The sequence below is a fragment of the Nycticebus coucang genome, chromosome 19 (assembly GCF_027406575.1).
Source record: "Nycticebus coucang isolate mNycCou1 chromosome 19, mNycCou1.pri, whole genome shotgun sequence".
NCBI lineage: Eukaryota > Metazoa > Chordata > Mammalia > Primates > Lorisidae > Nycticebus > Nycticebus coucang.
This window is the reverse complement of record NC_069798.1, coordinates 12,809,599-13,386,314: the sequence shown is the minus strand read 5'-3', so window position 1 is coordinate 13,386,314 and position 576,716 is coordinate 12,809,599. Positions and strand designations below refer to the sequence as shown.

The 576,716-nt window shown below is 40.5% G+C and overlaps 4 protein-coding genes, 1 long non-coding RNA gene, 2 other non-coding genes and 4 pseudogenes across 21 annotated transcripts; 5 read left to right on the top strand and 6 right to left on the bottom strand.

The window, feature by feature from the left end:
• Positions 1-14,068: 14,068 nt before the first annotated feature.
• ABHD3 (abhydrolase domain containing 3, phospholipase) lies at positions 14,069-75,000 on the top strand. Of its 3 annotated transcripts, XM_053571398.1 has the most exons (9): positions 14,070-14,358; positions 14,816-14,979; positions 16,043-16,225; positions 39,512-39,557; positions 62,335-62,447; positions 68,340-68,513; positions 70,094-70,142; positions 70,221-70,386; positions 74,105-75,000. In XM_053571398.1, exons 1-9 carry the CDS (start codon positions 14,197-14,199, stop codon positions 74,281-74,283), a joined length of 1,236 nt encoding a protein of 411 aa, XP_053427373.1. In that variant the 5' UTR covers positions 14,070-14,196; the 3' UTR covers positions 74,284-75,000. The 3 variants fall into 3 exon arrangements, with proteins under 3 accessions (XP_053427374.1, XP_053427373.1, XP_053427375.1); XM_053571399.1 differs by lacking the exon at positions 16,043-16,225 and having other exon boundaries at positions 14,069-14,358; XM_053571400.1 differs by lacking the exons at positions 14,070-14,358; positions 14,816-14,979; positions 16,043-16,225; positions 39,512-39,557; positions 62,335-62,447 and adding an exon at positions 62,621-62,863.
• A 16,091-nt stretch (positions 75,001-91,091) lies between these two features.
• Positions 91,092-113,196, bottom strand: SNRPD1 (small nuclear ribonucleoprotein D1 polypeptide). The gene is made up of 4 exons (XM_053571401.1): positions 113,026-113,196; positions 101,265-101,341; positions 95,035-95,226; positions 91,092-91,332 (listed from the first exon to the last, which is right to left on the bottom strand). Exons 1-4 carry the CDS (start codon positions 113,037-113,039, stop codon positions 91,256-91,258), a joined length of 360 nt encoding a protein of 119 aa, XP_053427376.1. The 5' UTR covers positions 113,040-113,196; the 3' UTR covers positions 91,092-91,255.
• Positions 113,197-122,770: 9,574 nt separating this feature from the next.
• ESCO1 (establishment of sister chromatid cohesion N-acetyltransferase 1) lies at positions 122,771-232,089 on the top strand. 5 transcript variants are annotated; one of them, XM_053571388.1, is made up of 13 exons: positions 122,773-123,015; positions 139,032-139,136; positions 142,641-142,743; positions 142,986-145,129; positions 149,709-149,823; positions 151,608-151,668; positions 153,565-153,679; positions 158,101-158,232; positions 177,781-177,870; positions 181,545-181,688; positions 184,295-184,482; positions 188,787-188,887; positions 232,025-232,089. In XM_053571388.1, exons 4-13 carry the CDS (start codon positions 143,579-143,581, stop codon positions 232,081-232,083), a joined length of 2,556 nt encoding a protein of 851 aa, XP_053427363.1. In that variant the 5' UTR covers positions 122,773-123,015; positions 139,032-139,136; positions 142,641-142,743; positions 142,986-143,578; the 3' UTR covers positions 232,084-232,089. The 5 variants fall into 5 exon arrangements, 4 of the variants coding, with proteins under 4 accessions (XP_053427363.1, XP_053427366.1, XP_053427365.1 ...); XM_053571391.1 differs by lacking the exon at positions 232,025-232,089 and adding an exon at positions 191,488-191,513 and having other exon boundaries at positions 122,774-123,015; XM_053571390.1 differs by lacking the exon at positions 232,025-232,089 and adding an exon at positions 189,564-189,977 and having other exon boundaries at positions 122,774-123,015.
• GREB1L (GREB1 like retinoic acid receptor coactivator) lies at positions 193,293-501,706 on the bottom strand. Of its 9 annotated transcripts, none has more exons than XM_053571381.1 (34): positions 352,639-352,813; positions 350,420-350,529; positions 328,665-328,824; positions 327,365-327,562; positions 317,295-317,471; positions 311,480-311,656; positions 308,842-308,964; positions 278,116-278,244; positions 274,278-274,394; positions 273,254-273,373; positions 271,764-271,901; positions 268,808-268,993; positions 262,554-262,880; positions 261,194-261,322; positions 260,444-260,578; positions 257,550-257,747; positions 241,746-241,920; positions 239,169-239,361; positions 230,816-230,949; positions 226,979-227,318; positions 220,507-220,622; positions 218,973-219,217; positions 215,530-216,101; positions 215,273-215,375; positions 210,996-211,151; positions 210,570-210,709; positions 208,099-208,260; positions 207,777-207,984; positions 203,469-203,634; positions 201,659-201,886; positions 200,632-200,773; positions 199,501-199,569; positions 197,292-197,430; positions 193,293-196,168 (listed from the first exon to the last, which is right to left on the bottom strand). In XM_053571381.1, exons 3-34 carry the CDS (start codon positions 328,819-328,821, stop codon positions 196,005-196,007), a joined length of 5,763 nt encoding a protein of 1,920 aa, XP_053427356.1. In that variant the 5' UTR covers positions 328,822-328,824; positions 350,420-350,529; positions 352,639-352,813; the 3' UTR covers positions 193,293-196,004. The 9 variants fall into 9 exon arrangements, with proteins under 9 accessions (XP_053427356.1, XP_053427357.1, XP_053427351.1 ...); XM_053571376.1 differs by lacking the exons at positions 199,501-199,569; positions 352,639-352,813 and adding exons at positions 199,638-199,838; positions 501,578-501,706 and having other exon boundaries at positions 193,294-196,168; XM_053571377.1 differs by lacking the exons at positions 199,501-199,569; positions 352,639-352,813 and adding exons at positions 199,638-199,838; positions 477,202-477,248 and having other exon boundaries at positions 193,294-196,168.
• Positions 368,003-368,854, bottom strand: LOC128571752 (proteasome subunit alpha type-2-like; annotated as a pseudogene).
• Positions 405,025-405,109, bottom strand: LOC128572190 (small nucleolar RNA SNORD62). The gene has a single exon (XR_008376098.1). It is a non-coding gene; the product is annotated as a small nucleolar RNA SNORD62 (small nucleolar RNA).
• LOC128571673 (glyceraldehyde-3-phosphate dehydrogenase-like) lies at positions 452,817-453,779 on the bottom strand (annotated as a pseudogene).
• On the bottom strand, positions 458,585-459,735 carry LOC128571753 (charged multivesicular body protein 3-like; annotated as a pseudogene).
• On the top strand, positions 487,909-488,011 carry LOC128572198 (small nucleolar RNA SNORA31). Its single transcript, XR_008376106.1, has one exon. It is a non-coding gene; the product is annotated as a small nucleolar RNA SNORA31 (small nucleolar RNA).
• Positions 501,707-502,025: 319 nt separating the features above from the next.
• Positions 502,026-570,557, top strand: LOC128571759 (uncharacterized). Its single transcript, XR_008375961.1, has 5 exons — positions 502,026-502,277; positions 502,929-503,002; positions 536,421-536,533; positions 570,027-570,225; positions 570,430-570,557. It is a non-coding gene; the product is annotated as an uncharacterized LOC128571759 (long non-coding RNA).
• On the top strand, positions 550,647-550,724 carry LOC128572241 (uncharacterized; annotated as a pseudogene).
• Positions 570,558-576,716: the final 6,159 nt, after the last annotated feature.

Below are 576,716 nucleotides of genomic sequence, written 5' to 3'. Positions count from 1 at the left end.
GTGTATATACAGGTAAGTTTAGAGGTATACAATCATGAGAAACTGTTCTCTTTTCCTTTTTTTTATTCAATTTAATGAGTTGACTTGCTTAAGAACTGATTCTAGTGCACCCCTGAAGTGTTTCATGTGACCACTCCACACTTGTCTGTTATGGGTACATTTACTTATAAACAAGCTGTTTTACAATTAACAGGACAGAGTTTTTTCACAGTTTTGAGGTAGCCAAAAATATTTCTCTTTCCAACTACGTATCATCAGAAAGCTGCATCTTTGCATAAAGAGGAAACACAAAGGCAAATTATATTGAAGTTCTAATATGATAATTTTTATCTCAATAAAATATAGGGTTTTTTTTTTTTTTTTTAAAGACAGAGTCTCACTTTATCACCCTCAGTAGAGTATCGTGACATCACAGCTCACAGCAACCTCCAGCTCTTGGGTAGGCGATTCTCTTGCCTCAGCTCCCAAGTAGCTGGGACTACAGGCGCCCGCCACAATGCCTGGCTATTTTTTTGTTGCAGTTTGCCTGGGGCCAGGTTCGAACCCGCCATCCTTGGTATATGGGGCAAGTGCCCTACTCACTGAGCCACAGGCGCCGCCCAAAATATAGTTTTTTCTTTTTACTTTTTTTTTTTTTTGAGACAGAGCCTCAAGCTGTCACCCTGGGTAGAGTTCTGTGGCACCACAGCTCACAGCAACCTCCAACTCCTGGGCTCAAGCAATTCTCCTGCCTCCGCCTCCCAAGTAGCGTGGACTACAGGCACCGCCACAACACCTGGCTATTTTTTTGGTTGCAGCCGTCATTGTTGTTTGGCAGGCCTGGGCTGGATTCAAACCCGCCAGCTCAGGTGTATGTGGCAGGCACCTTAGCCGCTGGAGCCACAGGCACCAAGCCAGTTTTTTCTTTTCTTTCTTTCTTTTTTTTTTTTTGTGAGACAGAGTCCCACTATGTCACCCTTGGTAGAGTACCATGGCGTCACAGCTCACAGCAACCTCCAACTCTTGGGTTTAAGTGATTCTCTTGCCTCAGCCTCCCAAGTAGCTGGAACTACAGGCACCTGTCACAATGCCTGGCTATTTTTTGTTGCAGTAGTTGTTTAGCAGGTCCAGGCTGGGTTCAAACCTGCCAGCCTTGGTGTATGTGGCTGGTGCCATAACCACTGTGCTGCGGGTGCCGAGCCACAGTCATTCAGTTGGAACCTATGTAATAGTTTCTTTCTTTCTTCCTTTCCCTTTCCCCTTCCCCTTCCTTCCTTCCCTCTTTACTTCCACCCTTCCCTCCCTCTCTTTCTTCTTTCTTTATTCCTGTCTGTCACAAAGTATGATTGTGGCTTTCCCTAAGGAAGGAGAAAGGAGAAGCATTAACCTTATGTTCCTCCAGTCCCCTCCACAGGAAGATATTCTCAAAGGATTCCAGTTACCTTGGAGGAAGCAGGGATAATTTATTTCCCTATTATGGTTACAACTTGGCTGCCATATCCTGAACCTAATAAACACAAATTGATGCTGATGGAAGCTGTAGGCAGATTTTTACCCAAGACTCCGATGGTAAGTACAGATTGGGAGTGGGGGATGGTAACCACAAATGCATCTGCTTCATCATTCTTAAACCTTCAAGAAATTAAATTTGCTTCTGCTGGCTTCCACCGGAGGTCTTACATGTAAATTCTTTCTTCCCAACATGCCTTCCATATTTTAACTCCTTTCATCTGGAAATCTCTAGCCTCACTTTTTCCAAAAGAAATCTGTTGATTGGAAATCAGATTATTAGTGCTAAAGTTGGAAATCTGATTAGTGCAATAAGTATTTATAACTGAGGTTGGGGTCACAGTGGTTTATTAATAAAAAAATTAGATGGTATTTGTAATTTCTCGTAACAATCCATATAGAAATATTCTCTATATTCTAATTGATATAACCTAAAATATTTCTTCCTTAAGTTTATATCATTTTTTTTCTTGAGACAGAATCTCACTTTTTCATCCTAAGTGGAATGTGTGGCATCATAGCTCACAGCAACCTCAAACTCTTGGGCTCAAGCGATCCTCTTGCCTCAGCCTCCAGAGTAGCGGTGACCCCAGTCCACCATGATGCCTGGCTAGCTGGTTTTGTTTTGTTTCTTTCTTTCTTTCTTTTTTTTTTTTAACTTTTTGGCTGGGGATGGTTTTGAACCAGCCACCCCAGTATATGGGGCCAGCACCCTACTCCTTTGAGCCACAGGTGCCGCCCTGTTTTGTTTCTATTTTTAATAGAAACAGAGTCTCACTCTTGCTCAGGCCAGTCTCAAACTCCTGAGTTCAAACAATTCACCCACCTTGGCGTCCTAGAGTGCTAGGAATACAGGTGTTAGCCACCATGCCCAGCCCAAGTTTATATCTTACAATTTTCAGTTTTGGCCTCCTTTGTAAGTATAAACCACTCTATATTCTCTCTGATTTCTGTTGCCGATTTGACCTAGATATAAAGAGGGTAAGATTTTAGGATGTATCTTATTAGATAGAATTTTTCTAAAATGCTAGTCAAGCAAAGCAGTGGGAATAGAAAAGGAACAAAGAAATCTTTAAGTGATTGTGATCAATTGATTGTAAACACCATGGTATTCAGACCAGCCACAGATAGAATTTTGCTTTATCCAAAAAGTAAAGAAACATAAAATACCCAGAAACATTGATACAGGTTTAATTCCTGCTAAAACTCTGAGAGAGTTGATAAAAGAGTGATAGCTTCTGGGCAGCGCCTGTGACTCAAAGGAGTGGGGTGCCGGCCCCATATACTGGAGGTGGTGGGTTCAAAACCCAGCCCCAGCCAAAAGCTACAAATAAATAAATAAATAAACAGTGATAGTTTCTATATATACAGGGATAAATGAATACAAAAACTATAGATATGTATACTGTATATACATGGTTAGTATACATACATATATTACCTCTGTTGACTGAAAGGGCCTAACAGCAGTGATACCCCATAGCAAGGAGTACACCCCAGGCCCACATCTTGGTTTCTAAATACCATTCCTCAATAAAAGGAACCAGGGCTCCTTGGCAATATGGCTGATTCTAGGCCTGACACAGAGAAAATACAAGAGGAGCCTGAAGTATCTTATAGTACCAGAAAGTAAAGAAATGCTAAAAAAAAAAAAAAAAAAAAATTTTTTTTTAAAGGATGGGAACATGCCAAAAGGACATAGAAGCCAACATAAAAGAGCTTCCATTGGCCAGGGCTGGAAGAATTTGAAAAATAAATAATATAGTTTTGGATTATAATCCAAGCATAAATATACATATATAAACATACCTGCGTAGGTGCCCATATTGATATAAATAGCAGTATGAATTGAATAAATAAGTTGAATAAATAAAATAAATGGGGGAAAAGGACAAATATTCGTTCTAGAAGAATTCCAAATAATATATTTAGGCACTCCCTCCTTCAGGAGGTAGAAGCTAATTTCTGCAACACCTCTCTGGAGAAAGAGTTATGATTCTATTCAAAATAGTAACTACATGGTGGAGAAACTGGGCAAACATTGCTTTAGCCAAGTGATGAAGGTTAACATTTCCAATGGTGTCACGTAGCTTTTATGTACCCCCTGATGGGATATGATAAGAAGATAACTTCACCTTTGGTGTATTCTTTCCAAAAACCCATAACCACTCCAATCATAATAAAAAACATTGGACATGCCAGGCATGGGGTCACACCTATAATCCCAGCAGTTTGGAAGGCTGAAGCAGGACTGTTTGAGGTCAGAGTTCAAAGCCAGTCTGAGCAAAATTGAGATCCCGTCTCTACAAAAAATAGAAAAATTAGCTAGGGGTACTGCCAGATACACAGGAGGCTAAGGCAAGAGAATCTCTTGAGCCCAGGAGTTTGAGGTTGCCGTGAGCTACACCACTGTTCTATGGGTGACATAGAGTGAGACTGTCTAAAAAAAAAAATAGATTGAGAGGAGCTTGGTGCCTGTAGCCAGCGGCTAGGGCACCAGTCACATACAGCAGGGCTGGTGGGTTTGAATCTGGCCCGGGCCTGCCAAACAACAACAACAAGAAATAGCTGGGCGTTGTGGCGTGCGCCTGTATTCCCAGCTACTTGGGAGGCTGAGGCAAGAGAATTGCTAAAGCCCAAGAGTGAGGTTGCTGTGAGCTGTGATGCCACAGCACTCTACCAAGGGCAACATAGTGAGACTGTCTCAAAAAAAAAAGGATTGCGAGGTATTCTATAGGATACCTGACCACTTTCTTCAATAGTGTCAAGGTCCTGAAAACAAGAAAAAATTGAGAAACGATCAGAGGCCGGAGGAGGCTAAGGAGACATGACAACTAAGCACGATGATAGATACTGAGTTATATCTTAGAACATTAATGAAAAAATTAATGAATTCCAAATGAATCTGGAGGTTCGTTAACAGTAATGTGCCAGTGTTCATTTCTTAGTTTTGACAAATGTACCACAATAACATGAAATAAGAGTGGAGATAACTAGTTGAGAGTTGGCAACTCTCTGTACTTTCTTACAACTTTTCTATAAATGTAAAATTATTCCAAAATAAAAATTTGTTAAAAATATATTTTTTAAGGCTCAGCGCCTATGGCTCAAGCGGCTACGGTGCCAGCCACATACACCTGAGCTGGCGGGTTCTCATCCAGCCTGGGTCCGCCAAACAACAATGACGGCTGCAACCAAAAAACAGCCGGGCGTTGTGGCGGGCGCCTATAGTCCCAGCTACTTGGGAGGCGGAGGCAGGAGAATCGCTTGAGCCCAGGAGTTGGAGGTTGCTGTGAGCTGTGATGCCATAGCACCGTACCCAGGGTGACAGCTTGAGGCTCTCTCTCAAACAAACAAACAAACAAACACCTTTTAAGGCAAGGTGCGGTGGCTCACACCTGTAATCCTAGCACTCTGTGAGGCAGAGTTGGGAGGATTGCTTGAGCTCAGGAGTTGGTGACCAATCTTGGCAAAGGACCCTGTTCTAGAAAACTTAGCTGGGACGGCGCCTGTGGCTCAGCGGGTAGGGTGCCGGCCCCATATGCCGAGGGTGGCGGGTTCAAGCCCAGCCCCGGCCAAACTGCAACAAAAAAATAGCCGGGCGTTGTGGCAGGCGCCTGTAGTCCCAGCTACTTTGGAGGCTGAGGCAAGAGAATCGCCTTAGCCCATGGATTTGGAGGTTGCTGTGAGCTGTGTGACACCACGGCACTCTACCGAGGGTGATAAGGTGAGACTCTGTCTCTACAAAAAAAAAAAACTTAGCTGGGTACAGTGGTGCAGGCACCTGTAGTCTCAACTGCTCAGGAGGAGGGGCAGGAGGATCACTTGAGCCCACAAGTTGGTGGTTGTAATGACCTATGTTCATTGCCGCTGCACTCCAGCCCAAGCTAACAGAGAACCTGCCCCAACCCTCTAAAAAAACAAAGAAATTGTGTGAGTACCATCAGCCGTGGGATTTGAAGGCCAACATGGAGACAACCTACCGTGTTCCCTATGCATGGGGCCTCCCAAAGAAATAAGAAGCTGTGGAGGCAAAGTTGAGGGAGTTAATTAAAAGATAATTTGCCTTCTATGTCACAGGCTAAAAAATAAAAAACAAATCAATGAATAGATATTTTTAAAAGGAAGGCATTGAGCAAGAGTGGATCTTTCAGAAACTATGCAGTGGGTGATATGCAGACCCACCTGCTCCATATCACCCATCCCTTCCACCTCTGTTCCCTCCCTCTAGGATGAAACTCATACATTCAGTTCTAAGACAGCCAGAACTGAGCCCCTTCCACAAAGAGGTCATTTTCCTTTTTTTTGGAGTCTTACTTTGTTGCCCTTGGTCAAGTTCCCTGGCATTGTAGCTTATAGCAACCTCAAACTCTTGGGCTCAAGCAATCCTCTTGCCTCAGTCTCCCAGTAGATGGGACTACAGGCCCTTAACACTATGCCCAACTAATTTTTCTATTTTTAGCAAAATAGATCTTGCTCTGGTTCAGGCTGGTCTCCAACTCCTGAGCTTAGGCAATCCACCTGCCTTGGCCTCCCAGAGTGCTAGGATTATAGGCATAAGCCACTGCACCACGCCAAAGAGGTCATTTTATTTTTAATTGAGATGGAGTCTCACTTCATCACCCTGAGTAGAGTGCCGTGGCGTCACAGCTCACTGCAACCGCAAACTCTTGAGCAATTCTCTTGCCTCAGCCTCAGCTGGGACTATAGGCGCCCACCACAACACCCCACTATTTATTTATTTATTTATTTATTTGTCTGTTGTTTAGCAGGTCCTGGCCAGGTTCGAATCCACCAGCCCCAGAGCATATGGCTGGCGCCCTAACCCCTGAGCTACGGGCACCCCCGAAAGAGGTCATTTTCAATGAAACTCCCAAGCCAACAATTTAAAACTCTGCTGCTCTCCCCGTCTCTGGTCTATTTATGTGGGCTGGGAGGAAGTTGAGGCACCTAAGGCTTTGGGTGATCTGGCCAGCTCCCACGTTTCTTACTAAACCCTGGAGACCTGTGTAGATCCCTAATTTTTGGCGCCTGACACCTCTGTGCATGGATATGGAATGCATTCACCAATTCTGGAGCAAGAATGAAGACATTATTCAGTATCCTATTACTCCAGGCAAGGCCACAGCTGCACATAAGCCTGCATAATAGCTCTGCTTTTGTTCCTATTAAATATTTCCTCCAAATTTCATCCCGTAAGACATGTGACTTAATGAATTCTCTGTGTATTAAAGAAAATAATGTTTGTGGGATTTTAGCAAAGTGACACAGGTGGGCCAGTAATAGAGCTTTATCAGAATTCCTATTTACAATGAATTTTATACAGGGTTCTCATGAGAATTCTGCTAATGTCCCATTACTGTGACAGATCATGTTGCAGCTCCTACACAGTGAATTGATAGAGTCCTTAGAGGTTTATAAGATTAAAGCTAAAATTCATTTCGTGGTCTAGCTTTCCATCCGGAAACAGCAGTAACTAATGAAGTTCTTTTACATTTTCCTTCGCAAGATACTATATTAATCTTAGCTTGACAGGGCGGTGCCTGTGGCTCAGTGAGTAGGGCGCCGGCCCCATATGCCGAGGGTGGCAGGTTCAAACCCAGCCCCGGCCAAACTTCTGGGTTCAAGTGATCCTCCTGCCTTAGCCTCCGAAGTAGCTGAGCTGGGACTACAGGCTTGTGCCACCATTCCTGGCTGACTTTTCTAATTTTATTTATTTATTTTTATTTTATTTTTACTTTCTTGGAGACAGAATCGCATTCTCTTGTCCTGGGTAGAGTGTCATGTTGTCATAGCTCACAGGCAACCTTAAACTTTTTGTCTCAAGTGATTCTCTTGCCTCACCCTCTGAATTGCTGAGACTATAGGTGCCTGCTGTAACACCTAGCTAGCTTCTCTGTTCTTAGTAGAGACAGGGTTCTTGGTCTCTACTGAGACCTGAATTCCTGAGCTCAATCCATCCCCCTGCCTCAGCCTACCAGAGTGCTAAGATTATAGGTGTGTGCGCCTAGATAGTTTTGTGTTTTGTTTTGTTTTGTTTTTGAGACAGAGTCTCACTATGTCACCCTCAGTAGAGTGCGTGGCATCACAGCTCACAGCAACCTCAAACTCTTGGGCTTAAATGATTCTCTTGTCTCAGCCTTCTAAGTAGCTGGGACTACAGGAGCCCGCCAAAACACCTGGCTATTTTTTGTTGTTGTTGTTGCAGTTGTTTAGCTGGCCCAGGCTGGGTTTGAACCCGCCAACTTCGGTGTATGTTAACCACTATGCTATGGGCGCTGAGCCAAGCTTTGTGTTTTTTTGAAAAAAATCACTTTTTTACTGTTGAAAAAAGCAGTAAATGGGCCAGGTATGGTGGCTCATGCCTGTAATGCCAGCACTTTGGGATGCCAGGAGTTTGAGACCAGCCTCGCCAACATATAGTGACCCCCATCTCTATGAAAAATACCAAAATTAGCCAGGCATAGTGGCACTTCCCTGTACTCACAGCTTCTCAGGAGGATAAGGGTGGAGGATGCCTTGAGCCCGGGACTTTGAGGGTGCAGTGAGCTACAATGATCCCACTGCACCAACCTGGCCTCAGAGTTAGACCCTGTCTCTAAAATAAAAAAAAGATAAAATGTTCCTATAATAAATAAATAAATACCTTTTATACAGGTAAAAAGTGAGTCATTAATACTTATTGCTATTTGAATGGTTTTGTAGGACCTTTTTACATTCTGTATTAATTTTCTCTTTTGCTGTACAACAAATTATCACAAATGTAACAACTTAAAACAACACTTTACCTGGGTAGCTCCTACTTAAGAAGCTGAGGTGGGAGAACTGCTTGAGCCCAGGAGCCAGCCTGAAAGACTTAATGAGATCTCCTCTCTAAATGCAAACCAAAGAAACATGTTTATTATCTCCAGTATCCTTGGGTCAGGGGTCTCCTGCTGAGGGTCTCACAAAGCTGAAGTTCAGGTCTTGGCCAGCGTGTTTTCATCCGGAGATTCGACAGGGAAAGACTTTCATCCGGAGATTTGACTGGGAAAGACTGTGCTCCTTCAGGCTGTTGGCAGAATTCATTTCCTTGCAATTGTAGGACTAGCTATTTGCTGGTTGACAGCTAGCAGCCACCCACAGGTCCTCAAGGCCCCCATAGTTCCCTGGTATGTGTCTCTCCCCAGAGCTCTTCCCATGGCTGTGTGTGTCCTGAAGGTTGGCGGGACAGTCTCAGCTCCTGTCTGCTAAGAAGGACTCTTATATAACAGTGTAAGGCAGCGGTTCTCAACCTGGGGGTCGCGACCCTTTTGGGGATCGAACGACCCTTTCACAGGGGTCGCCTAAGACCATCCTGCATATCAGATATTTACATTATGATTCATAACAGTAGCAAAATTACAGTTACGAAGTAGCAACGAAAATAATTTTATGGTTGGGGGTCACAACAGGAGGAACTATATTAAAGGGTTGCGGGATTAGGAAGGTTGGGAACCACTGGTGTAAGGAGTGGTGACATCCCATCACCTTTGCTCCACTCTATTGGTTGTAAATGAATCACAGGTCCTATCTGCACCCAAAGGGAAGGACACCAGCATGCAGAAATCACTGGGGTCACCTGAGGATCTGTCACAGCAATTCTGATTTCTCCGTGAAATACAAATAAGAGAGTTAGGAAAAAAGCGGCAAAGGGCTTCCCAAACATTTTATACCAAGCTACAAAGGCTCACTGCAATGCTTCAGGTCTGGTATTTCAAGTATAGACTTACTAAACATATCCTAAGACAGCAAGTGTGTTAAAAATTTTTGAGGCAATTATTTCCTTTTTGTGTTGATTCATCGCAAAGCTAACAAAATTTTGTAATGTAGTATTGTAATTTCCAAAACAGGTTTTGGAGGCACCCAGTTTGGGGTTCGAATCCCAGCACTACCCACTCATTTGCTGCACACGCTTATTTTACTTGCTCTTCCCGTCCATCTTCAGACCCTTGCACATGCAGTCCTCTCCTCCTACATAAACTCTTTACCTACATCTCTTCTTACCTAGATCTTTACTCACATCTCTTTCAGGAATTCTTCCCTAATTTTGGATAGTTAGTTCCATCTGTTAAGCTGCACATGAGCACAGAGTAGGCATTTGCATCCTTACTGGCTGTCCAGCATCTGAACCTTCACCTGTGTTTGGAGTCGCTTCACTCTATGAAATGTCTGCTTCATCTTTCACTACAGAAATTGAACATGCCAGATACTTGCTTTCCTTTTTTCACAGCCCGGAGGAAACCGAGACAACCTTGACTGCCTGCACTAGTCAGTTTCACTCTCAACAGAATTCTAATGAATAAAGAGACAGTGAAAGAAAGAAGCAGAGAGCACAGGGAAATTTCTGTAACAAAAGGATTAGAGGTGGTAGCACCCTGTTACCAGAGGTAACGGCGTCAAGGGTGCAGAGCAAAGGCAGTGCCAGTGGGGCTGATGTGATGCCAACAACCACAGAGTGTAGCCCAGAGTGGGCAGAAGTGTCTTCATAGAACCGGCTCTACAAATTGTATTTATTTATTTATTTATTTATTTATTTTTGAGACAGAGTCTCACTTTGTCACCCTCAGTAGAGTGCCATGTGGCTTCATAGATCACAGCAACCCCAAACTCTTGGGATCAAGCAATCCTCTTACCTCAGCCTTCCAAGTAGCTGGGACTACAGGCACCCACCACCACAATGCATGGCTTCAGCTCTACAAATTTTAAAGGCATGAGCCCCTTTGATGAGATTACTACCTGTATAAGTTCCAAACCTGGTTCTCTGGGTCTTCAGATTTCATCAGCTACCAAATGCCATTGTAATAAATTTCCTTTCTGTTTACAGTAGATTCAGACTACTTTTTTGCTCTTTACTACTAAGGATCCTTTATTATTATAGCATCCCCCTCCCCATCACTACACTTCAACTGTAATTTAATCACTTACTCCTCTGTTGTCATGCTGGACTATAAAGTCCTTAATCTGTCTTATTCATCATTGGATCCTAACTGCCTGGTTAAGCACCCAAGAAGAAATTGGTTAAGTGAATGAATGAAGCTCTCATGTCCTCATCTATAAATTGGAAATAATAGGGGGATTTTGGGGGGTTGTTTTTTTTTTTAGAGACAGAGTCTCACTTTATTGCCCTTGGTAGAGTGCCATGGCGTCACACAGCTCACAGCAACCTCCAACTCCTGGGCTTAGGCGATTCTCTTGCCTCAGCCTCCCAGGTAGCTGGGACTATAGGCACCTGCCACAATGCCCAGCCATTTTTTTTGCTGTAGTTTGGCTGGGGCCAGGTTTGAACCTGTCACCCTCAGTATATGGGGCTGGCACCCTACCCACTGAGCCACAGGCGCTGCCCTGTTTGTTTTTGGTTTGTAGAGGTTACCTACCTACCTTTTTTCCCCCTTTCCCCCTTTTTTCTTTTTTTTCTAGACAGAGTCTCACTCTAGTATCCAGGCTAGAGTGCCATGGCATCAGCCTAGCTCATGAGAACCTCAAATTCATGGGCTCAAGTGATCCTCCTACCTCCCCAAGTAGCTGAGACTACAGGTGCCGGCCACAATACCCAGCTATTTTTTCTATTTTCTGTAGAAACAGGGTCTTGCTCTTGCTCAGGATGGTCTCCAGCTCCTGAGCCCAGGGGATCCTCCTGCCTCGGCCTCTCAGAGTGCTAGGATTACAGGCCTGAACCACTCGAAATAGGGAGTAATAGTTCTTAAGGAAAAGCATGAACTTCCTTCTAACAAGAAAAAAACCTAAATATCTTCCACCTCAACCACTTTATTTATTTATTTATTTATTTATTTATTTATTTTTGTAGAGACGGTGGGGTGGGGGTGGGAGGATCTTGTTCTTGCTCAGGCTGGTTCGGAACTCCTGAGCTCAGGCTCAGAATACTAGGATTACAGGTATGAGCCAACATGCGTGGTCTATTTTTTTTCCTAACCACTAGACAACCAGGAATGGAATTGTTTTTGACTCTCAGGCCGGCAAACATTCTATACACCATGATGTCTATAAAATATTGCTGTGGACTCAATGTATCCTCCTTCAATTCTTATTTTAAACCTTAATCCCTAATGAGGAGTTAAGTTTTAGGAGTTAGAGCCTCTAAGAGGTGATCATGTTTATTTTTTAATTTTTATTTATTTATTTATTTATTGAGACAGAATCTTACTTTGTTACCCTCGGGAGAGGGCTGTGATGTCATAGCTCACAGCAACCTCAAACTCTTGGGCTCAAGTGATTCTCTTGCCTTAGCCTCCCTAGTAGCTGGGACTACAGGTGCCAGGATGATTAGGTTTAGATGAGATCTTGAGGGTGATGCCCCTAGGATGGCATTAGTACCTGTATAAGAAGAGGAAGAGCTTCCTTTCTCCACCACAGGAAAATACAGCAAGAAGAAAGCCATCTGCAAGACCAGAAGATGCTGGCACTTTGATCTGAAGACTGCCAAGCTCAGAACTGTGAGAAATAAGTGTCTGAGTTTTTGTTTTTAGAGTCAGGGTCTAGCTATGTTGTTCATGCTGAACTGCAGTGGCTAACTAACAGGCATGATCAAGCACACTATAACCTCAAAGTTTGGCAATCTTCTCATCTGAAACTCCCCAGTAATTGCAACTACTAGCATGCTGCACTATGCCTGGCTAATAAATGTGTGTCGAAGCTACCCAGTCTATGGTACTATGTTACAGCAGCCGGTCTAAGACAAATATCTTATTTTATAACATTTCCATAATAAAATTAAGCAAAATCAATATGCATGTATTTATTGGTAGGCAGAGCAGAAAGCAAGTGCAGGCATTAGAAAGAATGTTGTATGCACAGGCACCGTGGCTCATGCCTGTGATCCTAGCACTCTGGGGGGCCAAGGCAAGTGGATTGCTTGAACTCAGGAGTTTGAGAAGGGCCTGAGCAAGAGTGAGACCCTATCTCTACTTAAAACAGAAAAATTGAGGCAAGAGAAATGCTTGAGCCCAACAGTTTGAAGTTGCTGTGAACTATGACGATGCCATGGCACCCTACCCAGGACAGCAGAGTGAGACAAGATCTTGTTTCAAAAAAAAAAAAAAAAAAAGTCTCAGTGAAGATAATTAAATTATTCTGGACACTGGCAAACATCAAATTGCTATGACCAAATTAAAGCAAATAAATTGGCTGGGCAAGGTGGCTTATGCCTGTAATCCTAGCATTCTGGGAGGCCGAGGTGGATGGATGGTTTGAGTTCACAAGTTTGAGACCAGACTGAGCAAAAGCAAGACCCCCTCCCTACTAAAAATAGAAAAAATGAGGCAAGAGAATCACTTGAGCCAGAGTTGGAGGTTGCTGTTGTGGCACTCTACCTGGGTGACAGCTTGAGACTCTGTCTCAAAAAAAAAAAAAGAACCAAATAAATTGTTCAGTTCCAATCTATCCCATAGCCCCACACTAAATTAAATTACTAATTTAATTACTGTGGAATTTTTCATAATCTAGGCAGGATCTTATCTTTTCTCTTCTGCCTAAGTCTTGCCATTCTTGGTACCTCTTGGAGAGAGAAGTTCATAACACATTTATTGATTGATTGATTGATTTAGAGACAGAGTCTCACTCTGTCACCTTGGGTAGAGCCCTGCCTGGGGAGAGTGCTGTGGCAGTTATAGCTAACAGCAACCTTAAATTCCAGGGCTAAAGGGATTCTCCTCCCTTAGTCTCTGGAGTAGCTGGGACTATAGGCACCTGCCCCCAGGTTGGGCTAATTTTTCTGTTTTTAATAACACGTTAAATCTTCTAACCTTTTCGGATGCTTGTAAGTACTTTCTGACTTTTGTCATATTGCTATAAATAAGCCTAGGAGAACCTACTTCATTAATGTTTTTTTTTTTGTCTGCGCATTAGGTAATTGGTGTGGATTTCCTTGAGTTTATAAATTCAAAGCATTAATGAACAGCAAATGAACTTCAGGTTATCGAATCCCAGTTCCTATTCGTGACCTTTTCATGTATTTCCAGGGGCCACTTCTCACTTGAAGTCACACTTAGCTACTAAAAAGATTCACGGAGAGATTTAAAGTCAAGTGTAAATGTCCTCGCTGTAGAATGAGAATTTTTTTCTTTGGATAGTCTTCGGGAACAACACAAACTCCTGGGGGATGCAGGATTCTTTCACCCACCCAGTGCAAGAATATATCTCCTAACATATTTTTTGCATTAACTCCCCAAATCTTACAATCCAAGGCACATTTACTACCACCCTAAACTGTTAGTTTACCGAGAGACCCACCCCAAGCAGAGTCGTTCAAGGTCACTAGAGCAGGTGCCCGCCTCCGGCCCTGAACCAGCGCAGCCAGGCCCTTGTCATTCTCCGAAGTTGGATCACGCTCTCTCCCCACTGCTGGGGCTCACCCCAGGTGCCTGAGACCGGGCCGGGAGACCCTCATCTGCACTGGTGGCGAGGGTTGGAATCCCGCCTCTGGAAGGTTCCTGAGTGGCTGCCGGTAGGGGCGGCTCCGGGAAGCCGGGGCGGGGCCGGGGCGACCAGCGGGGCCGGGCTACGCCTCCGTGAGCCACTGGGCCGCGCCTGTTGGCGGAAGCCGCGCTCCGCCCCGCGGGGGACGCGCCAGTGGAGGGTCGGCGGCGGCGCCGCGCCGGCTGTCCCCGCTCTGCCGGCGCTCGGCCTGGCTCGCCTCCAGCCGTGGGACCGGCGCGAAGCGGTACCCGAGCCATGCAGTCCTTAGCCATGGACCTGCGGATGCTGTCCCGGGAGCTCTCCCTCTACCTGGAGCACCAAGTCCGGGTTGGGTTCTTCGGCTCGGGGGTGGGCTTGTCCCTGATCCTGGGCTTCAGCGTCGCGTACGCCTGCTACTACCTGAGCAGCATCGCCAAGGTGAGCCGAGGGGCGGCGCGGACGCCGAGGCGCAGGCCCGCGGGCGGCTTGCGGGGAGCTGCGCCGGCAGGGGGCGGGTGGCGGTGCTGGGGGTGCAGCTCCCGGGGTGTCGCCCCTGAGAGCGCGCGGGAAAGCCCCGGCCCCCGCGGTCCTCGGACCGCAGCCCAGACCCTGCGGACCTCGGCGCGGCGGCGCTGCCCTGTCGCTGTTCGTAGACCGAGCAGTGCCCTCGGCAGTGCTGTAGCAGTTCTGGAAAAGACTTCCTTATCTCAACTCTCGCCTTCTCGAGGGGTTTCCCCGATCGCTGTTTCAGTCCGTTGTGGTTGTGATTTACTTGCGTCAGCCTTCCAGAAAGGAAACGCGCTCGCGAGGGGCAAGTCTGTGCTGGTTTCTTGTTTGAGGTTGGCAGAAACTTTCCTCTATCCCCACCCCCCACCCCCATGCGCTTTCCCTTCAGAAACCCCAGTTAGTGACCGGGGCTGAGAGTTTCAGCCGCTTCCTCCGGGACCACTGTCCGGTGGTGACAGAAACGTACTACCCGACGGTCTGGTGCTGGGAGAGCCGAGGACAGACACTGCTGAGACCTTTCATCACTTCCAAGCCCCTCGTGCAGTACAGGAAGTAAGTAAATTTCCATTTTCAGTCATTTCTTCAAAAAATCGCAGTTCTTGGCATACTTCCAGTTCTCGGTTAATGGAATCTCTGCTTTGGGAAGTATAGAGAACAGAAAGAGCCTGAACATGGAAGATATGTTCAGGTCCAACCCAGCGGCGGTTCAGGAGATGCCTTTCCCTTTCCTCCGGCTGCCTGTCCTGGTGGTTTACTCCAGGATGACAGGAATGTTTGGGGATTACCGTTTTCCAGATTGTGGTGCATCTGTCCCAAGGACCTAGATCCCATGAAGATACAAGCACAAGTTCACTGACGTGCAGCAGGTCCTGGGGTTGGGAGTGGGGTGAGAGGGATGCCAATTAATTTGGGTTTTGTGTGGTTGATTCCTGTAAAATGACTTCATATTGGCAAGCAAATGAGTTATTGATGATAATGGTCCTTGAGGTGTTAAAGATAAGGCCCAGTATTTAAGTTCCCAGTAACTACCCAGGAGATTGAAATGGTGTCTGATAATACAGTAATTTCCCTGAGTCATCTAGTTCCTTTTGTTGCCTGGAACTTGCACAATTTGTTTGGGAAAATTCTGTAAATTCATAGATACTATGTGAGAAGTACTTCAAATTAATTAAGAAGCAAATTTTTAACATACTCTGCTGGGAGACTGCATTATTAGGTGCAGAGGGCTAGAGCAGTGATCAAATCAGCATTTTACTTATTCATAATTCCCTGTTGAGTTATTTTGAGTGACCTCCATCAAATAAAGGTTAAATGCTAGGTATTTTAGAGCAATGAGGAAATGATTAAGATAAATATTTGAAGTGCTTTGAAGTTCATTTTTATATACTACCTTTTAGTAAAGTTGCTGGAAATACTTTATGGTACTAACCTTCATAACATTCTTGTAGTGAAGGCTGATTGATACACAGATACAGATAATGTATGTGCTATTGAAAGCTGAAAAAAAATTATTTTGAAATGGCCAAATAATGTCATATATTTATAGAATTAAAAACACTAAAATTAAGATGTGACTTGAAACAATGAGTAATGTGTTTTGAATTATCGCTTTCAGTGAACTTATTAAAACGACAGATGGAGGACAGATTTCTCTGGACTGGTTTGATAATGATAACAGTCCATGTTACATGGATGCCAGCGCCAGACCTACTATTTTATTGTTGCCTGGCCTCACTGGAACAAGCAAGGAATCATATATCCTTCATATGATCCATCTCAGTGAAGAATTAGGATACAGGTACCAGTAAACTTTTCCATTTTTCATTTAATTCATTCTAAACAAAGCACAAATATACCTACATGTTTGTTTAAGAAACATTAGTATGTCTTTTCTTTCTTTCTTTCTTTCTTTTTTTGAGACAGTCTCAAGCTGTCACCCTGGGTGGAGTGCCATGCCATAGCTCACAGCAACCTCCAACTCTTGGGCTCAAGCAATCCTCTTGCCTCAGTTTTTCTATTTTTAGTAGAGACAGGGTCTTGTTTTTTTGCTCAGGCTGTCTTGAACCTGTGAGCTAAAGCTATCCACCTGCCTCAGCCTCCCAGAGTGCTAGGATTGCAGGCGTGAGCCATCACACCCAGCCAGAAATATTAGTATTTCTTGCATGGATTAAACAATCCCTTATATTATTATTTTTCTCTCCTCTTTTCCCTCTTTTTTTTTTTTTTTTGTAGAGACAGAGTCTCACTTTATCGCCCTCCGTAGAGTGCCATGGCATCACACAGCTCACAGCAACCTCCAACTCCTGGGCTAAAGCAATTCTCTTGCCTCAGCCTCCCAAGTAGCTGGGACTACAGGCGCCTGCCACAACGCCCAGCTATTTTTTGGTTTGCAGTTCAGCCGGGGCCGGGTTTGAACCCGCCACCCTCGGTATATGGGGCCGGTGCCCTACCGACGGAGCCACAGGCGCCGCCCCTCTTTTCCCTCTTTTTCAGTGGATGCATAACTTAATCATCTCACATGAAATGGCATTTAGCATAGTAGGCACACAGCAGATATAGGTTGAATGAATGAAATTAGAATCACCCAAGCATGATAGAAGCCACCTCCAAACCCCACCTCAGTAGAGGGATTGCTAGGGAAAATAGTAGTTATAAACCCCTGAAAGAGTACACAGTGGCCCTCATATCACACTCCGTAGTTGGGCCCTGGATTCACTAATCTTGTCTTCCTGGCTCAGATCTCAACTGTAAAAAGTATTCAGCAACAGCTTGTAGGTCATCCTTATTTTTCCAAGGTGATCTATGCCTCTTCTGGCCACCTGAATTTTCAGGTGCACCTGGCTAGTGTCCAATTAATGATGCCACAGCATATTTCAGTAACCATTATTCAACGCAATCACCAGGTACAATTTATTTTTTTTTTACAAATGACTTAGCAACTTTAAGTTTCAGGTTTAGCTCCAACCTGAAAGTAGAAGGTACGGCTTTTTTGTGCCTTAGTCTTTTTTTAGCTGATGATAATTATTGTAACAGAACACTCTGTGACTTGTATTGAAAGTTACATCTTTCATTAAACTTTTTTTTTTTTAGAGACAGTCTCACTTTATCACCCTGGGTAGAGTGCTGTGACATCACAGCTCACAGCAACCTCCAACTCCTGGGGTTAGTCCTGGGCTTAGGTGATTCTCTTGCCTCAGCCTCCCAAGTATCTGGAACTACAGGTGCCTGCCAGAACACTTGGCTATTTTTTTGTTTGCAGTTTGACCGGGGCCGTGTTTGAACCCACTACCCTCAGTATATGGGGCCGGTGCCCTACCCACTGAGCCACCCCGCTTTTGTTAAACTTAAAACTTTTCCAACTTGTTCATTGGAAAAGCTGATAATGAGTTCATGTTAAGAAAAACACTTTGATGGTGGGTGGCACCTGTAGGACTGGCCACACTCCCAGGCTAGCAGGTTTGAAGCTGGCCCAGGACAGCTAAACAACAATGACAACTGCAAGAAAAAAATAGCCAGGCATTGTGGCAAGCACCTGTAGTCCCAGCTACTTGGGAGGCTGAGGCAAGAGAATCACTTAAGCCTAAGAGTTTGAGGTTGCTGTGAGCTGTGACGCCACAGCACTCTGCCGAGGGTGACAAAGTGAGACTATCTCAAAAAAAAAAACAAACAAACAAACCCCAAACACTTTGATGTAAAGGGAAATATTCCATAATAGCTAATTCAATGTTAGCAAATTAACTCTGATCTTTTACAGATAAAGCCTATGTCTACAAAGTGACATTCCAAGTTTAAGCACCATCTGATTAGGTGTGAGAGACTTGGTTCCAATTTTTTTGCTAAAATTTAGTCATATTCCGAAAGTATAAAAGATCATAAATCCTTTTGTGCATCTTTAAATTGCTAATTCTGAATTTGGCCTGAGCTGTCTCCAAAGCTTTAGAAACTGCTTTGAAAACAGTATAGTTGAAACTTAAGGACTGTGTCTTATAAGATGTGGAGTTCCCAGCACACATGGTTTTGTCTATTACTTGTAAAAGTTTATTATTTATGCTTGGAAGGTCCTAGGTTCACTAGGGGTTAAAATTGTTTCTCTTCTACTGTTTCAGGAGTTTTATTAAGGATGCATGATAGAAGGAAGGCTTTGTGCTAAGTACTATGAGGAGATACAGAGAGTTCTGAGAAATTGTCCTTGCCTCAAGGAGCATACTGGTTGGGAAAGCTGGGCTAGTTCATTGTTGATTGCTTGAAGACCCAGCCTCTTTGGGTTTAGTGAGCTCTGACATTTAATCAGACTGGTCTTGTCAGAAGCAGAATGGATGAATAAGCCAGTAACTTTTCAATGGCCTTTAGTCCTTAGGCCTATCCCTATTTATTTTATCTAATAAATAAGAGTTGGAGTCTTGCTGTCTTGTCTAGGATAGAGTACAGTGACATGTGATCTTAGTTTACTACAGCGAAGCGATCTTTCTGCCTCAGTCTACCAAGTAGCTGAGATTACAGGCACATCCCACCTTGCCCAGCTAATATTTATTTATTTATTTTTGAGGCAGAGTTTCACTTTGTCATTCTCAGTAGAGTGCTGTGATGTCATAGCTCACAGCAACCTCAAACTCTTGGTCTCAAGTGATCCTCTTCCCTGAGACTCCCAAGTAGCTAGGACTACAGGTAAGCACCTGTCACAACACCCAGCTATTTTTTTAGAGATGGGGTCTGGCTCTTGTTCAGCTTGGTCTCAAACTCTTGAGCTCAGGTGACCCACCTGCCTTGGCCTCCCAGAGTGCTAGGATTTACAGGCGTGGGCCATGGTGCCCAGCCTTGTAAGGAGTTTTTGGATCTAGGTCAGAGAGCCTGTTTCAGTTAGCTTTTTCTGTATAATAGACCACCCCAAAACTTAGGAGCGTAAAAGAACCACCATTCTGTTCACAATCAGGTGATTTGGCGATTTGGGTGGTTCTTCTGGTTTGGGGTGAGATCATTTATGCATTTGTGGTCAGCTCCATGGTGACATCATTTGTGCATTTGTGGTCAGCTCCATGCTTAGGGGCCCTCAGCTAGGAAGAATCATCTCAGCTCTATGTGGTCTCTCATTCACCACTGGGCTTATCCTGAGCTTGTTCATTTGGTAGCAGAGTTCCAAGAGTACAAAAGTGGGAGCTGCAAGGCCTCTTGAAGCCCAGGCTTTGAATTTTTTTTTTTTTTTTTTGTAGAGACAGAGTCTCACTGTACCGCCCTCGGGTAGAGTGCCGTGGCGTCACACGGCTCACAGCAACCTCTTAACTCTTGGGCCCAGGCTTTGAATTTCTGCAGTTTTGCCTCTGCCACTTTCAAAGCAAATCATAGGGTCAGCCCAGGTCAAAGAGTAGGAAAATAGACTTCTACCTCTCGATAGAAAGAGCTGTAAAATGTTTTTGCAATCTTCCACCGAGAGCCAGGTAGTTTCAAAGATGACTGAGGTGATACATACATACATACATACATCTGAAAGTTTGGCACAAGGCTAGGTTTGAGGTAGCTAAGTAATCTAAGTCATTGGTACTGTAACATGGGATCTAGCAAGTAGCAGAACTTGTGGAAAGCTATATAATATGGGGGAATGTGTATGGGCTTTGGAATCAGGCCTGGATTCAAATGTCAGAACTGCTATTTGCTGAATGACCTTGGGTCATTAATTTGACTTTGCTCATCACCCTTTTCTCTCCTATTTCAGAGGGTTTGGTTAGAACATATGAAGTGAGCGGGTTGTGGTAGCTCTTACTTGTAATCGTAGCACTCTGGGAGGCCAAGGCAGGAGAATCCCTTGAGTTCAGGACTTCGAGACCAGCCTGAACAAGAGCAAGACCTTATCTCTATTATAAATAGAAAAATTAGCTGGGATTGTGGCAGACACCTGTAGTGCACCTATTTGGGAGGCTGAGGCAGTACAGTTGCTTGAACCCAGGAGTTTGAGGTTGCTGTGAGCTAGGCTGACACCATAGCACTCTTCCTTGGGCAACAGAGTGAGACTGTGTCTCAAAAATTAAAAAAAAAAGAATAATAGAAAAAGAAAAAGAAAAGGTATAAAGGATATGGCCTAGTTCCTTACATAAAGTGAGTTTTTAGAAAATGTTTGTATCTTTCTTCCTTCATCTTCTGGCCCTGATCAGAGTAGAAAATGTTTTATAATTTAGATTAGCACGTACAAACAAACCTAGGCTTTGGGAAATATGAACATCTGTTTATAGGACAGTGTGTTCAGTCTGAGCATCCCCACTGGCCATCCTACCTCAATTATTATGTAAAAGTTGAGTGTTTAGGAAGGGTCATAAATTCTGTTAGGTCACCAGGGAACTGTCAATTTAGACATTAGAGGGAACTTATCTCCCAGCATGTGGACAAATGAAACATAATGGTTTATTGTTGATGTTAATTTTTTGTAGAGACAGAGTCTCACTTTACCGCCCTCGCCCGCCCTCGGTAGAGTGCCAGGACGTCACACGGCTCACAGCAACCTCCAGCTTTTGGGCTTACGCGATTCTCTTGTCTCAGCCTCCTGAGCAGCTTGGACTACAGGCGCCCGCCACAACACCCGGCTATTTTTTGGTTGCAGTTTGGCTGAGGCCGGGTTTGAACCTGCTACCCTTGGTATGTGGGCCCTACTCACAGAGCCACAGGCGCCACCCTGTTGATGTTAATATTTTTTATAGACCTGAACACTAACAAAAACATACAGAATACTTTGCTTTAGGGACCATTAATTCAAATCAGTGATGGATGGGATGGAAACTAGGCTAAAGTTTGTTTAAAATAATTGTGAGCAAAGGCTTTAGTAAGTCAATTGAAGATAAATATAGAGAGGACCGTTTGACCTTCCAAAATGAGGATAGCCTCTTGTTGATCATTGGCGAATTGTAGTATGTGCTCTCTAGAGTGGAGCTGCCTCCAAGAGGAGAAAATTGCTGAGCCAGATAAATTCTTCCAAATTTTATCAATCAATTAAGTCCTCTGTCTCCTGGAGGGTGAGTAAAGTAAAAAAGGCCAAAAGTAGGGCGGCACCTGTGGATCAAAGGAGTAGGGTGCCAGCCCCATATGCCGGAGGTGGCAGGTTCAAACCCAACCCCGGCCAAAAACTGCAAAATAAAAAAAAAAAGGCCAAAAGTATGTTTAGAGAGAAGCCTTCCATATGGAAGCCAGAAGACTGGAGAGAAGATGGTAGTTCTCTCTATAGTCATTTACATCTTTATGATTGATAAAGTAGTTAGAAATCTTATCCATTCATTCAAGATTTATTTATTTATTTATTTATTGAGACAGAGTCTCACTCTGTCACCCTGAATAGAGTGCCATGGTGTCACCATAGCTCATAGCAACCTCAATTTCTTGGGTTAAAGTGATCCTACTGCCTCAGCCTCCTTTTAGTAGCTGGGACTACAGGCGCTGGCCACAGTGCCCAGCTAGTTTTTCTACTTTTAGTATAAATGGGTCTCGCTCTTGCTCAGCTGGTCTCAAAACTCCTAAGCTCAAACAATCCACCCGCCTCAGCCTCCCAGAGTGCTAGGATTACAGATGTGAGCCACCGCACCCATCCCAAGATTTCTTCTTCTTTTTTTTTTTTAAATTTCTATTCAGGGCAGTGCCTGTGGCTCAAAGGAGTAGGGCGCTGGCCCCATATGCCAGAGATGGCAAGTTCAAACCCAGCCCCGGCCAGAAACTGCAAAAAAAAAAATCTCTATTCATTAATGTAGACTAACAGGTATTGTTTTATATACTGGAAAAATATCCCATTTTCTTAAAACTTTTTCTCGGCAGCGCCTATGGCTCAGTGAGTAGGGCGCCGGCCCCATATGCCGAGGGTGGCGGGTTCAAACCCAGCCCCGGCCAAACTGCAACAACAAAAAAAAAATAGCCGGGCGTTGTGGCGGGCGCCTGTAGTCCCAGCTGCTCAGGAGGCTGAGGCAGGAGAATCGCGTAAGCCCAAGAGTTAGAGGTTGCTGTGAGCTGTGTGACGCCACGGCACTCTACCCGAGGGCGGCATAGTGACACTCTGTCTCTACAAAAAAAAAAAACAAAAAACTTTTTTGAATTGATTTCCAGTAGTACAATAAAAGGAGAAACACTTTACAGTAACTTGGACGATATTTGAATTATCTTTTGCCTTGACCTTTTTTATTCAGAGCTTACATTTCCCATTATATTCTACCCCCAATGAATATTAAAAAGAGTGGGAAAATAAAGAGTAACCCACCCAGAATTACCTAATAATAAGTTCATTGAAATCTAGGTCAGTCATTAAGTATTTTGGTACTGTAAAGTATAATATCAGAACCTATATTCCCTAGGAACATACAGTCTAGCTGAGATGGCAAAAAGTATGCTGTAGTAGGGAAGTAAGTATTAGAAATAAGTAGAATCAGCTGAAAATGACCAAAAAAAAAACCTCAAAAATAATAGTGACTTAAACAAGATACAAGTTTATTTCTCCCTCATGTAAAAATCCAAAAAGGTGCTAAGGCAAGAGAATCGCTTAAGCCCAAGAGTTTGAGGTTGCTGTGAGTTGTGACATTACTGCACTCTACCCAGGGCAACATAGTGAGACTCTGTCTCAAAAAATTGAAAATTAAAAATTAAGAAAGGTCCATCATGTCTTGTGTGATGCTCGACAGTTGTCAGAAGCCTGAGCTGCTTTTATTAGGTTGCTTCTTTATTTTGTGTAGCCCTATACCAACTAAAACTGGGGCCTCTGTTACTGAGGAAGAAGGGGAGGATGGATATGGGGAGATGACGAGCAGCCTGTGCCTCTGAGAGGTCCGTGCAGGAAGTACTGAGATTCAGGAATATCAGAATAACCAAGAAGGGCATTTTATGGAGGGAGGGAGTAGACAGCGGTGTCAGACACAACTGAAAGGCCAAGGACGATTACAGCAGAACTTGAGAAGATCTCAGCGGGAGGGATGCGGAAGGAAGCCAAACTGCTGGGCGTTAAGATGACCTTGGGAGACAACAGCAAGAGTGGATGACACATTTGTTAAGTTTGACAGAGAAAGGAGAGAAAGAAGGAGGTTGTGAGAAGAGGGCAAAAGGGAGGGATTTTTTTCATGACTGTAGACTTGTGTTTCAAGGTGTTTCTTATTCTTATCACATTTTTTTTTTTTTTTTACTTAGAGAAAGCATTGATTCTTTTCTAATGGTTTGATAAGATCGAGATCTTTTATTCTTCATTTCAGGGCCCACCTCTTGGTAGCAAGGATGCCATTGTTCATTTGTTTATCATTTATATTTTGAGAGAGATTCAAAGTGGGAGAGGATTTGGAAGTAGTTAAAATTTGACTGCTTTTAAATATTCCTTTAGTTACTTTCTCTCTATTTTTGGATACAGGGTCTCACTTTGTTGCCCTTGGTAGAGTGCCATAGCATCATAGCTCACAGCAACCTCCAACTCTTGGGCTCAAGTGATTCTCTTGCCTCAGCCTCCCAAGTAGCTGGGACTACAGGCACCTGCCACAACACCTGGCTTTTTTTTTTTTTTTTGCAGTTTTTGGCCAGGACCGGGTTTGAACCCACCACCTCTGGTATATGGGGCTGGCGCCCTACCCCTATGAGCCATAGGTGCCACCCCAACACCTGACTATTTTTGTTGTTGTTGCAGTTTGATCAGGGCCAAGTTTAAACCCACCATCCTCGGTATATGGCGCTGATGCCCTACTCACTGAGCCGCAGGCACTGCCTTTTTTTTTTTTTTAAGAGACGGGGTCTCGCTCTTGCTTGTGCTTGTCTCAAACCCGTGAGCTCAGGCAATCTACTTGCTTTGGCCTCCCAGAGTGCTTTTTCTTTTCTTTTTCTTTTTTTTTTAGAAACAGGGTCTCACTATGTGGCCTGCAGTGGAGTGCTGTGGCATCACAGCTCACAGAAACCTCAAACTCTTGGGCTTAAGTGATTCTCTTGCCTTAGTGTCCTGAGTAGCTGGGACTACAGGCACTTACCACAACGCCTGGCTATTTTTTTGGTTGCAGTTGTCATTGTTGTTTAGCAGCAGGCCCAGGCCGGGCTCAAACCCGCCAGCCTCCGTGTATGTGGCCAGCACCCTACTCACTGAGCTATGGGCGCCAAGCCATCTTTCCTTTTTTTGAGACAGAGTCTCATTCTGTCGCCCTGGGTAGAGTACTATGGCATCATAGCTCACAGCAACGTCAAGCTTTTGAGCTCAAGCAATCCTCCTGCCTCAGCATACTAAGTAACAGGGCCTACAGGCACCTGCCAACATGCCCAGCCAATTTTAGTGGAGACAGGATCTCACTCTTGGCTCGGGCTGGTCTTGAACTCCTGAGCTCAAGCAATCCACCTGCCTCAGCCTCCCAGAGTATTGGGATTAAAGGAGCGTGAGCTACTGTACCAGGCTGTTCCTTTACTTTCAAGTTTGGGGTTTAGCCCTTAGAATTTTTTATCTAAGAAAGTAGCTGATAAGTGTCATCTAAAGCTCCTATAGTTCGAATCCGGCCTATAGCTAAAGGAGCTTTAGATGAAGTTTAGCTTTTCCTGTATCATTAGAGGTGCCTTTAGGGATCATCTTCAAACTCTTCCTGATGGAAGAAGGATGGAGGAGGACAAATTAAGGAAAATGAGGGAGTAAATCAAAATGATGGGTTCTGATTACCGCCCCCCCAATCTAAAAGCACTATCTTAGACAAAGAGTCATTTGAAATTAAACACCAGAATATTTTGTTTTTCCCAGTAACTCATTTTTTTGTTCTTAAAATAATTTGGTTTTTATACTTTTTGGAATAAGGCAGTTAACTGATGATTCATGAGATAATTGGATTGAGTAATGCCAATTAGAAATCACTGAATTTGGCTCAGCGCCTATAGCACAGTGTTTACAGCGTCAGCCACATACATCAAGGCTGGTGGGTTCGAATCCGGCCTAGATAAACAATGACATCTGCAACAAAAAATAGCTGGGTGTTATTACAGTCGCCTTGAGAGACTAAGACAGGAGAATCGCTTAAGCCCAAGAATTGGAGGTTGCTGTGAGCTGTGACGCCATGGTACTCTACCAAGGGCAACATAGTGAGACTCTGTCTCAAAAAAAAAAAGAAGAAGAAATCACTGAATTCTAGGAAAGGTTATGGTGAATACTGACAAGTGATCTCATTCTCTAGGGAACTAATTCTTAGCTATCCCACAATAAAATGGTACCTCAATTAACTTTCAGGGACAAAGCTCTTTTTATCAGAGTTGGCATGCCCTCAAAGGGGACTCTGTTCAGAGCACCCATCGTCTTTGGAAAAAGAGAATTGAATGTTATTAGCTAAGATAGGGCTGAGCAGCATAGCGAGGTAGTGTAGTGAATTCTTGAGTCAGATCTGTGGGGTTCAGATCCCAGTTCTGTCACACACCGCCTCTTTATTCACAAATTATTGAAACTCTCTGCACTTTAGTTTTTTCATCTGTAATGATACCTATACCTCATAGGGTTGTAAGGATTGCATGTCTTGTAGATAAAGCACATTGACTAGTGCCTGGCCTATAACAAACATTTAAAAAGCACTAGCTATGAAGCTTTAAGGAGTGAACCAGGGCCTTTTTGTGGCTTAGGGAAGACACTTTTTTTTTTTTTTTGTAGAGACAGAATCTCACGTACCGCCCTTGGGTAGAGTGCCGTGGCGTCACACAGCTCACAGCAACCTCTAACTCTTGGGCTTACGCGATTCTCTTGCCTCAGCCTCCCAAGCAGCTGGGACTACAGGCGCCCTCCACAGCACCCGGCTATTTTTTTGTTGCAGTTTGGCCAGGGCTGGGTTTGAACCCGCCACCCTCGGCATATGGGGCCGGCGCCCCACTCACTGAGCCACAGGCGCTGCCTGGAAGATACTCTTCTAATCTGGTTAGATGGGAATGGGGTATTGACTGCTTATAGTCAGGAAGAAATGATTCCAGGAGGGCCCAGAGATAGCAGTGTGACTGGCCAGGCAGTGGGTTGTATGGGGAGAAGAAAGAAAATGCCTTGCTAAGGTAGAGTGACCACCGTAATCTACATTACCCTGTAATAAACATGCTCTGACTCTGTTTATGTGATCTAGTTTCCAGCAGTAACTTGTGACACTGGAATAACAGCAACTGTCAGTTATGAGCATTGTGAATATAGAGTAGTTTTATCATTAAATAGGGTCTCCCTCCCTTCCTCCTTCCCTCCTTCCCTTCTACTCTGTTGCCCTGGCTATACTGCTGTGTTGTCACAGCTCACAGCAACTTGAAACTCTTGGGCTCAGGCATCCCTCTTGCCTCGGCCTCCCAAGTAGTTGGGACTACAGGTGTGTACCACAATGCCCTGCTAGTTTTTCTTTTTTTTGAGACAGAGCCTCAAGCTCTCACCCTGGGTAGAGTGCTGTGGCATCACTGCTCACAGCAACCTCAAACTCTTGGGCTCAAGCGATTCTCTTGCCTCAGCCTCCCAAGTAGCTGGGACTATAGGCGCCTGCCACAATGCCCAGCTATTTTTTGGTTGCATCCGTCATTGTTGTTTGGTGGGCCTGGGCTGGATTTGAACCCGCCAGCTCAGGTGTATGTGGCTGGCGCCTTAGCTGCTTGAGCCACAGGCGTCGAGCCCCCTGCTAGTTTTTCTATTTTTAGTAGAGACAAGGCCTTGCTCTTGCTCAGGCTGGTCTTGAACTCCTGAGCTCAAGCTGTCCACCTGCCTTGGCCTCTCAGAGTACTAGGATTACAGGCATGAGCCACTGTGCCCAGCTTCTTCTTCTTCTTTTTTTTTTTTTTTTAGAGATAGGATCTTACCCTGTTGCCTAGACTAGAGTGCAATAATATGATATTAACTCACTGCAGCCTGAAAATCGTGGGCTCAGAGATCCTCCTGCCTCCCAAGTAGCTGGGACTACAGGCACGCACTACCATGCCCAGCTAATTTTTGTACTTTTTGTAATGATGAGGGTCTCACTGTGTTGCCCAGGCTGGCTTTGAACTCCTGACCTCAAGGATTCACCCCCCTTGGCCTTCCAAAGTGCTGGGATTACTGAGCCCAGCCTCAGTAGGGTTTTCTGCTGGCTAGTTTAGTTGACAAAATCTACAAAAATACCAGAGATCCACTTAGAATTCAATATGAGAAGATCAGAAAACAGCTGAGTAAATTTTAGGATCAGAGATAATAGGTTGGGGGGAGGAAAATATTCCAATAAAATAGTGTAAGAAATCACTGGAAGAAGATTCTATTTTGTTTATTTGTTTTATTTTGTTTGTTACATGTTTATCCTAACTATGAAAGAATTTTTTTTTCCCTAAGACAGGTCTCACTATGTTACCCAGGCTGGACTCCAGCTCCTGGGCTCAAGTGATCCTTCCACTTTAGTCTCCTGATAACTGGGACTCCAGGGGCATACCAACCATTCCCAGCTAAGAGAGAATTTTTTATGCTGGCTGTATCAGAATATTTTTTGCTTCTTCACATTAAGGATATTTTCACTTAGCTGGATTGGTGGCTCAAGCCTCCAATTACAGAACTTTGGGAGGCTGAGTCAGGAAGATCTCTTGAGGCTAGAAGTTTGAGACCAGCTTCGACTACATAGTGAGACCCTGTCTCCACCAAAAATTTAAATATTAGCTGAGTGCGCTGTCTTGCGTCTCTAGTTCCATCTATGTAGGAGGCAGAGGCAGAAATATCCCTTGAGCTCCCTGCACTCTAGCCTGGATGACAAAGTAAGACTCTATACCCTATGTTTTTTTTTCTTTTGTTTTTTTCTTTTTCTTTTTTTGGGACAGAGTCTACTCATTATGTCACCCTCAGTAGAGTGCTGTGATGTTACAGCTCACAGTAACCTCAAACTCTTGGGCTTAAGCGATTCTCTTGCCTCAGCCTCCCAAGTAGCTGGGATGACAGGTGCCTGCCACAGTGCCTGGCTATTTTTTTGTTGTAGTTGTCATTGTTTAGCAGGCCCAGGCTGTGTTTGAACCCACCAGCCCCAGTGTATGTGGCCAGTGCCCAAACCACTGATCTATGGGCCTGAGCCTCTTTTCTTTTTTTGAGACAGTCTCACTGTGTTGCCCTGGGTAGAGTGCTGTGGTGTCATAGCGCACAGCAACCTCAAACTCTTGGGCTCAAGTGACCATCTTGCCTCAGCCTCCCAAGTAGCAGGGGCTATGGGTGCCAGCCATGACGCCTGGCTAGTTCTTATATTTTAATTAGAGATGGGGTCTTGCTCTTACTCAGGCTGCTGTAGAACTCCTGAGCTCAAGCAATCCACTTGGCTTCCCAAAGTGCTAGCTAGGATTACAGTGTGAGTCACCATCCCAGGTAACCTCTGTCTTTATAAAATGGGGGAGGTAGGGGCTGGGTATGGTAACTCACACCTGTGATCTTAGCACTCTGAGAGGTCAAGGTGGGTGGATTGCTTGAGCTCAGGAGTTTGAGACCAGCCTGAGCAACCACCAGATCCCGTCTCTACTAAAAATAATAAAACTAGCCAGCCGTTGTGGCAGGTACCTATAGTCCAGCTCCTCGGGAGGCTGAGGTAAGAGGATCGCCTGAGCCCAAGAGTTTGAGGTTGCTGTGAACTATGACGCCATGGCACTCTACCCAGGGTGACATAGGGAGACTCTTATCTCCAAACAATAAATAAATTAATTAGTATTCTTTTTTAAAAGATACCTTTGATTCTTCTTCCCTTGTGGCCAGTGGTTTTGAAATATTATACTCCCCCAAACCCTGCATTAATTAAATATTAACTTGCTGGTCTTTTTTTTTTTCAATAGGACCACTTACAACTTATGATCAGCAACAGAACCAGAATTGCCCCTCTGGTTTGCTACAATTAAATTTAGCTTTGCTAAATGCCTGCCTTATAATAGGCTACATACTAGTTGCTGTGTTTAAGTTATCTTATGTGTATCTAGTTCCAAGATACATATTATTACCCCATTTTATCAACCAAAACACAGGACTACAGTGTTAGTAATTTGATCACAGACAGCTGCTGTGTGACAGGCCTGCTACAAATAAATGTATTATTTCTGTTTGGCTTTTTAAAATGCTGAAAGGTTTTGAAGTCCCTTTTTTACTACTTTTTTTTACACCCATGGATGTCTCAGGCTCTTTAGGAACAACCAGGTCCTCAAATCCCATGATTATTGCCTACCAGGATAATGTTTATGTGTAATGTCATCAGGACTCAGTTTTATCAAGGGAATTCAAGACAGGACAGGCCAACAAGCCATGTTTCCTACTCAATAGGAATAGATTTTATAGCAAAAGAGTTGAAACAAGAGATAATAAGGTTCCTTAATTATAAATTGACTTTCAGTGTTCTCCATTTCCATGTGATAATCATCACTTGGGAACGTAATACAGTCAGTAATTGATTGCAGATTTTCTATTTCTCCATTTAATTTCATTAATTTTTTGTTTCACATATATGGAAGCTGTCATGAGCCACATACACACTTGGAATTGTTGTCTTCCTGTAAATTAACTCTTTATCATAATTAAATGTTCTTCATAATCTCTGGTCATGAAGTCTGTTTTATCTGATGTTATCATAGCCACTCAGCCGTTTTTTGCTTACTGTTTGCATGATATGTCTTTATTAACACTTTAACTTTCAAAGAATCTATGTTATTATATTTATAGTGCTTGGCTAGGCACAGTGGCTCATGCCTGTAATCCTGGCACTTTAGGAGGCCAGGCCGGAGGATCACTTGAGCTCAGGATTTAAAGACCAGCCTGAGCAAGAGTGAGACCCTGTCTCTACTTTTTTTTTTTATTTTGAGACAGAGTCTCACTTTGTCACCCTTGTTAGAGTGCTGTGGCATCATAGCTCACAACAACCTCCAAGTCCTGGGCTTAAGCGATTCTCTTGCCTCAGCCTCCTAAGTAGCTGGGACTACAGGCACCTGCCACAGTGCCTGGCTATTTTTAGAGATGAGGTCTTGCTTTGGCTCAGGCTAGTCTCAAATCTGTCAGCTCAGGCAATCCACCCGCCTCCGCCTCCCAGGTGCTGGGATTATTGGCGTGAGCCACCATGCCTGGCCTTACCCTGTCTCTACTAAAAAAAAATAAATAAATAAAGGTGGCTCCTGTGGCTCAAGGGGGTAGGGCGCCAGCCCCATATGCCGGAGGTGGTGGGTTCAAACCCAGCCCTGGCCAAAAACCACAAAAAAAAAAAATTAGCCAGGCATTATGGTGGCACTTATTGTCCCAGCTCCATGGGAAGCTGATGCATGAGGATCCCTTGAATGCAAGAGTTGGAGATTGCTGTTAACTAGGCTAACTGTATGGCATTCTAGCCTGGGACAACAGAGTAAGAATGTGCCAGAAAGAAAGAGACAAAGAGAGGGAAGGAGGAACGAAGGAAAAGGAAAGAAAGGGAGAAAGAGAGTAAGAAAGGGACAGAGGAAGGAAGGAAGGGAGGAAGGGAAATAGCTTGTAAACAGCACGTAGTTCTATCTTGCTTTTTCATCTAGTATGACAATCTCCATCTTTATTTATTTATTTTATTTTATTTATTTTTTTTTTTTTCCTGGTTGCAGTTCAGCCAGGGCCGGGTTTGAACCCGCCACCCTCGGTATATGGGGCCGGCACCTTACCGAATGAGCCACAGGCGCTGCCCCCGACAATCTCCATCTTTAAATTGGGATTTTTTTTTTTTTAGTCTATTTACATTTAATGTACTTATCAATTTGGTAGATTTAAGTTACAGAATTTGGCCAAGTGGGGAGGCTTATGCCTGTAATCCTAGCACTAGTGGAGGGCAAGGCTGGTGGATTGCTTGAGTTCAGGAATTTGAGACCAACCTGAGCAAGAGCAACACCCTGTCTCTAAAAAAAAAAAAATTGCTGGGCATAGTGGAGGATGCCTGTAGTCCCAGCTATTTGGGAGGCTGAGGAAAGAGGATCACTTAAGCCCAGAGTTTGAGGTTACTGTAAGCTCTGAAGCCATGGTACTCTACCGAGGGTGATAAAGTGAAACTCTGTCTCAAAGAAAAAAGGTATGGAATTTTATTTATAGAAAGAGGGGTCTCACTATATTAACCGAGACTGGACTCAGCCTCCTGGGCTGAAGTGGTCTTAGCTTAGTTCCCAAGTAACTGGGACTACAGGCAGTTGGCACCATGTCCTGCTGTTTTCTGGGTGTTTTGTTTTTCGGTTTTTTAATTTTTTTTGCAGTTTTTGGACAGGGCTGGGTTTGAACCTGCCACCTCCGGTATATGGGGCCGGCACCCTTCTCCTTGAGCCACAGACGCCGCCCCTGTTTTGTTTTTCTGTTACTCCCTTGCCCCCTTTTTTTCTCTTCTGAATCAATGATTTTGTGTCTTCTTATCAAATTTGGAAAAGTTGTGGCCCTTATTTCTTCAAATACTTTTCCCCCCATTCTTCATATCTTCTCTTTCTGGGATCAGAATTCTGTTATATTAGGTCTTTTGATATTGTTCCATAAATCACTGAAGTTCCCCTTTTTTTCCCCCAGTATATTTTCTCTCTTATCCTTAAATTGGAGCTGAAATTTGCAAATCCAGTGAATTTTATATGTTTATAAAATTTATGTTTAATTTTATGTTTTCCTTTTGTATAATTTTCTTTTCTTTTTTTTTTTTTGAGACAGAGTCTCAAGCTGTTGCCCTGGATAGAGTGCTGTGGAGTCACAGCTCACAGCAACCTCAAACTTTTTTTTTTTTTTTTTTGTAGAGACAGAGTCTCACTTTACTGCCCTCGGTAGAGTGCCAGGGCGTCACACGGCTCACAGCAACTTCCAGCTCTTGGGCTTATGTGATTCTCTTGCCTCAGCCTCCCGACCAGCTGGGACTACAGGCACCCGCCACAACGCCCAGCTATTTTTTTGTTGCAGTTTGGCCGGGGCTGGGTTTGAACCCACCACCTTAGGTATATGGGGCCGGCGCCCTACTCACTGAGCCACAGGCGCCGCCCAACCTCAAACTCTTGATCTTAAGCAATTCTCTTGCCTCAGCCTCAACGCCTGGCTATTTTTTTGTTGCAGTTGTCATTGTTTTTTAGCTGGCCCAGGCTGAGTTGGAACCCTCCATTCTAGGTGCGTGTGGCCAGCGCCGTAACCACTGGGCAACGGGCACCAAACTGAGTTTCTACTCTTTTTTTTTTTTTTTTTTTGAGACAGAGTCTCACTATGTTGCCCTTGGTAAAATGCTGTGGTGTCATAGCTCACAGCGACCTCCAACTCTTGGGCTTAAGAGATTCTCTTGCCTTAGCCTCCCAAGTAGCTGGGACTACAGGTGCCCACCAGAACACCCAGCTATTTTTTTGTTGTTGCAGTTGTCATTGTTGTTTAGCAGGCCCCGGGCCAGGTTCAAACCCTCCTGCCTCTGTGCATGTGGCCAGCGCCATAACCACTGTGCTACAGGTGCTGAGCCGATTTCCTACTCTTTTATTCTTTACAATCTTTTTCCCTCTTTATGTACATGAGTTATAATAGTTGCTTTAAATCTTCATCTGCTAATTCTAACATCTGAACCGTCTAAGAGTCACTTATCTCTTGAGTATGAATTATATTTTCCTATTTCTTCATGGTCTAGCAATTTGAGCTGTGTTATGGACAGTTTGAATGATCCAGTGGAGAGACTATGGATTCTGTTATAATTTTCCAAAGAGTATTGATTTTTGTCTTAGGCAGATAACTTAGCCAAACTCAAACTTCAAACTGTCTCCTCTGTGGTAAACAGCAGTTGAAACCTCTGTTCAGTTTTTTAGTCTTAATTGGTTTTCTTAGAGTCTGCCTTACATATGCATAGATGAAAAATCAGCCAGAGATTTGGGAGAAGTTCAAGTTTTTATCTGGAACTTAGTGCCCTTGCTCTGTATAGCCTTTTTTTTTTTTTTTTTTTTAGAGACAGAGTCTCACTTTGTTGACCTCAGTAGAGTGCTGTAGCAGCACAGCTCACAGCAACCTCCAGCTCTTGGGCTTAGGCAATTGTCTTGCCTCAGCCTCCCAAGGAGCTGGGACTACAGGTACCCGCCACAATGCCCAGCTATTTTTTTGTTTTGCAGTTTGGCTGGGGCCAGGTTTGAACCCACCATCCTCGGTATGTGGGGCTGGTGCCCTACTTGCTGAGCCATAGGCACCGCCCTGTATATCCCTTTTGAGATTTTCCCTCTTCATTTTCTAGTTGTTATAGTTGCCCCAAATTGTCTTTTGTACTTTCTCACACCTTCGGATTGAGCTGGTCTGTCCACCTTTTATTTATCTTTGAGTGATATCAACTAATGCTTCCCCTCAGGCAAAAAAGAAAAAAAAAAAAAGGCTGTAAAAACAGGAAACTCGGGCTGCGCCTGTGGCTCAGTGAGTAGGGCACCAGCCCCATATACTGAGGGTGGGCAGGTTCAAATCCGGCCCCAGCCAAACTGTAACCAAAAATAGCCAGGCATTGTGGCAGGTGCCTGTAGTCCCAGCTACTGGGAGGCTGAGTCAAGAGAATCGCCTAAGCCCAAGAGCTGGAGGTTGCTGTGAGCTGTGACATCGCAGCACTCTACCCAGGGCGATGGAGTGAAACTCTCTTAAAAAAAAAGGGCGGCGCCTGTGGCTCAAGGAGTGGGGCGCCGGTCCCATATGCTGGAGGTGGTGGATTCAAACCCAGCCCCGGCCAAAAAATAAAAAAATAAAATAAAATAAAAAACCTAGGAAACTCATCAAATGCCATTTACCGTGTCACTCTTGCCACCCAGACTGGAGTAGAGCTTCATGCTCCACAGTGGTAGTTCTCTCCAACCCTGAACTCTTGGGCTTGCATGATCCTCTTGCCTCAGCCTAGTTTATACTTACTCTGTGGAAGGACTGGGCGCTCCCTTCACATGAGTCGTTACAGAGCCTCCTTGTCAGCTTTTCTTTACCTGGTGTTCAGAGCCCTGTACTTCTTTTGGTCCTAATCTATTTTTTCACTCCTATTTTCTATCATTATCTTTTATGTAGCCATGTTTCAACTAAGCTGATGTATTTTTTTTTTTGAGACATAGTCTCAAAAAGCTGTTGCCCTGGGTAGAGTATTGTGGCATCATAGCTCACAGCAACCTTCAACTCTTGGCCTCAAGCGATCCTCTTGCCTCAGTTTTTCTATTTTTAGTAGAGGACAGGATCTTGCTTTTGTTCAGGCTGGTCTCGAACTCCTGAGCTCAAGCAATCCTGCTTTAGCCTCCCAGAGTGCTAGGATTACAGAGGTCAGCCACCAAGCCTAGCCTGATGTATTTTGTTGTTCTTGTTGTTCCTAGGAACATTTCTAGGAAATGTTCTAGGAACATTTTATTCTTACCTTATGTCTTTGTTTGCATTGCTCCCCTCATAATATACCCCACGCTTTCCTTTTACTAAAATCTTTACCAGTTTTCAAGTCTTAGCCTAAGCTCTGTCCACCCCTTCCATGAAGTCTTTCCTAATCAATTCCCATCCTGATCTCACAGGGCTTTATTATCTATGTACCATCCCTGGGACATTGAATCTCATACTGCCTTGTTTTATTCCTTTTTTGGTCACTCAATTGAAAATATGGTGGATATCTTTTCAATCTAAGTAGATTGTTCTCTCCTTGAGGCCAGGAACCCTCTATTATTAGTTTATTTCTCTACTGTGGTCTCTAACTCAATTTTTATTTCAGTAGATATTGTATAATGAAGTTTTGAGTGACTCATTCCAATAATATCCATATAAAATGTTTTGAGCATGATCTGGCACATAGTAAACATTAATAAATGTTAAATTTATTAATAAATCTGTTATTATTGCTTCCAGAAAATAGTACTAGCTAATTCCTGAATGTTCCTCTCCACCCTTTGCTGATTATTATTTCTGTTCTTGGACTTAAAAACTTGAGAAATTTTAGAACTATAATAAAAAATATTTAAGGCTATCTGATAAAAATCTCTTTGTCATACAGTTTTGGAAACTAGCCTAGAGAGGGTTTCTATTCCCATGCATTTCTTAATGCTTTTCTTAGGTGTCCAAGCTCAGAATCTGTCCTACTTGAGTGGTATTTAAGACTACAACATGTGTTCTGGTAGATCTCTGGCCTTAAGCGGATTTGAGGCTCTCTGGTCCATCTCACAGTAACAGTGGTTCTCGACTGAGGAGAACATTTAGCAGTGTCTGGAGACATTTTTGATTGTTATGTCTGGACTAGGTTCTGCCAGCATCTAGTTAGTAGAAAAGGACAGCACTACTACAAAGATTTATTTGGTCCAAAGTATGCATAGTGCTGAAGATTGAGAAACTCTTTATTATAGGTAGTCTCTGTCTTATTTAAACTTTATTAAAATGAAACTCAGAGGCCCGTGCAGTGGCTCACGCCTGTAATTCCAGCACTTGGGAGGCGGAGGCAGGTGGATTGCCTGAGTTTACAGGTTCAAGACCAGCCTAAGCCAGAGCAAGACTTTGTGTCTAAAAATAGCTGGGTGTTGTGGCAGGTGCCTGTAGTCCCAGCTACTTGGGAGGCTGAGGCGAGAGAATTGCTTGAGCCCAAGAGTTGGAGGTTGCTGTGAACTATGATGCCATAGAACTCTACCCAAGGCAACTAGTGAGACTCTGTCTCAAAAAAAAAAAAAAAAGTAAAAAATAAAATGAAACTCAGCTGCTTCCCCAGTGTATAGATTCTGTTGTTACTCAAAGTTCTTCACACCAGATTGATTCTTTCTTTCTTTATTATTTTTTTTTTCTGAGGCAAGTGGATAGCCTGAGCTCAGTTGTTCAAAATCATCCTGTCTCTACTAAAAATAGAAAAACTAGCTGGGTGTTGTAGCAGTTGCCTGTAGTCCCAGCTACTCAGAGGCTGAGGCAAGAGGGTTGCTAGAGCCCAAGAGTTTGTGGTTGCTGTGAGCTATGATGCCATAGCACTCTACTGAGGGCAACAGAGTGAGACTCTGTCTCCAAAAAAAGAAAGAAAGAAAAGAAAAGAAAATATTCCTTTGCAAAAACATGCCCTGATTACCACATTGAATGAAGGTGGTGTGCCTTGAAAGCTAACCCCCGTTTCCACCAGGAGAGAGTTACAGTTGTGTATGTCCTATAGGGCACTCAGTTCTCCAGAGATCTGTGGACAGAGCCTGTACGGTGGTCAGCAGCACCCTGAAGGAAGGAAATGTGAATCTTACATGGCCTAGATGGATTGGATAAGTAATCCCAACAAATACAAAATGATTTCTTTTTTTTTTTGGCCGGGGCTGGGTTTGAACCTGCCACCTCTGGCATACAGGGCCGGCACCCTACTCCTTTGAGCCACAGGCGCCACCCTACAAAATGATTTTTAATTGACATGAATATGGACTCACTAAACCAATGAGAACCTGTGCCAGACACAAGTCATGATTTATCCCAGGATGGCAAAAAATATACGTCTGGGGTAATCATTGCTTGAAAGTTAAATAAGAATTAAATATTTTAAATGCAACAGCCTGGCACGGTGGCTCATTCCTATAACCTCAGCACTTTGGGAGGCCGAGGTGGGCAGATCGCCTGAGCTCACGAGTTCAAGACCAGCCTAAGATGGTGGCGCCTGTGGCTCAGTGAGCAGGGCACCGGCCCCATATGCCGAGGGTGGCGGGTTCAAACCCAGCCCCGGCCAAACTGCAACAAAAAAAATAGCCGGGTGTTGTGGCGGGCGCCTGTAGTCCCAGCTACTCGGGAGGCTGAGGCAGGAGAATCACCTAAGCCCAGGAGTTGGAGGTTGCTGTGAGCTGTGTGATGCCACGGCACTCTACCGAGGGCAATAAAGTAAAACTCTGTCTCTACGAAAAAAAAAAAAAAAAAGAAAAAGAAAAAGAAAAGACTAGCCTAAGCTAGAGTGAGGCAAGAGAATTGCTTGAGCCCAAGAGTTTGAAGTTGAGGTTGCTGTGAGCTATGACGCCAGGTCACTCTACCAGGAGTGACAAAGTGAGACTCTGTCTCAATAAATAAATAAATATTTTAAATGCAGAATAACAGCTTTTTGGTTTCTGTTTTTATGTTTTTGAGACAGAGCTTTATTCTTGTCATCCAAAGTACAGTGTTGTGGCATCAACATAGCTCACAGCAACCTCAAACTCTTGGGCTTGAGCAATCCTCTTGCCTCACCTCCCACGTAGCTGGGACTATAGGGTGTGCACCACTACTCCAGGCTAGTTTTTATATATTTTTTTTTTGGTAGAGACAGAGTCTCACTGTACCGCCCTTGGGTAGAGTGCCGTGGCGTCACATGGCTCACAACAACCTCTAACTCTTGGGCTTACGCGATTCTCTTGCCTCAGCCTCCCAAGCAGCTGGGACTACAGGCGCCCGCCACAATGCCCGGCTATTTTTTGTTGCAGTTTGGCCGGGGCTGGGTTTGAACCCGCCACCCTCAGCATATGGGGCCGGCGCCCTACTCACTGAGCCACAGGCGCCGCCCTAGTTTTTATATTTTTAATAGAGATGGGATCTTGCTCTTGCTCAGGCTGGTGTCCAACTCCGGAGCTCAAGCAATCCTGCCTTGGTCTCTCAGAGTGCTAGGAATATATGTGTTGAGCCACTGTGCCTGGCCTGGTTTTGTTTTGAGACAAGGTCTTGCTATGGTGCCCTGGGCATAAGGACAATGGTGTGACCACAGCTCACTGCAACCATAAACTCCTGGGCTCAAATAATTCTCTTGCCTCAGCCTACCACATAGCTGGGACTATAGGCATATGCCACCATGCCTGGCCTGGCTAATGTTTTTCTATTTTCTGTGGAGACACAGGGTATCACTATGTTGCTCAAGCTGATAGTGAACTCCTGACTTCACAAAATCCTCCTGGCTAGGATTATAGCCATGAGCTACCACACCAGGCCCAGAATAATAACATTTTAAAGCTAGCATGCCACTAATAGCTAAATCTCCATGAGTACTTGCCTTGAGCCAACATTGATCTAAGCCCTTTACCGTGACTCTTTTACCCAAGAGATACAAACAGGATCAGAGGAAATACAGGGTAATCTTTCCTCCCTTGGGTCAGCTGAACACCAACCTGTGAGAAGCATAGTGGTGGCCCATTGCACTAGCTCAGGTGCCAGGCTCCTTGTAGCCCTACCCTGTGTAAAATTCTAGTTTCCATGCTTGCTAAGCCTTGAGGGAACAAGGGTATTTCTTAGGATATAGTAGATACTTATAAATATTACAAACACAGTGGGTAGAGGACATAATGTTTTTTCTTTGTTTGAAGCAAAAACATTTGTATTTGACTTGTATTAATATTTAGAATTGTTTTAGTAACACTTAGTGGCCAGGCAAGGTGCCTCATGCCTGTAATCCCAGCACTCTGGGAGGCTGAGGCAGGCAGATTGCTGGAGTTTGAGACCAGCCTGAGCTAGAGCAAGACACCATCTCTAAAAATAGCCGGGCATTGTGGTGGGTACCTGTAGTCCCAGCTACTCGGGAGCCTGAGGCAAGAGAATCACTTGAGCCCAAGAGTTTGAGGTTGCTGTGAGCTATGACACAATGGTACTCAACCCCAGGGTGACTGAGACTCTTGTCTCTGGGAAAAAAAAAAACAAAACACTTATTGAAAGCTCACATATATGCATAGGAAGAAGTTTTGTAAAACTTCTGCTCATTTGGCAGGAAAAATTAACGTGACTTTATTTTTTTATTATTTATTTATTTATTTTTATTATTTTTTTTTTTTGAGACAGAGCCTCAAGCTGTCACCTAGGTAGAGTATTGTAGCATCACAGCTCACAGCAACCTCCAACTCCTTGGCTTAAGTGATTCTCTTGCCTGAGCCTCCCAAGGAGCTGGGACTACAGGTGCCCGCCACAACACCTGGCTATTTTTTGGTTGTAGTTGTCATTGTTGTTTGGCAGGCCTGGGCTGGATTCGAACCTGCTAGCTCTTGTGTATGTGGCTGGCGCCTTAGCCACTTGAGCTATAGGCGCTGAGCCAAAATTAACATGATTTTAATATGCACTTTTCTAATTTGAATCCAGAGGTTGAATTTAGAAAACTGGGATTTTATTTATTTAGATGAAATGGTCAAACATTATCATGTCTGTAGAATATATCTTTAAAATCTTATTGTGCTGTAAATCAACATCTATATGATGATTTTAATATTATATCATGAGCAAGAATCATGTAGAAATAACAAAAATTACTTTTCTGGTTTTTAGATGTGTGGTTTTTAACAATAGAGGAGTGGCAGGAGAAAATCTCTTGGTAAGTAAATTTAAATGATAAGAGTCTTAATTTTTAAAAGAATAATTGTTAATTTTGTAATGAAAAGCATATTCTTTGTATTTAAAATAACTTGAATTACTTATGTAAATAAGCTCATTATAGAAAAATACAGATAAGCAAAAAAAAAAAAAGAAATGTATAAGAATCATAATTATGTAACCAAGGAAATCCCTGTAGTCTATGCTCGTTCAGAATTTATACATAAATGAAATGTATATAACATATTTCCATTTTTTGTAGAAATTAAGTTTATGTTTTTTATTTTACTTTTTTTTTTTTTTGTAGAGACAGAGTCTCACTTTATGGCCCTTGGTAGAGTGCCATGGCCTCACACAGCTCACAGCAACCTCTAGCTCCTGGGCTTAAGCGATTCTCTTGCCTCAGCCTCCCTAGTAGCTGGGACTACAGGTGCCCGCCACAGCACCCGGCTATTTTTTTGTTGCAGTTTGGCCGGGGCTGGGTTTGAACCCGCCACCCTCGGCATATGGGGCCGGCGCCCTACTCACTGAGCCACAGGCGCCGCCCTTTATTTTACTTTTTAAACATCTGTAGGCACTATCATGGCTTAAAGAGTCTATTTTATAACTAAAATTTTGTACTTACTATAATTTGACATCAATAGATACTCATCTATATCATTTTTAATGTTAAACACATTTTCTCTAAAAATTAGCTTGTACAAAACAAACTAGTACAGTGATCATTTTTTTACCTATGAAATTTAGTTTTGTCTTGAAACAGATTGGCTTTATGTGATATGTCTATTTGCTAGATGAAGTGCATACAGCAGAAATGTTTAAACTTTTGCAATGTAGGCTTGGTGCCTGTGGCTTAAGCAGCTAAGGTGCCAGCCACATACACCTGAGCTGGAGGGTTTGAATCTAGCCCGGGCCTGCCAAACAACAACGATGGATGCAACCAAAAAATAGCTGGGCGTTGTGGCGGGTGCCTACAGTTCCAGCTACTTGGGAGGCAGAGGCAGGAGAACTGCTCGAGCCCAGGAGTTGGAGGTTGCTGTGAGCTATGACATCACAGCACTCTACACGGGGTGACAGCTTGAGGCTCTGTCTCAAAAAAAAAAAAAAAAACTTTTGCAATGTAAACAAGTCTTTTTTGCTCCCCCACCCCATTTCAAATTTTTGCTAGGATAGAAATTCTTTTACCTCTTAGAATATTATCACTCTATTTGCTGTTTAAATCTCTGAGTTGGAATGAGATATATTATACTCATTGAAATTTTCTTACAGCTTTTTAACTTTTAGCCCCTCACCATCTCAGTAGTCAAAGGCAATCATACAAAAATTGAAAGGAACTTTTTTCTAAGTCATTGATAGAGAATGACATTGACTATAAATTAAGTCATGCTGGAAATAAAAATTTACAGTCAGGTCACAAATGGCAGCACTTTATTGAGAATTCAGGAAGGAAAGAGCTCTTGTACTTTGCTTTATAGTGACTTAGGCCCTAGAGAGACTCAAGATCAATAGATTTCAAAAGCAAAAGTTTATAAAGTGTTTATGGTCTCACTCAAGCGCCTCATAACAACTGATTTGATGGGAAAGTTCACATTTCCTCATTCAGTTTAGCCCTTTAGGAATCTTACAGACAGATCATGCTCTAAAGGGAAAGACTTGAATTTCCAGGACACACAGAGTGATAAGATGTGGTCTGAGACTCTCAAGGAAATAATATGCTGCAAAACAGAATCCACTAGGTCTCTGTAAAATGGGAGACAAAAGATTCATTCATTCAGCAAAGCTGTGGTGTGTACCTATTAAATCAGGTACTGTGCAAAGAAATAGCGTAAGGAGTATGCATGTTAATGAGATACAATCTAATCCTGAGGAGCTGGAACTTGGGTTGTGGGAGAGAGTCAAGTATATACAAATATACACAACACATTGCTACGTGTAACCACAGGGAAATTTAAGGCTACAGAGCACAGAGAGAAGGATTAGCAAAGACTTAGGGATATGAGAGAACTTCCTATTGAAAGTGACATTTTGAGATGGATCTTGAAACCTCCAGGAGAGGGGATTGAGAGGCTCTCCTAGTAGAAAAATAAGGCATTAAAGAACATGGAATAGCAACTACTTTCTTGTGGCTACATGATGATAATAACCGTCCTGATCATTTTATCTAATATTAGTTGAGTCCTTAGAATGTATCAGTCATGTCTTTTATTTATTTAATTTTAATTTTTTTTTTTTTCAATTTTGGCCGGGGCCGGGCTTGAACCTGCCACCCCCGGTATATGGGGCTACCGCCCTACTCCTTGAGCCACAGGTGCTGCCCTATTTTATTTTAATTTTATTTATTTACTTTTTTATTTTGAGACAGAATATTACTATGTCACCCTCAGTAGAGTGCTGTGGCATCACTGCTCACAGCAACTTCAAACCCTTGGGCTTAAGCAATTCCTTAAGCTGGGACTACAGGCGCCTGCCACAATACCCAGCTATTTTTGTGGTTGCAGCTGTCATTGTTGTTTAGCAGGCCTGGGCTGGGCTCAAACCTACCAGCCTCTGTGTGGGCACCTTATTCATAGGCACCAAGCCTATTTATTTATTTTGAGACAGTCTCACTCAGTTTCCCTAGGGTTGAATGCTATGGCATCATAGCTCACAGCAACCTCACACTCTTGGGCTCAAGAGATCCTCTTGTCTCAGCCTCCCGAGTAGCTGGGACTACCAGCACCCACCCCTACAACCAGCTAGTGTTTTCTGTTTTTAGTAGAGATGGGGTCTTGGCTTTGCTCAGGCTAGTCTTAAATTTCTGAGTTCAAGCAATTCACCTGCCTTGACCTCTCAGAGTGCTAGGATTACAGGCGTGAGCCATTGCACCCGGCACTAGTCATGTCCTTTAATACTTAATGTTCAGTGGTAGAAACAAACCTAATTATTTAGGTAAGTACAACCACCATCATCCCTACTACCCAGATAAAAAAAAATAAGGCATAGGTAGGTTAGGAGCTTGCCCCAGCCAAGAGATAGCAGAGCCAGGATTCAGACCCAGGTGCTCAGACCATTTTCTTCCTTCTTGACCATTTCGCTCTACTCCCTCTTACTACTGAGGAGGCAACAGGAATTCTACCACAAGGGTCTGGCCAGATTTTGAAGAATCACATGTAGGATCTAAGAAACCTAGTACAGAACATTGACGTTTTGAAATATTTGCATAATTTGATTGCGTTGCTGCTTTAGGTAGAGAACTATGGCAGTGATGTATAGTTTGAAAGAGGAAGAAGGGAGGCAGCTGGAGGCTGGGAGACCATGTGGAAAGCAGACCTACTCACGGAGTGGAGTTTGAAAGCAGATGCAGGAAGGATAAAGAGGAGAGAACAAAAATGAGTGGTGTCCATGAAACAGAAATAATGGTATTAACCATACTGTGGGGCTCGGCGCCTGTAGCTCAGTGGTAGCTGCACCAGCCACATGCACCGAGGGGGGTGGGTTCGAACCCAGCTGCTGGCCAGCTGAAAAATGACAACTGCAACAAAGAGAGAAAATAGCTGGGCATTGTGGTGGGCGCCTGTGGTATAAGCTGCTTGGGAGGCTGAGGCAGGAAAATCACTTAAGCCCAAGAGTTTGTGGTTGTTGTGAGCTATGACACCACAGCACTCTATCGAGGGCAACAAAGTAAGACTCTGTCTCAAAAAAATATATATATAGTGGGAAGTAGAGAGAGAGGAATCAAAGGTGCTGATATTTGCTAACATACAAAATCAGGAGAGTGTACAAGATTATGGTGTAATAAAGATAATAAGTTCTGTCTTAGATGTTTAGGGTGCTTTTATATCATCCAGGTGGAAATTTCTAGTAAACAGTTGCATATACTGGACTGGTCCTCAGAGAGATGTGTGAGCAAGGGAGACTGGGGTTATCAGTGTACAGTGGGGAGCTGGGGCCTGGGAGTGGTTGAGATTTCTTAGGAAGAGGGAGTAGACTAAAAGGGGAAAGGTCTGGGCGGAGCCTATGGCACAAGGAGTAGGGCGCCGGCCCCGTATACCAGAGGTGGCGGGTTCAAACCCGTCCCTGGCCAAAAAAAAAGGGGGGGGGAAGGTCTATGGGTAGAATCTCAGAAAATAGCAAATGGGCCAGGCGCCATGGCTCACGCCTATGATCCCAGCACTTGGGAGGCCAAGGCAGGTGGATTCCCTGAGCTCAGGCATTGGAGACCAGCCTGAGTCAGAGCAAGACCCTGTCTCTAAAAAATAGCCAGGCATTGTGGCTTATGGCGGACACCTGTAATCCCAGCTACTTGGGAGGCTAAGGCAAGAGGATCGCTTGAGCCCAAGAGTTTGAGGTTGCTGTGAGCTAAGACAGCACGGCACTTCACCAAGGGTAACATAGTGAAACTCTGTCTCAAAAAAAAGAAAACAGGAAGAAGGAAAGGAAAGAAGAGGTAGACACTTGAAAAACATTCTATCTTCGCATTCAAAGTTAACTGGAAATTTACTTTCAAAGAATGCAACAACCCAGTAACCCTTGGCCATAAACTTTAATTAGACTTTCATCATTAGTGTCTATGTATAAAGAATAATAATAAATTTGTAAAAAGAAATTAGACTTTTGGCCATGTGAGGTGGCTCATGCCTATAATCCCAGCCCAAGCAAGAGCAACACCCACGTCTATTAAAAGATAAAAATAAATAGCTGGGCATTATTGTAGGTGCCTGTAGTCCCAGCTACATGGGAGGCTAAGCCAAGAGGATTGCTTGAGTCCAAGAGTTTGAGGTTCCTGTGAGCTATGACACCACAGCACTCTACCAGGGGCAAGAAAGTTAGATTCTGTCTCCAAAAAAGAGAAAAAAGAGAGAAATTAGGCTTTTTAAAAATCTCCCAACAATGCTTTCAATTCTTACATGTACAGACTGATAGCATATATGCTTTTTTTTATTATTTTAAAAAATTCACAGAGTTCTAAGCCAGAGGATGGGACTAGCTTGGTTTCTGGGGTCCTAAACAATGCGTGCGTTAAATTCTGATGAATATTCCTGGGCTGAGCACAGTGGCTCACACCTGTAATCCTAGCACTCTGGGAAGCTGAGGCAGGTAGATTGCTTGAGCTCAGGAATTTGAGACCAGCTTGAGCAAGAGTGAGACCCTGTCTCTAAAAAATAGCCGGATGTTGTATTGGGTGCCTGTGGTCCCAGCTACTTAGGAGGCTGAGACAAGAGGATCTCTTAAGCCCAAGAATTTGAGGTTGCTGTGAGCTATGATGCCATGGCACTCTACCCAGAGTGACAGAGTGAGACTCTGTCTTAAAAAAAAAAAAAAAAAGAATAGTATCCCTGGCAGATATCTGTCTCAAAATGGGGAATGCGGACTAAGGTGTCAAAGACACAGACTGGCAAGCATCTTTGGTGTACGTAGTATAGAAAGTACCTTCGATTCAGTAAGAATTCCCAAGTTAAGGTTCTGTTCTCACTGCTAACCAGCTAAATGATAGTGAACAGTCAACCTTTCGTTATCTAAACAATGATGATATGCACATGTCAACTCAAAGGCTGTTTGAAGTTCAAGTGGAATAATGAATATGAAAATGTGTTGTAAAAGAAAGGTTTTTATAATCCAAGGCTACTGTATTACCTCCTGAGATCATTAGGGCACAAAAAGTATGTATATGGTTATGTTTACTGCCTTAAATTTCTTTTTTAAAGTAGTTCTAAAAGGATACAATTATAATCTGGTCATTCTAAATCATCTTTCTTAAACTGAATCACAAAAATGGGATGGCAACTTTATTAGCTAAATTTGGTATTTATTAGATCCCTTGTTAATCCTTCTTTCTGTCTTAGAGCTATGAACAATTACATTGTCATACTAGAGGCATGCTTATGTTTATTTTGTTTGTCTATGTATTTAATGTTTGTTTATACGCCACCTTGTTCCAGAAAGAATTTAGCATAGCTCAGACCCAGAGTATATTAGACCTTAGAGTAAGCTTTAAAAACCACAAAAGATGAATCAGCAAAGATCAAACAGAAAGAAACTGCCTCTACCTGAAATTAACCCAAAAGAACTAGCTAGCAAAGGTGAGACGTAATTTAGAGTAAGCAGTTTTCCTAGGAGTGGAAGAAATGCAAAAGTAAAGTGTTTGCTGAAATATGTTAGAGATATACTTAGAATTTGTAAGATTACTGTGGCTCCTACAAAGGGGAATTAGGAAGTAGAAATTTTCTACCACCATATTGCCCTTGTTTTCAACTAGTCATTGGGACCAGGTATGGTAGCTCACGGCTGTAATCCTAGCACTGTGGGAGGCTGAGGTGGGTGGATTGCCTGAGCTCAGGAGTTTGAGACCAGCCTAAGCAAAAGCAAGGCCCCATCTGTACTAAAAATAAAAAAAAACTACCCCAGCATTGTGGTGGGTTTCTATAGTCCTAGTTCCTCGGAAGGCTGAGGCAAGAGAGTCGCTGGAGCCCAAATAGGGAACAGAGTGAGACTTTGTCTCAAAAAATAAAAAATGTATTAATATCTCCCTCCCCACCAAAAAGAAGGTATAAACCAAGTTCAACTCCCACACAGTGTGAGGTAAGCTGGCCTTTTTTACCTCTCTTAGTGATGCTTTCTTCATGAAGAAGAGCCTTGCTGATTTACATTCTGATGCCAGCACCTTACCTCATCCTGGCCTGGCACTTGGAGTGACTCTGCTCCAGAGGTCCTCAAATTCTAAACACCTTCCATGACCAAGGACACCTTTGGAGAAGTGGGGTGCCTGACCTCAGGTCATAACACTGATTAGTGGCCCTCAGACCAGCACTCAGCCTGTTACCAGATGAAGAGGGTATGGCCTCCTGTCACTATCAGCCAGCTGCATAGGGAGTTAGGTCCATCAGACTTTATTGTCAAAGACTGTTAAGCCTCCGTTATAAATCTAATAATTTTTATAATAAAATGCATGGAGGGAGGCTTGGGTGCCTATAGCTCAGTGACTAGGGTAACAGCCATTTACACCGGAGCTGGCAGGTTCAAACCTAGCACAGGCTTGCCAAACAACAATGACAACTACAACCAAAAAAAAAAAAAATAGCCGGGCGTTATGGCGGTGCCTGTAGTCCCAGCTACTTGGGAGGCTGAGACAAGAGAATCTCTTAAGCCCAAGAGTTGGAGGTTGCTGTGAGCTGTGACACCACAGCGCTATACTGAGGGTGACATAGTGAAACTCTGTCTCAAAATAAATAAATAAATAAATAAAATGCATGGAGGGGCTGGGCATGGTGGCTCACGCCTATAATCCCAGCCCTTAGGAGGCCAAGGCAGGTGGATTGCCTGAGCTCAGAGCAAGACCTCATTTCAAAAAATAGCCGAGCGTTGTGGCGGTCCCCTGTAGTCCCAGCTACGTGGTAGGCTGAGGAGAATCGCTTAAACCCCGGAGTTTGAGGTTGCTGTGAGTTATGATGCCACCACACTCTACCAGGGTCATCAAAATGAGACTTGATCTCAAAAATAAATAAATAAATAAAATGCATGGAAACAAACCTAGAAAATTTCAACTTTATCTGACAGAAAACAATATCAAAGTAGTCTTCATTCTGACAACACAAAATGTTTAATAACAGGTAATTTTCACTTTAACAAAATGTTTAAGAGAATCATCAAAGAAAATATCATATTACCGGGCGGCGCCTGTGGCTCAGTGAGTAGGGCGCCGGCCCCATATGCTGAGGGTGGCGGGTTCAAACCCAGCCCCGGCCAAACTGCAACAAAAAAATAGCCGGGCGTTGTGGCGGGCGCCTGTAGTCCCAGCTGCTCGGGAGGCTGAGGCAAGAGAATCGCGGAAGCCCAAGAGTTAGAGGTTGCTGTGAGCCGTGTGACGCCACGGCACTCTACCCGAGGGCGGTACAGTGAGACTCTCTCTACAAAAAAAAAAAAAAGAAAACATCATATTACCAAAGTAACCTTTACTTTACCAGGATCACAATACCTATTGTCTATGTGTGACTACCTCCCCCAAAGTCTCTTGGGACAAACTTCCTCACAATTGTGGTCAAACCTTAACTAAACAATCATGGAAGGCATATGGGGATAGCTAAGCAGACTAGGCAGACTTCAGCTTAGCTTCTCAGACTCCATCTTGCAGGCTGCTTTTCCAGCTTCAAACCTATCTAGTCTACTGGCTTGAACTTTATTTTTTTTAGAGACAGAGTCTCACTTTGTCTCCCTTGGGAGAGTGCTGTGGCGTCACAGCTCATGGCAACCTCAAACTGTTAAGCTTAAGCGATTCTCTTGCCTCAGCCTCCTGAGTAGCTGGGACTACAGGTGCCCGCCCCAACACCCGGCTATTTTTTGGTTGCAGTTTGGCCGGGTCTGGGTTCGAACCCAGTATATGGGGCCGGCACCCTACCCACTGAGCCACAGGGGCCACCCATGGCTTGAACTTTCTATACTGGCTTCCAGTCAAGTCAGACTGAGAATCTGGGGGTAGAAGGAAGGAATGTTTTTAATGAGAGGATTCTCTTCTCCATCTCAGATTCTTTGCGCTGTTTCTTAGTCAGCTTTTCCATGGAAGCTAATTGGGTAGGAGGGATTTAGAGCTCTTTTCCCTCCTGACTCGTTTTGTGAAGCAGGCATTTAGGAAGAGTTAAGTCTTATATCCTGAGAAAGGAGGGACTTAGAGAGCAGGGCCAGCCAGGGCCTGATCAGTCCTCACACTTGTGCCTACGTGTCCTCCCTTTCCCATATCCAACACTCCCCTGCTATACTCTTTGTCCCCATCAAGTCAGCCCTTTCCTAACTGCTCCAAAAATAACTTCTCAGCTTAGTGCCCATAGCTCAGTGGTTAGGGCCCAGCCACATGCACCAGGCTGGTGGGTTCAAACCCAGCCGGGCCTGCTAAACAACAATGACAACTATAACAACAACAACAAAAATAGCCAGGCGTTGTGGCTGGTGCCTGTAGTTCCAGCTACTTGGGAGGTGAGGCAAGAGAATCGCTTAAGCCCAAGAGTGTGAGGTTGCTGTGAGCTGTGATGCCACAGCAGTCTACCAAGGGCAACATAGTGAGACTCCTGTTTCAAAAAACAAAAATAAAAATAAAATAAAAATAACTTCTCCCTCTTCCCTTTACCTTCGTCCTAACTTGGGAAGGCCAGCCTCAGACAGATGTGGGTATGAACACATTTAATCCTTGAGAATTTTCTCCTGGACTTAGTCCAGGCTAGTAATATCAACTGTTACATAGTGTAAGTGGTGGGTACAAAACGATTGCACAATTCTCTGTATTCTTTTCAAAATAAAAGAAAGAGAATGATTAAATAATTGAAGAGTTTTAAAAATCATAATAATTTAATACTACCGTTCATCGAATGGTGATGTGAGCCAGGAGATTCTCTCTAAGCCAGGTATGAGTATTACGGTGGAAAGCTCCAAAGGGCTCCATGCATGATGAGAAAAGAATTTCTCTAAACCAAGATTAGTACATAAAAATATAGACTGTATTTTAGAAAGAAAGAGTAAGTGAGAGAGGAAAGAGAGCAGGGAGATGGCGTGGCCTCCCAAAGAGAGAAAGGAAGAACGCCCAGAGTTGCAGTCCAGTGGGTGGGTGAATTTAAGTGGGGGGTGTGGGGGGCAAGGTAATTGTAGACAAATCCACAAGGTAGGGTGGATCTAAATACTAAATCCCTTTTTCCTCCAGCAAGGCTGAAGATAGACTTCTTTTTTTTTTTTTTTTTTTGTAGAGACAGAGTCTCACTTTATGGCCCTCAGTAGAGTACCGTGGCATCACACAGCTCACAGCAACCTCCAACTCCTGGGCTTAAGCGATTCTCTTGCCTCAGCCTCCCAAGTAGCTGGGACTACAGGCACCCGCCACAACACCCGACTATTTTTTTGTTGCAGTTCGGCCGGGGCCAGGTTTGAACCCGCCACCCTCGGTATATGGGGCCGGCGCCTTACTGACTGAGCCACAGGTGCCACCCTGAAGATAGACTTCTTACAGGTGTTTCTAATCCTGAGGCCTGACGTTTATACTCTGTTGTTCATCCTGGACACTCAGAAACCCTTGAGGGTATAGGAACAAATTGTGAAAGGCAGATTTAGTCATGAGATCTAGCGATGGTAAAGAAATTTACATTCCCCTTCTGTCTGTTGTTTGTAGTGGTTTGTGAAAAGGGAAAGAAAGGGGGGAGTTGGCCTGCTAGTAAGTCCACTAGGCCGAGAAAGCAAGCAGGAAGAGAGGGTGCTTGATTTTTTCCCTTACTGAAAAACTGTGAGTTACTAATTTCTCTATTTCACTATAAAGACCAACCATCGGCCAGGTGCGGTGGCTCACCCCTAGCACTCTGGAAGGCCCAGGTGGGTGGATCGCCTGAGCTCAGGAGTTCCAAACCTGCCTGAGCAAGAGCAAGATCCTGTCTCTACTAAAAATAGAAAGAAAACTAGCCAGGCATTGTGGCGGGCATCTGTAGTTCTCGCTACTCAGGAAGCTGAGGCAAGAGGGTTGCTCAAACCCAAGAGTTTGGCTTGGTGCCTGTGGCTCAAGCTGCTGAGGTGCCAGCCACATACACCTGAGCTGGCAGGTGTGAATCCAGCCCGGGGCCATCAGACGACAGTGACATTTGCAACTAAAAAATAGCTGGGCATTGTGGCGGGTGCCTGCGGTCCCAGCTACTTGGGAGGCAGAGGCAGGAGAATTGCTTGAGGCCAGGAATTGAAGGTTGCTGTGAGCTGTGGTGCTACGGCACTCTACCCAGGGTGGCAGCTTGCGGCTCTGTCTCAAAAAAAAAACAAGAGTTTGAGGTTGCCATAAGCTATGATCATGCCACAGCACTCTACACAGGCATCAGAGACTCTGTCTCAAAAATAAAGACCAACCATCCTTGCAATGAGATTTTTGGGAGCTCTTCCCCATACACTGCAACCCAGGGATTCAGAAGCCGTAGAACTCGATTTCCCTTCTGCCCTGTCACTCCAGGTAGGTGCTACCATTCTTGAGAGCATCCTCCTCCCTTGGCTCAGCTCTCACTCTGTTTCTTTATTCTCTGGGCATGGAATCCTCTAGAAGACTTGAAAAATACTGATCCCTGAACCTGATCCCCTGGAGTTTCTGGTTCATTTGATCTAGAATGGAGCCCAGTGTCTATAAGTTTAATATACTTAAGTGCAAACAGGACTGACAACCTCTGGCAGGGGGTGAGTTGTCCTGCGTGTGGCAGCCTCCCTGACCCAGCTGAGCTGAGTCTGGCCCCAAACCCACCCAGGGAAGAAAACGAGATTTGCCTCTCAAGAGTCTGGGCTGAAAATAACTTCCATTTGCCTGGCTGACCAGCTTTAAGCCACTGACAAAACTGTTCATTTACTGGTGTGACTCGTATGGTATGACTGCAGGAGCACGTATACAGCTATCTGGAGCATTAGCCGGAACATAGCAAAGAGGCCAGCTTGGCCTCAGAGATGGCCAGGAAATTTCCTGGGGCCCTTTGTTTTGTGGTTAGGTTTTTTTTTTTTATTTTTTTTTTATTTTTATTTTTTTTTTTTTCTTTCCCTTGTAGAGACAGAGTCTCACTTTATGGCCCTCCGTAGAGTGCCGTGGCCTCACACAGCTCACAGCAACCTCCAACTCCTGGGCCCAAGCGATTCTCTTGCCTCAGCCTCCCAAGTAGCTGGGACTACAGGCGCCCGCCACAACGCCCGGCCATTTTTTGGCTGCAGTTTGGCCGGGGCCGGGCCTGAACCCGCCACCCTCGGTATATGGGGCCGGCGTCCCACCGACTGAGCCACAGGCGCCGCCCAGGTTTTTTTTTTTAAATAAAGTCTCACTCTGGCTCCCCGGCTAGAGTGCCCTCGCATTATAGCTCACAGCGACCTCAAGTTCTTGGGCTCAAGTGATCCTCTTGCCTCAGTTTTTCTATTTTGGTAGAAATGGGGGTCTCACTATTGCTTAGGCTGTTCTCCAGTCCAACTCCTGAGCTCAAACAACCCACCCACCTCAGCCTCCCAGAATTCTAGGATTACAGGTGTGAGCCACCATGCCAGCCAAGTTTGTTTTATTTTTAATTAGCAACCTCCCAGGCAAATTTGGACACTTGGTTATTTGATATGTCTATCGATGATGAGGTGAAGTGATTGCTCATGAAATTGCTTGTTTTATGTATTTGCGAATACTTTACTTTTCTCTGACCTTTTTTTCCTTGAGTCTCACTCTGTTGCCTTGGGCAGGGTGCAGTGGGGTCATCACAGTTCACAGCAACTTCAAATTCCTGGGCTCAAGTGATCCTTCTGCCTCACCCTCCTGAGCAGCTGGGACTACAGGCACCCACCACAATGCCCGGCCGGTTTTTCTATTTTTAGTAAAAACGGGGTCTTGGTCTCACTCAAGCTGGTCTCCAACTCCTGTGCTCAAGCAATCCTCCCATCTCAGTCTCCCAGAGTGCTAGGATTACAGGAATGAGCCACCATGACCAGCTTAAACGAATTCAAATTTAATGAACTCAAATTCCAAAACTAAGATCAATTTTCCTAGGGACAATTTGAGCAGTTCACTAGGCACTGGACAGTGGATGAATGGAATGAAAACAAACAAATCACACTGTAGAGAGCAATTACAGAGCATAATTAGTCCGATTATAAAATGATTACTCCTTTTGGGGGGGCCACATCCATACAAAATCACCAAGTTCATGTGCATCTTAGCAAATATTTGAGTGCAGGTGATTAAGTACTCGAGAAAGGAAGATTATAAAATGAAGTAGTCTAAGTCCCTGATGTTTATCAGACATTGCAATAAAGTAGATGTGAAGTTTAAATGACTTTTAAAAAGATGTACATGTATCTTTTCAGTTTTCATTTTTCTGGGCAGAAAACTCAAATCCTAGCCAGCCTGGTTCAGTTTTGGATGTGTGGTTAGCTCAGCCCTGACAGAGAAGGATTCTGAGTTATGGCTTCTACTGCAGATTAGCAAATTAATCTTCTCCAAGAATAGCTAGGGAGAGTCAGGCTACCTGATTAACAGGGTAAATTTTAAAATTTGTTTATAGATCAAAAAAATTATTTAATGAAAATTCTTAAAAATTTAATTCTCAAACAGATCTTCTAAATCTGGGACAAGAAAATTATTCTTCATGTTAGGGAAAAAAATCAGTTTGTCTACTTTTTAGAAGGCTTTAGTTGATTAAGAAGGATAAATTTAAGAAAAACAAAACCAGCACAAAAACAAAAAAAGGATAAATATTAGATGTAGTTCATAAATATAAAATATATACTCTTTTTTTGAAAACTAACCTCTAACACTTATTAAACAAATTACTATTATTTCTCTCTGACCACAGCTGTAGTTGAACAATTTTGGTTTGTGATTATTGTTAATTATTCTAACTTATAAGATACTTGTATCCAAACATCTTCTGGAAGGTTATATATCTTTTAGATTTTCTGCTCTTTTCCAGAATACTTTTCCCATCTCACCTAGAAGGAGTTTTTGTTGTTGTTGTTGTTTTTGCAATTTTTGGCTGAGGCTGGGTTTGAACCCACCACCTCTGGCATATGGGGCCGGCGCCCTACTCCTTTGAGCCACAGGCACTGCCCTCACTTAGAAGGAGTTTTAACCACCCACCTGAATCCTGCTGGGTCTTCCTTCCTCCCCTTTCTGTTTAGGTCTGGTTTAATCTATTTCCTCCTGGAAGCACAAAGAAAGATTACTGCAGGAGGATAGTTGTTAGTTATATTAGTATCCCTAATAACCGAGAATTAACTAAAGCCTTTCGTCTAAAAAGATTCTCAGTTTTAGAATATTGGGGATCATGTAAAGTAAAATAAGTAAATAAAAATAAAAAGCTACTCAACCAGGCTTGGTCACTCATGCCTATAATCCCAGTACTTTGGGAGGAAGAGACAAGATCTCTTGAGGAAGGTGTTTGAGACCAGTGTGGGCAACATAGCAAGATTCTATCTCTGCAAAAAAAGAAAAAAAAATGTTTACAAACTTAGGTGTAGTCCCAGCTACTCCAGAGCCTGAGGCAGAAGGATCTCATGAGCCCAGGAGTTCAGGGATCCAGTGAGCTGTGTGGATCACACAGCTGCACTCCAGCCTGAATGACAGCGTTGGACTCTATCTCATACATTGATAGATACATAGATAGACAGATAGATAGATAGCTTCTAGTCGTATCTGCAGGCTTGAAGACAATTTTTGCAAAGCTTACCAGTTCAGTGCATTGCCCCGTAAGTGTCTTTGCTGTGTATTGTGGGTGAATCTTTTCTTCAGTGGGTCCCAAGTTCTGTAGGCTCTGTTTCTTTCTTTCTTTTTTTTTTTTTTTTGAGACAGAGCCTCACTATGTTGTCCTTGGTAGAATGCCGTAGCGTCACAGCTCACAGCAACCTCAAACTCTTGGGCTTAGTTTATTGTCTCGCCTCAGCCTCCCTAGTAGCTGGGACTACAGTCACCCGCCACAACGCCCAGCTTTTTTTTTGTTGCAGTTGTCATTGTTGTTTAGCAGGCCCAGGCTGGGTTCAAACCCACCAGCCTTGGTGTGTGTGGCTGGCGCCCTTCCAATTGAGACCAAACAAACTATGGGTGCTGCCCTTTGTTTCTTTTAACTTTAGATCCTCTAAAGAAAGAAGTATGATGTTTCCTTTCGGAGCCCATGACGTAGGTTGTATGACATAACCACATAGTTTGGCATATTAGGATTTATTAATCAGGTCTTCTGATTTTCAGTTCTGTGTGTCTCAGTTCAATTTGACAAGTATTTGTGGACTGTCAGAGATAAAGGTTAGCTAGTAACAGAGAAATACTCACATGGGAGAGTGAGGCAGGGAGCAGGTTAAATAGGGCAGTTGGGGCAGAATTGGGAAGGGCTGTGAGGTTCTAGAGGGCAGGGCCCCAGTCTTGCTGCTTCATTTATCCAAGGCATGACTAATTTCCACTGCCAGTGTTGGCGGAGGATACCAGGCTGGGGAAGTTTACACAGGTGGAAAGGATATTAAGGAACCTGTCAGACCAGAGAAGAGCAGTGTCCCCTTGACCTGGATCTGTACATATGGAGAAATAATAAAGTAAGTACAGAGCTGGAAAGGTTGCTTAATGATGATGAGGAAAAGCAGGAGTTAACCAGTGAAAGGTTATTGCAGCAGTCCAACTGAGAAGTGAAAAAGCTTAGTAGCAGAGTTCTGTTCAGTGTCCCCAGGTTCTGCAAGGGGATTGAGTCTTACTAGCCCTCAGCTGTAAACTGCTTGATAACATTTTCTTTATTGACTTCTTACCATTCCTGACTCATTTTGCCAGGAGGCTGGTGCTCCCTGGTACCACCTTCCAAATAAACTGTTTGCACTCAACATCCTTGCCTCAGGAGCCCTTGAGAGACTCTGACTTACCAGGCTCTTTACTGGAGTGTAAATGGGGTTTCCTATGTTTCCTAAAGAGATACTGAGGAGGAAGAAGCTATAGGACTTGGCAGCTTCTTGGCTGTGCAGTTGAGGGAGAGCAAGAAGGCAGTGTCACCCACAACTATAGCTAGGAAAATAAAGATTCCATTCATAGAAAAATGAGAAGCTAGGGGATGCGTTAGTTCTCATGAATAAGAAAGAAGGATTTACATTTGGGCATTTTGAATTTGAAGTACTGGTGGAACATTACAGGGAAGCTGCCTTCTAGAACTTGGAAATTCGGTTCTGGAGCTCAGGATGAAAGTAAGAGAGTGGGGTGGTGGTGTTTAGGCTCAGTTACTGCCTAGTGTTGATGACAATATGGAGATGAAAAAAGACCGTCGAGAATTGACCAGAAGCTGGGTGCCGGTGATTCATGCCTGTAATCCTAATACTGGGGGAAATCAGGGAGGAAGGACCGTCTCTACTAAAAGTAGAAAAAACTAGCCAGGAGTTGTGGCAGGTGCCTGTAGTACCAGCTACTCAGGAAGCTGAGGCAGGAGGGTCACTTGAGCCCAAGAGTTTGAGGTTGCTGTGAGTTATGACACCACAGAACTCTAGCCTAGGGCAACAGAGTGAAACTGTTTCAAAAAAGAATTGGCCAGAGGGTGAGCAGATGAAGACCCACATTTAGGGTTTGGGGAGAAATGATAGACTGCTTAGGAAATGGAAAGCTGGCAGCCTGGGAGAACCAGGATATATAATTAATACATCAGACTGTGTATTGCTTTATCTCGAGTGAAGGCGGTGCCAGAAAAACCACACTCCTTTTGTTACTGGACGAAGAGGGTCAGGCCACCTATCACTGTCAGCCAATATGCAGAGATGGGCTTAGATCCACTAAACTTTATTTGTCAGAAGACCAGGATTCTGAGGCCGGGCGAGGTGGCTCACACCTATAATCCTAGCACTCTGGGAGGCTGAGGCAGGTGAATTGCCTGAGCTCACAGGTTTGAGACCAGCCTGAGCAAGAGTGAGACCCCTGTCTCTAAAAAATAGCTGGGTGTTGTGGTGGGCACCTGTAGTCCTAGCTACTTGGAAGGCTGAGGCAAGATGATCACTTGAGCCCAGGAGTTTGAGGTTGCTGTGAGCTATAATGCCACAGTACTCTACCAGGGGCAAGAAAGTAAGACTCTGGTTAAAAAAAAAAAAAAGACCAGGATTCTGGAGAACAGTGAGAGTAGCCTCTCCAAGCCTATTCTGTTCTTCCATTTCCAACATTACGGTTTTACACATTTAAGTTCAAACCAATCTCTATTCTACTTTTCTTTTTTTTTTTTTTTTTTTTGTAGATTCAGAGTCTCACTGTACCGCCCTTGGGTAGAGTGCCGTGGCGTCACACGGCTCACAGCAACCTCCAGCTCTTGGGCTTCAGCGATTCTCTTGCCTCAGCCTCCCGAGCAGCTGGGACTACAGGCGCCCGCCACAACGCCCGGCTATTTTTTGTTGCAGTTTGGCCGGGGCTGGGCTTGAACCCGCCACCCTCGGCATATGGGGCCGGCACCCTACTCACTGAGCCACAGGAGCCGCCCTCTACTTTTCTTTTTTAAGAAACAGAGTCTCACTTTGTCACCTTCAGTAGAGTGCTGTAGTGTCACAGCTCACAGCAACTTCTAGCTCTTGGTCTTAAATGATTCTCTTGCCTCAGCCTCCCCAGTAGCTGGGACTACAGGCACCCGGCACAACGCCTGGCTATTTTTTTTTTACAGACAGGGTCTCACTCTGGCTCAGACTTGGTCTCAAACCTGTGAGCTCAGGCAATCCACCTGCCTTGGCCTTCCAGAGAGGTAGGATTACAGGCATGAGCCACCTCACCAGGCCCCAATCTCTATTCTAAATAATCAGCATACCTCAACGACCTATTTCAACATTCTAATTCAAAAGTTAATGTCCTAAATCAGTTCCCCTAACGTGCTTCCATAGCCATCTTTAGAGTGGGAGCTAAATTTACAGAACAGTAAGAATGGGAGCCTGGGTGAAGGTCAGGCAGGACCTAGATCAGCCAGACCAGCTGTGTCATGCCTGCCCTAGCTTGCCTGACTATATCTTATTCTCACTTCATATGCCTTCACTTTATTGGTAATGTTCTTAGTTTTAATTTTAATATAATCGGGTGGCGCCTGTGGCTCAGTGGGTAGGGCACCAGCCCCATATATTAAGGGTGGCGGGTTTGAACCCTGCCTGGCCAGCTAAAACAGCAGTGACATCTGCAACAAAAATAGCCTGGCACTGTGGCAGGCACCTGTACACCCAGCTACTCGGGCGGCTGAAACAAGAGAACCGCCTAAAGCCCAAGAGTTGGAGGTTGCTGTAAGCTGTGACTTCATAGCACTCTACCGAGGGCGACAGAGTAGGACTCAGTCCCCCCCCCAAAATTTTTTTTAATATAATCTATTTAGAGAAAAACATTTAGGCAAAAATCAGACCATCTATCTGAGGATACCAGATAATTGACTCATTTACTGTGTACCTCACAGAGCCCTGATGCTTTACAAGAGTTAGTTCACTTACACAAAAAATGCAGACTCTGCTCCTTTGTGACCTTTGGCAAACTACTCACCCTTGCTGGGCCTTAATTTCCTTATGTGTAAATAAGAAATCAAGTAACATGGCCGGGCTCGCACCTGTAATCCTAGCACTCTGGGAGACCAAAGCAGGTGGATTGCCTGAGCTCACAGGTTTGAGACCAGCCTGAGCAAGTGCGAGATCCATCTCTAAAAAATAGCTGGGTGTTGTGGGGGGCGCCTGGTAGTCCCAGCTACTCGGGACAATGAGGCAAGAGAATCACTTGAGACCAAGAGTTTGAGGTTATATGTGAAACTTAGTAAATGTAAAATATAAATGTCTTAACACAATAACTAAGAAAATGCCAGGAAGACTATGTTAACCAGTGTGATGAAAATATATCAAACGGTCTATAAAACCAGTGTATGGTGCCCCATGATCACATTAATGTACACAGCTATGATTTAATAAAAAAAAAAAGTTTGGGTTGCTGTGAGCTATGACACCAGAGCACTCTACCAGGGGTGACAAAGTGAGAGGCTGTCTCAAAAAAAAAAAAGAAAGAAATTAGATAACATTTGATTAAGACACTAAGATTCTATGATCCTAGTAATTTTCTATAGGCTTTTTGAAAGGTTACAGAGCCAAAGATGAAAGATTATTCTGAGGCACCAGATGAAAGGAAAACAGAAGCCTGTTTGGTGCAATTAAAATGGCTTTATTCCACCTGGGTGCAGGTGAGGTCAGTTTTCCATCCAGGAGGAAATCCACACGTGGGTAATGGCGAACAGGGTTTTAAAGGTCAGGAATGTTCCTATAGGAACATTTGGGACATTCCCTTTCCTGGGTTAGACATCTGTTGTAAGGGTCGGGGTTGGCCCATTTACCTTTCCCAAGTGGGACATCTGGTGGGGCAGGGTAGGGAGTTGACCTATTCACCTTTCTTAGGTGGGACATTCAGTGGGAGAGGGTAGGGGTTTGATTGTTTTTGGTGGGTCCACCCTATTTGGACAGGGTTTGACTGCTACTTTTTTTTTTTTTTCGAGACATTCTAACTTTATCACCCTTAGTAGACTCCATGGTATCATAGCTCACAGCAACCTCAAACTCTTGGGCTGGAGTGATCCTCTTACCTCAGTCTCCCAAGTAGCTGGGAATGTAAGGGACTACCACAACGCCCAACTGTTCATAGAAATAGAGTCTCCTTCTTACTTAGGCTGGTCTCAAACTCATGAGCTCAAGCAATCCACCTGCCTTGGCCTCCCAGAGTGCAAGGATAACAGATGTGAGCCACTGTACCCAGCCCATAGGCTGTTTTTTAATACCGTAACTGCGTGTCCGTGTGTCTGTGGGCCCATTGCATGTGTGCGTCTGGCCATACATGTAAACACTTGCATCACTCAAAGCCTGTGTATCAGGAGGACGTGTTGGGGGCTGTTCACATGATTCAGAATTTTAAAGCTGTGCAGTGTGGATAGTCTTTGAATGTAATGAAAATGATGAGTAAGGATTTTTTCACCTAAATTCTCATGACACATTCTGAAGTCACTGAATAAGCATGGTCAAAAATGCTATTCTGTTACAGACTGTGCAGTTCAAGTGTGTTTAATCACAAAGTGTTTTTTTAAGAAGTGTTTTTTTTTTAAGTATCTCAGCGTAGTCACTTATCTGTTAAAATGCCAAAAGAGTTATTTAACCTCTCTAAATTCAGTTTCCTCATTTATAAAATAGATATAATAGAATCTTCCACAGTGTTTTGTGGACACAAATATGATTCAATAAATGTTGGCCATCGTAAATACTGTCAGGTTAAAATTTGTCTTTTGGAGAGTTACATATTTACAGATCTCAGGGGAAAAAAAAGACCTAGCCAATAGGCCGAGTCTTAGAGATGACTTTAATTGGAGGGATTGTTGAAAACTGTAATTTTCTCAGACTATTTTATTAGTGATTGGTAAATGATACATAACCTTGCTAGTATGTTCATGGTTTGTTAGAATAATATAATTGAGTGGTGCAGATGACTAGTTCCCTTATTTTTTTTTTTTTTTTTTTTTTTTTTTTGGCCAGGGCTGGGTTTGAACCCACCACCTCCGGCATATGGGACCGGCGCCCTACTCCTTGAGCCACAGGCGCCGCCCTAGTTCCCTTATTTTTGTTAGAATAATGCTAACAGTTTGTCTCCTTGTTATTAAATTTCTGATTATTTTTCTCACATATACTTTATTCTTATGTACACATACACATACACTACAGAGAGGATCGCTTCCTCCCAGATCCCAAATGAAACATCCACGATGCTTTTCTGCAGCAAACAAAACCTTTTAACCATTTGTTTTAATGCATTATATACTGAGGCATAATCAACTTTACCTATTTTAACATTTTAAGTGTCTGTTCCATTGAAACACAGCTGGGGCTATATGTGTATGAATATATAGAGAGAGAGCTTGCCAAAAGACATACGCACATTTTAAAGAAGGGAAACAACTATTAAAATTGTAATGCTTTGGGGCGGCGCCTGTGGCTCAGTGAGTAGGGCGCTCGCCCCATATACTGAAGGTGGTGGGTTCAAACCCAGCCCCGGTCAAAAACTGCAAAAAAAAAAATTGTAATCCTTTTTTTCTTTCTTTTTTGTTTTGAGACAGAGTCTTACTTTGTCACTCTCAGTAGAGTACCGTGGCATCATAGCTCACAGTAACCTCAAACTCTTCGGCTTAAGCAATTCTCTTGCCTCAGCCTCCCAAGTAGCTGGGACTACAGGCTCCCACCACAACGCCCAGCTATTTTTAGAGACAGGGTCTCGCTCTTGCTTAGGCTGGTCTAGAGCCTGTGAGCTCAGGCAATCCACCCACCTCAGCCTCCCAGAGTGCTAGGATTACAGGTGTGAGCCCATGCCAGGCCTAAAATTTTTTTTTTTTTTTTGTAGAGACAGAGTCTCACTTTATGGCCCTCAGTAGAGTGCCGTGGCCTCACACAGCTCACAGCAACCTCCAACTCCTGGGCTTAAGTGATTCTCTTGCCTCAGCCTCCTGAGTAGCTGGGACTACAGGTGCCCGCCACAAAGCCCGGCTATTTTTTGGTTGCAGTTTGGCCGGGGCCAGGTTTGAACCCGCCACCCTCGATATATGGGGCCAGCACCCTACAGACTGAGCCATAGGCGCCGCCCTCAGGCCTAAAATTTTAATACTTAGTCTGCATATAGTGATAACAAAAGATGAATACAAGTCATGTTGAGCACTTCTGGTAATTGCAGATGTCAAATGTGACTTGAGTGTTACAAACTTAATAAAGTGTTTTCCTTTCTTAAAAATGTGTATACTTTTTTGGCATTCTCTCTATATATACACACAATTTGTTAGGGTGGAAATCTCAGCAGGTGCTACACTCAAGAAGAGAAAAGAATTTCTCTAGGCCAAGATTAGGATATAAAAGTATAGGTTTATTTTATATTTTAAAAAGAAGGATGTGGCGGTGCCTGTAGCTCAGTGGGTAGAGCACGAGCCACATACACCCAGGCTGGCGGGTTCAAACCCAGCCTGGGCCTGCTAAACAATAATGACAACTGCAATAAAAATAGCCGGGCGTTGTGGCGGGCGCCTATAGTCCCAGCTACTTGGGAGGCTGAGGCAAGAGAATCGCTTAAGTCCAAGAGTTTGGCATTGCTGTGAGCTGTGACACCATAGTACTCTACCCAGGGTGACATAGTGAGACTCTGTCTCAAAAAAAAAAAAGGAAGAAAAACTATGAGTTAATAATTTTTCAATTATTTCACAATAAAGACCAACCATCCTGGGCGGCGCCTGTGGCTCAGTTGGTAAGGCGCCGGCCCCATGTACCGAAGGTGGCGGGTTCAAACCCAGCCCCAGCCAAACTGCAACCAAAAGATAGCCGGGCATTGTGGCAGGCGCCTGTAGTCCCAGCTACTTGGGAGGCTGAGGCAAGAGAATCGCTTAAGCCCAGGAGTTGGAGGTTGCTGTGAGCTGTGTGAGGCCACGGCACTCTACCGAGGGCCATAAAGTGAGACTCTGTCTCTACAAAAAAAAAAAAAAAAAAAGACCAACCATCCTTACACTATTGTAAAAGAAAACATTTGACTAATAAATCAGACTGTATTTTGCTTGATCTAGAGTGAAGGCACCACTAGGAAAGCATACTCTTTCTGTGGCAGACAGTCTCCTACTTAGAAATTAGCTACAGTTTAACATTTTTGTGGCACTACTGGAAAGCCCTTTTTGCTTGCTTGCTTGTTTTTTAAGATTTTGACTTTTGACTCAGCACCCGTAGCATAGTAGTTATGGTGCCAGCCATATACGCCAAGGGTGGCGGGTTTGAACAACAAAAAAATAGGTGTTGTGGCAGGCACCTATAGTCCCAGCTACTTGGGAAGCTGAGGCAAGAGAATCGCTTAAGCCCAAGAGTTTGAGGTTGCTGTGAGCTGTGATGCCAGTTCATGCCAGCACTCTACTGAGGGTGACATGGTGCGACTCTGTATCCAAAAAAAAAAAGACTTTGGCTTTTTCAGGTATAGATTGTTTTCTATAAAAATATTCTCCACCTTTTCTTCCTAAATTGGTCTTGTTAAGGTGGAGACACGTTTGCATATCCTATTTTGTATGTGCTTAATTTTTATCAACCTCACCCTATTTGCATCAAGCCTTCCTGGCATGTTCACAGTCTTTTTGCTAGTGCCAACTCAAATCGTGTGGACTTTAAATGACATTTATGTGCCCTGCAAGATATGAAAACAAGAAATTGTTATTACTGTACTATGTGCAAAGGTTTTCTCCTCATTTATGACTTCTTGCTGTTATTTACACTTCTGCATTGTAGAAATCATTGACCTCACATTTTCATTTCTGTGCTATACTTGTCACTACTTCCAGACGCCAAGGACTTACTGTTGTGCTAACACCGAAGACTTGGAGACAGTTATTCACCACGTACACCGCCTGTACCCTTCTGCTCCTTTTCTCGCAGCAGGGGTTTCAATGGGAGGGTAAGGTTTTCTCTTTCTAAATTACTACCTGAGAGGGCTGTCTCTTTCAGAGGACTGTAAGCTAGCTGTTTACACATTTTAAAAGAAATGTCTGGTTATTTTTATCATATCACATGTGGTTGAGTGAAGAAAGGAAGAAATTCATTCAGGTGAATTTTAACATTTTCCTTGACTATCAGTCACTGCCCTGAAAGGATACAAGTCCTTGGGGGTTTTGTGAGTCTGGAGGCTCATCTGAAGCCTGAAGTTGATGCCTGTCACCCAGCAGTTGACACGCTGACCTTCTGATTCCCTGATGCACTCTCAGACATCCCTCTAGCAGCACTGGGAAGCCGAACTGGGAACCTGACTTTCATGAAAATAATCACCTCTTGCTCTCTCCAACTGCAGTGGCCTTCAAAAGTATTTCTCCCCAGGTGGTAATTTGTTTTTGTTTTGTTTTGTTGCTGGGCACATGAACCTACTGTGGAGTGCTCTCCTAGAAACTGAAATTTTGTTGTTAACTCCTTACTGTTTTAAGCATGTGAATGTTATCATTTGTGCTGTTTGCCTTTTTTTTTTGGCCTTCTCTGGAACTTTTATTTGCCATATTTAGATTTAGACTTATTTCTACTACTAATAATAATTTACTGTTGTTGTTCTGGTGACAGTGAGATTAAGGAGATCCACAGCTTTTATTGTCTGGAATGTTACCATGTTTTAGATTCCCTAAACCATGCCTTGATCCAAAACTACTTTGTAAAATCAGGAAACATTTGGAATAGAAAATGGTGTTTTTTCTTAATTTTATAATTGATTTATTTGTCATTTTGGTTTTCAGTTTATTTACTTGAAAATGAAGAGCCTTTACAAATTATACACTCTGAAAAACAGGCCTTAACTACAGCTTTTTAGTTTCTGATAAACATAAAACTTAAGAAGAATACATTTCTTACATTAGCATGGAAGGTCTGACTTGACCTACTAAGGAAATCTGAATCAATGCAGAAAACTGAGTTGTGCCTAATAGACAGAATTTAGCTTCTCTTTCGTTTGCCCCATAATGTGAAAAAGAACAGGGTGAAAGCAGAATTTTTTCCCTTACTCATATAAATTCTTGACTTTTTAAAAGGCTAGACCTTACATAACCAGGCCCAGATTCTCTATTCAGAAGCTCCTGGGAAATGCCTGTTCATGCCACATTGAGTCCTCGGTGCCTGAAGGCAGAACTTGACCGTTAGCCTTTACAGCTGATTGAATATTAATGTCTTGTAAATTGTTTGAAGTAAACCACACTTTCTAGTTGCCAGCACTGCGACAAGAGGGCTGCCCCTTGGGGATGTGTTTATGGCTTGACACTTTTTTCTTATGGAGATGCTACAGACCAGAGCATAGTCTGTGGAAGATCCTTCTGCCAGTGCCCTGTGGACTGGCGAGAGCCCCAAGCCTGTGAAGCCTGAGGCCAGGTGTGGGCTTTGAGTCACAAGTGAGTCTAGTCAAAGAACCCATGCCTCTCTAGAGTCAGATCCTGGTCTCTCAATAAGCTTCAAAAAGGTATTGAAAATTCCAAATACAGTAGAACCTCCATAGTTGACCACCTCCTTAAGTTGACCTTATTTTCATAGACCAGACATGCACCACATGTATGAATCAGTACAGGCCTGATTCATTATGTTGACCACTTCTCTATGTTGACCAGTTTGGTATAGTCCCTTGAGAGGTCAATTTACAGAGGTGTATATATAAAAGTAAAAACAAAAATATTCGCCTCGTAAACTCACCACTCAGTTTTAATAATTATCAAATCACTGGACTCTGATTTTTTTGTTTTTGTTTTTTTGAGACAGAGCCTCAAGCTATAGCCCTGGGTAGAGTGCGGTGGCGTCACAGCTTACAGCAACCTCAAACTCCTGGGCTTAAGTGATTCTCTTGCCTCAGCCTCCTGAGTAGCTGGAATTGCAGGCGCCTGCCACAACACCTGGCTATTTTTTGGTTGTAGTTGTTATTGTTTGGCAGACCTGGGCCGGATTCAAACCCACAAGCTCTGGTGTATGTGGCTGGTGCCTTAGCCGCTTGAGCTACAGGCGCTGAGCCTGGACTCTTGATTGTTACAGCCCATCCAGGTTCATTGCCACTGCTCAAGAGGAAGCCAGTATACTGAGAGAGCAAGTGTTGCAGCAGAGAAAGAGTTTAATATTTGTGCTGGGTTTGGTGTTTCACACCTGTATTCCTAGCACTCTATGAGGCCAAGGTGAGAAGATCACTCAAGATCAGTAGTTCACTCAGCGCTCATAACTCAGTGGTTAGGACACCAGCCACATAACACCGGGGCTGGCGTGTTCAAACTGTTCCCAGGCCTGCTAAACAACAATGACAACTGCAATAAAAAAGCCAGGCGTTGTGGCAAGTGCCTATAGTCCCAGCTACTTGGGAGGTTGAGGCAAAAGAATCGTGTAAGCCCAACCAAGAGGTTGCTGTGAGCTATGATGCCACGGCACTCTACCAAGGGCGACATACTGAGACTGTCTCAAAAAACAACACACACAAAAAAAATCAGGAGTTTAGGACCAGCCTCAGCAAAAGTGAGACCCCTGTCTCTACCAACAATAATAGAAAAACTTAGCCAGGCTGTGTGGCAGCTGCATGTACTCCCAAATACTTGGAAGCCTGAGGCATGAGGATTGCTTGACCCCACAAGCAGTGACCTATGATGATGCCACCACATTCAAGCTAGTCCGATAGAAAGAGATTCTGTCTCAAAAAAAAAAAAAAATAGAGTTTAATATTGCTGGTGCTATGGGAAGAGCTGAACAAAAATTCTCAAATCTATCTCCCAAGAATTTGGGAGATATGATTTTTACAGTTTGATAGTTTGGCAAGACTAGACAAGGGTCTGCTGACTGGCTGGGTTCTGGGTGCAATTGTAGGGGTATAGAAATGTTTTCTGAGCTACTTCTTGGGTCAGGGTCCCAAAGCCAGTTGAATCAGTTCCTTGGTAGGGGCCACTAGTCTGGGTGGGTGCAGCAGTCCTCCAGAGTGTGGGGCCTGGAAGATATCTCACAAGGATAATGTCATCAGTGGGAGCAATGAAGAAAGCTAAGAATATGACCATAAGCTGTATGACTCTGAAGTATAAGCAATTATTGCAAAGCAGCTAGGGAACGATGGCTGATTATATATATTTTTTAATTATGTGAAGTTCAGGCCTCTATCAGTTCCCAACTTCTGGCCCTTTATTAATTCCGTACAGGGCAGTTTTATGATTATTGTGAACCAAATCTCAGACTTTTTTTTTTTTCTTTTTTTTTGCAGTTTTTGGCCGGGGCTGGGTTTGAACCCACCACCTCTGGCATATGGGGCTGGTGCCCTACTTCTTTGAGCCACAGGCACTGCCCCAAATCTCAGAAATTATTGATTTTTTTTTTCTGAGGTAGTGTCTGGCTCTGTCTCCCACTCTAGACAGAGTACAGTGGCATGAGCTCAGAGCTCAATGCGACCTCAAGCTCCTAGGCCCAAGCCATCTTCCTGCCTCAGCCTCCAGAGTATCTGGAACAATAGTCCTATACTACCACACCTGGCTAATTTTTGTAACATCTGTAGAGCGAAGTTACCCAACCTGGTCTCAAACTCCTGGGCTCAAGCATTCTCCCTACCTTAGCTTCCCAAACTGTTAGGATTGCAGGCATGAGCCACCGTGCCTGGCTCATTGGTAAGTATTTCTATAAAAGGTGCAGTCTTTCTTAAAAAACAAGGAAACAAAACAAGACCACAATACCATTACTAACCTGAACAAATTAACAATTCTTAACTATCATCAAATATTCAGTAAGTATTTATATTTCCCAGTTGTCCATTTGGTTTGACAGCATATTTGAATCTGGAGCCAGATAACATCTATGCTTTGTTATTGGTGTGTCTCTTAAGTCTCTTGATCAAGGGGTTCTTTCTCCATCTCTCTTTGTTTCCTTGTAGTTTGTTTTTTATTTGTTCATTTTATTTATTTATTTTTTGACCGGCACTGGGTTTGAACCCACCACCTTCAGTATATGGGGCCGGCACCCTACTCCTTTAAGCCACAGGCACTGCCCTTATTTGTTTATTTTTGATGAAAAAGGGGGACCCCTATCAAAATAAAACAACCTTTTTGGGGGGTGGGGGTAACATCTTGGCATTATTTTTTTCTTGAGTAATGACTGAGAACTATTCTCACCTACTCAGTCATATCTACTCCCGGATCTACCTACTCCTGAGTTTCCCTTCAGCCCTTCCATTTTGTGCATTTGACCAGCCTTCCATTATTAGCTGACCTCCAGCTAAAGAGGAGGGTCACCAAAACTAGGATGAATCTTTTGAAGAAGAGGAAGCATTGCTTTAAATGGCCTAGTGGACCACAATACTATGTACATGTAGTACAGTTGTTATGAAAAGTCATTTTCAAAAACTACTTGCTATTGGGTGGCACCCATAGCTCAGTGGGTAGGGCGCCGGCCACATACACTGAGGTTGGCAGTTCGAACCTGGCCCAGGCCAGCTAAAAAACAATGACAACTGAAACAACAAAAAAATAGCCAGGCGTTGTGGCCAATGCCTGTAGTCCGAGCTACTTGGGAGGCAGAGGGGAAGAGAATCACTTAAGCCCAATAGTTTGAGGTTGCTGTGAGCTGTGATGCCGTGGCATTCTACCGGGGCAACAGCTTGAGACTCTGTCTTAAAAAATAAAAATAAAAAAACAACTACTTTTTATTTTAATCTTCTGTTGCATTCACCTGCAAATCATTTGAGTTGGAAAAAATAAAGGAGAATATTTACCCATTTTTCCTATGTCAGAACCTGGGTAATTGAAGAAATCAAGTACCAAAAATTTATTGAGAAGTAGAATTAGGATATCATCTTAGTTGGCACTGTTAAACTTAAATTTTTGACACTGTCGTTAGATTAAACTCAGTTTATGGTCCCTCTTACCAAATAGAATTAGGACAGAATCAAAGTTAATAAAATGAAAAGAAAAGTGGAAAATATGTGATAGGAAATAAGGACAAATAACAGGAAGAGATGGGAGGAGAAAACAAGTTCCTTTAGGAGCCAACCATTCTGCCACAACTCAGAAAGTCTAACTCTAGTCTAGAGAGCCTTTTAGAAACTTGATACAGGGGACAGGGATCTTAGGTGACTAGGATGGCCACACAGTCCAGTTATTAACTCAGAATCTCTGGGGTGAGTCTCAGATATCAGTAGTAGTTTTTAAAACTTCTCAGCACCTGTAGCTCAGTGAGGGTGCCATCCACATACACCGAAGCCGGTGGGTTCAAGCCTGGGCCAGGCCTGCAACAATGACAACTGCAACAAAAAAATAGAGGGTGTTGTGGCGAGTGCCTGTAGTCCCAATCACTTGCGAGGCTGAGGCAAGAGAATCACTTATGCCCAAGAGTTTGAGGTTGCTGTGAGCTATGACGCCAAGACACTCTACCAGGGGTGACATAGACTGTGTCTCATAAACAGAACTTCCCAGATGAGGGTGGCACCTGAAGCTCAGTGGGTAGGCACTCTACCAAGGGTGACAAAGTAAGACTCTGTCTCAAAAAAAAAAAAAACTTCCCAGATGATTCCATCATGCAAGCCAGACTTGAAAACCACTCTTAGGATACATTTCTGTCATGTTTAACTTCATGGGATACGTACATAAGGAATGCATGTAACTATGATTTGTCCCATTCACAGGATGGCTGACTGCAAGGTAAATATATGAATGTAAGAGAAGAAGGTAGATACTTGCATGCTTTTCCAAGATAGGACTTAAAACACTGGTTTATATTTTGCTCCTCCATAGCTCATGAGAAGTGTATAGTTAGAAATAGGATATCTCGAGAAAGGTGACAAATTAATCACTCAGTTTCCTGTTTCTCCCCATTTTAGAATGCTGCTTCTAAATTACCTGGGCAAAATTGGGCCCAAAACTCCTTTGATGGCAGCTGCAACTTTTTCAGTTGGTTGGAATACTTTTGCTTGCTCAGAGTCACTGGAGAAACCACTAAACTGGCTGCTTTTTAATTACTATTTGACAACATGTCTCCAGTCTTCAGTTAATAAGTGAGTTATTTTTAAAACTTGCTGTCTCCAAACATTTTAGATTATGTAGCCCAACAGTAAAAAAGTTGTAAAACATAAAAGTACCGATATATGAATATTTATGGGTATGTTATGTGCATTTACTACTATACCCAAATGTTCTCTATATTGTAAATGCATATAGAAATAAAAAAAACTAGGGTGGCGCCTGTGGCTCAAGGAGTAGGGTGCCAGTCCCACATGCCAGAGGTGGTGGGTTCAAACCCAGCCCCGGCCAAAAAAAAACAAAAAACAAAAAAAAAAGAAATAAAAAAAACTTACGTTAAAGTTAAAAATATAAAAGTTGTAATGTTTTGGCCGGGCGAGGTTGCTCACTCCTGTAATCCTAGCATTCTGGAGGCCGAGGTGGATGATCATGAGCGAGACCTCATCTCTAAACTAGCTGGCTGTTGTGGCAGGTGTCTGTAGTCCCAGCTACTTGGGAGGCTGTGGCAAGAGAACCCCTTGAGCCCAAGAGTTGGAGGTTGCTGTGACATCAGGACACTCTACCAAGGGTCCATATTTTAAAAATATGTGAAAATATTCTTATTTTTTTTGCAGTTTTTGGCCGGAGCTGGGTTTGAATCCACCACCTCCGACATATGGGGCTGGCACCCTACCCCTTTGAGCCACAGGCACCGCCCGAAAATATTCTGATTTTTAATGTGACAATTTAAAAAATAATATCTTTAGATAATTTATCTGAATGAAAGATTCAGGCTAAAGTAAGGCATTTTTGACAAAAGTGGTTTATTAGTAGCCAATTTGTCATGAAACAACATGTTTTTATTATTATTTCAGGATAGGCTCATTCTTCCTCAATTAAAAAAACAAAAGCACTTTAGGCTAGGCACTATGGCTCATGCCTATAATCCTAGCACTTTGGGAGGCTGAGGCAGGAGTATTGCTTGAGGCCAGAAGTTCAACATCCACCTGAGCAATAGTGAGACACCGTCTCTACAAAAATTGTTCAAAAGAATTAACCAGGCATGGTGACACATGCCTGTAATTCCAGCTACGAGTTGGGCTGAGGCACAAAGAGCACTTGAGACCAGGAGTATTAGACTTCTGGTCTCAAGTGCCCATAGGCTTCTATGATCATGCTTCTGCACTCTAGCACAGCCACAGACCAAGTGTCTCAATAAAAAACAAAAGCAAAAAACAAGTACTTAAAAAAATAATATCTTGGGTAGTGCCTATGTCTCATTGGGTAGGGTGTTGGCCCCATATACCGAGGGTGGTGGGTTCAAACCCAGCCCCGGCCAAACTGCAACAAAAAAATAGCCGGGCGCTGTGGCGGGCACCTCTAGTCCCATCTACTTGGGAGGCTGAGGCAAGAGAATTGCCTAAGCCCAGCAGTTGGAGGTTGCTGTGAGCTGTGTGACGCCACGGCACTCTACCGAGGGCCATAAAGTTAGACCCTGTCTCTACAAAAAATAATATTAATAATAATAATATCTCTACCATAAACATTAATGTACTACTCCTGCTGTATATGTATTTTAGGTCTGATTAAGGTAGGAATGACCTTAATTTTCACTTCTGAAATTCCTTTGTTCTAGGCACCGGCATATGTTTGTAAAACAAATTGATATGGATCATGTCATGAAGGTAGGAGAGAACAACTTTATGTAATGCTTTTCTTTCTTTTTACTCCAAGAATAAATGTAATTTGTTTTTGTTTTTCAGGCTAAATCCATCAGAGAGTTTGATAAGCGATTCACTTCTGTCATGTTTGGATACCCAACCATTGATGATTATTACACTGACGCCAGTCCGAATCATAGACTGAAGTCAGTAGCAATTCCAGTGTTGTGTCTAAATTCTGTGGATGATGTTTTCTCACCTAGTCATGGTAAAATTAGCATCTTTGTATATATTTTGATATGAATTCGCTTTTAAAATTATTGTTCTTAGGTGGGCGGCACCTGTGGCTCAGTCGGTAAGGCACCGGCCCCATATACCGAGGGTGGCAGGTTCAGACCCAGCCCCGGCGGAACTGCAACCAAAAAATAGCCGGGCGTTATGGCGGGCACCTGTAGTCCCAGCTACTCGGGAGGCTGAGGCAAGAGAATCGCTTAAGCCCAGGAGTTGGAGGTTGCTGTGAGCTGTGTGATGCCACGGCACTCTACAGAGGGCCATAAAGTGAGACTGTCTCTACAAAAAAAAAAAAAAAAAAATTATTGTTCTTAGGCCAGGCGTGATGGCTCATGACTATAATCCCAACACTTCGGGAGTCTGAAGCAGGAGGATCGCTTGAGGCCAGAAGTTAGTTCCAGACCAGCCTGGGTATCATAGCAAGACCTCATCTCTACAAAAAAATAAAATTAAAATAAATTAGGCACAGCTAGGTGTGGTGGCTCATGCCTGTAATCTTAGCACTCTGGGAGGCTGAGGCATGTGAATTGCCAGAGCTCAGGAGCTTGAGAACAGCCTGAGCAAGATCCAGACACCATCTCTAAAAACAGCCACTTGTAGTCCCGGGTATTTAGGAGGCTGAGGCAAGAGGATCAGTTGACCCCAGGAGTTTGAAGTTGCTGTGAGCTATGATGCCACAGCACTCTACCAAAGGCAACAAAGTGAGACTCTGTCTCAAAAAGTAAATTAATTAATTGATTAATAAGGCAGGTGCAGTGGTGTGCCGCGTGATTATAGAACTGAAGCAGGAGGATTGCTTGAGTCCAGGAGATGAAGGCTGCAGTAAGCTGTGATCATGCCACTGCACTACAGTCTGAGTGACAGAGTATGACTCTGTCTCTAAAAAATTAAATAAACTATTGTTCTTTTTTTAAGATAATGCAATAATAAATAAAATAAATAAAATGTGAGTCATATGCTATTTTCCAGAGTTCATATCTTAATGTCTCAGATCAATTCTTAAACATTTTCTCAGACTCTTATCTAGTCATTTTAAGAGCTTCAGAACAAAACAAGTCAATATTTTCCTTGTTCTTTTTTTTTTTTGAGACAGGGCCTCAAGCTATTGCCCTGGGTAGAGTGCTATGGTGTCACAGCTCACAGCAACCTCAAACTCCTGGGCTTAACTGATTCTCTTGCCTCAGCCTCCTGAGTAGGTGGGACTATCAGCACCTGCCACAACACCCAGCTATTTTTTTTTTTTTTTTTTTTTGGTTGTAGTTGTCATTGTTTGGCAGGCTGGGGCCAGATTCAAACCTGCCAGCTCTGGTGTATGTGACTGGCACCTTAGCCGCTTGAGCTATAGGCGCCACCCCATTTTTATATTTAACTGACCTTTCTGCCAACAAAAAATTCCCAGCATTTTAATTTGACTCACTTGGGTGAAGTTTAAACTCATTATTTCCTATTCTTTCCCAAGCCCTTAAAATAGTCTTGCCACATTGAAATAGTGGACAATTGTCTGCAGTCTGAGAGAACAGGCAGCCAAGATCTTTCACATGAATCAAATGTAGCACAGCCTTTTGTTCTTCTGATATGACTGTAACTATCAGTGTTAGAAAATTCTGAGTGTATCCAGAGTGTGAAATTGGAGCGCTTAATAATTCCATTAGAGGCAAATGAAGCACTCTAAATGTATGGTGAAAAAGGAAAAGCAAAAATATGTCAGTCATTCCCTACCCACTTCGAATACCACGGGATTCTCAAGGTAGATGTTTACTTTCAGGTGTTCTGCCTTGAGATGGGGGTAGCTAGCTAAAGATGTGAGCTCAAGACCACTTTTGGAAAAGAACTTGGCTTGTTAAGGTCTTGCTTTAGGGTCTCTCAGTTTATTCTTCAGAGTATTGTGGGGGTCAACTTTAGAGCATTGTCTAAACAAGCAATTTTTATAGGCATCAGCACCATCTCCTAAGGGGCCAGTTCTCTTACAGTGTACAGGCTTTTTATCCTTTCATATAGGGCAGGGAGATTTTAGCTTGTTTACCCCTAAAACTCAACCCAAGTTGTGATGGTCTACTTCATCAACCACATTATCTTAATTCGGAAGATGAGATTTAGCAGGATCTGAAATCAAAATACTTTTCGTGCCATGTTTCAATCAATTATAGACATTATTTAATTAATTTATTTATTTAAGACAGTCTTACTCTATAGAGCCATGGCATCATAGCTTATAGCAACCTCAACCTCTTGGGCTCAAGTGATCCTTTTGTCTCAGCCTCCTGAGTAGCTGGGACTACAAGTGCCCACCACAACACCTGGCTAGTTTTTATGTTCTTTGTTTTTTCTATTTTTAGTAGAGACAGGGTCTCACTCTTGCTCAGGCTAGTCCTGAACTCTTGAGCTCAAGTGATCCACCCACGTTGGCCTCCCAGACTGCGAGGATAGAGCCACCTTGCCTGGTCTCCATTATAGACCTGAAATCAAAACATTTTCACTATCTGAACTCAAGGACAGAAGAAAAAAACATTTAATTCAGAGCCTTTAAAGTTCCTGCTCAGGGTAGATTTTGTAGAGCATATGAAAAGCAGCCATTATTGGCTCGGCACCCATAGCACAGTGGTTACGGTGCCAGCCACATGCACTGAGACTGGCGAGTTTGAACTCGGCCCCGGCCAGCTAAGCAACAGTGACAACGGCAACAAAAAAATAACCAGGCATTGTGGCAAGCGCCTGTAGTCTCGGTTATTTAGGAGGCTGAGGCAAGAGAATCACTTAAGCCCAATAGTTTGAGGTTGCTGTGAGCTCTGACAACATAGCACTCTACCCTAGGGTGACATAAAGAGACTATCGCAAAAAAGAAAAAGAAAGTAAAAGAAAAACAGTAATTATTGGGGAATTATTGTAAATACAGCAACTGTGTTTCAAAATAATGTTTTTCTTTCTATTGACTACAAATAAAAAATTCAGGAAAGGAAGTAAAAGGAAATTTTTTTTTTTTTTTTTTTTTTATTTTGGCCAGGGCTAGGTTTGAAACTGCCACCTCTGGCATATGGGACCGGCGCCCTACTCCTTGAGCCACAGGCGCCGCCCAGTAAAAGGAAATTTTACCCATGTTTCAGCTCCCAAAGGTAAACACTGTTACTATTTTGGGAGAATTTATTTCCTTCATTTTATTTTGCTATCGATATATGTTTTTACTATGGAAATCATAATTTTTACAACTTAATACCAGTTGGCCTTAGGAATCTAATGTTACATAAAATTAATCAAAATCATACATAATGAATTTATAACTCTCTCAAAGATGCTAAGATTAGTTTTTCACTCAGTGTAACACCTAAGTGGGCAATTTATGGCATAATGTAAGGATTCACCATTCCTTGAATTACTTTAATTTCTGAAAACAAGAGTTGACCTATATTTTTGTGTTATGGTTAAGTTTCAAGTTGATTCTTCCAGAAATGATGGTCCAGTACATTCCCATAAACATGAAGTGTTGTAAGAACATAGATGGTATTCAGAAACCATGATGCCAGTGTGAAAAAAATTTACAGATGGTTGATGTTTGCCATCCTCATTACAAATAGTTCTTTAATGGTGTTTTAATTTAAATTGATTAGAAATGATAAAGAGATATACTTTTCCTAACAAAAACTGATAAGGATTTGTATTTGTCTCTTTTTTACTGCTATCCTTTTTTTCCTCCCCTCAAGCTATTCCAATAGAAACTGCTAAGCAAAACCCTAATGTTGCTTTGGTCCTTACTTCTCATGGAGGCCATATTGGTTTTCTGGAGGGAATTTGGCCACGGCAATCCACTTACATGGATCGAGTCTTCAAGCAGTTTGTGCAAGCCATGGTTGAGCATGGACATGAACTCTCTAACATGTAGTTCTTTGGGTGCATTTTGTGTGAACCACCATTGTAAAGGCAGCTCAGCTTAGTGCACAAATTTTAATATGAATATAAAGCAAATAAGCCAGCAGATGGGTGAAGAGGTCCAGAATGATATGCAAAAACTACTTTTTAGGGAAACAACTTTGTAGCAAGACATTAAATATAATATTAGATTGTTACTTATGTAGATTTTATTTTTACTATGCCTTACCAAGTATGACCTTAAAAAAGTAGTACATACATGAAATTGCACTTAACCAAAACTATTGTGTAAAAAAAATTTTTAATTTCTCAGGGTTTTAATTTAGGCTAGTATTTTTTTAGATCATTCATTTTAATGATGATTGATTAAATGGTGATTTAATGGGACTTTAATAACTCTTAAGAGATTTTTGTTATCTGAATGTAAGTTATAAGGTGGTACATTCCTAAGGGTATTTATACTTGATGATGATAACATGTAAACTGAAATTAGGGCCAGGCACAGTGGCTCATGCTTATAATCCTAGCACTCTGGGTGGCCCAGGCTGGTGGATGACTTGAGCTCAGGAGTTGGAGACCAGCCTGAGCAAAAAGTGAGACCCCATCTCTACTAAAAATAGAAAAATTGAGGCAAGAGGATCACTTGAGCCCAAGAGTGGGAGGTTGCAGTGAGCCACAGCACTGTACCCAGGGTGACACCTTGAGACTCTGTCTCAAAAAAAAAAGAAAACAGAAATTAGGTAAAATATAATGTGATTAAATATTTTATGTATTCTAACTTTAGAAGGCAAGTTAGACTGACCTCTATGTGAGCTCTTTTACTCTGATAATATTATTAGGGCTGATTTATGTTTTATAATGATTATAATTTAATGCTTATTTTTAAAATAGTATATGTGCGCACACACACATATATATCATTATATTAAAATAAATTCTGTCATTTTAAATTGTTTCTTTGTGAGTTTTTATCTTCAAAAAGGGCCTAGAATGTAATCCTTGGGAAGAAATTTATGATAGTTTCATGAATGCATTAGTAAGAAACATCAAAGCTTGTTTTGATTCACTATGTACAGAATATTGGAATAATGATACTGAATTATCTTGCATTACAAGAAATCTCCTATGAGGCAGGCCTAGGGCTGGTGTAGGGGCTTACCAATGTTATGAAAGATCCAGGCTCTGTTTTCACTCTGTCCTTAGCAGGGCATCTAATTATATCCTAGACACAGAGTGGCTGCTGCAGTTCCAGACATCACATTTGAGTTCAGAGAATGAAAAGGGGGAAGGGGTGGGAGCAGACACATCTGCCATTCTGGGAAAGTGAATGCTTTCCCAGAACACTTGCACCTATGTCCTTTGGCCAGAACCATGTTACATGGCCACCCAAATTGAGTGAGTGACTGGGAAAGCAAATATGTAAACTTGCGATTAAATAGTGGAGGCAAGCTGGGGTGAGGGAGTTGACATTTATTATTGTTGGGCTAGCTAGCCAATAGTGGTATCTTCCATATGACTCAACATCTTTTCCACCTCTTTCACCACCTCTTTCCAGCCTGTTTTAAAACATACTTGTATTTTGCCTCAGGTCTCACATTGAGAGAACCATGTATAAAACCTTAACACAGGCTAGGTATGGTGGCTCAGGCCTGTGATCCTAACACTCTGGGTAGCTGAGGTGGGAGGATCGCTTGAGCTCAGGAGTTTAAGACCAGCCTGAGCAAGAATAAGACCCCATTTCTACTAAAACTGGAAAAATTAGCCAGGCATTGTGGTGGGCACCTGTAGTACCAGCTACTTAGGAAGATGGCAGCAGGAGAAACACTTGAACCCAGGAGTTTGAAGTTAGACCAATGCCATGGCACTCTAGTTGAGGCACAAGAGTGAGACTGCGTTCAAGCAACCCTCTTACCTCAGCCTCCTGAATAGCTGGGACTACAGGTGCCCACCACAACACCCGGCTGTGTTTTTAGAGATGGGGTCTTGCTCTTGCTCAGACTGCTCTTGAACTCCTGAGCTCAAGCAAGCTGACCATGGCGGCCTCCCAGAGTGCTGGGATTATAGGAGTGAGCCCTGTGCCCAGCTCACACTGTCCTTTTTGTAGATAAATGAGAAACTAAGTTTGTTAGCTTCAAAGAGAAAGGGCATTTTTTTTTTTTTTTTTTTTTTGTAGAGACAGAGTCTTACTTTATGGCCCTCGGTAGAGTGCCATGGCATCACACAGCTCACAGCAACCTCCAACTCCTGGGCTTAAGTGATTCTCTTGCCTCAGCCTCCCGAGTAGCTGGGACTACAGGCGCCTGCCACAATGCCCAACTATTTTTTGGTTGCAGTTCAGTCGGGGCCGGGTTTGAACCCGCCACCCTCGGTATATGGGGCCGGCGCCTTACCGACTGAGCCACAGGCGCCGCCCAAGAAAGGGCATTTTATTCCTCCCAGCTGAAAGGCACCGCTGGGTGACCAGGGGCCTAGGTAAGAATGTGACAACTCCCTGAAACATGAAGTCACCCTACAGGGAACTGCCCAACAAATCGCTCAAAAGAAGGCTCTTCCAGCAAACGTGTAAAAACTGGTCACTGGGCACTTTGTGTCCTTTTGGAGGCAGCAGGCCCCAAGGATAGAAACAGACATGTGAGAGGGCAGGACAGACCCAGCAGTGAACGCCATGGAGTCTTGCCCCACAACCAGCACACTCTGATCCACTATCATAACTCTAGGCCACTGCTCAGTTCCCCCTTCTAAAGAAAAACAGGAAACAAATCTTCTAAAGATGAGGACAGTCAAGGGATGGCTCCCTTCAGGCACCCCAGCTGGTTTTATGTTTAATTAATTGTGTTTTCTCTACTTGCAAGTATTTGTGTAAATAGGAAGATCTTAACTAAGTATGACCTAGGTCTAAGGTTTCCAAAATGGAGAACTTTTGACATTCCCAAATTGGTTTTCTTGTGCACCAAATTAGAAAAATTAGGCTCCCAAATCAAGAGAAATGAATGAAGAACATACTATGGCTAGCACTTAGAATCATCCCAAAGAGGGGATGATGAACTTGCCTCCCTCCAGGAAGTTATTTGAAAGAAACTAGGTGGCACCCATAGCTCAGTGGGTAGGGCGCTCCATAGCTCAGTGGGTAGGGCGCTGGCCACATACACCCAGGCTGGCGGGATCGAACTCAGCCTGAGTCAGCTAAACAACAATGACAACTGCAACAACAAAAAAAATAGCCTGGCGTGGTGGTGAGCACCTGTAGTCCTAGCTACTTGGGAGGCTGAGGCAAGAGAATCGCTTAAGCCCAAGAGGTGGAGATTGATGTGAGCTGTGATACCACAGCACTCTGACAAGGGCGACAAAGAATTAAACTAGCAGAAACCCTCCCCCCTTTTTTGAGACAGAGTCTCACTTTGTCGCCCCTGGTAGAGTGCCCTGGCATCATAACGCATGGCAACCTCTAACTCTTGGGCTCCAGCGATTCTCTTGCCTCAGCCTCCCAAGTAGCTAGCTGGGACTACTGGCGCCCACCACAATGCCCAGCTATTGTTAGAGGCAGGATCTTGCTCTAGCTCAGGCTGGTCTTGAACTTGTGAACTCAGGCAATCCACCTGCCTCAGCCTCCCAAAGTGCTAGGATTACAGGCATAAGCCAACTCACCCAGCCTGCAGAAGCCCCTTGTGAAATTAGGAAGGCATCAGAAACTGTCTCTCCTACTGTTCCTCCAACTCTCTGCTCTCTGAACTTCCCTTTACAGTTGATTTATTTTTCCTGCTCCTCCTTCCTCTATTCCTTCACCTCAAACTGCAAAAAGAACAAAAACATTTACAGGAGAAGAAGAAACAGTAGTTGCTCCTTTTAGAATAAACGCTAACAGGATATCCGGGTGTAGTGGCAAGCGCCTGTAGTCCCAACTACCCAAGAGAGTTAGGTAAGAGCATCACTTGAGCCCAAGAGTTTGAGGTTACTGTGAACTATGACACTCTGGCACTTTATCCAGGACCACAGAGTAAGACTCTGTCTCAAAAAAAAAAAAAAAAGAAAAAGTCAACAAGAGAGGGGATCCTAACATATTGTATGTACCCTGGACCAAATCAGAAACAAGGGTCCTGGTATCTGGATGCCCCAACCCAACTCAAGACTGCATTGGGTAGCCGAGGATTCAAATTAACACTTCAAACCTATGATTCAGGGTTTTCTGACCTGTATAGCTAATTGAGTTACTAGCCCTCAAAAACGAAGTGGAAGAATGGTTTAGGGTAGTGAGTTGGAACAAGCCTTTAGAAGATTTTGACAAAGAAGATACAAATGGAGAAGAAAAACACAGGGAGCTTTTCAACCACCTCTGTGAGAATTGACCACAGATATTCCCCAAAGTTATAGGATGGGCAAAGGTTCAACAATGTAAAGTACACCCACACCAAACCATACCCGATTTTAATTTGTTCATTACTCTAATATTTGTAGAAAGATGCGTTGTATTTGGCCACATCATGAGGATATTAAGACCAGTTTCCCTGGTTTAAGCATAAATAAATAAAAATCCATTTTATGGCTGGGTGGGCGGTGCCTGTGGCTCAAGGAGTAGGGCGCCGGTCCCATATGCCGGAGGTGGCAGGTTCAAACCCAGCCCCGGCCAAAAAAAACACACACAAAAAAAAAGAAAGTTGGATTTGTCATTTTATGGCTGAGTGTGGTGGCTTCATGCCTATAATCCTAGCACTCTGGAAGGCTAAGGTGGGTGGATTGCTTGAGCTCAGGAGTTTGAGACCAGTCTGAGCAAGAGTGAAACCCTGTCTCTACTGAAAATAGCGAAGTATCGTGGCAGTCACTTGTACTCCCAGCTACTTGGGAGACTGAGTCAAGAGGATTGCTTGAGCCCCAGAGTTTGAGGTTGCTGTGAGCTGTGATGCCACAGCACTCTACCGAGGGTGACAAAGTGAGACTCTGCCTCAAAAAACAAAAAACAAAAACAAACCAAAGAAAAGAGAAGTAGAGGAAAAACCCTCTCTCTTCTCTTGGGACTACCTTATTCTGATTTTAAACTTCTTTGAGGGGAGGTACCTGTGGATCAGTGAGTAGAGCACAGGCCCCATATACCGAGGGTGGTGGGTTCGAACCCGGCCCGGCGAAACTGCAACAAAAAAGTAGCCAGACGTGGCGGGCACCTGTAGTCCCAGCTACTTGGGAGACTGAGGCAAGAGAATCGCCTAGCCCAAGAGCTGGAGGTTGCTGTGAGATGTGACGCCACAGCACTCTACTGAGGGTGATAAAGTGAGACTGCCTCAAAAAACAAAAAACAAAACTCTGTCTCTAAAAAAAAAAAAAACACACACACAGAGCCGAAAGGGGCAGAGGAAATCGATGAAGTGCATTCTAGCTAACGGTTCACTTGAATAATTGAGGTTTTTATAAGTAAAGCCTCCCATTCCTCAAAGACTAAAAGTAGACTTACTATTTGACCCTGCAATCCCACTACAAGGCATCTACCCAAAAGAAAAAAAGACATTTTGCCATAAGGACATCAACACCCAAATGCCCATACCAGCACAATTCATAATAGCAAAGATGTGGAAACAACCGACAAACCCCTGAAAACGAGGATGAATAAACTGTGGTTCGTGTACACCAGGGAAGACCATTCAGGCACAAAAACAGATTCCGCATCCTTTGTTAACTACCTGGATGATTTGGAGAACATTCTCCCAAGAATCAAAAGATGGAAAAATAATACTCACATGTACTCAATGCCAATTTGAAACCAGAAAACTAACAATCACAGACCCTTATGAGAGAAAAACCTCAATTAAATTCAAGAAGAGAGAGAGAAAGGATTCAGTAACTTTCACACAAGGGGCACAATGTGTGGATATATGGCACATTCCCTGGGTGTAGGACACAGCTACAACTCTGACTTTAACCTTTCATGTGTAAATGATAGAACCTAATGGTTTCTGCCCTCATATTAATCTGGAACAAAAATAAAAAATATTCTTGCCTTTTAAGTATTCATTTGTGAGGGAAAAAAAAAAAGTAAAACCTCCAAATCCCAGAATGTGGGAATAATCCTTCACATATTTTTGTATTTTTTACTTCCTATTCTTGTGGTTAGATTCTAAGTCCTGAAGCTATCCCGCTAGTATTATATCTACTTATCTAGAGTTACTGATGTCTTCTGTCTTTCCAGTAACCTCTGATTAGATTCCAGTCATGCAATAGACACACTGAGAGCCAGAAAAGAGGCAGAATACTTAGCTGTAAAATAAGAAAATCGGGGGCGGCGCCTGTGGCTCAAAGGAGGAGGGCGCTGGCCCCATATGCCGGAGGTGGAGGGTTCAAGCCCAGCCCAGCCAAAAAAAAAAAAAAAAGAAAAAGAAAAGAAAATTGGCCGGCGGCTCACACCTATAATCCTAGCACTGTGGGAGGCCAAGGTGGGTGGATCACCTGAGTTCAGGAGTTCAAGACCAGCCCGAACAAGAGCAAGACCCCATTTCTACTAAAAATAGAAAAAGTATCTGGCATTGTGGCAGGTGCCTGTAGTGCCAGCTTCTTAGGAGGCTGAGGCAAGAGGATCACTTGAGCCCAAGAGTTTTAGTTTGCTGTGAAGTATGACACCATGGCACTCTACCGAAGGGGACAGAGTGAGACTCTGCCTCAAAAATAAAAAAGAAATAAGAAAAATCCAATGAAAGAGGAAAGGATTGAGCACTGCCCGCACTGAAACTGAGAAATACACCCATCTTCGCACATCTTCCGGCTGCATGTTCATTAAGTAATTTAGGAATGAATCCATTTGTAGGGAGCTAAAATACTTAGTGGCTTGTTGGATTATATTATGGCTTTCTCCAGCAGCTTCCAAGGCAATTTCTGAATTACAGTCAAGAAAATTTTGCTGGGTGGCGCCTGTGGCTCAGTCGGTAAGGCGCCGGCCCCATATACCGAGGGTGGCGGGTTCAAACCCAGCCCCGGCTGAATTGCAACCAAAAATATAGCTGGGCGTTGTGGCAGGCGCCTGTAGTCCCAGCTACTCAGGAGACTGAGGCAAGAGAATCGCTTAAGCCCAGGAGTTGGAGGTTGCTGTGAGCTGTGTGATGCCACGGCACTCTACCCAGGGCCATAAAGTGAGACTCTGTCTCTACAAAAAAAAAAGAAAATTTTGCTGGAACTACAGGCAGGACCATAGAGCAGTGGTTCTCAACCTTTCTAATGCTGCGACCCTTTAGAGAGACCCACAGGTTGAGAACCGCTGCCATAGAGGTTCCTCCCCACAGTTAAGGAAGGGACTATTCCAGGAATGGCTGCTCCAAGGCTGGCTGGTCCAGGTTTGGTTACCCCAGGTCAGGTTGCTCTGGTTCCAGTTGCTACAGGTCTGGTTGCTCCACACCAGAAGGTTTCCAGAAGTGTTCGTCAGGCACATTTGGTGATAGGAAGAGTAGAGACTGGGTATTCCACAGGTGCTGAGGCCTGTTGTAGCTGAAGGTCAGGATGCTGGGAAGTTCTTGCATGTACTGGAGGCTGAGGTATTTCTCTGAAGCTATCATTGAGTATAACAGCTGGGTCACGGACAACATGGTTCTGGTCTTGTTTCTTGATCTGGACCTTATCTTCCTTCTTTACTGCACTCTTCTCTACAGAAGTGAGTAGTTTTACTTTGAAACTAGTGGGGAAGAATCAGGGCTAACCTGAGGCAGCAGATCCATGGAAGAAGTTAGAGGAGACACAGTCTCTGTGTGGGGCAACTCTGTACAAGACATTTGCAAAGCTGGGTAATTTTCTTCAGGCCCACAAACAACAGGCTTTGGAGAAGAGTCACTAGAATCACGTTTCAGAGCAAAGGTGGGCTTTGTGGACACATTCGATAGATCCACACTCATATTATTGAGAAGGGGGAAAAATCAAAGAGCTGGACTGTTAAAATTAAAAAAAAAAAAGTCTAGCCAGCCGTTGTGGCGGGTGCCTGTAGTCCCAGCTACTTGGGAGTCTGAGGCAAGAGAATCGCTTAAACCCAAGAGTTTGAGGTTGCCGTGAGCTGTGACACTACAGCACTCTACTGAGGGCAACATAGTGAGACTCTGTCTCAAAAAAAAAAAAAAGTCTAAGACTTAAGTAGCTAAGTAGAATCAATGGATGTAAAAAGATCCAATGGCCAGGAAGAAGAGGGTCACCTCCACAACAGCAGGAGGCAACCACACAATTCAGCAAAATCCAGAAGCTGGGGTATTTTTTTTTGTTTGTTTTTATTGAGACAGAGTCTTACTTTGTCACCCGTGGTAGAGTGCCATGGCGTCATAGTTCTCAGCAACCTCAAACTCTTGGGCTCAAGCAGTTCTCTTCCCTCAGTCTCCCTAGTAGCTGGGACTATAGGCACCCGCCACCACAAACACCTAACTATTTTGTTCAAACCCACCAGCCTCAGTGTATGCGGCCGGCACCCTAACCACTGAGCTATGGGTGCCCAGCTTTTTAAAGCTTGACTTAAAAAAACAAATGTGGGCGGCGCCTGTGGCTCAGTGAGTAGGGCGCCGGCCCCATATGCCGAGGGTGGCGGGTTCAAACCCAGCCCCGGCCAAACTGCAACAAAAAAATAGCCGGGCGTTGTGGTGGGCACCCATCATCCCAGCTACTCGGGAGGCTGAGACAAGAGAATTGCCTAAGCCCAAGAGCTGGAGGTTGCTGTGACCTGTGACGCCACAGTACTCCACCCAGGGTGAGAAAATGAGACTCTGGGGCGGCTCTGTGGCTCAAAGGAGTACAGTGCCTGCCCCATATGCCAGAGGTGGCGGGTTCAAGCCCAGCTCTGGCCAAAAACTGCAGAAAAAAAAAATGAGACTCTGACTCTAAAAAAAATCCCTAAAAATGTAAAGGCCTGTTTCATCTCAATTGAGCACTTGGTTTGAAACATACGCCTCACTGTTCACAAACTCCTTAAATTTCTTTAAAAACTTTTCTGCTGCTTCCAAGTTAGAACTGGCAGCCTCTCTGTGCATAACAACACTATGATCTTTGTCCTTTCCTTAAACTTTCCCAAACCCCCCCCTGCTGGCTTTAAATTCTTCCTTTTGAGCATTAGTATCAGGCATGCCTTTCACTAAATCATCGTGGAGGACCTTGGCTTTCTCACAAATTATCATCTTAGAAATCATATCACCAGCCAGCTGTTTTTCATTAATCTAAACTAAGAGGAGTTTTTCCATCTGTTCCATACTTTTTGATCTCCTAGAGGTCAGCATTGTAACCCCTTTCACTATATTAGCTGCAATAAAGAGTCTAGTGCAAGTTCCTTATGATAAAGGATTTTTTTCTTTCTGGGTAGATGCCCAGTAATGGGATTGCAGGATTAAATGGGAGGTCTAGCTTGAGTTCTTTGAGGGTTCTCCATACTTCCTTCCAAAAAGGTTGTATTAGTTTGCAGTCCCACCAGCAGCATAAAAGTGTTCCCTTCTCTCCACATCCACGCCAGCATCTGCAATTTTGAGATTTTGTAATGTGGGCCATTCTCACTGGGGTTAGATAATATCTCAGGGTGGTTTTAATTTGCATTTCTCAAATAATTAGGGATGATGAGCACTTTTTCATGTTTGTTAGCCATTTATCTTTCTTTAGAGAAGGTTCTATTCATGTCTTGCTCATTGATATATGGGATTGTTGGCTTTTTTCATGTGGATTAATTTGAGTTCTCTATAGATCCTAGTTATCAAGCTTTTGTCTAATTCAAAATATGCAAATATCCTTTCCCATTGTGTAGGTTGTCTTTGCTTTGATTGTTGTCTCCTTAGCTGTACAGAAGCTTTTCAGTTTAATTAAGTCCCGTTTATTTATTTTTTTTGCTGTTGCAATTGCCACGGAAGTCTTCTTCATGAAGTCTTTCCCCAGGCCAATTATCTTCCAGTGTTTTTCCTATGTTTTCTTTGAGGATTTTTATTGTTTCATGTCTTAAATTTAAGTCCTTTATCCATCTTGAATCAATTTTTGTGAGTGGAGAAAGGGGTGGGTCCAGTTTCAGTCTTCTACATATGGATATCCAGTTCTCCATTTATTAAATAGGGAGTTATGTTCTTGTTTGGTTTATCGAGGATAAGGTGGTTGTAAGATGTTAGTTTCATTTCCTGATTTTTTTTTTTTTTGTAGAGACCGAGTCTCACTGTACCGCCCTCGGTAGAGTGCCATGGTGTCACACGGCTCACAGCAACCTCTAACTCTTGGGCTTACGTGATTCTCTTGCCTCAGCCTCCCGAGCAGCTGGGACTACAGGCGCCCGCCACAACGCCCGGCTATTTTTTTTTTGTTGTTGTTGTTGCAATTTGGCCGGGGCTGGGTTTGAACCCGCCACCCTCGGCATATGGGGCCGGCGCCCTACTCACTGAGCCACAGGCGCTGCCCAATTTCCTGATTTTCTATTCAATTCCAAATGTACGGCTTTCAGGCTTAGTGATAAGATCTTTCTTTTTTTTTTTTTTTTTTGAGACAGAGCCTCAAGCTTTCGCCTTGGGTAGAGTACTGTGGCATTACAGCTCACAGCAACCTCTAACTCCAGGACTCAAGCGATTCTCCTGCCTCCACCTCCCAGGTAGCTGGGACTACAGGTGCTCACCACAACGCCCAGCTATTTTTTGGTTGCAGCCATCATTGTTGTTTGGTGGGTCCGGGCTGGATTCGAACCCACCAGCTCAGGTGTATGTGGTTGGCGCCTTAGCTGCTTGAGCCACAGGCGCCGAGCCAATAAGATCTTTCTTAACTTCAATTGTAGCTCTAACAGCTTTCCTCTTACTCTTATTTTCCTCACTATACTTTTTAGGACCCATGGCAAATACACTCAGTTGTTACTATATTAAAAAAAAAAAAAAAAAAAACAGGCAGCACCTGTGGCTCAAAGGGTTAGGGCGCTGGCCCCATATGCCAGAGGTGGTGGGTTCAAACCCAGCCCCAGCCAAAAAAAAAAAAAAAATGCAAAAAAAAAAAAACCACAAAACAGGCACAAAAACATAAAATTAGCGAAAAATCACGAGATGCTTTTACTACAGCTTCTGACAAGGAACTGAACGACAAAGCATATGGGTGGCCTGAGCTCTGGGGAAACTTATGCACAACACAGTAACATGCTGGGCATTCAGATTTCAAAGCAGCGTCTGGATTTTGGGCAAAACTTGAATTTTTCATTTGGATTCCAGGAGCAATGCTATACAAGGTTGGCTGGAAAGCTGTATAGCCAGACACATCTATACACCCTCAATAAAACTGGGTTCTGTTGATAAGTTCAGAAAATAGATAATGGGCTAGCAAGTTACAGAATCCATTTAATCTTACCCAAAGTTTCAGATTTTCTTTTCTTTTTTTTTCCAGAGTCTCAAACTGTTGCCCTGGATAGAGTGCCATAGCATCATAGCTCACAGCAACCTCCAACTCTTGGGCTCAAGAGATCCTCTTGCCTCAGTTTTTCTACTTTTTTTAGTAGAGATGGGTTCTCACTTTTTGCTCAGGCTGGTCTTGAACCTGTGAACTCAAGCTATCCACCCACCTCAGCCTCCCCGACTGCTAGAATTACAGGTGTGATCCACCATGTCTGGCCCAAAGTTTCAGATTTTCAATTTTCTGGCTCATGGTTGATCTTATCCCATCTTTAAATAAGCAGGAATGGGTGGCGCCTGTGGCTCAGTGGGCAGGGCACTGGCCCTATATACTGAGGGTGATGGGTTCAAACCCGGCCCCAGCTAAACTGCAACAGCAGCTACTTGGGAGGCTGAGGCAAAAGAATTGCCTAAGCCCAAGAGCTGGAGGTTGCTGTGAGCTGTGACGCCACAACACTCTACCGAGGGTGATAAAGTGTGACTCTGTCTCTACAAAAAAAAAAAAAAGTAATAATAATACATAAGCAGGAATGCATAGACAAGATAGACATGTGTATGCATGTATGTCACAAATATAAATTAGGAATTTGTAACCAAATCCATTATTAGGATCTATCTATATATCTACCTATATTGTGAGGTTTTTGGTTTCAAAAGTACCAATTACCCAATTGCATCTCCAGGTTTTTAATCAAATTGAGAAAACAAATAGGGTCAGATTACCTGCTTTATTAGTGGTAAAGCTAGATTAAAGAACCTAGATTGTACTGGAAGATAAAACGCAATGTCCTCCTTCCCTCAGGGCATATCTGAGATGAGATGATAGGAAAAGCTGGGCAAACAAAGCACACTAACCCAGTGTTTGGGTCACACACAGAAAAGAAAGCAGCACTATAGAGGATCTCAATCCCTACCTTTTGGCAGAAGCCCTTAAGGAATGCCAACAGAACACAAGCTCCCTTAGTGAGTGATGGAAACAAAATAATATGACCAAACCTACTACTCTTGGTATTTTATGAGCTGTATTCTATTTTATGGGCTAAGGCAGGACTGTAGTAAGAGGGAGAGACATATTGCTTCTATATGAAAGATAATTTTTAGGTTACAATTTTCATGAATAATCCCTGAGAGTTGTCATTTTATGAGAACATTTAGTAAAGACCAGAGCTGAAAAGTTTGATTAAAAAACTTAAGCACTTCCCAGCTGCTCGGGAGGCTGAGGCAAGAGAATCGCGTAAGCCCAAGAGTTAGAGGTTGCTGTGAGCTGTGTAACGCCACGGCACTCTACCCGAGGGCGGTACAGTGAGACTCTGTCTCTACAAAAAAAAAAAAAAAAAACTTAAGCACATTATTTGTCACTGAAATATACACAAAAATCCACAAAAATTTCAAAATAATTCCAAAGAGATCTTTGACTGATAAACATGCTTGTCGTTGAAGTACAGTGTGTTCTTCGCCAGGCACAGTGGCTCATGCCTGTAATCCCAGCACTTTGGGAGGATAAGGTGTTGCAGGAAGAGGAGGCCCAATGGAGAGAAAGAGCACCCAAACATCATGTTTATAAGAGGAAGGGGTGGAGCAACGGGCATAGACAAATTCAAAATGGCCATCCTCCCGGCCGGATTAGTTTGGTCTTTCCTTTTTTATCTCCAGTCAAAAAGTTCCAACCCACAGGTACCTTTCTCATCAGTCAGTTTGAATCAAGCGGGAGAAGCTGTTCCAGCCCCCACAGAACTACATTAAGTGGAAATTTCCAGGTCCCAGGGAGTTAAGTCTACAAATTCCTAAGAGTTGAGTCACCATAGAGAGGACCCTGCAGGTGTACCCTTGGGGTCCCCTTGAGAAGACCTCTGTTCTAGACCTCACCCTTCCCAGGTATCCTCTCTCAAAGGACCATCACTTGAGGCCAGGAGTTGAAGATCAGCTTCAGCAACATATCAAGACTGTGTCTCTACAAAACATTAAAAAAATTAGCCAGGAGGGCGGCACCTGTGGCTCAGTGGGTAGGGCGCTGGCCCCATATACCAAGGGTGAGGGGTTCGAACCAACCCCCCCCCCCCCCCGGGCCAGCTAAAACAGCAGTGGCAACTGCAACAAAAATAGCTGGGCGTTGTGGCGGGAGCCTGTAGTCCCAGGTACTTGGGAGGCTGAGGCAAGAGAATTACCTTAGCTCAAGAGCTGGAGGTTGCTGTGAGCTGTGACACCACAGCACTCTACTGAGGGCGACAAAAAAAAAAAAACAAATTAGCCAGGCATACATGGCACAAACCTGTAATCCTAGCTACTCAGGAAGCCTCCCTTGAGGCTCAGGAAGCAGGAGGCTCCCTTGAGGCTGGCTGTTTGTAGTTACAGTGAGCTATGATCCTGCCACTGCACTCCAGCCTGGGCAACAGAATTAAACCTTATCTCAGAAAAGGAAGGGAGGGAGGGAGGGAGGCAAGGAAGGAAGAAAAAAGGGAGGGTGGGTGGGAGGGAGGGAAAAAGAAAAATACAGTGTGTTCTTAGAAAAATATTTGCTAAATTAGATGCCAACACAACATCCACACATACATTATCAATGTTACACGTAAAAAAGTGTAAATGAACAGAAGATACATTCAGAATGGCAAGATTGCAATGTGGTGGGTGGGAAAAACTAGGTCAGAGGTGAAAGTAACGGCGAATAAATTTGCAAGTGAGATGATCAGAATAGAGGATGTGGAAAATTTGTCCCTGTGGTGGTTTATTTTGACTAGGCCATGGAGTGCCCAGACAATTGGTTAAACATTATCTGTGTCTGTGAGGGTGTTTCCAGATGAAATTATTAACTGAATGAAAGACTGAATAAAGAAGGGTGGCCTCATCCAAAATGTTGAGGGCTTCAATAGAAAAGAAGAGAATTTGCTCTTTGCCTGCTTGGGCTGAGTTGGTTTTCTATCCTTAGTAGACTGGGACTTAGGCATTTCAGGTTGTCAGGAACTGGGACTCACACTGGACTATGCTACCCAGTTCCCAGTTGGATTGAGTACCCGCCATCTGGCAAGGGCCACAGCTACTTCCACTCAAAGCACAAAGAGAAGGGAAGCCAGTGTGTGCAGAGGTTACACTGAAAGAGGATACCCAGAAAAACTGAGTTTTAAGAGAACAGAGATCTTGTCAAGGAGACCCCAAGGATACACCTGCAAGGTCCTCCCCGTAGTGACTCAGCTTTTAGGAATTTACAGAAACTTAACCTACTAGGACCTGGAAACTAACACTTCTGTAAAAGCCTGTGGTTCTGCAAAAGCCCAAGCTCCCTTCTCCAGCTTGATTTAAACTAACCAATGAGAAAGACACCTATGGGCTGAAATTTTTGACTGGAGATAAAAAGAAGACTGAGCTAGTCGGGGAGCATGGCCATTTTGAACTCTTGTCTGCTAATGCTCCACTGGCTGGAAGAAAGCCCTTCCTCTTTTACACAAGGTGTTTCAGTAATCTTTCTCTCCATTGGGCCTCACCTTCCTGCAACATGGTGAAAGGAAGCAAAAGAGGAATGTGAGGTGCCAGGCTCCTTTTAAAAACCAGCTTTTCTAGGAACTAATAGTTAGAACTCACTCATCTTGGAGGGAGGCATTAATCTGTTCATTGGAGATTTGTCCCTGAGACCCAACCACTTCCCATTAGGCCCACCTCCAACATTGGAATCAGAACATGTGCTGTGGAAGGGACAAACACCTAAACTATAGCAACCAATTATCTTCAGGTCCATTATTAGTCAAATCCCTCAAAAGAAGTACACTATTTCCAGCTAGAACAAAGAATAATTACCAAATACTTTGTGCACACTTAAGGGGAAGAGTCCAATAAAAACAAATGTCAGGCCTTGGACTCAAATCTTAAAATTTCAGACAAGAACTCCTATTCAGACTGTGAAGATGTATTTATATAGATCAACATGTGAAATGGAACTCATGTGGAAGTGACTCGTTTAATTTGAAACCTACTGCTGAAACCTCACTGAAATTACATAATCTCATCCCTAATTTAGAAGGCTCTGACTGGGAAAAAAGTTGCTGTTGAATGACTAGTCAACCAACTATCGATTAAGACAAAGGAAACGGAAGCTCCAATCTTGCTAGTTCTTCTCAGTTTGCTTTCTGTATTTTATTTGGCTCTTAGAATCAGAAGGTTGATTCCCCGCCCTCCCCCAGATGCATCAAGATAACCCGTGAGAAATCCCCAGTGTAGAAGGCTCAGGGCCAGCTCTGTCACGATGAAGGCTGTTCATAAATGAACACAGGACAATCTTGGCCTTGGCTGGCTTGCAGTGTCACTCCTCTAGGACCTATTGCTCCCCTGCATCCAGCAGACAAAGGCCAATTATTATGATATGGCAGTGATTTGGTACAAGAGCTGATAGACACATTTTATTTACAGAGCCGGCCACAATGCCAGACTATTTTTGGTTGCAGTTGTCATTGTTGTTTAGCAGGTCTGGGCTGGGCTTGAATTCATCAGCCTTGGTGTATGTGGCCGGTACCCTCTCATTAAGCTATGGGTATGAGCCGTTTTTTCCTTTTTTTTTTTCTGTTTTTAACACAGTCTCATCTGGGCTTGGCACCCGTAACTCAGTGGCTAGGGCACCAGCCATATACACTGGGTTTGGTGGGTTCTAACCCAGCCTGGGCCTGCTCAACAATGACAACAACAACAACAAAATAGCCGAGCATTATGGTGGACGCCTATAGTCCCAGCTACTTGGGAGGCTGAGGCAAGAGAATCACTTAAGCCCAAGAGTTGGAGGTTGCTGTGAGCTATGATACCATGACCATGGCACTTTACCCAGGGTGACATAGTAAGACTCTGTCTCAAAAAAAAGGGGGGGGGGGCAAGAAACAATGATCCCTGATTTAGAAGGTGACCACCACTTTTTTTTTTGTTTTGAGGCAGAGTCTCACTGTGTCACCCTTGGTAGAGTACTGTGGCATCACAGCCATTGGGCTTAACTAATTCTCTTTGCCTAAGCCTCCCAAGTAGCTGGGACTACAGGCACTTGCCACAACATCTGGCTATTTTTGTTATTGTTGTTTAGTAGGCCAGGGCTGGGTTCGAACCCACCAGGCCTGGTGTATGTGGCCAGCACCCTAACCACTTAGCTACGGGTGCCCAGCCAAGACTATCACTTTTTACCAAGTACTTAAGCCCCCACAGAGTAAAATTCGGAAAAGGAAGAATTAATTTTCGACCCCATTCCATAAGCATTTTAGTTTCTTAAATACCACAAAGAACTTCTTACTTTACCTGTAGATAGGTTCCACAAAGTCAAAGCAAAGCAGTAAAATGTATATTTAGTATGTGACAAGCTAACGGGTATTTATAAATATATTCATCAAAAAATATTTTAGTTCAAAAAGTTAAACACTGATCATCTAAAAAATAAAAAACCTGTCAAACAGAAATTCTTAGCTCTCACTGTGGTGACTTCATGAACATGGAGGAAACTACTAAAACTTTCATACACTCAGAAGACAACTCTGTCCCACATTTATGTTTATTAAAAATAGACATAAACATTGCTTCTCGCCCTTTTGGCTAAGACCAAGTGTAAAAATTGACATAAACAAACAAAACCTGTACAAAAAAAAAAAAAAAAATCCCAAATCACTTATTACTTTGAAACAGTAATTCTGGCAGGCATTATCGCCTAGGACCCCCTCTTCCTCTGCCACGGCCACGTCCTCTTCCTCTGCCTCGACCTCGGCCTCTTCCTGCAACTGAGGGAAAAGAAAAAGCAAGTTAAATTCTCTCCCACACTAATGTTACTTAGCCACCACAAATAGCATTTACACACACACACACCTCCTCTTCACCTTTTACAGCTAACGGGTTTAGTCAAGAAAATATTAACCAGTTTTTCTCAAATAACAGACCTCAGATTGCCCCCCACAGCCTCCAACTCAGTATCATGCAGAACCAAGAACTGTTAGCCTAGGGAAATTGAGCCCAGGAGTTTAATTTAAATTTATTTAGTGAGAAATTTGTTGTTTTATTTATAAATATTTTTTGAGACAGAGTCTCACTATGTCACCTTAGAGTGCCATGGCATCACAGCAACCTCTAACTCTTGAGTTTAAATGATTCTCTTGCCTCAGCCTTCCCAGTAGCTGGGGCTATAGGCGCCTGGTTATTTTTTTTGTTGCAGTTGTCATTGTTGTTTAGCAGACCCAGACGGGGTTTGAACCAGCCTGCATTGGTTGCTGGTGCCCTACCCACTGAGCTACAGGAGCTGCCTGTGAAATTTGTCAACTTTTTTTTTTTTTTTTTTAGACAGTCTCAAGCTGTAGCCCTCGATAAGAGTCCTGTGCTATCACAGCTCACAGCAACCTCCAATTCTTGGGCTTAATAGATTCTCTTCCCTCAGCCTCCCAAGTAGCTGGGATTACAGGCGCCCACCACCATGCCTGGCTATTTTTAGCACTGAGCGAAATTTGTCAACTTCTAAAGTATTTTTTTAATTATGTCTCAAGTTCACCACAAAATGAACTACAAATGATTTGAATCTCTCACAAAATGGAAGAGATCTATCAATGAAATAGAATACAAAAATCCTGTACCAGACTTTTGGTTACTAAATAGAATCTAAGCAAGTTACTTCATGGCTCGGTGCCTGTAGATCAGTGGTTAGGACGCTGGCCACATACACCAGGGCTGGCAGGTTCGAACCCAGCTTGGGCTTGCCAAACAACAATGACAACTGCAACAACAACAACAACAACAACAACAACAACAACAACAAAAAAAAAATAGCCAGGCGCTGTGGCAGGCACCTGCCGTCCCAGCTACTTGAGAGGCTGAGGCAAGAGAATCGCTTAAGCCCAAGAGTTTGAGGTTGCTGTGAGCTATGATGCCACAGCACTCTACCGAGGGTGACTAGTGAAACTTTGTCTCAAAACAAACAAACAAGTTACTTTAAAGCCAAGAAAGTTTAAATATAATATGCCAAATAACAATCTCATACCATCAATCTCTCAATCTCTTTCAAACCTTACAAGTCATTCTGAGATGTACCAGGCCTCTTACTGGGCCTGGCTGTGTTAGTACCTCCCCCAGAAGTACTAACAGTCAGCCAGCCCCTTCTCCAGGTAACCATGTGTTACCAAATCCCTGTCACCTGGTTATCTAACTCTAGTTGAATATCACAACAAAATGAACTTAATTCTTTTTTTTTTTTTGAGACAAGTCTTACTCCGTTGAATACCACAATGCCCAGCTAATTTTTCTGTTTTTAATAGAGATAAGGCCTTACTCTTGCTCAGGCTGGTTTTGAACTCCCATCTCAGCCTCCCAGAGTGCTAGGACTGCAGGCATGAGCCACGATGCCTGCCTTAATTCATCTTTGGATGGCTATGAATATTAGAGTAGACTGACATGGTACTGACAGTGAAGTCAGTTGCATTCTAAATTTACACACACTGATTTTAGTCTTATCATTCAAAGCAATTAAGAACAAGCCTAAACTCCAATTAAAGGACATTCTACAAAATAATCAACCAGTAGCCTTCAAAAGTGCCATTGTCATGAAAGACAAAAGACAGAGAAAAAAACTGTCACAGATTCAAGGAAACTAAGGAAATGAAACAACTGTTATAGATGCAACATGTTGGCCAGGAGTCGTGGTTTAAGCCTCTTAATTCTATAGCACTTTGGGAAGTTGAGGTGGGAGTATTGCTTGAGGCCAGGAGTTTGAAACCAGTCTGATCAGGATGAGACCCTCTCTCTACAAAAAATAGAAAAATCAGGTAGCCCCTATTGCTCAAGGAATAGGGCGCCGGCCCCATATACTGGAGGTTGTGGGTTCAAAACTGGCCCCAGCCAAAAACTGCAAAAAGTAAAAAAAAAGAAAGAAAAGAAAAATCAGGCTGGTCCAAGTGCAGTGGTGTTTACAACTAATTGATCACCACCAATTACAGATTCCTGAAATTTTGGATCTCCTCAGTGAGGAGGCCAACTTACTTCTGAACAACCTTAAGAGTGAGCCCCAGTAGATAATGAGTCCAGCTTCCTTCTCCAGAATTTTCCTTCTGAGGGTCATTGTTAAATAATAATAGATGGTCAAAGATCTAAGGATATTTAAGTATAGGCTTGGTGCCTGTAGCTCAGGTGGCTAAGGTGCCAGCCATATACACCAGAGCTGGCGGGTTTGAATCCAGGCCGGCCCCGCCAAACAACAATGACAACTACCAACTACAACCAAAAAGTAGCCAGGCGTTAAAAAAAAAGAAAAAGCCAGGCATTGTAAAGCCCAGGAGTTGGAGGTTGCTATGATCTGTGACGTCATGGCACTCTACCCAGGGTGACAGCTTGAGGCTCTGTCTCAAAAAAATAAATAAATAAATAAAAATAAAAAAGGGCAGTGCCTGTGGTTCAAATAAGTAGGGTGCTGGCCCCATATACCAAAGGTGGAGGGTTCAAACCCGGCCCCAGCCAAAAACAAACAACCAAAGATATTTAAGTATATAGGCTTCAACCAAAAAGACCAAATAACAAGATCAAATAAAAAGAGAAACCATAGAAAACAATGCCAGCCAAGTACAGAAAAAAACTTAAAAAAGCAAAATACCCTACCAGTGGTAAGAAAAAAATGTTATAACCATGAAACAAGAACAGAATCCTATGAACAATGATCAGAAAACAAAGAGGCTTGACTATTAAGTATGTGCTCTATTGGAAGACAAGCTCAAAAAAAATTTCAGAAACCAGAAGAAAAAGGGAAACACAGAAAAATGAGAGAAAAGATAAAAATTACAGAATTAAGAAGGCCCAATTATTAAGAATTCCAGGAAGAATAGACGAAGCAAAAGATAAGAAATAATTACAAAGGTGGCACCTGTGGCTCAGTGAGTAGGGTGTTAGCCAAAGAATGGTGGGTTCAAAGCCAGCCCTGGCCAAACTGCAACAACAACAAAAAATAGCCAGGTGTTGTGGCAGATGCCTATAGTCCCAGCTACTTGGGAAGCCGAGGCAAGAAAATCGCCTGAGCCCAAGAGCTGGAGGTTGCTCTGAGCTGTGACGCCAGGGCACTCTACGGAGGTCGACAAAGTGAGACTCTGTCTCTAAAAAAAAAAAGAAATAATTACAAGATGGAGGGAGGAAAAAAAAACGGAGGGATATCCTATGCCAAGTCACTAAGGAATTTCAGTATCAGGAATACAGTCTGTTTCCAAATCTTACGAAATGAGGAGAGTGAGAGACAAGACTATGCACAACAGGATAAGAAACAATCAATCCTTTGGACAGAACAGGAATCAGTCTTTTCATTAACATCACCAGGAGTTATAATATACCATATACACTCACGATAATTATAGGACATTTTAAACAAACTTGTATTGTTCACAAATGTTTATGTTTTGAATAGTGGATTAGGGTACAAATATGTATCATTTGCAAAAATGTTTTGAATCTTTCAATCATACCAGCTTCCCTTTTCTTAGATTTCACTTTAGGTTCAACATCCACAAGTAGTGTATCCAGAGGTAAACTGTCTGGTAGAATAAAATATCGAATGTTATTTCCACGAATACTCAGTGTTTCTAGCTGCACAGGTTCTCTGTTCTTCAGGGTCATTTTCACAGCTTTAAGATGTGTATTCATGCTGACATCTACACCTAAAGGAGCAAAGAATTGGGTGACTGTTAGCATGATAAGGATGATTATCAATTAATCTATTAAATCACAGTAAATATTTTATTTACAAAAGAATACTGGCTTGGCACCTGTAGCTCAGTGGTTAGGGCACCGGCCACATTCACTGGGGCTGGCGAGTTGGAACCCGGCCCAGGCCAGCAAAACCAAAACAACAATGACAACTGAAACAAAAAAATAGTGGGGCATTGTGGCAGGCACCTGTAGTCCCAGCTATTTGGGAGGCTGAGGCAAGAGAATTGTTTAAGCCCAAGGTTGCTCAAGGTTGTGAGCTGTGATGCCACAGCACTCTACCGAGGGTGACATAGTGAGACTCAGTCTCAAAACAAACAAAACTGTCTTTCTACAGAATAAATACTTGTTCTATAACTTAGCACATGTATTATACAAATGGCAATTGATAGGACCAGCTCGGTGGCTCATCCTAGCACTCTGGGAGACTTGAGGGTGGATTATTTGAGCTCAGGAGTTTGAGACCAGCTAAGCCAGAGACCAACCTGAACCAGAGCAACACCTCGTCTCTAAAAAGCTGGGCAGGCTGAGCGCCAGTCACATACACCAGAGCTGGTGGGTTTAAACCCGGTCTTGGCCCGCTAAACAAGAATGGCAACTACAAAAAAAAAAACAAAACACAATAGCCGGACAGTGTGGCAGGCGTCTGTAGTCCCAGCTACTGGGGGGATAAAGCAGGAGAATCGCTTAAGCCCAAGAGTTTGAGGTTGCTGTGAGCTGTAACACCAGTGCACTCTACCAAGAGTGACAAAGTGAGACTCTGCCTCAAAACAAACAACAAAAATACTAAAAACCCACAAATGGCAAAAGATGTCAGTATAAATTAGCAGCAGTCTTTCCTTCCTACAGGTTTTTCCTAACACACTAATGTTTTGCATAGTTAGGTATGCTTACAGTGAATACGGCAAGCCGTGGAGGAACTATGGTTGGAATGCAGGGTTTATTCCAACTGCCCCTGTACCCTCCTCCTATCTCAGGTCTGACAGGGTGTTTATTGCACAGTTCTTCTACTGTCTCCATAACTTCCCCACAACCCCCATTCCACCAAGTTATCCTCACCATGGCTTTTAAAATAAAGTCCTGGGGGCTCAGCACCCATGGCACAGTGGTTACGGCGCCAGCCATAACCTCAAACCCGGACGGTTGTGGGTTTGAACCCAGCCGGGGCCAGCTTAAAACAACAGCTAAAAAAAAACTGCAACAACCAAAAAATAGCCGGGCCTTGTGGTGGGCACCTGTAGTCGCAGCTTCTTGAGAGGCTGAGGCAAAAGAATCGCTTAAGCCCAAGAGTTTGAGGTTGCTGTGAGCTGTGATGCCACAGTACTCTACCAAGGGTGACATAATGAGACTCTGTCTCAAAAATAAATAAATGAATAAAATAAAGCCCTGGGGCTAGATGCAGTGGCTCACATCTGTAGTCCCAGCTACTTGGGTGGCTGAGGCAAGAGAATCACTCGAGTCCAAGAGTTTGAGGCTGCTGTGAGCTATGATGCCACAGACATCTTACCAGGGGCAAGAAAATGAGATTCAGTCTCAAAAAAAAAAAAAAGTCCTATTTGTACTATAGTACTTTTCCTTATTACGAGGAATTTAACATGTCTTCTTAATTGTGGTTTGTACATTTATTTGCTACTGTTTTTGTTACTACTCTGATTACAAAGTTGCACAAGTTTTGAGTGGTCTGCCACAGTCTGATTTTCCCAATAAGCCATTATATTTTGAGTAGGAAATTTACGAAATACAAAGCAGAGGTTACTGGATGAATATATGGCACTATAGTAGAAACACCTGATTACTGAAACCTTTACCAAGTTACACTTAAACTAGATAACTAAAGACCTACTTAATTTCTTTCCTTACAAAGTTAAGGCCAGAGGCCTGCCACATGGCTCTACTAAAAATAGAAAACTAGTCAGGCTTTGTGGCAGGTGCTTGCAGTCTCAGCTACTCAGGAGGCTGAGGCAGGGAAAAATCACTTGAGCCTGGGAGTTTGAGGTTGCTGTGAACTAGGCTGAGGCTGTGGCATTCTAGCCTGGGGCAAGTGAATGAGACTTTGTCAACAAAACAAAACCCCCCACGGAAAGATAAGGCCAGAAAATTCTCTCAACTTTCCCAAAATCCATCTCAAGTCGTTCAGTATTACTAATCCTTTCTCTGAGTTAGTTTTCTCTTCTTTCCCCAAATTACTGTGGGGAAAGTAATTACTCCATCTCCTTGGTGACCTTGATCCAGACAAAGAGATTATGAGCACTATGTTCCGAGAACTTCATGCTAAGTCATTTTAATTTAATCCTCAATATTCCAAGGGTAAATAGTATGATTATCCCCATTGTGAAGACTAAAAGAATACACATTCACCATTTGTATATATTCATTCAAGTGAGAAACTTGCAATAGTGGTTTGTCAGCAAGATGTGATTCTTTTTATTTTTGAGACGCAGTCTCACTATGTCACTCTGGGTAGAGTGCCATGGCCACAGCTCACACCTCTAACTCTTGGGCTTAACCAATTCTCTTGCCCCAGCCTCCCAAGTAGCTGGGACTGTACAGGCACCTGCCATAACGCCTGGCTATTTTTTGGTTGTAGTTGTCGTTGTTTGGCAGTACCGGGCTGTATTTGGACCCACCAGCCTCAGTGTATGTGGCTGGCACCCTAGCTGCTGAGCTATAGGTGCGGAGCTGGGAGATACATATATATTAAGATATGTATGTATATGTATCTCATTACACTGAAGGAGTGATCAGTTTTCTTTTTTTTTTTTTTTTTTAGGAGTGATCAGTTTTCATCAGTAGTTCTTGGCTCATAACTCCCACAGATTTTCTTATAATATTGGGACACTTTAGGTCTCAGAAAACAGAACCTCTCTGACCTTTCCCTGCTCTCTTTTCACCCCCCCCCCCCAAGGTCTCTAATCTCCTACCTTTCTGATTATGGGTCATGAGACTCTCAATTCAGAAAGGTCCCAGAGAAAAGGAATGCTGCACAGAGAAGCCAAGAAGAATCTGAACAGTAAGGCCTTGCTGGGTTTCTTCAGTCTATTAGTATAGTATCATACCCTTTTGGTCCAGTCACATTCCTACATGGTTGTTAATCATCCCTATCCAATAGTCTTTATAAAATGCTGAAGAGGATGGGGTTTGGAGAGACTCTGAATGGCTGAACACGTGAAGATTCCTAGAGGGTGGTATGCCCTGATAGGGCAGGAAGCTCAGTGTGTGCCCCTTCCCACATACCTTGCCTGGTTCACCTTTTCATTTGTTTCTTTGTAATATCCTTTACAATAAGAGGGGTTAACATGTTTTCCTGAGTTCTATAAACCACTGTAGCAAATTAAACTGAACCCAAAGAGGGGGTCCTGGGAATCCCAACTTGAAGTCTGGAATTGTGACTGGTGTGTGTGTACATTTGTGTGTGTGGTGGTGGTGGGATCTGCTGTTCACTATAAAATTGATGGCTTGCTTAGTGAGAATACCTCCACATTCAGTCATAGAAGCCTTCCGTTTGGTGGTGGTGTTGCCAAGAGCAGAGGAAACGATTTGAGTTTTCTCATTTACACTAGAGTAAATTGGACTTTCACTAGATTGTGCTCCCTCAATTCACTGCAACTTTTCCTCTGGGACATCCATTTATTAGTGCTTATTATATGGTTACATGGCATACATCACTTGTGTTTGTGTCTTCCATCGCTAGATTTTGAATTCTTAAAAGACAAGAACAATACTCTAGCTCCTCCGCATATCTAAGAGAGCTCTGGAGAAAGCAGACTAAATCACTGTTTATGAAATTTTAACGGGACAGTAATTACACTTCCTCATAGACTGCATTACAATGTTATACTGTACTGATTTTCCTTTTTTTTTTTTTTTTTTTTAACTGTATTGCATTTCTTCCATCGCAACTGGTATTTTTTTTTTTTCTGCAGTTTCTGGCAGGGGGCAGGTTTGAACCTGTCACCTCTGGTATATGGGGCCGGCGCCCTACTCCTTTGAGCCACAGGCGCTGCCCAATCACAACTGGTATTGCAAAGTTCTAAGACACCCACAAATAATGTCCGTTTAATACTTTACATTTCCCGTGGTCTATGTAGATGCTAGATCTATTTGTTAAAAAGTTATTTATAAATTTTTAATTTAAATATTTCAGAGTGAGACCATATGCTAAGATAGCATTTTCTTTCATTTGGCTCATCAATTCTTTTTTTTTTTTTTGGAGACAGAGTCTCACTCAAATTCCTAGGTTCCAGTGATCCTGCCCTCAGCTTCCTCAAATTCTTCGGCTCAAGCAGTCCTCTTGCCTCAGCCTCCTGAGTAGCTGGGACTACAGGTACACAGTACAAAACCCAGGTAGTTTTTCTAATTTTAGTAAGAATGGGGGGTCTCGTTCTTGCTCAAGCTGTTCTCGAACTCCTAAACTCAAGAGATCCTCCCTGCCTCAGCCTCCCAGAGTGCTAGGATTACAGATGTGGCCACCTTATCTGGCCCTGGTTCTGATATCAATTCTTTTGCAAGTTTACAATTTTTGGTAATAACTGCTATGAGGAAATAGCAGTGGACTTTAAATATAAAATTAAATTTTTGACATCATTAAAGCAAAGATTTAAACATAAGAAAATACTCCCAAATGCTATGCTAACAGTGATAGCCTTAAAAAAATAACAAGAATGAACCAGTCAAGAATGACCCAATCAAGAAGATACATATGAAAAAATAACGATTGCTTTAGTAAGGTAAAATTACAGTTTCCCGAACTATTCTGCCTCACTTTTCCTTGTAGTTTTTAGCCAAGATGATAAATGAAAATTCCACACTCAGTTCAGCACCCATAGCACAGTGGTTACAGCACCAGCCACATACACCGAGGCTGGCAGGTTCGAACCCGGCCCAGGCCAGCTAAAACAACAATAACAACTGCAACAACAACAAAATAGCCAGGCGTTATGGCGGGCGCCTGTAGTCCCCACTACTTGGGAGGCTGAGGCAAGAGAATCACTTAAGCCAGCTCAGCGCCTATAGCTCAGCGGCTAGAGTGCCAGCCACATACACCAGAATTGGCAGGTTCAAATCTAGCCCAGGCCTGCCAAACAACAATGACAACTACAACCAAAACATAGCCGGGCATTGTGGTGGGTGCTATAGTCCCAGCTATTTGGGAGGCTAAACCAAGAGAATAGCTTAAGCCGAAGAGTTTGAGGTTGCTGTGAGCTGTGACGCCCCGGCATTCTACCCAGGGCGGAAAAAGTAGCCGTGCATTGTTGTGGGAGCCTGCAGTTCGGCTACTCAAAAGGCTGAGGTAAGAGAATCGCTTGAGCCCAAGAGTTTTGAGGTTGCTGTGAACTGTGATGCCATGGCACTCAACCCAGGGTGACATAGTGAGACTCTGTTTCAAAAAACAAAACAAAACAGAAAAGTGAGAGAGAGAATCACTTAAGCCCAAGAGTTTGAGGTTGCTATGAACCATGACGCCACAACACTCTACCCAGGATGACATAGTGAGACTCTGTCTCAAAAACAAGACAATCACTTGAGCCCAAGAATTTGAAGTTGCTGTGAACTGTGTCGCCATAGCACTCTACCTAGGGCAACACAGACTCTGTCTCCAAAAAAAAAAAAAAACAAGAAAGAAAGAAAAAAAGAAAATCCACACTCTAACTTCAATCTAATAGGGAACACATAATTCTAATAAAAGAAAAAAGTTTAAAATGTATTTTCAAAGAAGCAGCATTTAAGGCAGAGGAACACACACAAGCAAAGGCATAAAAGCTGAAAAACAGGATAACCCAGGGAACTCAAGTGTGGTTGTAGCACAAATACTTGAGGCAAGGCTTACTTAAGAAGACCAATTAAAAATAAAAAGATCAATAATTCAGACAAAAAGAACGAGGATCTGTATTACAATAATATTTAATAAGCAATCAAAAAAAGAATTCTGGTTTACAAGTATAAGAGAATTTTAAAAAACACCAAAAGGTGTTACAAAAGAAATCCATACCTGTGATTGTTCCATGGACTTGTGTTCCATTCTTCAATTCAATGGTTACAGTTTCATGACTCAATTTCATCAAAAATCTACAAAAAGGAATAAGACCATGAATTTTCACCTCTTAACACTTTAAAATCATATTTATTAATTTGAAACAAGTGAAATTTCTACATGTTGAAATTCTGCTAGATGCTATCTGTATCTTTCCTATTAATAATCGGCTTAACAGGCTGGGTGAGATGGCTCATGTTTGTAATCCCAGCACTCTGGGAGGCCAAGGTGGGTAGATGGCTTGAGCTCAGGGCTTCCAGAACAGCCTGAGCAAAAGCGAGACCCCATCTCTACTAAAATTAGAAAAATTAGCCAGAGGGCGGCCCCTGTGGCTCAGTCGGTAGGGCGCCAGCCCCATATACTGAGGGTGGCGGGTTCAAACCCGGCCCCAGCCAAACTGCAACCAAAAAATAGCTGGGCGTTGTGGCGGGCGCCTGTAGGCCCAGCTACTCGGGAGGCTGAGGCAAGAGAATCGCTTAAGCCCAGGAGTTGGAGGTTGCTGTGAGCTATGTGAGGCCACGGCACTCTACCAAGGACCATAAAGTGAGACTCTGTCTCTACAAAAAAAAAAAAAGAAAAATTAGCCAGAAGTTGTGGTAGGTGCCTGTAGTCCCAGCTATGTGAGCTATGACACCAGGTAACAGAGTGAGATTCAGTCTCAAGAAAAAAAATATATATTGCATAACAATTTTAGCTTTCCCTCAATATTTATGAAGGAACATAACAATAACAACAGTCATTTGGACTTTGAGACAGGGTCTCAAGTTCATCACCCAGGCTAGAATGCAATCACATGATCATAGCTCGCTATAACTGAATTTTTAGGCTCAAGTGATCCTCTTGCCTCAGCCTCCTCAGTAGCTAGGGTAGGTGTATGCCACTATGAACCATGACTGGCCAATTAAAAAAAAAAAAAAAATTAGGGCGGCACCTGTGGCTCAAAGGGGTAAGGCGCTGGCCCCATATGCCGGAGGTGGCGAGTTCAAACCCAACCCCAGCCAAAAACTGCAAAAAAAAAAAAAAAATTTTTTTTTTTTTTTTTTTTGAAGCAACAGGGGTCTATGTAAGGCTGATCTCAAACTCTCAGCCTTAAGAGATCCTCCTGTCTTGGCCTTCCAAAGTATTGGAATTACAGGTGTGAACCATCATTCTTGGTCTGGATGTTTTTTAATTTCTAAACCATTACACAGCTCAACCTCAAATCCAGACATACAAGACCCTAGGCTCATTATAAGCCATGAAAAAGAAATCAAGAATTATAATTAGTAGTGAAAGACTACATAATTATATGGGTATAAAGTAAAAACCCCCTTTCTAACTCCCATGTGTGGAAATATTCTTCTATACCATTTTTTATGCATTCAAAAGCATATGATTTGTTTTTATAAAAATTGGTCTATAGGCCGGGCATGGTGGCTCACGACCGTAGTCCCAGCGCTGTGGGAGGCCGAGGCGGGTGGATTGCCTGAGCTCGGAGGTTCAAGACCAGTATGAGCAGCAGTAAGCCAGAGTGAAACCCCTTCTCTAGTAACATCAAAAACAGCCTGATGTTGTGGTGGCCTCTGTAATCCCAGCTACTGGGGAGGCAATGGGAAAGAGCATTGCTAAGGAAGAACAGTAAATAAAAAAAAGAAAAGAAACAACAACAAAAAACTTCAAATGAAGAAGAATGAACAAGCTGAAATTAAAAAAATAAAAAAAAATTGGTCTATACTTTGAATAACTTCTCATTTAGCACTTTATATTGGAAATAATGCCACGTCAATGTATAAAAGACATTCCTTCTAAGACAGTGGTTCTCAACCTTCCTAATGCCATGACCCTTTAATACAGTTCCTCATGTTGTGGTGACCCCCCAACCACAACTTCATTTTGCTACTTCATTGCAATAGCAAATAATTTTGTGGCTGGGGGTCACCACAACATGAGGAACTGTATTAATGGTTTGTGGCATTAGGAAGGTTGAGAACCACTGTTCTAAGAGCTAGATAGTATTCCACTGTATGGAAATACCATAATTTATTACCCTCTATTATTATTAATGGGCATTGTTTCTAATTTTTGCTACTACAAAGACTCACCAACACTAGTAATTACCAATCTTCCAATTTTTTTTTTAATTTGATAGGGAAAAGGAGGCAATTTTTTTTTTTTTTTTTTTTTATTGGCCGGGGCTGGGTTTGAACCCGCCACCTCTGGCATATGGGACCGGCACCCTACTCCTTGAGCCACAGGCACCGCCCGAGACTGAATATTTTTTCATGACTACAGGAAATTTATATTTCTTCTATGAATTACCTATTTACATTATTCACACATTGTCATTCAGGATGAGTTTTTATTTCCTAGCAGTTTTCCAAGTCACCAAAGTTTGTGCTTTCTTTAATCATACATTCAAACTTTTTTCATTCTTATGTTTTCAATTCATCAATCCTCTTGGCATATGTAATTTGTCTTAAAAAAATGCTTCCCATGCCAATTTGTAAAAACAGTCTCTTATTTTCTTCTGGTTTTACATTTAGAGTTTTAATCTACCTGTAATTCATCTTTTTTTCAGTGCAGTGTAAGGCACAAATCTGCCTTCATTATTTTCTTTAATTGGATATAGTTGACCCAATAATGTGCAGTATCCTAAAGGTAACCATATATATATACCTAGGGAAAATGGGAAACTGTAGCAAAATGGTACCTTTATTTACAAAATATTACATAATTTTATTAAATATTTCTTTACATATTGATATAAAAATATAAAACATATAAAATGAGTTTATTTTTCCTATTCATGACATTTGGGATACCCTGTATGGCAAATACATCCACTTCTCACTTCATTTAGTTTTAGACTTTTGTTCTCCTTTTATTATTGTGAAATACTGCTGGGGGAGAAATGGAAGAAAAGTTGAAAGGTTTACAAATTATGAAGATGTTGCCAATTGTCTTCCCCCTCCTACTATACATACTATTTGCACTTTGATCATATGGTCTGAAAGTAAGTTAGATGTAGGTCTTATTACACTTTCAGCATGCTTTTTTTTTTTTTTTTTTTTTGAGACAAAGTCTTACTCTGACACCCTGGGTAGAGTGCCATGGCATCACAGCATTTTCTTTATTTTAAAAAAGACTAGTGAAATGGGCAGCGCCTGTGGCTCAAGGAGTAGGGCGCCAGCCCCGTATACCGGGGGTGGGGGGTTCAAGCCCAGCCCGGCCCAAACTGCAAAAAAGAAAAAAGAAAGAAAAGAAAAGACTAATGAGGGCAGCACCTGTGGCTCAGTGAGTAGGGCGCTGGCCCCATATGCCGAGGGTGGCGGGTTCAAACCCAGCCCCGGCCAAACTGCAACAAAAAAATAGCCGGGCGTTGTGGTGAGCGCCTGTAGTCCCAGCTGCTCGGGAGGCTGAGGCAAGAGAATCACGTAAGCCCAAGAGTTAGAGGTTGCTGTGAGCCGTGTGACGCCACGGCACTCTATCAGAGGGCGGTACAGTGAGACTCTGTCTCTACAAAAAAAACAAAAAAAACAAAAAAAAAAGAAAAGACTAATGAAACGAAGTAGTGGAGTGGAGAAGGAACAAAGGAAGTCTGTAACTGGTTGTGCTCAATCAGTTGTAAACATCATTGTACTTGGACCAGCCAGCATGCATTTTTTAATGAGGAGATTCTGCTACGCAACCATATTGCACAATCACAGCTAAGGAACAATTGCACAATATAATCTAAAATGCAGTTCATATCAAAATTTCTTTTTTTTTTTTTTGTAGAGACAGAGTTTCACTGTATCGCCCTCACTAGAGTGCTATGGCGTCACACTGCTCACAGCAACCTCCAACTCCTGGGCCTAGGCTGTTCTCCTGTCTCAGCCTTCCAAGTAGCTGGGACTACAGGCGCCCGCCACAACGCCTGGCTATTTTTCTGTTGCAGTTTGGCTGGGGCCGGGTTTGAACCCGCCACCCTCGGTATATGGGGCCGGCGCCCTGCTCACTGAGCCACAGGCGCCGCCCTTATATCAAAATTTCTAATCTATAGTATGTACTCTGTAGATCCTATTCTGTATCATACTAAATGGTATAGGTAGGATTATCCATTTTCTTCCTCACTAGACTTGAGGGTAAGGATCATGATCTCTACATAAATTTTATCTGGCTCAGTGCCTGTGCACAGTGGTTACAGCGCCAGCCACATACACTGAGGGTTCAAACCCAGCCCAGCCCAGCTAAACAACTACAACAAAAAAATAGCTGAGCATTGTGGCAAGTGCCTATAGTCCCAGCTACTTGGGAGGCTGAGGCAAGAGAATCACTTAAGCCCAAGAGTTTGAGGTTGCTATCAGCTGTGACACCATAGCATTCTACAGAGGGTGACGTAGTGAGACTCTGTCTTAAAAAAAAAAAAAATAATAATAATTTTTTTTTAATCTATCTTCTTTTTTTTTTTTTTGTGATTTTTGGCCAGGGCTGGGTTTGAACCCACCACCTCCGGCATATGGGACCGGCGCCCTACTCCTTGAGCCACAGGCGCCACCCTTTTATCTGTTTTCTTAAGGGAGAAGATAAGATCTCACTCTGTTGCCTGAGCTAGAGCACGGTGGCATCATCATAGCTCACTGCAGCCTCCAACTTTCCTAGGCTCAAGCAATCCTCCTGCCTCAGTGTCCCAAGTAGCAGGGATGACAGGTGCACACCATGACATCTAGCTAATTTTCAAAAAAAATTTTGTAAAGATCAGAGTCTTGCTATTGTCCAGGTTGGTTTTGAACTCCTGGCTTCAAGTGATCCTTCTGCCTGGGCCTCCCAAAGTGCTAGGATTATAGGTATGAGCCACTAATGATCTCTATATTTAATCCTGGATTACTGCATGATGTTGGCTGAACTGTTTCAGTGATTAACAGGAAGCCAATCTTAAAACATCGCTTTTTTTTTAAATACTGGTACAGACAGCCATCCAAAAATGGGAAATTACTTGGTTTGTGATAGAGCAAGCCCCAAACACTTAAATGATCCCTGTCTTGAATTTCTTTTCATGTATCAAGTCAAGAAAAAATTTTTTGCCAGGCACGGTGGTTCATGCCTGTAATCCTAGCATTCTGGGAGGCCCTAACAGGTGGCTTGTTGGAGCTCAGAAGTTTGACACTAGCCTGAGCCAGAGCGAGATAGACTCTAAAAATAAAAATAGCCCAGTGTGGCTCAGCGCCTGTAGCTTAGTGGCTAGGGCACCAGCCACATACACCAAGGCTGGCAGGTTCAAACCCAGCCTGGGCCTGCCAAGCAACAATTGGTGGGCACCTGTAGCCCCAGCTACTTGGGAGGCTGAGGCAAGAGAATCGCTTAAGCCCTTGAGGTTGCTGTGAGCTGTGATGCCACAGCACTCTACCTAGGGCAACATAGTGAGACTCCATGTCTCAAAAAAAAAAAAAAAAAAAAAAAATAGCCGAGTGTGGAGCCTGTAGTCCCAGCTACTTGGGAAGCTGAGGCAAGAGAATCACTTGAGCCCAAGAATTTGAGGTTGCTATGAGCTATGACACCACGTGAGTGACAAAGGGAGACTCTCACTAAAAAAATAAAAGTAGGGTGCCAGCCGGATATACCAAGGGTGGTGGGTTCAAACCTAGCCCCCGCCAAACTGCAACAACAACAACAACAAAAAAAAATAGCCGGGCACTGTGGCAGGTGCCTGTAGTCCCAGCTTCTTGGAAGGCCGAGGCAAGAGAATCGCCTAAGCCCAGGAACTGCAGGTTGCAGTGAGCTGTGTAACCCCACGGCACTCTACCAAGGGTGATAAAGTGAGACTGTCTCTACCAAAAAAAAATAATAATAATAATAAATAAATAAAATAAACTTCCAATGAATCAGTATTGTTTTCTTTCACCAGATGAGAATTATTTAACAATCAATTATATGTGCCTGAAATTCTAAAGTAATGGTTGTCATCCATCATTAAGTTTTTGTTTTTATCTTTTACTGTGATTGTCTCAGTCAATAACTTTTTTTGTTTGTTTGTTTTTTTGTAGAGACAGAGTCTCACTTTACCGCCTTTGGTAGAGTGCCATGATGTCACAGGACTCACAGCAACCTCTAGCTCTTGGGCTTCTGCAATTCTCCTGCCTCAGCCTCCCGAGCAGCTGGGACTACAGGCACCCGCCACAACACCCGGCTATTTTTTGGTTGCAGTTCAGCCGGGGCTGGATTTGAACCCGCCACCCTCGGTATATGCGGCCGGCGCCCTACTCACTGAGCCACAGGCGCTACCGCAGTCAATAACTTTTACTATAAAAGGTTTTACAATGCATTTTTAGAAGTAGGCAGGATTAAAGTAAAAATGAAATACCTTAGATCAGGTAATCTGCCATATGGAAGTAAAAGGAAAACCAGAAATTAACAAAAAGGGTCCCTAGGCCTCCAAAATGTCAAAATACATTCCAGCAATTCCAAGGATATTTCTTTGAGAAATAATATTTATCATTATCTATTATGTGATAATCCTTGTCTTGCTACTTAGGATGAAATATGAATAAGACTAAGCTTGCAAAGAGCTCAAAGTCTGGCCGGAAGCTCAGATACATCAAAATGTACCTGAGAGAGATGTGGCTCGGCGCCTGTGGCTCAAGCGGCTAAGGCGCCAGCCACTACACCTGAGTTGGCGGGTTGTAATCCAGCCCAGGCCTGCCAAAAAACAATGACGGTTGCAACCAAAAATTAATAAATAAAAGAAAAATAGCTGGGCATTGTGGCAGGCACCTGTAATCCCAGCTACTTGGGAGGCAGAGGCAGGAGAATCACCTGAGCCCAAGAGTTGGAGGTTGCTGTGAGCTGTGATGCCATAGCACTCTACCCAGGGCAACAGCTTGAGGCTCTGTCTCAAAAAACAAACAAACAACAACAAAAAAATGCGTGTGAGATGTAAAATAACCATAAATTGTAGAATGCAACAGATATATACACACATTTCCCCCAGGAATATAATATAGCACAGGGAGAAGGGAGTCAGATTTTAGTGGACTTCTAGTAAGAAGCTTGAAAAGTTTGAAATACGCAGTAAAGTGGCAAAAGCAAAGACTTAGTGGTAACAAACAACATAAGGTATAAGATAATTATAGATAACTACTGATGTAATATTAAGCTAAAAAACACAAGCAGAGAAGTGCTAGGTTCCTGCCTTTCATGGAAAAGCCCTTCCTATGCTCTACTAAAGAATTCTAATAGGGACTGGGGCAAGTGGCTCACGCCCTCCCTTCAGCTACAGAGTTCAAGGTCAGCCTGAGCAAGAGACCTCATCTCTAATAAAAATAGAAAAAATTATCCAGGCATCGTGGCAGGTGCCTGTAGTCCCAGCTACTCGGGAGGCTGAGGCAGAAAAATTGCTTGAGTCCAGGAGTTGCTATGAGCTAGGCTGAAGCCATGGCACTCTAGCTTAGGGCAAGGGAGTTAGTTAGATTCTGTCTTCCCTCACCAAAAAAGCTACTGTAATCAAGATATAAGGAACAAAAAAACAGGTCAATGAAATAGAATACTGAGCCCCCCAAACAGACCCACATTTACACGGTCAATTATCTGCATAGGGGCCAAAGTAGTCCAATGAGGAAGGGAAACCTTTTTCCACAAATGATGCTGGAATAACTGAAATTCACATAGAAAAAAAATGAACCTGTACCACTAACTCACAACATTTTCCAAAATTAATTCAAGACAGACCATGGACCAAAATACAAAAGTTAAAATTATGAAGCATTTTGAGGAGAACATAGAATCCCTTCATGATCTGAAGGTAAACTAAGGCTTCTTTGACAGCAAGACTCAAAAGAAAAAGCTGATAAGGCTCGGCACCTGTAGCTCAGCAACTAGGGCGCCAGGCACAGACACCAGGGCTGGAGGGTTCGAACTCGACTTGGGCCTGCCAAACAACAATGACAACTACAACAAAAATGTAGCAGGGTGTTGTGGCGGGTGTCTATAGTCTCAGCTACTCGGGAGGCTGAGGCAAGAAAATCGCTTAAAGCCCAGGAGTTTGAGGTTGCTGTGAGCTGTGATGCCAGAGAACTCTACCTAGGGCAACATAGTGAGACTCTGTCTCAAACAAAAAAAAAAAAAAAAAAAAAAAGAGAGAGAGAGAGAATGCTGATAAATTTATGGTCATTAAGAGATAGTATCAAGAAAATGAACAAGGGGCGGCACCTGTGGCTCAGTGAGTAGGGCGCTGACCCCATATACCCAGGGTGGTGGGTTCAAACCCAGCCCTGGCAGAACTGCAACAAAAAAATAGCTGGGTGTTGTGGCGGGCGCCTGTAATCCCAGCTACTTGGGAGGCTGAGGCAAGAGAATCGCTTAAGCCCAGGAGTTGGAGGTTGCTGTGAGCTATGTGATGCCATCGCACTCTACCTAGGCTCTGTGTCTACCAAAAAAAAAAAAGAGATAGTATTAAGAAAATGAACAAGGGGCGGCGCCTGTGGCTCAGGGAGTAGGGCACTGACCCCATATACCCAGGGTGGTGGGTTCAAACCCAGCCCCGGCCAAACTGCAACAAAAGCCAGGCATTGTGGCGGGTGCCTGCGGTCCTAGCTACTGGGGAGACTGAGGCAAGAGAATCGCCTAAGCCCAGGAGCTGGAGGTTGCTGTGAGCTGTGATGGCACAGCACTCTACCAAGGGCAATAAAGTGAAACTGTCTCCACCAAAAAAAAAAAAAGAAAATGAACAAGGAAGCCACAAACTGGGGGAAAATATATCTGACAAAGAAGAGATATCCTGCATATAGAAAGAATTCCTGTAACTCAAAAAGAAAAAGAAAAGACACAAAGTAAGGAAAAGATCTGAAAAAATACTTCACCAAAGAATATACATGAATGCAGGTGAAAAGTCTTCAACATCTGGGAGGCTCTTGTGGCTCAATGAGTAGGGGCCGGCCCCATATACTGAGGGTGGTGGATTCAAACCCAGGCCTGGCCAAACTGCAACAAAAAAATAGCTGGGTGTTGTGGTGGGCACCTGTAGTCCCAGCTACTCAGGAGGCTGAGGCAAGAGAATCACCTAAGTCCAAGAGCTGGAGGTTGCTGTGAGCTTTGAAACAACAGTAATCTACCAAGGGCAACAAAGTGAGACTCTGTCTCTTAAAAAAAAAGTACTTAACATCATTAGTCGCAGTATACTCCAGGGGCTGCACTGAGTTACAAGGCCACTTTGACCCCAGGTTGGGTGACATAGATTGCATCTCTTAAACAAACAAAACCCCAAAACAAAAAATCCAACAAGATAATGGTATCACTGCACACTCATTAAAATGACCAAAATTAAAGACTGATCAAACAGCAAATGTTGGTAAGGATGTGGAGTAAGCCCAATTGGAATTCTAACATACTGTATTATCAGCGGGGATGTAAAAGGGTACAACCATTTTGGAAAATGGTCTGGCAGTTTCTCATAAAGCTAAACACCTATGATATGATTCACCAACTTCACTCTTAAGTATTTACCCAAGAGAAATGAAAGCTTATGTTCACAGAGGACTTGTACGAGAATGCTCAAAACAGTTTTCAACAAAATACATAACTTAGAATGGGGTAACAGCCATTATAAAATAAACATATAAATAAATAATATCCATAATAAAAATGACTAAATTACCACAATGTGGGTGAATCTAAAACCATGCTGAGTAAAAGAAACTTTACACAAAGAGTACATACTACACGATTCCTAATATATGAAATGGTTATTCAGGGGATTAAATTTTTCTTTTTTTGAGACAGAGCCTCAAGCTGTCACTCTGGGTAGAGTGCTGTGCCATCACAGCTCACAGCAACCTCTAACTCCTAGGCTCAAGTGATTCTCCTGCCTCCGCCTTCCAAGTAGCTGGGACTACAGACACCCCGCCACAACACTCAGCTGTTTTTTGGTGGCAGCCATCATTTGTTGTTTGGCCTATGGGGCTGGATTCGAACCCACCAGCTCATGTGGCTGGCGCCTTAGCAGCTTGAAGCACAGGCACTGAGCTGGGGTGGAGATGAATTTTTCAATAATGAAAAACTACATACGGCATTTCACTGCATGAAATACATACTTCGAAAAAGGAAATAAAAGAAAACCAAGCGATTCAAGTCAGTGACAAAAATAAGCTAAATTAAGACACAATTTTAAAGTTAAAAAAAGATGAAGACACAGTTTTAAAGTTAAAAAAATGTAAAACAAAGAGTCTGAACCTCAATATAATATTTAAAGAGTTTTATATGCTATTAGAAATTACCTACTTGGGTGGTGCCTGTGGCTAAATGAGTAGGGCGCTGGCCCCACATACCTAGGGTGGTGGGTTCAAACCGGGCCCCAGCCAAACTGCAACAATAACAAAATAGCTGGGCGTTGGGGCGGGCGCCTGTAGTCCCAGCTACTCGAGAGGCTGAGGCAAGAGAATCGCCTAAGCCCAAGAGTTGGAGGTTGCTGTGAGCTGTGATGCCACAGCACTCTACTGAGGCTGATAAGTGAGACTCTGTCTCTAAAAAAAAAAAAAGAAAGAAATTACCTACTTGTCTGTCTTCGCCACTAAACAGAAAGCTCCAAACAAAAATTTTACCACCAGCGCACATATACAAGAAGTGCTCAATAGGTAACTGGATGACATTGATAATCTTTGACTCCACAAGAAAGAAACTAGTTAAAAGTTCATAATTTCTGGCTTACGTATTAGAAACCTCTGCCTCGGGCGGCGCCTGTGGCTCAGTCGGTAAGTCGCCGGCCCCATATACCGAGGGTGGCGGGTTCAAACCCGGCCCCGGCTGAACTGCAACCAAAAAAATAGCTGGGCGTTGTGGCGGGTGCCTGTAGTCCCAGCTACTCGGGAGGCTGAGGCAAGAGAATCGCTTAAGCCCAGGAGTTGGAGGTTGCTGCGAGCTGTGTGATGCCATGGCACTCTACCGAGGGCCATAAAGTGAGACTGTCTCTACAAGAAAAAAAGAAACCTCTGTCTCTAATGTTCCAGGCTCAGCCTCAAGGAAAAATAAATACCAAAACCAAAGGTTGAGCCTCAAGAAAAAGTACCAAACTCAAATCTCTTTGTAGGTAGTTTGGGATTATCCACTCAATAACAAGTCTTCAGTAGGTTTAACTAATCCACAGAAATAAAAACAAGCCAAATACCTGTTATCTATATACCTATACTTACAATTAGCCACAGTTACGGGAAGTGCTGACTTCTGCTCCAAATTGGGAGATTTTCCTAAATCAAAAGCCTACCGTAACGGGAAATGTAGATCCTAAATCTAGGGAGTACCAAAAGTAACCTTAAAAAACAAAATTTATGAAGCCAGAAGTCCCTCTCCGATTTAAAACATTTTGGAAACAGGTTTCATTACTTCCAGATAGATTTGTTAAGTTCTAAAGTACTCTCTTGAAGTTCCACTCAAAATGAAAACTGGTAACTAACCGAAAGAGGGAGCTGCGTCCCACACGCTACACTTACTTTAAGGCCTCTAAGTCACGGGGTGGGGAGGGAGGAGAGAAATCGTTCGGCCTTTACATTCACCTCTTGGAAGACACCCGGGATTCCCGCGCGACCCATTCTAAAACTGAGGCCCCAGTACTCGCAGGGCAGCCAAGATGGGAGTAGAAGCGGCGGGAGCCGGACACCGTTAGCAGGCCGCGCACACGCGGCTTTCCCGCCTCCTGCAACTGAGGCTGCTTAGCCTCCCGACTCGGTTCAGGCGCTCCCTTCACAAACCTCACCCCGCTCAGTCACTTCCTCACCTTACAAGCTTCATCCTGGCGGTGCCGTCACCCTTCGAGCCAGACAGCAAACAGAATCCAACCACCTTTGACTAACCGACTCAAAGTATGAATGGCCGGAAACGCCTACTGCAGGGGCTCAGGACGTCCAGAGCGCGCGGAGCGCCGCAGACGCACGGCGGAAGTGACGAGCAGCGCGTCGCACTGTCTTCCGGTCGCGAGGAGCGCGACTGCGGCTCCTGGAGGCTGGAGGTTGCCTTGCTCCTAGTAAGGGCGTCGAGGTTTGGTCCTGGAAGACGTTTCCTACAAGAGAAGAGATTTGAGGAAGATAAATCCAAGTAGCAGTCTAGTCGCCGTTATGCTTTGGCTCAACAGGGCACAGTGCGTGATGAAGCATCACTGTTCCTCAGTGAACAAAGAGAAATTTTGAGAGAAGCCCAAAAGATTATTTTAATTCTGTCCCAACACCAAGATCCTTGGTGCCTGAAGGAAATCGCACAATTTGGCTGATTATTTTTACTTAAGTTCTGATCGCTAAAACAAACTTTTCTATCTTTTTCTTACTCGACTTTTCAGCAGAATTTAGCACGACGTTCCTTTTTTGAAACATCTTCCTCTCGTGGCTTCCAGTATGCCAAGCATACGTGGTTTTCATCCTATCCCACTAACTGCTCTTTCTAGGCCTCCTTGCAGGCTCATCTTTCTCTAAAAAGATTAGCAATACATGTTCGCGTATTTGGGGGCTTATGGCTGTTGTCTCTTTAAGCATTCTTTTTCCTAGGTAAGGTAATTTCTTCCAAAAACATGGCTTTAATTTCTATCTCTTGTCTAGACTTCATCTCTGATCACCAGAACTCTTGGACCTCAAACTTTTTAAACAGGGGGCCAGTTCACTGTCCCTCAGACCGTTGGAGGGCTGGACTATAGTTAAAAAAAAAAAAGCTATATGGGCGGCGCCTGTGGCTCAGTCGGTAGGGCGCCGGCCCCATATACCGAGGGTGGTGGGTTCAAACCCGGCCCCGGCCAAACTGCAACCAAAAAATAGCCGGCGTTGTGGCGGGCGCCTGTAGTCCCAGCTACTCGGGAGGCTGAGGCAAGAGAATCACCTAAGCCCAAGAGTTGGAGGTTGCTGTGAGCTGTGTGAGGCCACTGCACTCTACCGAGGGCCATAAAGTGAGACTCTGTCTCTACAAGAAAATAAAATAAAATAAAATAAAAAGCTATGAACAAATTCCTATGCATACTGCACATATCTTATTTTGAAGTAAAAAAACAAAACGGGAACAAATACAATCACACCGCCTCATGTGGCCCGAAGGCCGTAGTTTGAGGATCCCTGCAGGGTAATGCTCATCAAAGTCTAACGTGCAGAGGACTCACCTGGTGAAACTTTAAAATGAGAATTCTAACTCAGTTGTTGTGGAGCCAGAAATTATGCATTTCTTTTCTTTTCTTTTTTTTTTTTTGAGACAGTCTCACTATGTTGCCATAGGTAGAGAGCTGTGGCATCACAGCTCGCAGCAACCTCCTACTCTTGGGCTTAATCAATTCTCTTGCCTCAGTCTCCCAAGTAGCTGGGACCACAGGTGCCCGCTACAACGCCTGGCTAACTGGACAGTTTTTATAAAAACCCAAACCTATGTGATATTAATGAGCCCTTGGATCAAAAACAACACCTAGCCTTGGCTATTTAAAATGATACTAAGTCTCTGGGTGTGGTGGCTGTAATCCCAGTGTTTTAGGAGGCTGAGAAGGATGGATCTCTTTTTTTTTTTTAAGAGACAGATTTGTGCTTTGTCGCAAGTGCTATGGATCACAGCTCACAGCAAGCCACAATGCCTGTTTTTTGTTTTTTTTTTTTTTGAGAAAGCCTCAAGCTGTCACCCCGGGTAGAGTGCTGTGGCATCACAGCTCACAGCAACCTCCAACTCCTGGGCTCAAGAGATTCTTCCGTCTCTGCCTCCCATGTAGCTGGGACTACAGGTGCCTGCCACAATGCCCAGCTATTTTTTGGTTGCAGCCATCATTGTTTGGTGGGCCCAGGCTGGATTTGAACCCGCCAGCTGAGGTGTATGTGGCTGGAGCCTTAGCCGCTTGAGCACCAGGCACCAAGCCGCTCTGCTATTTCTTATTGCAGTTTGGCCAGGGCTGAGTTTGAACCTGCCACCTTTTGTATATGGGGCCAGTGCCCTACTCACTGAGCCACAGGTGCTGCCCTCTCTCTCTCTCTTTTTTTTTTTTTTGAAACAGAGTCTCACTTTGTCTCCCTTGGGAGAATGCTGTGGTGTCACAGCTCATAGCAACCTCAAACTCTTAAGCTTAAGCAATTCTCTTTCCTCAGCCTCCCAAGTAGCTGGGACTACAGATGCCTGCCATAATGCCTGGCCATTTTTTGGTTGGAGTTGTCATTGTTGTTTGGCAGGCCCCGGCGGGATTCTAACCTGCCAGCTCTCGTGTATGTGGCTAGCACCCTAGATGCTGATCTACAGGCGCCGACCTCTCTCTCTCTCTCTTTTTTTTTTTTAGAGACAGAGTCTCACTTTGGTGCCCTCGATAGAGTGCTGTGGCATCCCAGCTCACAGCAACCTCCAGCTCTTGGGCTTAGGTGATTCTTTTGCCTCAGCCTCCCAAGCAGCTGGGACTACAGGCACCTGCCACAATGCCCGGCTGTTTTTTTGTTGCACTTTGGCCGGTGCGGGTTCGAACCTGCCACCCTCAGTACATGGGGCCGGCACCCTACTTACTGAGCCACAGGCATGCATCTCTGTCTCTCTCTCTCTTTTTTTCTTTTTTTTTGGCCGGGGCTGGGTTTGAACCCGCCACCTCTGGCATGTGGGACTGGTGCCCTACTCTATTGAGCCACAGGTGCTGCCTCTCTCTCCTTTTTTATGAAGGAGTCTTACTACTCTATCACCCTAGGTAAAGTGCCATGGCATCATAGCTTACAGCAACCTCAAACTCTTGGGCTCAAGATATCTTCTTGTCTTAGCCTCCTAAGTAGCTGGGGGCCACAGGTGCCCGCTACAATGCCCTGATTTATTTTTTTCATTTTTAAGAGAGGGGGTCTGGCTCTTGCTCAGGTTGGTTTTTGAACTTCTGAGCTCAGGCAATCTACCCACCTTGGCCTCCCAAAGAGCTAGGATTACAGACATGAGCCACTGCGCCCAGCCTAAGGAGAGATATCTTGAGGCTGGGAGTTTGAGACCAGTCGGGGCAACATAGTCTCTGCAAAAAATTTGAAAATCTTAGCTGGGGTTAGTTGCTACTTGTGATGCTGAAGCAGGAGGATTAGTTGAGCCCAGTAGTCTGAGGTTGCAGAGAGCTATGACACGGCCAGTGCATTACAGTCTGGGTAAAAAAAGCAAAACCCTCTTTTTTTTTAGACAGAGTCTTACTGTCACCCTGGGTAAAGTGCCATAGCATCACACGGCTCACAGCAACCTCAAACACCTGGGCTCACGAGATTCTCTTGCCTCAGCCTTCCGAGCAGCTGGGACTACAGGCACCTGCCACAACACCCCTCTAGTTTTCTATTTTTAGTAGAGATGGGGGTCTCACTCTTGCTCGGGTGATCTACCCGCCTTTGCCTCCCAGAGTGCTAGGATTACAGGTGTGAGCCACTGCACATGTGTCTCTTTTTTTTTTTTACAGCAAACATTGCCTAACAAGACACCCTCATCTCTTAAAAAAATTAACATTAAATAAAACAAAGCATTCAGTTCCTTAGTTACAATAACCACATTTCACATACTCATATGTGGTTATGTCTATCCTTTTGAACAATGAAGATATACAATATTTTTATCACAGAAAGTTTGATTGGATAGTGCCATTTTATTTATTACCATGTTTCCTTCTTAAAATTTATTTCCTTATTTATTGTCTGATATGAAAAAGTAAACTGTCTGAAAACAGGGAATTGGGTCTGTTCACTGCAGCATCATCTGGATCTAGATAGTGCCTTGCACAGAATGTGGTCAATAAATATTTGTGAAATAACTGAATGTGTGCTCCAAGAAGAAGGAAACCTTTCCTTGTGGTGTTCACCACAGTATCCCCAGTACTGAGCACAGATTACTCTTCCCTATTGTCTTTAAGACTCTTCCTACTTTGAGCTATGCCTACTTTGTAATCCACCCCCTTTCTCCTCAATAGTATAGGGATATTTGAGTTCTTGTGGTTCACCAAGGTCACTCTCCTCCCCAGACTTTTGTATATGCAGTTCTTTAATCTGCTAACACCTACTCATCCCAAGTATGAGGCCCAGCGTTATTAATTAGTTATGTGTGGTGAGTCTCAGATGGCAACTTGAAATGTCATTGTCAGTTGTTTTATACCAAATTGGTATAATTTTTCTTTCTTTTTTTTATTTTCTAGGTTGAATTTGTTAAGGATTTTTAATTTCTCATTGTTTAAAACTCTCAAGAGTCCTGAAATCAAGTCAGTAAGAGTGAAGCAACAAAGTAAAAGCTTTTGGCGGCGCTTGTAGCTAAAGCAGCTGAGGCTCCAGCCACATACACTGGAGTTGGCGGGTTTGAATCCAGCCCGGGCCTGCCAAACAACAATGACAACTATAACCAAAAATAACCAGGTATTATGGCAGGTGCCTGTACTCCCAGCTACTTGGGAGGCTGAGGCAAGAGGATTGCTTGAGCCCAAAGGTTTGAGGTTGCTGTGAGCAGTGATGCCATCGCACTCTACCCAGGCAACAGCTTGAGACTCCGTCTTGACACCCCCCCCAAAAAAAAAAAACAAAGTAAAAGCTTTTATTTGCTGCTAGTAGAAGGATTAGTTTGAAAGTGAGATTATCCTGTCCTCTGTGATTTAGCAGAAGTTTTACATGTTGCAAGCTTTTAGAATGGTCATAAGAAAAGGAACAAGGAAACCAATGTAATGTGTAGGGTAATGTGACCATTCCATTATCAGTGGTGTAGATGTACTAATGATAAACAAGTGCGGAAAAAGACATTCTGCAGTTTGGAGTCAGAAAGGAAAACAAGCAATTTAAGCAAGTCCAGGGGATTACATTCAAAGTTTTGAGTTTAGCATAACAACATAGAATAGGGTCTTGCAATTCTTCCTGTAAGAGGTGAGAAAAAGACCTTCATTAGTTATAGAATCATAATGTTGAGAACCAAGATGTGTCATCTGGGTAATAGCGTCTGTTTCTGGCAAGGGCCCATGGCAAAGCTGAATGAATCTGAGCTTTCCTTCCGAGGATTTTTTCTGGAGCTCTCAGGAACTTGGGCTTCTTTTTACTGGAATCAGTTTGCTGTGAGCTTATGTAATCTTTGCCGAGTTGTTGGGAGAGCATATTTAAGAATGAAGCTTATACAGATGAAAGAATAGCTGAGCATTGTAGAGTGTCCTGCTGACATCATCTGAGACTCAGGTTTCAGGATAGCCTGAGGTCAGCTGCTCCCCTACAGCTCCCAGTTATGATAGTAATAAAGTCCTTCAAAAACTTGCTTATATTAGTTTAAGCTCTATTTTAGTCATTTTCAAGCTAAAGAGACTTGAGTAATACTGTGTTCAGATTATTAAACACTTCTTTCTTTTTCTGTTGCATGTCCATGTCCTCCTATAGTTATCTGAGAAAACGTTTTCTTGCTAGACTTACACCTTTTAAACTAAAATTTGTTTTTCTTTCTTTCAGTTATATCAATACTCCTGCACCAGTTCAATGCTAGACTTCCCATTTACCATTATCTGCAAAATTCAGATTCTTTATACTTTCCTGGAAGAGAAGGAAAGCTCAGTCACAGAAGAAATTTATTCAGTTGATCATGATTATTTTTTAGTGGACAACCAAATGAAATGAACCAAATTCCAAAGCTCATAGACTGATCGCTATAGAAGATTGCTATTGATGGAAAGGAAAACAAATATGATATTACAGAATAAGATTTAATTAGACTACAAATTGAGACTTTTTTTGAGACAGAGTGTCAAGCTGTCACCCTGGTTCGAGTGCTGTAGCATCATAGCTCACAGCAACATCCAACTTGGGTTCAAGTGATCCTCTTGCCTCAGTTTTTCTATTTTTATTCATTTATTCATTCATTTATTGAGACAGAGTCTCACTATGTCACCCTTGGTAGAGTACTGTGGCGTCACAGCTCACAGCAACCTCAAACTCTTGGGCATGAGTGATTCTCTTGCCTCAGCCTCCCAAGTAGCTGGGACTACAGGTGCCAGCCACAATGCTCCCACTAAGTTTTTCTATTTTTAGTAGAGATGGGGGTCTCACTTTTGCTCAGGCTGGTCGGCCTCCCAGAGTGCTAGGATTACAGGCGCAAGCCCCTGTGCCTGGCTCAAATTGAGACTATTGTGTTAATGAATCATAAGTAAAAAAATCCTTCAAAATAATGAGGCATGATGCTTAAGAAATTTTATTTCTCCCATAAATGCAAAGTACTTTTATTCATTCACAGCATGTTTATTCATTCACAGCATGTTTAAGAAACTGATTACATATTGTTTTGGAAAAGAAAATATAAATTGCAGGCATGAATTACACATCAAACTTCTTGTGCACCAAAAATAAATATATATGATTTTTTTTTTTTTTTTGTAGAGACAGAGTCTCACTGTACCGCCCTTGGGTAGAGTGCCGTGGTGTCACACGGCTCACAGCAACCTCTAACTTTTGGGCTTACGCGATTCTCTTGCCTCAGACTCCCGAGCAGCTGGGACTACAGGTGCCCACCACAATGCCTGGCTATTTTTTTGTTGCAGTTTGGCCGGGGCTGGGTTTGAACCCGCCACCCTCGGCATATGGGGATGGGGCCGGTGCCTACTCACGGAGCCACAGGTGCCGCCCAAGTATATATGATTTAATATGGCCTGACATTTGTAAGGATTCCTATGCTCCTGATGGAGGCCAACACAACACACAGAGATCCACTCAGAAGCAGAGGCCTGTTTGGTAAGAAAGAAATATGCAAATATGGTTTTGTGTGTGTATGCCAAAATTTGAGTTACCAAAGACAAAGCAGTTTGCTAAACTAAAAGAAATTCCACTAGTTGCTGACTTTCTAAAGATGAAAGCAAACACAGGTCAGATGCCCTGGTAAATAAGCAGCTTTAACCAGGTTGGCAGTTTACATCTAGGTTTTTCCCCAACTTGAGCATTTGGTGTTATTTCATTAAAGTATATGTATATCGGGTATATGTATGAAGTATACAAAGTATATGTATATCACCACATCAGTGACAGGTCTTTGCCAAGTAACTCAGTGTCTGAGAGTACACTTCTCACCAATACTTTTTTTTTTTTTTTTGAGACAGAGTCTCAAGCTGTCGCCCTGGGTAGAGTGCCCTGGAGTCACAGCTCACAGCAGCCTCCATCTCGGGCTTAAGCGATCCTCTTGCCTCGGTTTAGTAGAGACGGGGATTCACTTTTTGCTCAGCCTGGTCTGGAACCTGTGAATTCAAGCTATCCACCGCTTTGGCCTCCCAGAGTGTTAGGATTACAGGTTTGAGCCACAGTGCCCAGCCTTCACCAATGCTTCTTGTTTTGGCTTATAAGCCATATAATCTCCCTGACCAAACTGATACGAATGGTTTTGTAGGGAAAAAGTCAGGGTTGACAAACTCAGTACATTTTGGTTGTATTTGGCTTCAAACAGGGAGCCAAAGAAGTGGTAGAATCCACTTACCACTCTCTCTTTTTTTTAGACCCTGTCTTTTTGGTGGGTCCTGTAGTCCCAGCTACTCGGTAGGCTGATGCAAGAGGATCACTTCAGCCCAAGAGTTTGAGGTTGCTGTGAGCTATGACACTGTGGCACTCTACCAGAGTGACAGAGTGAGGCTTTTTCAAAGAAAAAAAAAAAAAAGGAAAGGGTCTGTCTCTGGTGGCTTGCGTAGAGTGCAGTGGCATCATCACAGCTCACCACAACCTCAAACTTGTGGGCTGATGCGAAAGGATCACATGAGCCCAAGAGTTTGAGGTTGCTGTGAGCTGTGACATGACACCACAGCACTCTACCAGGGTGAGAGTGAGGCTGTCTCAAAAAAAACAAACAAAAAACAAACAAACAAAAACAACCCAAAATAAAGGAAAGGGTCTCTCTCTGTGGCTTGGGTAGAGTGCAGTGGCATCACCATAGCTCACTAGAACTTCTTTTTTTTTGAGACAGAGTCTCACTATGTCGCCCTGGGTAGAGTGCTGTGCTGTCACAGCTCACAGCAACCTCCAACTCCTGGGCTTAAGCGATTCTCTTGCCTCAGCCTCCCAAGTAGCTGGGACTACAGACTCCCACCACAACGCTCAGCTATTTTTGGGTTGTAGTTGTCATTGTAGTTTGGCAGGCCCAGGCTGGATTCCAATCCGCCAGCTCTGGTGTATGTGGCTGGTGCCCTAGCAGCTTGAGCTACAGGGTCCCAACCAGCTCACTACAACTTCAAACTTCTGGGCTCGAGCAATCTTCCCACCTCAGCCTCTCTAGCAGCTGGGACTATGTTGGGTAGAGATGGGCTCTCCCTCTTTGTCTTAAAAAAAAAAAAAAAGAATAAAGAAAAAGGGAGGAAGAAAAAAAGAAAGAGAGAAGGAGAGAAAGAAAGAAAGAAGGAAAGTTCTCATTCTGTTGTCCAGGCTAGAGTGCAGTGGCTTCAGCCTAGCGTGCAGCAACCTTAAACTCCTGGACTCAGGCGATCTTCCTGTCTCAGCCTCCCAAGGAACTGGGACTAAAGGTGAGCACCACCACACCTGGCTAATTTTTTCTATTTTTAGTTAAGATGGGACTTGCTCTTGCTCAGGCTAATTTTAAACTCCTGCGCTCTAGCGATCCTCCCTCCTTGGCCCCCTAGAGTGCTCGGATTACAGATCCGAGCCACCTCTTCCCATTTTGAAAGGCCCAAGAACCGATTTATCCATCCTCAGAATTTTGCAAATAAGGAAAGAGTAGCACAGAAAGCATGTTCAAAAGCAGGGTGGGGACCACCGATCCTAGTGATAGAATTCCGGATTTTATCTTTAGAGGATTCGAAGAGACAAAACCTTGTCTGAACACCGCCCTAACGGTTTCTTTCTGTCTCTCTCTTTTTTTTTTGAGACAGTCTCACTATGTCCCCCTCAGTAGAGCGCTGTGATGTCACTGCTCACAGCAACCTCAAAGTCTTGGGTTTAAGCGATTCCCTTGCCTCAGCCTCCCAAGTAAGTGGGACTACAGGCGCCCAGCACAACGCCCGTCTATTTTTAATTTTTTGGTTGTTGCAGTTGTTTAGCTAACCCGGGTCGAACCTGCCACCTTAGGTGTATAAGGCTGGCGCCGTAACCCCTGTGCTATGGGCGCCAAGCCTATTGTACGGCTTCTATCGGCTTTTGTGCTCTGGTGCACGAGAGGGAGGAACGTGTGCAAGGAGAAGTTGAAAGCCTGCATTTGTGGGAGGCTCTGGAGATGGTGCGGTGAAAGGGAGAAAAGGAGCAGCTCATCTCCCTCCACTCCAAGGCACTTGGACTAGACACCGCGTACAGAAGAAGTACCCGAAACCTACAGCGGAAACATTTCCGACAAATTTTCAAGATAAACCACCACTGCTGGGTGCCTGGGTGGTATTATTCCGAGATGACTCCAGGAAAAACAAGCGCCCGCCGCTAGGGGGCACTCCCGCCTCCCGGCTAGGCGCCCACCCGCGGAGGCGCGCACGCGAGGCCTCCCATCGCGCCTGCGCTAAGGATGGTCGCTGGCTTGTCTTTCCCCGACGCCCAGCCGTCCGGGCCCGGGTGAAAAATTGCGTGACACGCTGCGAGCGTGGCGGCCATCTTCGTCTTCTGGGCAAGTCAGCTGAGCGGGTTAGAACTGACGACGAGAGTTGCGCAAGCGCACCCCAGACGGTCACAGGTAACTCCCATCTGACGGGCGAGGCGTCGCCGTCGTCGCCGGAAGTTTGGTGTTTGCGCCGCGGGGGAGGCGGCGGCCGCGGCAGAAGCAGCTGAGTGTCTCCCGATACCCGGATGTGAGGCGATCTGCTGGCTCCAGTCGGACCCTCGGCTGGGCAAAAAGGAAGGTAGGCGAGCGTCCCTGACGGTCCCCGCCGCCCGTGTCCTCACCTCCCTCCGGAACGTGGACCATTTTCCCTCTTCCTGTCCCACCCTCTGCGGCGTGTGGCTTCGCACGCCTCTTCCTACTGCTCGGGTCCCTGCTCCTCGCGTACCCAGGGGGAGGTAGGAGGCTCCGAGGTGCCGTCGCCTGAGGTAAGCAGTCTGCACGCCCGGCTGCCCAGTCGCCGCGTCACCTGCCGCTGCTTGCTGGTCGGTCAGAGTCAGAGTTAATGTGGGCCGTGACCGCGGACGGGTCAGGGCCAGAGTTCGCAGGGCGGCCGCGAGGGCTTTGCAGAGCCCCGGGTGGCGTGCAGCCATTGCCTCTGCTGGGGCAGCGTCGGCACCGGCCCCGCAGGTAGCCCCGCGCCCTGTCGCCTCTTTTTTCCTGGCGTTCTCCCCGAGCCAGCCCCACCAGCCGTCGCGGAGCTGCGGTCCCTGCGGTTTGCTCGCCTGCCCCCGCTGTAACCCTCTGACCCGGCCTGAACCCGGAGGCCTCTGCAGTCTGCGGAACGGGATGCGGGGCATCCTGGGTTTACAGTCCTTAGCTGGGAAGGGGAGCGGTGGCCCGGGCCCAAGGTCATGCAGTGATTCGGGTTGGAGGTTGAGGTCTGGGTACAGGTAGGGCTGCTGTGGGCTCAGTGGGTGCATTGAAGGCTATACTGAAGTTTAGAACGATAGAGAGATGGGAGCAGAAGGGAGTTGGGTCCTCGATTTGTATCGCTGTTTTTAAGATTATTTTGCGCAGGCTGAATGGGATAACAAGTTCAAAAATTAGCGGCCCCCTTCTCCGCCTAAAGAATGTATCTGAAAACCCTGCGCGGTTAGTATTTGCTGGGGGTGGGGGAGGACGCGGCGGGGAAGCGGCCGGAGGAGGAGGAGCGGGAGGAGGGAGTTTAGGCATTGGGATTTAGGAAGTACTATGAACCATGTTTTCTGTAATCTTAGCTGAAAATGGGATTTTTTCGGCAGGAAGTATTACACTTGCAGCACACGATATCTAACTAGCATTACAAAGTGATATCTCAATAGCTTTTACAAAGAACAAAAGCTCTACTTAGTGGAATAATAAGATGTGGGTGGATTTTTCGTCCCACCAAAACAGTAATTTTTTAAAAGCTGGATGAAACACGAATTTCAGTGTTTCATCCAGTTTAGTGCAACATCCAGGTTGCAGTTAGCTGTGCTCATTCACCCGCTTGTCTGATTAGGTCTTTAGGTTCTGTTCTACGCACAGCACTGATACCAAAGGAATTTCTCTTTTTAAATTTGAAAACCTTAGAAATTCTCACCACCTTGATAGCAGTGGAATTAGATATCAGAGTAGGATGAGAAGTGCTTTAAAAGTGCTTAATTTGGAAGCTTCAAATTCAGGTTTGGAGCATGTGAGGAAATGAAGAAAGGAGGCCTGTAATCTAGCCACTTTTTCCCTAATAGGCAGAATGCAGAATAGGCCCGTCAGATGTGTGATCAGATGTGTGACTTTGGAAAACACAGTTCTTGCAAGAAAATTTGCCTGGGCTCATGAGCTTCTACACCCACCTTAGTCATTCCTCACTGAGGAAAATATGCTATCATTTCACCTTGCTCAGTTAGTATTATAATTCTGTACTCAACAGGGTTTTTTTTAAACATCTGCCCCATACAAGGTTTGTGCTGGCGTATAATTTGATAAATTATGCTTCACAGGAGAACTAAAAAAAAAAACCTAATTAATGAATGCCATTAACTCCTTTTGCTGGATGGCCTTTTTTAGCTTGGTAATTCGTTATAGGGCAGAGCCCATTTTATTTGTTCTAATAATGATGGTGACCAATGTTGCATAATTCACAATAGTGGATTTTTCATAGTATTAAATTTTTTTGTGTGACTTTTATTGTTGGATTATGTTCCACATGGAATTTTTTGAATACTCTTTACTGAAAATGGTAAGTTTAGATGATAGTTGGAAACCGACTATACTACAGTAAAATTAAAACTGGATATAAAATTCACTCAAGGACTATGTTAACCTTTCTGAAACCCAAACTTTCATGTTTTTGTGTGTTTGATTTAGTGAAAATTCTTTGGCTCTATTTCTGTGTAAGTACTGTGTTATAGGCTGGGTATCCGTAGCTCAGTGGTTAAGGTGGTGGCCACATGCACTGGGGCTGGTGGTTCCAACCCAGACCGGGCCTGCTAAACAACAATAATAACAAAAAAATAGCCAGGTGCAGGTGGCTCCTGTGGTTCAGTGAGTAGGGCGCCAGCCCCATATACTAAGGGTGGTGGGTTCGAACCCAGTCCTGGCCAAACTCAACAACAACAAAATAGCCGGGCATTGTGGCGGGTGCCTGTGGTCCCAGCTACTCGGGAGGCTGAGGCCAAGAGCTGGAGGTTGCTGTGAGCTGTGATGCCATAGCACTCTACCAAGGGTGACAAAGTGAGACTGTCTTAAAAAAAAAAAAAATAGCCAGGCACTGTGGCAGGCACCTGTAGTCCCAACTACTTGGGAGACTGAGGCAAGAGAATCACTTAAGCCCAAGAGTTTGAGGTTGCTGTGAGCTATGATGCCATAGCACTCTACTGAAAGGGACAAAATGAGACTGTCTTAAAAAAAAAAAAGTTCTGTATTACATTATACTACTGTAGCTACCTTTGGCCAATACAACCTTCTGTTAACCCAGCCATCCTGTTTTCTTTGAGGCGGGGGAGGGAGAATGTCTTTTGCTTGATTGTATTAGAATACATCTGAAGAAAGCAAGATTTGTATCTTCTACTGTCAGCTTCTGTAAACATTTATGACAGCATATGTAACTAATGATTTATGGAAATAAGACTGAGAAAGTAAATAAAAAGTTATCAAGTATTACTTTATTTTTATTTATTTTTGTTTTTTGTTTTTTCAGTTTTTGGCCGGGCTGGGCTTGAACCTGCCACCCCTGGTATATGGGGCCGAAGCCCTACTCCTTGAGCCACAGGCGCTGCCCCTCAAGTATTACTGTAATGGTTCTTAAACTTTCAGGTCTCAGGATTGATCCCTTTTCACTCTTCAATAATGATGTAGGACTCCAACTAGCTTTTGTTTGTGTGTATTATATTGGTTAATAGCTTCTGTATTAGAAATTAATTGAGGCTGGGCATGGTGTCTTATGCTTGTAATCCCAACACTTTGAGAGGTCAAGGCAGGAGGATTGCTGAGGCCAGTAGTTAAGAGTCTATAGCCTGGGCAACATAGTGAGACCCCACCTCTACAAAAAATGGAAAAATTAGCAGGGCATGGTGGCACACCTCTAGTCCCAGCTATTTTGGAGGCTGGGATGGCTGCTTGAGTCTTGGAGTTTGAGGGTGCTGTGAGCTATGAAGACACCACTGCATTTTAGCCCAGGTGACATAGTGAGACTCTTGTGTCCAAAAAAAGAAAAGAGAAATTAATTTAATACATATTTATTAATTCATTTGGAATAACTGAAAAACCAATTATAAGTTAATTTAAATGACATTTTAATTTTTTAAAATTGTTTTCGAGGCAGGTTTCACTTTGTTGCCTAGGCTGGCAATCTTCCTGCCTCAGGAAGGAAGGCACTCTCTCAGCTTTAATATAGATAGATTTTTTTTTTATGCTAACAACTATATTCCCAAACAAAAAAATTAGTAAAAGAATAGCAACTGTATTGGGGCAGTGCCTGTGGCTCAAGGAGTAGGGCGCTGGTCCCACATGCCGGAGGTGGCGGGTTCATACCCAGCCCCGGCCAAAAACCACAAAAAAAAAAAAGAATAGCAACTGTATTACATCTTTCTAAATCTTCTTGATGGTTGGCCTGATAGAAAACAACTGGAGTCTGCTATCAACTTTTGTGTTCTGGTTGAAATATATGAGTAAAATCCTGCTTTACACCAGTATGTTGAAAGAAGTATTTTAATAACTTTTTCAGATAACTGTGGTATTCGTCTTTGGTTTTGCAACAAAACGTGGTAATTTATTAAAGGTTAGTTACAATGCAGAATCTGAAGCTATAGCTATATGCTTTTTGTACTCTTGCATTAAAATTCATTGGTCTGTTTCGTACTTTTTTTTTTTCCTGCAATTTTTGGCCAGGGCTGGGTTTGAACCCACCACCTCTGGCATATGGGGCCAGCGCCCTACTTCTTTGAGCCACAGGCACTACCCTTCTTTTTTTTTTTTTTTTTTTAAGACAGACTCCTGCTCTGTCCTGGCTTTATTGGAGTGGGGTCATAGTAGTCACTGCAACCTCAAACTCTTGGGCTCAATTGATCCTCCTGGTTGAGCTTCTGGAGTAGCTGGGATTATAGGTCTCAATCCATCTAAGCTGTGGTGCTGGCTTCCTTTATCCTTTGAATTGAACTTTTATCCTTACATGATTTTGATCTCAGGAACCTCTTGAAAGGTCTTCTTGAGGGTCCCCATCAGCTTAGCATTGCGGATTTAAGGTAAGTAATTGAATTTTAGAATTAATGCAGTTATTAAAACTGAAAGGGATAATGATACAGTACTATGGAAATGGAGTTGGCAGGTAGTTAAGTGAACACAGGAGTAACTAAATAAATATTTTGTTTATCTTCTCTTTTCATAAAAAAAAGTGTATGGGTAATATTATAGCTTATACTTAATAAGTGCTTATATCAGAAACTGTTTTAAGGACTTCATGTTAGGAAAAGTTTGGAAAGTGGCATCTTTAGAGATGCTTAAAAGGTAAATGTAACTTTTTTTTCCTGTACAGATGGTACAGTCTTTTTTTTTTTTTTTTTTGGAGACAGAGTCTCAGTCTGTGCCCTGGGTAGAGTGCTGTGGCATCATAGCTCACAGCAGCCTTAAACTCTTGAGCTGAAGCCATTCTCTTGCCTCAGTGTCCTAGTATCTGGGAATCTGGGACTACAGGCACCTGCCACAACGACCGTCTATTATTATTATTATTTTTTTTAGAGACAGGGTCTCCCTCTTGCTCAGGCTGGTCTTGAACTCCTGAGCTTGAGCACCTGTAGTCCCAGCTACTCGGGAGGCTGAGGCGAGAGAATTGCTTAAGTGGAAGAGTTAGAGGTTGCTGTGAGCCATGACGCCATGGTACTCTATCAAGGGTGACCAAGACTCTGTCTCAAAAAGAAATAAAAATAAAAATAGCCGGGTGTTGTGGCAGGCACCCGTAGTCCCAGTTACTCAGAAGGCTGAGACAAGAGAATTGCTTGAGCCTAATAGTTTGAGGTTGCTGTGAGCTATGTAGCCCCTACTGCACCCTACTGAGGGTGATAAAGTGAGACTCTGTCTCAGAAAAACCAATGAGAGACTGGTAGAGGAAGTGAGTGTAAATATTAAAGAAATTGTGCTGGGTGCAGTGGCTTACACCTACAATCTTAGCACTCTGGTAGGCCAAGGTGAGATGATTGCTTGAGGTCAGGAGTCCGAAATCAGCCCTAGCAAGAGTGAGACCTCATCCCTACAAAAAATAGAAAAAAAAAAATTAGCCAGATGGGGTAGTACATACCTGTAGTTCCAGTGCTCAGGAGGTTGAAGTAGGAGGATGGCTTGAGTCTGGGAGTTTGAGATTGCAGTGAGGTATGATAATGCCTCAATATTTCACCGAGGGTGACAGAGAAAGAATCTGTTAAAAAAAAAAATCAAATAGGTGGTGCCTGTGCTCAGTGAGTAGGGCGCCGGCCCCATATACTGAGGGTGGCGGGTTCAAACCCAGCCCTGGCAGAACTGCAACCAAAAAATAGCCAGGCATTGTGGCGGGCGCCTGTAATCCCAGCTGCTCGCGAGGCTGAGGCAGGAGAATCGCGGAAGCCCAAGAGCTAGAGGTTGCTGTGAGTCCTGTGACATCATGGCACTCTACTGAAGGCGGTAAAGTGAGACTGTCTCTACCAAAAAAAAAAAAAATCAAATAAAAATAATAAAAAAAAATGCCTGTGTCTAGTGTTTTTTGAGTTTTAATTAATAATATTGAGTTTTACTGGGTATCTATCATCAGTCTACTAAGAATATTATATGAATTTTATGACTGGTTTTTCTTACCAACATATTATTATTATTATTTTAAGATAGAGTCTCACTATATCGCCCTTGGTAGATTGCCGTAGCGTCACAGCAACCTGAAACTCTTGAGCTTAAGTGATTCTCTGTAGCTGGGACTACAGGCGCCTGTCACAATCCCCGGCTTTTTTTTTTTTTTTAATTCTATTTATTTATTTATTTTTTATTTTTTATTCTTTTTGAGACAGAGTCTGACTTTGTCGCCCTCGGTAGAGTGCCATAGCGTCACAGCTCACAGCAACCTCCAGCTTTTGGGCTTAGGTGATTCTCTTGCCTCAGCCTCCTGAGTAGCTGGGACTACAGGCACCTGCCACAAAGCCCGGCTATTTTTTTGTTGCAGTTTGGCTGGGGCTGGGTTCCAGCACACCACCCTTGGTATATGGAGCTGGCACCCTACTCACTGAGCCACAGGCGCGGCCCCTGGGCATTTTTTTGTGGCAGTTGTCATTGCTGTTTAGCTGGCCGGGGCCGGTTTGAACCTGCCAGCCCGGGTATATGTGGCTGGCGCCCTACCACTGAGCTATAGGCGTTGCCTCTTACCAACATATTATTTTTTACAGTGTTATTTCTGCTTTTTAGGATAAACTACTTGGTTAAAGTGGGTATCTTTTTGCTAAAAATCTTATTGATTTGGGGGTTATAGTTTTCTTCTTAGTTTTGTTCTTAAGTTTCAGATCTCCAACTATAATTACTACATAAGATGAGTTGATAAGCTCACCATCTGTTTATGTTTTGGAGCCATTTCTCTTGCCTCAGCCTCCCAAGTAGCTGGGACAATGCTCCGGCAATTTTGTTGTTGTTGCAGTTGTCATTGTTTTAGCTGGCCAGACTGGGTTTGAACCCACCAGCCTCAGTGTATGTGGCTGGTGTCCTACCCACTGAGCTATGGGCGCCGCCCAACTTTATGTTCTTTAAAATGATTTCCAATTTCTCAGTATTTATTAGGCATTTGAGAGTGTGAGAAATATGTGGATTACATTAAATAATGGAAGTTCACCGAGAGAATACATAAGGAAGAGAAGACTATTTATAGAGCTAGATCTTCTGGAAGAAAAGAACGGGAATTACCAAACATTAGGTTTTGCTGAAGAATAACACACTAGGCCTTACAGAAACCTGAATATTGTTCAGGACTCAGAAGGTTGCTAAGAATAGTACAATTCTAGCAATTGAACTACCTTGTCTTAATTCCTCTAGCGGCAGTTATCCTGTAATTGCTAATCTAGTTTTCTGTTGTTATAGTAGTAGGTCTCAACGAGGGGTGAGTTTTGCCTATCTTGGGACATTTGGAAGTATCTGGTAAGAATTTGATTGTCAGGACTGGGGGAAAGGTTGCTACTGGCATCTAGTGGAATAGAAACTAAGAATGCTGCTACTAAACTTGAACATGACAGCCCCCTACAACCTGACTTCATCTGGTCCAAATTGTTACTAGTGGTGAGGTTGGGAAACCCTGCATAATTAGTGGCTAGATGGTGACAGCTTTTGGTTTAGGAACACACCCTTGATCTAGTCAGCTACGGTGAGCATAGCAGGTCAGGAGGTTCAGAATATTAACTATTTCCTATGGCTTTTTTCTTTTTAAGCAGGTGCTTATGGGTATCAATGTTTTTCAGATAAAGGAGTTATTAACTTGACAAACCACCAGATTCAGATTTGCAGTAACTATTTTTCTCTTGTCCTTTTGATGTTGCAAAAAAGCAGGAGCTGTTTTTTTTTTTTTTTTTTTGGCCTAGAACACTTAATCACCCTCAAGTGGGAATATGCTTTATATATTCAAGAAAGAACAAGAGGGCCAGCATGACTGGAAGAGGGGGCATGACTAGAAAGTACTGTAATTAATAAGTTAACGTTAAACCTTTGCTTTTACTCTGACATGGGAAGTCACTGGAGGGTTTTAAGCAGAAAAACAGAGACTTCAATTTTATAGATACCACCTTGGAGGCTGGGGGTGGTGTCTCACACCTGTAATCCTGACACTTTGGGAAGCTGACGCAGGAGAATTGGTTGAGGTCAGGAGTTTAAGACTGGCCTGAGGACATAGTGAGACCTCATCTCTACAAAAACTAAAAAAAAATTAGCTGAGTACTGTGGCACTCCTGAGGCAGGAGGATTGCTTAAACCCCAGTGTTTGCGTTTACAGTGAGCTGTGATTATACAACTGCATTCCAGTCTAGGTGACAGTGAGACCTTGTCTCAAAATAAAAGTGTCACTTTGGCTGCTATGTTGAGAAGAAGCTGTGGAGGAGGGAGGCCAGGGCTGAAAGGCAGAGTTACCCTTTTGGAAGCTGTTGCAAAAATTCAGATGATGGATAATGGTGGCTGGACCAGGATGGTGATGGTAGAGATAGTGGTGGTCAGATTCTGGATGTATTCTCAAGATAGACAGAACTTGTTAATGGATGGGTCCATTGAGTTAAGAAGTTCAAGAGGAAAAAAAAAGTTCAAGAGAAGAGTCAAGGAATAAAAGCAGGTTGAGTCCAGCAACAGGGATGGCTGTTTGGTTTCTTTCTTTCTTTTTTTTGTTTGTTTTTTGCAGTTTTTGGCTTAGGCTGGGTCTGAACCCGCCACCTCTGGCACATGGGGCCGGTGCACCACTCCTTTGAGCCACAGGCACCGCCCGGCTGTTTGTTCTTTGTTGTTTATTTTATTTTTTTGAGACAGAGTCTAGATAGAGTGCCATGGCATCATAACTCACAGAAACCTTAAACTCTTGGGTTTGAGCAGTCCTCTTGCTTCAGCCTGCCTAGTAGCTGGGACTACAGGTGTATACCACTATGTCTGGCTAGATGGCTGTTTTATTGATTTGTAGGGTATCTAAACAATTTTTGAGGATGACTTGCACTTTACTGAGATGAGATAAATATTTTATTAGTTTTAGCTTTAGGAAGAAACATTAGGAGTTTCACATATGGGCATGTTGATATTGAAGATGTTTATCACCTCAGTGACAATCTTTTCCTGCATGGTATTCCTATGAATTTAAATTTTTCTGTATCGTAAATTCTTTTACATTACTGGATTCGTTTATTCTCATTTTCTTTGACCTGTCATATGGATTGGGATAACTATTTTCAGAACTGAACATTTTGGTAGGTTTTATACTGGCTCTCTGACCTTTGCAAGACTGCACAAAAAGAACAAGAAGAAAGATGCCAGAAAGTCAGCTAAGAAAGACAAAGATCAGTAAACAAATGTGGGGGCAAGGCCAAAAAGAAGTGGTTCAAAAGGCAGAGTAGGGGAGAAGCTCAGTAATAGTCTTATTTGACAAAACTACATTTGACAAATTCTGTAAGGAAGTTCCACACTATATAAGCTTATAACCCTAGCTGTGATCTCTGAGATATTGAAGATTCAAGATTCCCTGGCCATCGCAGCCCTTCAGGAGCTCCTTAGTAAAGGACTTACAAAATTGGTTTCAAAACACTCAATTTTCAACTAGAACAATTGCATTTATTCATAAATATGCAGAGCTAGAGAAGTACAGGCTAGGAGTTCTGTAGAGTAGTATGGAAACACCATATGATATCACTCTAATGTGCGAGGTAAGCCTGGATACATCCCTCCTTACAGGGGGTTGTCACCTGCAGAACACCCAGCACTCTGAAATAAGGCAGTTGGGCTCTGTACATCCTGGTGCCTTGTTTTTTTTTCTCTTTTTGGAAACAAGAGTCTTATTGCCTCGCCTAGGGTAGAGTGTCGTGATGACGTAGCTCATAGCAACCTCAAACTCTTGGGCTCAAGTGATTCTCTCTCTCTCTCTCTCTCTTTTTTTTTTTAGAGACATAGTCTCACTTTGCCACTCTTGGTAGAGTGCCCTGGCAGCACAGCTCACAGCAATCTCCAGCTCTTGGGCTTAGGTGATTCTCTTGCCTCAGCCTCCCGAGTAGGTGGGACTACAAGTGCCTGCCACAACGCCCTGGCTATTTTTTTTTTTTTTAAAGAGACAGAGTCTCACTTTATCACCTTGGGTAGAGTGCTGTGGCATCACAGCTCACAGCAACCTCCAACTCCTGGGCTTAGGTGATTCTCTTGCCTCAGCCTCCCAAGTAGCTGGGACCACAGGTGCCTGCCACAAGGTCCGGCTATTTTTTTGTTGCAGTTTGGCTGGGGTCAGGTTCAAACCCTCGGTATATGGGGCCGGCACCCTACACACTGAGCCACAGGTACCGCCTCTGGCTATTTTTTGTTGTTGTTGTTGTTGTAGTTGTTATTGTTTTTTTAGCTGGCCTGGGCTGGATTCGAACTCACAGCCTTGGTGTATGTGGCCGGTGCCTTTACCTACTGTGCTACAAAATGGTTTTTTGAGATGTATTTTATATTTCATGCACAGATTAACACTGTATAGTTTGATGAGTTTTGATGTGTGTACATGCTGGAACTACAACTCCAATCAATAACATTTTCATTACACTGAAAAGTCCTTTGAAACCTATTTATGCCTGTTTTTTTTTTTTAAGGTAAAACTTTATTATTATTATTTTTTTAGAGACGGAGTCTCACTTTATCACCCTCGGTAGAGTGCTGTGGTGTCACAGCTCACAGCAACCTCCAGCTCTTGGGCTTAAGATGATTCTCTTGCCTCAGCCTCGGGGGTGGCTGGGATTACAGGTGCCTGCCACAACACCTGGCTATTTTTGTTGTTGTTGTTGCAGTTTGACCAGGGCCAGTTTTGAACCCACTACCCTCTGTATATGGGGCCGATGCCCTACCCACTGAGCCACAGGCGCCGCCCTCTTCATGCCTGTTTTTAACCCCATTTCATGCAATCACTGTTGTATTTTCTGTTAGATTAGTTTTGCCAATTCTAGAACTTACATAAATGGAATTATATAGTATGTACTATTTTGTGTGCGACCTCTTTTACCTAATAGTTTTGCATTTCTTTGATAATGTTGCATAAACATGTTTATATTTGTTTTGTTCCCCTCTGGGTTGTATTCCATTGCATGAAAATACACTTTGGTTTTGTTCTTTCTTTCTTTTTTTTTTCTTTTTGAGATAAGAGTCTTACTGTGTCACCCTCAGTAGAGAACCGTGGCGTCATAGCTCACAGCAACCTCAAACTTTTGGGCTTAAGTGATTCTCTTGCCTCAGCTTCCCAAGTAGCTGGGACTACAGGTGCCTGCTAGGATGCCCGGCTATTTTTTTCTTGCTGTTGTCATTGTTGTTTAGCAGGCCTGGGGCGGGTTTGAACCTGCCAGCCCTGGTGTATGTGGCTGGCGCCCTAACTGCTGAGCTATGGGTGCTGAGCCATTGATTTTTTTTTTTTGTTTTTTGTAGAGACAGAGTTTCACTTTATTGCCCACGGTAGAGTGCTTTGGTGTCACCCAGCTCACAGCAAACTCCAACTCCTGGGTTTAGGCGATTTCCTTGCCTCAGCCTCCTGTGTTGCTAGGACTACAGCCGCCTGCCACAATGCCCGGCTATTTTTTTATTGCCGTTTGGCTGGGGCCAGGTTTGAACCCTCCACCCTTGGTATATGGAGCCGGCGCCCTGCCCACTGAGCCATAGGCGCCGCCCGAGCCATTTATTTGTATTTTTTTTTTTTTTTTTTAAGAGACAGTCTCATTTTGTTGCCTTCGGTAGTGTGCTGTGGCATCACAGCTCCCAGTAACCTCCAGCTCTTGGGCTTAGGCAATTCTCTTGCCTCACCCTCCCGAGTAGCTGGGGCTATAAGTGCCTGCCACAATGCCCAGCTTTTTTTTTTTGTTGTTGTTGCAGTTTGACCCGGGCCGGATTTGAACCCACTACCCTCAGTATATGGGGCTGGCGCCCTACTCACTGAGCCACAGGCCCCACCCTCATTGATTTGTATTTTTATGTTGACTAATTCATGTTGAGCACTTTCTTGTGTCTTTATTGGCCATTTTGTGACGCATGTGTTCAGATTTCTTGCCCATTTTAGAAGTTGGTTATCTAAATGTGTTTATTTTCGGGCCAGCCTGGTGGCTCACCTGTGATCCAGCACTTTGGGAGGCTTGAGGTGGGATGATCACTTGAAGCCAGTAGGTAATGGCCAGCTTGGGCAACTTAATAAGACACTATCTCTAGAAAAAAAAGAAAAATTAGCTGGTTGGGCCCATGCCTGTAGTCCAGCTATTCAGGAAGCTGAGGCAAGAGGATTGCTTGAGTTCAGGAGTTGTAGGCTACAGTGATCTCAGGCAAGAGAGTGAGACTCTGTCTCCAAAAAAAAAAAAGTGGCTGTGGCTGGGTGTGGTGGCTCATGCCTGTAATCCTAGCACTCTGGGAGGCTGAGGCAGGTGGATTGCCTGAGCTCAGGGGTTTGAGACCAGCCTGAGCAAGAGTGAGACTCCCATCTCTACAAATAGCTGGGCGTTATGGCGGACACCTGTAGTTCCAGCTATCTGTGAGGCTGAGGCAAGAGAATCACTTGAGCCCATGAGTTTGAGGTTGCTGTGAGCCATGGCCATGTCACTACTAAGGGTGACCAAGTGAGACTCTATCTCCAAGAAAAAGAAAGGTGTATGTTTTTGGACTTTTATTTCTGTTTCATTGATTTAGTCTTTCCTTTCTTAGATATTACACAGTTTTAATGTAGCTTCCAATTTTGTCATTCTGTTTCGAATTTGATTTTGTTATTGTACATTTTTTAGAATTTAAAAAAAATTTCTTCCACAAAATCTGTTGGGATTTTGATTGGAAATACATTACATCTGTAAGTCTATACGTCAGGGGAAACCATATGGTTTGGGGGGAATGATATCTTAACGATATTGAGTGCTCCAAAATTGTATTATCTCTCCATTTGCTTAGAACTTAATTTCTTTTTTTCATTGTAGAGTTATTGTGCATCCTAAGTATTTGATGTTTTTGATGGTCTTGTAAGTTGTTAATCTTTAAAAATTCTTTTCCACTTTTTCCTTGATAGGTTATAGAAATACATGTGATATTTTTACATGTATATTGGCCTTTAATCTGTGACCTTGTTAAATTCATTTATTCTAGTAGTCTTTTTTGGTAAATTTCTTAGTGTTTTCCATTTGAATAATAATATCATCTAGATATGAACGTTTTTCTTCTTATTTTCTAATCTGTGTTCCTTTGCTCTTTATTGCCTTACTGCAATAGCTAGTACTTCTAATATAGTGTTGAATAGGAATGGTAAGAGAGGACATCTTTGCCTTGTTCTTGAACTTGGGTGAAAAGCATTCAGTATTTTCTTATTAATATTATGATGTAAGCTATAAGTTTTTTTTTGTTGTTGTTGCTAAATGCTTTTTATAAGATTGAGGAATTTCATTAATAGGATCAAGATAGACCAAGACCTAGCCCTTTTTTTTTTTTTGAAAAATGTTGCCCTCGGTAGAGTACTGTGGTCTTAACAGCTTATAGCAACCTCAAACTCTTGGGCTTAAGCGATTCTCTTGCCTCAGCTTCCCAAGTAACTGAGACTGCAAGGCACCTACCACAGTGCCCAGGTAGACATTGTTATATATCAGGCCTGGGCTGGGTTCAAACCCGCCAGCCCTGGTGTATGTGGCCGGTGCCCTAACCACTGAGTATGGGCACTGAGCCTAGCTTTGTTTTTATCGTAGGATTCTTAACTTTGTTGATTTCTGCTTGTCTTTAGCCTTTTCAAGATTAAAGGCACATTCTAGGCTGGGCACTGTGGCTCAGACCTGTGATCCCAGCACTTTGGGAGGTTGAGGCAGGAGGATCCCTGGAGCTTAAGAATTGTACATCAGTGAAACCCTGTATTTACTAAAAATAGAAAAAAACTTAGCTGGGCATTGTGGCAAGTGCCTGTAGTCTCAGCTACTTGGGAGGCTGAGGCAAGAAGACCGCTTGAGCCCAGCAGTTTGAGATTGCTGTGAATTGTGCTGGGGCAACAGAGTGAGGCTCTGTCTCAAAAAAAGCAAAGAAAAACGAAAAAAGAAGAACACTCTATGTACATGTATGAATGGATGGATCTATTGATCCTATTTCACTTTATTTTAAGGCCTAAAGCAGAAGTGATCGTAACTGTTTAAATACTAAGCACAAATCTAAGAAAGGAGGTTGTCAGTGTAGGATACGCAGATATTTTTTCCTGTGAAATTTGTGTTGCTTCTTCCAAGGGCATCTTAACATTTTATCCATGTATTTCATAGGTGTAATTAATTGCATTGTTTTAAGGATACAGAAGTTGTAATTGGATAGTCTATTATTAATAAATGTCAAGTTGTAAAGTTTTCAGAATTGTTTATAGGCACAAGTCTATGTGTTTAGCAAAGTCCCCCTTTAACTTTATGGAGATAACCTGTAAAATCAAAGAATAACTAGAAGCTTTGGATTGGTACTTAATTATCCCCCTTTGGAAGATATCCCACATGGAGCAACTGATTCTAGAAATTTTGGTACTCAAGAATGAGAAACACGGGATTAGAACGACAGAAACAGCTGTTGCTTAAGATCAGTGCTGTTCTTGTTTGTATGGAATTTGGAGTAATAAATAGCAAGACAGTCTGCTGTGGACCAGTGAAGGAATTTCTGGTTTGCTGTTAGATGTAGTACATGGACGTTAAAACTCACCTAAGTTGCTTTTATCTTTTTTAAGAAAGTGGTTTTAGGTGGTGCCTGTAGCTCAGTGAGTAGTGCGCCGGTCACATATACTGAGGCTGGCGGGTTTGAACCCGGCCAAGGCCAGCTGAAATCAACAATGACAACTGCAATAAAAAATAGCCAGATGTTGTTGGGGGCGCCTGTGGTCCCAGCTACTTGGGAGGCTGGGGCAAAGAGAATCACTTAAGCCTGAGAGTTTGCTGTGAGCTATGATGCCATGGCACTCTTACCAAGGGTGACAATGGTGAGACTCTGTCTCAAAAAAAAAAAAAAAAAGTGGCTTTAGCAAGAGAGGACTCAAATTATTAAAATATGGAGCAAAAGAGGGACTTTTTTTTATTTTTTAATTTTTTTTGAGACAGAGTCCCACTATGTCGCCCTTGGTAGAGTGCTATGGCGTCGCAGCTCACAGCAACCTCAAGCTCTTGGGCTTAAGCGATTCTTGCCTCAGCCTCCCAAGTAGTTGGGACTACAGACTCTTGCCACAACATCCGGCTATTTTTTTTGTTGCAGTTGTCATTGTTTAGCAGGTCCAAGGCTGGGCTCAAACAGCCTCGGTGCATGCGGCTGGCGCCATAACCACTGTGCTATAGGCGCCGAGCCCAAAGACTTATTTTTAAGATGGCAGTATTCCTCAATTTGAATTGCAAATTTAGTTCAGTTGTTTTGTTTTTTTTTTTGCAGAAATTGATAATCTGATCCTAAAATTTGTATGGAAATGTAGGGGACAATGAATAACCAAAACAATCTTGAAGAAGAATAACAAAGTTGGGGAACTCATACTTCCTCTTTTAAAAATGTATTAGAAAGCTACAGTAATCAAGACTGTGTGGTACTTGCATAAACTCATGAAGATAAATAGAATTGAGAGATCAGAAATAAGCCTATTATTGACAGTGGATTTTTAGTGTAGGCGCCAAGACAATTCAATGGATAAGGAATAGTCTTTTTAATCAAATGGTGATGGGACAAATGATGTCCACATGCTAACATCCTCTTGGCCTAATCAAGTCAGGTGATCAAAGCTGTGGGATCAGGGAAGTATATATAACATATACTTTGTCCACTGGAAGGTCAAAGTAAGGCATGTGGCCAAGCCCAGCTTCATTTGGGAAGGAAAGTATATCTTTTCCATAAAGGTAGGGATTGGGGTAGGAGGTAATGGTTATTATTGAAGAAAAACCAAGTGCATTATATGGCATAAGATTGAAACGATGTCCATACTGTGGTTGTGTAATTTTTGTGTATAATAGTGAAAAATCATCATTAGGCCACATTGTCTAGTTTAGCTTAGCTTATGTTATTTTAATATATCAGTTAATAGTACTCTTTTTATGGTCTTATATTTTTCCCAGTGTTTTACATCATTGAATTCTTTTGTTTGTTTTAAAGATTAACTGAAACACACAGGAAATAATTAGAAGCATTGATCATTATAAGCATCATCTTATACATCACTTAAACAAAAAGGTGATATATGATTTCCATTTCACTAAGGTAAGTGGCTTATGCTTTCATAATTTAATGTCTTTGAAAATGACTAGTCATTGTACCAAAAATACTTCATATTTTCAAGGAAATGTAATTTAATTTTTATTTGTCTACATAATAAAACATTTAAGTGGGGATATAATGAAAAGTAAGCTTTTCTCATGCTTCTGGCACTTGGTCCTATAGTTCTCTTTCCCAGAGATTATCACTGTAAATTAGTTTGCCTCTCTTAGAATTTCATAAAATGGAATCATAAAGTATATACTCTTTTGTGTCCAGCTTTTTCATTCAGCATAGTGTTTGTGAGGTTTGTTCCTACTGTTTTGTGTTACCAGTTTGTTCCTTTTGATTGCTGAGTGGTTGTCTGTTCTATTTATACACTACATTTCGTTCACCTGCTTTTGGATTGTTACTGGATTTTGGTTATTGTGCATAAAGCTGGTTTGAAGATTTTGAGTAAGTCTTTATATGGACGTGTGTGCAGTGGCTACAATTCCTGGCTAAAAAAAACTCAAAAGATTTTCACTTGTGTCCAGGTGTGGTGGCTCACACTTGTACTTCTAGCTCTCTGGGAGGCTGAGGCAGGAAGATCACTTGAGCTCAAGAGTTCGAGAACAGGGTTGGTGCCCATAGCACTGTGGTTACAGTGCCAACCGTATGCACTGAGGCTGGCAGGTTCGAACCTGGCCCCAGTCAGCTAAACCACAATGACAACTGCAACAAAAAATAGCAGGTGTTGTGGCGGTCACCTGTAGTCCCTGTAGCTACTTGGGAGGCTGAGGCAAGACAATTACTTAAGCCCAACAGTTTGAGGTTGCTGTGAGCTGTGATGCCACAGCACTCTACTGGGGGTGACATAGTGAGACTCTGTCTCAAAAAAGAAAAAGAAAAGTTTGAGACCAAAAAGAAAGAGTGAGGGCTAGACGCGGTGGCTCACCCCTATAATTCTAGCACTTTGGGAGGCTGAGGCAGGTGAATTGCTTGAGTTTATGAGTTCAAGACCAGCCTGAGTAAAAGTGAGATCCTGTCTCTCTAAAAATAGAAAAACTGAGGCAAGAGGGTCACTTAGCCTGAGTTGGAGGTTGCTGTGAGCTGTGATGCCATGGCACTGCCCAGGGCGATAGTTTGAGACTCTGTCTCAAAAAACAAACAAACAAAAAAGTAAGAGTGAGACCCATCTCTACTAAAAATAGGAAAACTAGCCAGGCACTGTGTCACATGCCTGTAGTCCCAGCTACTTGCATGGCTCAGCCAAGAGGATCGCTTGAGCCCAAAGAGTTTGAGGTTGCTGTAAGCTATGATGCCAGGGCACTCTACCCACAGCGAAGGAGTGAGAGAGACTGTCTCAAAAAAAAATCCCTTTATTCTTTTTTCCTTTTTTTTTTTTTTTTTTTGTAGAGACAGTCTCACTTTATCACCCTGGGTAGAGTGCTGTGGCGTCACATGGCTCACAGCAACCCCCAGCTCCTGGGCTTAGGCAATTCTCTTGCCTCAGCCTCCTGAGTAGCTCGGACTACAGGTGCCCGCCACAACGCCCAGCCGTTTTTTTTTTTTTGTTGTTGTTGTTGCAGTTTGGCTGGGGCCAGGTTTGAACCTGCCACTCTCCGTATATGGGGCCGGTGCCCTACTCACTGAGCCACAGGCGTCGCCTCAAATCCCTTTATTCTATACTCTACATTTAATTGGGCATTTAATTCTAATTGCCGCATAATTTTTCTTTGGCACTTTAAAGCATTTTCCTATTATTGTGCTCATAGTGTTGCTCTTGAGAAGTTGTGATTTTGATTCTTAGTCATCTGTGTGTGGCCGAGACTTTTTCCCCCTCTAGAAGTTTGAGGGCCATCTTTTTTCTTCATGATATACTTTAAAAAATCTTCTCCCTCCTAGCCAGCTATTGTGGTGGACACCTGTAGTCCCAGCAAGTTGGGAGGCTGAGGCAAGAGGATCGCTTGAGCCCAAGACTTTGAGATTGCTGTGAGCAGTAACGCTACAGCACTCAACCCGAGGGCAACCGAGTGAGCCTCTCCAAAATAAACAAACAAACAAACAAAAATCTCCCTTGGGCAGCACCTGTGGTTCAAAGGAGTAGGATGCTGGCCCTATATATGCCAGAGGTGCTCTTGATCCTTTTAATGTGGAAATCCATGTCTTTTAGTTCTAGGAAAAATTTTTTTTTTTTTTTTTTTATTGTTGGGAATTCATTGAGGGTATAGTAACCCAGGTTACACTGATTGCAATTGTTAGGTAAAGTCCCTCTTGCAATCATGTCTTCTAGGAAAATTTCTTAAACTCTTGACTTTTTAAAAAATTCCTTAATTCTCTAAAGTAAACAGTTACTTGCCTATGGAAACTCCATGCATTGTGGTCTTATTTTCTTACCTTTTTTTCTTTTATTCACCTTTTTTTTGGAGACTGAGTCTCTCTCTCTTGCCCAGGCTAGAGTGCTGTGGTATCATCATAGCTCATCATAGCCTTGAACTCCAGGGCTCAAGTGATCTTCCTCCTGCCTCAGGCTCCTGAGCAGTTGGAACTACAGGTGCAGGCTGATAGGCCAGGCTAATTTTTACTTTTTGTAGAGAGATTCAATGATTATGTGCTTAGATAAGGCAAATTATTGATTTTTCATAAGAATTTACTTTCGTCCTGGTTAGAGTGCCATGGTACCTAGCTTGCTTAGACTGGTCTCAAACTTCTGGGCTCAAGTGATTCTCCTGCCTTGCCCTTGTGCTAGATTACAGGCATAAGCTACTGTGCCTGGCCTGTTACTTTCTTGTTCTTTATCCCTTGGGTTTATGGTTTTATCTTGTGTTTTAAATCCTCTTTTTTTTTTTTAGTAGGATTTTAATGGTAATAGAGGTAAATGTGTGTCCTTGCTTAAAATCTACCTTCTCTAAGTGTATGTCAGTCTTTTTTGTTTATATATATCTATGTGTACTGTTTTTTTTCCCCAAGTTGGATTTTACTTTAACAGTTTGACCTAGTTTATAACTTTCATATTTTAAAACTTTTTTTTTTTTTTTTTTTTTGGTAGAGACAGAGTCTCACTGCCCTCGGGTAGAGGGCCGTGGCATCACACGGCTCACAGCAACCTCTAACTCTTGGGCTTACGCGATTCTCTTGCCTCAGCCTCCCGAGTAGCTGGGACTACAGGCGCCCGCCACAACGCCCGGCTATTTTTCGTTGTTGTTGCAGTTTGGCCGGGGCTGGGTTTGAACCCGCCACCCTCGGCATATGGGGCCGGCGCCCTACTCACTGAGCCACAGGTGCCGCCCCTATATTTTAAAACTTTTTTCTATAACATAAAATGGGTACATACTAGTCCATTAGATGTTTAGTTTACCACAAGTTGGAAACACCAACGTTAGGTGGTTTGTGTAAAGTTAGCTTTCCAAGAAATAATTAATGGTAGGACAGAGTAAAATTTTGGAGTGTTAATGTTTGATGAAAGGTGAATGGGTGATTATATCTTTCCTTTGTCTTTTTAAACATTTAAAATGATTTTTCTTTTAGGTGCTATATAATGTTTTAAGAGCATCTTATAAGGAATGGTTTTGTCAAATTTTCATGAGTTATGGTGGCTGAAACATCAATTCTGTCTTGTGGGAAAAGAACTGTAAGTAAACCTCATGGCATAACTGATTTTCAATGGTTCTCTGTTTATATAAGGCAAGTTATTGATTTTTCATAGGAGTTTACTTAGGATACTTCATTCTGTTAGCCCTAAGTGTACAAACTAAATATTTCAAAAGGTGGAGTTAGGTTTTTATTTAAATTAAAGTTATTTCTATAAAGTATTAACATTGTCATGTTTTGTTGATTGCACAACATTTAAATTTTTATTTTTTAATTTTTCAGAAATGGCAGCACAAAAAGAAATCTACATTAATAGAGTATTTTATTAAACGAAGGAAGTTAGATAAGAACTGCAAACCAACAGACCCAGCAAACAAGGACAGAAACGTGTTAGCCATAAGACATGTTTCAGATGAATCAAAGTCCAGTAACTGTGGACTTCAGAAGAAAAATGTTCTCAAAAACTTTATCAAAACAGACAGGTCAGTGATAAATAACTCCTCTGGTAATAGGGCTAGGCCTGAAACCAAAATTAATTTAAAAATTATCAGAAAGGATTGAAGCTGAATTAAAATTTCTCTTCATAAAAAAACTTGTAAGAATATTGAATTAAATTTTCTTCAAGTTTCTCTTGCCTTGTCTGAACTAAAGCAGATATTTTTAAGCATTCATGCCAGCTTTTCTCATGTCCTGGGAATGACAGAAACCTTACTTGAAGCAAAATAGTATTTTTATTAAAATGTATATCAGCATCAGTTAAAATTGATTTATAACACCTGGTCCTCATTAATAATACTAGCTATTCAGCATTTGCAACCACCAGTACACAAAAGTCCTATCAAAAACTACTCAGAAGACAAAGACATTACTCAGGAATGATGTCCATTCAGGAGAAATCAAAAGAAAATTCCTCCAAAGTTGCTAAAAAAAGTGAAGACAAGAATTTAGAAACAGAAATTCGAGGTTCTCAAAAGAATCTAGCAAAACAGTCGGGTCCAAAGGAAACTGTAAAATCACTGGTTAGGTCTTCCAGTGAAAGTAAAATAAATCAACCTGAATTGGGAGTACGCATGAATACAAGGTCAGCAAAGGCATTATCCAGTGATAAAGCCACCCAGTCCATTAATAAAAATACAGTGACTGTGAAGGAACATTCACAACAAGAATCTACAAAAAAGAAGAAATTGTCTCAGAAAAAATTAGTACATGAGACCTTTAAAGCAAATGAACAGCTTAACCGGAGATCACAAAGACTACAACAATTAACAGAAGTTTCAAGGCGGTCTTTGCGCAGTAGAGAAATTCAGGGTCAGGTTCAAGCAGTTAAACAGAGTTTGCCACCAACAAGAAAAGATCACTGTAGCAATACTCAAAGTAAATCTAATAAAGTTAAAACAAGTCAAAAACATGTGAAAAGAAAAGTATTGGAAATAAAGTCTGACTCTAAAGAGGATAAAAATCTTGTAATTAATGAAGTAGTAAATTCCCCCCAAGGGAAAAAACGCAAAGTAGAACATCAGACAACGTGTAGTTCTCAGTGCACACAAGGATCGGAAAAGTGTCTTCAGAAGACTACTAGAAAAGAGGAAACAAAACCTGTGCCTGTAACTTCTCCTGAGATAAAAAGATCAAAAGTGACTATTTCAGTGGTCTCAAAAAAGAGTGAGATGAAGAAGTCAGTTCATACACAAGTGAATACTAGCGCAAAATCCCAAAAAAGTCCACAGCCATCAGTGCCTGAACCAAGTGTAGACAGTGAGCTGGAGCAAGGAGGAAAGAGCAAACGAGGTAGTATCCTACAGCTCTGTGAAGAAATTGCTGGTGAAATTGAGTCAGATACTGTAGAGGTAAAAAAGGAATCTTCACAAACGGAGAGTGCAAAGGAGGAGAAGCCTACAGAAATAAAACCGGAAGCGACCAATGTTGAGAGGCAAATAGTTGATCAGAAGGAAACAAACCAGGATGGGCAATGTAATCGTTTCTTCCCCAGTAGAAAAACAAAGCCTGTAAAATGTATACTGAATGGAATAAACAGCTCAACTAAGAAGAACTCCAACTGGACTAAAATTAAACTCTCAAAATTCAACTCTGTGCAGCAAAATAAGTTGGATTCTTCAGTTTCCCCTAAATTGGGCTTTTTACGAACCAGTTTTTCACCACCAGCTTTAGAAATGCATCATCCAGTGACACAAAGTACATTTTTAGGAATAAAGCCACATGATAAAAAAACAGAATGTGAGGAGGAAAAAATGAAAGAAAGAAATTCTGAAGAAGTTAAAATGAATGATCTTACAGTTGAAATTAATAAAACTACAGAAATTAATAAAACTCCTGAAAATTGTCATTTGGATAATCAGATAAAACCTTCTCCTGACCCATCATTGGATAATCAGATGAAACATTCTTTTGAATCAGCACCAGATAAGGTAATCCATTTTCATTATGCATAGTAGTGGTGCCTGAGTACATTGTAGTAAGAAATACGTGTACAACATCATTAAGAATTAAGTCATGAGACATTGAAGTCATTTTTTTTTTTTTGTAGAGACAGAGCGTCACTGTACTGCCCTCGGGTAGAGTGCCGTGGCATCACACGGCTCACAGCAACCCCTAACTCTTGGGCTTACGCGATTCTCTTGCCTCAGCCTCCCGAGCAGCTGGGACTACAGGTGCCCGCCACAACGCCCGGCTATTTTTTTGTTGCAGTTTGGCCAGGGCTGGGTTTGAACCTGCCACCCTCTGCATATGGGGCTGGCGCCCTACTCACTGAGCCACAGGTGCTGCCCTGAAGTCATTTTTAAAGTATCCTATTAAGTTGTTACTGAGAATTTTATTAACCCAATCTTGTAGTGATATAATTTAGTGACACCTTTAGATGATAGATGACTCACATTTACATAGATGCTTCTCATTGTGCATTTTTTTTTTTTTTTGGCCAGGGCTGGGTTTGAACCCGCCACCTTCAGCATACGGGACCGGCGCGCTACCCCTTTGAGCCACAGGCGCCGCCCAGATGCTTCTCATTGTTTCCTCATTTTTTAAATTTTATTTTCGATGATTCACTTAGAGCTCAGATGTTTCCTCATTTTTAGTCTTTATTTTACATAAAGCATAAATCTGTTGAATTCCATCTTTTCTTTTAATTTGATACAGTGATTTTTTTTTCTTTTAATTATAGCTGCAGAAAATATATTTTCTTAGTAACTAAAATCTTTCTAGAACTTAAACTTGGGCCCAATTCTAACCAAGATATTGAAATTATTTTCAGCTGGGATTAATCAACTTTTTTCTGTCCATCTGGTAATATTTAACAGTTAAACATATTTAAAGGGATGACTTGTATGGCCATTTTGAATAGTTGGCAAATAAAATATCTGAGAGGTATAAATAATTATCTCTTTAGTCTAAGAATAAGACTATAGTGGCCAAGAGTTTTTGAAATGTTAGGGTAGGGCGGCACCTGTGGCTCAGTGAATAGGACGCTGGCCCCATATCCTGAGGGTGGTGGGTTCAAAACCGGCCCTGGCCAAACTGCAACAAAAAATAGCTGGGCATTGTGGTGGGCACCTGTAGTCCTAGCTACTCGGGAGGCTAAGGCAAGAGAATCACCTAAGCCCAGGAGCTGGAAGTTGCTGTGAGCTGTGATGCCACGGCATTCTGCCAAGGGTGACGAAGTGAGACTCTGTCTCTAAAAAAAACAAACAAAAAAAGGAAATATTAGAGTAAATTGAAGACCAGTCTCTTGGTGGGCCATAGTGGCTCACACCTGTAATCTCAACTCTGGGAGGCTGAGTTGGGAGGATTGCCTAAGCTCAGGAGTTTGAGACCAGCCCAAGCAAGATTGAGACTCCCATCTCTACTAAAAAACAAAAATAAACTCTTTGTATTTGTAAGAAACTTTAATGATTATCTGAGAAAGTAATTTTATACTTTATGAAAGAAGCTGAATCCTTTTCTTTCTAAAATAAATGATATGTAGAGTAGAAATTTTATACACATAGAACCCTGGAACTCTAATACAGATAAATTCATTAATTTGTATTATTTAATTTTATAATGAGAAAACTGAGAGCACAGTGTGACTTAGGTCATGTGTTTGGTGGCACAAATAGGATTATTAGAATCCAGGTGTTCTAATTTTTTTTTTTTTTTTTTTTTGAGACTCTATGTTGCCCTTGGTAGTGCTGTGGCGTCACATCTCACAGCAAACTCAAACTCTTGGGCTTAAGCAATAATCTTATCTCAGACTCCGAAGTCGCTGGGACTACAGGCATCCGCCACAACGCCTGGCTATTTTTTTTCTAAAAAAAAATGGGTTCAAACCCACCTGCCTGAGTGTATGTGGCCAGTGCCCTAAGCTCTGAGCTATGATCACCAAGCCCAGGTGTTCTAATTCTTAGCCCAGATTCTTTTAATAGCAATATACTCTGAGTATTAGAAAATCTTTTGAATATAAAAAGCCACAAGAATTTTGAGAGTGGTTTAAAGTTCTCTTTAGAAACATTTGGTCTAGGAGCAGATTTGAGTGAGTTAGGAATCTGGGCTTTTTTCCAGCATCCATGAAAATCTGTGTATTACTCTTGAAGGCTGAAAATCAAAGTGAACTTAAAGGGAATAGACATACTATATGGTACTCTTAGATTTTATTTTCTATATAAGAAGGAATGAAAACATCAATTGGAAGATAATTATTCAGAGAGCTTTTACCAAATAGTCAGTGGTAGTAACTAGAAGTAAGTAGTGAGTGGTAATTTGAGTGATTAAGTTGCAGCCTCTTGAAGAGGCAGACAGTTTATGCAGAATATATTGAAATTTAATCCATTTGTTTGGACCAAACTATAATAGAATAGAGATGGTTACTTACAGCATATAATTTCTACCTTTCATAACATTGCTTTTACTTGCAAGGTGCTTTGGATTTATGTAGCCCCTCTGTTTTGAGGAACGTTATAAGAAACAGTCCTGTGAAACTTTTTGCTGTATTAAGAATTTTTTTTGATATTTCAAACATTTAGAATATAAAAGATTAATATTGCCTTCATGTATCAGCCAGTAAGATTGAGAAAAATTAACATTTTTTGGAATTATTTTAGGTCCTTTAAAATAAGAAAAGTACATTACAATATAGTTGAAGACTGTGCCTTCTTCATTCCATTCCCCATCCTTCTCCCCAGGTTTCAAAGTGCTCCTGAAGTTGGTGTGGATATTTTTTATGCTTAAGATTTTATTTGTTGTGTGTATATAAATTCATCAAGAATATTTAATATTATGTTTTAAATTTTTATATAATTGAATATATACATATATAAATCTTTGGTTTTAGGTAGGCAACATTATATTTGATTCTTACTGATATATGAGTATTTTAGCTATACAGAAATATACCACAAATTTATCTTTCTTTTATCAAAAGACTTTCCGGTGATTTCCAGTTTTTTTTCTAGTATCATCCATGCGATCACTATCACAAGAGTAACCAGGAAATGTGGTGGTGACCATTATCAGTTCAAGATATATTTGACTGTCACCTGGGTTCATGGAAGATATGTTTCCTACCCTTAAGGAATTTACATTGCAGTAGTCACGTAGAGATTTCTCCTTACTTCATAGATGCTAAGAAAGGAGGGTGGCTTAGTTAACAATCATAAGAGCTTTTTGGTAAAAGAGAGCTTAATAATTAGCTACAGTCAACATTGTAAGTTCCATTATTGTGCACATACTACAGAAGAGGAAAGTGAGGTTTAGAGATTAACTTACCTGAGGAGGGACAGTTAGTGATGGAGCCAGGATTTAAATTGAGATTGGCTGCCTTTAGAGCTCAGACAGACTTAAACTTGGGGAGGTAGGAGAATGTAACAACAACAACAAACCCCCTAACTTTTCTTTTTTTTTTTTAAGGCAGAGTCTCAAGCGGTTGCCCTGGGTAGAGTGCTGTGGCACCATAGCTCACAGCAACCTCCAACTCAGGCTCCAGCGATTCTCTTGCCTCAGTTTTTCTAGAGATGGGGTCTCGCTGTTTGCTCAGGCTGGTCTAGAACCCATGAGCTCAAGCTGTTCACCAGCCTTGGCCTCCCAGAGTGCTAGGATTACAGGCATGAGCCACCGCAACTGGCCCCCAACTACAACTTTTATATCATTGGGAACTTTCTATAATTTTGCTCTTGTGATTATGTGGTGTCTCAGTTATAGTACTACTGAGAAAAGTTTAGCCTTATTATTAACCATCAGCTGGTCTCAAACTTCTGGCCTTAAGCAGTCCTCCTACCACTTTAGTCTCCCAGTCCTTTGCTAGGATTATGGTATGAGCCACTGCACTGGCCTAAAAATTATAACTTTTTGGGTTTTTTTGTAGTTTTTAGCCGGGGCTGGGTTTGAACCCGCCACCTCCGACATATGGGGCCGGCGCCCTACCCTTTTGAGCCACAGGTTCTGCCCAAGTTATAGCTTTTTTACTCTTAACATATTTTACTGTCTTTTGGTGTATGTGCTTAAATTTTCAAAATTCTGACGTGTTATTTATGCAACACATCTCAAATTACATCATATTTTAAGTGCTCAGGCATTGACTACCATATTGGATGGTTCAATTTAGACAGGCAGATAGAACTCTGATAAAAAGATACAGAGGCAGGCTGCTATGGCATATTATCTATGGGAGAGGTATTTATTTTAGTTTTTTAAGACTGTGTTTTGCTATGTTGCCCAGACTGGTTTTGCACTTCTAGGCTCAAACAGTCCTCCCAGCTCAGTCTCCTGAGTAGCTAGGACTGCAAGTGCAAGCCATTGCACCCAGCTTGTTTTTAAATTTAGTTTGAAGGGAAATAACGGATACTAATGTTAAGAGTATAATTTGTGGCAAGATCATGAGAGATTTTTAATGAATGTCTATGTGAATTACTTCAAACATAAAGTATCTTAACTTTCCTTAGTATGCTAAAATGTACTGAAAGTATATTTGGGTGAGACTCAAACTTGATATAAAAATTTTGAATTATGTGTGTTCAGAATTTCAGCCTGTGTTTGGAATCTAAGCTGGGAAACAGTTCAGTGGAAAATACCAGTGCTGTTTCAATTCTGCTCAGTCAAGCAAAAATTGATACAGGAGAAAGTAAATTTCCAGGTAACACTTTAAAAATACTGATTTCCAAGTGTTCAGTGTCATTTTTGTCTGTCTTACAATATTACAAATAGGCCTGCTAAATCCTTCTTAACCATTTCTATGTTTTTCAAATGCGTAATCACCCATTCTTTCAGAATTACTTCTGTGGATTATTTTGTTCAAGGAACTGAAGTGTAGTTAGTTCCCTTTGACTCTCTATCAGAAGTTCTTTTTTGGGAGGCGGCACCTGTGGTTCAAAGGAGTAGGGCACCGGCCCCATAAGCCGGAGGTAGCAGGTTCAAACCCGGCCCTGGCCAAAAACTGCAAAAAAAAAAAGAGAAGTTCTTTTTTTTTTTTTTGAGACAGAGTCTCACTCACTATGTCTCCCTGGGTAGAGTGTCGTGGCATCACAACTCACAGAAACCTCAAACTCTTGGGCTTAAGCGATTCTCTTGCCTCAGCTTCCCAAGTAGCTGGGACAATAGGCACTCACCACAACGCCCAGCTATCTATCATGTCTATCAGATCTATCAGAAGTTCTTTTGTTGGTAAATCTTTTATTGTGTTTATGTCTTACTTTCTGAAGACCTATTCTTTAATGCAGCAGTCCCACCCTTTTTGGCACCAGGGATTGGTTTCATGGAAGACAATTTTTCCATGTACCCAGGATATAGGGGGGTAGGAGAAGGGGGTAGTTTTGGGCAGAGATAAGGGCATTAATTTACCTGAAATCATCAGGTATTAGATTCTCGCATGGAACAAGTAATCTAGATCCCTCACATGCATAGTTTACAGTAGGGTTCATATTCTGGTGAAAACCTACTGCCGTCCCTGATCTGACAGGAGGTAGAGCTGTGGGTAGTGTGAGCGTGGAGAAGGGCTGTAAATACAGAGGAAGCTTCTCTTTATCAACTGGAGGCTTACCCTGCTGTCTGTGCAGTGAAAACTCCTTAAATTAATGATAGCAGCTTTTATTTCTTAAGTATTTTACTATTTGTGCTTTACTACTTTAGATTTTAACCTTTAATCCTTAATTACTCAATTTGCCATCTCGATGATTCTGTCTCTAAATTAAGGATTTAATAAATGCTGCAAATTGCCCACTTATATAAAAACTTTATTTTTCTAACTGTGTGAGTCTTTTTTTATAATATGTTATTTGGACTGTTATATGGGGATTTGCTCACGTGTTTCAGATGGGGTACTAGAGGGTATAGAAAATAAATCTCTAATTCTTTATTGTTTCCCTCTGCTAAAGGAAAAGTATACTTGGAGCAAGATATTGAGATCAGATAATTGCCATTACATATCATTTAACTTTTTTCTTAGTAGGGGAAGGGGAAATGTAATGTAAATATGAGAAGTGTATTTATTCATTAGAAAGAAAAATGGATTGATTATTGCATTTAAGTATTAATGTGATTAAAACTCCAGACACTATAATTTTTTTTAACAAGAGAATGTTTTCATTAATTTCCATTTACAGATTGTATAATTATGCAGGCAATGAAATGATTTTTTTTATTATTATTCTTTGGTGCTAGTACTTGTTGGTGGAATTAGAGGTAAATTTAATTCACCATGAGATCTCTGGAGCTCTTAAATTCAAATATGGGAAAACCTTTCTGCCTCTTCTCTGAACAGTATCATCTAGGAAGGAGGCTTTAACTTTGTCAAATGGTTTTTGTTAACAAAGCATTTAGTGTACTGAAAGTTTTTTTCCTTTATATGTAATGATTTCATCCATTAGATGGAGAGCTAGTATACAAGTTAATACATAATCCATCCTCTTGATTAAATTACAGGTTCAGCTCCCAAACAGCACAGTGTACTGAATAACCAAACATTTAAGAGCAGTGATAACAGGTAAGGTATTAGTTAAATTTTAAAACTTAAGCATTTTATACTTACAAGTTTGAATTTAGTCACAAATTCTCTTTATTACACTTCTTTAATGCCTACAATGCCTATACATACTGTTTAATAGCTTTTTTTTTTTACTTAATGTGCTTTGGCTGGCTTTTTTTTTTTTTTTGAGACAGTCTTACTATGTAACCCTCGGTAGAGTGCTGTGGCGTCACAGCTCATAGCAACCTCTAACTCTTGGGTTAAGCGACTCTCTTGCCTCAGCCTCCCAAGTAGCTGTGACTGCAGGTGCCCACCACAACGCCTGGCTATTTTTTTGTTGTTATTGTTTCAGTTGTCATTGTTGTTTAGCTGGCTGGGGCTGGGTTTGAACCCACCAGCCTTGGTGCATGTGGCTGGTGCTGTAACCTCTGTGCTATGGATGCCAAGCCTGGCTGTCTTTTTCATTTTCCTACCTCATTTTATTTATTTATTTTTTTGAGATAAAGAGTCTCCCTCTGTCACCTTGGGCAGAATGCCGTGGTGTCATAGCTCACAGCAACCTCAAACCCTTGGGCTCAAGCATCCTCCTGCCTCAGCCTCCCCAAGTAGCTGGGACTATAGGCACTTACCACAACATCTGGCTATTTTTAGACAGAGTTTCACTCTTGCTCAGGCTAATCTTGAAATCCTGAGCTCAAGGATTCCACCTACCTTAGCCTCCCAGAATGCTAACACTGCACCTAGTCCCCTACCTCATTATTTTAAATTCTGTATCGCATTTTGTTGTGTGCCTGTTCCATGGTTTAACTGTTCTCTACTGTATGAACATTTTAGATGTTTCCACTTTATTTCCATCTCATAAAAACCCAAAGAGAGTCCTATACTAAACACATATCTTTTCCTACTTGAGTGACTATATTTCTAGAATAAATTCATAGCTGTAGGACTTATCCTGCATTGCCAGATTTCCTTCGAAAGTGTTTTTGTGTTTCTACTCTGGGGCACTGTGTTGAGAACACTGTTTTCCCCATACCCCTAGAAATACTGGGTATTATCAACATATAAGAATGTTCTAAGTAGATAAAAGGCTTTTTGTCCCCTCCCCCTCTCTCCTCCCTCTTTTCTCCTCTCTCAGTCCCCTTTGCCCCTCCTGTCCTTTTCCTCCCCTCTCTCCTCCCTCTTTTCTCCTCTCTCGGTCCCCTTTGCCCCTCCTGTCCTTTTCCTCCCCTCTCTCCTCCTTCTTTTCTCCTCCCTCGGTCCCCTTTGCCCCTCCTGTCCTTTTCCTCCCCTCTCTCCTTTCTTTTTTTTTTGAGACAGAGTCTTGTTCTCCTGCCCAGTCTGGAATGTAGTGGCACAGTCATAGCTCAGTGCACCCTCAAACTCCAAGGCTTAGATTATCCTCCTACCTCAGCCTCCTATTCAGCTGGGACTATAGTTTCATGCCACCATGCCTGGCTGATTTTTCTACTTTTTGTAAAGATAGAGTCTTGTGTTGGACATGCTGGTCTCAGACTTCTGGCTTCAAGCTATTCTTGGCCTACCAAAGTGCTGGGGTTACAGACATGAGCCATTGTGCTCTGCCTGTTTTCTTTTTACTGTCAGAACTAAATAAATCTTACTTATTTTGCCTTTTGGATTACCAATAAAGAATATTTAGGACAAACTGGAGTGACTCAGATGGGACTTTGAAACTTAAAAAACATATTCTGCCTGTAGTAGGTGTTGCAGTTTTTGTTTATTTATTGAAAATTGGTACTTTCCTGTTTTCTTTATTCCTTGAAATTGAAATTTGTCAGTGTTGTGTTGAAGTAAGTTATTTTTTTCCCACCAGTAATTTACAATGATATGGATCTGTAATATTTAATAGGGTTTTTTTTTTTTTTTGGTATGTATGTTTGTTTTTTGTTTTTTAAGGGAGATACCACCAAATCATTCTTGGCCTAAGTCTAATTCCCATTTGGAGATAACAATTCCAAAGGACTTGAAACTAAAAGAAGCAGAGAAAAGTGATGAAAAACAGTTGATCATAGTAAGTATGCAACATGACTTTTTGGGTTAAGTGTTATTAAAAGCATCTCTTTGTGTTGCTGTAACGGAATACCTGAGAATGGGTAATTTACATAGAAAAGTACATTTAGCTCATATTTCTGAAGGTAGGGATCTGCATCTACACAGATGAGGACCGCAGGCCACTTCAGCTCATGGATGAAAGCAGAGGGTGGGGAGCAAGCCCATGGGTGAATTGACCATGAGCTCATTTCCCTTTTGGAGGAAGCGAGAAACCAAGGAAGACAGACTCTCTTTAACACTTGCTGTCTTGGGAACTAATCCATTTCTGAAAGAAGTCACTCACCCCAGAAGTATTAATCTGTTTGTGAAGGATCTACTCCCGTACCCCAAACATCTCCCACTAGGAGATGCCACACTGGAGATCAAATTTCAACTTGGTCTTGGTGGAGACAAACCAGACCATATCAGAATTATAGCAGCATCCTATATATGCAAGGTGTTAAAAGAATAAATTTATTCCTGGAGACTTTTTGGCATCAAAAGTTTTCATTAACCCTCCCTCTATCAATAAAAAAAAAAGTTTTCATTATGGAAAATATTCCTGGTGTTATTACAAATCCTCTTTTCAAATAGTCCACCCTGTAACAAATAATTCAGTTTTTATACTTTTAGTTTTATGTATAATAAATTGTGATACTTCATATATGTTACTTACATAAGTCATTTGGTCACTACCTTTTCTCAGTAGTTTAATAAGTATTAAAACCACATAGCACTTACTACATTAAATGATTTTAAGTATCTATATTGTAGTATATATTATAATTAAAAAATTACATTTTATGGGAAACCAATAGTAAATTTGAAATAGAGCATAAGTATTCTCCAGCTTGGTGGCAGAATAGAAAAGAAAGGGAGATATTTTGATTGATTAAAAGTTTAATTTGAATAAGTGAAGGCAATATAAAAGAAAAGAAGGTACCCAAAATAATAGAGACAGTTAATATAATTCTAGTCAATAGATTTTTTTTTTTTTTTTTGGGTGGGGACAGGGGTCTTGTTATGTCTCCTAGCCTAGGGGGCAGTGGTGTCATTATATCTCACAGCAAACCTCAAACTCCTGGGCTCAGGCCATCTTCCTCCCTTAGCCTCCCATGTAGCTGGGATTGACTGTGGACGTGTGCCACCACGCCCAGATAGTTTTTCTGTTGTTTTTTTGTAGAGATAGGATTTTGTTCTTGTTCAGGCTGGTCTTGAATTCTTGGCCCAAGCAATCTTCCCACTTTGGCCTCCCAATGGATCTTAACTTTAATATCAGAAAATAACTTTGCAAGATTTCACTAGAAAATTTTTAGAAGGAATAGTGACTTGTTTTGTCTTATTTAGTAATGTTTCTGTTGTCAAGTCAGTGTGATAGGAATCAGGATTAAACAAATAGAATCTAGAGCTGCATTGTCCAATATGGTAGCCACAGGTGGTTGCAGAGGACTTAAAATGTGGAAATGTTGAAATGTCAGAAATGAGATATACTGTAAAAAATATATACTACATTTCAGTGACTAGTACAAAAAATACAAAGTATCTAATTTTTTTTTTTTAGAGACGGAATCTCACTTTGACACATTCAGTAGAATGCTGTGACGTCACAGCTCACAGCAACCTCCAGCTCTTGGGCTTAGGTGATTCTTTTGCCTCAGCCTCCCGAGTAGCTGGGACTACAGGTGCCTGCCACAACGTCCCACTTTTTTTTTTTTTTTTTTAAATTGCAGTTTGCCTGGGGCCAGGTTTGAATCCGCCATCCTTGGTATAGAAGACTGGTGCCCTACTGAGCACCAGTCACTGAGCCACAGGCACCGCCCTCTAATAGTTTTTTTTAATATTGAATACATATTGAAATTAAAATATTTGGGATAGCTTTTGTTAAGAAAAATGTTAAAATTAATATATCTTTTTTTTTTTTTTTTGTAGAGACAGAGTCTCACTTTATGGCCCTCGGTAGAGTGCCGTGGCATCACACAGCTCACAGCAACCTCCAACTTCTGGGCTTAAGCGATTCTCTTGCCTCAGCCTCCCGAGTAGCTGGGACTACAGGCGCCCGCCACAACGCCCAGCTATTTTTTGGTTGCCGTTCAGCCGGGGTTGGGTTTGAACCTGCCACCCTCGGTATATGGGGCCGGCGCCTTACCGACTGAGCCACAGGCGCCGCCCTTTACCTGTTTCTTTTTGCATTCTTTAACGTGGCTAATAGATAATTTAAAATTACATTTGTAGATTACATTTCTGTTGGCTAGTGCTCATCAAGACAATGATGATGTTAGTGATGATGCCAGCTAATTATTTTTGAAAGCATTATTATGTGGGCTGTACTCATGTTAAAATTAAGTTAATCCTTATAGGAAAAGTGTGAGACAGGTACTACTACCCATTTATCATGAGGAAACTGGGCAGAAATGCTTTCTCATTACTGTGAGAAGCTGCCTGTTGAAAGAGGTATTTGTACATTGTGTCCATTATTCATAATTGCCAAAAAGGTGGAAGCAGGTCAAGTGCCTGTTGACAGATGAATGCATGAACAAAATGCAGTGGGCATACGAGGGAATATTATTCAGCCTTAAAAAGGAAGGAAGTCCTGACACATGCTGCAACATATGGATGAACCTTGAGGTCCCTAGGCTGAATGGAATAAGCTGGTCACAGAACTTTCATATACTGTGTAATTCCACTTATATGAGCTACCTAGAGTAGTTAAATTCAAAGACTGTAGAATGCTGATTGCCTAAGGCTGGGGGAGGGGGAAAATTGAGAGTTATTTAAGGGGTACAGTTTCAGTTTTGCAAAATGAAGAGAGTTCTGGGGATTGGTTGCACAAGGGACTTTGCAGTTACAAATGGTCAAGATGGTAAATTTTGTTACTATGCATATTTTACCACAGTTATAAGTTTCTACTTTTTTTAGAAAACAGCTTGAAATAAATTTTGGGTAACTTTTTGTCAGTAATTTGAGTCCTTTATGATGCATTTCTCTTTAGTTTTGTACATAATCTTTTATTTACCATTCATTTCTCTTTGCTCTTTGATACTAGTTCTAAGAGATGGCTGTATATCCTCTTCTTTCCTGCAATTAGCTTTATAGTGATAGTTCAGATTTCACAGTTATAAAGCAGGAAGAGTGAAGGAATTGTGCTTTTTTGTAGTGTTATTAGTCATATTGCTGAAATTTTCTTGTTGAGTAAAGACAAGTGGAACACATATAGTAAACAGTTGTTGTTTTGTGGCACACGTGCATTATTGGAGTACAGGTGATTGACAGTTTTCCATGCTATTAAAATAAAGATAGGCCAGGCACAGTGGCTCACCCCTGTAATCCTAGCAGTCTGGGAGGCTAAGAACAGTGGATCACCTGAGCTCAGGAGTTTGAGACCAGCCTGAGCAAAAGGACTACCCCATCTCTACTAAAAATAGAAAAACTATCCAGGTATAATGGTGGATACCTATTGTCCCCAGCTACTAAGGGGATCTCTTTAGCCCAAGAGTTTGAGGTTGCTGTGAGCTATCACACTACAGTGTTCTACCCAGGGCAATGAAGTGAGACTCTGTCTCAAAAAATAAACAAATAAAAAAGATAATAGAAAAATTTAATTTTACCTTAAGAGTTTCTGGTAACACCAAAATATTCTTTTTAATATCTATAAACTATCTGGAAGAAAACTGTTGAGAAGAATTTTAAGATACTAACTGGAATCTTCTAGACCAGTGCTTCCCAACCTTCCTAATGCCGCAACCCTTTAATATAATTCCTGTGGGTTGTGACCCACAGGTTGAGAACCTCTGCTCTTGACTCTAATAGTGTAATTATTGTAAACATGAAATATATATTCTGAGTCATAGATTATTTGCTGTTAGGACTTTAGGATCAAGTGTATAATGTTACAAATTTTTAATTTTTTTGTAGATAGAATCTCACTTTGTTGCCTTCAGTAGATTGCCATGGATTCATAGCTCACAGCAACCTCAAACTCATGGGCTCAAACAGTTCTCTTGCCGCAGCCTCCCAAATAGCTGGCTGTCACAATGCCTGGCTATTTTTAGAGACGAGGTCTTGCTCTGGGTCAGGCTGGTCTCGAACTTGTGAGCTCAGGCAATCTACCCGCCTCAGCCTCTCAGAGTGCTAGGATTACAGGCGTGAGCCACTGTACCTGGCCAGTGTTATAGATATTTCATAGTTCCTTTAAGTTGTTATATGCTGTGGAGCCAGGTTACTAAAATGGAAATGTTTCTTAAAGTTACACAGATTTCAGAAGTTAATATCTTCATTTTTATAATTAATGCTAAATGTTATTTATTATAAGTAGTCTTATCTTTACGTTATAACCTTAAAAGCTGGTGTTCTGGAGTAATTCTTTTGTGAGGAAAAAACCTTTTGTTTATTTTTTACAAATAGGATGCAGGACAAAAAAGATTTGGAGCAGTTTCCTGTAATATTTGTGGAATGCTTTACACAGCTTCAAATCCAGAAGATGAAACACAGCATCTGCTTTTCCACAACCAGTTTATAAGTGCTGTAAAATACGTGGTAAGTGGAATTTATGAGTTCTAAAGTGCGTAAGTCAAATAAGTAGGTAATTTATATTGTTTAAAAATATCTATTTTTAAGAAAGAGTAATATATACAAAGCACATGTAATATATATACTGGCTTATTTTAAAACAAAGCCAAACATAAAAACCAGGTAATTTAGTCTCGTTTATGTAGGACTTTTATTTTAAGTTATATTTTTCTTCAGGGAGCAGGATTTTTAAAATAATTTTTTTTAATTATGTTTTTCTAAAGTAGTTAGTACTTTTCTAAAGAAGCTAAGAAGTAGTGCTATTCCACTTGAGTATATTTTTTAATCATTTCCTTTCATTTTAATAATTATATACTGTTGATAAGCCTGCTTAACATTCATACAGTTTGGCACAATTTTGTATTTGGGATTGATAGTTATATATCAAACCAAATAGGTTGTTTGGGGGATTTTCTCTACCTTCTCTTTGCCATCATGAGAGTGTTTCTTTATAAAATTAAAAAAGAAAAATTCCAGAAGGCTAAGACCTCAGAATTTATAGTATACTAAAAAATAAAAATAAATAAATACAATTACCATAAAGTAAATATGTTTTAGTATAAAATGCTTTTTAATGTAAGTATATTTTGGGTATAATGGGTATTATTTAACATTTGTTTCTGGTAATAACAAAATTTTTAGCAATTTTGAGCCATTTCAGATATCTTGTGAACATAGTAATTTAACATAATTGCTGTTTACCTTTATCTGAAATGGAATTTATTTTTTATTCTATGCATGTTACCTTCAGTACTGTACACTCTCGTAATAAGACCTCCAGGATATCTGAACTGAGATCATCAGTTCATTTCATATAGGCCTTTGTGTAGGCACCAGATATTGGATTGTTTGAAGGTCTTTACTGTCTCATTTAGATTCATGTACCTGTACGTAGCATTGGTTGAAGGGTTTGTAATTGCTTCATATACCTACGATAGGTGAGGTTTTCCTTTTTTGGTTCTCTACTGTGGTCCATCCTTTGTATTTCTTATTTCATCTGCCTTTTTTTATACACATTCCTTCCACCTCAACTAAATAAAATGTAAGGTATGTGGACATAGTATATCTACAGCTAAATACTGTTTTGTCATTTGATATTTGTACCTTTTCAATTTGACTGAATTAATAGTTCTCTCAGGTACCTAAATTATGGAATTCTTCTGGGGCAGAAATATCTCAGCTTATTTTACATTCATGAACCTGGTAGAAGTTAGTTCAAGTCATTTCTACTCAGTTCATATTACTTAATTTTGTTGATCATTTAGTTTCATGAAATTATACAACCTCAGGTTTAAAAAGGTTTCACTTTTCACCTTACGGACAATTCTTAATTTCTGAGAAGAGCAGTAAAAGAATCCATTAAGAAAGACACGTTTGTGCTCTGCTTCTTCTAAAATGCCAAGGGAAGCTGATTTGTAGAACAAGGTGGAGTCATCACCTTCTAACAAATTCTGACTACCTTGCAAAGCTGCAAAACAATGTAGTAGCCAGGGAAAATTGGTTCCTAATCCCGCCAACCCCTCCTCCAAACCCCATTGATGGGACAGGGCCACGGTTTTATTTTATTTATTTTTGAAATAAACTGAAGAGAAGGAATTGAGTTTAGCAGTTGGCCATCCTTTGCTAACAAAGTTCAATATTACTTTGCTGTTTTCAAATGTAAATACATATATAGTCTAAAGTTTAGACTCTTCCAAAACATAGTGCTCTTTTATAGTGCGAAACAGGGTAAAAACATACCTATCTTAAAGATGTTCTGCTGTGTCACTGCTCTACATTTTGATTTGTAGCATTAAAACATTTATTTCAGGCTCCTCGTTTTGGGCCTCACGTACATTAAGCACTTGTAAATGCTCGAAAAAACACCTAATTTTATTTAATGCCAATTTTATTTCATGTTTGTTTCTTAGAAACACATAGAAAAGAAGTCCTTTTGTACTCTGGCTTTAATTCATGTTAAATGGACAGTGTTCAGGAAGTATAAAGTGTAAACAACTTTGTTCTATTTAAGACTTTAAAAATAGAATAAATTAGAAACAATGAGGTTTATAAATATTCTTTAGAAAATAAATACCTTCTGTTGAGGGGAAAAAAATGCAAGTTCCTCACTAGGTAAGAGAAACGTTGTGTTAACCTAGAGCTTTAAAAATAGTTGCAGGTTCAGCGCCTGTGGCTCAAGTGGCTAAGGCGCCAGCCACATATACCTGAGCTGGCGGGTTCAAATCCAGCCCGGGCCCGCCAAACAACAATGACAGCTGCAACCAAAAAATAGCCGGGTGCTGTGGCAGGCACCTGTGGTCCCAGCTATTTGGGAGGCTGAGGCAGGAGACTCGCTTGAGCCCAGGAGTTTGAGGTTGCTGTGAGCTATGATGTCATGTCACTCTACCCAGTGCGACAGCTTGAGGCTCTGTCTCAGAAAAAAAAAATAGTTACAAAATAGTTTAGGCGAGTACCAAGATAACTAGGGAACCAGGATAATTTGTAATCTCTGATTCAGACTAGCCCTACTGCTTTAGAGCTGCTTTGTCTGTCCTTTCAGCTACTTGTAATACTAAAATCCCTAGCTAGTGGATAATTGTAATATTAATGTAGCATGTGTTAGCAGCTATGGTGGTGGACTATCCCTTGGTTAAAGCAAAGGTGGTAATACTTTATGTTGAGATTTTGAAAGCAGTCTTCAGAAAGTGGTGAGAATTGGAGTATAACTGAACTTTCTCTATCTAAGCTTCCAAGTTAATGTTTCTCTTTCCCTGACTCTGATTTTTTTTTATTTTTTACTTCATTATATCTTTTTTTTTTTTTTTTGAGACAGAGTCTCACTATGTCGCCCTTGGTAGAGTGCTATGGCATCACAGCTCACAGCAACCTCAAACTCTTGGGTTGAAGCCATTCTCTTGACTCAGCCTCCCAAGTAGCTGGGACTACAGGTGCCCGCCACAATGCCCGGCTATTTTTTGGTGTAGTTGTCGTTGTTTGGCAGGCCCGGGCTGGATTTGTCACAGCTCTGGTGTATGTGGCTGGCCCTTTAGCCACTCGAGCTACAGGCACCGAACCTACTTCATTGTATCTTAAACTTACTGTATTCAAGTGTACAAATAAATATAGGATGGGAGCATCACTTCCAAATCTTAGAAAGTAAATTTGGTTTGGGTTGGAGTGTTATATGGTGAAGGAAAAATGCCTTTGGTATGAACATTAGGATGTGATGTGCAGCATTCATAAATTTGAATATGCAACTTATTTTTAAAAGAATTCAGAAACTCTGAGGGTAGAAGGAGAACCTGTGATTTATCAATTGGAAAATAAAAACAAATTTTCTAATCTATTCTTTTCTACTTTTCCCTACCCAGAAATGGTACTACCATGTACTTATTTCTGTAAGCTGAAAGTTTTGGGATAACTTTTCAGTTTTCTTTTTACTGTACTCTCTATTCATTAGTAAATCTTAACTTCAAAATAGATCTCCAGTCCTCCCACTGTTGTCATTTCCACTGCTGCCATTGTAAACCAAGCTGCCATTATTTCTCCCCTGGATCACCTGTGCAGTGCTTTCCTAACTGGTCTCCCAGCTTCCATTTTTGTTTTCCTATAGTTCATCCTCCATGGTGTCCACAGTGGTCATTTAAAATCTTAATTAGTTATGCCTTCTTCTTTTTAAAATTCTTCAGTGAATTCTTATTACACACAGAATAACATCCAGGCTACTTACTGTGGCGTTGAGGCCTCACATCCTCCAGCTCCTTTAACCTCATCCAACACCCTTCCTCTTACTTGCTATACTCCTCTCATAGCTCTTTTTTTCTATTCTTAAAACACTCTAAGCATTTTCTATTCTTAGTGTATTTGTACTTATTTATGTTTTTTCTGGAGTATTCTTCTCTTAGATCTGTGGCTCTTTTCACTTAGGTTTGTTAACCTAAATACCAAATAGAGAGGGACTCTCTAAAAGGAAATGATATTTATTTGCGAAGAGGGCATCGCAGCAGGAATACGTGTGCCATAGTAAAGGGGTAAAGGAAGACAGGTTTTTAAAGAAAAAATTCAGAGGATTATATAACCCTTTTGAGATAATTATCCTTGGCTACAGTGATCAATAATAAGCTACTGTCAGTTTGATGTTGGACAGGCAGTTGTTGGGCAGATGTCCTTGCAGAAGTAAGTACTTTTTTTGTGTAACATCATAGTGGTCTTTGGGCAAAGTTGTGGTTTTTGCAGTCTTTTGTGGTAGTTGTTTTATCAGGCATTCATACATGATGTGGTTCCATTTCTTTGTGGTTTTATTATTTTACTTTTTCTTTAGAAACAGGGTCTCACTGTATCACCAGGTTGGAGTGCAGTGGCACAACCATAGCTTACTGTAACGTTGAACTCCTGGGTTCAAGGAATCTTCTTGGCTTAGCCTCCTCAGTAGCTAGGACTTCAATTGTTTGCCACACCTGGGCAATTTTTAATTTTTTTTGTAGAGATGTGTTTCTTAGGTTGGTCTCAAACAGTTCACATCAGTCTCCCAGGATTTACAGGTGTGAGTCACTGTGCTCAGCCATTGAAAGGTATAAGGTCTGGGTATGTAGATTCTGTTTTTCTTTTGGCAGATAGATGTCCCGTTGGCACCTTATTAAAAGGCTGTCTTTTTGCCATTGTATTGCTTTTGCTTCTGCATAAAAGATCAATTGACCGTATGTAGGTCTGTTTCCAGGCTCTTTGTTCTTTTTCATTGATCTGATTGTCTATTTTTTTTAACCAATACCACACATTGTCTTGACCACTGTAGCTTTATAGTGTTTTTTTTTTTTTTTTTTTTTTTTTGAGACAGAGTCTCAACTCTGTTGCCCAGGCTAGAGTACTGTGGCGTCAGCCTATCTCACAGCACCCTGTAACTCCTGGTTTCAATCAGTCCTCTTGCCTCAGCCTCCTGGGAAGCTGGGACTACATGTGCCTGCCACAATATGTGGCTAAGTTTTCTTTTCTTTTCTTTTTTTTCGTGAGACAGAGTCTTACTATGTCACCCTCGGTAGAGTGCTGTGGCGTCACAGCTCATAGCAACTTTCAACCCTGGGGCTTAAGTGATTCTCTTGCCTCATCTTCCCAAGTAGCTGGGACTACAGGTGCCCGCCACAATGCCCTGCTATTTTTGTTGCAGTTGTTATTGTTTAGCTGGCTTGGGCTGGGTTTGAACCTGCCAGCCTTGGTGTATGTGGCTGACACTGTAACCTCTGTGCTACAGGCGCCGAGCCATAAGTTTTCTGTTTTTATTAGAGATGAGATCTCACTCTTTTCTTTCTTTCTTTCTTCTTTTTTTTTTTTTTTTGAGACAGTCTCAAGCTGTGGCCCTGGATAGAGTGCTGTAGTGTCATAGCTCGCAGCAACCTCCAACTCTTGGGCTCAAGCAATTCTCTTGCCTCAGTTTTTCTATATTTAGTAGAGACGGGGTCTCACTTTTGCTCAGGTTGGTCTTGAACTGGTGAGCTCAAGCAGTCCACCTGCCTTGGCCTCCCAGAGTAATTGCGAACATGCCTGGCTGCATCTTTATAGTTAAAAATTTGAAGTTGGATAGTTAGTCTTCCAACTTTGTTCTTCAACCTTATGTTGGTTATTCTAGGTCTTTTCCTTCCATATAAACTTTAGACTAAGTTTGTCAATATCAAAAGAACTTGCTGGGATTTTTATTGGGATTGCAGTAAACTTACAGATTAAAAACCTATAGATTAAATCAGAAAGAACTAATCTCTTGACAATATTGAGTTTTCCTATTTGGTTTTACAAGTTTTTGTTTATTCATTTATTTTGCTAATAAATTAGGCCATGGCACTCTAGCTCAGGTGACAGTGAAACTCTGTCTCAAAAAAACAAAAAATAAACTGCCATTTTTTTAAGGACCTTTGTTCTTTCAGCTTTTACTGTGGAGAAAAAATTTAACATTCCTTTTTTTTAAACAAAGATTTTAATTTAGTTACATTAAAGAAAAACTTTCAATTTTTTGATTTATCAACTGAAGTCTTTTCACGATTTATAAAAGCAGTAAATGTATCTGGAAATAAAATTTTAACCTGGTGTAAAATTGAAAATTAAAAGACTTCTTTCCCCTTACCCTGTCTCTGGTCCTATTTTCTAATGGATGGCACTTTTGTCTGTTTCATTGTTTCCAACATAACTGATTAAATCAAGTTATGTATGTATAGCATATATATCTCAAGCTATATGTAAACATGCATATATATGTAAAATCTCTTTTACTCTCAGTTTTTATTAAATTTATGTTTAGTTTTTTTGGTGGTTTTAATATTTATAAATGACATTTGACTCCCAGTGCTTGCATTCTTCCTGTCTCTGCCTTTCATTTTCTGTAAATATTGTGTTTCATATGTGTTGACTTATTTAACTTGCTGTAACTCAGCAAAGTAGTTTTTTTTTTTAATTATTAATAAGTTTTCAGTAAATTATAACATTGTACATTATGCATTTATGGGGTTCAGGGTACTGCCTCGATATACAATGTGAATGCTTACATTGTACTCGTTTCTTAATAGTTTTGAAATATACCATTGCATCATGCACATTAGGTGAGGTCCCCCAAAATACCCTCCCTTCCCTCTCCTCTTCCCTTCTACTTTCTGGGCTATAGTTATGTTTTGCCATTCATATGAGTGCGTAGGTGATTATATATTTATTTCATAGTATTGAGTACATTGGATTCTTTTTTCCACATTCTTTTTTTTTTTTTGGTTTTTGGCTGGGGCTAGGTTTGAACCCGCCACCTCCGGCATATGGGACCGGTGCCCTACTCCTTGAGCCACAGGCGCCGCCTTTTCCACATTCTTGAGATGCTTTATTAAGAAGAATATGTTCTAGTTCCATCCAGGTAAACATAAAAGATATGAAGTCTCCATCCTTTTTATTGCTGCATAGTATTCCATGGTGTACTTTTCTTTTTTGGAAGAATTCGTATTGTTGGTGCTATTTCAGTGATTGATAATATGTCTATTCAAGATTTCTCATTCTTTCTGATTTGAGTCTAGGTAAGTGGCGTGCTTCCAGGTATTGGTCCATTTCCTTCAGATTTTCATATTTCTAGGAATAGAGATTTTTGTAGGCATGGCGCCTGTGGTTCAAGTGGCTAAGGTGCCAGTCACATATACCTGAGCTGGCGGGTTCAAATCCAGTCTGGGCCTGCCAAACAACAATGATGGCTGCAACTAAAAAATAGCCAGGCACTGTGGCAGGTGTCTGTAATCCCAGCTACTACTTGGGAGACAGAGGCAGGAGAATTGCTTGAGCCCAGGAGTTGGAGGTTGCCGTAAGCTGTGATGCCATGGCACTGTACTCAGGGAAACAGCTTGAGGCTCTGTCTCAAAAAACAAACAAACAAAAACTATTTTTGTAGTAATCATTGAGGATTTTTTGAATTTCTGAAGTGTCCATTGTTATTTCTCCTTTATCATTTCTGATAGATGATATTAGAGATTTTACTTTCCTATTTCTGATTAGGTTGGCCAAAGGTTTATCAATTTTGTTAATGTTTTCAAAAAACCTACATTTTGTTTCGTTGATCTTCTGAATAATTCTTTTGATCTCAATTTCATTTAATTCTGCCCTAATTTTGGTTATTTCTTTTCTTCTGCTGGGTTTGGGGTTGGAATGTTCTTCCTTTTCCAGTTGTTTGAGATGATCCATTAAGTTGTTGGCTTCCTCTCTTTCTGTTTTCTTTTCATTTTTCTTTTTTTAGAGACAGAGTCTCACTTTGTTGCCCTTGGTAGACTGCTGTGGCGTCATAGCTCTCTGCAACCTCCAGCTCTTGGGCTTAGGCAGTTCTCTTGCCTCAGCCTCCTTAGTAGCTGGGACTACAGGCGCCCGCCACAATACCTGACTATACAGTTTGGTCAGGGCCCGGTTTGAACCCGCCACCCTCAGTATATGGGGCCAGTGCCCTACTCACTGAGCCATAGGTGCCACCCTTTTTCTGTTTTGTTTATGAAGGCTTCCAGTGCTATAAATTTCTCTCCCTCATAGGACTGCCTTTGCAGTATCCCATGGGTTTTGGTAATTTGTGTCTTTGTTAATCATTTTGTTGCAAAAATTTGGTGATTTCCCACTTAATCTTGTCTTTTACCCAGCATCATTCAGCCTATGATTATTTAGTTTTCATAAGTTTGTTTGAATGTGAGGATTCCTGTTGCTGTTGAGTTCAACTTTTATTCCATGGTGGTTCAAGAAGATACAAGGAATAATTTCTATACTTTTAAATTTGCTGAGGTTAGAATTGTGTCCTAGGATATGATCTATTTTGGAGTATGACCCATGGGCTGATGAGAAGAATGTATATTCAGTTTTATTAGGGTGACATGTTCTGTAGAGGTCTGTAGAGTTCATTTGTTCCAGGGTCAGGTTTAAGTCTAATATTTCTTTGTTTAGTTTCTTCTTGGAGGATCTATCCAAAACTGTCAAAGGAGTGTTAAAATCTCCAACTATTATAGTGCAGGAAGATATCAATTTGTTCATATCCATTAGGGTCTGCTTTATGAATTGAGCATTCTGGTAGGGCACATAAATGTTAATTATCGAAATCTCTTCACGTTGGGTGTTTCCCTTGACAAATATGTAGTGACCTTCCTTATCTTTATTTTTGTTGGTTTAAAGCCAATTGTATCTGCTACTAAAATTGAAACCCCTGCTTTTTTCTGGTTTCCATTTGCCTGTATTATATAAGTCCATCCCTTCACCCTGTGTCTGTTTTTATCCTTTAAGGCAGGAGTCCTTAAACTGCGGCCCGCGGGCCACATGAGGCAGGTGTGATTTTATTTGTTCCCGTTTTGTTTTTTTTTACTTCAAAATAAGATATGTGCAGTGTGCATAGGAATTTGTTCATAGTTTTTTTTTTAAACTATAGTCTGGCCCTCCAATGGTCTGAGGGACAGTGAACTGGCCCCCTGTTTAAAAAGTTTGAGGATGCCTGCTTTAAGGTAAGGTGAGATTCTTGTATACAACAGATACCCGGTCTGAGTTTATGTATCCAGTCAGCCAGCCTGTGCCTCTTTAGGGGACAATTTAAACCATTCACATTAATTGAGAGAATTGATAAGCCTGTCTGTGTTTTGGGTGTTTTGATTTTTGGATGTCCAGTGGACATTTTTAATCCTTTCACCACTGTGGAAGTTAGGTGTTGTTCAAAAATTTCTGGGTGAGTTTACTTTGGAGGTAGAGCATTGTGCTAGTCATTGTAGAGGATGGGTCTGAGAATATCCTGGAGAGCTGGTTTAGTTAATGGCAAATGTCTTCAACATGTCTATGTCATTAAAGTATTTGATTTCTCCATCACAAATGAAACTCAGTTTAGCTGCATAGAGGATCCAGGGCTGTGGATCCTCTATGCAGTAGTTTTGTTTTAGGAGACTGAAGGTTGATGATGATCTTCTGATGATCTTCTTCTGGCTTGAAACGTTTCAGCTGAGAGATCTGAGGTTATTCTGATTTTCTCCCTTTGTAGGTGATGCTTTTCTTACACCTGCCTGCTTGCAGAATTTTCTCCTTCATTTTAACTTTGGCAAAGTTAATCACAATGTGTCTAGGAGATCCTTTATTTGGATTGAGTCTTGCTGGGGTTCTGAAACTGTCTGCTTTCTGAAGTTCTGTATCTCTTGCAAAGCTTGGGGAAATTCTCCTCCAAAATCTCTTGGAGTAGGGCATCTGTACCTTTAGGACCATCCTCTTCTCCTTTGGGAATTCCTATAAGACGAATGTTTGATCTTTTGGAGTGATCCCAGAACTCTCTCAGGGAATGATTAGTTTTTGCTCTCCCTTTGTCTGCCTCTTTGGGAACATTCAAAAGCTTTGTCTTCAGTTTCAGAGATCCTTTGTTTTGCGTGGTCAACTCTCTTACTGAGGGATTCTACTGTATTTTGGAGGTCTTCAAGTAACTTTTTCGTTTCCTTGAGCTCTGCTATCTCTTTTCTCATTATGTCTATATCTTTGGTGACTTGGGCTTTGAATTCATTAATTTGAGAACTTTAGAACTACTCTTCGGAATTCAATTTCTATCTTCTTCCATTCTGTTTATCTTATTTGCAATCCATATTCTGAACTCGATTTCTGACATTGCCGCCAATTGTCTATGCATGGCATCTTCAGTTGTGTCTCCTTTGTCATTTCTTGGGCCGGCAGGGGGCTGATCTACTCTGGTTATTCACGTTGCCAGAGTTCTTCTGTTGGGTCCGCACCATGTTCATTTTCCACTGTTTGGTTATTAGAACTGGTAGGGTGAGATTGAATTGGGGTCCCCAGGTAGTAGAGATAACCTCTTACCAAAGCTCTAGACTTTGTAATTGTGTCTTATCTCCTACAACCTTACAAAGGCCCCTTTCAGAGTTTTGGCCAGAGACTCTGAGGACCTACTTGGTGAGATAGCACAAGCTAGCTCTGTTTTGATATCAGCCAACCTCTACCCTATCCTATGAAACCACTTTAAATCTCAACTGTGAAGAGAGACAAACAGCTGCCATGCCCAGCCCCCACCCTTCAGTTCTTTTTCACTACAGAACTGAAGGTCAACCTCAGAATGTCCCTGAGTGGACAGCCCGGACTTGGGTTTCAACCAAATTGTTTCAGGCAGCACAAACCCTGCCCAATAGAGAGGTATTCAGGGGTCTCCAACAGCACTCCTGCCCAACAGAATCAGTCTACACTCTTGTCCACTTCTCTACTCACAGGCCCAGTTGGAGCTAGGGGCCACAATCCCACCCACTGATCTCAGTCCCCACCCAGCTGGCCTCTGCTTGCCAGACCAGTTGGAGTCGGGGGACCACGCCCCGGCCTCCCAGTCTTAGTCTACAGCCTGGGAAGCCTCTGTTCGCAGGCTCTGTTAGAGTCAGGGGACTGCACCCCACCCACAGGTCTCAGTCCTCACCCGGTAAGCCTCTGCTCACCAGCCCCTCTGGAGACAGGGGACCACGCTCTAGCCCTCAGGTCTTGGTTCATACCCAGCAAGCCACTATAGGAGGGTTCTGCTGAAATCACGTGACCACGTCCTTGCTCTCAGGTCTAAGTCCACTCCTAGCAAGCCTCTGCTCACAGACCCAGCAGCGGGTGTGGACCAGCCCTGTCTGTTGAAGTTAGTCCACATGGGGCAACCACTCTCCTACTATGGGTGCTTCAGAGTTGGGGCTTTTGCACCCTATCCTTTCAGACATAGCTCGAGCTGAGGGTCAGCACCACCACTGACCTGGCATAGTCATACCAGGGGACTGCTCCTCCTCCTGCCAGGGGTCCCTTTCTTCCCACACCCTCTTTCTTCCCCATTAGTCACAGATTCTGTCCTGATGGTTGGCAGTCCACACTATGCCCAGATCTCTCAGGACAAGACCAAACACTCTGTGCTCTGCAAGGAGCAGAAGTTCAGACCGCCATGTCAGGGGGAAAGGGTAAACTGGGAGTTTAGACTTGCGGAGGAAAAATCTGTTCAATTTTATGCCTGGTGGGGTGGTGTCTAGGTTTATAAGTGGGACTTCTCTGGAGAAAGACCTGGAATTTAGCGGCTCTCTCCAGCGAGGTAAAATGAGAGGTTTTTTGTTCCCTGCTCCTTTGCAGATAGCCTGTGGCAGGCCTCCTCCTTGAGGGAAGATCTCCCATCCTCTAGTGGATAGGCTTTGTACCTGTAATTTGTTTTCTCAAATGCTCTTCCTTGGAATTACAGCTTGCTGAACTTCTTTCTTGGTTCAGCTCCCCACCTTTGGCTTCACAGAGTCCAATTCTATACCGTTTTTCTACCTCTGCTCAGGAGCCTCTGTCGAGGGTTGCTACCAGTTGGCCATCTTCCTAGAATCCAGCAAAGTAGTTTTTATTCTGCTTTTATGGATTGTGAAACTAAGGCACAGAGTGGCTAAGTTTTTGGTTTCATAAATAGAGTCTTTGATCTCAAACATGCTCTGGCCTTTCAAAAGTAAATATTTATTGATTGTCCCCAGGCACTGTGCTACCTGCTTGCGTATAGTGGCTGTCAAATTAAGTCTTAGTCTTTTTGGCGCTTATGATCTTTATAATATTTCTCGTTTTAGATCCTGTTTAGATTTGGTTTGGACCCAGGTTAGGATGCCAAGTCAGTCATTTATAAGCTGAAGATCCCCATAGCTTTATAGTCGTTGGAGCAAAGAAAAGTTGGTCCTAACATACAGGATTTACTAAAGCAGACAGTTTACTGGAGGAATAGAAGTTTTTAGAAGTTACAGCTTTAGTTTTTCAGTTTAAGTATTACAGAGAACCAGAAGAGTATACCTGAACTAGAATTTCTGCTATTATAGCATACCTAAAAAAGGAAATGTCCAAATAGCACTTTTAGTATTGATTCAGGTTTTCTTAAACTTAAAATCCTGTATATTCTTTGATGCCTAATTCACTTAATGTGTGGAAAAAAACCCACTACATCACAGAACTTACGTTTTTCTGAATAGATTCTTTAAAAAAAAAAAAAAAAAACAGATTCTTACTCTGTTGCTCAGGCTAGAGTGTTGTGGCATTAGCCTAGCTCATGGCAACCTCAAACTCCTGGTCTCAAGTGATTCTCCAGCCCTAGCTTCCTGAGTAGCTAGGACTACACGTGCTCACCATAATTCCCAGCTAATTTTTCAATTTTTCAATTTTTAGTAGAGATTGGTTTTGCTCTTGCATAGGCTAGTCTCAAACTCCTAAGCTGAAGAGATTTTCCTGCCTCAGCTTCCCAGATGCTAGGATTGCAGGTGTGAGCCACTGTATCTGGCCACATTGTCTGTTTTTCAGATTCCTCTATAATCTTTTTTTTTTTTTTGAGACAGAGCCTCAAGCTGTCCCCCTGGGTTAGGGTGCCGTGGCATCACATCTCACAGCAACCTCCAACTGCTAGGCTCAAGCGAGTCTTTTGCCTCCGCTTCCCAAGTAACTGGGACCACAGGCACCCACCACAATGCCTGGCTATTTTTTGGTTGCAGCCATCATTGTTGTTTGGTGGGCCTGGGCTGGATTTGAACCCGCCAGCTCAGGTGTATGTGGCTGGTGCCTTAGCCACTTGAGCCATAGGCACCGAGCCCCTCTATAATTATTTTTAAGTAAAATTTCTATTGAAATACCATATGTAAAGAAAAATACACTAATAATGAATACACAGATTAATGTTGTATTTTTACAAAGTGAATGCATTGTGTAATAAGAAGCAACAATTATTGGCAACCCCTCCCTCCAGCTCCTTTGTGCCTCCCATGGCAGTTTCTATTTTTTCCTCATTTCAGGTCTGTTATACTGACTAGATTTGTTTCACTTTTATTTTTTCTTCTAAATAAATGGTACTTGAATAAGCCTTGGGCCATTTTTGATAATAGGTGATTTGAATTTTTCAAAATAGAGAGAGAGAGAGTGAGTGCGTGTGTGTATGTGTGTGTTTGAGATGGGAGTCTCATTCTGTTGCCCTGGCTAGAGTGCCCTGGTGTCAGTCTAGCTCACAGAAGCTTCAACCCTTAGGTTCAGGTAATCCTCCTTTATCAGCCTCCCAAGGAGCTGGGACTCCAGCCACCCTCCACAATGCCCAGCTAATTTTTCTAATTTTAGTAGAGGTAGGGTCTCACTGTTGCTCAAGTGATCATCTTGCCTTGGCCTCCCAGAGTGCTAGGATTACAGGCATGAGCCACTACGCTCAACCCAAAACAAAAAGTTTTAAAACAAAACACATGTATATACACAGTGAAAACCTCCATGTGCCTATCACCCACTTTCAACAATTATCAATTCATGGACAGTCATCTAACCTCAATTGTTTTCAAGTAAACTTAGGAAGTATTTTTTTTATTTTAAAGAGATGAGATCTTCCTCTGTCATCCAGACTAGAGTGCAGAGGCATTATCTTAATTCACTGTAACCTTGAACTCTAGGGCTCAAGCTGTCCTCTTACCTTGCCATCCCAAAGTGCTAGGATTATAGGCAGGAACCACCATGCCCAACCAGTATTTCTAAATATGTTTTTCTTAAAGGTGAAGATTACTTCTTTTTTTGTGTGTGTGTGTGTTTTTTGGCCGGGGCTGGGTTTGAACCCACCACCTCCGGCATATGGGACCGGCACCCTACTCCTTGAGCCACAGGCACCACCCCCCTTTTTTTTTTTTTTTTTTTTGGCAGAGACAGAGTCTCACCGTACTGCCCTCGGGTAGAGTGCCGTGGCGTTACATGGCTCACAGCAACCTCCAACTCTTGGGCTTACGTGATTCTCTTGCCTCAGCTTCACGAGCAGTTGGGACTACAGGCGCCCGCCACAATGCCCGGCTATTTTTTTGTTGCAGTTTGGCCGGGGCTGGGTTTGAACCCGCCACCCTCAGTATATGGGGCCGGCGCCCTACTCACTGAGCCACAGGCGCCGCCCTGAAGATTACTTTTTTAAAACATAAAGATGCTAAAAGAAAATAACCCCAAATCTTTAAGAAATTAACTATTTTTTTAATATCAGATTTTCTACCAGCATTCAAAGATTCCCAAATATGTCATAATTTTGTTTGCAGTTTATTTATTTGAATTAAAGTTCATACATTACATTGGTTGGTATATCCCTTAAGTCTCTTTTAATTTAAAGGTTCTCCCTGTATCTTATTTTCCCTTGCAGCATTTGTTGATTTTTTAAAAAAGATGGTTGTCAGTTTATTTCCCCAGTTCCTTCAAATGTGTGTTCTCATTCAACATTTTCTGAAAGTGATTAGTATGATTTAAAAATTGGAGTATGATTTATATACAATTAAATGTGCAGATTTTGTTGTTGTTGCAGTTTTTGGCCAGGGCTGGGTTTGAACCCGCCACCTCTAGTATATGGGGACAGCACCCTACTCCTTGAACGACAGGCACTGCCCAGTGTGCAGATTTTAAATGTTTGGTTGATAAGTTTTGACAGGTATATCCACTACCCAATGTATTTTGTTTTCAAGTGTGATTTTTTTTTTTTTTTTTTTGGATAGAAAAAGAGGAGAAATCTCTTTGATTCTTTGCCTCTAAAGTTTACAACAGCAGCAAGGAGAAAAGAATAATTGTTGCTTGTTAGAAATATAATTTAGAAATATAAATTCTGCTTTTCAGTAGCCAGATGAGTGAATTAAGAAAAAATTAGAGGCCAGGAGCAGTGGCTCATGCCTATAATCCTAGCATTCTGGGAGGCTGAGGCAGGTGGATTCATGGGTTGAATCAGCTTGAGCCAGAGCAAGACCTCGTCTCAAAAAATAGCTAGATGTTGTGGCAGGTGCCTGTAGTCTCAGCTACTTGGAAGGATGAGGCAAGAGAATTGCTTGAGCTCCAGAGTTTGGGGTTGCTGTTAGCTATGACCCCAGGGCACTCGACCAAGGATGACAAAGTAAGACTCTGTCTCAAGAAAAAAATTGGGTTTTGGAAAATAACCTTTGCTAACTGAGGGATATGTGTACCATGTTAGAGCAAAGGTAAGACGTGAAAATGCACCTTTTTTTTTTTGAGACAGAGTCTCGCTGTGTTGCCCTAGGTAGAGTGCTGTGGGGTCACAGCTCACAGCAACCTCCAACTCTTGGGCTTAAGTGATTCTCTTGCCTCAGCCTCCCAAGTAGCTGGGACTACAGGCGGCTGCCACGACACCCGGCTATTTTTTTATTGCAGTTGTTGTTGTTGTTTTAGCTGGCCCAGGCCCGGTTCGAACCTGCCTGCCTCAGTGTATGTGGCTGGCTCCCTACCCACTGAGCTACAGGCGCTGCCTTGAAAATACACTTTATTGGAATTTATATGGAGAATAAAGTTCTGGCTGTTAGGTTATTCTTCTACATTGTAGTCACCCTCCCAACCAAGCCCTCAACCTGTGCCTCCCAGTTTATTTTACTTTTTAAAATTTTGTTCTTATCTTGTTCTGGTACTAGATCAATTTTAAGCAGCAGATAGACTTCACATTCTCTAAGTTCTCTAATATCAGGAGAATCAAGCAGTTATTGAGACCAGAAAATGTTAACTGCAATGATGTATGTTAATGGTACATGTATGTCTTGAGTATATTGTTAGACATTAGCCCATTTGGTTCTTTCATTTTGCTTGGTCCGATTTGAATAATTTATTATTGTGTTTATGTTTGGAAATATTTTATTGGTTGGCTATTTTTTTTTAGTCTATTGGTCTTAGTTTGATTTCATTAGGAAGGGAAAATGGAAGCTACTGAGAGTTATTGATTGGCTACTCTGTGAGCAGTTACCTTAAACACAGCCCTCTTAACTACCAAGTAATGAGGGTGATGATAGCTATTTTATAGATGGCTTAGATCAGGAAACAAAATCAGAGTTCCAAAGATTCTTCTAAGGCCATACATCTAGTAACTACCAAGAACAAGGATCTAAACCTTAAACTCTCAAGAGTTTGAGACTAGTTTGAGCAACATAGAGAGACCCCAGAAAATACAAAAATTAGCCAGTATGGTGTTACATGCCTGTGGTCCTGGCAACATGGGAAGCTGAGGCAAACAAAATCACTTGATCCCAGGAGTTTGAGGTTGCAGAGAGATATGATAATGCTACTGCACTCCAGCCTGGGTGACATAGAAAAAATTTTATAAGAAGAAACCTACACAGTAGAAACTCTGCCTTTCACAATTCCTGCTTCTTAGATATAAAGGCCTTTATTATGTGGAAAAAACAATAATATTTAAAACCTAAAATTATATGCAGTTTTCCACATGAACGTGCAAATCTCATGTTGTTTAAAGACAAAGTTTTGTACTGAAAAGTCAGTCAAACAAAATAGTGTGTCTAATGCCCATGATACAATATAATGACATGAGACCAGTATTATTGATTTTAAAAGCAGTTCATAAGAAAATATTTCATGAAATTGTCTTTAGATAAGTTAGTTCAAGAAGTATGACTTTCTTATAACTTGAGATTTCTTTTCTTTTGTTTTGTTTTGTTTTTTGTAGAGACAGAGTCTCACTGTACTGCCCTCGGGTAGAGTGCCGTGGCGTCACACGGTTCACAGCAACCTCTAACTCTTGGGCTTACGCGATTCTCTTGCCTCAGCCTCCCGAGCAGCTGGGACTACATGCACCCGCCACAACGCCCGGCTATTTTTTTTTGTTGTTGTTGTTGCAGTTTGGCCGGGGCTGGGTTTGAACCCGCCACCCTCGGCATATGGGGCCGGCGCCCCACTCACTGAGCCACAGGCGCCACCCATAACTTGAGATTTCTTAAATTTCTAGTTTTTTATTTAATTTGTAATTAGATTTTTCAAAGTGAATAGTCTTCTCTATTTTGAGGTAAGGTGCGGTGGTTCATGCCTGTAATCATAGCATTCTGGGAGGCTGAGGCAGGAGGATTGCTTGAGCTCAGGAGTTTGAGACCAGCATTAGCAAGAGCTAGACCCTATCTCTGAAAAGCTAGCTGGGTGTCGTGGTGAGTGCCTGTAGTCCCAGCTACTCAGGAGACTGAGGCAGGAGGTTGAGACAGGAGGATTGCTTAAGCCCACGAGTTTGAGGTTGCTGTGAAGTAGGCTGGTACCCCAGCACTATAATCTGGACAACAGAGTGAGACTGTCAGAAAAAAAAAAAAAAAAGCTTTCGCGTGGGCCTATGGCTCAGTGAGTAGGGCACTAGCTCCATATTCTGGCCCTGGCCAAACTGCAACAAAAAATAGTCGGGCTTTGTGGCGGGCACCTATAGTCCCAGCTACTTGGGAGGCTGAGGCAAGAGAATTGCCTAAGCCAAGGAGTTAGAAGTTGCTGTGAGCTGTGATGCCATGGCACCAAGGGCGACAAACTGAGACTCTTATCTCTAAAACAACAACAGCAAAAACTTTTAAATGAATATTTTTTATACAATGAAAATAAAGACTTTCTTTGTATTTTTTGAGACAGAGTCTCACCCTGTTGCCTGGGCTAGCGTCCCCTAGCTCACAACAACCTCAAACTCCTGGGCTCAAGCAATCAATCCTCTTGCCTCAGTCTCTTGAGTAGCTGGGACTACAGGTGCCTGTCACAACACCTGGCTATTTTTCTATTTTAGACGGGGCCTCATTCTTGCTCAGGTTGGTCTTGAACTCCTGAGCTCAAATAATACTCCTGCCCCAGCCCTCAGAGTACTAGGTTTATGGGCATGAGCCACTGTGTTTGGCCTGAAAGATTTACTTAAAAGTAATATTATTAATATAAAGTTGCTTCCTTTTTTTTTTTTTGAGACAGAGTCTCACTATGTTGCCATAAATTTGTTTTAAAACAAGTGTGATATCTTTCATTCCTTTTAAAATTATTTACCTATATCCAGATCGATATATGATTCAGATTTACTTTTTTATTTGAAGAAAAATCTTTTATGACTGTTTCTGCTCCTTTTCAAATTTTAAGAACATTTTATGAATCATAATTAATTTTCATCATCTGAATTATGCTTTTCTGTTGGGTGTTCTATTTTGTAAGCCAATTTTGGATTTACAATATTTTAATTGAAATTGTTACATATACCTAGCTTGTTACTAGAATTATTGTCAAGACTGATCCTAGGCCCCTCTAGCTCCAAATTTCTAGGTCGTTCAAGAAAATCCAATCTCCTTTTAGACTTGCCATAGTATTTTAGAAAAATCTAGTTGTCACTTTCTTGGTTGCCAGGAGCTTTCATGTTCTAGAAGTAACACATACCATAAAAAAGAAGGTGGTTTTACTTATTAGAAGTATGACTTGCTTCTAGAATGGCCCTTCAAAATAAAGTTGATTGGGTAAGACAACTGGAACAACTAGTTAAGCTCATTCCTTCTGTACTTAATTTTGAACTTCATAGCTCCTAGTTTTAACCTCTGGTTCAGTCCCATCTTACTAGATTTAAGTGGCTTTTGTTTTGTTTTGTTTTGTTTTCATGCAGGTTCTGCTCATTAATCACCACGAGTGTGGATCTGAAGAAGAGTTTATTACCTCTCTTTTTTTGAGTATGTTTAACTTCAGATACACACAACGTAGCCTCTCCTTCCCTATTAGATTCTTAGAAGGTAGTTATATTTTTTATAGTCTCCTTTTTGTGGCTTTAATAGTTTTGATCGATAAGCATAAACACTGTTCCTTTTGTACTGGGCTACTGCATGCAAATCAGTTCATGTAAAGCCTCCTGGAGGTCTTTGGCATGCCAGACATAAAACTATGAGTGTGTGTTTGTGGAGGTAACCATGTTCCAAGGAAAATTAAGAATTTAATTCTTTTATCAAGAATCTGGGAGAGTTATCCTTTAGGATCTGGGAATCACTGACTTTAAGGGGCTTGCTTTTGGTGTGTGGTTTTCAAAATTAATTTAAAATGGGAGATGATAAATTAGAAATATTGTGGTATTAAATATATCTCTGAATAAATAGTAGAAATTAGCTTGCATTGTGCCTGTTGTATACTTAACAAAATAGTTGATTTATCATGCTTTGTTAGTTAAGCATTCATGAGCATATATTTTTTCATGTTTGTAATTTTTAAACAAGTTGATGTACTTTTCTTCTTGGACATGGATGTGGTGAATAAAATACGATGTATATAATTTATCCTTGTGTTTATTAGGGCTGGAAAAAAGAAAGAATTCTGGCTGAATACCCTGATGGCAGGATAATAATGGTTCTTCCGGAAGACCCAAAGTATGCCCTGAAAAAGGTGAATTGTCAGTGAAACTTCATATAGAATGGATAACATTATGCAGCTAATTTTAAGAGTATAACATATTGCTGGCATAGCATGTTTAAACACCAATTCTGAAAATAAGAAATAAGCATTTAAAGAATATAATGCAATTGTTTATTATGAACTTTGTAGTGTGTCCAGAATGTGAATTTTAAACAAATTGATTATTGTCCAGTATTATCTGTAATTTGATAAAATAGAAGGCATGCTATTTAAGTGAATGAATAATGCCAAATAAGTGATTTCAGGAATCATAATTAAAATTGAAAGTTGAATCATAATAATCTAAAAAATTAAATAATGTGAAGTTTCTTTCTAAGAGTAAATTTCTAAATAAAAGCTTATTAGAGAATGGGATTTAGCTAGCACTAGGTCATAGTAAACCTAAACTTAATAAGTGAGGCAATTGTATAATATTATTAAGAGTTGAAAAGATTATAAATACGATGTGGAAAACTTAAGGAAACATTCATATTTCCTAGTGTGAGGCAGGTCTTAGTTTAACTTAGCATTCCGTACTTTTTTTTTTTTTTTTGAGACAGTCTCACTCTGTTGTCCCAGGCTAGAGTGCCATAATACCAGCCTAGCTAGCAGCAACATCAACTCCTAGACTTAAGAGATCCTCCTGCCTCAGCCTACCAAGTAGCTAGGACTACAGGTGAGCGGCCACAACATCCAGCTAATTTTTTGTATTTTTCATAGAGACAGGGTCTTGCTCTTGCTAAGATTGGTCTGGAACTCCTGAGCTCAAGCAGTTCTCCTGCCTCGGCCTCTCAAGAGTGCTAGGATTACAGGCATGAGCCACCATATCCAGCCTAGCATTCCATACTTTGAAGATTCAGAGAGTTTGCTGTGTTGAGAAATGAACCAAAGGGATAATGAAGCCTGGAATCATTTGGTCATATAGAGAGTTTCTGAAAAGTTAGGATCCATTGGATAAACTTAATGTTTATTTATTTATTTTGTTTTTTTTTAGAGACAGTCTCACTTTGTTGCCCTCAGTTTTTTAGAGACAGTCTCACTTTGTTGCCCTCAGTAGAATGCTGTGGTGTCACAGTTCACAGCAACTTCTAACTCCTTGGCTTAGGCGATTCTCTTGCCTCAGCCTCCTAAGTAGCTGAAACTACAGGCGCCCACTACAATGCCTGGCTATTTTTTTGTTATAGTTTGGCCGGGGCCCCATTCTAACCTACCACCCTCGGTATATGGGACTGGTGCCCTATTCACTGAGCCACAGGTGCTGCCCTGGATAAACTTACTTTTAAATAAGATGTTAATTTTATTTTCAAGTAATATACCTAATACATTTTCTTTTAACTTCTGCTTGCTTTTTTCAGAAGTACCTCATACTTCTGAAAGCAATGGGTCCAATTGTTTATCTGAAAATTTTAATAATTACATTAGAGTGTATCCAAAATATCTGAAACATAAGGAAAATGTTTTATTTATTCATTTTTGGGTTAACAAATGAACCTCTTTAGTATATGTGCTGCCGAAGCAAGCACAACAAATGAACCTCTTTAAACTTCAGAATATTTCATTGAAAATGAGGTTGAAGGAAATACTTTGTCTAGTATTTGAAAATGTAGCCAACATTCTATTTAAAGTAAGTTTGTCTTTAAATAAAAAAGCTCCCAACTTCTCCGGTGCCCTATATATTGGAATAGATAATCTTAGACACCCAAATAAGCCCTCATACTTCCACTGCTTAACACTATACTATTAGTAGTGGCATCTAGAGATATGTAAACATGCCTGCCCAGCCTGCCTTGTATGTGAAACATTGATTCTTGCACAAATATAAATATATGTTGAATTAATATTGGTAAATTGATCCACTACAGATGACTTGAGAACATTGTTGGCAGGAATTAGGGGTACTGGCCCCCCTGTGCTCCATATTAAAAATCCATATATTATTATTATTTTTTTTGTAGAGATAAGGTCTTGGTCCAGGCTAATCTTGAACTCCTGGCCTCAAGGGATCCTTCCCCTTTGGCCTCCCAAAGTGTTGAGATTATAGGTATGAGTATTTGGGCCTGGCCAAATCTGCATATAACTTTTGACTCTCCAGAAACTGATAGCCTGTGGTTGACTGGAAGCCTTAACAATAATATGAATAGCTGATTTAATGCATAAATAGACTAATACCTACTTATATTTTGTGCATTCATGACAAACTTAGCTTTTAATTTTTTTTATACTATTTCTAGGCTACATGGTTCACCTGTGAATTTTTTCAAATTGTTGCAAATCTCCAAAACATTTTCTAATATATTTTTAAAAGTCTGCATATGAATGGACCTGTGCAGTTCAGACCTGTGTTATTAAAAGGTCAACCTAAATGAAAATTAAACTGTGAAATTTTGGGGATTTCAGCTACTATCATTCAGAAATGAACAGGGAGAACTTTGTTCTACTACCATAAAGGCCAGCCAGACTTTTCTTAACTAAGAATCCTCAGTAAATGCTATTTTTTTCATTTTAGTTTCTCAGAGCAAAATCTTGGTTACCTACAATTCCATGTATTATTAGTTAGTAACCTATAATAAGTTAAACATTAAAATCTAGGGAATTGTAAATGATTTGCCTTTAGGGAACTGAATCAGAAGTTCTAGGATACTGTCTGAGGATTAGGGGGATTTGAGCTTTCATCACTGAATAAGAGGTGTGCTATGTGGTTTTTGCATGCCAGAAGTATGAATACTCTACCCTCTTAGGGGTTGTTTGCATTTTAGATTCAGTAACACAAGTGAGTGTTTATTAGATTGAATATTTGTAGTATTTTTTAATTAGAAAAGGGACTAATCTTTGAATGCCTATACAGGTCTGAACTATAAAAAGTTTGAGGTTATTATGCTTAACCTTGATCAGTTCTAAGAGAAGCATGGTTTGATGCCTTAGTAACATTGTGGGTTCAAATCCCTGCTCCTTGATTTTCTAGATGTCTCTGATACCTCACATGGGAAAATTATTAACCTTTGAGTTTTATCTGTATGTAAAGTGTGAAACTAGAAATCTCCAAGAAATTTGGGATTTAAATGAGATAGTATTTGTAAAGTGCTTTGTGTAGTATCTGGGCCATAAATGTTTGATAGGCAGTAAACGTAAGTTTTTTCCTCTATGCTTATTTCTATTTTACTGATAAGAGTACTGTTTCTTCCCTTATTTTGCAAAGTGGCCCACAAGGTTTAGAAAACAGATATTGATCAGCACAGTCATTCAAAAGAACTCTTCAGGCCAGGCACGGTGGTTTGTGCCTGTAATTCTAGCGCTCTGGGATGCCAAGGTGGGTGGATCGCCTGAGTTCAGGTGTTCAAGACCAACCTGGGCAAGAGTGAGAACCCCCTATCTCTACTTACAATAGAAAAACTAGCCGGACATTGTGGCAGGCACCTGTAGTCCCAGCTACTGGGGAGGCCGAGGCAAAAGGATCACCTGAGCCCAAGAGTTTGAGGTTGCTGTGAGCTATGACAACATGGCACTCTAGCCAGGGCAACAGAGTGAGACTGTCTCAACAGAAAAAGAAAAAACTCTTAAGAAGATGTCCTGTTTTGAATAATTTACTCAGCTTATTGAACTGAAATAGTATGTTTTTACATATATACAGTGTTTTCATTGTTAAAAAATTGTTCTTTATTTGGCAGGTTGACGAGATTAGAGAGATGGTAGATAATGATTTAGGTTTTCAACAGGCTCCGCTAATGTGCTATTCCAGAACTAAAACACTTCTCTTTATTTCTAACGACAAAAAAGTAGTTGGCTGCCTAATTGCAGAACATATCCAGTGGGTAAGTGATTTTTAGAGTGCTCTTATGTGGTTTGGTATTTAATGAGTTTATTGTGTAATCTTAAATAATGTAATTGTGCTACATTACATTGTCTACATGTAATGTAAGAAAGAGTGTGATATAAGAATTCCTGTGTGTGATTTCTTACCATAGTAGAATTGTATCTTGCATGAGAATTTGTTTTTCAAGTAAAAAATTCTATAGAATCAGAAGTATTGTTAACGTTTATTTAGGAAGTTTCCATGTTGTGTATTAATGCAATGTCTTTCCCAGTTATTCCCACCAGCACTGGAATAAATCAAGGGTAGATAAAGTGGAGTAGGCAAAATATGGCCTGTTTTTATAAATGTTATTGTACCACAACCATGCCCATTTGCTCACATACTTGTTCATGACTCCCTTCCTACTTACAAAGGCAGGGTTTTGAATAGTTGCTATAGAGAGCGGATTACTATCTGTGCCTTTATAGAAAGGCTTACACCTGGAATTTAACAGTTCTTTGGATGAACTCTGGATGAGTAGTTGGCTTGTGTTTAGAAGCCAAATTGTATGAAAACAACAATAGAATCATAGTAAGGGATATGTTTACATTGAAAGTGTTAGGTAGCAAACCGAGGGCAATATAAGAGAACAGAAGCTTCTCAAATCTCTAATCATACTTATTTTGAGACATACATAAGTTCTATCTTTGTTTTTCTGTCAATTTTTGCTTATGAATTCAGTGTGCATTTTATGTGATTGCTGTTTTATGGTATCTTTTAGTATCTTAATAGCTGCCTGCAAATGTTTCCTTCATCAAAAAATTTTCAGGCAGGGCACGGTGGCTCACACCTGTAATCCTGGTGCTCTGGGAGGCTAAGGCAGTGGATTGCCTGAGCTCAGGAGTTCGAGACCAGCCTGAGCAAGAGCAAGACCCTGTCTCTTTTAAAGCAAACAAACAAAAAAAAAAACCATAGCTGGGCATTGTGGTGGGTGCCTGTAGTCCCAGCTACTTGGGAGACTAAAGCAAGAGAATCGCTTGAGCCCAAGAGTTTGAGGTTGCTGTGAGCTATGACACTATAGTACTCTACCCTAGGCGATGGAGTGAGACTCTTGTCTCAAAAAAAAAAAAAAAGAAGTTAAAGGAAGTCCATGTGAATTTATTTCTATATGTTAATTAATCTCTGCTCCCCACCCCCGGCTCCCCGATCCTCCATTACTGGAATCCCATGTGAAGCTCTGCATGTTTTAAAAATTCCGCCAGGTGCCCCATGCTTGTAGTCCCAGCTACTGGGCCTACTGGGAAGCTGAGATAGGAGAATCAGTTGAGCCCAAGGGTTCAAAGCTGCAGTGTGCTATGTTTCTGCTTATGAATAGCCACTTCACTCTATTGTGAGACTTAGTCTCTTTAAAAAAAAAAATTCATCTTGAAATTGTACAGTTTTTATGAATCTTGTTATAATAAAATTGATTTAAATAAATAATAAGGTAGTTTGGGGATATTAATTTCATATAAAATGACTAACTCATAGAAGTTTGCTATACTGAGAATGAGTTAATTTTACATTGCGCAAGTCATTATGTTTTTTAATTTCCATTCCACCTGGTTAAGAAATGACTTGAAGACTTGAAGATAACTGTGTAATGTTGTTTGGGTTGTTTTTGCTATCTTGATTATGTTGCCTAATAGCTTTTAAGTTTTGTACCTTGTCTCATCACATGGCTAGTCATAGGCTTGGCAGCTAAACTGACATAGAGGATGTATGGTTTTTAAAGTTTTTTTTTTTTTTAAAGAGATAGAGTGTGATGAAAGGCCTTCTAAAATTTTTTTATTTCTCTGCCATCCCTATTCCTAGTTCTCGTATAACTGAACTCTAGAACTATGGTGGCAACCAGAAATAGCTATGACTACTGCTGAGTTCTTAACATGTATTTTTGCTCATCTTTAGAATGCAGGAGGTGGAGAGAACTAATATTTAGTTACCATTATACCCAAGGTGCTTTGTGTATATTACCGTATTTAATCTCTCAAAATGAGATATGATGGTGATCCCAAGTTTATAAGTGAGGAACCCAAAGCTTAGAGCAATTGAGTGACTTTCTCTTGTGGTCACATAAATAGTAAGTGAATTAGAACAGAATGTAGGGCAGGCATGGTGGCTCACGCCTATAATTCTAGCGCTTTGGAACGAGACAGGAGGATTGTTGAGCTCAGGAGCTGAAGACAAGCCTGAGCAAGAGCAAGAGAGCAAGACCCTGTCTCTACTAAAAACAGAAAAACAAGCCAGGTGTCGTGGCAGGTACTTGTAATCCCAGCTACTCAGGAGGCTGAGGCAAGAGGATCGCTTTAGCCCAAGAGTTTGAGGTTGCTGTGAGTTGTGATGCCACGGCACTCTACCCAGGGCACAGAGTGAGACTCTGTCTCAAAAAAAAAAAAAAAAAAGAAAGGGCAGAATGTAGATCCAGGTTTGTCTGTTTCCTAAAAATGAGAGTGAAAATGTAAGTGGTCTCCAGACTTTGTTAAGAAACCAGGCAAATGTAGTGATCACCCTGACAAGATAGGTACTAGACAATTGTGAATTAATATTCTCAATCTAAAATTTTCCCTCCAATTTTGATACTTTTAGGGCTATAGAGTTATAGAAGAGAAACTTCCAGTTATCAGGTCAGAGGAAGAAAAAGTCAGATTTGAAAGGCAAAAAGCCTGGTGCTGTTCAACATTGCCAGAGCCTGCAATCTGTGGAATCAGTCGAATATGGGTATTCAGCATGATGCGTCGGAAGAAAATCGCTTCTCGAATGATTGAATGCCTGAGGTAATTGAATGTAATTCTTCAAATCATTTTCAGTAGTTTAAGCAGAGTTTTACTATCAAGATTGGCATTTAATTAATCATAGGCATATAACCTTTATTTGTATTATGAATTTTGCATAATATTATCAGTGTATTGGATTTTAATCTAAGGAGGAAGAAACCATTATAGGTTAAACATTATTAAATTATTTTGACTAACTTATTTGTAATTGTGATATTAGGCTAACATAACCCACTTATTTCAAGGTATGTTTTATATTGGAGAATTTTAAGCAAAGCCAAAGAAACGTGGAAAGTTTCTTGAGAGTTCAAGTTTTAGAGAAATTTGTCTTAATTTAAGAATATTATTTGTGGGCAGTGCCTGTGGCTCAAAGGAGTAGGGCACTGGCCCCTAATGCTGGAGGTGGCAGGTTCAAACCTAGCCCCGGCCAAAAACTGAAAAAAAAGAAAAAGAAGAATATTATTTATAAACTAAGTTTCTTTCTTGTTTTTCTTTTGTCACTTGTTTATCAGAGGACACTCAAATTTGAGTTTAGGTTATAAAATAAGTATACCTTTGATAAAGGATTAAAATTAATTATAATCATTCAAAAGAGGTTTTTATATCAGCCTGTTGTTTTGGTTTATTCATAGAGAATTCTTGGTCTGTTCTCCTTATTTTCTTTCTTTCTTTTTTTTTTTTGAGACAGAGTCTCACTACGTCACTCTTGGTATAGTGCCCTGGCATCACAGCTCACAGGAACCTTAAACTCTTGGGCTTAAGCAATTCTCTTGCCTCAGCCTGCCAAGTAGCTGAGACCATAGGCGCCTGCCACAACGCCCAGCCTTTTTTTTTTTTGCAGTTTTTGGCTGGGGCTGGGTTTGAACCCGCCACCTCTGGCGGTTCCCTGGGGCTGGTGCCCTACTCCTTTGAGCCACAGGCGCTGCCCCCAGCTATTTTTTTTTTTGCAGTTGTCATTGTTGTTTTAGCTGGCCTGCCTGAGTTCGAACCCACCAGCTCCCATGTATGTGGCCGGCACCCACCCCACGGAGCTATGGACCCCGCCCTATTCTCCTTATTTTCATTTTGAGTAATGATCTTGAAGGGCTCAGATTTATCTACCCTTTTCATGACAAGAGGCAGGTCTGTTTATTTAGCCCTTTGAGAACTAAGCCTGGAAAATGAACTGATTAGTATTCCTGATGGAGGGTATTACCCCTCTTTTCAATCTTGTGGTAATCATAAGATGGTTCTAGTTTGTGAAAAAATAAAACAGTATAGTAGTTATATTTTGTGTGTTAGTAAAATTACCATCACAAGCTTCCTGTTAAAACACATAGTTTCTACATTTTTCATCTATTATTCCATCTTATATAGCTCTTCTGTTATAAGTGCCCAAAATTCCTTGTTAAGATTACAGTGTAAAAAAAATCTGTGTAGTAGACTATATCCAGTCCAAATGTTTAAAAACTATTTTTTGAAAAACAGCTTTATTGATAGATAATTATATACCATAAAACTCATCTTTTTAAAGTTTGCAGTTTAGTGAGTTTTAGTATATTCAGAAGGTTGTGCAGCTATTACCACTAATTTCAGAACATATCTATCACTACCACCCCCAAATCCCACTAGCAGTGACTTCCTATTTCCCCCTATCCCTAGCCCCTGGAGACCTCCAGCCTACTTTCTATCTCAATGGATTTGCCTATTCTGAGCATTTCATATAATTGGAATCCTACAACATGATGACTTTTTGGTGACTGGTTTCTTCATCTAGCATAATATTCTTGTGTTTTACCGTGTATTAGTGTGCTTCGTTTTTTTTTTTTTTTTACTATCAATTCTTGTAACATTATGTAGTTACACCACATTTTATCTATCCATTCATTAGTTGGTAAACATTTGGGTTGTTTCTACTTGTTGGCTTTTATGAGTAACGTTGCTGTGAACATTCATGTACAAATTTTTGTGTGAATATGTATTTTTATTTCTTTTGGTTGTGTCCTTAGGAACAGAATTGCTGGACCATATAGTAGTTATATTTAACATTTTGAGGAATTGCCAAATTGTTTTCCATAATGGCGGCACCATTTTTCAATCCTACTAGCAATGTATAAGGGTTCTAATTTTCTACATATCACCACCAGCACTTGTCTTTTTTTTATTTTAGCCATCCTTGTGGATGTGACTTACACTTCATCGTGGTTTTCATTTGCACCTTTTTTGTGTGTGTCTAGAGTCTCATGCTGTTGCCCTGGGTTGAGTACTGTTGCGTCATAGCTCACAGCAACCTCCAACTCTTGGGCTTAAGCAATCCTCTTATCTCAAAGTTTCTAATTTTAGTAGAGATGGAGGTGTCAGGCTGGTTTGGAACTTGTGAGCCCAACCAGTCCATCTGCCTTGGCTTCCCAGAGTGCTAGGATTACAGGAGTGAGCCACCACGCCTGGCTTCATTTGCACTTCTGATGACTAAAGATGTTAAACATCTTTTCATGTGCTTGTTGGCCATTAATGTATTTTTAAATTTGTTTAGTTATCTTTTCCTTGTTGAGTTGTAATAGCTCTTCATATATTCTGGACCAAGTCCTTTGTCACATGATTTGCAAATACTTTCTACCATTTCACAATTGTCTTTTCGTCTTCTTTGGTGCTGTCCTTTGAAGCACAAAATTTTCCATTTTTATGAAGTCCAATTTATACTGCATTTTTTGTTACTTTTTTTTTTAATGTTACATTTAAGACACCGTTACTCATCTAAAGGCCACAAAGACCTATGTTTTCTTCTAAGAATTTTAGTTCTTAACACTTAAAAGTCTTTGATCCATTTTGAGTTATTTCTTAACGTGTGATGTGAGGTAGGATATCACATGTGGATATCCTTCTTTCTTTTGTGTATGGTTATCTGATTTTCCCAGCACCATTTACTAAAAGGACTATGCCATTGAATGGTCTGGGCTTGTCAAAAATCATTGACCATGGATATGAGGGTTTATATCTGGACCTTTATATACCATAGGTCTGTATGTTGGTCCTTATGGCAGGCCTACACTGTTTTGAGTACTATAGCTTTGTAGTATATTTTGAAGTAAGGAAGTGTGAGTCTTCCTACTTTCTTCTTTTTTAAGATTGTTTTTGGCAGTTTGGCAGCCCTTGTATTTCCATGTAAATTTTAGGATCAGCTTGTCAGTTCTGCAAAGAAGCCATCTATATATCAATCTGTAGAGTGATAACCATTTTAACAGTATTAAGTCTTCTGATAGATAAACATGCAATGTCTTTCTATTTATTAGGTCTTTAATTTCTCATAACAGTGTTTTACAGTTTTCAGTTTACAAGTCTTATACTACTTTTGTTAAATTTATTCCTAGGTTTATGGTTTTTTTTTTTGTTGTTGTTGCCCTTGGTAGAGTGCTGTGGGGTGAAAGCTCCCAGCAACCTCAAATTCTTGGGCTCAAACCATCCTCCTGCCTCAGCCTCCTCCGTAAGTGGGACTACAGGTGCGTGCCACAACACCTGGATAGACAGGGTCTCACTCTAGCTCAGACTGGTCTTGAAATTTTGAGCTCAGGCCATCTACCTGCCTTGTCTTCTCAGAGTGCTAGGATTACAAGCATGAGCTACTGCGTGTGGCCCCCAAGTATTTTTTTTTTTTTTTTTTTTTAGTGCTATTGTAAATGGAATTTTTCCCTAAATTTCATTTTTGGATTGTTCATTACAAATGTATAGAAATACAATTGATTTTTTATCATCAATCTTGAATACGCAACCATACTAGACTCATTATTTGATCTGATCAGTTTTGTTGTGAATTCGTTAGGATTTTCTATATATAAGATCATGTTATCTGTAAAATGGTTTTCCTTATTTCTTTCCATGCAGGATGCTTTTTATTTCTTTTCCTAATCTAATTGGTCTGGGTAGAACCTCCAGTACAGTCTCAGAAGAGGCAAGAACAACTTTATCTTGTTCCTGATCTTGAGGAATAGTTTTCATTGTTTTACCATTAACTCTGAAGTTCTTTGATATCCTTGGACAGGTTGAGGACGTCCTTTTTTTACTAGTAGTTGTTGAGTGTTTTTGTGAGGAAATGATGCTGCGTAAATGTTTTTACATTGTTGCTTTTAATAAAAAAATTTTGAACCTCCAATTATTGACAATATTTTAGGTCTATAATTATGTGCAACAAATTTGAGCATTTATATTACCTAAGCAGCCTTTCTAGTCAAGTTGTTATTTGACACATTGTTCTGATTTTAATGATTAGAAATAGCACTAATTTTTTCTAACCTTCTACATTTTCCCTTTCCTTTTTTTTTTTTTAATAGGAGTAACTTTATATATGGCTCATATTTGAGTAAAGAAGAAATTGCTTTCTCAGATCCTACTCCTGATGGAAAACTCTTTGCGACACAGTACTGTGGCACTGGTCAGTTTCTGGTATATAACTTTATTAATGGACAGAATAGCACCTAAAACAAATTCTTGCCCACAGTACTAGAAGACATCTGTTGAAGAGAATGGATTGGTTGCTGACTTTAACCAGGAACTAGGGCCATTTTTGTTATAATGAACTCAGGATTGGCAACAACCATATGGTTGTTCCATTTTCATAAAATTGGAAATAATGCAGTAATAGCTTATTGTTTTGTTTTTTAAAGAAGATATTTTATTATCTTTTACAGAAATTTATGATTGATGTATTTTATCTATAGTTATTTAGACATGTTTACATGCAGAAGATAATTGTTCATAGTGGACTGAAAACTAATGCAAGGACTATGGTCTCAGTGATAAGTATATTTTGAAGTTCTTAATATGGAAATATACCAGTGTAGCTTGGTACTGTATTTTTTATATTGATCTGCTGATACCAGTTACAGGTTTTAATAATAGTATTTTCACAGAGTGGAAACCAATGTTTTTGAGTTACTATCCAAGGAGGGTGCAATATTATGTGTTTAGGAATGTGGAGATAATTTTTAAAAGGCCCTGAAGTGTGCTTTGAGGAAACAACTACAGAAAAAGAAAGCTCCAAGTGAGCAAAAAGAATTAGAATATTGAGCTTTTTCTTTCATTTCTCTCTCTCCTATCTTTGATGGCAGGAAGAAGTGGAAGGTGCTGAAGAACTGAGTCTTTCCTTTATGGAAAATTATGAGTAGAATTAGGAAGAGAACCCTCTAAGTTCATTATTCTTCCCTCTGGTTTCACTTTTTATTATAAATGGCAATGTGGCACATGTGGGCTATTAAATCTCAGACAGGTTTATTCAAAATCTATGGAGTAGTGAGCTGAATATGGATGACTTGGTATCTGCTTTGTTATTCCTCAGAGATACTGCACTGAGTATGTGCCCTCATTACTGGACTTCATTTTGATACTTGTCTATCCTTCATAGTGCCCTCTACTTTTAAAGGGTTTATATGTTGAAAAACTGCTGTGGCCTTTTATGACCTGTATATAATGTAGAATAAAATAATAAAAATACTTGATAGCTTTTCTAAGTGACAAATGTAGTACGATATAGTGTGTTGTCATTTATGCTTTTTTCAGGGAATTTCTTTTGATTCATACTTTGAAATGTGATTTAAACACTGGCTTCCTAAAGGTAGTTTCCATTGGTTTGCCAAAGGATCATTATGTCAGCAGTGAATTAGCTGAACGGAGGTTATTTTAGTGATGATTCTTTTCTGACCTTTCAGAGAAATAAAGGGCCATAGCTCATGAATAAAGTACCACTATAGATTAAGTACCAACTTAAGATTATTTTTATAAGCTTAATGATCATATCACCATTGAAAACGAGCTAAAATTTAGGACTTAAAGGTAATAGTTAGGTGTACATTTTATCCCCCTATAGATTTGTGCTTTTTAAATATTATAGTGTTGTTTAAGATACTATACTATTTATATGGGTAGAAAAGTCAGGTGTTTATATAGGTAGAATGGTATGGCATTCCTCCTGCTTCATCATTATGGTGTAACTTTTCACACATTTTCCCTTTGGATTTAAAACTGTTCTGTTTATCCCTGACCTGACATACCATGGTTTTTAAAAAATAGAATGAAATTTTGGGGTATAATAAAGACTCTAGTCACCGTTAACCTCCTAATACAGGTGTAGTTTTCATAGAGGCCATTAGTACACTGCTTTGACTGCTTTCAACCTGTGGTTTCGGGGGTGGGGGGTAAAGAGGTTACATTATTGGTTAGTTTAAATGTTACCATTACTGAGAAAACAATTTGTTTTCATGTTTGTATTAAAGATGTGGCCTCCTTGATAAATTTTATAATTTAGATATTTCTTTAAAAATAGTATTGCTGGTGATACCTAACATTTGAATGTTTGCTGTTAGACCCTGTGCTTAATGCTACATTATTTTATGTAATCATTATGACAGCCCTATGAGTTAGGGTTTATAAATAAGGGAGAGATTTGGAACTTCTTAGAAGATAATTAAGAGCAGTTTGTGTGAAAAATGTTGAAATACTGAACTATAGCTGTGATGTGGGGATGAAGATGGAGAGACAGACACACATTGAAAAGAGACAACTAGAGAATTGGTAAGAGTGTATAACTGACCCGGAAAAGATCATGGCAAAGAAGTTAATGTGAGTGGAAATTTTGGTTTGGGTAATTATGAGTAGAGGATTGACTGAGACTGGACTACGGGTTAATTAGGTTGGAACATTGGATGAGGAAGATTATGCTCATCTTTGGTCAAGAGTTTAAGGGGGTTGTAGAGTCTTCAAATGGAGATATCTAGATAAAATTCAATGGGTGGATCTGGAGTTCAAGAGAGGTTTGGACTGAATAAATAAATTGAGTTATTTGAAGGTTTAAAAGATACTACCCTGATGTTTGTGAAGTTAGAAGGCAGGACAGAATTGTGAGGAATACCATCATTCGAGAGTCCCAGAGAAAAGAACCTGAAAAGTTATGAGCAAGGTAAAAGAACCAGAGAGAGTGGTAGTAACCAAGAGAAGAATTTCAAGACTCAAAGAATGGTCAACACTGTCATACCACAGTTGAAGACTGAAGGTCGTCCAAGTGATGTTAACAAAACAGCAGTCTCTGTGGAGTGGTGGAGGCAGCAGTGGACACAGTGAGTATACACTGATGGGCACAGACTTCGAAAGAGGTGATTCTGTAATTGCTAATTATATAAAGTTGCCCATGAATTTTTTGTTCATAGCTCTTATGTAGTTGTCGATCCTTTAGAAAAATGTCATAGCATATTGACCTTATAGGAGCCATTTTAGGGATGATGCCCTTATCTGCATGGACACGTAACAGTTTATTTAGTGAGAAGTATAAACAGCAATATTTTACTAGTTCATGATATGCAATAATGAACTGGGTGTTATCTACTAAAAACATGACTGTTGTAAAGATAGTCAATGAGTATAGCAGATGTGTAGTGATATATTCATTGTTTTTGCTTGCTTTGCTTGGCTGCCCAGCTAGAGTGTCTCATCCCTCTGGATAGGAAGATAGCTGCATTCCAGCCCATCCACATTTCACCTGAAGCTAAGATTACTGAGTACATTTCTGGGGTAGTGACTATAGGCATATGTCATTTTCATGGTTCCTGAGCCTTCTGGCAGAAAAACTGATGGGTTCTGTCTTGTGTTTTTTTTGAGACAGCCTCAAGCTGTCACCCTGGGTAGAGTGCCGTGGCATCACAGCTGTCAGCAACTTCCAACTCCTGGGCTTAAGCGATTCTCTTGCCTCAGCCTCCTGTGTAGCTGGGACTACAGGTGCCCACCACAAGGCCCAGCTATTTTTAGAGGCGAGGTCTCACTCTCGCTCAGGCTGGTCTGGAACTCCTGAGCTCAGATGATCTACCTGCCTTGGCCTCCTAGAGTGCTGGGATTACAGGCATGAGCCAATGCAACCAGTCGCTTTTTTTTCTTATACCTATATCTGGTCATAGTAACTGAAATTGATGTTTTAGCTCAGTACTTCACATTTGAGAGCACAGTGAATTTATTATGTGAATGACTTTTCTTTGAAATTAGAGGCCATTCTTGAAGCCATCTTTAGTGATTTTTTTTTTTTTTTTTTTCAGTGAAGCCAGGGTTTAATGTTATAGAAGTAGTCTCTTTAGACCCAGAAGAAGCCAGTTTCTGTGTCTCAAGAGAAGTCTGGTGAATGTTCGTCCCCTGGATGTTGTTCCAAGTCTAGGTAGTTGAATATGAAAGTGCAGTAGATTGCACAATTAAGTCATTTCAAGGTGCTTGCTTGCTTTGAAATACACAGTGGCAGACGGGGAGTCTCTGCTTTTCTCTGAAACACTTCATGCCATCAACTTAACAAATACAGTTATCTACTGCCTCTCCTGAGGATAATGGTGAAGGGGCTTTTGGCTTAGAGTGTTTTCATGGATTCTGTGTCAAATGGTATTATTTTACTATTCTTTACATAATAGAACTGAAAGTCAAAAGAACCAAGTTATTTTTTTTCAAAAGATTGTAAAATTAGAGTTTAGAAATAAGTTGGAGATTTAACAGTAACACTTTGTATCATACTACACAGTTCTAGCAACCCATTCTCTATTTCTGAGAAGGACATCAAAGTGATTTCTAATATCTCTTTAGTCATTTGTAGATGTCATCTGTAATTTTGTAGAAATCTTCAAATGGGCATGGTGTATAGATATTTTATGTGTGTGTGTTGTACGTGTATCTGCTTTGTATAAGGTACAGATTTTCATTCAACAAATGTTTAACACTTTTTCTTGGACTATTATGCCAAAATATTAGAATCTTAGAGTCATCCAACCTATGATATAGGGACTTCCACCCTTTCTTGGACATTGCCTGAGTCAGGGAGCTTATTGTTTTTTGTTTTTGTTATATTTTGTTAACGGAACATTAGTTTAAAGAATAAAAAAACATGTTGGAGGGGGTGGGAGAGAATTTTAATACATTCACCAGATTAAATGAAAATACAAGAACGTACAGTAGACACAACTTTAGACAATTTAGAATCATAAACAAAATGTGAGGTAGACTGACTAGTGAAATTCACCAAATTTTGGTTAAAAAAAATTTACAGTAATAAAGTAACACAGGTGCCCGCTTTTCTAAAAATCACAAAAAGCAATTGCATAAATTACAGCCAAAAAAATTGACTACAGCAGTTCTCATTCTAACTTTTAGTTTACATTCAGTATTAACCTGTGTGAACTGTCATACATGCCAAGGTTCAGCAGGTCTCTGGGTGAGCTACTGTGTGGGCCTGGCGAATCCGTTTACCCCACATCAGTGTTCTAAGGGATAGCAAAGCTTAAAGCTGAACACACCAAGATACATATTAACAAATCATGGTGTCCTGTGCTTGTGCAATTTTATTCTTAAAGAAGGACCTAGCATTCTCTAAAGAAGTATATTGATAAAATGATTTTAAAAGCTGCAAACCTTAGTATGATAGGCTTTGCAAAGAATGGGCAGGTCAGTTTCTCCATCATTGGGGGTGATGGTCTTTGGCTTTATTCTGGCATTTTTCTTTCACAGACTTAAATAGTATGTTAAAAACTCAAAATCATTTGCATTTTCAAAGTACAGCTCTAACTAATATGGAGTACCTGCATCTGATGTAACTTCTTAAAAAACAAAAACATAAACTCTTTTAGACCATGAAGTCATAAAGCCAGAAGAAATCCTGAGAGGCCATCTGCCCCAGGTACAATTGTTTTAGAATTATTTCAAGTATTTTACCTGCCGTACATAGTAAACGTTATTATTGGAATATTGCACAAATAGTGAGTTTCTTGATACCATCTGCATTAGGCCCTTTCAGCAAAACAGAAACAAGTGAAATACATTCATATCTAAACCAAACTCCTTTGAAACATGCCAACAATTTTGCTGTACTAAAATTAAGGAGTATTTTTAAAGCATATATAAGGCAGGTCCTCTTTGAAGGACAATTAAAAATGAGATTAAAAGGAATTGTTCACTTCAAAATACATTTAAAGCATCATAAATGGCTACATTAAAATCAAGAGATCCTGCAAACCATTTTCAGTCTTAATACATTCCGTCTTTCCACTAGCTGTAAACTCATTGTTATCACAAGGTAATAAAGCTGGTCAATTAACACTATTTTGTTCTAAGTAAATGCAGGCTTAGTAGACCCTTCAGTAGTTTCAGGTCACAAACAAGATCAATTCAAGTAAAAATGGCCATCTTAAGTGGAGTTAAAGTGGCATGCGTGGGCTAATGACAAAAGCGTCTTGAGAGATTGTTCAGTGATGAGAAGTGGAGTAATTTAAGAGTAAATTTCCAACAGACTTAGTTTGTTCTAGAACAGTGGTTCTCAACCTTCCTAATGCTGCACCCCTTTAATACAGTTCCTGTGGGTCACGACCCACAGGTTGAGAACTGCTGTTGTAGAACATTTTCTGAAAATGCTTTTGATTAAAATATTTGGTGAGAAACCTGTAGAAATTTATGGAATCTTTCTTACTCCTCAAATAAGAAGTCACTGGCAAAATTAAGTAAAACACTTCCTTCTCTTTCTATGGTTGTTTCCCATTTCAGCCATTTCTGTGTTGTCAGCGTAAGGTGGCTGATATACTCAGTGTGTCTTTTAAAGGCAGCTTTGCTCAAGTCCCTGAAAGGAAACGATCAGTTTGCACTCTATGGCAGAACCTCAGCCTGACATTAGGTTTGCTGGTACCATCGGCTTAATTCCAACCAAACAGAGTGGGTGCAGGTTAACTGCTGAAAGCTCTTTAATTGGATAAACTACTGTGTTAGGTCTTGCATAAGATTAATCACTGTTACATATTCTCACAGACATGGTGTGCTTAAAGACTGGAGACATTTTTAAAGAATGGGAAAAGCAAAGGAATTAAGCCAGGAGAAGCTGCATAAATGCATACAGTGCCTGCTCTGCATTTACTGATTTGTTTGTTCAGTTTAAATAGTAAACTTTTAACTCTTGTGGAAATTTTGCCAAAAGTTTCAATACATAGAAGATTATAAATCTTAAACTAACACTGCACAAAGACAAAGCTACTTCTTTTTTAAATACCAATATCTTCTACATTCTATCATTTTCAGACCCCTGAGTAATACTGTACCAAAGTACAGATCTGAAGAGAAACTGAGGGTTCAGGCCTCAAATGTTAATCTTCAATTAATTCCACACCAGTGGTGTGGTTCTCAATGTAACACATTCAGGCTAGCTAATGCTCAGAGTCAGTTTCCTCCTAATATAGTGTAGAAAAAACAATGCAAACTCCATGTTCATTCTCCAGAGTATCTTCTGTAAGATCCCATGGGCAGACCATATCTTTAGTAATTGCATAACTGCCTAGGGTGGAGTTTACCTGAAATTAAGGTCCTATTGTTGGAACTGAAGGAAAGTGATATCTGCAAAGACATGGGTCAGATTTGGGGAGTTCTTTGGAGAACAAATATGTTGCACTTTGCTCCACAGTGATTGTACTTTAAAGGAAAAAATAAATCCCAAATAATTTTTTCTGTCCCACCCGCCTAGGCATTCCCTTACTATTTTTGGTCTCCTCAAAAGCTCAGACATGGCGTCCAGTAAGAAAGTAGAGAGGCTTGTCATCACTGCTGTTAGCAGTTTGAAACTCGTCCCGGAGGCGAAACTGCCACTCATCTTCTAGTTCTAAGCGGACAATTGTTTGGCGTAAGGAGCTTCTGTCTTGGCAGATGACACACAGGGTAGCACCTTCAGGAAAAAAAGGTAGAGAAATGTGTCTCAGGCTCAGGGATTGAATTTATAAACTACCTTATCATCCTTCTGATTACAGTTCCTAAGCTAACACATCTGAGAACTAACATATAATGTAGTAATCTATTCATTGTTCCTTTTAATTTTATTGTTTGTTTTGAATAAGTAGTTTTACAAATTCAGTAGTTTAAAAGAATGTAAAGTGAGAAATCTCTCAGCTATGGTCCCCCTTTCCTGTGATAACCAATGTTATGTTTCTCATGTTTCTCTAGATTGGGGTTTCTCAACCTCAGTACCATTGGCCTGGATAATTCATTGTCGTGGGGGCTATTCTGTGTCTTGTAGGATCTTTAGGAACACCTGTGGCTTCTGCCCACTACATGCCAGCAGCACCTCCCAGTGTGACAACCAGAAATGTCTCAAGACATTGCCAAATGTTTCCTGGAGGGGCAAAATTGCCTCCTCCCTCCCTGTGAGAACCACTACTCTAGAAGCACTTTATACATCTTTATACATACATAAATAAATGCAGAGTGCCCTCATGTTCTTATGCTACACACACACAATGTCTCAACTTCACTTTTTTCACTATCCTCAAAGGTCATCTTATTAAGATTATTTGTGATTTATACTTTGTTCTTAGGTCACTCCAACTTTGTGTGCTTTATACCCAGTGAATCAACTCTAGTTTCTGTATCAGAATCAGAACAAAGGGGATGCAGTTACTGCAGTTGATTCCTGACCCAGCAGTGTTACCTCAAAATTACTACAGATGTGTGTGGTTATACACACAGATCTTAATTTGAGTTCTACTAAAACTAGATTATGTGAGAAGCATTGTATGTTCTTACGTTACATCATCTCTTTCTAAATTAATAGTGGCAAAAACCTTTTTAATATGATCACAGACTTGGCCGTTTATCTGCAGTTTGTCTTGGTTAATAACTTGAATCTTTTTGTTGTTTCAGATAAGGAAAGTGTGTGGCCCTGGTTTAAAAGCAAGATATTCAAATTATTGGCAAAAATCAGTATTAAAGTATTTTTCTTTAATCTTTCACCTCTGTATTTTATCCAGTGGGAACCAATAGCATTTATAATCAAAATACTAAATTTGATTTACCTTTGAGAAACTTAAATTTCTTAAGAAGATCAGCACCTACAAAAGAGTCACAGAGGTACAGGAGGAGTCCACTGAAAAACACCCCTTCACAATTGACGTTGCTGGAGTGGGGTCTGGAGCTGATGTAGCATATGGCCACCTGAAATCATCAAGCAGAAAGAGCGTGGGCATTTCAAGAGCAAGGAAAAATGTCTGTAGTTTAGCTGAACAAATCAGTACCTTCCTTTTCAGCTGCTTCAGTGTAGGTAAAGGAGACAAGTTTTTCCCAGTGTTAACTTAAATGGGTAGGTTATTTAAGCTTTGTACCTCTTTTATTTGGTATGTCAAGTTTTAACCTGTTTAAAAAGCTTTGGTGGTTTGGCACCTGTAGTTCAGTGGTTACAGCATCAGCCACAGACACCAAGGCTGGCGAATTTGAACCCGGCCCAAGCCTGCTAAACAACGACAACTGCAACCAAAAAATAGCCAGGCATTGTGGAGGGCGCCTATAGTCCCAGGCACTCAGGAGGCTGAGGCAAGAGAATCGCTTGAGCCCAAGAGTTTGAGGTTGCTGTGAGCTGTGACACCACAGCACTCTACCGAGGGTGACATAATAAGACTCTCTCAAAAAAAAAAAAAGGAAAGAAAAGCTTGTTTATTTCTCATAATAAAAGACCACTGTGAGAGAAATTAGCAGTAAGAAAGAAAACAAGCTCCTCCATCTAGGTATCTTTATAAATTACTAAAATTACCTTCCACAAAAAGGCATACTTAGGAAAGATCAAATGTTTAGATTACCTTGTTGATGAGAATAAAATTAATCAGCTTTTCATTTAGATTTACTTAAAGTTTTAGCTGATACTTAAAACAGTGCATGAATTAAAACTGTTGGCTCTGTCTGGCTTCTGTGAATAGAAGATAACGGGGAACTGAGTAAGACAGGAGTTAGAATGATAGAATGGCTAAATGTATGGCCCAGTCTGCTTGAGTTCAAATACTGGTTCTTCCATTTATTAGCCATGTGACAATAAATAATTTACTTCTCAGTTTCCTCATCTGAGGAAATAACAATAGTGCCTGTTTCATAGGACTGTTTGGTGAATTAAACTGTTTTGTGAATTATGTAAACCACTTGGTAAGTATTGGCAGTAGTAGTAGTGAGATTATATTTTCTAATTCCTTGGGCCCTGAATGCTGGGACAGGGGAACTGGGAGACCTAGGTGAGACATGTAACTTGGATAAATACCATATAAGTTTTTATTATATATTTCTAAAGTTCCTCTATCTCTAAAATTCTACCATACCCAACCCACAGTATAGATTATTGAAACATCATAAAAATGAGAATATAGGCCCAGCACCCATAGCACAGTGGTCACGGCGCCAGCTACATACACCAAGGGTGGCGGGTTCAAACCTGGCCCAGGCCAGCTAAACAGTGACAACTGCAACAAAAAATATTTGGGCCTTGAAGGCGGGCATCTGTAGTCCCAGCTACTTGGGAGGCTAAGGCAAGAGAATCGCTTAAGCCCAAGAGTTTGAGGTAGCTGTGATGCCGTAGCACTCTACTGAGGGCGACATAATGAGACTTTGTTTCAAAAAAATATATATATATGTATTATATATATATATATATATAATGTTCACACTGTTCTATTTAAAAAATTAATTTCCAACACAGTTGGACTTGTGTTAAAAGAATGTCTGTAATGGATATATGTGGGTTTTTTCCAATACATAAAGAAAAACCCTAAAGGAAATGCAGCTTACCAAAATGTCATGTTTCTGTTACAGGTGATTTTATTTTCTTCTTTATACCTTTATATTTAAAAAATTCTATACAAGGAGGCTATGTTACATTAATGCCTAGAATAGAATACTCCCAAGGGAAAGCTAAGTAGCAATTTTTTAAAAAACTAAAACATGTAAAGAACTTGAGAAAGAAGTCTGGGGGCGAGAGCGGAGAAACGCCAGCAATACAGGGCTCACATGGTACACATGTAATCACAGCTAAAACAGTGGTGAGGACGTGTGCCTTTGAAGAACTCAAAATCTCACCAAGAAAATACATGTAATTACAATATAATCTGATAAATGTTAAGATGGGAGTAAGCCACTCAAGTCATGGAGGCTGGCTTCTGGGAAGAGCTGCATCTGTGCTAAGCTGTGAGTGTTCACTGGCTTGTTTTGTAGAGATGATGTAGGTATGGGAGGGACATTTTCCATCACCTTGGTGAGCCTTTGCATAAGTGAGTTGATCTCAGGCTCCTTTTTGTCTCTCCCTGAGTTTTCAAACAGCTAAAATGGGAAGGAAGTAGATGGATATGGGTAAGCAGAGTACTAACTACCACCACCACCCCTTTTACCTCTGGTCCAATGTTAAGATAGCAGTCAATGGCCAGCACGGGACTCTTAAAGTTATGAATGGCTTTGGGAAAGAGTTTATATGAAGCGTGCTGAAGGAATTTCTCCAGGAGAAACTGTGCTGGGGCTGCCAGTAGCGTGTGTTCACTGTCAGGAGCACAGATGTACTGAAGGGGCAAGATGGGTGTTAAGCTCTCTGACACCTGAAATCAGAGCAGAGATGGTCATGGGAAACGTGTTTTGTCACTGGATAAAACTGGCAAGGAAACAATGGATTATATTTTAACAGTCCCCAAATAACAGCAGTAGCACAGTGATAGATGCTAGGTTCAAACATATGTCTGTCATTCTTGGGTCTTAAAAATTTTTATTTTCTCTTGGGAATAGTATAATAGGATTCAACAGAAGTTGCATACAGCAAAGGTAGTAAAAGGCAGAAAGTAGGGTCTTAAAAGTTATTGCATTTAACAGGTACACTGTGAAATCCTATCAGAAGCCTTTTACAGTGGTGCTGGGTGTGTCTGAGTTAAATCCTGTTCCAAGCTCCACTGGGGAGTCCACGTGCTGAAAATGATTAGATTCCAGTAAATCTCTCAGAAAAAGGTAGCCCTGTGAATTTATTCTTCCCTGGTTTTGATTTGTTACCATCTATTAAAAAAGACATCTAGCAAAGGATCAGACTAGCATCCTGATTTACATTTCTCTCATGTATCACATAAAGGATGTTAAAATGTAACATTTGCCATCTTGAAACTAAAGCTTTGCTGGAACTGTTATGGCTTAAGTCTAAAGTAATTTCATTTAATTGTCAAAACTTAAGTTTTGGCACTACACGAGTCCTCAGTAACAGAAATGAGAGTAGACATTCAGAACTCTCGTATTCGTTCACTTTGTAGTCAAGGGGAAAGTGCTCAATGCTAGTATCTAATAACAAAGACATTATTACAGAATCATTGTGTTTATTTTCAGTACTCAAATCAGGCTTGCAAAACTTACCACGATCTTTGGTTTAATGATAAAGTCCCTTTGCCCGCCAACCTGAACATGTTTCTTCATGAGACTGAAGTTATTAAAACGGCAGATGAGCAGGCCACTACTGTTTGTTCTCAGGTTAAAGTCAACATCTTCACAGAAATACCTAAATCATAACCACAACAATAGGTTTCTTTGTCTGACATATCTTGACAACGATAACTGTACCTAGAAGGATGTGTGGCAGATGTTGGGAGAAATGCTAAAATAATCAGCCTTGCTTTCATGATGGAGCTAGCCTGGGAAAACCCTGATTTGGGCATTATAGGCATTGAAAGAGGAAGTGAGCTAATTTTTGTCCCAGAAGTGCCACGAGGATTCAGAGATCCCTATGCAGAACCAGGACTGTATTCCTGTTGCATATACTCTGGCAGAATAGGAGTGCAGAGGTGCTCCTAGTTTTAAAATTCTAGTGACAAACTGAATGAAGTATCTGCCGATTTAAAACACAAGTGAAAGCATCAGCTATTCCCTTAGCCATGGGGTCCAAGATTGGCATAATAAGAGACTTCATGGCCCCTGACTTTCTTCTTTGGCCCTGTCAAATTTTTCCGGCATGTGGACACAATTTATTCAGGAGGTGAAAGCAGGGCTAACATGCTTATCTTCATCTACTGCCTTTCCTACAGGATCCAGAACTGTGTCTTATTAGTATTCAAGGAAACTGATTTTCTTCTGTGTTCTAAGGGTGAATGAAGGTTTAGTCTTAATTGTGGGTCCACATGTTGACTTGTGCCTGTTTTAGTGCTTGTTGAATAATCAGATAGCCGAAGTGTATTTTTTAGCACTTCACGTTGAAACAGCTATCATTAAGGGTCTAGGTCAGTGTGAAGGGTGATGGAAAGATGCATTTTAGGGCTGTGATCCCCTTTTCTTCTTGTCTATAAGGAATTTCTCACTCTCTCAATTAAAGTTACAGAGACGGAGGTTAGAACTGGGCAGAAACAATCAGTAGATGCCGGGATTACTTGCTCTGTGGGGCCCAGCTTACCTGTTGAAGTCGTACTGCACATTCTGAGTCAAGTCTATGTTGAGGAGAATGAAGTCATGCACGTGGCACCTAGAAAAGGGGGCCCGCAGGCTCTGAGACGTCAGCTTGCTGCTCCACTTCTGTATGCCCAAGATGGCATAGTGGATGATTTTTGGTGTGGCTTCTATATGCTGCAAGACACTCTTCAAGGACACATTCTTACTAGAAATTCCTGCTTCCATGGGCTGGCTATGAAATATAAAGTTAGTTTATATAAATGTCAATATTACAATTACTCTATACGGAGTAATATTACAATATTACAATTACTCTATATGGAGTAATTGTGTAAAAGATAAAATTAACCAATTGACTTTGTATTAGCCTGTAGTGCAGGAGGATATCAAGCCTAGATTTCACACTGCCTGTCACTGTTAACTTAAAGAAGCTTCCTTTTGCTTCACAGCAACCTCAAACTCTTGCACTCAAAGTGATTCTCTTGCCTTAGCCTCCTTTGTAGTTGAAACTATAGGCGCCCACCACAATGCCCAGCTATTTTTGGAGACAGGATCTTGCTCTTGCTCACATTGGTCTCGAATTCCTGAGCTTATCAGCCTTGGCCTCCCAGAGTGTTGGGATAACAGGCGTGAGCCACGTTGCCTGGCCTACGAAGCTTTCTTTTGGGATGAGGCTTATCCCTTTAGGGCAAAGAAAGAAATCAGCCCATGTTTCAAAGTGAATAATGAGCAGTGAGTTACCAAAGAGAGGTAGCCAGGGGTCAGAGGCACAGGAGCATGATTCCCGTTTCCTATAATTATGTACAATAAAGGACTATTTGAAAACTTGACTGGACACAAAATGGTGTTAAAGCCTAGAAGGGACTGAGATAACCTGCAACAGTGTTTCAGTGGGAGGGTGTTAACGGGCTATTTACTGCATAGTACTTTTTATTTTTTTTTTGCAGTTTTTGGGCAGAGCTGGGCTTGAACCCACCACCTCTAGCATATGGGGCCAGTGCCCTACTCCTTTGAGCCACAGGCACCACCTATTGCATGTGTACTTTTAAATGGTTAGCATTCTGTAGTTCTCACAGGCTCCACTGAGGAATACCCTCTAGCATTGTGACATCCCCAAATGCTCCCTAGGAGAACAGCACTACTCCAGGAAGAGAACCACTGATTTTAGCCCAGCTATAATTTTATAGGTTACGGACTTGAGGTACAGAGAAGTGAAATGATTTTCCTTTTTCATACAGACCGTTACAAAGCAGAGCTGGGATTATAGACCATGTCTCCTGACTAAGATGTCAACAAGTAAACCACGGTCAAGTGTCAACAAGTGTCTCAACACACTTTTAGTGTTAACCAACACAATGATGCCAAAATGATCCTGGAATTTAATGGCATACTGAATGTCTACATTAAAAATTCTTAAGTCACCACAGAGTGTGCTAGTGAGGGTAGACTTTGGTTGACTTTTTTTTTTTTTTGAGATAGAGTTTTACTCACAACAACCTCAAAACTCTTGGGCTTAAGCAATTCTCTTGCCTCAGCCTCCTGAGTAGCTGGGACTACAGGTGCCTGCCACAATGCCTGGCTATTTTTTTTTGCATTTGTCGTTGTTTAGCAGGCCTGGGCTGGGCTTGAACTCACCAGCCTCAGTGTTATGTGGCCAGCGCCCTACCCACTGAGCTACAGGTGCCAAGCCTGGTTGACGATTTTGTTCTGGAAAGCTGTCTTATTTACTTCTGTGTGTAACTGCAGCCAAGAAAAGTATCATCTCTATAGCATTGTGTCATAGTCTCCCAGAACTTCTTGGAAATAGTCAGTACCTGGTCTGTTCCTGAACACTGTGAATGTTCCACAGGACACATGAGTCATCCATCACAACAATGAAAGGCCAGACACATTGGCGTTTAACTCCCAGCTCCTCTAGGCGGTTCCTCTCCAGTTCTAGGTTGTGATATGACAGCTCTTTAATGAGGAACCTGGCGGCACCTGGAGGGCAACATAACCATGTAGACACATCTTTCGATCTGGCTTGGCCGAAGCCCATCAAGCAGCTCACATTCTATCCACAGGCATGCCTGTTCATGTGGCAACCATGCAGGTGGGAGCCAACATGTTCAGAGCAGTGGCTCTCAAACTAGTCTGTGTAAGAGTGACTGGAGAAGTCAGTTGAATGTATAGATTGCTAGAACCCATCACCAGAGAAGTACTTGAGTAAGTCTAGTGAAGGCCCAGAAACCAGGCATACCTTTGATGATGTGGGTGATATGTGAACCATACTTGAGTACTGCAAGAATACTATTATTGATTAGTTCCTTGAAGCATGACAAGAGGCACTTGGTCTTGGAAGCAGCTACTCACATGTGCTGCACTAAGGACTTAACCACAGTTGCTTTGAGCGGGGATGCCACTTCCACTGATGTGTTCCCTGCGTTAGATACTTCTAGGAAATGGGCAGCAGCATCTTCTCTGAAGAAGACTCTGGGAACTGGCATCCTTTCCCTAGATCTGCTTGTTATAAGAGGCAACATGGTATGGTAAGAGAACAGAGCAGAGCCAACCTGCCTGGTTTTGAATCCCGATTCTACCAGTTTCTGGCCGTTTTAACCGTGAACAAAGTAACTCCACTATTCCTTGTCTTCTCCATGTGTAAGGAGCAGCCATAATGCCTGTCTCATAGGATTGTAGTGTCACAGCAAGGACTCAGCGAGTGCTGGCAGTTAGCCAGATTTTATGAGTGGCTACCTTTAAATGAAACAAAATGTAGATGATACATGAAATGAAGAGGCTAAAACTATTAAATCTGTGGAGGAACCCAAAGAAGTTTGAATGGATTAAGGGATAAAACTGAGATGTAGGAAAATCTGTCTTCCAAAAACGTGTGTAATAGCTTGCATTCTCAGCAGCATAATAAGGGGTATGTATGAAAAGCCCCCAGCTAACATCTTCATAGTTGATGGTGTAAGACTGAAAGCTTTTCCTCTGAGACCAGGACCAAGACAAGGATGTCTGCCTTCCACCACATCTATTTAACATAATACTGGAAAGCTTAGCCAGTGAAATTAGGCAAGAAAAAGGAATGAAGTAAAAGGCATCCAAATTGGAAAAAAGTAACAAAACTATCTGTTCCTAGATAGCATACCCTGTCTGTAGAAAACTAAAAATTCCACCTCAAACAAAACAAAATTTTAAAAAAGCCCTGTTAGAATTAATGAAGTTGCAGATGCAAAATCAATACCCAAAATCGGTTTTATTGTAAATAGCATCAAACAGAGGAAAATACTTAGGAATAAATTTAACCAAGGAAGCAAAAGACTTGTATACTGGAAAGTACAAAATATTGTCCAAAAGAAAGATACCAGTAAATGAAAGGATACCTCCACATTCATGGATTGGAAACTCTACATTGTAAGATGTCAGTACTACCTAAAGTGATCAATAGATTTATTGCAGTCCTATCAAAATCTGAAAGACTGTAGGAATAGAAAAATGCATCCTTAAATATATATATGAGATCTCAGGGGACTCCAAGTGGCCAACACAATGTTGAGAAAGAAGCAAAGTTTGGAGGTCTCACACCTCCTGATTTCAAAACTTAACACAAGTCTACAGTAATCAAAACAGCATGGTAGTGGCATGAAGAGAGACACTCCGAAAGCCCAGAAATAAACCTTGTCATATATGGTCAAATCACTTGCCACAAGGGTGCCAGCATCTTTCAATGGGAAAAGGATGATCTCTTCAATAAATGGTGTTGGGAAACCAGATATCCACATGCAAAGAATGAAGTTGGATTTCATTCCAATTAACTCAGAATTGGTCAAAGACCTAAACCTAAAAGCTAGAACTATAAAACATTTAGAAGGAAAGATAGGGGAAAACTTTGTGGCATTGAATTTGAAAATGATCTCTTGTATGTGACACCAAAACAAAGGATACAAAAGAAAAAATAGACAAACCAGGTTTTATCAAATAAAGTGAAAAGGAAATTCATGGAATGGGAGGAAATATTTACAAGTTTTATATTTGATAAAGGATTAATATCCAGAGTACGTGCTCCCTTATGAGAACTCGTACAGCTCAACAATGGTAAAAAAGGATTCAACTGAAAAATAGGCAAAGGACTTTGGAGACATTTCTCTAAAGAAGATGGGCAGGTTGCCAAAAATCATGTGAAAAGATGTTCAACATGACTAATCATTAGGGGAATGCAAATCAAAATCACAAATGCCATACCACCTCAAGAAAAAATGTTGGTAAGGATGGGGAGAAATTGAAACTCTTGTGTACTGGTTGGTGGGAATGTAAAATGGTGCAGTCACTATGGGAAACAATACAGTGATTCTTCAAAAAATAGAAGTACTACGTGATCCAGCACTTCCACATCTGTGACTATACCAAAATAATTGAAAGAAGGGTCTCAAAAAGGTATTTGGACACCTATGTTCATAGCATTATTAACAATAGCCAAAAAGTTGGAACAGCTCAAGTGTCCAACTGATGAATGGATAAACAAAATGTATAATCATACAGGGAAAGAAAGATAATTAAGCCTTTGAAAAGGAAGGAAATTTTGACGCATGCTGCAGAATGGATGAACATTGAAAACATGCTAAGTAAAAGAAGCCAGTCATAAATGGACAAATACTGCATAATTCCACTGAGATGAAGTACTTAGAGAAAGTTAGACTGGTGGTTGCCAGAGGCCGCAGAGCAGGGAACAGAGCTGTTTAATTGGTATAGTTTCGGTTTTGCAAGGTGAAGAGAGTTTTGGAGATGCGTTTCACAACAATGTGAATGAACTAACACTTCTGAACTGTATACTTAGAAATGGTTAAGATGGTAAGTTGTGTTTTTACAAAATAGCATGTATTTACACCTGTTGGCTTTATCCTCAAATTACTGCAAAAATGGCAAAACTGGTACTAACCAGTTCAATCAGATCTGAGATGGGGAAACTTTTTCTCCTAAGGGTCACTCAGGCACAGAAAAGGGTCATATTTATATAGAAAAAGACATTAGTTAGTTTAAAGATAGGTGGTTTGGGGGAGGATAAAGGACCTTCTACAAAAATCTTAATTCACTTGACTTTATATTAGAAGTGATAAACATGGAAAATAAAATTGTATTCAAAACAATAAAACTACTTTTGAAAATATTTTAATCCCTTCTTAAGGCCACTTAAAGCTGAAAAACATGAAAAGGAGTAGAAAGGAAGAGGAAAATAAAGGAAAGGAACGAGCTGAAAACAGGCATAGGAAGAGACAGGAGCTAAGTGGAGAACACAGGAGACCCTGGAGGAAGAAACGCGTAGGGCCTTGCTTGCCTTCCACTCTAGCTCTCCGGTGGGTGTTAATCCTTTCCTTTAAAATAGGAATAAGCACTCTCAGTCCCAATCCTTTTGCTCCTCAGCACTGAGTTAGATGCCTACAAAAGCTGATGTGAAAAACTGTTTAGAACGACAGTGCCAGAAGTTTCCAGAAGAATATAGTTCTAAAACACTATAGATTTATGTAGACGTTTTCTGCCTGAGTAAGGAAAATGAAGGGGTTCCAGATACTTCCATGCCTCCCCATAGCTCTGCCGTACATTCAACACCATGAGGCCCTTTGAGAAATCAGCTCATTGTTCTTAAGCCCCATGGGGAAATACAGGAAGGACTTCTTCCAGGACTTCTGCTCTGTCTTAGCAATGATGCTTCCAGTTCCCTGGGTGTACAGCAGCCCTCTAGAGCTTGGCATGTGCCTTTAAGATGAGATAACTCAGGGACCCCTCCTGATCTGGGTGAACCATTTGATCTCTCCTCTCCTACTGACCATCTTTTTTCTGTTACATTCTTGCCCTAGAATGCTTAACCCGGGAACGTTTGCGCCCTCCACTGGGAAGAACCCCAGGGTGCTCAATATACCTTCTTGCTTAGTTACTAGTCCTCAGAAATGCTACAAAACTGCAGATAAGGAAGGAAAGAAAACTCATATTCAAAGAAGGCTTAACAGATCTCTGTTCAGGAGGGCAGGACCTCAAGGTCCTCTCTAGAGGCAGGGGAACCTCTGAAAGTCTCGTGCCAGGGGAATGGAACTCAGTTTGTCTTCTCAGACCTTCTCCCTTTCCGGGGGGGGGGGGGGCCTTACCCACGCCTGCATTATTGAACATGCCGGGAAGCACCAGCATGATGTGGTTGGGCCAGTACTTGCGGTACAGCGGCATCTCATACTCTTTGACCACTAGAAGGTGAAGGTGGCTGATGCCTTCCATGGCATGGAAAAGGTTTAGGAGTCCGTGTTCATGGCGACCACTGGAAGGAGTAAAAATAGGGCTCTTGACTGCATTCAAATTCTGCTGGAGGGAGAAAGAAAAAAAAGATCAAAAAGGGAAATTAAAGCCTTTAGATGTAGGAAGCTTAGAGAACTTGATCTGATTCCGGGCAGTCCTTGTCCAGATGCTGTCACCCACCTTGTCTGAAACCAGAGGCAGCCGCATACTCTCCAGGTGTTTACCCTGCTTGCTGAAGACAAAATGACTCTCTTTGGATTTGGGAATGATGAAGTAGAGCTGAACCTCTTCTCCCAGCATAGAGGAAGAGAATGTGAAGGCATGAAGGGTGGAGTCGGACATCTACATTCACAAAGAAGAAAGGGAGGTCATGTACGCTCATGGTCTCCAAACTTCCACCCAAACTGACATGGGCTTACAAATGCCACCAGACCTGGCAACATTTAAAATGCTGGGAAGGCAAACACTTCATGCCTTAGTAGCTGCCACTGACTGGAGAGCCAGGCATCTTGCCTCTTGACTGGAGAGGTATCACTGCTTGGCACTGTGTTTGCGTTTCTCATGCTCCTAGAGCCACAACCGCTCGGTCCTGTGCAGAGGTCACATATACCTGTGAGGTGTCCTGCTATGTACAAATTCCCAAAGGTCCCTGGTCATAGGGGGGACCGCTTCTCTATGTGGGTCAGGTCAAATGAGTTGAATATCAGCTTTCTAAATAATATATAAGTACTCACATCATTAAAATGCCTCACAGGCCCCATCTTCACAGTGGAAGTGGAAGAGATTAAAATAGCCATTTAGCTCATTTGGCATCAGGGAGAGACCATTTGATTCATCAAAGCCAAAAGAAATCTACTATTTTTAAAGTTGCTGGGAAGTTCATATTCTCTCAGTAAACCATCTTAGTGAATAATTATATTAATAGGTCCTTATGTGCTTTATAATGTAAATAATAGTTTACTTAGTGAAAGAATAACAGCGATTTTCACAGCAACTAGAATTCAGGTGGGTTTCTCAATGGTTTTAACCAAAATACTACATTTCATAGAAAAATATTGTACTTTGCTTAAATTCTAGGTTTATTCTGCTTCTCAAATGTGGGAATATACTACTTAATGTTGTAATGACATAAAAACTATGTGAGTAGAGTATTTTTAATACAGATTTTTTTTTTTAAAAAAAAACCTATGATAGTAGACCTGGTTTAGTCTATATGTTTAGTCTATATATAGACTTTTATATTCTTTTTTTTTTTGTGGTTTTTAGCCGGGGCTGGGTTTGAACCCACCACCTCCGGCATATGGGACCGGCGCCCTACTCACTGAGCCACAGGCGCCGCCAGACTTCTATATTCTTAAAGCATTGTGAGCCGATAGACTTCTATATTCTTAAAGCATTGTGAGCCGATTGCAAAGCAGACCACCAAAAGTTTTTAATAACACCAAGAAGACAAATGGGATATAAAAGGTAACTTGCATTAGAAGGACAGAACGATTCATTCAGGCCAGTTGTTCAGCATGTCTCTTCTGGTACCCATTTGTATTTTAGGATGAGATATGGGAAAAGGGTAAATGCCTGGTCCCAAAAAGCCAAAGCAATTTTGGGGAAGTCCAGTCAGCATGGCCTGTAAGGAGCAAGAGGTATTTCTAGGTGTCCAGAGGTAAGTCATAAAAATCAAGAAGATAAATTGGGGGAAAGCAGACTCTGGATAATACTATCATTTGTTGCTTTTCCCATCTCTTATGCTGAAAGACGCACTGGCCAAAAAGAAGTGAAATACTGTAGGGTATTGGCTCACATTTTGTATTCCTATCTCTTAGTTCTTCCTGGTAAAACATATGTGGACTCTACCAGTCAGAACTACGTCAAGCAGGAAAAGAATATGATTGGGTTGGTGCACATCAACAGACATGTTAGTAGCATCACAGCTAAGAACACACCTTATGGTTTTTTTTGAGACATAGTCTGACCATGTCACCCTTGAGTGCTGTAGCGTCACAGCTCACAGCAACTTCAAACTCTTGGGCATAAGCAATTCTTTTGCCTCAGCCTCCCAAGTAGCTGGGACTACAGGCGCCCGCACAACACCCGATTATTTTTTTTTTTGCAGTTGTCTTTGTTGTTTAGCTGGCCCCAGGCCAGGTTCAAACCTGCCAGCCTGGGTGTATGTGGCTACTACCCTACCCACTGAGCTACGGGTTGCCATACCTTACGGATTTGTCAGTCACCAGAACCATTGTAGTCAATTATACAAAAGAGGGTGGGGAGACCCTTTTACCAAATATACCATGATATGTGGATCACAGACAGACAAACATCTCAGCTACTTTCTAACCTAGACGTGACACCTATAACTATTTTGATGGAGTAATTTAAGACACTAAAATTAAGCCACCTCCCCCATCCCGTAATTCCAGTAAGACTGTATACAGGGTGGCCATAAAGATTGTGTGCTATTTAAAATTAGATAGCACACCTGTATTTAATTGTTGCTTCACGTATTTTTCTCACCGAGTAACTCTTTTTCATAAGCTATCCTTTATGTAGGTCCAAAAAGTAGGTGCCTGATACTTCCCCCCCCCCCCAACCTATCCTTTCATGCAAAAGCCATATTGGGTAACAAGGTCTAAGGGCAGAGGTGAGAGCTGTACCTGGGAGGCGGAGGTGAAATCCATGTACTGGTGGCACTGCTCACAGTGGTGAAAGGTGTTGTAGGCTGCGTATTTGGTCAGCATCATGGATACGGTTTCTCGTTTCTTGGGCTCCTCAACTTTGGATTCTTTTATTACTTCTGTGTATAAGGGGGCAGAAAACAATCCCATGGCTTACATGTCTCCCCTATGCTTGGGGAAAAACCATCCCCTACTTCCCAAAAAGACTTTCACAAGGATTCTATAATTTATGCTCTGAGAAGCAGATAATAAAAACTAAATGATGATATGCATGTGTGTAAGGGATAAAAGAGAAAAACAGACTTAAGCTGCTGTTCAAAGATGTAACTGGCCCCGGCCTCCTTCCCAGATTATTTAGGTTCCCTTAGACCTTCAGTGACCTCCCTTGCCTCCAATTGCACTGACCTTGTTTGATCCCTGCCAGCTTCTCAGTATATACCAAGCTCATCAAACTGTATTTAGGATCATGCACACTGACATCGAAAGGCATTTTACTGAAGCTCTCGATGTCAGGCCAGGGCTCTCCCTCTGACTGGCTGACTTCACTGCTTTCCCCGTGATCTGAGACAAGAAGAAAGTAGGTATATTGACTTTTCTCCCTCCCCAGTATCTGGGAGAGAGGTTTTATGAAACATAAAGCCTAGATGGGTGTACAAAGGCATTTCTTTTTTCTTGAGACAGAGTCTCACTTTGTCACCCTTGGTAGAGTGCTGTGGCATCGTAGCTCACAGCAACATCAAACTCTTGGACTCAAGTGATTCTCTTGCCTCAGCCTCCTAAGTAGTTGGGACTACAGGTGCCTGCCATAATGGCTGTCTATTTTTAGAGATGGGGGTCTTGCTCTGGCTCAGGCTGGTCTCAAACTTGTGAGCTTAAGCCATCTGCCTTCCTGGGCCTTTCAGAGTGCTAGGATTACAGGTGTGAGCCACTGTGCCCAGCCAGAAAAAGGCATTTCTGAAAAACGAGCTTCTCTGTCCCAGAAGGAGCCAGAATTCTTACTTCAGATCCATGCTGAAAGTAATGGTTGTCTTCAATGGCCCCCTAGCATTAGTTTCTATAGATCAGTTTACAAACTATCATATCTGTAAGATCAACTGAGTCTCCTGCCCACCCCAAATACCCTTAACAGCTTTTAAAATTTTGGATTATCCAAATTTTGCCTTAGAGTTTGAGCTGTGGGGTATTAAGATGTTCATACCCAAGAGATCTTTAGGATACACTGACCAAGATTGCCAGTGTCGCCTGCACATTATTAGAATCACCTGGAGAGCTTGTAAAAACTCCTCACACTCGAGCCACACACTCCAGAGCAATTAAATAAATTTTTTCTCCTACCAGGCACCAGTTAATTTAAGACTCCTTAGGCTTTAGTTCTCAACCTTCCTAATGCCGCAAGCCTTTAATACAGTTGTGGGTTACGACCCACATGTTGATAACTGCTGCCTTAGGGGTTGTTCTAATATGCGGTCAAGCTTGAGGGCCAGGAACCTGGGTGTGAATACAGGCCCTGCTCCTTCCTCGTTATACCCTAGGCACTACACCTCACCATCAGAGTCCCCAGATTCTTATTTTAGAGATGGTATATATATATATATATATTTTTTGTGTGTGTGTGTGTGTGTGTGTGGTTATTGGCCAGGGCTGGGTTTGAACCCACCACCTTCGGCATATGGGACTGGTGCCCTACTCCTTGAGCCACAGGCGCCACCCATAGAGATGGTATATTTAAAGTACTGAGACAGTGGCAGGCATACAACAGATGATTATTAATAATTAAAATTTATGGGCTCAGTGCCTGTAGCTCAGCGGCTAGGGCGCCAGCCACATATACTGGAGCTGGTGGGTTTGAACACAGTCTGGGCCTGCCAAAACGACAACTACAACCAAAAAATAGCCGGGCATTGTGGCAGGTGGCTGTAATCCCAGCTACTTGGAAGGCTAAGGTGGGAGAACTGCTTAAGCACAAGAGTTTGAGTTTGCTGTGAGGTGTGACGCCACAGCACTCTATCGAGGGCGATATAATGAGACACTGTCTCAAAAAAAAAAAAAAAAGAAAAGAAAATGAACATTTATGGGATCCAAAAGTAGCTTAAGACAACTTTCAAAGTGGTAAAGGGGTCGGGTGTGATGGCTTACACCTGTAATGTTAGTACACTGGGTGGCCAAGGCAGGTAGATTGCCTATGAGTCCAAGACTAGCTTGAGCAAGAGCGAGACCCAGTCTCTACAGAAAAAGAAAAAACTAGCTGGAATTGTGGTGCTCGCCTGTAGTCCCAGCTACTCGGGAGGCTGAGGCAGGAGGACTGCTTGAGCCCAAGAGTTTGAGGTTGCTGTGAGCTGTGATGATGCCATGGCACTCTACCAAGGGCTACAAAATGAGACTCTATCTCAAAAAAAAAAAAAAAAGGATAACAGAAGAAATAAACTTTCAAAAAAAAAAAAAAAAGCCTAAGGACTGGAAACATAGCTATTACCTTTTTAACACAAATAACACCATTTATTTTTATATCACTGAACTAAAGTTTGTGCTTTGTTTAAAATTTCAAGATTATTCTACTTTTTTTTTTTTTTTTTGTAGAGACAGAGTCTCACTGTACCGCCCTTGAGTAGAGTGCCGTGGAGTCACACGGCTCACAGCAACCTCTAACTCTTGGGCTTACGCGATTCTCCTGCCTCAGCCTCCCGAGCAGCTGGGACTACAGGCGCCCGCCACACGCCCGGCTATTTTTTTGTTGCGGTTTGGCCGGGGCTGGGTTTGAACCCGCCACCCTCGGCATATGGGGCCGGCGCCCTTCTCACTGAGCCACAGGCGCCGCCCAAGATTATTCTACTTTTTAAAAAAGGTATCATTGTGCCTCTCCAGGACACTGTTGAATTAACCAGGACTAAAATGAGAGAGAAGGAAGAAAGCCAAATTAATACTATTTCTCACTACAAAGGCCAGTCTCCTGTCAAATGGGCTCTAACAGATGCAGCTCATTGGCACAGAGTAAGATCCGAGATGACCGCAGTGTGATCTGAGGATAAAACCAAAGGCATCACTCTGCTGTGGTGCCAAGGAGCCTGGTGGGAAAGCTGGCAGGAATGAGGCTCCTACTCCCAGTCTGCTTGGCTTTGGCGTTGTCCTTATGGGCCCAGCCCCCCCTCCAGGGACTTGGGGTGTTTTGATGCCATCCCGAGTTCTGGTTCTCCTCTGGGAGGTCTGAGGAGCTGCTGCATCTCAGCTGGGGACACAAGGAGATGTGGGTGGGAAGACGACATGATTATGTGTGTGTGTGCACGCGTCTCTAAAATCATGGATGGAAATAGTTTAGCCCTAATAAAATGGCTAAACGTGCTTACTCTTGCTCTGCACTAAACTAGTTCCTTGAGCTGGTCACAGAACAAGTCCAGCTGTTTAGGTAAATGCATGAGGTGAGATTTCTGAGAGCTAATTTGATACAAGATGCCAAGGGCTTTTCCTATTCTGGGCTTATCTTTGAGAGGCCTGAGGAGGACTTCCTTGCTGCCTCCCCACAGATCCCCTGCAGTATCATTCTGCTATGTGAAGCCACGGTTTGGAGGCCACACTGTTCTTAGCCACAAAGTGGAAGCACCTCCCTGGTACAGCTTCTGGGGTCGGATGGCTGGAATGATCCTGTTGTGCACACTAGCTCCTGCAGCCCTACCGAGCACTCACCCCTGTATCTTACTGCAAACGGGAAGGGGTTTTGTTGTGCCAGCATTCATTTCTGCACATAGAAGTTCTCGTTTCATTATAGTAATCCTATGCCTTCACTCAGAGCCTGTGGTTGAAATATAAGATAGACTCCAGCTAACCAACAAAGGACTAGTATCCAGAATATAAATGTGCCCTGGATGCTTAAGTAGTTGAATACTATGAGGGTTTTTTTTTTTTGAGGTAGAGTCTCACTTTAAGTGTTGCCCTTGGTAGAATGCCATGGTGTCACAGATCACAGCAACCTCAAATTCTTGGGCTCAAGTGATTCTCTTGACTCAGCCTCCTGAGTAGCTGGGATTATAAGTGCCCACCACAAAGCCTGGCTAGTATTTTTACAGACGGCATCTCTCTCTTGCTCAGGCTGATCTCATGAGCTCAAGCAATCCACCCACCTGGGCCTCCCAGAGTGGTAGGATTACAGGCACGAGCCACCAAGCCTGGCCACAATCTGAGTTTTATAACAGTTTGACCATTTAGACAGTGGTTCTCAACCTGTGGGTCGTGATCCCTTTGTAACAATCAAAATACATCCTACATATGAGATATTTACATTACCATTCATAATAGTAGCAAACTTACAGGTATGAAGTAGCAACGAGAATAATTTTATGGTTGGGGGTCATCACAACATGAGGAAATGTATTAAAGTCATGGCATTAGGAGGCATTAGGAAGGTTGAGAACCACTGATTCAGATAATTAATTTACTTAATGAGCTTTATAAAGTGCCTCATGGAGAGAGGGAGTCCAAAAGTAGAATACTCCATCCCTGAATTCGAGGAGCTGAAAATGTCCAGTTTACTTAGAACTATTTAGGGATATTTTCTTCAACCTCACAGAAACACTGCACGTTGGGTATTACAGAAATACCGGAAGACGAAAGCCCACTCCAGGACTTGGCGTTTACTGCCTCTCTACCTTGCAGCCGCCCCCCGCCCCGCCCCTCCGTGGCCCAGAGCTCACCGGTGTTGATCTCCTCATCATCATACACGTCTACCTCCAGGAGCCTGATGAGCATGCGGAAGAGGATCCTCAGGAACTGCAAGTAGGAGCCAGTCTTTCCCACCTGAGGGAGGAGTGAGGAGTGGAAGGAAGGAGGAGAAAGATTTCACACCTTGGCTGTTCAGGGTCAGAGGCCTGAGTCACACCGACTCCATCCCCCACCAACAGGTTTCTTGGCTGCCTGCTTCTTCTTATACCAACCCCAGCCTGCCCCCTACCTGAGGAGGCCCCGTCAGCAGCAGCCTCCGGGGGTGGAAGGTGCGGGCGCCTGAGGCCGGGTCTGGCTGGTTGCTGTGGTCAGCGTGGTGCTGTCGAGCAGAGGTCCACTGCCTGTAGTAGAGGGACTGCTCCTCGCTGCTCATGTCTTTGTGCAGGAATGGCCGCAGGGAGCTCACCCAGGCCACGTCGGCGTGGGGCAGCAAGGATGAGGAGGATGGCAGCTTGCCACTCTTCTGGGAGCCCAGGAGGCTGTAGGCCGCTTTGGATAAGATCACTATTGGTGGCAGGGCTGCGTGCAGGCCCCGACAGCCTCTGACAGGCTGTCCTGGCCACGGAAGTGTCTTGGGTCCTGAGGAGGACGATGAAGGCTTGGAGGTGGTGCTGCTCGCCATCTGGGGGCCCAGGGAATCGCACTCCTGCTTTAGAGTCTCCCCAGCTCCAGTTGTGCCAGCAGAGAGCCCTTCATCCAGGCCCACACTGGTGGCTGGGCTCTGGAAGCTGGGGGTCAAAGACTGCTTCTGGGACCTGTCAGCTGTGCTGGAAGAGCTCACCCCATTCTCCATGATGGAACCTGAAAGAGGAAGGACAGGAGCCGTCCCATGTCCAGCCTGTTACTGATGCTAAGTGTGCCTCTGCCACCTCCTGGCACCTCTGGGAAGGAGGCAAAGGCCAGGAAGGCAGCCAACACCTTGCTTGGCTCTGCAGCTACAGATCCTGTGCAAGAAATACTCCTTTTGCCTCACTGTCCATGCTGATCCATCCTCCTCCCTCGCCCTGGCTTCAGTGGATTTGGCCAGTGGGAGACACCAGCAGGAAGCTGGTTAAGTCTTCCCTGGCTTCCTCCTGCGTTGTCACCTTGGGCTGTCCTGAGCTGAGAGCTGGAGCCCAGGTCTCAGTAACTGCTCACCTCAGGGCCAGGGATGGCTCACTGGTGGGCACGGCTCCCTGGGGTTAACTAGACCCCAGCGCTATTCCTCCTCTTGTTCCTTTTCTAAGCCCACGCATTTGCAATAAATCTCTCTATTAAACTCTCTACAAATGACTTCGCTTGGCTCTGCTGCCTGATTCCTCCTGAGACCCCACCCCGTATAGGCTGCACACTCAAGTTCTGCTCCAGTGGCTTCTTCTGGGGACAGAAGGCCTCACATTCTGGCTGTGGGAACTCCATTCCCCAAGATGGAGCTGCTTCCAAACCAAGGGTGGGATGTCTCCATGTGAAGGCATCATCTCCAGCCGAGGTGTTACTTGTCCCCCAAGTTTGGCAATTAACTTCAAATATGTTTTTCCCTCAAAGAGATCAGCCACTCTTTGGTGTGGGGACAAACAGAAGGTCATTACATTCAGGACTCAAGGCTCTCTCAGAGCTCAAATTGGTGCTGTCCAGCCATGCAGGTCTAATCCCAACACTGGGGAAACGCTGAATGAAGAGCCGGGGACTGGAGGGTATTAAAACCCAGTCGTCCACCTGCTCATCTGCTTTTGCGTCTTTCCATCTCACAGGAGACTTATCTCTCCCCCTCTCCTCTCACACCCCTGAGTTCTCTGGGCAGTGGAGCTTCCACATCACCCTCAGAATGGCCTGTAGAGAGGGAAACTAAATAGCCAGATAACCGCCAGTGAGTTAATGAGAACAATGACAAGAAGGCTTTGTGGGGCAGTTCTGTGAGCGAGGGGAAACGAAGGCAGGTGACCCAAGGACCATGGGAAGGGAGACAAACTCGCCCTCCTCACCATTCCCTGGCTGCTACTGGTACCCAAAAGCTTCTAAAGGTGAAAGCTCCCCATCCCTTCTGTAACCTTTACTATCCTCCAAACCTCTTGACTCTTCTGAACTGGCCTCAGAGAAAACGGGGGTGCCTGTAGGGGTGGGGCTGAGGGAGGTGGTGTGGTAAACCGAAGTAGTCCTACGCCCTGGCTGAGGGGGGCAGCTGGGCAATAGCAGTCCTCATGCTTCTCTGGGCTGAGGGTCACTCTAGGCAGAAGACCCTACAGACCCATCTCTTTAGTCCCCCCAGAGTCATCCAACAGCTGCTGACAGAATGGACAGGAAGACTAGTGCGTATGTGTGTGTGTTTGCATGTGTACGAATGATCTTGGTGATAGTTCAAAAGGGGGGACAGAAGGAGGGACACTGGTGGCTCACACTGTAATGCCAGTACTTGGTAGGCCGAGGTGGTGGTTACCTGAGCTTGTGGGTTTGAGACCAGCCTGAGCCAGAGCAAGACCTCCTCTCTAAAAAAATAGCCGGGCGTTGTGGTGGGTGCCTGTAGTTCCAGCTACTTGGGAGGTTGAGGCAAGAGAATAGCTTGAGCCCAAGAGTTTGAGGTTGCTGTGAGCTATGATGCCACTGCACTCTACTGAGGGTGACAAAGTGAGAATCTGTCTCAGAGAGAAAAAAAAAAGGGACATATGACCCAACATTATTGGTGGTTACCTCTGGTAGTAGGATTGTTTCATTTTTAGTCTCTTGTCTATACTCTTTTTTTCACATTCTCCAAGTTTTCTTCATTAAACTTTATTTTTCTTTCTTTTTAATTTTTTTTTTTTGAGACAGGGTCTTACTCTGTTGCCCCGCCGGCAGTGCAGTGATACAATCATAGCTCATTGCAGCCTCCAACTCCTGGTCTCAAGCAATCCTCCTGCCTCAGCCTCCTGAGTAGTGAGGACTACAGGTGTGTGTCCCTACACCTGGTTAATTTTTAAATTTTTTGCAGAGATGGGGTCTCACCATGTTTGCCCAGTCTGGTCTCAAACTCCTTGTCTTAAGTGATTCTCCCACCTCAGCCTCTCCGAAGACCTGGGATTGTAAGTGTGCGCCACTGTGCCTGGCCATGCTTTATTACTCTCAGAATCAGAAAAAGTTTGAAATAATGTTGGATTTGCTGCAATACAATTCACCAGAATAAGATTCATGCTAGGCACTGCTGCTAAGTAATTCTGTAAGACAGGGGCTTCTCTTTCACACAGGCTGTATGGAGGATCTTTACACTCACCTTGTGGCCCCAGAGTAGCCTCAGTATACAAAGACTGGCAATTACAAATTTTAAAAAGTCTGTCACTTATTCATTCAAACAAATATTCTGTGCCAGGTACTAAGCCACTCAGCACAAACTCACAGCTTCAAGGCCCTTGTGCAAATATGAGATCTATAAAAACTGTGAGAAGATCTAGGTTAGAATGACTAGATTCAGGTTGGGGGTGATAACATTTATTTATTATATTTATTCTATTACTTAGGTCTTCATTAAAACTTTACCTAGCAAAGTATTTTGTGGCTATTCAACAGTTGTATTTTCCACTTATCCTTGAGATCTGGAGAGGATGCCAGAGTCACTGAGGGCTCTAAAGCCTTGGCGGCATCAATAAAAGCCACTGTCTTCCACACTCCTCTCCACCTCCTCACACCTCTCCCCATCTGAGAAAGAGAAAAGAAAGTACTGACCTGAAGTTCCAGTGACGGCGCTGCTGTTGCTCTGAGGCCGCTCCAGGTAGATCAGCAGTTCATCAGAGTCGTTCTCACTGACTGCAGCTCTCTCCTGCTCCTTTCCACTGAGGTCCAGGGCAACAGTGGGTCCCCGGATTACCTCTTTTGAGACATAACAGCATGCCAGACCCACCTCCTGCTCCAAGGCCGTGCGAGTTAAATAGCTTGAATCAATTAACCGGAGGTCACAGTACTTCAAAGACCTGAACAAAAGTAATTACGCTATTGGTGAGTCCATCTGGCCAGGCGTGCGGTGTTTATGTACGCCTGGAGATCCGGATGCATCACGCAGCAGTTAAAATCATGGCTGTCAGAACCAGGTAAGCCTTGATTCAAACCTCAGCTCAACCACCTCCCAGTTCTGACCTTAACTGCTTTATGCTTCACTTTCTCCAAGTATAAAATAGAGCACATAGCAGTTCTGAGCTCATATGGTTATTGTAAGGAATGAATGGCCTACTACACACAGTAGTAAGCATCCAATCAATGTTTTATTATTTTTGTTGTTGCCTTCCAATCTATGGAGCCTAGATCCTTGAGGTTTTGTGGGAATAGCAGATTAACAAAGAAAAAGCACTTGGCTCGGTGCCTGTAGCTTAAGCAGCTAAGGCGCCAGCCACATACACCAGGGCTGGCGGTTCCAATCCATTCTGGGCCTGCCAAGGTGCGTGGTTACCTGAGCTTATGGGTTTGAGACCAGCCTGAGCCAAAGCAAGACCTCCTCTCTAAAAAAATAGCCGGGCTTTTAGCGGGTGCCTGTAGTCTCAGCTCCTTGGGAGGCTGAGGCAAGAGAATCGCTTAAGCCCAGGAGTTGGAGATTGCTGTGAGCTGTGATGCCATAGCACTCTACTCAGGGTGACAGCTTGAGGGTTTGTCTCAAAAAAAAAAAAAAAAAAAAAAAAAAAACAAGAAAAAGAAAAGAAGAGAAAAAAGAAAAAGCACTTAAAAAAAAAAATCCTTGTTGGGCGCTGTAGCTCAATCCTAAGACTCTGGGAGGCCAAAGTGGAGATTTACTCAAGGCCAGTAGTTAGAAATCAGACTGAGTGACAGCAAGACACCTACCACCCCCACCATCTCTACAAAAAAAGAAAACCCCAAATTAGCTGGGTGTGATAGCATGTGCCTTTGTCCCAGCTGCTTGGGAGGCTAACCCAGAGGATCACTTGAGCCCAGGAGTTTGAGGCTGCAGTGAACTATGATCACACCACTGTACTGTCTCAGGTGGAAAAAAAACCCTACTTTTGCTTCCTGCTGCCTTGTTGGATGCACAGACCTTGCTCAAAGTGGCTCTCTCCCTTTCCCAGAATGCTGAGTATCTTTGGGAAGTTGAGAGAGAGGATAAAAGAAGGCTGTATTTCTCATGTCCCTGCCTAAAACAATCCTCTTCTCATTACCTGCCAAACAAATGGAAATGACTGTGCATCAGTCAGGTTTTAACAATCAGTTCAGCTGGACAACTAATGAAAAGTGGAAGTGATTACTGAAACTGTACCTGGGAAAGGTTTCTCCAAGAGGATCTTTGCCAGTTAATATCACTATACAAGGCAGACCTTCTAAATCTTGATACGTCCGAGGGATCCACTCTTCTGGTTCGTTCCCTCTCCAAGTCTGTATAAAGAGACCCATATGATAAAATTAAAACTCCTCATTTAGGTTTCCACCCTTTTACAGGTTTTTTTTTTTTTGTTTTTTTTTTCACGACCCATGAATTTTTTTTTTTTTTTTTTTTTTATTGTTGGGGATTCATTGAGGGTACAATAAGCCAGTTACACTTTTACAGGTTTCTATACAGATTTTAAACACACTGTGCTTCCAAATGATTTTCACTGAGTGTGTGTATGTATTTATATATATTAATTGTTACTAAGCAGCAGACACAAGACACTTCCATAAGAATGAGGCCTTCGGTTTTTATCTCAACAGGATACAACAGGGGAGATCTTGGTATACCTCATGTGTTAGCCACACAGGCCAAAAAACAATGTGAAAAGTTCCGCTAGTGATGCAAACTTTACAGAAATCCTGGCTAGTCAACCTGATTCAAGACACTTCAATACACTTTCTTCAAATAATGGACAAACTCTTGGGGAAAAAAAGGAAGTTTCAGTTATAAATGATTCAGCAAGGAATCTCAGAACTCCATCAAAACAGACAGTGTCACCAAGAAAATAATGGACCACCTCTGTTAGTTATTTTCCCTCTTTTTTTTCTTTATTAAAGACTTTTTAAAATAACTGGCAAGTAATTATTGGCTTAGGGACTCCAAAGAGTCTTGCACAAGAAGGTTAAAAATATAACCAGATCTGAATCAAGAGAAAAAGAAAACTGCCCTTTATTTAGAAGAGTAATGCAGGTTGCTCAGGTTTTTATGAGGCCCCCAAGAATCTGGTCACAATTTCTTAAATATATTAACACATACATATACACACACGTATGTCTTTAATAAATAGAACATCAGCTCAGCGCCTGTAGCTCAGCGGCTAGAGCGCCAGCCACATACACTGGAGCTGGTGGGTTCGAATCCAGCCTGGGCCAGGCAAACAACAATGACAACTACAACCAAAAAATAGCCGAGCATTGTGGTGGGCGCCTATAGTCCCAGCTCCTTGGGAGGCTGAGGCAAGAGAATTGCTTAAGTCCAAGAGTTGGAAGTTTCTATGAGATGTGACACCACGGCACTCTATCGAGGGCCACATAGTGAGACTCTTGTCTCAAAAAAAAAGAAATCTCTTATAATGCTTTAGGGAACTATGACTAAGAAGTGAAGTGTTAAGTAATGTGTACAATTTTATTTTAAAATAGACTGGCACTTCCTTCATTAAGCATAAAATGGGATAAAAAAATCTAAGAGATAATATAATAGGGTTTGATTAATATTTGCTTATGTCTAGAAAAGGCTCAATAAAGAAAAAGCAGTTTTTAGAAATAAACATTCCCAGAATTGCTTCAAACAAAATTTCCATAATTCATAAAACTGGAAGAATCTTAACCATTTTTGCTCTTGTTGCCCAATCTTTTATTACATGTGTGCATAATACCAAAGGGGAAATCAGTGGATCTACATAACTGCTTACAAGTTTGAGAGACTTTCTATTCTTAGAAAAATAGATCTGTCAAAAGATTTTATTTTATTGTATTTATTTATCATTATTATTATTATGTTTTGGAGACAGAGTCTCACTTTGTCACCCTTGGTAGAGTGCTGTGGTGTCCATAACTCACAGCAACCTCAAACTCTCGGGCTCAAGTGATTCTCTTGCCTCAGCTTGCCAAGTAGCTGGGACTGCAGGTGCCCGCCACAAGCCCAGCTATTTTTTGAGATGGGGTCTTGCTCTGGCTCAGGCTGGTCTCAAACTCATGAAGCTTCAGCCTCCCAGAGTGCTAGAATTATAGGTATGAGCCACTGCTCGCAGCCCTAAAATAAATTATTAATTAATTATTTATGTATTTATTTTTGAGACAGAGAGTCTCACTTTGTCACCTCAGTAAAGTGCTGTGGTGTCCTAGCTCACAGCAACCTCAAACTCTGGGGCTCAAGTGATTCTCCTGCCTCAATGACTACAGGCACCTGCCACCACACCTGGCTATTTTTTTTTTGCAGTTTTTGGCTGGGGCTGGGTTTGAACTCACCACCTCCGGCATATGGGGCCGGCGCCCTACTCCTTTGAGCCACAGGCGCCGCCCACACTCGGTTATTTTTTATAGATAGGGTCTTGCTCTTGCTTGGGCTGGTCTTAAACCCATGAGCTCAGGCAATCCACTCGCCTCAGCCTCCTGAGTGCTAGGATTATAGGCATGAGTCACCGAGCCTGGCCCTAATTTTATTATTTTTTGAGACAGAGTCTCACACTGTCACCCTTACTTGCCAGAGCATCATAGCTCATAGCAACCTCAGACTCTTGGGCTCAACAGATCCTCTTGCCTCAGCCTCCTGAGTAGCTGGGACGACAGGTGCCTGCTACAATGCTCAAGTAGTTTTTCTATTTTTAGTAGAGATGGGGTCTTGCTCTTGTTCAGGCTGGTCTTGAACTCCTGAGCTCAAGTGATTCTCCCGTCTTGGCCTCCCAGAATGCCATGTAGGCATGAGCCATCGTGCCTGGTCCCAAAAGATTTTTTATTATTTATTTATTTATTTGTTTGTTTATTTTTTTTTTAAGCCCTAGTGTTACTTTGTTGCTGTCAGTAGAGTGCTGTGGCATCATCGCTCACAGCAATCTCAAACTCTTGGGCTCAAGCCATTCTCTTGCCTCAGCTCCCGAGCAGCTGGGAACATAGGTGCCTGCCACAGCAGCTGGCTACTTTTTCTATTTTTAGTAGAGACAGGGTCTCACTCTTACTTAGGCTGGTCTTGAACTCCAGAGCTCAAGGAATCCACCCACCTTAGCCTCCCAGAGTGCTAGGATTACAGGAGTGAGCCACCACATCCAGTCTCTAAAAGATTTTTTTAAATACTAGAAAAATATTCTCTACAAAGTTTCAGTTTTCCGTATTATTTTATATTGAAAGGAACCACAATGTTACCTGATTTTAAGCAAGCAATTCTGGAATAGGAATCATTTTACTTATAGGCTTCACATTGGACGCGTGCTATCACTGACACCAGAATTTTTCCTGAATGTGTTTTGTCTCTCAGAAACCATCTCTGGGTCATGGTCCCACCAAGAATAATGAAGGGATAACAGATACGATGTTTTACTACATGAGGAAATTTATTTTCAGAAAATTATTAAATGAATTTCACTTTTACTTTTAACCAATGAGAACTAGCCAAACCCACTATAAAATGCTCTTCCATCACACTGCTACCTCTGATGATGGCTGCAGAACTTCCATGGATTGACCATACACTCCAGATGACTTTACTGCAGAGGAACTTAACGCAAAAAAGTAGATGTTCATTTAGTTCAAGGATCGTACAGGGCTTAAGGCCAAGGACATCTAATGAAAGCTTCACATGCTTTCTGGAGGATTAAATTGATTGATCAAGTAGCTGGGACTACAGGCCCACAACACCATGCCCAGGTAATTAAAAAAAAATTTATTTTTCGGGGCAGCGCCTGTGGCTCAGTCGGTTGGGTGCCGGCCCCATATACCGAGGGTGGCGGGTTCAAACCCGGCCCCGGCCAAACTGCAACCAAAAAATAGCCGGGCGTTGTGGCGGGCGCCTGTAGTCCCAGCTACTCGGGAGGCTGAGGCAAGAGAATCGCTTAAGCCCAGGAGTTGGAGGTTGCTGTGAGCTGTGTGAGGCCACGGCACTCTACCGAGGGCCATAAAGTGAGACTCTGTCTCTACAAAAAAAAAAAAAATTATTTTTCTTATAGAGATGGGATCTCATTGTATTTTTCAGGCCAGTATCCTAAGTCCTGGCCTCAAGCAATAGAACTGACTTATTTAAATTTAAACCTTGTATCCTTCGAAGGGCTCACCATCACTTATAAATTATCCACAGTACATAACAGGGGTAAGCACAGAATGAGATCACATAATGAAAGAAGCAGAAGTGCTGGATTCGCCATCTTGAAAACAGCAAAGGAGATCAGTAACTTAGAAATAGGTGAACCAAAGTCTACCTGACAAAAGGAAGTCAGGTTTAGGGTGTGAAAATCCAAATAGATTTCATATTTTTTCTCTCAATTAGAGAGAATCAAAAGATGGGTTGATATGATCCAGTGGGTTTTGAGAACATGGGACTCTTTTAGTGCCTGGCAGCTACTCACACCAAATGAGGACAAATTGCGGCTTTGAGAAATAACTACTTGAGACCCTCTTCCTTTATGGCACAGGGTCCTCACCCCTAGATGCACAGACCAATGGGCCTTTAAAAGTCCTGTGGGTGATTCTGACAAGCTGGCAGCCACATGAAGGACCTCTGGCCTTGATTGTGGTTTTCAAACAATGGCCCAGAGGTACAAATTATTCAGGACCCACTGATTGATACTGACATAGTAACTGGCCCTTCTGTACTAATAACTGAGGACTCCATAAGTAGCTACACTTAATCAGAGTCAGTGGAGACCTGAGAAGACCCTGCAGCCTCACATCTGTTTTTAGATCATCTCTGGCAGCTGTATGCAGATCTAAGTGCCTTTCCAGATTCTCCATTATTATTTAATATTGCCTTAGCCTTACAGCTCAGTGAGTTAATACCGTAAGAAGTGTTTCATTCATCCTAGCAATTCTGCTGTAATGAAGCTCACTATAATTTAAAATTGTGAACACATATCTATATATGGAATATATATGTCACAACTTCTAAATACAGAAGTTAGTATTTTATTTTATTGAAATAAAATAAATTTTACTTATTCCAGTTGCTTATCAAACTAATGCAAGATATTCTGTTTGCATTTTGGATTATTCAATTTAGGTTAGCTAAGAGAATGCAATAAAGAGATTTAAATTTGCAGAATGACTTTTGAACATTAAATAATCATCTCCAAATTAGAACTTTTTTTTTTTTTGAGGCAGAGTTTCACTGTGTTGCTCTCGGTAGAGTGCCGTGGCATCATAGCACCCTCAAACTCTTGGGCTTAAGCGAGTCTCTTGCCTCAGTCACCCAAGTAGCTGGGACTACAGGTGCCCACCACAATGCCCGGCTACTTTTTGATTGTAGTTGTCATGGTTTGACAAGCCTGGGCTGGATACGAACCTGCCAGCTCTGGGGTATGTGGCTGGCACCCTTAGCCGCTGATCTACAGGAACCGAGCCCCCAAATTAGAACTCTTAAGAGATCATACAGGGCGGTGCCTGTGGCTCAGTCGGTAGGGCGCTGGCCCCATATACCGAGGGTGGTGGGTTCCCGACCCCGGCCAAACTGCAACCAAAAAATAGCCGGGCGTCATGGCGGGCGCCTGTAGTCCCAGCTACTCGGGAGGCTGAGGCAAGAGAATCGCTTAAGCCCAGGAGTTGGAGGTTGCTGTGAGCTGTGTGAGGCCACGGCACTCTACTGAGGGCCATAAAGTGAGACTCTGTCTCTACAAAAAAAAAAAAAGAGATCATACAGCCCAACTCTCTCATTTTGTAGCCCAGAGTGAAAGTGCAAATTTCCAAACTATATGCTTTTTCCTCCCATAAAATTTATGCCAAACTATATTTTTCTTAACCCAATTTAGCTTAGTATTTAGTGTACAGATACCCTGTTGGTCTAACCTGCATGTAGAGTCCCTCCTCAGTTTCATACCTGTATGTATGTGGGTATTTAATTAAACGCTCTCTAATGGCTAGGCCATATTGGATCAGAAAAGCCCCCAGAAAAAAAACCGAGCCAAGCATAAGGTAGGGAGTTGGATTAGTTCTTTTACTGATAGAATTCTACTCCCCCAACCCTCATGCCTGATGAGAGGCACAGGGGACAAGCAGTCAGGCACTGGCCGTGGAGAGGGAGAAGGGAGGGTCTCAGTCATGCGCTAAACTCCTCTTTGGGTGACTAGCTAACTCACAGTTCAGCCGAAGCTTTGGGTCTTAGGGTCAAAGCAAGTACAAAGAACAAATTTTTGAGGAATCTACATGCAAGAGGTACACTGTGAGTACTTAAAACAGGATACTTTACTGACGCTAGCTATGAGCTGACAGACTGGATGAACAGAAGAGAATCAATGATTTGAGGGCACGTAAAGGGCTACCCCACGGAGGTCTTGGAGGACCACTTACCTTTTTTTCTGAGAAAACAGATGGCGGTGGGCTAGATGCATCTTGAACAAGGTCAATAAACATGAGGTCAAATTGAGTCATCTCATTTTTTGCACCTGCAGTTGGAAAGCATGGAAGACCAACTGCACGCACGTGCTACAAAGGGCTCGACAGCATCTTATAAGTGAGTAAGTTGCCTGGATTAGCCTTACCATTGTCATGAAGGTCAAATTCACACAAAAATCTATTAAACTCAGGCTCCCGACCCACCTTTGTGGATCCCTAGAAAACAGAAACAAATGGTATTTGAAGGGAAAATGTCTGTCCATGCTAACCTTTAATCGTGCCACAAAGTGCGTCGCAACACTGAGTTCAGAGGCCGGGTTCCCAAGGATGATCTCAAACCGATACTGCAGCCCCAGCTTGTCGCGCACCTCCTGCAGCCGCTCCTTGGCTAACATCGCCAGCTGCACTGAGGGCACCCTGATAATAAGCATGTGTCCCCTCCCACTTTTATTTTTTCCTGGGGAGCTGATGAGGTCATCCATAATGCTGAGTGTTTCTGGTGTGCTGTGGTCTCGGAGTGACGCCATGGTGGTGAGAGCCATCAGAGCCTCAGAGTACTGCTGGATGAGAAGGTAGCAGCGGACAACCATGCTGTGCAGTCTGGGGTACCTTCAACAGAACACAGGGCACTAGCACTCAGGCGTAGGACCAGCTGGGAACAACAAGGCCTGCACAGTGAGAATGCAAATGGAGCATGATGGGGAAGGAAGTACTGATCACTGCTGGGGCTTTAGCTCTAGAGTGACCGTGGGTCCCACATCACGGAAAGGAAAAGTTGAGCTCCCAAAGTATGTGTGTAATGACCTGTTGGGATAAGGATAACACATTAAGGAGGCTTAGAGATGGTCTTAGTGACTTTTGCTTCTCAAAGTGTGGTCTGTGGACGCAGCAGCAGCAGCACCTGGGAGCTTGTTAGGAAATGCCAGATTTCCCCAGCTGAGACTTACTGAATCAAAACGTGCAGCTTAACAAGACCTCCAGGTAACTTGTATGCATGTTAAATTTTGAGACACACTGGTCTAGTCAGGTTAATTGCTGACAGAGTGAAACAATTAATGGATAATCCATTCATGAACAATTAATGGATAATTCCTGGATCCTCACCCCATGGTGGTGGCATTAGGTTAGGATGGCAGCATTGTCAGCGTTTTACTCTGATACTTAAATTTACAATAAAGGAAACTTAGATGTTAATATCCGTGGGGTATCATACATAACAGGGCAGTTATTATTACCAATTTGAGGTCGTCCTCACAGACCACAATAACTATCTACCCATAAACTGTTCCTTGGTGCTGTAGAAAACTTGGGGCTGAGTGGGGAAATAGTACCCCCTAGTGGTGTGGTCTCTTATCACCTGAGACTGTGCTCAATTAAGGGAGCAAATCTGAGCCTGATAACAACAGCCCTTTCTCCATAATGCCTGGACTGCCAGGTAAGGGGATCACTTTGTTCAAATAGGCAGTTTTTACAATTACAGAGCAGGTAGAACTAAAATCCTGCATTTTTGTGCTATTCTTCAGAAAGGCCAGCCTGAATACAAATGAGTAGAAATGCCCACTTGCAGGCATGAAGGGGTGCTAGTGAAGCAAGTAAGTGCTAGCAAAGCAAGGCCCTGGGCCCAAGGTTAGCTGTTGAATAGTTGATAGCTGGCAGTACAGACAGGCGCCTGGTAGCTGGGTGGGCTAATGGGGCATTTCACTTTTGCTCCACTTAATAATTCCATTCAAAATACAACACGTGTTCCACCAACCTGGCCCAGAAAAGCTTAGGGTCAAATGCCAACTAGGGTCATGAAATGAATAGAACATGAATACTTCTGAGGTATTTCAGAGCTAGAAAGGGACATAGATGCCTTATTTTCTAACCATTCTGCCTTTTTGTAGGAGAATGAGTTAAGGGGTAGACAGAAATTCAGCTATTTATCTCAGGTCATGCGACTGGTCAGAGAGAGCTGGGTCTGGATTTTATTCAGGTCTCCAACAATGTCTTCATACACTGCAAAGACTTAGTAGGTTGGGGGAAAGTAAAGAAATTCTACAGTTCAAGCAATTGTGGGCTGGTCCTTTCAGGGGTTCAAGAGATCATAGCTATTATCAGTCTGGGGTGACTGAACTAGAAAGGAAGTGAGCATAAATGACTTTTTTTTTTTTCAAGACAGAGTCTCACTCTGTTGCTCTGGGTAGAGTGCTGTGGTGGTGCAGCTCACAGTAACCTCAGACTCTCGGGCTCAAGCAATCCTCTTGCCTCAGCCTCCTGAGTAGCTGGGACTATAGGGGCTTGCCACAATGCCTGGCTAATTTTTCTTTTTTTTGTAGAGACAGTCTCACTTTATGGCCCTCGGTTAAGTGCCGTGGCCTCACATAGCTCACAGCAACCTCCAACTCCTGGGCTTAAGTGATTCTCTTGCCTCAGCCTCCAGAGTAGCTGGGACTACAGGCGCCCGCCCCAACGCCCGGCTATTTTTTGGTTGCAGTTTGGCAGGGGCCGGGTTTGAACCCGCCACCCTCGGCATATGGGGCCAGCGCCTTACCGACCGAGCCATAGGCACCGCCCTAATTTTTCAATTTTTTAATAGAAATGGGGTCTTGTTCTTGCTCAGGCTGGTCTTGAACTCCTGAGCTCAGGCAATCCACCTGCCTAGGCCTCCTAGGGTGCTAGGATTACAGGCATGAGCTGCTGTGCCTGGCCCAAATGACTTATGTTTAAAGCTTAATGTTTTTTGATGGCCACATAGAAAAGCCAAAATTAGAATAAATGATAATTCTAATATATAAACATTTAAATTTCACATTCCAATTTATATAGAATTCTAAAATAATTATGAAGTTAGATGTGAATAGTTTCCCCAATCTGTTATGTTTGCATTAAAGTAAAATTATAGCTTTGTCAGTGTCACAAAAATTGTAATTAGAAGTTGATGGGACCATCCTTTAAAATACCAATTGCAAAGCTGGGAATGATGTTCTGGGAAAAAAGATATGTCAATCTGGTGGTGGAAACAAAGGGGGATGATTTTAGAAATTTAAAATCTCATGTGCTATGAAAAGATTAATGTCACAGTGTCAGTTAAGAGTTCTCAAATCCAACAGCTGCAAAAATATCAAATTCTGCTCTGAGTCTGCTGCCTTTTCTGATGCGCCATTATGACACTGTGCAGGATATGGCCACATGTCCTCGTGTTTAGTTCTCTTTTTTCTTAGCAAAAGTATAAGGCAAGCTGTTAAATAGATGGTTTCTGACCATTTGGAGCCAGTTTTAAGGACTAGAGATTTAAAAACTTAGAATTCGCCTCATAAAATGCAGCTAAACTCCTCACTGCTGGCCAGCCAAGCATAGAGTGTTGTGGGGGAGGCAGAGAGGGACCTCTAGTAGGTTAGGTAATGTCGAATGTATCTGCCAAGGTCAGAGAGGAAAAAACTCTTCCAGAGTTTGATCTGGAACTGGGAAACTGAAAAATAAAACAATAGGGCAGAATAAATAGAACAGTCGGATCCTACTCCTCAAGGTCAGGGACTGGAGGAAGCACCCTAAGAACTGAACTCACTTGAATTATCTGATCTTTCATGTTTTCCAGGGTACACTCCAAATCTCTTAGTAAAGTTTAGTCTTTGCTAAGTCAGCAGAGGATATCTGCATGTGATGAACAGAGGAGAAAAGAGAGAAAAATGTAAACGTCTGAAATACAGGGCCAGGGAGGCCTGAGCTTAGAGGAATGTTGCTTTTTGTGTGTTTTTTTCAAGAGATGGGGTCTTGTTGTGTCACTCAGGCTGGTGTGCAGTGGCACCATGACGGCTCACTGCTGCCTTAAAAGGAATGGTCTCTAATGAGTCAATCCCTCGGTCCCTTTCAACCTCCTGTGGGTAGTGATGAAGCATGACTGGGAGATGACTACGTTCCACTTGGGTCACTACTTTTCTCTCCTGGTCTTGGATGATCATAAAACACGGGAGCGGAAGGTCATCTTAGGAAAGGCTGTTTAAATTCAGCCTCTGTGTGTCATCAGCCAGGGCTCCCCCGGGCTCTGTGGCACTGACAGGAAAGGCTCTGGGCTATTTTAGAAATGCAAGGACAGCTAGAGGAAACAGGCAGAAGTCCTTATTTACCTCTCCAAGAGCGTGTTCACCATTTTTTCAAACGTCTCATCACATCTCAGAAGTGGGCTCGTGACCCCCCACTGCAGAGACTTGCTGTACTCATTCAAGCCGAAGTACAGCTTCTCCTCACAGCCCACGTCCTCCTGATCAAAACAAGAGCAAACTCGCAGTGAGGTCAGGATACAGTGTGTCTTGTTCTGGGGAGGGGGGTTCCCTGTAAGAGGTTATTTCCTGGATGGTAAGGAAAAAAATAATTGTGTTTCATTAGGTGATCTGACACCAACTCTGTCATCATCTCTGAAGCTCTAATCGGAATTTATTTTCACTTCAAATGAACTTAATATGTGACTATGGGATGTTGACACACTTCCTTAAGGCAGATAGTAACCACACATATGGTTTTCTTCCCTCCGCTCCTCCTTTCTTTCTCTCTCTCTCTCTTCCTTCTTTTCTCTTTCTCTCTTCTTTCTTCTTTCTCACAAGGTCAGATAGCTTCAATTCCCATTCTTTCCCAGGTGGAAGCTGCTCTCTAGAACAGACACACATATGCCATCCACAGAATTTCCTGGAGATTGACAAACTGAACTCCTCTGTTATAAAAAACAACTTTTTTTGGACATCATTCAATAATAACAACTCATAAAAGCTGCTGCTGCTTTTTTTTTTAAGACAGAGTCTCACGCTATTGTCCAGACTAGAGTGCTGTTGGCATCAGGCCAGCTCACAGTAACCTAAAACTCCCAGGTTTAAGTGATCCTTTTGCCTCAGCTTCCTGAGTAGCTGGGACCTCAGGCACTCATCACAACGCCTGGCTAATTTTTCTATTTTTAGTAGAGACAAGATCTCACTCTTACTCAGGCTGGTCTCAAACTGTTGAGCTCAAGAAATCCTCCTGCCTCGGCCTCCCAGAATGCTGGGATTACAGGTGTTAGCCACAGTGCCCAGCCTAAAAGCTTATCCTTTTACACACAAAATATATATAATTTAATGGAATATATACTTTTCTGTCTTCTTAAACAGAAAGCTTGGGGGGGGGTTGTTTGTTTTTTGTTTTGAGGCAGAGTCTCACTCTGTTGCCCTGGGTAGAGTGCCCTGGCATCATACTTCACAGCAACCTCAAACTCTTAGGTTCAAGAGGTTCTCTTGCTTGAGCCTCTCAAGTAGCTGGGACTACAGGTGCCCACCACAACTAGTTTTGTCTATTTTGCTTTTGTTCAGGCTGGTCTAGAACTCCTGACTTCAAGCAGTCCACCTGCCTTGGCCTCCCAAAGTGCTAGGATTACAGGCATGAGCCACCTTAAATAGCCAGAAAACAGTAAGTAACCTATTCCCCTTTTCAATGACATAATAGTCATCACTATGAAAATGAATAACTGTTTTGGGCGGTACCTGTGGCTTAAGGAGTAGGGCACCGGCCCCATATACCAGGGGTGGTGGGTTCAAACCCAGCCCTGGCCAAAAACTGCAAAAAAAAAAAAAAAAAAAAAAAAACCCAAATGAGTAACTGTTTTACTGTGTGACACAAGGATAGCCATGGGAGATAACCTGCTTGTCCTTAAACTATGAAGCTCCAGAATATTAAGAAAGATATTGAAGTTCATGGATCTCTTTTTGTTTTTTTGTTTTTGCCCCTTTCTACATTAATTTATTAGAATAATTTCTTCTTTCTGTCATGGTGTTGTCTCACTTTTATTTGTTGTTCATTATGTGTTGACATTTTCTGTTAAACACATTCCAACTCATAAAGGAAATAAAGCAACTTAAGAAAGTCTAATAAGATAAAGGCATAAGATAAAGGTAATAAGTTAGGCTATCAGAAGAAGAAGAAAAAGCAAGAGTAAAAGAAATAAGATTGGGCCAGGGACAAAGTCAGCACTCCCCAAAAGGTGTGCTGGAGTTTTTGCACACTTTGTTAGAAGTGGGCTGTAATCTGGTCCTGAGCTTGTCAGTAACCCATCTAAAGAGAGATGCAATTGTGTGATTTATAAGGTCAGTGAGATCAAAAGAAAGCACTATTGATTAATTGGCAGCTTTTAATTTTTTTTTTTTGTGTGTGTGTTTTTTTTGGCCGGGGCTGGGTTTGAACCCGCCACCTCCAGCATATGGGACTGGCGCCCTACTCCTTGAGCCACAGGTGCTGCCCATGGCAGCTTTTAATTTTTTTAAGCGCTCCCCAAACCTGTTAACACTGCTTGCTGGAACAGGATTTTATTGGAGTGTAAACAGGCTTTTTGAGAGAAACAGAGTGTGTTCTTCTCACTGGCTACTCAAGAGTAAAGACTGAACAACATCTATTCCCAAGGGTTACATGCCTTTCTTTGTTTCCTTCTGGGTTTAGCTGCATTATGGATAGCTGTGTCAAGTAAGTAATTTCGGGGTGGGAGGAGTCATTCATCTACGTTTCCATCCTCAAATGGATTGCAGACAGGCAGTTTTTGGGAAAATCTTTATCTTTATCCTTCCTCTATCCGTGGCCTGTTTCTTCAGGAACATATCAAATCCTATTCCAAACCACTCCCTCTCCTGATGCAGCATTTTAAGTTGCTGGATAGGATGCACCTAGCTGCCTTTATTGCTTTTTTTTTAAGTTTCAGATTAATATGAGGGTATGTACAATTAGGTTGCATTGTTTGCATTTGTAAGGCAAAGCTGTCTTCATTTTTTATCTCTCTTTATTTTTTCTTCGTAAAATTATAGGACAGGTTATTAAATAGATGCTTGTGATCAATTTGAGCCAGTATGGGTTTTGAGAACTAGAGCTACTAAAAATTAGAAGTGAATCATCTCCCCAATCTGGTAGGTTTGCATTACACTGTAACTATAGTTTTGTAAGTGTTACAAAAGTTATAACAAAAGTGAATGGGGCCATCCTTTAAAGAATGATTTTACTGTAAAGTTATGTTACAAGTTCCCATATGGCCTAGAAATTAGGGCAAAAAAAGATATAAGTATCATAAATCATGTGACTTATTGAATCACTGTATGTTTGGGGAAAAATGTCCCTTCTCATTGAAAAACCAAAACCAAAATACAAGTCTGTCCCTGGTGAAGGCCTGCCCTCTCGGTGACCCTGCACCTGCCCCTCTCCCGGCGCTCTGGCTGCCATCTCTCCCTGTGCTCTAGTCACACTCTGTTCCCCTGACGTTGTTCCCTGGAAGGTCACCAAGGACTCCTGAGGCAACTGCAGCGGCACTGACCTGTCAGTCCTTGGCCTCACGACCCTTTCAGCAATTCTCTTTATTATCTTCTTCCATAATTTTATCCACACCAGCTGCTTTAATAATCATGGTTTATGAAAAAATGTTCCAGATCTACATTGTAAAGCCTCAACCTGAACTTGAGCTGTGCATTTACAATGGTGTGCTCACTTCGCTGTAACTCAGTCTCCATCTGCCCCGTGCAAATCAAGCTTCCTCTCAAGCGTTTCTCCCAGCTAAAGGCATCACCTCAAAAATACTTCTGATATTTCTCTCTCCCTGAATAAATAAGTCCTAGAAAATTTACCATGTCGTCCACCCTTTCTGTTGCTAGGACCACCATTTTATTTCAGATATTTGTTAATTCCAACCTGAGTTATCAGAAAAGCCAGTGACTGATCTCCTTTTTCTAAGACTTGGACTTAGTCTCTAGTCAGTGATTTTCAACCAGTGTGCTTTTTATTTTTATATATTTATTTTATTTTATTTTTTGAGACAGAGTTTCACTTTGTTACCCTTGGTAGAGTGCCGTGCTGTTATAGCTCACAGCGACCTCAAACTCTTGGGCTTAAGTGATTCTCTTGCCTCAGCCTCCCAAGTAGCTGGGACTACAGGCACCTGCCACAATGTCTGGCTATTTTCTGTTGCAGTTATCATTGTTGTTTAGCTGACCTGGGCTGGGCTTAAACCTGACAGCTTTGATGTATGTGGCTGGCGCCGTAACCACTGTGCTACAGGCACTAAGCTTGGTGTGCTTTTTAAAGATCATTAATTAAATTATTTTTGAAAGAATTTTGAAGCACAGAAAGTATATTCTTTTTTTTTTTTTTTTACTTTTCTTTTTGGATCAACATCGTTTAAGTGTGCCAAGGAAGTTTAACTATAGGTTCAAGTGTGCCATGAGATAAAAAAAGGTTGAAAAACACTGCTCTAGATTGAATGAACTGTCTTAAAACTCAGTAGCCTCTCAGTAGCTACTAAAGCTGAACATATGTGTACCTGATGACCCAGAAATTTCACTCCCAGATATAGACCAAACAGAAAGACATACACGTATTTACTAAAGAATATGTCTGAATGTTACAGCTGCACTATTTGAAATAAATAAAGTAGGAAGGATAAATGAATGGTGGTAGACTCACACTAGTTTTATACACACACGTACACACGCAGAGGACAATAAGCACAAATGTTTTATGACTCATGCAAAATACAGACAAATCTCACAAACATACTGTGGAGCACAAGGAGCCAGATACTCCCTGTGCATACTGCAGATTCCACGCATACAGGGTCAAAACTGGGCAAAACCAATCCATGATACAGGAGGCCAGAATAGTCTTATCCTGGGGGTTGGGCATCTGGAAAGGGGACAGGACTTCTGGGGTGGTGGTGACGTTCTGTCTCTTAATCTGAGTGCTGGTCCTATGGATGTGCTCTGTTTGTGAAAATCCATCAAGCTAGTACATTTACATTGTTAATATTAAAAAAAGAAATATGTATACACGGATAATACTGTGTACTATACCCTTGCTAAAAAATCCTTAATGCCTCTGTAATAAGTATAACTTTGCCAGCCGGGCACTCAAAGCCTCCAGGTGATGCATTACCAGGCTTCTTTCATATCCCATGATGTATTCTGTAAACAATGCCCACTGTTTCCTCCTCTGTTCCCCTGCCCACGCCGTCTGCTGCCTGGAGCACCCGCCCCCGCCCCCACGGCCCTGCCTGCCCCATTTTCCTCTCTGTTTGGCACCATCCTCAGAGCTCTCTCCTCCAGGTAAAGCTTTTCCTGGTCTTCTCAAATGGATGTGACTTCTCCCTCCTTTCAATCTCCAGAGCATTTTGATTTTCTAAAATTGTCTTATTTCACTTTGGGTAACAGTGACTTAGGTGTGTTTTCTGTGTGTTCTTTGAAAGAGCCAACCCAAGCCCACAAGTGCTCAGAAATGTTTTTTAAATTGAATTACTTTGCTTTTTCCAAATATTTCTCCTGTAGGACACTGACTTTAAGAGAACTAAAGTAGACTGGTGAGTGTTTCTCCACTATCCACAGAAAGTTCTTATTATAAATCTGTGTGTTTTTCCTTTTTTCTGTGTTGATTTCAATTGTGTAGGGATGACTTTTAAAAACCTTTAACTAGGGGCGGCGCCTGTGGCTCAGTGAGTAGGGCGCCGGCCCCATATGCCGAGGGTGGCGGGTTCAAACCTGGCCCTGGCCAAAACTGCGACAACAAAAAAATAGCCGGGTGTTGTGGCGGGCGCCTGTAGTCCCAGCTACTCAGGAGGCTGAGGCAAGAGAATCGCGTAAGCCCAGGAGTTGGAGGTTGCTGTGAGCTGTGTGAGGCCACGGCACTCTACCGAGGGCCATAAAGTGAGACTCTGTCTCTACCAAAAAAAAAACCTTTAACTACTGTCTCTCCACCCCTCAGTTATTATTTTTTTTATTTTTATTTTTTGTAGAGACAGAGTCTCACTGTACCGCCCTCGGTAGAGTGCCGTGGCATCACACGGCTCACAGCAACCTCTAACTCTTGGGCTTACGCGATTCTCCTGCCTCAGCCTCCCAAGCAGCTGGGACCACAGGCGCCTGCCACAACGCCCGGCTATTTTTTTGTTGCAGTTTGGCCGGGGCTGGGTTTGAACCCGCCACCCTCGGCATATGGGGCCGGCGCCCTACTCACTGAGCCACAGGCGCTGCCCCCCTCAGTTATTTTAAATAAAGCCCTGGTAACTTAAGTCCTTCATATAATAATACTTCAGTAAGTATCTCTAAGCATCTTTTAAGAAATATAGCCATAATACCATTTATTAAACCTAGAAACGTAACCATAACCGTGAGAATGACTTAAGGAAAATTGCTTGAAGCCTGTTTTCTGTATTATTTCATGTCAGGAGAAAATAAAGGGCAGAAGTTATTTGTCCTTCTTCCTAACAGTGGAGTGTGATCCCTTCTAGAAAAAACTGAACAAAGAAATTAGGATAGTTCTCCCTCCACCTCAACAATATATTGAAACTTAACGTTTAATGGAGAATTATCTGTTGGATTAAAAAATTATTTTTCTTTCCATTTGTTCTATTCTCAATCCAATCTGTGTCAGAGCAACTCAGAAGCTACTTGAGCAGCCCATGGACTCACTTTGTACTTAAGTGTCAAAGTATCTCACCCCCAACTTGACCTCCCAGTGAATGGATGGAGCTGGTGTGGAGAAGATATCAAGAAACCAAAAGTTTAGGGCAATTTCTAGTGAGAGTGAGTACATTGAGATAGTTGTCTTAAGGGAGGGACTGTTGAAGCCAACACATTCACGGACCTTAGCTTGTTGACTGCAAAGAGCAAACCAGTTCTTGAAGGTAAGAGTTCAAAGTAAGAGAAAACTTAACCTAATTGATAAGAGAATGAAATGCACTGGGTTGATAAAAAATTTTTAGAATTATGTAAGATATTTTTAGTGTTTTTATTTAAACATGTTTATATTTATTTATTTATTTATTTAGAGACAGAGTGTTATTTTGTTGCCCTCGGTAGAGTGCCGTGGTGTCACAACTCACAGCAACTTCAATCTCTTTGGCTTAAGTGACTCACTTGTCTCAGCCTTCCTAATAGCTGGGACTACAGGCACCCGCTACAACACTCAGCTATTGAATTAATTAATTAATTAAAGACAGAGTCTCAAGCTGTTGCCCTGTGTAGAGTTCTGTGGCATCATAGCTCACAGCAACCTCAAACTCTTGGGTTTAAGTGATTCTCTCGCCTCAGCCTCCCAAGTAGCTGGGACTACAGGCGCCTGCCACAACGCCCAGCTACTTTTTATGTTGTATTTGTCATTGGCGTTTTGGCTGGCCCAGGCCAGGTTTGAACTCGCCAGCCTCAGTGTATGTGGCCAGCACCTTACTCACTGAGCTACAGGTGCCGCCTCAGCTATTTTAGAGATGGGGTCTCCCTCTTAACTTGGGCTGGTCTAGGACCTGTGAGCTTAGGCAATCCACTGCCTTGGCCTCCCAGAGTGGTAGGATTACAGGCATGAGCCACTATGCCCGGCTTATTTATTTATTTTTAAGACAGGGTTTCACTGTGTTGTCTAGGCTAGAGTGCAGTGGTGGATATAATCATAGCTCACTTCAGCCTCCAATTCCTGGGCTCAAGTGATCCTCCTGCTTCAGCCTCCTAAGTGTCTGGGACTACAGGAACATGTCACTATGCCTAGCTGGTTTTTATTATTTTGTTTTTTAGAGATAGGGTCTTGATATGTTGTCTAAGCTGATCTCAAACTCCTGAGCCCAAGCAATCCTTCTACCTCATCCTCCCAAAGTGTTGGGATTACAGACATGAGCTACTGTGCCTTGCCCTGTGTGTTTTATTTTTAATATCCAATGTGTTTAATATTTTTTAATGAAGGATCCATTGCTTAAAGACTAATTTTTATTATTTTTATGAAACTCTTACTTCTTTTGGAGGGGTAGTTTATTTAGCATACATTTTATAAGTTGTAGAAAATATTTTTCAGGTATTAGAGATTGGAGTAAAAAAAATACAAAGACTTGGATATATCCAATGTTGAGATGGCTACTCTCAACACATTCAGCGCTGAGTTCTGAGTTCTTCAAAGTAAAGTACCCTCATGCCCTGTTTAAATCAGAAGAGTGAGAACTGATAAAAAGGAAAAATCCAATTGCTGAGGGAGCATGAGTGTCAGTAAGAGTGATACAGATACAAAGAGTGATACAAAACATGACAGGCCACCCCAGAGGACAATAACATTTACACACGTGGAGTGAAATTAACACTGTAAAGGCACAAAGATAATTCTGGATATTGATGATGGTCTCAAATAAATCAAGTTTTTTTTTTTTTGGAAAAACCATACAGGATGGGTAATTTTGTATCTGCATGATACCTCAAAAAGAACCACCTGGTCACATTTGTATAGGACATTATTTGCTAGTTTTTAGTCTTACGATAACTGTGAGTACTATATGGAACTTTTGGAAGATAAACAATTACGTTATTTAGATTTTTGAACTCTTGTATAAATTATTATGTTAGTTTAAGCGTCAAACTCTTGTGACTGTGGTCTTGAGCCATGACCACATTTTGTTACCAGGTCCTGCCTGCGGGGGAACTGGGACCATGGCCTGTAGCAGAGAGTAGGCGAGAGACTCACCAGAGTGTCCAGCTGTATCCAGTGAACCTCATTGTTGGAGCTGATTCGGGACTGTTGTGTCTGTAGTGTGTACGGGAACGAGCTGACCTGGAGCACTAGGAGGTTGAAAGCTTCCAGAACTTCTCTGCAATTGATAACTCTATCAGCCAATCCATGACTGGGTTCACCATGGGACAAAGAACCAGAAATGACACTGTAAAAATACAGATAGTCACGTGAATACTCCTCATCTAGATCATTAGATGCAGAATCAGACACCAACATGGAGATAATGTCTTATTTCATTTTTCTAGCTCTTTTAAGTTAGGAGCAAGAACAGAAACAACCAAAATTTGATTTGGAAGAGAAAAAAATTACCCTTCTTCTTTTCAGACAGATTTCAGGTGTGTGCGTATATAATACACACACATATGTATTCCCCTCTCCTTTTCAGTTTATCCCTGATACCTCAAAGTTATCCAGGCCAAGGGTATCTAAATATGTAGTTGAGCTGGATCACTTTATAGTTATGTGTCACTTAAAGACAGAGATACATTCTGAGAAATACATCCTTACAGGGTTTTGTCATGTGGGATCACTACAGAGTGTATTCATGCCAGCCTAGAAGGCACAGCCTGCGGCTCCAGGTCACACCCCTGTACAGCAGGCTACTGTCCTGAATGCTATAGGCAACACAAGGGTGAGTATTTCTATATCTAAACATATCTAAATACAGAAAGGCACAGTAAAAACATGGTAATTCACATATAATCTTTTTATTCTTTCAAAGTATTATAATTTTAAGGGACCACCCTCATACATGTGGTCTGTTTTTATTTTTTTTAATTTTTATCTATTTATCTTTTTGAGATAGAGTGTCACTTTCTCGCTTTAGGCAGAGTGCTGTGGAGTCACAGCTCACAGAAACCTCAAATTCTTGGGCTCAAGCGATTCTCTTGCTTCAGCCTCCCAAGTAGCTGAGACTACAGGCACCTGCCACAATGCCTGGCTCTTGCTCTGGCTCAGGCTGGCTTCGAACCTGTGAGCTCAGGCAATTCACCCACCTAAGCCTCCCAAGTGCTAGGATTACAGGTGTGAGCCACTGCGCCTGGCCTTGTGTGGTCTGTCTTTAACCCAAATGTTACTATGCAGCACATGACTGTTGTCTGAAAATCACCTGAACGAGGGAACTTCTCCATCAGTTTGTGACCTTGTGGTGACCCAAAGCAGCAAGGACTCTCCACTGTGGTAAATACTCTCCTTCCCTGGTCTGCTCGGCTGTGAGGAGGGATGAGGAGGCTCCAACCCCACTCCACTCCCTAACCAAGACTTTTATCTCTGAATTCTTAGTTCTATTCAATTTGGATGTACCAGGTCACCATGCAGCCCCCAAACTATATATATATATTTAAGTTCAAACTATATATATATATATATTAGTTCAAACTATATATATATAAATATATATGTATTAGTTCAAACTAGATAGATAGATAGATATAGTGTGTGTGTGTGAAAAAATAATCTTGATGCCCTGGGGAATTAAATACAGAGAGATCCAACATACATCCTTAGAAATATTACCCCAAATTTTCAAAGATAAGGTATATATGTACATATGGTCAATGAGCTATTTCTGCTCATAGAACACTAGCAATAACTGAGCAGATGTGGAAAAATTTGTTTTCTCTCCCTCTCTCCCTTCCTTTCTTCTAAATCTAACGAGTTATACTTAATCTTATTTACACCCGTGTATGGCTCTAGATTTCAGACTGTGAAGCATCAGACCCATGCTGGTGTATGAATAAGTGCTTTATAATTCTGACGTTCCCACAGCAACCCAAAAAAGTCCAGATTCCTAACCTCAGTGTCTCCTGGACAGAAGAAAGTCTATAAATGGCTGATGATGCCCGAAATGTCCCAAATGATGCCTAACTGGTGAGGACAAACCATGATATGCAATAGTCTATGACTCTCCCCTCCACCCACTTTAAACTAATTGCCTTTTTTACTTCATAGAAGCAAAGATACTCCCTAGCAGACAATTCCTATAATTTGATGTGTGAGCAAAAGAGATTCCATCCTTCCACATGTACTGTTGTTTCATTAGTAAGTCCACCCTAGACACATGATATTGTCTTGTTTAAACTGGGAAACTGGAGGTTTCATATTTGTTCTCAGCTCATTGAAATGGATCTTGACTGCTTTTAAAGGTAGGAAGGAACAGAGTAAGGAAGAGAAGCTAAAGAAACAGGAAAAGAAGTGGGGGTGGAGGAGGAAGCCTGCCTCCTTTTTGGAGCTCCTTTTGGAGCTCATGCACTTCAGCCTTTCTCTAAAGCACCTGGGTTCCACCGTGCTCTTAAAGACAGTAATTTTTAGCAGGAATTTCTAAATTCCTCCACAATATAGTTACAATAAAACCAACAATACATTGATAAGAAAAACTGAGGAAGCAAGAGAGGGAAAATGTTAGGATCCCTGGGTTTTCTAATTATCGCCTTTAGAACATGACATCAAGTAGTTTAAAACATGTCATTATGTTTTAAACTATTATAGCTATAGAAGAAGTACTGTGTTTGCTCACTCTGAAGCAATCACCTCGTTAGTTCCACATGGGAGTTGTCGTGAACTAGCACATACAGTGTATATGGGTTTTGTTTCACCCTCCTCATAAAAACTTCAAACTTGGTTTGAATCTCATTGTCCAGGCGAACAACGTATTTTTCTGCTCTCTGATGAGCATTTTCCTCCAGACCCAAGTCTACAAGGACACCTGCCAGGAAGAAAAAAAAAAAGATAATTTTTTACACAGTTACACACACACACACACACACACACACACACACGATAAACGTAAGTTCACTGTCAGCCGGTACTGGGTACTAACCGTATATAGAGATTTATACAGTAGTTTTATTTTTCCTTTTCATATTCTCCACCACAGTTTTGAGAAGGAAATAGCAAATATCCTTTTTTTATAATATCCCACCCCATCTCCCATACCTGACACAAATAACAACATGAAGCAAAAGCAGTTGAATGTATGAGACCTCTGTTTAATTAAATTCGATTAGTATGTAAAGTGCAGCTGCTAAGAGCTACTACAGGCCACTTAGAAAAAATTAAGCTTTGGGTCACAGCTCTGAACCAAATTAATATAAGCACAAACCTTCCTTGCCCTCCAATTTAGCAACAAAACATATATGAGAAAATATATTTAAGAAAAAAATACGATGTCCACATTAGACTGTGAGCTTTACTAAGGTAGAGTTTTAATCATTTTTATACAGTGACATACTGCATGGTACCTAGAGTATGGGAAACCCTCAGTAAATGTTGGATTTATGTACAAAATCAATAAAGAGAATTACCCGTGATGGCTATGTGTTAGAAACTGTGAAACTTTAGTACTGTTTTCTGTCTATAATAAAATTACTTCTACACATAGACACCTAAAGTAATTCTAGGCACATGAAGTTGCTGTTGGAATAATTAAAACAGCAAAAATCCTCCTCTAAGTGAAAAGTCTTTGATTAATTATGTTGACTTAATTCTGTTCTTCTAACTTTTCATATAAAACCAGCTCAATTAATAACTACACACAAGTAGCATCTAGATCCTATAATACTAATAGCCCTAAATGATATAAAAGAAAAAAGGAAAAATGTTTAGCATAGGAAAAATTCATTATGCAGAAAAGGGGGACAGAAAGGTAATTTTGTTCTAAAACACTTAATTAGGAGTCTTCAGACGATGTGTTTTCAAAAGTAGTCAAAATTGTTTTGAATGTTTCCTAAAACAATCACTTAAACATTTAATTTGGCAGCCATTGTGATTTTGTTGGAAAATGGGTCACCTGTAAAACTCAATTTTTTTTTTTTTTGAGACAGAGTCTCACTTTGTTGCCCTTGGTAGAGTGTCATTATGTCACAGCTCACAGCAACCTCAACTCTGAGGCTCAAGTGATTCTCTTGCCTGAGCCTCCCAAGTAGCTGGGACTACAGGGCATCCACCACAGCACCGCTATTTTTTAGAGACAGTCTTGCTCTTGCTCAGGCTGGTCTTGAACTCCTGAGCTCAGGCAATCCACCCACCTTGGCTTCCCAGAGTGCAAGAATTATAGGTGTGAGCCACCGTGCATGGCTTTTTTTTTTTTTTTTTCACTTACAAATCTGAAGTAAGAAACAAAACTATCACTGTTTACTAATAATATGTCTATAAAAATATATGAACAAAATCAATCAAATTAATAAGAATTTAGTTAACTTGATAGATTCAAAATCAATTTATAAAAATTAGTTGCATTTCTATATACCAACAGCATTTAGGGAATGTATTTTTTTATTTTTATGTTTTATTTTATTTATTTTTTTTTAGAGACAGAGTCTTACTTTATCGCCCTTGGTAGAGTGCTGTGGCGTCACAGCTCACAGCAACCTCCAACTCTTGGGCTTAGGCGATTTTGTTAAGTTTTTTTTTTTTAAATTTTATTATTAAATCATAGCTGTGTACATTAATGCGATCATGGGGCACCGTACATTGGTTTTATAGACCATTTGACGTATTTTCATCACACTGGTTAACACAGCCTTCCTGGCATTTTCTTAGTTATTATGTTGAGACATTTACATTCTACATTTACTAAGTTTCACATGTATCCTTGTAAGATGCACCGTAGGTGTGGTCCCACAAATACACCCTCCTTCCGCCCATCCACCTCCTCTCCCCTCCTTCTCCCCCTTCCCCATATTCTTAGGTTATAACTGGGTTATAGCTTTCATATGAAAGCCATAAATTAGTTTCATAGTAGGGCTGAGTACATTGAATACTTTTTCTTCCATTCTTGAGATACTTTACTAAGAAGAATATGTTCCAGCTCCATCCATGTAAACATGAAAGAGGTAAAGTTTCCATCTTTCTTTAAGGCTGCATAATATTCCATGGTGTACATATACCACAATTTATTAATCCATTCGTGGATCGATGGGCACTTGGGCTTTTTCTATGACTTAGAAATTATGAATTGGGCTGCAATAAACATTCTGGTACAAATATCTTTCTTATAATGTGATTTTTGGTCTTCTGGGTATATACTTAGTAGAGGAATTATAGGATTGAATGGCAGATCTATCTTCAGATCTCTAAGTGTTCTCCAAACATCTTTCCAAAAGGAATGTATTAATTTGCATTCCCACCAGCAGTGTAGAAGTGTTCCCCTTTCTCCACATCCACGCCAATAACTCTGGTTTTGGGATTTTGTGATATGGGCTAATCTTACTGGAGTTAGATGATATCTCAAAGTAGTTTTGATTTGCATTTCTCTTATAATTAAGGATGATGAGCATTTTTTCATGTGTCTGTAGGCTGTGCGCCTGTCTTCTTCAGAGAAGTTTCTCTTCAAGTCCCTTGCCCAGCCTGCGATTGGATCACTTGTTCTTTTCTTGCTTATACGTTTTGAGTTCTCTGTGGATTCTGGTTATTAGACCTTTGTTGGAGACACAACCTGCAAATATCTTCTCCCATTCTGAGGGCTGTCTGCTTGCTTTACTTACTGTGTTCTTGGCTGTGCAGAAGCTTTTTAGTTTGATCAGGTCCCAGTAGTGTGTTTTTGAAGCTGCTTCAATTGTCTGGGGGGTCCTCCTCATAAAATATTCGCCCAGACCAATTTCTTCAAGAGTTTTCCCTGTACTCTCTTCTAGTATTTTTATAGTTTCATGTCTTAAGTTTAAATCTTTAATCCAGTGAGAGTCTATCTTAGTTAATGGTGAAAGGTGTGGGTCCAATTTCAGTCTTCTACAGGTTGCCAGCCAGTTCACGCAACACCATTTGTTAAATAGGGACCCTTTTCCCCACTGAATGTTTTTAATTGGCTTGTCAAAATTCAAATAATGGTAAGTAGCTGGGTTCATCTCTTGGTTCTCTATTCTGTTCCATACATCTAGTTTGTTTGTTTTTGAGACAGAGTCTCAAGCTGTTGCTCTGGGTAGAGTGCCATGGCACCACAGCTCACAGCAACCTCAAATTCTTGGGCTTAAGCAATTCTCTGGCGTCAGCTTCCCAAGTAGCTGGGACTGTAGGCGCCCACCACAATGCCCAGCTATATTTTTGTTGCAGTTGTCACTGCTGTTTAGCAGGCCTGGGCCAGGTTTGAACCTGCCACCCTCAGTGTACGTGGCTGGTGCCCTGCCAACTGAGCTATGGGCACCACCTGTTTGTTAGTTTTTTTTGTTTTTTGTTTTGAGACAGGGTCTCTCTCTCGCCCTGGGTAGAGAGCAGTGGCATCATCATAGCTTGCAACAACCACAAACTCTTGGGCTCAAGTGACCTTCCTGCTTCAACTCCCAGAGTAGCTGGAACTACAGGTGTGAGCTACCATACCTGGCCAATTTTTTCCATTTTTGGTAGGGACAGAGTCTCACTCCTACTCCAGCTGGTGTTGAACTCTTGATATTAAGCAATCCTCCCATCTCAGCCTCCCAGAGTGCTAGTATTACAGGCATGAGCCACTATGCCTGGCTTAAAATTGTTCTTTATATTTATATGGCAGAGGAAAGAACCAATAAGCGTTAAGACAGTTCTGAAGTAGAGCTGTGTTAATAAGACAGAGTGGTTTGGGCACAGGAGTGGAACCCAGAAACATCTCCCGTCTGTATGGAAACTTGAGTTAAGATAAAGCTTGCATTGCAAACCAGTGGCAGAAGAATAGGCCCTTTAATAAATTGTGCTGAAGGACTGGTTACCCATATGAAAAAAGATTATATTGTATCTTTGGATTTTACCTTCCTTGATACACAAAAAACCAATGTTAGGTGGATTAAAAACTTGAATGTAAAAGACAAAACTCTAAATCTTTTCCAAGACAATATAGGATAATAACTGAATAACCTCATGGAGGATTTCTTAAGCACAAAAGGGCAAAAGATAGATAAACTTAAGGACTTCTATTCATTGAAGGCATCCTTAATAAAAAGACAAGCCTCACATGTTTGTAACAAGTATTACTAACAAAGGATTAGTATTCAGAATACACAAATTATACAAATCCAAGAGAAAATGGGCAAAAAATAAAAATAAGAATTTCCTGGAGGAAGAAACCCAAATGGCCAATAAATATATGAAAAGATGTTCAGCCCTGTTAATAATAAAGGAAATACAAATTAAAACAACAAGGAGTTGTTTTAATTACAAGGCTTGCACCTGTAATCCTAATACTTTGGCAAGTCAAAGAGGGAGGATCACTTGAGGCAGGAGTTCAAGACCAGCCTAGGCAACATAGCAAGACCTCATCTCTATAAAAAATTAGCCAGATAGAGTGGTGGGCACCTGTAGTCCCAGCTACTCAGGAGGTTGAGGTGGGACGATCACTTGAGCCCAGGAGTTGAAGATTACACTGAGCTATGGTTGTGCCACTGCACTCCAACCTGGGATTATACAGTGAGACCCTTTTTCTAAAGAAAAAGTAAAATAATAAAACCACAAAGAAATGGAACTATACCAAATTAAAAAAAAATTAAAAACAAGGAAATTTTAAGAAAGAAATGGCTGAAAAAAAAATACATAGGTATCAGGGCAGTGCCTGTGGCTCAAAGGAGTAGGGCACTGGCTCCATATACCGGAGGTGGCGGGTTCAAACCCAGCCCTGGCCCAAAACTGCAAATCAAAAACAAAAACATATGTATCTCCTCATTTCTGTGAAAGAAATACAGGAAAAATAAGGCAGAAACTAAAGAGAGTGACCTACAGGGATGTAGGTGGGAAAAAGGGAAAGGAATAGAAAATGGGAATGGAGGAGGTTGGAGGGAGAGACACATCTCTGAATTCATCACTTTGTATTGACTCTTAGACCACAGTGGTCAACAAATAAAATCTACCAAGAATGGGGGGGGGGCTGCAAAATGGAATCTAAACAGTAACAAATGAAGCCTCATGTCACTGCACTAAAGAAATGAGAATGACAAGGAAAAAGCTGAGCAAAACACACTACTGGCTGAACACAAAAGGATTGCACACAAAAACTTCAGTAAGCAAACCTGCTTCTCACAGGCGTGTGTGTTTCTAATTACCAGAAAAAAAATATTGTAGATTATGAGAAACAAGTTTCTTCTCAGAGAAAAAAGTTATAAATAAAGAAAGGGAAAAACCTAAAATGAACCTTGTAGGGTTAGAATGGAGTTAGAGGTATTAATATGAGCCCATATTTTTAATATACATACATAGAGATATAAATAAACTCATATTTTAAAAATATAGAGGTTAAAGAGAAATACGTGTCCTCACATGGGTTAATGTACATACATAGAGATATAAATAAACTCATATTTAAAAAATATAGAAGTTAAGAGACATATGTGTGCTCACATGGTTTAATGTACGTACATATAACGTTCTGGCTCTATCTGCTGAGTGGGACTAAGAGCGATGAACACAATTTATACCCAGATTTTGTTTTTTAAATATCATTCTTCAATAAAAGGAATCAGGGTTTTTTGGAAAAGAGGTTAATCACAGTGTTGGTGCAGGGAAATAAAAATAACCCCTGAATGTCTTGTAATTCCAGAAAATAAAGAAGTAGTATATGAAAAAGGATGATATGTTAAAAAGCAGGAGGCTGCTTAAAGGAGTATCCAATGGCCTAAGCTAGGAAAATTGAGTAGAAAAATAAATAATCATAGTGTTGGAAATAACCCATAGAATATAGTAAATATCCCTGAATCGCACTTATAAAGGAGGAACAGCTTTTTCTTACAAAATTCAACTAATAAACTCCCACTAATAGGAAATAGAGGGAAAAATGATAGACATGCAAAATCACTATTTTGCAAATACCACAAAAAATTGCAATCAAGAGTCACTGATGGACGCTAAAATCAGCGTGTGAAGGTTTGAGGAGAAACAGGATGCTAGCACAGCTCAAAATATTAAAAAAAAATTTTTTTATCAGTCACAAAGAGAGAAACAGTCACTTTACAATGGGAAAACCTGGCGAATATACCTTAATCAAGCATTCAAGGTTAACATCACCAATAATAAAACAAATCAACATCCTGTACTTCTGACATGATGCCCTGAGAGGTGTTAGACAAAGCAAGTGACTAGTATTCACTTAGGACGTGAACAACAAGGACAGACTGAAGAAATGTCACAGACTGAAAGAGGGAAGAGGATGTAACAACTCAGTGCAACGTAAGATCCCGACCTGGAACCTGGAACGGGAAAATGACATTCAGAGAAAGACTGGTGAGGTGTCTTTATTAGTTTTTTCTCTTTTTTTTTGAGACAGAGTCTCACTTTATTGCCTTTGGTAGAGTGCCGTGGCATCACAGCTCACAGACAGCAACCTCCAGCTCTAGGACTTAGGCGATGCTCTTGCCTCAGCCTCCCCAGTAGCCGGGACTACAGGCGTCCGCCACAACTCCCAGCTATTTTTTGTTGCAGTATGGCTGGGGCTGGGTTCAAACCACCACCCTCGGTATATGTGGCCGGCACCCTACTCACTGAGCCATAGGCACAGCCCGGGTCTGTTACTAGTTGAGAGTATCATTCCAGCATTGAGTTCCTGCTCTGAATTTAATTATACTATGGTTATACAAGTTGTTAGCTTTACAAGAAGCTGGGTGAAGGGGCATATTGTTTTTTTAACAGATTTATAGAGAAATGTATGTACTCACATATAATTCACACACTTAGAGTGTACAATTCAATAGCTTTTAGTATAGTCACAGAGTTGGACAACAAACAGCATGATCAATTTTATAGGAGGAGTGAGTTCAGGGGATCTATTGTACAACACAGTGACTATCGTTAATAACAAGGTGTTGTATACTTGAAAATTGCTTAAAAATAGATTTTAAATGTTCTCACCACCAAAAGATAAGTATGTGAAGTAATGGATGTATGAGCTAGATTTAGCTACTCCACAATGTTTACCTATATCAAAACATCATGCTGTGTATCAAAATATATACAATTTGTATTTGTCAATTTTATTTTTATTTATTTATTTATTTTAAATTAAATTACAGCTGTGTACATTAATGCAATCATGGGGTACAATGTGCTGGTTTTATATACAATTTGAAATATTTTCATCAAACTGGTTAACATTGTCAATTTTAAAATAAATAATAAAAAGTTACGTGTTGTACTTGGTTGTCATTTTTTTTTACTCTCTGTAATTAAAAAACCCAGCAAAATAACCTCCCTGCCTTTTCTTTTTCTTTTCAGTGTTTTATGACATTGATGTTTTTAAAAATTCAGGCTTTTTGTCGAATGCTACACCATGTGAATTTGTCTGGAAGCTTCCTTGTGATTAGACTCAGCTTAAACATTTTTGACAATTACACCTCAGAGGTGACATTGTGAATATCAATTTGTCCCATCCCTGGAGAGACCCAAGTTTGATTAGTTGGTTTTTCATCTGTGGACTGATACTTTGAGACTGTGAATATTTGACATTTATTCAGTGGTTTTATTAATAGTATCTGTGATGATCTTTGTCAGAACCAATAATTTTATTGGTAGCACAAAATAGGATTTTCTATTTCTATAATTTTTCCTACATTTATTAACTGACACTCTTCTGTAGAGAAGGACTTTCCTCCCGCCCTTCATTTCTCCTGGCTTTTGTATTTTTTAGTATTACTCTGGACTCATGGGCTTTTAAACATTTCAATAGGTTACAATCTATTGCTATCATTTATTTTGATGTTCACAATTTCTACCTTTGGCAAACAAAATTCTCTTTAAGCAGGCTGCTGTGTCTTTTTTTGACATATCTCCATCAATTTTTGAGTACTTTCTCGCTCTCTGGCACAAAAATAATGTTCTAGACTGTTTCCACCTCAGAGCTAGAACAATAGAAACAGTGTTCAGAAGCCAAGACCTAGAAGCTCTCTGCGTTTACTCACATGAGGATGTCACTGTTTTTAAGAGCTTTCAGTGGACAGAGTTGGAAAATATATTTAATATTTTTCAAATGATGACTTTATACTTATATCTTCAATTTAAATCTAAAAAATCTCCTTATTTCTCATTCCTATTTGAGGTTCATTTCATGTAAGAACTCTGGTTCTCAAAAATACTAAAATATTTACCTATTTGCTCTCTCCTTTGATAATACAAAATAGTTTTAAAATTATCAATAACACCTCCTACAACAAACATTAAAACTCAAGATTTCTTTGCAATCTTTGTACTCTGGGGATACATCACATTGAGGATACAGAGTAAGAAAAGTGTTCAAAAATTACTTGAATTAATTATTTTTGCTGTGTTTTATTTCTGTTTGTATTCAATTTTAAATTTGCTTCCTCCCCTTCATTTTAATTTAATTTTTTAAATCTGTAAGTCTTTTTAAGGATCAAAAGTCAAAAATATGTGAAAAGTCATACTCATCCCATGCCTATCTCTTCTATCTCACATAGATTATTTTTACTTAGTTTCTCACTTAGATGTCATGCTTTGTTTTGTTTTTTAGAAATAAGCACAGAGGTGTAAAAGCTGAAAATGTCACAAGGGCTGAGAAATGGCTGGTCCGAGAAAGGTCACCTTCATTCTGTTTTCTTAATAACTTAACTTGCTTTTCACAGGTCTATAGGATTAAAAAATTATTTTCCAATAAGCTATGGGCAAATTTGTCACATTTTTCCAGCCCTGTAATAAAAATGGATATCAGCAGGGCACTCCTGGGGTATTTATTCATCGTGGTACTAAGACATTAGGGGCCATATCTACAAAAAGGCAAAATCTCACTTCTGAGATAAGTGGGAACTTAAGAGGCACCTGTAATAATTCTTCTTTCACAGAATTTTGCAACTCCTTGAACTCTAGAACAGAGCCAGTGGTGGCTGGGAATCACTGTGTCCCTGAAAGGTTCTTAGTCTGAACGTTGGGGAGCTGCCGCGAGTGTGGCATCCCAGTCACAAACATCTTCCTCTAAAAAACCAACATTACAGGCCCCCAAAGAGGAGGCTTCTTGGAAGGGCAAAGGACTTTAAGCAGCTAGACTAGAGTCTTACTAAAGGTTATATGTATTTAAGAAAACTCAAGCTAACCCATATTCCCATTTTGGGGGATCCAAGGGGGAAAAAAAACATTATGTTCTCTGAGGCCATTCTTCTAAAAACTTTAAAGGGGAAGCAGCAATTTTTCTACCATCGGGGGCCCTTGAAGAGGAATAAAACCAAGAACATATTCACCATGTCTACAATACCCTGTGAGTATCAGTGTCTAAGGCCACAAAGGTAAAAAATCTAGCCAAATGGCCACAACCCATTAACAGAGGGAGCTAATCAGTCTGAATATCAAGTAAAAGTAAAAGCTGATAATGGTCAGGGAACTCTAAAATGTTCAGGCATCCTTAGAGATGATCTAGCATTTATCTTTTTTTTTGAGATAGAGTCGCACTATGTCTCCCTCGGTAGAGTGCTGTAGAGTCACAGCTCACAGCAACCTCCAATTCTTGGGCTTAAGCAATTCTCTTGCCTCAGCCTCCCAAGTAGCTGAGACTACAGGCGCCCACCACAACGTCTGGCTATTGTTTGGTTATAGTTGTCATTGTTTGTCAGACCTAGGCTAGATTTGAACCTGCCAGCTCCAGTGTATGTGGCTGGCGCCCTGGCCACTTGAGCTATAGGCACTGAGCCTCTAGCATTTATCTTAATGCCCCCGAACACTGCCTGTTTATTTGAAGAGAACAATGTTTCTAACTTTTACAGTCTTATCCCTTGAATTTTTTTTAATAAAGAATTTCGATTCTGATTGGGCACAGTGGCTCATGCTTGCAATTCTAGCACTTGGGGAGGCCAAGATGGGAAGATCCATTGAGTTCAGGAGTTCAAGACCAGCCTGAGTAAGAGTGTGACCCCATCTCTACTAAAAATGGAAAAATTAGCACTGTAGCCTGGAATGTTAACAGAGTCAAACTCTGTCTCAAAAAAAAAAATATTTCCAAATTTTTATTTTTAATTTTTATTTCTTGTTCTTCTTATAAAGACGTCCCAAAGAAAAATAAAACTGTTCTCAGTTTTAGTGGTTCATTTTCTTTATGGATTGAATTAATTTCACCAAAGTTTTAGTATGAAAAAAACACAAAAAATCATTCCAATGCTTAAAAGGTTATCAAAATCAAGAAAATATTAAATCATTAGAGCATGCTGAGTTTTCAAGTATTATTTATTTATTTATTTTGAGACAGAGCCTCAAGCTGTCGCCCTCAGTAGAGTGCCGTAGCATCACAGCTCACAGCAACCTCTAACTCCTGGGCTTAAGTGATTCTCTTGCTTCAGCCTCCCAAGTAGCTGGGACTACAGGCGCCTGCCACAACACGGTTATTTTTTGGTTGTAGTTGTCATTGTTGTTTGGCAGGCCTGGGCTGGATTTGAACCCGCCAGTTCTGGTGTATGTGGCTGGCACCTTAGCTGCTTGAGCTACAGGTACCAAGTCTCAAGTATTATTTTAACAGTGAGCATTCCTTTACCCTTGTAATTTCTTTTCAGCAAATAACCTGGGCATTGAAATAGCTGGTTGAAATCCTCCTAATTGCCTTCAGAGCCCACTGAACTAGTGGTCTCCTTTGTCTTCTGGTGGCCCAGCTGGCTCCCTTCTGTCCTCCCACAGAGAAGAGTTCTTTAATCTGGGTTTGGTGAGACTTTGTGCAGGTGAACAAAGGATATCAAAATCAAGCATCCCAAACGCACACGTGCAACTCCAGAGCTGTGTGTGACTAGAAGACACACCTAATGCCTACACATTAATCAATTCACGTCTCTACTCTTTGGCTAAAGTAGGTTTCTGGAAAATGGTTTTAATAATCAAAGTTGTTTTTGCCAGAGGTCTACCAGATCTTAAATATTATGTCTACGTCTTTCTATCAGAACAGATTTGGAGTTAAAATTCAGTTTTGCTGTGTCATAGGCAAGACAACATGTTCCCTAAATATTTTGCTTTCTGGCTAAACAGAAAGCTCATTAATAAACACGCAGCTGTGTGTTGAGTATACGACAGACAACTACACGGTGTGTGAGCACTGTGCTCTGGAGTGGGAGGGAGGCTGGGAAGGGCTGTGCCCTGGAAGCCCGAAGAACAGGAGTAATGGTGGTCCCAATGTTGTCAAAAGCTCAGATAGGATAAGAACTGAAAAGGTGACTGGTGAAACAGCAGTGAGGTTGGGAGCTAATTTGCAGGGTTTGGGGGAGTGACTGAGAGATAAAGAGATGGAGGTGACACTGGACAACTCTCTCCATGTGGCAGCTGGTGGGAGGAGGGGATCAGGAGGTCCAAGTGGGATTAACAGAGGCTTGTGTTGTCTTCCAGAAAGTGTGGTAATGATGGCATAAGTCTCTGAAGGGAAAGAAGTTGAAGCAATGTGAGAAAAAAATTAACAGGGCCCTGAGAATGAGGCTGGGATGGTGTCCAGAGTGAGGTGGGAGTCAGGCTTAACCAGAGTAGGGCGGCCCAGCAGGAGGGGAGAGGAACGTTGGATGTGCACCAGTCAGGTTTCTAGATTTGAAGGCAAGAAGTATTTATCTGGAGGTTTGGAGGTTTTTTACTTTGGGTTGGAGAAATAGGTGGCATTGTCATTTGCTGAGAGAAGAATGAGATCTGAGGTTTGGTGAGTGAGGAGAGAGCCTGCGATAGCCGCTGTGGAGAATGGAGAGAAAACCACCCAAAGACCCAAGAAAAGAATTTATTATGGCATCACCTGGGATTCTCCCCTACTCCCCACCCCACCCAGTGTCCAACAAAGTGTCCAGTATGCAGCGAAAGAGGGACTGTCACCTAAAATTGGGAACCTTTGAGTGGATGATTCCAGGACCCGGCGGGTGTAAAACATGACCCAAGGGCAACAGTGTCTGAGGATGACGACCTGAGGGTGCTGAGAGCTGGGGTGGACTGGGCTGCCCGGAAGTGAGCGGATATGCTCAGTTACGCTGGCACAGAGGAGTAGCTAGTGCTTCTCTCGTCCAGCTCAGGGCAGTGTGGTTTCTCAGGACTTTTGTCCCTGGGATCCTGTTCCCTGCCACCTTTGTTTCTGCCCAGTAAATACTGTCTTTTTAATATTGAAAGTTTTGGATACCAACAAGGTGATGTGAAGTTGACGAGACCAAGAAAATTTATTTTGGGAAGTGAGAATGCTTTCGCCTATCCCTTCAGTTCTGCTCGTAGTCTCAGCCACTTCCTTAAAACTTCCTCGCATCCATTTTGATAGAGTAAACAATCTGCGTAACAGCAGGTAAAATATATCTCTGGCTCTTTGATAATCATGCATGTGTTGAAGCATCAGGTGTGTGCCATTCCCCTGAGCATGGTAACACTTCCTTAACTGGACACCCCCATTTGCTGGAACTGACACTTACACCTTTTAAAAGCAGGAGGAGGCTTTTAATGCTTCCTGTATTCATCCCACCAGGCACAAATGCTTCCTGTATTCATCCCACCCACCTTGAATTGAAAGTGGCTTGCATTTTGATTGCACCAGTACCCTAGTATTTATAGGATATGGAGTCTTCCGAATTAGAAAAATTATGCTACAATTTCAATTTTTTTAAGAAAACACTAAAACAACAGCCTTGCCTATAAGTCTAAAAATCCTCCTTCTCCACTGATCATCCCAGCAGTCACACGTCAAGGTAGGCAAACTTAAAGATGTTTAACTCATTTCAGTTCTTTTTTTAACCTTCAAATTCTTTCCATAACATTTTATTTTGTTTTTTCCCTCCCCCCTCCCTCCTGTCTTTTTTCCATTTCTTAATCAGAATGTGAGTTAAGGTATCAAATCCTTGACTTTAGTGCTGGGTCTGCAGCAATGTGATGGTTTCTATTTTCATCTTTCTACTTTCAGCCACACATGCTCTGCCAAGGATGTGCCCTTTCTGCACAGGCTGGCAACGTCTCCCTGACTGGTGCTTTTTCTGGCAGGCTGGCTGCTGACATGCTTCCTGAGGAAGGGAGGCAGCTGGGACCAGGAAGTGGAGGCCGTGGGTGTTATTATTCCCTCTGCCCGTCCCTTCCCACCCTCTATCCAAGCGTCAGTGGAGCACCAATGGGAGCCGGGGCTGAGAAGAGATCTAAAAGAGGTGCCAGGGTCCTTCCTCCCAAGATTCTGCTCTCCGTGGCTGCAGGCAAACTAAGCTCTTGACAATTCACAAAATGAAGTATGGGGAAACGGAGTCCGATTATTTCTTGACAACGCTCTCTGTTTTCATAGCTATGCTTTTTAAAGGTTATTTGCTATTTAATCTGCCCTGAACAATTTCTCCTTATACCTTAATGTGTTTCTGGTCTTTCCTCTTCCATCAGTCGGTACATGTTCCAAGAATATGAAGGTATTTAAATATGAAAGCAAATAAATTTTGGTGGTTATGATGCGGAATTCTATATGTTCATTAAAAACAATGCTTACAAAGGCTTTTCATGGCACAGAAAAGTGTGCACACTATAATGCCAGTGATAAGCAGATGCAGGTGGGGAAGTGAAGTATTAAGTCATCTGTTAATGGCAAATGTTAGCAGTAGTTATCCTTGAATGGCAGGATTATAAACGTTTCAATTTCTTTTTACTATCTTTTATTTTTCAAAATAAAGAATACCATAAATATGCCTTTCTGTTATAAAAGTTAAATAAAGTTATTTTTAAATATATATTTTTTTTTCCAAAAAAATATTTCAGTGTGCATGCAAAAGCCAGCTTGTGAATAGTTTTTAAAATATGCTTTGCTCTGAGTTTTCTGGCTCTGTCTATAATGTTGTTTTTTTGTTTTGTTTTTTTCTCCTAGCTTATAGAAACATAGGTTTATATAACTGGTCAAATTCTGGTGCCTTTCTGAGGGGTGGCGATCTTAAAATGCTGATGTTAGACAAACCTGAGAGAACTGAGAAGGGAAAAGGAAAGATCATACACTTTCTTTGGATATTGCATCAGGACAGGAGAAAGCACATGTCACCAAGAGGTTATTTCAGGAAAAGGCTCTGCAGATGATTCTGTCACTGCACACAGATACTGTGCTGTGTTTGCTCAAGCACTGTTTGGGATAACAGATCACAAACTCAGGGAGGCCACACATGCCAGCTGGTACAAGTAAAATATCTAACAGAGAAGGCGCTTCCTCCCGGTAATGAAAGCAAAAAATATGTAAGAAATAACAAAAAATCTGGTTACTGCCTGTCCGCTTCCCACAATGAGGGAGGAGGAGGAAAAAATGCAGAAATGGCGAGTAGCCAAGAGAGCACATCTCTCTCTGGGGGAGATGGTGTTTTAACTCCTGCAGCTCATCAGCTACAAGTGGATATTTCCAGAGGGTCATTTTGTCATTCAGAAACTGAGAGGCTAAAAAGAAGACCACACTATTAACTAGGCACGTGGGGATTCCAGATGTGAACAAGACTTTCCAAGCGTCAGTCACAGCCACCAAGAGAGGTTAAAGAGAGAGGGGAAATGTATTTTTAGTCTACTCATTTGGCCCATGGACCTAATGACATAAGGTTTCTTATAGTCACATATTTAAAGCATAGTTTTTTTTTTTTTTCACTGTTGCCCCAAGCTAGAGTGCTGTGTCATCATAGCTTACAGCAACCTCAAACTCTTTGGCTCAAGCTATTGATCCTCTTGCCTCAGCCTCTCTAATAGCTGGTACTATAGGTGCTTGCCACCATATCTGGCTAGTTTTTCTATTTTTAGTAGAGGCGGGTCTTGCTCTTGCTCAGGCTGGTCTTGGAATCTCGTGCTCAAGCTAGCCACTCTCCTTGGACTCCCAGAATGCTGGGATTATAGGTGTGAGTCACCACACCCATCCAAAGTGTGGTCTTGTGACCAGCTACCTGGCATCCTCTGGAGGCTAGCCGGAAATGTAGAATGTGGTGCCTGCTCCAGATTCACTGAAGGGAAAATGCATTTTAACAGAGGCACTGTATGATAGGTATGAAAGGTACCCTTGACCTTGGAGGGAAAAAGGACAAGGTACTCTGAGGGAAAACTTAAAAATAACATTTAAGGTGCTTTTATTTATTTTTTTGAGACAGAGTGTCACTATGTCACCCTCAGTAGAGTGCCGTGGCGTCACAGCTCACAGCAACCTCAAACTCTTGGGCTTAAGTGATTCTCTTGCCTCAGCCTCCCAAGTAGCTGGGACTACAGGCAACCGCCACAATGCCCGGCTATTTTTTGTTGCAATTATCATTGTTGCTTTAGCTGGCCTGGGCCAGGTTTGAACCTGCCAGCCTGGGTGCATGTGGCTGGCATCGTAACCACTGAGCTACAGGCGCCAATCCTAAGGTTCTTTTATGATTTGTATTACTGAAAAAAGTTTTACATGTCCTAGAAACATTTGGATTAAGCAAAAGAAAAGAGGCAGAAGGGATCTATGGCTGGATCTTGGTAGGCTCGTCTTCAAAAGTTCACTCTTACCTGATTGTCGAATCCGTTGAAGTATTTGCTGGACCAGAACCTCAGATCTTGGGACAATGATGATGAAGTCTACTTTGCTGAAGTGACCGAGGTCCAGGCTTTGACTGCCACTGTCTGCTATAGCACACACCTGGGATAAGAGTTTTCTGGCCACTGTTAGCTGAGGTTGATAAATTTGGAAGGTTTCATTTTCTAAATCTAAAAGATAAAAAAAAAAAGTTGTAAGAATAAGATTAATTTACATCTCTGAGGGCCACTTGAATACATATGAGGACACATCATACACACACACAGAGGAATTCTCATTTGCTATTCTTAGCTCCTATTGAATTTTAATAGATTTGTCCATTTTCCTGGGAAACTTAGTTGAGAGGATGTGCTCAGGCTGCAGGGATGTGTTCAGGAGTGGATGTGCAGTTTTACAAATGTTATTATTTTAAAGTCGATTGATTGTCTCACAAATGTTTAACCTTCCCTACTCAAAGCCAGAAACAATGGAGACAGACTAACCCTTGCAGCTGGAGCCAAGACTCATCCCTCGAAAGGGGAGAGTTTCCAGTTTTCATTAGAGATATCAGCACAGGCTGGTGCTCCAACCCAGACCCAGTTTGGGGAAGGAGGTGATGCTGTGACTATAAGGAGGCTGCGTTCCTTCGAGCTTTCCTGGATGGCACAACAGTAAACATTTCCTCTTCAGCAAGTCAGCTGCAGCATGGTCTGAAATTCCCCTCCCAGTGACTACATAACGTAGGTCATGGAGACATAACCTTCACCTTTCTTCCCATTCTGGTCACTTTTGCCAGTGCTTGTGACCTGGCAGGTCTAGGTGGTTGTGGTCAACTCCAGTGCTGACGCCTGGACTATCTGAAGAGACCTGACTCATGACACAGCCAGCTGGCTACTCAGCAGGTGATGTATTCCAAAAACATTGCCCAGATACTCTGAGCATGTCGGTAGCTTTTTATTACCAGCATAAGTAAGCGATCAATCTATCTTATACATGTGTGCACATCCACGTACACAAGCAACGAGAGAAACAAGTTGAGTCAGCTGAACGCCTGAGCAGGCAACATCCCATCCTTTAAAGACCTGCCTTTTAATCAAGGAACAAATGCGGCAATCTGGAACAGACTCACAAGGGCCTGATTAACCTGTGCTAATTAACGTTTTCTAAAATCAAACTGCAATGCAGTGCAAGCAAAGACAGCAGTCACAGAACCCCAGCTACCAAGGGTGCCGATGGCAAATGGAGATTTTTATGGGTGGTCTCCCTACTGGCTGAGAGAACCCACTGGAAAAACCCAAAGCTGCCAGCATTTTTTTTTTTTTTTTTTGAGATGGAATATCTCCCTGTTGCCTTGGGTAGAATGCAGTAGAGTCATCAGAGCAGCAACCTCAAACTCCCGGACTCAAGCAATCCTCCTGCCTTAGCCTCTCAAGTAGCGGGGAGTACAGGCACCTGCCATGACAGCTGGCTAATTTTTTCTATTTTTGGTAGAGAGAGGGGGGTTTTGCCCTTGCTCAGACCAGTTTTGATCTCCTGACCTCAAGCGGTCTTCCCTTCTCGGACTCCCAAAGGGCTGGGAGTATAGGTGTGAGCCTCTGTGACCAGCTCCAGAGCAGCAACTTTTTTTTTTTTTTTTTTTTTGTGGTTTTTTTTGGCCGGGGCTGGGTTTGAACCTGCCACCTCCTGCATATGGGTCCGGCGCCCTACTCACTGAGCCACAAGTGCCGCCCTGGAGCAGCAACTTTTAATAGTAACCCCGATAAGTTTTGCACCATAAAGACTACTAATCAATGTAAGTCTGTCTTTTGATGTAGTTAGGCTGTTATTACCTTCATTTTACAGGTTGGATGGGTTGGGACTTAACATCTATACATTTATAGAATTTAATTTAGCAAAGTTTGAAGTTTGAGGAATCATAAAAACATCTTTATGCAATGTTTTGTAAACAAAGAACCAAAGATATGTGCTTGGGAATCTGTAAGTCCTCTGAGAATGTTTAAATTCTAAATGTGTTAACAATTCAAAACCGTTAATATAAAACACATTTTAGATCATCTGGGTGATCACTTTATTACCAAATATTGTCCAGCAGTCAAAACATTTTATTGCCTGCAATTCCATGTATTTTTACAACTGAGCTGATGCCAAGCTGTGCTACTTTTACTGCCTGGGGCAATCCTCATATATGAATGATGCATTCCCATCAGGCGGTGGCCAAGTGGCTGTCAGCAGCAACTTAACTGGGTCTGTTTCCCATCTATCCTTTCACCTGCTCTTTTTTTTCCCTCTCCTGTGTTGTCCCTGTCAATCAGGGAATTGGGGCAGGAATCTGAACACAAAGGAATCCAGTCTAATGACAGAACTCCTCTTCTAGGGCCCCAGTCCCCCTTTAAGTTCTTGAAGTTTGTTGTAAGGCAGATGACTCGACAGTCTGCAGCGTCTGCTGGGAAGGCCTTCCTATCCATAAGACAACGTTGGACTCAGAGTGTAAGTGAAGGAACATGAGTGGGGGCCCAGCAGGCCTATTGTCCAGACGTGCTATGGAGCAGTTCTGTGAAGCCCTCAGCAAGCACAACTCTCTGGGCCCTGCTGGTGAAACTAAGAAAAATGCACCAAAATGCCTGGAATCTTTTAGGGAAAAAAAGAGAGAGTGCTTAAGGTAAAGTCTTTGTTTTTCATTCTAGGAGACTTTTACTAACTAGGATCAGGGACTTCTTAATGGTAAGGCATCTTAAATTTGAGCCAGATTTATCTCACAGACAATGAGAGAAAGGCTGTCATGGTCTATGACTTCAGGAAGAATCCTCAAAACCTTCAGAATGACTTCGTTTCTGTAATGCCTGTCCTAAGGACCGATTTCCTACTCTTGGTGTGCAGTGACATTTACCCAGGTTTTGTATGGGCACCATAGCAGCAGCCTCCTCGGGGGACACACACTCATTAAGGTCTCCATTGAAGGGGGTAACCACGCTGTCTCCTCTTCTTTGTTGCATTTTTTCTAGCAGCATGTCTAGGTCATCACCTATTACAAAATTAAGTGGAGATAAGGTTACAAGCAATGATATGTTTGTGTTGTTTTTATCAGTCTCTGAGTTGGGCTCTTCGGCTGGGTTCTCATCAAGATCTGTTCAGCCTGTGGGTGTTTTAAGCTTCACCATCTCTGCACCAGTGTCTCTATCGCAAGGGCCACCCTCCTTGGTATAGTGCTAACAGTTCACCTGCTTTCACTAGCTGTTCTCTCTTGACCTCCGTAATATTCAAAAGCAGGCAGAACAGGGATTACTTTATCCCCGTTTGACATATTAGAAAACTGAGATCCCTCAATGAATCCCCAACAACAAAAAAAAACAAAAAACAAAACCTTAAAAAGAAAAAGAGATCCAGGGAAAGGGAGGGCTGACCCAAGGTTACCCAACAAAGTCACAGCTGAGCTGAGGCTCCTGATGCTACAGTGACGTGATTCCCCAGATCCCCCTGCTGCTTCCTGTGGCGTTAGTAACACAATACCCGGGATACACCATTCCCAATGAAAGATCTGCCGGCAAGCTCATTCTCCACACTGTCTCCTCGAAAGGCTAAGATTTAAGTTCAGAAAATCATGCAGCCAGGGGCTGACAGTGTTGCCAGATCCACTCACCTAATGACGTGGTTTTGAAATGTGATGCCAGGAAACTGACCTTTCCTGTAATGAGCTCATAACTAATTTCTTTTAAAAACTCACTTGTGGTGAGCATGCTTTCTGCCAGAGCTCGGGACTGATGCTGGCCTGCAGAACAGAGGGGAGAAGAGATGACCTCAGTAGAACGTGTTCACCGGAACATTATTTATAATAGCAACAACTGGAAATCACCAAAGGGGGGGGGTGGTGACTACAGGAACTGGGCTAAGAAAATCATGGCACATTCAAAGATTTGCGAGGTCAATTTGAAGACTGTAGACAGAAACAGAAAACATTTATAATCTAACGCCAAGTGATCAGGGGAAAAATTGATGTGCCTTACATTTGTAAATGTGAAAACACACACATGCGTGTGTTTAAAGAATAGGGGATAGGGAAGATCCCTGTGCCCCACCCCCCCAGCATTGGGGCTGTGGGTGACCCCAAGCCTACCCCCAGGCTGGGCCATTTGCTCTGATGAATGTCCAGGGGCTGTGGATATAGGGGGAAAAAAAGACTAGGGAAGAACATGAAAAACATTATAAAAATTGTGTTTGTATGTTTATTATAAATATTTGCCTTAAAATATAAACTTATGTTGTTAAATTGCTTTTACAAATCAATATGTTAAAAATTAATGTATTCTACTGTCTGACAAAGCTTTCTGAAAATTTATATAGCACAGAAAGATGGGTAGACAGGTTTTGCCAAAGTGAGGGGGCTTCACCTCTTTACCAGGAAGAAGTGAAAGCCCTTCAGAACGGAGAGGAGAGAAATAAAAATAGAATAGTTGGCTACCCAGGATGGTGCCTGATAGAAAATCAGAACAGTGAGAAACAAACAAGAAAGACAAAAAACAAAACCTTCATTTTGTAACATGCCAACTTTCTGAATCTTCTTTGGCATCAATGTTATAATATTAAATAAATTCCTCAGTGAGAAGGAGAATATATGAGCTAAGTTTTTGGCAAATTTGATTAACTGTCTTAGGCCACTTGTGGTGCTGGCTTTATCACATGCTAGAGTGACATTTCCACAACCTTTTAAGGACAGCAGTTACATGAGACAAGGTTATCTGTTACTAGGGTGAGCTTTGAAATAATGCTCCCACAACCAGCTGACAGGGGCACCAGCCAAATTGAGAGTTACGAAAACCTGATCTGAGGAGGAAAGGAAAAGTAAAAATTAGGAGAAGGAACTAGCATTGGAGCAATTAATCAGAGATTAATTATATGGATGCCTGAAACACCCAATAGATACTTTTCAAATGGACAGATAATTGAACGAATGGACAAATAAACAAACAAAAACAAAAAAACAAACAAAAGAAATTACTCACCTAACACTACCACACAAAATTCATTTCCTCTGATTTTCGACGCACAAATTGCCACAACATAGTCTGGTAGCCTTTGATAGTGTCTCATTTCACTGAGAGTCCTTAATGTCTCTGAAATCCCTTCTGCCAAAGAGTTTTGGGTCACAATCACATGCACCAAGTCTTGAGATACGCTGGCGATTAATCTTGCGAGCCAGGGGAGCTGCCCTGGCAACACAGGGGTACACGGAGCACCTATCTGCAGGGCTCGCTCTCTCAGAGTAAACTCCTGCATGGCTTTCAGCATAATTTGCTCAAATTCTTCCCTGAGAGGTATCTGATCAGGACCTATAATAAAGAAAATTATAGCTGGAATTTTTTTAAAATTATAAGAAGGAGAGAGGAGCATTGTCCTCCTGTCTACCGGACTCCAGCTGGGAAATAAGCTCTTTTCCTATATAGGTGGTCTCACATATAGGGCCCCTATTAACCACTACCTGTTGTGAAATTGTCTTTTTTTTTTTTTTCTCTCTGCCTCTTTTTTTTTTGTATTTTTATTTTTTGAGACAGAGTCTCACTCTGTTGTCCTGGATAGAGTGCCATGGCATCAGCCTAGCTCACTGCAACCTCAAACTCATGGCTCAAGCGATCCTCCTCCCTCAGGCTCCTGAGTAGCTGGGAGTACAGGTGCCCCAAATGTGGGTCTTCATTACCCCAAATTTTGTCTTCGGTTTGTATCTGCTCACTCTTTGGTCAATTATTTTTTGAGACAGTCTCACTCTTTTGCCCTAGGCTGGAGTGCCATGGTGTCAGTTCATAGCAGCCTCAAACTCCTGGGCTCAAGCCATCCTCCTGCCTAGACTCCCATGTAGCTATGACCCAGCTAATTTTTTCTATTTTTTTAGTAGAGACTGGTCTTGGTCTTGCTCAGATTGGCCTCAAACTCCTAAGCTCAGGCAGTGCACGGGCTTCAGCCTTCCAGAGTGCTAGGATTATAGGCATGAGCCACTGCAGGCTGGGCCTCAATTTTTTTTAATCAGGCTTTTGTTTTCTTTTATTCTCCTCCTGGTCTCTTATTTAAGAAAGGCTGTACTGAGAGAGACTATCAATTCCACTGTGTGCCTTGGGAGATGGTCACTGCAGATGGCTTATTTCTTGACCTGTTAAGCTTGTAATTATGGAAATCGTTACTGACTAATGAAATAAGAAGCCACTGGCTGGTGTATAATCAGTTTTGGGTTTCATTCATTTCTCATTTTATTCACAGATACTTTGAAAAGCATTTCTAAGGGTGGCGCCTGTGGCTCGAAGGAATAGGGCGCTGACCTCATATGCTGGAGGTGGCAGGTTCAAACCCAGCCCTGGCCAAAAACTGCAAAAAAAAAAAAAAAAAAAAAAAAGCATTTCTAATGTATTACCTCTATATCTAATTTTGAGAATAATGTCCATAGGGATATTACGTTTAATTATTTTTCACTCACAAGTTGTATTTTAGGCAGCCTCACATTTTCCTCACCTAGAGAATGCTTTCATCACCCAGTTATTCCCGTGTTCTGGATTGTTACATATAGCATTTGGTCCTCTTTCCCAGCCGTGCTTAGGGCTAAGCTTACATTGCTGACCTATGACCCCTGGAATTAAGGGGACTTGGTTTCTTACTCTCTTTAGAAACTCTCAACTAGTCTTTAGAACAAAATAAGCAAGTCAATGTTTGGTATCCAAGTGACACAAATGAACTAAGTTTCTATATTTAGTTTAAATTGAAACCAGTGAGAATATAATCACTCCCTCTATTCAGTAATTTCTTTTGCTGTGTGAACTCAACATTTGAAATGTGGGCTCCAGTAAACACCTTCCTCTGTGTCTGTGAACTGAGACCAAGCAATAGCCCCAGAACCCAGGGAATGAAGCCCTATAAAAAAGAACAGGGGTGAGGACTGGACTTCCATATGGGAAGGAGGCACCATGAGTGAGTCAGGAATTGTTCCTTCCTGGGACCCAGGCTGGAGTGCAGTGCATGATAGCAGCTCCCTGCAGCCTCCAGCTCTTAGGCTTAAGTCAAACAGGAGTGTAAGTGGCCTCCCTGGCCCTGCCATCTTTTCTGGGAAAGCAAGAAAAGGAGAGGTTTAGTAATGTTTTAAGGACAAGGAAGATTACACATTTTAAAATAAAATTTTACACATTTTAAAAATAAACTATTTTAATTGGAGAAAACAGTTTTTCTAAGATTGGTTATGGGCCAGGGAAAGGTAGGAGAGTGGAGACAACATCTAGACAGATTTTTCTTTTCTATATGTGGAAATAGGACTGGAAAGTTGTAATGCTTATGTTTCTTATGTTCTTCTCAATTGCTTGATGCTTTCTTTGAAATCGGGTGTAGTTCTGTCACTCAGGGCTAGGGTGTGCAGTGGTGTCATCATAGCTCACTGCAACCTCAAACTCCTAGGATCAAATGATTCTCCTTCCTCAGCCTCCCCAGTAGCCGGGACTCTGTAGTGCCACCATGCCTGGCTAATTTTTTATATTTTTTTTGTAGAAATGGTGTCTCACTCAGGGTGGTCTCAACTCCTGGTCAAGTGATCCTCCCACCTCAGGCTCCCTGAGGAAAGTGCTGGAATACAAGGTTGTTGTTGTTATTTTTTTTTTTTAATCACCCAGGACCCACCAAGACTTCTGATCATCATTCAGCTTTATCAAATTAGTAACATGGTAGTAGTCAGTAGGTATACACTTAGCAGTGAGGGGTCAATGTGGAAAGATGTGCACTGACTATCTCAAATGAAGGGAAGGCGGTTTTCTATTTAAAGATTTCTTCCACTAGAACATATGACAGCTTAAAAGCAAGTGGCCCCGACTCTTTCCAGTTTCCTACTGTCCCTTATTGATGACCTGAAGGCTCAGATGCCTGGTTAATAGTCGTGGCCATGAGACCCACTCTAAACCAGGATTGAGTAACACGTTCTATCTGGAAGCATAATCAATTTCAAATATAAAATTTTGACTGAATTCCTGTTAGGAATTACAATGGGGGAAAAGATGTTAAAGTTTAAATGAGGTAAGAGACTTCTTAGAGTAAAATGCCTTGCTTCCAGTCATCCCCTGTCACTTTTTCATCTTCATCCTTTACAGTTAAAATGGAGGAGCCTTTTCTACACTTTTTGCAAGCTTGATGATACCATTTTTTTTTTCCTTCAAGTGCTGATCTCCAGTCACGCAGTTTAGCCCAGACTTCAGTTCTGATAGCTTTTTGGATAGAGTCAAACAAAGTAATAGGGAAAGACAAGGTTCCAACAGACACAGAACCCTCCAAGAACAAGAATCTCTGGATTTGCTGATTTCATTATCTACTTCAAAAGATTTTCAGATTGTGAAATAACTAAGGTTTTGTTTTTCTTTAAAGTGGCTGTAGTAGAAAGGTCTGTTTCTTCTAAAGAATCTTGCTTTTCTTCTTTTCTGTTACCTCTAAGCAACTGAGCCACCAAAGTATTAAAACTGTCCTTTTAGAAGTCTGGATTTATTTCTTTAAATGTCTATAATCTATGGCATATGTGAAAATATTCTTGCTGCCTTCCCAAAACCTCTAGAGGCAAAAAAAAATTTTTCCAAGGACTCCAGAACAGGTAGTCATTGGGGACAAGAAATCTCAATGTATAAAACTTAGATTAAAAAAAAAAATAGGGCAGCACCTGTAGCTCAGTGAGTAGGGTGCTGGCCCCATATACCAAGGGTGGTGGGTTCGAACCCGGCCCCACCCAAACTGCAACAAAAAAATAGCCAGGTGTTGTAGTGGGTACCTGTGGTCCCAGCTACTTGGGAGGCTGAGGCAAGAGAATCACCTAAGCCCAAAAGCTGTAGGTTGCTGTAAGCTGTGATGACACCACACTCTACCAAGGGTGACAAAGTGAGACTCTGACTCTAAAATAAATAAACAAATAAATAGCTATCATGTTATACATTGAGAGATCTAACTGATAGGAAGTAAAACTCTGGAGAAAATCGATCTTTGAAGGCAGAGAAGAGTCTGTGTAAAATTAAATAAAGATTTTTATTTTTTTAAAGATAAAAGTTCTTAGTAATTTAAGGGAAGACATTTTGTTTTGACCATTTGGTTTGTTTAATTAACTTGGACATTGATTTTTAAATTGTTATTAAGATTGGCGGGACTTGGTGGCTCACACCTGTAATTCTATCACTCTAAAGCTGAGGTGGGTGAATTGCCTGAGCTCAAGCAATTCAGGAGTTTGAAACCAGCCTGAGCAAGGGCAAGACCCCATCTCTACTAAAAATAAGAAAACTAGCCAGGTGTTCGGGGGTGGGTGGGTGGTGGTACCTGTAGTCCCAGGTACTGGGGAAGCTGAGGCAATTGGATCAATTACTTGAGCCCAGGAGTTTGAGGTTGCTGTGAGCTATGATGCCAGAGTACTCTACCTGGGGTGACAGAGTAAAACTCTGTCTCCAAAAGAAAAAGTGTTATTAAGATTGAAAAATATGCTATAGTGTTTGGCTTGGTTGGCTATAGCATCATTGCTCTATGACGCACTGTTTTACTGATTCTGGGCATATCCAGAAGCTGATTTTATTATCTTAGAACCTGGTCCACAGTCCACTGTCAGTATGTAGCAATTAAAATTATGACATCAAATGAGCTGGTGACTCAGGTGATTTTTATAATTTTATTACTTATCGATAAGGGTGATTAGTAAGTCCTAGGTTTATCCTGAGAGTGGCTCTCATGGGAAATCTGAAGCATTGCAAGTTTCAAAAGGCCTTGTCAAAACACAGCCTGTATGTAAGCAGCCTTGGGGCACTAAGAGTTCTAGGCCAGGTTGCTAACAATGCCCCAAAGACTGAACCTGGCCTAATGCAGCTTTTGTTTTCTTAACTATTTAGCCAGTGTTTTTATTATTTCTTAAACACTGAAGTATTTTCTAACATTAAAAGAAAATACACCAAAGTGTGTACAATATTATTGTTTTTTCACATGTTAAAGTTTTATTCAACTCACTAATGTAGGAAGTAGCTAAAAGACAAAACCAGTTCTATGAAGATATGAAAAGTCTGGTTTATAGGCTCAGTGGAGAAAGGTATGCTGAAACAAGAGTTGCCAGTCAGATACAATACTGATTAATTTCCTACAAGGCAACAAAACCATAATATTTGGGATCATACAACATTTTTTTATGTGTAATTTTATATCTCAAACATTCTTCTAACTAAATCAGTGGCCTAAAGTCCTGGAATGAGTGTATAATTAGGTTTCATATTAGATAGGCTACTGCAGTTTGCAAAATAAAGGACATTTCAATGTAAATGCTGCTGAACCACTACAGTATTGTCAGGGCACCTGCTACTCCCACTGTGGGGGTCTCAGGAGGATATATTAAATAGAGGAAGTGAAGGGTTCATGACCTATGTATTCCCCTTACCCTAAGGCGAGAGAGCCTTCCATCAGTGGAGTATAGCTGGAGAAGAAAAAAAAATGGGTATGGGGCAGTGGATAAGATAAAAAGGGCAAGTGGGAAACTGGAAAATATTGGTTTTTGGACAATGGCTATGTTTGTATTCAAGATAGTAGTTGTGTTTTCAGAATGGTGGCCTGGGTTCAGCACCTATAGCTAAGCAGCTAGGGTGCTGGCCACACACACTGGGGCTGGTGGGTTCGAACCTGGCCTGGGCCTGCCAAATAACAATAACAACTACAATAAAAAAATAGCCGAGCATTGTGGCAGGCGCCTGTAGTCCCAGCTACCCAGGAGGCTGAGGGAAGAGAATCGCTTGAGCCCAAGAGTTTGAGGTTGCTGTGAGCTGTGCTGCTATGGCACTCTACCCAGGGACAGAGTGAGACGCTCTCACTCAAAAGAAAAAGTACCTTTAATGAATCCCCAACAATTAAAAAAAGAAAAGAAAAAAAAAGTAAAGGTGGCCTGACCATACTCCCTAAGGGGATAAGGGGGGACCCCCTTGCACAATCCTTTCTGGTTCTGTTCTCATTGGCTTTGGAGTTCTTTGGAGCATTATGAGACTAGACACTAGGTGGAGCAATTCATCTCTTCTAGGACCCAAAGGAAAAGCCCCCTCCAAAAACAACCAACAAATAAAACAGAAAACAAAAAGAGAAGGGGAAAAGCATGGAGGAAGAGGTTAAAGGAAAAGAATGTTAGAAGTGAAAGAAGAAAAATAACAGACAGGTGGATGAATGTGAGAAAGAAAGGAAAAAGAATGTTACAAAAAGAATAAAAATAGTCAACAGTGAATGGTTATCGAAAATAACTTACCCAGCCGTACAAGATACTGTATCGTGAGAAGAATCATGTTTTCCACACTCAGAAGCTGGCTGCCAGTCAACCCTAATTGTTCCAAATCTTTGTTTTCCAACTGTGGAATCTTGTAGCAATTCACCAGCAGAGGACTCACAACAATGTCACCAACATTTCCATAGAAATAGGGTAAAGTGCCATAACCTGTCCCAATAGAAGTAGGTCAATACAATTCAACGTTTCTTTTTGAGATCCAGTCAGGTACACTTGGTTAACTAGGAGCAAAGATGGTTAATAAAATTCCTTCCCCTATGAGAGGGCTACCAACCAAATCAATCAAATATGTCAAGCCTATGAAATCTACTTGGATGTTCCAAATTCTACCTTTATATTACATTAGATGAACAGGAAGCAACATACAATTGGCCCTCTGTATCTGTGGGTTCTACATTTGTGGGTTCAACCAAATGTGTCTCAAAAATATTCAGGGGGAAAAATTCCACAAAGTTTAGAAAAGTGAAATTTGACTGTGCCAACTGCCAAGCACTATGGTGAATCCACATGAATGGAGTGATGTTGTGCACACATCGTGTTAGGTGTTATAAGTAAGCTAGAGATGGTTTAAAGCACACAGGAGGATGCCTGCAAATTCTATGCAAATACTATGCCACTTATATCCAGGACTTGAGAATACAACAGATTTTGGTATTGGAAGGACTGGAACCAATACTCTATGGATACTAAGGGATGACTATACTTATATTATCTCTGTTTCCCACAGAAGAGATATGTTAATGTTTTATCTCTGCCATAGAACACTGATGAGTTTACAAAACACCTCTGCATCCTTTGTAAAAGCACAATGATGTTTTCTGATAAAGTTCCTCATCAAGCTTCTTTTCAGATAAGAAATCAGAAAATGAACAAACTACAATATATGTGATACGTGTTTCACTTTGAGATTTTCTTTAAAAAGCTAAAGTCATTGATCAACAGCAACTTTCTACCAGTTGCAGGTGCTTGGAGATTCCTAGTCCTTTTGATATCTTAGCTGTTCTTGTTTTCTTCCTAAGTCAGTAAACAAATTATCTTATAAGTAGATAGGATAAAAATATGTTGAAAATATTCCGTTTTGGTAGTTGGTAGAGAGGGCAATCCCTCTGTGAGATTTTCTAAAAGGCAGGCACCGTAGAACAAAAGGGTCTCCATGTTCTGCTTATCTTTCCAAGGCTTAGTTGCACTGTGCTAAGGTTCAAAAAAAGAACTTCTAAACCATATGGAATTTAACAGCTGAGATTCTCCCCACCCCATGCCTACAGATCTAGGATCAGTGACCATGGTGGTCCAGTACAGGACAGGGCTACAAGCAAAACCATGCAACTAGGTGTGCTCAGAATGTGCAAAAAAACACGTCACGCAGATACACCATAGAGTCTGGAACTATCTACCCCTATCTGTCTTGTCCTAAAGGTAAAGCTCACAGCCTTCTTCTGGCTTAGGCTAGCCCTAACACCAAGAGGATTCTTGATGTGGGAATAAAAAGCATCTAGGGATCCCTAAATTTCTAAATCTGCACTAACAGACCACCTAGAACAGTGATTTTCAATCAGTGGTCTTTAAAAATTTAAAGACCATTAATTGGTTCAGCGCCTATAGCTCAGTGGCTAAGGATGCCAGCCACATACACTGGAGCTGGCAGGTTCGAATCCAGCCTGGGCCTGCTAAATAACAACAACTACAACAAAAAATAGCCGGTCATTGTGGCAGGCTCCTATAGTTCCAGCTACTTGGGAGGCTGAGACAAGAGAATCGCTTAAGCCCAGGAGTTGGAGGTTGCTGTGAGCTGTGACACCATGGCACTCTACCGAGGACTATAGCTTGAGACTCTGTCTCAAAAGAAAGAAAAATAAAATAAATAAATAAATAAAGAACATTAATTAAATTACGTTTTCAAAAAAAGTTCAAACCTCAATAAGTATACTCTTTTTTTTTTTTTTGGAGACAGAGCCTCAAGCTGTCACCCTGGCTAGAGTGCTGTGACATCATAGCTCACAGCAACCTCCAACTCATGGACTTAAGCGATTCTCTTGCCTCAGCCTCCCAAGTAGCTGTGACTACAGGCACCTCCACAATGCCTGGCTATGTTTTGGTTGTAGTCACTGTTGTTTGGCAGACCTAGGCTGGATTCGAACTCGCCAGCTCTGGTGTATGTGACTGGTGCCTTAGCCGCTTGAGCTACAGGCACGGAGCCATATACTCTCTATTTATTTATTTTTTTTACTTTTTGTTTTTTGATCAACATAATTTAAGTGTGCCTTGGAAGTTTAACTGCTGTGAGATAAGAGGTTGAAAAATACTGACCTAAGAAGGACTCAGCCTCCTTAAAGATACTGATTCACAGATGTTGCCCACAGCTCAGCCCTGCCACGGAGAGGCCTCTTGTTTCTCCTGAGGACTGTCTGTTAGGTGGCTGAGGTCATCCCTTTTCTCTGTGGTTTGGCTCCTGCTGACTGGAATGTCTCCTCCTCCACCTTGTCTACTCAGACCAATCTCTAGGATGCAGCTTCAACATCATTTCTCAGAAGCCTTCTAGACCCCTCGGGGCAGAAGTAGGCCCTCTCTTCTCTGAGCTCTTGTTGCTCTTGGTTATGAACCTCTACCAACTCACACAACACCGTGTGTGGTGTCGTAATGGTTATCGCAGTGTGTTGTAATAGTTATTTACTAACCCCAGAGATTAGCGATTAGGTCGGACTCTCCTACTCAACAGTGTACCTTGAGGGCAAAAAGTCTTTGCCTTATTCTCAATTTCTAATCCCATGTTTAATAGAGCATGAAGGAGCTGACCAATAAAAGCGGAAAGAATCAATACAGATGGACAAATTCCTTCTTGAATATGTGAATAAACACACAAACAATAAAAACAGCCCCAGATTCCAGAAGATACAGGCAACTTAGAATTCCTTTGCCTTACCTATCAGAATGACTGGTCTAACTCCTGAGTTACTCAGCAGGTTTTCAGGAACAATTACAGTTTCCCCTGCAGGAATGGGCCGAGGTTGTAAAATTCCAGTTAATGGGGTCTGTGGAACTGGGGCAGATAAAAGGGGCTCTGGAAAAAAAAAGTTGTTTGACAGGAAGGATTAGGCATGAAAGCTAAATAAAATACAATGGGAAGTAATGCAGCTTTAGTAGTTCTATTAGTCTAATGGTTTATTGTGGATTTTTATCATTAATTTGTGTTTATTATATAAAATCAGAAGTGAGAAAAACAAAAGGAAGAAACAAAACAAGCATGATCATACCATCTGGAGATAGCTAGTATTGATCATTTTGGTAGTTTCCTTTCCGTTGTTTTTTCCACGTGCAATCTTTTGAATTCTGTTTTGCATTTTTTCTCCCTGCCCCATATATCAAAGGCATATAAATTTTGAAAAGCACGGACAAATGTAAGAAGGATAAGCTCATCATGAGTCAGTACTACCTAAAGGCAACTACAGTGGCATACTGGTATAATTCTTTGTGTATATAAGATCTCCATGTAGTCTTTAAAAAAAATTTTTTTTTTGTATTTTTTGGCAACAGAATCTCACTCTGTTGCCCAGGCTGGAGTGCTATGACATCAGCCTAGCTCACAGCTCCTTAAATTCCTGGGATCAAGAGATCCTCCTGCCTCAGCCTCCCAGTAGCTGAGATTACACTACCACTTCCCACAACACCTGGCTAATTTTTCTGTTTTTAGTAGAGACAGGGTCTTGCTCTTGCTCAGGCTGGTCTCAAATCCTGAGCTCAGAGATCCTCTTGCCTTGGCCTTCTAGAGTGCTAGGATTACAGGCATGAACCACCATATCCAGCCCTCCATGTAGTATTTAAAACTATTTATTTAAAAAAAAAACTTAAAAATTTAAAGAACCCCATGTATGCCTTAGAATTGGTGTTTCTAGTTGTGTGTGTTTAGTAGAGCAAGGCAGACAAATGTTTGAACATGTAACTTTAAGTACCAAATGGCCACGGTTTGGGTATTAAGAAGGAGAACAAGTTGGCTTTTCAGGTGTCTAGCTGTTAACAGTCTAGGCCGAAAATAACAAGCTTGGGTCACACAGAAAACCAGATCACAGGAAGGAAAATCTAACACTACTGCTGGTGCAGCAAGTCCATTTGTGCCCTGTGATGGTGGCTGGTAGCATCATGACCTAGATAATGAATTGCTTATCAACGCCATGGGCTACAACCAAGCCCAAGGTTGAATGCAGATCAGTTGTGATGGTGCATGTGCTTATAGGGAAGGCTGATGTGAGGGGGACAAAATATTAGCTACTATCAATATCCTCACATAATACTGAACACAATGGTTGGTTAAGGAAGTTTATTTTCAGGGTTCAGGGAAAGAACAGGAGAAGAAGATATCTCTACTAATTAAAAAAAAATCCAAAACCTTAAATCCATTTTCTGTTAAAGTCTTACCATTTCTTGAAAGAGGGCGAACTGTAGGAACAGGTGCAACTAAACCAGGTTGGGGGACAGGTGACCCAGGATACCACCCCCGGTGTCGCTTCTTTGGTGGCCCAGAAGTGAACATGGTAGCTGAAGACAAAAAGAAAGATAGCCTTGTCCTCAGTCATGTGGAAGAAAGGAAAGAAGGCCAAGGTAACACAGAACTTTTTATTTGATTATTCTCAGAAAGTTTAAATCATTCATCTAGGGGGACAGAGGCAAAGACAAAGTTAGAAACAGCCACACTTTGGTGTTATCAACCTAACACCATACTAACAACCACCTAATATCTGCATGTTGTTTTACAATTCTTAATTTTACTCAGATTATTTTATTTGATTCTATCAACAACTCTAGGGAGTTGGAGGACACGTATTATTGTTATACTCATTTTGTAGATAGAGCACCAAAGGGTCAGATTTGCCCAGGATTACACAGCAGAGAACTTTGAATCCTGTTCTTTGGTCAGCAACACCTATGGGTTTAGACATTTCCTGATATATCTGTTCCAACATTATTTCCCAGTTAGGCTCATCTCTGTAGAATCCTAAGATAATTTAATTACTACTGTTCACACCAATCATAAGCTTTCTTTCTTTTTGGGGGGAGGGGACAGAGTCTCACTATGTCGCCCTCAGTAGAGTGCTGTGATGTCACAGCTCACAGCAACCTCAAACTCTTGGACTTAAGCAATTCTCTTGTCTTAGCCTCCCAAGTAGCTGGGACGATAGGTGCCCGCCACAATGCCCGGTTATTTTTTGTGTTGTTATTGTAATTGTCATTGTTGTTCAGCAGGCCCAGGCTGGGGTCAAACCTGCCAGTCCCAGCGTCTGAGCTACAGGCACCAAGCCCAATCATAAACTTTCAAAACATTGTATGACAAGCTAAGAAAAAACTCCAGAGCGTGCTGTCAGATAATTTGTCATTCCAAAATCTACTACATATCTACCATCATGAAGTGCATTGTTTCAAAACTCTAAGATGGGTAGTGTACCTTGGTCTCCTGACGCATAACTAGGTCTTGGTGACAAAGAATAATTCCCGGGGCGAGCTGGCGTGGAGCTGGAGGCGCTGCTCTTCCCTCCGTGGCTACTGTTTCCATTAGCAGCATCTGTGGAACGTGAGGAAAGGAGCTGCTCAGAAAAGAAGCTGAACAGGGCACTGCTTTCTGTGATGCTATAACCGTCTGATAAACTTCATACTCTCTCTCTCTCTTTGGTTATTTATTTATTGAGACAAGGTCTTGCTCCATTGCCTGGGCTAGAGTAGAGTGGCACCATCACAGTTCTCTGCAACCACAAACTCCTGGGACTCATCAATTCTCCTGCCTCAGTCTCCCAAGGACTACAGGTGTGTGCTACCACACCAGGAAAATTTTTTTTATTTTTAGTAGAGACAGGCTCTCACTCTTGCTCAGGCTGGTCTCAAACTCCTAACCTCAAGCAATCCACCCACCTCAGCCTCACAGAGTATTAGTACTCATGCCTAATGAGCCCCTGTGCAGGCCAACCTCACTCACATTCTAAAACTCAAAGAAACCTCATGGATAGGACTGCACGCAGTTAAATAAAACCAGCTACCACTGTCAGAGGAGTACCTTCATTAAAATTGTCACTTAAATATAAATTCCCAGAATACCTAGACATCTTTTAGAATTATTTCCTTTTTTTTTTTTTTTTAAGATAAAGTCTTACTATGTCACACTTGGTAGAGCACTGTGGTGTCACAGCTCATAGCAACTTCAAACTCTTAAGCCCAAGTGATTCTCTTGCCTCAGCCTCCCAAGTAGCTGGGACTATAGGTGCCCCCCACAACACCCAGCTATTTTTTTTTTTTTTTGTAGAGACAGAGTCTCGCTCTATCACCCTCAGTAGGGTGCCATGGCGTCACACAGCTCACAGCAACCTCCTGGGCTTAGGCAATTCTCTTGCCTCAGCCTCCGGAGTAGCTGGGACTACAGGTGCCCGCCACAATGCCCGGCGACTTTTTTGTTGCAGTTTGGCCAGGGCAGGGTTTGAACCCACCACCCTCGGTACATGGGGCCAGCACCTTACCCACCGAGCCACAGGTACCGCCCATACCCGGCTATTTTTTTGTTGTAGTTGTTATTGTTTAGCAGGCCCGGGAGAGTTCAAACCCTCTAGCTTCAGTATATGTGGCCAGTACCCTAACCATTGAGCTATGGGCACTGAGCTTAGAATTATTGTCAATGAACTCTTTGGCGATGGTGAGTAGAAGAAAGAGAAAACAATTCTTTTCTTTTTTTAATACGGTAACTTGCAAATATGTACAGAAGGAGAGAATCGTCCATGTTCCCACCACCCAGCTTCAACATTTATTAACACATAACCCATCTTGCTTCATCTATTCCTCATACATCTTCCTCTCCACACACACACATACATGCTCTGGATTATTCTGAAACAAACTCATTTATCATATCATTTCATCCATAAATATTTCTATATGTATTTCTAAAAGAAAGACTCTTTAAAATAAATAACTGTAATAACATCATTATACTTAAAATTAAGAATGATTAATAATTTCTTAATATCATCAAATATCCCATCAGTATTCAAATTTCCCCCAATTATCTCAGAAATGACTTTTTACTGTTGGCCTGTTAAAATTAGGATTTAAAAAAGATCCACACATTGAATTTAGTTGCTATGTCCCTTAAACCTCACCTCTTTTGATCTATAGGATTCCCCTCCTTTTTTTTCCTTCTTACAATTCATTTGTTGAAAACCCGATAGAATTTCCTGTTTTCTGGATTTTGCTGATTGGATACCCACGGTATCATTTAACATTCCCTTGTCTCCTGTCCCACTTTGTTGCCCAGGCTAGAGTGCTGTGACCTCAACCTAGTTCACAGCAACTTCAAACTCCTGGGTTCAAGCAATCCTCCTGCCTCAGCCTTGCTCAGCCTTCTGAGTAGCTGAGACTACAGGTGAGACCACCAGCATGCCTGGCTAATTCTTCTATTTTTAGTAGAGATAGGGTATGGATTTGCTTGGGCTGGTCTCAAACTCTAGAGCTCAAGTGATGCTCTGCCTTGTCCTCCCAGAGAGCTAGGCTTACAGACATGAGCCCACTATACCTGGCCTGTCCCTTGTATTTAAAATAAACTAATTATTAGATATAGAGGCTTGATCAAATTCAGGTTTAATTATTTTTTGGGGGGGGGCAAGAGTCTCATAAGTGCTGTTGTATATAGTACTTCTATCAGGAGGCACATAATAGCCAGTTTTCTCTCTTCTTGTGATGTCAGGATTATTAGCAGGTTCAAGAGCTGGTGACCTAATCCTTGGCATTATAAAGTCACTTATCCTTTCATCGGATGGTTTTTATAACCATGATGATCATTGATCTATACTTCATTGATTTTACTTCTTAATGCTGTAAAAATTTGATTCCATTTGTTCAAGTCTGTAATCTAGCCAGAAGGTAGATACTGCAAGAATTGTCAGACCCAGAGTAAGAACCAAGTGGGCTGCATGAATTGTGATGCCTAACTGTGGAGAAGTTACAAAAATGATCAGCTCTTTCTCTTCATTCTTCTTCCACCTCCCTTACCATTTCTTCTCTTTTAACACTGGAAATTTTCTAAGATTCTATCCTTTCCTCACCCCACATCTCTCCTTAGCTGATCCTATTTACCCTAATGGTTCAACTCTAGACCATCAGTCCTCACCCCCCCAAGATAAATCAAATGACTGTTGAACAGTTCCCCATTTAGATGTCTTGTGGGTATCTCAGACTCAGCATGTCCCAAACCCAGCTTAAAATCTCTTGCTGGAGAACCTGCTCCTCCTTCTCTGTTCCCTGTCTCAGGTGATGGCACCACCAGCCCAGAAAGCTGAAAGTCAGCTGTGAGACCCCTTCTTCCCCTGCTCCCTTTACGGTGTTAAGTCCTGCTGATCTTCCTTCCCAAATACTTCTCCAATCTCCACCCTCCTCTCCAATCTGGTATCATTCTGGCCAAGGACTTCATCATGTCTCACCCAGACTATCACCATGGCTTCCAAGGAGTTTTCCTACCTCTTATGGTCTTACACGTTACTGCCAAAATGATCTAGCTTGTGTTCAAATCAGACCATGTCATTCTTCTGCTCCCTAAGTTACAGAGCAAAATTCATGGCCTTGGCCTGCCTCCCGTGACTTCTTCCTTGACCGTCACTTGCTTGGGTCCTGCTACTCCCTGAGTTTTACATTTTGTGGTTCTTATGAGTCTGAACTTCTGGAATTTTTTGTGTATGTCATGTTGCTTTCCCCCCTTCCTTTTCTTTAAACCTTTGTTCCTGATCTTCCCTGAATATGAAGTGCCTTTCCTCCATTCTTCTGGAGGAGTGACTGTCTCCTCATTCTCAAAGACCAAGCTCCTCTTAGAACTCATTGATTACTCCCTCAAATGCTAATGCCCCTGCTTTGAGCTCCCTGAGCATATGGTCATATTTGCTGCAACAAACTAAAAATATCTTGTCAGCGGTCTGTCTCTCCATTAGATTACCAGGACATTAGAGATCAGAGATTATTTTTCTTTGTATTCTCAGTTCCTAGTCACAGGAGGTGCCCAAGAAATGTCTGTTGGATGAAATCAAACCACTGTGTCTCTTTTGTGTGCCAAATACCATTCCCTAACTCTTTTGGCTGGAATGCACAGAACACGAGCTTTGTACAACAATCCATTATTATATGCCTCACACCTGTCTTCAACTGGCAGGTAGAAGCAGCTTCTGTTTTCTTCTATTAATTTGCCAATTAAATTTCATACAAGTCTTTTATAGACTATGTATTTACCAAAGAAATATAAGTGAGGAAAACATCACCTGCAGCAAAAGTCTTCCCTACAGCCTGCAAAGATAAAGCCAGTGGTTTCACAGCATTCTTATTCCGGGTCAGGTCCTGAGCTCCACTTAAATTGATTGCAGAATTAGCTGGACTGAGAATCGGTGAATCTTTAAAACGAAAGAGGTTGTTTAAATTAGCAACTATTTACATATGAAGGAAGTTAATTTGACAAGAGTTGAGAAAATGCAGATTATAGAATTTCTATTCTTTCCTTAAATTATTCTGACATTTAAGAAAGTCAATTTCCAGGAATTTAGGTTTTATTATTTTTAATTTATATAATAAATATTCACTAGAAGTTACTATGTTCTGGGTGTTATTTTAAGCACTGCAAATACATTAATCCAGGCAATCTCTATACAACTCTGTTAGGTAAGTATTACCTTAAATAGTAGTAATTTAACTTTGTCAAAGTCAGATGACCTGGCTTCAAGGATGTCAAAACTATCTCCACATTTCCCTTAAAGCCGAATTTTTGTTTTTGTTTTGAGACAGAGTCTCACTATGTCACCCTCGGTAGAGTGCTGGGGCATCACAGCTCACAGCAACCTCAAACTCTTGGGCTTAAGCGATTCTCTTGCCTCAGCCTCCCAAGTAGCTGGGACTACAGGTGTCCACCATAACACCTGGCTATTTTTTGGTTGTAGTTGTCATTGTTGTTTAGCTGATCTGGGCTAGATTTGAACCCTCCAGCTCTGGCGTATGTGGCTGGTGCCCCAGCCGCTGAGCTATGGGTGCTGAGCCTAAAGCCATATTTTAATGACATATATTTGTCTCTATCTAGATGAGTTTTGTTATTTAACGTGTCACAGAAACTAACTCATTGTAATCTAGGAGAAAGCACTTTTCTCTGGAATAAAGTTGCTTTAATTTTTTTTTTAATAAAGTAGAATTAATTTACTGCAATACAAGGTACATCCAAAAGAAAGTTTCCTTTGGATTAAGAAAATAATCCCAGAAAAACTACATGCTATTTCAGAGACAAACCATGGGAGAGATAAAGACTCAAGCCAGCTGGGGATTTCTGAAAGGAGAGCCCTAGTCCCCAACTACTCTGGCAGAATAACAAGATCAGTTAACACAGGAAAGCATTAAAAGGATGGTTACAATTCTGAGGCTGAAAAACAAGGTACTCTAAATAACAGGATATTGATGGTGCTACATTAGAAATTATTTAATATGTCTGACAAAGGTCTGATAACCAGAATCCACAGAGAACTCAAACGTATTAGCAAGAAAAGAACAAGTGATCCTGTCTTATTGTGGGCAAGAGATTTGAACAGAAACTTCTCTGAAGAAGATAGGCGCACGGCCTACAGATATATGAAAAAATGCTCATCATCCTTAATCATCAGAGAAATACAAATCCAAACCACTATGAGATATCATCTAACTCCAGTAAGATTAGCCCACAGCACAAAATCATAAAACTATAGATGTTGGCACGGATGTGGAGAAAAGGGAACACTTCTGCACTGCTGGTGGGAATGCAAACTAATACGTTCCTTTTGGAAAGGAGTTTGGAGATCACTTAGGGATCTAAAAACAGACCTGCCTACTCTATTCTGCAATTGCTCTACTAGGTATATATCCAGTAGATCAAAAATCACTTTATAACAAAGATGTTCGCACCAGAATGTTTACTGCAGCCCAATTCATGGAAGAAACCCAAGGGCCCATTGATCACGAATGGATTCATAAATTGTGGTATATGTACACCATGGAATGTTATGCAGCCTTAAAAAAAAGATGGAGACTTTACCTCTTTTATGTTTACATGAATGGAGCTGGAACATATTCTTCTTAGTATCTCAAGAATGGAAGAAAAAGTATCCAATGTACTCGGCTCTACTATAAAGCCAATATATAATCACCCACACTTCCTTATGAAAGCTATAACCCAACTACAGCCAAGATGAAGGGGGAAGAGGAGGGTGAGAGGAGGGGAGGGGGGAGGGTGGATGGAGGGAGGGTAATTGGTAGGACCACACGTATGTGCATTTTACAAAGGTACATATCAAATCCACTAAGTGTAGAGTATAAATGTCTTAACACAATAATCAGGAAAGTGTGGTAAAGGCTATGTTAACCAGTTTGTTGTAAGTATTTCAGATTGTATATAAAACCAGCGCATTGTACCCCATAAATGCATTAATGTACACAGCTATGATTTAATTAAAAAATAAATTATTTAAATAATTATTCATATCACAACATGATTCCTGACTCACCTCATCATCTCATACGAACTCAAAAGAATGAAATGGTCCCATAATGGCTTGGCAGAGTCCACGTAGCTCTCTGAAAGTCTGCCCTGCTCCCAGTGAGTGATTTTAAGGCCATCGAGAATAACAGAGGCCAGCAAGTGCACTTGTAACATTGTGAAGCTGTAGGAAACTGAAGACTGCCTGTGTTTTTCACATCTTCACAGAGAGCCCACCAGGACAGGGATCCCAGGTAAGTTTGCTGTGTCATTCCACAGGTTCATCTTTTCCTTTCAGGACACAGTCATACTTAGGCCACTCTGAAAAGTTTTTATTTATTTATTTATTGAGACAGAGTCTCACTATGTCACCCTGGGTAGAGTGCTGTGGCGTCACAGCAACCTCAAACTCTTGGGCTTAAGTGATTCTCTTGCTTCAGCCTCCCAAGTAGCTGGGACTACAGATGCCCACCACAAACGCCTGGCTATTTTTTTTGTTTGTTTTTGGTTGGAGTTGTCATTGTTGTTTGGCAGGCCTGGTCTGGATTAGAACCTGCCCGCTCTGGTGTATGTGGCTGGCGCCCTAGCCACTGAGCTACAGGCGCCAAGCCCACTCTGAAAAGTTTAGAGACAGACTGTGTTATGGTCCATTATTTCCCTTCCAAGAAACACAGTCAGCAGTGTCCTTTCTGATTCACCTGTGCAAGTCCCAACTTGCTCAGCTTATCGGTGTTGCTGGGAGGGCTTCATTCGTTTCTGTACAAAAGAATTTTACATTTCTTGATTTTTGTGTATCTCAAAACTTCCGTAATGACCCATGTATTGTTTGGAATTAGATTAGTAGCTTAATATACTAGTTTCTACCTATAACTTTAGCATATCCCTATGATGAAGGGTGTTGATTCCTCTTACATTTTCAAACCACTGAATACACATTAGTATAGACCAGCATTTTAAAAGCAATAAAAGGGTACAAAACTAATGTACAGAAATAAATCTTCATATGAATAAACAAAAACCCATAATTAGATAAAATGCCTAGAAATAAGCTCAGTAAGAAATATCACAACTATATGAAGAAAACTTTATAATATTTCTGGACATGTCTAGAATTTATCTTAAAATATTGACGGAGGAAGATTAAATGATAATCGCCATGTACTGATAATTTTTCTTTTTTTCATGTACTGATAATTATTGAAGTTAGGTGACAGTCCCATGGTGGTGGTTCACTGTATTTTTATATATATTTGAAAATTTTATATTAGACATTTTTAAAAATTAAAAGAATCTGTAAGAAGATCATGAAAATAGATCTGAACAAATATGAAGATATTCCATATTTCTGAGAAGAAATATTCAATGTCAAAAAGATGCCAATCAGGCTTAGCACCTGTGCTCAGTGGTTAGGGCGCTAGCCACATGCACAGGGGCTGGTATAGTGAGACTCTGTCTCAAAAAAAAAATAAATAAAAAGATGGCCATCAATTCAAGTTAATTTATAAATGTAATGTGATGCTAGGAAATACCAATAGGTTTATGTATTATTATAATTAAAAAGGCAAACTGATTTAACATTGATATAAAATATTAAATAGTCAAAAAATAGAAGAGGAGGAAACATTTCCTAACTCATCTTATAAGACCAATATTACCCTGATATCAAAACCTGACAAAGAGGGGGCACCTGTAGCACAGTGGTTAGGGTGCTGGCCACAAGCTCCGGGGCGTGTGGGTTCGAACCCAGCTCAGGCCTATTAAACAAACAACAACAACAACAACAAATGAAGTTTATTAGGGGCGCCTATAGCACAGTGGTTAGGGCACCGGCCACAAGCTCCGGGGTGGGTGGTTCAAACCCAGCTCAGGCCTGCTAAACAAATAAACAACAACAACAACAAAAAATAAAGTTTATTGGGGGTGCAGTAGCACAGTGGTTAGGGTGCCAGCCACATGCTCTGAGGCTGGTGGGTTCAAACCCGGCCTAGGCCAGCTAAACAAAACAAAACAAAACAAAGCAAAGCAGCCGAGCATTGTGGTGGGCGCCTGTAGTCCCAGCTACTTGGGAAGTTGAGGCAAGAGAATCGCTTGAGTCCAAGAGTTTGTGGTTGCTGTGAGCTAAGACTCCACAGCACTCTACTAAGGGTGACAAAGCGAGACTCTGTCTTAATAATGAAAAAAAAAGACATCATAAGAAAAGCTGTAGTTTATAAATGTATGAATAAAGTATAGTTTATAAATGCAAGGATACAGGAAAAGCAATGCTCAGTAAAACACTAGCAAATAGAATCTCGTAGCATATAAAAAGGAGTATAAACTATGATTGAGATTTATAGCAGAAAGTCAAGGTTGGCTTAACATGCAAAAATCTATATGAAATGCCCAGTATGGACAAATCCATAGAAATAGAAAAGAGATTTGTGGTTTCCAGGGATCAAGAGCAAGGGTGAAACAGGGAGTGACTGTAAATGGGTATGGAGTTTCTTCTTAGAGTGATGAAAATGTTTTGAAAGTTATCGTGGTGATAATTGCACAATTCTGCAAATATACTAAAATCCATTGAATTGTACGTTTTAATGGGTAGTGAAGTACAGAATAGGGCATACAAAACTTTGGAGTATTAAGGTATAAAAGTAAGAATTTGTTCTTTCTTGAATAGATCTTAAAAAAATCTTAAAGATATATAGGAAAATAATTACAGCAGTTACCAGTTGGGGGGATGGGCTCCTGTAAAAAAAATAGAGACTTTTTACTGTACATATATGCATACATTATGTAGTTACCTATCCACAATGGACATAGGTGTTTTTGAAAAATGTAAATATTTTACAACAGTGGAATAAAGGATTAAAAAAATAAGGATAGAAAATAGTTATATGTAGATTTATAACTAGCATCAGAAGTTCTTCTGTTTTTTTTTTTTTTCTTTTTGAAACAGGGCTTCCCTCTGTTGCCCAGGTTAGAATGCAGTGATGTCATCATAGCTCACTGTGACCTAAAGCTCCTGGGCTCAAGCTATTCTCCCAGCTCAGCTTTCCGAGTAGCTAACACTACAAGGCGTGCATCACCACACTTGGCTAATTTTTATATTTTTTGTAGAGACAAGGATTTGTTATGCTGCTCAGGCTGGTCTTTAATTCCTGACTTCAAGTGATCCTCCTGCCTCGGCCTCCTGAAGTGCTAGGATTACTGGTGGGAGTCACTGCACTCAGCCAGAAATACTTCTTAAATATACAAAGTGAGCATTTACTTCAATATTAGATCACACATAGTAATTTTATAGGGTAATTCCATTCCAATGGAACCGCTTCTGCAAAATTATCTTAAATACAATAGATACTTTTCAGTGTTGATCATACTGAAATCCTACTATTGCATGTATTTATTTATTCAATAATATTTTTTTGAGCCCTTACCATGTGTCAAGAACCTTGCTAGGACCTATGAGTAAAAGGTAAACAAGACAAGTGCTGTCCTTAAGAAACTTTCCTCTATCAACTAAGGTACTGGTGGTGTTCTCCAACCCTTTTGTTTATCTTAAAACAATCTGATTAGACACCATAGTTTCATTTTTAATATTTGATCATTTATTTCTATATTTTTTCCTATTTTATTTCATTAACATATAAATCATAGAAAAATCAGAAAGCACAGGTAAGCATTAGATCAGAGTGAACTTTGCAAAGTAAAAATCCTACTGTGTTATTCCCTAATATTTACCACCTTGCACATGCTTCCAGTCTTTATTATGTATGGTGGCCTTTGTACATTTAGCATTTAGTGGTTTTGATCATTTGGAAGCAGGCGGTCCAAAGTCATGGAAATTACTCCTATGTTTTCTTGTAAGAGTGTTATAGTTTTAGCTATCACATTTAGATGAATGTGGTATGAAGAAGAGGTCCAAATTCATTCTTTTGCCTGTGGATATAAAACATGATCCATGTTCAAAACATGATCCCCTGTCCTCTTGCTCAGACACGAATATGACCCATGGGGCTGTAAGGCTGCTGTGCTTAGACAGCGAGCAGCTGATTGCTCAGGGTCTGCATCTCACCAGGGCCTCGTTCCCTCTACTAGTGAGTTCATGTCTACTTAAGGAAGAACTTCTAAGCCCTGGAGGATTCACAGACTTGCAAAGTTCCTCGAGCAAGTCACAGCTCTGGTCTCTATGTTGTGGTGGTTTGTGACTTCCTGTTTCTCCCACTAGGTCATGAGCTCCTTGAGAGCATTCCCAGCTCCTGGTATAATGACTGTCCCATCATGGCAAAAGAGATAAAATGTAAAAAAATGCCAAACTAATCTTCTTATCCTTTTTACACAATAGTTCAATAACTCTGTGTTAGCCCAAAATCATTGGGGAGTAGGTGGGGAGGGGAGGATAAACCCTTCCTAGTAAAGGGAGCCAATTAAGCAGTGAGTAGAAGGTGTCTGGATCCTGATTTAACTACTCCCTGGGCTCTTACTTTGCTAAATATGAACCCTCCCTAGAGTCTTTCATAATCTGCAAAATGGTGCTAAAATCTCACAGTAACAATGAACATGTTTGGCACAGTGCCTAGAACACAGTAGGTATTCAATAAATGTTTTGCTAAATCTTGTTAAGAGTTTTCCAGATGACCAACCCCCTAAGTCTCTTTTTGCTCTTGACACCTATATAAAACGTAGGCTCTAATATGGGTGTCCAGCCTTTTTTTTTGCTCCACGTTGGAAGAAGTATTTTCTTAGGTCACACATTAAATACAAAAAACACTAACAAAAGATGATGAGCAGAAAAAAAAGTCTGTGCATAATTTTCAAAATATCCAATATCACAGATAAGCAAAACAGGCCTCAAATAATGTACATGCAGCCCATGGACCCCTGCTAATGTGCTTCTTTCCTGAGTAAAGTACACTGAACCTCTTTTCACATTCAAACTGCAATTAGAGTAATGTCCTTCCCATGTAGTCATCACATCCCTATTTCTGCACTCTGAGCCTGCATTACATATATATGCCAGCTACATTTTACTTTTGATTCAAGTGAACAAGCATTTAATTAAAATATGAACATATTTCCCCTCCAAAATTAGTGTTCAATCATGTCTTGCTAACTTGTTCTTATGCTATTGATTTTTAAAAATAGCTTTATTGGTGTATAACTGACAATAAGCCACACATATTAAAGTACATAATTTGGTAAGTTTTAACATATGTACATACCCATGAAACCATCACCACAATCAAAGTAATAGGTGGGTCATTGCGAAAATTTTGAGATACACAAAAATCAAGAAATGGAAAATCTTGTGCAGACAGAAACAAATGAAGCCCTCCCAGTAAAACCAACAAGCTGAGCAAGTTGAAACTAGCAGGGGTGAATCAGAAAGGACATTGCTGCTGTGTTTCCTGGAAGTGAAATAATGGACCATAACAGTCTGCCTCAAAACCTTTGTAGTGACTCACATAAACATATTTATCATCCCTAAGTTTCCTTGAGCCTTGCTCCCCCATCCCCAAGCAACAATTCATCTACTATCACTATAGATTACTTTGCATTTTCTAGAGTTTTGTATAAATAAAATCATGTGGTATTATTCTTTGTGGGGGAGGGTCTGGCTTCTTGCACTCACCAGATTTATTTTGAGATTCATCCACATTGTTATGAGTATTAATTGCTCATTACTGTGTATTGATGGATAGTATTACACTGTAAGAATAGAACAATTTATTTATTCATTCACCTGTTATAGACATTTGGGTTGTTTCCAACTATTGGCTATTATAAAGAAAGCTACTATGAACATTGTTTACAAGTGTTTGTATGGAAATATATTTCCCTTTCTCTTGGGTAAATACCTAGGAATGAAATGGCTAGACCATTTGGTAGGTGTATGTTCAACTTTTTTTTTTTAAAAAGAAACTGCCAAACTCCTTCTCAAAGTAGTTTTATCATTTTATGTTCTCAGCTTTGTATTAGAGTTTTGTATTAGAGTTCTACTTCCTCAACATCCTCGTCAATGCTTGGCAAAATCTTTTAATTTAAGCCATTCCATTAAGTGTGGTATCTCACTGTTATTAATTTTGCATTTTCTAATCTTTTTATGATACTTAATCACCATCCATATATGTTCTCCCACTTTAAAGATGAGGATGGGCATGGTGGTTAACACCTATAATCCTAGCGCTTTGTTTTTTGTTTCTTTGTTTTTGAGATAGTCTCACTTTGTCACCCTCAGAAGAGTGCTGTTGCATCATAGCTCACAGCAACCTCAAACTCCTAGGTTTGAGTGATCCTCTTGCTTCAGCCTCCCCAGTAGCTGTGACTGCAAGAGCCCACCACAACGCCTGTCCATTTTTTTAGAGACACAGTCTCTTTCTTGGTCAGGCTGGTCTCGAACTCCTGAGCTCAGGTGATCCACCTGCCTCAGCCTCCTAGAGTGCTAAGTTTATAGGCATAAGCCACCAGGCCAGCAATCCAAGCACTTTTGAGGCTGATGAGGGAGGATTGGTTGGGGCCATGAGTTGGAAACCAGCCTGAGCAACACAGTGAGATTCTTGTCTCTACAAAAAAATTAAAAAACAATTAACCAGGTGTGGTGGCCCACACCTATAATCCCAGCTGCTTGTGAGGCTAAGGCAGCAGTATTACTTGAGCCCAGAGTAGAGGTCAAAGTGAGCTATGATGGTGCCACTAACTCTAGTCTGGGCAACAGAGGTAGAACCTGTTTCCAAAGAAAAAAAAAAAAAGTTGTAGTATGAATGTGAGCCAATGTGCCCAGCCTAAAGTTCTTTATTTGTTCTGGACATAATTCCTTTATACGGTTTTCTTTTTCTTTTCTTTCTTTCTTTTCTTTTTCAAGACAGTGTCTTACTTTGTTGCCCTTGGCAAAGTGCTGTAGTGTCGCAGCTCACAGCAACCTCAAACTCTTGGGCTCAAGCGATTCTTTTGCCTCAGCCTCCTGAGTAGCTGGGACTACAGGCACCTGCCACAATGCCCAGCTATTTTTAGAGACAAGGTCTCGCTCTGGCTCAAGTTGGTCTCAGGTCTCAGGTTGCCTGTGAGCTCAGGTAATCCACCCGCCTCGGCCTCCCAAGTGCTGGGATTACAGGAATGAGCCACCTCGCCCAGCCTTACAGCATCATTATATAACACTGTCATCACCAGCATCATTTATGTGGGATGTGACTGTTCTTCTTGTATTCTAGTAAAGATACCTTTTATTTCATTTTCTAGCCTGACTGCCCTGGCTAGAACCCTCCAGTACATAAAATGGAAGTGGTAAGAGTGGACATGCCTCCCTTTTTCTCAATCTTAGGAAGTATTCAGTCTTTTATCACTAAGTGTGTCAGATATGGGGTTTTTGTAGATGCCCTTTATAAGTTTGTGGAAGTTCCCTTCTTCTAGTTTTTATTTTTTTATTTTTTTTTAACACAGAGTCTCAAGCTGTCGCCCTGGGTAGAGTGCCATGGTGTCACAGCATGTAGCACCCTCAAACTCTTGGGCTTAAGTGATTCTCTTGCCTCTGCTTCCTAAGTAGCTGGGACGACAGGTGCCCCCCACAACGCCTGGCTATTTTTTTTTTTTTTTTTGCAGTTGTCATTGCTGTCTCAGCTGGCCTGGGCCAGGTTCAAACCAGCCAGCCTCAGTGTATGTGGCTGGCACCCTACCCACCAAGCTACGAGCAATGGCCCTTCTAGCTTGTTAAGAGTTTTTATTAGGAAAAAATGTTGTATTTTGTCAAATGCCTTTTCTGCATCTGTTGAGATAATCATATGGTTTTGCCTTTTGTTTGTTAACATGGTAAATATATTGATTAATATTTAAAAGCATCCGGGGATAAATCCCACTTAGTCATGATGTACTATCATTTTTAACATATTATTGGATTCAGAATACAAAAATTTTGTTAAGAACAATTTTATATTTATTTCATGAGGGATATTTGTTTGAATTTTTCTTCATCTAGAATGTCTTTGTCTGATTTTATTATCAAGGTAATACTGGTCTTATAGAATGAATTAGGAGGTAATCCATTTCCTTCGATTTTTTGGAAGAGTTTGTGCTGAATTGGTATCATTTCTTCCTTAAACGTTTGACAGAATTTATCAATGAAGTTTTCTGAGCCAGAAGTTTTATTCCAGGAAAGATTTTTAACCACATTTTCGATGTATTTAACAGATATAGGACTATTCAGGTTATCTATTTCTTCTTGTGTAAGCTTTTGTGATTTGTATCCTTCAAGGAATTTATCAATTTCATCCAAGTTATCAAATTTGTTATCATAAAATTATTCCTAACATTCCCTTATTATTCTTTTAATGTCACATGAAGCTGCAGTGTTGCCACCTCTCTTATAAAATATTGGTAATTTGTATCTTCTCTCTTTTTCCTATGTGTGACTAGAGGTTTGGCAATTTTACTGATTTTTTTCTTGAAAGAATAAGTTTCTCTGCTTTTATTAATCTTTTTCTATTATTTTCCTATTTTCTGTTTCACTGATTGCCATTTTGATCTTTATTATTTACCTTCTTTTTGCTTACTTTGGATTAAATTTGTTTATCTTTTTCTTAGTTTCTTTTCTTCCATTTACTTTTTATTTGTATATATTCATTGGGTACAAGAGCAATTTTGCTACATTAATGAAATGCACTGTGGTAAGCAAGGATCTTCAGTGCTTGCATTACTGAAACCATGCACATTACACCCACAAAGCAATCTCTCATCACATACCCGCCTTTTTTCCTAGTTTCTTTTTTTCCCCCAGTACCAATAAAAGCAATATTTATTCATTGCATTTTCCAAGGGAAAGTAGAAGAGAGGAAAAAGAGTCAGCACGTATGCTACAAAATGATTAGACAACGGGAAAGGAAGAACCTAGTGCAGCAAAATCAACCATCAAATAAACACATCCCAGGATGGAGTCACCAAAGCCCAAGGGGGCTCAGTCTCCTGCAGTTCAGGAATGAGGGGGAGGGAGCAGAATAAGAAGAGACAAGTACAGGCTTTCCTACCTTCCTTACCTCTCAAAAAATTCAAGCTTTCACACAAAGCTTTGGTTTCTAGCAGTAAACACAGAGTTACACTCATTTGTCTTCTATTAAACAATCTTGTGGCCACTTTGACATGAAGTTTCTTGTACCTGTATAAAAGTTCTTGAGTGACTTGGATGTATATTCATAATCCCTTTCTTGGTCTGCTGCCCAAGCCTTTTTTTTTTTTTTTTTTCTTTTTTGAGACACAGTCTATTGTCCAGGCTAGAGTGTGATGGCCTTAGCCTAGCTCAAAGCAACCTCTAACTCCTGGGTCCAGGCAATCCTCCTGGCTTCAGCCTCCCAAGTAGCTGGGACTACAGATGCCCCCATGATGCCTAGTTAATTTTTCAATTTTTATTACAGATGGGGTCTCACTTTGCTCAGGATGGTTTCGAACTCCTGAGTGCAAGCAATCCTCCCACCTTGGCCTCCAAGAGTGCTAGGATTATGGGCATGAGCCATCATGTCTGGCCCTGCCCCCACTTTCCACAGGGAAGTCCCCCAATTGCTTTTCTCTACTTTAGAATTAAGTAGGTTTGATCCATCCAGAATACAATAGTGTTTCAAGTGTTTAGCATGAATCACCATCAAGAAATGGTCTTGACTTAGGGGGCTGGGAACAAGGGATAGAGGGTCCTAGCTTTTGTAGGAGTTTTGCATAATTCTTTTAAGAGCTGTGGAGACACCCCAAGAATTAAATGCATATGTATGTAGGTGTGTAGGTTTTCTTTAGAGAAGATAAGAAAGAGGGCAGGAAAGGAGACAAGATTTTAGGACAGAAGATCTGGTTGAAAATAGGAAACAGGAAGGGGAATACAAAAGAATGACTGGTGTTCAAGCTCCCCACTTTAAGAAGAGGGCCTCCCCCTTTTGCCTGGTGCAGAACCTTCTGTCAAAGATGGATTTGGCTATTTTTCTATTGATACAAAAAGAAATTTGTAAACAATGAAACCCCCAAAGAACCTAAAACCCAACATATTACATTTACACAAATGACTTCACTCCAACTCAGTGAAGTCCTACAAAACCCAGACAAATACAACAACCTGGTTGTAGGGATTGCCCGTAGGGAGGCAGCATTTAGGGAAGACAAGAACTCAGGACCAGACAGACCCCACCCAGGGTGTTCTGTTGCATTTGTCTGGTTTCAGCACAGCGAGGTAGGTTTACTGTGGATCTCATAGCATGTGAACAAAAACCCTTTTTTCTCCTTTAGCTACAATGACACTATTAACCAATGTGGCAGCAGGGCAGGACACTGGCTCCAGGCACCACAAAAGGCCCTGGCTTTCGGGTCTCCTTGGAACATAAGAACTTTGAAAGGTTAAGGATTTTTAGTCCTCGCTTCATATAAGATATTCATGCCTCAACAGCACAGGATAGGTACAGGGGTACTGGTCTTAAAACTTACTCTTACCAACTCACACTTTTTTACAAAAACACACATAAACCTTGTTGTGCATGGCAGGGCTCGCCTACCCAGTGAGGGATAGATCAGGTGTGTGAAGCATGTCCTGTGCCCCAGGATTAGACAACCCGCATGCCTGACTTTCGCTTGCTTTCTGGGCCTTTCACCTGGCCCAGCCTCTCCTAACCTCTCTGTACCACCTTTTTCTGTTCAGACTAATTTCTAATCTTTCTTTTTTTTTGAGTCAGAGTCTCATTATGTCACTATGGCTTCACAGCTCACAGCAACCTCCAACTCTTGGGCTTAAGTGATTCTCTTGTCTCAGCCTTCCAAGTAGCTGGGACTACAGGCACCTGCCACAATGTCTGGCTATTTTTTTGTTGCAGTTGTTATTGTTGTTTAGCTGGCTCAGGCGGGGTTCGAACCTGCTGCCTCAGTGTATGTGGCAGGCGCTGTAATCACTGTGCTACAGGTGCCAAGCCTAATTTCTAATCTTTCAGTAGAAGGTGATCAAGTTATGGGGCAACTCCGTTGGAACCTAGTCTCCCATGAAACATTTTCAAGGCAAAAGGGGTTTCAAGTGGATACTGTGACAGAAAAGACAGCTCCAATCGGCAAACATCAGGTAGTTGAATAGGCTACGAGGTCCAAATAGTTGCTCTCCATGGTGGTAAAATAATGAAACATCTTCTTGCTTGTGTATACCTAGAAGTGCTGCCAAGCCAATCCCTGAGGTTGCTCATGTACCTGAAAACACACTGCAGGAACAAAGGCCTTAGATTAAAATATACAAAAATATAAACTCAGAATATTTATATTAAGAAAAAAAAGTTAAAAAGCCTAAAGTATGCCATTCACACACAACTAATGCAGTTGACTTCCTGGAGAAAATGAGACCCAAGGTGCAGTTATCCAAGGGAGCAAATAAAACCACACTGACCCAGAATGAGGGGGGTGCATGTAGGGGCAGTAGGTCTGTAGCTTTTGGGGGTCCAACCACCCTTTTTGCCTGTCACCACTACCCATTGCTTGGGACAGTTCACAGCACCCTCTCTCAAGAATGGGTATGAGAATACAAGATGTGGAAAACCCTGCTTGATTCCTGACAGATTCCCTCCCACGGGATGTAGTGGCTGTTAGGTAGCATCCATTAGTGTGGTCTTGAACTTAATCATTTCACTCTAGCATGGGAGTTATATTATTACATATCCTTCTTTAAAAGGAAAGCAACTTCTCTATCCAGGCCACCTTCAAAAGCTAGAGATTCCGTGGATAGAGTCTTGGAAGAAGAATTCAGATTCTAGGATGATTTCCTCCAAAAGTCCTCCCTGGCATTTGGATAGAGCATAGGTAGTTTTTCTTTGCCTCACCCTCTCCCCCCACCAAGAGGGAAGAAGGGGGGGGGGATGCTGTGAACCCCAGCCTGAGATACACAGCAGTGCTAGGTACCCCCCAATCGGCCCTATCCCCACTTTCTCCACTCTGCTTGCTCACTGAAACTTTATCAAGCTAAAGAATAGCCTCCACCTGCTGTGGCTCCATTCTGGGCCTCCGGGAGCAGGGCAGGGCTGTGGGTCTCTTCTTTCTTCTCCTGGAAGTACACTGGCTTTCCCTGTACACCGGGCATCAGCTGAGCCTGCAGCAAACATGTGGCTACCACATGGCTCTGGCAGAAGTAGCACTTCTTGGGCTGGGGGGCAGCCTGCATTCCTTAGCATAACGGTCTAGACCTCCATAGTTATAGCACCTGTCTCCTTTTGATCTCTGTTTCTGCATGTTCTTCCCCTTTGGCACCTCTCACTCTCGAAATCAAACACCCCCCACCCCAGGCATTGACACAGGTACATTCTGGGGCCTTGGCAGACTTCTTAACCCTTTCAGATCCTATGTCAGACCTCATCCAACATAAAGATTTTCCTGTTTCAATCTGATGTCAGAAGATGTCTGCATGCTTTTGTGGTTGCATTTATTGATTGATGTGCCTCTCATTCAACAACAAGAAGTAGTGACAATGCTGAGTACAAGCTTAGACCTCAAACACAGTTGATCACTGGTTAGAGGAAGAAACAGGCTGTTCAATCTGAAAAACTGACAGTAATTTTAGAATACACAAAGTTTATGGAAGAGGGGACAGAGCTGATCAGTACTGTGGATGTTACAGATTTACAAGGCCCTACAAATGGTGGAAAAAATTAAACTTCTGGCTGACGGAAGTTGCAGTTGTGAACAGCAACATCCTTTGCTCATTAGATAAGGAGACTGAAGAAAAAATATAGATACACCTCTCTTACAGAAGAAATCTCACCACTCAGCTTATGAGCACTATGAGGAACAGAAATTCAAGAAAGAGGGGAAGACCATCATCTTCTGACACGGAGGAAAGGCTAAATGGTAAGATGCATTTTATAATGAAAAATGAAAAAAAAAATCAGCAAAGGATTGCATGGTTTGCAACAGAAGAAATGAGAAAGGTGGAAGGAGAAAAACCATTTTCTACTGTGAGACACGCAAAAGGAAGAGCCTGGACTTCACCCTGGAGATTGCTTCAGGAAGTATCGCACTCAAAAAAAAATTACAAACAAAAATACTTTGATGATTTTGTGTATCCTGAGACCCAGTAATTGCCTGATATAATCGTTCAGTAGCAAGCAGAGAGAGTTCAAACTTTGGTTTTTTTACCTTATAACTGTATCTTGGACTTATCTACATTATTTAGCCCTTGCCTGGGCTAGAGTGCAGTGATGGCCCTCTAGAACACCCTGGGTGGGGTCTCTCTGGTCCTGAGTTCTTGTTAGATATTCTACGTTAGATATTGGCCCCTATTTCTAAACATGCAAAGAATGCTGAAGAGGTATCAGTAAAAAGTAGACATTTTCTACTGACCTATACTTTTAGATTAATTTTTAGAATTTTTAAGTGTTTAACTATGAGAAGTATAATATAAAAGAAAATTCAGCGAAACAATCCAAGATGGTGGCCGAGTAACAGCTTCCCTGCAACAGGGCACGGTGAGTCTGGGAAGATAAGACTCCAGGCATCTCTGGCTGGTGGGATCTGCCTATAATCATCCCTTTGAGGATACAGGGAGTCAGCAAGGGACTTCCGGACCCCAAGAGGAGGACAAAAACAGTGGAAAACTGGCAAGTGGTTGCATGTGTTCGATCGACCTAATCCCGCCAGCAGCCGTAAGTACAAGCACCAGTGAGACTGCAACTGGAAAGGCCTTACCTGTGAACTGTTTTGGTGTTTTTGGACTTAGCACTCAGTTGAACTGCCTTGGGGAGAGCTTGAGCAGGAGTGCGGAGAACTTGGGCTTTGTCTAAGGCCCCAGACTGAGCAGCTGAGCCTGACAGATCTAATAGTGTTCGGCTGTGGGCCACAGGGAGCCATTGTGAGAGAACTGCCCCGGCAAGCTCTGCCTTCAGGGTCGCAGAGGAAGGATCGGGCGGGAGCTAGTAACCTAGTGACTGAGCAGCCTAAAGGTGGGGACTGAGCTGCCTTACAGCCTTAACCCTCAGGGGCAGAGTGAGACCAGTTTTGGCACACTGGAGCCTCAGGCTGTTGCCCTGGGTAGAGTGCCGAAGCATCACAGCTCATAGCAACCCCAAACTCCTGGGCTTGGTGCTGCCCAGACCTCCAAAAGAGCTGCGTCGTGATCCCCGACCTGTGACCTGCGCCCGCTGGGCCTCCACATGCCCTGACCAGGAACTGTGGGAGCTGCGCAACCCTGCGTCCTCCCTTCTGTACCCTCCCTGCCTCCACACCGGCCTGCTCGTCTGGCCAGGAACTCTGGTAGCCGTATGCCCTCCGGAGCCCTCCCTGCCTCTGCGCAGAGCCCTTTTCCTGGCCAGAGACTGCTGGAGCCTTGGGCTCTCTGTGCCAAAGTCACTGGGCACCAGGCACTCTCAGAACTGTGCACACCACCTCCTGCCCTGTTCCTGGATCCGGGTGTGCCACAATCTGGAGCTGCTTACACAACAAGAACTCCCTGGCTGGGGCAGCCCCAGAGACACTACACAGCGTCACTCCCTACAAAGATCCAGCAACAACAGAGTGATCCCGCTGGGGTCTAATATTGGAGAGACACCTCCCCAACTCTGAGGATGGCCAGAGGCAACGGTGAAAAACAATCATGAGGTGAAATCAACAGAAAAACTCTGGCAATATGAACAATCAGAGTAGATCAACCCCCCCAAGGATCAATGGGGCAGACACAGCAAAAGATCCCATGAACAAACAAATAGTTGAGATGTCAGAAATCGAATTCAGAATCTGGATAGCAAATAAGATGAAATTAGAATTCCAAGCAGTAACCCAAAAGATATCTCAAGAATTCAATGAATACAAAGACCAAATGACCAAAGATTTGGACACATTGAGACAAGAAGTTGCAGCCCTCAAAGATCTGAGAAACACAGTAGAATCCCTCAGTAACAGAATGGAGCAAGCAGAAGAAAGGATTTCTGACATTGAAGACAAAGCTTTCGAACGCTCCCAAACTCTCAAAGAGGAAGAGAAATGGAGGGCAAAAACAGATCACTCTCTCAGAGAGCTCTGGGATAAGTTGAAGAAAACCAATATGCATCTTATAGAGATCCCCGAAAGCGACGAAGTGGCTTCACAAGGCACAGAGTCTCTTCTCCATGAGATTATGAAGGAGAACTTTCCAGACATGCCAAGAGATTCTGAAATTCAGATAACAGACAGTTTCAGAACTCCAGCATGACTCAACCTGAATAAGACATCCCCTAGACACATCATAATCAATTTCACTAAAGTTAATATGAAGGAGAAAATTCTGAAAGCAGTCAGATGAAAGAAAACCATTACCTACAAGGGCAACAATATTAGAATAACTGCAGATCTCTCTGCTGAAACCTTTCAAGCTAGAAGAGGATGGTCATCAACTTTTAATCTCCTAAAATGAAATAACTTTCAACCCAGGATCCTGTACCCAGCTAAACTGAGTTTCATTTATGATGGAGAAATTAAATACTTCAATGACATTCACATGTTGAAGAAATTTGCCATAACTAAACCAAATCTCCAGGATATTCTCAGACCTATCCTCCATAAAGACCAGCGTAATCCTCCACCACAAAAGTAAACCCACCCAGAAAATTCTGATCAAATTCCAATTTCCACAGTCACAAAAGGATTAAAAATGTCCACCGGACTCTTTAAAGGCTTATCAATATTCTCAATTAGTGTGAATAGTTTAAATTGTCCTCTAAAGAGGCACAGGTTGGCTGACTGGATACAAAAACTCAAGCCAGATATCTGCTGCATACAAGAATCACATCTTACATTAAAGGACAAATATAGACTCAACGTGAAGGGATGGTCATCTATACTGCAGGCAAATGGAAAGCAGAAAAAAGCAGGCGTTGCAATCCTATTCACAGATGCAATAGGCTTTAAACCAACTGAAATAAGGAAGGATAAGGATGGACACTTTCACAGTAGCCTTTATATATACCAACAACAACCAACTTGAACAAACAGTCAAGGACTCTATTCCTTTCACAGTAGTGCCAAAGAAGATGAAATATTTGGGAGTATACCTAACAAAGGACGTGAAAGATCTCTATATAGAGATCTATGAAAATTTAAGAAAAGAAATAGCTGAAGACGTTAACATGGAAAAACTTACCATGCTCATGGCTGGGAAGAATCAACATTGTTAAAATGTCTATACTACCCAAAGCAATATATAATTTTAATGCAATTCCTATTAAACCTCCATTGTCATATTTTAAAGATCTTGAAAAAATAATACTTTCTTTTATATGGAATCAGAAAAAACCTTGAATAGCAAAAACATTACTCAGCAATAAAAACAAAGGAGGAGGAATCACGCTACCAGACCTGAGACTGTACTATAAATTGATAGTGATCAAAACAGCATGGTATTGGCACAATACCACAAAAACAGAGAAGTAGATGTCTGGAACAGAATAGAGAACCAAGAGATGAATCCAGCTACTTACCGTTATTTGATCTTTGACGATTAATACTAATACGTTCCTTCTGGAAAGATGTTTGGAGAATACTTAAGAGACCTAAAATAGACCTGCCATTCGATCCTATAATTCCTTTACTAGGTTTATACCCAGAAGACCAAAAATCACAATATAACAAAGACATCTGTACCAGAATGTTTATTGCAGCCCAATTCATAATTGCTAAGTCATGGAAGAAGCCCAAGTGCCCATCGACCCACGAATGGACTAGCAAATTGTGGTACATGTATACCATGGAATACCATGCAGCCTTAAAGAAAGATGGAGACTTTACCTCTTTCATGTTTACATGGATGGAGCTGGAACATAATCTTCTTAGCAAAGTATCTCAGGAATGGAAGAAAAAGTATCCAATGTACTCAGCCGTACTATGAAGCTAAATTATAGCTTTCACATGAAGGCTATAACCCAACTATAGCACAAGACTATAGGGAAGGGGCCAAGGAAGGGGAAGGGAGGGGGGAGGTTAGGGTGGAGGGAGAGTAACAGGTGGGGCCACACCTACGGTGCATCTTAGAATGGCTACAGGGGAAACTTACTAAAGGCAGAACACAAATGTCTACATACAATAACTAAGAAAATGCCATGAAGGCTACGTTGAACAGTTTGATGAAAATATTTCATTTTATATATGAAACCAGCACATTGTACCCCTTGACTGCACTAATGTACACAGCTATGATTTAATAAAAAAAAAAGAAAATTCAGAAACAGAATAAACATGCTAAAATCTCACTTCTCCAAAAGACTATTGTTTTCTTCTTTTAGTACATGCCCTTCTATGTTTTAAGCACCTTATCTTTTTATGTGATTTTTAAAAGCCCATAGAGTTTTTTTATTATTATTTTTATTTTTATTGTTAAATCATAGCTATGTACATTAGTGCAATCAAGGGGTACAATGTGTTGGTTTCATATACAATCTGAAATAATCTCATCAAACTGTTCAACGTAGCCTTCATAGCATTTTCTTAGTTGTTGCATGTAGACATCTGTAATCTGCATTTAGTAAGTTTCGCCTGTACCCATTCTAAGATGTACCTTAGGTGTGACCCCACCCAGTACCCTCCCTCCACCCTTACCTCACCCCTCCCTTCCCCTCCCTTGGCCCTTTCCCCATATTCTTGTGCTATAGTTGGGTTATAGCCTTCATGTGAAAGCTATAAATTCGCTTCATAGTAGGGCTGAATACATTGGATACTTTTAGCACATAAACAAACTAAAAAATAAAGACATTATGATTCTCTCAATTGATGCAGAAAAAGCTTTTGATAATATCTAGCATCCTTCATGATCAGAACACTTAAGAAAATTGGTATAGAAGGGACATTTCTTAAACTAATAGAGGCCATCTACAGCAAACCCATAGCCAATAACGTATTGAATGGAGTTAAATTGAAATCATTTCTACTTAGATCAGGAACCAGGCAAGGTTGCCCATTGTCTCCATTGCTCTTTAACATTGTAATGGAAGTTTTAGCCATTGCAATTAGGGAAGAAAAGGCGATCAAGGGTATCCATATAGGGTCAGAAGAGATCAAACTTTCACTCAGATGATATGATCGTATATCTGGAAAACACTAGGGATTCTACAACAAAACTTTTAGAAGTGATCAAGGAATACAGCAATGTCTCAGGCTACAAAATCAACACCCATAAATCTGTAGCCTTTATATATACCAACAATAACCAAGCTGAAAAAACAGTCAAGGACTCTATTCCTTTCACAGTAGTGCCAAAGAAGATGAAATATTTAGGAGTATACCTAACAAAGGACATGAAAAATTTCTATAAAGAGAACTATGAAACTGTAAGAAAAGAAATAGCTAAAGATGTTAACAAATGGAAAAACATACATGCTCATGGTTGGGAAGAATCAACATTGTTAAAATGTCTATACTACCCAAAGCAATATATAATTTTAATGCAATTCCTATTAAAGCTCCATTGTCATATTTTAAAGACCTTGAAGAAGCCCATAGAGTTTTAATTTTCCTTTTCTTACTTAACAGAATTATTTCCTATATGCACAGTGTGTGTATATATGTATATATATATATTTTTTTTTTCTTCACAGTGCTCATGAATGCTTTGATGGCTTCTTCATTACATGGTTTACTGAATTATTTCTATAAGGTTATTTCTCCTTTTAAGTTAATATAAAGGGACAGTGAATGTCTTGACTCTCCTTTGGGGTTATTTTCTTGGCTAAACCTTCTGGAGTGAGATTAGTAGTGCAAAGAATATAAATATTTTTAACATCCTTGTTACTATTGCCAAACTGCTTTCTTAAAAGGTCAGACCACTGTTTACAAATTCACCAGGCTGGCTTAGAGTGTCAGTTTTACCAACACTGTATTTTGTCACTTAAATATTTTGGCTAATGTAAAATATATTTTCATTGTGTTCCTTCATTTCTACAAAGTGGGCCATTCTTCCTCATACTTGCTAAACAGCTGCATTTTCTCTTTTGCAGGAGAAGTCTCCGAAGCACATCCATAGCCTTCAGCCTCTGCTCCTGTCTCAGAGGTGGGGAAATCTTTGGTTTTCTTCTTTCTCTCTCCTATCCATTTATCCGACAAATATTTACTGAGCCTTTTCAGTTTGCCAGATACCACGCTAGGCTCTGGAGATACAGTGGGGGAAGAAAAAGGTACAATCCCCGCTGTCAAGGAGTTTACAGAGTAAAGAAAAGCCTACACATTCTGATTATCTGCCTGCTAAAGGGTTCCCACCACACTTGGAAGTAGGAGACTATTTTGGTAAAGCATTTGAATGCTCATGAGGAAATGAGTTTGGAAAAACTTGCTGGAGGAACTTTTGATTACCCTCAAGGATGCACCTGGAGGGGTAAGGAAGCTTAGCACCCAAAAAAGTAGGGGACAAGCACAGCTACCTTTTAGGGAGAATGAAATGATGCAATCTCATAAAATCTGCTTTCTTTTTGCTTTTCTTGTTTCTATCTTTTTTCTTCTTTTTTTTTTGGTGGGTGGGGGCTTCCCCTCTGTTGCCTGGGCTAGAGTGCAATGATGACATCACAGGCATCAATCCTTCTGTTTCAGCTTCCCAAAGTGCAAGGATTACAGGCTGAGCCACCATGCCCGACCTATTTATCTTTTTGTTGTTGTTCTTTTTAAGGGACAAGGTCTTGCTCTGTTGCTCATGCTGTAGTGCAGTGGCATGATTTTAGCTCACTGTAACCTCAAGCTGTTCTCCCACATCAGGCTCCTGAGTGCTGTGATTTCAGGTGTAAGGCACTGCAGCTAGCCTATCCATTCTATTTTTGCTGCACATTTAAGTTGTCTCCATTTTAAGACACTTGTGAAAACACTGCTATGAATGGTATTGTACATATCTGTTCATGTACACATATACGTTTCTTTAGGGAATGGAACAGCTAGATCATAGGATATGCACATTATCAGTACTATGTGTTACAAATTACCTGCAAGAGTTACCATCAATTAATACTCCTACCAGCCGTGTATATTAGATATTCTTGCATGAAATCCTTGCCAACATTTACTATTGTCAAATTACTGCCAATTTCTGTATATGGTATCTTGTATTTTTAATGTAATTTCTGCAATTACCAAAGTGGTTAATCATCTTTTTCTTGAATTTATTGGACGCTTGGATTTCCTCTTTTATAAAATACCTGTGGGAAGTCTTTGCTAATTGTTTCTATTCATGTGCATAGGTATTCTTTATATGTTCTTGATATGAGCCCTTTGTTAGTTTTATACATTACACATACCATCTCCCAATTTACAGCTTCTAATTTTACTCTCTTTATGGTGCCTTCTAATAACTGGAAGTTGTAATTTTAATCTAGCAAAAAAAAAAAATCAGTACTTTCCTTTATGATCAGCAGTATCTAGCTCTATTTTTTTTTTTTTTTTTTTGAGACAGAGTCTCAAGCTGTCGCCCTGGCTAGAGTTTGGAGTCATAGCTCACAGCAACCTCCAACTTGGACTCAAGGGATCCTCTTGCCTCAATTTTTCTATTTTTAATAGAGATGGGGGTCTTGCTTTTACTCAGGCTGGTCTTAAACTTGTGAGCTCAAGCAATCTACCTGCCTCTGCCTCCCAGAGTGCTAGGATTACAGGCATGAGCCACTGCGCCCAGCCTCTATCTCTATTTTTAAGAAAGTTAGTATATAATAGGCTGGGAGCAGCGGATCATGCCTGTAACCCTCACAATTTGGGAGGCTGAGATGGGTGAATTGCTTGAGCTCAGGAGTTTCAGACTAGCCTACGTAAGAGTGAGACCCTGTCTCTGCTGAAAATAGAAAAATTAGCTGGGCATTATGGTACATACCTGTAGCCCTAGCTACTCAGGAGGCTGAGACAAAAGCCTGGTGTGAGCCCAGGAGGCTGAGCTATGATGATGCCACTCGATGCTACCCAGGGGACTGAGTGAGGCTCTGTCTCAGAAAAAAGAAAAAAAGAAAAAAAGTTATCCTATAATATTTTTTAAATGTTTGATAATTTTGTCTCTTATATTTAGATCTTCCAGGCTTGGTGCCTGTAGCTCAGTAATTAGGGCACTGGCCACATACACCTAGGCAGGCAGGTTCAAACTTGGCCCAGGCCTGCTAGACAACAATGACAACTGCAACAACAACAACAAAAATAGCTGGACATTGTGGCGAGCGCCTGTAGTCCCAGCTACTTGGGAGGCTGAGGCAAGAGAATCACTTAAGCCCAAGAGTTAGAGGTTGCTGTGAGCTGTGAAGCCACGGCACTCTACCAATGGTGACAAAATGAGACTTTGTCTCAAAAAAATTTTTTTTTTAGATCTTACAGCTACCTGGGTTGATTTTTGTGACTAGTGTAAAATGGGGGTGCAGTTTCGTTTTTTTCTGCACAGACAAGATGTCCAACTCCTGAGCACTGTTCCTTGACAGGTCCCACTGATTGGTAAGTCACCCCTGTTAAGTCTGAAATACACACATGTTATGAGAATCTGTGTTTGGATTCCCTACTCTGTTCTGCTCCTGTGTCTATTTCTGTGTTCTCTTTACCCTGTCTCTCTTAGTAAAGCTTTATGAGCCTGACAACAACCTTCTCATATGTTATTGTTCTTACCTCTTTTAGATAAAAGGCTAAATGGTAAGAGGTTTACATTACCTTGAGCCTATGGTGGTTCACAAGGAGGACAATACCTTCAATGACAGGGCCAACTTCTCTATCAAGCGCAGAAGGCACAGTGTCTAGGGGTCTATGACACTTTTAAAGGCTCATGAAAATGGTTTATGTTAAAATCAGGAAAAGAAAAGAACTTTTGGTCAAAGAAAGTGTTTAGATATATATATATATTTTTTTTTTTTAAGACAGGGTCTCATTTTATTTATTTATTTATTTTGAGAGAGTCTCATTGTATTTTTTTTTTTTTTTGAGACAGTCTCACTCTGTTGCCCTGGATAGAGTGCCCTGGCATCATAGCTCACAGCAACCTCAAACTTTTGGGCTCAAGTGATCTTTTTTGCCTCAGCCTTCCAACTAGCTGGGACTACAGGCACTCCCTTTATATTGTCTAGTTTTTTCTTTCTTTTTTTTCTTTTCAGCAGAGATAGGATCTCACTCTTGCTCAGTTTGGTCTTGAACTCCTAAGCTAAAGCAATCCACCAGCTCAGCCTCCCAGAGGGTTAGGATTACAGGTGTGAGCCAGCACATCTGCTAGGGCCTGACTCTATTGCCCAGACAAGGGTACAGTGGCATCATAATAGCTTGTTGCAAACTCATAGCTTGCTGCAACCTCAAACTCCTGGACTTGTACAATCCTGCCTCCGCCCCCCAAGTAGTTGGAACTAAAGGTGCATGTTGACACACCTGGAAAATTTTTTTCTATATTTTTGCAAAGATGGGATCTCACTCTTGCACAGGTTGATCTCAACCAGGTGTGAGTCACTATGCCTGGCCTATCTAGTATTAATATATTCATCTTTATACCAAACATAGTCACAAAACATAATTTTAAATATTTTTCTATGGAGGAAAGGTCCACATAGGCAAAGGTATCTAGAGCCTATGGAAGTCATAAAGTGACCCTGAATGAGAGTCTTCTTAAAAGTTATACTATTAGTTACAGGGGTGGAGCTAGGTGGTACATCCCAGTCCTTCCCTATAAGCTAGGAGATAAAAATGTGTCTTCCCAAAGTGCTAGGACAAGCATAACATCATCACCTTCAATTGGAAAAATGGTCTACACCAGTAAATTAATAATCCTCCAAATGCTATTTCTAAGTTTGCTTTTTTTTTTTTGCTTTTTTAATTAATTAATTAATTTAATTTTGGAATTTGTTGCACTTGGTAGAGTACTGTGGCGTCATGCCTCATAGCAACTTCAAACTCCTGGGCTCAGGCGATCCTCTTGCCTCAGCCTCCCAAGTAGCTGGGACTACAGGTACCCGCCACAAGGCCTGGCTATTTTTAGAGAAAGGGTCTCACTCTTCTTGCTCAGACTGGTCTCCAACTCCTGAGCTCAGGCAATCCACTGGCTTCAGCCTCCCCAGAGTGCTAGGATTACAGGAGTGAGCCATCTTGCCTGGCCCCTTAATTCTAAGTTTAAATACAAATGGAATTCAGGCCAGGTGCGGTGTCTCACATCTGTAATCCTAGCACTTTGGGAGACTTCTAGACAGAAGGATCACTTAAGCTCAAGAGTTCAAGACCAGCCCGAGCAAGAGTGAGACTCTATCTCTACCAAAAATAGAAAAATTAGCCAGGCTTGATGGTGCATACCTGTAGTCCCAGCTATTTGGGAGGCTGTGGTAGGAGAATCACTTGAGCCTGGGAGTTTGAGCTTAAGGTAGCTGTGATTATGTCACTGAACTCTAGCCTAGGAAACAGAATGAGACTCCAGCTCAAAAAAAAAAAAGTAATTCAAATAACACTTATTTCCGGGCATTTTCTAGGTACTAAGAGATACAAAGATAAATACACATAAAATGAACATAAAGCTCCCAGCATATAGGGAATACAGGTGGTTAATAAATAATTATAATGGAGAACAAAGTCACACAAGTAGAAGCATGGTGAAAGGGTAAGTCAGTTGTCACAAAGTTGCAAAACAGGTGTAGCTAATTTTAGCTTTTACAAATGAGGAAACTAAGGCACAGAAAGATTGAGTGGCTTATCCCCAGCCTCATCCACTATAGCCAGACGCAGTATTGGAATATCAGGACCCCGACTCCATGCCCTGTGCCATATTCCTTCTGATCTGAAACAGTGTTCACCACATAGGAGATATTCAATAAATTAGACTGTATTGAACTAAAAGAGAAACAGTGCCACCCCAAAGGATTATGAATTTTCTTAGGTTCTTAAATCTATTTTTATAGCTTAACTGAGGTATACTTTATATATCATCAGATTTACCCATTTCAAGTGTACAATTCAATGACATTTAGGAACTTCATCAAGTTGTGCAAACAGTGCCATAAATCAGTTTTAGAACATTTTCATCCTCTAATAGGAACCATCATACCCATTCTCTGTTAATCTCCATTCCCTCCCCTCTGCTCCAGGCAAGCACTAATCTACCTCCTGTCTCTACAGATTTGCCTTTTCTGCACATACCAAACAAATGGAATCATACGGTATGTGGTCTCTTTTGGCTGGTTTCTTTCTCTTAGCATAATGTTTTTAAGATTCACCCATGATACAGTGCAAGTTGATAGCTTGTTCCTTGTCATTGCTGAACGGTGTTCCATTTATGGATATACTACCCTTCGTCTATGTATTCACAAGTTGGTCGACATGTAGGTTTTATACAGTTTTTGACTATAATGAATAACACTCCTCTGAACGTTTGTATGCGAGCAAGGACATATGTTTTCACACCTCTTGGATCAATACCTGGGAGTAGAATTGCTGGGTTTATGTTTAACCTTTTGAGAAACTGCCAAACAATATTCCAAAGTGGCTGCCACATTTTACCAGCATGCTGTTATCAGCAGTGTATGAAGTTTCCAGTTTCTCTACAGCAACATACGGTTGTTATTGTCTTTTTTATGATAGTCATTCTAGAGGGTATAAAATGGTATCTCATTATGGTTTTGATTTGCATTTCCCTAATGACTAATGATGTTGAATGCCTTTTAATGTGATTATTAGCAATTTGTACATATTCTTTTAAATAAGTCTATTTGAAATCCTTTGCCCATATTTTAATTGGGTTGTCGTCTTATTATTGAGTTGTAACAGTATTTTTGTAAATTCTAGATACAAAGGTTTTATTAGATTTGTGCTTTGCAAAAGTTTTTTCATAGTCTGTTGTTTACCTTTTTATTTTTGTTAATGATGTCTTTTTAAATTGATACATAATAAGGGTACATATTTCTAGGGTACGTGATATTTTAATACATGCATACAATGTGTAATGATCAAAGCAGGGTAATGAGGATACCATCAACTCAAACATTAATCATTTCTTTGTCTTAGGAACATTGAAATCTTCTAGCTATTTTGAAATACATAATTAACTATTGTTAACTGGGGTCACTGGTGTGTTATCTAACACTAGAACTTATTCCTTCTGTCTAACTGTATGTTTGTACTCGTTAACCAACCTTGCTTCACCCCTCTCCCCCACCCTCTGGCAATCATCATTCTCTTTCCACCTCCATGAGATCAACTTTTCTAGCTCTCACACATAATTGAGAACATATGATATTTGTCTTTCTATACCTGGTTTATTTCACTTACCATAATGACCTCCAGTTCCATCCATGTTTCTGCAAATGAGAGGATTGCATTCTTTTTTATGGCTGAATAGTATTGCAATTGTGTATATATACCACATTTTCTTTTTCCTTAATGGTGTCTTTGGAAGTGCAAAAGTTTTAGATTTTGAAAAATTCATTTTATCAATTTTTACAGAAATAAATCCTTATATTTAAGTTAGTTGATTTTTGACCAGACAGGAAGATAGTCTGTTCAATAAATGGTTCTGGCACAACTGAACATCCACATTCCAAAAAATGAATTTTACACTACACACAAAAATTAACTCAAAATGGCCCATAGACTTAATTGTAAGCACTAAAACAAAATGTATAAAAGCCTTCAGAAGAAAACAGGGATATTTTCAAGATCTTGGGTTAGGCGGAGAGTTCTTTCTCATCTGTTCTTGAATTCTCATCCTGATAAAACCAAACACGTGCACATATGTGGGTGTGTGATAGGGAGAATGTGTGTGTAATGTAGGTAAAGACATAGCCACCTTCAGTAAAAATGATAAGATATTTCACTGAGATTAGTGACCAAAATTTGAATTAGCACTGGCATAAAAATGTGAAAAGAAAATATGCAAGGGATAAGTGGCAAGCCAGCCAGAACAGAAGATGCAGAGCATGGCAGGTGGAACTCAAGACAAAGTTGTGTAAATCATAATTTTTTTTTTTTTCTCACAGTTTGGCCGGGGCTGGGTTTGAACCCGCCACCCTCGGCATACGGGGCCGGCACCCTACTCACTGAGCCATAGGCGCCACCAATGTGTAAATCATAATTTAATTCCTCTTTCAAATACTATGCAATGTGTGTGCCCTCATTTCAGGCTAAGAAATGTTGATTACAGGCCGTCACTTAAGCCTGCAGATTAAGATTAAGGAGAAGGCAATCTCCTACAGAAAGTTGAATTTCAGTCTATTAGATACTACATACCTAATGTCTGCAATGTTATCATAAGGCTAACATGAAATTCTTACAGCCTTTTACATTCAACATGTGTCAGAAGAAAGAAATTATTGAAGAACCTATAAATGTAATTCATCAATAGGAAAGTTTTAGATACAAAGCCTCTAAATTGCACCCAAAATTGTGAATAACTTATTTCATGGTCAAATTACAACTTAACACTCCTAAAAGGGACACACAAGAACACTGGTGTAACACTTGATCATTTGTGTTCACTATGAGCCAGTCAGCACCTCTCCCTCCCCCCCTTACCTGTGTCTCGTGACAGTAACTGGTGTGGGGGCAGGGGAGCTTTGCTAAAAACTGAATCTTGATTGCCTTTTTCAGAGCAAAATTTATTTATTTTTTGAGACAGAGTCTCAGTCTGTCACCCTGGCTAGAGTGAGGTGGCATCATAGTTCACAGCAACCTCAAATTCTTGCACTTAAGTGATCCTCTTGCCTCAGCCTCCTAAGTAGCTGGGACTAGGTTCTAACCACAATACCTGGCTATTTTTTTTTTTTTTTTTAGCAGAGATGGGGGTCTTGCTCTTACTCAGGAGGGTCTCAAACTCCTGAGTTCAGGCAATCCACCTGCCTTGGCCTCCCGGACTGCTGAGATTACATGAGTAAGCCACTGCACCTGGCCTGTTTTATTCTTTAATCCCTTCTATGAATGATTTTTTAAACCACTGCAGTCATTGAATCCTTGTCTTAAAGGATCCGATAAGGTTCTTAGAACATCATAAACATTTGTAAGTTTTTGTTAGAATGACGTAAATATTGGCTTGGCGCCTGTAGCTCAGTGGCTAGGGGGCCAGCCACATACACTGGAGCTGGGGGTTTCAATCCAGCCCAGGCCCGCCAAACAATGACAACTACAACCAAACAATAGCTGTGCATTGTGGTGGGTGCCTGTAGTCCCAACTACTTGGGAGGCTGAGGCAAGAGAATCGCTTAAGCCCAAGAGTTTGAAGTTGCTGTGAGCTGTGACGCCACAGCACTCTACTGAGGGTGACAAAATGAGACTCCGTCTCCCTGCCCCCCAAAATAATGAAGTAAATATTAACTTTTAATAATGTAGTTTTAAAACCTTAATTTCATAGTTCCAGAAAAATGGTATTGGTCAAATTACTAAAATAATATCCTAGGAGAGAAGTGCAGGCTTGTTATTAATGTAATAAGAACTAATCTTTCAATGCCAGAAACCAATTACCAAGTTTTTTTCTTTCTTGAATACCTACTGACATGATGATTTATTCAAGAGAAATGGTGTCTCCTTGTAGATCATAGCCTATATTTAAAACTCCTGGCCAAGCTAAACTTTTTCCTTATCCAGGATGAGGTGGACTTAGCTGGGTATGGGGAGAGGGGGAGAAGTGCCCCAAAGTTAGCATTGCTACTATTGCTAACATATTCTAATAATCTCTTCCATCTCGAAAAAAATAGAAACAATTTATCAGCTCATCAAAATTTCACGTAAATCTGAAAAAGGTATGTTACACAGCAAATGGGAACAGTCTTCTTTTCAACTTGTGGTTGAGTGGAGATGGGGAAAGCACATACGTTGTCAAGTTTGCGTATCAGATCAGTAAAATGGCACTTCGCAAAAACAGGTGAACTGGAAAAATCCTTTTAAAATACTTTCCTTCTTGCCTAAGATATAACTGAGACTGGTTCTGAGCAATTTTCTCAAATATTATCTGCAGTGATCTTTCCAGTTACAGCCCTTCAGCCCTTCAGCCACCTGGAACCATTAGGTCCCACCTGGAGTCTTATCCTGACCTTAGGGCCTAGGCCAGTGCTGTACACTACAGGAATTTTTAGAAGCCTTAGCCTAGTGCTTATCTGCTCAGTATCAGGTCGGCTGTTGTGCTGATCCCGTCCTGATACTATAGCCTAGTTTCAGGCACTAAGATTTGTATCTGGTTATTTGTAACCAAGCCCCTATCTTGTACCCTATTGTGGATTCATCTTTTGACCCACAGTCCCACCCTGGACCTTACTTTGTATCCCTATGATGTTTGGTGGGCTTAGTTAACGCTCCAGTCTTCATGAGGGTGTCCCCAGTACTCGACGCCTGACAGCTCTGATGCAGACATCCCTCTTGTCTAGATTTCTACCTGATGCCTGCCATCAGTCTCCCCTAAAAGCAGATTTTATGCTTAAGCTCAAGATCCTGCCAACTCTCAGTAGGGACTTGGGTCCTGGTCATCCACAGATGAAACCCATCTCAATGCCGAATTCTAACTCTAACTAACTCAGATAATACCTTTATTTTGAAATATCTCTATTCAAACCAGCCAACAGAAAGTTTAAACATGCTTCATTAAATATACATCTGCTGCTTAAAATGCCAAAAGAAAAATAGCTCATACCTGTCTGAGTGAATCCTGATTTGTATCCATTAGTTGTCCCGTTTTCTGGGGTCACAGTTGATGACACTGAAGAGTTTGGTTTAATAGAATGGCAAGAAGCAGAGGATTGTCGGCTTCTACATTCTGGAAAGGAGTAAAAAGATCACATTATATGGAGAGACCAATATTCTCTCAAAACAGGTGATGGGGATACAATCCAGACAATCTTTAAAATAAATTGCTTCTCCTTAAGTGATAGACCCTCCCCCTCCCCTTCTTCCTTCCTTCCTTGACAGAATCTCATTCTGTTACCCTGGGTCTTGGTCTTGCTCAGGCTGGTCTCAAACTCCTGAACTTAAGCAATCCACCTGCCTCTTCTCCCAGAGTGTTAGGATTACAAGCATGAGCCACCACACCCGGCCATGATAGCCACTTTCCAATCAGAGATCCCCTTCCTCTAATACTGACTCCAATAGAATACTCAAGCAAGTGAACACAGTTCTGTTTTCTAAGGCCAGAAGCCATGTTTAGAAGGCAAAGAAATACAAAGAACAGTCAGACCTTTGTTCCCCACAGACTAGTTCCCAGGGGAAACTACTCATAACCAAAATAGTCAAGCTAGTTTTATGGGTAAGACAGAGGCTAAAAGATTAATAACTTATAAAAACCCCAAAACTTTTCATATGCCAGTTAACCTCCAGGGTTGACTTAAGTGTAGAGTAGTAATGTAGGGTCTGTCTAGGCTGCCTTCAACCTTCTGTTCTCAACCTTAAGTTATGCCCAAAACAGAAGCAAAGAAAAATGTATAGGCAGTAGAGAAAAATTAGAAATGCTCAAATACACATCATTCCCAGTTCTTGATACAAGAAGCAGGTAAACAATATTCAAGGTGATTACTGCTCATGCAATACCAAGCTTCATTTTAACTAAGCCAATATTAATGGGGCCCTGGTACAATATTTTAACAGCACTTTATACTGATTCAGGAAGTTAGTGAATACTATCGAGGCCTGTGGGACTGTAACTTCCAACTAAATTATTAGTCTCGAAAAGTAGTATGTAAAAAAGGAATATACAGTAAATGGTTGCATATAACAAAGTTAATTATAAAGGGTCTTTTAGAGAGTTTCCAATAATACATACAAAGGCTGGAGGCAGTTTTCTATAACCATCTATGCTGTGATCTTCTGTGAAGAGCTCCTGTATTTTGGTTTAAAAGCGTATCTCCAGGCTGGGCATGGTGGCTCAGACCTGTAATCCCAGGACTATGGGAGCCTGAGATGGTTGGATGATCAGGAGTTTGAGACCAGCCTGAGCAAGAGCAAGACCCTGTCTCTCCTACAAATAGAAAAATCAGCCAGGTTTTGTGGTAGGCACCCAGCTACTCGGGAAGTTGAGGCAAGAGGATTGCTTGAGCCCAAGAGTTTGAGGTTTCTGTGACCTATGATGATACCACAGAGTGAGATCTGTCTCAAAAAAAAAAAAAAAAAAGCATATCTTCCCATTACATATTATACGCATATATGTATATTGATATTCTATATGCATATATAAATATATATTTCCAATTCCAAAATAGCAACTGTTATAAACATGAGGCTTCTTTCACAAATATTATTCTCTATTAGAATGATGAGTTGTCATTGAGCCCTAAATGAGAAGTTAAAAATATTTTACAGAACTAAAACAAAAGCTAAAGAAAGAAGTTAAAATGTAGGGAGGGGATACCCATCCTATCTTTACCCTTTTATTAGAATTCAGAATGATTTTTCTGAGGAAAATCTCTTCTTAGGACAAAAATTTATCTATAATTCACCAGCTTTTGATTCAGTGGTCACAAGTTGTTCTGACGACATCTGTCTTGAAACTTGTAGTCATTTCCTAAGGTATAATATTGTGCCACTTCAGATGCAACCAAGAAAAATTAAGGCAGAGGACTCAGAGAACAATCTGCAGTTGTAAGTTAGATCGATTACGCTAGTTTTCATAAAAACAATCTTGTATAGATAGTAGAAGTATTAAAGATAGTTATAAGAAGGGAAAAAATCTCAGCATTTAAGAAAGTGATTGGTATAATAGGGATTAGAATTAGAATTGCTCCTCTACGTTAGAATAACAAACAGAACTTGTGGCAATTTCTACCAAAGACACAAAGATGCAAAGTTTCAGTGGGATTCATTCCTACAAATTTAAGTGGTTCCTACTTTAAAAGAAACAAAACTTTGCCAACTTAAAGGTGCATTTTCTGAGGTTATTATGAAGAGACCATCATTAATTCTAAGTATGCTAACTTGAGACTTCCAAAGAAATAAGTAAAAAGAGCATCTGACCAAAGAACTGACACTCTGAGGTTCTCTCTAAATGATGGAAGAACTAGAAAGAGTCTATTTTTTTTTCTCTGAGACCCGCGCCCCCTTCCCAAGAAATAAATACAGAGAAACATGTATTTTCTTACATGTGAATGATATCTCTGTTAGAAATAGTAAGGAGCAAGTCAAATAACCTACCAGAGGGCTTTAAATTTGGGGGGATAGCCTTCTGAACTTGAGACACTTATCTGTATCACATCTGAACTCTGAACCCCAAATAGGTAACTCGCCACCATCGTAAAATCTCCATTCCATCCCCTGTCCCTCATGAAGGTGGTGAAGGTGACTACCTTTCCAGCAGATGAGAGGCCCCTTCGACAGTACACCCTGGGAGCTTCGGACTAGGTAGTACTTTAAGTGCTTCTGCTTCTTTGGCTGGGTGGTGAGCTTCAAGTTAATGTGGTTGGAAAATTCCGTGAAATACCGAAATCCTCTTTCTCCACAGCCAATACAGTTTCCAGAAAACCCTGAAATGAGGAAAACTAACATTACTGGTGACCTTCTAAGTTGATACGTACTTTTACATGTTAAAAGCATAAAAACATGTCACATGTGTTAATGGTTAAGGAAACAGAGTAGGTAGTATCACATGATAGAATATACATATTGCACACAATTTAAGAAGAGGTTTGATTCTATTTCTTCCCCCACATACTCCCTTTTTAGAGAGCCTGCAGGGTCTAGCCCTGGCTCTCTTTCTTACCCACCCCAGGAACTTGTCTCCATGGCCACAGCTAATGAGAATGTGGAGTGTTATCTGAGCTAATCTAGGATGGTCAGAGTCTCTCTCCTAGAATTTTGAAATAAACACAGAAATTCAGCTAGATGGTATTGAACCCTAGATTTGTAAGGTTTTGTACAATAAAGTTGACTTGGGGCTATGTCAGCCACATGTGCGCTAAGGTATGAAAACAAAGAACTGTGAAGAGGAAGCTGGTTCGTGGAGAGGAGAGCAGAGTATGGTGGGATGCGCCAATTCAGGGCTTCATCAATTTCCATGTCTCTGATCTCAAGCTGTAACTGCTGGCATCAGTGCCATGAGAGTCCCATTTCCTCTTTTAGCACTTCCTTATTCAAACTAGCATATTATTCCTTTAGCTCTTATACCCCCCCCCCACACCAAAAAAAGCCCTTGTTTGGATGCATCAAACAAAATAAAGATTTTGTAACCTGGTTGAACAGTGGACATGGAAAGATAAAATTCAGAAGGCTGAGAGGATAAGAAGCCATGCCTTGCTTTATTGAAAATCAACTTTTCATTCCCCCTTGACACACAGAGTAAAAGGCAGACAGTAAGAGAGTTAGTTCCTATAGTTGTATCTCATGAGGACATAACACATTTACTATCACAGAGATGAACAAGACAAAAGTGGTGCAAATAAGAAAAGGCATTCCATATTACAAAGTCACTGATAAAGTGACACACTCTTACCAAATGCCAAAACCAAACTGTGATAGAATTACCAGAGATTTATAAGGGGAAGAGAAAGGCCACAAGAATTAAAGACAGAATACCTCACAATATGTTGACAATTAATCCAAAGCATTTGGATGTAAGTAGTCCAATTTATTATTATTCAATCAACAATTATTTACTAGCTGGGCATGGCGGCTCACACCTGTAATCCTAGTACTCTGGGAGGCCAAGGCAGAAAAAGGAGGTCAGGATTGTTGAGCTCAAGAGTTGGAGACAAGCCTGAGCAAGAGTGAGACTTGGTCTCTATTAAAGAAAAAAAATTAGCTGGATGTTGTGGCAGGCACCTGTAATCCCAGCAACTTGAGAGGCTGAGGCAAGAGGATGGTTTGAGCCCAGGAGTTTGAGGTTGTTATGAGCTATGATGCCATGGCACTCCACCCAGGGCCACACAGTGAGATTGTCTAAAAAAAAAAACAAAAAACCCAAACCAAAAGAACAATTAAAAAACCCCAATTATTTACTGAGCTCCTAACTATATGTTAGGCATTTTACTAACCATTGGAGAAATAGTGATGAAGAAAGGACAGTCATAACCTCTGGTCAGCTACATAGAATTAATAGCTTATTACTGTCACTTTATAGAAACGTAAACATTAATATAATTTTATTTATTTATTTATTTTTTGAGACAGAGTCTCACTCTATTGCCTCAGGCTGTGGAGTCAGCCTAGCTCACAGCAAACTCAAACTCCTGGGCTCAAGTTTTCCCCCTGCCTCAGCCTTCTGAGTTGCTGGGACTATAGACATCTGCCACAATGCCCAGCTAGCTTTTCTATTTCTAGTAGCAACAGGGTCTCACTCTTGCTCAGGCTGGTCTCAAATTCCTGAGCTCAAACAATCCACCTGCCTTGGCCTCTCAGAGAGTTAGGATTACAGGCATAAGACACTGCATTCAGCCAATATTAATACAATTTTATAAATGACTTAAATATATTCGGAGATAGATTGTATTTGAGAACATTTGGATATTTGTATAAAGATGTAGGCCAAAAAAAAAAAAAAAGGTTGTCAATGGCTGCCTAATTCATCAGGTTCCTTCTATCCACCCATTCAGCAAATGCCTGTATTCTACTTCATGTTAGCCACTGTTTTAAGTACCAGGATTTTAGCATTAACCGAAGACAAAACCTCTGCCTTCGTGGAAGTTACATTCTGTGTAATCACCAAGACTTGATGAAAAATTGCCTGACCTGTGAGGCAGATATACCACACCCATAAAAAGTAAAAAGCTTTCAGTCAACATAATTAAGACTAGTGCCAAAAAAAGGAGGCTTAACTGAGAGGTACAAGTAGTTCAGAAAAGATCAGTGTGGGAATTGGAATTAACAAAATACTCAAGTTGAGTGTTTACTTTTTTCTTCTGTCTATTCTCGGATGAAAAACAAGAATATAAAGAAGAAGAAAAGATATGGGTCAAAGAAGAGATCCTTCACATTAATGGTAAGTTAATAATATGAAAGTCTATTTTTAAAACTCCATATACTTTCAACATTAGCCTTGGTCCAAGCGAGATTTTATCTGCTCAATGTTCTTGCTATCATTGAAAACAAAAATAACACCTCTTACAGCTAAATTACCTTTCCAGTTTTTCTGGCAATCAAGTCTTCCAATTGCATGGTAGATTTGGGTACATGCACTGCCAACTGGATCAATACATTTTTTTTTAATCAACTCCCCCACAGTCTTTGGAATCTGCGTAATTTATATAAAAATTCAGACAAATTGATATTGGGGTCCGCAGGGATTCTAAAATAGCTGAAGCTTAAAATTTTCCCCTGTATATTAATGCATATTAAAATCATCCTCCATAAGTAAGAAAGGTTGGATGGGTATTAACTTTTGGAAATAGAGTAACAAGTAAAAATCTCAACACTGTGCTCATCTAAGAAAAACCTTAGTATCGCTGCATTGTGCTTTTACATGAGACGCGACTGTTGAAGAACATGTCCATTTGCAAGGTTAGAGAAAGTAAGCAAAGTTCCAAATCTATAAGAGTATCTGGTAAGTGCAATCGCAAAATAACTATCATTTGAAGAGAATGTATTATGTCCCAGGCACTGTGCTGGATGGGTGCTTTACAAACATCATCTCATTTGATCTTTGCTACACTGCAAGGTAGGTATTATTTGGAATCTAAGAGGAATCTAAGATTTCAAGTTCTTAAAACACTTGCCCAAGTTTTTCAAGTACTAAGTGGCAAATCTGGGATTAAAACCCAGTTCTGGGGGCGGCGCCCATAGCTCAGTGGGTATGGTGCCCACCACATACACCGAGGCTGGCGGGTTCGAACCTGGCCTGGGCCAGCTAAACAACAATGACAACTCCAAGAAAAAAAAGAAAGAACAGAAAAGAAAACCCAGTTCTGATTCCAAAACCCATGATCTGGTCTTGCATTCCTGATTTCTGTTATTCTGATGGTGTTTTCTATGCCCCTTCCATGACATGTCTAAGAGGATTCTCTAGTCACAAAGAATCATTGAGCACAAAAAGGCATTATGAGAGATTTTTTGGTCTGTAGTCAGAGCCACATTTGAACTATTTCTTTCGATGTGACTACAAAGCTTTTAAAATGCTAAAAACTTTTCTGAAGTCATTCTGCCATAGGTCCTATGTAGTAAGCTCTGTGAGGAAAAAGACAAAAACTTCCAAATTTTTTGCCCCTGTATTACAGCCTGACTTGATTTCTACCGTACAGTACATTTGGAGTAAATACTAATGGATGGATGAATGAACAAATGAATAATTGGAACTTCTTTGCTATATCAAACTATCTATTAAATTCACTCAAAAAATAAAATGAACGTATTCTTCTTTTTATTAGAATCTTATGAAAAATGAAAATTACTACTTATTTTCCTATGAACTAAGTCTTTGAAATATAATTTAAGGAAACTTTATAAAGCATATGCAGGGTCACTTTCTGACTCAGGATATTGATCAATATATTTCTAGACTGTCTAATGACACTATACAGGGTGGAAATAGAGTTTGTGTGTTAAATTGCACACAAACTCTATGGCCACCCTGTATAACTAGGAACACTGCATCAAACTAAACAAATACATGATCAATGCAATAGTTGGAAAAAATATGTAACACTTGAATTCTTTGTCCTCTTACTTTTCCTTTTTCTCATATTTGTGTCTAAAACATCTGTCTGATTCCATTTATAGAAAGAAAAATTATGAGAAACAAAAACAATCTTAAGGCTGAGATGTGGTGACTCATGCCTATAATCCCAGCACTTTGGGAGGCCAAGGCAGGAGGACTGCTTGAGGCCAGGAGTTGGAGACCAACCTGACCAAGAGCAAGAGCCCACCTCTACAAAAATTAGAAAAATTAACTGGGCATGGTGGTAGGTACCTGTAGTACCAGCTACTCAGGAGGTTGAGGCAGGAGAATCACTTGAGCCCAGGTATTTAATATTGCAGTGAATTATTATAATGCCCTGCACTCTGGCCTCGGCAACAGAGTGAAACCCTGTCTCCAAATAAATAAATAAAACAATTCTAGAGAAACATAGCAGTAAAAAAAGCAACAAATCTCACGTGCCCTGTTAACTTTCTATTTAAAATAATTTTAAAATCCATTTTTTGTTATTTCCCCATGATAAAGGGAAGCTTTGTTGTGAAAAAGCCCAAACTCTTAACACCAGAAAGTAAAACAATCCTGAGATAAAGCTATATGTTTTCCATGATATATATACAGAAGGTGCCAAAAAAATGTATACACATTTTAAGCAAGGAAAAAGCGGTGTTCAACATGACTTGTATTCATCTTTTGTTATTGCTATATATTGAGTATTACAATTGTAATAGTTTTTTCCTTTCTTAAAATGTGCATAATTTTTTCAGCACCCTCTGTATATATGAGTCATATATACATATATGAATATACATACATATCCATTCCTATTTATTTTGAGTGAACTAATGTTAAATATAAAATGATATTTTGGCTCAGCACCCATAGCTCAGTGGCTAGGGTGCCAGTCACATACACTGGAGCTGGTGGGTTCGAATCCATCCTGGATCTGCCAAACAACAATGACAACTACAACAACAAAATAGCTGGGTGTTGTGGTGGACGCCTGTAGTCCCTGTTACTTGGGAGGCTGAGGCAAGAGCATCGCTTAAGCTCAAGAGTTTGAAGTTGCTGTGAGCTGGGACACCATGACCTTTTACCCAGGGTGACATAGTGAGACTCTGTCTCAAAAAAAAAAATAATATTTTATATGGTATGGAAAAATGACAAATAAGTTACAAAGTTGATAATCCATAGGTGAATAATTGAGAGTTGATTTGACACCAGGTCCAAATCAATGACTCTACGGAGAAGTAAATTCTACTTTATTTTATAAAATGTTAATGTTTCATAAATTGCATGCTGTCTTAATGTCTCATCAAAAATTATTTTAATTAAGGCAAGTGTTTTAAGAATGAATAAAAATTAAAATTAAATTTTAAGAAGTTACTAAAAGAACAAAAGCTTCATAATTATACTAAACTATATAATCACCAACTAATTCTGTGGTAAAATTTTTCAAATTCTGTGATAATTTTAAACAAACGCATTTTTCAGCTCCCTTATCTTGAAAGGAATTGTATAGGAATGAAATACTCACTCACCTAAAAGTGCATTTTTCCCATGATCATCCGGTAGAAATCTCTTGTCTACAGCGCAAACCAGGATGTGTTCAGGAAGATTGGGAGACTTGGCCCCCACCAGGAGGAATCCCGCTGGAATGTCGATTTGTTCCATACACAATGATACCAAACGTAGATCTTTGCCTGCTTGACAAAAACCTAAAAACCAGAAAAAAACAAAAAAGGAAAAAGGACATAATACAATGTTTAGTGAGATTTTTATCTCCTTATCAACCATTTGGGGAGGAGATTAATCTGTGGGAATCACTATGGAGAACTAAAACGTTTTTATACTAACATTAAAAGTGCGTATACTTCAACCAGAAGATAAATCTATTATGTTGTGTACCCCTCTGAACAGGGCTAAAAAGACACGAAAGGGAGATATTTCTAACTGCCTTGGCCAAAATGATAACCATATGCTTTCTGGGCCGTAAGTAAGGCAATGATAAATACACAGCACACTTTAAAACGCATGTAATTTTTACATGTATATAATCCAGTAATTTTTACTTCCAGTGCAAATTCACTTGTCTGAATGGGGGCTGTTGGAATACAGATGCTCTGCATTTCACAGGAGAAAAGACTGAAGCTCAGTGTTAGATGACTCCTAAGTGAACAGGCCAGAACTAGAACTCAGAACTGTTAGGTCACTTCACTAGACATGACACAACATGATAAGACATGACAAAATCTTACATAACCACTTTGTATACCACAATGTATCAAATTAATTCATTAGCTCTTAATTTATTAAACAAACATTTGCAACAGATGCTGTCCTAGGCCTGGGGGCACAGAATAAACAAAATATATTGGTGTGGTGCCTGTGGCTCAGTGGGTAGGGCGCCGGCCCCATATACTGAGGGTGGCGGGTTTGAACCCAGCCCCGGTCAGCTAAAACAGCAGTGGCGACTGCAACAAAAAATAGCTGGGCATTGTGGTGGGCGCCTGTAATCCCAGCTACTTGGGAGGCTGAGGCAAGAGAATCACTTAAGCCCAAGAGTTGAAGGTTGCTGTGAGCTGTGATTCCACAGCACTCTACCAAGGGTGACAGAGTGAGACTCTGTCTCAATAAAAACAACAACAACAACAAAATACATCCTCCTCTAAAAACTCACATTGGGTGGTGCCTGTGGTTCAAGGAGTAGGTTGCTGGCCCCATATACTAGAGGTGGGGGATCAAAACCGGCCCCAGCCAAAAACTGCAAAAAAAACCCAAAACAAAACAAAACTCATATTGTAGTCAATTGGAAGAATGTTTAAGGAACCAATAATTACAAAGACAGTATCACAAGGACAGCTACTGTTCTGCTGCACATCTTCTAGGCTCTGTTCCTCTCTGTACTGTAATCACATGAATTGTGATACTCTAGATTTGTGACAGCTGGTATCTGATCCAACCCGGGCCACCCTGACATCCCACCTTTCAGACCATAATTGATTGGTCCGGAGGGAATCAATTATAAACATAAACCAGTCAAAGCCTTTTCCCTCTCTCTGAATACAGAGCCAGGGAGAGCGTGGCTCAGTTGCTCAGGGGCAATCCTGTTCCTCAACCTGTGAGGGAGGTCTGTCGTAAGAGACAGAGGGTGAGGGAGGCTGTCGAGGAAACCGGCTATATCTGCCTTTGCCATGGTTTGGCCATGAAACCTTTTGCTTTGGAATTCTTCCAATAATATGAAATGAATTCTTCCTTCATTTTACCTAAGCTAATTTCATTTGGGCTTTTGTCACTTGCAACTAGGAGAAGATGAGGGAAAATATGATATACGCTCTTTCAGGGAATTCTTAGAGCATGAAGCGCAGACAGCTCTACCTCTCCACACAGATCTGGTGAGGAACTCCACCATCACTGCCCAAAACAAGTGGCAAAGAACCACACCAGATGTTTCTAGCATCAATTTGTATTATGACTTTAACCAAATGCCAACAAATTTCAATTATCCAATTATTAATTGGATAAAGCTGTGGTGCATTTTAAATTACCATATGGTCTGAATCATCAAACCTCAAAAGCAGGCATAATAAAATTGGAAAAAGTCCATAGAAGAAAGACTAAAATCATAAATATGGGCCAGGCACAGCAGCTCACCCCCCTTATCCCAGTACTCTGGGAGGCTGAGGCTGGAGGATCACTTGAGGCAAGGAGTTTAAGACTAGCCTGGGCAACATAGCAATAATGTCTCTAGAAAAACTTTAAAAAATTAGTCAGGCATGGTGGCATTTGTCTGTAGTCCCAGCTACTCAGGAGGCTAAGGCAGAAGGAATCCAGGAATGTGAGTGAACTATGATTGTATCACTGTGCTCTAGCCTGGGTGACTGAGTGAGACCCTGTCTCACATATATACGTGTGTACATACATAAAATGATAAAGACAACAGGGCTCAACCATTACAAGTTTCTGGATTGTCTTTTTTTTTTTTTTTTTTTTGGAGAGAGAGTCTCACTATGTCTCCCTCAGTAGAGTGCTTTCGCATCACAACTCACATAATCTCAAACTCTTGAGCTTAAGCAATTCTCTTGCCTCAGCCTCCCAAGTAGCTGGGACCACAGGTGACCACCACAACACCCAGCTACTTTTTTGTTGTTGTTGCTGTAGTTGTCATGGTTGTTTAGCTGACCCAGGCTAGGTTCGAACCTGCCAGCCTGGGCGTATGTGGCTGGCGCCATAACCACTGTGCTATGAGCGCTGAGCCTTTCTTTTTTTTTTTTTTTTTAAATAATAAATTAACTTTAGTTTACTGCAACTTTTTTAGTTTATCAACTTTTTAATTTTTTTAAAACTTTTTGATTCTTATTCTATAAGATTTCTTTTTTTTCTTTTTGAGACAAAGTCTCACTCAGTTGTTTTGGGTAGAGTGCCATGGCTTTATAGCTCACAGCAACCTCAAACTCTTTAGGCTCAAGCAATATTCTTGCCTCAGTCTCTTGAGTAACTGGGACTACAGGCACCCATCACAAAGCCCAGTTATTTTCAGAGATGGGGTCTCACTCTTACTCAGGCTGGTCTCGAATTCCTGAGCTCAAGCATTCTGCCTGCCTTGGCTTCCCAGAGTGCTAGGATTACAGGTGTGACACACAGTGCCTGGTCTCTGTAAGATTTATATATATATATATTATAATCTATAATAATCTGTATATATAGTTTGTTTGCTTTGGCCAAGTGTGGTGGATCATGCCTATAATCCTAACATTCTGGGAGACCGAGGCAGGAGGATCACTTAAGCTTAGGAGTTTGAGAATAGCCTGAGCAAAAATGAGACCCCTGGCTCTATTAAAAATAGAAAGCTGGGTATGATGGTAGGCTACTGTAGTCCCTGCTACTAAGGAGGATGAAGTAGGAGGATCACTTGAACCCAGGAGTTTGAGAGGTTGCTGTAAGCTAGGCTGATGCCATATGCCATAGCACTCTAGCCTGGGCAACAGAATGAGACTCTGCCTTAAAAAAAAAAAAAAAAATATATATATATATATACACACACACACACACACACATACATATACATACATACATGTACACACATATGTATATATATGTCTTCAAATTTTTTATTTTTTTTTTACTTTTTAAATTTTTTTGTTAAAAACTAAGACACAGATGGGAGGTGCCTGTGGCTCAATGGAGTAGGGCGCTGGCCCCATATGCTGGAGGTGGTGGGTTCAAACCCAGCCCTGGCCAAAAACTGCAAAAAAAAAAAATAATAAAATAAAGAAAATTAATTATAAAAACTAAGACACAGGCTTGTTTCTTGTAGCTCAGTAGCTAGAGCGCTGGCCACATACACCAGGGCTGATAGGTTCGAACCCGGCCCAGGCCTGCCAAACAACAATGACAACTACAACAAAAAAATGGCCGGGCTTTGTGACAGGCACCTGTAGTCTCAGCTACTTGAGAGACTGAGGCAAAAGAATCGCTTAAGCCCAAGAATTTGAGGTTTCTGTGATGCCACGGCACTCTACTGAGGGCGACACAGTTAGACTCTGTCTCAAAAAACAAAACAAAACAAAACAAAAGGCTCGGTACCCATAGCACAGTGGTTACAGTGCCAGCCACATACACTGAGGCTGGCAGGTTCGAACCCTGCCCGAGTCAGCTAAACAACAATGACAACTGCAACAAAAAATAGCTGGGTGTTGTGGAGGGCACCTGTAGTCCTAGCTACTTGGGAGGCTGAGGTGAGAGAATCACTTGAACCCAGGAGTTTTGAGTTTGCTGTGAGCTGGGACGCCACAGCACTCTACCCAGGGCAACACTGTGAGACCCTCACAAAAACAAACAACCCAAAAATCTAAGTCACAAACACACAAAATAGTCTAAGCCTACACAAGGCCTGGATCATCAGTATCACTGTCTTCCCCCTCCACATCTTGTCCCACCGGTAGGTCTTCAGAGGGCCATCTCCTATAATAATGATGCTTTCTTCTGGGACACTTCCTAAAGGACCTGTCTGAGACTGTTTTATGTTTTACTTTTTTTTTTAACTTTTAATAAGAGAAGGAGTGCATTCTAAAATAATTATAAACAGTATAGTAAATACATAAGCCAGTAACATAGTCATTTATGATCATTATCGAGTATCACATAATGTACATAACTGTATGTCCTAGGCTTACACCACTGATAGTGTAGTAGTCTACATCAGCACCACCATAAACATGTGAGTAACACTAGCGTCATCACCAGTGCTTTCCAGCTCCGTTACCTTCCTAGGAGACCAGAGTCATATACACAGTCATTGTCAGAACTGTCCTTATGTGGCACACGCCTGTGTAACTTTTCACCTTCCAGTCTGATATAGGACTAGCCTGTATTTCTTTTCCTTGCCTGTTTTTCCTGGTTCCTATCACCTGACTTCCTTGTGCCTTTTCAGATTAAATTCTGAGTGTCATTTGATTTACCAGTCTCTGCTAACCTTGGATGATGGCAGCATCTACCTATCTCATCCTTGCTGATGAATCCTCAGAATTCAAGTTCTTACAAGGCACAAAGGTAATCCATGTTTAGGAAGAGACAATTCTGACGAGATTTCTCAAGCAACACATTGCAGCAAAAGGACGATGAAGGTGGGGAGTACAATTTTGTTTCTGGGCTAAAGAGGGACAGAATCCAGAAGGCACAACTAGTGTGCGGAATGCCTGAAGAAAGCGGCACTTTCAGAGGAAGAGAGATCATTTCAGAGCGACTTCTATGGCAAAGTGAGAACCGCACAGTTCACTCAAAGGAAAAAGCAAAAATAGTTTTGAGTATTAGTCTTTGAGGGGTTTCCCACTTATGATATGAGGACACCTACAGGTCAAAAGTAAGAATTATTAGGCAATCGGATCCCATGAGAAGCACGTTTCCCAGCCTCCTCTTAAAAAATGAAAAGAAAAAAATGTACTATTTTGGCTAAAAAAAACCCTCCAAACACCTTGCAATGATGAGGGTTTATAAAACTGGAGAAAGAACCCCCTGGGAGAGCTCCCAGTGTCCAAAACTAGAACAATTTGAGCAACAAAATAAATTAGTATTGGATTATAAATATCTGTATTTATTTTATGCCCATAAGGATATAAACAAACGACTGAATAAATCAATAAATGAAGGGGAAAGAGGAAAATGCCCATGTAGTAGAATTTTTTAGCCAGAATTGGTGGCTCACACCTGTAATCCCAGCACTTTGGAAGGCCAAGGCAAAAGGATCACTTGAAGCCAGGAGTTCAAGGCTGCAGTGAGCTATGATCTCACTATTGCACTCCAGTCTGGGTGACAAGAGTGAGATTCCTCTTTAAAAAAAAAAATTGAATAATGTATGTAAATGCTGTCAAAGATATGGATGAGAAGCATGACTTCCCACCTCTCAGGTGTGAGCTGGCATTCCTTCCATAGACTGGGAAGGACGGGAAGGAGAGGAGATAACATGGCCTGGGCTTGGTGACCAAGGTCAATATCAACAGTCGTAAATCATGCTGACAGTATGTACCCCTGACATAATATGATGAAAATGGCACTTAACTTCTGTGATCTTCCTCCCCAAATCCCATAACCCAGGCTAATCAGGAGAAAAACAACAGACAAATTCCAATAGGGGATCTCCTATACGATGTCTGACTAATACTCCTAAAACTATCAAGAGTCATCAAAAACAAGGAAAGTCTGAAAAACATTCACAGCAAAGAGGAGTATAAGGATGCATAACAATTAAATCTAATGTCATATCTTGGATGGGATCCTGGAACAGAAAAAGAACATGAAGTAAAAACTAAAGAACTTGAATAAATTTGGACTTTAATTATTATTAAAATTATTAAAAATTTATCCATATTGATTCATTAATTGCAACAAATGTACTATCCTGAGGTGTCAGTAATAGAGAAAACAGTGTGACAATATATAGAAACTGTATAAATGGTCTATTTTATCTTCTTACCTTCTAGTTACTTCGAAACACAAACCACACAGGCAATTTAATTGAGAAGATAGAAAACAGGAGAGAAAGGGAAGGCAGGGAAGTCTAACATGGTTAAGAAGAAATCATTTCGAGGCCAACAACAGTCATGAAGTCAAGGAAAAGTTCTTAGATTCAGTCTGTAGTAATTCTCAAAGTAAGTTCACTCGCCAAGGGTCTGGCCTTTTGCTGTAAAATAAATATCTCTCTTCTGATTGTTTCCTTCAAATCTTCACTGTTGGGATTCAGATCAACTAATTATATGCAAAATATATCACCAGGGATCCCCTAGGAAAAAATTATGCAAAGAGCAATTAATTAAAAAAATTTTTTTGAGACTCTCACTCCCTTGCTCTGAGTAGAGTGTCACGGTGTTATAGTTCACAGCAACCTCACACTCTTGGGCTCAAGAGATCCTCTTGCCTCAGCCTCCCAAGTAGCTGGGACTACAGGTGCACGCCACAATGCTCGACCAGTTTTTCTATTTTTATTAGAGATGGGATCTTGCTCTAGCTCAGGCAGGTTTCAAACTCCTGAGATCAGGCAATCCACCCACCCTGGGCTCCCAGAGTGCCAGGACATCAGGTGCAAGCCACCGTGTCCAGACTATTTATTTAATTTATTTTTAAGATAGAAAATAAGCTGTGTGTGTCTGTAAAGAAAAGTGTACAGATAAAGAATCTATGTAATGTGATAATATTGCAAGACCTTTAGCATCTAAATATATGATGTGGCAGGCAGCTCTTTTTCCCCGCTATTAGAAACATATCAATTATTAATCTAATGAAGACCTAATATTCAAACTCAATTAAAACCTCAAACTAAATGAAAAGAAACCGTAATACTCCCTGGAAGGTAATTAATTCTGACTTACATCTGAAATAATTCAGAAAGACTGATATGAACTTTCTGTTAGGGGCTACTAGAAGATCAGGTTCAGGGTACTCTAAGGAAGCATCTAAGCCTGTTTACCACACACAAGAAAGGAAAGATAAGTTACTGATATCCACATACAAATAATATATTTTACAAACTTGCCTCCTGAAATAATTTCATTTCCTGAGAGTAATAATGAAATGTCCTAAAACCAAGGCTGTTGCAGAGCAAATAATGTTAATTAAAAAAAAGAAGAAGAATAGTAGGTTTTTTCACTTTACAGAAACAGATTTGCATTCTCCAATTATCTTCAAGTCGAAGGTTACAGAGTAAGCTAAAAGGGGGAGAGGAAAGTTTACTGTAACAGCTGTAAACACAAACTAAAGTAATCAAAGCAATATTGGGAGGCCTAAAATTTGGTTGCCCTTTACCCCTTTAGACAATCAACTGCCTCCCAGCAGGGTAAGAACCTACACTATTCCAATAATTTACATAAGAAATTAGCAACCAAAATTTACATCTCAATTGTAAACCCCAGCAGCCCACCAGGTGTTAAGTATTTGCTTATCTAAATTGCCTCTAAAAATAGATTTACCTTCCTTTAAGCCTTAGGTAAACAAAAGATTTCCCACCTAGGGAAGGTGGTTTGCAGAAACAAACCCCAGGCATTATATGGCCCTATTTCACTGACATATTTATAAGGAAAACTTTGGAGTTGTTCTTCCTTTGATGAAGAGAACTCTTAGAACTATCTTATTAGAATGAGCCAAATTGAATACAGTATAAACTGTAAACTACTAAATTATAAACTGCTGTTTGTTTTAAATGCCTACTTCCAGGTGAATTAAAAGGGGAAAACGAATAATGGACATTAATTATAAGAATCTAAAGCAGTGGTTCTCAACCTTCTTAATGCCGCGGCCCTTTAATATAGTTCCTGTGGGTCACGACCCACAGGTTGAGGACCTCGAATCTAAAGTAATTGATGTAGAAGTCTAAATGTGGGAGTAGTGTTTTGGGGTAGCCTTGGAATTTGAATCTTGAATGTGAGTGGGCTAGTTCTTTGTTCACAGAAAAACTGTGCCTCCTTTGTCTTTAAAATGACTATAACCTTTCCCCCATACTTCTCATATTAAATTGTATTTTAAAGTTTAAGAGATACAGGCTAGCTCTACATCACTGAATTTTTATCTTAGTAAACCGCTTTCCATGCCCAGATATAAATAATACAGGAGTGCCAGGTTCCCACAAGGCAAACTGAAAACATGCCTAGGTCACAGCAAAATGGGAACTCGCCTCACTTTTTGGTATAAAATGTGACATTTCAAAATATCTTCTAAAACTTTTGTTCTGGTTCTGTAGAACCAGAACTCTCACATATAACAAGATTCTCAGTGGGAATCCAACAATATTTTAAACATTATTTCAACTTCTACTTTGTTACTTGATAAATCAGTTGACTGTTGAATTAAATAAAAGGCATGAAGATGGATATAAAGCAAGTAAGAAGAAACATGATGCTAGTGACCTCCGCAGGTTTAAAGGCCTGGTTACATCAAATAATGAATAAACCACCACGTATTTTTCTTAAGTCTGGGCCAAACAATTGTAAATGGACTGATGTGCAGGAGGTAGCCCTGACTCGGAGCCGTAGTACTAATTGCTAGAGGCCCCCTGTGGGTAATCAGGCAGATAAACCACTAAGAGAGTTATTCAGGTTTCCTCATCTCCTACCTAAATAGGGGATTTTGACCCCTTTACGGTTTATCAGATTAGCCCCCTTGAAAAGAAACAAAAAAGCCAAGAGAAAATAAAATACCAAGATAGCATTATCTGATGAATTTCCATTTAAATTTCTGCTTTATTTCAATTGTACTTCAAGCTTTGTAAGGGGAATGTCCTGAGATTTTTATTAGTTTTCCTACTCTCTCCTACTCCAATCCCCACAAGATTTTCATGCACTAAAATCATCCTAGGTCCTAGTCAATCTATATATAACAATTGTCTAATCTGGATAAACTACTACAAACCAGTCAGGGTGGGACGGTCAGAAAACAGCACAGTAAACCACTAAATAGAGAAAAGAAGAGTGTAATTTAAGTTGTGATAACACCAAAACCATGAAATACTTAAAAAGCTTCATACCAAAATTTTCTTATTAAAAGTGTGTTTAAAGCTTTGGTGGAAGAGGAGCTCAACGCTAATAAATAAAATGGGATTATCAAAATATTTACATTTTTATTCTCTCGTCTACAGATACATTTTACATTTATAATATTTATAAAATATTTACATTTTAATCCTCTATACTGAATGAGTGTTCAATATAAATGTGAAAGGTAAATATGAAACATCTGATATCTTTCTGTTTGGGGGAGGTAGAATGGAAAGTAACATGAGAGAATACTGAAAAATGTTCCTAAAATAGTAACATTCTTTCAGGAAGTACATAGAATACTGGAAAATCCTTGACCTGGGTTTAGACTTGCCTTTGCCACAGACCATCTCAGAGAAGTTGTTCAACTGTGAATCTCAGTTTTTTCATCTGTAAGATGGGATGATAAGCCTTGTCTTTCTTAAAGACATGTGTTGTGAAGTCATAGTAGATAATGTGAGACCATAATCATTCCTCATTCTTTTCCATAATTACTGGTTTCCAGCCTCGAGCAACACAAGTCATGATTGGAAAGAGGCCAGACAATATTAGAGGGAAAACAGAAAAAAGAGAGCAAAACCGAAACCTACCATCTGTAGTGCAAGATCCTTCTGGGGCAGGTTTTTGTGAATAGGGAATTGGTGGGCTGTTTGAATCAGACATTTCTTCGTCATCTTCATCATCCTCCATTTCATTAGCTGTTAGATTGTTAGAAAAGTCCAGACTTCCATTCTGAGTGTACCGGTGTACCAAATCTTTATCCAGATCCTCCACCTTGGGTTTGACATCTGGGTAAGAAAGTAAATCATAGCAAATTTAACAAATTTTATAAAAATTCATAGCTATGAAAGACATATTTGTAGAAAGGAAGACCAGAATTTTCTATCATTTTAGCCAATAATTCAGAGGTCCCAAGATTTGGAATCCCTACTTATTTTATTTTATATTTTACTTTATTTATTTACTTGCAGACAAGGGCTCCCTCTGTCACCCAGGCTAGCTAGAGTGCCAAGGCATCAACATAGCTCACAGCAACCTCAAACTCCTATGCTCAAGTGATCCTCCTGCCTCAGCCTCCCAAGTAGCTGGGACTACAGGAGCCCACCACCACACTTGGCTAATTTTTTTTTTTTTTGAGACAGAGTCTTACTGTGTTGCCCTGGGTAGAGTGCTGTAGTGTTACAGCTCACAGCAACCTCAAACTCTTGGGCTTAAGCAATTCTCTTGCCTCAGCCTCTCAAGTAGCTGGGACTATAGGTGCCTGCCACAATGCCCAGCTATTTTTTGTTGTAATTATCATTGTTGTTTGGTAGGCCTGGACTGGGTTCAAATCTGCCAGTCTCAGTGTATGTGGCTGGACCCTAACTGCTGAGGTACAGGCACCGAGCCAGTTTTTCTATTTTTTGTAGAGACAGGGTCTTTGTATGTTGCTCAGGTTGTGCTTGAACTCCTGGTCTCAAGCAGTCCTCCCTCGTTGGCCTCCCACTTCTTTTTTTTTTTTTTTTTTTTGTAGAGACAGAGTCTCACTTTCTGGCCCTCGGTAGAGTGCCGTGGCCTCACACAGCTCACAGCAACCTCCAAATCCTGGGCTTAAGCGATTCTCTTGCCTCAGCCTCCCGAGTAGCTGGGACTACAGGCACCCGCCACAATGCCCGGCTATTTTTTCGTTGCAGTTTGGCCGGGGCCGGGTTTGAACCCGCCACCCTCGGTATATGGGGCTGGCGCCTTACTGACTGAGCCACAGGCGCCGCCTGGCCTCCCACTTCTTTTAAAAGGAGTCTATGCCCCTGTCCTCACCACTATCTGCAAAATAATAATAATAATAATAACAATAGTAATAAAATAATTTTTAAAAAGAAGTCTAGAAATGTGTGTGACTGAGAAACTTACCTGCAGATGAGAAGGGATGCTGATCAGGGTCCAAGTACAGTTGGGAGAAAATGGGCCGTGGGACCACACTACTACATCTGAGAGAGGCTTCTATGGAGTTATGGAGAGCTTCCTCAAATCGAGCAGATTTCAGTTGCCCAGCATACGAATTCCCCATGGTCTATACCAGTCCACCCCCCCCAAAAAAGAAAGGAGAAATTGATATAATTAGAGTTTGTATGTCTCAAAGTACACATTTAGCTAATATACTATACCCATATATCTGAAGATGTAAACTATATGAATTACCCATGTATCTAATTAAGACAACTTGTGTGAAGTTAGGTTATTGTGTCACTTGTACTTTTTGGCTTAACAGTTCAAACCCACCTCTAAAAGCCCCTTTAAAAGATCTTGTATCTAAGACTAGGTTACACTGATTGCAGTTGTTAGGTAAAGTCCCTCTTGCAGTCATGTCTTGCCTCCATAAAGTGTGACACACACCAAGGCCCTACCCCCATCTCCGTCCCTCTTTCTGCTTCCCCCCCATAACCTTAATTGTCATTAATTGTCCTCATATCAAAATTGAGTACATAGGATTCATGCTTCTCCATTCTTGTGATGCTTTACTAAGAATTATGTCTTCCACTGCCATCCAGGTTAATACGAAGGATGTAAAGTCTCCATTTTTTAATGGCTGAATAGTATTCCATGGTATACATATACCACAGCTTGTTAATCCATTCCTGGGTTGGTGGGCATTTAGGCTGTTTCCACATTTTGGCAATTGTAAATTGAGCTGCAATAAACAGTCTAGTACAAGTGTCCTTATGATAAAAGGATTTTTTTTCCTTCTGGGTAGATGCCCAGTAATGGGATTGCAGGATCAAATGGGAGGTCTAGCTTGAGTGCTTTGAGGTTTCTCCATACTTCCTTCCAGAAAGGTTGTACTAGTTTGCAGTCTCACCAGCAGTGTAAAAGTGTTCCCTTCTCTCCACATCCACGCCAGCATCTGCAGTTTTGAGATTTTGTGATGTGGGCCATTCTCACTGGGGTTAGATGATATCTCAGGGTTGTTTTGATTTGCATTTCTCTAATATATAGAGATGATGAACATTTTTTCATGTGTTTGTTAGCCATTCGTCTGTCATCTTTAGAGAAAGTTCTATTCATGTCTCTTGTCCATTGATATATGCCATTGTTGGCTTTTTTCATGTGGATTAATTTGAGTTCTCTATAGATCCTAGTTATCAAGCTTTTGTCTGATTGAAAATATGCAAATATCCTTTCCCATTGTATAGGTTGTCTCTTTGCTTTGGTTATTGTGTCCTTAGCTGTACAGAAGCTTTTCAGTTTAATGAAGTCCCATTTGTTTATTTTTGTTGTTGTTGCAATTGCCATGGCAGTCTTCTTCATGAAGTCTTTCCCCAGGCCAATATCTTCCAGTGTTTTTCCTATGCTTTCTTGGAGGATTTTTATTGTTTCATGCCTTAAATTTAAGTCCTTTATCCATCTTGAATCAATTTTTGTGAGTGGGGAAAGGTGTGGGTCCAGTTTCAGTCTTTTACATGTAGACATCCAGTTCTCCCAACACCATTTATTGAATAGGGAGTCTTTCCCTCAAGGGATGTTCTTGTTTGGTTTATTGAAGATTAGGTGGTTATAAGATATTAGTTTCATTTCTTGGTTTTCAATTTGATTCCAAGTGTCTATGTCTCTGTTTTTGTGCCAGTACCATGCTGTCTTGACCACTATGGCTTTGTAGTACAGACTAAGATCTGGTATGCTGATGTCCCCAGCTTTATTTTTATTACTAAGAACTGCCTTAGCTATACAGGTTTTTTTCCGGTTCCATACAAAACGCAGAATCATTTTTTCCAAATCTTGAAAGTACAATGTTGGTATTTTGATAGGAATGGCATTGAATAGGTAGATTGCTTTGGGAAGTATAGACATTTTAATAATGTTGATTCTTTCCATCCATGGGCATGGTGTGTTCTTCCATTTGTTAATATCCTCTGCTATTTCCTTTCTGAGGATTTCATAGTTTTCTTTATAGAGGTCCTTCACCTCCTTCGTTAGGTATATTCCTAGGTATTTCATTTTCTTTGAAACTATGGTGAAGGGAGTTGTGTCCTTAATTAGCTTCTCATCTTGACTGTTATTGGTGTATACAAAGGCTACTGACTTGTGGACATTGATTTTATATCCTGAAACATTACTGTATTTTTTGATGACTTCTAGGAGTCTTGTGGTTGAGTCTTTGGGGTTCTCTAAGTATAAAATCATGTCGTCAGCAAAGAGGGAGAGTTTGACCTCCTCTGCTCCCATTTGGATTGCCTTTATTTCCTTGTCTTGCCTAATTGTATTGGCTAGAACTTCCAGCACTACGTTGAATAGTAAAGGTGACAGAGGACAACCTTGTCTGGTTCCAGTTCGAAGAGGAAAAGCTTTCAGTTTTACTCCATTCAGTAAAATATTAGCTGTGGGTTTGTCATAGATAGCTTCCATCAGTTTTACAAATGTGCCACCAATGCCTATACTCTTCAGTGTTCTAATTAGAAAAGGATGCTGGATTTTATCAAATGCTTTTTCTGCATCTATTGAGAGGATCATGTGATCTTTATTTTTGCCTCTATTAATATGGTGGATAACGTTTATGGACTTGCGTATGTTAAACCAGCCTTGCATCCCTGGGATGAAGCCTACTTGATCATGATGAATGACTTTTTTGATGATAAGCTGTAATCTATTGGCTAGGATTTTGTTGAGAATTTTTGCATCTATATTCATGAGTGAGATTGGTCTGAAATTCTCCTTTTTGTTTGGGTCTTTTCCTGGTTTTGGTATCAGGTTGATGTTTGCTTCATAGAATGTGTTGGGGAAGTTTCCTTCTTCCTCAATTTTTTGGAATAATTTCTGCAGTACAAGAATAAGCTCTTCCTTGAAGGTTTGATAGAATTCTGGAGTGAAGCCATCTGGACCAGGGCATTTTTTGGTTGGAAGATTTTTTATTGTTTCTTTGATCTCAGTGCTTGAAATTGGTCTGTTCAGGAGCTCTATTTCTTCCTAGCTGAGTCTAGGGAGAGGGTATGATTCCAAATATTTATCCATTTCCTTCACATTGTCAAATTTCTGGGCATACAGTTTCTGGTAGTGTTCAGAGATGATCTCTTGTATCTCTGTGGGATCAGTTGTTATTTCCCCTTTATCATTTCTGATTGAGGTTAGTAGAGATTTTACTTTTCTATTCCTTGTTAGTCTGGCCAATGGTTTATCTATTTTATTTATTTTTTTAAAAAACCAACTCCTTGTTTCATTAATTTTCTGATTGGTTCTTTTGTTTTCAATTTCATTGATCTCTGATTTGATTTTGGATGTTTCTTTTCTTCTACTGAGTTTAGGCTTCGATTGTTCTCCTTTTTCCAATTCCATGAGATCTCTTGTGAGATTGTTGATGTGCTTTCTTTCTGTTTTTCGAATGTAGGCATCTAAAGCAATGAATTTTCCTCTCAAAACTGCTTTTGCAGTATCCCACAGGTTTTGGTAGCTTGTGTCTTCATTGTTGTTATGCTCAAGGAAGTTAATGATTTCCTGTTTTATTTCTTCCTTCACCCATCTGTTATTCAACAGAAGATTGTTTAGTTTCCATGCCTTTGGGAGAGGTTGAACATTTTTGTTAGAGTTGAGTTCCACCTTTAGTGCCTTATGGTCTGAGAAGATACAAGGTAAAATTTCAATTCTTTTGATTCTGTTGATATTTGTTTTGTGTCCCAGGATATGATCAATTTTGGAGAATGTTCCATGGGGTGATGAGAAGAATGTATATTCTTTATCTTTGGGGTGGAGTGTTCTATATGCGTCTATCAAGCACAGTTGTTCTAGGGTCTCATTTAAATCTCTTATATCCTTGTTTAATTTCTGTTTAGAGGATCTGTCCAGCTCTGTAAGAGGAGTGTTAAAGTCCCCTGTTATGATGGTATTATCAGATATCATATTGCTCAGACTGAGTAAGGTCTGTTTCAAGAATCTGGGAGCATTTAAATTGGGTGCATAAATATTTAGAATTGAAATGTCTTCTTGTTGTATTTTTCCCTTGACCAATATAAATTGACCATCTTTGTCTTTTTTGACTTTAGTTGCTTTAAATCCACATGTATCCGAAAATAAGATTGCAACTCCTCTTTTCTTCTGAATTCCATTTGCCTGAAAAATTGTTTTCCAACCCTTGACTTGGAGCTTTAATTTGTCTTTTGAAGCCAGGTGTGTTTCTTGCAGACAGCAAATGGATGGCTTGTGTTTTTTAATCCAGTCAGCCAATCTATGTCTCTTCAGTGGGGAATTCAAGCCATTAACATTTATTGAGATAATTGATAAGTGCGGTAGTATTCTATTCGTCTTATTTTGTGAGAGTCCATTGCTTAGTTTTATCTTTTGCATCAGTGTGGAGGTTAGGTTCTGTCCTTTAATTTCTGAGTTCTTACTTTGCTGCTGATGCATTGTGGTGGTCAGTGAGCAGAACAGGTTGAAGTATTTCCTGTAGAGCTTGTCTTGTTGTGGCGAATTTCCTCAATGTTTGTATATCCGTAAATGATTTGATTTCTCCGTCAATTTTGAAGCTTAGCTTAGCAGGGTACAGAATTCTGGGCTGGAGATTGTTCTGTTTAAGTAGATTAAAGGTAGATGACCATTGTCTTCTTGCTTGGAAAGTTTCATTAGACAAGTCTGCAGTCACTGAAAGGGATTTGCACCTGTAGGTCAACTGGTGCTTACTCCTGGCAGCTTGCAGAATCTTTTCTTTTGTCTTGACTTTGGACAGGTTCATCACAATGTGTCTTGGAGAAGCTTGGTTAGAGTTGAGGTGACCTGGGGTCCGATATCCCTCTGAAAGCAGTGTGTCAGAATCTTTGGTGATATTTGGGAAATTTTCTTTTATAATATTCTCTAGTATGGCTTCCATTCCTCTGGGGCATTCTTCTTCCCCTTCTGGGATTCCTATAACTCGTATGTTGGAACGCTTCATAAAGTCCCATAATTCTGACAGTGAATGTTCTGCTTTCTCTCTCTTCTTTTCTGCCTCTTTTACTATCTGAGTTATCTCAAGAACTTTGTCTTCTACCTCTGAAATTCTTTCTTCTGCATGGTCTAACCTGTTGCTGATACTTTCCATTGCATCTTTAAGTTCCCTGATTGACTGTTTCAGTTCCTTCAGGTCTGCTATATCCTTTTTATTTTCTTCATATCGTTCATCTCTTATTTGATTCTGTTTTTGGATTTCCTTTTGGTTATTTTCCACTTTATTAGCAGTTTCCTTCATTGTTTCCATCATTTGTTTCATTGTTTTGAACATGTGTATTCTAAATTCCCTTTCTGTCATTCCTAACATTTCTTTATAGGTGGAATCCTCTGCAGTAGCTACCTCATGGTCCCTTGGCGGGGTTGTTCTGGACTGGTTCTTCATGTTGCCTGGAGTTTTCTGCTGATTCTTCCTCATGAGTGATTTCTTTTATCTGTTTCCTTGCCCTAATTTTCCTTTCACTTCCTCTTGCTCTTTAAGTTCTTGTGCCTGTGGAAATTGCGGGCAGGTTTAGACGGATTGAACACACGCGACCACTTGCCGGTTTTCCACTGTTTTAGTCCTCCTCTTGGGGTCCAGAAGTCTCTTGCTGATTCCCTGTATCCTCACAGGGGTGATGATAGGCAGATCCCACCAGCCAGAGATGCCTGGAGTCCTATCTCCCCAGACTCACGGTGCCCAGATGCAAGGAAGCTGTTACTCAGCTGCCATCTTGCTCCGCCTCCCTCTCTTTTCTAATTTCTAATAATCTAGAGCAGTGATTTTCGATTGGTGTGCCACGAAAACTTTTAAAGGTCATTAATTAAATAATTTTCTGAAGAAGTCCAAAGCACAATAAGTGTACTCTTTGCACTTCATAGCTCACAGTAACCTCAAACTTTTGGGCTCAAGTGATTCTCTTGCCTCAGCCTCCCAAGTAACTGGGACTATAGGCACTCACCACAACCCTGGCTATTTCTTTTAGAGATCAGGTCTCATTCTGGCTCAGTCTGGTCTCAAACCTCTGAAGTAAGGCAATCCACCCACCTTGGCCTCCCAAGTGCTGGGATTATAGACGTGAGCCACAGTGCCCAGCCCCTTTACTCTTTTTTTTCTTTTTTTATAACATATGTTCGTGTGCCATGAAAGTTTAACTACAGGCTCAAGTGTGCTGTGAGATAAAAAAAAAAAAAAAAAGGTTGAAAAACACTGTTCTAGAAGGGGGAAAGGCTATACTCTGGAAAAATAAAACTTTATGATAATATATTTAATTAACAAATTCTTGAAAGCAAAATTTGAGCCTTTTTATCAAAGAACTCATTTATGTATTATTCTTATTAATTTGAAAAGTATTGTTGCTTCTTTTCTCTCATCTAAAGTATAATCTTATTTGGGACTCTTAAGTAAAGTATATAGTAAAAAGTTTTTTGGGATTTTTTGAGACAGCATCTCACTTTGTTGCCTTGGATGGAGTGCTATCATCCTAGCTCACAGCAACCTCAAACTCTGAGGCTTAAGCGATTTTCCTGCCTCATCCTCCCACGTAGCTGCAACCATAGGCACAGACCACAATACCCTGTCTAGTTTTTTCTATTTTTAGTAGAGACGGAGTCTCACTCTTGCTCAGGCTGGTCTCAAACGCCAGAACTCAAGAAATCCATCCACCTTAGCCTCCCAGAGTGCTAGGATTACAGGTTTTGAGTCACCTCTCTTGGCCCTATAGTACAAAGTTTTGAAGGCATGACATTTACTTCTTATCAGTAAGATTTATACAGTATATGTTAGTTACAAAAATTTCTATGAATAACAATGATAGTTACAATTTATTAGGTACTAAGTATTGGCTAAATCAACAATTCTCAAAAGCATTGTCCAGGGGCCCCAATACCATAGTTTGGTCCACGACATCCAAACTATTTTCAAATGATTACTAGGATATTATTTGCCTTTTTCACTCTCATTTTCCAGAATCTATATGATGTGTGATATTACAACAGACTGAATGCAGAAGCAAATTAGGTTACTCTTCTAACTTTTCTTCAGAAAATATAGTTATTTTTCATAAAATGTCATTTATGTTAATATGTAGTGGGTTATTGTTAATTTTTAAAAGTAATAAATATTTTAAAAGTTTCTTAGCTTTAATTTCTAATAAATATAGCCTATGCAAATAAAAACTGTATGGGGCCTCAATAATTTTGAAGAGGATTTGAAGAGGTTCTGATACTTAAAGAGTTTGAGAACTATTGGACTAGATAGTATGCTAAGGACTTTATAAAATTATCCTATTTAATCCTCAACGTATTTTTTTATTGTTGGGGATTCACTGAGGGTACAAGAAACCAGGCTAATCCTCAACATTTTAAGTAAGTATGACTTCTTACAACTTCACAGTTTAAAAAACAAAGCAAAAAAACTGAAACTTGGGAGAAGCTAAGTGACTTACTCACTGTCACTTAGTTGTAAGGGATGGAGCCAGGACTCAGTTTATCTAGCCAAGTGACGAACATCTGCATCCTTACTGTGTGGGTTCAACTTGGGCAAATCTCACATCAGGATGGGTAACTGTGAGACTATCTTAGCCCCACCTCTGTCAAAGAGAGGGACAGATAACTGCATTTCACTTGGAACGCCAGCTCTGACTGACTCCCTGAAGGACTGGTTGAGAAGGACCCTGAGGGCACATCTGGCTCACCAGGAAGGGGAACTTGCTCCTGTTGTCGACTCAGGGCAGAGAAGGGAGATACACAGCCAGCCACCTCCTGCTCTCACGTTTCCTAGACACACACACAGGAGCCCTATAGAAGATTCTGGTGCCTTTGAGCTACTTGTACAAAGGCATTCCCCATGTTAAAACACCTGAGTTACATACAACTAGCACTTACAAATGGAGGCTATTACAGTAAGTCCCTGAGTCACAAATACACAACTGATGTATGACTGGCACTTACAAACAGAGGCTGTAAATGTACCTGTTCTAACTAACTTACAAATTCCATTTACAAACAAAGCTATGTAATCTATCTTGTACATAACTCCGGACTGCCTGTATAGTAAAGGAGGCTTCTTACGTGATTCCTGGGAGCAGTGAGTAGTGCACAGTGATTTCCATGAGTGACTGGGTTTACCAAAGCTTTCTTAGAGATTCCCACGATGTGGAAGAAAAGCCAGGATCCTATTTTGTCATCCTTTCTCATAGTAGGTAAGAAAAAACTAAATGATATGGATTTAAATTACTATATTCCTTTCTTACAAAAAGCATATGCCAAAACTGTACCCTATCTAATTAAAAATTGGAGATATATATATATATATATATATATATAGAGAGAGAGAGAGAGAGAGAGAGAGAGAGAAATACCACATGAAAAGTTGAAATGGGGCTCAGTGCCCATAGTACAGTGGTTACAGCGCCAGCCACATACACCAAGGCTGGTGGGTTTGAATCTGGCCCAGGCCAGCTAAACGACAATGACAACTGCAACAAAAATAGCCAGGCATTGTGGTGGGTACCTGTAGTCACAGCTACTTAGGAGGCTGAGGCAAGAAAATCGCTTAACCTCAAGAGTTTGAGGTTGCTGTGAGCTGTGACGCCACAGCACTATACCCAGGGCGACATAGTGAGACTCTGTCTCAATAAATAAATAAATAAATAAATAAAAATAAATTAAAAAGTTGAAACAGGCTGAGTATGGTGGCTCATGCCTGTAACCCTAGCACTCTGGGAGGCCGAGGCAGATGGATCCCTTGAGCTCAAGAGTTGGAGACCAGCTCTGAAGAAGAGTAAGATCCTGTCTCTACTAAAAATAGAAAAATTAGCCAGGCGTTGTGTCAGGTTCCTGCAGTCCCAGCTACTTAGGAGGCTGACGGAGGAGAATCACTTGAGCTCAAGAGTTTGAGGTTGCTATGAGCTATGACGCCATGGCACTCTACCCAGGGTGACAAAATGAGACTCTGTCTTAAAAAAAAAAAAAAAAAAAAAGTGGAAATAGAAAAAAAGATCAACAAAATCTGTGTAATGAAATTTTCCTGAAACACCAAGTTTTTGGCCAAGCACCTAAGACTCCCCACCAATACAATAACAATTTACAACTTTTTAAGGCTCGAAAGTAATTTATTTTTTAACAGTACTACACACAATCAAAGCACGGTGGGGGATTGAAGATAAGTATGGTGTGTCACTAGTATGTGCATCTAAGTCAAAATCCAACAACCATTTCACCTTCCTTCTTTGCTAAAAGGGGAAAACCACCAGGAACTAGCACGGAGTTAGTAATGGGATTTCTTACCCGTGAACAATAGAATAACTTCAAAGGTGGACCTTTAGCCCTTCTTCAGAGCACCAAATGACTAGAAATCTTGCTTCATCTTAATCTAGTACCATTCTAATAAGTTATCTTCCTTTCATCCTGAAAAATCTTTAAAACCTACATTCTCCAAGAGATCTTTTACGTTTAGTAAAGAAGTGCCCAATTATACATGGAAGATTGCATAATCTCAATCCCCTTTATGGTTTAAGGAATGTCACGACAGATATATAAATACAGGGCAATAAAAATTGTGCTGAATAAAAAATTTAAATCAACATAAAAATAGGCAATGGCATTTCACCACAATAGAAGATACACATAATCCTACAAGGGCATTAGCAATGCTCTGATAATGACAAGCGGAGTATCTATTCCCTGCTCAGACCTGGTAGGGTAAGAGGAGTTATCTGACTTTATTCCAAATAAAAACATTATCTGGGCATTTAAAAAATTCTAGTGATAATATAAAGAATTATAGGAGTGTAACTGTGGAGTTCTGCCCTTAACAGTCCAATGCTAGCCAAAGAATGGTTTGGGTCAGAGGAATCCTGTGTAATTTATGCTAAATATCTTATGCCATAATATTTAGGGCCACTGAAATTGCTGGCATGATCCACCTAGACTATGAGCCTTCTTTGCCTCTGAATGTCAAAGAGATGTCATAACAAATAAAGTCAGCGTAAATAAATCTGACCTCAGGCAGAAGATGTAAAAATACTTCTCAGAATTAGTCATTAAGTCATATGCAACGAGAAAGCCAATGTGTGAAATCCCTTACATAATTATATATTTTATGTATCTGGCTGACATCAAGTTTATGAGGCTATATTACTTTGCTTTTCCACACTTCCTTTTTTAATTATAAAATTACAAAAGGATGAACTCTATTAAATGTTTTGTTACAGCATTACAGACCTCTGAGACACTAATGGATACTTCTGTGGTACTGAGGACGTGTCTAAGGGAAGGAGAATCAACAATATAGGCTCTTTGTGCATCACCAATTAATTGCTCAAAATGCAAATAAGATCAACTAGAATCTGCCATAACATTGTGGTTTGGGGCCTTTCTGCCCCAATCTTCTCCTTTTTTCCACAGAAAGAAAGATTAAGGAAGGGGGATGTGGGTAAGACAGGCAGCTTCTATGTCTGGTGGCTTCAGGAAGGGGGACTGCGGAGGTGGAAAAAGTGAGCAGTTTGAGAAAAAGGTGGCCTGCTAATGTTTCCACACCCTCTCCTGAATTCTCCTTTTTTTCTTGAAAATAAGGATAAGCAATGCACTTTGAGGGAGAGTACTCCTTGATCTGTAAAGCTTTTATTCCTTTTTGTTAAAAGTTTCACAGGTAGAATCTGAGCTACCTATGGGCTCTGTGAATGTCCCAAATCTTTTATTTATTCTCGGTGAACCAGCTCTTTCCAAGTCTTCAATAAATTTGTCAGTTATAGCCAAAAAAAAAAAAAAAAGTTTCACAGGTAATAATTCATATTGTACTCACACGGTAATTATTAAGTACATAGCATAGAAGAAAAATGCCCTCCGTAATTAAATTTTCTTTTATTCTCAAAGACTTTTTAAAGTATCAAATCAGGTTTCAGAAAACATATTCTCATCTTTAAAAAGTTAATTTAAATTTTTGTGTGAAGCTGGGTCTGGTGGTGTAGGGCTGTAATCCTAGCACTCTGGGAGGCTGAGGTAGGTGGATTGCTTGAGCTCAGGAGTTCAAGACCAACCCGAGCAAGGGCAAGACCCCAATCTCTACTAAAAATAGAAAAAACTAACTGGATGTTGTGCTGGGCACCTGTAGTCCCAGCTACTTAGGAGGCTGAGGCATGGAGGATAGCTTAAGCCCAGTGGTTTGACACTGCTTTGAGTTGTGATGCCACAGCACTCTACCCAGGGCAACAGAGTGAGACTCTGTCTCAAAAATAAATAAATACATAAATTTACATGTGAAGCACATATCTCAATGGTAGGAGCTGTTGATGGTGTTGCAGCTGATGCAATAGCAGAGGCTGTTACCATTACTAGTACTGATGATGGCGGCGGTGGTGACAGTGGTGACAGTTAATGATGGAAGTTGTGATTGTCATCATTATTAAGAAATGTGAAAAGAAGCATTGTTCTTTGGAGACAATTATAATAGTAACATGGACAGCCAATCTAAGTGTTGAGCAAATACTATTATTGCCTACATTTTGAAGAGAACTGAGGCCTAAAGAAGTTAATGAACTTGGCCCGGGCAGGCTGCTGGGGGTGGGGGGGCGGCCCTGGAGTAGGGGCTGTGGCGGTACTCTGGGACTCTGCTGCGGTGGCTGCGGGGCTAACGAGTGAGTCTTGGGCTAGGGCGAGAATGGAGCTCTGGGTACGCGTGGAGAACGAGGAAGAATGGGACTGGGCGAACTCGCAATACCACTTCCAACCCCTTCCCATCTGGGCGGGGAAGGAACGGAAGCTCTTAACCTCCCTGGGCCTCTCCAGCTCCTTTGGGGGAGGGGAGAAGAGGGCGGCGGGACCTTTCCTGGCGCTGCTGGTGGGCTTGAAAAGGAGGAGATGCAGAGGCGGGAGCCATCAAGGTTGGACTTTCTGTGGGCTATGCCCGAGGAGGGTGGAGTTCGAAGCATGCCAGCCCTATCGCTTTTCCATTTTGCTTTTATGTGCACTCAGATTCCTTCTTTTCTAGAAGTCAGCCCGTAGTCCCAGGAGAAGGCCCTCTCTATAGGACCTCAAGAAGTTAGCCCTTTGGCAACTTGTTGGGCGATCTGTGCCCAACTTGATACGTTGGTGCTTGCGAGCATCTTCTTCCCAGCCTTGTCTGAAAGGAGGTGTCTAGTGTCAAGTGCAGTGCCTATTGCCTTTCTCTTAAGGAACTGAAATCTCTTTAGTAACATAACTGTGTAGAGTCATTTAGTGCGACAGAAAACAACCGAAAATATTTAGACTTCTAAAAAGCCCACTTTAAAACTGCCATAATTGTTTTTTGAATCCCCAAATAGTCTTTTCCTTTTCTGTTAATTGGCCTAAAATTGCTAAGTCTCTGGTCTTGTTTATATCACAATATAGTTCATGTTGTTGAAAAAAAAAAAAAAAAAAAAAAGAAGTTAATGAACTTGCCCAAGATAACATACAAGGAAATGGTAAAGACAGGGTAGAACCCAACCAGTTTGGCTACAGATATTAAAACACTTACCAAAATGACCCACGTGAGTAAATGGATTCTCTGTAAAGTACCACTAAATTGCCAACCACACACACACAAAAAAAAAAAGCAAAGAAAATTTTCATTTCCTGATGTGTCCTTGTCTCTACATGTCACAGCTGTAAGACAAGGCTGAACAGACAGTTTTAACTTAAAATTGTTTTTTTTGGCTAATAGGCAAAAAGCCAAACAATAATTTTAAAAGTGAAAACAAAGTAATCCTCTCCCTTTTAAAAACTCCCCCACTAAAAATCTCTTCATCATAAGTAATAAAAGAAAAAGATGAACAGAGAGTAAATTGCCTAACAAAGAATAACTATATGCACACAGACAGGGGAGGAAGCACAGACCTGGCATTGAACTTCAAAGCATCAGACCAGCTGACAGCCCAACCAGCCCATTTTGGGAATTTGCAGCCTATACCCTTTTTCTAAGGGGTGCTTCCAACTTTGGAAGAGTTATTCATATTTCCTATGCTGTGGCAAATCTAGAAATTAAAAACATTCTTATCAACTCCCTAAAATATTAGGAATACATACAGTATAGTAACTCTTCTTATTTTCCTTCAATCTTTCTTCTCTCTAAGTAAGGTTTTATTTTCTGTTTTATAAGGACAAGAGCAAGTTTTCCGGAGCTCAAATAAGAAAGAGCAATTAAATTCTAGAACATTCTCTTCCTTGTCTTCTTACATCAGGTTAAAAAGAAGTACTAAATTTGAGAAGTTGCCCAAACTGTCGCCTTAATAAAGTTAACACAATTTAATTTCAATTTCCTTCTCCATTCCTGGCAGAATACTTAATTAGGGTAGATATAAGTCATAAGATAAAAATGCTATATTAATAATATGATATGAAGTTCTTAGAAATTTTTTTTTTTTTTTTGTAGAGACAGAGTTTCACTTTATCGCCCTCAGTAGAGTGCCGTGGCATCACACAGCTCACAGCAACCTCCAACTCCTGGGCTTAGGCGATTCTTCTGCCTCAGCCTCCCGAGTAGCTGGGACTACAGGCGCCCGCCACAACGCCCGGCTATTTTTTTGTTGCAGTTTGGCCAGGGCCGGGTTTGAACCCGCCACCCTTGGTATATGGGGCTGGCGCCCTGCTCAGTGAGCCACAGGCGCCGCCCAGTTATTAGAAATTTTATAACACAATTTTCTTCGTGAAGATAATATTGATGTAAGCAGAAAAAAAACAGTAAGTAGTAATAAAACAAACTGTTAACAATGTTTATCTGTTGATGGTGGAGTTATTTATTAGTTATCTTTCTTTTTTCTTATTGGACTCTTCCAAGTTTTAAAATAATGAAGAGAATTGCAGAATAACATAATTAAAGGAAAAGGTAAATACCACATAGCAACTGAGCTTATTCCAACTCTATCACTACCCTTGAAAAAGTAGTTTAAAAATAATTTGACTACTCAAAAAGATGGTAAAGAACAACTGAATTTGCCACCCCTTGCTGGTGCTTTAAGTTTCTAGGAAAATGAGACGGACAGGCTCCCTGTAAGAGTGAAGTTTCTACTGCTGCCTTCTAGCCTATCTACTCCAAATTATTTTCTTCCAGGTAAGATCAGACCTTTGTACTGATCCAACCATACCCTCTCAACAAGTTCTTTTGACTAAGTATAAATATTTCAAGTACTACAGTTGTCTTTTAATACAAGTTGTCTTTTATGGCTGGGCATGGTGGCCCATGCCTTTAATCCTAGCACAAGGAGGACGAGGCAGGTGGAGTTCTAGACTAGCCTGAGCAACAGCAAGACCCCTTCTCTACTAAAAATAGAAAGACTATTGGGGTGTTGAGGTAAGCGCCTATAACTCCAGCTTGAGTCCAAGAGTCTGAAGTTGCTGCAAGCTATGACGCCACAGCACTCTACCAAGGACAACAGGGTGCAACTCTGTCTCAAAAAAAAAGAGTTGTCTTTTAATAACAACTATCAGGAGAAAATAAACAGTAATTTTAAAAAGAAGTACTAAAAAGGAAGGGACTAGGAAGAACAAAATAACACCGGCTTTTTAAAACATCATATCCATTCTAAGAGAGAAAGAACTGTGTCTGAGACACTACTTTGGGGTTGCCTGGCTTTAATAGAAAGTTAAGCTATGAATCAGGTAGATGGGGACATACATATTCTAGGTAATAACCCCGTTTTCAAGTTTTAAAATATGTATTTTCAAGCTTTATCCACTGAAAAGTACTAGAAGCAATGACATTAACTTTATTTTTTGAGACAGAGTCTCACTCTGTCACCCTGGGTATTGTACCTTGGCATCACCATAGCTCGCAGCAACCTCAAACTCCTGGGTTCAGGTGATCCTCCTGCCTCCGTCTCAAGTAGCTAGGACTACAGTCACCCACCACAATGCCTGGCTAGTTCTTCTATTTTTAGTAGGGACTGGGTCTCACTTTTGCTCAGGCTGGTCACAAACTCCTGAGCTCAAGTGATTCACCAGCCTCAGCCTCCCATAGTGCTAGGATTACAGGTGAGAACCACGATGCCTAACCTTCATTAACTATTAATAAGGACTTTCTACAACCTGATTACGGTTTCCTAATACCTCCCCCACTGAAAGGAATTAAGGCCCCCTTGAAGGAATGACTAGTTCCAAGTCTGCAGGGAAGTAAAGAAGGTATCAAGAACTAATTGGTCATGTCAAAAGACACAGGATACCACCGGAAGGACTCCCATGAGCTAAAAATTATAGAAACTGAACATAAAAAGGGAATAAATGCAATTAACTGAAGCATTTTTAAAACATAAAAACTCACAAAGTAATTTTGCTACTCAAGAAGAAAAAGAGAGCTCCTCTTCGAAAAACAAAAACAAAAAAAGCTCCTCCCTGAACACTATTTATTAGCAGGAAAAGAATAGTCTTGGTTATTGAGAGAGGTTTTATTTTTTAATACTTTATTTAATAAAATGTACAAAGAATGGCAGAATTGTAAAATTATCACTTTGCAACTTTTCATCTAATGAAAAATGCATGTAGGCAATGATACTAAGTAGTGAGAAACCATGAGATAGAAGGTTGATGGGAACTTTATAACAAGAGAGATGAACTGTCACCTCCTGAACACACTCCTAAAAGCTTAGCATCTTTAAAAGTGATGCAGTGAGACACTGTGTGTCTTCCTAGAACACTACCTTGGAAGTTTTGCTGCCATATAATCTAATGACTCTAGACAACCCATTGGACTAGAGCAACTTCCATTTATAGTGCCAAGAAACAAGCGAAATGAAACCACAAGGACGCAAGCAGATTCAGAAGGAAGGACAGATCCATAGGGCAAATGACCAAGTTTCTGCAACAACCCAAGGTCATCCAGTTTGTAGATGCTGGGACTAGGATTTAAACTTAAACTCAAAAATCCATGTTTTTCCCGCTAAAACAGGCTGTTTGAAACAGAAAAAAAGGGTGAGAGGGCAGGTGGGGAAGGTGATACTGATATTGTATGATGTAATACATATGTATGTGTGTGTAATTATTTTTGGCTTGAGATTAACACTTTTAATGTACAATCTCTCAACCATGTGCCAGGCATAGTACTAAAAAGACAACTTTGTATAACGTCCTAATTTCCTGTTACCTTTTAATTTATTTTACTCACTTTTTGTACTTTAATAGTCATTCGTACAGCCAGCCAGCATTTATAAAAATCTTACTATCAAGGTAGTTAATTACATTGGCTCTGAAGTGAGATGATTTTAATTCAAATCCTGTACCCACATACTTCCTATATGATACTGGGCAAGTTACTTCATCTCTCATCAGTAAATAGGGATAATAGACCAATTTCATAGGTTTTTTACAAGAATACATGAAATTTCATAAGTAGTATATAAAATTTTTAGAATAGTGACTGGCACAAATAGGAGTAAAGAAAATGTTAGTAGTAATAGTAGCTTATTTTTTGTAGACAAGGTCTTGCTCTGTTTCATGACCTACAGTGCAGTGGCATTATAGCTCATTGTAATCTCAAACTTCTAGGCTCCAGCAGGCCTCCCACTTTGGCCTCCCAAGTATCTGGGACCCCAGGCAGGTACCACCATGCCTGGCCAATTTTTTTATTTTTTGCCAAGACACAGTTTATGGTGCTCAAGCTGTCTAAACACCTGACTTCAAGTGATCCTCCCACACTGGCCTCCCAAAGTGCTAGGATAACAGGTAAAATCCACCGCTCCAAGCCTGTTTTTCTTTTTTTTTAGCATTGTTCATACTAAGAAAAGTACAATGCATTCTTTCCCTTGTGTGCGTTGGATACTACGTTAGATTTGGGGACATTGTTGTAGGAACAAATAATTAACGGCCATTAACATAACAGATCCAAAAGCTTCTATTTGTCGCTATATCCTATTTATTGAAAAATTTTACAATCACAAATATAAATCATGAGAGGCAACTTTTGACACTAAGAGCAGTGCTATCCAGTAGAATTTTCTGAGATGACAGAGCGCATGTATTTTGCACTGTCAGATATCACTTGAAATGTGGTCAGTATGACTAAGGAAGTAAAATTTCAATTTTACTTCATTGTAATTAACTTAAATAGCTACATGGGGCTGTAGCAACCGTACTGGACAGTGCAACTCTAGAGTGTACACAATGACTGAGAAATAAAAGATTTCTGAAGTTCCAGGGCTCTGCCTGTGTCCCTAGTGATGTGACCTTCAACCAGTCACTTAAGCCCTCTCAAGCTCAGTTTCTTCATCTGTAAAATGAGTGTATAGAGTAGATTTTGACTGTCCCTTACAGTGATAAAATTCTTTGACTTTGTATTAGAAAACCATTTGTTGTTGTATTACTGTTTACATATTTTCTCTATTAAAAAATATTCACCACTGAGAGTGATGATGTATGACTTCTAGACAAATAAACCAAATATAGTTCTTGCAAGCACTCATAGAGTGTGGAATTCAAAATTTACAACAATCATAGAATTTCTCTTTCTTTTGTCCTTTTTTACCAGTTCATTTTTTCTTTTAAAGTGATACTTGTCACTTGTAATCATAGTTAGTTGGGTCTAGTGTTTGTATAACTTCCCCAATAGACTTAAGAGTTTTTTGGGGGAAATACTTTGTTTAAAGCTGGAATTGAGTAAAAACATGAATAAGTGGAGCTTTTGTTTCTTATCCAATTACACATTAAACAGGTCTGAAGAGATATCATCTTTTCCCAAGCACATTCCAAAAAAGCACAAAGCTAACCACGCATTCAAAACAAAAGCGTTTTAATTCATCTTTATTCATCCTCCTCGCTGAGCATCGTTAGAAAATGCAATCAGATTAAAAGACAAAAATTTCAACTTCTTTTCATAGTTCTGTACATTTAAATTTGGAAGAATCTCTTTTGACAGTTTCTGAAACCAAAAGTATTTTAGATACTGAAATAAAAACTGAACGCTAGTAAGTTGTTAGTACTGTATAACCTTCATAATCGACCACCTCCCTACATCAACCACCTACTTAAGTTGTTCTAATTTTCATAGACCAGACATACACCACATGTACGTATTAGTACAACAGATCTAGTTCCTTATGCTGACCACCTCTGTATGTTGACCAGTTTGTTGCAGTTCCTCGAGTGGTTACGAGGTCCTACTATATATGTACAAATACGCAAAATGTTAAATTATTGTGGAAATAATTACCATAATATGCCTACTAATTTCATCATAGTGACTAAAAACTGTCATAATTACAAGATGAAAGTATAATGCTATTTTTCCTTTGTAACAAAGAGGTACACTTTCCTACTGAAAATCTTTACTTTCTTCCTTGAAATGCCAGAAATTCTTCTGTAAAATAAACACCTCTTGTCAAGACTCTCTGGAACTAGTACAATTACCAGAGGCAATCCCCGTGTAAGATCAAAGAAACAAACAATAATAGGCAACACGTGACCTCTACCGTGTCACCAGAGACCAATTTTTCAAAAGGAAAAACAGTCACTAATCAGAACAGAAAACATTAAATAAGAAATGCTTCCAAAGGGTGGCTCACCACATCCATCAGCCCTGCCTCACTCAGAGTTCAGAGAGTCTATGGTTTCAGAGAACAAACTTTGGGGATATATCACAGCCATCATTAGAATCTGTATAAAACATGAGAAAAAAAAAATTTCCAGTGCAGAGTAGAATTTCCAAAGACAGTACAGTAATTTTCCAAATTTCACCTGATGCTTTAAAAACTAGAGTGGGAAAGGCACAGACAACTAAATATTTTTCACATAGCACTCACCTAATTTCTCTTATTTACCCAGCCCCACTGATTTTTCCTATGCAGTTATTTGGAAAGTGGGCTATGAACATTAACCAGATAAACATAATTACTGATAATACATTAAAGACTTCTACAGATTTTTTGGGTTTGTTTGTTTGTTTTTGATAATGGTGGGCCACTAAATCTAGAAACGGAGGCTCCTTCGTGATGTATTTGGATTACTAAGCATTATAAAGATGCAAGAGGGGTAAAGAAATTCCCACTCACGGAATTATAGTAAAATAGAAGCATATTTAAACCTGACTTAAAAAAAAAAAAAAACTCCAAATGAAAATTGCCTTAGAATCAGCAACATTTGATTGTCTTTCTTAAATGCTACTGCTAAACAGTCGTCTTCTGTCAAAATCAGATATAAGTTAGGGGCTGAACACATATGTATCTAAATTATTTAACATGGAAAACATACATTCTGCTGCTACTTTGGAAAGTAAGTAATAAAAGAGGAGGACTTAGTTTAAAAGAAAAAGCTAGAAATTCAAAGCAACTGTAAACATCCTGTTCTTTTTCTTTTTAAAAAAACATTCTAACATTCTGATTTTGTTCTTTTTTGGATGTGTTACTCCTGTTACCTTCATCTCTGTTATCTGCCTCCTTTCCATGTTTGATCTTATTAACATTGCTAATTGTATTTGTCAGTTTTGCCATGATTTCAACACTACTCAAACAGCTGTGGGTTTTCTCTAGCCATTATCATTCACTACACATACATTTCTAAATTAGTTGTTGAAAGGTGCCTTAACCTGAGAAAATAGGAAAAAAATCACACTGTATGCTGAGCCTTAGATTTTATAGATATGTTCCTTCAATTAGATATGTTCCAATAATTAGTCAATTATTGGAAAGGATTTTTAAAAATCAGACACACAAGTGATACATACTGTAAATTTATAAATTAACAAGGCCTATGATATACTTCTCATCATTTTATCTTTTTTCCCTTATAATACACATTATCATATGTGCTTTCTATATATATGTATAGATTAGAATATGAAACATAGTGTATAAATTGGGATATTGAAATACTGCCAGATTCCCTAACAATTCATTTGCACAACCTATCGACGAGGGAGGTTGTTCAAAGGTATCCACAATCATGTAAGTGGCCTCTTGAGGTCATGGGCTGTGGTAAAGAGAGCTTTTACAACATGTAGATATTTTCCCCTTCTCCATTTGTTTTCAAAGAGAAAATTCCCTATTATAGTGTTTTTCTTATTCTCTACTCTCAACTCCGACATTAATTTTCTTCTTGACACATTTAGGGAGAAAGAAAAAGTTTAAGGTCATTCATCAACTGATAACCCCTTCTATCAACTACCAACAACTAAATAAAAAAATCTGTAACCCAGAAACATGACACTTTATATGCCTCTTATTTCCCTTATAAGTTAAAATAAATTCAAAGAACTTTTTAGAATTAGCAAGTTTTGGTATTTGTAAAGGTTTAATAATAATATACTGTTCGTGGATAAGGTCAAAATCTTGTAGAATAATTTTTAAATTAATGTAGGCTCACTCCTACCTCTCTGCATCCTCAGTCTCCCCTCCCTCACTTTCTGCTCTAAGCAAAGAAAAAGATGATATTTCAACAGTGCAGAATTCTTCACTGAGAGAGAAACGTTAAAATGATAAACATTTTGGAAAACAAAGTACACTTTAAACCTTAACTGTTCTTTCAGACCTATATTGACTATTATAGTAGTTGCCAACATTTGGTAAGGATTATCCTTCCATTAGACAAAAGCGAGCATTCCTTAGATAAATCAGCAGTTTTTGCCATGAGACTCATAAAACCTTTTCACAACACAGATTTTCAAGAGAATCCTTTAAGGTTTTAGGAGGCTGCTCCTTTTACTAAGTAACAAAATACACCCCATGGTGTCTCACTGACCCCTCTCAGCTGTCCTTTGACCTCCTCAATTGTTGAAGCCTAACTCCAGGGTCCACAGAATGTGCCTCCCATATCAAAAAGGCTAATGTTGCTTCCTCCTAGCACCTGGTGAAACAAAATGCAACAGTTCTCTCTCTTTCTTCTGTCTCCTCCATTCCCTCTCTGACCATTTTCCAGATGTTCCAGGCCCAAATGTGAAGCTACTGCTGTGTTTCAGTATCTGCATGGTCACCACGGAGGACAAACAGGGACAGGCTGAAGTGGCAATGACCCTCTTGTTCTTTTTGGCCTCAAAAGGATACAACAGGTCATAAAAGAGGAAAAGATCTTTGGCCTCTGTTGGAAATGCTAGGCCATTTAAGCACATCGTAATTTCCAAAAGGAGAGAGACAGTCTTGGGATATACCCTTCCCTGTTAAGCAATAGTTACCTGAAACAGTAGCCCTAAATTCTCAATTCTAAGTGACCTTTTGATTTTCTTCCCCTATTCCTATGTGGGATAGGGGAAGAAAGTTATATTATCTTTTCCCTTTTTGAAATTAAAAGCATTCTAAAAATAGAAAAAAATAACTTTCGTAAAACCATTATACATCTCAGAAAGTGCTAAATGAGAAAAAGTCTAAATATATATGGTCCTAGATAGTGTTTGAGTTTTTCTGCAGAAGCTGATAATCTGGAGAGTCTCTCACAATAGACAATTTGAAAGATAAAATTGCAATCAACAAAGGGGAATCAAAAACTAAATTCTTATTTTCTTAATTTAGGTATATAGGAATTAGTTGTATACATAGGGAAAATTTAGGAACATAGGTTGTTGTAGGAAAAAATCTTATTGCGAATAAATTTTGTTGAGGAGGAGAGGAAAGACGGGCGAGGGGAGAGGAAAGCAGAGACGGGAGGAAATGGAAGAAGAAGAGGTCATGGAAATATTGCTTAATCACCTTAAGGATAAAGAATAGCAGTTTTATTCTAATTCTATATACAACTTCCTAAAACAAATTTGATCTTGAAAATTGGGGGGGGAATATATAATTATACAATACCTTGGTTTACTTATTAACATTTTTGAATCACGTTCATGATTAGGTTGGGCAGTCAACACTTCAGGGAGTCTGTTGCCTAGATTTTAACTTGTTTAAAGCTTTTTTTGCACCTGCAAAAACATAAAAAATAAAAATGTATATTTAAAGACATCAGTTAATTTCTGAATATTAATTATATACTATAATATGATAATCTTAATATTATAATTCCATAAAAATCACAAGTAGAAAATAATTAGCAAAGTCTTATACTACTCCACACGCACCAGAATGGGCAAATACAGATGTTCTCGCTTCCTAAAAAAATCCCAAAATAATCACTACTATTTATACTCAAAAATAATTCCCCCCAACTAAATGTAAGTTGAATAAGTCTGTCAAATCTGCATTTATGACAGGTGTTACCATAATGCCAAAGGCCCATAGACTATTTTTATTAGTGAAATTAGTGTAAGATAATTTTCTTACTCTAAGGAATTTAAGGGTAATAATCTCTGATTCTTGGCCAAAATTTATCTACTCAAAAAACTATCAATAATGTGAATCATAACTAACATTAAATAATTTCTAAGAAAGCCTACAAGAAGAAAAAAAGCTATTGTCTCCTACCCTTCTTATTTCTAGAAGATATAAAATTAATTGTAATTACATATAATTGGTTCAAAATTATAGTATGCATATTAATCTCTCCCTTTACTAGCTTATGGTCATTATAAACTATTGCATGAAAAAGTAGGAAATATAGTTGTAAAGCATAAAGTAAAATAAAAACCATTTGTCACTGATTTTCATACATAACTTAGAAGCACTTCTAGTCCTTTGTTACTGTGTCTAGAAAGAAAACAAGAGAATTTTCCTATGGATATAGCAAATTTCAATATGAATATTGATAACACTAAAATATTTGAAGTAAAATTAACTCATGTTGTCTAAAAAGTGTTTCTTTTTCATTATGCTTTCCTTTTATGCTAAATGGAAAAAAAGAACCATTTCATGATTTTGGAATAAAAATATTTATCTTACCTCTCTTAACTGTCACAAGAATGTCTTCAGGCAAAAGAATAATACAAAATGAAAGACCCAGACTTTCAAACTCACCTATTTCTCATCTACCCACACACAAATAGATGCTTTTTCTAAGTCAGGAGGGTCCTGGCTACCTACATCCAAACCCAAGATTACCCCATATGGTCAACAAGGTCAAACTGCATTGCTGCCAATGAAACTGTATTACTCCACAAGGACCCTAATGACTTTTAAAAAAGGTCAGTAATCCAGTTCCAATAGCTTAAGAGCCTAAAATTGCTAATTTTTGGCCACGTGCTGCACACTTCACCTGTTAGTAATGACATTTTTGTATTTTCTTCTAATTACACTCAAAGCTAAGACCTTTGGCCCTGGGCCACAGACCCCTATTCAGGCTGCACACATTCTCCTAAACGACCTGATCCTTTGTTGTCACTCTTTCTCTTTCATCTATTATTTATACCCATAGAGAAGGAAGATACTCAACCATTTGTATAGCTTAAAGCTTCTAATCATCTTAATTTCTTTGCCTTTCAACTTATGGTCTTCTTAATAGGCAAATGCCAAAAAGTTTGACAAAATCATTTTTTTCAATCACATTCTATCCCCTCTACCTCCTTCCTGTTCCATGTCTTTCATGGGACGGACTTTGTATTAGCCAAGATTTACTAATTTTTGACCTTCACCAAGAAAATGAATTTCTAAATGTAATACAGATTTCCCACTTGTTCTGACAGATCATTAACAATTATGCTCCTTTCTTTGATCAAAAAGCCCATTTACTTTGAGTTAGAGGTTCCTGAAAAATAACTTAAAATCTGCCCCCAGCCTCCCTTAAGCAAGATCATAGACTTTTTAGGATTCCCCTATAAAAATGCCAAAATCATTCAGTAAACATTAAGGATATTAGTTACTGTGGCCAATTTCTCTAATGTTTTAATATCTATGCTTGCTCAGTTGCTTATAAAAAAGAAAAAAAAATATGAGAGGAAGGAGAGAAAAATGTGAAAATAAAATAGAAAGAAAAATTTAAAAGGCATATTTTTAATTTAATCTTTAAAACATTTAAAAAGGCTACTAACAGCAAAATCCTCACATAACAGATTCCAGGTTATTATTCTTTCCCAACAATTTTCCCAGATTAAAAAAAAGTCCAGAAATATTTTGCAAACCCAAAGCACAGAATTGTTTACCATGATGCAGATGTCGCCCTCAGATCACAATAGCTTCCCAAAGATTCTGATTTCCAAGATGTTTATAAAATGACATCTGATCCATCCTTGCTGTCTCTTCCTCTATTGCTCAGCTTACTCTTGATTTCTAACAGTGTTTCCTTGTTGTCTGTCCCTCTGCAGACCCTGAAACCCCTTGTCTTTTCTTAATTTCACCATTTGCTTCAACCAACAGTTCACTGGAGACTCATCCATCTTGTAATGCCTAAAGTGACAGATGCTCTCAAGAACGACCACACTGCTGAGTGAACAAAAGATAACATCACCCTCAGGAACTCCAGAGAGAAATACAACTGCAACCTCAAGACAGGGGCTGACTTGACAGACATTGGACCATAAACCTCTTCTAAGCAAAAAAGAAAACAATTGCCACACACACAAAAAAATCTGACACAATCAAAGGCAGAAAAGAATGATTATTTGTGGATTGCCTTTTCACCCTGTAACTCACTTTCCCCCCTCCCCGTGCTTTTATATTGGGGCAATTCACTCACCAAGAGGCAAGAGAAGTTCTTTGGGTGTGTGTGTGTGGGGGGGGGTGCTTTCTCAAGTATCTTCTTTTTTTTATTCAACAATATTCAAAGTGAAATTCATTCACATGTGTGTATCAGAAAATCGAAGACTAGATCAAGCCTGACCCTTCTTGTTTGCAGAAGGCAAACTCAGAAATGCTGACTCCATTCTACTGCTCTGAAAGGCACATGCATGCTTTGCAAATTAAAACCACATTAGAAATTAAAAAGCAACGTGTGACAATGTCAACAATATGTGTAGCTCATTTAAAAAAAAGCTCACCATTCACTCATCAGACAACCTCCAACTTGGGTTAAAAAGACAGTTAACAGAGGATTCTGGGAAGGGCTGCAGATCTCTTTTCCTAACAAAGGAAAGGTCATATTAACATCTCCCAGCAACAAACTAATGGCAGGGAGCTATAGATGCAGGAGACTCTGCTGATACCATCTAGGGTTTTGGTATTTTGTTATTTTTGTTGTTTAAAGCATGTAATTTAAAATCATCATACTAATAGGAAGTAAATGTATCTCTAATATTTAGATACATACAAAGAAGGGAAATTCATAAAAGCAAAAATCAACCTGAGGGTCAACTAAGAACCTTGTGTGATCAATGTTCATTACGAAGATTTAACAACTGTGTTTATAATAGATATCAAGCAACCCAAAGGAAAACCTCTGTTGCAGCTAAACGCTAAATACATTATTAGTCTCAAAAAGGGCAAATGATACTGATATTTATGTCTAAAGTATCTAAAGAGTTTGTATCTAAAGTGACAAAATGCTTAAGAAAAATTTCATCAACAACACTTCCAAGAAGAAATGTAAGCATTTATAATGGCATTTCTTTAGAAAAAATTTTCAATTTTTCTTTAAAACTTTTGCACACAAAGCCTTTAAGTTATGGTACAACCATTTTTCTTTCAAGGCCCAAACGACTGCTCTCATCCCCATTTTTTACAATAATACAAATTTTAGAAGATATTTCATTTTATCTTCTGTGTTTGAATCATTGGGGATAAGGAGTCAAAAAATGTTTCAACTTGATAAATCAACATATCTCTTATTTAAGCATTTTTGTGTCTCCCTTATTTCCTCAAAAGACATTTTAGTATATCTGTACAAATAACATAGTACTAATATTTTACAATCTCAGAATTTGGGGATTTTTTTAAGGCTGACAAAACAATGCATACAAAATAATAAAATGAATATATACAATTATATAACATAATAGAAAGTAGATTAATTATAAAATCCTTATTATTATATAAAAGACTTACTCTAATGTCTTTAACTAGAAGAATTCATGAACTTAGTTTTACACACACTAGCCTTAAGTAATCCCCCACAACCTATTAATCCAAAAATACCAAAACATTCAACACTCTCAAACTTTGGCATTAATATCAAGAGAGAGAAGTGACCTTGAAATGACAGCTCCTTTGCAGAAAGCTAAAAAAAAGACCCAATTAAATGACCTACTTTTAAACACAATAGGATCAATATGCATGCACGAAAAGTACAGCCCTGTGGAAAGTTCTTATTGCCTGATCATAAACAAAACAAAACTTTTTTTTTTTTTTAAGGGCCTCTTCCAGATCACAGTCACTACCAGAAATCCACACAGGAAAAAAATCCATCAAAATGCAACCCTAAAAGGGTTTACCCTTTACCATCCTATTTGCACTTCAAAACCCTGTTAGTCCTTCAGTTAAACCCCAGGTCTGAACCATTTCAATAATAAGAGAGGTGGCCAGTGGTGATTTATCTCCCATTTGGCCTCTGGACAGAGCTATAATGTCTAGGAAGCTTCCCTTCCCTGACTCAAACCCTCCCCCACGTCCCCCTTCATCTGTGCAGCCTCGGATCTCCAATATCTAACAAATACAAGTATGGCCCTTCCAGTCAGATGCAAGAACAGTCTGCAACTCAAGATTTTGGTACATTTTTCTTAGCAATGATTTCACCAAATGGAATGTTTCTAAGTACAATAATAACAAGATAATCAGACTATTTCAAATATGAGGTTAAATCTCAGGTTCTCTTTGTTATAAGTTGAGGAAGAAAAGAAAAGTTCCTTAACTGTAGCCTCTCTCTTCTCAGACATCATTATCAGAACTTCGTAAACTTTTCCCAAATTATACCTGATATTCTTTGTTTTGGACCGCATTAGCTAACTTCCTGGAGTGTGGTGTTCATCTACATTTAAATCCTTATATTGTTAAACTATCTTAACAGATCCCCAAAAGTAGAGATTTCAGAGGTCACAGACTTCTGGACCAAAAAGACCTAAAAACAGTTATCAGACCACTCTAACTCAAATGATTTATTCTATCTTTATTATCAAATATGTACCATAACTGTCATGACACACACTCATACAATTTTCCTCTAGTAAAATAAACATTATTGTCAACAGTTACTTAAATTGAAATATATGTCCTAAAAATCATAAAATGTGAAACACAGTGAAGTTATTGTAGAAATGGAGGATATTTTGTCACTAGGCATGACTTAACTATTTCATAATTTTGTTTACTTGCTTTCTAGAGTAGAAAGAGAATAAAATGTTTATACATCCTCTTCTCTAGCCTGTTCATTTTTTCCTGTTTTATTTAAATGAGACTTTGTTTTTCTAATAGATTCTGATAAATTCCATCTGAATGTGTCATTAACTATTTGTACCAAATGATTCAATTATAGTGATCCAATTTTACAAGTTGAAAACATTCAAGCTATTTCATTCACTTCACAAATTTGGAGACTCCAATAGGCAAAGATGAACGTATTTCATTTAAACCTAATATTCATCAAAGCTTAAAAATATAACTCTTAAAAATACAAGGGGTGAGGCTGGGTGCCCATCTCAGTGGTTAGGGTGCTGGCCATATGCTCTGGGTCTGGTGAGTTTGATACCCCAGGCCTGCTAAACAAAACAAAACAAAAAAACAGTCGGGCATTGTGGCAAGTGCCTGTGGTTGCAGCTGTTAGGGAGGCTGAGGCAAAAGAATTGCTTAGTTTGAGGTTGCTGTGAGCTGTGACGCCCTTGTACTCTATCAAGGGTGACAAATAATAATAAAAAAAAAAATACAAGCAGTATAAATATTTTTCAATTGAAAGGAAAGAATTATTCATGTTTTTAAAGGTATATATTAATTAAAATCACATTTCCTCCATTAAAAAATGCACCTCATTTGCAAATACTTTTTTTCATTTTCAGAGCCCTAAATACCAAAAATTCCAAATAAACCACCCCTCCTAATAAATAACTTTATTGCATGCTGTCAGATCAATAAGTCTCAGATTTATATTTGAAATGACATAAAAATTCAAACTGGCATTAATAACAACATTCAGGAAAACAAATTTCTTAACCCACTACATGAAATCAAGAAAGAAAAGCTTCCCTCAGAGAATCAACAAGAGTAATTGATATACCACAGAGGAAATATTCAATCTTCATTAAATATTTATTCAGTGCAATAGATTGCTAGGTGCTATACAGACCTCAAAGAAGAAATAGTTCCTGTCTGGTATGAATATGTCTTAGGAGAATTGAATGGAGATGAGAGGCACTTTCCCAAGTCATGACATTATATTTCAAAATGACAGTGCTAAAAAATGAAATGCGCTGTAAAATGTATATTTTACTACTCTGAAATCTGATTCCAAGGAAAGCAATACTTTTAAGGGACTATTAGCTCTAACTATATTTTACTAGGCATGCAACTTGAATTCTTATTAACATAGCACAATAAAATTTGTATGTTCAAGATGCACAGTTCCCAATTCTGCCCCTCAGTAACTATAGTCATGATGCCTATCGTCTCTGGGCCTCTGTTTCCTTATCCATAAAATGGGAAATAAAGTAATTCACTTCTAGTTTGAAAACACTCTGGTGGCATATGTCTGCAAATGACATAATTTTATTTGTACAGAAACCTAAGACTCTCCCCAAAAACTGTTAGAACTAAAATGAATTCAGTGAAGTTGATACAAGACAACATACAAAATCAGCATTTCTATACACTAACAACAAATTACTAGAAAAAGAAACAAAAGAAAATTCCATCTGCAATAGCTACAAAATGAAATAAAATACTTGGAAATAAATTTAACAAAGAACATAAAAGAACTATACATTGAAAACTATAAAACATTGATAAAAGAAGTTGAAGGCTCAAATAAGTGGAAAGATAATCCTGTTTTCATGGATTGGAAAAAATGTTGTTAAAATGCCCATACTTCCCAAAGCAATCTATATATTCAGTGCAATCCCTATTAAAATTCTGATGATACTTTTTCACAGAAATAGAAAAACAATCCTAAAACTTGTATGGAACCACAAAAGATTCCAAATAGCCAAAGCAATCTTGAGCAAAAAGAATAAAGCTAGAGGTATCATAGTACCTGATTTCGATAGCTACTACAAAGATGTAGTCTTCAAAACAGTACGGTATTGGCATAAAAACACACACTGGCATAAAAAATAGATCAATAAAACAATAGAGGGGGCACCCATAGCTCAGTGATTAGGGTGCCGGCCACATGCTCAAGGGCTGGTGGGTTTGAACCTGGCCCGGGCCTGCTAAACAAATAAACGAAAAAATAAAACAATAGAGAGCCCAGAAATAAATCCATGCCTTCACAGTCAACTGATTTTTAACAAAGATGTCAAGAACACATGTGGGTAAAGGATAACCTCTTCAATAAATGGTGCTAAGAAAACTATAGATATCTACATTCAGAAGAATGAAGTTAGACCCTTACCTCTTACCATACTTAAAAATCAACTCAAAATGAAGTCAACTCTTAAATGTAACTCCAGAAAATATAAAACTACTGGAAGAAAAGAGGGAAAAGTTCCACAACATTGGTCTGGGCAATGATTTTTTTTTTCTCTTTTTTTGGAGACAGAGTCTTACTACACCATCCTCGGTAGAGAGCACTGGTGTCACAGATCAACTCTTGGGCTCAAATGATTCCCTTGCTTCAGCCTCCCAAGTAGCTGGGACTCCAGGTGTCTACCACAAGGCCTGGCTATTTTGTTGTTGTTCTCATTGCTGTTTAGCAGACTTGGGCTGGGTTCAAACCCACCAGCCCTGGTGCATGAGGCCAGGGCCGTAACCACTGACCATGGGCGCCGAGCCTGGGCAATGATTTTTTGGCACAGGCAACAAAAGCAAAAATAGACAAATGGGATTACACCAAATTAAAATACATGTGCATAGCCAAGGAAACAAGAGTGAAGAGACAGTCTACAGAATGAAAGAAAATATTTTTAAACTGTACATCTAATGAAGAGTTAAAATCTAAAACATGTAAGTTAACATGAGGCCAGTTTGGTTCAGATCTATAATCCTAGCACTCTGGGAAGCCGAGGCAGGTGGATTCCTTGAGTTCAGGAGTTCAAGACCAGCCTGAACAAGAGGAAGACCCTCGTCTCTACTAAAAATTAAAAAAAATTAGCCAGGTGATGTGGTTGGTGCCTGTAATCCCAGCTACTTGGGAAGCTAAATCAGGAAGATTATTTGAACCCAGGAGATTGAGGTTGCTGTGAGCCAGCCTGATGCCAGGGCACTCTAGTCTGGGCAACAGAGGGAGACTTTGCCTCAAAAAACCAAAACCAGACTAGGTGTGGTGGCACACACCTATAATCCTAGCACTCTGGGAGGCTGAGGCAGGTGGATTTCTTGAGCTCAGGAGTTCAAGACCAGCCTGAGTAAAGTGAGACACCCCCCCCACTCACACACACACACACACTAAAAATAGAAAAACTAGCGAGGCATTATGGCAGGCGCCTGTAGTCCCAGCTACTCAGGAAGCTGAGGCAAAAGGATCGCTTGAGCCCAGGAGTTTGTGGTTGCTGTGAGCTATGATGATGGCCAAGGCACTCTACCCAGGGAGAATGAGGCTGCCTAAAAACAACAACAATGACGACGACAACACGACGAAAAAAAAGTTCCCAAAGAAACAAAAGCAACCTGCTAAGAAAATAGTTTGAATGGAAAGAGTTAATGTCTATTATGCATATAATAATGTAAAATCATTAACAGCTCCACTTCTGAGAATAACCTAATATTCTATCAATAGAGAAATGGTTCAGAACATTATAGTAACAGTAGTAAAAAATGCTACCATTTAAAAAATATTTATCAGTACCTCACATATACCATCTCATTTAATACTCATAAATCCATCCATAGTGGAATACTGTGAGAATAAGAAGCATATTTTTAAATAGAAATATATTTATAATATATACAATGGAAAACATTATAAAAAACAATATCCCATTTCTATAAGGAAAAAAAAACGCATGTGTAACCTGATAAAATAAAGATACAAATCGAAACAGTGTGATACCACACATAAATCACATTACAGTGGGTGATGTGATTCTAGGATATAATTCTTTTCCTTCATGCTTATCTTTATTTTCCAATTCTACAGTAAAGTTACTTTAAAAATTTAAGCACACTGGGTGGAACCTGTGGCTCAAGGAGTAGGGCACCAGCCCCATACGCCACAGGTGGTGGGTTCAAACCCAGCCCTGGCCAGAACTGCTTAAAAAAAAAAATTAAGCACACTGTAAGCTTAAGCCCTGTATCTTTCATTATTATTATTATCTTCTTTATTGACTTTGAACATTTAATATTGCAAAATAATGACTTTCTCATTTGATAAGTAATACCTTTTCTCATGAGTAGGTTTACTATAGGTAAAAGTACTATGACAAATGCTGTTTACAAAGGTTTGTATAGTAAAGACTATAGATTAATACTATAATTTGTTTTTTAATGCCCCTTCATATGTTATTGGCATATACAAAGGCTACTGATTTGTGCACATTGATATTATATCCTGAGACATTGCTGTATTTTTTTTTATCACTTCCAGGAGTCTTGTGGTTAAGTCTTTGAGGTTTTCTAAGTATAAGATCATACCATCATCAAAGATTGAGAGTTTGACCTCCTCTGCCCCCATTTGGATGCTCTTTACTTCCTTATCTGATTGTATTGGCTAGAACTTCCAGCCCTATATTCAATAGTAGTGGAGACAGAGGACAACCTTGTCTGATTCCAGTTCTAAGTAGGAAAGCTTTCATTCAGTTTTACTCCATTCAGTATTACATTAGCTGGGGGTTTGTTGTAGATGGTTTCAATCAGATTAAGAAATGTGCCACCTATGCCTAGATTCTTAAGTGTTCTAATTAGAAAAGGATGCTGAATTTTACTGAATGCTTTTCCTGCATCTATTGAGAGGATCATATGGTCTTTATTTTTGCTTCTGCTGATATGGTGAATTATGTTTATGGACTTGCATATGTTAAGCCAGCCTTGCATCCCTTGGATGAAACCTACTTGATGGTGATGAGTGATTTTTTTTAATGTGTAGCTATAATCTATTGGCTAGGATTTTATTGAGAATTTTTGCATCTATATTCATTAGTGAAATTGGTCTGAAATTCTCCTTTTCAGTTGGGTCTTTTCCTGGTTTTTTAAATCAGGGTGATAATTGCTTCATAGAATATGTTGGGGAAGATTATATTAGAATAATTTCTGCAATATGGGTATAAACTCTTCTTTGAAGGTTTGATAGAATTCTGGTGTGAAGCCATTTAGACCAGGGCTTTTTTGTTTGTTTTTTGTTTTTGTTTTGTTTGAGAAAAAGTCTCACTTTTTTGCCCTCGGTAGAGTGTCATGGCATCATAGCTCACAGCAATCTCAAACTCTTGGGCTCAAGCAATTCTCTTGTCTCAGCCTTCCAAGTAGCTGGAACTACAGGCACCCACCCAGGGCTTTTTTTCTATTGAGAGATTTCTTATTGTTGCTTCAATCTCAGTTCTTCAAATAGGTCTGTTTAAGAGAGCTATTTCTTCTTAAGTCTAGGGAGAGGGTGTGATTCCAGGTATTGATCCATTTTCTCCACATTGTCACATTTCTGGGCATAGAGTTTTTTTGTAGTACTCAGAGATGATCTTTTATATCTCTGTAGCATCTGTTGTTATTTCCCCTTTTATCATTTCTGATTAAGGTTATTAGAGATTTTACTTTTCTGTTAGTAGTTAATCTGGCCAAAGGATTATCAATTTTATTTTTTTTAAAAACCAACTTTTTGTTTGTTAATTTTCTGAATGATTTTTTTGTTTTCATTAATCTCTGATTTGTTCTTCTTTTTCCCATTCCAGAAGATGATTCATGAGTTTGTTAATGCGCTCTCTTTCTTAGGCATCTAGTGTAATAAATTTCCCTCTTAAGACTGCTTTTGCTGTATCCTACGAGTTTTGGCAACTTGTGTCTTCATTGCTGTTATGTTTGAGGAATTTAATGATTTCCTGTTTTATCTCTTCCTGAACCCAACTATCATTCAATATGAGGTTAATTTCTAAATCTTTGTGTGAGGATGAATGTTTTGTTGGAGTTGAGTTCCACCTTTATTGCCTGTGGTCTGAGAAGATACAAGTTACAATTTCTATTCTTTTAATTTTGCTGAGGTTTGATTTGTATCCTAGGATGTGGTCGACTTTGGAGTATAAACCCTGGGCTGACAAGAAAAAAATGTATATTCCTTAACTTTGGGATGATGTGTTCTGTATATGTCTATTAATCCCATTTATTTTAGGATTACATTTAAGTCCTTTGTATCTTTGTTTGGTTTCTATTTAGAGGATCTGTCCAATTCTGTCAGAGGGGTGTTAAAGTCCCTGACTTTATGAGATATCATTTTGCTCAGACCCATCAAGATTTCTTTCATAAATCTGGGAGCATTTAAGCTTGGTGCATTAATATTTAAAACTGAAATGTCTTATTATTGTATTGTTCCTTTGACCAGTATAAAGTGTCCATCTTTGTCTTTCTTAACTTTAGTTGCTTTAAATCCCCTTGCATCTGAAAATAAGATTGAAACATTTCCTTTCTTCTAATTTCCATTTGCTTGAAACAACTGTTTTCTATCCCTTTTCCCTGAGTCTTGATTTGTCTGTCAAGGCTAGGTGTGTCTCCTGGAGACAGCATATGGATGGTTTGTGTGGGTTTTTTTGTTTTTTATCCAATAAGCCAGCCTGTGCCCTTCCAGTGGTGAAGTCAATCCATTGACATTTATTGAGAGTACTGATGAGCGTGGTAGAATTTTATCCATCTTGTTATAAAGTCTGTTGTGTAGTTTTATTCTTTGCACCATTGTGGAAGCTTTGTTTTGACCTTTAGCTTCTGGGTGTTTACTTTGCTGGTGGTCCATTGTGATGGTCAGTGTTGAGAATAGGTCTAAGTATTTCCTGTATAGTTGGTCTTTTAGGATTATTATTATTATTCTTTATTAAAGCATAACTTTGTACATTGATACATTTGTGGGGTTCAGGGTACTGCTTCGATATACAACGTGAAATGCTTACACTGAACTAAGTAACACATCCATCACAATTATACACATTTCTTAATAGTTTTGAAATGTACCAATGCATCATGCACATTAGGTGAGGTCCCCCCAAATACCCTCCCTTCTCCTACATCCCTCCTTCCTCTCCCTTCTCTCTCCTCTTCTCTTCTACTTTCTGGACTATAGTTATGTTTTGCCATTCATATGAGTGTGTAGGTGATTATATATTTATTTCATAGTAGTATTGAGTACATTGGATACTTTTTTCCCATTCTTGAGATACTTTACTAAGAAGAATATGTTCCAGCTCCATCCAGGTAAACATAAAAGATGTGAAGTCTGCATCTTTTTTATGACTGCATAGTATTCCATGGTGTACATATACCACAATTTGTTAGTCCACTCATGGGTCTATGGGCACTTGGGCTGTTTCCATGTCTTGGCTATTGTGAACTGGGCTGCAGTAAACATACTGGTGCAAATGTCTTTGTTGAAAAATAGTTTTTGATAATCTGGGTATATACCTAGTAGAGGAATTGCAGGATCGAATGGCAGGTCTACTTTCAGTTCCTTGAGTGTTCTCCAAACTTCTTTCCAAAAAGGTCGTATTAGCTTGCATTCCCACCAGCAGCGTAGAAGCATTCCCTTCTCTCCACAGCCATGCCAACATCTGTAGTTTGGAGATTTTGTGATACGGGCTAATCTTACTGGAGTTAGATGATATCTCAAAGTGGTTTTGATTTGCATTTCTCTGATGATTAAGGATAATGAACATTTTTTCATGTGTTTATAGGCCATGCACTTGTCTTCATTAGAGAAGTTTCTGTTCAAGTCTCTTGCCCACATAGAAATGGGGTTATTTATTCTTTTCTTATTGATTAGTTTGAGTTCTTGGTAGATTCTAGTTATCAGACCTTTGTTGGAAGCATAACCTGCAAAAATCTTCTCCCATTCTGAAGGTTGTCTGTTTGCTTTACTTACTGTGCTCTTGGCTGTGCAAAAGCTTTTTAGTTTGATCAGATCCCAGTAATGGATTTTTGGTGTTGCTTTAATTGCCTGGGGGGTCCTCCTCATAAAATATTCTCCCAGGAGATTTCTTCAAGTGTTTTCCCTGCACTCTCTTCTAGTATTTTTATAGTTTCATGCCTTAAGTTTAAATCTTTTATCCAGTGAGAATCAATTTTTGTTAATGGTGAAAGGTGGGAGTTCAGTTTCAGTCTTCTACAGGTTTCCAGCCTGTTCACCCAGCACCATTTGTTAAATAGGAAGTCCTTCCTTTACTGAATGTTTTTGATAGGGTTGTTGAAGATCAAATGGCAATAAGTAGCTGGGTTCATCTCTTGGTTTGCTATTCTGTTCTATCTACCACTCTGTTTTTGTGCCAGTACCATGCTGTTTTGATCACTATAGATTTATAGTATAGCCTGAAGTCTCATAATGTGAGACCTCCTGATTTGTTCTTATTTCTGAGTAATGTATTTGCTATTCGAGGTTTTTTTCTGATTCCATATAAAACAAAATACTATTTTTTCAAGTTCTTTAAAGTATGACAATGGTGCTTTAATAGGGATTGCATTAAATCTGTAGATTGCTTTGGGTAGTGTGGACATCTTAACAATGTTGATTCTTCCCAGCCATGAGCATGGTATGTTTTTCCATTTGTTAACATCTTCAGCTATTTCTTTTCTCAGAGTTTCATAGTCTCTTTATAGAGATCTTTCACGTCCTTTGTTAGGTACTTTCCCAAATATTTCATCGTCTTTGGCACTATTGTAAAAGGAATAGAGTCCTTAATTGTTTTTTCAGCTTGACTATTGTTGGCATATATAAAAGCTACTGACTTGTAAAGTATTGATTTTGTATCTTGAGATGCTTTTGTATTCCTTCAAAACTTCTAAGAGTTTTGAAGTTGAGTCCTTGGAATTTTCCAGGTATAGGATCATATCATCAGCAAAGAGTGAGAGTTTGATCTCCTCTGACCCTATGTGGATACCTTTGATCGCCTTGTCTTGCCTTATTGCCATGGCTAAGACTTCTATTACTATTTTGAATAGCAGTGGAGACAGGGGGCATCCTTGCCTTGTTCCTGATCTGAGTGGAAATGTTTTCAATTTTATACCATTCAATATGATATTGATTGTGGGTTTGCTGTAGATGGTCTCTATCAGATTAAGAAATGTCCTTTCCATGCCGATTTTCTTAAGTGTTCTGATCATGAAAAGATGCTGGATATTATCAAAGGCTTTTTCTGTGTCAATTGACAGAATCATATGGTCTTTGTTTTTTATTTTATTGATGTGATGTATTATATTTATAGATTTGCATATGTTGAACCAACCCTGTAACCCTGGAATAAAACCAACTTGATCATGGTGTATAATTTTTTTTATGTATTGTTGAATTCTGGTTGCTAAGATCTGATTGAATATTTTTGCATTGATATTCATTAATGATATTGGTTTATAATTTTCTTTCTTTGTTGGATCCTTTCCTGGTTTGGGTATCAGGGTGATATTTGCTTCATAGAATGTGTTGGGAAGTATTCCTTCTTTTTCTATGCTTTGGAAAAGGTTATATAATGTAGGTACTAGTTCTTCTTGAAAGGTTTGATAGAATTCAGATGAGAAGCCATCTGGTCCTGGACTTTTCTTTTTTGGGAGATTTTGTATTGTTGATGCTATTTCAGTGATTGATACAGGTCTATTCAAGATTTCTAATTCTTTCTGGGTGAGTCTAGGAAGGTGGCGTGCTTCCAGGTATTGGTTCATTTCCTGCAGATTTTCTTATATCTGGGAACAGAGATTTTTGCAGTAATCGTTGAGGTTTTTTAAATTTCTGAAATGTCTGTTGTTATTTCTCCTTTATCATTTCTGATAGATGATATCAGAGACTTTACTTTTCTATTTCTGGTTAGGTTGGCCAAATGTTTATCAATTTTGTTAATGTTTTCAAAAAAACCAACCATTTGTTTCGTCGATCTTCTGAATGATTCTTTTGTTTTCAATTTCATTTAATTCTGCCCTAATTTTGGTTATTTCTTTTCTTCTGCTGGGTTTGAGGTTGGAATGTTCTTCCTTTTCCAGTTGCTTGAGATGATCCATTAAGTTGTTGGCTTCCTCTCTTTCTGTTTTCTTGATGAAGGCTTCCAATGCCACAAATTTTCCTCTTAGGACTGCCTTTGCAGTATCCCACAGGTTTTGGTAATTTATGTCTTCATTATCATTTTGTTCCAAAAATTTGGTGATTTCCGTCTTAATCTTGTCTTTTACCTAGCTATCATTCAGACTAAGGTTATTTAGTTTCCATGACTTTGAGTATGAAGATTCCTGGTGCTGCTGAGTTCAACTTTTATTCCATGGTGGTCCGAGAAGATACAAGGAATAATTTTTATACTTTTAAATTTGCTGAGGTTAGACTTGTGTCCTAGGATGTGATCTATTTTGGCAGATGACCCATGAGCTGATGAGAAGAATGTATATTCAGTTTTATTAAGGTAAAATGTTCTGTAGAGGTCTGTAAAGTCCATTTGTTCTAGGGTCAGGTTTAAGTCTAATATTTCTTTGTTTACTTTCTTCTTGGAGGATCTATCCAAAACTGTCAAAGGGGTGTTAAAATCTCCAACTATGATAGTGCGAGAAGATATCAAGTTGTTCATATCCATTAGGGTCTGCTTTATGTATTGAGGAGCATTCTGGTAGGATGCATAAATGTCAATTATCGAAATCTCTTCATGTTAGGTATTTCCCTTGACAAATATGTAGCAACTATCCTTATCTTTCTTTATCTTTGTTGGTTTAAAGCCAATTGTATCTGCTACTAAAATTGCAACCCCTGCTTTTTTTCTGGTTTCCATTTGCCTGTATTATACAAGTCCATCCCTTCACCCTGAGTCTATTTTTATCCAGTAAGGTCTGAGTTATGTATCCCATCAGCCAGCCTGTGCCTCTTTAGAGGATAATTTAAACCATTCACATTAATTGAGAGAATTGATAAGCCTGGTTGTGTTTGGGTTGTCATGATTTTCGGATGTCCAGTGGACATTTGTAATCCTTTCACAACTGTGGAACTTGGGTTTTGTTCAAAAATTTCTGGGTGAGTTTACTTTGGAGGTAGAGCATTGCACTGATCATTGTGGAGGATGGGTCTGAGAATAACCTGGAGAGCTGGTTTAGTTGTGGCAGATTTCTTCAACATGTCTATGTCACTGAAGCATTTGATTTTTCCATCACAAATAAAACTCAGTTTACCTGGATACGGGATCCCGGGCTGGGAGTTATTTAGTTTTGGGAGATTGAAGGTTTGATGACCATCTTCTTCTGGCTTGAAACGTTTCAGCTGAGAGATCTGCAGTCATTCTGATACTTCTCCATTTGTAGGTGATGTTTTTCTTATGTCTGGCTGCTTGCAGAATTTTGTCCTTCATCTTAACTTTGGCAAAGTTAATCACAATGTGTCTAGGAGATCCTTTATTTGGATTGAGTCTTGCTTGGGTTGTGAAACTGTCTGCTATCTGAAGTTCTGTATCTCTTGCAATGCTTGGGGAATTCTCCTCCAAAATCTCTTGGAGTAGAGCATCTTTACCTTAAGGACCATCCTCTTCTCCTTTGGGAGTTCCTATAAGATGAATGTTTGATCTTTTGGAGTGATCCCACAACTCTCTCAGGGAATGATCAGCTTTTGCTCTCCATCTGTCTGCCTCTTTGAGTGTTTGGGAACATTCAAAAGCTTTGTCTTCAGTTTCAGAGATTCTTTCTTCTGCCTAGTCAACTTTATAACTGAGGGATTCTACTGTATTTTGGAGTTCCTCAACTAACTTTTTCGTTTCCTCTGTTTCAGTTTTTCATGTTGCCTAAATTTTTCTGTTGGTTCTTTCTTCTTGTTCACCTCTTTGTCCTCCATTTCCCTTCTCACAGCCTCCTTTGTTTCAAACAGAAGTCCTTACTCTTTTTCTTGGACACTTAAATATCAGCATTTTATTTCCTTGAGTACAAAAGTCTAGTACAACCTAGGGGGTTCTTTGTAAATATTTTACTTACTTGTAACAGTGAAGCTGACAGGAACTTCCTTTCAGCTTAGTACTCTTCACAGTCCACCACTATCTGGCAGAGCACCCTAGGGTTTCACCGATCCACACCTAAGGTACCAAAAAACACCTATGCTTCCTATTTTGTCTTATGAATCCATGAAAGCCTGTGAATTCTCCCACCAATAAAAGCAGTAATATTTACCCAAATCAGCAGTTTGCTTTATGGAAACACAGGTAGCATCCAGTGGTAAAGAGGGCAATAAGACTTGACCAAAACTGCATGAAAACTAAAAAGTGATTTCATCATTCAGCTTTGCAATGTAGTTCCAAAAATTAACTGTGACAAAAAGCAGGAAATAACTGTTAAAATTTTACTAATTCCTAGAGGCTAGAAGTTGGGTTTGATGGTTTATTATGATTTATAAGTGTCATTTTAAAAACATCAGTTAGTTTAAGCCATGTAGAAATAAGTATGCAAAAAGTCTGCAAAACAAAACATATTTAAGTAGATAGATTATCTGAAATTCCAGATTGCTCAGTCATTTCATTATTATGCTATGGCAGCCAAGTAATCCTTAACTTCCGTTGGAGTAAGCCTCCTAAATCCAGCTTCGTTGCAGATTCCAACTTCTGTGTTGTCTTCTGTCATTTGCCCTTCAAAGCTTTCCTTTAGGTTAAGATAGCTGTATGAATAGCATCTTCAAGTTCCAGATCTTCATTATATCTTTTCTCAAAGAAAGTTTTCCCATTTATGTAGTTCTTTCCCATTGCTGTAGTTTTCCAGGCAAAGTATGCTCCATATGGATCTGACTGAAATAAATATGGTCGTCCCTCATTCCAACCACAAATAAGTAAAGAAACTCCAAATGGACGGACACCACCTGACTGGGTATATTCTTGCATCACGGAGGCTACTCTCTGTATCAGCTGAGCCATGGGAAAAGGGTTCTTGGTAAACACGATAGTACTGCTAGGCTAGTTTTCAAGCTCTATGCACAAGTATTCTGTAATCTGGGCCCATGCCACTGTACACCAAACCTGTATGCTTGGTAATTGGTTCCACTCTGTGTACACTTCGTTCATCATACAGAATGGATTTCTATTTCTTCTCAGTTGCTAATACCACACCATTTGCAGCTTTAATTCCCACTGAAGGGGCTCCTCCAGCTATAGCAGCCAATGAATATTCAATCTGAACAAGTTTACCAGATGGGCTGAATGTTGTCAGCGAAAAGCTGTACCCGCCTTCTGCCATCTTTACATGGAGAGCCCCAGAAGTCCTTACTCTTGATGACAGTATGTTACAATGTGTTGCCAGGACACCAGGTGAAGTTGTTTTTTTTTTTTTTAGAAGACAGAGAGCATAGCCAGAAACCTCTATGGTTTTATTCCAAACTTAGGTACCTTCAGTGATCACCTAATTGTTTTCTCAGCATTCAGATCCTGCCAGGTTGGGATCTTAAAGCTCACAAGAATCCTTCAGGGGCAGGTCTCACAGAGCCCCCTGACCCCAGTTCCCATGGGGTGCAGGCGTCCTTCAGCCTGTCCCAAGAGTTCTGAGCCTGGCAGGCAGGATGTCCTGTGCTTTAGGCCCCTCCTAAAGACAGTATAGCTGCCTCATCAGCCACCAAACCTATGGCAAATCCACTCCAACTGGCTCTCAAACCTGGCTGCTCTATACTATCCAAGTTTGCCCACTCTTCTAAGCTTTCCACCCAACGTGCAGCTTCTCTCAACAACTGAAAACTCCAGAAAGGCTTCCTCCTGTCCAAGACTTCTGTGGGGGGATCATCCAATCCCAGCCGGTCACAATCATTTGCCTAATTCATCAGATTTCCACCCCTGTGGATCATATGCTGTATCCAGCTCACCAACTCCTTGCTATGCTCCCTGAGCTATGACTCTGAGTAAGGTCCTTGTACCAGGTATGTCTGGGTTCTCTCTTTTCCCTCAGTCATTCTAGAAGAGCTCAGCTGAATAATCCTTCTGGTCTGCCATCTTGTTCCACCCTTATAACTAAAGATAAAACAAATATACTTTTTTTGCTTCAGTTTTTTTAAGCTAAGAGATATTACGGAGATCTTTTTATATAAGCACATAAAAACTTCCTTATTTATTTATTTATTTATTTATTGTGGGTTGAGAGAATTCCCTGACAGGTATATACCATAATTATTTTAAAGTAGTTCCTCAATAATGGATACTTAGTTTCCAATGTTTGTTATTACCAAAGATACTGTAATACTCAACCCAACATTAGTACACATTAATTTTGTACTTGTTGGAAAGACTTCTAGAAGTAATTGTTGGTTGAAAGATACATACACTTTTAATTTTGTTAAAAGTTGCCAAATTGCCCCAGGTAAGTGCTGACCCAATTTATACTTCCATTAGAAATTTGTGTATCTTTATGTTTATCACTGTAAAATATTACCTACTTTTGGATTGTTCTCCATCTGACAGATGAAAAAAGTATCTCAGTGTAGTTTTAATCTGCATTTCTTTTTTACAAATGAACTTGAACCTCTTTTCAAATGATTAAAAGCCTTTGAATCGTCTTCTCTAAATGTCTAATCTTTATCCATTTTTTCCTGGTTGTTGGTTTTAGTTTTGATTTACAAGAATTCTTTCTATACTAAAAAATTTTATCCTTTGGGTATGATATGAATTGCAACCTTTTCCCCTAGTTTGGCATTTTGACTTTCCTTATAAAGTTTATTGTTATTTTTCTATAAAGATAGTTTTAATTTTTATATAATAGAATTAACCAATTTCTAAGATGTTAAGCAGTAGTGTGACACTCAATTTACCTGTTGAATGAAATGATCTGTATAAGCTAGTGTCATATTTCCTAGAGGCTGTAAGAAGGCAAAGGAGTAGAATAGAGGGGAAAAGAGGTAAGAAGGGGGAAAAACACCTATATGAATAAATGTTATTTTTCCATTTAAAAAATAAATTTTTAAACTTTTTCTGATTGTAATTATTTTTGAAGGGAACAAAACATATGTTTCCACCTTACCCATTCTCTCTTGCTATTGCAAAAGGTGCAGAGAAACCCAAACTACCCCCTGCCAGCCACCTGCCTCCAAACAGCAAAGGAGGAAAAAGAGAAAGGACAGGATGGGTTTGAGAAAGCCAACAGGAGCACAGGGTAGGGGTATTAGGAAAAAGTGTTAGATATGGGGGTTTCGTCCCAGCAAGATAGTGTATGAGTTTTCTCTTTCTATACCCCAAATCCTATTGCCAACCCTCTCCTCATTTTCCATAGATATTCTACTTTTCTTTAGTCCATTCCTGAAAAATATGGGATTCAATCAGTTGTTTCTTATCTTCCTTGTTTTTAACTCCCACAACTACATTATTGGCTTTTACAAAATCTTTTCTGAGTTGCTGTTCTCAAATTAGAAAAATCTACAGAACATCACCTTTGTGGTCTGGTATCCCCTCAACCTCAGTAGGTCAATTCAACATCCCCTAAATTAATACATCCTAAAGAGAACACATTATTATTAAAGTAAAATCTGTTCTGATTTCCTGTTTTTATTATTTTATTCATTTATTCACCTAGAAATGACGGTGAACTGCGCTAGGAATGATGATAATGGCAATCCCTAATCTCAAATTGATCCCAATCTAGAGGTGAAGACAGATCCGTAAATGTACAAAAGTTTGTTAGAATTAGGGACAAAGAACTATACAAGCTTAGAGAATGTAGCAACTCTGTAGAATGGAGACAACATCAGAGAAGAGGTGAGCTTTTGGGTGGCTTTAAAGAATAAAGTGGAAATTCATCAGGCAGATCAACAGTACAGACTGTCAAAGGGATGGTGTATTTTGGAAATACTAAAAGTTAATGGTTGGGTGCCTGACTGGCAGTGAGAGGCAGTGAGTGGCAAGAGGAAAAAAACGTAGATTGGGGCTACTCTCTTAGTGACTTTAAATGCCAAATTAGCAGTTTGAAGTTGACCCTGGAAGCAAAAGAAATCCAAGAGAACTAAATCAGATTTTTAAAAAATAAATAAAAAGTAACTGTGGTAGGAGTGTAAAAGTTGGAGTAGAGACCAGTTAAAAAGTTTCTGTAAGAGTCCAGGAAGAGGTGTTGGTGCATGCACATAATCAGGTGTGGAAGGAATAGCAGAGGAGTCCTTTCGGTAGGAAGTTAGACATTCAGGACTTGGGCTCAGGACAAGGGACTGCCTGAACATCCCCCGGACATAGATGAGAGCCACACGATAGCTGATGAGGTACTAGAGAGGTTACCTACCCATTGCCTAGGTAGGAAAAAGTATGTGGAGTGAGAGAGGGTCACGGGGTGGGGCAGGACAGAGCAACCAGAGAAACACTGTCATTTGAGAAGCAAGCAAAGGAAGAGGAAAACCAGAAAAGCAGATGGACAAGGAACATTAAGAGAAGCAAGAAGGGAGCTGGAGCAGGTGGTGGTGTGTGAGCGTCAAGGGACAAGTCAGTTTTGACAGGTGGGAAAAGTCAAATAGAATGAAGAATGAAGATGTACCATGGCATATGATTACTCTTTCAAGGAGTAGGCCTGGTGAACTAGGGTGGAAATAGGTTGGAAATAGCAGGAAGGAACCATTAGAAAGAGAGATACCTACAGCATGCAGTTCTTCTCTCAAAGGAAAGGGAGAGGTGATGACAGAGAAAAGAGGAGATGACTAGGGGCACAAGGACCTGGACAGGTATAGAAGAGAGAGAGGAACAAGGATGGAAGCCACACACAGATGCCAGAGCCATTGTGTGGAAGCCTGGATCCCTGACGATAGCAGATGCTTTTCAGCCTTGAACCATTACCTGCAAATGTTATGAAGGAAAGAAACTTCTAACTTGCTGTTTAGCGTTTCTTGCCATTGGCAAACAAATATAAACCCAATTGACACAGGAGAGAAGGTTATTGCAGTAAGAAGATCTCAAAAGCACGAAGACATGAAATAGCACAGTATGTCCAGAAGACGAGACCAAAACTAATCTGGCATTACTAGACTCCCAAGTGTGAGAGTAGGAGTAGAAATCTGGGGATGTAGCCCAGGTTGGAGGAGCTGAGACTGGATCCTGGACATAAAAAGAGCTAGGAGAAGGTATTAAGCAAAGGAAGGACTTGTTCCCATTTCAGCTTTGAGTAGATTCCTCTAGTTTGGAGTGTTTAGAAACTCCTACTATAGTTATGGTGAGAGAGGTGGTGATAGTCTGTATGGGTGCTATGTAAGGTTTCAGAGGAAGGGATGGGCCTGGGAAATATTTAGGAATTAAATCAGTAGGAATTAGTGACTGAATGACACAGAAAAGTAATTCAGGAAGAAACCAAGGTCTTTATCTCACATTGCTTTTCTCTCTGCCACTCTCAGTAGTTTAATCAAAGCATGCCTCTACCTCATTTATTCATCTAACCAGTATTTATTGAGTGCCTTCTTCATGTCAGGTCCTGCAAAGGTGAACAAGTCAGAAATAATCTCTGTCCTATGGATCTGAGGAGCACTGGGGATGAATACTTCATATGTGACATCTCATGTAATTCCCAGAACACTCTATGACATAAGTACTATTATTGTCTCCACTACTTTTCAGTCTTGTTGAGACTCCCAGCTATCTGATAAGTGGTGGTACAAGGAATCAACACCGATCCATCTAACTTCAAAGCCATGTTTTAAATCACTTGATGATGCTATCTCTCATACAACAGCGAGATACATATGATATAATGTACAGTGTATTAAATACTGTGACAAGGAGTACAGTGGCTTGGATTATTATAGTCTCCTAACTGGATATACTTTTGCATATGGCATGGTCCAGCCAGAAAAGTTTTTAAAAAATGCACAGTGAGGTGGATGATAGTGCCTTTTTCTGATTCAGGGCACTCTGAGGGAGAAGGCGAGGTTTCAGATAGAAGATGATGCACTCCATTCTTAGACATACTGGTTTTGAGTTCGCTGTGAAACACCCAAATGGAGATACACAGCAATAATTTGATAGATGAGTCTGAAGTTCAAAGGGAAGCTGGAGTTGGAGATAAAGCCCTTAGCATCACTAGTGCTTAGGGTCAGCTAAAGTCAAGGCAATTACTGGAATTCTTCAGGGGCTCCTGCAAGTGAGAGGAGCTGCCTGCTGAGAAAGGGGCAGCTGGGGACGGGCTCCAGGAGAATGGAATAGATTTGACATTATGTGATTAGATAAAAAAGGAGGGGAGCTCTGTCAAGGGCAGTCAAAGATATAATTAAGTAGTATTCAGGATTAGGGACATGAATTTATAGTGAAACCAATCTGCAAGGATGAGGGTCACCAACTCAAGAATAGGAGCACTTGCCAACATTTTGTTTTCTCATTAGTGTTTCCCATCTTGATTTAAGACCTTGCCTGTGAGTTCCCAGAGCACCCAGAATTTACCTGTGAGCTGCTACTAAACAGCTGGCCTGTACGGTTTACTTAGTAAGTCCATCTTCCCTTCAGACTTTGAAATCCTCAGAATCATCACTTGTGTTATTTGTAATTTTTATTCCCAGCAACTTGCACAGAACTACTTATATATTTATTTTATCTCCAGGAAGACTGTACTCTCCCAGAAGGGAGAAACTGTGGCTTAATCACCTTTACAGAAGCAACGTCTCATTAACATTTGCGGTATTGGATTGATTTTAATCTGGCAACCCGCAATGGAGAAACTAACCAACTTTGAATACTATGTACTATCAAGCAATGATTTCAGACTTGGAATGACAGTCCCTCCGTACAACCTCTTGCTCTCTGCTTTTCATTAAGAGGTAGTGAGGATACCTCCTCCCTGACATGTTCCCATTTCGCCATTAGAGTTTGGGCTCTATTGGCAGTTTTATATATTCTGTGACCCAAACAAGCTATTGAGCATTTCTGGGCCTCCTGAATTCTCATTAGTAAAATTTGAGGGATTGAGCCCAATGACGGCTGATGTCCCTTCTTATTCTATAATTGAAAAATTCCATGATTCATGGAAGACCTTTAACCATACCTGAGAACCACTAACTTAGGAAACACAATTGAGACATGGGCTCTGTGTTTCCCTATCAGAAACAGGCAAATCCCTCTCATCACAAAACTGAAATATAACCTACAAAGTATATCACACTTTAAGGGCTGGGTGTGGTGGCTCACACCTGTAATCCTAGTACTCTGGGAGGCAGGGGCAGGTAGATTGCCTGAGCTCAGGAGTTGGAGACTAGTCTGAGCAAAAAGAGTGAGACCCTGTTTCTAAAAATAGCTGGGCATTGTGGTGGGTGCCTGTAGTCCCAGCTACTCAGGAGACTGAGGCAAGAGGATCTCTTGAGCCCAAGAGGTTGCCCTGAGCTATGATGCCACAGTACTTCAAAGTGAGACTCTGTCTCAAAAACCAAAACAAAACAAAACAAAAAACCCCAAAGTGCATCACTTTTAAAATGAAGGCACTAATATTTTATATTTAATTATTTCTTTTGTATGCCAGGTAAAACATTTTATTAGAAACAAATTTGTTTTTCAATGGTAAGTTTACTCCAAAATCCAATGAAGGCACCTTAGTCCACTTTGACAGTAAAAAGAGAAGAAAGCTGGAAGAATACAAAACATTACCTTGGCTTTCTCATGTACATTGTTAAAATACTCCTTTTTTTTGAGACACAGTCTCACTTTGTCACTCCAGGTAGAGTGCTGTGGTGTCACAGCTCACAGCAACCTCCAATTCTTGGGCTTACGCGATTCTCTTGCCTCAGCCTCCCAAGTAACTGGGATTATAGGTGTCTGCCACAATGCTTGGCTTTTATTTATTTATTTATTTTTTGGTTGTAGTTGTCATTGTTGTTTGGCAGGCCTGGGGTGGGTTTGAACCCGCCAGCTCTGGTATATGTGGCTGGCGCCCTAGCCACTGAGCTACAGGCGCTGAGCCAAAATATTCCCTTTTTTATGATTAGAAACCAAATGAGTTTCTGTGACTTATTCAAGATTACAGAAGGATTATACTAAGTGGAAAGGCTGGTGCCAGAATCCAAGGCTCCCAGGCATGCACTTTAATTTTTTAAAACAAGCAAACTGGTCAAAAATCTCCTGAAAGACAGAAACACATGAAGGTAAAATGCCAATTGGTTGAGTTTAAACAGAGACTTCACTTTGTTCTTTCCAGGTTCAATAATAAACAATTCCAGTGATTAGCGTGTAAGGGCTGGCAGATGAAACATTCTGACTCCTAAACAAAAGTATTTATATATTTTTTGTACCACAGCTAATACATCAATTGTAAAAGTTAAAAAATGGAAAATAAGGAGAATCAGAAAACTCAGAGCACGGTTTTCCTCCAGTCTTTTGGGGGACAGATGGAAAAAACAAAACAAAACAAAATCCCTGTGGCTGCCTTCATTAGTAGCCAGGGTGGTGAGCCCCATTGTAAATCCCACTTATAAAGGCTCATGGCTACCTGCAGAGCCTCGGAGTACAAATCACATTAGTGAAGACACCAGATGACCAAAGGAAGCTGTAAGCATCTGGTAAAGCCAGTAAACAAAAGGCAGCATTCCAAATGAATGCCATTGCTAGAGTCTGCATTGTAAAATGCCTGGATTTAAGAACCCTAAAGCAGATTAGCTTAAAGCAACAAAAGATTCAAATAAGACACAAAGAACTCATTTTGACACACTAAGAAATTGTCTTCATTAGATCATCAGGTGTTTAAGTGTAATTATTAAAGAAAAAAAATTCCATCTAAATTGTGTTTGAGGCAGTGAGGCCTAGGAGAACAAGGACCTTGAATATAACATGTTCATGAACAAAATTCATGAACCAGAAACACTGGCCTTTTTCTGTTTTAATCTTCCCTAGATTTTTTTTTTCCATCCTCTTGACTCAGCTTTTCTGACTCTTCCCAACACTTTGAAGGTCTATAATGACTTTAAAATCTATTACATACATCATTTCAATTTTACCCATTCTACCCAAGAGTGCCACTTAAATACAAATCTGAAAAACCCAAACCTCCCAACCATAAGTGATTATAAAATATGTAATATTAGATCAAATGGTCACCTTCTCAACATTTCCAGAAGTACAGACCATCAATTAGTCTGAAATTTTACAAATGTATTTAGCACATAAGCACATAGACAAAAATGGTTCTGATAATTTAAATACTAGTCCTTAATGCCTAAAGCCAAAATTGAGGTATAATAATGAGAACTTTTGCCTGTAATTTCTCCCATCATACCTCCCCAGTTATGTTTGACTATAATAATGAATCTTCACCGCCACCAAAAGTAGTTCAGGGCTGGGCGCAGTGGCTCACACCTGTAATCCTAGCTCTCTGGGAGGCCGAGGTGGGAGAATTGCTTAAACTCAGGAATTAGAGACCAGCCTGAACAAGAGCAAGACCCCATCTCTACTACAAATAGAAAAAAAAAAATTCTAGCTGGGTGTAGTGATAGGCGTCTGTAGTTCCAGCTGCTTAGGAGGTTGAGGCAAGAGGATTGTTCATAGCACTCTACTCAGGGTGACAAAATAAGACTGTGTCTCTAAATAAATAAATAAACGTCATTAATTAAATTACTTTTGAAAGAGGTTCAAAGCACAGTAAATACATTCTTTTTTTTTTTTTTTTTTTTGTTAACGTAAGTGTGCTGCATTAGTATAACTATAGGTTCAAGTGTGCTGTGAGATAAAAAAGGTTGAAAAACACGGATCCTTTGTAACAATCTGAATGAACTTGGAGAACAGTCTCCTAAGTATCATAAGACTGTAAAAGCAAGCACCACTGTACTTGAAACCAATTTTAAAGTAGGAGATTAATAATCACAGACTCATACAAGAGAAAATCTCAGTTGAATTTAAGAGGCAGGGAGGGGGTTCAGGAGCTTCCCACCAAAGGGTACTATGCATGGATATATGGCATAGTCCCTGGGGGTAGGACACAGTTACAACTCTGACTTTAACCTTCTGTGTGTAAATTATATAACCTAAAGGTTTGTACCCTCGTATTAATCTGAAATCAATAAATAAACAATCTTAAAAGTAATCCAGCATCTAGGGTATTTTCTCAGATGGGTCCTTATCTGCTGACTGCAACACTTAGCGGCTCCTTCCATTTTCTCATCTATTTCTTTCCTCTCTTCTCGGTAGCCAAGGAAGGACCAAGAATGGCCTGATTTGTGCTATTTCTAAAGCAATGAAGACAGACCATGTGGTGAATCATGACTCACTACCTTGTCCTTGATCATGTGGCTTGAGACTAGTTAACAAAATAACTAAGAAAATGCTACAAAAGCTATGTTAACTAATGTGATGAAAATGTGTCAAACGATCTATGAACCAAGTGTATGGTGCCCCACGATCATACTAATGTACACAGCTATGGTTTAATAAAAATAAATAAATATAAAAAAAAAGAGACTAGTTATCTGAAATGGAAATAATATCTCCTGCCTCATAGTGTTACAGTACAGAAGACGATGGATGAGGAGTACCACCATATACTAGGCATGCAATAAATATTAATACTTTTTCTTGTAGAAAACACTAACCCTCGGAAAAACAACACTTTTATTCTTTATAGAGTTCCTTCACATGTGTGGTATGTCTAGAAAAATACCCAGCCATTGTTAACTACTTTTTAAGCACCTGGCTGGATACTTTCAGGACATACCTCACATATTTTCTTGGTTAATCTTTATAATCTGATAAGGAGCCAAGCTGATACACAAATGTGTGTCCTCTGACTACAGAACCAATGTTTTTTCTATTGTGTTGCTATGTGAGAGATTGTGGTTGTGGGGACCATAACTATATTCCTATATCATCAGCTCCTGTGAGTGGGGGCTGAGACATAACCTCAACTGGGAGGGATCTTAGAAGCCAACAAATGAGGCAAAAAAACAGATACACAAACAAATAAGTCCATACCACTTAGTAGAGTAACTGCGAGAGAAGCGACCTGCACTTGGAGGTCCATCAATAAATTGTCCATTGTAAGAGGCATGAGAATGAAAGTGAAAACAATTACATTAGATCCTGCAATTCCTCTGCTAGGTATATACCCAGATGATCAAAAGTTATTTTACAACAAAGACATCTGCACCTCTTAGAATGGGTACAGGCAATTGCACTAATGTACACAGCTATGATTTAACAAAAAAAAACCCCAAAAACAAAGACATTTGCACCAGAATGTTTATTGCAGCCCAATTCATAATAGCCAAGACATGGAAATAGCCCAAGCGCCCATTGACCCATGAATGGATTAACAAATTGTGGTATATGTACACCATGGAATACTATGCAGCCATAAAAAGATGCAGACTTCACATCTTTTATGTTTACCTGGATGGAGCTAGAACATATTCTTCTTAGTAAAGTATTTCAAGAATGGGAAAAAAAGTATCCAATGTACTCAATACTACTACGAAATAAATATATAACCACCTACACACTCATACAAATGGCAAAACATAACTATAGTCCAGAAAGTAGAAGGGAAGAGGAGAAGGGAAGAGGGGAGGGGGGATATGGGAGGAAGGAGGATATTTGGGGGGACCTCACCTGATGTGCATGATGCAATGGTACATTTCAATACAATTAAGAAATGAGTATAATTGTAATGGATGTGTTACTTAGTTCAATGTAAGCATTTCACTTATATATCGAAGCAGTACCCTGAACCCCATAAATGCATCAATGTACAGAGTCGTGATTTAATAAAAAATAATAAAAAAAAGAAAACAATTACAATGTCCTAGGTTCTAGCTCTTTATATGAATGTGATTATTTTAGGTTGGTCAAAAAAAAAAAAAAAACACCTTTTGAAAATAATAGACTGGAGACTTTACCTCTTTTATGTTTACATGGATGGAACTGGAAAATATTCTTCTTAGTAAAGTATCTCAAAAATGGAAAAAAAAGTACCCAATTACTACCCCTACTATGAAACTAATTTAGGGCTTTCACATGAAAACTATAACCCAGTTACAACCTAAGAATAGGGGGAAGGGGGAAAGGGAGGGGAGGGAGGGGGGAGGTGGGTAGAGGGAGGGGGACAGGCGGGATCACACCTGCGGTGCATCTTACAAGGATATATGTGAAACTTAGTAAATGTAGAATGTAAATGTCTTAGCACAATAACTAAAAAAACGCCAGGAAGGCTATGTCAACCAGTGTGATGAAAATGTGTCAAAAGGTTTATGAAGCTAGTGTATGATGCCCCATGATCATATCAACGTACACAGCTATGATTTAATAAAAAAAAAAAAGAAAGAAAATAATAGACCTACTTAAGATGATATTTTAGTCTAAGGTTGAGAATGGTCTCCTAATCATTGTTAGATATAACCATGTCAAAATGAACCAAGATTTTCTAAATAACACCTTTCTAAATAGCACTGGGATCTTTGATACATGTTGCTGCAATTGATCTTTATGAATAATATTCCGAGATAGATATCTGTGTATTTACTACATAAGAAAACAGAATCTGTGGTCGGTGCCTGTGGCTCAGTGGGTAGGGCACCAGCCCCATACACCAAGGGTGGTGGGTTCGAATCTGACACTGGCCAAACTGCAATAAAAAGTAGCTGGGCGTTGTGTTGGGTGCCTGTAGTCTCAGGTACATGGGAGGCTGAGGCAAGAGAATTGCCTAAGCCGAGGAGTGGGAGGTTGCTGTGAGCTGTGATGCCATGACACTCTACCAAGGGCAATAAAGTGAGACTCTGTCTCTAAAAAAAAAGAAAGAAAGAAAGAAAACAGAATCTAAAAGATTGAGTGACTTGATGAGTGATGAGATGCAACTTAAATCTTTTAAACTCTGTATCTCGTGCTCTTTAGTCTAAGCCACGCTGTGTTCTCTCTAGTCACAGAAAAGAATGTGTGAAATGGTCCAAACTGTAATTAACTTGGTAACTAAAACTCAAGGGAAAACTGATGACTGTAGCTTGGTTAAACACAAGTTTAATTACACAAATTGTGAAGATCCCTAAATAGAGATTTCTGAGATCAGACTCACAGAAAAAATTGATTTAGAATTGAAGAAAAAGTTTTTAACAGTTATTCCTAGTGTCCTAGAGAATTCAGACTAGAAGAATATGGGATTCCTAACCTACCTTTATGATTCTATTCAATTAAAAATTCTGACATTACTGTTAGCCCTTTTCAAACTTCAAGTTTTCCAATAAAATAAATCTAAAACTTAACCCAGAATGGCATTTTTTCACCCATCAGTATGAACTCTCTCTTACAAGTTTCCAATCTGTTACCTGCCCTGGGAAAATCTTTGTTGAGAAGCAAAATATAAGAAATCTCCTAAAGAAGTTGAGGTATATGTGTTGATGGCTTAAGTGGGGAGAGGATTAATTTTAGTATTTGGGTAAAAAGTGAAGAAATCCAGAAGAATCCTAGGAAGAAATGGTACAGAGAAACAAATGATCACAGCTGTAGATAAGATAATCAGCAGACCAGTGAGGTGGGGTACGATTGGCCCTGAGACCTGGTGCAGAGGTGCGCTCTGGAAGTCATTCAGCTGGTCCGATGGCAATGGTGGTGGTGTAAAGTGATGAACAGCCATGGTAAGGAAGAATAGGATGGATGTCCCCATTTGTTTCAGCAACTGCTATAGTATGGTCTATTTAACCTCAATATAGTAAAATAGAAAATCTGGGCTTGACACCCATAATTCACTGGTTAGGGTGCCGGCCACAGGCACCGGAACTGGTGGGTTCGAACCCAGCCAAGGCCTGCAAAACAATAAAAAATAACAACAACAACAAAAAAAAAAACCTCAGCTGGGCATTGTGGCCTGTAGTTCCAGCTACTTAGGAGGCTGAGGCAAGAGAATTACTTAAGCCCAAGATTTTGATGTGAGCTGTGACGCCACGGCACTCTACCCAGGGCAACATAGTGAGACTCTGTCTCAAAATAAATAAATAAATAAATATAAATAAATAAATAATTAAATAAAATCTGGTAGAAATTATTGTTGATTTTTCCTATGAGGCCAGCATGGCCAATGAGACACCCTTTAAATTGTCATTTAGAGCAGTGTTTCTCACTGAGTCTAGTTGAAAGACTGCATCAAAATCACCTGAAGAACACTTTTCCCTGTAGATTCCTGATTCTCTTTGTGAGACATTGATGAGTCAGTGGGTCCAGGAATCTGCATTTTTGACTACCCCAGAAAGAACATTTAGCAAATAGGCAGCCCTAACTTCAGATGATTCTATTACATTAGAGTCTGAAAAACACTTTTTCGAATTAAAAAAGAGAAGAGACAGCTACTTGGGAGGCTGAGGCAAGAGAATTGCCTAAGCCCCAGAGTTTGAGATTGCTATGAGCTACGACGCCACGACACTCTACTGTGGGCGACATAGTGAGACTCTGTCTCAAAAAAAAAAGTAAAATAGAGAAGAGATCAAAATTGTGTATGATTATTAAATGGGATGCTTATTTGTAAGGATTAACCAAACACATTAAACAGAAAGGAGAGAAAAAGAGGAAAACCCCCCACTGACTGACTTTAGGACTGATCTGACAGCTTTGTACTTCTATCTCCTCCTTTGGAAAATGGAAACAGATCAGTGACGCTGCCTACTAATCCCCTTGCCATTCGGCAGTTTGGTTCATGGAGTGCTCAGAATTCCTCCAAGGAGGTGACTGAGAGCATCAGACTTATGAAAGCCCACTTTGCCATGACAACAGCTACGCGGTCCCAGGATGAACACTACGTCCACCATCTACCTGTGGTATCTGACCTTCACCTTTTCCTCTCAGGCTAGCCCTAGCAGGGAACAAGAGTATTAAAAACAATTAAACATTATTATCAACTAAGCTTTTAATTTTAAAACTGAAAAAAACCTCAAAACACTAAAAATAAACTGCAAAAGAAACCCAACAGCTTTGTGAGAAATATTGTCCTCATAAAGCCTCACAAAATCATTGGTATGAAACATTATGCTTAGGCTCCAAAGACAGGAAGATTTTGCTAAGTTCTATATTCCACTTCCCCCTGAAATGCCTTTTAACCAAGCTTTCAGGGGGATCATTTGCTCCTGCATTCCATAAAGGCTCTGTGTTCCTAAAGAACACTGTGAAATGTTCAACTGTATAATGAGAGGCAGCAAGTCTGTGGAATCTAAGGTAAAGGAGGCTGCAAATATTTGACAGCCCCGTTTCATGGAAAAGCTAACGTTATTGAATATCAATTACGAAAGTATTTCACCAGAGAAGGAATGCCAGCAGGAAAGGGAGTTCTGATGAAGTGGTCCAGGAACATAAAGCGTAAAGGTGAGGGTAGAAAGATATATCTGGATTCTGCAAAGACTTGTTTTGACTACTACAGTATTCTGCTGGTAAGTAAATGCCTGTGAGCCTCAGAAATTATGGTGCTGCTGCTCTGGGTAGCTAAAGTCAGTATATGCTATGGAAGGAAATAAATCACTATATAAATACTAGTCACATTAAGTAGAAGGTACACACAGGTACAAGTACAATCTGACTCCCTGTAAGGGGGACCCAGAAGAAGTTGCTTGCTTATTAAAATTTTCTCACTGCAATATTGTCAGAAGGTCCTGTCACTCTCCCTTGTGAGAAGCTGAGTTGAGTGTCATCTGATTTTGATCCCAATGCTGAGGGATGTAATATGCTTGTTTCTTCTGCATAATGATGCTGATGGACTATAGGTAAAGCAGTCAGTCTTTATAGCAGCTACACAAGTCACTAGACAGGGGGAAGGGAGACACTTGATTCATACAGCCAGAAACAGCAAAAGAGCACGTGAACCTTCAGCAGAATAGGAAGCTTTCCACCAGATGTGAAGAAGTGAAGTTTATTTTTCAATTTCATTTGTTTATTTAAGTAAAAAGGAAGGAGACAGCAGAAGCTTCCCATTCCAAGCTACTCAGGGAATGACTTTTCTTTTCTTTCTTTCTTTCCAAACGAACAAAGCTGGCCATTACAGTTTCCAGAGGGACTTGGAAAGGCACCGATTACATTTCATCTGAAGCTGGTTTAACCTTTGAAACCTGCCAGTAACAGAGGAGACCAAGAGAGAAGGTCAATGCAGCCTTGCTTGTCTGGCATTCTCTCACTGAAAGGATGGAGGATAATAAGGGAATTATTTTAAGAACTGTGAAATGCCATTACAGAGGCTATAATCAAGATCTTCGTACGTTTCGCTTAAACAACCAACAGCTGAGAAACTCTCACATCCTTATGTTATTTTCCCATTTAATCATCATGTATAAGCAGCAGAGTGATACAGCTTTTACACTTGAAACAAAGCAATCAAAGAAAAACGTCTTTGTCCTTGATTCATCCATCTTTTCGCATTATTTTGGTCTGACAAGTGACTTGTTTTAGAATGAAGACCTTGTTACACCCAAAGACACACATCATCTTTTTCAAAAATTGCTGAAGCATTCCTCTGAATGCTGAAGGTATGATAATGCTACTGATAAATAACACAAAATATGCCACAATCATATGTCTCACGGGCAATCATGGTGTCTTGATCATGTATTCATTATCAAAAAGGACAGGCTACAATATAGTGAATGACCTTCCCCTACTATACTCTTACACATGCATTTAAAACAAGCTTACCTCCTCTTCTTTCCCCATCATCACCCCTTGTCCTGCTTATTACAGGGAAAGACTAAATACCATCACTGAGATTAATGGGGCATCAGTAAAGTATTTTAGGTACAAATGACTCACTTTTATGTACTGCCAGAACAACTCAGCAAGGGGTGAGGAAGGAAAAAACCCAAAATTCTCTTCCATTGAATGCATGCAGTGGGTAGGTGATAAATTGATTGTTCTCCTTTAAAGGCCGGATCAGAAAAACAAAGAGAAAAATATTTTCTATAACTGGCTGTACATTTTACTATTTAGTAAACTGTGTTTCCTGCAAATGTTCTATGTCCTCGATATGACTTACCTCCAGTTTTAATTCAAGCTCTCTCAAAAGTTAACTCATTTTGCTAAAAGACGGGACAAGAGTAGCATCGTGGGAAGATTTTTCATCCAGCAAGACAAAATGCAACAGAATCGTCAGGTCCCTCTTTGTAATGGAAGAAGAAAAAGGACTGCATTTGCCATTTTTGGACTTTTATTTTCCTGGAATTTTCTGTTTTTCTTTCTTTTTTTTGAGACAGGGTCTCACTGTGGCACCTTCAGTAGAGTGCTATGACGTCATAGCTTGCAGCAACCCCAGACTTCTGGGATTAAGCCATTCTCTTGCCTCAGCCTCCCTGTAGCTGGGACTACAGGTACCCGTCACAATGCCTGGCTGCTTTTTTGTTATTGTTGTCATTGTTGTTTAGCAGGCCCGGGCCAGGTTCAAATCCATCAGCCCCGGTGCACGTGGCTAGAGCCCTAACTACTGAGCTACCGTTGCTGCCTGATAATCATCACTTCAGTTTATCATCTTTAAAATTTTTCCTATGAGGCCAGGCATGCCTATAATGGTAAAAGGACAAGGTGGGAGGGTCACTGGAGTTCAGGAGATCGAGACCAGTCTGAGCAAAGTGAGTCCCCATATCTAATGAAAATAGAAAAATTAGCCAGGTATGGTGGTGGGCTCCTGTAGTCTCAGCTAGTCAGGAGACAGAGGCAGGAGGATCCTTGAGCCCGAGTGTTTGAGGTTGCTGTGAGCTAGGTTGACACCACAGCATTCTAGCCTGATTCTCACAGCATACAGTGAGATGGTCTCTCAAAAAACAAAACACCAAAAACTGGACACAGAACTGGTAACATATTAAAGTTTAGATCCTGCTCAAAACTCAAGAATTCTAAATTTCGAACTTAAATCCATTTGTCCAAGTATCATGATCAAATGTGAATTAAAATAAGACTGACTGACTCACATGGTTTGGGCTACACATTCTCACAAAAATCTACATCTGTCTCTATAATTACTGCAGTTACTGTAAAACTTACTAATATCACATAATATTGACTGCCCATTTTAACAATTTTTCTTTGTAGAACCTAACAGTTAATCTTTATTTAAAACAAAGGTATAGCTGCCATTTCACAACAGCAGTGCTGAGGCCCCAGGAAAGACAGGGAAAGAAGTGTCTAAAGTGATACAGTCACTGGAAATCTATTATTTTTTAAGAGATGGGATCTTGCTCTGTCACCCAGGCTGGAGCTCAGTTGCATGATCATAGCTCACTGCAGGCTATAACTCCTGGGCTCAAGTGATCCTCCTACCTCAGATCTCCTGACTTGCTGGGATTAATAGTATGAGTCACCAACAAGCCCAGCTCTGGAAATCTATTCTTTAGGCTTCGATGTAAAGGTGTGCCCTGGTGATCATAGTCTCAAAGTCACTAAAATAATACACTGCACATGATGTAAATAATTAACAGATGAACTCAGTTATGTGTGCCTGTGTGTGAAAGTGTGCATACATGCACAACAATGCCACTTTCTAGACATCTGATTTCTGGGAAACCCCAACTACCTACCAGTTAAAAACCTGGGAATAAGAGAAAAATGATTTTTTATAGTGGAATACAAAAGAAATAGAATTTATTTGTAACGTAGGCATAGGCTCGTCCTCAGGTACAAAGCAAAACAGCAGCAGTTTACCAGCAACATGACACACAGATTCCAGGAAGAAGTGATAACCTACCTGAAGGGAAGAGTCTCCATTTCTATAAAAAGTGACAGTAAAACAGAAATATGGCTGCTCAGGGCAGTTAGTGCAGAGGCAAATAACCCTACACTAAATACCTCAGCAGTCCCTGAGGACATCACTGTTTTTCAGCGCAACACAATAGCAGACCTTTGTATTTATGACCTCGAGTCTGTTCATGGGTATTATTTAAAAGACAGAGTATTAACTAATGTATTTCAGGAAGATTGTCACTGAAATGATGTTTCTAAAAAACTTTGAGGTTACAGTTATCTGTAAAATAAACCTATTGAAACTACTTTACCATCCTTATGTTTCATAAAATATATTCATAAAAACCGCTTTCAAAGGTTTTTCTGAATACCGATTCGTTGCTCAGAGTGGTTTCAAGGAATGCTAATATCTTAAATATTATCACTGTTTACAACTAGATTAAATCATACAATTAAAAGTTGAATTTTTGTAAGGATACCTTTTCTGGTTATAGAGATATATGCCTTGTTAAAAAATTGTGTTTACTGGGCAGCACCTGTGGCTCAAAGGAGTAGGGTGCTGGTCCCATATGCCGGAGGTGGTGGGTTCAAACCCAGCCCTGGCCAAAAAACTGCAAAAAAAAAATTGGGTTTACGGGATCTGTTGCACAAGTTTTTGTTGTACTGCAGCATCTCTTCTGCCATACCACTACAATGAAGAACCTTTCCCGGCTTGTAACAAGTTGTCATCTATACTATTATTACTTTCTTAAAAGCAGAGGTACAAACTCAGGTATTAAGGCTTCTGAAGAGCTGCATGAGGAACAGGAAAAACAGCTGCTCGAAATAAAAATTCCCAATTAATTACTCCTCGAACATAATAATGTCGTAGACGTAATCCAGGGGTCTTGGAGGATTCTTAGAAGACAACAGAATAAGAAGATTTCAGAGCAGCTGAAATCTTTAACTCTCTTTCTTTGAAAATCTTCTGTCACAAGTCAGAAGGGTAATGTCTCTTTTCACCAATGAGAAAGCTGTTCTCACACGAGCATAATTAATCTTCTGACACCATGACAAAGAAATTCCTTAAAAGGATTTCTCCGATTTCCTCTCAAGACAGAGGATTGTCTTTATCCATCATCTGTTCTTCCTGATCCCTTCTTTTTGAATATCCACATCAGCAGAATTGTCCATCAGAGGAGACAGCAGGAGGGAAGTCTCTGAATGATTGATAGGGCCCTAACACTCTGCAGGCCTATTTAAGTGCAAGCATCTATTGTTGCAAACTTACTTTACAGCAGTTAAACAAATATAATAGTCACCAATTCAACCATTGTGCAATTCAGACTTGACTAAAACTAGTAACTGAAGTTTGCTAATGACAAGGCACTGATTTGGAAGTTAGATAAAAACTCTACAGATAAATTAGCTTGATGTCTATGTACAAAAAAGAAAATTCTCAAATCTGTGGAACAATATATGCATATTAGAAAGTGTTATATACTAATTAGATTGCATTTAGATGGACATTCCCATTAAAAAATTAGAAAAGTGACTGGGCACCCGTAGCTCATTGGTTAGAGCCCTGGCCCTGTGCACCAGGAGTGGTGGGTTCGAACCTGGACAGGACCTGCTAAACAAAACAAAAGAAAAATTAGGAAAGTCTAATATTGTGATTTTCTTTTTTTATCTTAATGGTTGCTCAATACTTCTTATTTACATTGTGACTGGCTGGATAGGTGGGGAGAGACTGTATATATTACCAACCAAAAAAGAAGCAGGTGCATCAAAGAAAAAAGTACAACTGATGCTCCTTTAAAAAAACTTCAGGGGGGCTCAGCGCCTGTGGCTCAAGCAGCTAAGGCACCAGCCACATACACCTGAGCTGGCGGGTTCGAATCCAGCCCGGGCCTGCTAAACAACAATGATGGCTGCAACCAAAAAATAGCCGGGCGTTGTGGCGGGTGCCTGTAGTCCCAGCTGCTTGGGAGGAGGAGGCAGAATTGCTTGAGCCCAGCAGTGAGAGGTTGCTGTGAGCTGTGATGCCACTGCACTCTTTCCAGGGCGACAGCTTGAGGTTCTGTCTCAAAAAAAAAAAAAAAAAATTTTTTTTTTTCAGGGTGAGTACATCTCATGCCTATAATTCCAGCACTTTGGGAGGCTGAAGCAGGAGGATAGCTTAAGGCCCAGAGTTCAAGACCAGCCTGGACAACATAGGGAGACCCTGTTTCCACACACACACACACAAAATAATAATAATAAAATAAAAACAAGAAAAATTCATTGGACATGGTTGGCACACACCTGTAGTCCCAGCTATGTGGGAGGCTGAGACAGGAGGATTGCTTAAGCCCAGGAGTTTGAGGCTGTAGTGAGAATGGTTGTGCCACTGCACTCCAGCCTGGGTTACAGAGTATAAGCCTGTCTAAAAAAATAAAAAGAAAGAAAGAAAAAATTAAAAAAGAATTTCCAGACTCATCATAATAAATCTTTTCAAAGATTTAAGTATTCTCACCCTCCTCTGTGAAAGAAAATTGAAGGCCATTCCAGACTCCTTTTGAGTACCTGCTACTTCCTGTGGTGGGACTAATGAATCAGAGCAATATAGGTCAGTTTCAAGTGGAGGAGTGAAGCACACTGGGCGAAGGTCCAATCCATGGAAAATGCAAGCCTGGCTCCACTTTCAAAACAATCTACGTGAAATGGAAACAGATCTAGAGATGGGGTGAGAGCACACCCAGTATCAACAGCAGAGGTTACAGCATGTTCTGTGTTCTTACAGATGCTGCCAAGAAAGGCACTTGAGCCCAGACACCAGGACACACTGACACTGTGAGTTCTGTTTGCACCACAGTGACCTTGACTACTCAGTTCTAGACGCACCCTGTGAAAATATTTGTTTACCCTTCCAGTGCCCAAATAGTGAGGCCAGCCCTCCCAGGCCAGGGCCCTCGCTCATTGGTGCTCCCGTTGGTATGGTTAGAAGAACAGGTTGCTACTGCCTGAGCCACTGTGGGGCTTCTTCTCCAGCTGGCCTGCTTTTTCAGGCAATTGCTCCCCTTTCAGCTATGGGGAGCAATTGATGGCTGGCTCACAGCCAAGATCCATGTATTCTGCAACCAGCGGGTTGATTAGTTTCTTTTTATTTTATTTTATAAATTTCAGGTTAATATGAGGGTACAAACAACTAAGTTACAGTATTTGCATTGGTTTGGTAGCATTCCTCTGGTAGTTGCATTCCACACCCAAAGTTACTGTTTTTCTTAAATTGCAACGTTAAATTCAGGATGGATGATCCCTTTGAAAACTTAGGGAAAAAGAGCTACATCCAGGATAAATAACTAAGAAAACTCTTGTGGCTAAAGAAAAATGTTAAGCAATTTGAAAAGCTAGAAATCTAGAGAGAGTGAGCTAGCTGGTAGCAGAAGTAACACAGGACAGGGACTAGATGGGAAATGCACCCACACAGCTGAAAGGGGACTCGGAGGTGTCCCCTCACCAGCAGAGGTCCAGAAAGCTATGAGATTAGGAGAGATGGGTTTTTTATTGGGGGGAGGCAAGAACCAGTCCTTATCATTTTTGTTTGCCTATTATATATCACACAGCATCTTGTCAAGTTGGATATCAATGAACACTGGTTATGAACACTGGTTATAATAGAATTTGAGCAAACAGGCTATGAGTGGCTGCTCAAGGCCAGAGGCATATGACCCAGGAAAAGGACAGGCAAATCTTCCTGGACGTTCTGGAAGTCCTTGAGATTAAGTGCAAATTCAAAAGGACTATCTTCTTGTCTACAATAATCCTTGGAGTTAAGTCCTTCATGAGGACTGCTCATAAAAAACTCAGGGCAACACAGCCATTGCAGTACATTGAGGTCCACAAAGATAGCGCCGAGGCAAGTGAGAGCTGGACGGGCACTGGACTCTGTGCCTCACTGAGGAAAAACACCTAAACATGGGCAAAGGAGATCCTAAGAAGCCGAGAGGCAAAACGTCATCATATGCATTCTTTGTGCAAACTTGTCGGGAGGAGCACAAGAAGCAGCACCCAGATGTTTCAGTCAACTTCTCAGAGTTTTCTAAGAAGTGCTCAGAGAGGCGGAAGACCATGTCTGCTAAAGAGAAAGGAAGATTTGAAGATACGGCAAAGGTGGACAAGGCCCGTTATGAAAGAGAAATGAAAACCTATATCCCTCCTAAAGGGGAAACCAAAAAGAAGTTCAAGGATCCCACTGCACCCAAGAGGCCTCCTTCGGCCTTTTTCTTGTTCTGTTCTGAGTATTGCTCAAAAATCAAAGGAGAACATCCCGGCCTATCCATTGGTGATGTTGCAAAGAAGCTGGGGGAGATGTGGAATAACACTGCTGCGGATGACAAGCAGCCTTATGAAAAGAAGGCTGCAAAGCTGAAGGAAAAATACGAAAAGGATATTGCTGCAGACCGAGCTAAAGGAAAGCCTGATGCAGTGAAAAAGGGAGTAGTCAAGGCTGAAAAAAGCAAGAAAAAGAAGGAAGAGGAGGAAGATGAGGAAGATGATGAGGACGAAGAAGAGGAGGAAGATGAAGAAGATGATGAATAAGTTGGTTCTAGCGCATTTTTTTCTTGTCTATAAAAAGCATTTAATCCCCCGTACACAACTCCTTTTAAAGAAAAAAACTGAAATGTAAGGCTGTGTAAGATTTGTTTTTAAACTGTACAGTGTCTTTTTTTGTATAGTTAACACACCACCGGATGTGTCTTTAGATAGCCTTGTCCTGGTGGTATTTTCAACAGCCACTAACCTTGCCTGGTACAGTCCGGGGGTTGTAAATTGGCATGGAAATTTAAAGCAGGTTCTTGTTGGTGCACAGCACAAATTAGTTATACATGGGGGTGGTAGTTTTTTCATCTTCAGTTGTCTCTGATGCAGCTTATATGAAATAATTGTTGTTCTGTTAACTGAATACCACTCTGTAATTGCAAAAAAAAAAAAATGTTGCAGCTGTTTTGTTGACGTTCTGAATGCTTTTAAGTAAATACATTTTTTTTATTAGTTTTGTTGTCCTTTTCATAGGTGTGAAATTTTTCTTCTTGAGGGGAAGCTAGTCTTTTGCTTTTTGCCCATTATGGATCACATGAATTATTACATTGTTTATCTTTTCATATAATTAGCTGATAAAAAGCTTTTTGTCTACGCACCCTGCATATCATGATAGGGGTAATGAAAGCCAAATTGAGATAGTTTTCATCTATAACTGAAACTCCAAAGTTGATGACAAATTTCACATAGCCCATTTATATTTTACAAAGTGAAGAGTAAGCACTCTACTCACAGCATGGGATTATTAGAATCAAACGTTTTGAAAGTCTGTCCTTGAAGGACTAATAGAAACGTATGTTCCAATCTTTACATGAGGACTCTATTCTTTAACTCCCATTACCATGTAATGGCAGTTATATTTTGCAGTTCCCACATTAAAGAAGACCCGAGAATGTAGACCCAAAAGCGTGAGCTTAAAATACAAGACTGCCATATTGCATTTTTTGATGTTAGTCCTGGCAAAGACTAAGAAAGTGCTGGCTGTAAATGTCTTTTTCCCATTTACCTAAATATGAACTGCTCAGGAAACTTCAGATTCTCCATTTAGAGTATCTTTCATTAATTGGGTCACCCTTTAAAATAATGCCACATTTAAAATCAGTTATATTTTCATGTATTGTGGTTTGCCCCTTTTTAAATCAAATTGATAGGAAAGAAGACACTTAAACTTCGCATCTTAATACAAGTTACTCAATTTATTTGAATTTGATTTTTCCTTACAAAACCCACACTCATTCATTAGAGTCATGTTTATCTGCTTAGCAGTTTAGAGAACAATTTGGCAATTTTGTGGTTTTTGAGATTATCGTTCTCTTAAAGTGCCAGTATTTTAAAATAGCATTCTTGTAATTTTACATGCTTTTGTGGTGGAGTGCTGTTTTGTTATATAATTTTGACTTGGATTCTTTCCATTTGCATTTGTTTATGTAATTTCAGGAGGAATACTGAACATCTGAGTCCTGGATTATACTAATAAACTAATAACTACAGAGGTTTAAAAAAAAAAACTCAGGGCAAAACATCTCATTCTTTTGCTCTTCAGAGATATCTTTGTAAGACAAGGGTCAGCTCTAATGTGGTCCATTACAATTATTTTGAGACTAATTGTGCTTATAGCACTGACTTTGGATTAAGACACACATTGACTGGATCCCGACTTCCCAAGGGCCCATGTGATTCAGTCTCTCCTTGCCTTAGTTAACACATCTGTAAAGTAGGGATAATATTAATAGTCCATAGACTTCATAGGGTAGTTATGAGGATTAAATACAAATCCTGGCATTTGGCAAACATTCAGTACATAACAACTGATTATTATTCATTCTCTGTTGCTCCCTTTCCCCCTCATTCACATAATCCTCTAAATGGGCACATCCAGTTCTATTTCTGGGAGTTTATATTGAGACCCATACATGCACATGCTTACATAAGCAAGTACATATATGGTAGATACAGCTGAGAAAGGAGCAGGCCTAAAAGACTGAGCCAAATGAACTCTTCTGAGCAACTGAGAGAAAAGAATGAAGTTGTTGAGCTGGGTGCAGAGGCTTACGCCTGTAATCTCAGCACTCTGGGAGGCCGAGGCAGGTGGATTGCCTGAGCTCACAGAGTTGAGACTAACCTGAGCAAGAGCAAGACCCCATCTCTAAAAAATAGCTGGGCCTTGTGGTGGGCGCCTGTAGTCCCAGCTACTTGGGAGGCTGAGACAAGAGAATCGCTTGAGGCCAAGAGTTTGAGGTTGCTGTGAGCTGTGATACTGCAGCACTCTACCAAGGTGACATAGTGAGACTCTGTCTCAAAAAAAAGGGGAAGAGAATGGAAGGGAAGGGAAAGGAAGGGAAGATCAGGTCAGGATGGGGTGATATGAGGGCTGGAAATAGACCATTTCTTAGGACTCCATTTGAATGAGTGCAGACTGTGTACGTAATTTTGCTTCACATGGCTCAGCTTCCCGGTTGTCTGGGCACTGTTTTCAGGTTGGCGTCATACAGGGATACTCAAAGTATATTCTGTACTTGCTTTTATCCCACTTAATTGAACGAATATTTATTTCCTTCCTATAGATGCCAAGCATTGAGACTGAGGCTGAGGAGATATATATATATTTAAATTTTTTTTTTTAACCGGAAGTTCACAGTTCAGACAATTCCATACTATGTAGTTAGGGCTCTCACAGAAGAACACATAGTGCATTTCTCAAAACAAAATTAATATGACATTTTAATGAAAAGCATGGGCCAGTCATGGTGGCTCATGCCTGTCATCCTAGTACTCTGGCAAGCCAAGGCAGGAGGCTTCCTTGAGCTCAGGAGTTGGAGACCAGCCTGGGCAAAAGCAAGACCCCACCTCTACTAAAAAAAAAAAAAAAAAAATAGCAAACTTAGTCAGATGTGGTGGCAGGTGCCTGTAGTCCCAGTTACTCAGGAAACTCAGGTAGGAGGATCACTTGAGCCTAGGCGTTTGAGGCTACTGTGAGCTGGGCTGACACCATGGCACTCTGGCCTGGGCAACAGAGTGAGACTCTGTCTCAAAAAAAACTCCAAAATCCTGGGTACGAGAATGGTACAGAGTCAGGACTTCAAAGATGAGCAGTAGTTCACATGACATAGAAAAGACACACCATGTAAAGGAAAAGGCCGGCAGAACAAGGTTCTGTGTGTACTTGAAAAGTTAGGCCAGAGAGTGAAGTTAGGGTAAGAAAAGCATCTGGGCTTTTCTTTCTCTTTCTTTTACAAATAAAGGGGAGTCTTTGAAGAGTGTAGGCAAAAAACAACAGAGCCACTTGATCACATTTTTTTTTCCCCAAAAAAGTTAATTCATGGGACTAAATGCAAGACATTCTGGAGTGGGAACAGGAAGAGGAAGTCACAGGGAGAGAGCTTGTCTAAGGAGATGACTACAATGGTCCAGACAAGAGACAGTGAGACCAGCAGAGACAGTGGAGACGTCATTCACTTGTGACTTACATGGGATGCTGAATCCATGGCGTTTAATGACTCCCCAAACGTGGGATGTGAGGCGGGTACGTCTGGCATAACTGCGAAGTTTCTGGTTTTAGTAAATGTTATGCCATCAGTTTGGATGGGGTAGGTAGTAAGGGAAGCTGCCCTGTGTGTTTGTGTGAATTCATATCATCAGCACCTGAGAGCCTCTTGTTTACCCTGTGCTACTAACACCTGGACTCCGCAGGAGGGAATCTAAGAATAGATTGAAACCTTAGGAAAATAACTTTTTCCAGTATGTTTTTAATAAGCTATTCTTTTACTTTTGCTTCCTTTCCAAAGGAATCCTACGACACCCCCCAATTAATTCTAATTTTAGCAATTGCATCAGAAATTCAAAACGTCATGATTTCATAAACTGAATGGCTCAATGGATGTTGTGGCTTAGATCAGTCTTTGAGACTGAGACAGCCAGATGGAGAAAGAAAAAAAAAAAAAAATGCAGACATCTACCAAAAGGCCACAAGTGCCAAATGGGAAATGAAAGCAAGTTTAGAGAAAGAAGAAAAGGGAACAACAGGCTGGTTAATACCTCTATTTCACTGCCCAGGAAGTTTCTAAATGGGAAGAACTTCTTTGATGATTGGTTTAATACATAAAGGTCCAGGTCAAAGGGAACTTTTTAGAAAGTAGGAGCTGCCTCATTCTCATGTTATTGTTTTACATACTTACCGGTTATGTCAGGCTAAAAGACAATTTGTTTTTAACAATAAACAAGTGTCACAAATATAAATAAAATTAATATGACATTTTAACGAAAAGCAACTTGGGTTATTTACTAAACTACATGGTTATTCAGCATATTTACTTTTATAAAGAGAATATAAAATTATTACTGAGAGTAGGGGAGGATGGCGGACAAAATGCTTAGTTCACAGGCATCTGTGGGGATCTAAGGGAGCAAAAGATGAGAAAGGCCTGGGTCTCTGACTGCAGGAGTCATCATCTCAGGCCTAGATTACCTCCCTCAGGACTTCCTAAAAGAGAGAGAGAAAAATAAATTCTATCTTATTTAAGCTACAATTTCTAGCTCTTTATTCACATTGTCAAACGTAATCCTGACAAAATCAACTCCTTTTAGCATTTTTTCCTATATTTTCTTAGCATCTCAACTTAGTTTTTGTGTATATGTTCGTAATTACTCTCATGAAAAAGTATAACATTGTACATTGCTCTTTTATCAATTTGTGATATTTTCTAAAAAACAATGACACAATCTTTGAAGACATTTTTTAGAATTCTAAACTATGAATGTACCATCATTTATACAACCAAATTCCCTGCTTGGGGACATTTATTAAGTAGTCTTACTTATCAATGGGCATCTTCAATTTATTATAATTTCTAGCCAACATCAGGGATCAAAATTATACAGCTGTTCCCTTCACAACAAGCCAGGATGATAAATATTCTTTGCCATACTGTAGTAATAAGCACTCTGGCCACAAGTTCATGCCATTCAATTTCTGTTAGATTTGAGCACAGAAGAGAAGTCCAAGAAGGAATCTAGCAGATTTTTGGTTATTGGTCCACCAAAGGTGGAGAAGAACAGTAGGTAATATTGCCAATCTACATAAACTTATTATAACTAATGTTTACAAAGACTTCAGACTAGAAAGTTTACTCCCACAAGAAGACTATTGCTCTCTGGCAACTTCTCTAGCCTCATTGGACAGAAATAAGAGGTAGGATTTCTCTACTAAAGAGACTTGGGTGCCATTTAGAAGCTCCAAAACTAGACAATTAGTCTAAACTTGGCAAAATAAGGATAAATATAATAAAGCAAGCTCTTATTTTATTTAAAACCTTTCTGAGACTGTAGCGAGTGTCCTGAGCACAATGAAGTTAGTTGTGTGTATTAAGTTACCAGAATTCACACTACATCATTATGTAACTGCTACTGAAGACTGTGACTCTAGAACCCAGTAAGAGTTCTCATAACCAGCCGTTAACTTAGGCCCGTATGGTCTCTTTCTAGAGTAGACAAGAGGAATAATTCCCTTTATAAACATTTTCAATAATAAGGATTAAAACAAAAACTATTTTCTGGTTGATTTTGAAAGAAACAAAAATTGCCAGCCATCTAGAGTTTCCAGCTACCTGCTATCTATCATATGAATATTGCCTTTCATAATTAATCAAGATTTATCTTTTTGCCAAGAGCCAAATGACACCATAGAAATAGGGACATAACTACATTCGACCTCTTTCAAACTTAACTTCTATTCTTATCCAGAAAGACAGGATAATGACATGCTCCTTCAGTTAGGTTCAGTAAACGTGAATTTGACATCCGTGTACTGAGCATAAAATCATTTCATTAAAGATTATTAGTTCAGAAGCATAAGTAAGAACATGCTCAAATTTTCTAACAATTCAAATATTGTAACAACTTCTCTCTCTAGGAACCAATGAGCCAGAATTCTTAACTACTGGAAATAATAAGGCAAATAAGTATATAAACAGACAGGACAGGCAGCACAAAGCTCATATCCTAAAGGTATTTGCACTTCATTCAAGGGGAGCCATCAGGCACCATCCCAAATTTGTTCATTCTCATTTTAACACAGTTTGAAGAAATTTGCTTATATGATTCCTATCATTTGGTAGATCAAAAGGAGAGGTACGCTAGGGCTAAGGACAATGAATATATCTTCAAGACTTCTAGTTTGACACCAAGAATGAAGATCAAAAATAATTTTTAAAAGGAGAAATAACTTAAAAATGTATAATAATCTGGAGCCATTCAGTTTAGGGGTACATGGTTCTAGTTTATAGCCTAGCCCAAAACTAAGCTGGTGACTATAACCTAAATAATCAAGATAAAGGTATATTAATTAAGCAATTAATAACCCATAACAAAGTTTTAAAAGATTTCTATAAAATTGTACTTTTAAAAATTTGAATATTCTCTCGGAGGCCAATGTGGAAGGATCCCTTGAGCTCAGGAGTTTGAGACTTGTCTGAGTAAGAGTGAGATCCTGTCTCTACTAAAAATAGAAAATAATTAGCCAGGTGTTGTGGTGGGTCCTGTAGACCCAGCTATTCAGGAAGCTGAGGCAGGAGGATCACTTGAACCTAGAATTTAAGGTTGGTATAGGCCATGGCACTCTAGCCTGGCCAACAGAGGGGAGGGGAGAGGAGGGAGAGGGGGAGGGAGGGAGGGAGGGCAGGCAGGAAGGCAGGCAGGAAGGAAGGAAGGAAGGCTCGCTCAGAAAAATCTGAGTAAGAGAATAAGTTCAGGTCAGATGCGGTGGCTCATGCCTGTAAATACTAGCAGTCTAGGAGGCCAAGGCCAGTGGATTGCCTGAGCTCACAGGTTTGAGACCAGCCTAAGAAAAAGCAAGACCCTATCTCTAAAAAAAAAGCCGGGTATTTTGGGGGCTGCCTGTAGTCCTAGCTAATTGGGAGGCTGAGGCAAGAGAATTGCTTGAGCCCAAGAGTTTGAGGTTGCTGTGAGCTATGATGCCAGGTCACTCTACCAAGCATGACAAAATGAGCTCTATTAAAAAAAAAAAAAGAGAGAGAGAGAATAAGTTCCAAAGATCCTTTATAACTTAGAGATTCTATACATTCATGACTCTCTGGAAAAATGAGGAACTCTGTATTCCTCAATAATGTGGGCTATATATATATTTCTCATAAAAACATTTTAAAATTAATATTTTAGTAGGCGGTATACACTTACAGTATCCATGAAGATATATGCACATACACACACACAAAATACCATAAAATTACTTTTCTCCCCACTCAATATCTCTCCTTAGGGACAACCACTACAACCAGTTTTTTGTTTATTTGTCTGAGGGGAGATAGAATAGAATTGTAATATAAATACATGTGTGTATTATATGTATGTATTATAATATGCATTGACACAAATGGTTCCATACTACAAACACTTCTGCTTTTTATGTTTTTCACTTCATAAGAGATCTAGGAGATATTTATATATTAGAATATAGTGTTCACATTATTTTCTATGGCTGTTTAGTATTCCAGGATTGATTTAACCAGTTTGACCAATTCTCTTATTCGCTATTAAGTATCCAATTTTTGGCTATTACAAAGACTGTTGCAATGACTGACTGTATACACAGCCATTTCAAATGGCTTCAGTTCAATAAATTCCTAATAGTGAAATTTCTGGTTATGTATATCTAAAATTTTGATAGAAATTGCTAAATTGCTCTCTTAGAAATTATATTAATTTATGTTCCCACCAACAATGTATAAGGGCACTTACTTCACAATACCTTCACCCATGGAATGTTACTATAACTTTCAGAACTTTGATTTTTTTTTTTTTCTTCTTCTAGAGATGGGTTTCCCTATGTTGTCCAGGCTGGAATGCAGTGGCCATTCAAAGGCACGATCAAAGCCCACTACAGCCTCTGACTCCTGGCCTCAAGTGACACTCCTGCTTCAACCTCCCTAGTAGTTGGGACTACAAATGCACACCAAAGCGCCAGCTTAGAACTTTGATTATTTAATTGAACAAAACCAGTAGCTCTCTGAAGTTTTAATTTGTATTCCTTTTATTGTTTATTTATTTATCTTTTGAGACAGAGTCTCACTATGTTGCCCTTGGTAGAGAGCCGTGGCGTCACAGCTCACAGCAACCTCAAACTCTTGGGTTTAAGCCAATGGTTCTCAACCTGTGGGTCATGACCCACAGGAACCGTATTAAAGGGCTACAGCATTAGGAAGGTTGAGAACCACTGGCTTAAACAATTCTCTTGCCTCAGCCTCCCAAGTAGCTGGGACTATAGGTGCCTACCACAACAACTGGCGCCGTAACCAATATGTACAGGTGCCAAATCTTTGCATTCCTTCTATTCTGAGTGAGGTTAAGCATCTTTTCAAGTTTCAAAAATAGTACTAAAGGGAGAAGCCTGATCTAGGTGAAGAAAACTATGAAGCACTACTTAGGACCACAAAGGAAGGCTAATCTATGTTCTTGGATAAGAATCTCCTAACTGGTAAAATATATAAATCTTTTCAAGTTTTTTTTTTTTGAGACAAAGTCTTACTCTGTCACCCTGAGTAGAGTGCCCTGGCATCACAGTTTGCAGCAACATTAAACTCTTGGACTCAAGAGATCCTCTTGCCTCAGTTTTTCTATTTTTTAGTAGAGAAAGGGTCTTGCTCTTGCTCAGGCTGGTCTCGAACTCCTGAGCTCCAGCAATCCACCTGCATCAGCCTCCCAGAGTGCTAGGATTACAGGTGTGAGCCACCACATCTGGACTTTCAGCTTTTCAAGTTTTGGAGCCGTTTACAGCCTTTCTACGAAATGTCTATTCATATTCTTTAACCCCTTTTCCATTTTTTGTTGGTTGATATAGAAGCATTGATTGCAAATTAAAGAAATTATCCCTTTGTGATGTGAGTTATAAATATTTTTCCAGTTCATTATTCATCTTCTAAGTTATCTATTGTTATATAATGTTTATTTCTATGTATTGAGCATATCAATCTTTTATTTTCAAATTTAGAAAGTTTGTTGTAACTTAGATTAAGAAAAAAATCATGTTTACTACAATTTTTATACTTAAATATTTAATTAGTCTGTTATTTATTTTGGTATAAAATATGGAACATGGATCAAATAATTATTTTTCTAGATTGCATCCAATTAACTAGCTCCTTTCCTGAATAACCTTTTCCCTGCTAATCTAAAAAGTCTTTTTTTTTTTTCAGACAATCTCAAGCTGCAGCCCTGGGTAGAGTGCTATAGCATCATAGCTCACAGCAACCTCCAACTCAGGTTCAATCGATCCTCTTGCCTCAGTTTTTCTATTTTTAGTAGAGATGCGTTCTCACTTTTGCTCAGGCTGGTCTAGAACTTGTAAGCTCAGGCAATCCACCTGCCCAAGCCTCTCAAAGTGCTAGGATTACAGGCGTGATAAAAAGTCTTCTTTATTACATGCTAAATTCCACTGTGCATTTGGATCTATTATGAATTTAATGTTGAATCTATCATAGTTTCGTTTTAGTATCTGATAGGGATTGCCCTCCATACCACTACTGTTCTTATTCAGAATTTCTTCTGTAATTTCTTGCTTAATTTTATATATGAACTTTTAAATCAGCTATTCTGGTTCATTTTACTTTTATTGAGCTCTCATTAGATTTATATATTAATTTAGGAAAAATTTATGGATTTTACCAGTTAGGAGATTCTTACCCAAGAATATAGATCAGCCTTCCTTGGTGGTCCTAAGTAGCACTTCATAGTTTTCTTCACCTGTATTAGGCTTCTCCCCTTAGCACTATTGATACTGACAACCAAAAATGTCTCCAGATATTGCCAGATGTTTGTGGAGGGGCAAAACAATCCCTAGCTTAGGCTCACTAATCTAATCAAGCATACTTCTATTTAAGTTTAATACCAGGTGTTTTGTTGTTTTCTTGCTAATCTAAATAGCATCTTTGCCTCTACTACGCCTTCTAGCTAGTTGTTCGTATATATAATATTATTCACTTTCACATTTAAATTATATGCCCAGTCACTTTCTGAATTCTCGTGTTGTTTATAAGAGCATTTTGTGAGTTTTTGTTTGTTTGGTTGTTTTTGTTTTTTGAGACAGTGTTGCTCTGTTGCCAGGGCTAGAATATAGTAGCCCTGCATTGCATCATAGCTCACTGCAACCTCAGGGTTCAAGCAATCCTCCTGCCTCAGTCTCTCCAGTGGCTGAGTCTATAGGTGTGTGCTACCATCCCAGGCTAATTTTTTCTATTGTTTTGGTAGAGACTAGGTCTTTCTCTTGCTCAGGCTAGTTTTGAACTCCTGACCTCAAGCGATCCTCCCCTCTCAGCCTCCTAGAGTGGTAGGATTACAGGCATGAGCCACAGCGTCTAGCCACCTTATTCTTACAGTATTCATAGTGGCTCTGTTCTCTGATTGAACCCTGACTGATGAAGTGGGCACTCACACACACCTGCACAAAAAATCCATTTATTCATTTAACTTAAAACATACAGGTATAAATTCACTGGCCAATCTGACTAAATGACAAGCACTTTTGATTTAAGTATGAGCCAGCTGTTCCCTATAAAGAATCACATCCATAACATATGATCTATGATTTCCAGTTTCTCTCTATTTAGGGTGAAATAAGAATTTAAATACACTTATGAGAGGCCAGGCATGGTGGCTCAAGCCTATAACCCCAGCGCTTAGGAGGCTGAGGTGGGTGGATTGCCTCCCAGGTTTGAGACCAGCCTGAGCCAGAGCAAGACCCTGTCTCTAGAAAATAACTGGGTGTTGGGGTGGGCACCTGTAGTCCCAGCTACTTGGGAGGCTGAGGCAAGAGGATCACTTGAACCCAAGAGTTTGAAGTTGCTGTGAGCTGAGATGCCACGGCTCTCTACTGAGGGGGACCAACTGAGACTCTGAGAATATATCTAGATTCTTCTGATTCTCCCTATCTTTCATAGTACTTTCACATCTCTGTCAATAGGAATTGTTTTTGGTAACTCACCTTTATCAAGTCTTTCCAAATCATTCAACCTAGTTTTCACAGAAACAATATATTTCATTGCTTATTTAATATCTAATTAAAGTGTGCATTCATAGTAACAACTGGCATGTTTAGTAACTCCTAAAGGGAGAAATGGTTGGGGTGTTAGATTTTAGCCTGACAGCCATGATCATTCAGCCATCAGGCATCTAGTGAAGACATTTCATATTAAAAGAGAGGACAGACTGTTGGTTACTTCTACAAAGTTAAAAGAGCTGTACTTATAATCTGAATCTGACCACATCCCACAAATTGCTTTTGGGATCATGTTTACTTATGATTTACTTCCTCTTCATAAAGGTAGAAAACAGGCTATGCATGAAAAAAGTATCTGAGTTTTATGCTCATTTTACGTTATTTTCAGTTTTCAAAATTTAGATATTGGAAGTTTAGTCAACCTTCCAATAGAACCCAATTGTGACTGGATTTTGACCCACTGATGTGGGCCTGGTCACACTACTTCTCTAGAAGAATCTAGAGCAGTGGTTCTCAACCTGGGGGCACAATCCACAGGAACTGTATTAAAGGGCCGCGGCATTAGGAAGGTTGAGAACCACTGATCTAGAGTAATTTTTAAGAGGCATATAATTAAAAGAACTTAGAAAGGATAAAGTAGAACCTGTAAGGTCAGTATGCTGTCTTTTATCTGGGGTAAAAAACAAAACCAACAATAAGACGTCCAGTCGACCATGATTTAAGGATTAGTCCACTGCTAGTTGCAGTTTTTATGCTTAACTCCTTTTTCTGCTGTAGGCTGATCAAACAGATTTAGGTTCTCTAGACATTTGTTGAATATTTACTACATACTACATTCTGAAATGGCTATTTTCACAGTGTTATCTCATTTAACCCTTACACCAATCCTGAGGGATATGATTTGTCCCCATTTTCTCGCTCTCTCTCTTTTTTTTGTAGAGACAGAGTCTCACTTTATCACCCTCGGCAGAGTGCCATGGGGTCACACAACTCACAACAACCTCCAACTCCTGAGCTTAGGCAATTCTCTTGTCTCAGCCACCCGAGTAGCTGGGACTACAGGCACCTGCCACAACACCTGGCTATCTTTTTGTTGCAAATTGGCCAGGACTGGGTTTGAACCTGCAACCCTCAGTATATGGGGTCGGCACCCTACCCACTGAGCCATAGGCACCACCCTTGTCCCTATTTTCTTTGCTTTTCTTTCTTTCTTCTTTTTTGAGACAGAGTCTTACTTCATTGCCCTCAGTAGAGTGCTGTGGTGTCACAGCTCACAGCAACCTCACTCTTGGGCTCAAGTGATTCTCTTGCCTCAGCTTCCCAAGTAACTGGGACTACAGGCACCTGCCACAACGCCCAGCTATTTTTTTAGAGATGGGGGTCTCATTCTGGCTCAGGTTGGTCTCAAACTTGTGAGCTCAAGCAATCTCCCTCCACAGCCTCCCAAAGTGCTAGGATTATAGGCTTACAGGATTACAGTGAGCCACTGTGCCCAGACTTATTCCCATTATCTGTCTGAGGTTGGGGACTTAACCAAAGTTACCCAGATGTTAGTGGCAGAGTCCAAACTGACTGCAGGTTAGTTCAATGGCTTTACTTCATAACTAAAAGGAACACGAGCAGGAGGTCATATCTCTTGGTCACATGAAAAGCATTTGATAAACTAGTATTTGTTTATAATTATGCAATTATTATACAATGATTTTGAATTTTTGAAACATTATATAACTTTGGATAGGAAATTTTTTTTTTTGAGACAGGGTCTTGCCTTGTTGCCCAGCCTGGTCTCAATCAACTTGGCTAAAGTGAGCCTCCTGCCTCAGTCTTCCAAGTAGCTGGGACTACAGCCATGCACCACTGCACCTAGCTTGGATTGGGAATTATAAAAAATGTATTAGAAAAGAAGATGCCTATTTCAATAAACTTACATCTAGCTGTTAAGAAACAGTGATAACAAGGTTGATTTTCTTTAAGGTCATAGTAACAAATGATGGTAACGTTAGTGGCAGTGTAACTTTGTATTTACTATACATAGATACTTCTTTAACAACTTAAAACAACTTCTGGAAATATTACCTACTGTCTTTTGTAACATCCCAGTAGTAAGGAGGAGATGCTTTTTACTGCCAAGTAACAAGGAACTCATTCTCAGTAAGTCCTAAGAACATAAAAGCATGTGCTAGGACGGTAATAATAATCCCTGTGCCTGAAGTTCTGCCCATTAATCCTAGCTTTGTCCCTTCAGCCACCTTCAAAATGACTCATGGCCATTTGGCAGGAACAAAAAGATCTGGCAGACAAATTTCAGCTGTAATCTTAAGAGTACTCTAACATAATATCACACCTTTTCTGGTTTTTTATTATTTGAGCCAGACTCTTCAACCACTTAAACAACGACTGGAACAAAGAGAAATTGCTCATGCCCTAGTTTGCTGGTATCTTATAACACCAGTACGAACATGGCAGATCTGCTTTTTGCTTATCACAAAACGTGTTTTGCTTGTTTACCCCAATAAGCAGACTACAGGAACTCATTCTACAGTAAAATTAACAGCTATATCCTTCACTTAGCCTCTAAGTTAATTTTGAAGAGATTATTGTTTGTGTCCTTCTATCCAGTTAACAAATAAATCCAAGATCCTGGAACTCTAGTCGTAGTCTCTGGGGAGTTCTGGGTTTAAATCTTCTGATTTGAATTATTTTAACATACATGCATAAACTTCACCTATTTGGGTGAAACTCTCACCAGACCTAGAAAAAAATAAGTTTCCAGTGGTCCCCCATCTCTGTTCTTACTCCTAGCTTACAAGTCATAGAACACTGATGGCCCAAGTTCCTTTATGTGCCATTACAATGACTCCCATAAACATCTTATGATATAGCTATCATTATCCCCATTTTCCAAAAAGGAATTTTTTTTTTAGTCTACTTCTACATTTCCCAAGGAGACTCAGTGGGGGTGAGGGTGCGTGTGTGCAGGGGCTGCTCAGTTCCTCGAGCTTCTGCAATACATGACCACTCACAACATACCTGGAACATACGTCAGGGAACAGGGGAGGCTGTGGCATCAGGCCCAGGAGGATAGAAGCAGACTCTGGCCTACCTTACCAACCTAACCGTGTACCAACTGCCCCAGACATCAGTGTCTGAGGGCTGCATTGGTGCACGGTTAGGTAGGAAAGGTAGGCCAGAGGGCTGCATTGGTCTCCTACTGAGACCACAGTGACTGAGGGCTGCACTGGTTTCTCAGGCACTGTCTTCTTCTTCTCTCTCCTACTGAGACCACAGTGAGGATCAGAATGATCTACTGGAAGTACCACACTGACACCAAAAAAAGGAATTTGACAGCCAAGTGGGATGGCTCACAACTGTAATCCTAGCCTCTGGGAGTCTGAAGTGGGAGGATCACTTGAGGCCAGGAGTTTGAGACTAGCCTGAGCAAGAAGGAGAACCTCCATCTCTACAAAAAGCAAAAAAATTAGCCAGGCATGTTGGTGCATACCTATAGTCCCAACTACTTGGAAGCTGAGGCAGGAGGATCACTGTCAGCTAGGCTGAAGCCACTGCACTCCAACCAGGGTGATAGAGTGAGACCCTACCTCAAAAGAAAAAAAAAAAAAAGGAATTTGAGGTCTAGAGAAGTTGGACGAGTTCCCCAACTTTACACAAATGTAAATAGTCAAATTGAACTCCAAACCAAGATATGCCCTCTCTTCCCTCTGTCACACACTGCTTTCTCTCAAAACATTCTTCGTTATAATACTTTTACAATAAAAAGCAATAAATGCTATTTTAAAGATCAAAAAGAAGAGTAAAAATCTCCTTAAAACAATGATAAAGGCTAGGCGCAGGGGCTCATGTCTATAATCCTAGCACTCCGGGAGGCCGAGGCAGGTGATTGCTTGAGCTGAGGAGTTCAAGACCAACCTGAGCAAGAGCAAGACCCAGTCTCTAAAACAAAACAAACAAACAAAAACTATCTAGGCATTTTGGCGGGCACCTGTAGTCCCAGCTACTTGGGAGACTGAGGCAAGAGGATCGCTTAAGCCCAAGAGTTGGAGATTGCTGTCAGCTAAGAAGCCATGACACTCTACCCAGGGTAAAAAGTAAGACTTTGTCTCTAAAAAAAGATAGAGAAAAGCAATTACACTTGTGCTGCATTTATTATCACTCGCGGCCAAAATGTTAGAAAGTGTTCTACATGTTTATTTTTCTTCTGATTATCAATGCAAAACATGTTCATTATAGGAACTATGGTGAGCAGAAAAAAAGTTACAGTATCTTAAAAAAAAAATCACTCTAATCTCAGTGCTCAGAGGCAACTGCACTGAACGCTCTGGCATGTTTCATTTGAGTTCTGCTTTCTTCTTTCCAGGTCTTATTGTGTGCAATTTTCTTTCACCTAATTGACATCAGCACGCATATTACTCCCAAGCCTCTCGGACATAAAATCATATTGTAAATGTTCCTCTTGTTATTAAAACCTTTTGCTATCCATTGTAATGGGCATTACTGCCCTTAAACTAGGCAAATGCTCCCTGGTCTTGGATGCTGTGTTTTACAGCAACCTTTCTCTGGCCCTTTCTCCGACTCTACACCTCCCATGAATTGAGGGGTCCACAGAGAAAGAAGGTTGTGTCCATGCTGAGTTTGAGCCAGCCTTCTAGACCATTCTCATCCTTCTCATTCTCATGATCTGTGGAATCCTGAAATACCACGGCCAAAAGGCCCTGCTTAGCCCTTCTACCCAGTCCTATCCCCTGAGGGCAGACTGCACAAGGTTGGGGGGCCAGGGGTCAGAGGGTATTGATAGATTTCGGATGTGAGGGTTGTGTAAGACTCTTTTTGCTATGGGCTGCAACAGAACCAGGAGGAATAGGAGCCTGTCTGCTTCTCCCCAAACTACCACATTCCAACATGGAATTCCAAAGAAACTGAGAATTCTATATTTAAAGCTCCAGGTCATTAAGAAGGTGCATGTGTCAAAGTAGAAGAATGAAACATATTTTAGCAGTCTGTCAGCTTGATTTATAACTTTAAAAGATTTAGATATATATTATGTGGGCCTCCCTATGTCCTTTTGCCCCAGGCTCCAAAAATGTTGGGGGTAGACTGGTAACCAGATACATGTGGCCATATCCTAATAGACCTAACCATTCCTCTAATGTTGAACATTTAAATGTTTTCTAAATTTTTATTTTAAATGATATATGTTGAACATCTGTACATAATATTTGCTTTCATTATTGATTACTTCTTATGATATACTCTGAGAAAAATTACTGGGCCAAAAGGTTTTATACTTTTATACCTCTTAACAGCCAACATCTTAAACTGGCAGCTTAATAGGAGATCTCACAGAATGCAATCTCTGCCTCTCTACCCTCCACTTACATGCCAAATCCAGTGACCTACAATAATGGTTACAAAGGCCACACCTTTTTAAAGATATAATTATTTATATGATCATGTTTTTTAAGATGGGAAAACTGACTCACAAAGTATCATTTGATATGAACGCCATTAAATTTCAACCCTTAAAACCAAGAATGGGTAAATCAATGGCCCTCACACCAAATCCAGCCTACAGCCTATTTTCATAAATAAATTGTTTCTGGAACACAGCCGTGCTCATATATTGTCTAGAGCTGCTTTCACAGCACAAAGGCAGAGCTGAGTAACTGCAGCAGAAGACACATACAGCTGGCTTACAAAGCCTAAGTTATTTACTATCTGGCCCTTCAGAGAAAAAGTTTGCTAACCCTGATCTAAAATTATCCACACAATTCAAACCATGAATCAGAAAATTACAAAATACTGAGTCATAAATCTGTAAGTCATAAATCTTCTTTCCCACTTCACAAATCAGATACCTTGGCCTTGTTTTGGTGTTTCTATTGATATCTTAAGCTACCATCAGCTTAAAAGTTTAACAAACGTTTATCAAGTGCCTACTATGTGCCAAGCAGACCATGTTACAGGTGCTAAGAGCTTATGGAAGAATAGTTAATTGTTTTTGGTCTTGAGGAGTTTTATTAGTTTTCCAAGTGCCTGTTTCCAAGCTTTCACAAAGCCAATGGGATCATTCTAATCTTTCTAGACGATCTCCCATCACCTCTGAGATTCTAAGAATGGGTTGTGGAAAGAGCAAATATTATAAAGAAACTGTGGCAAAGAGTAGAAATATCTTTACTGTAGCAAGTTGGAGTTTGAACCACAATAATTAGGCTACTCTGATGAAAAATTGCTGATAACAGACTTAGGGAGAGCAAGTACACAGGTGAGACAAACAATTCCTATGAAGCAAGTAATCCCTTCTGCACAAATTCCCTTAATGTTTCCGCTGCAGCCAGTCGGAGAAAAGAATTGCTCACTTTAGAGATTGGTAAATGGTTATTTTGTTTACTTAAACAATTAAAATTCATGTTTAGGAGGGAATAAAAGCTCATAAAAACATAATGAGTAAAGAGAAATAGTTCATCACTACTTGTTTTTACTCTTTGTAAAGATGGGGAAATAACAGAGTCATTTGGCTTTGGAGAGAACAGAAATCTGAGGCAAGTATTTCAGAGGATTCTAAGAAATGTGATTTGGATCCAAGTTTGAGGAAAGGGTTTTGGTTTTGTTTTTAGTTTTAATGGAAAGATAAACAGGAGAAAAAAGTATTTAAAACCCAGGTACTTGGGGTGGTGCCTTGGGATGCAGGATGGACAGGGTGCCGGCCCCATATATTGAGGGTGGCAGGTTCCAACCCGGCCCCGGCCAAACTGCAACAACAAAAAGTAGCTGGGCGTTCTGGCAGGCGCCTGTAGTCCCAGCTACTTGGGAGGCTGAGACAAGAGAATCGCCTAAGCCCAAGGAGATGGAGGTTGCTGAGAGGCACTATACCCGAGGGCTATAAAGCGAGACTGTCTCTAAAAAAAAACACAAAAACCAAAACCCAGGTATTTTCTCACTTTTTGTTGGCATGATTAGTCTGTAATAAAATTACATTAGAAAATTACAAACCCAAACCAAATGTCTTGAATGCTCTGTTGTTTGAATCACTGCTGCTATGGCTAACTTATAGCACTGGGGTGAAGGACCCTCTGTGTCTGTAGACTTGACTCCTCCATTGCCTCTCATGAGCTGGGCAACCCAGTGTAAATTTCCTTACCTCTCAGAACCTCATTTTCTGCAAAATGTTGGTAATACCACTTAACTTGCTGGGTTGTCTCAAGGATTAAATGAGGGAACATGATTTAGCATATAACAGTTATTGCTACTTAACAAAAACTGAATAAATAAAAAAATAAGAACTGAATAAAATAATTTTTCTTGTTGTCTTTATAACATACTCGTTAAGTCCCTTGAAATGGACTTTTCAGAGTTGGTGGAGGAGACAGTTGCCTCCATGGTTTTCTTTGGTAACTACCTTCCTGGCTCCCGTTTTTCTTCGATAGTCATTAAAATTCTACTATCAGAGGTTTTTTCTTTTTTTGAGACAGAGTCTCACTTTGTTGCCCTAGGTAGAGTGCTATGGCATTGTAACTCACAGCAGCTTCAACCTCTTGGGCTTAAGCGATCCTCTTGCCTCACCCTCCCAAGGAGCTGGGACTACATTTTTTAGAGATGGGGTCTTGCTCTTGCTCAGGCTGGTCTCAAACTCTTGAGCTCAAGCAATCCACCTGCCTTTGCCTTCCAGAGTGCAAGGATTACAGGCATAAGCCACTGCCACTGGCTTATCAGAGGTATTTTCTTCTGACTATTGAAATCCTCTCCGCCACTTAGAGTGGCCAGCAAAAATGCATACAGCTCCACATTCTTGGCATCTTAACAGATGATACCAAACCCTTTCTGGAGATTAGGAGGTATCTAACAGAGCATAATATCTTCAGAATAAAGTTCCCACATTGAACAGCACATGTGCCTACAGCAGGGAAAGCCATATTGATCAGGTAGATGGGTGAGTGGTACTTTGGGCATAATCTGTCATTTTTCAGAGGATTAGTTCCAATGGCCTTATTTGTGGAAATGTGTTCACTTGTCAAGAGAAGTACCCATTTGCAAAAGGAGAGGTCAGTCCTTCCTGGTGACGCCAATTCAAAACCATTAGAATGACTTGTTCTGACCTACTTAGAATAAACAAACCTCCGAGCAACTACTAACTATATTTCCTGACCCTATTATAAAAACATCATTCTCAGAATATCTCCAAAGTATCCACCAGGATTTTATCATTTTGCTTACTTTGCTCTTGTGAGATAAGTCAAAGACAATGAATACTCGCATTGATAACTGGCTTCTTTCAAAGCATCTTGTTTCAAATGTACCTTCTACCTAGGCCTCACCTGGCCAAGAAAATCAATTATTGTCCTTCTGACCCTCACCAAGCATAGGAGCAGTTTATCTTGACTGCTTGTCCATCACCCCCTCTCCTCCTTGTACACATTAATTCCATATCTACCACTTTACAGATACTGTTTTCTCAAAGTTTGACAATATAGGACTTCTATTCACCAAACCCAATTCCTTATGTTCAAAGTCTTCATTCTTTACAATGATGGATCTCTAAGGAGATGGGTACTATACAAGACAATATTTGGGATGCAGGAAGAAAAAAATCTTAAACTCTTATTCATGTTTTTCATTTCAACCTTTGTTTGTTGTTGTTGTTGTTGCAGTTTGGCCGGGGCCAGGTTTGAACCTGCCACCCTCGGTATATGGGGCTGGCACCCTACCCACTAAACAACAGGCACCACCCTTTAATTTCAACCTTAACATTTTTTTATTGTGTGTATTTTTTTTACAATGTGTTTAGCCTATCAGTACAGTACTGGGAATGATTACTCAAACTCTAATACCCTGTTTCCCCAAAAATAAGACATCCTCCGAAAATAAGACCTACTTACAGGAAAGATAAGACGTCCCCTGAAAATAAGACCTAGCGCATCTTTGGGAGCACACCTTAAAATAAGACACTGTCTTATTTTCAGGGAAACAGGGTAGAATATGAGACCAACTGATAAAACTTAGTGGCCCACTTTTCTCTATAGTAGTAGTTCTCAAAATGTGGTATAAGGACCATGGGAGTATTTGAGATCCTTTCAGGTTTCCACAAATAGTTTTTACAACTATTTTTGTATTAATACTAATATGGAATTCATCTTTTTCACTTATTTTCTGATAAATATACTTTTCCAGAAGTATAAGACATATGATATTGTAACATACTGAACACGTATTTGAACTACAAAAGCAGTTATGGGAAGCCAGTTATTTTTCTATTAAGCAGACATTAAAGGGACTTGCAGAAAATATAAAACAGGGCTACCCTTGTCATTAAATTTCTTCTTGTTTTAGAAAATAGTTATTTTTCACAAAAATGTGTTAATGTTGACATGTAATGAATGATTATTTTGAAATGAAATAAATATTTCAAAATCTTAATTATAAATATTATTATGGTAAATATCAATAAATGCTCACTGGTGTGTTGGAGCTGGCTTGCCTCAGTCTGCGAAAGATGTTCATAGCTTGAGATAGGTAGGTGGGAGTTAACAGCAAGGAAATCAGAAAATACCATAAATCAGGACTTTTTTGTTTAGCAGTGCACCAATGGACATAACTCACTTAAACAAAAGTTCCTTGGGATCCTTCATAATTAAGAAAGTAAAGAGCTCCTAAGACCAAAAAACTTCTGCTCTGCTGCATTGAACACTGTTAATTTCTACATTCTTGATACTCCATCTATCACTCTACCCGCTCTTCACCCCCAAACTCTGTCTCTCCATGGCTTGGCCCACACAACACAACGCAGAAACCTCTCTTATGCGTCTAATTCTCATTCTTCATTTCTTCTCTTTCCTTGTATCCTGATAGAGCACTGGTCCTCCTCCTTAATTTAGTCTCTACAACTTCTCTCTATTAAAATATGGTGCTTCGCAAAGTACCTGGGAGGTGCTTATTAAAAATTAATATTCCTAGAACAATTGCATCACCCCAAAACTACCAAGTCACAACTCTTTGAAAGGGTATTCAACTTCTTGATATCAAGGGGTGACTCTGATGACTATCTTAAACTTGAGAAGCCTCTAATCCTCTCTCCTTTCGGGATCTCACCCAGTTACATATCCTCAAATACCTCTTTTTTGTTTTTCTAGCCTCAGCAACCCCCTTAAGCTCCAAACATGCATCTTTAAATTCTTCTACCACATCTCCACAGACCACCTTGTCACTACTTCAAGCTCAACATGCCCCAGACATAATTCCTCAACTTCCCAAGCAAATATGCTGCTTGCTCTGCTCGCTTCCTCAGTTAATGATACCAGAGTTTCCTCAATTACTTGGAGTTGGACTATTGCCGTGATTTTAGCTTTTAATTCCTTTCCCACTGCTCCTGTTTCTAGAAACATCCCTTGTGTCTCACCTGTCCCTTTCCAACCAAGTTTAGCCCTTCTTACTCCAGCTCTGGTTAATTAAATCACCTTGCCAGCCAGGCCATGGTGGCTCACACCTGTAATCCTAGCACTCTGGGAGGCTGAGACAGGTGGATCTCCTGAGCTCAGGCCAGCCTGAGTAAGAGCAAGACCCCATCTCCACCAAAAATAGAGAAAACTAGCTGGGCATGGTGGCAGGCACCCATAGTCCCAGCTACTCTGGAGGCTGAAGCAAGAGGATTTCCTGAGCCCAGAAGTTTGAGGTTGCTGTAAGCTATGACACCACAGCATTCTACCCAGGGCATGAAGTGAGACTGTATGAATAAATAAATAAATAAATAAATCACCTTGCCAAGGGATGTCAAGAAGGTTCAGGTTCTCTGTGATTTTGAAAACCAATACCTTTTAATGCCCCTATGATTTCTAATGCCACCTTCTGGCAAGTAAGTACAACATACTTGGGAAATCTTTTTGAAAAAGGTTGTATAGTCATTCACTCTGCCCCTGGGTACAGATGAAAGGCTACTTTCAGCACAGACAACTGATCTCAAGGCAGGAAAAGGAAGCAGGTTTTGGTTCAGGAGAGAGCTGGAATACGGCTTAGGCATTTTTTTTAAAGGAAGCTAAAGAGTTAAAGAAGCTGAGTCTCTGTTGCAAGAGAGGCAAATCCTAGATGCTGAAAAATCATCCCAAAGAGTTATAACACCAGTACCACACATGGACTTGCCGAAGTTATATTTAACTTTTTATTTTTTATTTATTTTTGAGACAGAATCTCATTATGTCACCCTTGGTAGAGTGCCATGGCATCATAGCTCACAGCAACCACTAACTCTTGGGCTTAAGCGATTCTCTTGCCTCAGCTTCCCAAGTAGCTGGGACTGCAGGCGCTCGCCACAATGCCCGGCTATTTTTTTGTTGCAGTTGTCGTTGTTGTTTAGCAGGCCCGGGTCCGGTTTGAACCTGCCTGCCCTGGTGTATGTGGCTGGCGCCCTAACCACTGAGCTACAGGCACTGAGCCTATTTTAACCTTTTAAAGAACAGAATAGGGTTAACAAGAGAAGGCTGAATAACAGTGGGTGGAGAAAAGTTACATGTAGGGCTATTGAGAGGAGAAGGAGAAGGGTGAAAGCCAAAAGAGTAGTCAAGATGTGTTGGGTAGACCTTGCTCTATGCCCAGAGGTTGGCCTGTGTGCACTGTGTCCACTGAGGGTATCTGTGCTCTGGCTTCTGGCTGGAATGGGCCTATGGGAACCCTGCAGGGAGGAAGATTGTAAGCATGGGGGAGAAACCAGATCTGCTCTAGCTACCTGAATCCTCCTCTGCCAGGTAGCTCTGTCCGCAGAGCCCTCTGCATGGCAAGGACAGGGCCTGCACTATCCCAGGTGCTGTTCCACATCCTGCCCACATCTTTACAACTGGCTGCTTTACAAAATTCTCCCCAAATCATCCCAATTCGAATATATCATGTCAGATCACAGATAATATGATAGACTTGGATATAGAAAAAGAAAAAAGGCCAGTGACACTAAGTAGAAAGAAGAAGGGGGAGAAGTGCTGGTTACAAACTTTCCTTCATGAAGCGAGCCCTCCACCTGTCTGGGCCATGCTCTTCCTCTAGCCCCTCTCCCATCAGAGGAGACCTTTTTCTCCTTCCACATTTCTTTATCCACCTTCCTCATTACTTTACATCATCCACCATCCTCTCTTCCTTCCATATCCATTGCTTTTATTTTAATTTTATTTTTATTAAACCATAGCTGTGTACATTAATGTAGTCATGGGGTACAATGTGCTGGTTTTATACACAATTTGAAATATTTTCATCACACTGGTTAACATAGCCTTCATGGCATTTTCTTAGTTATTGGTGTTAAGAAATTTATATTCTACATTTAGTAAGTTTCACATGTAACCTTGTAAGATGCACTGTAGGTGTGGCCCTGCCAATTATCCTCCCTTCAGCCATTCTCCCCCCTCCCCTCCCCTCCCTTTCCCCTTACCCCATATTCTTGGGCTATAATTGGGTTATAGCTTTCATATGAAAGCTATAAATTACATATCAATTGCTTTTAATTCATGAACTTCAGTTTTTCTTTCTCCTGAACAGTTTATCCAATTCTCTGTTCATTCATAAATAAAATACAGCCATGTGCTGCATAACATCGTTCTGGTCAACACAGATTGCATATATGAATGTGGTTCTATAAGAGATAAAAGTGTATTTTCACTCTACCTTTTCTATGATTAGATGTGTGTAGATACAGAAATACTTGCCATTGTGTCATATAGTCACACTGTACAGGGTGGTAATCTAGGAGGAGTGGGTCGTACCACATAACCTAGGTGTGCTATAGACTATACCATCTAGGTTTGTGTGAGTGCACTCTAAGATGCTCATGCAACAACTAAATCACCTGGCAAGGCATTTCTCAGAACATATCCCCATTGTTAAATGATATGTATGATTATATATCGTTTCATCTTTCAATATAAGGTCTCAGGTGGCTTTCAGGGTCTGCCTCAGAGAAAGTTCCTAATGACAGGGCCCCTCCGAACCTTCTGTCTTCTAAATACTATGGAGTATTAAAAAGTTGAATTCATAGAAGTAGAGAGCATGATGGTTACCAGGGAGCAGGAGTCGGGTGAGAGAGAGACTGGGGAGAAGTTGGGCAAAGGATACAAAATTATAGTTAAACAGGAGGAACAAGTTCAACAGATGTTTTATACAACATGGTGACTGCAGTTTGTGTGTTATATTCTTGAACAGATTTTAAGTGTTTTCACCACAGGAATGATAAGCTTGGAGGCCGGGCCGGGCATGGTGGCTCACTCCTGTAATCCTAGCACTTTGGGAGGCTGAGGCGGGTGCATTGCCTGAGCTCATGAGTTCAAGACCAGCCTGAGCCAGAGTGAGACCCCCATCTCTAAAAAATAGCTGGGCTTTGTGGAAGGCGCCTGTAGTCCCAGCTACTTGGAAGCTGAGGCAAGAGAATTGCTTGAGCCCAAGAGTGAGGTTGCTGTGAGCCATGATAACACAGCACTCTACTGAGGGCAATGAAGTGAGGCTCTGTCTCAAAAAAAAAAAAAATAAGTATGGGAGGCATTTGTTAATTAGCTTGACTTAGCCATTTTACAATATATACATATTTCAAAACAACACACTGAACACGATAAATATATATACAATATACACAATATATACAATTTTAATTTGTCAATTAAAAAATAAATTTTAAAAAAGTGCAGGTAAATGTGTCGTGGTTTTAAAATATGGCTCAGTTTCTTTGCTTTTTATTCTGATGATGGGTAAGGTCTATGTACTGTTCCATTGATTATTGGCAGGATGGTGATGACGTAACAGAAGTGATGCTATGTGACTTCAGAGGCTAAGTCATTAAATGCCATGTGGCTTCCACCTTATTCCTAGGTACCTTACTCTTAAAGCCTTGTTCTACCATGTAAAAAAATCCAAATATCCTTAAGTCTTCATGCTGTGGAGAAGCCTACGCCAGGCTGCCAGTTATATCTGCACCCAGCCTTCATGTCATCCCCAAGAGGGATCTCTAGATTGTTCCAGCCCCCAACCTGAGGCCCCAGACACTGTAAGGCAGAGTAAAATGCATCATTGCTCTGCACAGTTTCAACGTCTAGCCCACAGAATTGAATGTAATAACATGGCTGTTGTTTACAGAAACAAAAACTTCCTCCCTTCTCCATGGGAGACCTCCCTGCCTCCTCTCTCTCAGGTTCCTAACCACACACTCCCTTTCTAGCTTCCTCTAATTCTCTCACCAATCCTCTCAGGTACCAACCTTTTCTGCTCACCATTTATAAACCCATGTATCTGGATAGGACCCAGGGTCTAAATTTGCACTGTCTAGTATGGTAGCCTCTACCCATAGTGTGGCTGTGTAAATAGAAATTAAGTTAAAAAATTCAGTTCCTGAGTTGCACTAGTCACATTTCAAGTGCCCCATCACCACTAGTTGCTACTGTGAAGAGCAATTCCATCATCACAGAAAGCTCTAATAGACAGAGGAAGGTCTATACCAGGGTTTCTCAACCTCTGAACTACCAACACTCTGGGCTGGAGATGTCTCTGCAGCAGGGGTTGGGGGAGCTGTCTGGTACATTCGTACAATGTTTAGTGGCATCTCTGTCCTCCACCCGCTAAACTCCAGTAGCACTCCCCCAGTGCGACAACCAGAATCATCCCCAGATGCTGCCAGACTCTGATTTAGATGAAACCATACAGCTATGGATTGTGTTTTGCTTACTCTCAGAGAAGGTGCAAGATGAGTCACGAAAGATGGAAGGAGAGATAGACTTGGAGCTAGTTACAGAAGACAGAGTAAGGAAAAGAGGCCAGAGGGTAAAAGATTTATTACAACTTTTGCTCTTATAACAGGTCCTAGTCATTCAGTAAGGTGCCACAGATTTTAGATCACTCAGACAGGGCCATCGTGAGGTGCACGGCCCCCCTCCACCCCTGCACCTGTAAGGGCGAGTTTGGGATGTAGTAGAGATGGAGAATATCTATGTCGAGAACACAAAGTGCAAGGCTTCCCCAAGATCCTCTCACAGTGACGCTGAAGATGCCCACGAGGTCTGACCCACTGCGCTGAGCCACTCACACACCCTGCTCCCCCTAGCACAGAACAGAGAGAGTGAGATCTTTCTTAACCTGCCAACTTCTGTTCTTCTGACTCTACCAGCTCTTCTGGGTGGCAGCCATTGATAGCAGTGTAGGGAAAAGTCACCACAGCCTGAGGTCCTAGGGGATATAACTCCAGTGTACAAAGCAGGTTTTCTTGAGATGTGGCCAACAGCCCTCAGAGATATCCCATGGTGAAGAACCTTTTTAAAGACAATTGCCTAGATCTATTTCATCACAAGCCCCTTCTTCTGCAATATCCCCACTGAATATGTTTCACCCAATGCTAACATAAAGAAAAGAAGATGTGTGTTAACTGAAATCTTCCATCTGCCCAGAAGGGTTTCCTTGACACTGCAAAATTCCCATCCAAAGAGATGACGGCACAAAAGAGGTCCTGTTGAGAGCTCAGGAAATGGTCACGCTTGGGAATTGCTGAGGTCACTGTATAGAGCTATGAGTTGGAGACTAAGAACAGAACAAGCTGAGACCAGACATCAGGCACAACCAGCCAGGCTGATGATTTTCTGCTTTCTTATCAAGCTTTTAAAGCAGGAGACTACTGAAGAGTAATGAGGGTCTATAGTACCAGGACAGAAGGACAGAAATCAGGCTGACAGTCCAGAGCCACAAAAAGCATTCACAGAATTTTTGAAACAGTGTGACCCAACCAAACAAAATAAATCACAGAATGAAAGACACCTATAGGCTCAAGTAAGGCCCTGTGTGGCGCTAATTCTCTAAAAATGAATTAAGGCAAAGCCCATGCCTTCCATGGGCTCCCAATCAGTTTCGAATGGGCCTATGATGAGGATGACATTGATAGCGGTGCTGATACTCTCAGCCATTGATTAATCCTGGAAAATAAGTGAGGCTGGGATGGAGAGACTTAATCTCTGCCTGGCCCAGGCTTATGAATTATAATTATCTGAACACCTAGAATGATTTGTAAACATATAGGTAACAAGTGGCAGAGATCAAATAGTGCTAAGCTTTGTATTTGCCTGAAATCCATACTGTATGTCTGGTTTACAGCTGTTATTCAATGAATAAGGTAAAGGAGAAGCTGTCTATCTCACAAGATGGATCCCAGAGAAGACAGCTTTTATTTTGTGCTCACTCCATAGACTCTATTAAGGTGGTATCTTTAGCATAGATAGTTAAGCCAAAAATAGTTGATAGTATCTAAAATCTAATAAACACAACAGTCATTCATAGCAGACAGGGTCCCAACAGGAAACAGTTGGCAATGGCACTTCAAAGTAGGATAATTCTGGAAATGTATTTGAAAGGGAGTATATGCAAGGATATGGACACAGTGTATGGGTATTACAAGGAATACTGCTATAATCTGGCATCAGCAACAGCAGAACTGTTAACACTCCTGGGGAAAAAGAGATGAGAAGATGGACTGATTGCAGGAACCCAAAAGGAGAAAGTCTTATAGCAAAGAACCATGACCTTAGGTTGAGGGGCACAGGCAGCCCAGGCAACCCCACCAAGAGGGAGCAGGAGAGTAATCAGCCTGACAGCACTCTGCCCTCCCCTGGGTCTCCTGCACAGCAGGCTGCTGTAGTCCTCACAGCCAGGCTCCCTGGCAGGGAGAACCAGGGCTGATGAGGGCAGAGGCGGTCAGAAGGGGCAAAAGGAAGGTATCTTTAACAAGAGGTGATTGCCATCCCTGAACGAGTGATGTTAGAAATCTTCAAGATGCTAATTCTATCAATCTATCTATTCTATCAATAGGTATCAATCTATCTGTAGTCCAATGAGAAAGAGTCATTTTTAAACTCTTATTCCATATTGATGGTCAAAATCTGAGAGTTAGGACTGCTCCTTTAATTTCAGAAGAGGATTTCATCTAGGACAAAAATCAGATCCCAATTTAGGAAGTTACATTCAATGAACAGAGAAATTGTGAGCTTTAATTCTTCCAGACCTGAATCAGTGAGCCATAAATCTACCAACCCCAGACTCCTTGCTAGTTCCCACTGGGGAATTGATCAAAGGATTAATGGCAATTGCTGCATATAAACTAAAACTTTTAGTGTGAGAAAATAGCACAAAATTCTGATTTTGAGATTTCCCAATGGAATAGGGTGAAGGAAAGGTGCCCAGAACTCCTAAGGGAAACATTGCTCCCAAATAGGTGAGACGGCTAAGGCTGGGAAATTTATGAAGAATGCCACTGGGAAAAATTCTTAAATTCAAAGGCTGCTACTTTTCATAAGAAAGCAGAAGGAAAAATACTATTAATCAAATGACAGAAATAAAAACAATGAAATACTGGGAAGAAGAGCCTAAGAATTCTGGAGCGGTCTCAGAAATAAAAGAGGAAAAACAAAATATTGTTATCATCTTTTAATCTTGACAAGTCTGTAAACTCTAGCTACCAACATTTATTAAGAAACCACAGCAAGGAAAATAAAAAGATTTATTTTCTTTTCTCTTCCGCCTTAACCAAAGGCATGTAGCAAATTTATCATACTTGGCTGCAAAAATTCATAATCACAAAATAAGTAGTAAGTTTTCATTATCTATATATTCAACAATTCTTGGAAAACCATTATATATTCAGAAACTTTACTATTAAATGAACTGTTGTTTACCACACTGGGTCTGAAATTTGAATGTTTTCTTTTTTGAGAGAGACATACGTGGCTACTGACTGTTCCGTGCAAGCTGTTCTCATCATAATGAGTACTTAACACAATTTCAGTCTCTTATCTGCAAGGAGGACACTTTGTACTGTTGTTCAAGCATCTAACACTCACATCAAGTTGCAAATAAAAGATCTGAACAAATAAATGATGACCAGTTTACATGCACAGATACTACAAGAGAGAAAACGAACTAACTATGATTACCAGTCTCTTTTTTCCCTGTCACAAATTAATAGAATAATCAAAGAGAATTTATTCATTTGCCTATAGACTACTTAAGTATCATGAAAATTGGACAGGAATATTCTCACCAAAATATAATCTATGCTCACTTTTACTGATTTAGTAGTTTATATTCCCCATGGGCCTAAATGTTTGTGGGTCTGTTTGTTTGTTTGTTTGAGACAGAGTTTTATTCTGTCACCCCGGCTAGAGTGCAGTAGCATCATCATAGCTCACTGCAACCTCAAACTCCTGGGCTCAAATGATCCTACTGCTTGGTCTCCTGTGATCCTCCTGCCTTGGCCTCCTGAGTAGCTGGGGCTACAGGCAGGCACCACCACACCTGGTTAATCTTTTTCTATTTTTAGTAGAGTCCAGGACTCACTCTTGCTCAGGCTGGTCTCAGACTGTTGACCTCAAACAATCCTCCCAGCTCAGCCTCCCAGAGTGCTAGAATTATAAACGTGAACCGCTATGCCTGGCCCTAAATATTCTTATTTACTAATTAGACTGCAAACTTTTATTAAGCACAATTGTACATACCAGGCAGTGTTACAAACACTGGCGATATCTCTGTGAACAAGACAAAGTCCCCACGCTCATGGAACATATATTCGGGTGTGGGACAAGTTGCAATAAATAGGTAAGCTAAATAAATAAGAACTTTGGATAGTGATCTTTGTTAGAAATAAAGTAACATAAGGGGATGAAGGTTACAGGGGGAGGATATAATTTAGATGACATGTTCAGGGACAGCTTCTCTGAAGAGCTGGCATTTTAGATCAGACTCGAACAACAGGAAGATGTCAGCCATGTGAAGATCTGGGGAAAGAGCATTCCAGAACAAAGATCAGCAAAGATAAAAACCTTGAGGTGGGAATGAGCTGGGTATGCTTGAGGAATAGTAAGAAGGCCAGTAAGTGAAAGGAAAATGATAGGAGATAAGACACCAGACCATGCAAGGCCTTGCAGGGGGAGGAATTTGAATTCTGTTCCAAGAGTGATGGGAAGTGGCTGTAGGGTTTTGAGCTAGAGAGGATCTGACCTCTGCTTTAAAAGGATCATTCTGGCTCTTATGGAGAAGAGATTGTAGGGGAGAAGGCCACTGCAGTCATTCAAGTTAAGAAGAGATGGTGGCTGGAACTTCAATGGGAAAACAGACATGGGAAGAGGCAGATAGACTGGGAACATATTGTGGAGATAGGCCTGCTGGGAGACTGAATCAGAGATATATATGTAGGAAAATAAAAAATAACTCCTAGGTTTCTGACCTGAACCGCTAGGCATTATCAGTAACTGAAAGAGGGAAAAAATGGATAAAGACAGATTTGAAGTAGGTAGAATGGTCATATAAAGGAATCAGAGTTTCATACATATTGTGTCTGAGATACCTATTAATATCTAAATAGCGATACAGAGTAGGCAATTGTATGTATGAATCTGGAGTTCTGCGGATATATTTGTTTCCTAATAACCCAAATAAAAAATATTATTTGAAACATGCTCAAGAGAGATGGAGACTGACTCAGTAGGCTATATGGTCCAGTGCTGAAAAAACACAGGATGATGTGACATCATCATCGTAAAACCAAAACTGAAATATCATCCTTGACTTGTTTGCTTGATGGTCCTGCCAACTTAGTTCAAGTGTGCCCCAACAAAAACCATACGACTGACAAATTACTTGTAGCAGACAATGCCCACAGTCAGTAAAAATATAATACAGACTTAGCTAATGAAGATTTGAAAGCAAGTCAAGGCAATACTCTCCTGATTCAGAACGAGATACGCTGCTCTGCTAGTTCAAGCCTGAACACAATAGTCACTCCCAGATGATAGCTAAGAAGAGGCATGACAATTGCAGGAAAGTTTATCAGTGCTGCTACATCAAAAGAGCAGCAAATTCTATGAGGGGCAACTGACTAGAAGGAGTTAATAATGCATTCATGCTTTTTAAATTTTGCTTGTAGGTGCACAGTATTTCATAGAAATTTAAACACCTCCTGCCCCGTTTGTTCCCCAGCACAGTCTCAGCTTCTGGTTGACTGGCTGTCTTACTCTATTGCATGATTCACCATGAAAGGGAAGTAAGTGAAAGGCATTTCAACTTTCACAAGATAACTCTCAAGTCCCAGTATTACCTTATAAATTATACAATTAAACGGGTTCAAAAGAAAAGCAAATGTGTTGAGTTTAATACACATGCAAATACCAAGAAGTTTTACTTGGGCTGATTTCTTTACAGTAAGGTCTAAACCCACAAAACCCCTTTTGTGAGGCCAATAGGGCAGGAAGCGGCAAAGTCATAATCAGTGAGGGACCTTAGATCTTTTTGAAGTGCAAAGAAGCAAAGCAACAGCCTACAGGGTAAAACTAACATCACACCTTTGAAATCAGTAAGTGAAGAGAGAAAATCATTAACAGCTAACCAATTCTTTAGAGAGAAATTTCAATACCAATTAGAAAGTCCCCGGAAAATGTTATGCTGCTAACATAGTCCCTGGAAAATGTTATGCTGTTAATGCTTAGTATTAAGTTTAATTCTTCTAAAAATTTATTTCCAATAAGTTTCAGAATTTAGAAAACTCCAAAAGAATGATAATTTTCCATTTGGGAACTCCCACTGCCCCATCTTTTAGTTTAATTTTGAGGGGTTATTTGGCAGTTTCCATGCAAGTCTAACAGATGACAGTGACTGCACCCAGGGAGTGAGAATGGATGAGAAACCCTTCCAGTTTCACTTTAAAGATGTCCACCAGAAGACCCAGATTTCAAGAACATCTTGCATTCCAAAAGTGTGGCAATGTAGGTTGAAGGCATGGGACGCCAATGTTTGCACTAAACCAACAGTGAAGGCCCCAGTGGAACAGACAAAATCAAAATAGAGTCACTCATGTTAAATGCCACATAATCAAAATGAAGCATAAGAAAGCAGACAGACCCAAAAACAGACCAATTTTTTTCACCTTACAAAACCCACTGTTCTGCACTGCCCCGTGGGAACACTCATTCTGTTTTGTAGAATGGAGGCTGCCTGATTCATAAATCACAAATAAAGGCCAATTTGATCTAAAACTAAATCTGTTGTAATTTTTTCTTATGAGAGTAGTAATTAAAACCCTTTGAACAGAACCCTCACCTCCAAAAAAAGCATACTTCTATTTACTATTCACTCTGAAGGCATTCTTTGAGTGGCGAGGTGTGTTTCTTTCAATTTCCTACCCTTTCTCCCCCCAAAACTTATGTATCTTAGATCTTAGTCCGCTTTTCCTTAGTTTCAACATATTACACCTATATATGGGACAAGGCAGAGAAGAAGAAACAGAAAAAGGAAGGAAGAAAGTAAAAGGCCAAGAGTGTTCACTTTAATATGCCAAAGTTAAAAGCACGCTGTCAAAAGTATGTGGTCGAACCAGGGTCTCTATGCTCTCAGCCTCTTTCTGCAGTCTTTTCTCTTTCCTTTACTTTTTTCTTTCTTCCTTTAAGTGACCTCCTCCCAGACCCGCCTGTGATGCCACCAATGGGTACACAATGCAAATGCCGACCAAAAACTAAATTACAGATATGTTTCAACAGTCTAAACAGATTAATCTGGCGAATTAGAACTGGCCATTTTGAAGGTTTGAGCTGGGCTGAATAAGTATTCAAGATTAGTGATTCTCATCCAACAAATATGAAAAAGAAAATGGTTTGTTCTACCAATGTGATATCACAACCTGCTAAAAAAGACTGATAGGATTTATCTAAGACCATGTAATAAAATTATGTTCTGTGAGCAATTTCCAGGGTTTCGAAAGGGAAAAAAAAAAAAAATGACCAAAAGAAACCTAATTAATATTTTAGTTCCACCACTTCTAGGCTTTCTCCCAAAATTTCTCCAGGGTCTGGAGAAATGAAAAACAGAATGAAAAACAATCAGGTATCTCAAACACTTTCAATTTATTGGCCTAAAGTTCTTTGTGAGCAAGGGATACATGGATACCATTTGCTAAAAGGGGTAACTGAGCTCTGTAAAAACCTCTCAGGGTAATCTGCTAGGAACTAAAATATTCTGTGTCAAAAGACAGCCTCTGGCAGGGAGAGTTTGACTAAGTTTCCTTTCCAAGATACCAGTACCTCAAGAAAAGCCAAGGGAGTAGGGCGCCAGCCCCTTATGCTGGAGGTGGCAAGTTCAAACCCAGCCCTGGCCAAAAACTGCAAAAAAAAAAAAAAAAAATAGAAAAACCAACGATGGCTTCCTCCTGTTCCACAAAGCAACCAAAATGACCTGCTGTCACTCTCACTACAACAATGCATGTAGATATGGGGGCTCTAAATCCCTTTAAGAAGGAAGGAAATAAACGGTAAATTATTATCTCAACTACACTAAATGATTCTAAGACAATCTGCAGGAACATTTGCATTTTTTCTGAATAGTATCCTGCCAGATATTGAATACAAATGCCAGTAACATAGAAAGCATCCCGGCTACTGAATTAAACACAGGCTCTGGCTCAGAGATAAACATTCCAAATACCAGGACAATACAGGAAAGACCCGAACTTCCTTTAGGCACAACTAAATCTTGGATAAGTCTTAAGTGCCAGCAAGGCTTCCCTGAAAATAAGCTAGGGAATAATTTTCTAAGAGCAAGAGCCTAGCTAATGTGATCTTATTGAAATAACTCCCTCTACCCCACTCAGTGGGGATGGCATGTGTCCTGTTGAAGGGTGGTAAGGAGGGAGTATTTCCAGAAAAGATGATGAGAAAGGGGAAAATAGGATAATAGCAAGAACACAGCAGTGGAAGAAGTTTTCTAGACTGGCTTTGTTTAACACCTACCATCAGATGAACACATAAGTTGAAAATATGTTCCATTTTGGGCTGATTTTATAGAGCAAAACAACTTAATTACATCAAAGCATCTGCAAAGATAAAATCTAAGGAGTTTTCAAAAGAGAATGTTTGGAGAGGGGGATGGGAAAGGGAAGAAGCAGCAGAAGTTAGAACAGGATAAGAGTCACAAAACTGGCTTCTGAACAAAAGAAAATAAAAGCATAAAACATTCATGAGTGTTTTCACTTACATGATTTCTTCCTAAATCAATTAAAACATTGACTTATGATGGATGTACACCACAGTGAAACTCTTGACAACTTCAAAATCAACTTCTTGTTTGGGTTCTATTCTTTCAAGTGACAAATAGTGGGAAATACGTGAAGGAATGTCAGTTTAAGTCAGCCATTTATCATGAACCAAAATGGCCAAGGACCCCATAAACCGCAATGATCCATTTCCTATTAGCATCACACAACAGAAGGCAACCTCATCTGCATTAGCAATTTTTATGACCTCCGTAGGCAGAGAGGCTAATGTTAGGAAATGGCTTATTTTTGTTCTGTTATAAATGTTCATTATTATACCATAAAAAATTCTTTAAGTACATAAACTACTGATTGATTCATCAAGGAATTCCTTAATAAAGGCTTTCCTTTCCCCAGCTTAGGCTTTTTTTTTTTAAGTGTTGATTTAATCTTGGTAAAGCAGTTTCCCTCTTTCTGGTATTCCAAGCTCTCTAACTGGTATTCCATATGTGATATACATTTCTTTTACCATAATGTCTAAATATCATAGCAGACTACACTTAAAATAATTTCCCCTTCCAAATTTGGGTGGCATTGACAACTTTTTGTGTCCCAAATTTCAAAATACATATGCCTTTTGAATTTTGGCACATATATCTCCTAGGTGTCCTAATTCCAAGAAAAGGCCCGTCATGTTTTGAAACTAAGTTAAACTGTTAAAGCGCTTAAGTTCAACACATTACGTATAAAAATACAATTTGACAGTTTAAGTGGACTTTATAGACCACAGCCAGATGACCAGTAACACTCTTGACTACAAACATGGCCAGGAGTTACCTTCCTACAACAAATGGTATCACTTCCAAATGGGGGTGGGGGAGAAACCCAAATGGCAAGATGAGAAAAGCAACCAAGAAAAATGGCTACCATATAAAAAGATTAGGAAAAAGGGATATTTACTAAGATTCTATACTTTTATAATTTTTAAAAACATGTTTTGAAATGAGTTGTTGAAAGCACAAAAAGATCTTAATATTTATTCTTATAGTATTGTTTTGACTTACTTTTAAACTATATAAAGTGCATACTGTATATTTTACTGTATTTTTGAAGATTCTTTAGCCTTCCTTCCCCATCCCCTCCATTTGTTTTCATCAGAAATGGCAACAAACTTGAAGAACAAAAAAGTAGATGTCAAATTATTTGTAATTGATCACGTTCATTATGAGGACCACTGAAAACCGAAATAGACCCCTGAAAATGTCTATTTTATACAGTCACACATCCCCAGGGAAAGGACTCATCTTAGAAAGTCATCATCATTTGTACACATCTGCCTCAGGCAAAGCCCTGAGGAGGCAAAGAAGAAATAAGCCATGGTCCATGTCCTCAAGAAACTTACCATCTATTTTTGGGAGATAGGATACAATCATAAATAAGAAAATTAAATAAACCCTAAGTGGGTTATTAGAAAATAAGTAGATTCCAGAGTCCTTTTCAAATATTAGAGCTAAAAAAAAAAATACTTGTCAAATGTCAAAGAGAATTTTAGGAAGTGAGAGAGAGGGAAAGAAAGAATAAAAGAGAGAGATTGGGCGGCGCCTGTGGCTTAGTGAGTAGGGCGCCGGCCCCATATGCCAAGGGTGGCGGGTTCGGGCCCAGCCCCGGCCAAACCGCAACAAAAAAATAGCCGGGCGTTGTGGCGGGCGCCTGTAGTCCCAGCTGCTCGGGAGGCTGAGGCAAGAGAATCGCGTAAGCCCAAGAGTTAGAGGTTGCTGTGAGCCGTGTGACGCCACGGCACTCTACCCCAGGGCGGTACAGTGAGACTCTGTCTCTACAAAAAAAAAAAAAAAAGAGAGAGAGATTGCGGGCACACCATAAACTGGGATAACCAGGAAAGAATTCATGGAAGTGGTACAATTTTAGCATGGCCTTGAAGAATAAATCAATCTAGCATACCAATAATTTCAACCTTTTCTTCCCTGAAACATATGGGTTCCCCATGAGTGCTGTCCCTACTAGAATTAGTTATCTGTAGTTGTCCACCATAGAGAGTCTTTCATACTTGAACTTTTAACCTCCCTGTTTCCTGGAACTCCTGCTCATTGCCCAGTCACCAAATGACGAGACCATCGTTGTTTTCCTTTCTCCTTTGAAATCATCAATAACCCTCAAGTTGGATGATCCCACCCACCAAGAACTACAGGATCATGCCGAGTGAAGGCTGAATATTAATGACCTTATTTATGCTGAGCAGATTAATCATCAGAATTCTCCTGCATCCTCAGAGAGAATGCCACACAGATTAAATAAAAACAAAACAAAAAGTTACACGGTGTCTCCAAAAAGGTCTAAAAGACCCTGTTGTAATTCCTTCCAAGTTTTGCCCACCTCATGTGTGAATTATTACAACTCTTCCCTTAACCTCTCTCCCAGGCCCCAGAACAGCCCACACCCAGCTCATTCCATATGTCTGTCAGGAAAATCTTTCTACATCACAACACGGTACACATAACATCCTTTAATGAAAAATCTTCAGGGGATCTCCACCATGGACAGGTTCAAGGCTGTAGCCGATGCTCCCCTTCCTTTTTCCCTCAAGGTAGCCAAAGAAAATGTAATATTTGTGAAGCATAAAGAGATAAGCAGGGAGACTTCTTGCGACAAAAAGCACAAGTATCCCTAATGGCTTGAGGGAAAAAGCATTATCACTGCACACCTGTAACTCATTCCCAACCTAGAACAAGGGCTGGGAAAATCTGGTTAGGTAATCAGGCCCTCTTCCACCATACTTCTTGTCTTTTCTCTACAGCAGTGGTTCTCAAACTTTAATGTGCATAGGGGTTACCCATCACCTTGTGAAAATGCAAATTCTGCTTCCCTAAGTCTGGGCTTGAGGTTCTGCATTTTCAATAAACTTCCAGGTGAGGTGGGCTCTGCTGGTCCAAGGACCACACTGGCAGGGGTCCTCCAACTGCGGCCCGCGGGCCACATGAGGCAGTGTGATTGTATTTGTTCCCGTTTTGCTTTTTTACTTCAAAATAAGATATGTGCAGTGTGCATAGGAATTTGTTCATAGTTGTTTTTTTAAACTATAGTCCAGCCCTCCAACGGTCTGAGGGACAGTGAACTGGCCCCCTGTTTAAAAAGTTTGAGGACCCCTGATAGAGAGACTCTAACAATGGTTCCTAACCTCAGCTACAAGTTAAAATCACCTATAAAACTCTGAAATCTTGATGCCCAGGCAATACCTTGGATCAATTAAAGCAGAATCATTAGAGAAGTTGTTTTCAAAGGTGATTCTAACATGCAGCCAAAGTTGAATTTTCTATTTCAGCCAAACCATACTACTTATTCCCTTTCAGCCCAGGCCGTTGCCCGTACATGTGTTCCATCCTCAGACTGCCTTTTCTCTCCTCAGCTAAGTCTTGCCCTCCTTGTAAGACCTCCAGGACTGCCTGTACTGCTCTTTAATCTCTGTTTTGCCTTGGCAGTGGAGTGTGTGTTCCTTGAAGCAGGTGTGGTTTATTACACTTCTTTATACTCTCAAGGTCTAGCAAGAACAAATGTTATATGTACCTCCTGTGACTTTGAGAGGGACTTTAAGGAGAAATCAGCAAATAACAAGTAAGGTCTTTTGCTTTGAAAAAAGAAAAAACAAAATGAAAAAGTCCTCACAGAGCACAGGTACTTTCCCAGCCAGCGAGGAATATTCTTAGGACTTGACCATGCCTGTCAGACAGGTGCAGAGATCCAGTTCCTCCTAGTTAAGAAAAGCGAATCCTCTATCCAGCAACTAATTTTTGCTCTCAGGAAACAGTAGAAAGGAAAAAAGAAGTTGCAGCCCAGGGTCATGACCTTTAGATTAAGATGTGGTGAGGCTCAAATAACAAGCTATTCCCCACCATGGCGAAGCAAGAATTCTCTGGGCATGATGGCCACAGGAGCCCATTCAAATCTGGGAATGAATGGACTGGGTCATCCAATTTAACTAATTCCCTAACTACTCCATTTGAGGATATAAAAGGCTCCTAGTGCCATAAATATACAGAAAAAGAAGGGACATCGTTAATAGAGCTATTTTCAAAACCTGAGTTCATGAAATGCCTTGTGAAACAGACTATCTTATAATACCCATCTCTTAGCCAGAAAACATTTTCAATATGGAATCAGAGACTAAATACTAATAGAAGACTTCTAGTAGTCAGAAACAAATCAGGAAAACATGCTAATGGAAATTCATTCCAATTCCAAACAGAGAAATTTTTTGAAAAAATTTTTTTTGAGACAGAGTCTCAGGCTATCGCCCTCATAGCTCATAGCAATCTCAAACTCTTAAGCTATTCTCTTGCCTCAGCCTCCCAAGTAGCTGGGACCACAGGTGCCCACCACAACACCTGGCTATTTTTTGGTTGTAGTTGCCATTGTTGTTTGGCAGGCCCATGCTGGATTTGAACCTGCCAGCTCCGGTGAATGTGGCTGGTGCCCTAACCACTGAGCTACAGTGCCAAGCCCCAAACTGAGAGAAATTTAAATCAGAACATATGGGGTGGCGCCTGTGGCTTAAGGAGTAGGGCACCGGCCCCATACATTAGAGGTGGCAGGTTCAAACCTGGCCCCGGCCAAAAACTGCAAAAAATAAAATAAAATAAAATAGAAAATAAATCAGAACATACTCTGATGAAAAGATTGATCTCTACAGCCAAAAAGGCTGGATTCAAATCCTGACTCTACTCATTGTGTGACCTTGGGAAAATTTCTTTAACTTTCTAGTGCTCAATTTTCCCTCTGCAAAATGAGGATCATAAGGACAATTATGCATCTATTTTAAATGATAAACATGGTATTTCCTTTAACAATTAATATTCTAGAATAAATGCTGTGTTAAATTTGTTTTTAAACTGTTTGAATAAGCCTTTACCATACAAGCTGTTTTGTTCAGTGGTTATAATACAATAACCTATACTTTGGCTCGGCGCTCATAGCACAGTGGTTACAGTGCCAGAACCTGGCCCAGGCCAGCTAAACAACAATGATAACTGCAACAAAAAATAGCCGGGCATTGTGGCAGGTGCCTGTAGTCCCAGCTACTAGGGAGGCTGAGGCAAGAGAAACGCTTAAGCCCAAGAGTTTGAGGTTGCTGTGAGCTGTGACGTCATAGCACTCTACCGAGGGTGACACAGTGAGACTCTGTCTCAAAAAACAAAACACAAAAAACCAATTACCTATACTTTGACCTGACTAAGCCACATGTCTTTTCCTGGAGTTATATAGCTTTTTTAATTTTTTTTTTGTTTGTTTTTTAGAGACACGGTCTTGTTCTGTCACCCAGACTGGAGTACAGTGGCATAATCACAGCTCACCACAGCCTTGAACTCCTATGTTTTCTATTATTGTTATTAATTTGCTTTTAGCTCTCACTTTCATGCTGTCTCATCTCCTCTGGGGGGTTTCCCTGTCACTTTCACCACCAGAGGTTGACTCTTGAGCTTCTTCTTTTTTTTTTTTTTCATTGTTAAATCATAGCTGTGTACATTAGTGCAATCAAGGGGTACAATGTGCTGGTTTCATATACAATCTGAAATATTCTCATCAAACTGTTCAACGTAGCCTTTTTTTTGGAGACAAAATCTCACTTTGTTGCCCTCAGTAGAGTGCCACGGTGTAACAGCTCACAGCAACCTCAAACTCTTTTTTTTTTTTTTTTTGAGATAGAGCCTCAAGCTGTCGCCCTGGGTAGAGTGCTGTGACATCACAGCTCACAGCAACCTCCAACTCCTGGGCTCAAGCAATTCTCCTGCCTCCGCCTCCCAAGTAGCTGGGACTACAGGCACCAGCCACAATGCCTGGCTATTTTTTGGTTGCAGCCATCATTGTTGTTTGGCTGGCCCGGGCTGGACTGGAACCCACCAGCTCAGGGTGTATGTGGCTGGCACATTAGGGGCTTGAGCCACAGGCGCCGAGCCAGTCTCAAACTCTTGGGCTCAAGTGATCCACATGCCTCAGCCTCCTGAGTAGCTGAGACTATAGTCTCCCCCACAACACCCAGCTGGTTTTAGAGATGGGCTCTCACTCTTGCTGAGGCTGGTTTATCACTCCTGAGCTCAGGTGATCCACCCACCTCAGGTTCCCAGAGTGCTAAGATTATAGGCATAAGCCACTGTGCCCGGCCTAATGAGCTTCTTAAGTACTTTACAGGGACCTGTATTAGAGTATCCATCACACTCTGAATTGTGAGTACCTATATTTCTTTCTATCATTTGTGAGTTTCTAGAGCTGTGCTGTCTGATAGCCACTGGTTTTGCATGCCACTATCAATATTTAAATTAATTAAAAATAATTCAAATTCAAATTCATTTTCTCAAGTTACTTGAGCCACCTTTTATGTGCTCAAAAGCCACATGGACTACCCTGTTGGGCCAGGCAGAATACAACATTTCTATCATCATAGAAAGTTTTACTGAACAGCACTATTATACTCTGCTGGGTAGGAGCCACGTCTTATTCATTCCTAGAACCTAACTCTAACTAGAATGAGCTTGTAAGTGAATGACTATATTGACAAACAGGTGCATTTATACAGTCTTTTGGCTGAATGAAAAGTGATTAATTATTTATTAAATGTTTAAATCCACAAGAGAAAATGTATGCATCACCACATAGCAGGTGATGAATCAAGGGTGCTTAATCATATGAATAAGTTGTTTAAGAAGTCCTACTCCTTTTTAAAGTTCACCATAAAACTTCCCTAGCAGATCATTTAACTCTTCAAATGTTATTCTATAATTAAAGCCAAAGTACGAATATAGCTTCTCTAGTCTACTTGTCACCTTGCCAAAAATGCATATCTCAAGATAGTGTTGGGTACAGAAGAGTTAAAGAAGGTGCGTAGGGACTGCTGGTATCCAAGCAGGTCTAATGGTGCCCACAGGACATACCAAGGTTCTATGCTGGTGGTTCTCAACCTTCCTAAAGCCACGGCCCTTTTATACAGTTCCTGTGGGCCACAACCCACAGGTTGAGAACTGCTCTTCTTTGCATGGGGGATCTACCTTCAACTGCAACTACAAATAGGAAGTAGAACGCGCCCCAGGAAAGGCTTAAAGCAACCTGGTGCATTGGCTCATGCCTGTAATCCTAACACTTTGAAAGGCCGAGTGGGTGGATTGCCTGAGCTCAGGAGTTTGAGACTAGCCTCAGCAAGAGCAAGACCCCATCTCTTCTAAAACAGAAAAAAACTAGCCAGATGTAGTGGCACATGCCTGTAGTCCCAGCTACTTGGGAGGCTAAGGCAAGAGAATTGCTCAAGCCCAAGAGTTTGAGGTTGCTGTGAGCTATGATGACTCCATGGCACTCTACCCAGGGCTACAGTAAGACTCTGTCTCCCAAAAAAAAGCGGGGGTGATGGGGCCTTAAAGCACCTCTCTTAGAATGCACAAGGTATGTTCAACTCACAGAGAAAAAAGGCAAGAAACCACAGAAAAGAACGAGGTACAAAACAGCAGCATCACTGACCGATAATGTGAATAATTAGCACTGGGGAAAGTATTTAGATGGGAAGGAAAACCTTCTATAGAAATCTAGTGGATAGAAATGGTATTTAAGACTGTACTCCAAGAAAGTTAATCAGTAAAATACAATGACTTTTCTACCTTCCTATAATTTGTAATTAAGGGAAGGGCCAGGCATTCCCGCACAGAAGGCTCTGCGAGCCAGCAATCTGGGAAGCAAAGAAGAGAGTACAGTCCTTTTAGAGACAGAGAATGCTTACCAGATACTCAGCAATGGCTATTACCAGCTTCTCAGAAGGGGAGAACCTGAAAATAACATCCAAACCCATCCTGTACCCTCCATAGTTCATATTACACATTATGTAAACTACCGTGTTTCCCCGAAAATAAGACAGTGTCTTATTTTAAGGTGTGCTCCCAAAGACACACTAGGTCTTATTTTCAGGGGATGTCTTATCTTTCCTGTAAGTAGGCCTTATTTTAGGAGGATGTCTTATTTTCGGGGTAGTAAGTCTTACTTTACAAGGTGAGTTTTATTATTAACAAATCTTTCAGTGTTACGGTGTCACCACATAAAGATATCCGCACACATGGGGAGTGGTGTTGGTTTCAGGGACTCCAGAAATCCCACAATCAATTCTCTTTCTTTAAGGTTTTAGTCCCTCATGAGTCATCCTATAAGAGAAGCCTTGGGAACCACCTACGTCACAATTTTGTCTAAGGTTGGCACCGATACAGAGCCATCATGTTCGCAGTATTTTCACATAACATGGGTTCCTTCCTTCCTCCCTCCTTTAGAGGGATAAAGGAATAAAAAAAGAATAAAGGTGACATGAACTGTCTCTCTATTCATTCAACTATCATATACTGAGTACCAAGTACTGTACTAGATATTGAGAGCACAAAAAAGAGAAAAAGCACTTACTCTGTAGTGGTAAAACAGACATGTATGCCCAACATGGAAATACCCCAGATGTCTCTACCACAGCAGGTGGACAGTGAGTCAGGGAAGGCTTCACCAAAGAGGTATCAATGGAGCAGAACTGAGCCATGCTTTCAGCAGGCAAAGAGAAAACTGCAGGTGAGCAGAGGGAACGGTATGTACAAAATCACTGAGATGTGAGAATCCCTGGATTTCAGGAACAATGGGGCAAGCTGTTGGTGTTGCTAGGGCACAGCTTAGGGACAAAGGGAGAGGAGACGGAACAGGGCCAGATTATGACGTGTGACCAAATAGCTGAAAATATGATAGAATATTAACCTAGAAAATTATTTTTAGTTGATGACATCAGTGAAATGAATATAACTATGTTTAGAGAATAAATTGCTTGTCTGAATAAAAATCCTACAGGACAAATGTTGTTCATTATAAAGTACTTTCAAAAGGGAAAGACTCATTATGTAAATGACAGTTAATAATTGTCAGCTGGTACAGGTCTGCTACGTGCTACATGCCTTGAATCTACAGTAAAGTTCACCTTAAACTTGAAAGGATCTATCATAAATGAATTTTTTAATTGTTCCTGGGGGAAAATATCCAAACCATGATTTAGAAAAGTGACATGGAGCCATCTGCCCAGTAGTTAAGGATTAGATAAGCATTTATATAAGCTGTATTTTTTAAAGTAACATTTATTTATAACAGACTGAGCTTTTTTTTATTATGACATCAAAATAAAATAGTGATTTAAATATCAAAAGACGACTCATCTATTTCTTTTTTTTTTTTTTATTGTTGGGGATTCATTGAGGGTACAGTAACGACTCATCTATTTCATACAAAATACAGAAAGCCTGCCTGAAAGATAAAAGCTCAAAAACTTATATTATCATTGAAAGGAATATGGTACTACTATTAGCATTTATTGAAGCCCTTCACTCTCTTGTTTTGGCTACATCTGGAAGGTAATTAAAATGATGCATTTGGCAGGTGAATAAAGAAATGGGATAGGAAGCCATGTGTTCATGCTGTTACGTTTTCCACAAAAACACTTCAAGGCCAGAGAAGGCCACTTTACCTTTTCCATCTTCCAGAAGCCAGGTAGCATCACAGCTCTTGTCAGCAATCACACCAATGGCGCAGTGAGTGAGTGGTAAACTCCAGCAAGTCCATGTACTATTTCAACCACTGCAGTCAGTGAGCTATTGGTTCTGAATAAAGTAGCTCTGATGGAGCCCTTTTTGCATTTTCTACAGACACTATGCCCTGTCCACAGGAAAACATCCATGTCTTCTTAATTCTGAAGGCAATTAGTAGCAATGAAAAATGTAGGCTGTTGCTATGGTAATTGCATATCACCATCAAATATCACCCATGGACAAATATGCAATTCTGATTTAAGCTGCCTTGATAACGTAGAAAACAATCCAGGTTGTCACAGCAACTATACTTTTATCATCCGAATAAACATGGATTATCCTCCTTTGTATGCTATGAATGCAAAGTAAACTGAAATCAGCCAACACAAAACAATTATTTATGTCCATATCAGTAAAATGATGATTTACATTCTATTCAAATAGGTACACAGATCAAGAACAAGACTAAAAAGCATATTTTGCTGAAGATCCTGTCTAGTGGGACTTTAGCATTATAGTTCTGGGAAGCAGGTGTAAAGAAAGATTGCTCTTGGTTTTCTTTCATCAAATCAGAGTCCCTTGAATGTACAGTCAAGTAACTCAGTCTCTAACTGAAGGGTGTGAGCCTCAATCTTCAACCTCACCCATAAGGAGGATTTTCAAGAAAGGGAAAGGAAGCATGATGGCCTTACAAGTTCAATTCCTTATTTTTCATAAATATTGTAACTTCCCACATATCCCCAGAATCTATCTAAAAATTAAACCAGGGCTGGGCACAGTGGCTCATGTGCATGTAATCCTAGCGCTCTGGGAGGCTGAGGCAAGTGGATTGCTTGAGCTCAGGAGGTCAAGACCAGTCTGACCAAGAGCAAGACCCCATCTCTACTAAAAACAGAAAAACTAGCCAGGGGTGGTGGCACATGCCTATAGTCCCAGTTACTGGGGATGCTGAGGGAAGAGAATCTCCTGAGCCCAAGAGTTTGAGGTTGCTGTGAGCTACGATGACACCTTATGTAAAATGGATTTTTATTTTTGAGACAGAGTCTCACTATGTCACCCTTGGTAGAGTACCATAAAATCACAACTTACAACAACCTCAAACTCTTGGGCTTAAGTCATTCTCTTGCCTCAGCTTCCCAAGTAGCGGGGACTACAGGCACCTGCCATGATGCCCGGCTATTTTTTTGTTGCAATTGTCATTGTTGATTTTAACTGGCCCGGTGGGTTTGAACTCGCCAGCCTCAGTGTATGTGGCCGGCACCCCTCCCACTGAGCTATGGGCACCACCCTAAAGTGGATATTTTTATGTTAGCTCTCAAAAATATCCTTGATGTATGCTTAGAGACATGCTACAAAAATAATAATATCCAACTAATAGGAAACGCAGCCTTTTCATTTCTATTGAATGTTGAAAGGAAAAAATAACCCTCTTGGCATTTTTGAAAGCTAAACTCATCACCATTCATTTGTACCCATTGCTGACTGATCAGCTCAGAAGAATGGTCCTTGGTCCAAAAGCAGCAAACTGGCCATACCCCTGCCAGGGCACAGATGTGCTCACACCACAAATTAGAGACCAATACATCTCCCTGCACAAAGAACACACCCATTTCCCCCAAGTGGAACAAAGATCATAAACAGCTCTTTTTTCTATGGTAGACTTCTTACTCATTTGGGGAAAAAAGGCTTTTTGGACTATTTCAGCTACCACAACCCAAAATGTTTTATGCATCCCATTACCACCAAAACAAAAAGGGGGGGATAATAATATTAAATATAAATATAAATAATATTAAACTGACTTCTATTAAATTAAAAAATGATTTTTAAATTATTTCAAGCAGATAGGTTTAAGTTGATATTGATTTCTTTTCCTCTTATTATAAGGCTGCCAAAACCTACTACAGATGAGATTCAGTGGCTCATGCCTGTAATACCAGCGCTTGGGAGGCTAAGACAGGTGGACTGCTTGAGGTCAGGAGTTCAAGACCAACCTGGGTAACATAGGGAGCCTTGTCTCTATAAAAAGAACAAAAAAATTAGCTGGGCATAGTGGTGCATGCAAGTAATCCAGCTACTTGGGAGGCTAAGGCAGGAGGATCTCTTGAGCCCAGCAGATTGAGGTTACAATAAGCTATGACATCATTATAGGCCAGCCTAGGCAACAGAGACCGTCTCTCTTAAAATAAACAAATAAAAAAAAAAACAGACAAACACCTATTAAAGATACTTCCTCCATCTCACTCGAGCAACAACTCAACTCAAATGAAAAGATGCTTAGTATAAAATATATTCAAAGACAGTGTTTCTCTTGTTAATGTAGGAGTGAGTCCCTTTTTGAAGGCAACAAAAATGTTGGGTCTATGTTTTAAATTAAAATTCATTTTAAGTAACATGTAAAAAAATAGATAATTTCCATGAACAACAGATGACAGAACTGAATGTGAACGTGTGATAAGAGACAACTACAAATGTTTGGGCCATTTATTAGAAAATACGTATCTCAGGCGGCGCCTGGGGCTCAAAAGAGTAGGGCGCCAGCCCCATATACCAGAGGTGGTAGGTTCAAACCCAGCCCTGGCCAAAAACTGCAAAAAAAAAAAATACTAATCTCAAATGGCAATGAATATTGTATTCCATTTTAGCAAAAAGACCTCTCCTCTCCAAGGAGTTATTATTTATTATTTACAGAGTGCCAACAGTGTGGTGGAGTGTGCAGTTCTTTAGAACAATGAGTACAAGTTCTTGGTGTAAGTCTTGGTGTGGGGGGGAAAAAAGCATGTGTGACTAACTACATGTTCTATTCTAGTTCTTTTCTATTTTTTTGAAACAAACAAACAAACACACCAAAAAAAAAAATTCCATATAATTAATCTATCAGAGGGCCAGCTCATTTTGAAAAACATGGCACCAACAGGACTTAAAGCAGACTAGATTAAATACTTTATCATATACAATGGGGACATATGATTTTCATAATCTAATCATGCAGTTCAGAGAAACTACATGATTAGAAGTAGATTGTAAAATGCCACTTACAAATCAAATATCCACCTTAGGCTAACATCCTAGGCACAGTATGAACCTAGGCCCTAGGTTCAATCCCCACCTCACAGGGCTATGTTGATCCTGACATGACTATACCCTCAGAATTAACTGTCTCCTGCAAAACCATTCCGCCTCTTCTGTTTATGGCCAAATCTCTAAAAGTTTAAACAAAAAGCAGTTGGGGTATTTGGTATTAAAGGATAGGATGCTCAGTCCATGGACCAAATGCTGAGCAAGATTTGCTGAAATCACTTTATTTACACGCTCATTTTAGAACTTAATAAGCATGAGTTTGGGGTTACTTCACTCATGTGAAAGACATGTGACCTTGGGGAAAATTACTCAAAAGAGTCTATTTCCTCACCTGAAAAGTGAGGCTAATAATACTACCACATGGGGTTTTTATGAAGATTAAATGAGGAAGTATGTGTAAAGGGCTGAGCATTATATTTAGTACACAAGAGAGGCTCAGTAAATATCTCTGCTGCCACTCCACTTCTAATTACACAGCCTTAGACTGGACTAGGTATTTATTGCTTGTCTTTTGCCTAACTCTCAGGAGATTTATTTATTTATTTATTTATTTATTGAGACAGAGTCTCATTCTGTCGCCCTGGGTAGAGTCCTGCGGCATCATGAGTTATTTTTTGAAAGTCTCATTGTATTTTATTTTTCTCCCTGCAATCAATCTTACACATGCAGATTACTTCCACTTCCATTATATCACTCCTCCCCTCCCAGTTTGAATCTCTTTGCTCTACAGGATGAAGAATAGATAAATTTTCAACCTGACCTCTTCAAAGAAACAAGCACCTTTTCCTGTTTCTCCAGAGTGTTCATCGCAGTCAAAAAAGATCTCCTAATCAACTCCATGCACAGGTAATCCAAGCCCCTAGGTGCGTTTATCAGGGAAGTTCATCCTTTAAACTAGTGCTATTCAAAGTGTGATCCTTTGACCAGAGATGGTTCCTGATCAGACAAGCATAGAACAGAAATGTGACAGAGTAACATTATGTCCATTGAAAAATTAGGAATAATATTTTGTGTGTCTTTTTAACTTTCATTTTTCTAGCTTTTATGTTTATATATTTTACAAAATTATTCTTCTATTCCAAGCTGTTCTTTTTAAAGTAAATGTATTTCAGGTTAATATGAGGGTACAAACAACCAGGTCAAAATATTTGATTTTGTTAAGTAGAGTCCCTCTATTCTACTCCAAATTGAAAAAGAGAATGAACTGATCTTCACCACAGACCATTTGAGAAGAATGTATGTATCACATACATGTCCACAGATGGCATGGAATTTGATATGAGGTTAGTCCATTTTGAGCCCCTTCCAAGCATTCTCTGAGGTTTTTTTTTTAGAGACAGAGAGTCTTACTTTATCACCCTCGGCAGAGTGCCATGGTGTCACAGCTCACAGCAACCTCCAACTCCTGGGCTTAGGTGATTCTCTTTCCTTAGCCTCTCGAGTAGCTGGGACAACAGGTGCCCGCCATAGCATCCAGCTTTTTTTTATTGTTGCAGTTTGGCCGGGGCTGGGTTTGAATCTGTCACCCTCAGTATGGGGCCGGCGCCCTACCCACTGAGCCACAGGCACCGCCCCATTCTCTGAGTTTTTATTCACAATTTTAATGAGTTGCTTTGGTCAGAAATTAACTTCAGACAAATATATTTAATTAAGTACTCCTACAGCATGAACCCCAAGGACAATAACATATCTGTAGTGTAGACTCATCAACATCATCTCTATATTCGTAAGAGGATGTTAATAGTGCCTTCTACATGAATTATAAACCCCAGTGCTCCTGTTAGAGAGCCAGGTACAGTAAGCTTGTAAAGGAGGCTTGTATACAAGTTTACCCTAGTCAAGAGCATGAGAATGGCCAGTGGCCAATTTCCTTCCATCTTGACCAAGAAGTTTCATTTAACGAATATATTTAAATATATAAGTGAAAAAAAATGAAAATGATGATTTAAATATATAAGTGAAAAAAAATCATATTAGGAGGTGAGGGTAGATCACTATTAACAATACATAATAGCCGAAGCTACCCCTGTAGCTAGTGGAAAAAAAGATGCAAAAATACAGATAACTATTACACAAAATAAGTACTGCAAGAGATTTATAAACCTCTATTTATTTAGAAGTTCTAATAAGATAATCTCACATCTAATTGGGGGGGTGCTGCATAGGATACAGTGCACTTGAGGGAAGCCAAGAGAACAGATAAGATATTAACAGCTAATAATATTACACAGAGAATAAAGAAATGGGCATGAGAGAGCTTGGAGCAAGATGGCGGCTGAGTAACAGCCTCCTTGCATCTGGGCACCGTGAGACTGAGGAGATAGGACTCCAGGCATTTCTGGCTGGTGGGATCTTCCTATCATCACCCCTGTGAGGATACAGGGAGTCAGCAAGAGACTTCAGAACCCCAAGAGGAGAACTAAAACAGTGGAAAAACGGCACGAGAACTTAAAGAGCAAGAGGAAGTGAAAGGAAAATTAGGGCAAGGAAACAGATAAAAGAAATCACCCATGAGGAAGAATCAGCAGAAAACTCCAGGCAACATGAAGAACCAGTCCAGAACAACCCCGCCAAGGGACCATGAGGTAGCTACTGCAGAGGATTCCACCTATACGGAAATGTGAGGAATGACAGAAAGGGAATTTAGAATACACATGTTGAAAACAATGAAAGAAATGATGGAAACAATGAAGGAAACAGCTAATAAAGTGGAAAATAACCAAAAGGAAATCCAAAAACAGAATCAAATCAGAGATGAACGATATGAAGAATATAAAAAGGATATAGCAGAGCTGAAGGAAATGAAACAGTCAATCAGGGAACTTAAAGATGCAATGGAAAGTATCAGCAACAGGTTAGACCATGCAGAAGAAAGAATTTCAGAGGTAGAAGACAAAGTTCTTGAGATAACTCAGATAGTAAAAGAGGCAGAAAAGAAGAGAGAGAAAGCAGAACGTTCACTGTCAGAATTATGGGACTTTATGAAGTGTTCCAACATACGAGTTATAGGAATCCCAGAAGGGGAAGAAGAATGCCCCAGAGGAATGGAAGCCATACTAGAGAATATTATAAAAGAAAATTTCCCAAATATCACCAAAGATTCTGACACACTGCTTTCAGAGGGCTATCGGACCCCAGGTCGCCTCAACTCTAACCGAGCTTCTCCAAGACATATTGTGATGAACCTGTCCAAAGTCAAGACAAAAGAAAAGATTCTGCAAGCTGCCAGGAGTAAGCGCCAGTTGACCTACAGGGGCAAATCCATCAGATTGACCACAGACTTCTCTAATGAAACTTTCCAAGCAAGAAGACAATGGTCATCTACCTTTAATCTACTTAAACAGAACAATTTTCAGCCCAGAATTCTGTACCCTGCTAAGCTAAGCTTCAAAATTGACGGAGAAATCAAATCATTTACGGATATACAAACATTGAGGAAATTCGCCACAACAAGACCAGCTCTACGGGAAATACTTCAACCTGTTCTGCACACTGACCACCACAATGGATCAGCAGCAAAGTAAGAACTCAGAAATTAAAGGACAGAACCAAACCTCCACACTGATGCAAAAGATAAAACTAAGCAATGGACTCTCACCAAATAAGACGAATAGAATACTACCACACTTATCAATTATCTCAATAAATGTTAATGGCTTGAATTCCCCACTGAAGAGACATAGATTGGTTGACTGGATTAAAAAACACAAGCCATCCATTTGCTGTCTGCAAGAAACACACCTGGCTTCAAAAGACATTCAAGCTCCGAGTCAAGGGTTGGAAGACAATTTTTCAGGCAAATGGAATTCAGAAGAAAAGAGGAGTTGCGATCTTATTTTCAGATACATGTGGATTTAAAACAACTAAAGTCAAAAAAGACAAAGATGGTCACTTTATATTGGTCAAAGGAAAAATACAACAAGAAGACATTTCAATTCTAAATATCTATGCACCCAATTTAAATGCTCCCAGATTCTTGAAACAGACCTTACTCAGTCTGAGCAATATGATATCTGATAATACCATAATAACAGGGGACCTTAACACTCCTCTTACAGAGCTGGACAGATCCTCTAAACAGAAATTAAACAAGGATATAAGAGACTTAAATGAGACCCTAGAACAACTGTGCTTGATAGACGCATATACAACACTCCATCCCAAAGATAAAGAATACACATTCTTCTCATCACCCCATGGAACATTCTCCAAAATTGATCATATACTGGGACACAAAACAAATATCAACAGAATGAAAAGAACTGAAATTTTACCTTGTATCTTCTCAGACCATAAGGCATTAAAGGTGGAACTCAACTCTAACAAAAATGTTCAACCTCTCCCAAAGGCATGGAAACTAAACAATCTTCTGTTGAATAACAGATGGGTGAAGGAAGAAATAAAACAGGAAATCATTAACTTCCTTGAGCATAACAACAATGAAGACACAAGCTACCAAAACCTGTGGGATACTGCAAAAGCAGTTTTGAGAGGAAAATTCATCGCTTTAGATGCCTACATTCGAAAAACAGAAAGAGAGCACATCAACAATCTCACAAGAGATCTTATGGAATTGGAAAAAGAAGAACAATCGAAGCCTAAACTCAGTAGAAGAAAAGAAATATCCAAAATCAAATCAGAGATCAATGAAATTGAAAACAAAAGAATCATTCAGAAAATTAATGAAACAAGGAGTTGGTTTTTTGAAAACATAAATAAAATAGATAAACCATTGGCCAGACTAACGAGGAACAGAAAAGTAAAATCTCTAGTAACCTCAATCAGAAATGATAAAGGGGAAATAACAACTGATCCCACAGAGATACAAGAGATCATCTCTGAATACTACCAGAAACTCTATGCCCAGAAATTTGACAATGTGAAAGAAATGGATCAATATTTGGAATCACACCCTCTCCCTAGACTCAGCCAGGAAGAAATAGACCTCCTGAACAGACCAATTTCAAGCACTGAGATCAAAGAAACAATAAAAAATCTTCCAACCAAAAAATGCCCTGGTCCAGATGGCTTCCCTCCAGAATTCTATCAAACCTTCAAGGAAGAGCTTATTCTTGTACTGCAGAAATTATTCCAAAAAATTGAGGAAGAAGGAAACTTCCCCAACACATTCTATGAAGCAAACATCACCCTGATACCAAAACCAGGAAAAGACCCAAACAAAAAGGAGAATTTCAGACCAATCTCACGCATGAACATAGACACAAAAATTCTCAACAAAATCCTAGCCAATAGATTACAGCTTATCATCAAAAAAGTCATCCATCATGATCAAGTAGGCTTCATCCCAGGGATGCAAGGCTGGTTTAACATACGCAAGTCCATAAACGTTATCCACCATATTAATAGAGGCAAAAATAAAGATCACATGATCCTCTCAATAGATGCAGAAAAGCATTTGATAAAATCCAGCATCCTTTTCTAATTAGAACACTGAAGAGTATAGGCATAGGTGGCACATTTCTAAAACTGATTGAAGCTATCTATGACAAACCCACAGCCAATATTTTACTGAATGGAGTAAAACTGAAAGCTTTTCCTCTTCGAACTGGAACCAGACAAGGTTGTCCTCTGTCACCTTTACTATTCAACGTAGTGCTGGAAGTTCTAGCCAATACAATTAGGCAAGACAAGGAAATAAAGGCAATCCAAATGGGAGCAGAGGAGGTCAAACTCTCCCTCTTTGCTGACGACATGATCTTATACTTAGAGAACCCCAAAGACTCAACCACAAGACTCCTAGAAGTCATCAAAAAATACAGTAATGTTTCAGGATATAAAATCAATGTCCACAAGTCAGTAGCCTTTGTGTACACCAATAACAGTCAAGATGAGAAGCTAATTAAGGACACAACTCCCTTCACCATAGTCTCAAAGAAAATGAAATACCTAGGAATATACCTAACGAAGGAGGTGAAGGACCTCTATAAAGAAAACTATGAAATCCTCAGAAAGGAAATAGCAGAGGATATTAACAAATGGAAGAACATACCATGCTCATGGATGGGAAGAATCAACATTGTTAAAATGTCTATACTTCCCAAAGCAATCTACCTATTCAATGCCATTCCTGTCAAAATACCAACATCATATTTTCAAGATTTGGAAAAAATGATTCTGCGTTTTGTATGGAACCGGAAAAAACCCCGTATAGCTAAGGCAGTTCTTAGTAACAAAAATAAAGCTGGGGGCATCAGCATACCAGATTTTAGTCTGTACTACAAAGCCACAGTGCTCGAGACAGCATGGTACTGGCACAAAAACAGACACATAGACATTTGGAATCGAATTGAAAACCAAGAAATGAAACTAACATTTTACAACCACCGAATCTTTGATAAACCAAACAAGAACATACCTTGGGGGAAAGACTCCCTATTCAATAAAAGGTGTTGGGAGAACTGGATGTCTACATGTAAAAGACTGAAACTGGACCCACACCTTTCCCCACTCACAAAAATTGATTCAAGATGGATAAAGGACTTAAACTTAAGGCATGAAACAATAAAAGTCCTCCAAGAAAGCATAGGAAAAACACTGGAAGATATTGGCCTGGGGAAAGACTTCATGAAGAAGACTGCCATGGCAATTGCAACAACAAAAATAAACAAATGGGACTTCATTAAACTGAAAAGCTTCTGTATAGCTAAGGAGACAATAACAAAAGCAAAGAGACAACCTACACAATGGGAAAGGATATTTGCATATTTTCAATCAGACAAAAGCTTGATAACTAGGATCGATAGAGAACTCAAATTAATCCACATGAAAAAAGCCAACAATCCCTTATATCAATGGGCAAGAGACATGAATAGAACTTTCTCTAAAGATGACAGACTAATGGCTAACAAACACATGAAAAAATGTTCATCATCTCTATATATCAGAGAAATGCAAATCAAAACAACCTTGAGATATCATCTAACCCCAGTGAGAATGGCCCACATCACAAAATCTCAAAACTGCAGATGCTGGCGTGGATGTGGAGAGAAGGGAACACTTTTACACTGCTGGTGGGACTGCAAACTAGTACAACCTTTCTGGAAGGAAGTTTGGAGAAACCTCAAAGCACTCAAGCTAGACCTCCCATTTGATCCTGCAATCCCATTACTGGGCATCTACCCAGAAGGAAAGAAATCCTTTTATCATAAGGACACTTGTACTAGACTGTTTATTGCAGCTCAATTTACAATCGCCAAAATGTGGAAGCAGCCTAAATGCCCACCAACCCAGGAATGGATTAACAAGCTGTGGTATATGTATACCATGGAATACTATTCAGCCATTAAAAAAAATGGAGACTTTACATCCTTCGTATTAACCTGGATGGACTGGAAGACATTATTCTTAGTAAAGCATCACAAGAATGGAGAAGCATGAATCCTACGTACTCAATTTTGATATGAGGACAATTAATGACAATTATGGTTATGGGGGGGGAAACAGAAAGAGGGAAGGAGGGAGGGTGGTGGGGCCTTGGTGTGTGTCACACTTTATGGGGGCAAGACAGGATTGCAAGAGGGACTTTACCTAACAATTGCAATCAGTGTAACCTGGCTTATTGTACCCTCAATGAATCCTCAACAATAAAAAAAAAAAAAAAAAAAACTGGGCACAAAAGATTTGGAAGAAAAATTTTCTCAAAATAAAAAAAGCATACAAATGGCCAATAAGTAAGTACATGAAAAGGTGGTTAACATTCATTACTAGTAATCAAAACCACAATGAGACACTATTATTTCAAACCCACTAGGACAGCTAAAGGAAAGCAGACAGACATTAGCTGGGGATGTGGAGAAAGCACAACCCTCAGGCATTGCTGAATGTCAAAGTCTGGAAAACTCACATGACCCAGCAAATTCACTCTTACACCCAAGAGAAATGAAAACATACCTTCACACAAAAACTTGCACTTGACGTTCACAGCAGCATCAAGCGCTGTTTGTAATAGCCAAGAAAAGTGGAAAGAGCCCAAGTATCTGGCAACTGAAGAAGGAAAAAATATAATGTGGTATATTAAAACAATGGCATTATATTGAGTAATAAAAAGAAATGAAGTACTGACACATGTTACTACATGGCAGGAACTTGAAGACATTATTTATGCTCAGTGAAATAAGCCAGTCACAAGAGACCACACATTACATGATTCCATAGGTATGAAATATGGAATCTCTCTCTATAGGGAGACAAGGATTAGGAATGGCTGGGTGCTGGGGGATTTGGGGAAAAAATGAAAGCGACTGCTAATGGGTATGGGTTTCTTTTTTTGGTGATGAAAACATTCCAAAATTGATTGTGGCAATGGTTGCACAACTCTGTGATTATACTAAAACCCACTAGATTATATATTTTAAATGAATGAATTCTACGGTATGCAAATTGTATCTCAATAGAGCTTTCTGAGGAAAAAATAAAGCAGGTCCTTGAATCAACTGGGGGATGGAGTAGGACACATGAAAGGCTGACAGGCACCACACACACAAAGGGCACTTCCCGCCCCTGACATTGGGTTTCCTGACTGCCTGGTTACCAAAGAGGGGAGAGAAGGAGAGTATTTGCCAAGGAGAGGTAGTAGCTTTACAATCTGCACAACCTTTAAAAATTATCTTTTAAAATGTTGGTGAACGGGCTCCAGTTGTCATCCCCTGGTTATAGCACCAAGTGTAGATAAAGTCCTAGAAAAGCACACATTGTTCCTTAGGAAGCAGTTTGATCCTGGGCTTCCTGAGCCCTTACCATCTAACTTGTGCATTGAACCTGGTGTTTATATGCTAAAGATGGTTAATACAGACTATGAGTGGCTGGTTATTTCTGAAGAACAAAACCCCCTGACTCCAGTGACTTGAGTACCAGCTCATGCAATGGGCAAGGTTTATTCCTAGATGTTGAGAACTCCTGAAGCCTTCTCCAGAATGCCCAGTCATGTCTCCACTTGGCTAAGTAATAATCCATTAATGCTAATTGGATTTTTTTTAATTGAATTTTTGGTTTAAAAGAAAACTTGTTGGCCAGCTCACACCTGTAATCCTAGCACTTTGGAAGGCTGAGGTGGGAGGATCACTTGCTTAAACCAGGAGTTCAAGACCAGCCTGAGCGAGAGACCCTATATGAGTCAATTAAACTTTAGGTGTCTGACAAAAAAAAAAAAAGAGTGAGACCCTGTCTCTAAAAATAGTTATTAAGGCATTGTGGTGAGTGCCAGTAGCCCCAGCTACTTGGGAGGCTGAGGCAGGAGGACTGCTTGAGCCCAAGAGTTTGAGGTTGCTATGAGCTAGGATGCCAGAGCACTTTACCCAGAGCAATGGAGTAAGACTCTTTCTCAAAAACAAACAAACAACAACAAAAAGCCAAAACAAGAGCAAAACCCTGTCTTTACCAAAAATAGAAAAATGAGCCAGGCACAATTGTCCAAGCCTATAGTCTCAATTACTTGGGAAGCTTAGACAGAAGGATCACTTGAGTCTGGAGTTTGAGGTTACAGTGAGCTATGATGACACCACTGTACCACCACACTCTGGCCTAAGCAACAGAGCAAGATTGTCTCAAAAAAAGAAAAGAAAAGAAAAAAAAGAATAAAAGATAAAAAGAAAGAAAGCCCAGCATATATTCATTAAAGTACAGCTGTAAATCAATGATGAAATATGCCAACACGATTATTTAGAATGAACAGGCATTAAAAATCTGAGGTTGTCCAAATGTTCTGTACCCCTCCATTTTGAAATTTAAAGGGAGTAAAAACACTGTGAAGTTGCTGCTGCTTTTCAGCAAGGAAAAATAGTATCTAGGGTTTTTCACAGAATTCCTGCCTTTCTTCACTTCTTCAAATCAGTGATTCTAATAATAAGTATGTTCAGCAAAATATCAGAAGTCCCAATGCAGTGTAACTTAAAATGTAATGGCAACAAATGATAAGATACATTTCCCATACTTGGAATTCTCAAAAGTACATTAAAAAGGAATTATATATATTGGATTGTAGTGGTTATGGCATAAAAGGCGGGAAAAAAGGAATTATATAAAAGCCAGTTTGTTTTGCTCTGAAGTTACCAATGTTTAAGAGCAGTAGAAGGCCAGGAGCAGTGGCTCATGCCTGTAATCCCAGCACTCTGAGAGGCCACGGCAGGTGGATTGCTTGAGCTCAAGAGTTAGAGACCAGCCTGCACCAAGAGTGACACCCCGTCTCTAAAAAATAGCTGGGTGTTGCAGTGGGCGCCTATAGTCACAGCTAGTTGGGGGAGGCTGAGGCAAAAGAATTGCTTGAGCCAAAGGGATTGAGGTTGCTGTGAGCTGTGACCCACAGCACTCTACTGGGGCTAGAAAGGGAGACTTTGTCTTAAAAAGAAAAAAAGAAAGAAAAGAAAAGCGGTAGAAGCTTTCTAGGAATTTAAGTAAATAATCCCAAAAAGAAGAAAGAGCTAAACGCATAAAGTTATATACTACCTCGTTTTTAACAGCAGAAATTATGAACAGCCTAAATCCTCAAACACAGAGATATAGATAATAGATAATACATGTACCATGTGGAGTATTATCTGTCAACAATAATTATGTAGCATATGGAGAAATGGTTAGGGTGCTATTTTATAATGACAGTGCTAAATTATACAATATAATAATTATAACTATGCACCATTATGTAAGCATATGAATAAGAATGAAAAGATATAAGCAAAAAAAAGGTGTGATGAAAGTAGGATTTCATACATTTTGTAGGGTGATGGAAAAATAATTGGGGGAAATAAAATGTGTTAATTAAACATTTATCATTTGTCCTTTTAGGTCCAAGGTTATTTACATAAAAAGTATTCACAATAAATTTTTAAGTGGACAAAGATTTATGAAATATAGGGTGTGATATAATGATTGGGGTTATTTTTTGCTGTTTAGTGGTAAATTTTAAAAACAACTATTGAGTTATAATTTCTATAGCATAAAACATATCCACTGTAGGTATATATTTAAATAATTTTATGGAAATTTACAGAGTTTGCAACTATCACCACTATGCAGTTTTAGGACATCTACATCACCTCCAAAACGTCCCTCATGCCTGTTTGCAGATAATCCCTCTCTTCTTTCTATCTCAGTATAAACCTAATTATATTTTTGACACATCCAAAATAAGGAAAATAAATCACATGTTTATTGTGTATTCACACAGAAAAGTTGGAACGAACATGCACCAACATTTTATGCAGTGATAAATTTACAGAAAATAGAATTTTGAAAAATGTTTTTCTGAAGTTTTTAGCCAATTAGCTTCTATTACCTATAGAAAAAGTTTATTTTACTTTCCTTAAAAAAAAAAAAAGGACATATGGGCTTGGCGCCTATCACTCAGTGAGTAGGGCACTAGCCACATACACCAAAGCTGGTGGGTTCGAGCCCGGCCCAGGCCTGCTAAACAAAGACAACTGCAACCAAAAAATAGCTGGGCATTGTGACAGGCACCTGTAGTCCCAGCTACTCAGGAAGGTGGAGCAAGAGACTCGCTTAACCCCAAGAGTTGGAGGTTGCTGTGAGCTGTGATGCCACAGCGCTCAACCAAGGGCAACATAGAGAGACTCTGTCTCAAAAAAAGACATATGATAATTCCACATAAATATGGAAGATTGTACACATAAATAGTCCAGATTGCATGAATGCACATACTTTATCTTCCTAGCAAAACCCAACTGAAAGGGTTTTTTAAAGGCATGAAATCAGGACAAAGGATGACAAAAGCAACTGAAAACGCAAGAAAATTTATAAAGTCAAGAGCAGATAGATAAGCAAAAATTGCCTTGCAGAAATGAGAATGTTGAATTCCAACTCAGCAATGTGGGAAGCTTAGGAACAATCAGCCTTACACAGTAAACCACACCCCATGCCCAAAGGCAGCACTGGTTAGATTCCAGGTATGGGGATAAAGGTAAGCTTAAAAACGGAAGGATTAACTGAAATTCTCTTTTAAAAACCAGTTAAATTCCCTGATCCTTTTCCCAATTGTAAGCAGTTAACTATACCTCTTCCATTCTACAGAAAGTTGGACGGGCAGAGCTGAAAGTGGGGGTAACATTCTGCAAAGAGGGAGATTAGATGAATAGTATATAAGATATACTGAAAGCCTAGTCCACGCATCTCCAGACCTCTTCTCCACTCACCTCCCAGACAGATGGTAAGCAGTCCTGTACTATCAAGGCAGGAGGTTAGATTTTTCTCTGCAGAATCTAACCAGTCCAAGAGGAAAGACTTAAAATACTGATAGTGGGCATTTCTCAGTGAAATGACCCACAGGTGGCAAGACACAATACACCATGGGATCAGAGCTTCTTATTAGCTTTATGGATCAGAGCTTCTTATTAGCACTGCTCTTAAATAAGGGCAAATAACCAGGATTACCAGACAACTAAGATACAGCTCAGACATAGAAAACAGAGACGAAAACAAATGAGCAAAAAGCAACCTGTATAAAAACAGACTTTTCACGGACAAAAAAAGTATTTAAACGGTTAATATATTGAGAGAAGAGAAAATAGTACACACATAAATAACAAGTAATATAAAAACATATACTTATCTGAATGAGTTGAAAACTTACATATACACCAAAAAAAAAAAAACCTGTGCATATATTTTTTGGCATTTTTATTCATATTTGTCCAAATTAGAAACAATCAAGATGTCCTTTAGGCCAGGTGCAGTGGCTCATGCCTGTAATCCCAGCACTGAGGGAGGTGAAGGTGGATGGATTACTTGAGCTCAGGAATTTAAGACCAGTCTGAATAAGAGCCAGGTCCCATCTCTAATAAAAATAGAAAAACTAGCTGGGCATTGTGGTGGGCCCCTACAGTCCCAGCTACTTGGGAGGCTAAGGCAAGAGGACTGCTTGAGCCCAGGAGTTTGAGGCTATAATAAGCTGTGAGCTTATGATGCCATGGCACTCTAACCAAGGCACAAAGAAATACTGTGTCTCAGGAAAAATAAATGTCCCTCAGTGAGTGAATGGGTAAACTGTGGTATATCTATATAATGGAATATTAATCAGTGATAAAAAGAAACATGGTATTAATCCAGAAAAAAAAAAAAAAGAAACAGGCTTTCAAGCCACAAAAAGACATGATGGAGTCTTAAATACTTATTGGTAAGTGAAAGAAGCCAAATCAGAGAAGTCTACCTACTGTCTGTGTCCAACTATGCATTCTAGGAAAAGGCAAGATTACGAAGAGGGCAAAAACTGGTGGGTGTGCAGAACACAGAGGGTGGGAGAGAGGAATGAATTGGTGGAGCACAAGAGATTTTAAGGCATATGTGATATAGAGATGGCAGACATGTGATATTTCACATTTGTCAAAACATATAGAATATATAACACAAAGAATGAAACCTAATGTTGGGCGGCGCCTGTGGCTCAGTGAGCAGGGCGCCGGCCCCATATACCGAGGGTGCTGGGTTCGAACCCAGCCCCCGCCAAACTGCAACAAAAGAAAAAAAAAATGAAACCTTATGTAAACAAGGAGTTTGAGGCTATAGTGAGCAATGATCATGTCACTGCAGCCTACCCGAGGCAACAGAGCAAGATGCTGTCTCAAAAAAAAAAAAAAGGGGGTAAGAGGCATAAATAAACACGTTTTTCTAAAGAATTTATACTACTAATGGCCAAGAAACATATGAAAAACTGCTCATCATCACTAATCATCAGAGAAATCCAAATTAAAACCACGAGAAGATGCAACCTCACCATCAGAGTGGCCATTATCAAAAAGTCAAAAAAGAATACAGGTTGGTGAGGAAGCAGTAAAAAGAAAATGCTTGTACACTGTTGGTGGGAAAGTAAATTAGTGCAACTTCTATGGAAAACAGTATGGCAATTCCTCAAAGAATTAAAAGTAGACCTAGCATTCGATCCAGCAATCCCACTACTGGGTATCTGCTCAAAGGAAAAGAATCTCTTATATAAAAAAGGCACCTGCACTCATATCACAGCATAATCTACAAGTGCAAAGACATAGAATCAACCTAAGGGCCCATTAACTGACGAGTGGATAAAGAAGACTACTGCTCAGCCAAAAAGAAGGATGAAATAATATCTTTTGGAGCAACTTGGATGGAGTGGAAGCCATTATTCTAAGTGGAGTATCTCTCAGGAATGGAAAAACAAATACCACGTGTACTCATTTTAAGTGGAAGCTTAATAGTTGAGTATACATGGTCATGCAGATTGGGATAATGGATTTGGGGGACTCAAAAGGGGGGAGGGATCACAAACTACCTTTGGATACAATGCATACCATTTGGGTGATAGGTACACTAAACGCCCTGACTTCACCACTATACAATTCATCCATGTAACAAAAATGAACCAAAAAAACTTGTGCCCCCATACCCCTCTACACAGAAACTGAAATTCTTTAAAACCTGAATTGGGCCAGACATAGCAGTGTCTACCTATAGTCCCAGCTATTCTTAGGACTGAGGCAGGAAGATCACCTGAGCCCAGGAGTTCAACGTTACAGAGCACTATAATTGTGCCTGTGAATAGCCACTGTACCACTGTATTCTATTGTAGTCAACACAGTGAGACCCTATCTCTTAAAAAAAAAAAAAACCTGCTAAATTAGTAGCTAAACTGGTACTCTTATACATAAGGGAGAACTGTAAATTGAAAGTATAACTTTCAGCTGAGCAATTTTACTTTTGGAAATCTACCCTAAGAAAAAAATACAAAGTATTGTGGGGAAGGATCAATAAGTATCAAGTAAAATACTGTATCTCATATAAATAATCCAGTGGATAAATTATCAAATAAGTTACAGTATAGTATTAGATGGAACTAGGCCACTATAAAAATTATAATCACAATTATTTAGTAACATTACAAAAATATTCATGAGAGAAATACTAACGTTAAAAGAATACAAAATTGCATATATAATTACAATTACGAAACAAACATTTCTGCAAAACACTGTATGAAAGTCGTAGAATTATAGATGCTCTTTTCCTTCATTTCCCAAACTCTCCAAAATGTTATATTTTCTTTAAACAGGGAAGGAGCTTGAAGTAACAAGGAAAATTACATTTTTAGGATGACTTTAATATAAATGCTGAATTTGGGATATCTTTTTTTTTTTTGGCTGAATACAGGGAACTTTATTGATGTTACATGAGAACATGGGGCTCCCTAGGCCTCTCCCATTCTTTAGGGGGTCTGATGTGGAAACTGTGTGGAGGGGAGATTCTTAGTGAGGTGGGGGACTGAGTAGGCAGGGGCACCCCAACAGCTGAGGGCCTCTGTCTTCCTCTCATGCTCTGGCTGGGGGTGGTGGTATGGGGGCTCTTACTCCGTGGAGGCCATATTGGCCGTTAGGTCACCCCCTGTTGCTGCAGCCAAATTCATTGCCGTACCAGGCAATGAGTTTGACAAAGTTGTCATTGAGGGCAATGCCAGCCCTAGTATCAAAGGTGGAAGAATGGGTGTCACTGCTAAAATCAAAGGAGAGGACCTGGTGCTTGTTGTAGCCCAGGATGCCCTTGAGGGGGTCCTCTGATGCCTGCTTCACCACCTTCTTGATGTCATCGTATTTGGCAGCCTTCTCCAGATGGCAGGTGAGATCCGTGACCGACACATTGGCAGCAGGGACACAGAAGGCCATGCCAGTGGCTGATCTAGTCCAGACAGGAATGATGTTCTGGAGAGCCCCATGGCCATCACGCCACAACTTCCCAGAGGGGCCATCCACAGTCTTCTGGATGACAGTGATGGCATGGACTGTGGTCCTGAGTCCCTCCATGATGCCGATGTTGTCATGGATGACATTGGCCAAGGGGGCTAAGCAGTTGGTGGTACAGGAGGCAGTGCTGACAATGCCGAGGCTGTTTTCGTACTTCTCGTGGTTCACACCCATCACAAACAAGGGGGCATTAGCAGAAGGTGCAGAGAGGATGACCCTTTTGGCACCCCACTGTAGGTGAGCTCTAGCCTTCTCCATGGTGGTGAAGATGCCAGTGGACTCCACAATGTAGTCAGCACCTGCCTCGCCCCATTTGATTTTGGTGAGATCTCACTCCTGGAAGATGGCTATGGGATTTCCATTGATGACAAACTTCCTGTTCTCAGCCTTGACTGTGCCATGGAATTTGCCATGGGTGGAATCATTCTGGAACATGTAGATCCTGTAGTTGAGGTCAATGAAGGGGTCACTGATGGCGACATATCCACTATGCCAGAGTTAAAAGCAGGCCTGGTGACCAGGCACCCAATATGGCCAAAGCCATTTATTATGACCTTCACTTTCACCATGGTGCCTCGGGGATGCTGCTGGTGCTGCACAAGAAGAAGCGGCTGTCGGACAAACGGGAGGACCAGAGTGCCTGAATGGATGATTTTTACTCTATGGATGATTTAAACTTCGAAGGCTTACTTTTATAATAAAATATTTGTCGGGAAAATTAGAGAAACATGGTGTTAGCTGTAGATAACATTACTTTAAAGAAAATGTGTGCACATGTACAGGAACTGTAACCGTTGTAATAGAACAATAGAAATAATGTTCTATTATGTTTAGAATAGAACATAAGAATGAACTATTCTTATGTTCATTATCAAATTACTAAGTCTTAAGTTGGTTTTTTAAAATGAAAACATAATTATTGACATAAAGACAATTTGAATTTTAAAAACAGATAATCAGTTGGTTTCTGCAGAGTTTACCATGCATATGTTTTCCTTATGACGTCTGATTGCCACTTCATTCATTCAAATCTGGGTTCTGAAAACCATTATGTGACTGGTGTTTCCTTTGCTGTGTATGTTTTAGTTGGTATTATGAATTGCTTGAGAATTAGTATTTTCATCTTAATGTTCTAAGAACATTTGATACCAGAACATTTTACACTGAGTGTTCTCTGAACCACCAAGTACTAAAAATTCAGGTACTAAGCAAAAGTGCAATAAGTGCTAGGTGTAAAATTTCCAATGTTTACTACGAAGCTCCATGTTGTGAGGAGGATACCATTGTAGCCTTCAGATCTTACATTCTACAATCCTAATGGCTTCAACTCCAAACAAAAGGTTGTCTGTCGAAGCTATGTTGACTTCAAAAGGCCTCATAAGATTTTGCTGTGTTTCGTTTACAGGCCCTAGTTTAAGGAGAATATTTTTGGCACTTTACCATTCAGCTGATTTCCCAGACTCAGTTCATTCCAGAGGACAGTCTATTGATGGATTATTCTTTATTTCTGTTGGGAACTCTTGAATCCAAAGTAAGTTTCAACGTTTCTTGCTGTCACTGATTATTATTAGTATTACTATTATTACTAATATTATTTTGCTTTCACTCTTCTTCCTTACTTCAGTTCTCTCATTCATTCATTCATTCATTTGGTTTTAGTGCTGGGGTCTTGCTCTGTCACCCAGACTGGAGTGCAATGGTAATATCTCACGGCAGCCTTGAACTCCTAGGCTCAAGCTATGCTTCCCACTCAGCCTCCTGAGTGACTGGGTCTACAGGTGCTCGCCACCATGCCTGGCTAATTTTTTTTTTTTTTTTTTAGAGAGTGGTCTCCCTATGTTGCCCAGGCTGCTCTCCAACTCCTTGCCTCAAGTGATCCTCCCACCACGCCCTCCCAAAGTACCTAGAGTACAGGTATGAGCTACTGTGCCCAGCCCTCTCAGACATTTATTGAACACATTCAACGTACCAGATACATTGATGAAATTACAGATTGATGAAATACATCAATGAGACATGTGGTCTCTGCTCTCAAGATGCTCAAAATGGAATTGGGCTGACAGACAAGTCACAAAGCATTATAGTCTAGTGGTTAATGCAATGTGACATGGTACACTGGCACAGTATGGATGGCGTGACAGGGGTGACAAGTTAAATTTTGGCTATGTTCAGTTTGAGATGACATTAGGACATCTAGACATGGGGCTTTCCTAGTAGGCACTTGATGGACTCTTCAAAAAGGTCTAGGATGGGAACAGATGTGTGAGTCATTAGTACACAGGTCATGAGATTGCCTAGGAAAAGAAAATTAAGAGACAGAAAAAAGGACTAAGAAGAGAATTCTACTTAAGAAGTGGGAAAATGTGCAACAATATGTAAAGCACTTGAGAAAATATAAAAGAGGAAAACCAGAACAGAACAGCAGCCATAAAGAAAATGAATCAAGTTTTAAGAATGAAGCAATAGTCTACTGTATCACAAGCCCAAGTGAGTCCATGAAGACAGGGACAGAGGGCACACTTAGCATGGCAAAGTGGCCAGGACACCTGCCCAAGCCTCACAGGAAACTGAATCTTACGGTCCCATGTGAGGTGCTGGTGACAAGGGCAGAAGGCTGAGATCCAAAAGCTGGGCTGTGAAGGTAAGGGCAGGTGTGCAGGACAGTTGGTGAGGAGAGAAGGGACCGAAGAAATATCAAAGGAGCTTCCTTTCTTCCTTTACTTTCTTTCCTTCTGTATCCCCACCCCATGTCTCTCCTTCTCTTTCTCTCTCCCTTCCTTTTCTTCTTTTCTTTTCTTTTTTTTATTGCTGGGAATTCATTGAGGGTACAATAAACCAGATTACACTGATTGCATTTGTTAGGCAAAGTCCCTCTTGCAATCATGTCTTGCCCCAAAAGCCTTCCTTCCTTTTCTATAGGAAGACTAGAGATGAACTAGTTTATAAGGTATAGATGAGAAAACATTTTAGAAGCAAAATGTTGATAATAAAGCAGGAAGAAGGTATCACAAATGGATTCCACACTCCGAAGAATGAGAAGAGGCTAGGATCCAATGCTCACTGCATGAAGCTCCCATTTTCTCTCGGAAGTAGAAGGCAAGTTCACTTTCAGAAAGTTGGAAACAGGTTGTAGAACAGGAGTGCTGAAGTGAGAGAATAAAGGGAAGGATGGCCAGCCTTGGAGGTGATGGGAGAGAAGCTGAATTGGGATGATGTAAGCTTTTGGCACAGGATTTCCAGACCAGGTTAGCAACCATGGATGTTGTTCATTGATTGCCTTGTTTGTGTAAATTTCTCCAGTAAGTCAACAAGCTAGGTGTGACAGCAGAGAAGGGTAGATGGTTGGAGGTATTGATGAAAGTCAAAGAATGTATCTTGAAAACACTGAGGACTCCAGAGTTTGTTTACCAAGGAAGAGGTAGTGCCATAGAAAAAGGTTAAGTGCAGAAAGACAGGTTAGTAGGAGGACTGACCCCATGGGAGTAAAAATCTAAAAAACAACAAGTACCAACAGGTACCGACCAGCATTCATATGTAATAACTCAACCCAAGATGAGTTCAAGATAAAACAAGATGAAGGAGAGGAAGGAACCTCCAAAGCCCAAGTGGTCCATTCTCCTGCAGCTAAACAGGATGACTGCAAAGCATTCCAAAGAGAAGAGACTCTCTGTTGTTTTTCAAGACCACCCAAAGTGGATATTCCTTTGTAGCAGAGGTCAAGAAAGTTTTCCTGCAAAGGGCCAGGTATGAAACACTGCTGGCCACATTCAACTCTGCCATCGTAGCTCAAAAGTAGCCACAGACAAAATGCACATGAATAAGTATGAACGTGCTATAAAACCTTGTTTTTGAAGCAATATAGAGGAGTATATTTGATCCAAGATGATTCTGTTGACCTCTTCCCCAGACCATTTTGAGGTATTTGTTCTTTTTAAATGAGCATGCTTTATTCACAGAGAATATTAACACTTAGTAATACACACTGCGAAGACATTTTACTTTTTGTTTATATTTTTATTTTGAATATTTGGGGGAATTATAAGTTCCAATAAACATCTGTGTGTGCAGTCAAAACTGTCAATCTTTTCCCCGTTTTGAACTTCATAATCATGCTTAGAATGGTTTTCCCTACACCAATATTATACAAATATTCTCCTACCACTGTTGCTTATGTGTGATAGATAAAAAGAGAGACTCTGGAGCCAGACCAGCAATATTTATAGTGACTGTAGCACTATTCATCCTCTCTCTAAGCCTGCTGCCTTAACTATAAAATGGGAGAAAACCCCCAATTTATGTGGTTGCTACAAGGAATAAATAAGTAAAATATGGACAACATAATACAAAGTGTTTAAATCCAGGCTTGACACATAGTACATGTTAAATAAATGTTAGTTATGATTCCTTTGGTGACTGTAATTCACATAGAAATGATTCTGATCTAAAAAGTGAGGGTGAAATCAAACTCAATTTCTCCCCTTATTTAAATTTATGTCCAACCGTATTTCTCTCAATCTAGTTTGCTTTTCCTTCCTTTCCTTTATGAAATATAACCAACCAACATTTTCACTTTTTTCACTATTGCTGTGTGATTTATTTGTTTGTTTGTTAATTAATTAATTAATTATTTATTTTGAGAAAGATCTTGCTCTGTCGTCTAAGCCAGAGTACAATGGCATTATCATACCTCACTACAATCTCAAACACCTGGGACTATAGGTGCTCACCACTGTGCCTGGCTAATATTTTTATTTTTAGTAGAAATGGGGTCTTGCTTTTGCTCAGGCTGGTCTTAAACTCCTGACTTCAGGCTATCCACCTGTCTCAGCCTCCCAGGGTGCTAGGAGTATAATTCTGAGACACTGCACCTGGCCAGTTTTTTAAAGTTAAAAATAAAAATTGTATTAATGGCTCAGTGCCTGTAGCTCAGCGGCTAGGGCACTAGCCACATACAGCAGGGCTGGTGGGTTCAAACCTGGCCTGGGCCTGCCAAACAACAATGACAACTACAACAAGAAAATAGCTGGGCATTGTGGAGGGCACCTGTAGTTCCAGCTACTTGGGAGGCTGAGGCAAGAGAACGGCCTAAGCCCAAGAGTTTGAGGTTGCTGTGAGCTGTGATGCCACAGCACTCTACTGAGGGTGACATGGTGAGACTCTATTTCAAAAATCAATAAATAAAAATTATATTTATTATATTTTCATACTTGGTATTTGTTATGGTCTGAATATCTGTCACCTCAAAATTCATATGTTGAAATCCTAACCCCCAAAGTAATGGTTTTAGGAACAGGGCCTTTTAGAGGTAATTAGGTCACGAGGGTGGAGCCTTCATGAATGAAATCAGTGCTCTTTTTTTGGGGGGGGGTGGGGGCAAGTGTTAAAGCAGAAATTTATTAAAATCCATTTATATAGTGTTTTACAGACAAAAAAAATGTAAAGTCCTCAACATTCAGGCAATCGTCTCTTTCCAGAAGTGCTTCATGAAACGGTGGATTTCTTTACCCTCCCCCCATTAAGATACTTCTGTTTATGCTCCTGAAAATGATCCATTTAATTACACCACCTTCTAAGGAAGAATCCCTTTGAGGTCCCAAAACTTCTGCAGATAATGAAGAGATACTAGTAGAGAACCTTCTCCAAAATGCAATGCCTCATGACAGAGCTGTAGTGCAAGAGGTACATGATGGTGACTCTTCAGAGGAGTGTGTGCACACCTACCATGTGAGCCACGAGGAAAGCTCAAGGGCCCAGCTGGCCCCCTAGCTGTGGAGTGTGGCCAGCCGGGACTGCATGGCCTCCAGAGCCTCTTCTTCCTCCTCATCCTCTGAGGCGGCCATTGCTCCTACAGGTACAGTCTCTGGAAGGGCATCAGTCACTTTACTGGGTGCCTTGCCCAATGCCCCTGCTGTAATTTCAAACAGAATTTTGTCAATTTCCATCTCTGCTGCTTCCTCCATTTCTTCCTGATTATCCATGCTTTCGAAAGTGTCCTCTAACATCTCCTCTATGATCCCAGCCTTCATCATCTCTTTAGATAGTTCCCGCATGGTGGCCTGGATTTCTGGGATCTTCACAAGACTTTGCACAGCCTTCATCACTTCTGTGCTCTTCTGCAGGGAGCCAGCCACTCGCAGAACCGCAAGTTGATTCTTCATACCCATAAGCACCGAGTTCATGTGCGCTTTGGATGCATAGAGTTTGCTCACAGCCTTCCTTGACCTGATCATCTCCTTGGCCAAAACTACACAGACATCCTTCTGGCCCTTCTTGGCAGCATCTTTCACAGATCATTTCACTTTTTCTTCTTCTCTTTGGATATCTCTTATTTGCCTGTCAACAACTCTCATTTCCTTTCGTATCTTCAATGACCATTCATTGACCAGCTCTTTGGGAGGCTTCTCCTGGGTTTTTCCAAACAGCCCCATGATGAACTAAACTCGTCTTGCCCCTTCCAGCTTTCCGTTCCCTGCGCCAAGACAGGTCATGGCAGCCACCTGGGCGGGGCTGCGAAATCAGTGCTCTTATAAAAGAGACGCCAGAGAGCTCCCTTGCCCTTCTGCCATGTGAGAACACAGACAGAAAGCACAGTCTAGGAACCAGGAAACAGGCCCTCACCTGACACTGAATCTGCCAACTCCTCAATCTTGGACTTCCAAGCCTCCAGAAGTATGAGAAAGAAATGTTTGTTGTTTATAAGCCATTCAATTCATAGTATTTTTTTATAGCAACCCAAACACAGTATTTATATATCTTATTCCCAAATGTTCTGTGATAGCTAAAAACTTTATTATACGTTGTCATCTAAAACAATTAAGTTGCTAGGCGCGGTGGCTCATGCCTGTAATGCTAGCACTCTGGGAGGCGTGAGGTGGTGGATTGCCTGAGCTCAAGACTTTGTGAGACCAGCCTGAGCCACAGCGAGACCCCATCTCTAAAAGTAGCTGGGTGTTGTAGTGGACACCTGTAGTCCCAGTTACTAGGGAGGCTGAGACAAGAGAATCTCTTAAGCCCAAGAATAGGAGGTTGCTGAGAGCTATGAAGCCATGGCACTCTACCAAGGGCAACAAAGTAATAAATAAATAAATAAGTTCTTTTTTCTTTATTTAAATCACATGAACTAATGCATTAAAGCCAAGGTCCAAGGCCTTAACATGGCCTAGGAGGCCCATGAGATCTGGCCAGTGCCTGCCGCTCACCTCTCCTGAGCTTTCTTAGTTCCTCCTATCTATAAAGCACTTTCCCTCAGCACCTCCAGATATTCTGAAGAGCTCTTTCCTCAACACTGTCTGGCTTTGTCTCATTCTTCTTTTTCATCTCAATGCAGACAGTACCTCTTCAAAAACTTCCTTAAATCTCCCAGATAAATTATGTACTCCTGGTTACTCTTTCCCTTTCTAGCCCTCCTTCCAATTATGAAATCATCTAGTTACATAATCATAAACTAGTGTGTTTATTAGTGTCTTCTATTTGAGAAAGAACTCATTAAATACTGGTTGACTTAATGAATAGAAAATTAAAAGAGTTAGTATTACTAATAAAAATCTCACTAACTTATTCACCACAGAAGTGAAATCTGAACTCAAACTGAACTGCAGGCTTAATCTACTTAAGAAAAAATTTCAAGATCTTCACCTCATAATTACATGAATACGACTATAATATTAGTAGATGCTATCACATATTATTACATTTTGATTATTTGTGAGCAGCTAATTCAAATTATGATTTATGCTATAAAGAATTTAAATAAAAATTCTATAAATTGAAATTCTCATGAATTTAAAACTAGCCTTTTCTACTTTTAGTTTGAATTGAAGTTTTATCATTGTCAATACATTCATTCACACATTTTTTTTATTGTTAAATCATAGCTGTGTACATTAGTGCAATCAAGGAGTACAATGTGCTGGTTTCATATACAATCTGAAACATTCCCATCAAACAGTTCAACGCAGCCTTCATGGTATTTTCTTAGTCACTGTATGTAGGCATTTGTATTCTGCCTTTAGTAAGTTTTGCCTGTACCCATTCCAAGATGCACCGTAGGTGTGGCCCCACCCATCACCCTCCCTTCACCCTAACCTCCCCCCTCCCTTCCCCTTCCTTGGCCCCTTCCCTATAGTCTTGTGCCATAGTTGGGCTGTAGCCTTCATGTGAAAGCCACAATTTAGCTTCATAGTAGGGCTGAGTACATTGGATACTTTTTCTTCCATTCCTGAGATACTTTGCTAAGAAGAATATGTTCCAGCTCCATCCATGTAAACATGAAAGAGGTAAAGTCTCCATCTTTCTTTAAGGCTGCATGGTATTCCATGGTATACATGTACCACAATTTGCTAGTCCATTCGTGGGTTGATGGGCACTTGGGCTTCTTCCATGACTTAGCAATTATGAATTGGGCTGCAATAAACATTCTGGTACAGATGTCTTTGTTATATTGTGATTTTTGGTCTTCTGGGTATAAACCTAGTGAAGGAATTATAGGATTGAAAGGCAGGTCTATTTTAGGTCTCCAAACATCCTTCCAGAAGGAACGTACTAATGTGCATTCCCACCAGCAGTGTAGAAGTGTGCCCTTTTCTCCACATCCACGCCAACATCTCTGGTTTTGGGATTTTGTTATGTGGGCTACTCTTACTGGGGTTAGGTGATATCTCAAAGTAGTTTTGATTTGCATTTCTCTGATGATTAAGGATGATGAGCTTTTTTCATGTGTTTGTAGATCGTGCCTCTGTCTTCTTTAGAGAAGTTTCTCTTCAAGTCCCTTGCCCACCCTGAGATGGGATCACGTGTTCTTTTCTTGCTAATACTTTTGAGTTCTCTGTGGATTCTGGTTATTAGACCTTTATCGGAGGTATAACCTGCACATATTTTCTCCCATTCTGAGGGCTGTCTGCTTGCTTTACTTACTATGTTCTTGGCTGTGCAGAAGCTTTTTAGTTTGATCAGGTCCCAGTAGTGTATTTTTGATACTGCTTCAATTGCCTGGGAAGTCCTCCTAAAATATTCACCCAGGCCAATTCCTTCAAGAGTTTTCCCTGCACTTTCTTCAAGTATTTTAATAGTTTCATGTCTCAACTTTAAATCTTTTATCCAGTGAGAGTCTATCTTAGTTAATGGTGAAAGGTGTGGGTCCAGTTTCAATCTTCTACAGGTTGCCAGCCAGTTCACCCAGCACCACTTGTTAAATAGGGAATCTTTTCCCCACTGAATGTTTTTAATTGGCTTGTCAAAGATCAAATGACCGTAAGTAGCTGGATTCATCTCTTGGTTCTCTATTCTGTTCCAGACATCTACTTCTCTGTTTTTGTGCCAATACCATGCTGTTTTGATCACTATCGATTTATAGTACAGTCTCAGGTCTGGTAGCATGATTCCTCCTGGTGTGTTTTTATTTCTGAGTAATGTTTTGGCTATTCGAGGTTTTTTCTGATTCCATATAAAACGAAGCATTATTTTTTCAAGATCTTTAAAATATGACAATGGAGCTTTAATAGAAATTGCATTAAAATTATATATTGCTTTGGGTAGTATAGACATTTTAACAATGTTCATTCTTCCCAGCCATGAGCAGGGTATGTTTTTCCATTTGTTAACATCTTCAGCTATTTCTTTTCTTAAAGTGTCATAGTTCTCTTTGTAGAGATCATTCACATCCTTTGTTAGGTATACTCCCAAATATTTCATCTTCTTTGGCACTACTGTGAAAGGAATAGAGTCCTTGACTGTTTGTTCAGCTTGGTTATTGTTGGTATATATAAAGGCTACAGAATCACGGGTGTTGATTTTGTAGCCTGAGACATTGCTGTATTCCTTGATCACTTCTAAAAGTTTTGTAGTAGAATCCCTAGTGATTTCCAGATATACGATCATATCATCTGCGAAGAGTGAAAGTTTGATATCTTCTGACCCTATGTGGATACCCTTGATCACCTTTTCTTCCCTAATTGCAATGGCTAAAACTTCCATTACAATGTTAAAGAGCAATGGAGACAATGGGCAACCTTGCCTGGTTCCTCATCTAAGTGGAAATGATTTCAGTTTAACTCCATTCAATATGATATTGGCTGTGGGTTTGTTGTAGATGGCCTCTATTAGTTTAAGAAATGTCCCTTCTATACCAATTTTCTTAAGTGTTCTGATCATGAAGGGATGCTGGGTATTATCAAAAGCTTTTTATGGATCAATTGAAAGAATCATATGGTCCTTATTTTTTAGTTTGTTTATGTGCTGAATTACATTTATAGATTTACGTATATTGAACCAGCCTTGAGACCCTGGGATAAATCCCACTTGTCGTGGTGTATAATTTTTGTGATGTGTTGTTGGATTCTGTTTGTTAGGATCTTATTGAGTATTTTAGCATTCATTAGTGATATTGGTCTATAATTTTCTTTTCTTGTTGGGTTTTTCGCTGGTTTGGGGATCAAGGTGATGTTTGCTTCAGAGAATGTGTTGGGTAATATTCCTTCTTTTTCTATATTTTGGAAGAGGTTTAGTAATATAGGTACTAGTTCTTCTTTAAAGGTCTGGTAGAATTCGGATGTAAAGCTATCTGGTCCTGGGCTTTTCTTTTTAGGGAGATTTTGTATAGTTGATGCTATTTCAGAACTTGACATAGGCCTGTTCAACACTTTTCCAGTTCATTCTGGCTAAGTATTGGTAGGTGGCGTACTTCCAGGTATTGGTTGATTTCTTTCAGATTTTCATATTTCTGAGAGTAGAGTTTCTTGTAGTATTTGTTATGGATTTTTTGAATTTCTGAGGGGTCTGTTGTTATTTCATCATTACCATTTCTGATTGACGAAATTAGAGATTTTACTCTTTTTTTTCCTGGTTAGGTTGGCCAAAGGTTTATTTTATTGATCTTTTCAAAAAACCAACTTTTGGATTTATTGATCTGTTGTATAATTCTTTTGTTTTCAATTTCATTTAGTTCTGCTCTGAGTTTGGTTATTTCTTTACTTCTGCTGGGTTTGGGGTTGGAGTGTTCTTCCTTCTCCAGTTGCTTGAGATGTTCCATTAAGTTATTGACTTCCTCTCTTTCCATTTTCTTGAGGAAGGCTTGCAGTGCTATAAATTCCCTCTTAGGACTGCCTTTGCAGTATCCCAGAGGTTCTGGTAATTCGTGTCTTGACTGTTGTTTTGTTCCAAAAATTTGGTGATTTCTTTCTTAATCTCGTCAATAACCCATCTACCCTTCAGCATAAGGTTTTTTAGCTTCCATGTTTTTGTATGGGTTTGCAGGTTCCTGTTGTTATTCCATGATGGTCTGAGAACATGCAAGGAATAATTTCTATTTTTTTAAATTTGCTGAGGTTATATTTGTGGCCTAGGATGTGGTTGATTTGGAGTATGTTCCATGGGCTGATGAGAAGAATGTGTATTCAGTTTTGTTGGGATGAAGTGTTCTGTAGATGACTGTTAAGTCCAGATGTTGAATGGTTAAGTTTCAATCTAAAATTTCTTTGCTTAGCTTCTTTTTGGCGGATCTATCCAGCACTGCTAAAGGGGTGTTAAAATCTCCAACTACTATGGAACTGGAGGAAATCAAGTTGCTCATGTCTGTTAGAGTTTCTCTTATATGAGGTGCGTTCTGGTTGGGTACATAAATATAAATAATTGAAATCTCATCAAATTGAGTATTACCTTTAACAAATATGAAGTGTCCATCTTTATCCTTCCTTATTTCGGTTGGTTTAAAGCCTATTGCATCTGCAAATAGGATTGCAACACCTGCTTTTTTCTGCTTCCCATTTGCCTGGAGTATAGATGACCATCCCTTCACCTTGAGTCTATGTTTGTCTTTTAATGTAAGATGCAATTCTTGTATGCAGCAGATATCTGGCTTGAGTTTTTGTATCTAGTCCGCCAACCTGTGCCTCTTTAGAGGACAATTTAAACCATTCACATTAATTGAGAATATTGATAAGCCTTTTGAGAGGCCAGTGGACATTTTTAATCCTTTTGCGACTGTGGAAGTTGGAATTTGATCAAAATTTTCTGGGTGGGCTTACTTTTGTGGTGGAGGATTATGCTGTTCTTTATGGAGGATAGGTGTGACAATATCCTGGAGAGCTGGTTTAGTTATGGCAAATTTCTTCAACATGTGAATGTCATTGAAGTACTCAATTTCTCTGTCATAAATGAAACTCAGTTTAGCTGGGTACAGGATCCTGGGTTGAAAGTTATTTTGTTTTAGGAGATTAAAAGTCGATGACCATCCTCTTCTAGCTTGAAAGGTTTCAGCAGAGAGATCTGCAGTTATTCTAATATTCTTGCCCTTGTAGGTGATGGTTTTCTTTCATCTGGCTGCTTTCAGAATTTTCTCCTTCATATTAACTTTAGCAAAATTGATTATGATGTGTCTGGGGGATGTCTTATTTGGGTTGAGTCGTGCTGGAGTTCTGAAACTGTCTGCTATCTGAATTTCAGAATCTCTTGGCATGTCTGAAACGTTCTCCTTCATAATCTCATGGAGAAGAGATTCTGTGCCTTGTGAAGCCACTTCACCACTTTCGGGGATCCCTAAAAGACAAATATTGGTTTTCTTCAAATTATCCCAGAGCTCTCTGAGAGAGTGATCTGTTTTTGCCCTCTATTTCTCTTCCTCTCTGAGAGTTTGGGAGCATTCGAAAGCTTTGTCTTCAATGTCAGAAATCCTTTCTTCTGCTTGCTCCATTCTGTTACTGAGGGATTCTACTGTGTTTCTCAGATCTTTGAGGGCTGCAAATTCTTGTCTCAATGTGTCAAAATCTTTGGTCATTTGGTCTTTGAATTTGTTGAATTCATGAGATATCTTTTGGGTTACTGCCTGGAATTCTGATTTGATCTTATTTGCTATCCAGATTCTGAATTCGATTTCTGACATCTCAGCTATTTGTTTGTGCATGACATCTTATGCTGTGTCTGCCCCATTGATCCTTGGGGGAGTTGATCTACTCTGATTGTTCATATTGCCAGAGTTTTTCTGTTGATTTCGCCTCATGATTGTTTTTTCACTGTTGCCTCTAGCCATCCTCAGAGTTAGGGAGGTATCTCTCTGGAAACGACAGTTCTTACTCAAAATCAGCAGCAACACATGAGCCCCAAACCCAAGAATGAGGAACCTGGATCACCCACTGATCCACACATTTATTTATTTAGCCATTATACATTATTTTAGCCATTATATGTTTATTTAGCCATTAATTCAATTATGTCATTATTGATTACCTTCTCAGCTGTAAGCTCTGGTGATTGAAAGATGAATCGTACATAGTATTCATCCTCTGAGAGTTTTGAGCCAAGTGAGATGCATACTAACTAGTTATTATAGCTAAGAATCAATGTATTCTGTATTTTTAATATATCTGATAATTTCACTTGTATAAAAAGGAATATTAAATAGTAAATTCCATTTATTCATATTTTCTTGTGAAAGTCACTTTTTACATTTGTAAAGGACACCTTTATCCATTTTGTCTGACTGTCTTCAATGACAATTAGATTGTACTCAACTACAAGTGTGGCAGAGGCTGGCGAGACACTCACCAAACCTCTTCCTCTTGCTGGAGACACCACCAAACATTTTGCTTCTCACCATGAAACGTGCCTGACGTGATGGCCAAGACAGTTAAGAGTTGCTTGTCTTCTCTGTACTCTCTCTTCTTTCCTCAGCAAACCTAAAGTCCAGAATTGGAAGACAGCAGCAGAACAAGATGAAAGGACTCTGATTCCCTGAGTGACAGCAAGGAGAAGAGCCTCACCAGGTCACACCACAATGTGAGCAAGTAATTAATTAAGGCCCTAAAATTTTTAGGATGTTTGTTACAACAGTTAACTTATCCTAACAAATCATTCCATTGTGAGGTAGTATGAAGTCAATCAGAAGTTTAAAGAACACAGGCTCAATGCCCGTAGCACAGTGGTTATGGCGCCAGCCACATACACTGAGGCAGCGGGTTCAAATGCGGCCCAGGCCAGCTAAACAACAATGACAACTGCAACAAAAAACAGCCAGGCGTTGTGGTGGGCACTTGTAGTCCTAGCTACCTGGGAGGCTGAGGCAAGAGAAATCGCTTAAGCTCAAGAGTTTGAGGTTGCTGTGAGCTGTGACACCATAGCACTCTACCAAGGGCAACATAGTGAGACTCTGTCTCCAAAAAAAAACAAACAAAAAGAAAGAAATTTAAAGAACACAATAATGACAGATATTCTTAGTCCCTTTTTAAATACCCATTTGTTTCCTTTTCTCTGTTAACAGGACCCTGATTTTGTTTGGGGTGCCACTGTGCCCAGCTCCAGGTGAAGGATTTTGATCAATCTAAGCCCATCATGCACGTTCAATCCTCCCCTGCCACGAGGGGTGGCCATGCAGCCAGGTTCCAGCTAAGATCTAATGCGAAGTCTACTGCAGGAATTTCTGGGAAAGGTGTTTCCCTTCCTGACTGATAAGGGAGGCCTGCATGGCTGGCATCATCCTTTCCTCCCTCTTCTTGCCTTATACAGGGACCTGCATTGGTGGGGGCTGCCTTCTGAACTAACATAATAAATGTATTTTGAACTACCATCATATATGTCCCAATCCCATAAATTTGTGGGTTAATCTGGGACTTGCATGAAGAGAAGAGAACACGCACATTCAAAGGCATCAAACCCCTGGGTTCAAGTGATCCCCTTCCCTCAGTCTCCTAAGTAGCTGGGACTACAAGCACTTGCCACCACATCCGGCTAAGTCTACTTTTTTTTTTTTTTTTCTTTTTAGTAGAAACAGGGTCTGCTCTTGCTTAGGCTGGTCTTAAACTCCTGAGCTCAAGGAATCTTCCCACTTTGGCTTCCAGGGTGCTAGGATTATAGGCATGAGCCACTAAGCAACTGGGCCTCAAAGGTAATTTTTTATTTTTTGAGATAGAGTCTTACTATTTTGCCCTAGGTAGAGTGCTGTGGCGTCATAGCTCACAGCAATATCAAACTCTTGGGCTTATGCAATTCTCTTGCCTCAGCCTTCCAAGTAGCTGGGACTACAGGCACCTGCCACAACGCCCGGCAGCTAATTTTTTTGGTGCAGTTGTCATTGTTGCTTAGCTGGCTGGGGCTGGGTTTGAACCTGTCAGCTTCGGTGCATGTGGCCAGCACCGTAACCACTGTGTTATGGGTGCCAGTCTCAAAGATAATTTTTAATTTAGATATTTAAATGACAAAACAAAGGCCTCAATGGGCCCAAGGCTACTCAGGTTTGTGAAATTTGAATTAGAACGGCCTGTTAATTTAACACTAACCTTTAATTTGTGTAACCAATAATTCAGTTATTGCATACAGAATGATATATTTATTTCTCATATTTTCTTAATGTGCTTCCTTTAAATCAGTACAGTGTCAGGGTTTGGAGCCAGACTACCTGGATTCAAATCCTAGCTCTAGCAGTTACTGTGTAAACTTAAGTGGTAATAAACTTGTGTCCATTTTTTCTCATTACTAAAATGGAGATAATCATACCATACACTTATAAGGACAGTGAAATGGCACAATCAATATAAAGTACTCAGTAGAGTGCTTGGCACATGATGCTTAATAAATATAAGCTTTGATGTTTATTACCTCCAAGTTTCAGCCATACTGCTTCAAGTAGTGAAATAATCCATTGTCTGTGAGGGGGTCCTTGCTGCATATTTGTGTAAGTGTGCTTTCTGTGCAGGGCCCCCTGGTGAGTAAACTAAAGAATAATTAAGGTTGCCTGACAGCCTTTGGACTGCTTGGGTTTTACGCAAGGTTAAAATAACATCACGGTCAAGGAGTAGGGCGCCGCTCCCATATGCTGGATGTGGTGGGTTCAAACCCAGCCCCGGCCAAAAGAAAAAAAAAAATAAAATAACATCACAGATAAGTTGTTTTAAGTAAGGGATTAGAGTCAACGACTAAGAGTCAAGGGCAGGATGAGAAAGACACTGGGGGAGTGGGGTGTGTGCCTTCTCCTGTCCCTGTGAACTCTTATGCCCAGGGCTGTGGACTCTGGGGCCTCACTCCAGGCAAGACGATAAAGAAACAGGAGCCAAGGGATAGCCACAGATAATAATCCTAACAGCATAGTGGGCCAGGCTTCCCTCCCACCACTCCATCCACCTTCTTCACGATCCTCCAAGATGAATTCACCAAGGATAAGACCCTATTTTGATGCCTCTACATCTTTTGCTTATGCAATTCCCTTCCCTAAAAAACCCATCAGCCCATCACTTTCTGTCGCTATTCATTTCTCAGAATTGAATATAAATGCTTCTTCTTTCAAGATAGCATCTCTAGTTTTCTTACTCTAATAATCTCCCTGACTTTTCTGAACTTTGTCAAATTTTATTCATTCCAAAACACTTTTAGAGTACCTGCTAGGACCTTGAAATTAATTCTGTGAGCTGAAAGGATATGTATGGTCTTGACTCTCTGGGAATGCTTTAAAGGCTATAATAAATGGAATTCATTTGTACCTTTTGTCTTCCCCAACAAGATATACACCTGTTACAATAAGAGGTATGTACTGTGTGATAGAATAGTAAAAGAAAGCTCAGGTCCTGGAGATAAAGTTCAACATTAAATTTAGCTCTAACCTTCGTGGAGAACAAGGGCTAAAAGGGGAACACAATGGTCTCTTTGTAACAGACAAGAGGATACATACCAGGTCCTTAGAACAAATAAGACTTATTCCTCACCTTAAAGTATTAAATAATTTCCCACGTGGGATATTATAGAGGTTTCAGATGATTACATTTCAGCATGAAAACTGCTAAAACAGCTTTCTTTTAGATACTGAGGCCCCAGCCACGAGTATAGTCAGGCTTTAGAAGAGGCTAACCTCTAAGAACCTCCACAGAGGCAAAAGGAAGGTCTGGCTGGACCCCAGTGAGACCAACAAAATTGCCAATGCCAACTCACTGGCAGCAGATGAGGAAGATGATCAAAGATGAGCCAATAGGCTGGGTGCAGTGGCTCACACCTGTAATCCTAGCTCACTGGGAGGCTGAGGCAGGTGGATTACCTGAGCTCAGGAGTTCAAGACCAGCCTGAGCAAGAGCGAGACTCTGTCTCTACTAAAAATGGGAAAAAAAAAAAAAAAAGATTATCCAGGCATCATGGCAGGCACCTATAGTCCCAGCTACTCAGGAGGTTGAGGCAAGAGGTTGCTCAAGCCCAAGAGTTTGAGGTTGCTGTGAGCTATGATGCAACAGCACTTAACCCAGGGTGATAAAGTGAGACTCTGTTTCAAAAATAAAAATAGGAGCCAATCATTCCCAAGCCTATGATGGTTCGTTCCCCAGCTGGATACTAGAAAAACACCTATGCCCCAAAAGGGCAGGCACCTAAGCATCAGTAAGCTGCCCACACACAAATACCTGAGAAGGTAACCTGGATGTGGAGCATGAGAATTCTGCACCAGCTGCTCAGAAGTTACCGTGAATCTAAAAGGACTGACAACTACATGCATCACAACTGGTACTAGAAGGGGAAGGGGAAGACATTTGATTTTTTTTTTTTGCAGTGTTTGGCTGTGCCAGGATTGAACCCACCACCTCCCGTATATGGGGCCGGCACCCTATTCCTTGAGCCACAGGCACCACCCTCAGAAAGATTCTGATGGAAGACATCCATAAGCTGAAGGCAGACGAGGCCCACAAGAAGCTCCTGACTGACCAGGCTGAGACCCACAGGTCTGAGACTGAGGAAGCAGGCAAGGGCCCTAACGATAGGCCCCAGGACAACGAGGAGGAAAAGAATAAGAAATACAGCTCTTGTCTGTACACAGAGATCTCAGCAATTTCATAGACCAATCATTCAGTGAAACATCTAATTGTTCAACATTGAACATTACATTGTCATCAGTAAACAATTTTTTTTGCCTACCGAAACATAAAATCTGCTAAATCAGGCATGTAAAACATGCCATAGGATACAAACTAGTTTACTAAATTTCAAATTCCTTAAGTGTAAATATTATACAGTAGAACCTCTGTAGGTTGACCTCCCAGGGACTGTAACAAACTGGTCAACGTATGGAGGTGGTCAACATAAGGAACTAGGCCTACTGTACAGATACATACATGTGGTGCATGTCCTGTCTATGAAAATTAGTTCAGCTTAAGGAGATGGCCAATGTAGGGAGGTGGCCAAATATGGAGATTCTACTGTTACTTGTTATTCATTTTATGTGGGTTGCACTTCAGAGCCTGGAATTTGCTGACCCTATTACATGATCTTAACCTAAAAGCTTCACTCCTGATTAACCTCTTATCCCTTCACCTTCATCCTGTTCTGCCCATGTCCCTATATTTGGTTTCAGTGCTCCACAACAACACACTCCCCTCCTTCCTTCTATCCTTTTAGTCCAAATTCATTTCTTCAAGGCTCAAGTATAGTTCTACCTCCTAAGCAATATTTTCTTAGACTTCTCTTCCCTTTGCTTAACTAACAGTACTTATATATTTGTGTATAGTTTTGTGATATCACTAATTTTGTCTTATGCTATGTTTTGCATTTTCTGTGATGGTATCTTACCTTCTCAACTAAAATGTAAGTTCCTTATACTTTTTTTTTTTTTGTCCCCTCGGTGATTCATACCCAGTAGGCACTTAAATATATCACAAAATTTGAGAGGGGAACCTTCAATGTCTTCAATTCCAAGCTTCTACCTAGGATGGGAATCCCATCCTCCAGCCTACTGAACATTCTAGTTCCACTTCCCAGCTACAACACAAGACAGCCTGTTCCACTGGTGAAGAGAACTAGTTCATAGAAAGGTATTCGTCAGTCCCCAGAACACAGCTAAGTGAAAATGCAAAGTGCCAAACAGCACTTCCCTGTGCTTCCCTGTCTGCTATGCACATGCGCAGAATATCTCAGGGAGGGTATCTCAGAAGCTGAGGTTACCTTTGGTTAGGGAATTTGGGTGGATGGGAGGCAGGGGTAGAATCTGAAGACCTCATTTTCACTATTAGACTCTTTGATACATTTAATAATAAAATAAAATATGTATTAAGTTCTTTTTTATTATATACTTAAATCTTCCTCTGTGAAACTTCTATCCTGATCATATTTCTTATCTCTTAAAGAAGCCCAGCACAACCCAAATATGCTGATTAATTGATAGACGTTTTAAGGAACTAGCGCTAAGAATTATATAAATCAGTGGTTCTCAACCTTCCTAATGCCGCAACCCTTTGTACAGTTTCATGTTGTGGTGACTTCCAACCATAAAATTATTTTAGCTGCCAGTGAAAATAATTTTATGTTTGGGGGTCACCATGACATGAGGGACTATATAAAGGGTCGCGGCATAAGGAAGGTGGAGAACCACTGATATAAATATACATATACAACTGAGGTTTATTAAAACCCTTAAAAGTAATATGTTCTTTTAAATGAGTTAAAATTTTGTTCCATATGTTTACATTATTGGTAGCTTTGGAAGTCAGTATGGAGAATCCTCAAAAAATTCAAATTCGACCTCCCATTTGATCCCATAATCTCATTACTAGACATCTACTCAGAAGAAAAAAAATCATTTTATCATAAGGACATTTGCATTAGAGTGTTTACTGTAGCTCAATTTATAATCACCAGAGTGTGAAAATAACCTAAATGCCCATCAACCCAGGAATGGATTAACAAACTGGTTTATGTATACTGTGGAAAACTATTCAACCATAAAAAGATGGAGACTTTACATCTTCTGTATTAACTTGGATAGAGTTGAAACACATCCTTCTTAGTAAAATATCACAAGAATGGAAAAGCACGTATCCAATGTACTCCATACCAATATGAAGCCAGCAGACGATCTAATACAGGCCCACATAAGAGAAAAAAATCAATTCAGGGGCGGCGCCTGTGGCTCAAAGGGGTGTGGCGCTGGCCCCATATGCCAGAGGTGGTGGGTTCAAACCCAGCCTCGGCCAAAAACTGCAAAAAAAAAAAAAAATTCAATTCAAGTTGGGAGTAGAGGGGAACAATGGACAAGGGAGAGGGGAGGAGGAGAGGGGCTTGATGTGCTCCCACTTTATGGGCACAATGTAAGGGTATATGGTACAACTTTTGCAGGATACAACTACAAGAGGGACTCTACCCAACAAATACAAATATTTGCACACTTGCTTTAACCTGAAATAAAAAAAAATTGCTCCAATATGCTTTAATACGCTTAATCCTCTTTTTGTTTTATAGACACATAATTTCCAAATCAGTTGTCTGAATTGTCTTAATTTTTTTCTATAGACATTACATTTTCTTCCTGCTTGTTGCCTAAGGCATTGTGGTGTTACCTTGTCTACTATATGAGAAATTTTCTTGATACCTGAAGTGCTCTCTTACTACATAAAGCCCTAAGACATGTTCAGTAGCTTCAAAGATAGATAAACATAATTCTTGATTATGCATAATCCCCAAATCACAAAATTGCCTTGAGAAGAAAGGCCATTCCTAAATATTATGAAAAATGTACAGAATGAATAAAGATATCCTCTCTCACCATTATGAACAGGCATTTATATTGAGAATTAAATAACCTATGTTCTAATCTTGGCTCTTCAAGTACCTCTAGACTCCCCATAGGCACAGGTATTAGACTATTAAGAGCCCTTTCTGATCTAGCTTTTTGTTTATGACATCTTCACTCCAAAAGGTACTCAGGCATTATAGTACACATAATTAGGATTTATAATTACTCACTTGCTGAAAAGTATCCCTCTTCTGGGGGTATGGCAAGGCTTTTTTAATGCTATAATCATTACTGGCTCCAGATGTTCCATCTGGTTATTTATCAGCAATGAACAACTTGTCCAGAGATCTTCACAGGCCTATTTGTGTTTTTGAATGTGACTCATCTCCCCATTTGAACTCGAAGATATTGACATCATGAAACTTGTCATCACTAAACTCAACTGAGTTTGCAGAGGTATAGAGAACCTGAAGCATGAATGACTATGATCACCACCTATAGAGTACGGTGCAGTTGGTAATAGGCTGTGAAAGCCTCATTAATAAAATTCAGCTCAGTTCCATAAGTACGTCTTTAGTGTCTATAGAAGGCAATGTGCCAGGAGGTGTAGGCAGAAATTATAAAAGACCTCCCACGAGTGAATGGGCTGCTTCTGATTCTATTGTGCTCATTGAGCAACTGCCTGCCCCAACAATTCTACCATAGTTACTAGATTTCTATCTTCCATCTGGAAAACTTTCCTGTCATTCATATCCTTTAGTCTTCATTCTCAATAAAATCAGAACCAACTGAATCAAAGAGCAAAAGACCCTGAAGTCCAGGCTGCCAATGTGATTTTCTTCCAATGTGTTCCCCTATCTGCAGTCAGAATACCTGGAAATCTCTTCACTTCACACTTTTATTGTGGCTCACTTTCTTTTTCTTTCTTTCTTTTTTTTTTTTTTTTTTGAGACAAAGTCTCAAATAGTCACCATGGGTAGAGTGCTGTGGCGTCACAGCTCACGGCAACCTCAAACAATTGGGCTTAAGCGATTCTCTTGCTTCAGCCTCTCAAGTAGCTGGGACTATAGACACCCACCACAACGCCTGGCTATTTTTTTGTTGTAATTGTCATTGTTGTTTGGCTGGATTCGAACCTGCCAGCTCTGGTGTATGTGGCTGGCGCTTTAGCCTCTGAGCTACAGGTGCCAAGCCAATTGTGGCTCACTTTCTCAATTTGTATGGAGAGTTGTGAATTCTGTGTTCAACTTGTTACCTGTTGGGGTTGGGAAGCCATGTTCCATTTGTCAGACACAGTAGTAGTCTGGCCTCTTGGCAAAATAAATAAATAAATAAGCTGGCAAGGGTGAGGTGGGGTGCTTATCTTAAATCTCCTTTCTCATTCCTACTATTCCTGATGGGCAGAAAGCAATAAGAGAAAAAAAATCCCTGCAAATACCTTCCCTTATCACCGTTTATGATCGGATGGGGTCATAAGGCAATCAACCAAGTGCTCCTTACAGCCATTTTTCGGTGTCAACTGCTGATTACTGAGCCCTTACATCTGAGCTGGGATCTGAAGAATCCAAAAGCATTGAAGACATTGTTCCTACTCTCAGGAACCTTAAGGAGAGGTGGGGTTTACCCAAAAACCCAATTAAGAACAGCTAAGTGCCAAATTATCTGATCTTGACAATCAGAGAAGAAATCAACTAAACAATTTTAGAACTGCAGGAAATCTAGGAGCCAGGCAACTTAATCTTTCTCCTAAAGCAGAAATCTTCCAACATTCTTGCCAGGGTCATTAACCTTCTAACTGACTTCATGTGAAACTCGCATCTCACAAAGTAGCCATCTAACTTTTCCAAAGTCTCTTATTGCTAGAATATTTCATCTCTATTTGAACCAAAACTCTTGTCTATTATTCTATATAGCAGTGATTCTCAAAACTTTGCTTTTTAAGCGTGGCCATGTGTCTTTAAAGGAAGTATTAGACACAAACCCAGTAAACAAAGCAGTTAAAAGTGGAACTTTTCTGTTGGCAGCAGCAGGGGGCACTCAGCATGTCCCCTAGCCCTTGGTTCTTCTCTACCCCCATGAAGCCCAAGGCTCATACAAAATCCCTTCAGCTTTGCAGAGGTCAATTTGAAAACCACTGCTTTAAAAGGTAATTAGAGTAAATCTAATTCCAGCTGCACACGTCAGCCCTTGAAATCAGCTATCTTGTCTCTCTCAAATCTTTTCTGGATTAAACTTGTCCATTTTAAATTATCTGTTCTCTTTATGTCATTTTCCCTCCATCTCTCCCCCACTCTAATTATTCTCCTAAAAATGCTGAAACCCTACTTGAACACAATTCTCTAGATACTGTGACCAGCTGAGGCTACAACCTCTCTTGCTATCTGGACACCAGCAGTTGAAGAGGGCTTAGTGAATAAGGAAGGACCTGAGCCAGACCTTGAGAAGCGTAGGATTTAGATAGGTAGAGAAAAGAGAAGATAACATTCCACATTGGGAAACTTGAATGATCAAAGATACAGAAATTAAAACAAAATTTGAACACTTTTCCTCCAGACCCTAGGGGCTCTTTTCCATTTAGTTAGCTGCCCACTCTCTTATTTATTTCTCAGAAGAAAATTAAGCCAGATTTTATCTGTTCAAATACAGGCTTTTATTGCGTTATGACCAAATTAGTGATGTGATCTGATCAGTACTCAAAGTAGACCATTTCTATACCATAGTCGTTGCTATAGGGGAAGGAGTATTTGATGAAGATATTTGGTAAGTGTGTTTAAAAAAAAAAAAAAACTATGTCAATGTCTTGGCAATAAGATTCATAAAATTTACGCTATATAACATTGTTGAGGAACATCCCTGAGGATTCTCAGATCTAAAACCAACCCAAAGAATAATTTGTCTCTACAGAATTATCTTTTGTTTATCACTTATCAAACCACAGGGTTGATATGTGCCCCAAATGGACTGTAAAAACAATAATATTTTCATATAGGTAAGTGCTAATCTACCAAGGCAAAACATCCTGTGAAAACAAATATCAAAAGACTAATTTTTTTTCCAGTAAATATGTTTGTCACAGTCCATCTTTTTCATGCTACTTGATTTTGCCATTTACAAGTAAAAATTCAAGCGTGTCAACTTTTCATATAATGTGGTTTCTCATTCAAGAAGGAAGATCTTAAATACAAGGTATTTCACTATATACCTTGTCCCCATAAGATGTATTTATTACTGATTATATGAATACTTACTATTTCACATTACAAGAATGGGAATTTCATACACAACATTCACACATTGAGAAACTGATCTTTCCTAAATTTAAATATGTTATGAATCTCAGAATTTTAGGGCATTAAAAAAAGTGATCTTACTAGCATTCGGGGTAATTGATTCAGACATTTTATTTCCATTATTTTCTCTTTTTCCTTCATCTCAAAAGGAGATAATCTGAATTGCTCTAATCTGAAAAACAACAATAAGTGTAGCAAATACTTGACAATGAAGATGGAAAGCCTCTAAAAATCTGTTACCTTAGTAACGGCAAGAATGTGGAAGAATAAGAATACACTGTCAGGACATCATTTCAGATTCCACAGATTTGAAGCCTAAATACAGTCAGCTTTCATTAGCTTTTTGTTTTTCCCAGCAGGTCCTTGGACTTTGAAACAAAACCTGAATGACAGCTATGAGCAATTCCAGCCTGGCTCCTGATTAGCTATGCCAAACAAAACAACTCTCTGCAGTGTAAACTTTCCAGGCATCTGCAACCAAACCTCTGTAGAGACTATAATTCCTCTCCTCAAATCAGTGAGATTTGAAGGAGAGTCAGAGGTTGGGGGGTTAAGGGTGACCAGGAGGGGGTAGGGGGAAAAAAGGATAAGACCTTCCCCTCCACCTCAAACTAGTTCCCAAACTAGTCTCCAATCAAAGCAGGGGAGAAATAAAGCAGAACTGGTCTTGGTGCGATGATTGGGGGGAGGGGAGGGTAGTTTTTAATTCTACCTTATTTTGTCATTAAACTAACCCATCTTCTAAATCCGAATATTCTATTCCAATTAACATCCACAACATCCCTAACATTCATATTATCAAAACCATCCAGGCATTTAAATCAAACAAACAATTCTGAGACCTTATTAGCATCAAATAGAGCAAGGAATGAATTAAAAACATCCCAAAGAGAAGGTAAACAACACTGTATGAATGGACAGTGTCCCATGCGGAGGCAAACTAAGATTTTGTGCCATTTGTTGTCCTTCGTGTTTGCTGGATATGGACTCAAAATTAATTACACCAAATGACAGTGAACTGTGCCGTGTGGTCCCATCTGCCACATAATTAGATCCCCAAAGGGCTAACCATAACATTAAGCTTTTTCCTTATGATCAGGCCCTTTGATGCTACCTAAACAATATACATTTATTTACACAAAAGACTAGATCTCAAAGCAGTCCATGTTGATCAGATGCACAATTTTAAAGTTATAGGTGGACCTGGAAAAAGTTATTTAGAGAGAATTCTGTACTACAGAGTTAGATGGCCATTCATCTGTAAGGAGATGTTAATCTTTAAACTAAAAGATTGACTTAAAATCTGCCCACAATCCCCTTATAACTTCAGAAGTAAAACTGATTGTTTTTGTGTTTTTTGGCCACACAGCAAGATGGTAGCTAAGAAGTTTGCTCTTGTCTTTTGAAAAATAGCACTTAACCACACTCTGATCTCTACTACAAAAACTGGTGGTTGACTTTACAAGGCTAGGTGACAGAGATCCCCCACTTCTAATCAATAACCATTTTTTAACAGTGTCACAATGATTAGGTAGTATTTAAAGTAAGGAAAATAGCTCTAACATCCTAAAATGTAATTTGCAGATGTATGGCAACAGATGTGACGGAAAATTTACCATTTACATAGCCACATCATAAAAGCCTAACTTAGATTGAGGATAACAGTAAATTTAAATCATTAGAGGTTCAAATGGAAAATTCAAGTTTACACATAAGAGAAAATTCTAAATAAAGATTTACCAAAAATCACAATCAGAGAGATACTAATTTAGGAAACAAGGAAAATTTCAATGTTTAAGACAGGTAACACCAATCTAAAAAGTCATATTCCCAATTATTTTACTCAATTTGTCTGCAATCCCATCACTCCATGGAACTATAGAAAAGAACCTTATGAATATTTTTGTAATAGATGAAGACAAAGATAGTGACCTGAGAACAATAGGAAACCCCTCTATATGAGACCATGCTTGCAATCATAAACCAAATCTGCTGATTCAGCACAAAGTCATCAACAGTATTCTTATCTTTAAAAGGAACACTCCATTGTCTGGCTGAAACAAAGGGCAGTACACAGGAAATCAGCCAAATCTGGGCCAGATGGTCACTGATTCAAGTTTCATTCTGCCCACCCCCCAACCTCCCTGGCACTCCAAAAGCAGATTCAGACGGTGTATTTGGTCACCAGGTAATAATCTAAGTGTGGGGTACACAAGCCTTTTACAATTACCTGTACTCCCCCATCTCAACACCATCTAATTTGTTAAAACAGAATGTGCTTATAAAAAATTTAAGTGAGGAAGTTGCAGCAATTATTAAAAAGGAAAATAACTCTGAAAACCCACAATTTCTTAGGTATGACATGAAGTTTGACCAGGTGGAATGATTAAAACTAGTCCTACTAATTTGCTCTCATGTGTTGTTTTTCTCAAATCAGCCCAGAGAAAAGTAGTTTATCACAGTCATTTTCTACAGATTCCTGTCACTGGGCCACCACCTTGCACAAAGTTTTTGAGTTTGTAACCTAGAAACGTTTTTGTTTTTTTTTTTTTTTAACAATTACCAATGATCAAGCTACCAACAAAAGTAACTAATATACATTAACACTAATTTCTGAATGGTATTAAGAAACATAAAAACTTTGTTACAAACTATGTGTCTTAAACTATCTGGAGCTTTGATCCAAATAATGAAATAGAACACAGTCTTGTCTAAAAACAGAAGCAACTACTTGGGAAAGTAAAGGTGTAACCACTGTGTAGAATCTTACAAAGTATTTACATACTCTATCTGGGATGAGAAAAACTCAGCCACACAAGTGCCTCTACAAGATCTGTCATTCAAAACAGAGAAAGACTCTGAATTTTTAAGTTCACTTTCTCCAAGCCTCAAGAGTTTAGAGGAATAGGATAGAAGTTGGGGAACGGACAAAAAAGATTTCTGTTTGAGGCGAGGGGTACGGCTATTACTCCTAAAAACGGTACTAATATTCCTGTTCTCAAGGAAAACATTCCTACACACTCTACAAGAATCACAGAGAAAATAGGAGGAAAAAAACTACTGATTTGTATTATGAAACACTATCTGACCTCAAGTCATAGTATTTGTAAATTAGGATACTGCTGTCAATACACATTACACTCCCTTATGGTTATTGTGAAACTCAGTTTTAAATTCTGAACAGTAACTATTAATTAAAGCAAAACATGAGGAATTATGTCTTAAATATGCAAAGCGTTCTATGACAGCTATTAATATAAAGACAGAATAAAAATCAAGACCTCTCAAAAATGTTTAGAACACACTTCTTTACTTTTCCTAGCTATACAAAATAAAGATATTTAGAAAAACAAGGGTCTTTTCTTTGGCAGGAACCTTTGGCTCTATAGAGGTTGCTTAGGAAATATTTACATTTATGTGGCTTGTGTAAATTTTGTCCACCAACAAATAGCAATTCCTTTAGTAAACTTTATAACCCTCTTTATAATTACTTCGGAATTGTCAATGCAGGAGTATATTTTATTGGCATGCTACAGTGTCACTGTTTCAAAATTTACATATAGAAAGCTTAGGGTAGATCAAAGAGGGTTTTTTTTTGTCTACTTGTTTGTTTTTTCAACACAAGGTAATCACAAGCTGGTAATGCAATGACTAAAGACAAAAATAACTTCAAAATATGCAATCAACAGCAACTCACACAAATGACCTGTTTTATTGAAGGGAAATAGTAGAAAAGGCTGTGAAAGCAACAGAAAGTAACCTTGCTGAAGAGAACATCCGATAGTAGTTGATACAATGCACACCTTGCCTATAAAGAAAAAAAAAAACAGCTTCAAATCTTGATCTTCTGTCTTAAAGAAAATAGTGATAAACAGGAACTTCCTTAAAAAACTTGTCCTCCAAAATTGTTTTTGGACATTTATAACCACAGTATCAGACTACCTTCTAATCAGTGGTTAAGAACTTGGTCTAAATATATATGTAATATATAGATATGTGTGTGTCATACAGGTCAGTGCACTTCTTTAACTTCCATAGTTTTTTTCACATCTCAGATTTAAATATTTAAAATGTATTTTTACAACCTGATTTCTCTTTGAAACGCTACTGTTTTCCTTCATATAGAACTACAAAATAATTCTCAGCAGCATGGTAGAAACTGTTAAGCTATTTGTTGTATGTACTTTTAAAACATACAAATTAATTTTTTAATAGAACCGATGGTAGAAAAAAACTAATGAGAGAAATTGATAATATACTAAGATCCTTTAAAACAAGTTAGTTGAGTATTGGCTATTTAATAAGTTTTTTTCTTTAGTGTAAAACAGGGGTTTCAAGATTCATGGGGGGGGGAGAAAATGACTATTCAAATTAAAATTCCCTACCTTCTTGAGCTCATCTTTAGCGTCTCTAAGATAAATTTACATTTAAATGAAACTCACACAATGGCAGCTGGACCATCATAACCACCCACACACGTTTAATGTTTTCAGAGATTCAAATCTCTATCTGATTCGTAGGGGAAAGAAAATTGTGACTGCACAACTATTTTAAATCAGTAAACTTAATATATCATTTCAATTGGGTTTATATACCAAAGCTTTCACTTAAGTTAAGAGTTAGGGGGAAAGTATCTCTAAGCAGTTAAGTTAAAACAGAATTCTAACAAAAGTCTAACTCAGAACAGACTTCCCCTGCACATAAGCTTTTTCTTAAATAGTACCAGCAACAATAAATGACTACATAAATTTAACAAACTAGAATTTAGCAGAATAACATGATCTTCATTAGTGGGTTCTAATATAAAGGACTAACATAATTTAAAGATAAAATATTGTGTAAGTATTGCGTTCTAATTATCCTTTCAGTTAAGTCTCTCTCCCCTCCCTCCGTCCCTTCCTCCCTCCCTCCCTTCCTTCCTTCCCATCTTCCTTCCTTCCCTCCCTCCCTCCCTCCTTCCTTCCTTCCTCCCTCCCTTTTTCCCTCCCTCCCTTCCTTCCTTCCTTTTTTCTTTCCTTAATATGTAATGTCCTTTCCCTGGTGGTCCACAATTCAGGCAGAAAATTTACTTTCATGCAATTAAAAGAAAATTTCTAAAAAGATACCATGATAAATATAGTACTAATTTCATCTTATTTTTAATATTACACATAGGGGGAAACATATTCATTGATGAAGAACTACTGAAAATCCAAGTTTCTAAAAAGTGAATTATATTTATAAGAAAATGCACTAAGACTCATGTTTTGAATATATATTATTTTTCAGTATAATCTATATGCATCAGCAGAATAGTTATTAATTAAGTAATCTTGTTTAATTGTAAATGTGCTTTAAACATAGTATCAAGGTCAAAGGTCATTCATTTTCTTTATAAATGATTAATTTACTATGCCCTAAAGAACACCTCAAAAGGAGTATATATACTAAAACTAGTTTCTACTTTATAATACAAAAGAAAATAATACAAGTTGAATGGTGGTCAAATTGATACCCCACCCCACCCCCAAAAAGTGCATGTCACACTTTTGATGCTATTTATAAAAGTATCTTAACATTCATGAAGTGTTACTAACAACTAAAGGCTCATACCATGATGTCCTTAACATCACCAGCATTGTTTGAAATTTTACATTTAATGCCTCATGAACAAGTTAAAAATATCTAGTTAAAAAAATGAACATTAAAATTCCACTAGATATTGGGCAGCACCTGTGGCTCGGTGGGTAGGGCGCCAGCCCCATATACCGGGAGTGGTGGGTTCGAACCCAGCCCCGGCCAAACTGCAACAACAACAACAAAAAAAGCCAGATGTTGTGGTGGGTGCCTGAGTCCCAGCTACTCAGAAGGCTGAGGCAAGAGAATCACCTAAACCTAGGAGCAGGAGCTGGAGGTTGCTGTGAGCTGTGACGCCACAGCACTCTACCGAGGGCAATAAAGGGAAACTCTGTCTCTCAAAAAAATAATAATAATAATAAAATAAAATTCCACTAGATTATCAGTTTGATTGAATTATTTTATAATATTGGGAAACAGAACAAACAACACCTTTACATATTACATTATATAAATCTTTTACTAGGGTGGTGCCTGTGGCTCAGTTGGTAAGGCGCCGGCCCCATATACTGAGGGTGGCGGGTTCAAACCCGGCCCCGGCTGAACTGCAACCAAAAAATAGCTGGGCATTGTGGCGGGCGCCTGTAGTCCCAGCTACTCGGGAGGCTGAGGCAAGAGAATCTCTTAAGCCCAGGAGTTGGAGGTTGCTGTGAGCTGTGTGATGCCATGGCACTCTACCAAGGGCCATAAAGTGAGACTCTGTCTCTACAAAAAAAATAAATAAATAAATCTTTTACTACATCAGTAATGGTTTGAGGAACATGGTTTGAATAAAATTAGATCTGAATCTACAAAACCACAAACCACATTGTTGTGTTTTAACTAGATTGTAGATTTCCCCAAGGCCAGGGACAGCTTTTTATTTTCCTTTCTCTCTCTCCACAGCACCCAATCCAATTATAGGTGCTTAATAAAGACTTATTAACTTACCCTTATTGTTAATTTTCTGTTCAATGGAGAATTCTATTATTCCCACTGGATATAAACCTCTTGCTCAGTAGGAAAATTATGCAGAGAAAAATTATTTTTAAGAAAGTGACAAGTGTATTTGATGAAGTCATTACTTTTTATCCAAATGAAAACTGAAAAACAGCTTGATATTATGATTACTGTTATCAACTATTACTTCAACCCCTTAAAAAATCAGCACGGGTTAAACAAACCTAAATTGTAAGATAGAATTATGGTATGTCTAATATGTAAAATTAAGCTTAGCATCCCAAAGATAAACACCATGTAGATAACTGGTAATCTCTTATGCAACAGTATCTAAAATAAGTACTATTTGATTTTGGAGGTCTTATCAATTTAAAATCTAATAAGCACTAATGAATTTTAACATCTACACAGTACAAGAAATTTGTCACATTTTTCAAAATACTTTTTTCCAGAATATCAATTCCATGATTCTAATCGACTTTGCAGTATTATTCTGAAAAAACATGATTTCAATCATTTTTTTGTAGAGACAGAGTCTCACTGTACTGCCCTCGGGTAGAGTGCTGTGGTGTCACACGGCTCACAGCAACCTCTAACTCTCGGGCTTACACGATTCTCTTGCCTCAGCCTCCTGAGCAGCTGGGACTACGGGTGCCCGCCACAACACCCGGCTATTTTTTTGTTGCAGTTTGGCCGGGGCTGGGTTTGAACCCACCACCCTCGGCATATGGGGCCAGCGCCCTACTCACTGAGCCACAGGCGCCTCCCTTCAATCATTTTTCTTTTCAAATATTAACCAATTTTAAAATTCTATGAAATTTTTTTCCTCACTCTATTTATATATTTTTATTGCTGAACATTTGAAAATGGTGTAGCCATTAATTACTTCAATCTGCATCTCTTAGGAGACACTCTTCTCCACGTCTATAACCCCATCATCATGCTCCAAAACTTTAATGTTATATACTAAAATGATCTCATATGCAATCCAGTTCTACATTTTTCCAAACCTAGAATTTCTCTAGTTTTCCTAAAAATGTCCTTTGCAGCTCTTCCCTCCACTAAGTCCACTAGTCAGTAAAGGTCCGCACACTGCATTGGGTGTCCTGTCTCTTCGGTCTTCTTAATCTACAACAGGCCTTCTGCTGTTTTCTGTTTGTTTGTTTACTTTCATGACTTTGGCATTTCTGAAGAATCTAGTTTAAATTATCTAGTTGTTTCCTTCAGGTTACACATTTGGCAAGAGTCTCCATGCATGAGCCTGCATACACCTAGGAGCCCATCATGTTAGTCTGTCTCATCTTCAGTGAACCTAGATTTCATCGCTGGGTTAAGGGGTGTCCATTGATATATTTTTTTTACCATTGTGAAAGTACCTTTTTTAATTTATAATGTTTAGGGAGTCTGTGGGGGTGATACCTTGAATTTATAATCACTTAATCATTAAGCCTGCTGAATTTATATGTTGAAAATACCTGTGATGTGAGGCCCAGATCACCTGGCTTTTAGCTTATTTCAGACAAACATTCAATTCAATGTTTCAAATACATAACATTAAATATAATTAAACAAAAATTTATGTGAAAGGTCTAGCTCCCAGTCCTGCTTTCCACAGACTCAGCGTTTACATTCCCTGCTGACCACCAAGAGTGTCCTATTGTTTTTATGCATTTTTCACCGTCCTTATCCTATTGTATGGTTATGCCTGCACGTATTTAATGAGCCTACTCTTCCTTTATATGTGGTTTATTTCCAATCCATTTTTATGGTAGTGAATGTTCTTCTTTGTTATTTCATATGTGTGAAAGTCTATTTGCCCTTCTTGTCAATGTTTAAATAACAATAGTTCTAACTTTCCCCAACAAGATCTATATTTCTTCTTAGATTCCTGTCCTCAAATCCTCTGAGTATCCTGGGGTGATACTTTTGCTGAAGCTACCTTTGCTTCACAGATCTGGGTGTGGGCTTACTTGCCATTATCCAGCCACCATCCAGACCACTATACAATCAGGAGTGAGACCCGTCTTGCCACGTGGAAGCTGGCTTTCCTGGGGCTCATGCCTCTTTCTCTGCTTCTTTCTGTCCCAGGATTCTCCTTTAATTACTCATAGCACAGCCAAGATTAGGCTGTGACATTTTACAAAAGTTAACTGAAGGCTTGGGTATGACAGAAGGGGATTATAATACAGGAAAAAAACACAACTCACACGTTTGCACATATGCACACCTTAAACCTGGACATTGACTGTTTCTGCCTCCTGGGTCTATTGGCTGGACCCCCCTGTAGGCATCTACCAGATGTCTTCTCTCCTTTCCCACTGGCCTTGATGCTGTGCTGCAGGGGCCCCTCATGTGTTCTCAATACAGCTCCAAACCCCATTATGGTCTGATTTTTGGTTCTTCTGAAGATTCTTGGTTACATGGCTAGTTGTAAGATTAGGTGTCTGTGCATCAGCCATCTTGCTTCCTGGTTGTCTTCAATTATTTTATTTATTTATTTAATTTATAGCTGTGTACATTAATGCGATCATTGGGCACCATACACTGGTTTTATAGACCGTTTGACATATTTTCATCACACTGGTTAACATAGCCTTCCTGGCATTTTCTTAGTTATTGTGTTAAGACATTTACTAAGTTTCACATATACCCTTGTAAGATGCAACACAGGTGTAATCCCACCAATCACCCTCTCTCCACCCATCCTCCCTTCTTCCTTCCTTCCCTTCCCCCTTCCCCATATTCTTAGGTTATAACTGGGTTATAGCTTTCATAGAAAGCCATAAATTAGTTTCATAGTAGGGCTGAATACATTGGATACATTTTCTTCCATTCTTGAGATACTTTACTAAGAAGAATATGTTCCAGCTCCATCCATGTAAACATGAAAGAGATAAAGTCTCCATCTTTCTTTAAGGCTGCATAATATTCCATGGTGTACATATACCACAATTGATTAATCCATTCATGGATCCATGGTCTTCAATTATTAATATAAGCTTTATATTTACCAATAAATATCCTAGTTCATTACATAAGTACCTTTGCAAATAAGTAAATCTGATGATAAATGCATAAAAGTTTACAAAGACATCACTTTATCAAATTCAAAAAGAAAGAAATTAAATGAATCTCTTTTCACCCCTGCCATAGAATTGTTTTGAAATTTCTTTTTCCTTGTCTCCATCTGGCCTGGCACAATGGCTTACACTTGTAATCCCAGCACTCTCAGAGGCCGAGGCAGGTGGATTGCTTCAGCTCAGGAGCTCGAGACCAGCCTGAGCAAGAGTACGACCCCCCTTCTCTACTAAAAAATAGAAATAACTAGCTGGGCATTGTGGCAGGCACCTGTAGTCCCAGCTACTCAGGAGGCTGAGGCAAAAGAGGATCTCTTAAGCCCAAGGGTTTGAGGTTGCTGTGAGCTATGATGATGCCACAGTACTCTACCCAGGGCCACAGAGTGAGATTCTGTCTCAAAAAAAAGGTAATGCTACTGACCGAGCTTCCACAGGGCATGGGCCTGGTCTCATAGTGTTTCCAGTAAAGGTGAAAAGCTTATGTTATTCCATCTACTCTCCCTTTCCCCACCTCCCTTGCAGTCAGTGGCTTAGAGCAGAGAGAAGTTTGGCCAAGTTAAGGATGGAATACACAACCATGGAAGAAAGCTAACGGGTCCTTTCAGAGGTCACTCATTCACTCATTAACATGTATTTACTGAGGGGCATCTGAGCTTGTTGGCCTGGAGACAAATTGGTGAGAGAAAGGGACAAATTTGGCACTTATATAGTCTTGGCAATTTCATTCAAGTTTGGTGAGTAAACCCTATTATCTGACTCTGACAGGCACGTCCTTCCTAAATACCTCCTTGTACCGTCTGTTTCCCAAAAAACATGGCACTAAATGGTCCCTTAGTGGTCTGAAAAAGTTAATGTGCCTCTTAGCACCTAGCTACCCCACCTTCAGCAAAAGCAGCAACATTTGCCACAAGTTAACTTTCTGGATAATATAAAACATTTCAAGATACAATTCCAGACATCCAGATCTCACAATCTAGTTGAGTTACAAAACAGGTACCTAAGAGTAGTATAACAAAAAAGAAAGAACAAAGGTGTTGACATCGGCCAGCCGTAGGCTGAATTCTCACTTTATACTTACTACCCATAGGTTTCTATGAAATTTGCCTAAATCCTTTTGGGCCCTGCTTTTCTTAAGCTATAAAAGTGAAAATAAGGATGCCTACTTTAGAGGGCTGTTGTGAGAATTAGAAATAACATATGTGTAATGTGTGAGGCAGTGTACATTCATTTCTATTAATTAAATTATTGAATTAAATTATTAATTCCTGCTACAAATAAAATTATTAAATAGTAGGAGAGGACTAAGCAGAGAAGAATGTATGGGTCATAAAGATCTTTGTGGCACTAGGATGCAAAAGAAAAAATTCCCTGCGCATTCTGTCTTTGTGACGGCTCAGATTAAATTAGGGAATACATTTGTAGAAAAAGAAAAAGAAAGAAAAAAAGAAGAAGAAAGAGAAAAAAGAAAGAAAGAAAAAAGAAAAAAATAGAAAAAAAAGATCTTTGTGGCTGTTTTTAAAATTAAAGGCAATGCTCTGTGCATATACCATACACTGTCTTAGAAATTCCAGATATGCAAATATGCCATGTATTGTAGTGTTCCATCACAATCTTGCTCTGGAGACAGAAGTTGAGATAAGGCATATCTACCCATTTGGGGTCTTTATGATGGCATAAAACCTCAAACATTTCAAATATCTGAAATACTGTAAGCCAGACATACACTTCCAGACTCCAATAGAGCATTAGAAGATTATGTAAATGGTCCATTTAATACCTATCGAAATCAACTCCTAACAACTTTTGACCAAGAATACTATAAAAAAAAAAATGATTTTTACATCATCTGATTTTGCCAGAAAAGAACTTGGCAACATTTTTAATTGGGAAGCAAACACTTAAAACTAATTGCTACTTTCATAAAGTCTGAGACCTGTCATTGAATTCAAGTCTAATGAGGAAAAAAACTAACATGTTCTGAGGATTTATTTTGCACTAAGCATTGTGCTCGGTGCATTGATCCATTATCTCAGAAATGTGACTGGGAATAAAATTATGTGGTGACTGCCTTTAAGTCAAAAAATATCAAAAGTCTCACAGGGGGCTCGGTGCCTGTGGCTCAAGCAGCTAAGGCGCCAGCCACATACACTTGAGCTGGCAGGTTCGAATCTAGCCTGGGACTGCCAAACAACAATGATGGCTGCAACAAAAAAAAAGCCAGGCATTGTGGCAGGTGCCTGTAGTCCCAGCTACCTGGGAGGCAGAGGCAGGAGAATTGCTTGAGCTCAGGAGTTTGAGGGTGCTGTGAAAACTGTGATGCCACAGCACTCTACCCAGGGCAACAGCTTGAGGCTCTGTCTCAAAAAAAAAAAAGTCTCACAGGGAAATAGTTCTTTGTTCAATACAGATCAAAGTAATTTTTAAATAGCCATTTCTTAATGCTAAAAATTTAAGCCTTATAGGGAACACCCTCATACTCTACTTGTGAGAAATATAACCAAAATTTTAAGGTTTATTTCCAATAAATTAAATTGAAGAAAAACATTAAAGAAATATTCTTGCTATCATCCGTCTTCCATTTTTAAATTAGGGCAGGAGAAAATTAAGGAAAACTTCAAAATTCAGGATATTTCATAAAAAGAAATAAACTAAACTACCTATCCAAGCAGTGTTCCTCATCTTTATTGGGCATAAAGATAGCCCAGGGCCTCTTCTTAGGATTTGGAATCTGCGTTTAAACAGCGCCTCCAATCAATACTTATATAAATGACCCAGAGTTTGGCAAACACTATGTCAAATAATAACAGTAATCTGTAAGAATCTCTAGAGCAGGCCTGTCCATCAGAACTTTCTGTGATCCAGTACAGTAGCCACTCAGCTCATGTGGCCATCAAGCCTCTGAAACGTGACTAGTGTGCTTACGGAACTGAACTTTAAATTTTACTAATTTTAATTAAAATAGCCACATCAGCTTTAAAAAATACGGAGAACTTTCTAAGAAAGAGAAACAACATGAGCCATAGGTAGGGAGGCACATGAGCAGGACATACAGGCAGGAGAGATAAGTGATTGGCTTGTCTGGAATAACCTTGAAGGGAAATGAGGAAATTCAACTTCATGGCATACACTCCTGGTTGCCCTATCAACATTAGTAACACCAGAGTTTGTGCATGCTTACCTCAAAGAGTGGACCCTTCCTCAGGCTACATCAGTCATGGAAATTCCATTCTCCTTATTGTTGACTAGCTTATGCATGAGCTTGTGGTGAGTTCTAGCCAAGGGGATTTTAGACGGCTCTACTAAGAAGTATTTACCCTGAAGAAAAAGAGCCTTTTTCTGAGTCCAGTCAAACTGTGTAAGGATATGAGTCTTGGTGCTTATCATACACTGGGATGATGCAGAGACAAGCCAAAAGAGAAACATCAGCAAGGTGAGGAAAGTAGAGGATGGCCAAAAGGACCTGGGTCCATGATGATGTGGTCAAGCACCTTTATTAAGGCAGGAACTGCCTTTCCCTTCCTCTCCCCAGGCCTTTTTGGTGATATAAAGAATTCATCATTGTTTAGTACTTCTACTTTTTTCATTTTTGTTACATGAAGCTAACAGCTATAGACTGGGGTACTAATCATTATGGTGACAACCTTTGGGAAACATTACAGGAGGCAAGTGGTAGCTTTTGAAGGTATTTGATCCTTTGGATGATACAAGACAAATGTTCAAGGCTTAAAATGACATGCATGAAAAACCAATGGAAAGAAAGGAAAAGTAGAGCTAAGCAGACCATCTTTAAAAGCCTGAGAGTCTCAGCGGCACCTGTGGCTCAGTGGGTAGGGTGCCAGCCCCATATACCGAGGGTGGCAGGTTCAAAGCCGGCCCCCGCCAAACTGCAACAAAAAAATAGCTGGGAGTTGTGGTGGGCGCCTGTGGTCCCAGCTACTCAGGAGGCTGAGGCAAGAGAATCGCCTAAGCCCAGGAATCGGAGGTTGCTGTGAGCTGTGTTTGACACCACGGCACTCTACCAAAGGCGATAAAGTGAGACTCTATCTCTACAAAAAATAAATAAATAAATAAAAGCCTGAGAGTCAAAGTTACCAAAAGATTTTGGAAATATTAAAGAATTATTAATAGTATAGAAAGTGATTGATACATACAAATATTTGAAGCAGAGCTGCAGCAATAGCTCATTTTGTAAGGATGGTAGGATAGTAAGTAATGTTTCTTTTCTGATTTTTTATACTACTCCATATGATTTTATTTCTACTTAAAATCTAGGCATATTAAAATATAATTTCTCTAAATGTAGTATTATATAGTATATATATATGGACCACCCGTAAGAAAATCAACTGGAAATGCTGTTTAAATGCAGATTCCAAGCCCTAGGACTAGACCCTGGGTCACTTTCCTGACCAATAAAGATGAAGAACACTGTTTTGAGATATAGTTTATTTCTTTCATAGAAATATACTGAGTTTTGGAGCAGTTCTACTGTTCTATAATGATTTATATGTCAAGTTTTAAGTATACTCAATATTGTTTTGAAAACAGAAAAAAAAGTTCCTTAAATATGATTTCTCTACATTAGTTGCAATTAAGGGTATGAAAAATGTACTGTGAAATAATCTGGTAAACGAGAAAACACGTAGGACTAGCCAGGTGACCTTAGGCAAGTCAAGCAAACCCTGAGGCATTGTTTTCCTCTCAGGGTAGCTGATCTACAGCTCTGAAATCCAACAAACTTCTGTTTTAAAACAGAAGAAAACACTTCAAATATAAAATGGCATGCAGCTGGTATCAATATTTAATTTTTTTTATTTTTTGACACACAGTCTCACTCTGTCACCCTGGTTAGAGTGCCCTGGAAACATAGCTCACAGCAATCTCAAAATCCAGGGCTCAAGCGATCCTCCCGCCTCAGGCCACCCAGTAGCTGGGACGACAGGCACCTGCCACAATGCCCAGTTAATTTTCCTATTTCTAGTAGAGACAGGATCTCTTGCACAGGCTACTCTTGAACATGTGAGCTCAAAGCAATCCACCTGTCTCAGCCTCCCGGAGTGCTAGGATTACAGGAGTGAGACACCATGCCCAACCAAAATTTAATTTTCTAAGCTCTAGCTCTGTTCTCACCTTTTGGCTTGTGAGCCAAGTCTAAAAGAAAATAAAAGTCAGTCTTTCTCAGATTTTCTGAGCAAACCAAAAGCCCTGGGAAATAATTGTTTTTCAGAGCTACAATATAACTTTTTTTTTTTTTTTATTGTTGGGGATTCATTGAGGGTACAATAAGCCAGGTTACACTGATTGCAATTGTTAGGTAAAGTCCCTCTTGCAATCACGTCTTGCCCCCATAAAGTGTGACACACATCAAGGCCCCACCCCCCTCCCTCCGTCCCTCTTTCTGCTTCCCCCCCCCATAACCTTAATTGTCATTAATTGTCCTCATATCAATATAACTTTCAAAACAAAAGTTTCACATAGATTTTTTCAATGAATAAACTAGTTCTGGAAATTTTTTTTTTTTTGTATTTGAGACAGTCTCACTTTGTCACCCTCAGTAGAGTGCCATGGTGTCACAGCTCACCTCAAACTCTTGGGCTTAAGCGATTCTCTTACCTCAGCCTCCCAGGTAGCTGGGACTACTGGCACCCACCACAACGGCCAGCTAGTTCTAGAAATTTTAATGTGGATTAAAGCTCTATATTAATATCAAGCAGGTAACAAGTGATAGGTTTTATTATTTGTAACTTAAATTTCCAATAAGCATTTTTCATATTTATTGACCATAAAGAATAGTGCTTCTGTGAATAGCACAATATATTTAAAAAATTTAAGCATATATTTAACAAAAACATAAACATAATTTAAAAGTTATATTTCGCAAAATATTTTATAACTATTTTATAAGAGTTCCTTATGTATCACGTATGGTAATCTTTTATCCGTATGCGTGGAATTTTTTCCAATCTGCGCAATTGGAACAAATGGAATTTTTTAATTTGTCTATGGTATTTATCAATGGTTCTTCATTACTTTACCAAAATATTTTTAAATTGTGTAATCAGTTATGTCTATCTTCTAAAATATAGATAGCTCTGGTTTCGTGCTTAAATTAAATAAATGCCCTGGGCTGGGTGTGGTGGCTCACAACTGTAATCCTAGCACTCTGGGAGGCCAAGGCAGGTGGATTGCCCTGACCTCAGAGATTTGAGACCAGACCGAGCCAGAGTGAGACCCGTCTTTAACAAAAAAAAAAAAGCCGGGCATTGTGGTGGGCATCTATAGTCCCAGCTACTTGGGAGGCTGAGGCAAGAGAATCGCTTAAGCTCAAGAGTTGGAGGTTGCTATGAGCTGTGATATCACAGCACTCTGCCCAGGGCCACAATTAAATTATCTCAATTAAAATTAAATTAATTGAGATTAAAATTAATTAAAATTAATTAAAATTAAATTTTTAATTATCTCAATTAAAAAATAATAATAAATAAATAAACAAATAAATGCCCTGTTATGAAGCAACAGCAGTTTAACTGTGGAATATTTTTATAGAATATTATGTAGCAATTAAAAACAGTAAATGCAAGTTATACCAGTTAACTTATTAAGCACTAAATGGATAAAAGAAAAATTATTTTATATATATGTGTATGTGCACATATATAAAATAAGATAGCATATATAAGATGCTGAAAAGTATACAATATTTATAAGATTACATGGTCATGGAAAAAGTTATAACAACACAAATAGAAAATCAGTGAATTTTGTTGGCATGAAAGGAAAGAGTGAAGGGGAAAGATAGCCCCCTGAATTTTTTTAAAAGAAGTAACTACAGTTTTCTAAAAAAACATAATATGATCCCATTTATGTAAAATTATTTATTTTGGTGAATATACAAAATTATGCACAGAGATGCATAAAATAATGGCCACCAAAATGTTAGTGGTGTTTAACTTAGGATGGCTACATTTCAAGCAGAAGGGACGAAAAAAAGAAAGGAAAAAGATAACATGAGAAAAAATCAAATAGTATCCTGTAAGTAGTGTCCATTTAATTGGTTTACAAACACAGAAAGTAAATAAGAGATTATACCAATTACATCTTCTGCAACCTTGCGCTCATCTGTTCTATAGAAACTATATTTACAGAATGATAAATTTGAAGAGTGGTTCTAAGACTTTTGTGTCCATAAAGACTGTGTGGGAAGATTGGTAAAGTGCACATTTGAGGTTCCCATTCCAGAAATTCTTATTAGTAGTTCTAGTGACCAATAATCTGTATTTAACAAGCGACCCAGCCAAATGTGGCAGGAGTTGACAGATCACACTGAAAACCAGTAAATTTCAGGATGTTTGATCTCTTCACAAACAATCTGATTAAGAATTCGAGGAGCATGGTATACTAGAGAGAACAAAGAATTTGGAGTAAAATGATCTAGATTACCACTCGGATCTAATCCCCCACTCACTCCCTCACTTGCCTCTCCTCTTTAACTCACTGGCCTCTCAGTTACCTCTGTAACAACAGGCTAGAAACCTTTTCTCCTAAACTTTCTAATTGCTCAGTCTCTTGCCACTTTCAGATCTCTTCTCAGGTGTCACTTCTCAATGCAAAAAAATCACAACTCCCCCTAGCACTCTGGGAGGCTGAGGCAGGTGGTTGCCTTAGCTTGAGAATTTAAGATCAGCCTGAGCAAGGGTGAGACCCTGTCTCTACAAAAGATAGAAAATCTAGCTGGGCATTGTGGTGGGTACCTATAGTCCCAGCTATTCAGGAGACTGAAACAAGAGGATCATGTGAGTCCAAGAGGTTGAGGTTGCTGTGAGCTATGACACCAAGGCACTCTAGCCTAGGGCAACAGAGAGAGACTCTGTCTCAAAAAAAAAAAAATCACTTTCTATTTTCCCTTTCTGCTCTATTTTCCTCTCTAGCACTTCTCACTATCTAAAAGATGATCTTTTTACTCTTTTCGTTTGTTTATTCTCTGATTCCCAGGAGGATAGGAATATTTGCCATTTTTCTTCACCATTCCTAGCACCTAGAACAGTGCCTGGACAGAGTTCAGGGAGAACTTGGCTAAGATAAAACCAGTGGAGCTTGAGTGAGTCAGTGACAGGAGGCAAATACAGCCAGTAAGTGGACAGGTTGTTAATACACAGACTCCTGGGCCCTGCCAGAGATCTGATTCAGTAGACTTGGGGAGGGGCCTAAGATTGTGAATTTCTAAAAACCCAGCTGATACTGAGGCAACTTAGAGAGTTTTTCAAGTGCCTCTGCTCCTTTTTTTTTTTTTTTTTTGAGTCAGAGTCTCACTCTAGGCTGGCCCTTTGCTCCTTTTTTAATGAAAGTCAACCTATTCTACTATAAGAAGAGCTGTAGGATAGGAAAGGAAAGACGTTTGATCCCCAAACCTCTTGTGCCTAAGCTCTCTACATAAGTAAATAAAATGATTCTCTAATAGAAATACTTTCATAACATATTTAACACTACTTTCATAGGTACTTACTAAAACTCAAATTTTAATATCATGGTGTTCAGGTTGTTTTAACTCTTTACTCTTCTAAATAATATTTCAGGTAATATTTTTGTTACTGCCTTTGTTCATCAGTCTAATTATTTCTTTCTAACAAATTCCTAAAAGAGAAATTTCTGAGTCAAAGAGTATAGACCAGAATCCTCCAATATAACTTTCTCCAATGACGGGAATGTTCTATATCTACATATCCAACATGGTGGCCATCAGCTCCTAAGCACCTGAAATGTGACTACAGCAACTGAGAAACTAAATCTTTGGTTCTATGTAACATTAATTAACTTACATTTACATAGCTACATGTGGCTAGGGGCTACCACATTGGAGAGGGCAGCTATTTAAGTGATAGCTGATACGTGCCAAATTGATCTCCTGAAAGTCTGTAATTATTTGCCATTAATTTTAGTATGAGAATAACCATTTCTTTAGCCAATTGCCAATACTGTAACTTAATCTATCTATTGAATCTTTAATCTGAATGGTAAAAAAATGTTTATCTGGTTTTAATATGCATTTTCAATTATTAATAATGTTGAACAAAGTTGTTTCTTTTCTCATCACACCCATTTAGATGAAAATGTTTTCACCCATATTACTTAATTCAGAAATTAGAGATTATCTGGCTTTCAGATAATTCATTCCATATATTTTCTTCAAAATGTACTGCCAATTTTTAAATTCACATAAAAATTGAATTTTCAGCTTTACCTAAAAATCAAGTGGCCTGGCAATAATGGCCCATACTCTCAAAAAACAGCAATCAGTAAAGCTTTGGAAATTCAGACTTTCTTGTCTACCAGAACTCATCACTCCCAGTTACTTTACAGGCATTTTACCTCACCATTCTGATTACTATTGGGCCTTTCCCTGCATCTGAGTTTACAATTCCTACCTGAATTAAATTTTGAGATATTTAAAGACAAAAAGAAGGTAATATTAATAGATAACTTTCCTTCCACGTCTAGTATACAGAAGTGATTTTATTATATTTCTGGATTATTTTATAATTAATATTTAACTAGTATAAGAATTGTTGAAGTTTCTTACTCTCCAGAACTGTTGAAATTAATTTTATAATTAATATTTAACTAGTATAAGGTTGTTGAAATTTCATACTCTACAGTGGTTCACCATCAGAAGGGTTGTTAAAATGCAGATTGGTAGGCTGTGTCCTCAGAGTTTCTGATTCAATAGGTATGCGTAGGTCCCAAGAATGTGCATTTAACTTCAAGCTCAAAATGTAACTCCACACTGAGATGACATTTTCTCAAAGATAAGGAAACCCCAAGAAAGGTAATGACAATATGACAAACATAACATGAATTCGTAGATCTTTTTTTCTAAAATATGTTCACAATTTATTATTTCATTTTATCTTCACAAAAATCCCATGCAGAAAGTTGGTGGTAACTGAGGTCGGAATTGTTAATCCCATTTTACAGAAGAAAGTAAGGCACAGGAGTTAAGAAACTCCCTTAAGCACACAAGCAATTAGATGAGCCAGAACAAGCAGGTTTCCCAACTCCAAACACAGTAATACAGGACACAACTGGAACTTGCTTCTGCAGATTGAGCCCATAAAAAATAGAACCATGACCAGAAACAGAAAAGACAATACAAAATACGGTTAATAGCAACAAACACTTATCAAGTGCTGACTATGTGTTAATCTCTGCTAATTATGGCTAGAGTTGAAGATAGAGAGCACAGGGTAAAATAAAAATAAAATCTGAAATCAAAACCTTGAAAAGATAATGAATTCTCTGTATCGAAGACAGAACAAAAGCAAACATGCTGAAGGGGGTGGGTGGTAGGGGTAAACACAGACTTAAGAAAAGAGAGGAGTCATGGTGGGACTTCACATCTGGACTTGGAGGAGTTGCTATCACCAGTCAGTCAAGAATGGGAGGGAAGAAAGAGTACACAATAAGGAGCCCTCCTGGGGCTCAACAGCACAAAGAGCTGCTGTTATCCATGTTGGGTGTGTGTTTGCCAGAAATATCAGGGCTGCTGGAACTCCAGAACTTACAAGGGCATGCTTTTGTTAAGTCTAAATTACCTTGACTATATAAGAACTCCAGTCAAAGAGCATAATTTTATTATCCATTTGTAGTAAAAAAATAACATGATTTAAAATCATAAATTTTCTCACTCTGATTTTTCCTCAAGTTTTGAGTAGCAGTCCTAATAAAAACCCATCAAATGTCATCACAATAATACTAATTATAAATCAGACTTTCAAAGAAAAGAAGATTGTATTTTCACTTACATAGAATTTACATATGATATTGGTTATTAATTCTAACAGCTACTTTTCTAAGGTTTAAAATAACAATGGTAACAGCTAATAAACATTACCATAGACTGAAAATACAAGAAAACAACAATTAATTTGAAAAAAGACTAATGGAAAATTTGGTTCCATTTTCATTAGTGTTGTAACTGACCTCTGTAAGGTGTCCATCTTAGAGTCCAACTCAAAATGACCAAAGTAATGAAGCTTCCACCTCTTCATGTAGAAAACCACAGAATACTGCTGAAAAAACTATCCCTTTTGAAATCCAAGTCAGACAAAGGGGTGCAATTTCACACTGATCAAATTAGTAACAATAATATAAATGTTTTTAAATAACAACACATATAGATTGTTAATGACAGTATAAATTACATAATACTTCTAGAAAGTAATTTGGAAATTATCAGAAATCTGGAAATTTCTCAATAAAAATACTATCTATAATCTGTTTCATGTATTATTGGTGCTTTTTATCTTAGCAACTTTGTAGAGAGCCATTACTATGCTTGTTTTACAGATTAGTAAATTAAAGTTTTGAGAAAGTAAGTTACCTTCCCAATACTTGCCAATAAGTGATGGAGCTAGGTTTGAACCTAGACCTTCTAAATTTTAAAGCCCAGCTATTTGCAATTACACTATACTGCCTCTCCTAAGAAACAACACTAAGGAAGTCAAAAAAGAAAAGAAAAGAAAAAGAATAAAAAGTTGCAATCTTGAAGATGGGCATTATGTATTTTTAAAATACTGGAAGACATAAAATAGGAAGGTTTAAGTAAAGGATGAGACATCCATTGCATAAACTGTTATAAAATTATTATAAATAATAGAAAATAAACTGTAGAATGTTTATGAAAAAGTCAGACTAAAAAAATGGATAAGACACCTGCAAAAATATATACATTAATATAACAAGGTTGAGAAGGGAGCTGGAAAAAATAAAAACTATTGCCATTTTGAAGATTTTCACTACTGGTTCTTAATTTTCTCTTGTCTTTGTCAGTTTTATCAGTCAATCAAGATTACTCTAACCCTTACAAATCTATTATTCCAGTTCATATTTTTATCATCCTAATCAAATAATTCATAAAACTTTACTATAGTTTATTTATACCATGAATTTATTCAAAATAATTACTTAATATTGTTATCACAGTCGTTCAAAAGCTTCCAATATGACATCTGTATCTTAACATCAATTTTTGCAATCACAGCTTATAGCATATTTTTGAAATCCCTTAATTTAGATCATATATAATGACTAAAATTAACTAATTCTTTTTACCTTTCTGATTTTGCAATCACAACTTTGTAATCGCCCCTCAATTCTATGCCCACTCAGGAATCATGAGCCCAAAGGTTGTAGGTGTTTCAGAGATTACAGAAGTTTCCCACTAAGAGCATGATCTCTAAGTGAATACTTTTAAAGTAACTAAAATATCTTGGCTATAAGGAATATTCCATAATCTAAATACTTTTGAGAATTGTTAATTAAATTACATCACTTCCCTTTAAAGTAGGTAAATGAACTTTATTTTCACTTTACCGAAAAAGAGTTTAGTAACTGAACTGTGAGCTGTGAAAAGAATTCACTTTTTAGCCACACAAGGTGACACGAAGAGGCCCATTCAGCCCACTGGCTTCTCTGAACAACATAAGCAGACATTTTGTGGACAAATAAAGAAGCTGTTCTCCAATGATATCAAACTCATAAGAGTTGTTTAACTCTATGAATCTACCATTTAGGCATCTTTTTTTTTTTTGTCACCTCACTGTATAACACTCAACTGGGTTATCCTTAGCCAATGTTTGGTCACCTACAAAACTATTATTTTAATCATAGAATTTTGGAGTTAGAAGGGCCATGTATTTCAATTCCTTTATTTAAGTGAGGGAGAAATAAAAATTTCCCAAGAAAGTTACTCCATGTGGCAAATCTAGGTCTGGAACAAAGTGGTGCAAGCAAATGTCTAAAATTTGGCCTCCATATTTTTCCCTTACCACTAACATTTTGATATTGATGCTATGTCATGTCAATGAGACTATACATATGTCCTTTCAATATTTCAGATACACAATACAGTAGACAAGTTCTCATTCTCTTCTTCATAAAGGGTTCCAGAATGGAGAACAAAATTAACAAATGTTATAAAAAAAAACATCGTGGAGAAATTCGTATGTGTGTGGAAGGGAATGACAGTTTAGTAGTTCTGCTTTCCAATGAATACTTTAAGACTTTTAACACTCTAATTGATCTTCAAGGTCACAATTGTCCACTGTAGACCAAATATAAGGTTCTAATGTCATCATGAGTGGGAATCAAATTAATGTCATCACCACTAGTACACAGTTCAGTCTTGTATTTAATTCCTCTCATCCTCCATTTCTATAATGTAATTTCATTTTAATAATTAATTTACGGAAGGATATACAGGAAACTTAGGATAGGAGTTGCCTCTGGGGAGGAGGACAGGGCACAGGAACATGCAGTTGAGGAGAGGGGATATAACTATATATTCCTCACTGTTATCTGAAATTTTTTTTTTTTTTTTTTTTTTGTAGAGACAGAGTCTCACTTTATGGCCCTCGGTAGAGTGCTGTGGCCTCACACAGCTCACAGCAACCTCCAACTCCTGGGCTTAAGCGATTCTCTTGCCTCAGCCTCCCGAGTAGCTGGGACTACAGGCGCCCGCCACAACGCCCAGCTACTCACTGTTATCTGAAATTTTTACCCAACTCTTAGGACTATAAAACATTCATTCATCTAAATTTTCCTGTTAAATGCATACCTATCTGCACTCATTTTATTACTAAATATTTTCCATGAAACTATTTTGATTTTTTCTGTCATAAGTTTTCAGTATCATCATTTGTAAACTCTCATTGAACTTTTCAGAAAGAAAAAGAACTAGCCTAGCCACAAAACTCAAAGCAGAATTCCAGGATTTAAAGTTAAAAACCATGTACAGAGTAATGAATGAGAGGTTCTTAAGGGAGCATTTCGTTCCAAAACCTTTTGAGGCAAAGCTGTTCTCCATCTTTAAATGGCTAGGTGGGATTTGAATAGAGCTTCTCCTCTCAAGGAGGGTAGGGGGAAACTTCTGGGGTGAAAAGTAGAAATTAAAATTTGGTTCCTATTTGTCAGCCGGCGACAGAGGGTCAGAGGGGTCCTTGGATAAGGACCTCGTAACAGAAGGAAGGGGCGAGACCCGGAGTTTCTCCGGGTTCAGGCAGACGAAGCGCGTTCTGGGACGTGACCGCAGCTCGGCGTCAACTGAGAAACGCCACGCTCCGGATCCACACAGATAATGTCCTCTTGACGGAAATCGAACAGGGGCTGAGGGAATTGATTTATTTTAACAAACCGCCTCATCTTCACTCTCCCTGGACCAAGGCACACCTCACCCCGCCGTCCACTTGCGTCAGGTCAGCTGTCAACACAACTCTTTGTGTCTCATTCAGAATCAAAATGGTCCTCAGCCACTCACAGAAAGATGGAAAGGATGGCCGAAGACACGCGCGCCGGCTCGCGACCAAGTGACATTTGGTGCGGAGCAAAGAAAGCCGGGGACGCTGAACGAACACCGGCCACCTCCGGACGGCTCAACTTTCCCAAGCGGCGCTCTACCCGTTCCCTGTCCCCGTCACCTCAGCGTCTGCGAACCTGCAGTCCGCGCGCCCAGCAGCCCCCTCAGGGGCCCCGGGGCTCCGGGACACCGGTCGGGGCGCGCCCTCGCGTCGCCTCCGCCTCGGCGCTGCGGAGCTGCCGGGCGCGCGGCGGGCTCCCTCATCCCACGCTCGGGCCGCCGCGCTCCCGCCACAAAGGCAGAGGGCAGAGCCCGTGGTGACAGGCCTTTGGCCTCTGGGCGCGGACAGCACGGGCTGGGTCCCTGTGGGGGGCGACTCGAGGCGCTGAGGAGAGAGCGGCTTTGGCGCCCGGGCGGGCACAGGCGCCTGCCCTCGCCACACAGACGCACTCGTGCACACACCCCCGCTCCGCCTTCCCATTCCTCCCGAAAAAGTGCGCCGCGGCGTTTCCCCGCGCAGGCAGGGTGTCCAGCCCGCCAAAGGGCGGCTCCTGCCGGGCAGGGCGTGCGCCCGCGCCCGGCCGGCGACCTCCCGCCTCCCCACGCCCACGCCGGAGTCCCCGCAGCCGCTCACCTGGCCCTGGCGGGGCGCGAGGGCAGAGGAGCAGGGGGTGGCCCTCGCCTCGGCCGGGCTCGTCTCCCCACCCCCGTGCTGTTCCCAGCGCTGCGCTCCGCTCGCTCCGGCCGCCCTCCTCCGAGGTGCTAGCGCCGCCGGCGGCTGCGGTCTCTCTGGCAGGCGCGCGGGCCGCGCGCTCAGTTCCCCGGGGCGGAGCGAGGCGGTGGCCGCCGCGGCCAGAGGCGGATTCCTCAGGTGCTGCCCCTCCCGCCCGCCCAGCAGCTCGGCGGCGGGGACTCCCGCGCCTCCTCCCCCGGCCCCGCCTCTCGCCCTCCTGCCGCCTCCGCGCCCACGAGTGGCCTTTAGGGCCCCCGGGCCCTGGGCCAGAGTAGTGGGCGCACATTTCCCTACCCACCCCCTGCAAAGACGCCTCCGCACTGTGGAGCCCTCAGTGCACTGTCCTCGCGCCTCCATTTCCAAACTCCAGCGCACAGATGTTTGCGGTCACTGTGGGGGGCGGAGGCCGGGGGTGCAGGGGGTCCTCTGGGAAGGAGGATTGACCTCAGGGCCGTGGACACGGCCAGCCAAGAAGAAAAATGGTTTTCTCTCCCAGCCTGCGTTCATTCACAGAGTGCTCTCGCCTGGTTGCCTGATTTGCTTTCTCTGCTCCCAGGACGGCAGCTAAAGAGCCCGAAGCATGAACTCGGCCTGGGCAATGGTGGGTCAAAAACCCTTGGCCTTTTGCATGAAGGGGGTAGAGAAGGGGCAGGGCCCTGACAAAACCAACGACCCCGGAGCGCCCGGCCAGAGCCGACCGAATGAGCAAGGGCCCCGACCTAGCACTCAGGCCAGCGGCTCAGGGACGCCTCCGGCTCGGCGTGGCTCCTCTGGAGCCTCCCGGGAGCCGGTGCTTCTGGGACACCGTTCTCGACAGATGCTGCGCCCGATGGTGACAGATGTAGCTCCACTTTTCACAACTGGGCTGCTGTAGTTATTAGAAAGACAGCTCCATTTATTTGCACTGGAAATTGTTGCCACAGATAGGCAACTACACCTGGAAAAAGATGTGGGAAAAGCACACTATGCTGGATGTGGTGGAAGAATCTAGGTAAAGAGCGTAGTAGGCCCAGGGAGCTCAGCACCTTAGTGGGAGTGGGGGAGGCTAGCGGCGCCCGGTCCTGGATGGGTTAGTATCCTTATCAAATGTGAGGGTATCATTGCAAATTGTAGTTTAAAGACGGTATCAACTGAACTGGATCTCGAATGCTAAGTCGGTACTTTGTTTGTTTCTCCCACTTTCTTCTTTTTCCTCCTTCCTCCCTCCCACCCGCCCCCGAACCTAAATACATTTCTCTTTTGGTCGATGCAGAGGGAATTAACTGGAACTCTGGGATCACCAGAAAATAAATAACGCAAGGCGTAGTTCACTTGTGACTGGCAAAAGTAAGTGATTCGTTCATGATTTGTCTTCTGTCCCTTCTCCACTGGGAAGACATACTCAGCTGGCATTTTTATTTATTTTTTTAATCATGTTTTGCTTCTTATAGAGTAGGGGTTAAAATGTTTTTGTTGTTGTTTTACAAATAAATACCCATTTGGGGGGCCTCTGAAAACACATTTGGAGGGTGGCACCTGTGGCTCAGGGAGTAGGGTGCTGGCTCCAAATACCAGAAGTGGTGGGTTCAAACCTGGCCCCGGCCCAAAACTGCAAGAAAACACATAGTAAGATTTTTAAGTGACCTGAACGTGGAAAACGTGACTTTCTCAATCACTGCTTTACTCCCTCAGTTCTGGGTCATGCCCACAACACAGGCTTTATAATCAAAATCAGTATGTTTTTTAAATAACTACTACAAAGAAAGGTGCCGGTGATTAGCAGTATAGCTAAAAAGAAGTCATGCTAGGAACTTATCATGATAACTGGCCATATCTGTGAAAGACTAGTGTACTGTAGATGATTCCAAGTTCACCTGGTGCATATAGACTAAGCTCATAAGCAAATGAGAATGTTTTGAAAAACTCATGAGTTGATGAGAATGTTTCAGATTGCATGTGAAATCAGCACATTGTACCCCTTGATTGCACTAATGTACGCAGCTAAGATTTAACAATAAAAAATAGCCGGGCGTTGTGGCTGGCGTCTGTAGTCCCAGCTACTCGGGAGGCTGAGGCAAGAGAATCGCTTAAGCCCAGGAGTTGGAGGTTGCTGTGAGCTGTGTGATGCCATGGCACTCTACCGAGGGCCATAAAGTGAAACTCTGTCTCTACAAAAAAAAAAAAAAAAAAAAAAGATTTAACAATAAAAAAAAAAGAAAAAGAAAAACTCACGAGGTCTGTATAATTGGGGGCTGGGGAGAGGAACGAAGAACACCTTCCATTTTAAAGATAAGGAAACTGCAAACATTGAGCAGCCTTAAAGTAAAATCAGTGTTTTCTCTTAGTTTTTGCTCAAGGACCATTTGTTGAGTACCAAGTACACTAGACTAGGGATGTTAAAGCAAATAATGGCACAGCCACTGGAGGCCCTTAGTGTAATATGCATATTACAGGACTAGTATTCATTCTTCATCCATTTGTAAACATTTATTCAGCACCCACTGTGAGCCAGAGAGCATAGTACACCCGACAAGGCAAGTCCCTAACAAGGTTCAAAGTTAGTGAGAGTAATCTCTTGACAGTTTGGTAGGTTAATAATTCAATGTCACCTTTATTAGATAACACACTCTCTTGTCCTGAATTTGTGTGTATGCTTTGTGTCTCCTTTGGGATTTGTATATCTCTCATCGTGTTCCTCAGACTTCTTGATTATAAAAGATGATAGAGTTAAAAGTGAACACTCTGGAGGTAGGCCCCGAAGTTTTGAACCCTGGCTCTAAGACATACCTATTATGAAAACTTGATCAAGCTGTGATGGATTTGCTCCATCATAATATCAATATTATATATACTTCAGGGAGTGGGCGTGTAGATTGAGAGGACCCATTAGTGCCTGGAACCTATTAAATGTTAACTGCTATGATGTGAATCTATCCACTCAGCACCGTAACAATGATTCCCAAATGCTGCTACATAAATATGCTGCATTAAAACTCCAAGTGCAGTGAAAAATGTGAGACTCACAACAGAGCCCATATAAATGATAGAATCCCTTGGAGTGGTTATTGTGATACTTATATTATTGTCCTTTGCTTTAACAATGGGAGAATTTCTATGATTACATCCTGGTTCTGCCCTCAGGGATAAACACCCTCTTCCCTTGGCTCCACGCTCTGGCCCTAGCAACAAAGGAAAAAACTAGATAAATTGATTCATAAAATTAAAAACTTTTGTACATCAAAGGATATCAAGAAAGTAAAAAAAAAACCTACAATATGAGAGAAAATATTTGCAAACCATATATCTGATTTACAAAAACTGGAATATATAAAGAACACTCACAACTCAAGAATTAAAAGACAAACAATGCAAATGAAAAATGGACAAAGGATTTTAATAGACATTTCTCCAGAGAAGATACACAAATAGCCAATAAGCACCTTAAAAAGTGCTCAAATCGTTAATCACTAGGGAAATCCAAATCAAAACCACAGTGAGATACCACTTCACACCCATTAGAATGGTTACTATCAAAACACAAAACAAACAAAACAGTTCTGCTGATAGAGTAGGGCCCTCATCAAAATGTACTAAAAACTTGCATCAGAACTATCTCAGTTAAACAAACCAGAAGTTTACTTATTATTAAGCTTCTTTGTAATGTGTTTGATGTTACCTGCAGCAAAAGGACTCAGTAAACAGGAAGATAAAATATACAAAAAATATCAAAGAGAAAAAGCCTAGAAAAATCTAAGTATTGATAATGCTTTTATAAAATCTAATAGAAATGTTAAAACAGGATTCACAGCATAGAAAAGCAAAAATTAAAATATTTTAAAAATCTAGAATTAAGATTCCAGTTTATTTCAACAAATTTGGGAAGAATGGGCTCAAAGGAGAGAATTTTCACTGTTAAAAATCTCATTATGTTTGGGGAAGAAAATGGGGAATGAGGATTAGATATGCTTTTTTTCCTGATATTTATCAATTCAGATTTTTAAAATTTAAAGATAATAACCACAACTATTTATAAAACTTACAAATAATTTGAGGGGAAAAAATACGAAGAAAAACTTCATCAATGTCACAAAAGTTAAGGAAAGGTGGAAAAATAAAGCATAATAAAGAGAAAACATAATTTAAGATGTATGAATACATTCTTAACATTAATAACCATAGATCAAGTGAGTTCAGTTTCCCCAGTGAAAAACAAAAATCTATCAGAATGAAAAAACAAAAGAAAATACAACTATTTTCCCCTGAATAATATCTGAAACAAAATGACACAGAAAGACTTAAAATAAATGAATGGTCAATGAAGTTATAAGCAAGTGAAGAAAAAAGAAAAGGGGGCAATATGAAATAAAAGTGAAATTCATAATTTAAAAGTAAGCATGAAGTAGGGCAACAAGACCAATTTATTTTAATAAAAGGTGTAATAAAAAGAATAGAGAATACTCACTACATGCCAGGCACTTAGCTGTGTGCTTTACACACATTTTCTCAAATTTTCCTTAAAACTCTGTGGGATGACTATGGTTAACACTTTCATTTTGCCCATAAGGAACTAGGTGTTAGATTAGACAACGTTCTCAGTGTCACAGTGATAGATGGACTTGGAACTCAAACCCTGATATGCTAATTCTAAAGTGCAAACACATCGCACCAAAATATTTCAGTAAATAAATAATGGGAATAAAAGGAGAATGTATTTTAAATCCTTTAACCCATTTCTTTAAAAATTTGACAGATCACATACAGCAAAAATAAATAGAAAAGAAAGGATTTTGATAATGAACAAAACACATATGTACATATAGATAACTTTGAGCTCCCAAACTGTAGGATGTACAAATGCATTCTTTTCTAAAGTCCAAGTATATTTACAAACACTGAAAGGTTTTAAGGCACAAGGAAAATCTTATCAAATTCTGAAGAATGGAAATCTAGGGCCTAATTTATAGTTTTTAACCTGTAAATTAATTATTAAAAGATAATTAAAATATTCTTGACTATTTAAAAATTTTCTAAATAAAAATAACTATAATCTGCAATTATAGATTAGTTTAAATTATGAACAATGGGCACACACTTGTTAAAAGTGTAGGGTTCATGACGTTGGATTTGACAATGATTTCTCCAGTTTTTTTTTTTTTTTTTTTAGAGACAGGGTTTCACTGTCACACAGGCTAGAGTTCAGTGGCGCAATCGTAGCTCACTGTAACCTCCAACTCCTAGGCTCAACTCTCAGCCTACAGAGCAGCTAGGACTACAGATGTTAGCCAATACAACTGGTTAGTTTGGGGAGGAAATAGAGACAGAGTCTTGCTATATTGCCCAGTCTGGTCTCAAACTGCTGTCCTTAAACCATCCTCTTGCTTCTGCCTCCCAAGGTGCTGAGATTACAGGTCTACCTAGCTCAGTGATTTCTGAGTATGATACCAAAAGCACAGACAACAGAAATAGATCAAACAGACTACATCAAAATGAAAAACTTCTGTGCATCAAAGGGCACAATCAACAGAAGGAAAAAGCAACCTAGAGAATGACAGAAAAAAATATATATATCTGATACAGGGTTAATATCCGGAATATATAAAAAAAACTCCAGCACCTCAACAGCAACAAAACCCAACCAGATCAAAAATTGGGCAAAGAACTTGAATAATTCCAAAGAATATAAATAAAAGACCAACAAGAACGTGAAAAGATGTTCAAACATCATTAATCACTAGATGTGAATCAAAACCACAACAAGCACCTCACACCTAGCATAACACAAAAAACCAGGTGTTGGCAAAAACACTTGTTTGAGCAGAAACCAAATAAAAGGAAGGAGCAAGTCATGTCAATATCTGGTAGAATATTCCAGGCCATAGAAAAGCAAGAGCAAAATTCCTGAAATGAGACTGTGGGTAGCAAGTTCTAGGAAGAATAAGAAATAAGGAAAAAGGCTTGAAATACTGCAATAAGGAGGGGAATGGTCTAAGAAATGAAGCTGAAGAGATAGCCAGAGACTAGATGGTAAAGGGCTCTTCAGGCATGAAAAAGGTTTTGGAGCAAGAGAGTGAAATGTTTTGGTTCATTTAAAAATATCCCTCTGGCTACAGTGTAGAGAATGGACAGGGAGAGTAAGGAGCTAAAGTGTAGGCAAAGAGACAACTTTCGTGGCTTTTATAGAGACTCATGTCAGACATGAGTCTAAAATGGTGGTGGCCTGGACTAAGGAGGGAACGGTGGAGGGATTGAGAAGTCTTGGATAAGTGATGTGTTCTGAAGATAGAGTCAACAGTATTTGTCCAAGAACTTGATACCGAGTATGAAACAGTATGTGAAGAATCAAGGCAGGCAACACAGTTTTGGTCTCAGCAATTGAATGAATGGCAATGCCTTTTATTAAATAACGACTAGGGGTAGGCGGATGAAAGAAAAAAAGAAAGAAAAGGAGAGGCATGAGGAAGGAAAGAAGGAAGGGAGGGAAGAGTGTCGGTAAGGATGTGGAAAAGTTGGAACCCTTGCACACTGCTGGCAGGAAGGTAAAGTGGTACCACTGCTGTGGAAAACAGTATGGCAATTCGTCAAAGTATTAAAAATAGAACTACCAAAAGATCCAGAAATTCCACTTCTGTGTATATACTACGAAGAATTGAAAGCAGGGTCTCTAGTGGCATTTGTACATCCACATTCATAGAAGCATTATTTACAATAGTCAAAAAAAGGAATTAACCCAAGTGTCCATCAACAGATGAACCAATAAACAAAATGTGACAAATACACACAATGGAATTATTCAGCCTTACAAAGGAAGAACATTCTAACACATGCTACAAAATGAATGAACCTCGAGGCCATTAAGTCACCTTGCTTTTAAACACCATAGGTTATTTTGTAATATCTTCTTTAAATGCTTTTGTCTCTTTGTAGATACTGTTAATAGAGAAGTTATAATATCTAATTTCTTCGCAACTATACAAACTAGTTATTGGAATTTTTTTTAAGATAAAATCTTACTTTGTTGCCTGGGTTAGAAGGCAATAGTGTCATCATGGCTCACTGCAACCTCAAAACTTCTGGGTTCAAGCAATTCTCCTGCATCAGCCTCTTGAGTGGTTGGGACTACAGGCACATGACACCATATCCAGCTGGTTTTTCTACTTTTTATAGAGACAGGGTCTCACTATTTTGCTCAGGCTTATCTCAAACTCCTGGGCTCAAGCAATCCTCCTGACTCAGCCTCCCAAAGAGCTAGGATTATAAGTGTGAGCCACTACACCCAGCTAGAATTTTTTATGTTTCCTGGACAGTTCTTCTAAGAAGTTGGGTTTTTCTTTTACCTTTTTACTTATGTTTCTTTCCTATTTTTCATTTATTTACTTATTTCCCATTTTTTACACACATTCCTGCTACATATTTTCTTATTATATATTAACTTACTTTTGTCTGAAATTGACTGATAAAGAATAGTGTAGGCTGGAGGGATTGGGGAAGGTTATAAAATAAGAAGAGAAAATAAAAAGGAAAGAAATTAAAGCACTCCCAGCTACTTTTTGGATTTTTGGTCATTAATGTACCCTCATCAAGTTTGATATATCCTTTCCCCATAGATACATGTTCTTTTAGCATTTGGCATTTTAAAAGACATTGTTATTCATAGTAAAGCTCCTACATCTTTTCCCTTTGGTCTGATAATCACTGGCCCCCTTCCTTCTAGCTTACCTTTGCCAGTCTCCATTGGCCTAGAGGCTGGGTTATTAATTATAAAAATGACATGGCTGTGCACTTCCTGTCACTTCCCTGGGATGTTCTGTGATGCAGTAGTCCCCCTTTGTCCATGGGGGATAAGTCCAAGACCCCCAGGGGATGCCTGAAACCACAGATAGTACCCAACCCTACACATATTGTGCTTTTTTTGGTCTGATAACTAAGACAACTACCTAGTGACTAATGGGAAAGTAGCATGAACAAGCATACCTCATTTTATTATGCTTCACTTTATTTACCTCACAGATATTGTGCTTTTTACAAATTGAAGGTTTGCAGAAACACTGCGTGAAGCAAATTTATCGACACCATTTTTCCAACAGTATGTCCTCACTTTGTGTCACATCTTGGTAATTCTTGAATATTTCAAACCGTTCTGTTATTATTCTATTTGTATCATGATTTGTGATCAGTGATCTTCAATTTACCATTCTAATTGAATGGGGATGCCAGAAACAATGCCTTAAAAGGCAGTGAACTTCACTGATACATGTGTATGCTCTGACTTCTCTACTCACTGGCCATTCCCCCATCTCTCTCCCTCTCCTCACGCAACCCTATTTCTTGAGACTTGACATTGTTGAAATTAAGCCAATTAATAACCCTACAATGTCCTCTGAGTGTTTAAGTGAAAGGAAAATTTCCACGCCTCTCGCTTTCAATTAAAAGCTAGAAATGATTAAGCTTAGAGAGAGAGGCATGTCAAAAGTGGAGATAGTCCAAAAACTTCTTGTGCCAAGGAGTTAGCCAAGTTGTATGTGCAAAATAAGTTTCTTGAGGCAAATTAAAAATTCTCTTCCAGTGAGCACACAAATGATAGCATAGTAAAACAGCCTTATTGCTGAGTGGAGAAAGTTTGAGTGGTCAGTATAGAAGATCAAACCAGCCACGACATTCCCTTAAGCCAAAGCCTAATCCAGAGCAAGGCCCCAACTCTCTCCAATTCCATGAAGGCTGAGATAGGGGAGGAAGCTGCAGAAGAAATGTTGGAAGTTAATAGAGGTTAGTTCAAGAGGTTAAGGAAAGAATCCAACTCATAACATAAAAGTGTGAGGTGAAACAGCAACTGCTGATGTAGAAGCTGCAGGAAATTATCCAGAAGATCTATCTAAGATCATCAGTGAAAGTGGCCACAGTGAACAACAGATTCTCAGTGTAGACATTAGACAAAATGGCCTGATAATTGCAAGAAGATGCTTTCTAGGACTTTTGTAGCTGGAGAGGAAAACTCAACACCTGGCTTCAAATCTTCACAGACAGGCTAGCTCTCTTATGTGTATTAGGGGTCAGTTCAGCTGGTGACTTTAAGTTAAAGCTAATGCTTATTTACCAGTCAGAAAATCCTGGGGCCCTTACAAATTACGTTAGATCTTTTCTGCCTGTGTTCTGTAAGTGGAACAACAGAGCCTGGATGACAGCACATCTGTTTATATTATGGTTTACAGACTATTTTAAGACTACTGTTGAGACCTACTGTTGAGAAAAAAATTCTTTTCAAAATCATACTGTCTATTGACAATGTACCTGGTAACCCAAGAGCTCTGGTGAAGATGGCAAGGAGATAATGTTTTCATGCCTATTAACAAAACATCCATTCATCAGCGTGTGGATCAAAGAATAATTTCAACTTTTAAGTATTATTATTATTATTATCGTTATTATTTTTAGAGACAGAGTCTCAACTTTATTGCCCTCGGTAGAGTGCTGTGGCATCACAGCTCACAGCTACCTCAAACTCCTGGGCTTAAGTGATTCTCTTGCCTCAGCCTCCCAAGTAGCTGGGACTATAGGCAGCCGCCAGAACACCTGACTAATTTTTTGATGCAGTTTGGCCGGCACCAGGTTTGAACCCACCACCCTCAGTATATGGGGCTGGCGCCTTACCCACTGAGCCACAGGCACTGCCCTCAAGTCTTACTATTAAAGAAATACACTTTTGGACTAGGTGGCTCATGCATGTCTATAATCCTAGCACTCTGAGAGGCTAAGGTGGGTGGATTGCTTGAGCTCAGGAGTTCAAGACAAGCCTGAGCAAGAACAAGACACTGTCTCTACCAAAAATAGAAAAACGGAGGCAAAAGAGGATCACTTGAGCCAGAGTTTGAGGTTGCTGTGAGCAATGATGATGCCATAGCACTCTACCTTTGACAGAATGATGGAGTGAGACTGTCAAAAAAAAAAAAAGAAAGAAAAAGAAAAAATAAATACATTTTGTAAGGCTATAGCTGACATAGATAGTGATTCTTCTCATTCTTTACCTGATAAAGTCAGGTAAAGTAAATTGAAATGAAAACTTCTGGAAAAGATTCACCATTCTAGATGCCATTAACAATATTTATGATTCTGGGCATGGTGGCTCATGCCTGTAATCCTAGCACTCTGGGAAGGTGAGGTGGTGGATCACCTGAGCTCAGGAGTTTAAGACCAGCCTGAGCAAGAGTGAAACTCCATCTTTAAAAACATAGCTGGACATTGTGGCAGGCACCTGTAGTCCAAGCTACTTGGGAGGCTCAAGGCAAGAGGATCACTTGAGCTCAAGAGTTTGAGGTTGCTGTGAACTATGATGCCATGGCACTCTACCAAGGGCAACAAAGTGAGAGTCTGTCTCAAACAAACAAAAAAAGAATATTTATGATTCATGAGATAATATCAGAATATCAACATTAACAAGAGTTTGGAAGAAGTGTATTCTGATTCTCATGGGTGACTTTGAGGAGTTTAAGACTTCGGTCTAGGAAGTAACTGAAGATGTGGAAATAGCAAAAGAGCTAGAATTAGAGAAGTGGAGCCTGAAGATGTGACTGAATTGCTACAATCTCATGAAAAGACCTGAGCAGATGAGTTGCTTCTTATGGGTAACCAAAGAAAGTGGTTGCTTGAGATGGAGTCGCCTCCTGGTGAAGATGCTGTGAATATTGTTGAAATGACAACAAAGGACACAGAATATTTCATAAACTTAATTGATAAAGAAGCAGCAGGGTTTGAAAGGATTGCCTCCAACTTTGAAATAAATTCTACTGTGGGTAAAATGTTATCAAGTAGCATCACATTCTACAGAGAAATCTTTTGTGAAAAGAAGGGCCGATCAGTGAGGCAAACTTCGTTGTTGCCTTATTTCAAGAAATTGCCAGAGTCACTCCAGCCTTCAGCAACCAACACCTTGATCAGTCAACAGCATCGACATTAAGGCTAGACCCACTAAAGGCTCAGATCATTAAGTAGCATTTTTAGCAATGAAGTATATTTTAATTAAGGTGTGTGTATTCTTTTAGACATAACACTTACTGCACACTTAGTAGACTATAGTATAGTATAAAGATAACTTTTATGTGCACTTGAAACCAAAAAAATTGTGTGAGTTGCTTTATTGTGGTATTTACCTTATTGCAATTATCAGTAACTGAACCTGCAATCTCTCTGAGGTTTGCCTATACAGCATAGACTGTAGGACCAAGGAATGATTCATTTCTATGGGTAGGACAGAGTGGGAGAGCATGAGATTTTGTCATTCAACTCAGAAGAGCACGCAATCTAAAACATAGTTTATTGGCTCGGCACCCGTAGCACAGTGGTTATGGCGCTGGCCACATATGCTGAGGCTGGAGGGTTTAAACCCAGCCCAGGCCTACCAAACAACAATGACAACTACAACCAAAAAATAGCTGGGCATTGTGGTAGGCGCTTGTAGCCCCAGCTACTCGGGAGGCTGAGGCAAGAGAATTACTTGAACTTAAGAGTTTGAGGTTGCTGTGAGCTATGACACCACAACACTCTAGCTAGGTTGACATAGGGAGACTCTGTCTCAAAAAAAGAAAAAAAAGATTATTTCTGAAATTTTCCATTTAATATTTTTGGGCTGCAGTTGATGATGGGTAACAACCACAAAAATCAAAACATTGTATTAATGGGGACTCTTATATGCAATTTGGTCTCCATCAGAACATTCTCTGCTTTTACTGAGGTCAATTCACACTCTGATAAAGGAATCTGAATTTGTTTTCAAGTCAATGACATTCTCACCTAGGGTATGAGGAGGCTCCTTAGCCTATGGCTTTTAAGCCAGCATTTTGCAGCATTTTGCAAGCATGTTTCATTATTGTGGTTTGGGATTGTGACTGTGATAGTTTATGGCAATTTAGCTAGTTTAGAGTACCCAGTTATTTAATCAAATACTAATCTAAGTGTTGCTTTGAAGGTGAGGCAAGCAAGGCACCCAGGGAGCAAAACCATAAGCAGACACTTCCTCTCAGGGGCCAACCCTTCATTTTCAGGACCCTGAGAGTGAGGCCCTCCTAAATTTTGTACCATAGATGCCTGTTGAGCACAATGAGACTACTCACTCTTCAATGCTCACCCACTCTCTCTTGATAACCCCAGTCAAAAACAATCGCTTATCCTATGTGCTGCCATAACACTTTGCTTACTTTTCTATTAACTAAAGCACTTGTTTCAAAAGCCAACATTATCCTTGACTTGCCTCATTCTTTCATACCCCACACTCAACCCATCAAGAAATCTAACTTACTAAATGACTCTGCCTTAATAATGTGGTCTGACCAGGTCTGACCACTTCTCATTCCCTGCACAGCTGCCACCCTGCTCAGAGCCACCTGGACTATTAACAATGGCCTCCCTGTTTCCACTCAGCTGCCCCCACCCACATCCCCCAACAGTCTATACTTCACAAAGCAGTCACATCACTACCCTGGCAACCCTCCAAATAGATCTCCATGTCATTTAGAATAAAAGCCAATCTCCTTACCAAGGCTTGAGTGATCCTCCTTGAGCCTGGCCGATTTCGCCAACCTGATTTCTAACACATTCTCTCTCCCTCAGCTCCAGCCACATTGCCCTCCCCCGAGTTCCTTCAAGCCCTTTCAGTTGACTCTGCCTGGAAATCTGTTCACTCAGAAAATAACACATTTCACTTAATTTTTTCTTTTTTATTGAGACAGAGTCTCACTATGTCACCCTGGGTAGAGTGCGTGGCATCACAGCTCACAGCAACTTCAAACTCTTGGGCTTCAGTGATTCTCTGGCCTCAGCTTCCCAAGTAGCTGAGACTACAGGTGCCCGCCACATCACCTGGCTATTTTTTTGTGGCAGTTGTCATTGCTGTTTAGCTGGCCCCAGCTGGGTTCAAACCCACCAGCCTGGTGTGTATGGCCGGCGCCCTACCCACTGAGCTATGGACACCACCCCATTTCACTTAATTTTTTTCATTTCTCTGCTTAAGCAGCACTTTCTTAGACAGGCTTTCCCTGACCATGCTATATAAAGAGCACCCTCACCACTGCTTTACACAACTTTATTCTGTTTTGTTTGTGTTATGTCTTCAGCACTTAGAACAGTAACTTGCATAGGGCAGGAGCAAAATAAATAATCATTGAATGCATAGATGGATGGGTAGGTGGATGGATGGATGGATGGATGGATAGATGGATACATGGATAGATGGATGGATGGGTGGATGGGAAGATGGACAAATGGATGGAAGGGTGGATGGATAGATGGGTGGATGGAAGGATGGGTGGACAGATAAATGGATGGAAGGTTGGTTGGGTGGATGGATGGATGGACAGATGGATGGGTGGGTGGATGGGTAGGTGGGCGGATGGATGGGAGGATGGATAAATGGATGGAAGAGTGGCTGGATAGATGGATGGGTAGGTGGGTGGATGGATGGATGGATGGATAGACGGATGGATTGGTTCTGATTGGTTTTCTGGCTCTTGGTTTACATTATTGCCTTACGCATAGAATTGCAAATCTCTATGATAACTGTCAAGCTCTCACTTTGCATTACAGTCTCAAGGCACTTGGCACAATTTTTTTGCATTTCATATGTATCAGAAAATATCTGGGCCAGGCATGGTGCCTCACGACTGTAATCCTAGCACTCTGGGAGGCCGAGGCATGTGGATTGCCTGAGTTCACAAGTTCAAGACCGGCCTGAGCCAGAGTGAAACCTTATCTCTAAAAAAAAAAAATCCAGGCGTTGTGGCAGGTGCCTATAGTCCCAGCTATTTGGGAAGCTGAGGCAAGAGAATCACTTGAGCCCAAGAGTTTGAGGTTGCCGTGAGCTGTGATGCCACAACACTCTACCAAGGGTGACACAGTGAGACTCTGTCTCAATAAAAAAAAAAATTGTTAAACTGAATCTAATCTACCTTCTTACAGCTTATCCCCCCTTATCCACCACACATAATTCTACAAGATTAAGCCACCTAAAATGCAGATGTGATCACAACTCTCCCCTACTGTAAATCCTCCAAGGAATTATTTTCATGAATTTTGACATGAAACCATTGTTTCAGGAAATCTTCTATATTAAGCACAGATACAATCTTGTATATATTAGGTATTAAGAAGCATGTATGTTACTTAATCCTTGCAATTATCCTATGAGACAAGTAATAATACTCTTCCCACATGACGGGTGAGAAAACAGAGCTGCAAAGAGATTCAATATTTTTTCCAGGGTCAGTCTCCTGATAAGTATCTAATAAGTACCTGATCTATCTGATTCTAAGAATGCAGCTATTTGTATTACATTTTACTGTAATATGGTACCTGGTATTCAAAGTCTTACACAGTATGGTCCTTGTCTATCTTTTCAGTATTACTCTTCTACTATAGCCAGAAACTATTATTAAATTTTAGAAGTATAATATACACTTCCAATAAAATTTATGTAAAATAGTAAAACAGGAGAAGTAATTGGTCAATCACAGGGAAATAATTTTTTTGTTGTTTTATTTTGGAGACAGAGTCTTACCTCATCACTCTTGGTAGAGTGCTGTGAAGTCATAGCTCACAGCAAACTCAAACTCTTGGCTCAATCTATTCTCTTGCCTCAGCTTGGACTACAGGTACCTGCCACAATGCCTGGCTATTTTTAGAGATGAGGTCTTGCTCTGGCTCAGCCGGATCTCGAACCTGTGAGCTCAGGCAATCCACCTGCCTTGGCCTCCCAGAGTGCTGGGATTACAAGTGTGAGCCACCACGTCCGGCCTCAAAGGGAAATAATTTAAAAGAATTTTAAAGAAAATCATAATTTACTCCATGAAATATCCATAGCAACTGAAAATAATATCTACATGCCTACTCTGAAATGCATTAACCAAAAAGACAGATTGACAAATGGATAGAACCAGAGATGTGATAGAGCAGTTATAGTAAGATGTTAATTATATCTAAGTACCTAAGTGATGAGAATATGGTGTTCACAGTAAAACGTTTTTGATTCTTGTGTATGCTTCAAATTTTTAAAATAAAACCATAGGAAAAATTATTGAGTAATAAGAAAAATTCTTAAAATAAAACAATATATTTTAAATGCATGAGAAAATTGTATGTAAAATTATTACAAATGTGTAAAAAGAGACTGTCTCCCCACCTCCTGCCAAAAAGAAAAAAAAAAAAAACTAAAGGAAATTTACTAAATTATTAAGAGTAGCTGTATAATAGTAGCCATGAGTAACTTTTTTCTTTTTATACTTTTTAGCATTTTATAAATATTTAATGGCCATGGGCATGTTATCTAATTCAAATAAAGTTTTTTTTTAAATGCACAGCGTATTGCACTTTCCAATCCTATGGAGGATGGGAATCAATGCACAGAGGCCAGGTAAGTAAAATGGAGAATTGGCCCTAAGACTGCCTCCCTGCTTTGAGGTACTTATAGGACTACCTCCCCATCTTACCAAGAGGTCTCTCATATTAAAGTATAAATATTTTCTTATTTTTCTTGATAAAAAAGGCCCTTTCTAGTGAAATTCTGTTTACACCCTCTAGGTCCTATTCCTTGGAGCTGAGTCATCTCCACAGAGCCCTTGACAGCAACAACCATTATTTATTATCTGCCCCGTGTGTTAGTGGAGCCTCACATGCATGTGGAGTAGATGATTTGGTAAATGTATCTAGAGGCTTTTCGCAAGCATATTCCTGGAATTCAGGCTCCCTACTGTTAACATAAATAGGTTCTCTACACCAGCACTCCAAAATGGAGTTGGGCTTTGGGGCTGGGGTCAAGGCTAGGGTCAATCAGCAGGAGTCTTATAAAACCCCAGAGGCTTACATTTCAATGCAAAGTAAGGGTTTTTTTTAATGTAAAAGTAAGTGTTTGCAGATTCTTGAAACAAACAAACAAATGTAACCTAGCATCTTTTTGCGGGTAAGGGGTAGGAAGTGTGTCTGTTAAAAAATAAAAAATCGGGAGGTTTTGGGGGAGGGAGGGTAATGGGTGGGGCCACATCCACAGTGCATCTTAATGTACACAGCTATGATTTAACAATAAAAATAAATTAATTAAAAAAAAATCTCTCGGGCGGCACCTGTGGCTCAGCGGGTGGGGCGCCGGCCCCATATGCCGAGGGTGGCGGGTTCAAACCCAGCCACAGCCAAACTGTAACAAAAAAAAAAAAAAAAAATCTCTCCAGCTGTTATCTAGTGGAAAAACCATAATGAAATAAAACACCAGGCCTTATTTAATAACTAGGTAACTGTTTAAGGCTTAACTATTGTTTCTTTTTTTTTTAATCTTCAAAAAAAAATTTTTATTAAATCATAAACACATAGATCATGTATACTTTAATGAACAAATTTAAGCACAAAAATTGTCTCTGAAGGCAGCATTTTGAAGAAAACACTGGAAAATCAAAAGACTATAAAATTAGTACCAAAGTATTGAATTTCAGTTATGTACTTGGCACCATTTCAGTGTTTTAGTAAAATACACATTTACGTGTAATTGCAGCTTAGTTCAGGTTACTTGAAAATATATGTATATTCTGTATATTTGAGATATATAAAAAATCATGTAAGTTCTAAGTAAAATCAGCATTAGCAAAATAATGAGGTTTCATATGGATCACCAAATATACATTTAATGTACAAATGCAGACTCACAGCACTTTTAAGCCCCCAAAGAAATTCACATTGCCCAAGTTGAATTTTCAGAACATAGTCCTACATGATCCTTCATTAAAAAGGTATTCTAGGCAAGGCACAGTGGCCTACTTACATTTGTAATCCCAGCATTTTGGGAGGATCTCTTGAGGTGAGGAGTTCAAGACTAGCCTGGGCAGCATAGTGAGACCCTGTCTTTAAAAAAAAAAAAAGTTTTTCTATAGTCAAATAGCTTTTGGAAATGGCACTGGCATGTACTTTACCCTCATCTTAAAAGCCCACAATTCAAATAATCATATTATAGCCGGGCATTGTGGCGGGCGCCTGTAGTCCCAGCTACTCAGGAGGCTGAGGCAAGAGAATCGCTTAAGCCCGGGAGTTGGAGGTTGCTGTGAGCTGTGTGAGGCCACGGCACTCTACGGAGGGCTATAAAGTGAGACTCTGTCTCTACAAAAAAAAAAAAAAAAAGACAAATAGTCATATTAAAGGCTGCAAGAAATTCTGCTGTAAGTACCCAATATAACTTTGTTTAATCCAATGGTCGTGAAATACACATGACTATAGAACCCTCCCTTTTGATTAATATTTATTAACATGTTGTAAAACCTCTGGGAAACATTGTTCTAGACCATGTCCTATTCATATTTATAGGAAAAGAAGACATAAGGATAAATTGATTTGCTTCAGGAAACAGTCTTTTATTTATTTAGAGAAACTCGTAAGTAAGTAAGCTATGATGTATTTTTAAAATCAACTAACATTTTTTCCCCTTAGAACTTTGTTTCAAATTGTCAGTGACTGTAGGCAAAAAATAATCTAGACTTGTCTTGTTTTCTGCAGCTAGACTTTTGGTAAAAATATAGCGCGCATTCCAGTCCGTGACTCTTCCCTTGGATTACATAAGTCAAATAACTCAGCATCTGATGTAAATTAAACTATTTTGAGGGAGAGGTAAGCTGCCTGTTAATGACCTAACGTGAACATACCATTGTTAATAATCTTTTCAAGATTCTGGAGAGTTTCCAGTACCATAGAGTTTCCAAAGTCTTCTCTGATAACTCCTATTCATAGTGATTTTGCCCTTCTCTGATTAAAATGTAATCAGAATTTGTTATTTACCTGCCTTGTGTGTATGTCTAATCTTCCTAAGCAGATTGCAAGCTCCTAGAAAGCTAGAACTAATTCTTACATTTCCTTTGAGACGTAATATACATATAATAGATTCTGAAGAAATACTTTGGAAAGGCTCAAAAATGACCAATTGAATGAAATAAGGAGAAAGAGTCAGCAAGAATTATAATAGGATAGGAGCCCAGGCATCTACAGTCTTTCTCCCTCCCTCTCAGCTTGTATGGCTGGCAATATGCTCTTGGCACTTGGTCTAGGGGACCACAGTAAAGTAGAGTACCATTGCTCAAGAGATACTGCCCAATCTTGTCAGTGTTCCAGCGAATCAATGAGAAGCTCATCTGATCAGCAGGATAAGTACATGTCATGCCCAAAACCTTTTTGGAGATCACATAGGGCTTACTCAATAACAGAATGAAAGCTTGGTTTTGTTTCCATTTGTTTGGCCTCTGATTAATTAGGTACATTCCCTAAAAGTACAAAGCAGCTGCTTTTTTGACACTCCATTAAACCATCTTCCTCAAGGAGAAGTTAATTCCAGAGTAGGATTAATTCTAATTATTGTTTTACCTTTTGCACAGCAAGACCCAGGAGTTGAAGAGGAAGAAAGGATGCTCCCTATCCATCCTCATTGCTGATGATTCAGGCCAACTGTGGTGAGAGGATAAACTCTGTACTAACAAACTCACCACCCTCAACGTGGGATCCACTGTTCCCAGGAATGACTGGAAACACTGGATCCCACTGTTGGGATGTTGTACTATTGTTACACGTACATCTTCTAATTGTTTTGCCTACAAGAAGTTGCTAAGTGTTGGATTGTGCAGGCGCCACATTCTCAGTACTGCTTTAGGCATGGTGGGGTTACAGATGTAGGGAGGTACTAGTTGCTCCCTTTGAGGGATCTGCAGTCTAATAAAATGAGATAAGACTACCATTGAAAATAGCTGTGAACAATACAAGGCTGTGAACACGATCCAATGCTGACTTGGGGCCTTGGACTTTAACTGCAATAGAAATTTAGTGACGAGGGAAAGTCATTGGGTGTTTCAGTTGTAAAACTACACAGATGACTTCATGAAGGAAATAAGACAGAAGTTGAATATTGAAAGAGGCAGGATTTGAGGCAAAGGACAGGCTGTCCTTTTCATTTTCAGGCAACATTGTTGTGTTCATTCTTTGAGATGCCCCAAATTCTTGATTGCTACAAGACAGAAGGTACACATTTTTAAACACATTTTCACTGGACCATTATGTTTTTGTTTGTTTTCTTATTGCAGAGCACTTACCTAGTGAACTGGGGTATTACTTTTTAAAAATAACTTTTTTTTTCTTTTTTTTTTTTTTTTATTGTTGGGGATTCATTGAGGGTACAATAAGCCAGGTTACACTGATTGCAATTGTTAGGTAAAGTCCCTCTTGCAATCATGTCTTACCCCCATAAAGTGTGACACACACCAAGGCCCCACCCCCCTCCCTCCTTCCCTCTTTCTGCTTCCCCCCCATAACCATAATTGTCATTAATTGTCCTCATATCAAAATTGAGTACATAGGATTCATGCTTCTCCATTCTTGTGATGCTTTACTAAGAATAATGTCTTTCACGTTTAAAAATAACTTTTAATATATGGTTATTTTAGTGACCTATAAAAAATGTCCTCAACTTTCCATTACCTTTTTGGCATGGTCAGGCCTAATTTGACTCATTCGCTATAGAATTATAAATTACAAGGATAAATGAATCACAAATTTTAAAAAAGTTCATACTTTGTGCTAGGCCCTGTGTTAGGTGCTAGGGATAAAAATGGCGTGTAAGTAATCAAGATGCCTGTCAAGTTGAAATGTGATGGTAGAGGCAGACATATGAAGAATACCATGATTATAATTATAGTATATGTCATCAAAGAAAAATATAGAGAGCTACAAAAGCATGAATCAGAGACCAAATTTAGATTAGCAAGGCAGTGACAAATTTCTTGAGGAATTGATCATTTAGGCTGACACAAAGTTTGTAAGAGTTAGAGGTAGGGAAGACAGGAATAGAGTATTCTAGTAACAGTAAGACAACTAATGTGCTTGTAGGGTGAAGTAAGATAAGCCTAGACAAATAAATAGAGCTGGGTCATACTTATCTATACTATAAATAAATTACAAATTATAGCAAGCTGAAATAGTCACAGGGCATTTAACTTTTATCCTTTTATTGCAAGCTACAGAAGAATTAAATTTATGATAAAAGCAATTTGAGAAGATAAACTTAAAACAGCAATGCCTTATTATTTCATTCCATGCCACCTTTCACAGAGTAGACATATATAAGATACAAATAGAACTTTAAAATTCTAGCTAAAGTGATTATCTCTATAATTATGAAATAGAGAAATCAGACCCTCAGAAGGGACATAGTAAAATAATTAGGTGCATGAAATTTTAGAACCAAACTTTCTGGGTTTGAATTCCAGCTCACTTCAAACTAGCTAAGTAGAATTGAGCCTCAATTTTCCTAAAATGGGGATGGATTGGCCAGGCATGGTGGCTCATACCTATAATCCCAGCACTCTGTGAGGCCAACGTGGGCAGATCACCTGAGCTCATGAGTTCAAGACTAGCCTGAGCAAGAGCAAGACCCCGTCTCTAACCAAAAAAAAAAAAAAAAAATAGCCCAGCATTGTGGCAGGCACCTGTAGTCCCAGCTACTTGGGAGGCTGAGGCAAGAGGATCATCCAGGAGTCTGAGGTTGCTGTGAGCTATGACACCATGGCACTCTACCAGGGGCAACAAAGTGAGATTGTCTCAAAAAAAAAAAAAATGGGGATGGATTATAACCAAATTGAAAACAACAAAAGAACAAAGGATAAATTAGAATTTATCAAAATTGAAAACTATGACAGCCAGGTATGGAGCTTGTACCTGTAGTCCTGGCTACTCAAAACGTTAAGTCAGGAGGACTCCTTGAGCCCAGGAGTTCAAGACCAACCTGGGAAACATACTGAAAATTCATTTTTTAAAAACCACAAAACAAACCAAGAAAATAAAACTAACAACAAAAATACTGTAATGGATTAAATGACAGGTCTATTTTTTTTACAGCTTGTACCTGTAGTCCTGGCTACTCAAAACGTTAAGTCAGGAGGACTCCTTGAGCCCAGGAGTTCAAGACCAACCTGGGAAACATACTGAAAATTCATTTTTTAAAAACCACAAAACAAACCAAGAAAATAAAACTAACAACAAAAATACTGTAATGGATTAAATGACAGGTCTATTTTTTTTACAGCTTGTACCTGTAGTCCTGGCTACTCAAAACGTTAAGTCAGGAGGACTCCTTGAGCCCAGGAGTTCAAGACCAACCTGGGAAACATACTGAAAATTCATTTTTTAAAAACCACAAAACAAACCAAGAAAATAAAACTAACAACAAAAATACTGTAATGGATTAAATGACAGGTCTATTTTTTTTACAGTATTTTTGTTGTTAGTTTTATTTTCTTGGTTTGTTTTGTGGTTTTTAAAAAATGAATTTTCAGTATGTTTCCCAGGTTGGTCTTGAACTCCTGGGCTCAAGGAGTCCTCCTGACTTAACTTTTTGAGTAGCCAGGACTATAGGCATAGCCTCCATACCTGGCCATTGTCTACTAGGTATATATATCCAGAAGACCAAAAATTACATTGTAACAAAGATATTTGTACCAGCATGTTTATTGCAGCCCAATTCATAATTGCTAAGTCATGGAAGAAGCCCAAGTGCCCATCAACCCATGAATGGATTAATAAATTGTGGTATATGTACACCATGGAATATTATGCAGCCTTAAAAAAGATGGAGATTTTACCTCTTTCATGTTTACATGGATGGAGCTAGAACATATTCTTCTTAGCAAAGTATCTCAAGAATGGAAGAAAAAGTATCCAATGTACTCAGCCCTACTAATGAAACCAAGTTATAGCTTTCACATGAAAGCTATAATCCAATTATAGCCCAAGAATATGGGGAAAGGGGATAGGGAGGGGAAGAGAGGGGAGAGGATGGGTGGGGGAGAGTAAATGGTGGGACCGCACCTACGGTGCATCTTACAAGGATACATGTGAAATCTACTAAATGTAGAATATAAATGTCTTTTACACAATACCTAAGAAAATACTGTGAAGGTTATGTTAACCAGTTAGATGAAAATATTTCAAATTTTATATAAAACTAGCACATTGTACTCCATGATTGCATTAATGTACACAGCTATGATTTAATAAAAAAAAATACTGTGGGGCGGCGCCTGTGGCTCAGTCCGTAGGGCGCCGGCCCCATATACCGAGGGTGGCGGCTTCAAACCCGGCCCCGGCCAAACTGCAACCAAAAAATAGCCGGCGTTGTGGCGGACGCCTGTAGTCCCAGCTGCTCGGGAGGCTGAGGCAAGAGAATCGCTTAAGCCCAGGAGTTGGAGGTTGCTGTGAGCTGTGTGAGGCCACGGCACTCTACCGAGGGCCATAAAGTGAGACTCTGTCTCTACAAAAAAAAAAAAAAAAAAAAAAAATACTGTGATGTTTCAAAAGACAAAATCAAGAAAGTGAATAAAACCCATAGAATGGGGGAAAAAAATTCCAATCATATGCGGGTCATTAAAAAAGTTTGGAGGGCGGCGCCTGTGGCTCAGTGAGTAGGGCGCCGGCCCCATATGCCGAGGGTGGCAGGTTCAAACCCAGCCCCGGCCAAACTGCAACCAAAAAATAGCCGGGCGTTGTGGCGGGCGCCTGTAGTCCCAGCTACTCCGGAGGCGGAGGCAAGAGAATCGCTTAAGCCCAGGAGTTGGAGGTTGCTGTGAGCCGTGTGATGCCACAGCACTCTACCCGAGGGCGGTACAGTGAGACTCCGTCTCTACAAAAAAAAAAAAAGTTTGGAGACAGACTGTGTGATGGTCCATTATTTCACTTCTAAAAAACATAGTCAACAGCATCCTTTCTGATTTCACCTATGCAAGTTTCAAGTTGCTCCACTTATCAGTGTTGCTGGGAGCGCTTCATTTGTTTCTCTCTGTGCAGATTTTGTTTTTTGATTTTTGTGTAGCTCAAAACTTTTATAATGACCTCATGTATATTTTATAAAGGACTTGAATATAGAATGTATTTAAAAATACTGCAATATAAAAAGATAAATGATCAATTGAAAAAGGAGAAAATAATCTGAACAGACAATTCCCCAAAGCAGATACACAGATGGCCAATAAGCACATGAAAATATGTTTAATATCCTTAGCCATAAGGGGATGTAAATTAAAATCACATTAAGTACCGATTCATAACAACTAATATGCCTAAAATTAAAAAATAAATAATAAGTGTTGGTCAGGATATGGAGAAATTAGAACCCCGACACACTGCGAGTGGGAATATAAAATGGTGCAACTATTTTGAAAAACAGTCTGATAGTTGTTTAGGCATTGTTATGGTTTGTATATTTGTCCCCTCTAAATCTCAATGTTAAATTTGAATCTCCAATATTGGACATGAACACTTAACTAACCTTCCCACACTGCTGGGATAACCCCTTTGGGACTTCCCTGGTTTTGGAAGACCAACACTGATCCTTTGGCAAAGCAGAGGCAAACCTGGGCTTAAGGCACCACCTAGAGCTTAAAAGGAAGCAGTGACCTAGCAGTAAAGAACCTCTAAAAAAATACATCCCATGAAAACCAAGACAAGCCAGAGAAGATTAGAATAAATAACGAATCCTTCAATGCAAAAATGTAATCTATATTCACAAGAAACAACATCAAATAGGGAGTCATGGTCTCCCCAAACAGACAAAGCAAGGAACCAAGAATTATTCCTAATGAGACAGCAATCAAAATAGTAGTTTTAAGGAAATTCAGTGATAAGGTAACACAGAAAAACAATTTAGAAATTTATCAGAGAAATTTAACAAAAAGATTGAAATAATTTTTTAGACCCCATAAATACTAAAACTTACACATACATTTGATGAACTAAAAAATTTATTAGAGGATCAGGTGTTGTGGCTCACATCTATAATCCCAGCACGTTGGAAGGCTGAGGAAGGAGGATCGCTTGAGCTCAGGAGTTTGATGCTGCAGTGAGTTATGACAACACCACTGCACTCTAGCCCTTTAGCCTGGGCAACAGAGCAAGAGCCTCTCTTTAAACAAAATAAATAAATAAACATTTAAAAATTTAAATTAAAAATTCATTAAAGGCTCAGCACCTGTGGCTCAAGTGGCTGGGAGCCAGCCACATACACCTGAGCTGGCAGGTGTGAATCCAGCCTGGGCCTGCCAAACAACAATGATGGCTGCAACCAAAACATAGCTGGGCATTGTGGTGGGCATCACAAAGTAGTCCCAGATACTTGGGAGGTGGAGGCAGGAGAATCGCTTGAGCCCAGGAGTTGGAGGTTGCTGTGAGCTGTGATGCCATGGCACTTTACCATGGCAGGGTGACAGCTTGAGGCTCTGTCTCAAAAATAAATAAACAAATAAATAAAAATTCATTAGAGGTTCTCAATAGCAAGGTGAATCAAGCAAAGGAAAGAATCAGTGACCTGGAAAACAGGCTATTTGGAAATACACAGTTGAAGGAAAAAAGAAGAATGAAAAGAAACAAGAATCACCTATCTTATTTCCTATAAGATATGGAAAATTATCTCAAAAGACAAAATCTAAGAATTAGTGGCATTCAAGAGGGAGTTGAACAAGAGGTAGAAAGCTTATTCAAAGAAATAATAATAGAAAATTTCTAAAACTTGAGAAGGGCATAAAGATATGTATCCGAGTTCAGTTAGAACAGAGAACAACAAATAGATTTGATCCAAGTAAGACTACCCCAAGGAATATAATATTCAGACTCTCTCTCTTTTTTCATTTTTTTTCTTTTTAAAGACAGAGTCTCACTTTATCGCCCTTGATAGAGTGCTGTGGCATCACAGCTCACAGCAACCTTCAACTGCTGGGCCTAGGCGATTCTCTTGCCTCAGCCTCCCAAGTAGCTGGGACTACAGGTGCCCACCAGAATGCCCTGCTATTTTTTGTTTCAGTTTGGCCAGGGCCGAGTTCAAACCCACCATCCTCGTTATATGGGGCTGGGGCCCTACCCACTGAGCCACAGGAGCTGCCCATAATATTCAGACTCTTAAAGATGAAGGACAAAGAGAGAATTGTAAATGCAAGAAGAGAAAAGAATCAATGACTACATATAAAGGAGCTTCAATTTGTCTGACAACAGACTTCTTGACAGATAATATCCAAGTCAGAAGAGAGTGGAATTACGTTTTCAAAGTGCTAAAAGAAACAAAACAGCCTTCCAAGAATATTGTGTCCACCAAATTATTCTTCAAATACCAAGGAAAAATTGTCTTTTCTAGTCAAAGGCTGAGAAAATTTTCTACCACTATACTGGTTTTACAAGAAATGCTAAAGGGAGCTCTTCAATATTTTTAATCTAAAAGAAAAAACATTAACATGCAAAAAAAAAAAAAAGACAGAGAGAGAAAACAAAGAGAAAAACATTTGAAAGTATAAAACCCACTGGTAAAAATAAATATACAGACAAACCCAGAATACTCTAAGGCTGTAATTGAGGTGTGTAATCTACTTGTAATTCTAGTATGAAGCCGCAAAGACAAATTTATCAAAATCAACAATAGCTACAGGTACATGTTAAAAGATGGGTAATAAAAATATATGTAAGTTGAGATAACTAAAAGTCAAAATGTGGAGACTTGAAGTTAAAGTGTAGAAATTTTTGCTTTTCATTTTTTTCTTTGTTTCTATTCGTGTCTCATTTCTTTGTGATCTGTGATAAGTTGTCTTCTCTTTAAAATAGCTTGTTATATCTATAAGAGTTTTTATAAGCCTCCTGATAATTATGACACAAAAACTATAATAGGTTCACTAAAAATAAAAGGTAACTAATTAAAACATACTGCTAGAGAAAATCACTTATCCACAAGGGAAGACAGTAAGAAATGAAAAGAAGAAAAGAAGAATTTAGAAAACAAACAGATAGACTTGGCACCCATAGTTCAGTGGTTAGGGCACCAGCCACAAGCACCAGGACCTGTGGATTCGAATCCAGCCAGGGCCTGCTAAACATCAATGACAAGAATAACAAAAAAAATAGCCAAGCATTGTGGCAGGTGCCTATAGTCCCAGCTACTTGGGAAGTTAAGGCAAGAGAATCTCTTAAACCCAAGAGATTGGGTTTAAGAGAAGATGCTGTGAGCTATGACGCCACTGCACTCTACCAAGGGTGACATAGTGAGAGTCTGTCTCAAAAACAAAAAAACATAACAAGCAGCAAAATGGCAGTTAAAAGTCCTTACTTACAATAATAATGCTAAATGTGAATGGATTCAATTCTCTAATTAAAAGGGAAAGGGTGGCTGAATGGAAAAAAAAACAAACAAACACTGAACTATATGATACCAATAAGAAACTAACCTCACCTGTAGACACATGTAGACTGAACATGAAGGGATGGGAAAAGATATTACATATAACTAGAAACCAAAAAGGAAGCAGGATTAGCTATATTTCTATATATCAGGTAAAATAAATCATAAATCAAAGACTGTAGAGGAAGACAAAGAAGGTCACTACAGAATGACAAAGGGGTTGATTCAGCAAGAGGATATGATAATTATAAATGTGCATCCAACACTGGAGCTCCCAAGTATATAAAGCAAGCACTGATAGGTCTAAAGGAAGAGACAGTCTGCAATACACACTAGACCTGACAGCCTTCAATTCAGATTTAACCACCTTGCCCAACTGCAGCAGAATATACATTGTTTTTATCAGCACATGAAACATTCTCTAGAATAGACCACAACTAGGGCCACAAAACAATCTGAAAAACATTTTAAAAAGTAGAAATAATATTAAGTATCTTTTTTGACAACACTAAAAGTCAATAACAAGAGCAATCTCAGAAACTTCACAAACACATAGAAATGAATCAAGATGCTCAATGAGGCTCAGCCCTGTGGCTCAAGTGGCTAAGGCACCAGCACATACACCTGAGCTGGTGGGTTCTAATCCAACCCAGGCCTGCCAAACAACAATGACAGCTGCAACTAAAAAATAGCCAGGTGTTGTGGCAGGTGCCTGTAGTCCCAGCTACTTGGGAGGCGGAGGCAGGAGAATCGCTTGAGCCCAGGAGTTGGAAGTTGCTGTGAATTATAATGCCACGGCACTCTACCCAAGGTGACAGCTTGAGGCTGTGTCTCAAAATAAAGTAAATAAATAAATAAAATGCCTCAATGGACAAAAAAAAAAAATGCTCAATTAATCAAGATGACCAATGAGTCAATGAAATTAAGAAGGAAATTTTTTTTTTTTTGCAGTTTTGGCCGGGGCTGGGCTTGAACCCACCATTCCTGGTGTATGGGGCCGGCGCCCTACTCCTTGAGCCACAGGCACCGCCCTGAAAAAAAATTTTTTTTTTGAGATAGAGTCTCAAGCTGTTGCCCTGGGTAGAGTGTGGCATCACAGCTCATAGCAACCTCGAACTTTTGGGCTTAAGCGATTCTCCTACCTCAGTCTCCCAAGTAGCTGGGACTGCAGGTGCCCACCACAATGCCCAGCTATTGTTTTTGTTGTTGTTGCAGTTGTCATTGTTGGTTTAGCTGTCCCAGGCTGGATTCAAACCTGCCAGCCTTGGTGTATGTGTCCGGCACTGCCAAGAAGAAAATTTGTTAAAGTCTTGAAACAAGTAAAAATGAAAATACAACATACCAAAATCTATGGGAAACATACTAAGAGGAAATTTTATAGCAATAAATTCTCATATCAGAAAAGTAGAAAGACTTCAAAGGAACAACCTAACAGTGCACCTCAGGGAGCTAGAAAAGCAAGAACAAACCATACACAAAATTAGCAGGAAAAAAATTATACAGATCAAATCAGGAAAAAGTAAAATTAAAATTAGAAATACAGAAGATAAATGAAAATTAGTTTTTTGAAAAAACAAACTATCAACAAATGTTTGGCTAGAATTTTTAAAAAGATGGCTGGGCACAGTGGTTTTGCCTGTAATCCTAGCACTTTGGTAAGCCAAAGTAGGAGGATTGCTTGAGGTCAGGAGTTCAAGACCAGTCTGAGCAAGAGTGAAACTCCCATCTCTACCGAAACTAGAAAAATTAGACAGGTATGTTGGTATGCATCTGTACTACCTGGAAGGCTGAGGCAGGAAGACCAATTCAGCCCAGGAGATTGAGGTTAAAGAGAGCTATGATGACATCACTACACTCTATCCGGGGAGACAGAGCAAGACTCTGTCTCAAGAAAGAAGGAGGAGGGGAAAAGACTCAAACAATAACTCAGAAACAAAAAAGGAGATGTAACAACTGAGGTCAAAGGAATACTGAGAATCATTAGCGATTTTTATGAGTAATTACCTGTCGGTAAATTGGAAAACTTAGAAGAAATGGATAAATTCCTAAATACAAATATCCTTCCAACATTGAGCTGTTTTGTTGTTTTTCTATTAGATTCATATTAGTATTGAGTGCATTGGATACTTGGATTTCCTTTCTTCTGTTACTTTACTAGGAAGAATGTGTTTCAACTCCATCCAGGTAAATACAAAAGATGTAAAGCTACCATCTTTTTTATAGCTGAATAGTATTCCATGGTATACATATATCACAGTATATTAATTCATTCATGGGTTGATGGGCACTTGGGTTGCTACCATGTCTTAGCAATTGTGAATTGAGCTGCAATAAACATTCTAATGAAAATGTCCTTGTGTATCTTGGGGTTGTGGCGGGCACCTGTAGTCCCAACAACTCAGGAGGCTGAGGCAAGAGAATCACCTAAGCCCAAGAGCTGGAGTTGCTGGGAGCTGTAATGACATGGCACTCTACCGAGGGCGACAAAGTGAGACTCTGTCTCTTAAAAAAAAAAGAAAAGAAAATGTCCTTGTGATAAAATGATTTTTTTCTTCTGGGTAGATTCCTAGTAATGGAATTATGGGTGAAATGGAATTTCTATGTTTAGCTCTTTCAGTATTCTCCATACTTCTTTCCATAAAGGCTGTATTAGTTTGCAATCCCACCAACAGTGTAAAAGCATTCCATTCTCTGCACATCCACACCAACATTTGCAGCTTTGACATTTTGTGATGTGGGCCATTCTCACCAGGGTAAGGTGATATCTCACAGTGGTTTTGATTTGCATTCCTCTGATGATTAGGGATGATGAGCATTTTTTCACGTGTTTGTGGGCCATTCACCTTAGGTATGTATAATTTTGATAAAAGTGAAAGTAAAGAGGTTTCTACTGATGCTGTGGAGGATAAAATAATGAACAAGATTCAGTGCTTAAAACTAATTATTGTCAAGTTGGGGGAAGCAAGAGACTCAGCTACTGTGGGTAAGGGTGAATGTGACATGTGCTTATGAGGTTAAAACAGAAAGCTATGGGAAGATAGCGATGTCATAGGCTTTAGAGATAAAAATATTTCTCTTGCTGTGGAGAAAAATATGGTCTGATTTGATGGAGTGCGAAGTGAAAGCAGGATGTACTGAGAAATAAGGCTGGGGAGGGAAGCTGAGGACAGACCTTTGAATGACCTTAATACCACATTCAAGCTTTTGGAAGGTAATAGGAAATTGTTAGGTTTTTGGAACAGGGAATTGATATGATCTGAGCTATAATTTAGGAAGATTATCTGGCAGTAAAAGATGAGTTGGATAGGATAGAGGAAAAAAAGAAGGCAAGGAAATAAGAAAGAACCTAATTCAAATAAACCAGGCCAAGGCCTGGGGCAATGGCTCAAGCCTATCATCCAAGCACTAGGAGGCCAAGGTGGGAGAATCACTTAAGGTCAAGAGTTTGAAACCAGGGTGGCGCCTGTGGCTCAGTGGGTAGGGCGCCGGCCCCATATACCGAGGGTGGCAGGTTCAAACCCAGTCCCGGCCAAACTGCAACAAAAAAACAGCTGGGCGTTGTGGCGGGCGTCTGTAGTCCCAGCTACTTGGGAGGCTGAGGCAAGAGAATCGCCTAGGCCCAGGAGTTAGAGGTTGCTGTGAGCTGTGTGCTGCCGCGGTACTCTACTGAGCATGATAAAGTGAGTCTAGAGTTTGAAACCAGCCTGAACAATATATAGAGACCTCATCCCTACAAAAAATAAAAACAATTAGTTGAGCATGGTGGTGTGTGCTTATAGTCCTAACTACTCAGAAGGGATGAGGCTTGGAGGGCTGCTTGAGACCAAAACTTTGAGATTACAGTGAGGTATGACGAGGTCACTATACTGCAGCCTGGGTGACAGAGCAAGACCCTGTCTCACACAAAAAAAAAAGTTCACCCATAGCAAAAATATGAGTGTCTGAACTTGAACAAGATTGGTGGAAACTGAAAGGCAGGGATGGATAGGAGACATTTCGTAGACAACAGTTAACCCTCTTTTAACAATTGATTTTTGTTTCTACTTTTCTTCTGTTGAAAATTCTTGATGGGGACCATGTCTTTAATTGGCTGATGTACAGAGGCCAGGTGCCAAGTACCACATTGATTTGTAGCATATTGAAAAAAAAAGGCCAACTAGTTAATAAGCCTTAGAACATTCTGATCTTGGTACAAATGCTTGATGCTCTCCTATTTTCTAACACTATATTTCATTTTAGGCAGTTGCTGTATTACTGGGTAAGGGCTTCAAAAAGAACTATGAGGTCATCCAATTAAGTTTGCAAACTCACCTTAGAAAAAGTGCTACCTACCTCATCTCTGAATATCACTACGGTCACCTTCAAAGTACTTCCCTTGGGAAGCTGTACACGGACACCAGCACCCAGTCCACCCTTCAAAGCAGTTTTGGAGTTCTTCTGGAATGACCATCAGAGTTGTCATTGTATGTGAGACCTAACAATTAAGTTCTGGAACTTACCATTGTGCACTGATACTGACAGCACTGTACAAACAACTCTGTCAGGTTTCATCACCTTAGTAAATCAGTATCTCACAGCTGTGTTCATATGGACGTCTGGCGGTATCTTGCTGAGTAGCATTCATTATTTTTGTTGCGTGTTTTTGTGTGCCATCTGACAGCGCTGATGGTCATTCCAGAAAAAGAATTCCAAAATTGCTTTAAAGGCGGACTAGGAGCAGGTGTTGGTGCATAGCTTCCCAAGAAGAGTACTTCAAAGGTGACCATAGTGATATTCAGTAACGAGGTATAGAGTACTTTTTCAAGGATGAGTCCCCAGACTTAATTGTCAGACCCTATATGCTTTACTTCATTCTCATTATTCTTATTAGGCAAATTTTAAAATAAATAAGAATTAATAAATTGGCAAAATCTACCATGTTTAACCACTACAGTGGCTATGTGTGATGTCCCATCTCTATTTCTCATATTCACCATCTAGCTATCATTCATAGCATTGTCAGATTAAAATTCTTATTTAATATTTAATCACTACTCAAATTTATATGGTGATTCACTAATGCCTACTCTTTCAAAACCACAAATTTTATTTTCTTCTTGATATTCAAGACCTCCAAGTCCAGGTCCCATACGCCTGTGCAACTTTACCTTTAGTGACCTCCAAAACCACACCTCCACTCAGCTGAGCGGATCTCTTAATTATCTCCTATCTTCAGCTTGCACATTTGTATCTCAGTGTTTTGTTTCCAGGCTTTTCCCACCGGGAACTCCCTCCCTAACCCTTACCCTCATTCAAATTCTTCCTTGGCCTTTAAGGCTGACTGGATTCTACCTTCTCCATTATCTCCTCCCCTGGGTACTTCAGAGACAGTTGATCTCTGCATTTGCCAAAGTTATATAGCATTTAGAGTCTGGAGCAGATAATTAAATGTCAGATTTATTTTTATACCTGTTGGTTATATCTCCTTTCCAAGCAGACTGACGTTTCCTTGAAAACGGGTTAACTATATCATGTGCTTCACCTGATCCCCTCAACCTTTATTCTCTGCATTAGTCAGGACTATTTTGATTGCAAGTGACAGAACCCTAATTCAAATTAGCTTAATCTGGCTCGGCGCCTGTAGCACAATGGTTACAGCACCAGCCACATACACTGAGGCTGGTGGGTTCAAACCCAGCCCAGGCCAGCTAAAAATCAACAATAACAACTGCAACCAAAAAATAGCCAGGCGTTGTGGTCCCAGCTTCTTGGGAGGCTCAGGCAAGAGACTCGCTTAAGCCCAAGAGTTAGAGGTTGCCGTGAGCTATGATGCCACCGCACTCTACTGAGGTAGACATAATGACACTCTGTCTTAAAAAAAAAATTAGCTTAATCAAAAAAGGGATTATCTTACTTAATGTAAATAACGAGTCCATGGTTAGAATAGGATATAGAATTATGTTTGAATCAAAGTGCTTAACATTAAGGCCAGGCATAGTGGCTCATGCCTGTAATCCCAGCACTCTGGGAGGCTAACGTTGCTGTGAGCTGTGATGCCATGGTACTCTACCCAGGGTGACATAGTGAGATTCTGTCTTAAAAAAAAAAAAATTAACTTAATCAAAACAGGGATTATCGGCTCGGCACCTGTAGCTCAGTGTCTAGGGCGCCAGTCATGTACATTGGAGCTGGCAGGTTTGAATGCAGCCTGGGCCTGCCAAACAACAATGACAACTACAATCAAAAAATAGGCAGGGATTGTGGCGGGTGCCTGTAGTCCCAGCTACTTGGGAGGCTGAGGCAAAAGAATCGCTTAAGCCCAAGAGTTTGAGGTTGCTGTGAGCTGTGATTCCACAGCACTCTATGAGGGTGATGTAGTGAGACTCTGACTCAAAAAAAAAAAAAAGTGCCTAACATTGTCATCACAAATTGTCTTAGGGAAGGAGATTGGTAGCAACTTACAACTTAAATATTGTTCACTAAACTCAACAGAAAAATGAATATATTTCTGCACGCTTCCAGAAAAAGACCTAAGGCCAGCTTCCATCGCCAGGATAGAGTCCTCTGATCACTACTGAGTCAATCACAGCAGCTCTGATTAATTAGGTCTGGGTTACATGATCAAGCCTTGAAGGGGGGATGTAGATAAAGACTGGCCTCCATTGATTTTTTTTTTTTTTGAGACAGAGTCTCACTTTGTCACCTTAGGTAGAGTGCTGTGGCATCATAGCTCACAGCAACTTCAAACTCTTGGGCTTAAGCAATTCTCTTGCCTCAGCCTCCTGAGTAGCTGGGACTACAGGCACCCACCACAATGCCTAGCTATTTTTTAGAGACAAGCTCAGGCTGGTCTCAAACCTGTGAGCTCAGGCAATCTACCCGCCTTGGCCTCCCAAGTGCTGGGATTATAGGCTTAACCCACCACACTTGGCCTGGCTTCACTGATTTTTTTAAAGGAGAATCCGGACAGTGTTGCCCAAAGAGGAGGAGATTATTCTGTGCAGGCAAAAATAGTGGATGTCTGCCTTACATGTTTCAGCAATTTAGAACATGATAGAATCTCTTTCAAATATCTAAAGATACACGTTTTTGTTTTCTTTTTTCTTTTTTTTTTGCAGTTTTTAGCTGGGGCTGGGTTTGAACCCGCCACCTTCAGCATATGGGGCCGGCACCCTACTCCTTTAAGCCACAGGTGCCGCCCAAGATATACTTTTATTGAGACAGAGTCTCACTTTGTAGTCCTCAGTACAGTGCGGTGGAGTCATAGCTCACAGCAACCCCCAACTCTTGGGCTCAAGCAATTCTCTTGCCTTAGCCTCCAAGTATCTGGGACTACAGGTGCTCTCACAAAGCCCACCTATTTTTAGAGATCTCTCCTCTTGCTCAGGTGATCCACCCACTTTGGCCTCCCAGAGTACTGGGATTACAGGCATGAGCCACCAAGCTAAGCCAAGATACACTTTCTTTTTTTTTTTTTTTTTTATTAAATCATAGCTGTGTACATTGATATAATCATGGTGCATCATTCACTAGCTTCACAGACCATTTACCAAGTTTCACATATACCCTTGTAAGATGCACTGCTGGTGTAATCCCACCAATCCCCTTCCCTCTATCCTCCTCCCTCCTCCCTCCCCTCTCTTTCCCCCTTCCCCCTATTCTTAGGTTGTAACTGGGTTATAGCTTTCATGTGAAAACCCTAAATTAGTTTCATAGTAGGGCTGAGTACACTGGGTACTTTTTCTTCCATTCTTGAGATACTTTACTAAGAAGAATATGTTGCTGGCGCGGATGTGGAGAAAAGGGAACACTTTTGCACTGCTGGTGGGAATGCAAATTAATACATTCCTTTTGGAAAGAGATATGGAGAACACTTAGAGATCTAAAAATAGATCTGCCATTCAATCCTGTAATCCTCTACTGGGCATATACCCAGAAGACCAAAAATCACATCATAACAAAGATATTTGTACCAGAATGTTTATTGCAGCCCAATTCATAATTGCTAAGTCATGGAAGAAGCCCAAGTACCCATCGATCCATGAATGGATTAATAAATTGTGGTATATGTACACCATGGAATATTATGCAGCCTTAAAGAAAGATGGAGACTTTACCTCTTTCATGTTTACATGGATGGAGCTGGAAGATACACTTTCTATTGCATTGTTTCTATTTATTTTTGAAGCACCATGGTTAACAATGTGTGGGCACAAAGTGACATCTGAAAGAGTGGAGAGTTAATCTTTTTATTCTCCTTTTGTAAACGCTGGAAGTCATGCCGAGCATAATTTCAATGAAATAATATTACCAAATTAATCTTCCTTGGACTTTGAGGTGGATTTGAAAAGGACAGATTTCATGTGATAGAAAGCATCTTAACTAAATCAAGCATTTTGTTCTTATTTCCTGTGCTGTTAGACACTGAAGAATCTCAAGAAAAAAGACATTCATTCACACTATTTTGTGTTCAAATTAGAGAAAAAGTTTGGTAATAAGTTATAATGACCATAGTTTTTTAAAAACCCAATAATTTAGCTTGAATGTTTATAGCAACAAACAATGTTTTATATCTTTCCTTTTCAGATGTTGAATCTCTGCCCCACCTCAGAAAACTAGATTCACACTGGACAGTAACTTTGGTGGCTGTCACCATGAGAAAAGAAGTCTGAGAGATTAATGGGGAGAAGCTGGTGGCTGTGAGTAGTAAAATAAGTCATCAACAGGTCACATGTCAATTTGTATATTAAGTAGGGAGAACCCAGAACTGTATATTAACTAGGGAGAACCCAGAATCAAAAGTTGAATGTATTTATAACTTATTTCAAGAGAAAAATATTAGGAAAAAAGCACCAAATTGTATTTTGCCAACAGAAGCGATATGATTTGCTGAGTGGTGACCAAAAAGGCACTACATGCTTGCAACACATCTGTGGAGTCAATAAGCAACCAAAGGTGTTTATTAAAACCAATCCACAAATTCATACAAATTTTGCATGCACAGGGCTAGAAATGAAAGCAATAGCCTCAGGAGTATACTTTTTAAATCCCATATTAAACAGTTTTGTAAATAATCTACATGATGATAAAAAGTATGTGTGTTCATTTTTAATGAATTTAAACTGAAAAGGAGAATTGGAGATAGCAAAAGAAGGAGAAAAATTGGAACTTTGAAGTCAGAGAGATCCGCATTTAATTTTCTACCACTTAACTAGGCATGACCTTGGCAAAGTTTTACATTCTTTCTAAGCCTCAATTTTCCTATGAGTAAAATGAGAATAACAGGGTGGCGCCTGTGGCTCAGTGGGTGGGTCCAGCCCCATATGCCGAGGGTGGTGGGTTCAAACCCAGCCCCGGCCAAACTGCAACAACAAAAAAAATAGCCGGGCGTTGTGGCAGGTACCTATAGTCCCAGCTACTTGGGAGGCTGAGTCTAGAGAATTGCCTAAGCCCAAGGATTTGGAGGTTGCTGTGAGCTGTGTGACGCCACGGTACTCTACTGAGGGCGATAAGGTGAGACTCTGTCTCTACAAAAAAAAAAAAAAAAAATGAGAATGACAGTATGTATACTTTAGAGGTGGTTATAAAGATTAAATGAGAAAATGCATGTGAACTATTTCGCACAATAACCTGCAATTTAGTTTAGTGCTAATTATCAGCCATTTTATTATATTACTAGTAACAGCTTTTCATGCGAGTCCGTTGAAGGGAAAAGGTGAGCTATCTAAATGTTTTAGTTTTGTGGAAGCAGGATTAGCAGTAAAGTGAATAGATTCAATGAGTCAAAAAACTTGACAGTACACTTTTATAAGCATAAATCAAGATGGATTGGGCTGGATTCTGGAGGAAAGAAACAGTAGTGGTGTCTCTTCTCCATGTCAAGGGGCAGAGGATGAATGCTTTTGTGAACTCGGAGGTGGTGGCGTCTTTTTCTCATCTGTAACATATGTGCCTGTGCCCCAGGACACTTTCGTGGAGTGAATAAAAGAATGACTCTGGGACTCACTCATGAGGATGTATCCCCACTCAGAAATTGTAACGTGATTCTATATCAGAATTTCATGAACAATCTGTAATTTTTAGAAAAGGAGAAATCTTGATAACCATACCTGTCTCCCTACATGACCGTTGGTGGTGGAATAAAATGTCTTAGCAGGATATGGAAACCTAGAAATTTCCAGTCAAAACCTTAACCTTGACTGTTATGTTGCCACTGCTTCCAGAATATTTGAGCCCTGGACAAATATGAAGGTACAATGGGCTGGGGGGTTGTGTTCAAAGGATGACTCATTTTCAAATTCAAATCAACCGAAGGCATTCTCAGTCTCCACCAATCAAAACCTCCTTAGGTAGCTTTAAGTACATTTAAGTATGTTTAGTAAGTTTAGCTTTAAGTATGTTTAAGTAAGTTTAGCTTACTTGTTTTCCTTGTTCATTTTTCTCTTTTTAATGTGTTATTGTGATGTATCTTCTCTACATGTTCAGAGCTCCTGCTAGCTGCCATTTGGGAAAATTACTTAAATGTATGTTGAAACCATCTTCAAATAAAACCTTAGCAACAACAACAAATTTTAATCTAATAAACGTTAACATTAAAAAAGACCATATACATTGAGAAAGCAATATATGAAGACGTAAGAAAAAGAAGCAAAATAGCTTTTAACAATTACTTAGGTGCTGTGGAAATAAGATTGAAAAGTGTTTAGGGATTAAGATTGAGCTATAGGGCAGCAGCACCTGTGGCTCAAAGGGGTAGGGTGCCGGCCCCCTATGTTGGAGGTGGCGGGTTCAAACCCAGCCCCGGCCAAAAACTGCAAAAAAATACACACACACACACAAAATAAAACTAAAAAGATTGAGCTGTAGGTAAAGGGTCATCAATGGGGTATGTTGACATAGCTATAATATTACATGATTTTTTAAAAGTTGGATACATGAGAAATGGCTTGTTTTCTTTTAAATGACAGACGTATTTTGTAACTAGTAAACAACTAAATTTTGGCTAAAAATTATTAGGAAACAGAAAGCTAAAAGAGAAAATGAGTTAAGAAGAATTAATATTTAAAAAGTAGAAAAAGGAAGATATATGAGATTGGAAGACAGATTGAGTAATGGAAAGAATAAACAAAAATATTGATGCTTTTTTTTTTTTTTTGTAGAGACAGAGTCTCACTTTATGGCCCTTGGTAGAGTGCCGTGGCCTCACACAGCTCACAGCAACCTTCAACTCCTGGGCTTAAGCGATTCTCTTGCCTCAGCCTCCTGAGTAGCTGGGACTACAGGCGCCCGCCACAACGCCCGGCTATTTTTTGGTTGCAATTCAGCCGGGGCCGGGTTTGAACCCACCACCCTCAGTATATGGGGCCGGCGCCTTACTGACTGAGCCACAGGCGCCGCCCTATTGATGCTTTTTGCAGAACATAAAGTTTTAAAGAGGAATTGTGAGGTTATGGTGTTTGGGGAAGACAGGGACTCTCTAGTCCTCCATATCAAGAAAATGCCAGGAAGGCTATATTAACCAGTGTGATGAAAATGTGTCAAACTATTTATAAAACCAATGTATGGTGCCCCATGATGGCATTAATGTACACAGCTATGATTTAATATTAATAAAAAAAAAGAGAGAGAGAAGCCAGGATTTCAAGCCCAGGGCCAGGAATTCTCTTGGGACTCTATACAGGCCAGCATCTGCCACAGTAATTATAAAAGGTGTTATCTGACCAATCTCATGCTACAATGTTAAGCTCGTGGTGTGAAACAAAACAAAATTTTATTTGCTTAACATCTTTTAAATAGGTGTTACTTCCCTTCATAGACCTGCTGTGCTTGGTTGGGGAGGAAAGGAAACCTAAATCCTCATTTAATAGCTCTACTAATGTTCTGGCTATTATTTTTAAGCCTATATATTTTCCCCCTTAAAATTCTCCATCTTCTTAAAAGTTTTAGGTTTTCTTCTTCTTTCTTAGGTAATTCAACAGCTTTTAAAATTTGCTCTTATTAGAATTGCCAAATATTTATTAGAAATTCTTTAGATCTTGCCTTTAGAATGCATAATTAAAAATTCTAGTTGTAACTTCTCTTATAATCAGAACAAAATAATTTGCCTTTAACTTCTGCAGGACCTGGTTTCTAAGTATTTCTTTTTCCTGTTATAACTGAATGTAACTACTTATTTCAGGAGCAAAATATAGTGAGGAAGAAAAGATATATTTGGCAATCAAACCTAAATTTATTTATTTATTTATTTTTTTAATATTTTGAGAGAAAGTCTCATGTCGTCCTTGGTAGACTGCCATGGCATCACAGCTCACAGCAACCTTGACCTCTTGGGCTTAAGCAATTATCTTGCCTCTGCCTCCCAAGTAGCTGGAACTACAGGTGCCCACAACAACACCTGGCTGTTTTTGTTGTTGTTGTTATTGTTGTTTAGCAGCCCTGGGCTGGGTTCAAACCCATAAGCCCCAGTGTATGTGGCCAGTGCCCTAACCACTGAGCTATGGGTGCTGAGCCCAAACCTAAATTTAATTTTAACATTTTCCCTGGGGATAAAATAGGGATGAAAAATAAATTATACATGTCTATAATTTTTTTTTTATTATTTTTTCATGTCTATAATTCTGGCCATAGTTTAAATAGATAGTATTCTCAGTCTTCATTGAAATTTCCATCTACTATCCAACATTTCTTAAGTAAATTCAGCAAACCTAGAGAGTAACAGTAATTATGAGGAAAGTCCTGTGAATAAAAAAATAAATTAACTATTGTTAGTTACATTTATGTTCCTTTTGTTATTTTTTTTTCTTTTAAGTCAAAAATTGAGCTGATGGTAAATCAGTGTAGCACCTCCCTGGGCCTTAACAACTGATGCACTAACCTCACTTGTGGTCATCTGTCCTTCAGCATTTAGTCCCTGTTGGCGTCCTGTGGTGCTGCTCCTAAAGCATATGCATCAACCTTAACCTTCGTTATTTTCCCTGGTAGTTTGAGCAGAGAACTAACAACACTAAAGAGTTGTTTAGACTCTTACTAATCTACAAAACCCTTCCCTATGTTTCAACAAAAATCAAATGTCCTACAAGATTGTGGCTTTCATATCAATGATCATAGGCATATACTATAAATATATATATATATAATCTATATAGAGAATATAGATAATAGCATGGCCCTTTTTATTACTAAAAGGAGCACCAAATTTCTCAGGTTAATTTTGAAAAAGGTTTGGTAAGTCTAAGGATGAAATTTTAAAGGCAATCTAGCAAGTGCTAGGTGGTCAAATTGTCCATTGGGTTCAGATAAGTCCTCCACCTCTGATTGCATTTTAGACTAGTTCATTGGAAATAACAGAAAATGCCAAAAATTAAAAATGTCCTGGACTGGCTTGGCACAGTGGTTATGGCACCAGCCACATACACTGAGGCTAGCCGGTTTGAATCCAGCCAAGGCTGGCTAAGCAGCAATGACAACTGCAACAGAAAAATAGCCGGGCATTGTGGTTGATGCTTGTAGTCCCAGCTACTTGGGAGGCTGAGGCAAGAGAATCGCTTAAGCCCAAGAGTTTGAGGTTGCTATGAGTTGTGATGCCATAGCACTACACAAGGGTGACGTAGTGAGACTCTGTCTCAAAAAAAAAAAAAAAAATTTCCTGGACACTTGAAGATTTGTAAGTTATTCTTGTGAATATTTACTTGAAAATATTTAGGGGAGGCCAGGTTCATGTCTATAATCCTAGCACTCTGGGAGGCTGAGGCAGATGGATTGCTTGAGCTTAGGAGTTTAAGACCAGCCTTAGCAAAAGCAATAGCTCTATCTCTACTAAAAAAAATGTTTTTAAAGAAAACTAGCCAGGAGGCGTGGTGGTGCATGCCTGTGATCCCAGCTACTCGGAGGCTGAGGCAAGAGAATTGCTTGAGCCTAAGAGTTTGAGGTTGCTATGAGCTGTGACACCATGGCACTCTACCTGGGGTGACAGAGTGGGAGTTTGTCTCAATAAAAAGAAAAAAGAAAGAAAAGAAAAGAGAAAAGGGGCGGCGCCTGCGGCTCAGTCGGTAGGGCGCTGGCCCCATATACTGAGGGTGGCGGGTTCAAAGCCAGCCCTGGCCAAACTGCAACCAAAAAATAGCCGGGCGTTGTGGTGGGCGCCTGTAGTCCCAGCTACTCGGGAGGCTGAGGCAAGAGAATCGCCTAAGCCCAGGAGTTGGAGGTTGCTGTGAGCTGTGTGAGGCCACGGCACTCTACCAAGAGCCATAGGATAAGACTCTGTCTCTACAAAAAAAAAAAAACAAAAAAAAGAGAGAAAAGAAAAAATATTTTGGGGAAAAGTTATAAAAGGAAGAATAGCATGGTTAAAAACAAACAAACTTGAGGTCCAGAAAGAATTGTGTTTGAGCCCCTGTAGTATTACATATTGGCTGTGGATTTAGGTAGTTACTTAAAATTACTGACCTCAGTTTCCTCAACTGGAGAGCAGGAGGGTAACACCTACTTGATGTAAGGACTTAATAAGTTAAATGGGAAAACACAGGAAGTGCCCAATTCAGCTACTATTTCAGAAAATATATTCAATAAATGGGCAGCACCCATAGCTCAGCGGGTAGGGCACTGCCAGGTACACGGAGACTGGTGGGGATGGCAACAATGACAACTGCAATAAAAAAATAGCCGGGCGTTGTGGCGGGCGCCTGTAGTCCCAGCTACTTGGGAGGCTGAGGCAAGAGAATCGCTTAAGCCCAAGAGTTTGAGGTTGCTGTGAGTTGTGACACAACAGCACTCTACTGAGGGCGATGTAGGGAGACTTTGTCTCAAAAACTAAAAAAGAAAGAAAAGAAAATATATTCAATAGGCAGTGCCCGTAGCTCAGTGGATAGGGCGCTAGCCACATACACTGAGGCTAGCAGGTTCTAATCCAGCTGGGCTAGCTAAACCAACAATGACAACTGCAACAGAGAAATAGCTGGGCATTGTGGTGGGCACCTGTAGTCCCAGCTACTTGGGAAGCTGAGGCAAGAGAATTACTTAAGCCTAAGAATTACTTAAGCCCAAAAGTTTGAGGTTGTTACGAGCTGTGATGCCACAGCACTCTACTCAGGGAGATAGCTTGAGACTCTGTCTCAAGAAAAAAAAAAAAGAAAATATATTCAATAAATGGAAACCAATATTATTAAAAACACATTAAACTAGAGAAGAAATATCTAAGGCATGACTCCTCTTTATAATGTAGGCGACCAGAATCTGGACAATTGTTCCTTACCTCCTTTATCCAATCTTGGAAAAAAGTTTTTGGAATAGGGTAAAATGATTTTTATAGTTTTATATAAATCTGAGTAAACAAATTAATTTTAATTTAGAAGAAATAACTTACAGTTATGTGTGTTTATAATGTTCCTTCTCTGTGCTAAACTGAGGATGGAAGAAGATATTGAATAAAAAAATATGACGAAAGTAACTAAAATCAGAAGATGCTGAGAGAAAATTTTGATGATGAAAGGAGCACTTCATTCTAATCCCTTTTAAATATGATTCTTAGTGTCTCTGTTAGATCAGACGACACAACACACATATTATTTAGTCTCAGGCTAGAGGTTGACCTGCAGAACAGAGTTAAAAATAAATTTCCAGGAAAATTTAAGATCGGCCTGCTCTATACTGTGCTAGTAAATTTTATGGAAGAAATCATCCCTTTTTAACAAAAGGAATAACATACTGCTCTGTGTCTAACTTAATCGCAAGTCATCTCGGAAGCAAAGGCTTGTCAAATAAATGTTCTCCAAAAAATTGGATTACAAGGAGGTTGGACTGTTTGATTAAAATAACAAGAAGAAATTTTCAATTATTTGCAGAAGGCCACATTCACTTTATAACAGAAAGCATTACTGCCACAAGAGAAATACTTTCAAGACTCAGAAGACTCAGTGTTCTTTTGCTAACATAAATAACTCCATTTTGGCAGTTCTGATCATTTAGAATCCAACAAAAAACATTGTCAGTAACATCTGCTGTAATAGGAAGAAAGCAATATTGAATCCTCTTTTCCGGGAGACTAGGACTGAGAAGGCTACGTGATGTTCTTAGGATTAGTCACCTGAAGTGTTCATAGTTGTTTTCAGTATGTGAAGTTTCCTAGATTATTTCAAATTTCAGAGAAGTTTCAATATCGTTTCTTCCCCTAAGTTGTGCCCAAAGCCCCAGGACTATCTGAGATATTGCTTCTTTAGGATTCTAAGTAGAATAGATTTAGAATGGAGTTGGCCCTATTTATTTTACCATAGAATTAAGAGGTCACAGTGGTTTGGACACCTTGGACTGAGTCAGAAGGCTGTTGGACTAGGTGAGAGGCAGTGGCTCAGGTCAGGGTGGTGTTGGTGGAGATAAAAGTACTGGACACATTAGAGATATATTTGGGAGGCAGAACCAATAAATCATGCTAATGATTTGGATATAGAAAATGAGGGAAAAGGAAAAATCAAGGATGACAACAAAGTTTTAGAAAGATTAAAAAAATTAAATGGGAGTGAAGCGAGGGAGATTATTAGGTTTGAGAAGAAAAATAAGTTAACATAATGAGTCTTCTGTATATAAGAAATTAAAAAAAAACACTTTTTACAAAAAATCTGAGGTCTTGCTCTGACCTCCGAGGCTGGAGGACAGTGGTACAGTCATAGTTCACTGCAGCCTCAAACTTCTGGGCTCAAGTGATACTCCTGCCTCGGCCTCCTGAATTCCTGGGATTACAGGCTTGTGCCACTGCATCTGGCTCAAAAAAACCTATTTTTTTTTTAAAGTAAACACTATCAGGCATTTGCTTTTGAAACATGTTCTAAATTTTTCTTTACTTGCTTTAGTTTGTGTGTGTGTATTCTTTAGACCTCTTCTAAACTATTTAATATATATATTGCAGTTTTTGGCCAGGGCTGGGCTTGAACCCACCACCTCTGGCATATGGGGCTGGTGCCCTACTCCTTTGAGCCACAGGTGCCACCCACTATTTAATATTTTTATACTACTACAGTGATCATAATAGATCACAAAATATTTACTAATCACATTTATTCCAACGGTAAAATTTTATCTTTTATGAAGATTAGAAAAATTTTAAAAGACAATTTTCAGCCCTTTCCTCAAGTTACATGGTTTAAAAAAGAAAAATCACATGCTTTTAAAAATTAAATTTGGGTGGGAGGCAGTGGCTCCAGCCTGTAATCCTAGCAGTCTGGGAGGCTGAGGCAAGAGGATCTCTTGAGCTCAGGAGTTTGAGATCACCCCGAGCAAAATCAAGACTCCTGTCTCTACTAAAAATAGAAAATATTGCATGGGCCATGTGGTGGGCATCTGTAGTCCCAGCTACTCGGGAGGCTAAGGCAGGAAGATGGCTGCCCAGGAGTTTGAGGTTGTTGTAAGCTAGGCTGAGGCCACAGCACTCTATTCTGAGCAAGAAAGTGAGACTCTGTCGAAAGAGAGAGAGAGAAAGAAGGGAGGAAGAAAGAGAGAGAGAGAGAAAGCCAAATATGTTTCGATAGTCAGCAAATACTAGTTGGATTGGCAGTGCTAAAACAACTTATATAACAGAGTAGGTTTTTAAACATTTATATTTTATAAATATACATATTTTTATTGCAATAGATTTGGGGGGTACTAATGGGATTTTTTATGTATAGAGGAATTATATAGTGGTGAAATCAAGGTTCTCAGTGCCCTTATCACCCAAACAAGAGAGTAGTTTTTGCTTTGGGATTGAATCATTCTTTTTTCAACTTGCGTAGATATAAAAAGTTGCTTGCAGCTGGGTGCAGTGGCTCACACCTATAATCCTAGCACTTTGGGAGGCTAAGACAGGAAGATTGCTTGAGGCCAGGAGTTGAAGACCAGCCTGAGGAAGAGTGAGACCCAATCTCTACAAAAAAATAGAAAAATTAGCTGGATGTGGTGGTGCGGACCTGTAGTTTTAGCTTCTCAGGAGACTAAAGGAGGCAATTGCTTGAGGAGATTGAAGTTTCAGGGAGCTATGTTGATGCCACTACACTCCACCATGGGAGACAGAGCAAGATCTTGTCTCAAAAAAACAAAATAAAACAAATTAAATGGGTTTCTTAAAAAACAAAACAAAAAATCCTTCAAGACAGGAATCTTTTTGGTTTTTTTTTAACCCCAAGTTTTAACCAGGGGAAAAAAAAAGACAATTTTGAGGTGGAATTAGTTACAACTTATTTGCTCAAACAAAAGATAAGAGTGACACCTAGTGTTCATTAGTGTAACATTGACTACTATTTTCATCAATTTACCTTACCCACAAGATTTTGAATGCAGCATAAAAGCAAATAAGAGACAAAGGAAAAATACCATTGTGACAGCCACAGAAATCCAAAATAGGTACATAATTTCTGAATGCCCAGAGAGGGACCCCAGATCTAGATTCAGAAATCTAAGATTGGAAGGCCAGCCAAAGAGGGTCACACCTGACATCTCAGCACTCTGGAAGGACAAAGTAGGTGGATTTTCTTGGGCTAAGGAGTTTGAGAATAGCTTGAACAAGAGTGAGACTTTGTCTCTACCAAACCCAGAAAAAATTAGCCAAACTTGGTGGCATGTGTCTATAGTCCCAGCTGCATGGGAGGCTGAGGCAGGGGGATAGCTCAAGCCAGGGAGTTTGAGGTTGCAGTGAGCTGTGATGATGCCATGGCACTTTAGTCCAGGTGACAAGAGACTGTCTCAAAGAAAAAAAAAGTGGTATCCTGAAGTAGCAACCCCTTGACTTGATAAAGAAGGAGGAAAAGTCACAGGTGGACAGACAAGGCAGGAAGAGCATTGCTGTTAAAGGAGACAGCTGCATCTATCAAGGTGGGACTTTAGCGGCATGATATTGTGGGATGAGTTTGACTGCTTGAGTGTGAAGCAGGGGGGCAGAACATGTCTGCAAGGGAGACCGGAGAAGGAGACAAAGCTGAAGAAGTTCATGCTTGCAATTCAGATAGAGGCCTGGGGGCGTATCGGAGATGTATGGGGTGGGAGGAGTTAGAGACTAAAATTGGGATGTTATTATAGTAGATGAGGGTAGGAGTGAGCAGAAAAGAGGGGGGATTTAATAAATAATTGGGAGACAAAATCAATAATTAGGCTTGATGGCCAGATGCCACCTTCTTTGAGAGTTCAGGTAGATCAGATTTTCATCAATTACTATTTTTAAATTACAGTTTAAAAAGTGAGTGGAAAGGTGATTAATTCTGTTTTGACAAGTTAACTTTGAGATGTATAGGAAATGATGATGTGTCAGTGCTAACAGGCAATTGAATGTCTGGTTCTTGAAGATTTGAGGCGAGGGCTAAGCAGGAGACAAAAATTTACTTTCATTAGCGGAGAGGTGGCTGCTGAAACAATGGCAGTCAATAAGATTCCCCAGGAAAGGTTTATAGTATAAAATAAAACCACAGGCAGCAGCTCACACCTGTAATATTAGCACTTGGAGAGGCTGAGGCAGGAGGATCCCTTGAGCTCAGAAGTACAAGACCGGCCTGAATAAGTGCAAGACCCCTGTCTCTATCAGAATAGAAAAGTTAGGGAGCCATGACAGGCACCTGTAGTCCCAGCTACTTGGGAGCCTGAGGCAGGAGGATCGCTTGACCTCAAGAGCTCAGGTTGCAGTGTATTCCACCTTGGGTGACAGAGCAAGACCCTGTCTCTGAAAAACAAACAAGCCAAACTACAATAATATTTTCTTAAAATTAAAAAACATTTTAAATCTTGAGGTTCTTAAAGTTAAGGACATTGGGCATATTTGCCCCTTTCCAATTGTATTTTAAATGAGAAGCTTGCTTGTCTCGATGATAAGTTGGGCTTTTTTTCCTCCACTATATGAAAAGCACAGTACTAGAATGATTACTGAATAATAGAATGTCAACAGAGAAATGGAAACTACAGAAAAAGAGCCAAACATATATTTAATAACTGAAAATTACAATTTTTGAACTAAAACATCCTCTGGGTGGGCTTAACACCCATTGGGGACAGCAAAAGAAAGGGCCATTGTGTTAATCTGGGTCTTCTGAGAAGTAGACACCAAGAAGGGATGAAACATGCAAGGATTTTGTTAGTGGAAACACCTGTGAGTAAAAATGAGCCAGGAGGTAAAGAAGGCTGGGAGGGCCATTGAGTGTGGTGCAAGTCTGACCCCAAAGGAAAAGAGGGGTTTGGTTTGGAAAGGCACTGAACAAAGTCAGTCATCAGGGAGCCCAGTGTCTCCCAGGAGCACGTTTACCCTCATTCCCTGCCGCCCTCATTCATGTCAAGTGTGTCCGGGATACAAATGCAGCAATAAGTTTCAGAGCAAGTAGCTGTGGCCTTGGGGCAATTACACTGCCCAAGGCTGAGAGCTCAGAGGTACATTCTCATAGCTCCTGCCATCTCCCACTTGTACTCCACAGAGCCACTTTTCCACACAAGTCTGAGTAGCGGCTCCTTTGCGTTTCCTGTGGGCCTTTCTTTCTGAGGGGATGTTCAGAAGAAGGACGTTAGTGTGATAAAGTGTGGCCCCTTTTGCTGCAGTCACTCTCGGGGCCACGATCTGTACTCATCCGCTGTCCTCTACCCATCCCTATTTCAAGACTGTGGATTTTTCCCCACCAGTCCTCTGACCTTCGCATAACAGACCTGCTTTGTCTGAGCATTCACACATCTTTGGATTTCAGCAACTTTAACAATGAGGTCTTCAGCCTGTTGCTCAACTGTGCCTGCCTTTCCATTGCAGAAGTAAAGGCTTCTTTGTAAGCGGTCACTGAGTGTCTATGGCTTCTCCCATTAGTCACTGATTTTTTAAAATAGTATTCAGCCTTTCATTATCTTTCTGCAAAACATCAACACTGTTTAGCAATAGCGAGCCAATTCTACGGACTTTGTAGGCAGTGTTCCCTCATGTTTTTCAAATAATCTGTGTTAACTTTCACAACATTGCTCTTCACTGGTACATTTTCTCGGTTTACCGCCAATGGAAAATTCAGCAATTGAGCTGCTGCCTTTTTCCAGGGACTCTCTTTACTCTACCTGCCAACAGAAGAGCATCCTATCTGCCTGCCAGGTGGTGGTGAGTCAATCCCAGGCCTCATCTCACTGCCTGCTTTGTCCAACCACTCCTGATTTTACTTGTGTTAGGCAGGCCCTCCCTCAGAGAAAACACCAAGAATAGATTAAATATGAAAGGCTTTCATTCAGGGAAATAATTGTAGAAAACGTGAAGAAGAGGAACTGGAGATAGCGTGAGAGCCTCTGAGTCTGTCCTGCAGCAAAGGATAGAGAAAAGGGAGGTTAGGTGAAGTCTTGAAGTATGAGGAAAATGCGTCATGACCACTGAGGGGTCCTTGAGCCAAAGTCAGATGTTAGTGGAGTCCTTGGAACCTCTGCTGTGCTCAGGGTTTGACTGAGAGCAGCCTGTTAGAAGTAACATGGTGATGAATTTTAGAGTATAGCAGCTCAGACTCTATGTTAATTATGCTGTCTGTGGCTAGAGGCCTGGGACTCTGTTGTTATGATGACCACAGCCCATGAACTTGAATAAAGGGCATTAGCTATAATACATTCTGAAAAATGAAGGGAACTGAGATTGAAGATATTGAACAGATCCTTAGTGATATGTGGGACATTTTAAGTGGTTGAATGGAAGTGTAATTTGAGTTCCAGGATGGGACAAGAAAGAGAATGGAATTTTTTTTTTTTTTTTTTGAGATAGAGTCTCACTATGTCACCGTCGGTAGAGAGCTATGGCATCACAGCAACCTCAAACTCTTGGGCTTATGCGATTCTCTTGCCTCAGCCTCCCAAGCATCTGGGACTACAGACACACACCACAATGCCCAGCTATTGATTGGTTGTAGTTGTCATTGTTGTTTGGCAGGCCCTGGCTGGATTTGAACCCACCAGGTCCAGTGTATGTGGCTGGTGCCCTAGCTGCTGAGCTACAGGCCCGAGCCAGAATGGAAGTTTTAAAAAAGAGCTAAAGCAAACATAGTTGAAATTTCCTCAAATCTGGTGGGAATAATCTACTTGTATATCAAAGAAACTCCATAAATTCCAGCAAGATAAATACAAGAAAATCACAATTAGTCATGTAATAGTCCAACTTTCAAAAACTGAAGAGATTATATTGAAAGCAGTCAGAGAAAAACATTACACATAGAAGAACAATGATATAAATGATGGATAATTTTTCATGGAAACAATGGATGCCAGAAGACCATGGAAAAACCTGTGTAAGGTGCATCTGGAACATTACCCAACATGAACCACTTGCTAAGGCATAAAACACTTCTCACAAAATTTCCAAAATACTGAAATTTTACAGAGAATGCTCCCTGAGAACATGAAATTAAAAAATAAAGAGGAAAAAGTAAAATTGTCTTTATTCACATATGATTCTTTATACAGAGACATCAAAACGAATGCACAAAAAGTAAAAGGTCTAATAAATGAATTAATGTAAGGTCTTAGGATACAAGGTCAATATACAAAAAAATCAATTATGTCTCTGTTTACTGGCAAATAGTTGGAAAATTAAAAATTTAAATGCCAGCAGTACTCATAGCTCAGTGGGTAGGGTGCCAGACATACACACAGGCTGGTGGGTTCAAACCCGGCCCAGGCCAGGTAAACAAAATAGCTAGGCATTGTGGCAGGCACCTGTAGTCCCAGCTACTTGGGAGGCTGAGGCAAGAGAATTGCTTAAGCCCAACAATTTGAGGTTGCTGTGAGCTGTGATGCTACAGCACTCTACAGAGGACAACATAGTGAGACTCTGTCTCAAAAAAAATAAATAAATAAAATAGCATCAAAAAGATTATACTTTCAGGGATCTTTTCTGTAGTTTGTTGCTAGAGAAGTTTCTCTGAACATGTAAAGCACAAGAAGTATTCTATCATGGTCAACAAGGCCACACCCTCTAGTGCCCCTTCAAGATGATGGGAACATAATCGATGTGCCCAGATACCCCCAAAACCCCAGGGCCCAAGCTTGGAGTGGCTGAACAAACTGTGAGCAGGAAAGGAAGGAGCCTTCTCCACCCCATGGTCCCCAGTAAAAATTGGAAAAGCAATAAAATAAAATAGCATTAAAATATAAATAACTTAAGAGTAAATTTATAGGCTCAGCACCCATAGCACAGCGGTTATGGTGATAGCCGCATACACAGAGACTGGCAAGTTCAAACACGGCCCGGGCCAGCTAAGACAACAATGACAACTGCAACCAAAAAAATAGCTGGGCATTGTGGCCGTCGCCTGTAGTCCCAGCTGCTTGGGAGGCTGAGGCAAGAGAATCCTGTAAGCCCAAGAGCTGGAGGTAACTATGAGTTGTACACTGTGAGCAGCATTCTATAAGGGTGACATAGTGAAACTGTCTCAAAAAAAAAAAGTAAATTTATAAAAGTGTGTAAGACCTTTACATTAAAAAATGTAAAAAACATCTCCTCCTCTATAATGGAGGAGATATCGAACAAAACCTAAATGGATGTAGAGCTGTATCATGATAATGTAATAGAAACACCATCTTGTTAAGATTAATAGTCTTCCAAAAGTGATCTCTAGATTCAACATAATTTCAAACAAAATCCTAACAGATGTTTTCTAGAAAAATAGACAAATTGACTCAAACTTATGGAGACAAATTAACTCAAAGATATAGATTAGGCAAAACAATCTTGAAAAATAAGAGCAGAGCTGGAAGATACACTACCTTATCACAATATTTCACATAAAGCCACAGTAATGAAGACAGTGTGGTGAGGATGTAATGATGGCTAAGTAGACAAAGGAAACTAAAATGGAAAGTTGAGAAATGGATCCACATTTATAGAGTCAGTCGATTTGTGATGTAGGAATCAAGGCAATTCAATGTATGAAGTTGTCCTTTCAAAAAATAGGGCTCCACAAATTCTAGCTGCCTTGGCCTCCCCAAATACTGATCTCTGTCTCTTCAATTCAGCACTACCTCTGGGGTCTGTTTGGATTCCTGCTCACCACTTGAACCCTGAACACTGCCTCAGGTCAATCATAGGGCCTGTCTTATGGTTTTTCTTTCTTTTCAGGTATAGCAATCCCAGGCTGTTGTTCGATACCTTTTGCCCAGTTTTCTAGTTATGTGGGGAAGGTAAATCCAGACCCTGTTGTGATTATGTTTATAATTAAAACAGAAGCTGATCTGCAGTGATAAAAGACCTCTCTTGCTGCGATTTGAAGAATAGATTGTCGTGAAGTAAGTGGAAGAAATGGAAGCAAAGAGTCCATTCAGGAAATATCCCAGTGAGAAATGACAGTGCTGGCTCAGCTCCTTTAGCACAGTGGTTATAGCGCCAGCCACACACACTGGGGCTGGTGGGTTTGAACCCGGCCCGGGCCTGCTAAACAACAATGATAACTGCAACAACAACAACAACAAAATAGCCAGGTGTTGCGGCAGGAGTCTGAGGTGCTGACTCCTCTGGACTGACTCTTTGGTGGGGTACACCTTCCTGACCTCGTTGCTCACCAGAGGGAACCAGACTCCTGCCCTTACAGTTTTTGGGACAGAGCTGCCTGTGGATCCCTACTATTGGGTTGTTGGAAACTCTTTGAACTTTCCCTGTTGAGCAGTGATTGTACAGCCCTGGACAATCAGATTAGAACTCCTGACCTGGGCTGTCCACCCAGGGATCCTACAAGGTTGAGCGGTGCTTGTTTTGTAGCAGCAGAGACTGATTCTCTTCCTCCAGCTGTCGCTAGTGGGGGGCAAGGTGCCATAGTTGCTTGTATCGCTCCCCACATGAGATTTCAGCCTAATACTGCAACTCATTAAGATTGGATAGAGGCTGTATGACTACAAAATAGAGCCACCTACCCACATCACAAAATCTCAAAACTGCAGATGCTGGCGTGGATGTGGAGAGAAGGGAACACTTTTACACTGCTGGTGGGACTGCAAACTAGTACAACCTTTCTGGAAGGAAGTATGGAGAAACCTCAAAGCACTCAACCTAGACCTCCCATTCGATCCTGCAATCCCATTACTGGGCATCTACCCAGAAGGAAAAAAATCCTTTTATCATAAGGACACTTGTACTAGACTGTTTATGGCAGCTCAATTTACCATTGCCAAAATGTGGAAAGAGCCTAAATGCCCACCAACCCAGGAATGGATTAACAAGCTGTGATATATGTATACCATGGAATACTATTCAGCTATTAAAAAAAATGGAGACTTTACATCCTTCGTATTAACCTGGATGGAAGTGGAAGACATTATTCTTAGTAAAGCATCACAAAAATGGAGAAGCATGAATCCTATGTACTCAATCTTGATATGAGGACAATTAATGACAATTAAGTTTGGGGGGGGGGAAGCAGAAAGAGGGATGGAGGGAGGAGGGTGGGGCCTTAGTGTGTGTTACACTTTATGGGGGCAGGACATGATTGCAAGAGGGACTTTACCTAACAATTGCAATCAGTGTAACTGGCTTATTGTACCCTCAATGAATCCCCAACAATAAAAAAAAAAAAAAAATAGAGCTACCTAGTGCTGTCACACCAAGCAAGTCCTCAGAGTATCTGGCTGTAGCTCTGAAAGGGACCTTTATAAAGCTGTAGGGGGAAAGCCACAATCACCAGCCCCAGCTCCTTGGTAAAGGGATGGTTAACACCACCTCCTATAGCCCTCAATCCAAGCTCACTCTGCCAGTTTTACTAGCCAAACTGTGGAAAATAATTTGGCAATATGAATAACCAGAGTAGATCAACTCTGCGAAGGAATGACAAAGGAGATACAACAGAAGATGTCATTCATAGACAAATAGCTGAATTGTCAGAAATAGAATTCAGAATACGGATGGCAAATAAAATGAATAGAATGGGGGGAAAGATGGAAATGGAAATCCAAAGAGTTGTTCAAAAGTTATCTCAATCGCCTTGGTGTGTGTCACACTTTATGGGGGCAAGACATGATTGCAAGAGGGACTTTACCTAACGATTGCAATCAGTGTAACCTGGCTTATTGTACCCTCAATGAATCCCCAACAATAAAAAAAAAAAGTTATCTCAATCAATTAAATAATTCAACGACAAAATCATCAAGGATATGGACATAATGAGAAAAAAGATAGCAGAGCTCAAGGAAATGAAAAGTTATTCAAGGTGCTTCAAAATACAGCAGAATCCCTCAGTAATAGAGTTGAGCGGGCAGAAGAAAGGATCTCTGGAATTGAAGACAAGGCTTTTGAGTGTTCCCAAGTGCTCAGAGGCAGAGAAATGGAAAATAAAAACTGATCATTCCCTGAGAGAGTTGTGGGATCATTCCAAAAGATCAAACATACATCTTATAGGAATTCCTGAAGGGGAAGACGATGGTCCTAAAGGAACAGATGCTCTATTCCAAGATATTATGGGGGAGAATTTCCCAAGCATTGCAAGAAGTACAGAAATTCAGATAGTAGACAGTTTCAGAACCCCAACAAGACTCAATCCAAATAAAGAATCTCCTAGAAATATTGTAATTAATTTTGCCAAAGCTAATATGGAGGAGAAAATTCTGCAAGCAACCAGATATAAGAAAAGCATTATCTGCAAAGGGGAGAAATATTAGAATGATTGGAAATCTTTCAGCTGAAACTTTTCAAACCAGCAGAGGATGGTCATTGACCTTCAATCTCCTAAAACAAAACAACTTTCAGCCCAGGATTCTGTATCCAGCTAAACTGAGTTTCATTTGTGATGGAGAAATCAAATACTTTGCTGACATACACATGTTGAAGAAATTTTCCATAACTAAACCAGCTCTCCAGGAAATACTCAAACCCATTTTCCATAATGACCAGCACAGTGTTCTACCACCAAAGTAAACTCACCCAGAGTTTATCAAACAAAACCTAACCTCTACGATGATGAAAGAATTAAAAATATCCACTAGACCTGGGTGGCAACCAACTGAGACTCTGTCTGTAAAAACAAAACAAAAAAAAAAAAAGGGCAGTGCCTATTACTGTGAGCTGTGATGCCACAGCACTCTACCAAGGGCAACAAAGTGAGACTCTGTCTATAAAAAAAAAAAAAGGCTGAAGGAGTAGGGCATCGGTCCCATATACCAGCGGTGGTGGGTTCAAACCCAGCCCCAGCCAAAAACTGCAAATAATAAATAAATAAATAAAAAATATACTGGACCTTTGAAAAATGTGACAGTCCAAACGCTACCACACCTATCAATTCTCTCAATTAATGTGAATGGCTTAAATCGTCCTCTAAAGAGGCACAAGTTGGCTGACTATGTGCAAAAACTCAGGCCAGGTAGCTGTTGCCTACAAGAGACTCATCTTACCTCAAAGAATAAGAAAAGACTCAGGGTGAAAGGATGAACATTGATAATACAAGCAGAAAACCAGAAAAAAGCAGGGGTTGTAGTTTTATTTATAGATACAATAGGATTTAGACCAAAAAAGATAAAGAAAGACAAGGATGGACATTACATATTTGTCAAGGGAAACACTCAACGTAAAGTCACATAATGCACATAATAATCCTAAAATAAATGCGTTTGAATTTGTGTGAGGGGGTGAGAGAGAGACTGCTTTTCTGAAAACCAGTGTCTGAAAAACTTGGTGTCAGAAGTGAAGAACTTGAGTGTTCTTGGTTAGGGTGAGTTACTATTGAGTCTCTGGAGAATATGTAAAATCCTCTGCTGTTCTTTCTTGAAAACCAACGTAGGAGCCCAGTAAGAAGAAGAGCTGTTTGAATTTTTCAAACACAACAGATGAACAGAAGTTCATCTATTAAATCACAAATACTATGTGTTTATATAACCTTAGATGGAAATAATTAGAGAAGCTGCCTTGTGGTTTTGATATCATTTGTTGCCATGAAGAATAAAAATCTGTCTTTAAATTGAAAAACACAGGTGAAAATGGAGAATGGGCTCAAGTATGTGTCTAAATAACATGCCAACATATCTAACTACCCTGCTTAAAACTCGTCTCTCTCAGCTGACTGCTATAGTTTATAAAGAAGCTCCCACAGAGCTTTACATGGTCATAGACGGCTTTATTTCTTTTATCTTCAACCACACTGGTATAAAATGCCAAGCGGATGGCTGCATTCTGTGGGGGTTGATGAGAGAAGAGAAGCAACTGTAAATGGTATTGAAAGGTCCAGCAGCCCGAACTTCTGTTGTGTTTGAAAAATTCAACATGAGACTCACTATTTGGGTTACAGTGTTCTCTTAATGACTGCTAAGAATTTTTTAAGTCTTACTGTATGAGATGGCACAGTAAACATTATCTAATACCAAGAGACTGTGCATGCGGTGGTTACAAGCTTGTGGTGTTGTAAATCTATAAACCAGCCTTGTGACCTAGGATGCGAGCAGCCTAATCTCACTGAGCCTCACTTTACTCATCTATGAAAAGGGACTAATAATATCCATAACATCACAAGGCTGTTGTAAGGCTTAAATCAGAAATGAATGTAAAGTTCCTTTGAAACAGTCCTTGCTCATTTCTGAAGGATAGAATTAAAAACAAATAAAGAAATAGCCTTGGTATCTCTTATTAGCTAAGAAAGAGCAGTGTCCTAAAATAAGGTAAGTTTTGATATGAAGAAAAGGTCTAGGAAAGGCCTCCAGCATAGACTGACCACAGAGGCCATTAGAGACCAGATGCCACTGCAGGGAGCCAGCAGGCACTGGGGACACTCCAGAAAGAGAAAAAGGATGGGGGTCAGGGAAGGTGAACTCCTCCAATAGAAGACTGTGAGCCGTTGCCAAAAAAAAACCTCAAAACAACAATAACAACAACAACAAAATGCCTATTTTGCAGTGTTACTTAGGGCAGGCTAAATTAAGTATTTATCTAATCTTAACATAGGAAAAAGACTTCTTAACTTTGGGACAATGTAAAAAAGTCATACACATGAAGTTAATTGTGTCTGACAAAAAAGTAAAAATAAAAACCTCTGAACTTCTGTACTTCAAAAATATTTAAACAATTTGTTTAAACTTCATAAATAAAATTAGTTTTTTCTTTTCCCCCATTATCCACCATTCATGGGAATTATTTCTTTCTTTCTTTCTTTATCTTGAGACAGAGCCTCAAGCTGTCCCCTGGGTAGAATATCGTGGCATCACAGCTCACAGCAACTTCCAACTCCTGGGCTTAAGCAATTCTCTTGCTTCAGCCTCCCAGGTATCTGGGACTACAGGTGCCTGCCACAATGCCTGGCTATTTTTTGGTTGTAGTTGTCATTGTTGTTTGGCAGGCTCGCACCAGTTCTGGTGTATGTGGGATCTTAGCCACTTGAGCTACAGGTGCCGAGCCCATGGGAATTATTTTTGAAAGATATGTTTTGAATTATATTTTAAGAATTCACAGAAGGCACAAAGATAATGGATGACACACAGGCATCTGTGCTGTGATTGCTGTTCCTCAAAACTCCACTAGAACAACAATGAAGTGCTTGTCATGAAGCCATAAACTCAAAAGGATGGAGAGAGACAGGAAAGGGGGCAAGAGGAGCAGGATTTTGAAGTTGATGAACAGATGGGATGACAAAATGGCTTAGCCAACTCTCCCCAACCCCCACAACAAGAGAATCTTAGCAGCAGAAAAAGCAGAAACCTATCCCGGCTTACACGGTGGGATCTCCTACAGGCTCAGGGGATGGTACTGCGGAAGTCAGGCCAAGTGGGAGAAGTTAAAAACAGAACAACTGATTGGAAATCTACTTAGAAAGTAAGCAGAACCCCAGAGTTCTTCCCCACTCTGCAGCTGGGCCACTGCCCCTCCCTAACCCTGGTGAGGCCTGGAGGTTTATTCTCTGGGGAAAGTAAAACAGAGAACTCTGGATTTGGAGGATACAGGCATGAATGAAAGTGGGGCATACAGTGCTGAATACAGAGGTTAGGAAACTACATCTGGACCCTGAGACCCCTAAGTCTCTTTCCCCAGTTAGCAACCAGAAACTGGCACCCAGGCCCCTGCCCTTAAGAAAAGAGAGCAGAAGTTTTCTTTGAGGACTTTGACCTGCTTAATAACAGATTTAAACCTACTATCAGTGGAGTTTCCATACGAAGCAATCTGGCCAGATGATCCCAGTGTGAAGGTCACATTTAACAAGTGCCCCCTCTCACCTCCCCCCTGCAAGCAGCTTTTTAGTTCCCTACTCTCAAAGGTACGAAAACAACCAAGGATTACCATACAGCTGAGGGAAAAGCAGACAGGAATGTTCAAAGTCTACTAGAGAGTCTAAACAACTAATAATAGAAATTTAAGAAAGAGCAAACCTCCTGTAATCCTAGCACCTGAGGCAGGAGGATCACTTGAGGCCAGGAGTGTGAGACCAGTCTAAACAACATACTGAGACCTCATGTCTTTAAAAAAAATTTTTTTAATTAGCTGATACAGTGTGCATGATATAGTTCCAGCTACTTGAGAAGCAAAGACAGGACCATTGCTTGAGTTTAGGAGTTCAAGGTTACAGTGAGCTGTGATTGTACCATGGCACCAGGGCACTCAATCCTGGGTGATAGAGCGAGACCTTGTCTATTAAAAAGAGAGAGTATAAAGAAAGTACATAAGAGAGTGTTCTAAGAAAAAATTCAATAAAATGTCTCAGAACTGAAGTACATGAGCCTATAGATTGAGTTCATTGAAAGCTCAGCACAAATGCATAAAGTTAGGCCCATACCAAGGCACACATGATGGTTAATTTTATGTGTTGGTTTGGCTGGGCCATGGACTACTCAAGGGGTGTGGACAGGGCCTGGACTGCAGCTGGTCAGTGCTGATTCTGCAGCACGGGAGTGAGGAGACAACAGTTGGCTGAGAGAGAACCACACCGGAGCAGCAGTGCCCTGAGGCACAGAGCAGCAGCCATTTTTGGCAACAATACGGCCCACCCCCGGATAGTCCGAAGCCACAACCCCTGTCTCCCTGGGCAACCAGAGGAGGCTGGGCATCTTCTCAGAAGGCAACCACCGTGGAACAGGTCTGGGACTGAAACACAGGCCTCATGAGGAAAAGGTCGGCCTGTGGCGGTACCGGCATGGGTGGAGCATGGGGACTAGAAAACACACATGCAGAGCCGGGAAATTCCCAGGGTGGGGCTGACCCAGAGGACCGCTTTACTGAGCCTAAGACGCACCCAGCCCTCAGGGGATCATCAGCCTATAGACAAAGGAAGGCAAGAGGCTAGAGCTGACCATGCTACGAATACAAACCTGCAGGAGTAAAGACAGAGCCTGAGGCACAGGTTCTGAGAACTCAAAAAAGCTTCTCTTCTGCAGAGGAATTTAGCAGGGACAGAAACAAATTCCCACAAAGTAGTTCTGTTCTGTCAGTAACATCAATCAGGGGCAGGGCTGGAACTGAGTAAACACCCCCCAGCCTCCATCAAGTGCCCGAGGTTGTCAGGCCTCACCACCCCCTGCTGGATAGAGACAGAGAGCAGTGGCCTGGCTGAGCAGATACAGATGTCCTTGTGATTCAGGCAGGTGCAAAGCCCTGGAGTGTCTGTTCACGGGAGGCAACTGAGTCACAGACCTGCAGGGCTATCAGTGACTGGGTGTGACAAAGGTACAAGGTGGGGAAGGAGGCATCAACTTTCCCAGACTAATCTATTTGCTGGGTGGGTCCTCTGGACTTCACGGAGCACCGGAGCAAGTCATATTTGAGTTGTCATCAGACCCCTGCGATCCAGTTCCCAGAGACCTTTGAAACTCTCACACCTGAGACAGGTGCTGACTGAGACAATTGATTTGGACCTTTTGAACTGAGCCACTCACCTGAGGACTATTCAAGTGGTGCCCTGGGTGTGAGGTTGTAGGAAGGTTTGATTTTCCTTTTCCAATTATTGCCTGTGGGGGGTGGGGTGACTTAATTGCTGGTATTTCTCCACAGTTGAGACTTCAACCCAGAGTAACTGTTTCACTAGGGTCAAACAGAGACCAGCTGAAAACAAGACAGAACCACTTAGCCCCACCACACCAAATAGCTCCCCAGTTTCTCAGGCCATAGCACTGTGTGAGTCATCAACAAAGCTCCAAGGGAAAAGTCAAATGGTGTAAAAGAATCATGGGGTGGAATCAGTGGAAAAACTCTGGTAACATGAATAACCAGAATAGATCAACCCTTCCCCCCCCCCCAAGGAACGATATGGCAGATGTAAATGAAGATCCCATTCATAAACAGCTGGCCGAGATGTCAGAAATCAAATTCAGAATTTGGATTGCAAACAAGATTAATAGAATGGAGGAAAACTTGGAAGTAGAAATTCGAAGAGCAATTCAAAAGTCAGAATTAGAAATTCGAGGAGAAATTCAAAAGTTGTCTCAAGAATTTAATGAATTTAAAGACAAAAGCACAAAGATTTTGATGCACTGAAGCAAGAATTTGCAGCCCTCAAAGATCTGAAAAATACAGTAGAATCCCTTAGTAACAGTGGACCAAGCAGAAGAAAGGATTTCTGACATTGAAGACAAAGCTTTTGAATGCTCTCAAACTCTCAAAGAGGAAGAGAAAGAAACAGCAAAAACAAATCATTCTCTCAGAGAAATCTGGGATAATTTGAAAAAGGGTAATATCTGCCTCATTGGAATCCCTGAAAGTGATGAAGTGGCCTCACAAGGCACAGAGGCCCTTCTCCGTGAAATTATGAAAGAGAATTTTCCAGACATGCCAAGAGATTCTGAAATTCAGATAGCAGACAGTTTCAGAACCGCAGCACGACTCAATCCGAATAAGACATCCCCCAGGCATATCATAATTAACTTCACTAGTGTTAATATGAAAGAGAAAATTCTGAAAGCAGCCAGACGTAAGAAATTCATTACCTACAAAGGGAAGAATATTAGAATGACTGCAGATCTCTCTGCTGAAACTTTTCAAGCCAGAAGAGGATGGTCATCGACTTTTAATCTCCTAAAACAAAATAACTTTAAACCCCAGATCCTGTATCCAGCTAAACTGAGTTTCATTTATGATGGAGAAATTAAATACTTTAATGACATTCATATGTTGAAGAAATTTGCCATAACCAAACCAGCTCTTCAGGATATTCTCAGACCTATCCTCCATAATGACGAGCCCAATCCTCTACCACAAAAATAAACTCACCCAGAACTTTTGATCAAACTCCAACTTCCACAGTGGTGAAAGGATTAAAAATGTCCACTGGACTTTAGAAAAACTTGATACCCAAAATTTTACCAGACTTATCAATATTCTCCATTAATGTGAACAGCTTAAACTGTCCTCTAAAGAGGCACAGGTTAGCTGACTGGATATAAAAACTTAGCCCAGATATTTGCTGCATACAAGAGTCACATCCTACCTTAAAAGATAAATATAGACTCAGGGTGAAAGGATGGTCGTCCATATTTCAGGCAAATGGTAGCCAGAAAAAAGCAGGCATTGCAATTCTATTTGCAGACACAATAGGCTTTAAACCAACAAAAATAAGGAAGGATAAGAACGGTCACTTCATATATGTTAAGGGTAATACTCAATATGATGAGATTTCAATTATAAATATTTATGCACCCGACCAGAATGCACCTCAATTTATAAGAGAAACTCTAACAGACATAAGCAACTTGATTTCCTCCAGCTCCATAATAGTTGGAGATTTCAACACTCCTCTGGCAGTGTTGGATAGATCCTCCAATAAGAAGCTGAGCAAAGAAATTTTAGATTTGAACCTAACCATCCAACATTTGGATTTAGCAGACATCTACTAAACAGAACATTTCATCCCAACAAAACTGAATACACATACTTCTCATCAGCCCACAGAACATACTCCAAAATCGATCACATCTTAGGTCACAAGTCTAACCTCAGTAAATTTAAAGGAATAGAAATTATTCCTTGCATCCTCTTGGACCATCATGGAATAAAAGTTGAACTCAGTAACAACAAGACCTGCATACTCATACAAAAATATGCAAGTTAAATAACTTTATTCTGAATGATAGCTAGGTCAGAGATGAGATCAAGAAAGAAATTGCCAAATTTTTGGAAGAAAACGACAATGAAGACACAAATTATCAGAACCTCTGGGATACCGTGAAGGCAGTCCTAAGAGGGAAATTTATAGCACTGCAAGCCTTCCTCAAGAGAACAGAGAGAGAGGAAGTTAACAACTTAATGGGACATCTCAAGCAACCGGAAAAGGAAGAACATTCCAACCCCAAACCCAGTAGAAGAAAATAAATAACCAAAATTAGAGCAGAATTAAATGAAATTGAAAACAAAAGAATTATACAACAGATCAATAAATCAAAAAGTTGGTTTTTTGAAAAGGTCAATAAAATAGATAAAACTTTGGCTAACCTAACCTGGAAAAAAAGAGTAAAATTTCTAATTTCATCAATCAGAAACAACAAAGACAAAATAACAACAGACTCCTCAGAAATTCAAAAAATCCTTAATGAATATTACAAGAAACTTTATTCTCAGAAATATGAAAATCTGAAGGAAATTGACCAATGCTTGGAAGCACATCACCTTCCAAAACTTAGCCAGAATCAAGTGGAAATGTTGAACAGGCCAATATGAAGTTCTGAAATAGCATCAAACATACAAAATATCCCTAAAAAGAAAAGCCCGGGACCAAATGGTTTCACGTCAGAATTCTACCAAACCTTTAAAGAGGAACTAGTACCTATATTACTCAACCTTTCCAAAATGTAGAAAAAGAAGGAAGATTACCCAACACGTTCTATGAAGCAAACATCACCCTGATCCCCAAACCGGGAAAAGACCCAACAAGAAAAGAAAATTATAGACCAATATCACTAATGAATATAGATGCAAAAATATCTATACTAGATCCTATCAAATAGAATCCAACAACACATCAAATAAATTATACATCATGACAAGTCGATTTTATCCCAGTGTCTCAAAGCTGGTTCAATATATGTAAATCTATAAGTATAATTCAGGACATAAACAAATTAAAAACCAAAGACCATATGATTCTCACAATTGATGCAGAAAAAGCTTTTGATCATATCCAGCATCCCTTCATGATCAGAACTCTTAAGAAAATTGGTATAGAAGAGACATTTCTTCGCCTGTGGCTCAGGGAGTAGGGCACCGGTCCCATATGCTGGAGGTGGTGGGTTCAAACCCAGCCCCGGCTAAAAACCACAAAAAAAATAAAAAAAAGAAGAGACATTTCTTAAACTGATAGAGGCCATTTACAGCAAACCCACAGCCAATATTGTATTGAATGGAGTTAAATTGAAATCATTTCCACTCAGATCAGGAACCAGACAAGGCTGCCCATTGTCTCCACTGCTCTTTAACATTGTAATGTAAGTTTTAGCCATTGCAATTAGGGAAGAAAAGGTGATCAAGGATATCCATATAGGGTCAGAAGAGATCAAACTTTCGCTCTTCGCAGATGATATGATTGTACATCTGGAAAACCCCAGGGATTCTACTACAAAACTCTTAGAAGTGATCAAGGACTACAGCAACATCTCAGGTTACAAAATCAACATTCATAAATCGGTAGCCTTTATATATACCAACAATAGTCAAGCTGAAAAAAACAGTTAAGGACTCTATTCCGTTCAAAGAAGTGCCAAAGAAGATGAAATATTTGGGAGTTTATCTAACAAAGGACGTGAAAGATCTCTATAAAGAGAACTATGAAACTCTAAGAAAAGAAATAGCTGAGAACGTTAACAAATGGAAAAACATACCATGCTCATGGCTGGGAAGAATCAACATTGTTAAAATGTCCATACTACCCAAGGCAATATACAATTTTAATACAATCTCTATTAAAACTCCACTGTTGTACTTTAAAGATCTTGAAAAAATAATACATCATTTTATATGGAATCAGAAAAAAACCTCAAATAGCCAAGATATTACTCAGAAATAAAAACAACGCAGGAGGAATTACGCTACCAGACCTCAGACTATACTGTAAATCGATAGTGATCAAAACAGCATGGTAGGGCGGTGCCTGTGGCTCAAGGAGTAGGGCGCCGGTCCCATATGCCGGAGGTGGCAGGTTCAAACCCAGCCCCGGCCAAAAACCACAAAAAAAAAAAAAAAAAAAAAAAAACAGCATGGTACTGGCACAAAAACAGAGAAGTAGATGTCTGGAACAGAATAGAGAACCAAGAGATGAACCCAGCTACTTCCCGTTATTTGATCTTTGACAAGCCTATTAAAAACATCCAATGGGGAAAAGATTCCCTATTTAACAAATGGTGCTGGGTAAATTGGCTGGCAACCTGTAGAAGACTGACACTGGACCCACACCTTTCACCATTAACTAAGACTCTCACTGGATTAAAGATTTAAACTTAAACTGAAACTATAAAAATACTGGAAGAGAGTGCAGGGAAAACCCTTGAAGAAATCAGTCTGAGCGGACTGATTTATGAGGAGGACCCCCCAGGCAATTGAAGCAGCTTCAAAAATACATTACCGGGACCTGATCAAACAAAAAAGCTTCTGCACAGCCAAGAACACAGTAAGTAAGGCAAGCAAACAGCCATCAGAATGGGAGAAGATATTTGCAGTTTATGGTTCCGACAATGGTTTAATAACCAGAATTCACAGAGAACTCAAACGTATAAGCAAGAAAAGAACAAGTGATCCCATCACAGGCTGGGCAAGGGACTTGAAGAGAAACTTAAGAAGACAAGCGCACGACCTACAGACATATGAAAAAATGCTCATCATCTTTAATCATCAGAGAAATGCAAATCAAAACTACTTTGAGATATCATCTAACTCCAGTAAGATTAGCCCATATCACAAAATCCCAAAACCAGAGATGTTGGCGTGGATGTGGAGAAAAGGGAACACTTCTACACTGCTGGTGGGAATGCAAATTAATACGTTCCTTTTGGAAAGATGTTTGGAGAACACTTAGAGATCTAAAAATAGATCTACCGCCGTTCAATCCTATAATTCCTCTACTAGGTATATACCCAGAAGACCAAAAATCACATTATAGCAAAGATATTTGTACCAGAATGTTTATTGCAGCCCAATTCACAATTGCTAAGTCATGGAAAAAGCCCAAGGGCCCATCGATCCACAAATGGATTAATAAATTGTGGTATATGTACACCATGGAATATTATGCAGCCTTAAAGAAAGATGGAGACTTTACCTCTTTCATGTTTACATGGATGGAGCTGGAACATATTCTTCTTAGTAAAGTAGCTCAAGAACGGAAGAAAAAGTATCCAATGTTTTCAGCCCTACTATGAAACTAATTTATGGCTTTCATATGAAAGCTATAACCCAGTTATAACCTAAGAATATGGGGAAGGGGGAGAGGGATGGGAGGGAGGGGGAGGATGGGCAGAGGGAGGGTGATTGGTGGGATTACATCTGTGGTGCATCTTACGAGGGTACATGTGAAACTTAGTAAATGTAGAATATAATTGTCTTAATACAATAACTAAGAAAATGCCAGGAAGGCAATGTTAAACAGTGTGATGAAAATGTGTCAAACTGTTTATAAAACCAGTGTATGGTGCCCCATGATCACATTAGTGTACACAGCTATGATTTAATATTAATAAAAAAAATAATTCCTGCAAAAAAAAAAGAAAGAAAGAAAAAAACAGATAACTTACAAAGGATCAGGATTCGTGCAGGATCCAAAATACTGGGTGCATCTGAACATTTTGTGAAGGTATTTAGAAATTAGGTGGAAAGTTCAGAGCTGAATCAGAAGTACATAAACTAAGTAAACAAATAAAATTCAAACTACTTTGAACTCAAAGGTAAACAAGAAGTGTAAAAAAGGAAACGTAATCATTATTCATTATTTTCTACATGGTTAAACAATGAAGTGTTCACATGGTTGCAACAGTATCTAAAGATATAACCAAAATTACAAAGTAACTATATTAGAAGAATGTTTAAAAGAGTCTTAATTTGTGGTAGCATAGAGGGAGGAAAAAACAAGAGCTAAACTCTCATGTTACATAGCAGGACAGAATTGCACTAGTAAGGTTTAAAAAGCAAGAAATATAAATATGTTTCACTTAGAGACTTGGAGGTAAATCCGAAAATAATGACTTGCAAAGAGAAAATGGTTAAGCTGGGTGTGGGAAAATGTAAAGAGAAGTCTGAATACGGGCACTTTGTGGGGGAGGGGGTGTTTTTCTGGGGGTTTTGTTTGTTTTTTGAGACAGAGCTTTGCTCTGCCACCCAGGCTGGAGTGCAGGGGCACAAACACGCAATCATAGCTCACTTGTAGCCTTGAACTCCTGAGTTCAAGCAATCATCCTGGCTCAGCCTCCGAAATACTTGGAACTACAGGCACATGCCACCATGTCCAGCTCATTTTTCTTATTTTTTGTAGAGATGGGATATTGCATATTGCTCATGCTGGTTTTGTACTCTTGGCCTCAAATAATCTTCCCATCTCAGCTTCCCCAAAGTCCTGAGCCAGTGGGCCCAGACAAGGATCATTTTTTGTAATATGGCAAAAAGAATCATTTAAATCTAAGCTATTTGTATGAAGAACTTTTGTGTGTGTGTGTGTGTTTATTATTAAATCATAGCTGTGAACATTAATGCAGTCATGGGGTATGAAGAACTTTGATTAAAAAATGAAAGCTTGGGTGGAGCCTGTGGCTCAGTGAGTAGGGCGCTGGCCCCATATACTGAGGGTAGCGGGTTCAAACCCGGCCTCGGCCAAACTACAACCAAAAAATAGCTGGGCTTTGTGGTGGGCGCCTGTAGTCCCAGCTGCTCGGGAGGCTGAGGCAAGAGAATCACATAAGCCCAAGAGCTGGAGGTTGCTGTGAGCCGTGTGACGCCATGGCACTCTACCGAGGGCGGTAAAGTGAGACTCTGTCTCTACAAAAAAAAAAAACAAAAACGAAAGCTTAATTGAAAATGTAAAAACTCAAAGAAAATGTGTAAGGTATGATAAAGGTAGCATTTTGAATAAAAAGGGGGAATTGTGTCTCGGTGCCCGTAGCACAGTGATTATGGCCCCAGCCACATACACCGAGGGTGGTGGGTTTAAACCTGGCCCACGCCAGCTAAACAACTCCAACAAAAAAAAATAGCCAGGGCACTGTGGCGGGTGCCTGTAGTCCAAGCTACTTGGGAGGGAGGCTGAGGCAAGAGAATCACTTAAGCCCAAGAGTTTGCGGTTGCTGTGAGCTGTGATGCCACAGCACTCTACCGAGGGTGACATAGTGAGACTCTGTCTCAAAAAAAAAAGGTGGGGAGGAGGAGTGAAATATTAAATATCAGTGATTGCCTGTAATCCCAGCACTTTGGGAGGTTGAGGAGGAAGAATTGCTTGAGCTCAGGAGTTCGAGACCAGCCTGAGGAAGAGTAAGACCCGGTCTCTACTAAAAACAGAAAAATTAGCTAGACATTGTGGTGGGTGCCTATCATCCTAGCTACTCAGGAGGCTGAGGCAGGAGAATCTCTTGAGCCCAGGTGTTTGAGGTTGCAGTGAGCTATCACCACCCCTCTGTTCTAGCTGGGCGGTAGACCAAGACCCTGACTCATAAATAAATAAATAAATAAGTAAGATGGGAGAAACAGTGGCCATTTAGCAAAAGAATAATTTAGATTCGTAACTCACATCTTACATCAGGACAAGTTACTAATTGATCAAAATTTAATCCATCAAAGCACTAGATAAAAACCACTGGAGATTTTAACAAACAATGTCAGAATGAAGAATGTCTTTTTAAGAGTGATACAAAATCCGGGCGGCACCTGTGGCTCAGTGAGTAGGGCGCCAGCCCCATATGCCGAGGGTGGCGGGTTCAAACCCACCCCCGGCCAAACTGCAACCAAAAAATAGCCGGGCGTTGTGGCAGGCGCCTGTAGTCCCAGCTGCTCGGGAGGCTGAGGCAAGAGAATCGCGTAAACCCAAGAGTTAGAGGTTGCTGTGAGCCGTGTGACGCCACGGCACTCTACCCGAGGGCGGTACAGTGAGACTCTGTCTCTACAAAAAAAAAAGGAAAAAAAAAAAAAAAAGAGTGATACAAAATCCATGATAGAAAAATAAAAACAAAGACTAGTCTCTCTCTCTCTCCACCCCTGCCAAAAAAAGAAAGAAAAACAAAGATTGACAAATCTGGTTACATAGAAATAAAATGTTATCATAACCAGGAAACACTATAAACAAAGCTAAAATACAAATTAGAAAATGTATATATTACATGGAAAAAGATAATTTTCTTAATATAATATATAAAAAGCTACTAAATATCATAAGAAAAAATATCAACAATGCTATCTAAAATTAGGTAAAGGATATGACCTGAAGTTTACGGAAAAGGAAATATAAATAAACTTACTCATATGAAAAAATGTTCAATCTCATTACATAAATAAAATTGAAACTACAAGAAGATAGGGTAGCCTGGCTCGGTGCCTGTGGCTCAAGCGGCTAAGGCGCCAGCCACATACACCTAAGCTGGCAGGTTCGAATCCAGCCCTGGCCCACCAAACAACTATGATGGCTGCAACCAAAAAATAGCCGGGCATTGTGGCAGGCGCCTGTAGTCCCAGCTACTTGGGAAGCCGAGATAGGAGACTCGCTTGAGCCCAGGAGTTTGAGGTTGCTGTGAGCTATGATGCTACGGCACTCTAACCAGGGCAACAGTTTGAGGCTCTGTCTCAAAGAAAAAAAAAAAAAAAAGAAAGAAAAAAGAAAAGATAGGGTAGCCTACATATTATATTCACCTTGATAAAAAAAATGTTAACACTTGATATTGCCTGAGAATGAGGAAAAGTGAAGAAACAGGTATTTTTATGTATTCCAGGTAGGAGCATAAGTTGGTGTTGTCTCCAAGGGGAACAATTTGACCCAGTGATTGCAGTTCTAAAATTTATCTTGCAGCTGCATTCTGAGAATTGCAAAAGAATTCTTGGCACATAATGACCTCATCCAACCCCCTTCCCTGCCAAATGGTTGGAGACTATTGAGGATGTTGGGGGAGGATCCCTGCCCTAAGACACTTAGCCAACCCTAGCATGGCTTCTGTTAACATACAGTGGCACCCAGGGACAACCCAGTTCCCCTTTGAGTTCCCATCTGAAAGCTTAAGCTCAGTTTGCTCAAGCCAACACCTAAAGCAGGCCTTTGACGCCATCTTTCTTGGAGAATTTAGTTTTTAAAAGCTCCCACTCTTCCTGTGTCCCTTTGAGATTTACAGCCAGCCCTCTCCATCCATGGCTTCCACATGCATGGATTCAACCAACCATGGATCGAAAATATTTGGAAAATAAATTGCCTATACTAAACAGACCTTTTTTCTTGTTATTGTTCCCTAACCGTACAGTATAACAATTATTAACATTGTTATATATTGTATTAGATATTATAAGTAATCTAAAGATGATTTAAAGGATACAGGAGGATGTATATAGGTTGTATGCAAATACCATGCCATTTTATACCAAGGACTTGAGCACCTGGGGATTTTGGTGTCCTTGGGGTTCCTAGAACCAATGTACTATGGATAGTCACTGTATATGTACATATCTCCTATGACCTAGCTATCTTTCTCAAGGACCTGAAAGCCATTCCTTTGAAATGCAACCATTGGGAAGAATGGGACCTGTCTTCTCTCGGTCTCTGTGGAGAATAGAATCTTAACTTCAGTAAGTGCCAGGTGGCACACACAGCTGGCCTGATCATGGTGACACTGACCAACTTTCTTACCTGCTTCTGGTAATTTTTCACTTCCCAGACTCTACTTGGAGCACCCACTCTCTTCCTTTTCCTCGGCCTTTTTCTTCCTTGAAAATGCCCACTTTCCTCTGCACAAATCAGAATGGAGCTCAGCTCTTTTCGCTACTGTCACTATTTACTGAGTAAAGTGTTTTCACCACTTTAATATCTGTCTTTGATAATCTTCAGCAACTCACCCATGTTGAAAATGATATACATACAAGGTATTTCATGATAGCATTGTTTGTAATAGTCACAGATGGGTAACAACCTTTGATTGGTAAGAGTTCATCAGTATGGGACTGCTGGAATAATGTATAATGTTAATACATCTAAGCAAACAGTACTACTTGACCATAAAAAAGAAGGTCCTTTCTGAAATGATGCACATGTTGCCAAGATATGCAGTTAAATGAAAAAGTGCAAAACAGCATGTATAGTCACTATTATTTGTGCAGAAAGAGAAAAACTAGATATAGGTGATGTATCTTATGTGTGCTGGCAGGACACCAAGACACGGAGAACAGAGGTTGCTTGTTGTAAGGAGATGGCCCAGAAAGAGGGGAAACCAAGCAGCTGAAATCCAGAGGTGGCAGAGGCAGCAGGGTCTTGGGCTTTGAGGACTGAACTTCTGGGAGGTGATGGGCGACGTGTGCCCAGTTGCGTGTGGGCAGCACTGAATGCCGTCTTGAAGAGACTGAAAGGTAATTTCTGAAGCAGACAGAGATCAACAGGGCCAAGGCTAGTGGGCCAGGTGGCGGTGACCACAGAGACACAGGCAGCAGATCTGACGAGTCCTTGCTACAAAGTTGTAGAGATTTACCAGAAGGGAGGAAGCCACTTAGCAAGTGGGAGACTTGCTGAACCTCAGCTCCATTTTGCCAAGATAACCTTATTATATATTTCAGGATAGCATCGCATGGACTGTCTGAGGGACATGAAATATGCTGTTTGGATTTCCGGATGCTGGGAAGATAGTTGGCGAGGAACCCAGCTGTTGTTCCCTAACCACTTCCAGGTTGCACCACACTGCCCCAGGCTGCTTTCCAGCTCAGGACTGCACTAGGTCAGGAGGATCCTGCAGAATACGCTCTTAAGTTCCCCATCTGCCTTGCAAAACTTGCTTGGAATGGAGCCCCCTTTTTTTTTTTTTTTTTTTGTAGAAACAGAGTCTCACTGTACCGCCCTCGGGTAGAGTGCCGTGGCGTCACACGGCTCACAGCAACCTCTAACTCTTGGGCTTACACGATTCTCTTGCCTCAGCCTCCCGAGCAGCTGGGACTACAGGCGCCCGCCACAACGCCCGGCTATTTTTTGGTTGCAGTTTGGCCAGGGCCGGGTTTGAACCCGCCACCCTCGGCATATGGGGCTGGCGCCCCACCAACTGAGCCACAGGCGCCGCCAATGGAGCCCCTTTTTACTCAACCTTCCTTCCTTCCTCCTCTTCTTTCACAGGTACTAGACCAGCACCAACTTCCTCCCTACGCTGCTTCCTCCCTCACCTGTCCTGGGCATTTCTCCCAGTTGGTCTCTTGCATCTCTGACATTACCTGCCTGGTGCCAGAGGGCCTGAACTAACACAGACTCCTTATTTTACATTTCTGGTTTCCTGAACACTTAAAATATTTGATTTTATTTTTAATGACTGTGTTCTGAAATAGAGGTTTTATTAAGGCCTAGAAACAAACTGGAAAGAGATTTTATTCTAAATAGTGGGATCTAAAGAATATTTGGAGTTCACCTAAGGAATTCTCATCTGAAAAATGAGGATGAGAGGGCGACGCCCGTAGCTCAGTGGGTAAGGTGCCAGCTGAGTTCAAACCCAGAACACACACAGACCTTTGACATTATTCTGTCAAAGGACCACCTATTCCACCATATGGTGTCTGAGCTAGTGACATCCATGTAGTATTTACATATCCTTCTAATGTTCTTTGTACGAGTGTTAAATAATCAAGGTGAAATGCGATTGGCATCAAAGATAGCCAAATGAGGAGTGGTGAGTATAAGCAGCTAGTATCTGAAAAAAAAAAAAATTGTGATATTTACTTTCATTTTACATCCAAGCTTGTTTTTCTGCAAGTACTTTTCCTACACGTAGGTTATGCTACCACCAGATGGCAGTGCATTCTGGTGGTCTTTCAATTAACAGCCGGGAAATTAAATGGCTTGAGGATTCCCCATCCAGCCTGGCTGAAATTTAGCACTGCCTTGATCCATCCATTCATTCATTCATCCGACAAACATATTCATTGCCTTTAAAAAGAACTCTTGATAATTTTACAGTTGAGTTTAAAACAATATTGCCAGAACCATATTTAAAGATAACTAAAGGAGACCAGGGAGCAATGAAACAGATTGAAGTACACTGTCCTGCCCTGTTGGTATAGGTGTAGATGCCCCAAAAGTGGGTGCTGAGATGTTTTCAAGCACAAGGAATCAACCATTAGTTTTGATCTCAAATCAGGGAGGTGGTGAGGGGCTAGCAGATGATTCAACAAGGAAAACTTGAGAACCATTTCTTGGGGGTGGGATCATAGTTCTCAAATAATTGAAGGTCAAAGTTTTGAAAGTCAGGAATAGGGTGGTGTAGATGAATTTTGTCTACTGGCTTCCTTGTATATGCAGCTGGTTTTATACAACTCTCACACATACAGCTGCGGCCGGGGCAATTTGGTACCTAGCTTACCAGTTTTTAACCACGTATTATTATTTTCCTTGCACAAGAGCAAAGAGTTTTCTTGCTTACACATTTGCTACTTGTATACTTCTTTCTTGCACTGTTGTTTCTAGCCTAAGTTTCACCTGTATCTTCCGAGAGTTTTACCTTCTCTACTAGGAACCTTTGTAAGACTACCCCAAAACTAATGAGAGAAGTGGTCTGAGCACATCAACAGGGCAAAATTTGGTATCCTGTAATGACCAAAAGTTTGATTTTATTTTTTCTCTATGTAGTACATAGAGAGAATAGCATAAAATAGAGAGGGTAGCTTCCCTCTAAGGTAACGGCTTTTAACCTTTTATTTTCCCCACCCCTCCCCCTCTGCTTTTAACCTTTTAGAATCTCTCAATCAAAAATATGTGTTTTTTGTTTTTCTTTGCAGCTTTTGGCTGGGGCTGGGTTTGAACCTGCCACCTCCAGCATATAGGGCTGGCGCCTTACTCCTTTGAGCCATAGGCACTGCCCCCCAAATATGTTTTACTTCACAACTGCATCTGCCCCTGGCCTGTTCTCTGTCAAATCCACTCCTGCTATGCTGCTACTCTGTCACAAAGATGCTGATCCCAATATGCTGCATTTCTGAGGCTGCCAGGTTGTTAACTGACTTCTGGCTGGTTCTGAACTAGACCAGGCCTTGCCACAACACTGGAGGAAGAATGGAAAAGCTGGGATGATTTTCCCCATCTTTCTCTGCCTGGGGTGCATCTCTGACCGTAGCTAAATCTGCTTTCTGGCCCCAGCTCCAGCAGAAAGGGCCCCCCTGTAACTTCAGCTTTGTTAGCTGCCTCCAGCTCTGGGATCCAGCAACACTGTCACCTCTCTTTGTCCCTCCAGTCTAAGGGTATTAGTGGTTTCTGCTGTTGCTAATCTCTGATTGCCTCGCCTTCCCTTATTTGGCTTCTCAGCCTTTTCATCATTTGTGTAACCAGTATCCTGTATTAAATTGTTTTGTTAAACACACAATGATGATGGATTCTGTTTTCAAGATGCATTAATATGGTATATGCATGGTTGTGTATGAAAGTGAAATAAGTGTTTCACTAACAATATTCCTCTTCCTTGTGCAATGACTTATTTTCCTATTCTATTCTGTTGCACTTTTTAAAATTGCCGGTCACAATCTGCTAAACTGTGTCCACAACTCACTGGCTGATGGATTACCTCTCACGGATTTGAAGAATACTTTAGAGACTGTATTTATTCATTAGTTTTCTGTAGTCAGATTTCCTGAGTTATAATTTATGCATAATAAAGTCATCCTTTTTAGGTGCCCTTCATGAGAATTTAGACAATGTATTCAGAATATTTTCATCTCCAAATGTTCTCCTGTGCTGTTTTGTACATAACCTCTCCCTTTATCCGTAACCCTAGTAACCACTTATGTGCTGTTGGTCCCTACAGTCTTATCTTTTCTAGAATGTCATATAATAGGATCTTTCAGCATGTAGCCTTCTCAATCTGGTTCCTTTCACTTAGCATAATGCTTGTTAGGTTCATCCATATTTTTGCACAGATAAGTAGTCCATCCATTTTATTGCTGTGTGATTTTCTATTATATGGATGTACTGTGATGTATCCATCATTCACTTGTTGAAAGATGTCTTGGTTGTTTCCAGCTATTGAGGATCATGAATACAGCTGTCATAAAAATTTGTATACAGATCTTTGTGTGGACACATGTCTGGGCTTCCCTTGGGCACATATCTAAGAATTGGGATTGATGGGTCATAGGGTAAATATATATTCAACTTTATAAGAAAATACCAAATTGTTTTCCAAAATGGCTGTACATTTTGCATTTCCACCAGTGTTGCATGAGTTCCAATTGCTCTGTGTCCTTGCCAGCCTTTGGTAGTGTTAGAGTTTTTGTTGTTTTTTGTCATTACAGTTTTAAATTGCATTTCTTTAATGCTTAATGCTGTTGAACAACTCTTCATGTGCCTATTTCTCATTCATATACCTTCTTTGGTGAAGGGTTTGTTTAAATGTTTTCCCTAGTTTAACTGGATGGTTTGTTTTCTCTTTACTATTGTATGAGTCTGGACATAAGCCCTTTATCAAATACGTGACTTGTAAATATTGTATCCCATAGATGATAGTCTTTTAATTTCCTAACACTGTCTTTCAAAGAGTGTAAAAGGGTTTTTGCAATTTTATTAAATCCAATTTATCTTTTTTTTTCTTTTGTGGTTCATATACTTTCGTGTCCTATCTAAAAAATGTTTGCCTAAGATCACAAAAATTTTCCCCTATGTTTTCTTCTTCTAGAAACTTTATAGTTTTAGGTTACAGGTAGGTCTATGATCCATCCTAATTTAATTTTTGTATATCTTGTAAGATGTGGATTATGTTTCGTTTTTTATGCATATAGATGTCCAATTGTTTTGGCTACATTTGTTAAAAAGACTATCCTTTCTTCACTAAACACTTTTACTCCTTTGTCAAAATATATTAATATTTGTGGGTCTATTTCTATATTATCTATTTGTTCCATTCATCTATATGTCTGTTTTTTCATCAATTCCACATTGTCTTAGTTAGGCTAAGTGTTGAAATCAGGTTGTGTGAATGTTCCAACTTAAAAAAAAAAAAAATGTCTTAGGCGGCGCCTGTGGCTCAAGGAGTAGGGCGCCGGTCCCATATGCCGGAGGTGGCAGGTTCAAACCCAGCCCCAGACAAAAAAAAAAAAAAATGTCTTGACCATTATGAATTATAGTCAATTGGCTGGATGCAGTGGGCTCACACCTATAATCTTACCACTTTGGGAACTCAGGAGTTGGATACTAACCTGAGCAAGGATGAGACCCGGTCTCTATCAAAAATAGAAAAAGTAGCTGGACATCATGGTGGGCACCAATAGTCTGAGCTACTCAAGAGGCTGAGGCAGGAGGATCACTTGAGTCCAAGAGTTTGAAGTTGCTGTGAGCTATGATGCCATAGCACTCTAAGCAGGGTGAGAAAGTGAGAATTTGTCTCAAAAAAAAAAAAGTAGCCAATTTTAGAATCAACTTTTCAATATCTACAAAAATGTCTACTAGAATTTTGATTGATTTCATTGAGCTGAGGTCTACATCTCTTTTTTTATAATCTCCCTCATTCAGTGTCTGTTTTGAAAGGATTCAGGTAACATGGTATCATGGGTGGGAACATCAGAACACATTGGCACTAGCTTGGACTTTGACGATTTTTGTCAATGTGACCTTGACCTTTCTGTGCTCTGGTTTCCTTATCTGTAAATGGATACATAATACACATATTATTATTTCCAATAAGTTATTCTGAATCAACTATCTTTTGCATTGCTCTCAAAATTAACATTTTAGGCCAGGAGTGGTGGCTAACGCCTGTAATCCTTGCACTTTAGAAGGCCAAGGGAGGTGGGAGAATTGCTTGAAGCCAGGAATTTGAGGTAAAATAATTATTATATACTTGGAATTGTGTTGCCTCTGCCTAAGAAATATAAAAATGAATAAGAGGAGCTCTCAATCTATTGAAGAGATAAAAGACATTAACAATTTATAATACAATGAAAGGGGTACTGGAATTGAGATATTAATTCATTAAAATTTTTTGAATGAATTTAGTGATAGCATGTGCCAGACCCTATAGTAACTATTAAGAATAAGACATAGGCTCAGCACCTCTAAGTCAGTGGCTAGGGCACCAGCCAGATACACCAGAGCTGGGAGGTTCAAACCCAGCTCAGGCCTGCCAAACAACAATGACATCTACAACAAAAAAATAGCCGGGTGATATGGTGGGCACCTGTAGTCCCAGCTACTGGGGAGGCTGAGGCAAGAGAATTGCTTAAGCCCAAGAGTTTGAGGTTGCTGTGATCTGTGACTGTGAGCTGTGACACCACAGCATTCTACTGAAGGTGACATAGTGAGACTCTGTCACACACAAAAATATATATATGTGTGTGTGTATATGTGTGTTAATTGAGTATAATTGTTTTTCATAATACAGGTCAACCATATGAACTTCTTTTTAGGGGATCCTGTTTTACTCAATTGGGGTTTAGAGATATGCCCCATCAATAAATGCATTACAAATCTTCACTTACAAAAACCATTCCTAGTTCACAAGCTGTGCAAAAGCAGGCAGCTGGATTTGACCCACAAGGTATAGTTTGTTGAACTTTGCTCTAGGGAATCATTTCATGGTTTGGGGAAGGGGAAGTTACCTGATCATAATTTTGATTACATCAGAATGAGACAGACCAGGCAGTAGGCAAGACATAATAAGAACCTGATTAAAAATGGATGGGCTTGTTCAGGAAAGCAGCTAAAGTGAAGCATTCAAGAATCTTGAGTCAGGCTGGGCATGGAGGCTCACGCCTGTAATCCCAGAACTCTAGGAGGCCGAGGTGGGTGGATTGCCTGAGCTCTCATGTTCAAGACCAGCCTGAGCCAGAGCGAGACCCTGCCTCCAAAAATAGCTGGGCCTTGTGATGGGCACCTACAGTCCCAG

Excerpts from the sequence above, each read along its gene's own strand:
- ABHD3 (XM_053571398.1), top strand. The coding sequence starts at position 14,197 with ATGCAGTCCTTAGCCATGGACCTGCGGATGCTGTCCCGGGAGCTCTCC. Across the intron at positions 14,359-14,815 it reads ACCTGAGCAGCATCGCCAAG|AAACCCCAGTTAGTGACCGG; the intron begins GTGAGCCGAGGG and ends CTTTCCCTTCAG. Across the intron at positions 70,143-70,220 it reads ATATGGATCATGTCATGAAG|GCTAAATCCATCAGAGAGTT; the intron begins GTAGGAGAGAAC and ends TTTGTTTTTCAG.
- SNRPD1 (XM_053571401.1), bottom strand. Across the intron at positions 95,227-101,264 it reads AGTCCATGGAACAATCACAG|GTGTAGATGTCAGCATGAAT; the intron begins GTATGGATTTCT and ends TTGCTCCTTTAG. Across the intron at positions 91,333-95,034 it reads ATCTAAGAAAAGGGAAGCTG|TTGCAGGAAGAGGCCGAGGT; the intron begins GTATGATTGAAA and ends CTTTTCCCTCAG.
- ESCO1 (XM_053571388.1), top strand. The coding sequence starts at position 143,579 with ATGATGTCCATTCAGGAGAAATCAAAAGAAAATTCCTCCAAAGTTGCT. Across the intron at positions 184,483-188,786 it reads CGAATGATTGAATGCCTGAG|GAGTAACTTTATATATGGCT; the intron begins GTAATTGAATGT and ends TTTTTTTAATAG. Across the intron at positions 188,888-232,024 it reads GACACAGTACTGTGGCACTG|GCTGGTCTAGAACTCCTGAC; the intron begins GTCAGTTTCTGG and ends GCTTTTGTTCAG.
- GREB1L (XM_053571376.1), bottom strand. The coding sequence starts at position 328,821 with ATGGGGAATTCGTATGCTGGGCAACTGAAATCTGCTCGATTTGAGGAA. Across the intron at positions 278,245-308,841 it reads ATCAGGATTCACTCAGACAG|ATTCACCGATTCTCAGTCCA; the intron begins GTATGAGCTATT and ends TTCGTTTTAAAG. Across the intron at positions 271,902-273,253 it reads TCGCCCTCTTTCAAGAAATG|AGCCCCTTTTATCTGCCCCA; the intron begins GTAAGACTTTAA and ends TTTTTTTTCCAG.